The sequence below is a fragment of the Typha angustifolia genome, chromosome 11 (genome assembly GCF_048772165.1).
Source record: "Typha angustifolia cultivar Huaian chromosome 11, ASM4877216v1, whole genome shotgun sequence".
Classification (NCBI taxonomy): domain Eukaryota; kingdom Viridiplantae; phylum Streptophyta; class Magnoliopsida; order Poales; family Typhaceae; genus Typha; species Typha angustifolia.
In genome coordinates this window covers 2,125,788-2,601,440 of record NC_133249.1, presented here as the reverse complement: position 1 = coordinate 2,601,440, position 475,653 = coordinate 2,125,788, and the positions used below count along the sequence as shown (strand labels likewise).

General features: G+C 38.6%; 86 protein-coding genes, 1 non-coding gene and 1 pseudogene across 124 annotated transcripts; 53 read left to right on the top strand and 35 right to left on the bottom strand.

Annotated features, from left to right (window-relative positions):
- Nucleotides 1–1,934: 1,934 nt before the first annotated feature.
- On the top strand, nucleotides 1,935–4,655 carry LOC140770722 (pentatricopeptide repeat-containing protein At3g58590-like). The gene has a single exon (XM_073111981.1). It carries the CDS (start codon nucleotides 2,025–2,027, stop codon nucleotides 4,002–4,004), a length of 1,980 nt encoding a protein of 659 aa, XP_072968082.1. The 5' UTR covers nucleotides 1,935–2,024; the 3' UTR covers nucleotides 4,005–4,655.
- Nucleotides 4,656–5,405: 750 nt separating this feature from the next.
- LOC140770498 (uncharacterized) lies at nucleotides 5,406–9,484 on the top strand. The gene is made up of 3 exons (XM_073111716.1): nucleotides 5,406–5,663; nucleotides 6,563–6,838; nucleotides 8,066–9,484. The coding sequence occupies exons 1-3, from the start codon at nucleotides 5,517–5,519 to the stop codon at nucleotides 9,221–9,223; spliced, it is 1,581 nt and encodes a 526-aa protein (XP_072967817.1). The 5' UTR covers nucleotides 5,406–5,516; the 3' UTR covers nucleotides 9,224–9,484.
- A 3,295-nt stretch (nucleotides 9,485–12,779) lies between these two features.
- Nucleotides 12,780–14,992, top strand: LOC140770558 (cytochrome P450 71A1-like). Its single transcript, XM_073111798.1, has 2 exons — nucleotides 12,780–13,790; nucleotides 14,330–14,992. Exons 1-2 carry the CDS (start codon nucleotides 12,876–12,878, stop codon nucleotides 14,939–14,941), a joined length of 1,527 nt encoding a protein of 508 aa, XP_072967899.1. The 5' UTR covers nucleotides 12,780–12,875; the 3' UTR covers nucleotides 14,942–14,992.
- A 5,099-nt stretch (nucleotides 14,993–20,091) lies between these two features.
- Nucleotides 20,092–22,635, top strand: LOC140769499 (cytochrome P450 71A1-like). Its single transcript, XM_073110198.1, has 2 exons — nucleotides 20,092–21,056; nucleotides 21,522–22,635. Exons 1-2 carry the CDS (start codon nucleotides 20,133–20,135, stop codon nucleotides 22,131–22,133), a joined length of 1,536 nt encoding a protein of 511 aa, XP_072966299.1. The 5' UTR covers nucleotides 20,092–20,132; the 3' UTR covers nucleotides 22,134–22,635.
- Nucleotides 22,636–24,389: 1,754 nt separating this feature from the next.
- On the top strand, nucleotides 24,390–34,581 carry LOC140770476 (callose synthase 11-like). Its single transcript, XM_073111687.1, has 3 exons — nucleotides 24,390–24,656; nucleotides 25,911–31,287; nucleotides 34,156–34,581. Exon 2 carries the CDS (start codon nucleotides 25,947–25,949, stop codon nucleotides 31,284–31,286), a length of 5,340 nt encoding a protein of 1,779 aa, XP_072967788.1. The 5' UTR covers nucleotides 24,390–24,656; nucleotides 25,911–25,946; the 3' UTR covers nucleotide 31,287; nucleotides 34,156–34,581.
- On the top strand, nucleotides 28,912–28,991 carry LOC140771525 (small nucleolar RNA J33). The gene has a single exon (XR_012106179.1). It is a non-coding gene; the product is annotated as a small nucleolar RNA J33 (small nucleolar RNA).
- A 649-nt stretch (nucleotides 34,582–35,230) lies between the features above and the next one.
- Nucleotides 35,231–38,240, bottom strand: LOC140769567 (protein DEHYDRATION-INDUCED 19-like). Its single transcript, XM_073110303.1, has 5 exons — nucleotides 37,948–38,240; nucleotides 37,685–37,824; nucleotides 36,474–36,551; nucleotides 36,076–36,350; nucleotides 35,231–35,637 (listed from the first exon to the last, which is right to left on the bottom strand). The coding sequence occupies exons 1-5, from the start codon at nucleotides 38,027–38,029 to the stop codon at nucleotides 35,526–35,528; spliced, it is 687 nt and encodes a 228-aa protein (XP_072966404.1). The 5' UTR covers nucleotides 38,030–38,240; the 3' UTR covers nucleotides 35,231–35,525.
- A 341-nt stretch (nucleotides 38,241–38,581) lies between these two features.
- On the top strand, nucleotides 38,582–41,256 carry LOC140769569 (uncharacterized protein At4g28440-like). The gene is made up of 2 exons (XM_073110306.1): nucleotides 38,582–38,940; nucleotides 40,778–41,256. The coding sequence occupies exons 1-2, from the start codon at nucleotides 38,697–38,699 to the stop codon at nucleotides 40,966–40,968; spliced, it is 435 nt and encodes a 144-aa protein (XP_072966407.1). The 5' UTR covers nucleotides 38,582–38,696; the 3' UTR covers nucleotides 40,969–41,256.
- Nucleotides 41,257–41,786: 530 nt separating this feature from the next.
- On the bottom strand, nucleotides 41,787–44,499 carry LOC140769570 (protein NUCLEAR FUSION DEFECTIVE 6, mitochondrial-like). The gene is made up of 3 exons (XM_073110307.1): nucleotides 44,307–44,499; nucleotides 44,090–44,211; nucleotides 41,787–42,018 (listed from the first exon to the last, which is right to left on the bottom strand). The coding sequence occupies exons 1-3, from the start codon at nucleotides 44,462–44,464 to the stop codon at nucleotides 41,999–42,001; spliced, it is 300 nt and encodes a 99-aa protein (XP_072966408.1). The 5' UTR covers nucleotides 44,465–44,499; the 3' UTR covers nucleotides 41,787–41,998.
- Nucleotides 44,500–44,723: 224 nt separating this feature from the next.
- LOC140769568 (uncharacterized) lies at nucleotides 44,724–45,537 on the bottom strand. The gene has a single exon (XM_073110304.1). It carries the CDS (start codon nucleotides 45,498–45,500, stop codon nucleotides 44,883–44,885), a length of 618 nt encoding a protein of 205 aa, XP_072966405.1. The 5' UTR covers nucleotides 45,501–45,537; the 3' UTR covers nucleotides 44,724–44,882.
- Nucleotides 45,538–50,730: 5,193 nt separating this feature from the next.
- LOC140770138 (uncharacterized) lies at nucleotides 50,731–55,074 on the top strand. The gene is made up of 2 exons (XM_073111158.1): nucleotides 50,731–53,381; nucleotides 54,219–55,074. The coding sequence occupies exons 1-2, from the start codon at nucleotides 50,789–50,791 to the stop codon at nucleotides 54,608–54,610; spliced, it is 2,985 nt and encodes a 994-aa protein (XP_072967259.1). The 5' UTR covers nucleotides 50,731–50,788; the 3' UTR covers nucleotides 54,611–55,074.
- Nucleotides 55,075–56,913: 1,839 nt separating this feature from the next.
- Nucleotides 56,914–59,264, top strand: LOC140770523 (NAC domain-containing protein 73-like). Of its 3 annotated transcripts, none has more exons than XM_073111745.1 (4): nucleotides 56,914–57,080; nucleotides 57,218–57,433; nucleotides 57,647–57,848; nucleotides 58,566–59,264. In XM_073111745.1, the coding sequence occupies exons 2-4, from the start codon at nucleotides 57,284–57,286 to the stop codon at nucleotides 59,081–59,083; spliced, it is 870 nt and encodes a 289-aa protein (XP_072967846.1). In that variant the 5' UTR covers nucleotides 56,914–57,080; nucleotides 57,218–57,283; the 3' UTR covers nucleotides 59,084–59,264. The 3 variants fall into 3 exon arrangements, with proteins under 3 accessions (XP_072967846.1, XP_072967847.1, XP_072967845.1); XM_073111746.1 differs by having other exon boundaries at nucleotides 57,195–57,433; XM_073111744.1 differs by having other exon boundaries at nucleotides 56,916–57,080; nucleotides 57,215–57,433.
- A 2,553-nt stretch (nucleotides 59,265–61,817) lies between these two features.
- On the top strand, nucleotides 61,818–67,449 carry LOC140771314 (auxin response factor 2-like). Of its 2 annotated transcripts, none has more exons than XM_073112798.1 (11): nucleotides 61,818–62,435; nucleotides 62,529–62,585; nucleotides 62,855–63,037; nucleotides 63,141–63,225; nucleotides 63,476–63,566; nucleotides 63,649–63,813; nucleotides 64,593–64,712; nucleotides 64,796–64,871; nucleotides 65,767–65,887; nucleotides 66,003–67,089; nucleotides 67,176–67,449. In XM_073112798.1, exons 1-10 carry the CDS (start codon nucleotides 62,181–62,183, stop codon nucleotides 66,914–66,916), a joined length of 2,067 nt encoding a protein of 688 aa, XP_072968899.1. In that variant the 5' UTR covers nucleotides 61,818–62,180; the 3' UTR covers nucleotides 66,917–67,089; nucleotides 67,176–67,449. The 2 variants fall into 2 exon arrangements, with proteins under 2 accessions (XP_072968899.1, XP_072968898.1); XM_073112797.1 differs by having other exon boundaries at nucleotides 61,821–62,435; nucleotides 65,767–65,914.
- Nucleotides 67,450–68,598: 1,149 nt separating this feature from the next.
- On the bottom strand, nucleotides 68,599–78,505 carry LOC140769536 (uncharacterized). The gene is made up of 6 exons (XM_073110260.1): nucleotides 76,951–78,505; nucleotides 75,382–75,522; nucleotides 73,557–75,297; nucleotides 73,149–73,375; nucleotides 71,188–72,161; nucleotides 68,599–70,119 (listed from the first exon to the last, which is right to left on the bottom strand). The coding sequence occupies exons 1-6, from the start codon at nucleotides 78,217–78,219 to the stop codon at nucleotides 68,967–68,969; spliced, it is 5,505 nt and encodes a 1,834-aa protein (XP_072966361.1). The 5' UTR covers nucleotides 78,220–78,505; the 3' UTR covers nucleotides 68,599–68,966.
- A 1,141-nt stretch (nucleotides 78,506–79,646) lies between these two features.
- On the top strand, nucleotides 79,647–80,384 carry LOC140769796 (fasciclin-like arabinogalactan protein 13). Its single transcript, XM_073110665.1, has one exon. The coding sequence runs from the start codon at nucleotides 79,647–79,649 to the stop codon at nucleotides 80,382–80,384; it is 738 nt and encodes a 245-aa protein (XP_072966766.1).
- Nucleotides 80,385–82,479: 2,095 nt separating this feature from the next.
- LOC140770347 (monothiol glutaredoxin-S9-like) lies at nucleotides 82,480–83,345 on the top strand. The gene has a single exon (XM_073111501.1). It carries the CDS (start codon nucleotides 82,564–82,566, stop codon nucleotides 83,026–83,028), a length of 465 nt encoding a protein of 154 aa, XP_072967602.1. The 5' UTR covers nucleotides 82,480–82,563; the 3' UTR covers nucleotides 83,029–83,345.
- Nucleotides 83,346–84,992: 1,647 nt separating this feature from the next.
- LOC140771190 (uncharacterized) lies at nucleotides 84,993–88,749 on the top strand. 4 transcript variants are annotated; one of them, XM_073112630.1, is made up of 4 exons: nucleotides 84,993–85,878; nucleotides 87,411–88,321; nucleotides 88,427–88,491; nucleotides 88,609–88,749. In XM_073112630.1, exon 1 carries the CDS (start codon nucleotides 85,190–85,192, stop codon nucleotides 85,850–85,852), a length of 663 nt encoding a protein of 220 aa, XP_072968731.1. In that variant the 5' UTR covers nucleotides 84,993–85,189; the 3' UTR covers nucleotides 85,853–85,878; nucleotides 87,411–88,321; nucleotides 88,427–88,491; nucleotides 88,609–88,749. The 4 variants fall into 4 exon arrangements, with proteins under 4 accessions (XP_072968731.1, XP_072968732.1, XP_072968733.1 ...); XM_073112631.1 differs by having other exon boundaries at nucleotides 88,402–88,491; XM_073112632.1 differs by having other exon boundaries at nucleotides 87,411–88,476.
- Nucleotides 88,750–90,594: 1,845 nt separating this feature from the next.
- Nucleotides 90,595–92,159, top strand: LOC140770879 (trans-resveratrol di-O-methyltransferase-like). The gene is made up of 2 exons (XM_073112199.1): nucleotides 90,595–91,395; nucleotides 91,741–92,159. The coding sequence occupies exons 1-2, from the start codon at nucleotides 90,604–90,606 to the stop codon at nucleotides 92,038–92,040; spliced, it is 1,092 nt and encodes a 363-aa protein (XP_072968300.1). The 5' UTR covers nucleotides 90,595–90,603; the 3' UTR covers nucleotides 92,041–92,159.
- Nucleotides 92,160–98,854: 6,695 nt separating this feature from the next.
- Nucleotides 98,855–101,177, top strand: LOC140770358 (trans-resveratrol di-O-methyltransferase-like). Its single transcript, XM_073111511.1, has 2 exons — nucleotides 98,855–99,745; nucleotides 100,673–101,177. The coding sequence occupies exons 1-2, from the start codon at nucleotides 98,948–98,950 to the stop codon at nucleotides 100,961–100,963; spliced, it is 1,089 nt and encodes a 362-aa protein (XP_072967612.1). The 5' UTR covers nucleotides 98,855–98,947; the 3' UTR covers nucleotides 100,964–101,177.
- A 13,653-nt stretch (nucleotides 101,178–114,830) lies between these two features.
- On the top strand, nucleotides 114,831–117,164 carry LOC140769459 (trans-resveratrol di-O-methyltransferase-like). The gene is made up of 2 exons (XM_073110142.1): nucleotides 114,831–115,720; nucleotides 116,660–117,164. The coding sequence occupies exons 1-2, from the start codon at nucleotides 114,926–114,928 to the stop codon at nucleotides 116,948–116,950; spliced, it is 1,086 nt and encodes a 361-aa protein (XP_072966243.1). The 5' UTR covers nucleotides 114,831–114,925; the 3' UTR covers nucleotides 116,951–117,164.
- An 8,752-nt stretch (nucleotides 117,165–125,916) lies between these two features.
- Nucleotides 125,917–127,360, top strand: LOC140770491 (trans-resveratrol di-O-methyltransferase-like). The gene is made up of 2 exons (XM_073111708.1): nucleotides 125,917–126,809; nucleotides 126,895–127,360. Exons 1-2 carry the CDS (start codon nucleotides 126,012–126,014, stop codon nucleotides 127,183–127,185), a joined length of 1,089 nt encoding a protein of 362 aa, XP_072967809.1. The 5' UTR covers nucleotides 125,917–126,011; the 3' UTR covers nucleotides 127,186–127,360.
- Nucleotides 127,361–133,939: 6,579 nt separating this feature from the next.
- LOC140770720 (trans-resveratrol di-O-methyltransferase-like) lies at nucleotides 133,940–135,462 on the top strand. The gene is made up of 2 exons (XM_073111979.1): nucleotides 133,940–134,771; nucleotides 135,115–135,462. The coding sequence occupies exons 1-2, from the start codon at nucleotides 133,983–133,985 to the stop codon at nucleotides 135,412–135,414; spliced, it is 1,089 nt and encodes a 362-aa protein (XP_072968080.1). The 5' UTR covers nucleotides 133,940–133,982; the 3' UTR covers nucleotides 135,415–135,462.
- Nucleotides 135,463–138,922: 3,460 nt separating this feature from the next.
- LOC140770829 (trans-resveratrol di-O-methyltransferase-like) lies at nucleotides 138,923–140,512 on the top strand. Its single transcript, XM_073112122.1, has 2 exons — nucleotides 138,923–139,824; nucleotides 140,098–140,512. The coding sequence occupies exons 1-2, from the start codon at nucleotides 139,027–139,029 to the stop codon at nucleotides 140,395–140,397; spliced, it is 1,098 nt and encodes a 365-aa protein (XP_072968223.1). The 5' UTR covers nucleotides 138,923–139,026; the 3' UTR covers nucleotides 140,398–140,512.
- Nucleotides 140,513–144,508: 3,996 nt separating this feature from the next.
- On the top strand, nucleotides 144,509–147,886 carry LOC140770339 (OPA3-like protein). Its single transcript, XM_073111489.1, has 4 exons — nucleotides 144,509–144,858; nucleotides 145,520–145,654; nucleotides 146,081–146,167; nucleotides 147,370–147,886. Exons 1-4 carry the CDS (start codon nucleotides 144,730–144,732, stop codon nucleotides 147,529–147,531), a joined length of 513 nt encoding a protein of 170 aa, XP_072967590.1. The 5' UTR covers nucleotides 144,509–144,729; the 3' UTR covers nucleotides 147,532–147,886.
- Nucleotides 147,887–148,484: 598 nt separating this feature from the next.
- Nucleotides 148,485–153,124, bottom strand: LOC140771477 (uncharacterized). The gene is made up of 7 exons (XM_073113054.1): nucleotides 152,692–153,124; nucleotides 152,081–152,308; nucleotides 150,653–150,726; nucleotides 150,264–150,423; nucleotides 149,362–149,481; nucleotides 149,162–149,270; nucleotides 148,485–148,818 (listed from the first exon to the last, which is right to left on the bottom strand). The coding sequence occupies exons 1-7, from the start codon at nucleotides 152,914–152,916 to the stop codon at nucleotides 148,637–148,639; spliced, it is 1,098 nt and encodes a 365-aa protein (XP_072969155.1). The 5' UTR covers nucleotides 152,917–153,124; the 3' UTR covers nucleotides 148,485–148,636.
- A 617-nt stretch (nucleotides 153,125–153,741) lies between these two features.
- On the top strand, nucleotides 153,742–158,925 carry LOC140770126 (transcription factor VOZ1-like). The gene is made up of 4 exons (XM_073111140.1): nucleotides 153,742–154,226; nucleotides 154,301–154,480; nucleotides 157,133–157,655; nucleotides 157,771–158,925. Exons 1-4 carry the CDS (start codon nucleotides 154,014–154,016, stop codon nucleotides 158,370–158,372), a joined length of 1,518 nt encoding a protein of 505 aa, XP_072967241.1. The 5' UTR covers nucleotides 153,742–154,013; the 3' UTR covers nucleotides 158,373–158,925.
- A 763-nt stretch (nucleotides 158,926–159,688) lies between these two features.
- Nucleotides 159,689–162,404, bottom strand: LOC140770204 (uncharacterized). Its single transcript, XM_073111262.1, has 7 exons — nucleotides 162,090–162,404; nucleotides 161,929–162,013; nucleotides 161,355–161,463; nucleotides 161,154–161,242; nucleotides 161,012–161,076; nucleotides 160,843–160,921; nucleotides 159,689–160,164 (listed from the first exon to the last, which is right to left on the bottom strand). The coding sequence occupies exons 1-7, from the start codon at nucleotides 162,332–162,334 to the stop codon at nucleotides 160,018–160,020; spliced, it is 819 nt and encodes a 272-aa protein (XP_072967363.1). The 5' UTR covers nucleotides 162,335–162,404; the 3' UTR covers nucleotides 159,689–160,017.
- Nucleotides 162,405–162,666: 262 nt separating this feature from the next.
- LOC140769453 (uncharacterized) lies at nucleotides 162,667–167,039 on the top strand. The gene is made up of 9 exons (XM_073110134.1): nucleotides 162,667–162,803; nucleotides 162,877–163,082; nucleotides 163,761–163,798; nucleotides 164,489–164,557; nucleotides 164,677–164,760; nucleotides 165,033–165,067; nucleotides 165,607–165,692; nucleotides 166,135–166,200; nucleotides 166,749–167,039. Exons 2-9 carry the CDS (start codon nucleotides 163,016–163,018, stop codon nucleotides 166,781–166,783), a joined length of 480 nt encoding a protein of 159 aa, XP_072966235.1. The 5' UTR covers nucleotides 162,667–162,803; nucleotides 162,877–163,015; the 3' UTR covers nucleotides 166,784–167,039.
- A 2,304-nt stretch (nucleotides 167,040–169,343) lies between these two features.
- On the top strand, nucleotides 169,344–180,849 carry LOC140770571 (probable E3 ubiquitin-protein ligase ZFP1). 9 transcript variants are annotated; one of them, XM_073111816.1, is made up of 9 exons: nucleotides 169,351–169,600; nucleotides 169,671–169,828; nucleotides 172,226–172,466; nucleotides 172,568–172,708; nucleotides 176,918–177,868; nucleotides 178,184–178,539; nucleotides 179,324–179,419; nucleotides 179,591–179,758; nucleotides 180,478–180,849. In XM_073111816.1, the coding sequence occupies exons 5-9, from the start codon at nucleotides 177,010–177,012 to the stop codon at nucleotides 180,622–180,624; spliced, it is 1,626 nt and encodes a 541-aa protein (XP_072967917.1). In that variant the 5' UTR covers nucleotides 169,351–169,600; nucleotides 169,671–169,828; nucleotides 172,226–172,466; nucleotides 172,568–172,708; nucleotides 176,918–177,009; the 3' UTR covers nucleotides 180,625–180,849. The 9 variants fall into 9 exon arrangements, with proteins under 9 accessions (XP_072967924.1, XP_072967917.1, XP_072967916.1 ...); XM_073111815.1 differs by having other exon boundaries at nucleotides 172,568–172,914; XM_073111819.1 differs by lacking the exon at nucleotides 169,671–169,828 and having other exon boundaries at nucleotides 172,568–172,914.
- A 524-nt stretch (nucleotides 180,850–181,373) lies between these two features.
- On the bottom strand, nucleotides 181,374–183,892 carry LOC140769451 (ras-related protein RABA1f). The gene is made up of 2 exons (XM_073110129.1): nucleotides 183,494–183,892; nucleotides 181,374–182,060 (listed from the first exon to the last, which is right to left on the bottom strand). Exons 1-2 carry the CDS (start codon nucleotides 183,709–183,711, stop codon nucleotides 181,628–181,630), a joined length of 651 nt encoding a protein of 216 aa, XP_072966230.1. The 5' UTR covers nucleotides 183,712–183,892; the 3' UTR covers nucleotides 181,374–181,627.
- A 1,513-nt stretch (nucleotides 183,893–185,405) lies between these two features.
- Nucleotides 185,406–187,894, bottom strand: LOC140771088 (WUSCHEL-related homeobox 9-like). Of its 3 annotated transcripts, none has more exons than XM_073112477.1 (4): nucleotides 187,649–187,894; nucleotides 186,672–187,472; nucleotides 185,682–185,884; nucleotides 185,406–185,595 (listed from the first exon to the last, which is right to left on the bottom strand). In XM_073112477.1, the coding sequence occupies exons 1-4, from the start codon at nucleotides 187,779–187,781 to the stop codon at nucleotides 185,584–185,586; spliced, it is 1,149 nt and encodes a 382-aa protein (XP_072968578.1). In that variant the 5' UTR covers nucleotides 187,782–187,894; the 3' UTR covers nucleotides 185,406–185,583. The 3 variants fall into 3 exon arrangements, with proteins under 3 accessions (XP_072968578.1, XP_072968579.1, XP_072968580.1); XM_073112478.1 differs by having other exon boundaries at nucleotides 185,406–185,589; XM_073112479.1 differs by having other exon boundaries at nucleotides 185,682–185,878.
- A 5,397-nt stretch (nucleotides 187,895–193,291) lies between these two features.
- LOC140770678 (uncharacterized) lies at nucleotides 193,292–202,478 on the bottom strand. Its single transcript, XM_073111927.1, has 19 exons — nucleotides 202,050–202,478; nucleotides 201,513–201,587; nucleotides 201,257–201,407; nucleotides 200,517–200,585; nucleotides 200,256–200,428; nucleotides 199,481–199,618; nucleotides 199,225–199,350; nucleotides 198,695–198,793; nucleotides 198,220–198,343; nucleotides 197,971–198,034; nucleotides 197,207–197,261; nucleotides 197,003–197,127; nucleotides 196,413–196,486; nucleotides 196,015–196,064; nucleotides 195,094–195,180; nucleotides 194,956–195,006; nucleotides 194,782–194,865; nucleotides 193,912–193,962; nucleotides 193,292–193,628 (listed from the first exon to the last, which is right to left on the bottom strand). The coding sequence occupies exons 1-19, from the start codon at nucleotides 202,398–202,400 to the stop codon at nucleotides 193,545–193,547; spliced, it is 2,031 nt and encodes a 676-aa protein (XP_072968028.1). The 5' UTR covers nucleotides 202,401–202,478; the 3' UTR covers nucleotides 193,292–193,544.
- Nucleotides 202,479–202,581: 103 nt separating this feature from the next.
- LOC140770680 (glucosidase 2 subunit beta) lies at nucleotides 202,582–204,726 on the top strand. Its single transcript, XM_073111929.1, has 5 exons — nucleotides 202,582–202,793; nucleotides 202,883–202,996; nucleotides 203,928–204,023; nucleotides 204,164–204,349; nucleotides 204,432–204,726. The coding sequence occupies exons 1-5, from the start codon at nucleotides 202,655–202,657 to the stop codon at nucleotides 204,542–204,544; spliced, it is 648 nt and encodes a 215-aa protein (XP_072968030.1). The 5' UTR covers nucleotides 202,582–202,654; the 3' UTR covers nucleotides 204,545–204,726.
- A 781-nt stretch (nucleotides 204,727–205,507) lies between these two features.
- On the top strand, nucleotides 205,508–207,950 carry LOC140770682 (large ribosomal subunit protein eL20z-like). Its single transcript, XM_073111931.1, has 4 exons — nucleotides 205,508–205,830; nucleotides 207,000–207,078; nucleotides 207,236–207,350; nucleotides 207,739–207,950. The coding sequence occupies exons 1-4, from the start codon at nucleotides 205,617–205,619 to the stop codon at nucleotides 207,796–207,798; spliced, it is 468 nt and encodes a 155-aa protein (XP_072968032.1). The 5' UTR covers nucleotides 205,508–205,616; the 3' UTR covers nucleotides 207,799–207,950.
- Nucleotides 207,951–209,087: 1,137 nt separating this feature from the next.
- LOC140770681 (large ribosomal subunit protein eL20-like) lies at nucleotides 209,088–210,960 on the top strand. The gene is made up of 4 exons (XM_073111930.1): nucleotides 209,088–209,233; nucleotides 209,335–209,450; nucleotides 209,578–209,641; nucleotides 210,431–210,960. Exons 1-4 carry the CDS (start codon nucleotides 209,219–209,221, stop codon nucleotides 210,770–210,772), a joined length of 537 nt encoding a protein of 178 aa, XP_072968031.1. The 5' UTR covers nucleotides 209,088–209,218; the 3' UTR covers nucleotides 210,773–210,960.
- A 438-nt stretch (nucleotides 210,961–211,398) lies between these two features.
- On the top strand, nucleotides 211,399–214,791 carry LOC140770679 (beta-1,3-galactosyltransferase pvg3-like). The gene has a single exon (XM_073111928.1). It carries the CDS (start codon nucleotides 213,580–213,582, stop codon nucleotides 214,534–214,536), a length of 957 nt encoding a protein of 318 aa, XP_072968029.1. The 5' UTR covers nucleotides 211,399–213,579; the 3' UTR covers nucleotides 214,537–214,791.
- Nucleotides 214,792–216,934: 2,143 nt separating this feature from the next.
- LOC140770199 (3-hydroxyisobutyryl-CoA hydrolase-like protein 5) lies at nucleotides 216,935–220,594 on the top strand. Its single transcript, XM_073111254.1, has 16 exons — nucleotides 216,935–216,996; nucleotides 217,166–217,242; nucleotides 217,319–217,402; nucleotides 217,520–217,588; nucleotides 217,687–217,750; nucleotides 217,925–217,998; nucleotides 218,088–218,171; nucleotides 218,317–218,401; nucleotides 218,617–218,702; nucleotides 218,840–218,964; nucleotides 219,071–219,131; nucleotides 219,412–219,510; nucleotides 219,805–219,906; nucleotides 220,029–220,070; nucleotides 220,147–220,256; nucleotides 220,347–220,594. Exons 2-16 carry the CDS (start codon nucleotides 217,213–217,215, stop codon nucleotides 220,411–220,413), a joined length of 1,182 nt encoding a protein of 393 aa, XP_072967355.1. The 5' UTR covers nucleotides 216,935–216,996; nucleotides 217,166–217,212; the 3' UTR covers nucleotides 220,414–220,594.
- A 1,015-nt stretch (nucleotides 220,595–221,609) lies between these two features.
- On the bottom strand, nucleotides 221,610–231,279 carry LOC140770887 (protein VACUOLELESS1). 2 transcript variants are annotated; one of them, XM_073112208.1, is made up of 15 exons: nucleotides 230,396–231,279; nucleotides 229,880–230,170; nucleotides 228,203–228,342; nucleotides 227,443–227,548; nucleotides 227,263–227,367; nucleotides 226,964–227,053; nucleotides 226,772–226,885; nucleotides 225,308–225,415; nucleotides 225,096–225,169; nucleotides 224,930–224,984; nucleotides 223,099–223,277; nucleotides 222,744–222,873; nucleotides 222,552–222,654; nucleotides 222,240–222,337; nucleotides 221,610–221,990 (listed from the first exon to the last, which is right to left on the bottom strand). In XM_073112208.1, exons 1-15 carry the CDS (start codon nucleotides 231,170–231,172, stop codon nucleotides 221,829–221,831), a joined length of 2,532 nt encoding a protein of 843 aa, XP_072968309.1. In that variant the 5' UTR covers nucleotides 231,173–231,279; the 3' UTR covers nucleotides 221,610–221,828. The 2 variants fall into 2 exon arrangements, with proteins under 2 accessions (XP_072968309.1, XP_072968310.1); XM_073112209.1 differs by having other exon boundaries at nucleotides 227,263–227,355; nucleotides 230,396–231,275.
- A 699-nt stretch (nucleotides 231,280–231,978) lies between these two features.
- LOC140770459 (thioredoxin-like protein CITRX, chloroplastic) lies at nucleotides 231,979–234,287 on the top strand. The gene is made up of 4 exons (XM_073111665.1): nucleotides 231,979–232,311; nucleotides 232,398–232,520; nucleotides 233,738–233,818; nucleotides 233,899–234,287. Exons 1-4 carry the CDS (start codon nucleotides 232,075–232,077, stop codon nucleotides 234,013–234,015), a joined length of 558 nt encoding a protein of 185 aa, XP_072967766.1. The 5' UTR covers nucleotides 231,979–232,074; the 3' UTR covers nucleotides 234,016–234,287.
- A 3,721-nt stretch (nucleotides 234,288–238,008) lies between these two features.
- Nucleotides 238,009–239,961, top strand: LOC140770813 (cytochrome b561 domain-containing protein At2g30890-like). Of its 4 annotated transcripts, none has more exons than XM_073112096.1 (6): nucleotides 238,009–238,158; nucleotides 238,250–238,344; nucleotides 238,453–238,686; nucleotides 238,899–239,060; nucleotides 239,195–239,343; nucleotides 239,443–239,961. In XM_073112096.1, exons 3-6 carry the CDS (start codon nucleotides 238,543–238,545, stop codon nucleotides 239,747–239,749), a joined length of 762 nt encoding a protein of 253 aa, XP_072968197.1. In that variant the 5' UTR covers nucleotides 238,009–238,158; nucleotides 238,250–238,344; nucleotides 238,453–238,542; the 3' UTR covers nucleotides 239,750–239,961. The 4 variants fall into 4 exon arrangements, with proteins under 4 accessions (XP_072968197.1, XP_072968196.1, XP_072968195.1 ...); XM_073112095.1 differs by having other exon boundaries at nucleotides 238,447–238,686; XM_073112094.1 differs by having other exon boundaries at nucleotides 238,250–238,686.
- A 2,038-nt stretch (nucleotides 239,962–241,999) lies between these two features.
- LOC140770314 (uncharacterized protein At4g18257-like) lies at nucleotides 242,000–244,887 on the top strand. Its single transcript, XM_073111452.1, has 3 exons — nucleotides 242,000–242,407; nucleotides 243,530–243,838; nucleotides 244,516–244,887. The coding sequence occupies exons 1-3, from the start codon at nucleotides 242,133–242,135 to the stop codon at nucleotides 244,712–244,714; spliced, it is 783 nt and encodes a 260-aa protein (XP_072967553.1). The 5' UTR covers nucleotides 242,000–242,132; the 3' UTR covers nucleotides 244,715–244,887.
- A 618-nt stretch (nucleotides 244,888–245,505) lies between these two features.
- LOC140769734 (GDSL esterase/lipase At4g10955-like) lies at nucleotides 245,506–248,092 on the top strand. The gene is made up of 2 exons (XM_073110588.1): nucleotides 245,506–245,884; nucleotides 246,362–248,092. The coding sequence occupies exons 1-2, from the start codon at nucleotides 245,715–245,717 to the stop codon at nucleotides 247,359–247,361; spliced, it is 1,170 nt and encodes a 389-aa protein (XP_072966689.1). The 5' UTR covers nucleotides 245,506–245,714; the 3' UTR covers nucleotides 247,362–248,092.
- Nucleotides 248,093–248,228: 136 nt separating this feature from the next.
- On the bottom strand, nucleotides 248,229–257,825 carry LOC140769735 (tobamovirus multiplication protein 1). The gene is made up of 12 exons (XM_073110589.1): nucleotides 257,409–257,825; nucleotides 256,479–256,529; nucleotides 255,501–255,534; nucleotides 254,513–254,599; nucleotides 254,340–254,391; nucleotides 253,548–253,725; nucleotides 253,286–253,381; nucleotides 252,183–252,308; nucleotides 251,097–251,171; nucleotides 250,916–250,991; nucleotides 249,210–249,376; nucleotides 248,229–248,591 (listed from the first exon to the last, which is right to left on the bottom strand). Exons 1-12 carry the CDS (start codon nucleotides 257,508–257,510, stop codon nucleotides 248,568–248,570), a joined length of 1,068 nt encoding a protein of 355 aa, XP_072966690.1. The 5' UTR covers nucleotides 257,511–257,825; the 3' UTR covers nucleotides 248,229–248,567.
- A 9,247-nt stretch (nucleotides 257,826–267,072) lies between these two features.
- LOC140771512 (WRKY transcription factor 71-like) lies at nucleotides 267,073–269,137 on the top strand. 2 transcript variants are annotated; one of them, XM_073113113.1, is made up of 4 exons: nucleotides 267,073–267,674; nucleotides 268,215–268,358; nucleotides 268,517–268,769; nucleotides 268,860–269,137. In XM_073113113.1, exons 1-4 carry the CDS (start codon nucleotides 267,235–267,237, stop codon nucleotides 268,896–268,898), a joined length of 876 nt encoding a protein of 291 aa, XP_072969214.1. In that variant the 5' UTR covers nucleotides 267,073–267,234; the 3' UTR covers nucleotides 268,899–269,137. The 2 variants fall into 2 exon arrangements, with proteins under 2 accessions (XP_072969214.1, XP_072969213.1); XM_073113112.1 differs by having other exon boundaries at nucleotides 267,074–267,674; nucleotides 268,517–269,137.
- A 2,236-nt stretch (nucleotides 269,138–271,373) lies between these two features.
- LOC140770512 (transcription factor bHLH144-like) lies at nucleotides 271,374–274,505 on the bottom strand. Its single transcript, XM_073111732.1, has 4 exons — nucleotides 274,340–274,505; nucleotides 273,792–273,883; nucleotides 273,512–273,692; nucleotides 271,374–273,086 (listed from the first exon to the last, which is right to left on the bottom strand). Exon 4 carries the CDS (start codon nucleotides 272,779–272,781, stop codon nucleotides 272,011–272,013), a length of 771 nt encoding a protein of 256 aa, XP_072967833.1. The 5' UTR covers nucleotides 272,782–273,086; nucleotides 273,512–273,692; nucleotides 273,792–273,883; nucleotides 274,340–274,505; the 3' UTR covers nucleotides 271,374–272,010.
- Nucleotides 274,506–277,644: 3,139 nt separating this feature from the next.
- LOC140770395 (cytochrome P450 CYP72A616-like) lies at nucleotides 277,645–281,428 on the top strand. The gene is made up of 5 exons (XM_073111582.1): nucleotides 277,645–278,077; nucleotides 279,139–279,356; nucleotides 279,487–279,731; nucleotides 279,904–280,288; nucleotides 280,828–281,428. The coding sequence occupies exons 1-5, from the start codon at nucleotides 277,750–277,752 to the stop codon at nucleotides 281,254–281,256; spliced, it is 1,605 nt and encodes a 534-aa protein (XP_072967683.1). The 5' UTR covers nucleotides 277,645–277,749; the 3' UTR covers nucleotides 281,257–281,428.
- Nucleotides 281,429–282,617: 1,189 nt separating this feature from the next.
- Nucleotides 282,618–285,160, top strand: LOC140771287 (cytochrome P450 CYP72A616-like). The gene is made up of 5 exons (XM_073112769.1): nucleotides 282,618–283,006; nucleotides 283,306–283,523; nucleotides 283,613–283,857; nucleotides 283,939–284,323; nucleotides 284,392–285,160. The coding sequence occupies exons 1-5, from the start codon at nucleotides 282,706–282,708 to the stop codon at nucleotides 284,824–284,826; spliced, it is 1,584 nt and encodes a 527-aa protein (XP_072968870.1). The 5' UTR covers nucleotides 282,618–282,705; the 3' UTR covers nucleotides 284,827–285,160.
- An 831-nt stretch (nucleotides 285,161–285,991) lies between these two features.
- Nucleotides 285,992–289,723, top strand: LOC140770007 (cytochrome P450 CYP72A616-like). Its single transcript, XM_073110951.1, has 5 exons — nucleotides 285,992–286,376; nucleotides 287,451–287,668; nucleotides 287,817–288,061; nucleotides 288,223–288,607; nucleotides 289,135–289,723. Exons 1-5 carry the CDS (start codon nucleotides 286,079–286,081, stop codon nucleotides 289,555–289,557), a joined length of 1,569 nt encoding a protein of 522 aa, XP_072967052.1. The 5' UTR covers nucleotides 285,992–286,078; the 3' UTR covers nucleotides 289,558–289,723.
- A 351-nt stretch (nucleotides 289,724–290,074) lies between these two features.
- Nucleotides 290,075–292,673, bottom strand: LOC140770008 (ribokinase). The gene is made up of 4 exons (XM_073110952.1): nucleotides 292,001–292,673; nucleotides 290,994–291,179; nucleotides 290,446–290,641; nucleotides 290,075–290,351 (listed from the first exon to the last, which is right to left on the bottom strand). The coding sequence occupies exons 1-4, from the start codon at nucleotides 292,610–292,612 to the stop codon at nucleotides 290,257–290,259; spliced, it is 1,089 nt and encodes a 362-aa protein (XP_072967053.1). The 5' UTR covers nucleotides 292,613–292,673; the 3' UTR covers nucleotides 290,075–290,256.
- Nucleotides 292,674–295,381: 2,708 nt separating this feature from the next.
- Nucleotides 295,382–300,549, top strand: LOC140769848 (uncharacterized). Of its 3 annotated transcripts, XM_073110733.1 has the most exons (8): nucleotides 295,382–295,539; nucleotides 297,153–297,364; nucleotides 297,740–297,870; nucleotides 297,984–298,086; nucleotides 298,768–299,160; nucleotides 299,257–299,295; nucleotides 299,482–299,819; nucleotides 300,099–300,549. In XM_073110733.1, the coding sequence occupies exons 2-8, from the start codon at nucleotides 297,190–297,192 to the stop codon at nucleotides 300,255–300,257; spliced, it is 1,338 nt and encodes a 445-aa protein (XP_072966834.1). In that variant the 5' UTR covers nucleotides 295,382–295,539; nucleotides 297,153–297,189; the 3' UTR covers nucleotides 300,258–300,549. The 3 variants fall into 3 exon arrangements, with proteins under 3 accessions (XP_072966834.1, XP_072966832.1, XP_072966833.1); XM_073110731.1 differs by having other exon boundaries at nucleotides 298,768–299,295; nucleotides 300,099–300,548; XM_073110732.1 differs by having other exon boundaries at nucleotides 295,385–295,539; nucleotides 297,168–297,364; nucleotides 298,768–299,295; nucleotides 300,099–300,548.
- A 244-nt stretch (nucleotides 300,550–300,793) lies between these two features.
- LOC140769850 (serine carboxypeptidase-like 50) lies at nucleotides 300,794–302,404 on the bottom strand. The gene has a single exon (XM_073110734.1). It carries the CDS (start codon nucleotides 302,341–302,343, stop codon nucleotides 301,015–301,017), a length of 1,329 nt encoding a protein of 442 aa, XP_072966835.1. The 5' UTR covers nucleotides 302,344–302,404; the 3' UTR covers nucleotides 300,794–301,014.
- Nucleotides 302,405–303,116: 712 nt separating this feature from the next.
- Nucleotides 303,117–304,675, bottom strand: LOC140770378 (serine carboxypeptidase-like 50). The gene has a single exon (XM_073111550.1). It carries the CDS (start codon nucleotides 304,592–304,594, stop codon nucleotides 303,263–303,265), a length of 1,332 nt encoding a protein of 443 aa, XP_072967651.1. The 5' UTR covers nucleotides 304,595–304,675; the 3' UTR covers nucleotides 303,117–303,262.
- A 429-nt stretch (nucleotides 304,676–305,104) lies between these two features.
- Nucleotides 305,105–311,371, top strand: LOC140771271 (uncharacterized). Its single transcript, XM_073112746.1, has 10 exons — nucleotides 305,105–305,365; nucleotides 305,460–305,626; nucleotides 305,758–305,892; nucleotides 306,175–306,285; nucleotides 306,870–307,145; nucleotides 307,480–307,679; nucleotides 308,310–308,598; nucleotides 308,849–308,962; nucleotides 310,268–310,456; nucleotides 310,807–311,371. The coding sequence occupies exons 1-10, from the start codon at nucleotides 305,200–305,202 to the stop codon at nucleotides 311,152–311,154; spliced, it is 1,995 nt and encodes a 664-aa protein (XP_072968847.1). The 5' UTR covers nucleotides 305,105–305,199; the 3' UTR covers nucleotides 311,155–311,371.
- Nucleotides 311,372–311,457: 86 nt separating this feature from the next.
- Nucleotides 311,458–317,617, bottom strand: LOC140771272 (mitogen-activated protein kinase 10). Its single transcript, XM_073112747.1, has 10 exons — nucleotides 317,297–317,617; nucleotides 315,634–316,042; nucleotides 315,000–315,127; nucleotides 314,787–314,846; nucleotides 314,014–314,163; nucleotides 313,755–313,910; nucleotides 313,385–313,596; nucleotides 313,169–313,270; nucleotides 312,724–312,890; nucleotides 311,458–312,634 (listed from the first exon to the last, which is right to left on the bottom strand). Exons 1-10 carry the CDS (start codon nucleotides 317,318–317,320, stop codon nucleotides 312,195–312,197), a joined length of 1,848 nt encoding a protein of 615 aa, XP_072968848.1. The 5' UTR covers nucleotides 317,321–317,617; the 3' UTR covers nucleotides 311,458–312,194.
- Nucleotides 317,618–325,794: 8,177 nt separating this feature from the next.
- LOC140769795 (uncharacterized) lies at nucleotides 325,795–328,050 on the bottom strand. The gene is given in 3 exon segments (XM_073110664.1): nucleotides 325,795–326,802; nucleotides 326,805–326,990; nucleotides 327,943–328,050. Coding segments are annotated over 3 exon segments (534 nt in total). The 3' UTR covers nucleotides 325,795–326,562.
- A 633-nt stretch (nucleotides 328,051–328,683) lies between these two features.
- Nucleotides 328,684–331,908, top strand: LOC140769892 (S-adenosyl-L-methionine-dependent uroporphyrinogen III methyltransferase, chloroplastic). Its single transcript, XM_073110782.1, has 6 exons — nucleotides 328,684–329,363; nucleotides 329,446–329,523; nucleotides 330,262–330,331; nucleotides 330,419–330,488; nucleotides 330,693–330,900; nucleotides 331,087–331,908. The coding sequence occupies exons 1-6, from the start codon at nucleotides 328,797–328,799 to the stop codon at nucleotides 331,255–331,257; spliced, it is 1,164 nt and encodes a 387-aa protein (XP_072966883.1). The 5' UTR covers nucleotides 328,684–328,796; the 3' UTR covers nucleotides 331,258–331,908.
- Nucleotides 331,909–332,289: 381 nt separating this feature from the next.
- Nucleotides 332,290–335,657, bottom strand: LOC140769891 (pentatricopeptide repeat-containing protein At3g62890-like). Its single transcript, XM_073110781.1, has 2 exons — nucleotides 334,877–335,657; nucleotides 332,290–333,542 (listed from the first exon to the last, which is right to left on the bottom strand). The coding sequence occupies exons 1-2, from the start codon at nucleotides 335,591–335,593 to the stop codon at nucleotides 332,349–332,351; spliced, it is 1,911 nt and encodes a 636-aa protein (XP_072966882.1). The 5' UTR covers nucleotides 335,594–335,657; the 3' UTR covers nucleotides 332,290–332,348.
- Nucleotides 335,658–339,104: 3,447 nt separating this feature from the next.
- Nucleotides 339,105–341,288, top strand: LOC140769573 (glycerol-3-phosphate acyltransferase 1-like). Its single transcript, XM_073110311.1, has 2 exons — nucleotides 339,105–339,923; nucleotides 340,254–341,288. The coding sequence occupies exons 1-2, from the start codon at nucleotides 339,195–339,197 to the stop codon at nucleotides 341,148–341,150; spliced, it is 1,626 nt and encodes a 541-aa protein (XP_072966412.1). The 5' UTR covers nucleotides 339,105–339,194; the 3' UTR covers nucleotides 341,151–341,288.
- Nucleotides 341,289–343,954: 2,666 nt separating this feature from the next.
- On the top strand, nucleotides 343,955–345,133 carry LOC140770796 (uncharacterized). The gene has a single exon (XM_073112071.1). The coding sequence runs from the start codon at nucleotides 344,097–344,099 to the stop codon at nucleotides 344,889–344,891; it is 795 nt and encodes a 264-aa protein (XP_072968172.1). The 5' UTR covers nucleotides 343,955–344,096; the 3' UTR covers nucleotides 344,892–345,133.
- Nucleotides 345,134–346,825: 1,692 nt separating this feature from the next.
- LOC140770804 (uncharacterized) lies at nucleotides 346,826–349,832 on the top strand. Its single transcript, XM_073112083.1, has 4 exons — nucleotides 346,826–347,356; nucleotides 348,021–348,626; nucleotides 349,221–349,251; nucleotides 349,357–349,832. The coding sequence occupies exons 1-4, from the start codon at nucleotides 347,299–347,301 to the stop codon at nucleotides 349,520–349,522; spliced, it is 861 nt and encodes a 286-aa protein (XP_072968184.1). The 5' UTR covers nucleotides 346,826–347,298; the 3' UTR covers nucleotides 349,523–349,832.
- A 1,540-nt stretch (nucleotides 349,833–351,372) lies between these two features.
- LOC140770033 (major pollen allergen Ole e 10-like) lies at nucleotides 351,373–353,353 on the bottom strand. Its single transcript, XM_073110987.1, has 4 exons — nucleotides 352,107–353,353; nucleotides 352,001–352,029; nucleotides 351,664–351,898; nucleotides 351,373–351,525 (listed from the first exon to the last, which is right to left on the bottom strand). Exons 1-4 carry the CDS (start codon nucleotides 352,180–352,182, stop codon nucleotides 351,494–351,496), a joined length of 372 nt encoding a protein of 123 aa, XP_072967088.1. The 5' UTR covers nucleotides 352,183–353,353; the 3' UTR covers nucleotides 351,373–351,493.
- A 146-nt stretch (nucleotides 353,354–353,499) lies between these two features.
- Nucleotides 353,500–354,495, bottom strand: LOC140770032 (chlorophyll a-b binding protein, chloroplastic-like). Its single transcript, XM_073110985.1, has one exon. The coding sequence runs from the start codon at nucleotides 354,425–354,427 to the stop codon at nucleotides 353,627–353,629; it is 801 nt and encodes a 266-aa protein (XP_072967086.1). The 5' UTR covers nucleotides 354,428–354,495; the 3' UTR covers nucleotides 353,500–353,626.
- A 1,058-nt stretch (nucleotides 354,496–355,553) lies between these two features.
- LOC140771285 (chlorophyll a-b binding protein 40, chloroplastic-like) lies at nucleotides 355,554–356,561 on the top strand. Its single transcript, XM_073112767.1, has one exon. The coding sequence runs from the start codon at nucleotides 355,629–355,631 to the stop codon at nucleotides 356,427–356,429; it is 801 nt and encodes a 266-aa protein (XP_072968868.1). The 5' UTR covers nucleotides 355,554–355,628; the 3' UTR covers nucleotides 356,430–356,561.
- A 4,069-nt stretch (nucleotides 356,562–360,630) lies between these two features.
- Nucleotides 360,631–362,882, bottom strand: LOC140769794 (uncharacterized; annotated as a pseudogene).
- Nucleotides 362,883–364,595: 1,713 nt separating this feature from the next.
- On the top strand, nucleotides 364,596–365,598 carry LOC140771450 (chlorophyll a-b binding protein 40, chloroplastic-like). Its single transcript, XM_073113014.1, has one exon. The coding sequence runs from the start codon at nucleotides 364,666–364,668 to the stop codon at nucleotides 365,464–365,466; it is 801 nt and encodes a 266-aa protein (XP_072969115.1). The 5' UTR covers nucleotides 364,596–364,665; the 3' UTR covers nucleotides 365,467–365,598.
- Nucleotides 365,599–369,850: 4,252 nt separating this feature from the next.
- Nucleotides 369,851–370,849, top strand: LOC140771360 (chlorophyll a-b binding protein 40, chloroplastic-like). Its single transcript, XM_073112869.1, has one exon. The coding sequence runs from the start codon at nucleotides 369,917–369,919 to the stop codon at nucleotides 370,715–370,717; it is 801 nt and encodes a 266-aa protein (XP_072968970.1). The 5' UTR covers nucleotides 369,851–369,916; the 3' UTR covers nucleotides 370,718–370,849.
- A 3,154-nt stretch (nucleotides 370,850–374,003) lies between these two features.
- Nucleotides 374,004–375,065, top strand: LOC140771158 (chlorophyll a-b binding protein 40, chloroplastic-like). The gene has a single exon (XM_073112589.1). It carries the CDS (start codon nucleotides 374,091–374,093, stop codon nucleotides 374,889–374,891), a length of 801 nt encoding a protein of 266 aa, XP_072968690.1. The 5' UTR covers nucleotides 374,004–374,090; the 3' UTR covers nucleotides 374,892–375,065.
- A 15-nt stretch (nucleotides 375,066–375,080) lies between these two features.
- Nucleotides 375,081–381,311, bottom strand: LOC140771155 (uncharacterized). Of its 6 annotated transcripts, none has more exons than XM_073112581.1 (9): nucleotides 381,092–381,311; nucleotides 379,959–380,069; nucleotides 378,843–379,566; nucleotides 377,362–377,550; nucleotides 377,147–377,238; nucleotides 376,788–376,847; nucleotides 376,628–376,697; nucleotides 375,724–375,927; nucleotides 375,081–375,625 (listed from the first exon to the last, which is right to left on the bottom strand). In XM_073112581.1, exons 3-9 carry the CDS (start codon nucleotides 379,557–379,559, stop codon nucleotides 375,242–375,244), a joined length of 1,716 nt encoding a protein of 571 aa, XP_072968682.1. In that variant the 5' UTR covers nucleotides 379,560–379,566; nucleotides 379,959–380,069; nucleotides 381,092–381,311; the 3' UTR covers nucleotides 375,081–375,241. The 6 variants fall into 6 exon arrangements, with proteins under 6 accessions (XP_072968682.1, XP_072968681.1, XP_072968683.1 ...); XM_073112580.1 differs by having other exon boundaries at nucleotides 379,983–380,069; XM_073112582.1 differs by having other exon boundaries at nucleotides 379,959–380,037.
- A 658-nt stretch (nucleotides 381,312–381,969) lies between these two features.
- On the bottom strand, nucleotides 381,970–389,974 carry LOC140771157 (carboxyl-terminal-processing peptidase 1, chloroplastic). 3 transcript variants are annotated; one of them, XM_073112586.1, is made up of 14 exons: nucleotides 389,413–389,971; nucleotides 388,522–388,641; nucleotides 387,367–387,504; nucleotides 386,255–386,359; nucleotides 385,999–386,167; nucleotides 385,321–385,397; nucleotides 384,152–384,196; nucleotides 383,919–384,002; nucleotides 383,384–383,422; nucleotides 383,239–383,301; nucleotides 382,996–383,125; nucleotides 382,866–382,927; nucleotides 382,716–382,768; nucleotides 381,970–382,360 (listed from the first exon to the last, which is right to left on the bottom strand). In XM_073112586.1, exons 1-12 carry the CDS (start codon nucleotides 389,866–389,868, stop codon nucleotides 382,872–382,874), a joined length of 1,482 nt encoding a protein of 493 aa, XP_072968687.1. In that variant the 5' UTR covers nucleotides 389,869–389,971; the 3' UTR covers nucleotides 381,970–382,360; nucleotides 382,716–382,768; nucleotides 382,866–382,871. The 3 variants fall into 3 exon arrangements, with proteins under 3 accessions (XP_072968687.1, XP_072968689.1, XP_072968688.1); XM_073112588.1 differs by lacking the exon at nucleotides 389,413–389,971 and having other exon boundaries at nucleotides 387,367–387,539; XM_073112587.1 differs by lacking the exons at nucleotides 381,970–382,360; nucleotides 382,716–382,768 and having other exon boundaries at nucleotides 382,909–382,927; nucleotides 383,239–383,297; nucleotides 389,413–389,974.
- Nucleotides 389,975–390,674: 700 nt separating this feature from the next.
- Nucleotides 390,675–399,839, bottom strand: LOC140770060 (uncharacterized). The gene is made up of 10 exons (XM_073111045.1): nucleotides 399,498–399,839; nucleotides 398,060–398,103; nucleotides 397,542–397,653; nucleotides 397,313–397,430; nucleotides 395,876–396,573; nucleotides 394,516–394,792; nucleotides 394,169–394,448; nucleotides 393,042–393,200; nucleotides 391,369–391,854; nucleotides 390,675–391,291 (listed from the first exon to the last, which is right to left on the bottom strand). Exons 1-10 carry the CDS (start codon nucleotides 399,676–399,678, stop codon nucleotides 391,010–391,012), a joined length of 2,637 nt encoding a protein of 878 aa, XP_072967146.1. The 5' UTR covers nucleotides 399,679–399,839; the 3' UTR covers nucleotides 390,675–391,009.
- An 864-nt stretch (nucleotides 399,840–400,703) lies between these two features.
- LOC140769507 (pterin-4-alpha-carbinolamine dehydratase 2, mitochondrial-like) lies at nucleotides 400,704–404,917 on the bottom strand. Of its 6 annotated transcripts, XR_012105919.1 has the most exons (8): nucleotides 404,667–404,917; nucleotides 404,453–404,586; nucleotides 403,968–404,053; nucleotides 403,763–403,886; nucleotides 402,942–403,010; nucleotides 402,004–402,095; nucleotides 401,740–401,808; nucleotides 400,706–401,156 (listed from the first exon to the last, which is right to left on the bottom strand). XR_012105919.1 is itself a non-coding variant. In XM_073110213.1 (7 exons), exons 1-6 carry the CDS (start codon nucleotides 404,810–404,812, stop codon nucleotides 402,007–402,009), a joined length of 648 nt encoding a protein of 215 aa, XP_072966314.1. In that variant the 5' UTR covers nucleotides 404,813–404,917; the 3' UTR covers nucleotides 400,706–401,156; nucleotides 402,004–402,006. The 6 variants fall into 6 exon arrangements, 4 of the variants coding, with proteins under 4 accessions (XP_072966314.1, XP_072966317.1, XP_072966316.1 ...); XR_012105920.1 differs by lacking the exon at nucleotides 402,942–403,010 and having other exon boundaries at nucleotides 400,704–401,156; XM_073110213.1 differs by lacking the exon at nucleotides 401,740–401,808.
- A 1,067-nt stretch (nucleotides 404,918–405,984) lies between these two features.
- LOC140770507 (aspartic proteinase oryzasin-1-like) lies at nucleotides 405,985–410,850 on the top strand. Of its 2 annotated transcripts, none has more exons than XM_073111725.1 (14): nucleotides 405,985–406,144; nucleotides 406,293–406,655; nucleotides 406,753–406,813; nucleotides 407,054–407,148; nucleotides 407,303–407,415; nucleotides 408,088–408,256; nucleotides 408,390–408,429; nucleotides 408,501–408,565; nucleotides 408,952–409,065; nucleotides 409,178–409,242; nucleotides 409,341–409,497; nucleotides 409,631–409,750; nucleotides 410,243–410,331; nucleotides 410,418–410,850. In XM_073111725.1, the coding sequence occupies exons 2-14, from the start codon at nucleotides 406,299–406,301 to the stop codon at nucleotides 410,500–410,502; spliced, it is 1,530 nt and encodes a 509-aa protein (XP_072967826.1). In that variant the 5' UTR covers nucleotides 405,985–406,144; nucleotides 406,293–406,298; the 3' UTR covers nucleotides 410,503–410,850. The 2 variants fall into 2 exon arrangements, with proteins under 2 accessions (XP_072967826.1, XP_072967827.1); XM_073111726.1 differs by having other exon boundaries at nucleotides 405,988–406,144; nucleotides 406,270–406,655.
- A 2,365-nt stretch (nucleotides 410,851–413,215) lies between these two features.
- LOC140770274 (uncharacterized) lies at nucleotides 413,216–414,280 on the bottom strand. The gene has a single exon (XM_073111370.1). The coding sequence runs from the start codon at nucleotides 414,139–414,141 to the stop codon at nucleotides 413,485–413,487; it is 657 nt and encodes a 218-aa protein (XP_072967471.1). The 5' UTR covers nucleotides 414,142–414,280; the 3' UTR covers nucleotides 413,216–413,484.
- A 2,762-nt stretch (nucleotides 414,281–417,042) lies between these two features.
- LOC140770275 (large ribosomal subunit protein bL31c) lies at nucleotides 417,043–419,081 on the bottom strand. 2 transcript variants are annotated; one of them, XM_073111371.1, is made up of 3 exons: nucleotides 418,922–419,081; nucleotides 418,520–418,840; nucleotides 417,043–417,267 (listed from the first exon to the last, which is right to left on the bottom strand). In XM_073111371.1, exons 1-2 carry the CDS (start codon nucleotides 418,994–418,996, stop codon nucleotides 418,526–418,528), a joined length of 390 nt encoding a protein of 129 aa, XP_072967472.1. In that variant the 5' UTR covers nucleotides 418,997–419,081; the 3' UTR covers nucleotides 417,043–417,267; nucleotides 418,520–418,525. The 2 variants fall into 2 exon arrangements, with proteins under 2 accessions (XP_072967472.1, XP_072967473.1); XM_073111372.1 differs by lacking the exon at nucleotides 417,043–417,267 and adding an exon at nucleotides 417,384–417,403.
- A 136-nt stretch (nucleotides 419,082–419,217) lies between these two features.
- Nucleotides 419,218–421,716, bottom strand: LOC140770271 (putative pentatricopeptide repeat-containing protein At3g47840). Its single transcript, XM_073111368.1, has one exon. It carries the CDS (start codon nucleotides 421,520–421,522, stop codon nucleotides 419,390–419,392), a length of 2,133 nt encoding a protein of 710 aa, XP_072967469.1. The 5' UTR covers nucleotides 421,523–421,716; the 3' UTR covers nucleotides 419,218–419,389.
- Nucleotides 421,717–421,774: 58 nt separating this feature from the next.
- LOC140770272 (SNF1-related protein kinase regulatory subunit gamma-1-like) lies at nucleotides 421,775–424,454 on the top strand. Its single transcript, XM_073111369.1, has 7 exons — nucleotides 421,775–421,970; nucleotides 422,072–422,235; nucleotides 422,313–422,402; nucleotides 422,690–422,851; nucleotides 422,972–423,054; nucleotides 423,313–423,504; nucleotides 423,820–424,454. The coding sequence occupies exons 1-7, from the start codon at nucleotides 421,790–421,792 to the stop codon at nucleotides 424,199–424,201; spliced, it is 1,254 nt and encodes a 417-aa protein (XP_072967470.1). The 5' UTR covers nucleotides 421,775–421,789; the 3' UTR covers nucleotides 424,202–424,454.
- A 186-nt stretch (nucleotides 424,455–424,640) lies between these two features.
- Nucleotides 424,641–431,685, bottom strand: LOC140769927 (uncharacterized). Its single transcript, XM_073110832.1, has 8 exons — nucleotides 431,209–431,685; nucleotides 427,407–430,623; nucleotides 427,187–427,262; nucleotides 426,970–427,037; nucleotides 426,808–426,873; nucleotides 426,623–426,712; nucleotides 425,662–425,838; nucleotides 424,641–424,914 (listed from the first exon to the last, which is right to left on the bottom strand). Exons 1-8 carry the CDS (start codon nucleotides 431,544–431,546, stop codon nucleotides 424,879–424,881), a joined length of 4,068 nt encoding a protein of 1,355 aa, XP_072966933.1. The 5' UTR covers nucleotides 431,547–431,685; the 3' UTR covers nucleotides 424,641–424,878.
- Nucleotides 431,686–433,324: 1,639 nt separating this feature from the next.
- On the top strand, nucleotides 433,325–440,299 carry LOC140770066 (adoMet-dependent rRNA methyltransferase spb1). Its single transcript, XM_073111054.1, has 11 exons — nucleotides 433,325–433,850; nucleotides 434,454–434,501; nucleotides 434,589–434,744; nucleotides 434,842–434,888; nucleotides 435,272–435,428; nucleotides 435,518–435,579; nucleotides 436,264–436,456; nucleotides 436,534–436,623; nucleotides 437,248–437,396; nucleotides 437,529–437,658; nucleotides 438,985–440,299. The coding sequence occupies exons 1-11, from the start codon at nucleotides 433,377–433,379 to the stop codon at nucleotides 440,002–440,004; spliced, it is 2,526 nt and encodes an 841-aa protein (XP_072967155.1). The 5' UTR covers nucleotides 433,325–433,376; the 3' UTR covers nucleotides 440,005–440,299.
- Nucleotides 440,300–441,149: 850 nt separating this feature from the next.
- LOC140771408 (bifunctional protein FolD 2-like) lies at nucleotides 441,150–444,641 on the top strand. The gene is made up of 5 exons (XM_073112940.1): nucleotides 441,150–441,423; nucleotides 442,425–442,744; nucleotides 442,991–443,227; nucleotides 443,293–443,460; nucleotides 443,909–444,641. The coding sequence occupies exons 1-5, from the start codon at nucleotides 441,198–441,200 to the stop codon at nucleotides 444,080–444,082; spliced, it is 1,125 nt and encodes a 374-aa protein (XP_072969041.1). The 5' UTR covers nucleotides 441,150–441,197; the 3' UTR covers nucleotides 444,083–444,641.
- A 783-nt stretch (nucleotides 444,642–445,424) lies between these two features.
- On the bottom strand, nucleotides 445,425–449,847 carry LOC140771279 (putative glucose-6-phosphate 1-epimerase). The gene is made up of 10 exons (XM_073112757.1): nucleotides 449,689–449,847; nucleotides 449,479–449,592; nucleotides 448,630–448,743; nucleotides 448,276–448,327; nucleotides 447,616–447,753; nucleotides 446,559–446,657; nucleotides 446,373–446,470; nucleotides 446,062–446,169; nucleotides 445,897–445,978; nucleotides 445,425–445,810 (listed from the first exon to the last, which is right to left on the bottom strand). Exons 1-10 carry the CDS (start codon nucleotides 449,766–449,768, stop codon nucleotides 445,745–445,747), a joined length of 951 nt encoding a protein of 316 aa, XP_072968858.1. The 5' UTR covers nucleotides 449,769–449,847; the 3' UTR covers nucleotides 445,425–445,744.
- A 285-nt stretch (nucleotides 449,848–450,132) lies between these two features.
- LOC140771278 (laccase-11-like) lies at nucleotides 450,133–452,525 on the bottom strand. The gene is made up of 6 exons (XM_073112756.1): nucleotides 452,393–452,525; nucleotides 452,159–452,310; nucleotides 451,833–452,077; nucleotides 451,608–451,736; nucleotides 450,532–451,455; nucleotides 450,133–450,442 (listed from the first exon to the last, which is right to left on the bottom strand). Exons 1-6 carry the CDS (start codon nucleotides 452,486–452,488, stop codon nucleotides 450,312–450,314), a joined length of 1,677 nt encoding a protein of 558 aa, XP_072968857.1. The 5' UTR covers nucleotides 452,489–452,525; the 3' UTR covers nucleotides 450,133–450,311.
- An 806-nt stretch (nucleotides 452,526–453,331) lies between these two features.
- LOC140769529 (CBS domain-containing protein CBSX3, mitochondrial-like) lies at nucleotides 453,332–455,745 on the top strand. The gene is made up of 6 exons (XM_073110253.1): nucleotides 453,332–453,733; nucleotides 454,194–454,455; nucleotides 454,557–454,638; nucleotides 455,078–455,151; nucleotides 455,249–455,309; nucleotides 455,404–455,745. Exons 2-6 carry the CDS (start codon nucleotides 454,201–454,203, stop codon nucleotides 455,544–455,546), a joined length of 615 nt encoding a protein of 204 aa, XP_072966354.1. The 5' UTR covers nucleotides 453,332–453,733; nucleotides 454,194–454,200; the 3' UTR covers nucleotides 455,547–455,745.
- A 148-nt stretch (nucleotides 455,746–455,893) lies between these two features.
- Nucleotides 455,894–458,172, bottom strand: LOC140769530 (anaphase-promoting complex subunit 10). The gene is made up of 6 exons (XM_073110254.1): nucleotides 457,956–458,172; nucleotides 457,752–457,812; nucleotides 457,533–457,625; nucleotides 457,244–457,314; nucleotides 456,365–456,469; nucleotides 455,894–456,280 (listed from the first exon to the last, which is right to left on the bottom strand). Exons 1-6 carry the CDS (start codon nucleotides 458,132–458,134, stop codon nucleotides 456,211–456,213), a joined length of 579 nt encoding a protein of 192 aa, XP_072966355.1. The 5' UTR covers nucleotides 458,135–458,172; the 3' UTR covers nucleotides 455,894–456,210.
- Nucleotides 458,173–462,169: 3,997 nt separating this feature from the next.
- Nucleotides 462,170–463,155, top strand: LOC140770914 (protein RADIALIS-like 3). Its single transcript, XM_073112243.1, has 2 exons — nucleotides 462,170–462,543; nucleotides 462,893–463,155. Exons 1-2 carry the CDS (start codon nucleotides 462,300–462,302, stop codon nucleotides 462,895–462,897), a joined length of 249 nt encoding a protein of 82 aa, XP_072968344.1. The 5' UTR covers nucleotides 462,170–462,299; the 3' UTR covers nucleotides 462,898–463,155.
- Nucleotides 463,156–463,718: 563 nt separating this feature from the next.
- LOC140771240 (uncharacterized) lies at nucleotides 463,719–464,530 on the top strand. The gene is made up of 2 exons (XM_073112695.1): nucleotides 463,719–463,929; nucleotides 464,031–464,530. Exons 1-2 carry the CDS (start codon nucleotides 463,736–463,738, stop codon nucleotides 464,371–464,373), a joined length of 537 nt encoding a protein of 178 aa, XP_072968796.1. The 5' UTR covers nucleotides 463,719–463,735; the 3' UTR covers nucleotides 464,374–464,530.
- Nucleotides 464,531–464,626: 96 nt separating this feature from the next.
- Nucleotides 464,627–466,894, bottom strand: LOC140769788 (uncharacterized). The gene is made up of 2 exons (XM_073110658.1): nucleotides 466,789–466,894; nucleotides 464,627–466,650 (listed from the first exon to the last, which is right to left on the bottom strand). The coding sequence occupies exon 2, from the start codon at nucleotides 466,466–466,468 to the stop codon at nucleotides 464,627–464,629; it is 1,842 nt and encodes a 613-aa protein (XP_072966759.1). The 5' UTR covers nucleotides 466,469–466,650; nucleotides 466,789–466,894.
- A 1,569-nt stretch (nucleotides 466,895–468,463) lies between these two features.
- LOC140770871 (uncharacterized) lies at nucleotides 468,464–471,584 on the bottom strand. The gene is made up of 4 exons (XM_073112186.1): nucleotides 470,888–471,584; nucleotides 470,221–470,310; nucleotides 468,930–468,997; nucleotides 468,464–468,747 (listed from the first exon to the last, which is right to left on the bottom strand). The coding sequence occupies exons 1-4, from the start codon at nucleotides 471,554–471,556 to the stop codon at nucleotides 468,612–468,614; spliced, it is 963 nt and encodes a 320-aa protein (XP_072968287.1). The 5' UTR covers nucleotides 471,557–471,584; the 3' UTR covers nucleotides 468,464–468,611.
- An 895-nt stretch (nucleotides 471,585–472,479) lies between these two features.
- LOC140770954 (GATA transcription factor 15-like) lies at nucleotides 472,480–474,144 on the bottom strand. Its single transcript, XM_073112293.1, has 2 exons — nucleotides 473,131–474,144; nucleotides 472,480–472,943 (listed from the first exon to the last, which is right to left on the bottom strand). The coding sequence occupies exons 1-2, from the start codon at nucleotides 473,533–473,535 to the stop codon at nucleotides 472,677–472,679; spliced, it is 672 nt and encodes a 223-aa protein (XP_072968394.1). The 5' UTR covers nucleotides 473,536–474,144; the 3' UTR covers nucleotides 472,480–472,676.
- Nucleotides 474,145–475,653: the final 1,509 nt, after the last annotated feature.

Here is a 475,653-nt window from a genome sequence, read left to right as displayed (position 1 = left end):
AGTTATCATTAATCTTAAGACAAGTATTATGATTACCTCAGACTTTATTATTTTTCAAAGGTATGGTGTAAAATGTAATTATCAACATTTAGGAAATTTTGTATTTAGCACCCTGTCTTTTCATCTATTTGCCATATTACAAATAAGTAACTTAAGCAAACTCTATAGTTGAGGATTACTAAAACACCTTTATATATCTCACTTACCTGAAATAACTTATCTAAGCTAAGAAAAGAATATAAATTCCCATTATGCCTTAAAAAAAAAAAGAAAAAGAAGAAGAAGAAGAAGACAGAGTATTTTTAAATATTTAGAACAATTGACTTGCAATACCCGAAATATTATTATATGTATTAACCGGAGATATTTTTCTGTAACTATTTAATAAACAAGGGGCTTAATTTGCAAATCTTAAAATGTATAGCGTAATTCACAAATAGGTGACAAATTGGGGCGTTAAATACAAAAATTTATTCTTTCATCTCTAGCGGCAGTGAGGGGAGAATGGAGATGCATGAGGCGGCCATGAAACTTGCTTATTGCTCTGGAGGATTGCTCAGAAGAGTAGGACATGATCATTTGCCCATCAATCCATCTATATATACATATGCCCAAGCACTCTGAGTCGATCTACACTTTCCTCATCTCCTATAGACTAGCAAAGAGAAAGAAAGAAAAAAAGGAGAAGAAGTGAGATTATAATACAGAGGCGATGTCCAACCATATATAGGAAGGCCTCCAACCTCCACCCTTTTACTCCAATGTCTTCAGTGGCCTTGCAAATTAAGACGTTAAAAGATGGCAATTGTGATCAGTTGCAATAAGACAAATCACAGTTGGTTTCCACGTACGTCTTAGTCCTTAAAGTATTAACATTGGTCGGCTGCGAGATGTTATATAAGTTAGAGTAGCTGTGCTACACTCATGCATTCCTCTTTGCACTACTAAACTATCAAGTAAGGGTGAGATCGATAGGTCGATCAATGGCGAGGTTAAACATTAGCTTCTGCATTTGTTTCCTGTTAGTCCTTTCTTCCATTTGGAAGTCTCAGTCTCGCTCCCTGCATGAGAGAGAGAAGACTCACGAGCTCGAAGGGTCGACTGTCGGCGAGGCGAGAGCGATCGGAAGGGGCTCGACACGAGGAGAGGCGGCCGAAGGCGCGAAAGAGTCCAAGAGGTTTAGCCCTGGAGGACCAGACCCTCAGCATCACTCCATGGATCCATAAGTATTAATTAATGGTATTTCTCATGCAACGGTTTAATTTGGTGGTCATTAAGATGGGTATTACCACTGAGTAGTTCTATCAATTAGCGAGGCCTCCTTTTTGCTTGGATTACACTAATATTTTGTACTAGCTAGTGGTGTTAACGAGGCAAAAGGATCAAAAAGTGGGAATAAAGAGAGTGTTTTTCTGAGACTTTTGTGTTTTTCATGTGATAGTTAATTTCAGGAAAGTGAGTTAAGCCACCAGAAATATGACATATTTTTTGCTAATCAAGTCAGCGAAGTTGACTTAACATTAATTCAGAATTGGTAGACAGAGAAAAAGAACAATATAATTTTATACAATTATGCACTAAGAAGGTGGCGATTTAGATTAAATTATGGGTCCAATGAGCAAAACGTCTACTCTTTTTGTCTTTTAAATTCAAGTGGATGAAGAGCATATAGCACAATGGTGAGTGAATGGAGAGTGTTCACTAAGTTCTGTCTCACCTTTCCAAGTATGAGCCAAAAAATTATCATTCAGGGTGCGAAATGGAAAAGTATACATTTTTTTATTATTGCCGACGGATGAGTAAAAAGAATGTAGGGGGCCGCATTAAAAATATTGCGATGAGAGGGTGTATATTACGATAAACACAAATAAAAGGGTGTGACATGAATAAATTCCGAAATAGTCAGAAAATGTACATATTCGCGAGTATTACAAGTTATATCTCCCACAATGACTACGGCATCGGTAGTCCCTTGATGGCCGTCCAATCACGAACTCCGCAATGCCAAGAAATTGTTCGACGAAATGCTCCCATGGACTTCATCCACATTCAATTCCCTCATCGCTGCCCGCAGCCGTATCGGCCACGCGATAGAAGCCATGGCCCTGCTCAACCAGATGATGGCTTCGGACCTCCGACCTACCTCTTTCACCTTTGGCCCCATCCTTTCCTCTCCCTCCCTTGACCGACATCATGGACACCAACTCCACCCATTAATCCTCAAATGCGGGTTGCTTCAGTCCGACCCTTATTCCGGCACAGCTTTGTTGGGTTTCTTCGGAAGGAATGGAAGATTGGACGATGCACTCAAACTGTTTGATGAAATGCCCGTTAAGAACGTGGTCACTTGGAATTCCTTAGTCTCAGCATTCTCCCAATTGGGCTCTGTTGAGGATTCCATGTTGTTATTTAGAGAGCTGATGAGGACTGGTATCTGTTTGTCAGAGTATTCTATTATAAGCATCTTGTCTGCCTTCAGCTCGATAGATAGTATTCAATACGTGGAGCAAGTTCATGGGGTTGTGATCAAAACTGCAATGGACTCCTTTCTTTTTGTTTTGAATTCCCTGCTTAATGTGCATTGCAATTACTCTGGAATGCATCTGGGGAAGCGGCTATTTGATGAGATGTTTGTTAGAGATGTGGTTTCTTGGAACATCGTGTTAGCTGCTTTTGCCAAGAGTGGAGCGCCAAAGAAGGCTGTGGAGCTTTTCTTGGTGATGGGATTTGAAGGGCTCTTGCCAAATGAGACTACATTCAGTACTGTCCTCAATGCTTGCTCCAGTTTAAACGAACCTGAATATGGAAAACTTATCCATGCCAAAGCCATCAAGCACAATTATCACACCAGTGCTTTTGCAGGCAGTTCATTAGTCGATTTCTATGCCAAATGTGTAGGTCAAAGTGATGCATATAGACTGTTCAACGAGATCCCTGAGAAGAATGTTGTTTCTTGGAATGTTTTAATAGCATCCTACTCAAATGTAGATTCATCTACCCCCTTCGTTCTTCTGAAAGAGTTGTTACGTTCAGAGGTTAGACCCAATGAGTTCTCATTCTCTTCCTTGATAAAACATGCATCGGTACTGGATTTGGGGCAGATCCATTCATTGGTAATAAGAATGGGATATGACAAAAACAAGTATGTTTCGAGTGCTATCGTTGCCTCATATGCTTCTCATGGTATTTTAGCTGATGCATTAGCTTGTGGGCTTACTTTAGATCCTCTGGCTTGTAATGCCCTCACAAATGTTTTAGCTGGTATTTATAATAAATTTGGCAGGTACCAAGAGACTAAGGAGTTACTTTTCCAGCTTCCGACTCTGGATACTGTATCATGGAGCATCTTATTTACTGCGTGTGCACGCAGTGGGGACTACTTGGAAGCTTTCAATTTATTCAAACAAATGCTAAGTTTAGGATATCTGTTTGATAACTATATGGCTGTGTGTCTATTGAGTATTTGCTCCAAGATCAACAGCCTTTTTCTTGGTAAATTACTTCATGGGCTTATCATTAAGACCAACTCGGGTCGTTCAGAAACTTTTGTCAATAATGTGTTGTTGGATATGTATGTTAAATGTGGTAGCCTCAAGGATTGTCTAAAAATTTTCGAGGAAATGGAAGAAAGGAACCTTATCTCTTGGACTACTGTGATCTCAGGATTTGGACTTCATGGATCTCCTCACAAGGCACTTGAGTGGTTTCAGCAAATGGAAGAGGAAGGATTCAAGCCTGACAAGGTTGCACTCCTTGCAGTCCTTTCAGCCTGTAGACATGGTGGTCTTGTGGAGGAAGGCATGATGCTGTTCAATTGTATGAAAGCTGTTTACGGTGTAGAACCAGAAATTGATCACTATATTTGTGCGGTGGACTTATTATGCAAGCATGGGCATCTAAAGGAAGCTGAGCTTCTGATTAGTAGCATGCACTTCCAACCGAATGCAGTAATATGGCGCATATTTCTCGAAGGATGCAAGAGATATGCTAGCATAGAAGCATGAAGTTTCAGATAGCAAATGTTTTGATCAAGCTCTATTGACATGCTATAGAGCTATAAATTGCTTTGTATTGGTCAACTTCACACAAGACACAAAAAAATCTTAATCTTCCTGACCAACAACTTGAAGTTCTAACCCACATGCAGCTTGAGCTTCTTTAAGTACAACGACAAATGATTAAAGGGAATGTATTCTCCGACCTTTCAATTCTGTTATGAGGGAACATTCACCTTAACCAAGAAGGCCAAAAAAGTATCATACTCTCCCATATATATTGTACAATTCCTTTTGTATATCCTCCATGTCTCCCCTTAGCAAGGTTCTTCATTGATCCTCTGGCTGGTGCAGCTGGGCACTGATTGCTTGAGCTGGTTCCAACCCAAGAGATTTTTCTTCTCTAATGCAAAATGCAAGAATTGGCATATATAGAGCACAAGTTTATGTTTGTCTTTCATGGTGATCATCTTCTGATTCATCTGTAGGAAGTAAAGTGCCCGGACAATCTGTTCTAATTTGTATAGTTCCTTCTACTTTCTCTTTACTTTTCTGAGAAAGTGTATTAAGGGGTGTATTTTACTTTTAGATCAAGGTGAATATATCTGTGAGGAGTGGGTTGTGGCCCTGTGGCGAAACAATATCTATCTGAATTATTAATTCTCAGTGGAGAAGCCTTCCAAAGTTTGTTCAAATATCAGAATTGTTAGCTCTGTTTTGATAATGATGAATCTGTTCTAGAATTGATTTGTTATTGTGTTATTCTTTACCTCCTCAGTTCTCTCTGTACAATCTTTTATGCGCTTATTAACCTCAGGATGAAGGCTTAGTAGATATTGAATTAATTTGAGAGAAAGTTCAGAAAGTTTATTTAGCTTGAGTGGACCATTGGATCCTCTCCAATAAGTGAAATGATGGAGTCACAAAGTATCAATAATGCATGTCATAATAGATTAGAAGAACAAATCTCAAGTGAATTAATAAGAAGAAAGTCATGCTGTGCCTTTTTCTCGTCTCTCCAACATATGTTGTGATATGTACTCTCTCTCTCTTTTTATTTTTTTTTTCCTTTTTCTTTTTCTTTTTGGTAATAAAAACAAAGTGCATGTGTTTTTCTGCAAATATCTTAGCGGATCCTCCCTTCACCCACGCAAAGCATAAAAAAGTAATAGAAATACTAGGCTTATCTATCTCCCACCGACCATGTATCTTTCTCACGTGTTCTCCCTGTCAACTGTCCTTCCATATCAATATCGCTAACTACTTACTCCAATTAGAATCAGTTAAATTTAATTACCCTTTTATCCTCTCTCTGTTCCTCTCATTTGTCTTGTTTCATCCTTTATCCCGCTCAAACTTTCTCCTGAGGTACATTTTAATTTACCTGGAAGCAAACCCGAGGTCCATTCTAGCGTCCACCAGCAACAAATCCCTCTCGCCTTCACGTCTCCTTCCTTTCCTTCCACTCGTCAAAGAAGAGACGTCCTAAGCTCTAACCCTAGCTCCCGATCGTTGCTCCTCATGGCCTCCGGTGGATCCTCCAGCCGATCCCAATCGGGTTCGCGATCGTTCGGCTTCGGCTCCGGCTCCGACGACGTTCTCTTCTCCTACGATGATTACTCGGGCCAGGATCCGACCAATGGGAGGCGTCCGGATCCCGCGGGAAAGGTTTGATGCTTCTCTTGATTTGGTTTCTTTTTGTAGATTGAGAATTGGGATCAGATGGGGGCCGGGTTTAATATCTTTTAGCATATTGATTTCGAGTTGGCAAATTAGTTGGGAGTACAGTATTGAGTTCGATTTAGGAATTAGGGCTCTTTTCCATTAATCTGTTTTGATTTCGATGTTTTGGGTAAGTATTCTATCAATGATCTCTTATGTATTGGAAGTATACCATTGAATTAGTTTTTGGTAGTTTCATTTGTTATGGTCCATGAATGGTTGCCTCGGGCCTGCAGAGGAAAAAAGTTTGTTAGCAATTGTGAATTAGAGGAGGAATCGGATACTTTTTAGCTCTGTCGGAATGATTGATCACGTTTTCACATCTAGTGCTTCATTTTTAAGTCCTTATGATATGTGAGCAGTGAAGATGCTAGTCCTTTCACTAATCCCGGTATAGCGTCCTGTGTATCGCATCAGCTGCTGTCCTTGTCTGGCAAACTACAAAAACAGGATGGGAACAAGGAACAAATGCTTTTAAATTGATATGACACTAATGAAGACGGTTGTTTTATGGCTAAAGAAAACAACTGTGATGTCTTATAAGCCTTAGAGCCAATTTAACATGGCCAGAAACTGTTTCAGAATTCAGTTTCAATCCCAACAGAACCTAAACATAGAAGATAGCATCCAGAGACTGACCTTATAACATTCCATAGTCAGCATCAGTTAACTCAATGTTGGTAAATGGTGTTCTAATGGAATAGATGAAATCTCTCTTGCTCTTTAATTGTTCTGTTTCCTGCATAATTACCTTGAATATAGAACTTTAGATTTGTCACTAAACAATTGATTAACTTGCATTGCTTGAAGATATGTTCATTTATAGTTTGTCGATTCATCTTCAGGATTTCCACGACAATAGAACAGGGAGACCCTTGGTTAACATTTATGAACAAGAAGATTATTGCAAAGAGGATGTGACAGCTGTTGTTGAGAAGTGCATGAAGAAATATGCTGATAATCTACTCCGATCTCTTGAGGGAATTGGAGGACGGCTGTCACAACTGGAGATTTACTGTTACAAACTTGAGAGGTCAATATGTGAATTTCGAAGTGATATGATTCGGGATCAGAGTGAAGCAGATCTGAAGTTCAAGTCTCTGGAAAAGCATCTGCAAGAAGTAAGCTTATGCCTGACAGAATGTACTGCCATTCTTAAAGATCTAGATTAAATGTTATGGTCATTCTTCTAAATGTTGTATAATTGTAGGCTAAATTCTTACCTTCTTGTTTGTAAGGTATTAATTTTTTTTAATGAACTAGCAAAATAACTCCATTTGAAGCTTAAATATCTTGAAGAAAATTAATAATTTAATTATATCCTTTATTAGTATAAGCCTATAAGGTGAAAAAGATCATTCAGTTTACTATTTTCTGACTGATCATATAGAGCATTGCTATCAGTTGAATGATCAGTATTCAAGCATATGTAAGTGTGCTTTTGTGAATCTCATAGATCATTAATTGTAATTATGTTACTACTTGGCACAGTAGCATTGGCATGCTAGCCTTGGTTGTGTATGTATTGTCATGTAGGGTATGTAGGGTATCTTGTGCTTTGAAGACACTTGTTAGCTGCAATAGTCTCAGCAGAGGATCATTAGAGAGATGCTGAGCCTACTAAATCATATTAATGCATTTGAAATTAGCCACTAATGATATGTTTTTGAATCACAATGTCAAGTATTCACTTATAATTTAATAATTTTCCCAATAGCCTAATACCATTGCATATAATTCTTGTAATGGAAATATTGGAAGTATGTCAGAGTAAATTTCATTACTTAGGGTCAATACCACGGGCACGATAAATGCTCCACTAATTTAAGAATATTATGCCCTAATATTATAGACCTTAATGGGAGTCAATGTAGAACACTTCAACTATCCATAGTTTAGCTGTGTCCTTGATGATATAGATACAGAAGTATGATCACTATGATGATGACTTCAAGTCTAGCATCCCCTGTGTTAGAATATTATATTTTTTGACTGCCTTGTATGAATATTAGGAAGTCTTCCATTACTTTAATGAAGCTTAGACATAAAATTGCATGCTAATACAAGTTGAAGAAAAGAAACTTTGAGTTCACACTGCTGTATGTATTATTCTGGACTGTCAGCTACCAAGTTTTCTGCTCCTATGAGAAAAGAGATATGTTGCAAGATGCTAATTACGAGCCTGACCTATCTTTGAAAAGCTTTGATTATGAACTATCTTTAAGTTCTACAGCAATTATCTATATGCCAAGAAGCAATTATACGTTCTTTGAGGTCTTACACTTTTTGTCATTTATGTTGTTGATTTTAGATCAGTGTCTCTGAAATATTTGTTCTTGTGCTATTAGGTTCACAGATCTGTACAGATCCTGAGGGACAGACAAGAACTTGCTGAAGCTCAGAAAGAATTAGCCAAACTTCAACTTATCCAGAAGGATTCTACTCAAAAGAATGAAGAGGGTATCACACCATCACTGTCTGAGTCAAAGAAGCATGACGGCAAGCTAGAAGTGCCAAACCAACAGATGGCCCTTGTGCTGCCTCCGCAAGCAAAGACAACACAGTCAAACCCACCCAGAGCGTCTGAGCCTATACAGCCTTACAGGGAATTAACCATGCCGCAGCCAGCACCAAGTTCTCTGAGTGTGCAACCTGATCGCTACATGGTGAACCAAGCAGGTGCATACTACATGCAGGGTCAAACTCTGACCCAAGTAGTGCAGAACCAACAATTGCAACCTGAGATGCAATATGTGCAGATAAGGCCTCAGGTTCAGGATGTTCCTGTCCAGGCACCTCCACAACATTCTCAAATAGTAAGTCAGGCTCAGTCACAGCCTTTCCTGCAGTATCAGCAGCAATGGCCTCAGCAGCCCTCTCAGCAATTTCCTCAGCAGGTGGGGCAAACACAACCACCCTCTCAGCAGTTTCCGACGCAGGTTATGCAACCTCAACCACCTGCTTCACAGGTGCAAATTAAACTTCAAGCCTCACCATCTTATCATTATGCACCTCATCAACCTGCCAACCCTATTGCGGCAACATTCCCTGGAAGCATGGCTATGCAGGTTCCCTATTCTGCAATTCCTCAACAGGTTGGGAATCACCCTGAAATTGTGCCTTTCGTTTCTGGAGGGTCAGGCAGTACAATTTCACAGCCAGCGACACATAATACTACACAAGGACAGCATCAACCTCCATCAAGCCAGAGGTCTTTTGGGCCACAGCCCAGCAAGGGTGGTTACACAAGTGCTGCACCTTATACACCACCGGCAAATGTACAAGGTTACAACACTCCCGGATTGCACCATCCAGGCACGCAGCTGCGGAATCACCCATACAGCGAGATGATTGAGAAAGCTGTTAGTATGGGATACCCGAGGGATCTGGTCTTAAATTTGGTTGATAGGATGACGGTGGGTGGGCAGACTATGGACTTCAATGCTTTACTTGATGGGCTAAGTGGGCGAAGTTCTGGAGCTTCCCCTCGAGTATGGTCAGGTTAGCTCTGTGGTTTCTTGAAAGATTTATGTGTGGTTCGCTGTAATGTCTTTAACGAGGCTCTCTTTTAATCAACGGGATATTTACCAATAACCACTAGAAGTGGATTGTGGTTGTAAATAGATTCGGTTCTGGATAGAAGTGGAGCTCCTTGTAGTGCTTCTTATAACATGAACTATTGTCACGTTTTTGCACAATATGTTCATGTTTGATGTAACGCTTTGAGGAAATACCAAGTTATGTTGCTTGACGGGCTAAGTGGGAAATTCTCCCGGATTGGTGTTATGTGGATATGTGATGGATGGTAAATAGACTTGCTTTGCATAGAGGTGGCAAATATTGATCCGACTCAATAATTTGATATAATAATTCGGTTCTTAATCAGATTTAGGTTTGGTCTAATTAGATTTGGGTCATAAACGGATCAATCCGTTTAATTTGATTAATAATTGGTTGTGTTCGGGTTCATATTAGTGACCCTTTTTGACCTATTTAATCATTTTAAGTTTATGGGTCGGGTTGAGTCAACCTACCAACCCATTAGTATATATAATCTAAAATTCTAACCTAACCTAACCTACCTCACTCTCACTTCTCACCAAGGCGCCTCTATGTTTCTTTTCCAAATCCTTTCTCTTCCCTCTCCCAAATCTCATTCTCTCCCACAAGCCACAATAGGCAATTAACTTGTTGGTCGCGCCCTCACCCTCCCCTCCTCCCTCTGTTACCTCTCACTCTCCTCCAACTATCTCTTTGGTGGCGTTGACCGAGTTTTTTCCCACCTCAGCATGAATTGCCTCTTCAACCATGCACTTGCCGACTGTAGATCCAGAGATCTTGGGGATGCTAGAGGAACAACCTCCTATCCGGCAGCAATCTCGTCCTCCCCTCGTCTTCCTCGACCTCAGCATGAACCTCGGTAGATTTGGAGATCTCAGGGACACTAGAGAGAATGCCGATGTCGAGAGTGATGGACGAAATGATTTTGCTCCCCAACGGCAAGGAAATGCTAATCATCAATAGCACGAAAGTAGGGACAACCGAGTGGGAGCTTGGTAACAATCTGCCCCTCACGACGGTCATTTGCCGCATCAGAAATCACACAGGAGTGCACTTCGATGTGCAAAGCATGACGGTGACTCCCTGACTTTACCACTCTTTGACGGTGCTGCTCCTCGATGGCCGTGTGCTCGTCGTCAGAAGCAACCCTCACGTGTACTACAACTTCTCTGACGTCAAGTACCCAACGAAGCTTAGCCTTGAGGGGTTCTCGCCTAGCCATCATGAGAGCAAGAGCTGGGACTCCATAACCATGGAGCTCCACTCCCGAAGCCTCGCCGTCACCGATACCTTGATCTCCGCCACCGCTTCGCCAACTTCGACGACATGTCCATTGCCGAAAGCCGGTGTTACTAAATATTGTTACTTAATATTACCTAATTCTGCTAGATTTGTGTATCTATTATATTATTTTTGTTAGTTTGATTAGAAAACGATGTATTACAGTATTAATTTTGGTCAAAAAATATTGTATTATCTTGTAAATGAGTGAATCAGGTTAGAATAAATGGGTTAATCATGTTATGTAAATAGATTGATCGTATTGTATAAAGAATACAACCCATTTATTAAATAGATTATGTCGTGCTATCAGTCTTAGAAATTTGATCCGTTTAATAAATGGGCTGACTTTGTATTTGTACTACTTTGATGTAACTCAAATTTAACCCGATTAGAATCTGATGATGCATCATTCATTATTTGATGTGATAGGTTTGGTTGAGAATTATTAACTCTTATCTTAGACGTTTGTGGTATCAAATTTAGTTTTCTTTCGTTTCTTTCCGTTGCAATCATGGTTTACACTATGGTTCTGTAAGTAATCACTTTTTTGCAAATGATAATAGAGTTTTTGATCAAACTAGACAAATTTTTTTTTTTTGCCAAAACAAATTATTTCTTAAATTACTATTTTTAAAAATACTGATTAATTTAATATTTTTGTTAGGGCTTCACTGAATTAAATTTCATTTAGTAATAAATTGAAAGAATATTCTATTTCGATTTTTTTTTTAAAAGTCTTCCTAAAAACTCAATTATTACATGCCAACAAGTGATTACGTACGGAACCATCACGTAAACAATGAATGCAACGGGAAGGAACAAAAGAAAACTAAATTTGATACCACAAATGACTAAGATAAGGTTAATAATTCTCAAAGAAATCCATCACCTCAAATAAGAAAACAAGAACGTCTGCTCCTATTTCTTTAGCTGGTAAAGAGTCGGTCACATTTGATGTGACGGCTTTTGGAGAGAACTATTAACTCTTATCTTTACTCACATGTGCTATCAAATTTAGTTTCCTCTGTTTTTCTCTTTCCCTTACGTTCATGGTTTACATGGTCGTTCCATAACCGTAACAATTTTCTTCTTCTTCTTCTTTCCTGAAAGTGCTGTTTCCGTGGACCTAATGTTGTTGGACCGCCAGCGCACCCAATTTCGACATATTTGAAAACCACACACGTCGACGTCCTTACTTTCCCCACCTTGAAAATAGTGGTAGCTTTGTCTGATACCGCTGTGCAGATATCGAAATGACTATCAAGCACCATCGATAGCACAGAAGTTGATGTACTTCATAATTTCTTGGAAAGCTTACAACCACGAGATAAACTTTGTGTGGTGCCACACCCGCTTCACATTTCACATGATGGGTGTCTTATTGTTCGGAATCCAATATGTTTCCATGCGTTCGTCCGTTATAGCACCGTCTAATAGAGTTGTCTTGCTTATGACTAAGAAGGTCATGAGTTTAATTTTAACCCTAAGTAATATTGTAAAAAAATTATTTGATGGTTTGACTCGATTCGGTTGATAGCTCGGCAGTATAGTTAGCTTGGAAGAACAGTTTGACAATGCAATGGCTTGGAGCAGGTCTCAGCGGCGTTTGATTCGAAGCAATTATTCGGCGACGCATATAGCTTGAACCCTAGACTAGACAGCTAAAAGTTCAGTGAGACCTAATGTGCCTCTGTATCTAAGGAGGGTTAGCCCTTTGTCCAACCCATATCTAACCTTCAGGCTCATGAATGATCAAAAAAACAAAAAAAAGTTGAGGGTTATCAGTCTATTCTAGTTAGTAATATTGGTAGACATCATTTCCATGACTAACAGAAATTATGTGATCAATTCTAATTTTAAATAATTATTATAAAAAAAAATTATTTGGTGATTTGAAGGTTTGATTCAACGGTTTAATTCGGTTGATAGCTCGACGGTGCTGTTGGCCTTGAAGAGCAGTTTCACAGCACAGCAGTTTATAACAAATTTTGACAATGTTTAGTTAAGAGTAATTATTCGACAACGCATATAATTTAAAATTTAAACTATGTAGTTTACTATAAACTAGCGCTAATAAGCTCCGATAGTTTAAAATTCTACTAAATTTTGTAGCTAAAAAAATTAACATAACCGAACCAAGCTTGAAGCTAGTTGAAGTTTAACTCAGTATATGTATTATAACACAGTTAGTTACAATGTTATCTTATAAAAATTCTACCTCGATGTACGCGTTCTCCGAGGAAGTTATAAAAGCCCTCGCCATTGCCAATCTCATACTACTCATTACCAAACTAAGTCATTAGGCAAGCAACGATGACACCTTCATCAGCTCAAATCCTTGTGATCACTTCTTTTCTCCTTCCTCTCCTCACCATCATATTCTTCTTCTTGAATCATGCCAAAGGCAAGACTCCGACGAAGGAATCTAAACCACTCCCTTTCCCACCAAAGCTTCCTCTCTTAGGAAACTTCCACCAGCTTGGCTCCCTCCCCCACCGCACCCTCCGGTCATTCTCCGATCAGTACGGCCCGGTAATGCTCATCCACTTCGGGCAAAAACCAACTATAGTAGTCTCGTCGGCCGACGCCGCTGAAGAAGTCATGAAGACCAAAGACATCAACTTCGCGAGCCGGCCGGAGTCTTACGTGGCGAAAGGTCTACTATACAACGGCAGCGACGTCGCCTTCGCCCCCTACGGCGAATACTGGCGGCAACTGCGGCGGATCTGCGTACTTCACTTGTTAAGTATCAAGCGCGTGCAATCCTTCAGTCGAGTTCGAGAAGAGGAGGTGGCGGTGTTAATCAAGAACATCTCAGCGTCTGCCTCTTCGGTTAACTTGAGCGACCTTGTCACCAGGCTCACGAGTGACGTAGTATGCCGCGTGGCGTTCGGGCGAAGGTACATGGATGAGGAGGGGGGTGCCGCCAAGATCCAAGCGACTTTACAGGAGTTCTCCACCTTGCTGGGGACGCTGGCGTTCAAGGATTTCACCCCGTGGCTGGGATGGATCGATCGATTGAGAGGGTTGGATCGGAGGGTGAGAAACAATTCCCGAGAGTTGGATGAGATCCTAGAGAAGGTGTTAGGGGACCACCACCGCACCAAGGAGGAAGGCGTCGTCCGGTACGAAGACGGTGATTTCGTCGATATCTTGCTGGCCGTCAACGAGAAGGACGAGAGCTTAGGCGTCACCCTGAGCAGGGAGAATATGAAGGCTATCGTCTTAGTAAGTGAAATCAGATAATTGACAAAATTATATTTTACACTCTTCCTTTTTTATGTGTTTATTATGCTTACAACCTACGTTTTCTACTTCCTCCATTTGACTCCTATATTTATCTTTATTCCTCCGAAGACACACTCCAAAATGCATATAGCATAACAAATCAAAACATTTTTTGTTTCCTTTAAAGAAGATTAAAATAACAAATATGCCCTCTATTGATCTTTTTAAGATCTTATCCTAAAACGCAAGTCATACATAATTCATGCATTTTTCTACCATTTGATGTCTATAGTTAAGTTAAAAATAATATTAGAGCAAGTTCCGACTAACTTTGGAGTAGGATAATAAAGGTTTTCTCTTTTTTCTTTCTTTTTTCTAAAAGAGGATAATAAAGAAAAGATCCTAGGATCACATAAAGTATGTCCGACTGAGTTTAAAATGTATATATATATATATATATATTGTAGATAATTAGCTATTTTGAAATTTAAGATCTTAAATAATTAGACTAATAATATATATTATGCTTTGTGTTGTAGGATATGTTTGCTGGTGGAACCCATACAACATCCGCAACAATTGAATGGGTCATGGCGGAGCTTCTCAAAAACCCTGAAGAGATGAAGAAAGTCCAAAACGAGGTAAGAGAGATTGTGGGGTTGAACGCAAAGGTTGAAGAGCATCTTTTAGATGAAATGAAGTATCTAAAAGCTGTGATTAAAGAGACACTAAGACTACATCCTCCTATTCCACTACTCGTCCCAAGAGAAACTATTAAAGACACCAAGTTACAAGGCTATGATATTCCAGCCAAAACTAGAGTTGTGATTAATGCTTGGGCTATTGGAAGAGACCCCAAGTCATACGAGAGGGGAGAAGAGTTTTGGCCTGAAAGATTTGTAAGCAGTATTATTGATTTTAAGGGTCAAAACTTTCAATTCATACCATTTGGTGCGGGGAGAAGAGGTTGCCCTGGAGTTGCTTTTGGTATGCCCGTTGTGGAGCTTGCTCTTGCAAATTTGTTGTACCATTTTGATTGGAAGTATTCCAATGTTATGGATAGAGAGTTCGTGGACATGTGTGAATCAAGTGGATTAGTAGCAAAGTTAAAGTCCAATTTGATTCTTGCACCAAAATCTTTTGGATGTTAGTTCTTTAGGCCTTGAAATATGGCCAATTCTAAAATATGTACTCCTCTTTAATATTTCTATAGTAAAAGTTTTATTTTAGAAATAATTATTCTTATATTTATTTATATTTAAGAATAAGAGTGTGATAATAAATTTTAATGTAATATAAAGTGAATAAAAAAGATAGAAAAAATATATTTTATTTTTTATAGTTATCATGAATGATCTTTGATTTGATATAAAATAGATTGATGATATAAATTTTAAAATATAATTTTGATAAATAGTGTTTGTATTATAGAATGAGGTTATTATGATGTTTAGTTATTATTTTGAAATAAATAGTTACGTTTTGGAATAAAACAAGAGTTATTTCTAAAATAAACTAGGGCTTATGAGTTATATTTATGTTTAATACCATTTTCAAATAGTTTAACCTTTTGTGGAAACTAATTGCTGTAATAATATTGTGATGCACCTAAATTTAAAGTGCATTAACTAATTTCTTTAATGAGTCTACCCCTCTAAAAATACGGACACAAATTATATGTATATAACGTTCTACTTGTACAAAATGAATCAAAACTAATAGGATAATAGGATGTTGACTATTATCCCGTGATAGATGGCAACTTTGGCTTTCTGACGAATAATTCTCAAGTTTTGGACCACGAGGTAGTGATGGCTATTTGGCAGTCGGCAGCCTACTTGCATGAAGTCATAGTTAAGATAATTGAGTTTAAAGAAGGGTAGAAAGGAGACCGAAAGAGAATACCCGATTAGGGTTTTGATTGGTACTCAAAGTTCTTTTTGAATTCCCACCCCATTCTCCACTCCCCACACTTAGTGTTCTTCTTCGTCTTCCTCTAGTCTGTCTTTTGATCTTGGATGATGGCATTGCATCTCTTTGCTTCCTAGATCTCTCAGCTCGGAAAAACCCTAATCGTTGGGGTTGGAGGTGGCTTCGCTTTCCCTTGCTATTTCTAATGCCGGCTACTTCTTAGATTTCTCTATCTCTTTGCTTCGATTTCTGGAACAGTGCTTAGGAGAGCATTCGTGAAATTAATCAGCCACTTACTTGATATGTTTCTTCGAGTCACAAAGTCTAAGCATGCAGTCATAATTTAATAACTTTTCCAAGAACATTCTGCATAATTCTTGTAAAGGGAGTAGTGGAGGATTATCAGAGTCGATTCCACGGGCATGAATAAATGCTCCATCGATGCATGAATATTATGCCCTAATAGTATAAACCTTAACTGGAGTCGATGTAGAACACCTTAACTAATTTTAGATTCTCTGAAAATCTTTGCTTGTGCTATCAGAAGGAACTGGGTGAAACTAGGAAGTAGCAAGCCAAACTTCAAAGTTGTAAAGAACGAAGAGGGTGTCACACCATGAGTTTCCGGGAGTCAAAGAAGCCAGGAGCAGCAAACTGACAGTGCCCTCCACAAACAAATACAACACAATTAATCCCACTCAGAGCTTCAGAGCCTCTACAACCCTACAGGGAACTAAGCATCCAGCTGCAGCAGCAGCAGCTGCCTGATTCTCTGAGCGTGCGACCTGATCGATACATTGTGAACCCAGCAGGTGCATGTTACCTGCTGGGTCCAAACTCTGACCCAGATCTCGCAGAGCCAACCATTGCAATCCAAGCAAGGATTATATTTTACAAAGACAGAGCCCGAGCTCTTTCTGACCGCATCCAAGCAAGGATGGTTACATGTAGAGTTGTCAACCAAGTGGAGTTGAGCGCGTTCAGATCAGATCAAATTTGAGTCAAGTTAATTTTATCTTAACACGAACATAACTCGGTTAATAGACACGATCCGTCTAACCCGTTTAATAAATGGATCATGTTAACACAACACGATAACACGACTAGTCTAATCGATTTATTTTATATAAATTCAAAATTTATTATTTTATCATATATAAATAATATGTTAAATAAACAAAATAACATATTTTTATCTCAAAACTCATATAATATAAAAATTACAATTATATTAATTCACCGTAATACAAATCTATATAATAAATTATAGAAAACAAAGTTTAGAACAAATTTTAAAATAAATCTATATAACGAAGTTTAAAGTTTAGAACAAAGTTCTAACTCTTAGCACAAATTTAAACAACAAATTTTATGGAACAGAATTTTAGAACAAATACTTACAATAAGTTTTAGTTCCAACTCTCAAATCTAATAATTCCATAATAATTATAAAAAAATTTAAAGTTTACAGTTCATTATAAATTATAAATAATTTGAAATAAGTAAATAATAACATAGAGCCTTTTATTTTATTGTCCAAAGATCATGATTCTATCAAAAAGAACAAAAGAGAATGTAAATATCTAAGATATAAGATAAAGAGAAAGACAAAGTTAAAATTCTCGTATCAAACATTAATATTAAATATATAAGATACAGACACATGATGGGTTTTTCTTTCTGTTTGGCTGAATTGTTAATTATTTGGTGATTAATCTGCAGCTAATGCAATTCTTGTTACAGGGTTGCAATCTAGTCATGCAAAGAAAAATAATAAGCTACAATTCATTGACTTGCTAGAATTTATAGGTCAGTGGGGAAGCAAGATTCCAAGGGCAATGCAAGCTTGCTTCAGACGTTTTGCACTACTGTGTCACCCTTGCTTCTGAAATGGTGACACATCACTTATGCCAATTCCTTTTTATATCCTTATTCAGGAATGCTCTCTAGTCATATTAAACCATGAAGATATTTATTCAACTGAGGAATGCTCAGTGAACCACATATGCCTTCAAATCCAATAACATTTAGCACTTTTAACAAGCAGAACTAATAATCACCACCACAAAAAAAAAAAAAAAAAGCTTTGAATAAAATTAATCAGCCATAAACAAGTTGTCATATAAAGAACAATATTCGACATAAATTAAACAAAAAGTACCCATTAATCTGCCATAAATAAGTTGTCATATAAAGAACAATATTTGACATGAATTAAACAATGTTTAATCAATATTTATCTGTTAGGAAGGGTAAAAATAAAAGATTAAAGACTGGTCGGTAGTATACTTTTTAGTGATTGTCATAATCGCCTTCACTCTTAAGGTAAAACATAAACATCGATCACTCCTAATATGATTGCTTTGCCTAAATACCTATGGAGCAAAAATTGTTATGCATAGAGATATTTTTATTAAATAATAAAAATGCCCTCATAGAATAGAGGAGAGATACTAATATGAGTATTATTTTTTTCCTTATGATTGCTTTGCCTAAATATCAATTTACTTCTTATAATTTTTAAATGATAATAATTATCTATATACTAGTACCACTCTGATAACCACCTTTCCTTATTCTTATATTTTTAATTGATAAATTATAACACGGTGCTTGATATATTTGGTGGATAACTATATTAATCCTTTAAATAAATGAATTGCAATGAGCTTAAACTATGTGGCATTCAATCTAAGAACATAGTGGTGGCCCGAGCTAATTACAGTAACGGATTACATGTAAGAACCTAAATTAAACTCACAATTTTTACCTTGAGCTGATTCAACTCAATTATATATAGTGGTTGCCTAGCTTATTCACCAACAATACAAGAGGATAATGCATAATATTTTTTTTATATCTAGAATAGTATTTTTAATCAAGAATAGGGAATGAATTTGGAACTTTATGCAGGAAGAAGATAACTATGCAATTTACGTATAGTGTCGCTTTTCTTTGCATGATAATATAAACCTCTCTTGATTCAAGTTTTCCAGCCATACTTACAGTAAGTAATTAACCACCTCGAATCTTAAGTCAAATTTGGACGTTGTCGCGAATTTTCTATTCCTATCCGTATCGAGTATGCCTATCGTGATTTCTTAATTTTATTCGGGAGTTGATGGAATAGTGTACTAAACGAGACTATAAAATGGGTGAATGATAGAGAGCTTTTCCAAATCAAAAAATAAAAACGGGCCGCCAAAAGTACAATAATCCTTTTTATAATGCCTCCTCCAATCAACGTAGCAGTGTCGGTATGATAGCGACGTTTAACTTGTAGAATGATACTAATACTAATATAATTATTTTAATAGGTATAGTCTATTCTATTATTTAAATTACTATATAATAATTACACTTATTTTGATGTAAAGTTAAAATCATAATTTGACAAATAAATAAAATATTACTTAACAAAAAAATGAGAAAAAAAAATAGATATTAATATATTAGTATAAGTTTAAATAATTGTTTACTTGTTATATTTAAATAATAGTCCTCAATTTTCTAGCACGTATGACGTATCTTTTTAACATATTTGCAAGCCACATAATTGAAGTCAACTTCCTTGTCCATTTCCCCCCACTTTTAGAGCAGAGAAAAGAATTATATCATTGTCTAATACCTGAACCGAAATCCAAATCAAATATGAAATGGAATTTCATACGCTTGAAATTTCCTGCCAAGCTTACAAGCAGGAGATAAAATTAATGAGCAATGAGTCGCTACAAACAACTGTTGTTAGAGAAATTCCAGTCCATGGATAAATTAAGGGGGTTATAACAGATAGAGAGAGAGAGAGAGAGTGAGTGATTATGATTTTGAAAAGTACCGATAGGTCCTTTCAATTAAATTTTAAGAGAATTATAAAATTTTAATCTGGAGGTTTAAATTATGAGATAGAAATTAGTGATTAGCATTTGAAAGTGATATATAGATGAGCATTCAATGCTATCTAATTTTATTGAGATATTTTATTACTAAAAAATTAAGGAAAGAAAGTACTCACTTCTAAACAAAACTTATCTTCTACCTACTTTATATCAACAAACAGTACAATTTGTCGGTTTCATTTTCTCTACTTTTATTTTCTTTTAAAAAAAAGTTATTTTTTATAAATATTATATATTTTTTATTTTTACACTAAATGTTGGAAACATGCGAATCTGTGATACAGTAGAAGTGAACAAAATTATTTATTATATTTTATATTTCATTTTACAATTAAATTGTATTAGAGCTCATGGTTTTAATCATATATTTTATTTATCGTACTATTAAGAATATATATACTATATATTTATATCGTATGTAATTACCACGTGGAAAATCCTGTTCTCAAAGAAGAAATGTGATTATAAATCAGAGCCCTCGCCATTCCCACTCTCAATACTTGTCACCGCCAAAGTCTTAGGCAAACAAATTAAGATGACAACCTTCCAAACTCTAATCCTTGTGATCACTTCCTTTCTCCTTCCTCTCCTCACCATCATCTCCATTTTCTTCTTCAATCATGCCAAAGCCAAGACTACTCCAACAAAGAAATCTAAATTAATCCCTTCCCCACCAAAGCTTCCTCTTTTAGGAAACTTCCACCAACTCGGCTCCCTCCCCCACCGCTCCCTCCGGGCTTTCTCCGACCAGTACGGCCCGATCATGCTTATCCACTTCGGACAAATACCAACTATCGTAGTCTCGTCGGCCGACGGCGCCGAAGAAGTCATGAAGACCCAAGATATCAACTTCGCGAACCGGCCGGAGTACTACATGGCGAAAGGTCTAGTATACAACGGCTGCGACGTCACTTTCTCGCCCTACGGCGAATACTGGCGGCAACTGCGGCGGATCTGCGTACTTCACTTATTGAATCTCAAGCGCGTGCAGTCCTTCCGTCGTGTTCGAGAAGAGGAGGTGGCAATCTTGATCGAGAACATATCTGCGTCCGCCTCATCGGTTAACTTGAGCGAGCTGGTCACCAGGCTGGCGAGCGACGTGCTATGCCGCGTGGCGTTCGGGCGGAAGTACGTAGACGAGGAGGGCGGCGGCGCCAAGATCCACTCGACTTTGCAGGAGTTCTACATCTTGCTGGGGACGGCGACGTTCAGCGAGTTCATCCCACGGCTGGGATGGATCGATCGGTTGAGAGGGTTGGACCGGAGGGTGAGGAACAACTCGAGAGTTTTGGATGTGATCCTCGAGAAGGTGCTCGAGGACCACCAACGCGCCAAGGAGGAAGGCGACGGAGGCGTCGATTCGTACGAAACCGGTGATTTGGTCGACGTCTTGCTCGCCGTCAACCAGAAGGACGAGAACGTTACCCTGAGCTGGGAGAATATGAAGGCTATCATCTTAGTAAGTGAATTAGATAATAGGGGAAAAAAATTATATTTTACGCCCTTCTTTTTTAGTATTTTATTATGTTTACAAGTTGTGTTTTCCACTTCCTCCATTTGACTCCTACACTCTCCATAATGCATGTAGCATAAAAATCAAAATATTTTGTTTCCTTAAAAAAAAAAATAACAAATATGCCCTTATCTTAAACCCCAAGTCATAGATGATATATGCATTTTTCTGTCATTTGATGTCTACAGTTAAGTTTAAAAAAAAATACTAGAGCAAATTCCAACTAATTTTGGTGTATACTTATGATAATAAAGAGAAGAACGCAGGATCACATGTTATATGTCTATAATGAATATGTTAGAATATAATATATATAATTTTTCTTAGACAATAAATTATTTTAAAGTTTAAGATCTTAAGTAATAGACTAATAATATAGATTATGCTTTAACACTCCATGTCACACTATAGGATATGTTTGCTGGTGGAACTCATACGGCATCCACAACAATTGAATGGGTGATGGCAGAGCTTCTTAAGAACCCTAAAGAGATGAAAAGAGTCCAAGAAGAGATAAGAGAGATAGTGGGGCTCGATGCAAAGGTTGGGGAGCATCTCTTAGATGAAATGAAGTATCTAAAGGCGGTGATCAAGGAGACACTAAGGCTACATCCTCCTGCTCCACTACTTGTCACAAGAGAGAGCATTGAAGACACCAAGTTGCAAGGTTATGATGTTCTAGCCAAGACTAGAGTTTTGATCAATGCTTGGGCTATTGGAAGAGACCCCAAGTCATGGGAGAGGGCAGAGGAGTTCTACCCTGAAAGATTCGTGAACAGTGCAATTGATTTCAAGGGCCAAAACTTCCAATTTATTCCATTTGGTGCAGGGAGAAGAGGTTGCCCCGGAATTAATTTCTCTACGCCCACTGTGGAGCTTACTCTAGCAAATTTGTTATACCATTTTGACTGGGAGTTTCCTAAGGGTATAGATAGGGAGTCCATGGATATGTCTGAAATTAGTGGGTTAGTGACAAATTTGAAGTATAATCTGGTTCTTGTTCCAAAACCTCTAAGGTGTTAGGCTTTTATGGTCTACTTTGGAGTGATCTTTAGTTATCGTTCTATCACTCTTGTTGCTAGTGTTTTGATCCATTTAGTCCTCGTGCCTCTTTCGCCATGCTTCACCTCTTCTTCCACCTCTTGTTGGCTAAATCTAGGCACCATCCATCATGTGGATTTTATGTTTAATTTGTTTGTTTCGTCCAACTATAAAGTGTGTGTCGTAGGTTTCTTTTTCTCCGTTTTTTCTAGTATAATTTGATCTTAGATCCTCCTATCTTTAGATATTCTTAAGATCACTTCTTAGTCTACTAGTTCAATAAAACTTGTTGATTTAAGACACTTTGCACTTATAAATTTATCTAGTTATGCTTTATTTTATTTGTATCTACAGGCTTGTTGCTTTAATTCATATGTAATATTGTCTATTATGGGAAAAGTGATAAGCTCTTGCCAAATAGTCATCCTCTCCTCCGTGTATCAGAACTCTTTGATGGTATATGAAAAATTAATAAATTATTATAGCCTACGAGCGTTCCCTAAAATAAATTAAAAAAAAAACTTCAATTTGAGTAAATTGAGTAAATTTATAATATTATAGGGAATCCAAATTTAAAGCTTATTCACAATTTCTTTTTAATTAATTATGAGTTCTGGGATAAACAAAATGACTTAGCATTTTATAATATGCCGACTGTCTAAAAAATCTTATAGCCATAGAGTATAATTTGTTCATCAGCAAGGGCATGGCTTGGATTTATTATTAGAAGGGGATAATATTATTTAATAATAATATAATAAATATTATAGTATATGGAGCTATTTTATAAATTAAAAAAAATACTTTTTGTGGGAAAACAACAGCACGTGGCGCCTAGTGGGATAAATTTTAAACTAAGAAGGGGCCAAATAGCGATATTAATATATAAAAAAAAAACTATATATTTACATTTATTTATAGTGTAGTATAATTAGAGGGGCACAACGGTTAGCCTTCATAAATGAATAAGTGGCACTAAGTTAGGGAGAACTACCGCTTACCATATGACAAGGGTTGCGTGACCGATACGACTGGTTGATTCGATGTGCTTCCGACTTCCGTGCCTTCATAAAATTAATAAGTGTGAATATTGTGCCCAAATGATATTTGGATCTTTGTGCAAGAAGAAAACCTTTCTGTTTGCATGCCACCGAGGTATCGAGAGATCATTCCAGTTTTCCAACCAAACTTCCAGTAATTAACCAAATCGACTCGTGAGTCAAACTTTTTTTTGTATGTTCCTTCTTTGGGATAAGTTGAGTCAAACTTTCATCAATCCATTGTTGCGATCTCCCTATCCCTATCCCGATCCCTATCCCTATTCGGTAGTCGTAGTCGTCGGTGGAATAATGTATGACAGATCAATTCAAGTTTTAGCTGCGGCTAAATATACCAGTCACAATAATATTGGTTAATAGGCCATTACTAAAGTTCAACCCATGACAAAAGTTACAAGTTTAATTTCCCCATAAATGCGATGCAATAATTAATATTTAGTAAATGCTCCCATAACAATTGATCAGGTTCGAGTTTAGCTCATTAAGGTTTGATTAAACTTGGCTTGAGTTTGAATCAATTCATGCTTGATTTGAAATTAATTTTGTGCCAAGCTTGATATTCAGATTTAAAAATAATAATAATAATATTTATTTGAACCTTTAAATTAAGATAAAAAAGATTTATAATGCGGTTACCCTAGGGATATATTTTAATCTATATCATGACAACAGTAATAGGAGGATATATTGGTCAAGTTATATATTTAATCATTTTTTTGTTACTTTTAATTTAGGTTCTCCTAGTCTGTATATTTTTGTAGTTGAATTATATGCACACAAAATTATCAATCAAGCCTAATTCAATCTTAATCTAGGCTTTATTCAGGCTTGAGTTTGCAGTGGTCGGTTCGTTTAGTCTCCAACTTAGAAGTTAAATCAACTCAAAGTTGACTCTGAGTTCAGATTCGAAATTAATTTCGAGTCAAATTTGATAATAGCTCAGCTCGATTACACCCCCTGACGCCCATCAATTATTGGCCCAATAAGAGACTCGCAGGCCCCTTTAGTTATGCGGATTTGGTCCAATTCATTGGCCCATTTGAATCCTGTCGTTGGAAAAGTAAAAAAAATTATAAAATAAACAAAAGAGAGAGATCTTGCCTGGCCCCACTCTGAGACAAGGATGGATGGTCTTGATGATGATAGGGACCGAGGTCTCGAGTAACGCCGAAAAGAAAGGAAAAACTAATCGAGGAAAAAAGAAGGGTAGAAAGGAAACCGAACGAGGATTCCCGATTTAGGGTTTCAGATTGGTACACTGAGCTTTTTTGAGCTCGCACTCCATTCTCCACTCGCCCACACATTGCGTTCGTCTTCGTCTTTCTCTCGTCATTCGATCTGGGAGGACGGCACTACGTCTCTTAGCTTCGCAGATCTCTCAGCTCGGAAACCCTAATCGTTGGGGTTTGCAGGAGGCTTCGCTTTTCCTTGCGATTTCTAATCCCAGGTACTTCGTACTACTTAGATCTCTCTCTATCTCTGCCCCTCGATTTGGGGAACGGTACTTGGGAGAGCATTTGTGCTCTAATTTGATCTCGGGGCTTTTTTTTTCTCTCTCTTTTAAAGCTATTCTGAGGCCACGAGAGCAGAGCATCACCTACAGTAGATCAAATAGTTAGTTCTAATTCGTGGAGAGCCTTAATTGAACAATTAAACCCTTCCCATATAATTGTTGCAGAAGAAAAATAGGTTAGTGTTAATTTCTTAACATAACGAAATCACGATTCACGAGGGATAGAGGTGGTGAACATTTTGCGTGGGCACGCACTGGCCTGCCCACGAGGACGCTTGCAGCCCACTTTGTCGTTTTAGTACGCTAACCATTTTGGATCTCATGATGTGATTTATCATTTTATTATTTTTCTTTTATAACCTTGGTCTTGATCATTCCTCAAGCTGCAAGCATCGGTCTTTTTCATGTTACACTGTGTGATATACACTATGTGGAATCCTGTGGGTCCATGTATATATATATATATATATATATAATACCTGGTCATATCATATGATGAATGGGTGCTTTAATTGTATCACATAGGCTGGGGGAATTTAGTGGGGTACTTGTTTTAAAACTCAGAATCATTTGATGTGGATATAAGGGAAAAAAAATTCGCCGTATTAATTGGAAACTGGAACTGGAACATGACGTTTGTTCCATTTCAACATCTCAGGGTGCCTGCATTTGTTTTTTCCCCTAATTAGAACGTTACGTTGCATTTGGACCGTCATTTTGAACTGGAAGAAAAATATATACATACAGTCTCAACGTCCCATGCTACTATTGTATGCATTTGGCTCGAATCATATTCAAAAATTTCAGACCAACCTTGGGATTTATAATACTATTCCATCCGTTTTTTACCCATAAATTTTGTCTCAACATCATAAAGTTGAGAGCAACGAGTAGGTGCGAACATAACATGATTATTTTAGCTCTTCCTCTTGTGAGAACTTCTCGCAGAAGGAAAACTGACAACCGAAAAAGCTGAGCAAATAGCAACCCACCATTCCCCAAATCACGCCTCTATATTCCTACCACCACACGACACTACGCGCAATCCCTCCTCCTCCTCCTCCTCCTCCTCCTCCCTTCCCCATCTCATCCCATTCCCAAAACGGTAAAAATCATCTTTTTTTCCTTCCAAAATTCTAACCCACCTCCACCTCTTCCCCTCCCTCCCCTCTTTTCTCTTTGTAACAGACAGGAGAAGGAGCTGCTTCCAGATCTGATGCTGCCATGAGCCTCCGGCAACGCCCTTCCCGGCCCGGGCCAGTGGGCCCAATGGATCTCACCCGTGAGGAGGAGGAGCCCTACAACATCATTCCTATCCACAACCTCCTGGCAGAGCACCCGTCCCTCCGCTTCCCGGAGGTGCGGGCTGCCATGGCCGCCCTACGCGCGGTGGGCGACCTCCCGAAGCCCCCGTTCATGGAGTGGAACGACGGCCTCGACCTTCTCGACTGGCTCGGCGCCTTCTTTGGCTTCCAGCGCGACAACGTCCGGAACCAGCGGGAGCACCTCGTCCTCCTCCTCGCCAACTCCCAGATGCGCCTCCAGCCACCTCCCGACAACATCGACTCCCTCGACCCTTCCGTCGCCCGCCGCCTCCGCAAGAAGCTCCTGAACAATTACACCTCCTGGTGCGGCTTCCTCGGCCGCCGCCCCCACCTCTGGTTCTCCGACACCTCCCGCAACCGCTCCTCCGCCGACCCCCGCCGCGACCTCCTCTACTCCGCCCTCTACCTCCTCGTCTGGGGTGAGGCCGCCAACCTCCGCTTCGTCCCAGAGTGCCTTGCGTACATCTTCCACCACGTCGCCATGGACCTCAACCGCGTCCTTGAAGGCTACATCGACGCCAACACCGGTCGCCATGCCCTACCTGCAGTTAACGGGGAGAACGCATTCCTGACCAGCGTCGTCACCCCGATGTACAACACCATCAAGGCTGAGGTCGAGGCCAGCCGCAACGGTACCGCTCCGCACTCCGCCTGGCGCAACTACGACGACATCAACGAGTACTTCTGGAGCCGCCACGTCTTCGATCGCATCGGTTGGCCCATCCGCGAATCCAGCAGGTTCTTCGTCACCCCACCTAGCAGGAACAGAGTGGGCAAGACCGGGTTCGTTGAGCAGCGCTCCTTCTGGAACATCTATCACAGCTTCGACCGCCTCTGGATCATGCTCATCCTATATCTCCAGGCCGCCACCATCGTAGCATGGCAGGGCCAGACATACCCTTGGGAGAACCTCCAGAGCCGTGACACACAGGTCCGCGTCCTCACTGTCTTCATCACTTGGGCTGCCCTCCGGCTCCTCCAGTCCCTCGTCCATGCTGGCATGCAGTACAGCCTCATCTCCAGGGAGCACCCCTTGCTCTGTGTGCGAATGATACTCAAGAGCATTGTTGCCGCTGGCTGGACTATTGCCTTTAGCGTCTTGTATGCTCGCATGTGGGATCAGAAAAACCACGACAGGAGGTGGTCAGCAGCAGCAAACCAGAGGGTTATTAATTTCATTGAGGCAGCCGGGATTTTCGTGCTTCCGGAGGTTCTCGCCCTTGTGCTCTTCATCATCCCATGGGTGCGGAACTTCCTTGAGAAGACCAATTGGAAGATCCTCTTCATGCTCACTTGGTGGTTCCAGAGCCGCATCTTTGTCGGGCGAGGGCTGAGGGAAGGGTTGGTGGACAATGTGAAGTATGCCCTCTTCTGGGTCACGCTTCTTGCAGTTAAATTCATCTTCAGTTACTTCCTCCAGATCAAGCCCATGGTTGGTCCAACCAAAGCAATTTACAACCTCCCCACTGTCCAGCAGGAGTGGCACGAGTTCTTCACACATACCAACAGGTTCGCCGTGATCGTCTTGTGGATCCCTGTCGTCCTGATCTATCTGATGGACATCCAGATCTGGTATGCCATCTTCTCCTCACTCACCGGTGCTCTTGTTGGTCTGTTCTCGCACCTGGGCGAGATTCGGAATGTGCAGCAGCTCCGGTTGAGGTTCCAGTTCTTTGCTAGTGCGATGCACTTCAATTTGATGCCTGAGGAACAGCTGTTCAAGGACAGGGGCACCCTGCGAAGCAAGCTGAATGATGCGATTCACCGGCTGAAGCTGAGGTATGGTTTGGGACGCCCATATAGAAAGATCGAGTCTAACCAGGTGGAGGCAAGGAGGTTTGCCCTGATATGGAATGAGATCATCATGACGTTCAGAGAGGAGGACATTATTAGTGACCGTGAGATGGAACTTCTTGAGCTACCACCTGATTTATGGAACATCAGGGTTATCAGGTGGCCATGCTTGTTGCTCTGCAATGAGCTATTGCTTGCTCTGGGGCAGGCGAAGGAGCTAGAAGCGTCTGATCAGAGGCATTGGAGAAAGATATGTAAGAATGAGTATAGGCGTTGTGCAGTAATTGAGGCTTATGACAGTGTCAAGCACTTGTTGCTGGAAATTGTGAAGGTGGGAACAGAGGAGCACTCCATTGTTACCCAAATGTTTCTTGCTTTTGATGATTCTATGCGGGGAGAGAAGTTCACTGTGGAATATAAAATGGCTGTATTGCCCAGCATCCATGCCAAACTGATAAACCTTTTGGACCTGTTGCTGAAGCCGAACAAGGATGTGACCAAAGTGGTCAACACATTGCAGACTCTCTATGACATTGCAGTTCGTGATTTTCCAAAAGCTAAGAAGAGCATTGAACAGCTAAAGCAAGAAGGTTTAGCGCCACTAAGACCGAGTGCAACTGGCCTGCTCTTTGAGGATGCTGTTGTATTGCCCAGTCAAGATAATGCTATTTTCTATAGGCAGGTAAGACGATTGCATACGATTCTAGCCTCTAGGGATTCCATGAATAATGTCCCGAAGAATCTTGAGGCTCGACGGCGTATTGCTTTCTTCAGCAACTCCTTGTTCATGAACATGCCTCGAGCACCCCAGGTTGAGAAGATGTTGGCCTTCAGTGTTTTGACCCCATATTATAATGAGGAGGTTCTGTACAGCAAGGAACAGTTGCGGACTGAGAATGAAGATGGCATCTCTATCATATTCTATCTGCAGAAGATTTATGAAGATGATTGGGCAAACTTTTTAGAGCGCATGAGGAGGGAAGGGATGGTTAATGAAGAAGAGATATGGGGTGAAAGGTTGAGGGATCTTCGGCTTTGGGCCTCATATAGGGGCCAGACATTGTCACGAACTGTAAGGGGGATGATGTACTATTACAAGGCACTTAAGATGCTCACCTTCCTGGATTCTGCTTCTGAGATTGACATAAGGGAAGGTTCTAGAGAGCTAGCTTCAGTTGGTTCCTTTAGACATGGCAATGATGAATATGATTTGGGAGATGCTGGCAAGTCTCTATCATCAAGGAATTTGAGCAGAGAAAGCAGTAGTGTGAGCTTATTGTTCAAAGGACATGAGTATGGGACTGCTCTGATGAAGTACACTTATGTGGTTGCCTGCCAGATATATGGAAACCAGAAGGCAAAGAAAGACCCTCATGCTGACGAGATCTTGTATCTCATGAAGAACAATGAGGCCCTACGCGTTGCCTATGTTGATGAAGTCCATTCAGGGAGGGACGCAGTGCAATATTATTCTGTTCTTGTGAAATATGACCAGCAATTGGAGCAAGAGGTTGAGATCTACCGGGTCAGGTTGCCTGGTCCATTGAAACTTGGAGAGGGCAAGCCTGAGAATCAGAATCACGCAATCATTTTTACAAGGGGTGATGCAGTCCAGACAATTGACATGAATCAGGATAACTATTTTGAGGAGGCCCTCAAGATGCGGAATCTGTTGGAAGAGTACAAACAGTTCTATGGAGCTCGGAAACCGACACTCTTGGGGGTTCGAGAGCATGTTTTTACTGGTTCTGTCTCTTCACTTGCTTGGTTCATGTCTGCGCAAGAGACAAGCTTTGTTACCCTTGGACAGCGAGTTTTGGCGAACCCCTTGAAGGTGAGGATGCATTATGGGCATCCTGATGTTTTTGATCGCATCTGGTTCCTGAGTCGAGGTGGTATTAGCAAGGCCTCCAGAGTAATCAATATCAGCGAGGACATATTTGCAGGCTTTAATTGTACATTGCGTGGTGGCAATGTTACCCACCATGAGTATATCCAGGTGGGTAAGGGACGGGATGTAGGGTTGAATCAGATATCAATGTTTGAAGCCAAGGTTGCTAGTGGCAATGGTGAGCAGACTTTAAGCAGAGATGTTTATAGATTGGGTCACAGACTGGATTTCTTCAGGATGCTCTCTTTCTTCTATACCACTGTGGGATTCTACTTTAACACTATGATGGTGGTGCTGACTGTATATGCTTTCGTTTGGGGGCGCCTCTATCTTGCCCTCAGTGGACTCGAACAAGCAATCAGGAGCAATGCTGACTCTACTAATAATGCTGCCCTGGGTACTGTACTTAATCAGCAGTTCATCATCCAGCTTGGCCTTTTCACAGCCTTGCCCATGATTATAGAAAACTCACTTGAGCTTGGGTTCCTTCCTGCCGTGTGGGATTTCTTGACAATGCAGCTACAACTTGCCTCGGTGTTCTATACTTTCTCCATGGGAACTAAAACCCATTATTATGGGCGGACTATTCTTCATGGAGGTGCAAAATATCGAGCTACTGGGCGTGGTTTTGTTGTGCAGCACAAGAGCTTTGCTGAGAATTATAGGCTCTATGCTCGTAGCCATTTCATAAAGGCAATAGAGATTGGGGTTATATTGACTGTTTATGCATCTTACAGTGCTATTGCCAAGGACACTTTTGTTTACATAGTCATGACAATCTCAAGCTGGTTTCTGGTAGTATCTTGGATCATGGCTCCCTTTGCATTTAATCCATCAGGTTTTGATTGGTTAAAAACTGTTTATGACTTTGATGAATTTATGAACTGGATTTGGTATCGTGGTGGTGTTTTTTCAAAATCTGATCAGAGTTGGGAAGTGTGGTGGTATGAGGAACAAGATCATCTTCGAACAACTGGTCTTTGGGGAAAGCTCTTGGAGATACTTTTAGATCTACGGTATTTCTTTTTCCAGTATGGCATTGTATACCAGCTAAATATTGCCGATAGGAGCACAAGCATTGTTGTTTATCTACTTTCTTGGATGTATGTGATTGTGGCTGTTGGAGTATTTGTGATTATGGCTTATGCGCGTGACAGATATGCAGCAAAGGAGCACATTTACTACCGAACTGTTCAAGCCTTCGTTGTCATCCTAGTGATACTAGTCGTCATAGTATTGCTCAAGTTCACTAAATTTCAGTTTATCGATATTCTGACAAGTTTTTTGGCATTTATTCCTACTGGATGGGGCTTAATTTCCATTGCTCAAGTGGTCCGGCCATTTATTGAGGCTACCGTGGTCTGGGACACTGTGGTTGCTGTAGCTCGTTTGTATGAGATACTCCTTGGGGTGATTATTATGGCACCAGTTGCATTGTTATCATGGCTGCCTGGATTCCAGGAAATGCAGACAAGGATTCTCTTCAATGAAGCTTTCAGCAGGGGCCTCCAGATATCACGTATTCTTACTGGCAAAAGGTCTAAAGCAATTTGAGGTACTTCTTCATACTTATTGGTAATCTAGGATTTGTTTTATCCTATGTTCCCCTATATTCTATTAATTTCACACAAATTTAGACTCTGAACACATTACTATCGATGCCACATTTTGTGTTTCATACGCAAATTTCCTGCATGTGCAAGCAGCCACTATCTGATTTCTTTGCATTTTGTGCATTGCTTGTTTGGCATTCAAAGCAATACATCTAAATTATGCAGGAGTTGGTGGCATTCAAAGCAATACATCTAAATTAAGCAGGAGTTGGTTTTTTACAATTATTGAAAGCCGTGCTTGTGATTTTCTTTGTGGAACCATTTTTTACTCTATGTCCATTAGATGATGTTTTTCTGATTGTTTGACCATATCAGCTGGTAATTATGATCTTTAAGGAGGCCACCCATTTACATTAACCAAGGAACACTCCATATATCCTATGCTTTTACTTTTCTTTACCCTTAAGTCAAGCGAGTTTCATATTCATTTAATTTGATCCTTAACAGAGGCAAAGTGCTCAACTTTGAGAGTCCACTGATAACTACTTCTTTGGCCCTAAGTTGGCACCTTCTGTGACTACACCTGTAACTGTCTCACCCATTGAGATTAGCAAAAAGGAATTGTTAAAGCATTTAATTTTGCAATCATGTTATGGCCATCAAGAGAATAACTTCTTATTGATATTATTATGCAATAATTTGCAATAGCAAGACTTGTATAATTGATCAAAAGCATTTTGATTATTCTTGTTATCATAGAATGTTTCTGTTTTAGCAAGAGGTACTTAGCTACTGCACAACTTGTATACACTTAATGCTGTTACCCTTCATGTTCGGATGTCAATGAAGAGGTCGACCTTACCCCTATTTTGGGCTTACATTTAAGCCTTAGGCTGGATTAAGTTATCTTGTTACATAGTTATCCCTATAACAGGATATCTCAAAATTATTGAGATAAGGTTTTGCTTGTGAAATTGATGAGAATTGAATAAAGTAGGCGATCAAAATAAGAATATGAAGAGGAAGGCCATATTTGATACTAAACTCAGTAAATGTTTACACCTAGGAACAGGCTACTTGTGGATACAGATCAGAAAATTTTCTGCTATGAATTACATTCTACTCTAGCTTATATCAATATATGATGGAAAACTGACTGGCTTAAGTTTTGAGACACTTGTCAGGTACTACTGATGTAATATCTAAATAGAAAGAGCTATAATGCAGGATACTAAAATTCAGATTTATTGGAAAACAAAAGAGGATTTCAAAAAATACGGAAACAGGAGGAAAGATAGGAATTGGAGAAGAAATATAAGTTAAATAGAGAGGATCAGGATATTGGGAAGAGAGTCCTATTTTGTCCTTTCTTTTTTTCTCTGAAACTACAAAAGTCAACATAAGAGTAGTTCTAGAGACTAGTTCTGGAACCACAAGAACAACTAGACTTTTTACTACATTATTTTGTTGAATTTTCTAGAAAAAACTCAGTGTACTCGGTTAAACCTATAAAGATCTCTACACTTTCCAAAAGTAAATCATGAGTTCATGATGACTAGAGAAATTTTATAATTATTAGCTTTCATTAACTTAAGTAATAAGATCAATTCTAGAATAAGTGTTCTTCTTTATTATTCTCGTTTACTTCAGGAATAAGGTAAATTCTAAAATAAGTATTCTTCTTTGTTATTCTCCTCGTTTACTTCAGAAATAAGGTAAATTCTAAAATAGGTATTCTTCTTTGTTATTTCTAAAATGAGGCTTTTATTTTAGGAATCTCTATTCTTATATTTACTTGTATTCTACAATAAATGTATAATAATTACTTTTGATGTGATATAAAATAAATGAAAAGATAGAAAAAATGTATTGTTTTTTATGAAATTATTATGAATATCTTTTGATTTGATATAAAGTAGGTTGGAATAGATAATAATGGTAAATTAGTAATTAGGTTAGTGCGTGGTATAAAATGTAATTTTAATAAATAATATTTGTATTCTGTATTCTTGTGATATGGTTATTATGATGTTTAGCTGTTATTCTGAAATAAGGAAATGTATTTCAGAATTAAAAAAATCATTCTTAAAAAACCAGAGGCCAAATGAGATTTTTATTTTAAGAGTAACTATTCTTATGTTTACTTGTATTCTAAAATAATGATATAATAATTATCTTTAATGTGATATTGTGATATAAAAGTGTTGAAAAGATGAAAAAATATGTTTTATTTTTTATAAAATTATTAGAAATATCCTTTAATTTAATATAAAATGAGTTGATGGGATAGATATTAATAATAAATTAGTAATTAGATTAGTGTGATATAAAATGTAATTTTAATAAATAGTGTTTATATTTTAGAATATGATTATTATGAGCTATTATTTTGAAATTAGGAGTTGTATTTTAAAATAAGAAAAAGTTTATTTCTAAAGTGAACGGAGGCTTACATATATAGAACTTTTGCACGCTAATTATTCAAATATATAATATGAGAACTCAAAGTTTCTCTTACTCGATGAACACATGGCAGTAAACTTAATAAGCTATGATGGCCATTTGATAACTTCCAGCCTGGTCTGTTTCATCCATTAATCCTGACTACTGTCATTAGAAACTTCATCACCAACCACTGTTGTAAAACGTTACATCAGGAGCAAGGGCATGTGCTTTCACAAATTTTATCACTCTACCCTTCTATTGTAGCACAATTTTGAATTTTCTTTAATCATGACTAGGCTAAATGCAAATGTAAAATCATATTTGAGATTGGATTGCCCTGACTAGGCATTTAGTTTCCACTAAAATTTGCGCATACTGCGCCCATAAGATGCATCAATTTAACTAATGATGTACATCTTTTGCAGGTTTGGTGCAGTTTTCACATCAGCAACTGAGAGAGTCCATTTCTTCTGTACAGCTAACCTCTTCCTTGTTAAGAGCCGGAGTACCTCATTTTTAATTATTGTAGCTTATTGTATTGACTAATTTCACTCGTGTGTATCTTCTAGAAGTAGATATTTAACTATTTAGTTTTGGAAATTCAGACCGGTGTTACCTTGTGCTTAATATTTCTTCCCATAGATTTTCCTAATTAGATTGTTTTATTTGAGGCACGAGAAACTCTCTGAGAGAAGATCTTCTGTCATCATTGTATAATTAATTCATTTGCTTTTCCACTTCTCCTTTTCTGTTCTGAAGGAATAGAGATTTAAGACTTTCATAGCAGTCACAATGTTTGGTATCGATGGATGTACTCTTGTGCAATGGATTCGTTTCGTGATCTATGAAGAAAAGTTTGCCCTTTTGATCTAGTTTTTCCATGTACTAGTTGCTTTTTCTAGCGTTCTAGTTTTATCACAAGGGAAAGAAAAGAAACGTGATGGTATTGATTTTGGTGTTTGTTTTTGCCGTCTTCATTTACATGTCATTGTGATGTACCAATTGTTGTTCCATTGCATTCCATTATGTATGAGATCATCCGCCTGAAGGAACCCATCATGGCATTGCTTTAAACATCATATACAACTTTTAATTCAGTTAGACTGAGGCTGATGGAGTATTGCTAAACTAGCAAATCCCAAAATGCTGCAACAAAACACAAGCAAAATTACTGATCCTTTTGCTCTTCCAGTGGCCAAGTATTTGCACATTAAAGAGAGCGAGCAAACCAAACCTACAACCATATCAATCTCAGATAACATGATGAAAAGAGGAATTTTCCTGCTTTACTTAAATAACAGCAGCAGTTAAATAGTTTCTGCCGATATACACATTGCAAAACAAGGCTCACGTTAAATATTTGCAATGTTAGCTGTTAGCTTTTGCCTCAACTTTAAGAGTAACAAGTGAATACTTCATATCTAGAGTGGTCTCCTGAGATGTTTGAAATAAATAACCAAAGCCCACAAACTCAGAGCTGCGCTGATGCTTGACATGATGTTGGTAAAAGCAAAGATTTCTTAAAGGCGTGACACGGGTACAGTTTATTCATAGTTTCATACATATAGGATTTTGCAAATTGGATACTGGATTGTCACAAAATAAATAGGTGGATTCATTTGGAAAACATCAAGAAACTTGCAGAACATCGAAATTAGCTAGCATATTTCCAAGTTGAAATAGAACTTCAGAAAAGTGCTTCTGTTTGTCAAAATGATCCACCTCAGTAGCAAGATCTGCATCTCTGGGTGAAGTTGTCACGACCACTCATTTGACAACAGGTCCTTGATTCCTTTCACACCTCACCAAATAGAGTAGAGAGAAGTAGATCTTGCACGAAATTTGCTCTAACAGTGGCATGTTTCCTCTTTTGTTCCCTCTCCTCGTTTGTGAGTGATGATTCAAAACTGTTAAAAAAGGAAATGAATTTGTTCAGAGTGGATGATACTCTAGATGATGGCGACAATTAATGGATCCTGACAGGTCACAATAAAGATATCTGGATAAGAGGAATTGCGATGACTGCGGATTGCCTTTCTTTTTTAGACTGGCTATTTCACATACCCAGTCTATACTGAATGACTACAAAAATTGTCAAAACTTTTTGTAGATTTAACATAAAGTTCGTAGTCTAGCCAACTATATATATGTGTGTGAATATATATATATATATGGAATCATTTTTAACATTTACCATCTTTTCAATCATAACTTAAAAAGAAGAGCTTTTCTTCACAAACTAGATCAACTAACCCACATTTTAGTTGTTCATACTTGAAAGCAGAGAACATCAAAACATATCAACAATAAATTTATCCTGAAATATAGTAGAAGTCTAGAGTTACCTATACTTCCAGTTCTGTAAAGCCGCTTCTTTCTTGACGCACGCATCCTCTGCAGTGGAGATCAAAGACTTTGAAGTTTCTTCTTCTGATGTTGGGAAGTTGAGAACAAGCGATGAAAGAAAAGGATCAGCTGCAACATTTGCAGTACTGCTGCTTCTTGACCTATTGCCACTACTTCCCAAAAGAACCTGCAGATGAGCCTCTCGAAGGTCCCTTCCAAGCAAAGAAAATGCCTGACCACTAGGTATAGCATATCTGCGTAACCTTCGGCATCTCTGCATGTAAAACTCAGTTAAAGAAAAGTTTAATATTTTATTCCGTAATGATACCAACTAGTTCACTAGAAGAATATATCATTTGTGCCTACTGATAAGAATATCATAGAAAGAAAAGGATACCTTCAATAGATGCCCATGTTGCAGGGTTATATGATTCAGCATATCTCGTGTAACCTTAACAGAGCAGATGGGGCAAACCTGAAAAAAGAAAAGCACGTAAACTACAAGAATCATGAGAAAGTTGCATGGTTGGCTGGTAATGCAAAGGGACTACTGAGAGATCTATCAATATCTTCAAAGACATACCTAGAACATACAAGTAACGGATTCTTAGTTTGCATGGATTGTAAGGGTTAACAGAGTTCTCAAATCTTGCAGAGATAATGAAAACAAAACTTCATGATTTGCAACACCAAAGGATGTGGTGGATGTTTAGAATATTGAGAAGTGCAGGGGTGTAAAGAAGTATTGGAGAAGCCTTTGGGATTTTGGATGGCAGCTTATTTATAGTCTCTCTAGTTGTAGAGGAATAGTAGAACTTTTAATACTACTAAGCTAACGCAAGCGTTGGATATGATGAATCATATTAACAATGCCTTCATTATTATGCGCGCCTCAAAGGAAGGAGATGCAGAAGAAAGCCAAACACCAGGTTTATGAGAGGAAGAAGAACACCATCACAGTTGAAGATGATCAAACTTGTTGCTCGAGTTGCTTCCTGATATTTTATTAATTTGGTCTAGATGTGAGATATTACAATTCCTCTTTGTGATACTGTGATACTTTTGCTTGCTTGGTTATGGGTGTATAGAGTTGTATATGTTTGTATCTACTACAGGTGGATACAAATTTTTGGGCTATTCCATAATGAAACTGAGCCAGGTTTTGGCTTTTTTTCAGAGGGGAAAAAAATCTAGCTTATGCTACTCAAGTAGTATTTCCTTCTTTTTAGTTTGACATATATGTTGGAGTTCCTTCCAAACTCAAACTACCACAGTACTTCCTATTAAAGGAATCTTTAATGGTATTCCAGATAGTGAATGCCAACCCATATGATGCAGAATCTGCAAGTTTATAAAAGAATCAACTGATCTGAATGAAATACTCATGCAAAAGCTCATACTTTTTAGTGTTCTACACATTTTACAATGGCATCAGCTCTAATAACTGAATGGAAAATGAGACAACTGCTGTTAGAACTACCAAACATCTAAGATTATATCATTCCCAAGTAAACAAGTCAATTTCATCACGGAAACGGAAGAAAGATTCAAACTTGATGTTACAATCAAGAAAAGGGTCAACCAAAAGGTTAGGGCTTCGACACTCACAGCGACTTTAGACTCGCAGGGGTGATCCTCTTCGAGATGCGAGCACAGAGACGTGATGTCGTGATCCTCGTAGCAGTACGGGCATGCAAAATCCGGCCTGACGTCCTCCTCCATCTCGATCTCGTCGATGCCAAACCGATCTATCAATTCAAAGTATTTCAAATTCAAAAACGCGAGTTTCTGTATCGAACCAAGTACAGCTCCGCATCAAAGAAACCATTTTACGAGATACAATTGAACAAATCGGAGTACGGGAAGAAGACCTGATTGGGAGTTGTGGTGGTATTGGCTCGCGTAGTGCCTCTTCGCGGCGGCGAGGCGAGAGATCCAGAGATCCGAATCCATCGATCGCTCGCTCGAAGAGTACTTGAGCTTTTCACGGTGGTAGCTCTTGGATCCACAACAAGGAGAGAGGGCTTCTTCTCCTACGCTTCTCCTCTCGAGCTCTCTTCTATGCTCTGATCGAATCTTTCGTGTAGTCCTTCGAGCTGAGACGGAGCACTCGAGAGAGCGAGAGCGAGAGCGAGCGAGAGAGAGAGAGAGAGAGAGAGAGAGAGAGAGAGAGAGAGAGCGGAGAGAGAGGAGGAAGATAGAGATGAAGTTTTTATTGGTTTCCGTCTACGTCTGACCGTGTCTGAATATGACGTGTCAACTTAGAATAATATGAGCATGGAAAGTCTGACCCCTTGTTTTACGGATTACTCTAGTTTTTGGTCCACATACCAATCTATGGAGTTGGGATTTAGTTTTTCTCTATTTTTCTTTATATAATTGAGTTGGGATTTTTCTACGGTAAGATTGTTATCGGGTTATCATTTCAGATCCTATCCAAACCGACCCGAATCCGCTGGGTCATCGGATCAACTACTCCGCGGGTTATTACAAATGTTATACCTTCTCCCCCCTCTCCCCAAACGCCTCCCCTCGTTTCTCTCCCGTCCTCCTATTATTAATTCCTCCTCTATTCCCCATTATTAGGGTTAGGGTTTCCCGTCATCTCCTTCCAGGGTTCATGGCGACGGCTCAGCAGCAAAGCGGCGGCGGCGCGAAGAGGAAGCCGGTGTTCACTAAGGTTGATCAGCTTAAGCCAGGCACTACCGGTCACACTCTCACCGCCAAGGTCCTCAGCTCCAAGACGGTCCTCAATAAGGGCCGCGCCGCAGCACCCGCCGCGCACGTGCGGCCCACCCGGATCGCCGAGTGCCTCATCGGCGACGAGACCGGCACCATCGTCTTCACCGCCCGAAATGAGCAGGGTCGGTTCGATTATTCATCTCTCTCTTTTTCTCACCTCCTTGTATGATTCGTTGGGGAATCATAATTTCAGGTCATTAGATCGTGTTTGAAACTATGGTGGATTGTCGTAAGCTGTATTGCGTTGACTTGATTTCGTCGTCTTGCCTTTAGGCATCTTTGATATTGGATTGAATCGTCTATTAGCGGAGTCAATTATATTATCATTAACCTGGTACAAGGGAAGGTAAGAAAGCTTTCTCTTTGCCGACTTCGGAGGTTTGTTTGTTTTAGGAATGGATCTGGGGGATTTTCATTAGAATGGAAGGATATGAATTATTCGTCCTGGTGTTAGAATGTGATGTTTAACTTCTGTCCATGTCCCAAATTCTCTCCATTGTATAAAGGTAAGATCTTTTTCTGCCTCCAAATAGGTTGGGGAGCACGGTTTCTTTCCATGTCTTGATATATTTGTTTTGATCGTTTTTTCTTTCTTGGAGAAGTTTCGATTGGATTGGTCTGAACTGGAGGTGGGAGAAGATTAACATGAAATTGATAACTTTGTGAATTGTGACAGTAACATTTTACCCGTTTGAAGACGTCACTTATTAAAAAGAAAAGGTAGGACGTCATTTTGTTGGTTAAGATGGTCATCTGTCAAGGCTACCTAATACGCTATATCCCTTTTGATTATTTATTTAGTCTTTCTTTTCTGTGGATAAGATTGGTTATACCTTTTTCTCACTAAATAATTGTTTGTTTTCTTGACCTAAAGAGATGTACCTATTTTCTAATTTTAAAAGAAAAAAAAACTTGGCCCTGCTCCATTACTTCCTGCAACATTGCACTGTGGGATCTAGTTGATGATCCTGTACCCAGATCTCTCCTTGATATTATTCCATATTGTGGAATCCTCTTTCACAGTTTGTGGTAGTGCTAATGTATACCTCATCTGATGTTTTCAAGGGAAGGTCGTCCATCTTCTCATGTTTTTCATGCATTAGGTTGTTCATATATTATCAATTGAGTCCTTGGATGAGTAGACACCTATGCCAAAGTTGGTGAAATGTGAACCATATAAACCTTGGATTGGTAAATCATATAGTAATTTTGTCTACTAGTGATCTTGTGGGGATCTTGCTTTCCATTCACAAGCTGATAGTTCCCTGAAACTGACCCCCTGCACCACAAAAGAAGAAAGAACAACATCCGCAAACACAAATCAGAGAAGGAGAAAAGAATATAGAAAATGAATATCTCTCTCCTCTCTTTTGGTGGCAGTTTATTGGTTATTGACCTTCCAGGAAGATAATGAACTTTTCTAGCATAAGATTCTGTAAAGATTTTATTGTATGTTAGTCATACTAGCTTAGTGTTTTTCTGTGGCATAAGATTATCTGGAAGAAGTTGCAGTTTGCCTGATTGTTGTTTCTATGTTGGTTGGGCTTTTGCACTAGTGAATGGACACCCTTTATCTTGCAAACATCTGATGACTCGTCTGTTTCGCAATTTCACACAGTTTGACATTCATGATGGCAAGAGATGAAGAAAAAAGAGGGAAAGGGATTGTTGAGCATTGTCCATATCGATTGAATTTATCTTTTTTTGTTGCATTGATTCATCCCTTTTGGTATTCTGAGTTTTTTTTCCTTTCTTCTATATGTTTTTTTGTTAGAACTGAGTGTACAAGGATCTCATGTTTTTTTTTTTCCTTTCATATGTTGATATACCTACATGTACATGGTGAAGTCTGCCTACACTTGAGATGAGCAACTTTTTCATTTATCTTGGGCCAGTTTTTGTGGGTTTCAACCGCGCTGGCTTTTTTCCTGTCATTGCTGAACAGTTTTGTTTTTACAGTTGATTTGATGAAACCAGGCGACACTGTCATACTGCGGAATGCAAAGATAGATATGTTCAAAGGATCAATGAGGCTGGCAGTTGACAAATGGGGTCGTGTTGAGGTCACTGAACCTGCTAGCTTCACAGTAAAAGAGGACAACAATTTATCTCTTGTTGAATATGAGCTTGTGAATGTCGTGGAAGAGTGAATAAAGTCTTGATGCAGATAGTTTGTCCTGCCAAGGCGCCTTCGAGCTTCTGCAGCCACTTTGGTTTCCTCATGTCGGCCTGCCCGATGATCTGAAGGTAGAAGGTTTTCTGAAACAAGTTTGCAGTTGGAAAGATTTGCTGAAGCTTATGAGGATTTTGTTTTTATTGGGAATTCTATCCATCTATGATTTAATCACTGCATCAGTTTGATTTTTATTACAGCTGTAATTAGCTGTATTGTGGAAAGCAAATTATTTAATGGGTTGAAAAGAATTGGTTATATGTGATCGATTTGTTGTTCTGTCTCTAAGTATGGAGCCTAGCCAATTGGTTATATTATATTTTACAGTAAAGACTAAGCAGATGTTTGGAAGAGGTCATGACTATGCAGTCAATCTGATGCCATGATATAACTGGCCAAAAATAATCTCTTTTCTAAGAGCGTACTCTGAAAATGATCAGAAGACAGCTAGAATTAAACCTGAAAAGGAAAGGTAAGAAGATTCAGATATAGAGATAAAAGGAAACGAACAAACTGCCCATCCTCTGGCCTGAAGCCATGGCTGCAGACTGTCACTGACCGCTGCGCTGCAAAGTTATTACTCTTTTACAGTCTGATATAACTTTGTACTTTTGATCAGTACCTGTCTGTAAGTTGAGAAGAAAGACACTTGTAACAACCTGTTGAAAAGACTCCACCGCACGTAAAGCCAACATTACCACTCGAGATCTCAGATATTTTTAAAAAATTATGTAGTTTAAAAAGCATAGGAAAGCATCTGTCTGCTTCCAGGAACTTCTGGACATCTAGCCAGGCTTTTAGTACAAAATTACATTTGATTAGAAAAGTAAATCTGCTTTTGGAATTGTAATAACAATTTGAACACATTGCATCCAGATCTTCGACAGGCAAATAATACATATACTAGTCTATCATTGGATTACTTATGAAACAAACAAACAACTGCCTGTGAATGTGAAAGCTGAGTCTTGCACAATTATTTTTGGCGTTCCACCGGGTATCATCCATCATGCGTCATCATTGGCAGCTGTTTTGAATGCAGCACATTAGTATATCCTTTAGTTTAGTAGATAACTGCATTAAGTATTTAACTCATTTTTTATATTCATATATGACAACATCCAAGACAAGTTATACTTTTACCCAACTCTAGAAACATAGTTATTCACTGTCTCGTAAATATGAAAAAGATGCCACAAGCATGTCCTATTATAACTAAATACAGTTATGAATCATCAAAAGGAGATTATACAATTCAGCAATACTACAGTGAAGATCGAGATAATACAGGACTTACCGACCGTACACCATTGCAAAACATCTCTAACCTAGAAGACTTCAAATATGTATAAAAGATAAATGAACTTGTTGAGAATGTCTAAGACTTACTGCCTAGCCCCAGGGATAAAGCTGACTTCAAACTACAACAGGATGAAGAATAATAAGCACTGAATCGGTCAAAAATCAGGAAATGTGGGAGAATTCAAACTTAATGGAAAACAATAACTTTGTTTGCTTAAATTCTCAAAGATCTTCCCAATAAAAGTGACCATAGGAAAAATTGCTGTTCATTCCAAAGTTGACAAGTATTGCTGCAAGCCATCTTATAAGGAAACAATAGGAAACCTATGAAGGAATACTTCACATATAATAAGATGACAGTTATCCTCAGTTCAGCTGTGCCATGACAGTGACAGAATATTTTCTAAAATGTCCATCCTTACTCTTGCACTATTGGTGAAGCTAACCATTAATAGTTCCAACTAGCTGTACATAACCTTTTCAGGTTAATCACCTTTGTTTGCTTCACCTTCATCTAGTGTATCTTGTCCTACAAGAGTATAACACACGAAATAAACTTTGTTCCTTATGGCTAATGAAGATTTTGAATAATGGGAAAAGGCACTGAAAAATTAGACCAATTTATCGATTAAACCTTCAATTTGTTATATAAAACTGATAATTATTATCTCCACTCATGAACTTTTTAGAAGCTTCATCCTTCAGACCAGAACAGAGAAGGAAAACAATCTTGTCAAGAAAGCAATATTAGCAGTAAAGGTCAACAGCATGATGGCATATAAAAAAACCACACAGCTGTATTGAACCCCTTTACAGTTTTACTGTAATCAGGGCATATCAAGTGGAAATGGAACAAACTAGATTTAACAAAAAGACCACACTATATTTAGTGTAAATAAGCTAGAAGCACTAGACCTCCCAATTAACACACAAGAAAATGGGGAAGAGAAGAATGCAAGCCATAGATATAACAACACGATATTGCCAATAAGAAACTACTTTGACTTTTAAGGAACACTAGTCCAACATCTGACATGCACGGTCCAAAGTTTTGATTTTAACCCCTATAAAATATAAATATTTTACGCTGAAATAGGATGGTTTTAACCTACTGTGTTCCAAAATAAATGTCAAAACTAGAAAGCTTGATAATTTCGGCCTTAACCAATAAATCTTGGCTTTAGTTTTCATTAAGCTTTGGTTGTTACTGTTCTGTCTGGGGTGAAATTTTAAACCATGCTGATATGAATGTGACATGTTCAGAATTCTAGAGAATTTGATGTATGACCACTAAGAATCCAAACATTATCACACTCAAAGATATAAATTTCTTTAGATTTTATATAAACTGGAATTTGCAGCAAATACATTCACCTGCATCACTTAAATTCATCAGACATTTGCACATAGCGATGTTGAAGTTGACTACTTCACGTTGTAAGTCTAACATTAATAGAACTAAATCTTTACGATAGTGATACCCAAATAAATACCTTGATAAACACTTAACGATTACCTTTCCAAACTAAGATTGTTACATTTAAGCCAAAAGGGAAACGATATACCTTCATAAAAAGCAAAATGGAACAACTCCCAAATCTGTATTTCAACTAGGAATTGACATATAATCTAACAACCTAAACCCTAAAACAAATTTATACCTTGTAATTAGATAAACGATACCCAGATGAAATACACGCCGAAAATGGCGTGCCGAATTTGAAAGAAATCAAGTAAAACAACAGAATCTATATGTACCAAAAAAAAAATATGCCATCATAAGAGCTCCCGTGTACCTTCGGAGAGCCAACCGCCTCCCCTCCGGGACACGGCCAGCATCGAAGTCATCAGAGCCGCCGCAGTCGCGCTGTGCATCGGCATCAGCGACTCCACGCAGCAGCTCAACTCCACGGGAGACCTTAAAGCAAACAGATTTTAGTGAGAAGAAACAAACCAAAAGAATGAAACGCCGTCTTTTTTTCTTTCTTTCTTTTCGTGTCTCGTCCTCTTCACCTGAGGAAGCGAGGGGCGACAAGGTTTTGCTTGGGCAACCGGTGAAGAGGAGGGCGCGAGGCTTTGGCCCCGGCGGCTACCCTCGCCGCTGCACCGCAAAGAGAGGGAGAGGGAGCGCGGCGGAGAAATGCTCTCGCGGCTACAGAGGCGGCGGCCATGGTGAGCGGAGGAAAATGGGGCGAAAGAGAGGGAAAGGAAGATGGCAAAATCTTATTAGAGTCTCTTAGGCCTTACGAATCTCCAAACAAGCCCAAACTTCAATCCAAGCCCATCAGACACCTAGGCTAGGAAATCTTAGCCCGAATTCAAGTTGGATTGTCGTCGGGTTAAGCTCAAATCAAATTCGTGGTACTTTTTACTCTCTTTTATTATATGTTCGTCATTGTTCTTCATGGGCTTGATGGATGACAAGAATACTTAGCTGCAATAGTAGACACGTTTTTAAAATGCATACAGAATCTCCACGTTCACCTCATACACATTAGCAAACACAAGCATAAACCTTAACATACATAGGCTTACATGCAACTCATACTAATTAATAACTAGCAAATTCGCAACTGCTAGCTTAATTAACTAAGGAACATACTCCTCTTCGCTTTCCTGGTTCTCTTGGTTGTTTTGGTATTCCATCTCATTCTTATACTGATTGCCATTGTAATTGCTATTGTAATTGCCATTGTAATTGTCATTGCCGTACCTACCACGTCCACGGTTGTATGAGCCATAGCCATTGCCATATCTCTCAGCATTAACATCGTAGTAGTACCTGCCATTCTCCATGAACCTAGTGTCACTCATACCATATTGCTTTCTCGTCTCCTCGTAGCTCGGATATGGCTTACCATATGTTTCCTTCGTCTCGTACCTTCCTCTATTGAAAGAGGGATGGCTGTTGTCAAAAGTGTACTTATTGTCATTGTAGTTCTCATTAGAGAGCTCGGTGGTTGTAGTTGGCGAGAATTCTTCGTGGCCCTTGCCGTAAAGGCCATAGCCGCTTTTGCTTCGGGGAGGAAGCTTCTCAGGTGGGTTGTTTTCGACGACGACGGGGGTTGCTTCGGGTAACGGCGTCGTCTCCGTTGAGTCCTCGGAGCGTGTCATCTTGCTGAAGAAGAAGCGGCCTGCGTCGGCCCGGGGCGAAGAGAAGGCGAAGAGGAGGAAGAGAAGAGAGAGTTGTTTAGCAAAAGAAGCCATTCTTGTTTTGATCGATGGATATCTGTGGATGTTAGTGTGTTATTATACTACTCTATATATAGAGAACAGAGTGATTGCACCAAGTGGAAAAAAATATGTGAAGAAATTACTACTATTTTAGAGCATTTAAGTAGAATCATGCGGGGATTGTGGTTGGTGTGGGGCTCGAATTATGGCAGCTTGCGCACGCTGCATGTGCTCTAGGGAGTAAATCACAACACAAGAGGAGAAAATAAAATTGGTGCATTAGCTTTGGGTACCCTAAAAATGACCTCGAGATTTCGGGCAAACAGTCGACACGTATATAATAAATCAGATGGATGCATTAGAGCCGCTGATTGCGGTGAACAGTCGACCAAATTGGAGCTTAATTGGCCTTGACCTATGTCCATGTCGACCTACTTCGTGACTTGAGCTACAATTTTCAACTTTTGTCAAACCTGCGTGACTAGCGGAGAGAAGTTTGGTGCTGAAAAAGAGGGTGCAGAAATGATAATAATGGAGCCCTTTTCTTTTCCTTTATATGATTTGCAGGACATCATCATTATAGTTTTCCGATTTCAGAAATTGCTTACATATATATTCATATACTGGGCAGTTGACATCCAACAATTGACAAGCAACTTCTCCAGTAACCCAAGTATATATTCTTATCTTGGCCCAACTCCAGACCTTCCAGGCTTAGCCCAGCCCAGAGAGTGATTTAGCCTACCAAGCTGGTATGTATATAAGTGGGGAAAAAATTGTAAATTTCCACAGGCCTCTCACATGAATGCGTTACTATGGATTCTGGTCATATCACTTCAGTTTTAATATTGCTGTCCCAAAGGCATTAATTACTGCATGCAAGTAGCACCGTGGGAGATTTATATCATGCCATTGGTACCTGCGTTGCCTGTGTAACGTAGCAGTTTCTTTACTGCTATGTTATGTGAACATGTTTCATGCTACGTGAACAGTTGCATTCAGTAAAATAAATAAAAAATTATAGCCATTGCTGACATTGTGGCAGTCGACTTATCTACTACTTGAACCATCACTGTGGTTTTGTCTCTGGATCAAAATTTTGTCTGCCATTCTATGCAAGTGTACACATGGCAGACGCCAGTTGGCTTGTACGCCAACTCAGCTTGTACGTACGTTGGGGGAGTAGCAAAGTACATACAGCTCGTATCTTAAACTTCCAAACGTATGCGAGAAATGGATGCGTTTAAAAATAGATTTTTTTTTTTGCTGTATTACCTACCAACGTATCCGAAACAATTGAAAAGGTCGGTTACAGAATATGCGAAGCAAATATTCGGCTTTTAAATATACGAATCTAAATCGAATCCGAGAATCTGATTTCCTTTTTCGCTTTTGGTGGGCCGTTAAAGTTTATTAGTCCTTCGTTGATGCAGTGGTTGCTGTAACTCATCATAGTCAGGTTGAAAAAAAAGGGAGTGAGTGAGTGATCTCCCATCTCTTTTCTGGAACACGTGAATCTGCTTCTTAGAGAGACGTTTCAAACCAATTATGCAACTAAAGTTTCAATAAAGGTTGCACTTTCTCTTCTTTTTTTTCTAATCTTTTTTACCTCCCCACCTGGAGCAACCACAAGCACAATAATTCTCTCTATAGACCTCCTATGGGTTATAAAAAAGGATGGCCATAAATTCTAGCTAGCATTTGGCTCGGCCTCTACCCTTCGTGAGCCATGGGGTCCATCAATTCGGTGAGTGACGTTTTGGAATGACCTTCAACTAGCATTTTTTATTGGGCTAGCTTGCATGCCCAACCGTACGTGTTAATTAATCTTTTCCTTGATCGTTATCTTATCTCTTTAGCAAGTGACCCCACTAGAGCTACCAGATGACTCTCACAATAAAAACAAACATTAAAAAAAAAAATTTAAATGTGTTTAGCTCTTGCAGTCTTACTATTCGCGTTCTCTCCCTTGGAAATGGTAGCTCGGTGATGATTCACCATCTTGCTACAAATTAAGAAGGATATAGGGAAAAGAAAGTCAAACTTTAAAAACCTTTTTCCAGAAGAGATTATGTTAACCAACAGTGCTGCGAATTGATAGACATTGGTGACGAGAGTTGAAGTTGCAACTACCAGGGAATAATCATCGATGGGGAGATCAATTCTTGGCTGTGATCAGAATGGGATAGAATCAATAAAGAAAGCACTAAATTGCTGCTTGGTATCAAAGCTACCGTGTAAGATTGAAGGCAAAAACGCTTTGCCAGATGGATCAAGTTCTATTCCTTCTTGATCACATGCTATCTTTCTCTTTGACAACGACTCCTATCTCCATCTCCCGCATGCCCTTCTCTTCCATGCATCCATAGATTGGCCATGTCCTTGATTCTACGCCCGTGCATGCAAGTTTACCCAATTGCTCCACCGTTACATCGCATGATTTGGGTCTGATTGAGAGCATCAACTTTAATTTGCTTACAAGGTTTGAGCAATTATTTGATTCTCTCGTTTCTTTCGAATCATTCTACTATGTTATCAGAGTCATAAACTTTTTAAAAATATCACACAGCTAGCCCTTTATTATTCCGTAATTTTAGTACCTGTTTCTCAAAATCATTTAAAAGTTAAATTAGCTTCATCTTAAAAGTCTATCTATATTTAGCTCGAATCCAAAATAGTGATGACTTGATTCTGACCCAAAAGCCTATTCCACTGCAAATCAAGTTTGCCATCTCCCCAACCTGAGACCCGAAGTCTACAGGTCAAGCCACAGCTTGACTCAAAAGACCTGACAACCCTTTTCTTATACTATTCTCCTTTTTTCCCTACTTATTTTTTCCCTTCTCACCTTCTTCTTTATACTTCTCGCCATCGCCGTCGTCCTTTTTATCTTCTTCTCCCTCCTTGCCGTGGCCATCCTATCTCCCACCCGGAGCTACAATTCAAATTAATTCGATTTTTGTTATGCGTACAAAAGCACGGGATATGTTAAGGAAAAAAATTGTCGGTGCTCCAAAACCTGGGTGGTGATAGGGACGACACACCTAGACCGGCTATTTGTTGGATTGTGTGCTGACTTCATTGTCGGTCAACTAATTTGTCGCATTCTGGTTGCTCACAGAAAGCTGAGGAATGAGGACGTAATTGAGTTCGGCCCCTTGCATTTTGCAGACTTATCACTACTCACGGAGGTACTGCAGCTACAGAAGTTGGCACTTTCTTCTTTAATTACATACCGACAATAAAATTAATTAATCCAGTCATTAAAATTAAACATATATATATATATATAATTAATAAGCTTAGAGATGCACTTTAGAATTTAATCTAACTATAAGAGAATATAATATATCTTTCTCTAAAATAATTCTCTTATAATTTTCTACTAGTCGATCGGTAGATCACAGTGACAACGATGCACTCTCCACTGAGGACGACCAAGTCTTCATACGATAGTGAAACCGTGAAAGTGAAACAGTTAAGTGTCAAGTAGTGCGATCGAACTAAATTAAGGCGAGCGGGTTAGTGGACGACTTCCTTTTGCGGCCGAAACCGATAGAACCTTCTATTCATTAACGAGGGGCCCCGCTTTAATCTTCGGGAAATCTCGTGGGGCCCAGAGAATTTAGGCTAATGATTCAGAATTAATTCCAAGCGCCTGCCTAATTATATTTCTAGATGCACGTGATGATTGCAAAGCTTGTTGCTATCGCGTGGCGTGGGGAATAAAATTTTCTTTGCATAAAGAGCCCACAGACTTTGTATCTTGAAAGAAATTAAAAGAAAAAAAAAAAGAAATTTTGGTTTGCATAGAGATTTTGTCCGAATTTATTAATGAGAATAGACCGCGGTTTTCCTTTCCGAGGACCCAAATGTGTACACCAAATCTGAACCAGCCTGGAAGATCTGAGCCAAATTTGAGAACTGCAGAAGCCAATCAATCAATCCAAAAATGAAAGATTAGACTCGGTGTGATTTTACGACTCGATCGTTTTGTGATTTGTCTTTCTAAAGAGAATTTTTATAAATTTCACACTATATTTTATATTTTATATTTTAATAGTTTTATTTTCACCATACTTTTTATTTGACACTCTTACCATATTTTTACATATTAATATTGATTAATTATTAAAATATTTTCACAATCTTTTACCTTTTTTACTTCTTGCTATCTTTTCCTGACCATTTTTTTTCTGTCGTTGCATCAGTTTTTTTTCTCTGATAATTTATAAAGAATACTAATAAATTATAATAAATATTTATTTATTAATATTATTTAAATTAGCTAAAGATGTTAAACAAAAAGTACAGAAAGAAATAGAGTAAAATTACAAAATGGTTAAAAGGGTGTGACTTAAAATTTCCTTTATTAGTCGACCAATTTGTCTCACGTGAAAGGAGAGCCCACCGTGACCGGGATCTTTCACGTCCGCCAGGCGTTGACGAGACGGATACTTGATCTGTCCGACTGTACTTCAATTTCTTACTCTTACTTTAAAAATATTAGTATAATAATAGCAATATTGAATGTAATACAAAGTAAAAATAAATTTGGACTCTAATATTCCTTCAGTTGAGTGGTTCTAACTCTCTACCCATGTTTTCTATCACTTTGGCTCACGAAGATACGCACGGCTTTCATCGCAGTTCTCGTGGCGAACTGAAAGGGTTAACTAATAATACTCGTGATATATGAACGATTGGTTGCAGAGGCTAAGTAAGTTTCATGTGAACCTTAATTATTTAATACTAATCAGATATAACCAAATTTAAGCATCCGTAATAATAGATGCCAGGGGGATCTCGGTCGATTTCCATTTGTCAGTCCACGTCAATTGCCAGTCTCCATCCCCTTTTCCTGTCCACCTTCCTCATATACACCCACCTCCCCCTCCTCCATCACTCCATGTGTCCATGAATGTTGTCGTATTATTTCACTTTTATTATTCTCGATGTGTTCGGTGTTCCACATACATAACATGATACATAGCAAGTACATAACATCGCCATTGGAATCACTTAATTAAGCATTATGGATCCGTAATAAAGGAACCTTCTCAATTCTCATCCCCACCACACATACATGAATTATGAATACATGATACACGATATGTGAGCCAGCCATCTATGTTGACCATTAAATTTCTCGAAAATTGTGCATATGAATGGAGAAAATAGTGAATCCATTTTACCATGCATTCCTCATAATTATCCTTCTCAAATGACGCATTTGCCCCATATGCAAAGTTTAAAGTTTAAACTCCCAACTGGCTTCACCACCCCCATCCACTACTCGCCACTCCACAGTTACAATCACCATGGCTTCTCTCCTTCCTCTCCTCCTCGCCATCCTCTTCTCCTTCCTCCCAAACCTTGCTCTTTCTCTCAACCAAGAAGGCCTCTACCTTCTCATGGCGAAACGCAAGCTTGACGACCCGACCAACTCGCTGTCAAACTGGAATCCGCGAGACCCGACTCCATGTAACTGGACAGGGGTCACCTGCAACTCCCCTGACTCCATTACCTCTCTTGACCTCTCCAACCTTAACATCTATGGCCCCTTTCCTCCGTCTCTTTGCCTTCTTCCAAACCTCTCCGTCCTCTCTCTTTCCTACAACAACTTCAACTCCTCCATCTCTCCTTCCTCTCTCCTCCCCTGTTCTTCGCTTACCCACCTCGACCTCTCCCAAAACCTCTTTGTTGGCCCTCTGCCTTCCACTCTTCCTTCTCTTCCTTTGCTTTCCTACCTTGACCTCTCGGGTAACAACTTCTCTGGTGATGTGCCCATTTCGTATGCCCACTTCCAAAATCTCAAATCTCTTTCCCTTGTTTCCAATCTCCTCTCTGGACCATTTCCTTCTCTGCTCACCAATCTCTCCTCTCTCCAAGAACTCAATCTTTCTTATAACCCGTTTGCCCCTTCCCAGTTACCTTCCTCTTTGTCTAATCTCACCTCTCTTCGCATGCTTTGGCTTGCGGGCTGTAATCTAATCGGGCCCATTCCTTCTTCTATCGGTTCCCTCTCTTCTCTTCTCGATCTTGACCTCTCGTCGAATAATCTTACTGGCCCAATTCCTGATTCTCTCTCGCAACTCACTTCCGTCGTGCAAATCGAGCTGTACTCGAACTCCCTCACCGGAACGATTCCGATTGGTCTCTCCAATCTCTCCTCACTCCGGTTCTTCGACGCCGCCATGAATCACCTTTCGGGTTCGATCCCCTCCGACCTCTTCCTCGCTCCTAAGGTCGAAAGCCTCCATTTTTATGAGAATAACTTATCTGGGTCTCTCCCACCAACTCTATCGCAATGCCTTAATCTCGCCGACCTCCGGTTGTTCTCGAATAGGCTCACCGGCCCTCTCCCGGCCGAATTCGGCAAGAGTTCCCCTTTGGTGTTCTTGGACTTGTCTGATAACTCCCTTTCCGGTGAAATTCCCTCCGGAATTTGCGGCGGCGGCAAGCTTGAACAGCTCTTGGTTCTCGACAATTTCTTCTCCGGCGGCATCCCGGAAAGCCTCGGGCAATGCCAGACGTTGCTACGAGTGAGGTTGCTAAATAACCGGCTCTCCGGCGAGGTTCCCCCGGTTTTTTGGGGCTTGCCCCATTTGTGGCTGCTCGAGCTCGCCGGCAATTCTCTATCCGGTGGTATATCCCCGGCGATCTCTGGCGCGGGCAATCTCTCCCAGTTACTAGTTTCCGACAACCAGTTCACCGGCCCTATTCCTGAGGAAATCGGAGCCTTGTCGAATCTGTATCAGTTCTCGGCGGCCAACAACCAGCTCACCGGACCTCTCCCGGCGTCCCTTGCGAAATTAAGGCAGCTCGGGCAATTAGACCTTCACAATAACTCAATATCCGGGGAGCTCCTCAGAGGGATTCAGCATTGGAGGAAGCTTACCCAATTGAATCTTGCCAATAATGGACTCACAGGTGAGATCCCCCTGGAGCTCGGCGAGCTCCCTGTGCTCAATTACCTCGATCTCTCGGGCAATTTCCTCACCGGAGGGATACCATCGCAGTTGCAGAACCTTAAGCTCAATGTATTCAACGTCTCCGATAACCAATTAAGTGGAGCTCTGCCTCCTCTATACGCCACTGGAACCTACCGGAACAGCTTCTTGGGCAATCCGGGCCTCTGCAGGGACTCGTCGGGCCGTTGCCCTAGTAGGCAATTGGGTGATTCTAATCAGCATAGGCTTATCTGGGTGCTTAGATCAATCTTGATTCTTGCTGCTCTGATCCTCATAGTTGGTGTTGTTTGGTTCTATTGGAGGTATAAGAGCTTTGAGAAGGCCAAGCATGGCTTTGATAAATCGAAATGGACGCTAACTTCATTCCACAAACTTGGTTTCAGTGAATATGAGATACTGGATTGCCTCGACGAGGACAATGTAATAGGAAGTGGGGCTTCTGGGAAAGTCTACAAGGCGGTGCTCAGCAATGGAGAGGCAGTGGCAGTGAAGAAGTTATGGGCTATAGGGAAGAAAGATGATGATGGCAGAGTGGATCAGAGTGCTGATGATAGTTTTGAAGCAGAAGTTGCAACTTTGGGGAAGATTAGGCATAAGAACATTGTCAAGCTCTGGTGTTGTTGCAGACATAAAGACTGTAAGCTTCTTGTGTATGAGTACATGCCAAATGGTAGCCTTGGTGACTTGCTGCATAGTAACAAAGGGGGTTTGTTGGATTGGCCTACGAGGTATAAGATTGCATTAGATGCTGCGGAGGGGCTTACGTATTTACACCATGACTGTGTTCCTCCAATTGTCCATAGAGATGTTAAATCTAACAATATATTGTTGGATGGAGAGTTTGGCGCGAAAGTGGCTGATTTTGGGGTCGCCAAGGTCATTGGAAAGGGACCAAACTCTATGTCTGTCATCGCAGGTTCATGTGGATACATTGCTCCTGGTTAGTTTTATTCTCGCCCTAATTTGTTCTTCTGAGTATAGCAAGTTAAATTCGCCTCTTAGTTTCTTACATAATCTACAAGTTTTTGGGACGTTACATCGTATTGCTAAGTTTGTTCTAGTATATTATCTATTTCCAACTCTTGATTTGATCAAGTTTGATATACTTTGTATGTATTTATATGGCACAACTTTTAGCCTATGAAACCCTACTTATTTGTGCATGACAACCTGAAATGAAGTGCTGCTTGCAAGAATATCTACATTTATAATGATGATAGAGATTACAAAATCTCGGATTTGTCAAAAGAGGACAAGCAATATTTTGAAAGAAAGCCAAGTCTGGACTAAGCATAAAAGTTATACTATTATAGATTAACCTCTTGTTTGTTCAAAATTAGATTCCAAACTACTACTATCTCTTAGCTATGAATTTTGATCTAATACTAGGTTATTACATGTATACTGTCTTGTTGCATGTGAGCTGCAAAGTTTCTAATTATAGTTTTAAACTGCATCTTTTTGTTAATCTTTCACGTCAATTATTTTCTTCTATCTTTAAAATGCAAGGGTACTTAATCATCTTTCAGTTTCTCTTCTAAGTTGCTTTTCTTTTTCCGAAGAAGATGAGTGCGACATAATTGTATAATCCGATCATATATTCTGCTAAGGCCTACTTCATAGAAAGTTCATGCTTTACCTAATGATGTTTTTCTCATGTACATTGAGTCTACTACTTGACATGCCTTCACAGCTTCCATATGAGAACTTTAGTATGCTAACTGTTTGATTCATGTAATTGTAGTGCTTATTTTCTGATGATTACTCTTTGCTGCAGAGTACGCATACACACTCCGTGTGAACGAGAAGAGTGACATATACAGCTTCGGTGTTGTCATTCTAGAGTTAGTTACTGGGAAATTGCCGGTCGATCCAGAGTTCGGGGAGAAGGACTTAGTGAAGTGGGTCTGCAGCACTCTAGAGCAGAAAGGGGTGGATCATGTGCTCGACCCCAAACTCAACAATTGCTTCAAGGAGGAGATTTGCAAGGTCCTGAACATCGGACTCCTCTGTGCAAGCTCCCTCCCTATTAACCGCCCATCGATGAGGAGGGTGGTAAAGATGCTGCTCGAAGTCAGTCCTGAGAACAACCCCACGACAGCGAAAGGTGGGAAGTTCTCTCCTTACTACTATGAAGACAATGCATCTGATAGTGGAAGTGTGGTCTAAAGTTTTTAGTCTTCAGATGATGATCTTGGTCAAAAGATATTTAGATATGAATGAGGTAGCTCTTTTAACTTTTTTAAGTTTACATATCCCTGAGAAATATGACTCCAACAATTGGAAGAAAGTTTGCACTTCGGAGGAGTGCAGCTTGTGTTACCTTTTAACAGAATTGTTTAGAAGTCTAAGCTATGGCGTCTTGTTGATCATGGAGTCAAAGATAGGGACTTTGTAGCACTAACTAGTTAATGGAAATGTGGGGTTATGCCTCCTTTTGTATCCATCTCCTTTGGATTAATTATTACTGCCTTTCACTGATACCAAACAGTGCACAAACTTGCATTCACACATCTTTCCCTGAAAATTTTAATGGCTGTGCCCTGAAATTAAATCCACAGGGCCTTTCTGTCTCAATTGCACAAACATGCCAGAGGGCATTGAAATATGCTGGTAAATTTCTACTTTATTTACATGATACAATTGATTGCCTATGTGATTTCTCTTATTATGTACTGCTCCATATTAATGGGTGAGAGACCAAAGCTGGGCCGGCCTAAGAGACAGCAATTTGAAGAAGTGGGCTTTCTGCAGTTGGACTCGGCCCAGACCCCATTTTTAATTTGGGCTGGCTAAATCCTAAAACTTACACCTCCTAATTAGAATAATAAATTTAGTCTTATGTACGCGTGCTCGCTGACTCTGTGGGTGCGGCTTCTCAACTAGGTAGAGATTGTACAATTAAAATATATATGCTTTGCCTCTCAATTGTGAGAGCTGATCGAGTTATCTAACCTAATTACTAAAAAGAAATTCTATTATTCAACCTATTGCCCATGAGCTCTTGAATCAATTGCAATGCAATGTAGAGTCTGGTCACTTGCATTTATTTCTCATGCCTGCTGCTTACATAGGGCTTAGGTATTCGTTTTTATGATAATCTCTCAATTAAGGGTAATACTCTATTAAATTATTACAGTATAGTAAGTACTATAATAATTTAATAGTATTCAAACAATTTAAACTACTATATTGATTTGTTAAAATATCTCCTTAATTTATTATTTTTTTATATTATTACACCACTATATTGATTTACATCTAAACACTATATTAGCCTAAACCAATTTAAACTAAACTAATTTAGGACTTATACTGCATTAAAATGCCACCTAACAGTGACATGCAGAGCCCCCAACCTTTGCCCTTATTTTGACAGCCCAACAAGCCGACTTATAATTTTTTACAATTTGCACTATAAGAACTAGTCAACATATTAGAGAGAGGGGGAGAGAGAGGGAGAGGTCTCTTTCTAATATATGCTTCTTCTCACCTAAAAGCCTTACGGTCACACCAAATTCACAAAGCCCTCTTTCGATCGAATCCCGTTCCAACGCGTAACACCTGCAAATCTTGAAAGCAAATTGGTACTCGGCACGCGTCCCCGCACCTCTTTCGTGCTCTCTAGAGAAGCCTGCCCGGTTCAATGAACCCTGCACCGGATCCCGGCGTCCAAGTTCACACGTCATCCACATCTCCCCTTAGGGATGGCTTTCTTCACAAGCCACACCATCAATTCTTCTCTCCTACCAAAGAATTAGTGCTAATTAATGTGAGGATTAACTTCTTCCGATCCCCCCCTCCCCCCAAATCTCAAGATTCACATGAGATTACATCAGACATGGAGTCATGGGTCTCACAGATGCCGTGATATTCTACTTATCCCCTAAATTATGAAAAAAAAATATTACTACGGTGTTGATGAAAATATCGATCAGGGTCGGATAATCCTTTTAATGAAAAAAAAATACAATAGATAACTAACAAAATGTGCATTTTGAATAGTTTACCAATAGGAGAATCTATGTGAAAATATGTCATAATGCAATGGTGGGTGTAATTATCTCTGTATTTTATGAGAATGAATGAAAAAAAAAAAAGGCTTACTGGGTTGAAATTTATGTAGATTTGAATGTGTAGAGTTTGTTGTTGGGTGTGTCTTCCAAGACACTCTAGGGTGACATTGTAGCTAAAAGGTTATGTAACTTTCTTCTCTCTCACTTCTTAGCTGCCCATCTCTCTCAAGGTGTTGAAACGTCTCTTGCGAATCTGGTTGCCCCTCCTCCACTCAACCCAATTGCTCCTTTTAATTCTTCCACAAATTATAGTGCCAATTAATATTTTTGCCCTCTCATTTTATTTTAATTTTTGATCTATCTCCATATGACTGAATGACTATATCTTGTTGCTTCATACTACACGTTTAGACAGCATAACCAAACTTGAGGATCAAGCAACCAATTATTATTTGCCAAGATATCCTTCTTCCCATATATATCATTGTCTTTTCTTCCATTTTTTTTTCGTTTGTATTCTTAGGCTATCTTATGTTCTTCTCCTCCATCTCACCTGGGGGAGTGAGGAGCAAAAGTTGGGACCGGAGAATTCTATTCCTTCCCAAAGCTCAAGGTTAACTGAGGTAGAAGTTCGTAGCTTTAATAGGGACAAGCTTCTTTCTTCTTTTCCTTTTGTCTTCTTTTCTTTTTTCTTTGTTCTCCTCTTTTTTTGCTCTCGGTTATCATTCTCTCCTCAGTCTTTTCCCCTGTTATGTAGAAGAGGAAAGAACAGAAGGTGGAGATAGCTAGAATTTTGGCGGGGGTGATATGAGAGGTAGGAAGGGAGATGACATGGTGCAATAGCTGCGACGACGTCGAGCGCATGGTCGACCGGAGTTTGGCTTCGTCGACTGCCCTAATTATAAGAAAGCAATCTCATATAAACGTGATCAAGACCTGTCCATCTTGCGGTCATCGCATCCAATATGAGGAGCAGGTTGTGTTCTCTTTCTCCTCATTTTCATATAATTTTAATGTAAGAATATATATATATATATATATATATATATATATATATATATATATATATATTATATCTTTGTAATTGCGTGAAATAGATTAAAGAAAAGAAAGAATAAATTAAACATATTCGTAGGTTTATCTAAATAAGATATGTAGAATTAACAATTAACATGGATAATAAGGTCAGGATGTGGCGGCTACCGCCATCCAAGATTTGCCCGGCCTTCCTGCCGGCGTAAAGTTCGATCCGACCGACCTGGAACTGCTCGAGCACTTGGAGGGTAAGGCGAGGCCCGAGACGCAGAAGCTTCACCCTCTTATCGACGAGTTTATCCCTACGATTGAAGGAGAGAATGGGATCTGCTACACCCATCCCGAGAGGCTACCAGGTAATCAAGGATTTCTGATAATTATGTCCATAAATTTCGCAACAATTTATGCTTAATTAATGGTCGTGTGGTGCATCATCTCTGTTTGCTGTTTTCCACGTAATTCTCTGCATGCATGGATAAAATGGGTCGGATGTAAATCTACGTGCATGAATGTGCGTGCATCTGCATCGCTTTTTCTGTAAGATGCATGCACATCAGGAGGAACTGCAACCTTTTAATGCTCTCGTCTCGTGCGTATAAATATATAATTTATGAATTCGATGGAGAATTTACACCAATATTACTCAATACTTTATTGAGTATCCTATGTGTGCATAATATAGGCTTGTTACGTGTCACCTAAAGATAATATAGAAAAATGGATATATAGGTTAAATTGTTGGTATATAAGGATAGACTGTTTACTTGTCAGCAAGCTAGTTACTTGCATGTCTCTTACTGTGGGGGTGCAAAACTTAAGAAGTAAGCCAAATGGGTTGTAACAAATCATAAGCACACTCGACGTAAATCCCCATCACAAGAAAATTTATCAAATGGTATATTATAGTCATTGCAATGCTTGGCATCACCAGCCTCCAAAAAGTTTAGCATCTAAATTCTAAGAGCAAAAAGTAGTGCTTCCAAATTAAAGACATTCTTGCTCAACTCCTTGTCAAGCTCTTCTTTTAGCATCTTCACTAGGAACATATATAGTTTACATCTTGTGCTCTGTAGGAGTTAGCAGGGATGGATTAATCCGGCACTTCTTCCACCGCCCATCGAAGGCATACACGACCGGTACTCGCAAGAGAAGGAAGGTCCACACCGACGTGCACGGCGGCGAGACGCGATGGCACAAGACCGGTAAAACTAGACCAGTGCTTTCCAATGGCAGTCTGAAAGGCTACAAGAAGATACTAGTTCTATACACCAACTACGGCAAGCAGCGGAAGCCGGAGAAGACGAACTGGGTGATGCACCAGTACCACTTAGGCTATGACGAAGAAGAGAAGGACGGTGAGCTAGTTGTCTCTAAGGTCTTCTACCAGACACAACCAAGGCAATGTGGCAATTCTGCAGCAAAGGAAGCAGCTCTAACAAGTGATAACAGCATCCTGAAGGATGCAAATGTTGTGGATTTCTACAACTCACCACTAATAACTTACAACCAAGGTGGCCATAATAGAACAAGCTCGCCTCATCTAATGCCAGGTTTTGCTGTACATTCTACTGGGGCAGCCTTTCTTCCTTGATCACCTTGAATCGGCATATAAGAAAGAATTGACCAAGTTGACATAATATATGGTTTAGGTTGATCTGTGAAGTAAGTTTTAAGATACATTGACAATAAAGTTGGTCCATTTCCGCATGAATGGTTGTCATTGAAAAGTACGACTTACAAACTTAGTGTACTTCCATTGGTACTGTACTGAAGGTGTAAAATGTACACAGGTGATTGTAACTAGAAGATTAATCTCTTAACCATGCCAAAACTCGACAAGTGTCCAACTAATTGGCCAATGTCTCACGCACACCTAGATCCGGACATGCTCTTTTGGAAATTATTAAAATAAGTTTAGATATGGACGGAAGCTAGATCATTGGCATAAAAGTGAGGCATGATTCAAAGTTTACCATCTTTGGTTGCTCCCCTACAGGATGAATCGAGGATGTGTAAAGTTGGTAAAGCTATCTCTTTTTCGACCATTATCATGATTACAAGCACTCTAAAAGAAGATATATAAATAAACAATGACTACCTAGGCACGACATGATTTAAATGCTTTATTATCAAGTTAGTGAGAAAGGTACTGAACTTGAGAGTTTTATTTTTAAGACAAGACATTTCGATCTATTCGTTGAAAGTGATATAGATACTGTCTGGCCAATAGGCACACTTTTTAATGAACCAATCCAGGAATTGGTTCGAAGATCTGACTTCGAATTCTACCTTAGACATAGGAGGTAATTTATGATATAAAGAAAGATGGATAGGCTAAATGTCAGATAGCCCTTCTATTTGCTTAATATTCCAAAAGAATCCAACTTACTTTAAGTAACTTATCTTTAAAAGAAAAACACACACACACACACACACACCGAGAGAGAGAGAAAAAAGTATCTCTTCCGGAATTAGCTAACTTTATAGAGGTATTAATCATGGCCTTAATTGCTTCTACAACTTTTATTAGGTAGTGCATTGAATTCGAAGAAAAGCGAGGCATGTACACAAGCCTCCCCTCTCCCTTTGCTTCTTTTATATATATATATATATATATATATATATATATAGCTAGCAAAAGGGTACAGAGATCTAAAGCACTGTTCCTCGATGTAACATTTGATCTTCTTGGGCATACTCTAAATGCCAATGCTGAGTATTATCCTGGCAGCTGGCATAATTAATAGTAAGACAGATCAATAGCCAAACATACCCAGATCGATCCAACTATCAACGGGGACCAGCTCGACGATCAGCAGCTAGCTCGATCGCCATGCCAAGCAACACCATCCTGCAGGATATCAACAATAATGTTGCAGAGCTCATGGCTTTGTGGATTCATTAAACTGTTAGCCTTAAATATGCAACAATACAAAGGGTACAGAAGGAGCTACATATATTTGTAACCAAGTACTCTTACCCAGAGAGGTCGTACTAACGCAGTAGTCACAGTGTTGTACTGTGGCTAGTACGTGGAGCTATATATATATATATTAGTAAGTATCACGTACGTACCATGGTTTAATCTCGTATCAAAAAAAAAAAAACCATGTAAACTTAAGTTGCCATTTTAGTTAGTGCTAACCCTAACACATAGAATATGATAAGATAAGGCCATAGGGAGTGTGATATATATATATATATATATATATATATATATATATATATACTTTTGAGAAGAGAGTGATATTTAATTATTATTGATAAATACAAATATTAATCTACGAATAATCATTCTTTTATACACCAATCAAGCAAGGGAAGCTTCTTCTATCTTTTAAATAGACAGATTCAATTAAGCCAGTTTTATTATGTTAGAATAAAAATTACGGGTTTGATTATTTTCTTAAATATTATAGTTGATATTTAACAGATGATTCGTTTCATCCTTTTATTAGGAAGGTTTTGGGAGTTAAATACAATTTTTTTTGGATCATATTAATTCTTATACTTTTGATAAAAGTGATCTGTCCAAATTATTGAAATATTAAGTATAATAAGTAAAATAAAATTATCGTAATACTCAAATTACATCTCTCCTCAATAAATTTTAAAGGAGCATTTTAGTAATTTTAGGTAGAGTTAGAAAAAAATTTATCTGCCTCACTTATATTAAAAGAAGAATAAGGACTGATATAATAAAAGAAAATTGTAATTTGAATCGATAACGGATGAGATAATAATCTGGTAATGGCCACAGCAACGATCCAAACATAAAGCAACACTGCAACCCCCGGGAAAGCAGAACGGTTCTACGTCTTATCATCTGACTACCCTATGACTCTACAAAATAAAAATAAAAAAAAGAAAGAGAGTAAGAGAGTAAGATAAGAGAGAGAGAGAGAGAGAGAGAGAGAGAGAGATTAAACAGTAGTCCCTTCCTGCAGCGGCAGTAGCAGCAGCTGATGCAGCTCTGGCCAATAGCAGCAGGGCAGGACGGACCCGCCTATAAAAGCGAGGAGAAAGCGAGGTGGGACTGGGACGTAACACAACTCTTTTACCAGCCCCCACCACCTTTGTTTTTTTTTTTTTCTCTCTCTCTTTCTCTCTCTCCCCACTACCCCCTTTGTATTTTGTTTCTTTCTTACAACGCCCCCTCCCCCATTTACCTTTGGCCCAATGGTTTGATCATTGATGTGCAAGGAAACAGTTTGTTTGCTACGTAACCACAACCACATCACATTCTCCCACCACCTACAACACTATCACAAGATGATGGGTAGAGAGAGAGAGAGAGAGAGAGAGAGAGAGCTCCTTTTAGCAAAGCTTAGGAGTAGACAAGGCAATATAGGCTGGGGAAAGAAAGGAAGCAAAAAAGATAAATTAATAAAACTACTTTACTCCCCTCTTTCTTTGTCTCTCGCTCTTTCTTTCTCTTACTCTCTCACTTGTTAATTTAATGTTCTCTCTGCTGCTGCTGCTGCTGCTGCTGCCGCTTATCTCCCGTCTCTTGCGGTCTACTTTTTCTTTGTCGTCTTCATTTTACTGCCCTCCTCCTCTCGTGACCATTACCACGATGAGTCATTCCACGGCCTCCACCCTAAGACCTAGCCCTGCTCCCTAAAATCTCCCACATTCTCCTTTCGCTTTGAGGAGGGTGTTTGGTTCTGGATTGGGCTCTGGAAAGGATGGGGATCGATCTCAACACCGTCGAGGAGGAGGAAGAGGAAGAGGCGGAGGCGCCGCCGGCGTCGGGTGGGGTGTGCTTGGAGCTGTGGCATGCGTGCGCCGGGCCGTTGATATCGCTGCCGAGGAAGGGGAGCGTGGTGGTGTACTTACCGCAGGGGCATCTCGAGCATTTGGGGGATGAAGGCGGAGGAGGGTTTGGGCGGTGCGATGTGCCGCCGCATGTGTTTTGCCGGGTGGTCGACGTCAAGCTCCACGTTGGTTTTGATCTCCTTGCTTGGCTTTTACTTGCGTTCTGTTCAGGGATTTGAGATGTTGATGTATTTTTTGGTTTTTGATTCCTTATACAGGCTGATGCGGATACTGACGAGGTTTATGCGCAGCTTTCTCTAGTGGCCGAAAGCGAGGTTGGGGTTTTTCTCTGCTCTCTATTTTCTTGGATTTGTTTGGGACTTCTGTTCTTGATTGATTCTTTGAGCTTTGCTGAAACATAGTTGTTTCAGCTAATCCACTTGATAAAAGATTTGGAAATGATGGCAAAATGGGTGCTTGATATGGGGTTTTAGTTGCTTTGCTCTGCTTCTGCTTCTGACCATAAGAAATCGGAACCATTCGCGCGCCATAGTCCATTTAGTATGCTTCGTAGTTGGCTTGATAGTTTAATTGGTTAACCCAGGATTTTGAGCGACGTCTCAACGAAGACGGCATTGAAGGGGATGAGGAAATCGAGGAAGCCGATGAGAAAAGGAAGTCTTCGATGCCCCACATGTTCTGCAAGACGCTTACTGCATCGGACACAAGCACTCATGGAGGATTCTCTGTTCCTCGTCGAGCTGCAGAGGATTGCTTTCCTGCCTTGGTAAAAAAAATGTTCTCTTTGCTGTTTTTAGACACTCTGGACATTAGATCATGGAGCTGTTTTTTTTAAACTCTTTCCGCTTCATTTGTTTCTTTTGGGTTAGGATCATGGGAAGCAGAGGCCTTCTCAAGAGCTTGTTGCCAAAGATTTGCATGGCTTGGAGTGGAGGTTCCGCCATATATATAGAGGTGCAATAATGGGAAATTAATCCTTTGAAACTAGGATGAGTTAATTGCACATAAGGCTACACTCTCTTCTGTTGCTTGTATTTGTAGGCCTCTTTTGCTCTTTGGCTATATTATACGGTAGAGACGACGACAATTTTATAAATCAAAATGCCTATGATCAATCTAATTGAGTTCAATCATTCAAGTTATTAGTGATAATAAGTTCTCAGAATTCTTCGCCTGATGGATCTATAACTTGCTTGAGTTACAGGTCAACCACGTAGGCATCTTTTAACTACAGGATGGAGTGCGTTTGTTAATAAGAAGAAGCTTGTCTCAGGGGATGCAGTGCTCTTTCTTCGGTAAGTTTATGGAGAATGTGGCAAAGTGACCAAACAGTTGCCAAAAAACTTTCGATTAATAAACGTTTCCTAACTTTTGCAGTGGTGATGATGGGGATTTAAGGTTGGGAGTAAGGAGAACTGTGCAGCTCAAAAATGGAACTCCTTGTGCAGCTCACTATAGCCCGAGGTCATATATTGACTCATTGGCTACCGTGTATAATGCCGTGTCCATGAAAAGTGTGTTCCATATCTATTACAATCCAAGGTTTGTTTAGTTTATTTTGTCAAACCAAGCATTTTCTTGTCGGTTTGTTTACTTGCTATATTTGCTTGTTTGTGCATATATATAGATATATTTATTGTGTGTATGTGTTACTGTGCATCTCTTAACACATTCTTGTGTGAACATAATTATCTTAAGAAGTATTTCATATCTTAATATATTATTTCTTCTGGTATAGATTAAAAAGCTGGCGATGCTATCTAAAACCAATTAAATTTGGTCTAGTCTGCTATTTCGAATCTCTACCTTAATTCTGACAGTTAATGTTAAATGCAATAAATATCAATGTTTCCTTCACACTTTTTTATATTACCAGTTGGCAAATAGTTCATCTTCTGGTTAACTGGTCACTTCAACTTAACTGAACATTTTATGGCCATTTCTATTATATGACAATTCGCCAACTAGCTTTTAGGAGCATTGAAAGGCTTTGGAGGTGTTTGACTTTGATCTTTAACAGCATTAATTGTTTCTGCTACTTGCCATGTTTAGCCATGATTATCTTCTGAATCATGTGGCAGTTCTAAATATTTGTTCAAAAGGGAGCTCCCATTTTAGTGGAACCAATAAGTTAAGTCAGTTGATACTAATCTCGATATTGAAATTAGCATTTCTGCTCTTAGTTTCTAGCTCTATTTTTATCATACAGCAAGAGCCATCAGATTTTTGACAAGTTGGTCACCTATGTCAACAATTACAAAAAAAAGATGTGCTTCATTTCCGCTTAACAATCAACAAAAACTTGGACTTTCGACTTGTAGGGCAAGTTCATCAGAATATATCGTGCCATATTGGAAGTTTGTGAAGAGCTTGAGTCATCCATTTTCTGTTGGAACGAGGTTCAAGATGCGATATGAAAGTGAAGATGCAGCAGATAGAAGGTTTGGAAAATTCAAAAATAGCAAAATTATTTTTGCTGTAAATTTGAAAGCAAGATTGTTTAAGTTCTATGCATTTTCTGCAGGAATACAGGACTGATAACTGGGATTGCTGACATGGACCCTACAAGATGGCCTGGTTCAAAATGGAGATGTTTATTGGTAGGCATTTGTAATTATTCTTTATTGGCCTATCATTTATTAGATAAGTTTATGTAAGCTAGTTAGGGGTGAAAATGGATCGGATAGTGCTCAACCCATATTCGGATCCATATTTTTAGTTCGAATACGGATTCGGATACGGATATTAGACGGATAGCAAAATTTAAAACTATATCCTAACTAAACGGATACGGATAATTTTCGGATAGAGGATCGAATCTTAAACGGATATTAATTGAATTTAAAAAATTATAATATTTTATTTAGATATAATTAACACAAAAATATTAAGAGTTTTACAACAAATAAATTTTTTGTATGCCAAATATGTAAAATTAGAGAAATTAATCTCTATAAATAATATATACTGTATTATTAGTAATAATATTAATATTTACTATTTAAATAAGCAAATTAAAAACTGTAAATTATTTAAAATAATATGCGGGTAAACGGATATCCAATATCCGTATCCGAATTCAAAAAATATATCCGACCCGTATCCAAATCCGTATCCGAATTTTTTTTTAAACTCTATCCGTATCCGAATCGGATAGAAATTTTCTATCCGAATCCGATCTGGATTGGGTCGGATAGCGGGTCGGATCGGAGTTAATCCGACCCGTTTTCACCCCTAAAGCTGGTTGTTTATGATGACTATTTGTGGAACAACTGAAGAACCATCTATATTTCTCTATACCAGACCCAACTACTGCGATCTTTTACTTTACTAGCTCATTCGAGTTCCATTTATCTTCATCATGCAGCACATGCCAATTTAATAAAGTTGTAAATCATATATTTCCTTTGTTTATCAATCATGTATTAGTCTTTGTATTGGCAAATAAATAGAACTAACATGGATGTTATTTACTTGATTTTCCGCTTCATACAGGTAAGGTGGGATGATATGGATTGTAGACGGCAAAACAGGGTATCTCCATGGGAGATCGAGCCAACTGGTTCAGTTTCGGGCTATCTAAATCTATCATCCAGTTCTAAAAGAACCAAAATAGGTCTTTCCACTCCGATTCCATTTCTGAGTAGGTCTTTGCTGCACTGACAAAATGCTGTTCATTAATAGTGATTTCTTACAAGTATTTAGTTGAACATCATATTCATATCTTGCAGATGGAAATGGTCCTCCAGGCTTCGGGGAATCTTCAAGGTTCCACAAGGTCTTGCAAGGTCAAGAATTAATGGGTTTTATAACTCATGATAGTGTTGATGTCGCATCTCGGGCCACTCAGGCCACTGAGGTCAGATTTCAATATCCTGATATAAGGTGTTGCTCCACAGATGTAAGCAGCTGTATGTTGGGTGCTCCAAAAAATGGTGTTGGACTTCCAGCTGTGAACTCGGTCTATGCTACCTACCCATGCACAGGCTTTGGTGAATCTATTCGATGCCAAAAGGTCTTGCAAGGTCAAGAAATATTTCCCACAATTTCTCCTCTTCGAGGAACTTTTATCAATGGTTCTACAAGAACTATTGGTTTTGGCCCATTTGATGATGTGCATGCATCTAGTCGTGCAAGCAGATGTACTGCTCCAGTCCAGGGATATGTGTCTCTTGGACGATCATCACTGCCATCAGCTCAAGCATCTTCTCCATCTTCTGTTCTGATGTTTCAACAATCAAGCTTTAAAAAACCGAACCTCCAATCCTTACACAGTGACCTGGATAAAGATGAAGATAGCAACCAATTTGATAAGCTTAATAGTTTGGAAATGTTGGGGAAAAAATGTCAAACTTTGCCTTATTGGCCTCACTACCTGGCTGGTGAAGTTATTAACAACCACTTGGGAAATGGAGAAGTCTTCAATTCTCTAAATTTTGTTAAGCAAGGATTAAATGACAGGGCTATTGGTGGAAATGGTTTTAGGCTTTTTGGTTTTCCCTTAACCGAGAGGGTTCTTGTGACAAATGAAGAGGGAAATTACGAAACTTGCCTCCCAACTTCAAAGCCACGAATGTGTAAATCCCTGGAGTGCACTTGCACTTCTTCAAGTGCTCTCTGTGCTCTTCGTGCAGCACCCTTGTAGACCTCTGTGCTGCTTTTCTGGTTATCAGGTAACAGGTTCACATATGCAAGGAAGTGCTGTAGGCAGGGGTTTTGATTTGTCAAAATTAGATATGCTGATCCAAATCTTTAGCTTGGAATATTAGTTAATACTCAAAGAAGATGGTTTGGCTCTGATGGGGGATGATATATGCAGTTAAGTGTTGACATTTCCTGTGGTAATTCAATGCATATATTGCTATTGGCATCCCTTAAATTTGAACTTTGTTATTTTTATGCAGATAGTGTGGCGAAATGTCTCTTCCAAAAGTATTGGTATGCATTCAAGGTGAAGAGAAAATGACAGCATGTTGTATCAGAATGCCCAGCGCTATCCTAGGAAGCGCCTTCTACCTTCAGGATCAACCTGATTGAAACCTAAGATCTTGTTGCCATAACTAGTATCCTCTTGTCTCTTGTTTTGTTCTTATCGTATTTGTGCTGCTTGAACTTCTATGCTTTGCCTAAGAACTTCGAGAATGAAATCCCCTCTTAAGGGAGTCTCTTGGATATCAACAGTGGAGCCATGCCTTTTTTCTGGATTAACCTCGTTCTCCTGGACTGCATGTTTCTTGTGTAGCTTATACTTCTACAATGGTTTTTATCTCATAGCTTGTCTGTCATATGCTAATGCTAGCAGCGTTGCCATCTGCCACCGGTTCTCAACTGCTGGTTGTAAATGTGACCCTCCAAAGATGTCTCCATAGTACACTTTTCAGTCCTGCTGACTTTTAGTACTGAAATCTGAGAGATTTTAAGATCCTTTTAGTTGATATGCTGCATAGATGATAGATAGTCTACACTTACCCATTTACATAGATGATATGCTACACAGTTTTTTCTAGCTATAAAATTGGGACTAGCATAGATTCCAGAGCTATACCTTGATAGGAAATAATGAACCTGCCGGAGAGACCACGGCTAGCAACGGAAGAGTCGTGCCAGTCACCAGTTAATGTGCGAACAATTGAATTGAGGCTTATCAGAATTGATTCTAGTTTCCAAATGGATGAGCAAAACAGGAAACATTATAATCGTTCAATAGAACGATGGGTCTTTTCTGTCAGGACTTTGTGAGCATCTGGGAGAATCTCGTCATTAGGAAGGGAGAAAGAGGGCAAGATCAGGAAGGCAGAGCAAAACGAGAGCGCTCCCTGAGAATAGAACATGTACTCCTATTATTTTGAATGAGATTAGTCGTTTGTAGAGTTGATTAGCATCTTCTATCAATTGTCCAAAGGGAACAACTGACAAGTGAAAAAAAGAAAGAAAATTGGTTCGTCGGTAGTTTAAGAAATGGTATCATAAATTATCTATCAACAAAAAATATTAACTCCCTACATATATATATATATATATATATATATATATATATATATATATATATTGAGAAGAAGAGAGAAAATTTAATTATATTAGGAAGGAAGAAATGTACAGAGAGTTGGGGGAGCGAAGGACAGAGAAAGCTGCGAGGGATATCAACCTCTTCGAGGGGAAGTAGGGTTTCAACTTTCCTAGAGAGGAGAGACCTCTATTATGAAACCGACAGGAGTTAAAGACGGCAATGATAAGAGTTTGATAGAAAGAACGTCCAAATTTTCACTACTAGATGATGGCAAGAAAAGGTAGTAATAACACAATTGATCCTCCAACTGACTCAGAAAACAAGAGGCCAAGAAGATAAAACAAGATGGGAGGACATGCAATATATTACTCCAACTCTCTAAAGCCCAAGACGAAAATTACCGGTACACATTTTTTTACATGTACCTTAGTTTGCTGAGCAAATAACACAAAAATGATTACATTTGAAGTATATGAAAATAATGGCAATCATGTATTAACAGTCACAGGTCAACAAATAGCCCCTAGTTGGACGGCCTGAGAAAAAGATAAAATTCTCTGCAGTATTTGTACAAAATTTTGGGAAGGTGCTTAACTGGTGCTGGTGCAAGTACAGGACTCAAGAATTTACAACATCGAGGCAGATGGAAATTATCACAAGATCCTCGCAGTAAAGTAGAGTATGGCCTTCAATCCGTCGGATGGCCGGTCAGGTAAATCATCTCTAAAATGGAAGAAACACACAATCTCTCAAATCTGCAATGCAATGTGGATTCCTCTTGGAGATTCAGAGGCATCAGTACACCATCTCTGAAGTAGAAACTCAACACTGGTTCAGATTCGGCATCAGTCGTATTTGTCGTTCCAGTATCTTCCTTGTTCATCAAATGACAGTCGCATTCTTTTGCTGAAAATTCTGTGCTTTTTGAAACCTTATGCTGAAATAACATTCTCTTTGGATCCTTATCAGCATTCTTCTGACAAGCACAACATTCAGACTGAACCCTGTGAAGCTGTTTACTTCCACAAATTTCTTCACAATTGGATAGATCTTGAGAAATGTAACATTTTCTAATTGCTGTTAGAAGATTTAAGGAACATGACGTGAGGACATCATGGATATCATCAAGGGTTGATAAATGGCCATTAGATCTCCAGGAACTGGAGAGAATATTATGGACCAACATATAGACAACATGCACGCAGTCGTGGCAGCAACCGTACAGACATGAAATCTTTGAGACTACTGAAACATTCTTGTTTTGTTGTTCCAGGCCAGTAACCATGTCGCGTGCATCAGAAACGGACTCAATATCCTTAAGAGGAACTCTGTCTGAATCTTTACATTGTCCACTAACTTCAGTATTGCAAGTCCGAGCCTGGGCAACTAGACTGCCTGCGATGGAGATATCAGATGTAAACGGAAGAGTTATTTCTGTCCTTTGCAAGTCATTGGAGTTTTCAGTACATTCACAGCTTTTAGGTATTGGACTCTCTGATCTGCAACTTATCTCTACGTTGACTAGTGCTTGTGGAGACAACGTAGAACTTGGGATGTTGCATTGCGCTACTGGAACGGTTTCAGCTTCCAGTATGACACTTGCATCAGAGTTAGGTAATGTGTTATCAGAAAAGGCATATCCCCCATTACTTGTAACAACTTTGTGAGGACTTTGTTGCAATGGAACCTCTTGTACCTCATTGCAGCTTATTTTGGGAGCATTTGCAACACCAGAAATTTTATCAGCGGGGTACCTGCCATTTAGATCATCATTTGTGCCAAGCTTCCCTAATATTGTTGGTTTAGAATTTGATGCTGCTGTCTGATTATCAGCATGTGAACTGTTGAAGCAAATCCAATTACACAAAAGTAAGACAGGATAAATTCTGAAAGAAAACTTGTAGGTTGTGATTTTCTAAAAACCAATAGCAACAATCCCCCAAAATTCATATACATGTACATATTTACATCAAGAAAAGAAATTCAAAGAGGAAACTTAATAAATATATTCTTTTTGTAATGACTAAAAGTACTAATAAAAAAGTAAGGAACCTCCTATCAAACAGTAGAACATTATCTACCCTGATAAATGAAAATATTTCCTGTTCCATTCTATTATATCTACAGAAACATGAGAGCTATAATATATGCATGCACATATATATCCACAAAATCCAGAAAAATAACTAGTGCAAGAAAATAGAGAACATATATATATGGTGCAATTTCAATCAGTATAAAATTAACTGATGCACTATCACAATACGGTCAGCTCCATCACCTTGTATAGATTCGCAGAGATATTATAGAGATATATGAAGTAGAGAGAAGCCTCTAGAGTGAAAAATACACAACTTCAGGCATGAACAAGTGGATGACTATGAGAGGAGCTTCCAAATTGCAAAATTTACATATAACATATCTTCAAAAACAATAAATACCAAAAGGTTCATCAAAATTGATTTCTTACAGAAAATGAGTGACGGTTCGGCAACACAAGAGCAAGATATGAACATGATAAAGATGAGGAAGTTGGGAAGAACGTGAAGAAAATATTGGAGAAGTAATGCTTGTAACTTAATGGAGAATAGGAAGTCTATCAATTGAAGGAGTCACAGAGAAGCAACTTAAGATTATAAAGAGCCTAAGACCTCAATAAGAAATTAGCAAATATGCCAACAGGATCTTGAAACATGTAGCTATGATCTAAGCTGAAGAAATATACCCAAAATGTTTGTACTACCATCAGAGTCAAGTCTAATAGAAACAGCAAGCAAATCGGACTCAGCCAGCAATTAGTTAGGGAAAACTTCAACATTTATACATTTTCGTAATTGTTATACAAGAATGAAAGATTATTAGAGATCAAGGGAAGCTCAACTTGGAAATTTCAGGTCAAATGGAAATACCTCTGTAATGTAAAAGCCCAGCTATTCACAATATCCTCTAGATAAGCTACTTGTGACAAAATATGAAGGTAACAATATCTGTCTTTCTTCTCCAGAATCTTGCCACGAATCCGTCCAATTAAGTGTTCTAAGACCTTTCTAACTTCACATGAAACTTCTGTAACTGAAGTATAGACACCTCTATAAGCCAATAAGCCCACTGCAACTAAACCTCGTACCACACCAGATTGTTCCTTATCTTTAATATTGTTATTTACCCCACTAATGATCTTTTCAGGTGATCCACTCTCATGAATTAAGCAAGTATTAAATGGCCAACCCTTCCAGGGCCCATTTATATCTGTGCATGGGCCTTCTTTTAGCTTTGAGGTTAGCCAGCAAAGTTCAGCGAACTGTGGATATCGTAAAATCTGATAGCCAAATGTGGCAATTGCCAGCATCAAATTCCCCTTCACAACTTTACTATAGATATTTCTTGAAACTAATTCTGGATGGCCATGATGCTGCACATGAATCGTCTGGTGGTCCTTTATGTTCGAATATGGTAACAATCCCTGTTGACTGTCTCTGGACAGCTGAGGTTGGCTATCTCTGCAAGAGGCTACACTGTTGGAAGCTAACCTCTCCAAACCCCCTGGTGTTTCTGTTGATGCAGTTGCTTGTCTGATCCTGTTGTCATGCATTTCATCTTCTGAATAAAGTTCGCCAGTGCATGTCACTTCACTCTGATCATTAGAGTTGCTCCCATGAGATCTGTGATGCACCAACTGAACATATTGTTGGACTAGATCCTTGGATAATTTTGATGCACACGAATTAATCACCTGATCAAGGTTATAATTCCCATCGATAGCCAAAGAAAATCGTGGCACAGTATGTTCTGAAACACAAGAAGCAGTTTGATCTAACACATCCTTGGTGAAGAACTGTCTTATTCCATGTGGAAGTTGATGAATCTCCATTTCGCAAGTGGCCTAAAAATCAAAATAAGGAAAACAAGTACCGTTTATAATAAGCAGCACGATTAAGTGGCAAGCAAATTACTGACCATCCAAAATTTCTTATTACACTAAAAGAACAAGCATGACAAGGGAGAAATTTGCTTCTGCAATCTGCAGAGAAAAGACACTCTTGATTTTGAATGATCTATTAAGCATGGTAACATTAGTAAACACATAATATAAAAGATTTCATGTTAGCATTGGAGACTTGAATTACAAGTTGCAAAGCGCACAAAAGAGACATCTGCTAAGTTCCAAAAAGATAGAGATCAAAGTGTACTCATGTGAGTGGTAAGAACTACATTTACTTTTTACATCAGTAACAGATATTGAAAGAATATATATCAGTTGGTTTTTGGTAAACTCAAGATTGCATTATAATATGAAAAGAAATCTGCCAATATCCATTGAACTTGTGAAGAATAAAAATTCCATGGCCAAAAATTAAATAGTAACATCCGTAAGTTGTGAAAAGAGTAAGACAGAGCCATTTAGACTGGGGAAAGCGCTGATTAAAGCATGGTACTTTTAAGAAAGTTTCCTATTTCTCATACTTCAGATCAAAGAATAGAAGTTTACTATCAAAACTAGAGACTGTTGCATGCATTCCCAGGAGCATCACCAGTTGCTTTACTCCACACGATAAACTAATGCAACAGAGTGGAAGGATGTAAAGAGAATCAGAGACCTTTTGTCTTGTCAAACGGAAAGTGGAAAACTAATATGGGCATCACATAGGACAGAGGACTTAATTACAGATGCTCTTTTAATTTTCTCTGAAGTCCATATTAAACTGTCAAGAAAAGAGCACCCAACATTACAAGAAAAATGTAAATGTTTCCAGCTACTTCTAGTGAAAAGAAAAGAAAAATAGACACAACATCGATGCCCACACCAACAGTATAACAACTCTAGGAATAAAAGCAGCAATATATACTGTCTGATTCAACTGAAACCTACCAGTATAATCATGGTTGCAGATGCACACACAGAATCAACCTGTTCGATGAATGAATTCCACGCTTCTGAAGGTATCCTTGTCCTGTCATCAGTTCCTTCTTGTGGAGGTGATTTGATGGTTTGTGGAATCTCGCAATGCTCGCCCTCTGGTTCATGGAATTCATCAATGGCCCATAAATCCAGTCTTGGCATGTAGATCACGCATCTCCCCACATTTAGGCACTTCACTATTGAAAATGGAAATTCGTCAAACATATAAGCTTCAGAAAGCAGCCAGGAAATTAACATATTCTATGCAATATTAGAATGCACAATCATCCTCATTAATCAAGGGAAAAGCCATCTCATACATTAAATGGACATGCTGCTATATAGAAAAGCTACTGAGACGAAAAAGGAAGAACATACATAGGATTTGTGTGAGTCCACGAATAATATCTCCATATCCTTCTTGTGACATAGTAGCAAGATTAACCTTCTGAATTTCTATCTGGCCTATAAATCCATGCAGAAGACAAGAAGCTAAATGTTGTTGGCCAGATCTAGGTGCTCCGGTAATCAGAACTCGAAATCCTGAAGACTTCCGCAGTGACTTAATATACAAACAAGAATCAGAAGGCTTTGATCTGAAGACATCAAAGTTCTCATAATTGCCATTGTCATCATCTGGAGTTTTTGAATGATTAGATCCTGAATTACCAGTTACCAGACCATAGCGAGAGAGAATTCTTATAATCTCACTTGCTATATACTGCTCTTGGATTAAAGAAGGAAGATGAGACCTCCAAAGGATGACCGGAATTCCTTTGTGTTCCAAAGCTGAATCAATAACATCTTTAATAGATTTTGATGCCTTGACGAGGGAAGAAGGTAACCAGATCCGTTCATCCATATGAACTGAGATGAGAAGGTACAGCAATGGTTTTAGAAGACACGGAAGGAGATGAGAATCAAGAGGTGAAGAAACTATATCATTTGCGGCCATTCCTGCTTCTCTCCGTGAACATGGAGGAGGGGCAGCAGAAAGAGCAGCCAGCCAATCCCTTTCCTCCACAACAAATGACGGCAAAGAAGGAAGTCTACCATGAACATTGCCTTTCTCTGCAGAAGACATAAGCTTTTGTAAGGCACAATTTCTCTTCAAAGCGTTCATTGCTGCTTGAGTGCAAAGTGCCTGCAGATCAGCACCAGCATAACCAGCAGTTTGATTTGCAATCAGTGAAAGAAGAGATGCAGATACAGGGTTTGGCCAACTTTTAGTGTGAAGTGAGAGGATAGAAGATCTATCTTTCAACGTAGGTAGTGGAAAATATATCTCACGATCAAATCTTCCTGGTCGCCTCAGAGCAGGGTCAACAGCATCAGGACGATTTGTAGCACCTATTACTATAACTGAGCCTCGTGATTTCAAGCCGTCAAGCAGGGAGAGTAAAGTTGACACGACTGAATTATGTGTTTGATCTTGTTGCCTAGATCGACATGGAGCTAAGCCGTCTATCTCATCAAAAAATATAATAGAAGGTTGAGATTTCTCAGCCACTTGAAAAAGAAGTCTCAACTGTCGCTCAGCATCGCCGACATACTTTCCTAAGCAATCAGCACCTTTACGAGCAAAATAAGCAATTCGTTTATTCCCACGAGAGCATGCACCTATCAGTGCCCGCACCACTAGTGTTTTACCTGTACCAGGATAACCATGCAATAGAACTCCTCGTGGAGGTGAAAGGCCCAAAGTACTGAAGAACTCGGGATACAAAAGAGGTAATATTACAACTTCCTTCATGCACTGAATGACTTCTTTCAGCCCAGCAACAGATTCCCAACCACCATTCAATTTTTCATTTTCAGAAGAACCTCCAATGTAGACAGGTGCAATTCTTACGAGGTCTCGATGAAGCCTCTTCCCTTCCCGTTTTAAGAACTCTTCATCCTCGCCACAGTTTTCCAACCATTTCTCTTCAGACTCTAAATCCTTTCTACATGCATCATGTGAAATCTTTCTCATATCCAACTTCAACATTTTAGCTTTCATTTTCCTTATTAGTCGTGTGTAGTCATCTCCTTGAGGTTGGAAGAGATGCCGATGGTCATTGCATGCTATAAGAAATTTCCGATGATCAAATATACAGCCCTCTGCTCGGCTACAAGGCTGCAACAAAGGACTGCATATAAGGAGGGTGGAGAGAGAGAAAAATCAAGATACATCATCCATAGAAAATAAAATTTATATGACCAAATGGTAGGTCTTGGGGCATCGGTCAACGCGACAACCAATAGTTGCTCCAGGTCTCCCACAGCGACTACACTTCAATGCCCTTCCCCTGCAAAGTGCAGCTCTAACATTTTTCAGGCATCCTAAACCAGCAAAGTAAACCTGAAATGTCACAAAATGCATATGTTTTAGGTTTCTTCAACAGACCCAAGGTCATCACCAGATCAACGTAGCAACCAGCAGTTTTGTCAGTACATAATGGCAACACAATACAGTCAGTAGTAAGAAGAGTATGCATTGAAGCATAATTTAAGCTCACTAAACACAAATAATTCAGCTTCATTGGCAGTACTGATGCACAATAATTAATAGAAGATAATGCAACTATTTAAGAGAAAATTTTGGACGTTCAATAAATATGGCGTCATCATGCTACCATGAAAGACATGACAATGTAGTTCAAGAGCATGTCTCAACTGTATAAAGTATAAACCGACAAAGGTACTTGAAGATGTCAAACATGAAACATGATAAACAGGCAGCATCTTGTAAGCTCATCAAATAATAGTATAGTTTGTTTACAGAACAAGTGTGCTTTCAGGAGGTTTGAAATTTTAACTATAAACAAATATGGTTCATGCGTTGCAACCTGCATGTAATAAAATATAATAGAAAATGCACTATTTCCTATTTGTTTTACTGCTAAAGTAGCAACATAAGATGGTCAGAAACTTCAAATATCAAATTTATTGTTGTTTTAATTAGTTAGCTTATGTTACATTTGATCTTGGTTTGATATCCTACTAAAGTTTAACCCGACCCAAATATGGAAGTATTCGATTATTAAATGGACAGGATATGGATCATGAAGTTAGATCTTGGTTCTGATTCTAAACAAAAATTAGACATAAATACTAACTTACTATAATAAAATTCAATGAACTGGACACAGTTTTCTACATATCAACCAGATCCGGCCCAAAAATAGATTTAAACACCTGGAATTAGCCATCAACCTAGAGGATAGATAAAACCAGATTTCATTATTTATCCATCTCCCCTCTTCTTCAACTGATTCTTGCCATATGTCTATGCCAAGAAACATTTTAAAGAAAAAACTATTGATTCAACATAACCTAGAGGATAGAATTAAGATGATTTTCTAAAACTTATGTCAACTACCAATTACCCAAAAGTAAGTCTCTAACTTCGTGTTAGTGTGAAAGATTCATATCTACATATACCAACATGCTACATATACTGCCTAAGAATAGTTCCATAATATAGGAAGACACAGTCCAATACAAGAATTGCCATAAGAATTCACAGTAAAAAAATAGTTAAATATATATTACTTGCCTTGCAGAAAAATTGTGGCCATGGATAGGTTGCAAAATTGCAGCTTCAATTTTAAAATAACTAGATCTCCATAAGGCAGAAAAAAACAAGATATTCACAATTAAAGCTGGTAGCATGTAACAACTTAAAATACGCTAACTATGCACTAACCATTTCGACCTTTTTTGTTTTTTGGATGAAGTTTGTTTAGATTATTAGTAGGTAAAGGCAGCAATGCTTGGATAAAAATACCTCTGGACTCCAAACAGCACAATGCTGATGAACCCAAACCCGAGCAATGCCGAAACGATCATGTATGGGACCCAAAAGCCTACCAAGCCATCCAGGATCATCCCCAAAACCATCCCACACATCATAGTTTGATTCTTCTGAAGCTAATGATCCTTCATATGTTTCATGATCACTCTCAGTAGACTCCTGAATCAGTATCTTCGGTGGTCTCCCATCTGTCCCTCCCCCACATAGTCCACACCTCCGGCCTTCTTTCATCGTTGGCTGGGTAAGCTTATCCTCCGCAATGGGCAATCCTACACTGCCATTCTTTGCAATATCCTCACTCTCTATGGTCTTGTCATCCGGATGCTCACCAGATCGAGTTTCCACATGATCTTCACAACCCGCATTTTGTGATTCCTGAAGAGGAATTATTGCCTCTTCACCAACTGTCGGCTCAACCTCCTCTTTTCCAACCAAATTCATACACTCAGCCTCATCTCTAATTTCGCAAGTTTGATCAGCACTTGCAAACTCTTTGTTCACTTCATGCCCATCTTCTAAATCTGTTGCTTCTCTAAGTTCTTCGTCCGGTGAGGTCTTTCCACTGCTAAGTTCGTGAACATTTGAAGGCAAAACAGCAGCTTTATCAGCACTTTCTTCAACAGCGTCAGATCCCAAGGCCTGAGAATCTGAACCGCCCTCGTCCTCACTAACCGCCACTTTCACCTCTTCCTCCTCTTTCTTCAAGCCCCTATCCGACTTCCGAAGAAGATGTTCGCTACCCACTACGGCCGCCTTCTCCCTACCTTTTCCAACCCTAGATCGCAATCTTGATCTCCACTCCTCCCCTTCCGCCTCCAAATCCTTCACTTCCCGACTAGACGACGCCAAATCCGCCTCATTTTGATCCACAGAAAGCATCTTTCCCTCTTCCCGACCGTCTCCGCCCCGCTTTTTTCTACCCTTCTTCTTCCTCCTCCTCCTCTTCCTACTCCCACCCGAACCGACACTTGAAGGCGATTCTCCACGCTTAGGCTTCTTCCTCCGGTGGGAAGGGACCGGAGAGGAATCCAGCACGGCGGGCGCTCTCCGGACGCGGGAGCTGCGGCGGAGAAGGCTAGGATCATCGTCAACGGTTGGCAACGAGGGGATGTCACGGATGGAGTCCAGCCTCCTCTGCTTCTTCTTAGCTCGGGATCCCGGCGGCCGTCCTCGCCGGCGCTTGCCTGCGTTCCTCCCCGGAGGCGGAGGCGAAGCGACCTCCTTTGTACCGGAGAAGGGCATGAACAGAGAGAGAGAGAGAGAGCGCGCGAGGGATAGACGAAGGAAAGGTTGACGAGGAATGCCCTAAAGAAGAAGGAGGGGAGTTTTATTCGTCTCGTTGGTTTGTGCTTACGGAGTGTGAATGGTGCGCGATCTTTTCTCCCCCCAATGTCTTGTAGGAAAGAAATAGAGCGGAGTAAAGCCGGGAGAGTGAGCGTGAGAGTCGAATTTAGAGCAAGGAATTTTGTATAGTTGTTAGCAAGGATTTAGAATTGAGGGTGTTTGTTTATTGAACAATCTCGCAGCTCCTAAAAACAATTAACCAACATAAAGTGCAAGTTTCTCAGATAATAGCAGTGGAAATTTCCAAAGCTGAGGAATGTGGCATCTTCTAACTGGTTCACAAAATTAGTAGATTTTACTTTGTCTACTTGCTAACGAAACAATTGCGTGAATAAGATTATATAGTGGCTATAAATCAAGCTAAAATCCTATAATTAGCTTCGCGTCCCTTAGGGTTCGTTAGCTTGTAACACATAATTAGGCCAATTTAAACCGGCCCAAAAACTTTGGGCCTACTTCGTGTACATCTTAAGCTTACCTCTGGCTTGCATAGATATATTGATCAAATCCTAAAACATCTCTACAAATTTTGAAAAGCTTACCAACCATGAAGAAACAAAGTCCTCGGACAAGTCGTGTCCCCTTCTTGTCCTCTGAAGAAAAGAAAATAAAAGAAAAATGTCAAATTACGATGTAGGTTTCCGGACAAACCTCTCCCGATTAGTTGACTTTGATCACAAAATAAACTGTGGATATTTAAAATATTTTTGTCCCCGTGACAAACGAACACGAAGATTTCCCTTGATATTTCAAATAGAATCCCTCGGGTATTAATCTGTGGGCAACCACTAACTTTCTACATTATTAAGAAGAAAAGCTCAGATTAGCATGAGTTTATTAGTTTATTGCCGACATAATTAGCGGACAAGAATAACTCGGCCGTTTCCTTAATACCAAGGAATTAAACAAGAGTAATTTAGTAAAAATAGCAAGCTTACAGAAACAACATTATTTCTCGTGATAAATCTCATCCTAAACATTGCAATAGATAATTTATAGTGAAAATTTTTACGTCTACGTGCATGATTTGATCTATCAAGAAAATCCCATAAACCGAAGAACATTGCAAAGTATAAGATGATGGTTTTCAAACATGTACAAGGAAAGCAAAAGTTGAGTTAATTTATATATACACATAATGACTTGTAAAAATAAGAAACTTTTTAATAATTAGCCAAAATGGCTCTCCACTACCTCCCTCTCTCCAACCAAAATACTAACAAAGCCAGCTCATTCCGTCATCCATCCATAGACTTCCATAATATCCCTCTCCTCCCACTTGTATATCAACACGCACTTCCCTTCTCCTCTCCACCACCACTGCCATGGCTTCCACAACTCTAATCTCCGCCTTCCTCCTATCCACAATGCTCGCGACCACCTTCGCCCAACCAGCGGCTCCTGCGCCGTCCCCGGAGGCGCCGATCAACGTCACCGCCATCCTCGCTAAGGCCGGCAACTACAACTCCTTCATTCGCCTCCTCAACCACACCCGTGTCAACGAGGTGATCGACAGACAGGTCAACGACTCCAACAATGCCATCACCCTCTTCGCCCCCACCGATAACGCCTTTCTCAACCTCCCCTCCGGCACCATCAACAATCTCACCCAGCAGCAGCAGATCGAGCTCACTTTATACCACTTACTTCCTCAATTTTACACCTTTGCCACCTTCGCCACCGCGAGCAATCCGTTGAACACCGAGGCGGCCGGGGAAGGCGGGCAGTATACGCTTAACGTGACCGTCACCGGCAATCAGGTGAACATCTCCACTGGCGTCGTCGTGACGCCGATCTCTTACTCAATACGCGCCGAGCGCCCACTTGCCGTGTACTCGGTGGAGAAGGTCTTGTTGCCTTATGCTATTTTCGGAACTAAGACTCCTCCGTCAGCTCCGGCGGCGGCGCCGCCTGGACCGAATCATGAGAAGAGCCCGCCGGAGGCGGAAGCACCGTCGATGCCGTCGTCGCCTCCGCCGGAGGGATCTTTGACGGCTAGATTGGAAGTTTGGAGTTGGGTCGTGAGTATGGGAGTGATGGGTGTCATCGGAAGTTTGCTTTGACGCGCGTTGCATGGCATTATTTAATTAATTTGGTCGTTTGATTTGATACAATATATAAAGTTGTTGAACTTATTGCTTGTGTTCATGTATTCGTCTCATAAAGAATAATTCTATTCATGTATACTTTCTTGATACCAAGGAATTCATGAATTATATATACGTAGTTACGCTGGCCTTTGTGTCATATACCTTGGTATTTTGCAAATTAGCAGGCCTAAATTGGCCCAACGAACCGAGACCGAAACAAAGTCCAGCAGTAGAACAAAGAGACGAAATAAAGCCATACATCTATAATGCAGTCCGTAGTGTATGCTTAATTTCCACAATCCTAATTGGCACTTCCCTCTGTAATCATCTGGGATCAAATCGTAAGGAAGAACAGTACTCCAATCTAATTTGAGCCCACAGAATAGATAATCCATGGCCCACACGGTCAAAGCTATGACAAAGTGGGCTTGTAAGGATGCGAGCGTCGACTCAACGCTCTTCATTTCAATGCCTCCTCGTGACGGCGTTACTAAGTTTCCTTCAATCGATCCTTCTCTTTTCCATGATTTAGTCGCGGTGGAGCCGAGGAAAGGCTTCTTTAATCTAAACTTCTTCGTTTGCGAACCATCTTTAATTTTTGGCACTTTCAAGTCGTAATGTGTGATTTAATTTCCAACACGCATTTGTGTTGGTGGGAACCATCGGACTTTTGTTGCTCGCTCACGCAAGCCATTAGCTTCTTACACAATCGCTGACGCCATCGATTTGGATCTGGGAGTCACCCACCAAACAGCGTTTGGCTCTTTGGCTTCTTCGTAAATATATTTTCATAAGAAAAATAATCCTTCTATCTATATAATTGAGTCTCGGATAGAAGTCGAATATCTTAACCCATTTCCACCTTCGTACGTCGACCATAGATCAGGACCCCCGCACGATGACATCAGATCGGCCGTTGATCTAAAACATGGACGGCTTCTTATGTACGGCTTTAGGTGTAATTCTCAAACACGTCATAGAAGATTTGGCTCCCCGCCATCCCCGAGATTCGTTGATGATGCCTGTTGTCACGCTTACAACTCAAGGGAGCGTTAGCGTGTGCCCTAGAGGGTCCGGTGGAGGCCGAGCTGACGTGGGGATGAGGTAATGGCTTCAAATTTCCAAATGTCCACGTCGACAACGTGGTGTGTATGAGTGGTTGACCGGTCAACTTCGCTGGTGGGCCGGTCGCCCTTCGCGTCGTTTGCCCCCTTCCACGCCCCCTCGTGTACGAATCAGAACCGCCCGCGTTTCTATTAAATCCATTCGGTGTTAGATAACGGCGGCTGCCTAACTGGCACTCATATTTATACACGTGTTACCCAATCAAATTTGATGCTGTCACACATAATATAGTAATCTAAGACGTCTTAGACTGTGATGTAAAGGTTATGGGTCTCAAATCCGACAGCTTAACAAGAGTAGGAAAGGTCAGCAAGTGGCATCCACTGGTTTGGTTTGGGTGCAATGGTTATTCTTTCAACTTTTTTTTTTTTTAAAAAAAAGTAAAAAGAGAAAAATATTCAATTAAAAAGATTTTAATAAATATTAAATATTATTTTCAATGCGATTAGCATAAACATGCTATTGGATGGCAGAGATATACATACTTGTCATTATGATTACTGAGTGGCATCTCAATCGAATCAATATCTTCCCTAAATTTCAAATATATATTCTTGTTAATTGTTACAAATCACGTACTTGATCCGCAAGTTTCTGTGGGTCCCGATGCAACTCCTACCCTATTATTCCCTAATCGGTACTCGACACGTCATATTTGATCGCCGTTGGCTGTTCATGAGATGCACGAGAAAATCTCGCCACCCCCCGCTAATGCGTGACGTCACCGTGGTGACTACCCACATGGAAGCCTATGCGGGCCCCGCACAGCCAACGGGCTTACGCCTCTCCACGTCATCCCGAAACCGAGCGCGATTTAGGATAAATGGACGAAGACGAAGGGAAGCGGAGTAGTGGTCCCTATCCGGTACCTGTTGTCGACGTCACCTGGCTCTATCTCTGACGTCATCTCTCTATCTTCTAATTATATATCCCCTTCCTCTCCCATTTCCCCCTCCTTGTAGCGATCGCGAATAAATCGGCCGAAAAGAAGAAAAAAAACTAGCAACAACTTGGCACCAAAATAAGAATGCATCAAGCGATCCCCTACAGTAACGGTCGTACCTGGATCCGTCCGACTTCGCCATCGGCAAACGGCACTACGGCGGAGGCGACGACGCCGTCTCTATCTCCATCCCCATCCCCATCATCGGGCGACGGCGTGAGGCGGGCGGTGGCGGAGAATCCGGTGGCGGTGGTGGGGAGGCGGGGATGCTGCATGAGCCACGTGGTGAAACTGCTGCTCCAGGGGTTAGGAGTCAACCCCACGGTTTACGAGGTCAACGATGGCAGCGCCGACGAGGCCGCGATTCTCGAGGAGTTCGCCGACGCCGCTCCCCCGCGGGGAGGAGGCGGCACCGCTTCCGACGGAGTGGTTCTTCCGGCGGTGTTCATAGGTGGTAGGCTCGTGGGAGGATTGGATCGGCTCATGGCGGTCCACATCTCCGGCGAGCTCATTCCAATCTTGAAGGAAGCCGGAGCTTTGTGGCTTTGAAACCATCTTTTCACACTCTTCTTTTTGGGGTTTTTTTTAATGTTAGAGGTGCGTGATCTAATCGTGACTGTCTGATTAAGTGATAGAACACTACTCGCCTTTTAGACTTAGTTTCCATACTCTGCTGTGGTTACTATTGATGTAGGGGTTTGATGAGTGATTTAGAGGAAATTAGTGACCCTCTTCCCAAGTTTCATATATGTACATATGAATGTTGAGATATTTTAGTTGTAAATAACAAAATTATAAAAAAAAAAAGAAAAAAAAAAAGAGGAAAAGCTTTCTTTAGTTAATATATTACACTTTTGCATTTTGCACCTTGCACCTCGCAATATGTAACCTTATGCTTCTACCGCGTCATCAGTTGCTGCACATGTCGTACTTTTACCCTTAAAAAAAAGAAAATTAGAATACTATGAGCTTCACAAGAGGTTTATATACTTGTGTTTTTGTAATCTAAAAGTGCAAACAAAATATATAATTGAGGAGAAGCGATCAGATTAGTAGCTCGCACATTATAGTCGTAAAGTATCATTCATTCTATGGGCGGCCACTAGAAATAATGAAGGAGATGGGCCTTTTGCATTGCCCATTACGCCGGTGTGATTTTAATACAACTATTCTGGAACATGGAACAGTAAGTTCCACTATTCTTTAGTACTAATAGAACTCCACAATAAATATCGTGCTTTTTAATTCCTCTGTTGTTACGTTACTAAAGTTAGTTTCTTTCGTGGTCGTATTGGTTTGTTGGATAAGTAGTCTCTGTCACTTAGCAATTTCTATCCTCGTAAGGCTTTTGGGTGTGGAAAAGTGCCTTAAATTCTGGTAGATGGTACTCCAAGAAAGGCAGTTAGTTCCACTCGCGGAGCAGAAGACGCCATTTCTTTTTATCCCAACCGACAACTATTAGCACTACAGAAAGTGTTGGAATTTGAAAATAATTTCTGTTGTCTCTCTAATAATCTTTTTTTATTAAATAAAATTTATTTCGTTTAACTGAACTACAATTAATAGAAAAAGAACTTAAATAATTTTATTTCAAATTAGTAAAACTAAAACTTCCTAAGATAAAATGTCACCTGACACCTTTTGGATGGAAATTTTAATCTTTTGTCAAATATTCAGTATGTAATGACGAGTAAGATGTATTTAACTGTGTTTTTTTTTTATAAAAAAATGAGATTTTGATCCTCTTTTTCAATGGTTAAACATCACATTAATTTGCAAGAAAAAGGAGGTGGCCAGGTGGGGACATGTAGGCTGGTGAGACGTTAGGTCATTAAACAACAACTTGGAAATCTCAAGCAAAGTAGAATAACGAGTCACATTATAGCAGATAAGCTCAACACATCCTCTGCTAAGTATCTAAGTATCTTTATCCAGAAACAGATGAATAGGCGTGGGTGATAGGGAGACCTACGTCCTATTGTCCGCCTATTGCACAATTTTATCCATATTTTCATATATATATATGGTTACAGTTCCCAATCCTTCTTATATATAAATAAAAATAAATAAGGGACAAAAATGTAGAATCGATCTGTCCACACAAGTAAAACCATGGGTTGGGTCAGGGTCAAGTAGTACAACATCAGCATTCAGCAGCTTGTAAAACGTGTGGAAATTTTCTCCAAAATACATAGAGTTATCACTTGAAATATATAAAATATCTTATAAAATAAAGAATGCAAACTTGATTTCGCCATCGAAACCTCTGTATGCAGTCAAACTGACGTGGTTAATTTCTTTGTTTTGCTGTAATTACAATGTCGAAGAATTCGTCCAATGCGGGCTAAGCCACAAAGTCTTTTAGGTGATGAAAAGGACATCATGAACAAATGGTAACTACATAATAACTTCTTGAAGGGAATTAAATTAAATATTATGCCATCAGTTTTGCTTGCTTATTTTGATAGTTCCTGGGCCAGTCCAACCTTACTAGTAGCTACTGTAATGAGGTGACGAAGCCCATCTAGCCTTTTATTCCCCATGGGCTTCTCCAACACTAATATAGGCAAAATGGAGGGTTCCATTTGCAAATATGTGTGTGTGTGGGGGTAAGATGGGAATTTAACTTTACCATGCCAAAGGATACGAATGCCGTCCACACATTCACTCCAGCTAACCTTGTTTCCCGATTTCCCTAAAACCGCCGCCGATGCGGTTCACCGACTCTCCGGTGATATCTCTCACGGTGGGGGGCGCTGTTCTCTCGTTCGAGCAATCCAACTCCTCTTTCCACGTCGGTACCTCCGTCTGGCCCTCCTCCCTCGTCCTCGTCAAGTTCGTCGAGCGCTGGCTCCCCAACAACTCCCCAACCCCTAACCCCTACTCCCACCTCCTTTCATTCCCTGGAAAGCGCGCTGTTGAGCTCGGATCTGGCTGCGGCCCCGCCGGAATCGGCCTTCTCCGCCTCGGCCTCGATGTCGTCCTCACTGACGTCTCCCCCGTCCTCCCCGCCCTCCGCCGCAACATCAAGCGTAACCGCCCGCTCCTCCCTCGCTCCCCCAAGCACGCCCTCCTCTACTGGAACAACCCATCACAGATCCGATCCGTCAATCCTCCCTTCGACATCGTCGTCGCGGCCGACGTCGTCTACATGGAGGACTCCGCCGCCCAACTCGTCGACGCCATGGACGCGCTCCTCGCACCCGACGGGGTCGTCCTGCTGGGGTACCAGTTGAGGTCGCCGGAGGCGCACCAGGTGTTCTGGGAAATGTGCAGGAGAGTGTTTAGGGTTATCGAGAAGGTACCCAAGGAAGATTTGGATCCCGAGTATGCGTACGAGGAGACCGATGTGTTCTTGCTCAGGAGGCAGTAGGGAAATTGGAGGGCTTCACGCACCAGGTCTGTTGGTTTTTCATTTTTGTTTTCCGCCAAAATTATGATCTTTATTTTGCATAATTCTTGTCTTGCGGTAGAACTGAAGGTTTAAAGAATTATAAGAAATTCTACACAAAGGAGGTGAGAATCTAGGGTGACTACTGAGTAGATCAGTGTTGTAACTTTTTTAATGCCACTTTCTGTGGATAAGAAATTTCTTGACAAACTGACAATTATAACAACAGTTATGTTCTCATTCGATGAGATCAGAAAATGAAGAAAAACATTAGAAAGGAGTGACACGAGTGACACGAGTTGCCTGATAATGAATGTTGCGTTGATCTTATCCGTTCACTAAGTTAATTTGAACTTATAGCTAGTCCAGTTCTGTTTCCCTGACTTGAGTGCTTCATTTTTTGCTAGCTCCTTAGTGTGAAATTGGTTATGCCTAATTTAGGTAATCATTTACTTCAGGAATAAATAAATGTCAATTCTAGAATATATATTCTTTTTTATTATTTTCAAAATGAGGACTTTATTTTATGAATAATTATTCTTATGTTTACTTATATTCTAAAAAAAAGATTTAATAATTAACTTTGAAGTGATATAAAGTGAAGAAAAAGATAAAAAAAAATAAGTTTTACTTTTTATGAAATTATTATGAATACTTTTTGATTTGATATAAAGTAGGTTGATTAGATAGATATGAATTATAAATTAATAATTGAGTTAATGTGTGATATAAGATGTAATTTTGACAAATAGTATTTGTATTCTAGAATGAGGTTATTATAATATTTATTTGTTATTTTGGAATAAGTAATTATATTTCAAAATTAAAAAAAAAATTCTTGAAATGATCGGGAGCTAAGTGATTTAGAGTGCTAAAATGTATTAAATAGAAATCAAGAAATATATCAGACATAAGATTGCTAGGTTGTTCAACTTGACCTTTTAGGATTTTTAGCCGACTCCATGAGTTTTAAATTCCCCCAAACTGCATTTGCGGTCCGAGATTGTATTTGAGTGAAAATGGAGCTTCACTGCAGCTGTTGGCGCCACTCATGATGATTGATTGTGTTCCTCCATTATTCTTAACAAAATGAGAGAATGAAATATGGGAGAGGGGGTGGGTTCGGAAAGAGATATGAGTGTAGTGACCTAGGGCATGGAGCCACTTATTTCTTAATGCATTGAGAACTTTAATGATGAAACAGATCTCTTTGATAATTTTGTGACTTGATAAATTTGAACTTTGGATTGTACATGATGCATTTGATCCTATGTGTGTTATCTTTCTTATTTTTGTGCATGATATTGATCAAAGTTCAAACATCATTCTCTATTACTGAAATTTGGGACTGTTGATTCTGTATTTGATGCGTTCTGATGCTCCTTTGTATGTTACTTCTTTTAGACATACATTGGAGGTTAGACCTTCCCCTAGCAAGTTTTAAGCAGCAAGTACTTTTCAAATTATTAATCGTTATTCCTTATGCTAACCTTTCAAGCTTTTACTTGTGCTATAATTTATTTGGTCTGTCATCTTACAGGCAAAACACAATGAAGATATATCGAAGTGTATGCGCTTCATTGTTCTACAGAGCTGAAAGGCCAAATTGGATGATAATAATGTTCAAACCTCTATTTCTGAGATGACATTATCATGCAATTTCAAGACACTGTGATACTATGACAAATAGTAGATTTATCATTGTTTTTCGTATATAAAGGGCATGATTTGTGCATATTCTTTAAGGAATTTAATTGACCATCATATTCTATAGAGTAATTGATGAAACCATGTGGCCATTTAAGCAACGTCACTGGCATTACTATTTACTAGCTCCCATTCTTTTGGAGAGCCTGATAGTTATCCTGTGTCTTAATTGTAACTATTCCAATCGTAATATCAGTACACTGGTTTAGAAGTCCATTTCTATTAACTATATTGTTGTCATTTTGTTCGACATTCAGCCATCTGTCTTCACATATAATATATTCTTGATCATGCAGATCATGTCTGTTTAGAATGCCAATTACATTATGGTACACATTAATGTAGGATTGCACAAAATTGAAACTTTGTTTCTCCCTTCTGTTCTCTTTTCTAAGCTAGTGATATCAACCGTTTAGTGCGCGGTAGGAAAACTACTAGTGCTTGCAATTAAGAATATTAGTCCAGTGACATCGAGCTCATGGGTGAAGCCAAGCATGAGAACCATGATCTCCTCCAAGTTCAGAAGGAGCTACGGAACCACAACTTCATCTACCTCAAATCCATGTCCCTCAAGTGCGCCGTCGAGCTCCGCATACCTGGCGCCATCCACAACCACGGCAGACCCATCACTCTCACTGCTCCCTGGTGGCCCGCGAGGTCAAGTTGAACCAGGTGTTCAACGACGCCATTGCCAGCGATGGACGATTCGATCGCATTCCTCCCAAGGATGCTCTTATTATCAAGGTAGTGCTCAATTATTTTTTTCTACCTCCAGAATATCTCACTACTCTTTTTCGCAGCTCAAAGATAATCACATGCATTAGACTTCCTCCTAACGTACGTGATCAGGTTGTAAGACTTGGAACATATGATCTTGGATCGAAGAGGCTATAATTATGGTCAGCACGCTAATGGTACCTTCAGTTTTGTCTCTGTCAAGAATTATTCATTTTATTATGAGTCGGCCTTGATCAGCTCATTAATTTACAACTCCGTCCCAAAGCATTAATATTGATATATATGGATTGCAGTGTATCCTTCAGTTTTGGGGTGATGAAGAGTGCATAAAGATACTACGACGGTGTAAAAATATTACGATAGTGCAAGAACGATTCCTACAAGAGAAGCAAGTAGTAAAGTGATTATAATAGACAAGGTGATCGGTTCTAACTCAGACTCAAACATAGCTGTTGTTTTACTTAATAGTGGTGGTGGTGACTAGGAGCCTTGAAAGTGTGAGAAAGAGTCGCGTAAAAAAATACTCATGGAAGCAGGATCCAGAGATTAAAAGTTCATGCCCATTCTTAGACCTACGTTAATTATCGAGCTTTATCCCTAATAATTGCTTAGTTTTGGTGGGTTCGATAGTCTTTTTCTATTTCTATAATTTTAGGTTTTGTTTGATTTGAGACTAAGTCTTATATTTGATTGGTTAGTATCATTTTTTAGTCTTAATTTTAGAAAAAATAAATTTAATTAAATATAAAAAGAATAAAAAAATATTTAATTACTAAACTAAGTTAAGAGTCATTGAATCAGTTTAGAAGGTGTCACTATTTAGAGATTCAATAAATCTGCGGCATTAAAGAATATTGACGTGATTACAGTTGTGACAGTTGAGAGGTAGCAATAGGGTGAAACTTATTGATTGGATATCGAATATATTCATATTCGTTTTCTGAATATATAAAAGAATTTATAATATAATTATTAAAGTCTATAAATAATTAATAAATATATGTGAAAATTAGATTAAAAACTCATATAAACATATCTTTTACTTTATTATTTTCATAATATAATGAAGAAGAAACCGGAATAATCGAGCTTTATTGATGTCAATCGCTGCATTGAAAGCTAACTCCAGTACTCTTCCTCTTGTCTTCGGTGCAATTATTCCAATCCTATAGTGGCCACTCTGATTGGTTGAAGTCCACTATATTAATTAGCCGTATCCTTTTATTATTTTTTGGTCGGATATAAACACTAACGTACAAAAATTAAATGGACAGAGATGTATAATAATTCTCATAAGAGAAAAATATAAATAACAACTTACGTTTTGACTAAATTCTAAATAGAACTCATTTTTAATTTATAAATAGAGCCTCATATTTGTTAGAAAAAGAAAACCACTAAGTGATGCCTCATCTTTTGATAGTCAATCTAACGGAGTATCCAGTTAACTTACTCATAGAATCAAATTAAGCATTTAAAACGATTTAGAAGCAAATCTGAGCATAAATTTTAAGAGTAAGGGCAAAATCTGTAAATTATACAGAGGATTTTATTTGTAATATTGTAAAATTATAGGTGCTACTTGTAATTTCCCTCTTGCCAGCGACTTCATCATACGGAACCCTGTTCACGGTGGCGTAGGGAAAGAATTATTAGGGGGGCTATTTTCTATGAAGAATAAATATAAAAAATAAACATGGGCAACTTTACAAAAAATATTTTATAATTTTATTGTTTAAATCTAGTGGTAATAAATAAGAGAATTTGCATAAAAAATACATTTAGTTTTTGTTTTTGCCCCTTAATCTCGTTTTTTTTTTATTTTTTCCGTACAAATTAGCTTCTTTTTTTCCATAATTATATTTACGAATTTTACAGTCAAACATTAGCAACGAAAGGAAGAAAAAAAAATAAATTATGTAAAGATAACTGTGAATTATGTTAAAAGAACTACCAATTATGTAAAATAATTATGAATTAGAGTGAGAGAGATACGTATAATGTATAGTTCAGAAATAGGTAATAAAAAATACAGTGTATAAATCAGAAATAGGTAATAAAAAATAATAAGGTGTTTAATACGAATTTTACTAATAGATAAATTAATCATAAAGCACATAATTCGAGATAATTCTATTTGAAAATCTCAGTAACCTTTAGCATACATTTCACATTTAGAAATAAAAGAGGGAGGGGAAGGGGCCCACTCGCCTGTCTCTCTATATGACTATATAATTAACACCAAACTTACAAAGGAAACTGCAAACTAAGAGTAGTCAATCACTGAGATGGAGCTCATGACTAAAGCCAAGAATTTTGAGAGCCATGATCTCCTCCAAGCTCAGGAGCAGCTATGGAACCACATCTTCCTCTACCTCAAATCCATGTCTCTCAAATGCGCCGTCGAGCTCGGCATTCCTGACGCCATTTACAACCATGGTGGATCCATCGCCCACCCCGAGCTCCTCTCCGCTCTCTCCCTACCACCTTCGAGATCTCCTCACCTACGTCGACTCATGCGCATGTTAACCCACTCAGGCTTCTTCGCCACGCGAAGAAGCCCGGGATCCGGCGACGAGGAGGAGGAGGAGGACGTGTACCTCCTCACACCTCTCTCTTATCTCCTAGTGAACGACAACAATAGCTTGAGCTTATCGCCGTTTGTGCTCGCGATGCTCGACCCTTACTTAGTAGACCCATCGTCCTCCATGAGCTCTTGGTTTAGAAGCTGCGAGCGCACGCCGTTCCAGATGGTGAACGGGTGGGGATTCTGGGACATGGCCGGCCGCGACGGCAAGCTAAATCGGATCTTCAACGACGGGATGGCGTCGGATGGACGGTTCGTGATGGATGTCGTGGTGAAGGAGCATGGCGATGTTTTCCAGGGTGTGACGTCGCTGGTGGACGTAGGCGGAGGAATCGGCGCCGCCGCGAGAGCCATCGCCGAGGCGTTCGAAATTCGGTGCTCTGTGTTGGACCTGCCTCATGTTGTCGGGAATATAGCGGCCGATGGCGTCGTCGAGTTTGTTGCAGGAAATATGTTCGACCGCATCCCTCCCGCCGATGCTGTCCTTCTTAAGGTTGTACGTGTTAATTACCTCACAAGTCACATCATCTCTCCTATTCTTTCCTTTCCTTCTTTTGATAGATAGCCATCAAAATTTAGAAGGTTAATAACGAGCCAACTCAAGCAAACGCAAGCACAACTTTTCTAATGTTTTCCACAGAATATATTTCATGTGCGATCTACGTTCACTTATATATGTCTATTATTTAGTAACAATTCTATGTGTAAATTTACATATATTTGTAATAATACGGTATGCACATATATATTTCAGGTAGCGGTAAATTTGAATTCAAAATATTTGAACGGTTGATCTAAAAGTCTAAATTGTTAGTTTCTTTATGTGGACTAATTACAGTGGATCCTTCATGATTGGGATGACGAGGAGTGCGTAAAGATATTACGGCGGTGCAAGGAGGCAATTCCCACAAGAGAAGCGGGTGGTAAAGTGATCATAATAGACATGGTGGTTGGTTTTGACTTGGAGACAAAGTCTAAAGAGACAGAGCTGTTGTTTGACTTATTGATGATGATGCTGAATGGGAGCCTTGAACGTAATGAGGAAAAATGGGGTAAAATATTTTGGGAGGTAGGATTCAGTGATTACAAGATCATACCGGCTCTTGGAGTTAGGTCAATTATTGAGCTCTATCCTTGATTCATAACTAATCAGTTTGTGGGTCATATATATATATATATATATATAATATTGCTTATAATAGCAGTCTTTATGTATCGTATATATAAGTTAAAAATTTGATGTAATAAAGATCGACGTTTGTGAGAGTTGTGGTGTTCATATCATTGTCTTTGCAATTTTGGTAAGTAACGAGTATGGGTCAAGATTTGGTTTTTTTTTTTGGGCTTCAAAATTTGCGCATGGGTTGAGATTAGGTGCTCTGAGTGTAGAGTCAATGACTCTGCTCCCCCTCCCCCAGCGCTGTCTTTGCAATTTTGGTAAGTAACAAGTATGGGTCAAGATTCATTTTTTTTTGCTTCAAAATTCGCGCATGGGTTGAGATTAGGTGCCCTTGGTGTGGAGTCAACAACTCTGCTCCCCCCTCTCGCGTCCCGTTCCTCATTCCTACTTGTCAAGAATACAAATCCATCTGTGATGTAGCATTTCCTTGCTCTCCCTGTTCCCTCTTCTCCAAGAAACTTAAAGATCATATTATATATCTATTTCCTAGAGATTAGAATAAATCTTTCATAATAAGGAGTATTATGTGGTGATAAAATTGTATTTGCATCCACTAAGTATAACCATAGATGTAGATTGGATATCAAATATATCTATATTTGCTTTCTTAATATATATTGAAAAAATACTTAAACACACGTATGTATCTAAACCTTAGGCAATAATATCATCCTTTTGCTTAAGTAAAAACGAAATAAATATTAAAAAACAAAATCAAAGATGAACACTAAAATTTTAACGTGAAAAAATCCAAATAGAAAAAAACCTTGGATCCAAACTCGGATCAAAACTAATCACTAAAATAGTAACAATTATAAGACTAACTCACAAAATAACCCGTCGATCCCCACGATTTTGTTCCTCTTAGTCTTGCTCTCTAGAACCCACGATTCATCGCTTCTCATGATTGATATCCAACCTCAGTAGCCTTTGAGATTGATTCTTCGTCTAGATGACCTTTAAGATGAAATTTTAATGCGTTGTAAAAATGACGGACCTTGTTGGTAGAAGAAACGATGTAGCCTCAAGAACTCTCTTTTAATTGCCTTCACCAACCACCCTAGAGTTAGGATATCACAATGTTTATATATGTAACTAAGATAGAGTCAAATCTAAGTCATATCAGAACTCACGAAAGTCCAAAATTTGTATATTATGCAGGTGCGTTCGAACGCGGCCTGAGTGCGTTCGAATAGGCTGACTTGCTCTCAAATGCGTTCGAACGGGCCAAAGTGCGTTCGAACACGATGACTTGATTTTCATTGGTTGAGTTCGAACGCGCAACTACACTCCTTTATATGTGTGAACGTGATGTGAACGTATGCATAATACGTTTCGAATGACCCTTGACTGCGTTTGAACGACGAAAAAATATTCTCTATATATAAGAATGCTTGTACATGTGTTCGAATGGCTCGAAGTCGTTCGAACGGCTTGAATGCGTTTTCTCGAGAACGCGTTCGAACGCAAAAATATTTTTCCTTTAATCTTGCAATTCTTCAATCTAAATGCTTTCAAAACTTTGCATAATTGCTCGTGTACATGTATAAAAATATTTAGAATATTTTGTACATAATTACCAACACGAAAAACTTAATATATATATATATAAAAGAACTAATATGAAACATTTGAGAAAAAGTCTCATAGTACCAAGAAAATGTACAAAAATTTCTACTTTGATGACGTAAGGTGACAAATGCATTCTGAACTGGTTTCACGGATATGAAAAACATGTTGATTGAAGCAAACATGACGGGTCGCAGCAGAATCAACTATCCAATATCTTGAAGAATGAAAAATAGGATTGATGGAAAATTGGAAATGGACAATCAAGCACCTGTAGCTTGAGAATGAGGTATTAACATCTGCACCACCCTTGAATCAGAAAGATGGTTATTATATCTACTATTATATCTATCTACTATGTACTACGAAAGAGGTGACTTTTTTTGCATCTCAAAATAAATAATTTGTATTGAATAAAACTGGTATCTCATATAGTGATTTTTCTAATTATATATACACCTTCCTTGGACTAAAAGTCAACTAATATGATGAATAAGTTCGTAACTCACCTACTCACATATATTATTTATTATGCAGGTCCAGAACTCCAGAAACCATGCGATCCACTTGGCCGAAAAAGTCCTCCCTATATTAATTTCTTAGTTTCAACTATTTTAAGGATCACTAGAGACAATTTTGCCGTGGCTTTCCTTGTGTTTTCTTCTAAACAATTTCGTTGTGGTAAAAGATTTGTAATTCCCTAGTACTAGTTTTGCCTAAACTTTCGGTAGAGTCAAAATCAAGCATATTACATAATTCATACCGGACTGAGTTGCCTTGAATCAAAATAAAAGATCGAGAGTCTCTTCTACTTGACCCACTGCTTAGTCGGTAGATTGATAATATTTCTGAAAAACATAAATAAAAATTCTAATTTTGAAAAAAAAAAAGTGAGAAAGATAAAACACTCTAAAATAATATTCCTAATTGGCTAAGAACATACGCTCTTACACATGATGCTCATTAGCTCCTCAGAATTAGACTCGAGACAGAGTCTACAGCCCGATCTAACAAGTCTCGAGCCTAAGCAGATAGCTGACACCTCTGTTAGTAAAGCAGGCGCACCAAGAAGAGGTTCTCATGTAGCTGTAATGAGAATGTCATTCTCAAAGCGGAGAATAGTTGCTACCCCGCCCTAGCACTCTCCCAAGACGAAAGATGTACAAGTGTTCAGTTTGACCTATTTAAGTGGATTATCTACGATCGTGGGCGCATGAATTTTTTCTGCAGTGTAGTTACTTGCTAGCTTTCAGGAGAGCTAATGGTATGTTACTAAGTACCCTGATTGTCAAAAAAATAGGATAATCCTCTTTTTACCCTATAAACTATTACTCATTTTCACAATGATCCCATAAATTTTTTTAATACACAATGACCCTGTGAACTATTAAAAATACCTCATTTGAAGCATTCTGATAAGATTCTATTATATATTTTCACTTATAAGTTGTCATGTGATGGTCACATAACGATAGTGTGATGAGAATATCCTCATATGCATGTGCAAGTCATATGCTAACTCGTGAGAGCTTATATGAGAGATGAAAATAGTTTTAGATTGTCACATAAAACTCTTTCCACTTCTACGATAGAAGTTGATCCAAATCTCAATCCCCACCATCTTCTTCAAATTTCTATTGCATCCCACCATTCTACAATCTTTCTAACCTCCCACCTCCATTTAAAACCTTTTCTTTCATTCCTCAAGCAGTAGCACCATTATTCAATGACTTGTGAGCACCAACATTTCATCCAAAAGCCAATTTCAATTGTAAGATAAAATCTTTAGCAATTCCAAGTAGCCACAAATTGGGTTCTTTGAAATCACCACCTAAGATTTGTCTCAAGAGAGAGATAGCCAACAATTCGATGCCAGCATAGAGGATTGGACTAATTTGGAGTAGACCCAAATGGGCCGAGCTCTAGGGATCTCCAAGAGCTTAGAGTAGAACTCGCTGCATAGCTTGACGAGGGTGGCGGTGAAGATACCGTAGCCATCAGTGATAATAGCATGCAGGTGAGCGGGATGGGTTAGAGATGGAAGAAGGCTTCTTTGAGGCTGAGCTCGATTGGGTTCTAGGCGTCATGGGGGTTGAGGTGGAGGAGATTTGGCGGATTCAACGAGTTCTACTCCAAGCTCGGCCATGGGAGGGAGGAGGTAGTTCGCATTATCCTCCATCTCGTACCCTAAGGGAGCCTGGCCATGGGAGAGATACTGGGCAAGAGCAACTCTGACTGCCTCCTCCATTCATGGATGAGCTCGGATTCGAATTCGGCGAAGTTGGGGCAGATCCATTACTACTGGAGGTTGAGGAGGAAAAGGATCCATTGTTGTTGGAGTAGATCTATTATTTCTGTAGGAAGCAGAAGAAGAAGAGTTGGGGGTAATAAATTAAGAATTTTACTAACCAACTCTAGTAGAGTTTGTGGGTACCTTGTTCATGACCAAAGAGGTTATAGGTTCAACTGTAACCCCAAATAATATTGTGGAAAAATTATTTAGCGGTTGGTGGTTTGGTGGCTCAACTCAATTCGGTTGATAGCTCAGTAGTGTGATTAGTTTGGAAGAACAACTTGACAACGCAAAGACTTGGAGTAGATCTCAGTGGCGTTTGATTCGAAGCAATTGTTCGGCGATACATATGGCTTAAAGCCTAGACTAGACAGCTAAAAGCTCGGTGGAGCCTAAGTGCCTTTGTATCTAAAGAGAGTTGGCCATTTGTTCAGCCTATATCTAGCCTTCGGGCTCATTAATTTACAACTCCATCCTAAAGCATTAATATCGATATATATGGATTGCAGTGTAACCTTCACTACCAAGGTGACGAAGAGTGCATAAAGATACTACGACGGTGCAAGGACGATTCCTACCAATAAAGCAAGTAGTAAAGTGATCCTAATAGACAAGGTGATCGGTTTTGACTCAGACTCAAATATAGCAGTTGTTTTACTTGATGGTGGTGGTGGTAACTTGGAGCCTTGAAAGTGTGAGAAAGAGTGGCGAAAAAAATACTCATGGAAACAAGATCTAGAGATTAAAAGTTCATGCTCATTCTTAGACCTACGTTAATTATCGAGCTTTATCCCTAATAATTGCTTAGTTTTGGTGGGTTCGATATTCTTCTTTTATTTCTATAACTGTAAGCCTTGTTTGATTTGAGGCTAAGTTTTAAACTTAATTAATTGGTGTCATTTTTTAGTTTTAATTTTTTAAAAAATAAACTTAATTAAATATAAAAAAAGAAGTTATTGAACCAAGTTACGAGTCGTATCACTGCCTAAAGATTCAATAAATCTGCTGCATTAAAGAATATTGATGTGATCACAGTTGTGACTGTTGAGAGGTATCCATATGATGATAGCAATAGGGTGAAAATTATAGATTGGATATCGAATATATTCGTATTCGCTTTCTGAATATATAAAAGAATTTATAATATAATTATTAAAGTCTATAGATAATTAATAAACATATGTGAAAATTAGATTAAAAACTCATATAAACATATCTTTTACTTTATTATTTTCATAATGTAATGAAGAAGAAAGCGCAAGAATCGAGCTTTATTGATGTCAATCGCGTGCTGCATTGGAAGCTTGCTCCAGTACTCTTCCTCTTGTCTTCAGTGCAATTAAGCATGTCTTGACGCTACCATTCGATTATTATTATTTTTTGGTCGGATATAAACACTAACCTACAAAAATTAGATGTATAATAATTCTTATAAGAGAAAAATATAAATAACAACTTACGTTTCGACTAAATTCTAAACAGAACTCATTTTTAATTTATAAATAGAGCCTCATATTTGTTAGAAAAAGAAAACCAGTAAGTGATACCTCATCTTTTGATGGTCAATCTAACGGAGTATCCAGTTAACTTACTCATAGAATCAAATTAAGCATTTAAAACGATTTAGAAGCAAATCTGAGCATAAATTTTTAGAGTAAGGGTAAAATCTGTAAATTATAAAAGCAGAGGATTTTATTTGTAATATTGTAAAAATATAGGTGCTACTTGTAATCTCCCTCTTGCCAGCCACTTCATCGTACGGAACCCTGTCCATGATGGCGTAGGAAAAGAATTATTAGGGGGGGGGGGGCTAATTTATCTACTATCTGACGAATTTTCTATGAAGAATAAATATAAAAAAATAAACATGGCAACTTTAGGAAAACTATTTTATAATTTTATTATTTAAATCTAGTGGTAATAAATAAGAGAATTTGCATAAAAAATACAGTTAGTTTTTGTTTTTGCCCCTTAATCTCGTTTTTTTATTTTCCCATACAAATTAGCTTTTCCTTCCATAATTATATTTACAAATTTCAAAGGAAGAAAAAAAAAATAAATTATGTAAAATTAATTGTGAATTATGTTAAAAGAACTAAGAATTATGTAAAATAATTGTCTATTATAGTAAAAAAAAAACGAGGAGAATAAGGAGTGAGAGAGATACTACTCCATTTAAATTTTTGAAGGCACTTTTCATAATCACTATTACCTCCCATAATACCTAAATATTTCTCAAAAATAATAGTTAAGAGATTAGAAAGATGAATACTCTTAACTCGGAGACAAATAAATAATTCTAAAAATTTGATAATTGATTCATATCTTCTGAAGTCCGATAATCTATAGATGATTTCTAATTATATAATATAGTTTTATTATGTAATTTATTGTTATTGAACATTTGTATTTTTATGAGTTTTGTAGTTTTCTTACTTAATTCTAATTATTGGTATGATTCAAATTGTTCTCTCTTGCTGTAAGATTTTCAGCGACGAAGAAGATGTAATTTATTGTCCTAAGATTTTGAGTGATGAAGAAGATGTAATCTAATCGTAGATATTTTAGAAAAGAATAGTTTATAGTGGATGAAATACTCTATTTTTATTACATCTTATCAAATGATTTTAGTTTTAACCTAACCTAGAGATATTTTTTTTCAAGTAAAATGTATAGTTGAAACCACAAATATTGAAAATACAGTGTATAAATAAGAAATAGTTGAAAAAAATAATAAGGTGTTTAATGCGAATTTTACTGATAGATAGATTAATCATAAAGCACATTGTTCGAGATAATTCTATTTAAAAATCTCACTAACCGTAAGAATAGAAAAGCTTACATGATTAGACACTGACCTTTAGCATACATTTCACAGTTAGAAATAAAAGAGGGAGGAGGGGAAGGGGCCCACTCGCCTGTCTCTCTATATGACTGTATGTCTATATAATTAACACCAAACTTACAAAGGAAACCGCAAGCTAAGAATAGTCAATCACTGAGATGGAGCTCATGACTAAAGCCAAGAATTTTGAGAGCCATGATCTCCTCCAAGCTCAGGAGCAGCTATGGAACCACATCTTCCTCTACCTCAAATCCATGTCTCTCAAATGCGCCGTCGAGCTCGGCATTCCTGACGCCATTCACAACCATGGTGGATCCATCGCCCACCCCGAGCTCCTCGCCGCTCTCTCGCTTCCACCCTCGAGATCTCCTCACCTACGTCGACTCATGCGCATGTTAACCCACTCAGGCTTCTTCGCCACGCGAAGAAGCCGGGGATCCGGCGACGCTGAGAAGGAGGAGGAGGAGGACGTGTACCTCCTCACACCTCTCTCTTATCTCCTAGTGAACGACAACAATAACTCGAGCTTATCGCCGTTTGTGCTCGCAGTGCTCGACCCTTACATAGTAGACCCATCGTACTCCATGAGCTCTTGGTTTAGAAGCTGCGAGCGCACGCCGTTCCAGATGGTGAACGGGTGGGGATTCTGGGACATGGCCGGCCGCGACGGCAAGCTAAATCGGATCTTCAACGACGCGATGGCGTCGGATGGACGGTTCGTGATGGATGTCGTGGTGAAGGAGCATGGCGATGTTTTCCAGGGTGTGACGTCGCTGGTGGACGTCGGCGGAGGAATCGGCGCCGCCACGAGAGCCATCGCCGAGGCGTTCGAAATTCGGTGCTCTGTGTTGGACCTGCCTCATGTTGTCGGGAATATAGCGGCCGATGGCGTCGTCGAGTTTGTTGCAGGAAATATGTTCGACCGCATCCCTCCCGCCGATGCTGTCTTTCTTAAGGTCGTACGTGTTAATTACCTCACAAGTCGCATCATCTCTTCTATTCTTTCCCTTCTTTTGATAGATAGCTAGGGTGATAACCGGTCCGAGTAACTCCGACCCGACCCGCTATCCGATCTGACTAGGATCGAATTCGGATAAAAAATTTCTATCCGATTCGGATTCGGAAACGGAAACGGATATAAATTTTTAAAAAAAATTCGGATACGGATTCGGAAACGGATAGAATTTTTGAAAAAAATTAGGATACGGATTCGGATACGGGTCGGATATATTTTTCGGATTCGGATACGGATATCGGATATCCGTTTACCCGCATATTTTTTTAAATGATTTATTGTTTTTAGTTTGCTTATTTAAATACTAAATACTAATATTATTACTAATAATACGTTATATATTATTTATAGAGATTAATTTCTCTAATTTTTATATATTTGATATACAAAAAAATTATTTGTTATAAAACTCTTAATAATTTTGTGTTAATTATATTTAAATAAAATATTATAATTATTTTAAATTCAATCAATATCCGTTTAAGATCCGATCTTTTATCCGAAAATTATCCGTATTCGTTTAGTTAGGATATGGTTTTAAATTTTGCTATCCGTCCAATATCCATATCCGATCCGTTTTCACCCCTATAGATAGCAATCATAATTTAGAAAGTTAAAAGGAACCAACTCAAGCTGACACCTAGCACAACTTTTCTAAAGTTTCCGGATTGTATTTTTCATGTGCAATCTACGTTCATTTATATATGTCAATTATTTAGTAACAATTATATGTATAAGTTTACATATATTTGTAATAATACGGTATGCACATACATATTTCAGGGTAGCAATTAATTTGAATGCAAAATCTTTGAATTGTTGATCTAAAAGTCTAAACCGTTTACTTTCGTATGTGTACTAATTGCAGTGGATCCTTCATGATTGGGATGACGAGAAGTGTGTAAAGATACTACGGCGGTGCAAAGAGGCAATTCCCGCAAGAGAAGCCGGTGGTAAAGTGATCGTAATAGACATGGTGGTTGATTTAGAGAAGCCTAACGAGGTTGAGCTGTTGTTTGATTTATTGATGATGATGATATGTGGAAGCTTTGAACGTAACGAGAAAGAGTGGCGTAAAATAATTTGGGAGGCAGGATTCAGTGATTATAAGATCATTCCAGTTCTTGGAGTTAGGTCAATTATCGAGCTCTATCCTTAATTCATAACTCATAAGTTAGTTGGCCATATATATATATATATATATATATAGTACTGCTCATAGTAATGGTCTCTATATCTCGTATATATAAATTAAAAGTTTGATGTAATAAAGATCGAAGCTATATATATATAGTATTGCTTGTAGTAGCAGTATTTATATATCGTATATATAAGTTAAAAGTTTGATGTAATAAAGATCGAGGTTTGTGAGAGTTGTGGTGTTCTATCATTGTCTTTGCAATTTTAGTAAATAACGAGTATAGGTATAGATTCATTTTTTTTCAAATTTGTGTGGCTTCGAGTTTCGCGGATAGGGTTGATATTAGGTGCCCTAGGTGTGGAGTCAACTACTTTGCGTCCCCTTCGCGTCCGTGACGCGACATCTCCTTCCTCCCCCTCTTCCCTCTTCTCCAAGAAACTTAAAGATCATATTATATATCTATTTTCTAGATATTAGAATAAATCTTTCATAATAAGCAGTATTGATGTGGTCATAAAATTGTATTCGCATCCACTAAGTATAACCACAGATGTAGATCGGATATCAAATATATCCATATTCGCTTTCTGAATATATATATATATATATATATAAATAAATAAAAGAACTGATATGAACCAGTTGAGAAGAAAGCCTCATAGTACCAAGAAATTGTACAGAAATTCTAGTTTGATGACGTAAGATGACAAATGCATTCTGGACTGGTTTCACGGATATGAAAAGCATGTTGATTGAAGCAAATATGACTGGTCGCAGCAGAATCAACTATCCAATATCTTGAAGAATGAAAAATAGGATTGATGGAAAATTGGAAATGGACAAACAAGCACCTGTAGCTTGTTTATGTTCCTTTTGGGAAACTAGAACAAAGACTTCGTTAATTAGAGGAATTTGATCCATAAGTAGCAGCTGGCCTCTAACTTGAGCAAAATTATCGTTCAAACCTATCAAGAAAGGCATGACATGATTTATATGATAGTGATCTGCAAGCTTTTTATTTCCATCACAAGAACACTTTCCACAAGAACAAACTGGCCTATAATTGCTAAGTTCTTCCCATATTATTTTGAGCTTAGTAAAGTGGGCATTAACAGATAATTGTCCGCGAGTGTGATTCATTAACTTTCTTCTAAGTTGGAAATATGTGGTCCATCTTTTTGCTGAAATGGTTCCATAAGATCGGTCCAAATTTCATTAGCAGGTTGGAAAAGAATCATTGAAGTTGATATCTCTTTGGATACAGAATTAAGAATCCAAAATACAACAATATTGTTATTATGGATCCATGAATTATGAAGAGGATCATTACCTATCGGCTGAGGAATAGATCCATCTAAGAATCCTAGCTTGGTTTTCACAGACTGAGCAATCACCATAGCTCGAACTAGAAAAGCAAGCAGAGAATATGAGACAATCGATCGAACAATTAAAGAAGAAGAAGATCACAAAGGGATGCACACTAGTGCTCTGATATCATATTGAGCCACTTATTAAAAAAAAAAATCATATTGAGCCAGAGAGAATTGATCAAAATGATGAAGAAGCTTCATTCAATTAATTTAGTTATTACAAGGCTGATCCAAGTCTATGTATAGAAAGCTAAACTAACAAATAACTAATAGACTAATCAATTAAAGCATGACAACTGTAGAAAGGCAATAACAAACTAACCCATTCCTAATATGAAGCGTGATATCCGTACAAAGATAATAACAAACAAACAAACAAACTCCTAATAGTAGCAATTATGATATTTTAAAGAATGTAATGGTAATTCTTAAGGCCACGTTTGGTTTAAGACTAAGCTCCGAACTCGATTAGTTAGTTTCAATTTTTAGTCTTTATTTTTTTAAGAGTATAGACTTAATTAAATAAAAAAATATATAAATATGTTTAATTATTGAACCAATTTAATAGTTTTCGAACTAATTTAGATGGAGTTTTAAACTCAAAATAAATAAGACCTAATATTTAAAGAATGTAGTGGTTATATTGGTATAAAGTTTAAAAATCTCAAACTACATTTTGTTTGCCTCTTATTTGTGTGGTTAGTGATAGAGAATCTTTTCTTACGTTCAAAGTGATCAGAAAGATATTACACTTTAATTTCTTCTTGATATCTGATTGGATGCAAAATTGATGGGTTCTCATGCAAGACTAATGGATGAATGCTTGCCTAATTAACTGTATACATTGAGAATAAAAGTTAATTTGTTGGACGATAAGTATACATATTAGATTATCTATGTTTTTACTAGAGCCATTGACTCTGTGGGAGCATGTCGCCCACATGATCAATAATATCAATGATCAATAAAACGTACCCACATGCTCAATAATTTCAACTATACCTTTTCTATTTTTTCTTTTTTGATTTGATCTTTGTTCGATTCGTTTTATTTTATTTATAGAAAAAGAGCTGTTTTATTCAACTAGACTATTCAAATTAAGAATATTGCCAGATCCAAGGGAACGGGACATTTGTAAAACTGTCCTAATTTATTGCAGAAAATATGTTTGACTGTATCAAAACCACATCCCTCTCCCGAACGCTATCCTTCTTAAGGTTGTACGTGGTGCGAATTGGTTCGCTAAGCATGATTGGCTCTTAGAGCTTAAGGATATTATTTTTTTGTGATAAAAAATAATAATTTCACAAGTCACATCATCTATTATATGTTTTCTTGCTTTTTTTATAGATCGTAATCGTAAGTACTATTCCTTATTTTAAATATATTTTTAATACTTTTATTTTTTAGAAAAAGAGCTGCTGTATTCAACTAGATATTTCTACTACCTGACATGGTAGAATTTTCAAATTATTTGGGGAATGAGACATTTTTTAACGTTTCCTTTTCTTTTTAAAATATCAGTTGGATTTAACTGGCCTAACACCCAAGGGGGGTTGAGAGCTTCAAAGTTTAGGCAATTACAAAAATCAGGGTGAATGGGTTCATCCGAACCCAACAAGACAGTTTGACATCTAGGTCTTACCTCGTTTGGCCGCCCAATTAGCCGCACGGTTGCCTTTTCTAAATACATAGATAAGACGATAGTTTGGAAAAGAGTTGAGTAAGGATTTATACTCAGCAACTAGAATTCAAATTTTCCACCGGCAGCCGAGCTCCGCCTTCATGATTTGCACCAACTCTAGTGAGTCTGTCTCTACCTCCACCGAGCCTTGCCCCCTTACCAAGGCCAACTCGAGCCGTAGGGCCCCGCTTTCGGCTAGTAGCACCGAGTCTCCTGGCGAGAGCTCCCAGGCGACTTTCAGGAGAGCGCCTTTTGCTGACCTGAGCATGGCTCCAGCTCTCGCTTAGTAGTCGCCCGGCGAGAAGGCACTATCCAAGTTCACCTTGATCCAACCTGGGGCCGAGGCCAACCATCTACATTCCTTCGTTGGCCTAGCCATCTTGATCTTCAACCAAGTTGGCTTGGCATAGTCCCGTGCGAGTTGCACCGCTTTACGCACTACTGTTCTCGACTGATCGTTGTCACCCCGGAAGACCTGAGCATTTCGTTGTAAATAAGTGAGTGCAGCTGATACGATTCGGACTTCACCGACGTCGTCTCGAGCATGGATTCACTTTAGGAGTGTTTTTATTTCATGTTTTAGTGTTTAATTTTCATGTTTTAGTCTCTTCTCCCCTTCTTCCAATCTATCCAACACTTGTCCTAACCCTTCCATCATCCATAACCCTTCCACCACCACCTTTTCACCGGTGCCACCCCATTAACGCCGATCCTCCACCAATCACCATTATCTAGGATTTCGTGCCTCCATCCACGGATCCAAAACAGACCATCTTGATGTTCATCCACTAAACGAATGATATCTTGAGATCCCCAACTCCGATTCCCTGAAACTTGATTTGTTGGAAAGCTCTTTTCCGGGGCTACAACATATCAAAATTTCACGTCGATCCGACATCGGAATATTTCGGGATCTTATTTCAAATTTTCATGCCAGATCTAGTCCAGATCAAGAAATTGGAAGAGATCGAACCTTAGCCTAAGGGGAGATCGTATCAATTTCGTATCAGAGCTCCATAGCCCGAGGCGTGATCGTATCAGCAGCATGCTAATGCCAAGGAGTCAAATATGTAAATAATTTGTCAAGTCCAAACAATGTTGGACCTTGACCCCAGTCACAACTGCACTGTCGTCATGAACAACCAAAGGTGCATATGCCATTCTGTTAGTACACCGTGCAAACATCTGGGTCTTTTTTCTTGGTCTACTAACTGCAATTGATTTTCCTTTCTGCAAAGTTTTTTGAGTTGAGGTCTCCACCTTATGAAAACTTGAGTCTTCAACATCTGAATTCCTTGCTTTGGTAGACTTTGGCGGAGCACTAATGATTTCATTCTTCACCTGCTGCGAAAAGACTTTGCTTATGTTATTCTGCAAATGCTTCTGATTTAAATTTGGGCTTTGTGATTCATGACCATGTCTGCCTATCACAGTCTTGCCTTGCAAAAAAATATAAATTAATTTTTCTAAAGTCTCTTATCACAACTTGAATTCCCAATGTAGTTTTCAAAATTCCATCTTTCATTGTGATGGTGAAGCCTTTGGATTCCAATGCGCTCAATGAGATGAGATTGTTCTTCAAATGAGGGACATATCGTATCCCCGTCAACTCTCTCACTGATCCATCATGCAACTGCAAATGAACTATACAAATTCCTTCAATTTTATAGGTATTATCATTACCCATAAAAGCCATGCCATTGCTCAGTTATTCAAAAGTGCAAAACTAATCTCGATGAGGACACATATGATAAGTGCAACCCAAATCCAAAATCCACTCATCTGTATGACATGGTACAAATGAACTACTAATTGTAATATCCAAATCCAAATTATCAAACTCATCTTCAAGTTCAGCCACATTTATTTTTCCCTTCTACTGATCCTTGCCATTCAAACCCAGACAATCCTTTTTTCCAATACCCTTTGTTGTGACAATATGAACATCCATCTCTAGTAGGAATGTCTCTACTGGATGATCTACCCCGCTTGCTAAACTTTCTAGTTTTTGATCTACCACCCACTGTCAATACTTCAGATGGATAGTCTGTATGAACCTGCTTATCCATCTTGCGATATTAATTATTTATCAATGCATTTGCAATATCATCATAACAAATATATTCTTTTTCATACAGTAAGATAGTAGTCAAATGATCATATACATCGGACAATGAATTCAATAACACCAAGGCTTTGTCTTCATCCAAAATTTTCACATCCAAATTTTGCAAATCCGCAAGTAATTTGTTGAAGGCATTCAAATACTCGTCCATAGGTGTTCCAACTTTATACTGAAATCGGAAAAACTTCTTCAAATAGAGCTTATTCTCAGTGCTCTTAGTCATAAACTTGTCCTCCAATATCTTCTACAAGCTCTTCGTCGAGGTCTCATTTATTACAAAGTACTTTTGATCCTTTGCTAGACGAAGCCGAATGGAGCTGCAAATTTGCTGGTTCATTTTCTCCCAATCTCTCTCGGATATATCTTCGGGCTTCTCCTCCAAGGTGATACCCAATTCTTGTTGGAACAAGATGTCCATCAATTCACATTGCCACATTCCAAAATTATTGGTGCTATTATATTTCTCTACTTCAAATTTTGCATTTGAAATAAGTTTCCCTGATTTGGATGATCCCAACATATTTGCAAATCAATGCTATCCCCAAATTCAAAGCCTAGGTTTAAAACCTTGAAGCTCTGATACCAATTTGTTGTGCCAAATGTCCAAATTGGTGAGGGAAGCAGAAGCAAAACTATTCACCCTCAAATAAATCTAAATGGAATAGCAGTAATTTGGGGCAAACTAAATATTAGCAAAGCTAATATCAATTTGAGAACTCAAAATACAAGATGCTAGTTGTAGAAAACTTCAAATACCCAAGGTAATAATGAATATGAACACCAAATAGATATAAACCATAAAGAGAAAAAAGGGAGAGATAAGGTTTACGTGGTTCGGTGATGAGCCTATGTCCTCTGGCAGAATAATCTTCAATTCACTATACAAATCACCAAATACAAAGAGTTTACAACTCTAATCCCACTCTAAACAATGGTCGTTTTCCCCTACAAGTTTTTCTCTCTTGCAAAATGCTCACACCAAACTCTAAAATCCAACATTTCGGTTTATAGGGATGGCTCAAGTTGGGGATTTCCACGGGGCGCGTTCGAACGCACCTAGTGCATATGCAGACTAGTGTTCGAACGCCTGCATCAAGTTTGCTCTCGGGTTCAGATTCGCGTTCGAACGCGATTGGGCCGTTCGAACACCTGTATCACCCAGTCCCTGTCTAGAAACTGTGTTTGAACCACCCCAAGGTCTGTTCGAACGCACTGGTATATCAAGTCTGCAAAATAGTGAAATCTGAATTTGAGCCAAAAACAACAAACGAATTGTGATGGATGTCATTGTGAAGGAGCACAGCGATGACCCTAATGGGCAAGGTTCTCACTCTTCTTAAAGAATTGAAAGAGCTAAAGAGTAGGAATACGATAGGGCGATACTATATTTTCAGTGACTCTGAGTCCTTAGTCAATATGATGAACGGCGGCACAAACTGTGTGGACAATTGAGCACATAGTTCATAACTATACCCTTGCTGAACTTACTTGGTGAGGGTTTGTTATATGAGTCTTGCAACAACTCTACGGCTAACCCGCTTGTTAGGCTTGCTGTAACTCTGGGTGGTTATCATGATGGTTTGACCTAGTGCTGATTCTAGCTTATATGAAACTTGAGTCTATGAACTCTTGTCTCCTAACAAAAAAGAGAAAAGATTAATGGAGGAAAGATTGCCTAATTATATACATTAAGAATGATGTTTTCCATACTTTTAACGTGCCATACAAATGTTTTAAAATATGATGATTCGGCTTGGAGACTTGTAATTAATTTTCGGTATGCGTGTTTTGATAGGTTTTATGTGTTTATACATACTTTAATGTCTATTTGTTTGTTGCAATTTAATAGTCATTTGATATAAATAATGTAAAATTAATTATAATATTTATATAAAATATTTAACTCCGCCACTACTTATCATTATTGTATTATAGTCTCCAAATCTCCCCAAGTTGGCAAAGATCAGAGTCAATTGACAGAGAAGTACAAATATAAGATTATCTACGTTTTTTTTTTATTGCGAGGACCTTTGATATTATCAGAGCATGTAATCCACGTGATCAATAATTTCGACGATCGTTAACCTGTGATCAATAATTTCGACGATCAATAAAACGTTTCTCCGTACCTTTTCTTAAATAATCCTTTATACTTTTTCTTTTGTTTGTTTAATGATTTCTTTGTTCTTTTTCCTAATCTAATTAGTCAGCTAAAACTAAAAAACCAACAACTAATTAGTTAGTGAAAATGTTCATAATTTTGTGTACCGAAGCATGCAGTCCCAAATGCATGAAGTTGGTGCACTTTACTCTGAAGATCTGTTCTCCAAGAGAACCAACAATTTTCTTTTAGATTAATTACGCTTACATATCCTGAAGTATACTTAGTTTTTACGGAGACCCTCTAAATTTTTTTATGTCAATATCATCTTTCTGTTAGTGTGACATGAGAAAAATTAGACGAGTCAGTTTACATAGCAATCATATTTCTCAGAAATGACATAGATTCCCTCATAAACCTTTTAATTAAATTAGAATAAAAATATTATTATAATTAAATTTAATTTATTATCAAAATTTCTTGCCTTCCTCCCCCATCCACTATCTCAACTACTTCTCCCCTTCACCGTCGGCCGCCCCTTCACCATCGCCGACCACCCCTTCACCATCGTCGGCCACCGACATCGCCTCCCCGTCGTCGGCTTACGACAGTGAGGAACCAGCTGGCCAACCTCCCCGCTATCCGCTTGCCTTCCTATCTCTTCCCCTGTCTCACCGGTGGCAGCATCAACGAGGGGCAACGCCGACGAATCCGTTAGCCGACCTTGAGAAGGACCTTCCACCTGCGGTGAGGGCAAAGGCAAGGGTCGAGCTGGCCTTGTCCAACCCTTCCTCAAGCCCGATGGCGTTGCCCCGCTCACTGTAGAATTCGATAGCGGAGAGGAGTCTAATGACACTAGCGAAGTCCTCCTCCTTCCCCTATCTCACCGTTGGCAGCATTGGTGAGGGGCAACACTGGCGAATTCGTCGGTCAGCCTCGAGGAGGAGCTTCTGCCTGCGGTGAGGGCAAGGGCAAGGGCTGAGCTGGCCTCGTCCAACCTTTCATCGGCCCGACAGCGTCGCTCCACCCGCCGCGGAATCCAACAACGTCCGAAGAGCATGATGACAAGCGAAATCCTCCCCCCTCACCGTCGGTAGCATCGGTAAAGGGCAACGCTGACAGATCCATCTGTCGGCCTTGAGGAGGAGCTTCCGCCTGTGGTGAGGGCGAGGGCGAGGGCTAGCCTCGTCCGAGCCTTCCTCAAGCCTGATGATGTCACTTGGCCCGTCATGGAAATCTACAACGTCCAAAGAGCGATGATGGCAATGCTTCAATAGGATGATTCACGTCGAGTTGGCAGTAACTAAATCGCCACCTCTGTCGAAGTTCTCTGATGAGGTGAACTACGTGGGTTCAGTGGAGGAGTCAGGTGGTTTGAGATTATTTGGTTACCTTATTTATTATTATTATTTACTAAATTGATGAACTTGTTAACTTATTAGGGATATTGTTGGTCATTATGCATTATCTATCGTCACCGTTATCCATTTCACTTTGGCCCCAAAGTTTAGGGTTGATATTGTAGCCTAAAAAAGATTAACAGGTCCCACAAAAATTGAGTAAATTTGGTGAGGTGTCATCGTAATTAACTCTTTTTCTTTAACATCTCGTGCTGTAATGGAAATTCGTGCACCAAATATAATATCTACTATCTACTCTGTATTATCTAAAGAGGTGACGTTTTCCGCATCTCAAAATAAATAATTTGTATTGAATAAAACTGGTAACTCAGATAGTGATTTTTCTAATTATATATACACCTTCCTTGGACTAAAATTACACTAATATGATAAATAAGTTTGTAACTCACCTACTCACATATATTATTAATTATGAAGGTCCAGAACTCTAGAAACCATGTGATCCACTTGGCCGGAAAAGTCCTCCCTATATTAATTTCTTAGTTTCAACTATTTTTAGGATCACTAGAAACAATTTTGCCGTGGCTTTCCTTGTGTTTTCTTCTAAACAATATCGTTGTGGTAAAAGAGTTGTAAGTCCCTAGTACTAGTTTTGCTTTTGGTAGAGTCAAAATCAAGCATACTACATAATTTAGACTAGATCGAGTCGCCTTGGATCAAAATAAAAGATCGAGAGTCTCTTCTACCGGTCCGTAGACTTATTACATTCTCGAAAAACAAAAAAGATTCTAACTTTGAAAAAAAAAAAACGAGTGAGAAAGATAAAACACTCTAAAATATTCCTAATATGCTAAGAACATACGCCCTTACACATGGTGCTCATTAGCTCCTTAGAATCAGACTCGAGACGGAGTCTATAGCTCGATCTAACAAGTCTCAAGCCTAAGTAGATAGCTAACACCTCTGTTAGTAAAGCAGGTGCACCAGGAGGAGGTTCTCGGGTAGCTGTAATGAGAACGCCATTCTCAAAGTGGAGAATAGTTGCTGCTCTGCCCTAGCACTCTCCCAAGACAAATGATCTATAAGTGTTCAATTTGAGCTATTTAAGTGGATTGTCTAAGGTCGTGGGCGCATGAATTTTTTCTGCAGTGTGGCTACTTGCTAGCTTTCAGGTGAGCTAATAATATGTTGCTAAATACCCTGATTGTAAAAACAATGGGATAATTCTCTTTTTACCCTATAAACTATTACTCATTTTCATAATGACCCCATAAATTTTTTTTAATACACAATGACCTAGTGAACTATCAAAAATACCTCATTTGAACCATTCCGATAAGATTCTATTATATATTTTCACTTATAAGTTGTCATGTGATGGTCACATGACAACAGTATGACGAGAATATCTTCATATGCATGTGCAAGCCATATGCTAACTCATAAGAGCTTATATGACAGACGAAAATACTTTTAGATTGTCAAATAAAACTCTCTCCACTTCTACGATAGAAGTTGATCCCAATCTCAATCCCCACCAACTTCTTCAAATATCTGTTGCATCCCACCCTTCTACAATCTTTCTAACCTCCCACCTCCACTTGAAACCTTTTCTTTCAATCCTCAAGCAATAACACCATTATTCAATGACTTGTGAGCACCAACATTTCATCCAAAAGCCAATCCCAATTGTAAGATAAAATCTTTAGCAATTCCAAGTAGCCACAAATTGGGTTCTTTGAAATCACCACCTAAGATTTGTCTCAAGAGAGAGATAGCCAACAATTCGATGAGGATTGGACTAATTTGGAGTAGGCCCAAATGGGCCGAGCTCTAGGGATCTCCGAGAGCTTAGAGTAGAACTTGCTGCATAGCTTGACGAGGGTGGCGGTGAAGATACCGTAGCCGTCAGTGACAATAGCATGCAGGTGGGTGGGATGGGTTAGAGATGGAAGAAGGCTTCTTTGAGGCTGAGCTCGATTGGGTTCTAGACGACATGGGGGTTGAGGTGGAGGAGATTTGGCGAATTCAACGAGTTCTACTCCAAGCTTGGCCATGGGAGGGAGGAGGTAGTTCAATCTTTTTCCTCATCATCCTCCATCTCGTACCCTAAGGGAGCTTGGCCATGGGAGAGATGCTGGGCGAGAGCAACTCTGATTGCCTCCTCCATTCATGGATGAGCTCGGATTTGAATTCGGCGAAGTTGGGGCAGATCCATTACTACTGGAGGTTGAGGAGGAAAAGGATCCATTGTTGTTGGAGTAGATCTATTGTTTCTGTAGGGAGCGGAAGAAGAAGAGTTGGGGGTAATAAATTAAAAATTTTACTAACCAACTCTAGTAGAGTTGGTGGGTACCTTGTTCATGATCAAGGAGGTCATAGGTTCAACTGCAACCCTAAATAATATTGTGGAAAAATTATTTAGCGGTTAGTGGTTTGGTGACTCAACTCAATTCGGTTGATAGCTCGGTAGTGCGGTTAGTTTGCAAGAACAATTTGACAACGCAACGACTTGGAATAGATCTCAGTGGCGTTTGATTTGAAGCAATTGTTCGGTGATACATATGGCTTAAAGCCTAGACTAGATAGCTAAAGCTCAGTGGAGCTTAAGTACCTCTGTATCTTGCCTTCGGGCTCATGGTCAGCACGCTAATTGTACCTTCAGTTTTGTCTCTGTCAAGAATTATTCATTTTATTATTGGGTCGGCCTTGATTGGCTCATTAATTTATAACTCCATCCCAGAGCATTAATATCGATATATATGGATTGCAATGTAACCTTCACTACTAGGGTGACGAAGAGTGCGTAAAGATACTACGATGATGCAAGGACGATTCCTACCAAAAAAGCTAGTAAAGTGATCCTAATAGACAAGGTGATCGGTTTTGACTTAGACTCAAATATAGCTGTTGTTTTACTTGATGGTGGTGGTGGTGACTGGGAGCCTTGAAAGTGTGAGAAAGAGTGGCGAAAAAAATACTCATGGAAACAAGATCCAGAGATTAAAAGTTCATGCTCATTCTTAGACCTACGTTAATTATCGAGCTTTATCCCTAATAATTGCTTAGTTTTGGTGGGTTCGATAGTCTTCTTTTGTTTCTATAACTGTAAACCTTGTTTGATTTGAGGCTAAGTTTTAAACTTAATTAACTGGTGTCATTTTTTAGTTTTGATTTTTTAAAAAATAAACTTAATTAAATATAAAAAAAAAGTTATTAAACCAAGTTACGAGTAGTATCACTGCCTAGAAATTCAATAAATCTGCTGCATTAAAGAATATTGATGTGATCACAGTTGTGACTGTTGAGAGGTATCCATAAGATGCTAGCAATAGGGTGAAAATTATAGATTGGATATCGAATATATTCGTATTCGCTTTCTGAATATATAAAGAATTTATAATATAATTATTAAAGTCTATAGATAATTAATAAATATGTGAAAATTAGATTAAAAACTCATATAAAAATATTTTTTACTTTATTATTTTCATAATATAATGAAGAAGAAACCGCAATAATCGAGCTTTATTGACGTCAATCGCTGCATTGGAAGCTAACTCCAGTACTCTTCCTCTTGTCTTGGGTGCAATTATTCCAATCCTATAGTGGCCACTCTGGTTGGTTGAAGCCCATTATATTAATTAGCCGTACCCTTTTATTTCGTACGAGCATAGGCAATGTCTTCACGCTACCATTGGATTATTAATATTTTTGGTCGGATATAAACACTAAACTACAAAAATTAAATGGACAGAGATGAATCTTATAAGAGAAAAAAATATAAATAACAACTTACGTTTTTTTGACTAAATTCTAAACAGAACTCATTTTTAATTTATAAATAGAGCCTCATATTTGTTAGAAAAAGAAAACCACCAATTGATACCTCATCTTTTGATAGTCAATCTAACAGAGTATCCAGTTAAATTACTCATAGAATCAAATTAAGCATTTAAAACGATTTAGAAGCAAATCTGAGCATAAATTTTGAGAGTAAGGGCAAAATCTGTAAATTATAAAAGCAGAGGATTTTATTTGTAATATTGTAAAAATATAGGTGCTACTTGTAATTTCCCTCTTGCCAGCCACATCATCGTACGGAACCCTGTCCATGATGGCGTAGGAAAAGAATTATTAGGGGGGGCTAATTTATCTACTATCTGACGAATTTTCTATGAAGAATAAATATAAAAAATAAACATGGCAACTTTACGAAAAATATTTTATAATTTTATTATTTAAATCTAGTGGTAATAAAAAAAGAGAATTTGCATAAAAAATAAAGTTAGTTTTTGTTTTTGCCCCTTAATCTCGTTTTTTTATTTTCCCATACAAATTAGCTTTTTTTCCATAATTATATTTACAAATTTCAAAGGAAGAAAAAATAAATCAATTATGTAAAATTAATTGTGAATTATGTTAAAAGAACTAAGAATTATGTAAAATAATTGTCAATTATAGTAAAAAAAAAAAACGAGGAGAATAAGGAGTGAGAGATACTACTCCATTTAAATTTTTGAAGGGTCTTTTCATAATCACTATTACCTCCCATAATATCTAAATATTTCTCAAAAATAATAGTAAAGAGATTAGAAAGATGAATACTCTTAACTCAGAGACAAATAAATAATTCTAAAAATTTGATAATTGATTCATATCTTCTGAAGTCCGATAATCTATAGATGATTTCTAATTATATAATATAGTTTTATTATGTAATTTACTGTTATTGAACATTTGTATTTTTATGAGTTTTGTAGTTTTCTTACTTAATTCTAATTATTGGTATGGTTCAAATTGTTCTCTCTTGCTGTAAGATTTTCAGCGACGAAGAAGATGTAATTTATTGTCGTAAGATTTTGAGTGATGAAGAAGATGTAATCTAATCGTAGATATTTTAGAAAAGAATGATTTATAGTGGATGAAATACTCTATTTTTATTACATCTTATCAAATGATTTTAGTTTTAACCTAACCTAGAGATATTTTTTTTCAAGTAAAATGTATAGTTGAAACCACAAATATTGAAAATACAGTGTATAAATAAGAAATAGTTGAAAAAAATAATAAGGTGTTTAATGCGAATTTTACTGATAGATAGATTAATCATAAAGCACATTGTTCGAGATAATTCTATTTAAAAATCTCACTAACCGTAAGAATAGAAAAGCTTACATGATTAGACACTGACCTTTAGCATACATTTCACAGTTAGAAATAAAAGAGGAAGGAGGGGAAGGGGCCCACTCGCCTGTCTCTCTATATGACTGTATGTCTATATAATTAACACCAAACTTACAAAGGAAACCGCAAGCTAAGAATAGTCAATCACTGAGATGGAGCTCATGACTAAAGCCAAGAATTTTGAGAGCCATGATCTCCTCCAAGCTCAGGAGCAGCTATGGAACCACATCTTCCTCTACCTCAAATCCATGTCTCTCAAATGCGCCGTCGAGCTCGGCATTCCTGACGTTATTCACAACCATGGTGGATCCATCGCCCACCCGGAGCTCCTCGCCGCTCTTTCCCTTCCACCCTCGAGATCTCCTCACCTACGTCGACTCATGCGCATGCTAACCCACTCAGGCTTCTTCGCCACGCGAAGAAGCCCGGGATCCGGCGACGAGGAGGAGGAGGAGGAGGACGTGTACCTCCTCACACCTCTCTCTTATCTCCTAGTGAACGACAACAATAACTCGAGCTTATCGCCGTTTGTGCTCGCAGTGCTCGACCCTTACATAGTAGAACCATCGTACTCCATGAGCTCTTGGTTTAGAAGCTGCGAGCGCACGCCGTTCCAGATGGTGAACGGGTGGGGATTCTGGGACATGGCCGGCCGCGACGGCAAGCTAAATCGGATCTTCAACGACGGGATGGCGTCGGATGGACGGTTCGTGATGGATGTCGTGGTGAAGGAGCATGGCGATGTTTTCCAGGGTGTGACGTCGCTGGTGGACGTCGGCGGAGGAATCGGCGCCGCCGCGAGAGCCATCGCCGAGGCGTTCGAAATTCGGTGCTCTGTGTTGGACCTGCCTCATGTTGTCGGGAATATAGCGGCCGATGGCGTCGTCGAGTTTGTTGCAGGAAATATGTTCGACCGCATCCCTCCCGCCGATGCTGTCTTGCTTAAGGTCGTACGTGTTAATTACCTCACAAGTCGCATCATCTCTTCTATTCTTTCCCTTCTTTTGATAGATAGCTAGGGTGATAACCGGAAGTAACTCCGACCCGACCCGCTATCCGATCTGACTAGGATCGGATTCGGATAAAAAATTTCTATCCGATTCGGATTCGGAAACGGAAACGGATATAATTTTTTTTAAAAAAATTCGGATACGGATTCGGAAACGGATAGAATTTTTAAAAAAAATTAGAATACGGATTCGGATATGGGTCGGATATATTTTTCGGATTCGGATACGGATATCGGATATTCGTTTACCCGCATATTTTTTTAAATGTTTTATTGTTTTTAATTTGCTTATTTAAATACTAAATACTAATATTATTACTAATAATACGTTATATATTATTTATAGAGATTAATTTCTCTAATTTTTATATATTTGATATACAAAAAAATTATTTGTTATAAAACTCTTAATAATTTTGTGTTAATTATATTTAAATAAAATATTATAATTATTTTAAATTCAATCAATATCCGTTTAAGATCCGATCTTTTATCCGAAAATTATCTGTATCCGTTTAGTTAGGATATGGTTTTAAATTTTGCTATTCGTCCAATATCCGTATCCGATCCGTTTTCACCCCTATAGATAGCAATCATAATTTAGCAATCATAATTTAGAAAGTTAAAAGGAACCAACTCAAGCTGACACCAAGCACAACTTTTCTAAAGTTTCCGGATTGTATTTTTCATGTGCAATCTACGTTCATTTATATATGTCAATTATTTAGTAACAATTATATGTATAAGTTTACATATATTTGTAATAATACGGTATGCACATACATATTTCAGGGTAGCAATTAATTTGAATGCAAAATCTTTGAATTGTTGATCTAAAAGTCTAAACCGTTAACTTTCGTATGTGTACTAATTGCAGTGGATCCTTCATGATTGGGATGACGAGGAGTGTGTAAAGATACTACGGCGGTGCAAAGAGGCAATTCCCGCAAGAGAAGCCGGTGGTAAAGTGATCGTAATAGACATGGTGGTTGATTTAGAGAAGCCTAACGAGGTTGAGCTGTTGTTTGATTTATTGATGATGATGATAAGTGGAAGCTTTGAACGTAACGAGAAAGAGTGGCGTAAAATAATTTGGGAGGCAGGATTCAGCGATTATAAGATCATTCCAGTTCTTGGAGTTAGGTCAATTATCGAGCTCTATCCTTAATTCATAACTCATAAGTTAGTTGGCCATATATATATATATATATATATATAGTACTGCTCATAGTAATGGTCTCTATATCTCGTATATATAAATTAAAAGTTTGATGTAATAAAGATCGAAGTTATATATATATAGTATTGCTTGTAGTAGCAGTATTTATATATCGTATATATAAGTTAAAAGTTTGATGTAATAAAGATCGAGGTTTGTGAGAGTTGTGGTGTTCTATCATTGTCTTTGCAATTTTAGTAAATAACGAGTATAGGTATAGATTCATTTTTTTTCAAATTTGTGTGGCTTCGAGTTTCGCGGATAGGGTTGATATTAGGTGCCCTAGGTGTGGAGTCAACTACTTTGCGTCCCCTTCGCGTCCGTGACGCGACATCTCCTTCCTCCCCCTCTTCCCTCTTCTCCAAGAAACTTAAAGATCATATTATATATCTATTTTCTAGATATTAGAATAAATCTTTCATAATAAGCAGTATTGATGTGGTCATAAAATTGTATTCGCATCCACTAAGTATAACCACAGATGTAGATCGGATATCAAATATATCCATATTCGCTTTCTGAATATATATATATATATATATATATAAATAAATAAAAGAACTGATATGAACCAGTTGAGAAGAAAGCCTCATAGTACCAAGAAATTGTACAGAAATTCTAGTTTGATGACGTAAGATGACAAATGCATTCTGGACTGGTTTCACGGATATGAAAAGCATGTTGATTGAAGCAAATATGACTGGTCGCAGCAGAATCAACTATCCAATATCTTGAAGAATGAAAAATAGGATTGATGGAAAATTGGAAATGGACAAACAAGCACCTGTAGCTTGTTTATGTTCCTTTTGGGAAACTAGAACAAAGACTTCGTTAATTAGAGGAATTTGATCCATAAGTAGCAGCTGGCCTCTAACTTGAGCAAAATTATCGTTCAAACCTATCAAGAAAGGCATGACATGATTTATATGATAGTGATCTGCAAGCTTTTTATTTCCATCACAAGAACACTTTCCACAAGAACAAACTGGCCTATAATTGCTAAGTTCTTCCCATATTATTTTGAGCTTAGTAAAGTGGGCATTAACAGATAATTGTCCGCGAGTGTGATTCATTAACTTTCTTCTAAGTTGGAAATATGTGGTCCATCTTTTTGCTGAAATGGTTCCATAAGATCGGTCCAAATTTCATTAGCAGGTTGGAAAAGAATCATTGAAGTTGATATCTCTTTGGATACAGAATTAAGAATCCAAAATACAACAATATTGTTATTATGGATCCATGAATTATGAAGAGGATCATTACCTATCGGCTGAGGAATAGATCCATCTAAGAATCCTAGCTTGGTTTTCACAGACTGAGCAATCACCATAGCTCGAACTAGAAAAGCAAGCAGAGAATATGAGACAATCGATCGAACAATTAAAGAAGAAGAAGATCACAAAGGGATGCACACTAGTGCTCTGATATCATATTGAGCCACTTATTAAAAAAAAAAATCATATTGAGCCAGAGAGAATTGATCAAAATGATGAAGAAGCTTCATTCAATTAATTTAGTTATTACAAGGCTGATCCAAGTCTATGTATAGAAAGCTAAACTAACAAATAACTAATAGACTAATCAATTAAAGCATGACAACTGTAGAAAGGCAATAACAAACTAACCCATTCCTAATATGAAGCGTGATATCCGTACAAAGATAATAACAAACAAACAAACAAACTCCTAATAGTAGCAATTATGATATTTTAAAGAATGTAATGGTAATTCTTAAGGCCACGTTTGGTTTAAGACTAAGCTCCGAACTCGATTAGTTAGTTTCAATTTTTAGTCTTTATTTTTTTAAGAGTATAGACTTAATTAAATAAAAAAATATATAAATATGTTTAATTATTGAACCAATTTAATAGTTTTCGAACTAATTTAGATGGAGTTTTAAACTCAAAATAAATAAGACCTAATATTTAAAGAATGTAGTGGTTATATTGGTATAAAGTTTAAAAATCTCAAACTACATTTTGTTTGCCTCTTATTTGTGTGGTTAGTGATAGAGAATCTTTTCTTACGTTCAAAGTGATCAGAAAGATATTACACTTTAATTTCTTCTTGATATCTGATTGGATGCAAAATTGATGGGTTCTCATGCAAGACTAATGGATGAATGCTTGCCTAATTAACTGTATACATTGAGAATAAAAGTTAATTTGTTGGACGATAAGTATACATATTAGATTATCTATGTTTTTACTAGAGCCATTGACTCTGTGGGAGCATGTCGCCCACATGATCAATAATATCAATGATCAATAAAACGTACCCACATGCTCAATAATTTCAACTATACCTTTTCTATTTTTTCTTTTTTGATTTGATCTTTGTTCGATTCGTTTTATTTTATTTATAGAAAAAGAGCTGTTTTATTCAACTAGACTATTCAAATTAAGAATATTGCCAGATCCAAGGGAACGGGACATTTGTAAAACTGTCCTAATTTATTGCAGAAAATATGTTTGACTGTATCAAAACCACATCCCTCTCCCGAACGCTATCCTTCTTAAGGTTGTACGTGGTGCGAATTGGTTCGCTAAGCATGATTGGCTCTTAGAGCTTAAGGATATTATTTTTTTGTGATAAAAAATAATAATTTCACAAGTCACATCATCTATTATATGTTTTCTTGCTTTTTTTATAGATCGTAATCGTAAGTACTATTCCTTATTTTAAATATATTTTTAATACTTTTATTTTTTAGAAAAAGAGCTGCTGTATTCAACTAAATATTTCTACTACCTGACATGGTAGAATTTTCAAATTATTTGGGGAATGAGACATTTTTTAACGTTTCCTTTTCTTTTTAAAATATCAGTTGGATTTAACTGGCCTAACACCCAAGGGGGGTTGAGAGCTTCAAAGTTTAGGCAATTACAAAAATCAGGGTGAATGGGTTCATCCGAACCCAACAAGACAGTTTGACATCTAGGTCTTACCTCGTTTGGCCGCCCAATTAGCCGCACGGTTGCCTTTTCTAAATACATAGATAAGACGATAGTTTGGAAAAGAGTTGAGTAAGGATTTATACTCAGCAACTAGAATTCAAATTTTCCACCGGCAGCCGAGCTCCGCCTTCATGATTTGCACCAACTCTAGTGAGTCTGTCTCTACCTCCACCGAGCCTTGCCCCCTTACCAAGGCCAACTCGAGCCGTAGGGCCCCGCTTTCGGCTAGTAGCACCGAGTCTCCTGGCGAGAGCTCCCAGGCGACTTTCAGGAGAGCGCCTTTTGCTGACCTGAGCATGGCTCCAGCTCTCGCTTAGTAGTCGCCCGGCGAGAAGGCACTATCCAAGTTCACCTTGATCCAACCTGGGGCCGAGGCCAACCATCTACATTCCTTCGTTGGCCTAGCCATCTTGATCTTCAACCAAGTTGGCTTGGCATAGTCCCGTGCGAGTTGCACCGCTTTACGCACTACTGTTCTCGACTGATCGTTGTCACCCCGGAAGACCTGAGCATTTCGTTGTAAATAAGTGAGTGCAGCTGATACGATTCGGACTTCACCGACGTCGTCTCGAGCATGGATTCACTTTAGGAGTGTTTTTATTTCATGTTTTAGTGTTTAATTTTCATTAAAATAAGTTTTCTGTAAATCGCGTTCGAACGCGGATGGAGTGAGTTCGAACGCGGTTTGTGAACGGGGTTGTGAACGTAGGTGAAGAGAGTGCACTTTGTGTTCGAACGCGGTGCGTTCGAACGCACTATGAACGCCTGCATAAAGTTCGCAAATACCGAGAGGCGCGTTCGATCGTGCGTTCGAACGCGGTCGGGCGAGTTCGAATGCGATCGGCGAAAATTGTATTTTTAGGGTTAATTTGAGTTGTTGGTTAGCCTATAAAAGGATGTGTAGGGCAACCAAGATAGATTATTGAATATTGAGATTGAGTTTTGCCTTGCCTCCTTCGTCTTCTTCATTCCCGTTCTCTCAATCCCCAGCGACGCCGCTTCTAACCTCCCTCGACCGGCCAATCACCATAGTCCCTTAGGGGTGGCCCTCTTCTCCCCCTTCTTCCAATCTATCCAACACTTGCCCTAACCCTTCCATCACCCATAACCCTTCCACCACCACCTTTTCACCGGTGCCACCCCATTAACGCCGATCCTCCACCAATCACCATTACCTAGGATCTCGTGCCTCCATCCACGGATCCAAAACAGACCATCTTGATGTTCATCCACTAAACGAACGATATCTCAAGATCTCCACTAAACGTCGCTCCACCCGCCGCGGAATCCAACAACATCCGAAGAGCATGATGACAAGCGAAATCCTCCCTCCTCACCGTCGGTAGCATCGGTAAAGGGCAACGCTGACAAATCCATCTGTCGGCCTTGAGGAGGAGCTTCCGCCTGTGGTGAGGGCGAGGGCTAGCCTCGTCCGAGCCTTCCTCAAGCCCGATGATGTCACTTGGCCCGTCATGGAAATCTGCAACGTCCAAAGAGCGATGATGGCAATGCTTCAATAGGATGATTCACGTCGAGTTGGCAGTAACTAAATCGCCACCTCTGTCGAAGTTCTCTGATGAGGTGAACTACGTGGGTTCAGTGGAGGAGTCAGGTGGTTTGAGATTATTTGGTTACCTTATTTATTATTATTATTTACTAAATTGATGAACTTGTTAACTTATTAAGGATATTGTTGGTCATTATGCATTATCTATCGTCACCGTTATCCATTTCACTTTGGCCCCAAAGTTTAGGGTTGATATTGTAGCCTAAAAAAGATTAACAGGTCCCCACAAAAATTGAGTATATTTGGTGAGGTGTCATCGTAATTAACTCTTTTTCTTTAACATCTCGTGCTGTAATGGAAATTCGTGCACCAAATATAATATCTACTATCTACTCTGTATTATCTAAAGAGGTGACGTTTTCCGCATCTCAAAATAAATAATTTGTATTGAATAAAACTGGTAACTCAGATAGTGATTTTTCTAATTATATATACACCTTCCTTGGACTAAAATTACACTAATATGATAAATAAGTTTGTAACTCACCTACTCACATATATTATTAATTATGAAGGTCCAGAACTCTAGAAACCATGTGATCCACTTGGCCGGAAAAGTCCTCCCTATATTAATTTCTTAGTTTCAACTATTTTTAGGATCACTAGAAACAATTTTGCCGTGGCTTTCCTTGTGTTTTCTTCTAAACAATATCGTTGTGGTAAAAGAGTTGTAAGTCCCTAGTACTAGTTTTGCTTTTGGTAGAGTCAAAATCAAGCATACTACATAATTTAGACTAGATCGAGTCGCCTTGGATCAAAATAAAAGATCGAGAGTCTCTTCTACCGGTCCGTAGACTTATTACATTCTCGAAAAACAAAAAAAATTCTAACTTTGAAAAAAAAAAAAACGAGTGAGAAAGATAAAACACTCTAAAATATTCCTAATATGCTAAGAACATACGCCCTTACACATGGTGCTCATTAGCTCCTTAGAATCAGACTCGAGACGGAGTCTATAGCTCGATCTAACAAGTCTCAAGCCTAAGTAGATAGCTAACACCTCTATTAGTAAAGCAGGTGCACCAGGAGGAGGTTCTCGGGTAGCTGTAATGAGAACGCCATTATCAAAGTGGAGAATAGTTGCTGCTCTGCCCTAGCACTCTCCCAAGACAAATGATCTATAAGTGTTCAGTTTGAGCTATTTAAGTGGATTGTCTAAGGTCGTGGGCGCATGAATTTTTTCTGCAGTGTAGCTACTTGCTAGCTTTCAGGTGAGCTAATAATATGTTGCTAAATACCCTGATTGTAAAAACAATGGGATAATTCTCTTTTTACCCTATAAACTATTACTCATTTTCATAATGACCCCATAAATTTTTTTTAATACACAATGACCTAGTGAACTATCAAAAATACCTCATTTGAACCATTCCGATAAGATTCTATTATATATTTTCACTTATAAGTTGTCATGTGATGGTCACATGACAACAGTATGACGAGAATATCTTCATATGCATGTGCAAGCCATATGCTAACTCATAAGAGCTTATATGACAGACGAAAATACTTTTAGATTGTCAAATAAAACTCTCTCCACTTCTACGATAGAAGTTGATCCCAATCTCAATCCCCACCAACTTCTTCAAATATCTGTTGCATCCCACCCTTCTACAATCTTTCTAACCTCCCACCTCCACTTGAAACCTTTTCTTTCAATCCTCAAGCAATAACACCATTATTCAATGACTTGTGAGCACCAACATTTCATCCAAAAGCCAATCCCAATTGTAAGATAAAATCTTTAGCAATTCCAAGTAGCCACAAATTGGGTTCTTTGAAATCACCACCTAAGATTTGTCTCAAGAGAGAGATAGCCAACAATTCGATGAGGATTGGACTAATTTGGAGTAGGCCCAAATGGGCCGAGCTCTAGGGATCTCCGAGAGCTTAGAGTAGAACTTGCTGCATAGCTTGACGAGGGTGGCGGTGAAGATACCGTAGCCGTCAGTGACAATAGCATGCAGGTGGGTGGGATGGGTTAGAGATGGAAGAAGGCTTCTTTGAGGCTGAGCTCGATTGGGTTCTAGGCGACATGGGGGTTGAGGTGGAGGAGATTTGGCGAATTCAACGAGTTCTACTCCAAGCTTGGCCATGGGAGGGAGGAGGTAGTTCGATCTTTTTCCTCATCATCCTCCATCTCGTACCCTAAGGGAGCTTGGCCATGGGAGAGATGCTGGGCGAGAGCAACTCTGATTGCCTCCTCCATTCATGGATGAGCTCGGATTTGAATTCAGCGAAGTTGGGGCAGATCCATTACTACTGGAGGTTGAGGAGGAAAAGGATCCATTGTTGTTGGAGTAGATCTATTGTTTCTGTAGGGAGCGGAAGAAGAAGAGTTGGGGGTAATAAATTAAAAATTTTACTAACCAACTCTAGTAGAGTTGGTGGGTACCTTGTTCATGATCAAAGAGGTCATAGGTTCAACTGCAACCCTAAATAATATTGTGGAAAAATTATTTAGCGGTTGGTGGTTTGGTGACTCAACTCAATTCGGTTGATAGCTCGGTAGTGCGGTTAGTTTGCAAGAACAATTTGACAACGCAACGACTTGGAATAGATCTCAGTGGCGTTTGATTTGAAGCAATTGTTCGGTGATACATATGGCTTAAAGCCTAGACTAGACAGCTAAAGCTCAGTGGAGCTTAAGTGCCTCTGTATCTTGCCTTCGGGCTCATGGTCAGCACGCTAATGGTACCTTCTGTTTTGTCTCTGTCAAGAATTATTCATTTTATTATTGGGTCGACCTTGATCGGCTCATTAATTTACAACTCATTTTTAATTTATAAATAACAACTTACGTTTTTTTGACTAAATTCTAAACAGAACTCATTTTTAATTTATAAATAGAGCCTCCTATTTGTTAGAAAAAGAAAACCACTAAGTGATACCTCATCTTTTGATGGTCAATCTAACGGAGTATCTAGTTAACTTACTCATAGAATCAAATTAAGCATTTAAAATGATTTAGAAGCAAATCTGAGCATAAATTTTGAGAGTACGGTCAAAATCTGTAAATTATAAAAGCAGAGGATTTTATTTGTAATATTGTAAAAATATAGGTGCTACTTGTAATTTTTCTTTTGCCAGCCACATCATCGTACAGAACCCTATCTATGCTAATTTATCTACTATCCGACAAATTTTCTGTGAAGAATAAATATAAAACAAAAATTCATATACTTCTTTTTCTATATCACACTCGACCACCTTCTTTGTCTTATTTTTCTTTTACTCAGAAATAATTCTATACAAATCTCTCGTACAAAGAGATGCTATCATATGCATTGTGTTTAATACATAATTTTCTAAGATTATCCATCTATGATATTTAATATATTATAACTATATAATCTACTATCTTATTTTTTATTCTTCATTTTGTTGCCTCTGTCTTAACTTTGTAAATAGACGGAACTTTAAATCATAACTGTTTGAAGTACACATTAGGTATTAGTACTGAATAAATAAGTATTCAAAATTTTGGATAGGGCACTCATCCTCTTCTCGATTTTCTTTTTCTGACTATAATCTATAGTTATTTTGCATGATCCATAATTATATTTATGAGTTTCACAGTTAAACATTAGCAATAAAAGGAAGAAAAAAAAGAATTATATAAAAATAATTGTGAATTATGTTAAAAGAACTACGAATTATGTAAAATAATTGTCGGTTATAGTCAAAAAAAAATGAGGAGGATAGGGAGTGAGAGAGATACTACTCTATTTAAACTTTCGAAGATTCATTTCATAATCACTATTTACCTCCCATAATACTTAAATGTCACCCAAAAATAGTAGTAAAGAGATTAGAAAGATGAATACTCTTAACTCAGAGACAAATAAATAATTCTAAAAATTTGATAATTGCTTCATATCTTCTCAAGTCCGAAATCTGTAGATGGTTTCTAATTATATTTACATAGGTTTATTATGTAATTTACTATTATTTAACATTTGTATTTTTATGAGTTTTATAATTTTCTTACTTAATTCTAATTATTAGTAGGGCTCAAATTGTTCTCTTTTGCTATAAGATTTTGAGTGACGAAGAAGATGTAATCTCATTGTACTTTAACGGAAGAAAGAAATATAGGGGCGTTTTAGATATTTTAAAAAATAACGGTTTATAGTCGATGAAATACTCTATTTTTATTACATCTGATCAAATAATTTTAGTTTTAACCTGACCTAGAGGGTTTTTTATTTCAAGTAAAATGTATAGTTCAAATGACAAATATTAGAAATACAGTGTATAAATCAGAAATAGGTGAAAAAAATAATAAGGTGTTTAATACGAATTTTACTAATAGATAAGAATAGAAAAACTCACATGATTAGACACTGACCTTTAGCATACATTTCACATTTAGAAATCGAAGAGGGAGGGGAGGGGGATCCTCTCGCTTCTCTCTCTATATGTCTATATAATTAACACCAAACTTACAGAGGAAACTCCAAACTAAGAATAGTCAATCACTGAGATGGAGCTCATGACTAAAGCCAAGAATTTTGAGAGCCATGATCTCCTCCAAGCTCAGGAGCAGCTATGGAACCACATCTTCCTCTACCTCAAATCCATGTCTCTCAAATGCGCCGTCGAGCTCGGTATTCCTGACGTCATTCACAACCATGGTGGATCCATCGCCCACCCCGAGCTCCTCGCCGCTCTCTCCCTACCACCCTCGAGATCTCCTCACCTACGTCGACTCATGCGCATGTTAACCCACTCAGGCTTCTTCGCCACGCGAAGAAGCCGGGGATCTGGCGACGAAGAGGAGGAGGAGGAGGAGGACGTGTACCTCCTCACACCTCTCTCTTATCTCCTAGTGAACGACAACAATAGCTTGAGCTTATCGCCGTTTGTGCTCGCGATGCTCGACCCTTACTTAGTAGACCCATCGTCCTCCATGAGCTCTTGGTTCAGAAGCTGCGAGCGCACGCCGTTCCAGATGGTAAATGGGTGGGGATTCTGGGACATGGCCGGCCGCGACGGCAAGCTAAATCGGATCTTCAACGACGGGATGGCGTCGGATGGACGGTTCGTGATGGATGTCGTGGTGAAGGAGCATGGCGATGTTTTCCTGGGTGTGACGTCGCTGGTGGACGTCGGCGGAGGAATCGGCGCCGCCGCGAGAGCCATCGCCGAGACGTTCGAAATTCGGTGCTCTGTGTTGGACCTGCCTCATGTTGTCGAGAATATAGCGGCCGATGGCGTCGTCGAGTTTGTTGCAGGAAATATGTTCGACCGCATCCCTCCCGCCGATGCTGTCTTTCTTAAGGTTGTACGTGTTAATCACCTCACAAGTCACATCATCTCTCCTATTCCTTCTGTTCTTTTGATAGATAGCAATCATAATTTTGCAGTGGATACTTCATGATTGGAACGACGACGAGTGCGTAAGAATACTTCGGAGGTGCAAGGAGGCAATTCTTGAAAATAAAAAGGGTGGTAAAGTGATTATAATAGATATAGTGGTTGATTTAGAGAAGGCTAATGAAATTGAGTTGCTATTTGATTCATTGATGATGATGCTGTGTGGAAGTTTTGAACGTAACGAGAAAGAGTGGCGTAAAATATTTAGGGAGGCAGGATTCAGTAATTATAAGATCATGCCAGTTCTTGGAGTTAGGTCAATTATCGAACTCTATCCTTAATTATATATATATTACCGTTTATAATAGCGGTCCTTATATATCGTATATATAAGTTAAAAGTTTGATGCAATAAAAATCGATATGTATATATATAGTACTGTTTATAGTAGCAGTCTTTATGTATCATATATATAAGTTAAAAGTTTGCTGTAATAAAGATTGAAGTTTGTGAGAATTGTGGTGTTCTATTATTTTCTTTGCAATTTTAGTAAGTATAAGTATGGGTCGAGATTCTTTTTTTTTTTAATTTGTGTGGCTTCGAAATTCGCGTATGGGTTGAGATTAGGTGCTATGGGTGTGGAGTCAATTACTCTGCTCCGCCCCTCGCGTTCCGTTCCTCCTTCATCTGTGATGCAGAGTTTGCTTCCTCCCCCTCTTCCCTCTTCTCCAAGAAACTTAAAGATCATATTATATATCTATTTCCTAGAGATTAGAATAAATCTTTCGTAATAAGGAGTATTGATGTAGTCATAAAATTGTATTCACATCCACTAAGTATAACCACAGATGTAGATTGGATATCAAATATATATATATATATATATATATATATATATATATATATATATATATATATATATATATATAAACTAACACGAACCAGTTGAGAAGAAAGCCTCATAGTACCAAGAAAATGTACAGAAATTCTACTTTGATGACGCAAGGTGACAAATGCATTCTGAACTGGTTTCACGGATATGAAAAACATGTTGATTGAAGCAAACATGACGGGTCGCAGCAGAATCAACTATCCAATATCTTGAAGAATGAAAATTAGGATTGATGGAAAATTGGAAATGGACAAACAAGCACCTGTAGCTTGAGAATGAGGTATTAACCCCTTAGAATCAAAAAGATGTGTATCCACCATTGCCATTCAGTGAGAATATTGAGATGGATTGAGCGTTTGAACAAAATTGCTCATGTGATTGGCATTAGAAGACATTTCAGTCTCGGAATCATGGTTTGCAACCTGAGATACACCAGTGCTGGAGGTAGCAGTAGAATTAGCCTTTTGTCTAAGCTTAAACCAGGAGGATATCCATAAAGTTTGCAGCACTTATCAATAGTGTGCCCGGAATAGCCACAATATGTGCAAATAGATCTATCTTTTTATTGATTAGCTCTGTCAGAAGCTTGACCACCACTAGACTTAGTAGAATCAGATTTAACAGCAAAACCCATAGAAGAAGGTTGGCCAAAAGTCCTAGAAATTTCACTAACATGTATTTATGTTCCTCTGCGAATGAGCATAGAAGCTGTGTTTGTCTTGTCTTAATGTTTTATGTGGCTATAGTCTTGTATCATTTGGAGTGGGGTGGGTTTAGTTGGCTATTATAACCTGCACGCACGCATTTCTTCACCTTCATCACAGAGTGTTGAATAAAAAAAATTTATAGTGCAGATAAATGAGATTAAATGACAAGGCTCTTGTAAGAGTCAGATAAAAATAAATCTATCTCTTAAATAAATTTACAGTCTACTCGTTGAGATTAAAAATAATAAAAATAATATATTTTAAAAATACAAAGCCGTCATGAATCAAAATATAACTCACAAAATTAAATCTCGATGTAAATAAAAATTAATTATAATAACAAGCACTAAGATTTTACTGTTTGAAAAATCCATTATATTCATCTTGTACGAGCATAAGACATTCTTAACCATGTTTCAATGTTTCATGGATAAAACGTCTGCTGTTTATAGGACGTACTATTTAAAGATGCGTGGTCGGTAATATATATATATATTGAAGAAAACGGTGAGCCATATATGGGAATTGATCAAAAGGCCCGGTGCGCTAGTGCTCGACCCGACTTGGCTCGGTGGACCGGGCTAAGCTCGGTTTGGACGAAAATTGAACTATCTATGGGCTGCATAGGTTAACCCTTTGCCTACTCGACTCGGTATGGAAACCTATCCGTTCGGCCCGTAATTAGTCTCGCCCATTCTACTACAATAGTCCGCCCATTCTGCTACAGTACTTACTCATTCTGCTACGGTAAACACTAACAAAAATTTTAATACTGTACCGTTTTACATTTTTTTTAAAGCACACATTTAAATTTATTTAATTTATTTTTATTATTTTTTAAATGGAGGGACATAAATATTTTTTTAAAAAATAAGCTATAGTAAAATTTTTTTTAAAGATAGCTAAAATGTGGGTTGGGTCAAATGATTAGTGGGTGGGGCCAGCCTGGCCCTACCAGCTAGCCTGATCTCTCATGGGCCAACTGGCGGTAACAAGTTAGACTATTCTAGCTCGGCCTGAGTAATTGGTAGGTCGGGCTGTGAACAAATACTTAAGCCCAGTTGACCTAAAAAGCCCGACCTAAATCCGGCCCGGCCTGCCCGATGATCATATCTAGGCATATATAGCTTCATGTGGCCGTCCATACTATCTATGTCATGTAATCAGATTTTAATATTTATTACGGGATTAACGAATTTAAAATAATTATCACTGAAATCATTGTGATATTTCAAAAACATTTAGTTAAATCTAACTATTAATAATTAAAACAAATTTCTTTTACCTTTGTATAATTATTAGAAATAGTTTAAAAGCAATCCAGTATTATATCTAATAATATATTACAACAAAATATAACTTATTTTATGTGATATAAAAATAAGGTATTTTAGTCGTAAGTATATATATATATATATATATTGAATACTGAGATGTTAGAAATATGATGTTAAAAGCTAATTATAATAATAATTCTAAAATATTAAAATATTTTAGAGCAATTATAATATTTAAAAAAGATAGTGAGGTTTATGATATTTTTAAAGGTTTCAGCACAATTATGTAAACAAATCTCAAATAATTTTTGTTCTGCCTCTTATTAATTTGTGTGGTAAGTGATGGTATCAATATCACTCTTTCTTGACCCATATTATTTGTGTTAAGCATAATAAGCAATCTTCAAATCTGGTATCAAACTCAATCATACCTTCAAAATTCTCTTCATACCCGTTCAAGATATTAGAAGAAAGCAGAATATACATGATTGCCACAATATATGTCCGAAGTCAATAGAAGGAAAGTTTAATATGTATGATTCCAATAGTAATGTACGATCTAAAACTTCTGTAATTAGACTGATCTATGCAATTATATATTACATCTGAACATATGCACAATGTAACTATTATTCTCCCCTCTAATATTCTTTCAATTTGTATGGTAAGTAATATTTACTTGTTATTATTCTATTATTTACTTTATTAAACTTTTTCGCTTCAGTTTTTCCTATCACATCATAATTAGAGTGTTTGAAATTATAGAGAATATTTCTTCTCTCAAATCAAACATGTTGTATTTCAATTTCTCGTCGATATCTGAATTGACTACCTACTGCTCATGCAAGACTAGTGGACGAAATGGCACCTTGCTATGATCCGGAGGATGCTAAAAGAATCTACAAGCGTTTTTTCCACCATCCTCAAGGCAAGGTACTATCCTAATGAATTATTTTGAGTTGCTAAGGTGAAAGTTAACACTTACCGGGTGTCTGGGTGTGGCAATCCATTGTTAAAGTCAAGGACCTGGTTATATAGACAATTTTTGCTGGCTTTCAGGAAAAGGTGATTCTATTTCAAATTATGGAACACCCACAGTTGCCGAGGTTTGATCTCTAAGGTATCAACTTGCCGAGAGGCTTCTCTCTTGCTGAAGACCTCATGCATAGTCAAGCCGGGAATGTCCAACTTATTCAGTTCCTCTTCTAGCAGATTATTGCTGACATTGTATTAAGAACTTGTATTTGCAGTCTTCTATCCCCACTGGCGGACAAGCTTGTTTGAATTGGGGATCCCTCCTAAGGGTTCAGTACAAAATTGGCTTACAAAGTTATCTCAAGTGGTGAGGGCAGCAGCTCTTCCTTTAACGGGAACTTAAGAACTCTCTGAAAAGTCATTTGAAAAGGAAAGGCTATCCCGAGGGTTAATACTTTCATATGGCACAACATTACTTATTGCATTCTGGTGAATTATATATTGCACAAAAGATTGCCTTTGCTGGATAATTTTTGCTTGATTTGTAAGGAGTGGGAAGAATTGGTGGAGCATCTGCTACTAGGGTGTAGACAATCTAGAGCACTTTGATTTGTCGGCCGCCTTAGACTCCGTCTAAACGATACTCTTCTCCGACTGAGTACTTAGTTTCTCTCGGTAAGGAAAGACCTCTCTCTGGAACATCTGCTTTATTTGTTTTCTATTATGTAGACTATTTGGAAAACCTGCAACTACTGGGTGTTTAGAAGAAAGGAAACCACCCCTATAGAAATTCTAGTTGACGCTAAGAGTATCTCCTACCTAAAGCTCAAACACTCTTCTCCTGAACAAACCAGCCCTTTTATAGACCACGAGCTACTGTTAGACAAGTTGGACGATAGAGAGTGGGCAATTTCATACTAGGTGGATGTTTCATGGCGGGGTAGCCATGAAGAAGGTGCACACATTTTCCTTAGCGAGTACCCTAGCAAATTCATCTTGGGCAGAGCCATCCACCTGTAGCAGTGCAAAAGTGCCATAATGGGCAATGTTCTTACTCTTCTTAAAGGATTGAAAGAGCTGAAGAGTAGGAATACGATAGGGTGGTACTATATTTTCAGTGACTCTCAGTCTTCTGTCAACATGATGAATGGCGGCACAAACTGTGTGTGGACAATTGAGCACATAGTCTATAACTATATCCCTGCTAACATAGACTTAGCGAGGGTTTATTATATGAGTCTTGCAACAACTCTATGGCTAACCCGCTTGCTAGGCTTGCTGTAACTCTGAGTGGTTATCATGATGGTTTGGCCTAGTGCTGATTCTAGCTTATATGAAACTTGAGTCTATGAACTCTTGTCTCCTAACAAAAAAAGAGGAAAGATTAATGGATGATAGATTGCCTAATTATATACATTGAGAATGATGTTTTTCATACTTTTAACGTGCCATACAAATGTTTTAAAATATGATGAGTCGGCTTGGAGACTTGTAATTAATTTTAGGTATGCGTGTTTTGATAGGTTTTATATGTTTATACATACTTTAATGTCTATTTGTTTGTTGCAATTTAATAGTCATTTGATATAAATAATGTTAAATTAATTAGAATATTTATATAAATTTTTTTAACTCCGCCACTACTTATCATTATTGTATTATAGTCTCCAAATCTTCCCAAGTTGGCAAAGATCACGGTCAATTGACAGAGAAGTACAAATATAAGATTATGTACGTTTTTTTTTATTGCGCGACCTTTGATGTTATCAGAGCATGTAATCCACGTGATCAATAATTTCGACGATCGTTAACTTTATTGATCAATAATTTCGACGATCAATAAAACGTTTCTCTGTACCTTTTCTTAAATAATCCTTTGTACTTTTTCCTTTGTTTGTTTAATGATTTCTTTGAACTTTTCCTAATATAATTAGTCAGCTAAAAATAAAAAAAAACAACAACTAATTAGTTAGTGAAAATGTTTATAATTTTTTGTACTAAAGCATGACTCTAATCGCTGAGTCAAGTAGGTCAAGCTGAGTCATGTCAGATAAAATGCATCCATCGTCCAAAGCGCAACCTGAGTTCTCCGCGGGGTGGAGCGCTAAGAAAGAGAAAGTCCCAAATGCATGAAGTTGGTGCACTCTACTCAGAAGATCTGATCATCACCAAGAGAACAAATAATTTTATTTTGGATTAATTACGCTGACATATCCTGAAGTATACTTAGTTCTCACAGAGACCCCTAAACTTTTTTATGTCAATATCATCTTTCTGTTAGTGTGCCATAAGAAAGATTAGACAAGTTAGCTTACATAGCAATCATATTTCTCGAAAATGATAAAGATGCCCTCATAAACCTTTTAATTAAATTAGAATAAAAAGATATATATTATTATAATTAAATTTAACTTATTATCAAAATTTATTGCCTTCCTCCCCCGTCCACAATCAACTACTTCGCCCCTTCACCGTCGGTCGCCCCTTCACTATTACCTCCCATAATACCTAAATATTTCTCAAAAATAATAGTAAAGAGATTAGAAAGATGAATACTCTTAACTCAGAGACAAATAAATAATTCTAAAAATTTGATAATTGATTCATATCTTCTCAAGTCCGATAATCTATAGATGATTTCTAATTATATAATATAGTTTTATTATGTAATTTACTGTTATTGAACATTTGTATTTTTATGAGTTTTGTAGTTTTCTTACTTAATTCTAATTATTGGTATGGTTCAAATTGTTCTCTCTTGCTGTAAGATTTTCAGCGACGAAGAAGATATAATTTATTGTCGTAAGATTTTGAGTGATGAAGAAGATGTAATCTAATCGTAGATATTTTAGAAAAGAATGGTTTATAGTGGATGAAATACTCTATTTTTATTACATCTTATCAAATGATTTTAGTTTTAACCTAACCTAGAGATATTTTTTTTCAAGTAAAATGTATAGTTGAAACCACAAATATTGAAAATACAGTGTATAAATAAGAAATAGTTGAAAAAAATAATAAGGTGTTTAATGCGAATTTTACTAATAGATAGATTAATCATAAAGCACATTGTTCGAGATAATTCTATTTAAAAATCTCACTAACGGTAAGAATAGAAAAGCTTACATGATTAGACACTGACCTTTAGCATACATTTCACAGTTAGAAATAAAAGAGGGAGGAGGGGAAGGGGCCCACTCGCCTGTCTCTCTATATGACTGTATGTCTATATAATTAACACCAAACTTACAAAGGAAACCGCAAGCTAAGAATAGTCAATCACTGAGATGGAGCTCATTACTAAAGCCAAGAATTTTGAGAGCCATGATCTCCTCCAAGCTCAGGAGCAGCTATGGAACCACATCTTCCTCTACCTCAAATCCATGTCTCTCAAATGCGCCGTCGAGCTCGGCATTCCTGACGTCATTCACAACCATGGTGGATCCATCGCCCACCCCGAGCTCCTCGCCGCTCTTTCCCTTCCACCCTCGAGATCTCCTCACCTACGTCGACTCATGCGCATGCTAACCCACTCAGGCTTCTTCGCCACGCGAAGAAGCCCGGGATCCGGCGACGAGGAGGAGGAGGACGTGTACCTCCTCACACCTCTCTCTTATCTCCTAGTGAACGACAACAATAACTCGAGCTTATCGCCGTTTGTGCTCGCAGTGCTCGACCCTTACATAGTAGAACCATCGTACTCCATGAGCTCTTGGTTTAGAAGCTGCGAGCGCACGCCGTTCCAGATGGTGAACGGGTGGGGATTCTGGGACATGGCCGGCCGCGACGGCAAGCTAAATCGGATCTTCAACGACGGGATGGCGTCGGATGGACGGTTCGTGATGGATGTCGTGGTGAAGGAGCATGGCGATGTTTTCCAGGGTGTGACGTCGCTGGTGGACGTCGGCGGAGGAATCGGCGCCGCCGCCAGAACCATCGCCGAGGCGTTTGAAATTCGGTGCTCTGTGTTGGACCTGCCTCATGTTGTCGAGAATATAGCGGCCGATGGCGTCGTCGAGTTTGTTGCAGGAAATATGTTCGACCGCATCCCTCCCGCCGATGCTGTCCTTCTTAAGGTTGTACGTGTTAATTACCTCACAAGTCGCATCATCTTTCCTATTCTTTCCTATTCTTTCCTATTGATAGATAGCGATCATAATTTAGAAGGTTAATAACGAGCCAACTCAAGCAAGCACAAGCACAAGCACAACTTTTCTAATGTTTTCCACAGAATATTTTTCATGTGCAATCTACGTTCATTTATATATGTCTATTATTTAGTAACAATTCTTACATATATTTGTAATAATACTGTATGCGCGTACATATTTTAGGATAGCGGTTAATTTGACTTTAAAATCTCAGAATTGTTGATCTAAAAATCTAAACCGTTAGCTTTCGTATGTGGACTAATTACAGTGGATCCTTCATGATTGGGATGACGAAGAGTGCGTAAAGTTACTACGGCGGTGCAAGGAGGCAATTCCTACAAGAAAAATGGGTGGTAAAATGATCATAATAGATATGGTGGTTAGTTTTGACTTAGAGACAAAGCACAAGGAAACAGAGCTGTTGTTTGACTCATTGATGATGGTGGTGTATGGGAGCCTTGAACGTAACGAGAAAGAGTGGCGTAAAATATTTTGGGAAGCAGGATTCAGCGATTATAAGATCATGCCAGTTCTTGGAGTTAGATCAATTATCGAACTCTATCCTTAATATATATATGTATATATATATATTAGTACTGCTTATAGTAGCAGTCTTTATGTATCGTACAATAATTTCAACGATCAATAATAAAATAATAAAACAATAAAACGTATCTTTGTCTGTACTTTTTCCTTTTTTTCTTTTTCCTTTTTATCTTTTTTGATTTGATCTTTGTACCGTTTCCTAGCTTAATTAGTCAGCCAAAACGTTTAAATCATTTGTGTACCGAAGCCTGCAGTTTCAGGTGCATGAATCTGCTGAGTCTAGCCTTCTTTTGATAGTTATATAATCTAATCCTACTATCAAGTTCACTTAGTCATATAATCGAATTAAGCATTTGAAATAATTTAGAGACAAATCTGAACATAAACTTATAATAGAATGGTATGAAATCATGCATACGGAATAATAAAATCGCAATTAAATACCGAATCTCACAAAATGAAATCTAAAGCTATTGTTTTCTAATCTCCTACATTTTATTAGAGAAAAGAATAAAAGTAATTTAAGAAATATAAAAATATAATTTAAATTTTGATGTAATACAGATAGACGTTTGTGAGAGATATGGCGTTCATATCATTTGTCTTTGCAATTTTGGTAAGTAACTCGTATGGGTCAAGATTCGTTTTTCTTTAGCTTTGAAGGTTGAGATTAGGTCCCTGGGTGTGGAGTCAACTACTCTGCTCCGTACCCCGTGTCTCGTTCTTCCTTCCTACTTGTCAAGAAAACAAATCCATCTGTGACGCAGCGTCTCCTTCCTCCCATCTTCCCTCTTCCCTAAGAAACTTAAAGATTGAGTGCAGTACTACAAGAATCTACTCCTACTTGGTCATGGAGATCGAACACAAAAATTGATCGAGATTCTTGGAAGAGAGGAGAGGAGAGGGATGATATCCCCCGTGATAAAGCTCGGGTCTCTCACGTTGAAGACCCTTAGCAAACCCATTTTGCTTTCGGGCTCAAGTAGCAGGCCGGCCTCCACCCGAAATTTCGGCAGCTCATCGTTAGCCTTGCCCAGGTTTCCATTTCTTTATCTTCTTTCCTTTTGCATTCCTCGTTGGGTTCAGGTTCTTGAACCTAGGTCAATTATCAATCTCTATCCCTAATAATTGTTTAGTTTGTTTTGGTGAGGCTGATAGCATACCATATTATATATCTATTTCCTAGATATTGGAATAAATCTTTCGTAATAAAGAGTATTGATGTGGTCATAAAATTGTATTCGCATCCACAGATGTAGATGGGATATCAAATATATCTGTATTCTCTTTCTGAATATATATATATATATATATATATATATAAGAACTGATATGAACCAGTTGAGAAGAAAGCCTCATAGTACCAAGAAAATGTACAGAAATTCTACTTTGATGATGCAAGGTGACAAATGCATTCTGAACTGGTTTCACGGATATGAAAAACATGTTGATTGAAGCAAATATGACTGGTCGCAGCAGAATCAACTATCCAATATCTTGAAGAATGAAAAATAGGATTGATGGAAAATTGGAAATGGACAATCAAGCACCTGTAGCTTGAGAATGAGGTATTAACCCCTTAGAATCAGAAAGATGTGTATTCACCATTGCCATTAAGTGAGAATATTGAGATGGATTGAGCATTTGAACAAAATTGCTCATGTGATTGGCATTAGAATCCGTCCGACGACGAATCCATTGGAAGCTAGCTCCAGTACTCTTCCTCTTGTCTTCAGTGCAATTATTCCAATCCTATGTTGGCCACTCTGGTTGGTTGAAGTCCGTTATATTAATTAGCCGTATCCTTTTATTTTGTGCGAGGATAAGCATGTCTTGACGCTACCATTCGATTATTATTATTTTTTGGTCGGATATAAACACTAACCTACAAAATTAAATGGACAGAGATGTATAATAATTCTTATAAGAGAAAAATATAAATAACAACTTACGTTTTGACTAAATTCTAAATAAAACTTATTTTTAATTTATAAATAGAGCCTCCTATTTGTTAGAAAAAGAAAACCACTAAGTGATACCTCATCTTTTGATGGTCAATCTAACGGAGTATCTAGTTAACTTACTCATAGAATCAAATTAAGCATTTAAAATGATTTAGAAGCAAATCTGAGCATAAATTTTGAGAGTACGGTCAAAATATGTAAATTATAAAAGCAGAGGATTTTATTTGTAATATTGTAAAAATATAGGTGCTACTTGTAATTTTTCTTTTGCCAGCCACATCATCGTACAGAACCCTATCTATGCTAATTTATCTACTATCCGACAAATTTTCTGTGAAGAATAAATATAAAACAAAAATTCATATACTTCTTTTTCTATATCACACTCCACCACCTTCTTTGTCTTATTTTTCTTTTACTCAGAAATAATTCTATACAAATCTCTCGTACAAAGAGATGCTATCATATGCATTGTGTTTAATACATAATTTTCTAAGATTATCCATCTATGATATTTAATATATTATAACTATATAATCTACTATCTTATTTTTTATTCTTCATTTTGTTGCCTCTGTCTTAACTTTGTAAATAGACGGAACTTTAAATCATAACTGTTTGAAGTACACATTAGGTATTAGTACTGAATAAATAAGTATTCAAAATTTTGGATAGGGCACTCATCCTCTTCTCGATTTTCTTTTTCTGACTATAATCTATAGTTATTTTGCATGATCCATAATTATATTTATGAGTTTCACAGTTAAACATTAGCAATAAAAGGAAGAAAAAAAAGAATTATATAAAAATAATTGTGAATTATGTTAAAAGAACTACGAATTATGTAAAATAATTGTCGGTTATAGTCAAAAAAAAATGAGGAGGATAGGGAGTGAGAGAGATACTACTCTATTTAAACTTTCGAAGATTCATTTCATAATCACTATTTACCTCCCATAATACTTAAATGTCACCCAAAAATAGTAGTAAAGAGATTAGAAAGATGAATACTCTTAACTCAGAGACAAATAAATAATTCTAAAAATTTGATAATTGCTTCATATCTTCTCAAGTCCGAAATCTGTAGATGGTTTCTAATTATATTTACATAGGTTTATTATGTAATTTACTATTATTTAACATTTGTATTTTTATGAGTTTTATAATTTTCTTACTTAATTCTAATTATTAGTAGGGCTCAAATTGTTCTCTTTTGCTATAAGATTTTGAGTGACGAAGAAGATGTAATCTCATTGTACTTTAACGGAAGAAAGAAATATAGGGGCGTTTTAGATATTTTAAAAAATAACGGTTTATAGTCGATGAAATACTCTATTTTTATTACATCTGATCAAATAATTTTAGTTTTAACCTGACCTAGAGGGTTTTTTATTTCAAGTAAAATGTATAGTTCAAATGACAAATATTAGAAATACAGTGTATAAATCAGAAATAGGTGAAAAAAATAATAAGGTGTTTAATACGAATTTTACTAATAGATAAGAATAGAAAAACTCACATGATTAGACACTGACCTTTAGCATACATTTCACATTTAGAAATCGAAGAGGGAGGGGAGGGGGATCCTCTCGCTTCTCTCTCTATATGTCTATATAATTAACACCAAACTTACAGAGGAAACTCCAAACTAAGAATAGTCAATCACTGAGATGGAGCTCATGACTAAAGCCAAGAATTTTGAGAGCCATGATCTCCTCCAAGCTCAGGAGCAGCTATGGAACCACATCTTCCTCTACCTCAAATCCATGTCTCTCAAATGCGCCGTCGAGCTCGGCATTCCTGACGTCATTCACAACCATGGTGGATCCATCGCCCACCCCGAGCTCCTCGCCGCCCTCTCCCTACCACCCTCGAGATCTCCTCACCTACGTCGACTCATGCGCATGTTAACCCACTCAGGCTTCTTCGCCACGCGAAGAAGCCCGGGATCCGGCGACGAAGAGGAGGAGGAGGAGGAGGACGTGTACCTCCTCACACCTCTCTCTTATCTCCTAGTGAACGACAACAATAGCTTGAGCTTATCGCCGTTTGTGCTCGCGGCGCTCGACCCTTACTTAGTAGACCCATCGTCCTCCATGAGCTCTTGGTTTAGAAGCTGCGAGCGCACGGCGTTCGAGATGGTGAACGGGTGGGGATTCTGGGACATGGCAGGCCGCGACGGCAAGCTAAATCGGATCTTCAACGACGCGATGGCGTCGGATGGACGGTTCGTGATGGATGTCGTGGTGAAGGAGCATGGTGACGTTTTCCAGGGTGTAACGACGCTGGTGGACGTCGGCGGAGGAATCGGCGCCGCCGCGAGAGCCATCGCCGAGGCGTTCGAAATTCGGTGCTCTGTGTTGGACCTGCCTCATGTTGTCGGGAATATAGCGGCCGATGACGTCGTCGAGTTTGTTGCAGGAAATATGTTTGACCGCATCCCTCCCGCTGATGCTGTCCTTCTTAAGGTTATACGTGTTAATTACCTCACTAGTCACATCATTTCTCCTATTCTTTCTTTTCCTTCGTTTGATAGATAGCAACCATAATTTTGAAGGTTAATAACGAGCCAACTCAAGCAAACACAAGCACAAATTTTCTAATTTTTCGGAATATTTTTCATGTGCAATCTACGTTCATTTATATATGTCTATTTAGTAACAATTCTATATATAAGTTTACATATATTTGTATATAAATATGTATGCGCATAATGGTTAGCTTTCACATATGAATTGCAGTCGATCCTTCACGATTGGGATGACGAGGAGTGCGTAAAGATACTAAAACGGTGCAAGGAGGCGATTCCCCCAAAAGAAGCGGGTGGTAAAGTGATCATAATAGACATGGTGATTGATTTTAACTTGGAGACAAAGTCCAAGGAGACAGAGCTATTGGTTGACTCATTGATGATGGTGCTATGTGGGAGTCATGAACGTAACGAGAAAGAGTGGCGTAAAATATTTTGGGAGGCAGGATTCATTGATTACAAGATCATGTCGGTTCTTGGAATTAGGTCAATTGTGGAGCTCTATTCTTAATTCTAACTCATGAGTTGGTGGGTCAAATATATATTGTACCGCTTGTAGTAGCAATCCTTATATCTGGTATATGTATGTTAAAAGTTTGATGTAATAAAGATTGCCCTTAGTGAGAGTAGTGAGAGTTGTTGTCTTCAAAATTCTGGTACGTACGCCTTTCTCAAAGTGGCTATGCTTGTAAAACAAAAAGGGAGCCATATACAATAACGTTTGTTTTCTTTGATAATTAAAGAAAAGTCGGCTCTACGAGCATCTCCAACCGGGCTCCAAAACTCTAAATTTGGAGTCCGGTAGAGCTCCAATCAAGCTCCAAATGGGGCTCCAAATTTGGAGCCAGCTACAATGGAGCTCCAAATTTGGAGCCCCATCTAAAAATTTGGAGCCCAGCTCCAATACTATTCAACTTTTAGAAATACCAATTTTGCCCTACAAAAGCTTCGTTTAAAATTTTAAACTCCGTCCTTATCCTTTATTAAATAATCTAATTAATTAAACTGAATATATAATTAATTTTGCTAATCAATTTTTAACAAAGATAGTACCATTAGAATGCTCTAATCGGGATCTTTAAAAATAAGTCTAATATTAAATTATTTAAGTTGTTTTAAATATTTTATTTTTATTTTATGTAATATAATTTTGATGTTTTTAATTAAAAAAATAGTAATTTAAAATTATGTGTGAAACTATTGAATATTAGTCTTATTATAAAGATATCGATGAGAGTTTTATAAACATATATTTTTTATTAAAAAATAATAATATTAAGAGGTCTTATTAAGTGATTTAGCATATATATATATATTATATTAATTAAATAATAAATATGGAGCCCGTGCGTTGCTCTTAGCTCCATCCCTGGAGATGCTCTGATAGAGATAGAAATTTAAACTTGCAGGCAGGCAGGTTGGATGTCAACCATTAAACCATTAATTGCCCTGAGTGCTTATAATATTTAAAAACGATATAGTGACGTTTATGATATTTGTAAGGTTTCAGCATAATTATGTAAAAGTCTCAAATAAGTTTTTTTTGCAATTTAATAGTCATTTGACCCCTATAATGTAAAATTACTTATAATATTTATATAAAATATTTAAATTCGCCACTACTTATCATTATAGTATTATAGTCTCCAAATCTCCTCAAGTTGACAAAGATCACAGTCTATTGAGAGAGGACCTTTGATATTGTTAGAGTATGTAATCCACGTCATCAATAATTTCGAACATCGTTAACTTTAGTGATCAATAATTTCGAACATCAATAAAACGTTTCTATGTACCTTTTCTTAATTAATTTTTTATATTTTTTTTAAAAATATTTATCAGCTCGAAAACTATATATAGACTAGACAAATGATCAATTCTTTTTAAATATAGAGACACTTAAATCTAATTAAGCATTAACCAATATAATAAGCTAACTAGTCTAAACTTCAAGCCATGTGCGCCGCTAAATAATTGCTCTGAACTAAATATTGTCAAAACTTGCTCTAATCCGTCGTGCTGTCGAGCTGCTCCTCCAAGAGCAACCGTACTGTCGAGCCAGCAATCGAGTCAAACTGTTGAGCTAAGAAAGTCACTAAATCACTAAATAATTTTCTCTATAATAATTATTTAAGGTTGGAGTTGATCCCATAACTTGGTATCTATATACTTATTCCCTTTTTTTTTTTGTGAATCAAGAAGCTGTATTTCAGCTAATTAAAAGAAGGTCAGTTACAAATTCTCTTATCCTGCCGAACTAAGCCCTCTAGCTCCTCCGGCAGTTGAGAATCATTAAGCTACACCATGCACCTGGCCATTAACATACCCTTCTTGCTAGCCCAATCAACAGCAGCGTTTCCCTCCCTAGCGATATGCTTGAAAGTCACCATTCTAAAATGCTCAGTTAATACCTTACACTTCGCTACTATGATGCCCTATAGCATCCATGGCGTTGGTCTTTGCCCATTTAACTCTTCTCCGTAGCCTCCGCATCCAACTCCATGATCACATTGTCCCCTCTTCCCTGAGCTTCTTGGAGTCCCGCCAGGACTGCCGCGAGCTTGCTAAATCCTGGAGAGATCTTAACTACCGGCTCCGTCGCCGCCACAATCAGCTCATCATCACGTATGACTAGCCCACATCTATGTACTTTTTCCTAATCTAATTAGTCAACGAAAACGTATCAAATTTTGTGTACCGAAGCCTGCATGAAGTTGCTGCAGTCTAGTCAGAAGATCTGTTCATCTTCGAGAGACGACCGACAAATTTTTTTAGCGTCTCGTGCTGTAATGGAAATTTGCACACCAAAAATTATCTCTACTATCTACTATCTACTGTGTAAAGACGTGACTCTTTTTTTTTTTTTTCATCTCAAATAAAATAATTTGTATTAAATTAAACTGGTAACTCAGATAGACCTGGGGTGTCTCCTTGGCTTGAGGGATCCGAAGGCTGTCCTTCCTCTCGGAATGAGATAGAGATGGAAGCGGGAGCGGAGAGCCCCAGCTGGTCTTGATGCCAAGAAGGAGCTGTTTGATTTTTCTAATTATATATACTCACCTACTCACATATATTATTTATTATGCAGGTCGAGACCATTATCGGTGTGATCCACTTGGCCGGAAAAATCCTCATTATATTAATTTGTTAGTTTCAACTATTTTCAGGATCACTAGAAACAATTTTGCGGTGGATTTCATTGTGTTTTTTTTTCTAAACAATTTCGCTGTGGTAAAAGAGTTGTAATTTGCTAGTGTTAAACTTTCCGTATGAATCAAAATCAAGCATGCTACATAATTCAGACGAGATCGAGTCGCCTTGAATCAAAATGAAAGATCGAGAGGCTCTTCTACCTGACCTGCTGCTTAGTTGGTAGACTTATTACATTCTCGGAAAACATAAAAAATTCTAACTTTTGAAAAAAAAAGTAAGAAGGATAAAACACTCTAAAATAATATTCCTAGTACGCAAAGAACTGATGCCATTACGCATGATGCACATTAGCTCCTTAGAATTAAACTCGAGACAGAGTCAAAAGCCTGATCTAACAAGTCTCAAGCCCAAGCAGGTAGCTGACACATCTGTTAGTAAAGCAGACAAACCAAGAGGAGGTTCCCACATAGCTATAATGAGACTCAAATCGAAGAATAGCTACTGCCCTGGCAAACTCCCAAGACGAATGATCTTTTAGTGTTTAGTTTGACCCATTTAAGTGGATTGTCTGCAATCGTGAGCGCATGAATTTTTTTGCAATCTAGTCACTTGCTAGCCTTTCGGCAAGCCTATAGTATGTTGCCAAATTTCCTAACTGTCTTTTAAAAAAAAAAAGATAGTTCCAAGTATCACTCTTTTTTACAAATAGCCCCATGAACTTTTTTTTAATACATAATGGCTCCATAAACTATTAAAAATATTTGACTTGGATCTCTTCCATTAAGATTTGATTATATATGTTTTCATTCATGAATTGTGTCATACGATGGCCACATGATAACAATATGATAAATATACCCTCATATGCACACGCTGCGCCAAAATTGGTTTTTTCTGACGTTTCTATATGCCGCTACAAATTGGGTAAGTGCTGGGATATATTTGTTCTGATGTTTAAAAAAATGCTCTCTAAGCCCTAGTTGGTAAAAGTTTTTACCGACATTTTTTATCAAATATTAGAAAACATTATTTTATCGGCGCATATAAACATTGGTCAGAAAAAAATATATTAGCTAGCGTAAATATTCATCGGTATAAATACATTAGTCGTCAATTGTAAAGGCGGATCAACATTCAATAAATTAGTTTAAGTTGAATAGCCAATATTTATACACACCGCACAAAATATATGTGATGGCCTTTATTAAACGCCAATATACGTCCATTGCATTGATCTACTATCGTACTGCTTATTCCATATATATATATATTTATAGTAGCAGTCTTTATTATATCGTATATATAATTTAAAAGTTTAATGTAATAATAATGACGTTTGCGAGAGTTGTGGTGTTTGTATCATTGTCTTTGCAGTTTTGGTAAGCAACGAGGATGGGTCAAAATTCGTTTTTATTTTTTTTGCTTCGAGATTCGTGCACGGGTTGAGATTAGGTGCCCTGGGTGTGGAGTCAACTACTCTGCTCCGCCCTCGCGTCCCGTTCCTCCTTCCTACTTGTCAAGAAAACAAATCCATCTGGAACGAGCGTCTCCTTCCTCCCCCTCTTCCCTCTTCTCCAAGAAACTTAAAGATCAAATGCGGTATTAAAAGAATCTACTCCTAATTGGTCGTGGAGTTCGAACACGAAAATTGATCGAGATTCTTGAAAAAGAGGAGAGGAGAGGAGAGGGGATGATACTGCCCGTGATAAAGCTCGGGTCCCTCGCGTTGAAGACCCTCAGCAAACCCATCGCTTCCAGGCTCAAGCAGCAGGCCGGCCTCCACCCGAAGTTTCGGCAGCTCATCATGAGCCTTGCCCAGGTTTCCATTTGTTTTCTGTTCTTCCTTCTTTCATTCCTTGTTGGGTTCTCCTGGATGTTGGGTTTTGATTCAAAACAAGGTCTTCTTTTTTGCGGATCATTCTCTCTGAATCTTGAATTCCTGACTGATCAGAGTCTGGCAACTTAAAATGGTTTACATAATTATAGTTTGAAACTTGAAAGATAAGAACTTGCAAGCTGGAACTGACTGATGGAACATACACTGGTAGATTAGTTCTAGTAAATCTAATTGCGAGTATGATTCGTGATCTCGGTGTACATCAGTCATGAAATGGTACAATCTACAATATGTGACTATTCAATACAAAGACGATACTGCAAATTTAAGCATTAAATTTAGGAAAAGGTACACTAATATTCTCCATCACTCCTGTAAATGACTAATTTGAGGTTGTGAGCTTGTTGCTGTGAATACTTAAATATAAGATCTATAGAGCCAAGGTATCAATATCCAGGAATATTAATTTTTTGAATGTTGTCTTTGTAATATCTCATATAGGTCCCCCATTTGCAAGTTTAGGAAATTGTGATGCTGTGCATTGAGATCAGTTATTTGTCTCAAGTGAGACAAGCTGCATGCTTCTACTATTCTGTTGGGTTGCGTCACTTATGAGATGTGCTCGTATGTTTTTTATGATCAGGGAAACCATCGCTTCACCACAAATATGCAAAGGCGACTTTATGGCCATTCAACTAGTGTTGAAATTAGACCTCTAAACGAGGAGAAAGCTGTTCAAGCTGCTGCAGATCTGATTGGGGAGCTCTTTGTGTTCTCGGTATAATTAACTATTGAGTATCTATCTTATCTCTTCCATCATTTGTTAGTAGCAAATGGAGTATGCATTCATGAATATGCAGTATTATTTGTTATCAGTTATCAGTATTTGAGTATGTCTGGGTGCTAATGAGCATAGAAAATGTATGTTTGTCTGTCTTAATGTTTTATGTGGCTATCATCTTGTTTCATTTGAGGTGGGGTTTAGTTGGCTATTGTGAAGGTGCGGTTAACATATGGACCTGCAAGCATTTCTTCTTGCTTTCATCATGAGCATGTTTTATCTTGAAAATATGCACACATTTGTCTTCATGCATGAAAAAACTTCACCAGAGGGCAGCGTTTAGTATAGATTTTGTGTCCTCCTCACTGTATTTCCTTTGTGATGTCCAAAAGTTTAAAGTTGTAAGAAGTGGCCACTTTTCAGGTTGCTGGGGCTCTTGTTATTTTTGAGGTGCAAAGAAGTGCTAGGTCAGAAGCTAGAAAGGAAGAAGTACGCAAACAGGAAATTGAGGTAATACATAATGGATCTCTTTGTTTTTACTCGTCCGATATTATGCTTTTGTTTTTTTCATTTTAATAGCATTGCATTGTAACACTGCACTTTCACTTATCTGGTTTTCCTTCCATTTTGGATATTTATTGTGGAATATCCACAGATTCATTTGTAGGTCTTTTTATGGCTTTCAGCTAAATTCCATCTTGAAATAAGCTCGCTAGAACAAGAGTTTTGTGTGGATTAGTTAAACGAGAATATAAAGTGATAAAACACACTGTTGTAAGCTTATGTTATATGATACATGCAATAGACAAGAATAAGTAATAAATGATATTGCTCAAATCCTACATCACCCTCAGGAGAGTGAGGCAGTTGCAGAAGACCGATAACTAACAGCAACAGTTAAAGAAATAGACCTAGTTGTTAGCTCTAACCGATGGTATACTGCTTTTAAAATAATGTCCATCAACATATGATTGATTGCTGGATACATGAAATAAGCAATATTGTGCAACAAACCCAATAAAAATCAATCCAACTCAAAAATAAAAGGTTAAAGCCTGATAGGGGATAACTGGGTAAGAGATCTGTGTGTGAGATTTAATAGACATTCAGATTTCCTGAACATAGGAAATAACCAACAGGATAACTACAAAAGTATTTGTTTCTCAAGAACTCATAAAACTTGGGCGTTAATAACATGTAATGTGGTTTACATGCTCCTTAGAGTTTTCTTATAAATCTAATTGTTTTTGTCTTTGCCTTCCATCTAAGCAACCAATCTTCTATCAAACTAGCTCACAAATAGAAATTGTAAAAGAAATATGACGGTATCAAAATTTTGATGCAAGGAGCAGCCAGATGGCTGGTGACATCATTATCCGGCCAGATTAGGACCCTCTGAATTTCATATAGATGAAAAAAAAAAACTATTAATAAAATTCAGTATAAATTTTGGGAGCGGAAAATGGTAATACATATGAGCAAATAAACCATTAAGTACTTATGAGTTTCTTGTCATGGGTCTATGTGAATAGCCAAATGCAAATATCATAAACTCAGCATATTGACAAGATATTAATGGTGTTGCGGCCTCTAATTTCTTGTCAGATGGGTTTAATTCCTAAATCTACTTACTTGACTGTCTTCATGCTACTAAGGGTTATAGTTTGAATGTTGATATCATAAAGAACTTGTTTCTTTGATCTGAATAATAGGGTATGAAGCAAAAGGAGGAGGATCTAAGCAAAGAAGTGGAGCTGCTTAAGCAAAGGATCAAGGAGTTAGAGCACCTTTCCAGAGGAAGGGGCCTTTCAGGTATTCTCAACTTCAAGCCTTCCCAGGCAGCGGAAGCAACCTCTCAAATAGCAGCTGCTTAATTGATTCAGAGACTCGGATGACAGTTTCTCTCAGTTGCCTTCTAGGTGGGTGACTGGGTACTTCTTGTTTATGTTATGCGGCTCAAACTACGCCTTGCCCATTTGTCTCTTATCATTCCATTTTGTTGATGTTAGCATTCAACAAGATAGCTGCTGGTGGATCCTACACCCATCTCCTGTACATGAGTGTAAACAGAAGCAGGGGATGTACTGCTGATTTTTATTTCATTCTCCTTTTTATCATCTTCTCAACCTGAATTTCCTGAAATTGAATCAGGGCCATGATGTTGCTTTGCTGCACATATTTTCAAAATATTAAATTTTGATTTTGAGTGATTTAGATGTGGATTGAAATTGGGTTACTTGTTCTGAAATCGTGCGCGTTCTTTCTTTCTCCAAGTAACTATCAGAAGGATGTTTGCCACTTGCGAGGTCATAACCAGTTGTTGATGCAGTGGCGATTGGAGACTATGTTCCCTAGTTAAGTAAAGCATCAATCACCAATCATTAGAGGATTCAAAATCCTGAACTCAGATGTCTACCAATCGGTGGCCTCTTGGGGTACAAGATCCTTGGCGGCTTGAATCTTTTTTACCTCTTTACAGTTTGCAGTATAAAATATCATCAGAGATGAGAAGATGATAATACCCAATATCAGAGTTGAGCTGTTTTACCACTAAAATAGGCTTCTGAAATTTAAACGTGACAGCATGTCTCTAACTTCGGTTAACTTTTTTTTTTTGTTGGATTATACAGCTTCGGTTAATTTGAGCGTAGTTGTTCGTCAGTCCTTAAATTGCATGAATATTTATAATTCAATTATCAGCAGTTGCCCTGCACATGTATGTTTGTCTGAAGGAGACTGAGCATTCATAGAACGTTCATATAAACGAATAGATGTCCCTGAAAAAGGGTTTATTCTTTTCCTTTGTTTTCTTTTTCTTTATAATCGACCATGAGTGCGCTAGAATTTAGAGAGAGGAAGAGATTGATTATTTCAATATCAATAGAAATCAGTTTCAGGCAAAAAAAAAAAACAATCTATGATTTACAGCGTACACCAAGATTTCTTCCAAATTTATTGTGGAAAGAGATCCTGTAGGTATTAGTCAACTTCCAGCACCACCTTACCAGGTATTAGCCTCTTCTCCTTGACCCTGTGAGCTTCTCTTACTTGACTGAGAGGGAATGTCTTCTCCACTGGTATCTGCAACTTCCCAGCTCCAGAGAGTCTCCGGATCTCATCTAATCCTTCAGCATCGGCCCTCATGTAGGTCCACCAATACCCTAATATCAGATAATGATTCAGAAGAAGGTTTCTGTAAATATTCTCCTTTTAAGAATAAATTTAATAAATCAAAGATGTAAAGGAGACCATCTTGTTAGTTTTAAGGTGACGCATAGACTACTCTGTTATAGCACGGAAAACCAGTTTAATAGATCGAAATGTGTGATCCACTTGTCAAGTATGTTGAATGGTAATGAACCAGCAATTTCATCTACCAAGATGACATCGGCTTACAACTTAAAACTAACACAGATGTGTAGAATGTCGTCAGTGATCACGGCCTTCTTTTAGTACTGATACTTTATTTATAAAGAAACTAGAGGAACACAAAAGAATGGTTACCTATTCCATGAGAATAACGGTACTGAATTTGCTTCTTCAGTAAAATAGCTGTAGCTGAAGGAAGACCTACAGCCAATCCATATCTGTCAGCCAGGGATGCTGCTTCTCCCTAACAAAGTGAGATAGAGAAGAATGTTTAAGGCAAGTATCCCAACAAGAAGGGCTGACACAGAAAACCACCAAAGAAGATATTTGACTACCTGAAGTGTCATGTAGTTACCGCCTTTCTTCAGAAGATTAATTCCAATTCTTTCAGTTTCAGGTACCCCTATAGTGTCTAGAGCAGCATCAAATTGACCTTCAATTGCTGACTCAACATCCTGCAAAATGAACCATACCATGATGCATGTAAAGAAAATAAAAATTTAAGACAAGAAAAATCATAAAGTATAACCAATAAATATGTGTCCAGAACTGTAAACTAGGTAAGGGAGACTATATCATTCCTATTAAAAATATAAAGTACTTTAATTGAACTTTCATTACTTATACCACTGTTGGAAATTAAACCTCAGCTCTTCAACAAATCAAATCACATTGTATTATTATGTCTCTTCAACTCCTGACTATTATCCTCACTTGTCTATGTTTTGATATCTAATAAGAAAAAATCATCTACTTTTGCATTAAAAAGTTATATAACAGTTTGCACGGTTCACTACAAATAAATCACATAAATAGAAAATAAGTACGAAAGTGTGGTGGACGACTTTGAAGCTTATAAATAATGGAGATCCAGTGAAATTTTAGAACATTAGAAGCTAATAGTAGCTAGAGTTTTAAGCACCTTTGTAATATTAACAATTGATGGGAATTTGAGGAATATAAACCTTTTCCCATAAGAATTTCTTCTAATAAGTCTCACCCCATTTGTGTTGGATTCCTCCTATGATCCTATCTACTTCCAATCAAATGAACCACCATGCAGAGACAACATTGACACCAGATCAAGTCATGCTAAATGCATGGGCACAGTTCTGAATCATAATGGTGCTTCAAGAGAGAAGATGCTCCACCAATTTATTATGATTGTCGAGGAGCAACAAAGAAAACCCAAATCATTATGCTTGTTGAGGAGCAACAAAGAACAGTGTTCCATTACCTCCCTTGTATAGTCAACAGCTTTCTCGGCACCAGCTGCCAGAACTCTTTCAACACTTCCACTTCCACATGTAGTGGACACACTGCACCCTGCAGCTACTGAAAGCTGAATTGCAGCAAGTCCAACTGCTCCTCCTCCACCAATCACCAGCACCCTCTGCCTGTAGAAGAAATAAATCAATTTTTGAGAAATATACTGAAACGAATAAGACAAGTATGGATCAAGTGCCTTTATTTGAAACCTCCAACGAACCAATCTAAATTCCCAGAAAGAAGAGGGAAAAGATGTAGATCAATAATCTGATATCCTTTTCAACATAATTACAGAATTAATAACACTACTTGTTTCCTATAATGTGTTTTCGAACAATGATGTATCTATACACATACCCTTTAGATATTCGAGCTGTACTGTGTAATGCACGCCATGCAGTCAAAGCAGCGAAAGGAATTGCACTAGCCTCCTGAAACATAACAAATATTAAGATTGTTAAGGAAGTCGACCTTGTAAAATGTATGCCATTAATCAAGGAAAACTGACTGACAAATAATAAGTTGTTATCAGCTATAGTCAAAAGATATTAATAGCTGGGGAACTCATCAATAATACCCAAACAATAACTTAAGAAACTCCTAGAGAACTTGGTTGATAACAATCAACTTCTATTAGATTTATCAAGAGATTACATAATCATAATGTTGTATGAAGATCATTCATAAAATTACTAACACTTTACCATAAATACTCTATGCAGAACCAGCTTGTTTGGGAGGTTTCAATACTCTAGGATATAGCTTATTTAGCTTACATTCTCCAAAAAAATTCAAGATATAGACAGAAGAGAAATTGGCAGATTTTGACATTTTTAATGTAAGGTGTTGTCATCTTTGGGACATACATAAGCCAACTAGCCTATAGATGGCAGTCCTATAATAAATCAAGTTATAAATTTCAACACCAACCACCAACCCCTTAAGATGCTAGGATATCTAGTTATCTACAATTACCATACCATATGATGCATAGAGCCTAACACCAGCCCCCTCTAGTTAGTAGTTATAAACTTATAGTAACTATGGTCTTCTATTTTAACTGTGGAGGACTTCTAAATCATTGTCTGATGAAAAATGTAGTCCCTGAATATGACTCTCATGACTCTCACTATCTTTCACATTCTATAGGATGAACCCCTTGAAATCAACCATAGCAAGAGAACACTAGAAAGCTGCTCATACAAATAGCCTTGTGTGCTATTGGGATGATCTCCCAAATTTTCAGAGAGAGAGAGAGAGAGAGAGAGAGAGAGAGAGAGAGAGAGAGAGAGAGAGAGAGAGAGAGAGAGAGAGAGAGAGTTTAAAATTTGTCCCAATATATCGATGCAGAAAATTTAAGGTAAATTGCTTTCTTTTGTTTTTGATGGTCTATTGAGTTCTTACCATGGATGTTCCTAACAGTCTTCTCTAAGATTCAATAGTAGTAATACTCTTTTCTTCTTTCCTTCCATGAATAAACTTGCCCTTCCTCCCATCTTGGCTTCGAATTGAAATGAATGAAATATAAAAAAAACTAATAATCACACATGACCAAAAAAGGAACTCCCATTATAAGAGTATAGTATGAATGAAAATGAAAGAGTTAGAAAACAACAAATCTCAAAAGAAATGCAATCATGTGCATAACTTACAATAAAATTCCTCATAGTACATGGAAATATGTTAACCACAATAAGCATCAACCAGAAAATAGCAAAACCTTCTACGCTGAGAAGATAAGAAAAAAACTATAATATGACAAGGAAACGGCAAAAATTTACTTACAACATGTGTCAGGGAAGGTGGTTTAAGAGTTAGCTCATCTTCTGAGAGAATGGCAAAATCAATGTACGTGCCTCTCACAGCTGTTGGATGGAGTGCACCAAATGCTTCTTGTCCAACAGTAAATGAAGAAACCGAAGACCCAACAGCTGCAACTTCACCACTAACATCCCGACCAATAATTAGTGGTAAAGCTGCTTCAAATATTGAGCGGCCATAGCCAGATCGTACCTGCAGATAGTAAATGTTAATAACTTTACTAGCACGACAACAAACTATTTCCACTGCTACCAATAATATCTTACGTAACCCAAATTAGCAATAAAGTTTAGCTGCAAATCTAAGTGGTATAAAGATCTGAAAAATCTAGCTAACGATTCATTTCTCTGGCGCATTACAATCTTTTTCTTTCTCAATTCATCCACTAAACCTGCTTGCGATTATACTTGTGCATCATTGAAAGAAAATCCGAACAACCTGCCCTTGCCTTTAATCTAGCAAAAGACAACACCAATCTATTTCATTTATTTCCAGAAGATATATTCCGTCTACACTTAAAGCAATCAAACTACTAGCATCGATCCAAAGAAGAAGGAACGTAATAGAGAACTCACTCTCAAGTCCAGCGGATTCACAGAGACCGCACGAGCTCGTACGAGCACCTCCCTGGGCTTCAGATCGGGGACGGCGACGCCATCGCGCACCTCAAGGACCTCCGGTCCGCCGAACCGTGGCACCACCACTGCGCGGCAAGTCATCCCCGCCGTCGTGGAGGCCGACCGGAACCCTAGGTCCGGATTCCGTCCGGCCGAGGCCCGGCGAACCACGAGCCCCCACATCGCCAGCGATCCGAAGACGCCTTAAACCCTGAGTAGGAAGACGACGCCTAAAACCCTCGAGGAGGAGGTTTCGAGAGAGGCGTGCATGAGAAAGAGAGAGAGAGAGAGAGAGAGAGAGAGAGAGAGAGAGAGAGAAAGAAGTGACGGTTATTTAGGCGGCGATGTGTTCGTCTCCCATCCACGCGCTCGTTTTGCGCTATGAAACCAGTTCAGGGGAAGAGGAAGGTGTACGGAGGCGAGAGGCAATCAAAGCCGTCTATTTGACGTGAACGGCTGTCGATGCGTCTTTATGTGATGATTGGGTCGGCTGCGGGCTTTCTTCTCTGAGGTATGCCTTACGTGTTAGTCAATCAATCAAGGATATTTTGCTTAAACGCTCACATTGTTTATTAATCGTTACATTAGTACAATCTTAGAGATATATTTTTATTTTAAGATTATAGGGAGTTGATGTCTAAAAGATACAAATAATAAATAAATAAATAAATAAATAAATAAATAAAATAACAAATGTTACTAATTCTAGGATTTCGTAAAATTAAGATTCTAGTTCGACCAGTTCTGGCGTTTCAAAATGTCCTAGCTGGTGAATGTTAGTTAATTTGGGGATGACTTGAGAAGATTTAGTTACTTACACATAATAAACATAATTACTAGATATTCTAATATATGAGTAAAACTATACACTCTGCATTCAAATTCGATAAAAGCTTTAACAAACTTTTAATTTCAGATAAGTGTTCCAGTAATAAGTATTTATTTTTAAGTCCCACCTTATTCTTTTATTTTTTGATTAAGAAGCCTCATTCCTAATCATCCCCCTCTCTACCCCTTAAAACTCAAAAGTGACTCACAAGAGAGAAGAGAAGAGAAGAGAAGAGAGAGGGATAGTAAACGGGAGCAAGAGCAACATTCTCCCCCTACTTCCTCATCCTACTCTCTCCCGTCTTTAGATTTGGATTCGGTCGTATCCTCGAGCACTTCTAATAGTCGTCTCGATCTCGATCCTTTCCCTTCTTCTCCGTTACCAATCTTGTGCAATTCCAAGCGACTTGGGGGCGATCGGAGGGATTTGGTGTAGAGGAAAGTTAGGATTGATGGGGAAGGGTTGCCGCTCGGGGTCGCACAAGCTCTTCAAGGACAAGGCTAAGAACCGCGTCGATGACCTCCAGGAGATGTTCTCCGATCTCCAATCGGCGCGGAAGGAGAGCCGCACCGCCGACGTCGCCGTCCTTGAAGAGCAGGTCCACCAGATGCTCCGCGAGTGGAAGGCCGAGCTCAACGAGCCCTCGCCGGCCTCTTCTTTGATTGTAAGTTCATTGATTCCTTTGGGCTTTTAGTCAAAATTTGTAACTTGGTGATGGATTCATTCGATTCTGGGCAGGGAAGCGCTCGTGTCTCGTCGAATCCACCGTCGGACTTTTTGAGGCTTTTGCAGCTCAGCGAGGAGGAGGATGATGCCACGAGTAAGATGTCGGTGGGGAATTTGAAGCATGAAGTGGAGGATGTGGGACAACCTGATCGTAGTGGCGTTGGAGGAGGAGGAACTGCTGATTTCCATGAGGTCTTTTAAGTTGATCGCGATTTAGTTTCAATTCAGTGTTCTCTTATCGCATGCTTGTGATCTGTTTCGCGTAAGATAACTTCTACAGCTTAATTCTGGTGTTGTGGTCTTTAATTATTGTTGACTCCAGTTCTTGAGACTTCCCAATGTGGGGCTTATACTTATGCGATATGTTTATTTGGTCCTTGAATTAAACTTAGGGCACATCATTTATATATTGTTATAAGAATCATGTTAGGCTTTGCTGTTACTATTTATTAGAACAACCAGGTGACTGATTACACTGGTTGAGGGGAAGCTCCTATTTGAAATGAATTATTGTCTGCAAAGTTCTAAATTTTTTTTGGTCAAATGTGGGCGCCTAAGACCATTTTACAAGTTATTTTGTAGGATATTCTACGTAAGGGCATAATCCTATAAGCATTAGATTTGAGCTAATAGAGTTCAATCCTTAATAGTAACTCCCCTTCGCCTCTGGGCTGAAGAAGTTGTAATATGCTCAAGATGTGGATTTTGAATTAAATTGGTGTAGTTTTTTTTTATTGTAACGAGTGATGATAGATAGGTTTGACATGATTCAAACTCAATACCCTCAATATCTCTTGTTCTAAATGCCATCTGACATAATCAACTAACCCAAATGCTTAAGCTGTTAAGCTTTTAGAGATGGTGTGCATTCGGAACTTGATTTGAGTTAAAGATAAATAGAAAATGTATTCAAGGAGACAGAGCTAAAGGAAACAACTTTAGTGTAGACGGGACTTTCCTTTGTACTCCGGTGATTTGTGTTAAAACAAAATTATATTTATTTGCCTTAATTGCAGGTGCATTGGCTTATCATGAAAGATACTCCAGATGCTACAGATTCTCTTCTTCTTTTTACTGGGATCATATAACAAAAGCACCTGCTTTCAAATATAATCCTTTGTATTCTTAAGTGGATCTTTAATTTATAGGTTCTTGAACCTTTTGGAAGGATCTAAAAGAATTTTCACGTGCGTATATCTAGATGACCTTGTTATTGGCTGTGAAAGGATGAATTTTTGGAACCAGCAAATTTCACATCCATGACATCTTATTTTTGAGATTCTTATTTTGCTGCTGTGATCTTAAATAAGGGTCGTGAATGTTGTGGAGAGGTCTACACTGTAGGGGTCTAAACGAGACGAGCCTGTGCGAGCTAGCTCCGGCTCTGGCTTAAGCTCAGTTCAAAATGAATTTTGAGCTTTAGAATTGGGCTCAAGCGCGGCTCATCTCAACTTGAGCCGAGCTCAAGCCTGAAATGAACCTATTATCAAATCACGCCGAACTGAATTGAGCTAGACCAAGCTAGATCAAACTGAAGCCGAGCACCACAGTAGCTTGAGGAGGATGAGGCCGCTGGCAGCTTGAGGAGGAGGAGGCGGTCGGTGCCGCGACATCACCGCCCTTTGGAACGTCAATCCGATCGCCCTCATTCCTTCCTCTATCGCCGTTGTCACCTCGGCGGCAAGTCGGTTCCGGAACGGATCCATCTTGGCGGGCAGGTCGAGGAGCTCTCGCATCCTCGTTGCCACTGGAGGAGGTAGCATCATCGCCCTCCAAAACGCCGATTCGGTGCCGAAGGAGGAGGCTGGCCAGGGATAGATATGAGATTTGGACATTTGGAAATAGGATTTTGTAAGAACCCTTTCGTACTGAGCCTATCAAATTGAGCCTGAGCGAGCCGGCTCCTGCTCAGGCTCGGCTCGATATTAATTTCAAGCCGGTTTCGACGACTCGAGTTTGGCTCATCTCTAATCAAGTTGAGCCGAATTCGAGCTTCACTGAGCTAAGCCCGAGTTGTTCGTTTATTTTGACAGCCCTACTAAACAGTAATTGTACACAGTAGTTGTATGCGTTGAAGGGCAATGTAGAATTTGTTAGGAAATTCACTAAATGTCAAAGCATAGGCAGATATCCATAAAATTTTAGGTTGATTTGATTTATTAACTTTTTAATTGTTGATACAGTGGAATGATTTTTTCTTTGAAAAGAAGAAAATAAGGTTACCATATTGTTCAAACTGTGATTTCATAGTAAAAGAGTCATTGTTTTCGAATATGTATAAAGTTTAAAAGCTTATAAATATGTGGAATGCAATCTTGTTGATTCTAGATATCAAACTAATGATTAGCTGAAGAAAAAATAATTTATTTTCTTTTGATCTATCAACAGTTCAGTCATTAAAAAGAATATTACATATAGAGTAAGAATTTATTAGGACTTTAAATTTCTGCGTTGCTCTTCGGAGAGAAATTTTAAGATGGTGCTTTATTGTCTTGTACACATTATTTTGCATTTGCTTTGCACATATAAATTTTACACTCTAGATTCTGTTGTGCTGCTTTATAATGTTTATTTATTCCATGAATGTATAAGGCCTATAAATTGAAGAATGCAAAACTAATTTTTCTTATTTCCACAATTTATCTGGCACATTTTGCGAGGTGTACATAGCATTCTTACTTCTAGATCTTGTTGTAAAAAAAATTTGGTAGCTGAGAGCAAATTAGTACTTCTTATTCTTCAGAACATGGTTGGTGATTTACCAGCTCTTTTCTTGCATTCTTGTTCAATTTCTTGCTCTTGTATTTGTGACAATTTTGGTTATGTAATTTGCTCTCCTTTCAGAACTATTATGTGAACCAGGAGCTTAAGGAAGACACGTTCCTTTTTGCTGAAAACAAAAGCAACCTTCCAACAGGGCAGCATGGGGATGTCCTAAATTGTCTGGATGGGACTACTTATCTGGAATATCAATCACTCAATATGCATCAAGAAGTGCCCCATAATCTATATCTCAATTTCAATACCGATGAACAAAATAGTGGTGATGTGTTTCCCCATATGTCGGACTTGCTACCCACAATATGTCCTCCACCTTCTGCATTTCTGAGGCCAAAGTGTGCTCTCTGGGACTGTCCTCGTCCTGCACAAGGATCAGAATGGTGTCATGATTATTGCAGTAGCTTCCATGCTAATCTTGCATTTAATGAAGGTCCTCCTGGAATGACACCAGTGCTCCGTCCGGGAGGTATTGATCTCAAAGATGGTCCATTGTTTGAGGCTCTTGTTGCAAAGACACAAGGAAAAAATGTTGGTATTCCAGTATGTGAAGGCGCTGCTACTGCAAAGTCTCCATGGAATGCTCCTGGTATGGTGTATGGTGTTTATCTTCAATTTTTTTGGTGTCAGCTAGTTAACGATGTATTTTAGATTCTATTAGCAAGAAAAATCTTTAATAATTGGCCTGTCTTGTGATGTTGCAGAGCTATTTGATCTTTCTGTTCTTGAAGGTGAATCTATTAGAGAATGGCTTTTCTTTGACAAGCCAAGAAGGGCATTTGAGAGTGGGAATAGAAAGCAAAGATCATTGCCAGATTACAGTGGTAGGGGTTGGCATGAATCTAGGAAGCAGGTAATGAAGGAATTTGGAGGTCTGAAAAGGTCTTACTACATGGATCCGCAACCGCTGAGCCACTATGAGTGGCATCTCTTTGAATATGAGAGCAATGATAGTGATGCCTTTGCCTTATACAGGCTAGAGTTTAAGCTGGTCGATACAAAAAAAAGTACCAAAGCAAAATTAGCCGGTACTTCACTCGTTGATCTGCAGCAGCAGATGGGAAGGCTTAATGCAGACAATTCTGTTGATAATAAACGAAATTCCAGGGGCAGGGGAAAGAACAACTACAACGATGTCAATGAGAATATGTATTACGCTTCCAACATGATTAATCAGAAGGAAAATTCTCAAAATGCTTATCATGTATTAGATCAGATGGTTTCTTTAAATGAGAACTCTGGATATGGGCCGAATCTCCAATACCCATATTCTTCTGAGAGCAAAAATGACTACTATGTTACATAAGTTAGGACAGTTGAGGCAGCTGGATCCGCTTCCTTTTTCATTCCAGATTTTGGAACTGATTCAATCAACTTCAGTTGACAATCTACTGGCTGCCAAGTTCTGAATGTTATCTACCTCAGTTTTCTGTCTTTAACAAGCATGACTATTGACTCTATCCTTTTTAATTATATTATATAGGGTCAGCAGGAGAGCTTCATTTGAAGTAGGTGGTCTTTGTTCAACATAATACTTCACTAACAGTACCATGCAAATTGTAATTGAAGTGAGGTCACAACATCTAGCCATCTACTTGGTGCATATCTTTAACGTGATGCCAGGTGACATAGTATAACCGTGGTTGTATAGAGATTGGCATGTGCCTCCTTTCCTCTTATGTATAGGCTATTAGGGGAATCAAAATGAGAATGATTGTAATCATATTAAGCAGAACCATTATTGTAGTTGACAAAATGCCATGCAGTTTGGTGGCCAGTTGAGGCCAATATCAAATGTAAGTTGTTGTTATATGCTCTAATTAAATTCTTCTTAAGGTAAACTACTTTATTGTTCCTCTCACTTCTTGTTGTTTTTAGCCCCTACAGCTAGACTTTGTGTTCTCGTTACAATGATGAAGTTATGCATTGTGGTTTATTAGTTCTAAAATTCGTGAAAAACTTTGGGAACCTAAAAATTCAATTATGTTAGGTTGGGATATTGTTACGAATGCCTGACAGTGCCATAGACATGAATGGATGTTCTGCTCTACTATAATAAAAATTACCTACTATTTGCGGCATTTTACATAAATTTGGTTGTCATTATTTTTACTTGAATGATTTGGCTTCTTTATACGGCTGCAAGTTTATGGCCTCATGGTTGTCTTATTTGTCAGTGATAAAATTCAGATTGAGCTGCTGTTGAATGATATATTGATTACTATATATTTTTTATCTACTTAAGCTGGCATCTTTGTATTGATTTGAATTTGTGTTGCCTCTTAGTTATCTTATGCCCAGTGATTGAAGTTCAGCACATACTGCCATGGATGGAGATCTAGATAATTTCTTCTAGTAGCTAGTTAAATGAGCAAGCCCCAGCTGTCGGGCTGTTTGAATGTCTGAACCTGATTAAAAGAAGATGAATAGAACTGATGAGCTGATTCATGAATGCCGTGCATGTAGCAAAGATTAATTTATTATTTGGTTAATGAATGAATAAGTGATTAGCTTGTTTGGTAAAGAACAACTTACCACTGGAAAAGCATCATGACTGTCATTTCTCACATCAGCATACAAATATTTGATCGCTAAAGCATTAATTTGCCAATCCTCCAGAACTTAAAAGCAACTAGGGAAAACTTTAATGATTTGGTGTGTGCATAAGTTAAAACTGTCAAAATTTCATTTCCTTTGGAAAGCTGAGAACAACAAGTATTAAGGTCAGAAGCCATGCAGGAATGGCTGATTTCCTCCTCTGCATTCAGAAAGTTGTGCTCTGGCGCTCTGAAACTAAGGTAGGAAGAAAATGCACCTTCTGAGGAGAAACAGGGCAGTATATCAGCATCATGCCCATTCCAGTTACTACTCAAAAGTTTGAAATTGGTATGTGAAATACTGGTGATTGCATCAAATGACAGCTCCAATGTTCTGTCTTCGAACAAGAGTGGCTAAACATCAGCTTTCACCTCCTCTGTTGGTTTGTTCTTGCGCCTGTTCGATAGCTTCCTTTTGGACCTGAACAGTGATTTGATGCTCTTTTCCCACTCTCTCTTGTGTTTGTTATAAATGAACATTGCAGCCTGGGCATCCTGAATCTGCATGGAAACCAAATTGATGATTGCTAAGACATGTTAACAGCCCAGATCTTTCTTGGTTGCAAGAGCAATGAACTTCTCACAGCTTGTAAATTCTCAATTTGAGGACAAAAAGGGCTTTTAAAATGTCAAGAAAAACTGTCTTATGCAAAACCAAATAAAAAGAACAATACAAAGGGAAGTGAGGAAGAACAAGATCACAAAGTAAAGAGAGTAATTGAGGTGATTCTACTATGCTAAAAATTAATTTCACAATATATGGAGTTCTGATTTTCTGACCATAGTGATATCGTTCTCAAAAGTACATACAATAAAATATGCTATCATTATCAAGAGGGATATACATGTTACAGATAGACATCATAGCCAGATAAACATAGTTTGTCATAGACAGCATATGTGGTGACGGCAATCATTGTGAGGATAACGACATATGTGATGGAAACAGTTGTAGTAGTTAACTGATCAAAAAACCATATGTTCAGAGGTTAAATGATGACCTTATAGCAACAAAGGATCATGCTGATGATCAAGATTGTGAACTTTGAGGTCATGCACGAGCATAAGGAATAAAATGCCTTGGAATGACTAGCATAATATTTTCCAGCCATGCAACACAAACTTAATCTAGATTTCAATTCTATAAGTACCAAATACAGAAGGTACTACAAGACATACAGGACAATGCTCATTTTGTTGGATCTTGACACCAAGAATTTGAGCTGCAAGATCCTTCAAAGCTCTCTTCCGTCCCTCCCTGATATATTAGCTGTACATGTCAATACATGCTAATGAAAATCTTAAAGCCTGCAATACAGTCATTAATCAGACGAAAATAAAGCCTAACCTTTTAAAAGGCTCATATAATGAGGTATCCCTTATGTCTTTCTTTGGATGACTTAGTAATAATACCTAGAAATTGAATAGTTTTTTCATCAGTTAACCACCGGACTGTACTGGAGAGAAAATAAACTCAGGTGATACTCAACCTTAAGATCATTGTGCAAAGCATGGCCCACAAGAATCCGCCCTTTAATCAACTCACCCACTTTCTTCTGGACAGCCCAAAACTCCTTCGCTGCAGTCACAGAATTAGAGATCAACGTGCACATGCTAGTTGCATCCACAAAAACCATCAAAAAATTATATCTCCACTAAAAGGGGAAAAGCAGATATAGTGGATTGCCAACCTTTCTTCATGTGCTTAGGGCGAATTCCACTGATATTTGTTCGGAAGTCAACTATATGCTCTACTGCTCGCACATACTCGTCATATACAACATTCCCCCATGAATTCACCTGAAATAATATAGAGTTTCAATATAAGAATAATCAAATAAGTCTGTAAAGATGATAATGATAGTCATTTCCTGTCTTGGTCATGTTGTTTGAAGTTCAGGTATGGATTCAGCTACTTCAGTATTTTGAATCTTTTAGATTAAATTTTCCTGCATCCTTTTGCGACTCTTATGTTTCATGAAGTATGATTTAATCTTAGGAACATAATGTTGCCATTTTCTGATATGTCATCCATGAACCCAACAATTAATTCATAGACATAACGAGAACTCAAGACAGAGAGCCGGAGAATAAGGAAGAATCCAGGGAAGTAGAGAAACATGAACAATTCCTACTCCCGCCCAAGTTCGAAAGCACAACATGGTTAAACTACTTATAACAATATGGCAGTCATAAAGGAACCATCTTTCACCCAAAAAAGGCCACCGAAGGAGACCAACGAAATGGAAAAGAAACATTACGCACCAGAGTGACCCTTCCAAGGGCGCTCTTGTTCCCAAGCGGGCCCACGCCAACCATCTCGCAATCCATAGCCAACGCCTGCGTCAAGCTGCATCGGAAAGCAACTGAGGTAAGAAGAAATCGAGCTAGACCACAAAGCAGAGGAGGAAGAGGAGGAGGAGCACCTGGTGTCATCGGAGGTCGGCGATAAACCGGAGGAAATAGGAGGAGATGGCTCCGCTTCCGGCCTCTCCTTGCGCTTCCCTAAGCTGGGGAGAGCTGGGGTTCTAGAATCTGGGTCGAGGGGTTTTGGCAAACGGCGGCTTCTGAGCTTTTCTTGGAGCTGCGCCCAGTTAGGGTTTAGGGAGGATGGATTCTTCGGTCTGGAGTTAGGATTACGGTTCGTCGCCGGCGCTCCTCCGTTGGCCATCAGTTGCCGATGGTTTGTGGAGGCGTAACCTAATACAGGGTCAAATTAAACATAGTGAGAATATAGGAAGCAAAATATAATATTTTGACAAGGCAGGGTGCAAACTAAAACAATCCCTTAAAGGACCAATACGGAAAACAAAGAGACACTGAGTTTCTGTCAAAAAAAAATAAAATAAATAAATAAATAAATAAAAAGAGACACCGAGTTGACCATACTTAGAGCCGGCAGATTCGATATTAAAAGTAATAGAAGTGTTAGATTCGGCAATTCCCCTCCTCCAATCATGAGGTTATTATTTTCTTTTCTTTTTTTACTTTTTTTAGTGGAAAAGTCCGTAGATTGACATTAGAATTCATTCTCCTCCCATGAAGCCACTTGTACTCGAATCAGATGCAAGCAGCCACGAATACACCACCTTCTGCTTCGATTGGGCAGATCCAACGGCTCAGGCGTAATCAATCACCTGGTAGGATTCGTTTTCTCTTCCTTTTTTTTTTCTTTTTTGATACAACTCCGAGTCTAACAAGAATTCCTAATAGATTACCCGATGGGAGAGAGATATAAATATAACTAGAGTTGTAGGGTTCTGGGGATTCGATAGTTGATTTCTCCGGTCGTGCTTGCGAGCAGAGGCTTTTTTGCTAGTCGTGCTGCTTTTTTCTCTCTGTGCGTTCGATCATGGGGAGAGGAAAGTTTAAGGGCAAACCTACGGGTCGCAGGAATTTCTCGACGCCGGAGGAGATGGGTGAGCACTAATTAGCCTTCTCCGTCTCACTTTCGAGTTAAATTTTGCTTCTTGGATTATTTATCTAGGGTTCGATTACCAAGCTCGTGCGTTTTTTCTCGCTGTGTTACTCCGTGGATTTCGCTCGAATCTTGTTCTTCTTTGTCTACTGCGGAGTAGGGTTCAATTCCAATTTCGGATTTCACTCTGTAGATTGATATTTCTGGACAAAAGGACTCTGTTCTAGTGTGACTTGTTCATGTTATTTCTGTTGCAAAGTTTTGCTTTTGCTATTTTTTTTTGGCTTTAAAAGGACTGTAGCAGCATCAATCGGTTAGAGGGGTAGATTCATGTTTCAAAGTTCAAGCTAATGTTGCACCAAAGTGAGTTGGATTCATAAAATGAACAAAAAGAAGACTGCGAGTAGCACTATAGCAGCATTTGGTAGTTCTTCTTCTTTAGGTTTTAATAACCGAGAGAGTCTTTTCCTGTGCTCGAATGGTTGTGATTTTGGACAGTTAAGCTCGGTGATAATTGGATAGTCTTTAAGGAATGAGGATTACCATGATGTCCTTGGTCCTGCAGATGTTGCTTTTGCTGTTCATTCTATGTTCATCTTGTAAAAGTTCTTTTCTTTTTGTGGATTACATTGACGCGTAGAGTTTCTTCTAATTGCTATCTTCCCTTCAAATGCTGCAGCTGCTGGTACATCATCTCGTCCACGCAGCTTTAAACAGGTTTGCACTTCTTTTTATTTAAATATATCTACTAAAATAATTCACCTGCTGATATTTTTTCCATCAACACGCATATACTATTAATCCTCTTAGTGCCACGCCCTCTTCTAGAAATGGAGGCAGCACTACCGTGGTGCTTATATTTAAGTAACAATATAGGAAAATTTCATGTTGTCATTCCTTGTAATGAAATTGATTCAGCATATATATGAAACATATTGTTTCTCCTCTCTCTCTCTCTCTCTCTCTCTCTCTCTCTCTCTCTCACACACACACACAGAGGTGATCAGTTGCAATTTCTCCTTAACTGATGTTCAACTTGCTGTTTCTTTAAATGAAGTTGGTTCAACATGGTGTTTCTTGAATTAATTTGAATGAATTTTTCCATCAAAACTCAATGTACAATTCAGATGGTATGCAGTGAAAAAGTGAAAATAGGTGCTTCTTCCAGCCAATGTTTATCCTATGGTATTTAGCTCATTAATTCACAGTGTGCCATCATGTCTGAATATCAAAGTAATGATTGTAGTCCTACTACCAATTTATGCCTTTGTTGTTAGTTTCTTGGAAACTTAATTTATTCTATGATATGTTAATATGAAATACCTTCTGTTGTTTACTGGCTTGGATAAGTTTATCTGTGTGATATTACGATTGTACTTATGGAACCTTCACTTCTTATTAATTCAGCAAGAGGAAGCTGAAGATCTAGTAAGGCAAGAATCTGAAGAGGAAGATGATTCTGGAGAAGATACAGAGGTAGGAGTTCTTTCTTTTCTGGTGCTCCTCGACCTTATCTGATTTTCAATTACATAATTTTTTTTAAATGTTTCGGCAGCACTTCTGCATCTAAATATTTTCTATGATACTTTTGACAGAAAAAGAAAGGCACCCAGGGCATTATTGAAGTCGCAAATCCAAACTTGGTGAAACCGAAGATGATGAAAGCTAGAGAAGTTGATGTACGTCAAGCAGTTTCTTTTCTATTTTCATTACCATATGCAATTCTTCTTGACTGACAAATCAAACTCTTCTTTAGTTTTGTTTGCTGGAGATCAATCTAAACAACTTTTCTTTTTCCATCAGTTCACATACATCTATCTTATGAACTCTTCTTGACTGACAAATCAAACTCTTCTTTAGTTTTGTTTGCTGGAGATCAATCTAAATAACTTTTCTTTTTCCATCAGTTCACATACATCTATCTTATGAACTTTTCTACATTGTGGTGCAGATCGATAGGACAACAGAACTCTCAAGGCGTGAAAGGTGTGTTAGGCTATCATTCAGCACTTCATGGCTTCTTGCTGATAGACATATAACTTATTTTCTTCTGTAATTTACTTACATGTGGGCACATTTATGTACATATTCCTATGGCCGTTCATCTAGGATATAGTGAAGCTCCTGCTTTTATCTAATCTGAGAAGTTCATTTATTTTGCTCTCTATAAGCATATCTATGGTTCTTTTCCTCCCTTCAAGATGAAGTAGCTTTCTTTTGCTTGTAATTCTTCTTAGCATATCTCTTTGCTGCATAAAAATACTGACTTCTCTTATTTCAAGATACAATCCATGGTGCTATTTCTTTTTCTTTTTCTTCATGTGTTAGTTTTGGAGATAAATGATTCTGTTGCTTACTTGTATATTAGTAAAGTTGCCAAAATTCATGTCGGCTCTATTGAATCTCAGACTTGTTGATGTATATGTCATTTGGATTTTTAGCTCACTATTGCATGTTTGATGTTTTTGTCCCACATGATTTTATTTTATTTTATCAGCAATATTGTTATGACCTTAACCTTGTAGGGAGGAGATTGAGAAACAAAAAGCTCATGAACGTTACATGAGGCTTCAGGAGCAAGGGAAAACTGACCAAGCTAGAAAAGATTTAGGTAAAAATTTAGAAATCCTGTCTTATTTCTTTGTCTCACTATCTTTTCTTCCTCTTTTTATGTGGCTATATGATTATTATTCCTAAGAACATGTCAAGAGAACCTTCTTCCTATAAATGGCTCCTTTTGCAATGTTAAATAATCTTAATGCAAGCTTAATGTTGTATAGTTAATGGCATTTCTTATAATATTCTTAATTGCCTTCATATTACTATTCCGTCTTGTGTTTCTAGACAGAACATGCATACAAGTATTTTTAAGGTACCTACATGCATTTACATCCAGTAGTGTGACCCCTAGCATCCTTAAGTGGAATTATCATTCAGATCAAGTAGTTTGTATAAATATGCATGTGATGCTTCAATATCATCTCTCATGAAGTGCCTTTTATTTTCTGTATTGCATAATACCATAAGCTTCCTTCAACTATTTTTGTTTGCAGAACGTCTTGCTTTAATACGACAACAAAGGGCTGAAGCTGCAAAGAAACGGGATGAAGAAAAAGCTGGTACAATATTCTTCTATTTACCTGCATAGTTACCAGGATATGAGTACAATATTTACATATAGTTATTGAGTGAAGTTTTCAGACATTCGACAGTAATAATGAAAGATCAGGCAACTGTAATCATGAGCAGTAACATAAGGTGCCTATCATAAGCAACGCCTATCGTTTAGCGATATCCTACAAATCCTCTTGATTATTCCATTTTACCAAGGGTTTTGCTTTTGAATCCAGTTTTTCTGCCATTCTTTTAAAAAGACCCGATAAGTTCTTGAAGCCCAATACTCTTTCAGACCCTTGCAGGCCGCAGCCATGGGGACAAATCCATTGTTCTCATGTGCTTATGCAGATATTCTGTAACCTTTGCTTATATTTTTCTCATTTCTACCTTCTAATATAGTAAGATAGTAAATCAATATTCTCGTTTTAGGAGTGCATCTCGCAAATCAATATTCTGAATTCTTATGTCCACATAGTAATATGGCCTTCTTCCGGTCCTTTCATGTTCTGACTTGAACCATATACTGAAATTGTTCTTTCTTATTTTGCAGCCAAAGAACAGAAGAAGGCTGAAGCACGGAAATAACTTAACAAAGATGGTTCTTTAGCATGGAAATTTCCTCATAGATTTGTGAACTATATTCGTTGGTTGTCCAACAAGAATGTCAACATTTGTATTTTCTAGTATCTTTTAGTACTCTATCATCAATTGATTACTGGTGACAGGAGAAAACTGTAAAGCAGTAATTGGTGCATAATTAGGCTTGTAACTTACGCCGTAAAGGATATTTATCCAACGTGATATTTCTATAGATTTCAATATAAATTCTGTTTGATATTGCTTTGAGGCGAAAATGCTATACATTCATGTGAAGCAAAACAATAGGATTACAGGTAAGATGGTATGCCTTGCCATGAAGGGCAAGGCAGCCACTTGGTAACCAAACTCTTTGCTGTCGACAGTACATAGATGTTGAACATTGTAATTTGCTAGTTGCCATGTTCTTTTCCAGGCAAAATAAGCTGGCAAATTTTAGAGATACAACAATCTCCAGCTGATTTCTGATGGACTGAATGCCGAATGAAAACCATTTGACTTTGAACTTATTATGCTTAGCTACTTATCTTGATTATTCTATTCTAAATGCTGAGACAGTAATAAAGTCCCAGACAAATGGACCTGGAATTGGTCGTAATTTATTCAAAGACATTCTTGATCTTGACTTTTGATCGAGTTCTCTCTGTTCTCCTAGGAGAGAAATTAAAAAGTAGAAATTTGAAGCTAAGATATAAACTCAAAGCAAGAGATTATTTGATGTTTGGTATGACCTCGGATTACTTGAGATGCTAATTAGCAACTTATGGTGGGCACTCAACTATAATTTTGTTCCTCTTCTTGGTGGACATACCAAGATATAGTTGAAACCATCTAATCTAATTTAACTCAAGGTGAATTAGAGTTTTAAGCTCATCTAACTTCCACGTAGAAAATATCGTAGGACTATGATTTGACATCACAATCACTGGGGAGAAGAAGCAAACATCATCAACCTCATTACATACCCAACATTTTAATTATTGCAACACCTCTCATTTCGTCGCGTTACACCCCACACGCTTTAGCTGTCTTGCTTGTCTAAACGACACTATATACTAATTGCGTACATTAATAAACCTCTCAGACTGCATGCCGATGCCTCCTCAACTGCAAACCACATCATATTAACCCAGAAATTTCGCCAACTGGTTACAGATCATATGATAGTTCTGGATATATTTATCCAGTGAATTATATATTATTCATCCTTTTCTTTTCTTTTATTCATATAATTTATCTAAATTCATATCTTAATGCAATTAGAATTGCTGGAGTTAGAATTGTAGGTAGGGATTTGACTGAAAAGTTACCTCAGACTCACTTAGCACTCCGGATATCGTGATCATCGACTACATTAAAAGCAGTGAGCCTTGACCCAGTTGTCCAGAGAAGCATGGTCTCGCTCTTACCGAGAAAATTAGTTCTTACAATAATGACTTGGTATCCACCACCAAACTTTTAATTAGATTACTAATTACTTAAAGTTATTCTCACAATTCTTTATGAATATATATGGATTATGTGCTAAGCGATAAACCCTTTTAAGTATATAGATTAAATAATTAAGCTATTTTTTTTTATAAAAATATATATCAAAATTAATTTAAAGATAAATTATAAATTATCCTTATAGTTAAGCCTAAAATTAAATTATCTTCTAAATTTTTATTTGTATCACTCTATCCCATCCCATAGAATTGTTCTTATCTTTTTATATTAAATTTACTTCATCATATTCTATTCATCAAAATAAAATACACTTTCATAAATGTTTTATAGTAATTTATGTTTTTCCCATTAGTTATATAAAAAACTTAATAACTTAATATTATTTTAAATCACAAAGGGGAAAAATGATGTAAATAAATTAAAAAAAATTAGAAGTAGTTTAATTTAAAACATAATGACAGCATAACAATTTGTAATTTGTCATAATTCAAAACTATAGTTATATAATACTTTAAGGTAGAATTCAACTAGTATCAACCCCAACATTAACGAGGGAATTTGAAGGCATTATATTTGTTATATTTGCGGATAAAATTCGACCGGTGGACTACGGTCGATCTAATTCTTGCAAGTCTTAAAAGAAGTAGTCTTAGATTACTAATTACTTGAAATCAAGCGGCCGCGTGCTGACTTGGCGCCTGGTCTATGGAACGGTTCGCCATCTGCTACGTGGACAAGCACGTGGGAAACATGCGGCTCGGCCCGCCGAAACGTGGGCCGCGCCATTCGACCCTTTCCCCTTGCCGTCGACCGACCACGCGCCCCGTCTGACCACACGAAACACATTTCTATGGGCCCCACGACTCCGGATCAGTGGGTCCCACTCAGTGGTAACAGCTCCGGGTGCGTGTGGACGACGTCGCTCCCGCCCGACCCCCCCATGGCTCACGTGCCGCCTGCGCTGACGTGGCATCGGGGTTCCGTTTCGGCTCCCGATTGGGGGGGGGGGGGGTTATCCTCTCGGATTACCGGACCTCCTGTTTCTTCTTTCTTTTATTTCTTACATGCGAATTAATATTTTTTATTATAAAAAAAAAAGAACTTTGTTTCCAGGAATAGAAAGGGAAAAATTATTACTCTTAATCCATCCTCCCGTTTCCCCTCATCTCCCCTCTCCTTCCTCTCACCAAACCCACCACCCTCTTTCTCTTCCTTCCTCTTCTCAGAGGAATTGCTTCGATCCGTGGCGTAATCGGAGGGGATCCTGAGCTCCGGAAGCCCGTGTTTGGATTCCTTCCTTCGTTGCTCGGTCAAATTTTTTTTGTCTGCAAGTTGGGGGAATTTGGGCCTTTGCAGGCAATGATCTGTTCTTTTGTTTCTGTCTCACTAATTTTAGGTTAAGCAAATTCTGATATCTTGCTTTCAGTGGATGAAAAGGTATCTTTCCATGTGCATTTGGCGGGGGAGAAGTTCGTTTTTCTTATAAAAATTTGATTTTGGTGGGGATATTAGAAAGATGAGATGATGATCGAGTTGGTGATGTTGGATTGCGCCGGGGCGCTTCGGTCGGGAGATGATGGGGAGGTATTTTTTTTTTTTTAGTAGTTCCTGTATGATAGTAGAATTGGAAAGTTTAGCACAAAAAGAAACACTACGATGCTTTTGACAATGGTAGTTGTGGTAAGCGTTCGAATGGTGAAATTTTATCTTGATTATTTATTGAAGCGAGTCTGATAGGTCTGAATGAGGTAAGAAGTTATTGAGACTGGAATAGGTGCGGATTTGTGTAGAGAGGGGCTTCCTATTGAGCCAAAAAAAAAAATAATGGGAATGCGATTGACAGAAGAAGGAAAGAATGAATTCCGAGAAGGATTTCTAAGGACTTGCTGAAATGGACAGTATTAAACTATTAATTTTGCAGTGCAATCGTACATGCCATAAGGGGGCGTTGGTTTTGAGTGGACGATGTTTGAGAACGGGGTAAGCTGGTGTCTTCTGCACAGATTCCACCTTTGGAGTCTCTTTTTTTGAAAAAAATAAAAATAAACTCTTACGGAGTGTGTGGAAATGCTCAGAGGAAAATTGCTTACGTTTCATATTTGTGCTCTATATTAACAAATTTCAGCTGGACTTGGTTGTACATAAGTACCTTTTGCATCAAAATATTTAAACCCAAAATCTTAAATTTTTATCCAGCTATATGATGTAGCTTTGATGTTCTATAGTGATTGGGTTACAGAATTTTAATGGACATACACAGAGAATGCTTTTAAGAATGCCTTCTCAAGATAATCTTTTACTCATTTATGGTGGTCTCTCATGTTCCCCCTTTGTGAAGTCACCTTAGAATGATTTTACTCTCCTCTTTCTTTAGTTTTAATTTGTGCAATCTTAAGGTACTCAACAAGTTTGTAGTGCTTGTTTGGTAATGGTAGGTTATTGTTCATTGCTGATGTGCTCAATTTCATAATTTTATGTTTGTCATAAAGTTCATTTAGGGTGAAAAACCACTGGTGGCCATTCATCATGTCCACTTTACATAGATTAACTTGTCTAATCTGGAGGAAAACATGGTTTTGAATAATCAATGTCTTATAATACTATAATCATGGAAAGGCCACTCAGACAAGTGATCTGGGTGCACCAAATTACTTTTCTTTTATATACTTATAACTTGAAAGAGAGCTGCTCTCTACTTCCCAACTATACGAGGTCATTTTGTTTGTAATATTCTATCTCAAGTGCACATGCATGCCCTTTTAACTAGTACCATGAATATATCTTCTTGTGTTGCCTTTATAAGAAATCTTCATGTACTTCCCTATCTTCTACGTCAGATTTGGGAGTTGCTGATCCATTCCTCTCCATTCTATTCCTTTTCACGTAAATGGAAGGAGTGATGACATTGCTTATGTCAAGAGCTTGAACTCAGTTGGCATAGATGTACTTCTATCATGAAATCAAGCACTCCATATATCACATGCAGAAAGACTTCCCCGTATCTTTTCTTTTCTTTCTTTATGTTGGTGTTTATGCACCATGTAAATAAATTTCAAGTACCCGTGCACTAGATGGAGCTATTTCTTGAGAATGATACGAGGCATAAATATTTTCTTCATAGTTTGGATAAGCCCAGTGTTCTCCTCATTATGCTGCACAGCATACTAGTATTGTTAGGCAATTCAGTGCATGACCATGTAATTGTTATTAATCCTTCACCTATTCTTTCTTTCAAATACTGTATCCAATGTAATTGTTGGTGGCTGATGACTTTATTTTTATTCCCTTATTGTGGCCTTACTTACACTGAAGGATGGACTTACTAACTTGTGCATGCACAGAAATAAGGTTCAGTTAGTGTTTTGAGGTGAATCCAGCTGGTTGTGGAAATAATGCACAAGGAGGTCATGTTCCATTCATATAATAAATTTACTTTCATGTAGACATGCTAATTCTTTGAGATGATGTATCGCATCTCTCTTCTGCAAGCATCTACTCTTTCCATTTGACTCTTGTATTCATAACCTTGTAAGTGGTCTTTCATCAGTTCTACTATCTTGCAAGAATATTAGTTTTTGTTCTCCCCATGATTTTCTTGTTATTTTTAATCAGCAAATGTTCTCTGTTTTCAGAAGAAAAGTGAAACGCTTATGTTTCTGTCACGGGGACATAGACAGTTTCCTGTCAATCTAAGTCAAAGGCGCAAACTAGGTCACCTGGTTTACATAAAATAGTGGCACGATATGATTTGCATAGAATTCTTATTACACCCTTGCAGATGTCCTTGTAGTTAGTTTTATATAGTTGGAATCTCTTCTATATTGGTAATTTTTATTTGTCATTTGTCCATTTTGGTTTGTGGTAACCCAGGACTCTTGGTAGATACTATCTTACTCTTACAATAGTACATTCATTTCCGATGAATTGTGCTGAAAAAACTTTGAAATAGTTCACTTTTAATTTCTTAAAATTTTCTCCCAGGGTTACAAGCTGGTCAACAATACTTGGCTGCACTTCTTGCTACCTCTCAGTGTGAAGTTTTAGTTTCATCAACTACTAACCTTCATTTCTGCTGACACTAAGCAAAAGAATTCAGCTGCCTGAAAGATTATGACTACTTTGGCTTTGAGAATGAGAGTTCAACTTGGTGCTTTTGAGTTATCTTTGGTTTCTTCAGACACATGAAGTTCAATGAGAGATCTTAGCTACCTGAAAGATTAATGTATAGATTCTAGCTGTCAATTCGAGTGAATCTCTCAGCTCTCTGTTTCAAATACTTATTTTTTTTTTTTGGTCCTATTTCTTGATATTAATGGTATACAGATCAAGCTCAATTTTAAGCAGCAATAGTGAAGTCCATCTGGATGGAGCTGTTAATCATTCATCAGTACATATGATCTATTAGCGAATTTCATTGTATACTGAATTCTCTTGATTCCCTTCAAAATACCAGTACTTCCTTGTGTAAGTTGATCTCCATTACTCACCTTTCAGATCCACCAGCTTTTCCAGATGATGCTTAACGTCATAGTATCTTTTGTTCTGTTCCCTTGTGCTTATTCATGTCATTCGTCAATCTTTGATATGCTCCACACTTCTTTACTTATCCCTCCATTATGAACTGCCAACTTGAACTCTGACTCATGGAAGTGCGCTTTCATGCCTATCAGGTTAAGACAATATCATTGTTGTGATACTTTTTCATAAAATTGCCAATTATGTTCTCTTTTTGTGTATCGAAATATCTGTTTTGACCATATTGACGTTTCTCTTATCTTTTTCCATTTCTTTCCTGTAAACGTTCTTTTGCCTATATTATTTTCTTTTCCTTGATAATATAATCAATGAACAAAGTGAAATTTTACCTAATTGAAAATGTATAGAGGATTAATAGAGGTTATTGCTGCTATTTTATCAACTTCTTTTAGGTTAGGAATGCCACATTTAGCTTTCTTAAGCTGTTTGTTGCATTTAGTTGTTCGAATAGTTTGTGACTTAACCTTCTGGTAAGAACCATATAGATTAGAACTATTTCCTTGAGGGTACACAATATTCCTCCCTTTTTGTGAATGCATGATGATTACCACTGCTGATCTCCCTTCTTTTTGTCGACCAATCTGCATATGTAATTGACGACTTTTTTCCTATTCAGAATTAATTAGATTATCCCATTTATTCTGTCGCCAATCAATAGCATGTAGAAATCTTTAAAGGTTAAGATGGGTAGAAATATCGGGTTCTTATATATGTTTAGCTTTCTTTAGCTGTTTGTTGCATTTAGTTGTTCGAATACTTTGTGACTCAACTTTCTTCAGTAACATATAGATTAGAACTAATTTCTTGAGGCTAACACAATTTTCCTCTTTTTTGTGAATGCATGATGGTTACCATTGCTGCTGATCTCCCTCCTTTTTGTCAAACAATCTGCATGTGTAGTTGACCACATCTTTCCTATTCAGAATGAATTAGTTTATCCCATTTATTACGTTGCCAATTGATAGACATGTAGAAATCTTTAAAGGTTATAGATGGGTAGAAATAGCAGGTTCTTATAGATGTTTAACTCTCTTAAACTGTTTGTTGCATTTAGTTGTTTGAATACTTTGTGACTTAACTTTCTGGTCAGAACATATAGATTAGAACTAAATTCGTGAGGCTAATACATTTTTCCTCTTTTTTGTGAATGCATGATGATTACCATTGCTGCTGATTTCCCTCCTTTTTGTCAACCAATCTGCATAAGTACTTCCCCACATCTTTCCTATTCCGAATGAATTAGTTTATCCCATTTATTACGTCGCCAGTTGATAGACGTGTAGAAATCTTTAAAGGTTATAGATGGGTAAATATCAGGTTCTTATAGAAACACCATGATCATAAGTTGATGAGTAAAAATCTAATTTCTACACTTACAGTAATGCAGAGACAGATGACTACTGAATGAGTATGATTTATCAGATTACTTGAATTCATCAGGAGGAACTGCCATAAAAGTGGAGCTTGTTAGTAGTATATTCCACATAATCAGTGGGTGAATTTAAAGCAAAATAAGGGCCATAGCACATTAACATGAGAATAGGCTAACCGCTGATTTTGAGACCTTTACATGAAAATTTTACGATGAACATGGACCATGGATGAGGATGAGACTGCAAGTGACCTACAAGATGATTGATCTTCTTCTCAGGGCTGTGAAACTGTTAGCTGGGCTCATAGCAACCTTATTTGTTAGCAAGATCTTCTGAGAATATTGCTATTATAAACTGTCAATATATAATTAAGGAAAGAAAGCTAGGCAAGGAAGCATACTCTCTCTTTTCTTAGGAAAAGAAAAGATGGAAGTAGTCTTTCCTTCCTGGTTTTTCTTAGTAGCCTTCTTTAGCAGGAGGTCGAAATTAAGATTGTTGCATTAAGTACAATCTCATCTCATCTCATCTCTCTCTCTCTCTCTCTCTCTCTCCAAATTCACTATCAAATGGGCTTGAAAATTTTAAGGGACCTAAATGTTAGTCCTCCTTTCCCTTTCAAGGTTAACACATTCTTAACTAAGATTTAATATGTGTTTGTGTAATTAATCGTCTGCTGTTAAAACAAGTAACTCACACCTCATAGTTTTGTCAAAAGCTCGCCCACTTCAAAGGCTCAGAACATACCAGTTTCTCTGTTCAATGAGAGGGATTGTAAGATTATCAGTGTTAGCAGCATTAAGGAAAGGATTAAATGCATGCATTGATTCTATAAGATCCCAACTCTTTCTTGTGGATTGTTTTTTAAGATAAGATTTATTCCCTACTAAATTGGGAAATCAGTGCTCGAGCCATGACTTATTCTTCATGTCTTTTGTAATTGTTTGGTATATCTCATCTTTTATGTTCTCTTACATTCAAATCATTAAAGGATTTAATGAACTTTCTTATGGAAGGTGACTTTTAAACTCTTGGAAGAAAAATAGATGTCTTATTTGCATCCACAATTTCAAGATTCAGGGCTTTTATTATTTATTAACATTTGTTGTACTAATATAATTGTGGAAAAGCTTGAATTTTCTAATCATGTGTATTTAAGTGTTGCAATTTTGTTCTAGCTAGGAAGCACGCAGACTTCAATAGCACTTGTTAGATGTCAGACACAGACACCTGGACACTCGTTAGGCACGTGTTGGACACTTTTATGAATATCCGACACAAACACTTGTCAGATGTCGAACACGGACACTTCTCGGATGTCAAAAACGGACACCTGTTAGATACTCGTTAGACATGTGTCGGACACTTTTATGAAGTATCCGATATTTAAGAAATTATAGAATAAATTCGGCCATTATTCAGACACTTTTTCGACGTAAGATTTATCACATACTATAAAAGTTTATAATAGAAATTATCTATTACAGGAATTTCTTGTATATACTGCAGAAATACAATCATAAGTTAGTGCATCCGAGAAAATTAATATTAATGCAAATTAGTGTAAAATCGTAGATTTGCCTATGCCATTCACTGTAATTAAGTAATAGTAATTAGTTATTTATTCTTATAATATTGAATTGTATTGCCACGTATTAGTATTATCGTTTTTGACTTTGTGGTATTGTGTACATTTTTTTTCTCTCATTAATAATTTATACATGCCTATGTATTTATATTATAAGTTCTAGAAAAATATTTTTTTAAGTATATCAATAATATATATAACACTTTTATTTATTTATTTTGTCGTGTCATGTCCTATTCTTTTAAGAATTATTGTATCCTCATGTCTATATTGGTTGTATCCATGTCTTGTGTTCGTGTCCATGTCTGTGTTGGTACTTCTTAGTTTTCTAGTAGTCTTTTACGTATAAATTCTAAGGCCATTTTAAACTTGCCAGCTCTATATTGCTAGTCTAATTCTTGAGAGAAAAGATGTCAATGTAAACGGTATACTTCGGTTGCTAATTCAGTAATTATCTGGGGTGGCAACTAAGAATGTTGCATTGACCCATGAACTTCTTTTGTGCTTTCATTTGTCCAAGGACATTGATAGTTTTCCCTCACTGTGTAAACAAAATCTGAATAGCAGTTTACCCACATTGTGTACTGATTTCATCATAGGGCCTGACAGCCTGAGAAAGCACTTGCAATGTTAAAAGTCATGTAATGACCATGTTGTGTAGGACAAAATAGTAAGAAAAGAAGTCGTCTAAGATTTTATTGTGGAATAAAGGCCCCTTATAGGTTGTGAAACAAAGGTTCTTGAGGAACACTTTACTGACATAAATCAGAATGCAAGAAATATAAGTTACTGACAATTCTGCGTATATATCATTAAATGTGTTCGTTTGCTGCATTCATGTGATCTTACTACAAAATGCATCAATACTTATTGCAATACACCCATACATATATTCTAATTCAACTAAATTCCAGATATTCTAAAACATGTATGATGGAGTTGAATTACAGAATGTAGTATCTGTGCTTTATGTATTTTCTCAGTTTTATAGTATTGGATGTTTGCATGTTCGTGATTTTATGTAGTATGTCTTTCAAATATTTATGATACTCTTGTGAATCATTCCAAGCATTATAATTTATCCAACTATCCAAGTATGGTTTTATTTCTTAATTAACTACATGCTATATTTACCTGAATATTTTTATATCTTATTTTGTTACTCATGCTTCCAAGCAGAGGCATATGGCTAAAGATGGTGATTGAGTATAGTTATTGAGTTCAACCAAGTTTACACTATTCTCTGAAGGGGTGGAAGAGTAAGTGCAAACATGGCACACAGGAAAATGGTGTGCACTCATCAGGTCATTAATCTTGAAGCAGATGAAGACCACAGTCAATTTCGTACCGACAACTGTACTATTCGCAGCAGCACTGTTAATTTCCCAAACCAAAATATACAGCTTGCTGTGGCAGCTTCAAGGAATGCGTCAGATGTTGAAATCCACCATTATCAAAATTATTATGACAGGAGGACACGTCCTGGAAACCAGGATGATCATATTCAGAATTGTCATCTGCTTGCAAACCATGATTTGGGTTCTGCTATTACACCTAATTTCTACAATCCCTGCCTGTTTCCCTCATCTTCTGGCAGATTTTTCCAAGTCCCTTGGAATTCTGGATCTTCTGACCATATGCCTCCTCCCATTGATCACCAAGCTGTTGCAACTAATATGTATAGCTATGGCAGAAATTATGATTTTGTAGAGCATACCAGTGGATCAATCAAAAGGAAAAATGTTGAAGTGGTTCCAGGTTACCATTCCGTTAATGGATTTGCTAGCTCAAGTTCATCTTCCTCAAATTTGTCTCAGAACTTTGGATTGCAACAATGGGAATCTCCCTACAATGCTGAAGTTTTACCAGATGCCACAACTTTTACCCCGGCAGAATATCACAGGAATGGAATTTTACCAACTTCAGAAGGATCTTCTAGAAGTGCAAGGAACAGATCTGCTGCCATCAGCCTTCAGCCTGAATCTGCAGGTCATGCTAACTATGTACAACCGTCAAACTATGTGGGCCAGTTTTTTCCTTCTCCCAGCAATCCATGGGTGACACAGAGTGGGAGCAATATTGCTGGAGGAACACATCAGAACTACGTCAATGCAATTACTAATCTGCAAGGTATGCCTATGATATTTCGCTCCATCTTTTTTGTTGAATGAAGACAAGAAACTAAATTCTTATTACTGCTTTACACTGGTTAGATACCTCTAATGTTTTCTTTAGGAAACAATAGATTAATCATTTTTCCATGAAGAGTTTGATCATATTTATTTTTCTGTGTATGTTCCTTCCATTAAATACTGAATCAACAAGCCAGATGTTTACTATTGAAAGAACTTAATACTTTTGTATGTCAAAGACATGCATAAAATATGAATTTTGGATCACTATAAAATGATTTCTTTTGTGTGTGTGTGTGTGTGCTTTCACTAGGTAGTTTCCTCGGTTCAGGAACCATGGATATGGCAAATGCTGTTGTCCAGGGGTGTCAGAATGGCTTATCCAGCTTGCATCATGGATCTTCCCCTTATTTTTATCAACATCAACGATCTGTGCAAAACATGCAATCTCAGACTCTTATTCATCAGGCACAAGCATCTGCCCCTTACCAGTATCAATTCAACAACTTGCTTCCTGGTTGTCTAAATCCTTCAAGCAGTGGTCTGCTTTTAGGTCCTAGAGTTCCATCCTTCCTGTCCAATGGTGAACATTTCTATATGCCTTCTCGCCATCAAATCCAAGCAAATGCAGAACATTTTCATGGAAGTGTAAGAACTCTGCCACCAGAGGTAATTCTCTCTTTCCTTTTTTATCTTTTTTTTTTTTGGGTAAGAATTCACATGGATGCAGAATTAAATGATTCATTTGCTCAGCAATTATTTTGCACAAAATAATGAACCCTGGTGTGGAATCTTCCGAATTGTTCTAGCAACTTTGTCTGCCAATAGAATGTAGAAGGACGTCTACTTCACTGTACCTGCAGTTACATTTCCTTTTCTGTGGAACATTAGGATGCGATTATGATAAGCTCCTTTACATACTGGCGACATGCCATAATTGTCATATGTTCACCTACATGATGCCTTTTTTGGCTTTTATGGGTTAATAGTAATTCCTTTTATTCTTATGATATATGTTTTGAATAGGAGCTACAAAATGTATCTGACAACTTCTGTGGACTGCAAGAACATGCTGCCAGGTCTTTGTATACTCATACATCCAGTGAGATTCTAATACAAAGATATCTTTCCCATGACCTTCATAAGTCTATTCTTGAGATGGAGTACCTTAATAGTTATCTTTTTGGCTCATGCAACTAGAGGCGATCTTCTGAAAGTTTGCTATAGACAATAAAGGAGTCTAAATGAAGAGCAAGATAGACTTCAAATTGGGTTGTTGTTATTATTTCTTGGGCACATATGAGCCAATTAGAACATGATCACCATATGTACATGCATGTATGCTGTCAATGCTACTTCTGACAGAAAACAAAATCTATTTTTCCTTTTTTTCAAAGATAAGCAAACATTGCAAAGTGCAAACTGATTTTACTAATTTTTCATATATGTATAGCATGCTGCTTTTCTGGAGTTATCAGGCTTGTATGGAGCTGGTAATGTTGATGAGCACAGAGACATGCGACTGGATATAGACAGCATGACTTACGAGGTAGATGAAGTTTGTGACTTATTGGAGGCTTTTGTTTCTTGCAACGTCAACAAAAATTTCTATCATCATTTGCATTCTTAGAGCATTCTGCAAGCATAGTTGCAGGCTTTAAACTAGTTACTGGCTTAATGTTCTTTTTATATCTTATGAGTCCCTTAACATTATTTACAGGAGCTTCTAGCTTTGGAAGAACAGATTGGAGACGTCAACACTGGCTTGACAGAAGAATCTATCTTAAAGAACTTAAAGACGAGTTTATATGTAACTGGAGCAGTATCTTCATCCTCAGACTGGTTGGCCGAATTTGCTCCTGAGGATGAAGCTTGTGTTATATGCCAGGTCCATTTTCTTCTTTCTATGCTTGATTTATTATGCTTGTTGGTACATTGAATATTTGTTAGATTGAGATTATCTTTGCAACTGGTTGTATTTCCTTGTCAAAGCTTCTTCGACCAGAAAAAGATTTACAAGAAAGTTTAAAATGCTGACAATCTGGTAAGAAGACCTAGCTAACTGGTCACAAAATTTGAACTCATGCAATCAAGGAGCGATGCTCCTGGGTCCTTTTAATAAAGGGAGAAAAGGAAAATTTCTGGTAGGATGTTGCTTCTTATCCAAGGGCACCAATTGTAACCCAAAATGCTAAAGTAGATCTAGATCCACGTATCTGTTTTATTCATTGCTCGTGCTAATGACTTTGCTAAATGGTTAGATATTTACTCACACTTAAATACTCTGAAGTTCCCTAACAGTAACTTTGCCCTCTCCCCACAGTTCCATCTTAGAATGCTATTATTCAAGTTCTTTTTGCATGAGACTATCATTCTAGGAGAAAGAACAACTTACAGAGGTGAATGCATGATGTAAATAATCACAATTAACCAATGAATGGTGTTTGAAATTTCTTATGTGATTAGTATGAATTATCGCAGATTACTTCAGCCTCCCAAGAACATCGCCTTAATGTTCTTGTATCTGAACATTTTGTTAGTATTTCCATCTTGATGAATTGAATCGACTTAGACTGTTCATTGATAAGACTTTTATGGATTTTGCAGGTGGAGTACAAGGAAAAAGAGACTATAGGGACTCTAGATTGTGGTCATAAGTACCACGCAGATTGCATAAAGCAATGGTTGCTGTTAAAGAACTTATGCCCAATCTGCAAAATATCAGCTTTATCAGCAGATACAAGAACTGGCTGAGGGTTATCGGAGTAATATCACTAGTTATTGCATCAACAAACATTCAGTTTATTCTCTCAAAAGAACAAATGTTCAGTTTAGTTTTGTAAATAGAGATGATAGATATCAGTACACCTGTACACCCATATATTTGTCCTTTTGTCCTAAGGGCTAAGTTGCTTCTTTTCAAACTGTATAGAGACAGGTCGCATCATTTTGTGGAAATGTAGAATAATTCTTCTGATATATGTTGTCTGATGAACAACAATTCAAAGATACACATATTTCTCCACCTAATGTTTGATAATTCTTCAAGGCGGATATGCGGTTGTAGGTCGGTCCGAAAGAATATACAGAGACTGTAGGATTTAAGGAGTCAGGATGCAGTGGCGTGCATCCAATAATCCCTCTTGGATCCCGACCCTCAATATCTAACTGAGCTTTCGAGAGGGGATCGGCAGATTAAGATATTAAAAGGATAACATTATTCATTATGTCCTGCCTCATTAACAGCAAAGAGTTGGTAATGGGCGATTGCCTCGTAGTAAAGATATTGATATTTTTCTGAACTTGTCATATAGCTCTGTCAAAGATTGCAGGTCCAAATGTCAAATAACACGGAAAGTGCAATACATCATTAATCTAAAGTGCTTGAAGAGACGTTGGATACAAGCTTTTCAGTTTGTTGCCCAGTAAGCTCCAGAGAGTATCTAGCAAGCAGAAACAGGATTCTGAATTACAATGAATCACCAAAGAAAAGAACCAAGCAGTTATCTAGCAAAATAATTAATAAGCAATAAAAAACAATGGGATACATTGTATTAAGTACAATGGTTGCATCAGAGTTTGTGCAATAATTCAACAAAGAAACAAAATATAGTGTTTACAGTAACAAAAACATGACCCATATTTTAAAACCTTACAATCTTTTTCTCATCTCAGACTGTATAAGCTGTATTTTGACAGTTATGGAATGGCACAGATGGAAATGGATTTTGTATGATCATGAGCTCAATAACTTAAGCTACCCAGAGCAGCAACCATCTTTCTTCACGGCAGGCACATCATCCTTGGTTGTTATATCGATTGTCTGCCCTCTTGATGGAGCAGCTGGGTCATCACCGATGTCAAGTCCTTTCCTGCTTACCACATGATAAATTTGGCTAAGCACTTCGGTGAAGGAATTTTCTACATTCAATGATTCCAGAGCAGATGTTTCCATGAAGAAGATTCTCTCCCTTTCAGCAAAAGCCTTCGCATCCTCGGCAGAGACAGCCCTAAGGTGGCGCAAGTCTGCCTTGTTCCCAACAAGCATGATAACAATGTTGGCATCTGTGTGATCCCTAAGCTCCTTCAACCACCTTTCCATGTTCTCAAATGTGATGTGCCGAGTAACATCATAGACAACAAGTGCGCCATGAGCTCCTCGATAATATGCACTTGTGATTGCTCGGTACCTAACAAGAATTACACATCAGAAACCAATTTAACAATTGCGGAACAAGGACAGAAATTTTTAGATCACAAGTAGCGCCCATATATATATAGGACTTGTTATATATATAACCAACAGGATAATTCCAAAGATATAACTGAAATATATAAACCAGATATATCTAAAACTTCATGTGAACACATTTTCTCCTGATATTATCTGACAAATATATAGGTATCCTGATATGGACCCATAAGTATACATGTATTGAGTTGCATGGATCAACAATCTTAATAATAAAAAGACCTGTCACAATGCTTATAATTGTCTTACTCTTACTCTACAGAACAGGAAACATGAGTAAAACCCGAATGTATTACTTAAAACCATTCGTTCCATGATATTTTTAAAAGAAATGGGGAACGAGGAAGAGGCATGGATAATAAAATCCGAATATTGGGCTAGTTAAATCTTGTAAAATATCCTCAAGGACATCTAAAAGATTGAAGCAATGAGACATAAGATGGATCACTAGTTCATTTTGTCAGTTCAGGAGCATCTAATATCACGAAGGGAAAATGCCCATCTTTCCAAAATGATCTACTACGCTTCCGTGGTCCACCATGCCTTAAGTGGTTAAAAGTGACTAGCAATTTAAGCAGCTCCTTGAGTACTTAAGAGGCAAATTTGACAACATAATAACAAAGCATCAAGTTGCTATGCTATCTCAGCATCATAAGAAATTGATGCATATACGAAAACATTAATTTCCATATATAGGATAAACTCGTCCAATGTATAGGCTATTAATGATGACGATCAAACTCTAACATAAAGAACAATATAAAAGATCAGCATTCTTATAGCGTCATAAAAGGGAACCTTAACAAAGACTATAAATAGAACCATTCACTAGCTTGTTCTTACTTTCTAGCCACCGAAACCATCCAATACCAAATTCTAATATATCGCTCAAATGACACAGAGTGGAAAAGGTGCTACTCTATCACCAATATCAGAGCAATTATGGAAAAATTAAAAGTTAGTACGAATAGAAAAGTTGCAATAATGATTGAACAAAACTAGCCATGAAGATTATGTAAGCTAATCTTTTGCCCGTCTGGTTGTTTTCAATAAGGAACAAAAGCTAGTGCATGATTGTAGCAGGGAAGATAAAAAGGAGGATATTGCAATTGTCCTGCTCCAAGAATGCAAAAGAAGGCATTGGATCATCATATCGGCCTCTAAATTTTAATGAAAAGGAACCAAACAACAATTCTACGATCTCTAATCTCTTCACATAAAAAATGTGAACTTGATGAATCGTTCAAATTTGTGATAACAAATGTGATCTCCTAAACCCTGCATCTCCAATTAATCACCGATTAAACAATAGATGAAAAACTCTAGCATCCAAAACCTTATCCGAATACAAAATCAAGAGAAGGACGGTACCTTTCTTGGCCGGCGGTGTCCCAAATCTGGGCCTTGACGACCTTATCATCGACGTGGATACTTCTGGTAGCGAATTCGACGCCGATGGTGGATTTCGTCTCGAGGCTAAACTCGTCCCGCGTGAACCGCGAGAGGAGGTTGGATTTCCCCACACCCGAGTCACCGATCAATACCACTTTGAAGAGGTAATCGTAGTCATCGTCGGCTCTATACGCCATGCTTCCTTCTCCTTCTCCGCCGCCGCCTCTCTCTCTCTCTCTCTCTCTCTCTCTCTCTCTCTCTCTCTCTCTCTCTCTCTCTCTCTCTCTCTCTCTCTCTCTCCTACGATAGAGGAGAAGTGGATCACCTACCCGTTTGCTTTCAAGAAGAAAACTCAGAGAACTGGGTCGTCGTCTTCTCGAGGACTGGGCATTCACGAATAGAGTAGGAGGGAGTTTATTTTGCATATCACCCCCCTACAATTGGATCAATTGCAAAAGACTACCGTCCTTTTCAATACTTCAAATTAAACCCTCTCTTTTAGATTTATTTGCAAAAAGACAGAAACTTCTTTACCTATAAAGAAAAAATGTAGGTATTGATATGCAAAAATAAAACACAAAAAGAAGAAGAAAACGTGAACGTCCTCAGCCGTCAATAACGTAGACGGCTATGTTTATTCCCTGTTATGATTAACTTGGACTCGGTCACATACCTACTAATGAATAGAGTCAATAGAACACGTTCATTTTACTTGGTCAAAATTATGAATTTAGATCAGGTCAAACTCGGATAAGATTTCTCCAAATTCAAGCATCCTGTGTGCACACGTAACTTTCAAATTAATTATTTAAAACATCAAAATTTCTTATAAGTAGAAGCAAAAGATAATATATGATTATATGAATGGTTTTGTGTGTCTGTGGCCCTGGAAGAGGGAGGAACAACATGCCGGCCCATTTACTTGCTCTCCATCTCCACGTATCTCAAGTGTAAACGTAGAAGTAATGAGTGATTAAATATTAATTAGCAGATTAAAAATGGATGCAAGTAGCCGTCTGCAGTTTTCATATCTAGAATAATAAAGCAGACAAATGATGTAGGAAAATATATGAAAAATGCTTCGCAGTTTACTTTTATTATCACTAACACCTAGCTATTTATTGTTTGACTTATGAGTCGCCAAAATATATATATATATATATATATATAGTACTGATATTAGTTTGCGATACGTGTATGCTTTGATAACTTATATTCAACTTAAGTATAGGAAAGAACTAAACGAGCTTATGTATTCAGTAATGAATGCAATAGCTTTATGTGAGTTAATCTATTCCAGTCATAAGAAGTACTGTAACATTTTCTATTTTGAGATGATAAAAGTAAAAATACTAATAGTCAAATGATTATCGCTTACCTGATCGGGCAGTAATGGTAATAAGATAAGATATAATAGGTGTTATTTTTGAGAAAAGTTTCCGAAAGATCTAACCAAAGAGTAGCATTTAAAGAGACAAGACCCGGGCCAGGCCTAAGACGTGTGATGTCGTGATCCTACGTGGTGGCCCACATTAAAACCTCTCTTTTTGACGACAAACTTATCCTTTTGACGACTCTTCTTGTCGGTCAAAAACCTCCTCTTTGTCTACCTACTGCTGCAGTAGTAGTAGTAGTAGTAGTAGTTTAGCTCTGCTCACCTGCTCGTGTTTGTAGAAATGGTCTTCCCGTAACGGCAACCCAAAATTTAATGGAACAAGAATCGATCCATCCGTAACGGCGTAACGTAAATATCTAAAGTTTCCTTAAATTAATGTAGACTAAAGTATATTTAATAGGTAATGTTGCCACTGTAACGCAAAGTGCAATTAAGCAATGCAGGAAGTCTCGTAGATGAGCAGTTAATTACAATATTAATTAGAGAACTTGATAGTTAATTTATATAACTCAACTTAGACAAACAAGCTTATATTGTCCATAAGCACCATACAACATGCATGATATCTATATATAGATATAGAGATAGAAGAAACTTTAAATTAAATCATGACAGCACATCAGCAGCACTTCTGCATCTTTCTCCTCAATTCCTCGCTATTTTGGATCCTTAATTAGACCTGCATCTATGAAACCAATCTAAATTAATTAATTACTTGATGATATATAGATTGCTGAACAATTAATAAATACAGTGAGGGTGAGAGAGGACCAGGTAGTAGGAAGCTCCGTGCTGCAGAGAGTGGAGGGTGACGCCGAACTCATCGGTGAGCACCGGGTGGCCGGAGGAGTGGAGAAGGACGGCTTCCTCCCCGAACGCCGCCCGCAGATTAAGAGGGCCGGCTCCGACCTCGAACGCCACCTCGTTGATGAACACCGCCAACCTCGCCGCACCACCACTAGCCATCCCTAATCCTGATCCAAATGTTAATTAACATCTTTGAGTAATTGTTAACTAGAAGTATGAGCAGGTGAAGCATGCATGGCAGTGGCATAATTGCATGCATGATTAGTGTAACAACCTATGAATTAGTATACACTCGATCGTATATTAATTAAGAGTCTTTTCTAATGACATGCACACGTCCAAAGATATATATCTATAATGTAGGTAAAGAGCGCACTAATGGGAAGGAAGACTCATAGGTGGGGGAGTAGAAGATAAATTTAATTGATCTCACCTTACCATCTTCTCAATCTATTCAACAACGTACGCCCTCGAGAATCTCCATATGACATGACTAAACAGCACGATTTACGAGGAGTTCCCTATTGACCTAATCCCCCCCCCCCCCCCCCCCCCCCCCCCATAACTTACTTCTTATTAATTATCCTTCTACTATCACGTAGCATTTTAATTTTGATGCCTAACTTAGGATATACAACAAGAATATATCTGTCTATATATATTTATAATATTAAATGTGAGGAGGACCACATGTAAAGCTAACACAAACAAGACAATCATTCAGGATCATTCAATTACACCCAATTTTGGGAGGAAATAAGCCTGGGCATTTAGACCCACATGTGGGTAAAAACAAATTTCGAAGTAATGAGTGCAAGCATCACTAGACATGACCATGATGAGATAGATGCATGAGAGAAACTAGATAGACAAGTGAGAACCATCACATTCAATGTTACAAATCAAGATATATAGAACATATAAATATATGATAAGAATTTGGATGCCACATACCTTGGATCTCATTGATAGGACCAGCAACAGTGGCAGCTGAGGTAGCAGGACCTACTGTTGTTGCACCACCATCACCAACAGCAGCAGTAGCATTAGTTGCAGTTGCAGTAGCAGTAGGATGAGCAGCAACACCATAGCCATGATGTAGTTGCATCTTAAACTTGGTGTCATCTTCTCCACTCTTGCATCCTTCTTGCCCCATGAGCTCACTCCAGAGACCTAAACAAACTCCGTTCGGTTGCTCGGGTACCGCGGGGATCACCGACAAGTCGGGCGCCGCCGAGAAGGAGTATCCGTTTGGGTTATGGTTATAGAAAGGTTGATCACCCCCACCAATCCCCCCAAGGAAGTACATTGGGCTCACAGGAGCCGTCGGCAAAGTTGACGTGTCCATGACGCAGCCAGTGAACGCATCGCCTATCGACGTCAGGGGCTTATCGGACCCCGTTGAACGATCGGAGGTTGATGAGGTTGATGAAGTTGGATTGGTAGAATTGACCGGCGATGTCACAGTCGCAGTGGAGGTAATAGTGGCAGCGGTGGCGGCGGCGGAGCGAGAGTGAGATCGGCTGGATTGAAGGTGTCTATGCTTATGCTTGCTCCGCGACTTGCGGTTCTGAAACCAGTAGAAGACGTTTGCGTCGCCTACCTGGCCGTACTCTTGGAGCTGCGCTCGGATCTTTCTGATCTCGTCGCGCGGCGGATTCACCATGCCTGAGTTGAAGATGGCCTCCAGTATCCGGATTTGCTCCGGCTTCGGATTCCACCTGGGCTTCGGCTCCGGGCTGCGTTCCTCGCACCCTGCTACCCATGATATAGTCTCACTTCTCCTTGAACCGTGCAAAAAACCCTAACCCTACTTGGATACACATACATATATGTATATATGCACTTCTAGGAATCAAACAGTGGAAAGAAAGCTTTGCCCTAAGAAGAGGTGAAAAAGGCTACCGATGTAATTATGAAGGCATGCATACCTGATGTGTAAGAGGTCTTCTGGTAACCGCCTGATAAAAGAGATGATGAGTTGATGTCATGCTGCCATTGGTGGTGGGTGTTGCAAGGCTTTGACTTGAATAGGCTAGGCCAGTGCCTGTTTGATGAAGCCATGATGGTCTTTTGATACGATTATGATGATGGCAGTGGTGGTGTATGAGATCACCCAGGAGAGTCAATATGGATACTGTAGATAGATAGATAGAAAAAGAGAGCTCTTTGTGAGATATCTTTCTCCTAATGAATCCAACGTCTTCTACCTTCTGTTACTGGGACCTCCCTCTCTTATAATACCTTCCACCTACCCCTGTGTGCAAAATTTAATTTATCACAGTCAAAGAAATCAAACGCTAAGCTACAAGAGGAATTGAAAGGAGAGTAAAAGTGAAGGGGGATGAAGCAAAAGGCGAGGAGTGGAAAAGAGTTGTACTCTCTTAAACCTGCATTAAAACCCAAACACTGATGCCCACTGCTCAAAAGTACACTGAGAATTCCCTCGTACGCCAAGCAAGAAAGACAAAGAAAGACCCATCTGCTGGTGCTTTATTAGTACTACAATCACAGGGAGGAAAAAGGAGAGAACTTTTCAGTTTGCAGAGGAGAAATATATAGACGGTCTTTCTAGAGAGACGGGAAGAGAGAGAGAGAGAGAGAGAACTAGAGATAAACAGCAAACCCTAGGGATTGAGCTTCACAATAGGCAACAACTAGAAAAGGGGCATGGAAAAAAAAGAAAAGAAATTTCACAAGCAACAAAGGTCCCTTGTTACTTCTTCCTTTAAACCAACCGAAATATGAAAGATAAAGACTTACCTAGAAAACTAGACAATTATCTAAAAATCTCTTATAACAAAAGATTCTCCCAAAGTGTTCTTAGGCAAGAAGAAAGGTAAGAGAGGTTGTCGGTTTTGGGTTCTCTAGCTTCTTGTGACTCTCACACAGTCATATGAAGGTCTGAATGAGGCTTTTATCTTTATCTATCTATCTATCTAGCTATCTCTCTGCCACCTTTTTTTCCTGCTTGGTTTTCTAATTTTATTTTTATTTTTATCTATCTAGTAGAGGAGTGCTGAGAAGCTTGGGTCCTCGTTCGCTTGCACAGGAGCGGGGGGGCAATAAATGGGAAGAGGGTGAGAAGAGCCATAAGTGTGGGATTATTCTAATGGGAAGAGGTTGTTGCAAGAATAAATAGGAGGGAGGGTTGGGGGATTTTGGAAGTCAAGAAGGCATGCACGAAAAGGGCGTTTGATTGGAAAACGAGGGTGGGGGCAGTAATTGCGAGTTTTGGGGTTATTTCGGGCATGGTGAGGTGTGCAATACTTACAATGGATTGACTCGAGAAACTCCCGAGTCCTCTCTCTCTTTCTCTTTCTCTCTCCCTCTCCATCCATCCATCCATCCATCCATAAAAAGATATTAGTTGAATGCTTGAGAATCCTACACTTGAGGTCACTCTTTATCCTTCGTTTTTCTTTTCTTAAATTAAAAAGGAATTGTATTAACTAAAGAGCTCTTCTTCGGTGCCCTTCGTATACGATGGTTAATATACTTTAAAATATAATAGAAACATTGAAAATTTAAGTCCTATGACACATAATTACTTATAATCTCTAAGTTGACACTATCTAGCGAGTTTCTTTGCATATAAACCTCAACTATTTTTATTTACGTATATATTTTCTTTTAAATTATACCCTTCATATTATACTTTACACCTTTTTATATAGAAGAATGCTATTATTTAATTACAATGATTACTTACTTATATATTTTACCAAAAACAGAATTACTTTACACCTTTTTTTTTTTACTTCCACTCCTCGTCAATCAAACACATCTTTACACGGATAAATTATGATTTTTTTTTGTGCTCATAACATAACAATGTAGTGTTCTTTTGTTTTCTCGTTAAATAGTAATGAGATAACAATAAAGGGTCATTTAAGCTGCCTTTAAATACCCATTAATTCATCTTGACTTCCCCATTTCGATTTGTATGTCTCCTCGTGGGGGACTCTGACAAATCACACATCCGAAGGCATGCTCCTCATCACCACCACAGAGAGAGAGAGAGAGAAGAAGAAGAAGAAGAAGAAGAAGAAGAAACGCAAGAGAGTCTCTCTTGCTATTTTGGGGCAATAAATCATAAGCAGCAGAGGAGAGAGCAGATGGGAGGAATAATAAATACGCGCAGGCTTTTAATAATTATTTCCCTGAAGCTAAACGTACGGTGGAGCAGAAACTGCGGAACCCAATCCCATCGCGCACCAGGGAGGAGGTGGAGATGGAGGTGGAGGTGGAGGTGGAGGTGGAGGTGGAGGTGAACTGCTGAAGCAAGCAACCAAACAACCACAGTTTCTTTACCAAACAAGCCTCTTTATATCTATATACATACATATATTTTCTACTGCATCTCAAACTTAATAACAAAATAACTCGGTGACAAAATACTAATAAGTTTAATATTTGTATGTTCTATTTTTCTCCACGAGTTTACGCATTTGAAATTTAGAAGAGCGACGATCTTCTGTTAGTTACAAACAACTACTAAATATAATATTTTATAATTAAAATAGATAACCAAGCATAAAATTATAGTTTTTTTTAATATTTCTACTTACATCTTTCTTGTTCAGCGTTTCACCGGTTTAGTATTTTATATAGAGATGCAGTAAAATAAAATCAGTTTAAGATTAAGTTTAGAGTGAAGATTATTTTGATAAATAAAAATCGAATAACATGTCTAATTTCGTCAACAACTCAAACAAGCAAGCAGAGGGGGTGGGGGACGAGGGTGTGTGATTTGGGTGTGTACGGCTTTATTTTCCCATCGTTATATATGCATGGGATCACATCACACAGACAGTCCTTTCAAGAGAAAGATAGAGAGAGAGAGAGAGAGTTTGGTCGACCGAACGAACCATCATACTACTATTTAAAGCATCTGAGTTGGGAATCTTTCTTGCCGTGTGAAAGGTGACATCATTTATTAGGGAGAGAGAGATAGATAGATAGAGAGAGAGAGAGAGAGAGAGAGAGATAGAATGTTTTTCTTTTGTTCTTCTTTTCTTTGCCTTTGGATTCAGATGAGGTAGATCTGCTAAGTAGATAGATATAGATTCATATCATTATGAGCTAGCTCGTCGAATTTTTTGCGCACTTTAATTAAATATTATATTCGCATAGGTCTGTTATTTATTTGATTTAAGTGGCTCACTTCCATATGGATTCATGTAAGCATGTAGATAATATCAAAAAGAGTTGGTAATTGGACAAGCGATTTTATATCATCCAACAATTTAGTAGGACACGATAAGTGAATAAGTGAATAGGAATTCATTTGTTGGTAATATTATCTCCTGTCTAGCGCTTAAAATTTATTTGGCCTTGTTTACTTTTTCTTATTTTTGAATAAATTATTCTTAAAATAAAGTATTTATTTAAAAAATAACTATTTTTATATTTACTTATATTTTAAAATAAGGATGTTATAATTATATTTGATATGATATAAAGTAAATGAATAAAAATATTTTTTTTATAAATTACTATGAGTACTCTTTGATTTAATATTAAGTAGGTTGATGGGATAAATATTAAGAATAAATTAGTAATTTGATTAGTATATCGTATGATATGTAATTTTGATGAATAATATTTATTTCTTAGAATGAGATTATTACGATGCTTAGTTATTATTCTAAAATAAGTAGTGGTATTTCATAATAATAAAAAAAAAAATCTAAAGTGAATTGGGGCAGGTAAACAATCATTTATATCTAAAGGATAACTAACTTAAATGAACTTAAAAAATTTAAAATAGAATTTATATAAGTAAAATTAAATTAACTCCCAGCAAAGAGAAAGAGAAAGAGAAAGAAAAAGAGAAGAAAAATTCTAGCGGACCGATTACTATTATTCTATTCTTCAAAATTACAATAAAATTAAAAACTAGTAAAATAAATAAATTTGTAACTCTATCCCTCTAATTATATTACTTATAGTGTTCATTAAAAACTTCTTGTAGTCATGAGAGTGTGGTCGATGCCACTGAAATAAACTGTAACTATATCAATAGATTAACATCATATAAAGAATCCAATCAATACAAATAAAAATCTAGTAGTGTTAGGCACTGCACGCACCAAAGAGAGAAAAGTCTAGTGAATGGATGGATTCATACCAATCGGAAAACAATAGACATCACATCGATCAATCTGGCCTCAATCTCATCCTGCTTGAGTAGTCTCATGTATATAAAATAATAAAAATTGGATAAGTTATTTCCCATTGGCATATTGTGGTGATTAGTCTCAAATCTATTCATGAGATAGATGTACGTGAGAGTGGAATGCCCAATTGTCTCAAGTTGCGTTTGATTTGACTGACAACACTTGACCATGCATCATACTGTATTGGAAGATGCGATCATGCTCACTATTAGATTTCGAATTTATTTATTTATTTATTTTTAAGTAAAAGTTTTTATTTGGAAGATGGTTAGTTAGTGATGAACCACTTGCACCTAGATGTCACATATACATGACTACATTTTACCATGACATAGAGACATACATACATGTCGCTATGCTACTGTTACGTATGTATGTCTCTCCGGCCATCGCGCTTGCAACAAACATCCAGATCGATCACATGCTCACCTGCATGACGTAAATGCACCAACATGCCATGCTTAAATGCACCAACCCACACATCCACATGCAAGCCCGAAAGAGTATTTTTATTGTGTTTTTAACTATACTAAGTACCATAAATCTTATTTATTATAAATAAACTTCATCCTAAACTTAATATTAGAAAGGTGTCAATATTTGCCGGTTGTTTATTTTGAGTTTAGAAAATCCTCGTGAACTGGTTTAGTAACTAAATATTTTTTTTTTATCTTCATCATATCTAATTAAATTTATTCTTAAAAAAAAAAAATCAAGACTTATAAAGTAGAGTTTAGGATGGAGCATTAATTAGTTTGGCATTTTTTTATCAAATAAAATACTAAATTATTCAGTATTTTTTATAAGGAGGCACTAATCATAACGATGTCTAATCTAATACTTAAGTCCGACATAGTAAGATCATATATAAAAACACTAGTAAGATCAATATATTAACTCACGCGGTTCATCTTCTAAATAAAACGCTCATTATCATTTTACTACCTACTTTATACTTTATACTTTATGACATAGATATTATGTTAGGGAAAAATATGAACCTTCTCCTGATATTAAATTTGGGGTGCCATTTAATTTGTTTAAGTTTGGAACTCTTTTTATTTTATTTTATTTATCTTACTCTGCAGGGTTTCAAAAAAGTTTCCTTTTAAGTACGTGAGTTAATTAAACATGGCACGGAAAAGATTGGCATTACCGTACATTATATATCACTCACAGTGTAGCCTTTCAGATAAGATACATTGGATAGCAAGTTGACAAGTAATACATAAATAATGAAATATGAATGCAACCATATCTTGTTAAATTAGCATCAGTACCATTATTAATATATGAATCTGCATGCTGATATAATATTGCAACTCAAACTTCATCATATAAAACCACTAGCATTCCAAATAAGTATATATATTAAGGAAACTTCACGGAGTTTTTCTGAAGAGGAGGATATTTTATAGCACTTGGAAATAAGATAAGAATGCCAACATCAGCACGGAGAGCTGAACTTATTACACCAATTTCTTTGTATGTCAATAACTTGCAAAACAATATTTTGGAACAAAATTTTTTATCTCATACAATTAATGTTACACTATCAAAATTATGTGTACAAATAAAATTATATGATGTATCTATTGGTGGTAAGCTAAGCTTGTGTGAGGCTAAAAACTTCGTCTCCGTGGCTTCAATCTTTTGGCTTATTTCTCATCATCTTACGTTTAGTAGCATCAAGATATCTTTTCCTCAATCGCACAGCCTTCGGTGTTACCTGGATGAAATTTTGTACATTGTTAGTAAGGCTACAAATGATTGGACAACACGGGCTTTGAAGATAAGGAATTGATACTTACAGAACAGTTTTTATTATTTACAGAGCAGTTCATATTGTTATTTGCATGTTGACTACCCTTTTGCTCTTGACTCATTGCTTAGGTGACCGATTTTATATCTTCTCAAATGAGTTATTAAGATGTAAAAAGAGTTACTATAAAAATAAAGATTTAAATTGTGGAGTAAATATCAATTCCCTTGAAGATAACCAGAAAACTTGCCTCAATGAGCTCATCTGAAGCAACATATCCAATTGCCTCTTCCAACGACATCTGCAAAATTTATTTAATTTAGCTTGTACAATCTAGAGAATTAGCTGTAAAGACTGTTTTGCAAATATGATATAAATATATTTGTTGATCCATTATATGGCTCCCCCATAATGCAATTAAGATCTAAAGAACATAAATAACAAACTTAATTAGCAGCTTTGTTTTCAGGAGTGACCAATAATTGGCCCTCTTCTTCAGTATGTATCACATTGAAACAATAATGCAACAGATAAGCCCTTAATAACTTCTTGGGGTCAGCCAAATGGCTCAGTCGGAACCCCATACATAAATGACAGCGTTAGCCCTGAGCCAAATTCCATAGGAAGTACGTCAACCATGCTAGGAAAGCAAGAGAAGAGTAATATGCAGTGTTGGAATTCCAGTAATTCTATACTAATTGCCTAATGTGAGTATGTGGCTGGTATATTAGCTCTGAGGCATAACATCCATTGTGCTAATCTGCTCTAAGCCCCACGCCCAAACCAAACCAAACAAAGAATATAACTGAGGGCTCTTAACTGAGGCTGACAGAGTTGAGTCAAATGCAATCAAGTTGGCTGAGTAATTCAGCCCAATGCAGTAAAAATTGGACCACTCAAGTTTTGTCAAAACACTTATGGACAGGTAATGCTAACAAATTTATGGACTCCAGTAAAAAGAAACAAAAGATAAAAGTATCTTTGGGGGATGATACATCACTATTATTATGTATTGGCTCCATGTAAACTACATTGCATGACTGCCAGGATATCCAAAAAAGAAGCCGCAATAATAGTATAGACATTCAATTTCGCTGCATTGGCTTAAAAAGAAACATACCAAACGAGGTGGAGACAGACGAACATTCTCATCTTTCCCAGGAGCTCGGATGTTCGTCAATTCTTTTGTTCGCACAGGATTCACCTGCCCAATGAATTAATGTTAAGGTAAGTTGTAATGACAAAAAGAAACCTAAAAACAGAAAAATATATCTTTAAACTTCAATCTACTTACATCAAGATCAGAATCACGGGAGTGCTCACCGACTATCATGCCCTCATATGCCTGCATACCAAAAAAATGAGAAGGAAGAAACATATCTTTATTCAGAAGCTGCAGATGGACTAATTATTGGTGACAAGAAGTAGGCACCTCCATGCCGGGAGACACAAAGAGAGTCCCACGAGCTTCTAAGCTCATAAGTGCATGTGAAGTGATGATTCCCTTTCCCGTCGATACCTGGTTATAAAGTAAATAAAGATAATAAAAAAAGTCCAAGGAATAACATCAATCCATTGCATATCAAGTCTGTAGAGGAAATTACTTTAGTTGTGTACACCTCGAAAGTTATTAGATGCTAATGTGAGTGCACATGTCTAAGCAATATTCTGGATACCATGACCAATAGTGATTCAAAAAGAATGTAAGACCTGTAAAGTAATTGAACTCTCACGGAAAATCTCGCATGCTAAAAATTTTCCTTAATATGACTTTTTTTTCACCAATTATGGTGAAATTTAAACAAGGATGATCGCAGAGAGACCATATGCAGAACAAACAATTTAATTTTATGGAGTTTAACCATTAGATAGATCATAAATCTACACTAGAAGCATAAGAATAGATCTTCAGCAGAAGGATATGATATCACGTCAGAGGATGATCACCAAGAGAATATACAGAACAAACAACTGAATTCATGTAAAAATAGCAGATAACAAATAATAAGTACAAAAAAGCCATCAATAATGAAAATTATATGCAGTTAGGTCTACCACAAGCTCTTTTCTATCTATTCACCAAATTCAGGGCACCTCCATAAACAGGGAATTTTATTGAAGTTCATTAAAATCTTGTATTTTCAACTTAGAAGCACATTTTCTCCTTGGTATTACACGAGAAAACAAACCAAACCATAAATTGAAGTCTCTTAATGCCTATTTCAACATCTAGAACATGTAAAAAGTAATAACAACTTCTGCTATATAAAAGACAAGTTATCTTTATTTGTCCTCAATCAAGTAGATCTGTCAAATAAAAGAATCCTAAACAGGCAACAGAAAGGCTACTTACCAGAACCCCTTTCCTAACGTTCCCAAGTAAACCTCGATATTTAGAATATGCTGCACATAAACAGAAATATAGTATCAATTATCATTAAAGTGCCCTAAAATTGACATCATCAATGGAAGTTCACAACCAAGAAAGCATAGCATTTTGCTTAGTCATCTCCCCAGGCAATCATAGAAACCAATTAATGTCTGTTCAAACTATACAAATAATCGACTCTATATGAACTGATGTAGAAAACTTTCACCAAGAAAGCATAACATTTTGCAGATTCTATCTCCCCATGTGTATAATACATAACATAACAACATATTGCTTATATATACATGTATTGCATGTATACATTAACACATATGAGCATACATACACAACTGTATACATGAGGCAAAGTAAAAGCATACACTGAAAAGCACGGTGCATGAACCCAGTTCCACGTGTGTCGCTGCTAAAAACACTCCTGTAGCCAACTAGACCTCTGCACACAAGTGAAAACAAGATTAACCAAGGATAACTGAACATTGTGCACATGCAGGACAATAGAAAGAAGAAAGGTTCAAAGCAAGGATGTCTATTCTCTGAGGCATTCTACAGAGGAAAGAATATCTTGAGAACCCAAAATCTCCAGAATATAACAAGTAACCTTGATCTTAATAGAAGAGAATAGCACCAGATACCAGCCAATTAATAGATTGGAGTATGTAAACTGTCGACAGCTTTAAAAATCAAGCGAGATCCATTTAACTGGAACTCTAAACTGTTCCTTCCAATAGATGACTAGCTGCATTCACAAAATGAAACCAAAAAATCCAGCAACTCTGTAGCTTCTAATTATTTTTACAGAACTAAAGGATGACCTTGCACAAAACACTGTCATACTGACCATATAAGCAGCATTATAACCAATACGCTGTATATGCTACATACTTTAGGTTGCCAAAAAACATGAAACTAAAGGGATCAGCAAATAACAAAAGAATAATCAGTTACTGACCTAGATGGACAAGTCAAAGACATTCGAGTCCTTCCAGTAGTCCCAGCAACTGGGCCCATGTCAACTACTTCAGCCTTTCTGTGTGAAAGGGCTTCCATGACAAGGCCCACATGCTCATCATTCACCTGAAATACTTGAGTTATTAACAAACATATTGCCCATTAAAGAAAACAATATGGGATTCCTTTGAACTTCTATTGGTACCTCAATTGTTACTTCTTCTATAGGCTCTAGCTTTTCATTACCCTCAGTTTTGTACCTAACTCCATAAAAAGAAAGTTACAATCAATTCAAGAAAACACAGATATAATATTTTATGACCAGGAGACTATTAAGTATACTAACAGCACAGCATACACTCAAATGGGAGAAAGAAAGTGATAATGCAAATTTCACAGACGAAAACATTAGTGAGGCAGTAAAGAGAACGAGAGTTGAGATGCGGACAGGAAAAATGCCAATGTATCTTCTCTTAAATTAGAAAAATCAATATTATATGTTGCAAACACATTGGACACCATGCCAGAAGAGTTCTTATATAGCAATCTTAAGAAACCATTTGAGTTCAATCTTAAAAAACATGTTAAATTTTACTCTTCATGTAAGATAAAAAAGACTAAAGTTGAGGGAGAACAATAGATAATTATTTTGGTGAATGCTATCTAGATGTATATATGCTCTGGCGAGTGATGATCACAACCAAAGGAAAGTTGTTGATTTGTATATGAGAAATTAAGACGTAAATGAGAATGCACAAAAAAAAAACAAAAAAAATAAAAACCTCACAATAATAATTTCATATCCCTACTAATTATCTGCTTAATCATTGTTGCTCCACAATTTGGATTTGAGGCATCATCATGATTTTAGCTTTGCTGACATTACCTTCTCAGACTAATAAAGGATCATGATTGTAGAATAATTCTGAAAGGAATCATGCTATAAGTTGCAGAACACTGAAAACTCACATGACTCTTGGGGGTGAAACAGAAAGCTCAAAACCTTCGCGCCTCATGTTCTCTATCAAGATACCTGAAAGTTCTGCAAACTGTAAATACAAAAATCCAGAGTTGTGACCTAAATAGCTAAAGCAATAACTGCATTTTATAAGCAAGGCCTTATATAACTAAATGGATAAGAGAAAATGAAAGTAAAACCAGTTTCTACATTAATTTCAAAAGTCTAAAGATTTAGAAAGTGAGTCAAATAGTCCAGACCCAACTGAAGCTCGCCCCTCCCTTGAACTTCATAGGATTCTGATAATGGTCCAGGAAGAACATTAATTGCCAAGTTTGTTTCCGATTCTGCTGTCAGACGGTCACCTATTTTCCCTCCAGTCAACTGTAAATTAATTTATACATCATATAAGAATTAGCAAAGGACAGGAGAAAGTTGATCCAAGATTATGACCTACTAATCAGTGTAAGACACCTGCTAACAAATTTACACTTCAAAACAAAAATAATTATAATAAAGAAAATAAACCCATAAAAGAATAAGATGTTGCTTAAACTCGCCTCAAAGAGAATTCTGTCCATCACATGTTTTTAAGTCAGAAAAAAATTAATGAGTGCAAAAGCACATTTACAAGAAATATATAAGCCCCAGTACATCGACATAGAAAAAAGCTCCCCAAGGGCTTACATCAAGGAAAAAAACGTAAATCCCCATTAGATAATTATTACTACTTACATGGGTTCCATCACGGCCCGCGAGTGGAGAGTCGTTGACTCCAAAAGTCATGGATATTGTTGGGGGATCCAACTCAACAGTTGGCAGAGCAGTCATCACCTATGGTTTGTAACCATCAGAAAGTACACAACAGTCACATCATTTATCTTTTGAATTATGGTTAAAGTACATTAAATAACTAACATCTAATTATCACATATGGGGACGACCAAAGAGGCATGCAAACACATGCTCGTGCCCAAATTCAACATCTACATTACACACAACTGCATTATAGCTACATGCACAAATACAAAAGACTGATGATGATTGTAATATAAAAGATGCAGGCAATTAGGATTTCTATTTATGAATAAAACTGAATGAGGTAAGCACCTAGAAAAATTAAAGTATATTAGGTGAAAGAGCACTTTTTTGCTGCAGAATGAAAAAAAAATCTAGCAGCTTTATTTTTTTCACAAGCGCACAACAGCAAATGAATAAAATGGAGGAAAGACATGATGACACTGTACAAAAGTAGGTCTATCTACCTCCACATTTGCCACTGTGTGACCAATTGATGGAGTCATTAATCCAGCCATTGAAATTATATCTCCGGCGCCAGCACTGTCAATCATTACCGTGGTTGTGCCCTTCTTTTTCATAAGCTTCACAACCTACATCAATTAACTGATAATTATAGGTGGACTTGAATGATGATATCAAATGTAGGATATTTTTAAACCACCTAAGACAGGAGTGCAAGGTACTCCAAATTTTTTCTGAATAGAGATTTTGGTAACAAACCTTTCCTTCCTCAATCTTCTGAACTCCTTCATCTGTGTGACGGAGACCATGCACTCGGTCTCCAACATGAAGAACACCTGATGATATGCGTCCTGTCAATATTCGACCGAGATAAAAATCTTTCTCCATCATGGAAACCTATGAGAGCATATAATTATGTTCATTTAGGATAGGCAGATAAAAATCAACGAAAACAAAAAATTCCATTCACACTAACAGTAGTTGCTCTCAGAAGCAATTTGGAAGTAACAAATGTATTAGTTGCAATAGTGTGCCCACATGAAAAGGAGTCCTAAAGTTTGATAACAAAATAAATCAAATATAGAAAAAGAACGAGTATCTCCAATATTATAAAGCTGAGCTAATATCACATAACTAAAGGGGAGAATCAAATCTATTAATCAGAAAGTACAGCACAAAGATCAAGACTTGCAATGATGAACATGAAAGCACTCATCAAATGAAGATGATAACTCCATAGTATCGAACTGAGCTTCATGTTGTTCAATGATTCAAATCAATGATTTATCTATCAAAGATAAAATAAAACCATTCCTTCATTCCTACTCTAGTAGATTATGCAAGAATCAGAATAAAAAAGGAAAAAAGAAAAACAGTAATAGAATGTGAGGAGTCAGAAAAGGAAGATATTCTATGTTTGTCATGCCTGATATACATCCCTGATGAAAGACATAGTCAGGAATTAATATTAAGTGAAGTAAAACCTCTGTATCTTTATCACAATTTATTATTTCAACAATAGACTTGTACTAACCAACATTTGGAAAGGAGCCTCGAGGCTTGCTTTCGGAGGGGGAACGTGTTCCAAAATGGCGTCAAGTAATGGTGACATACTCCTAGCATCATCAGGAGGATTCTTAGTGAATGATAAGGAAGCCCACCCTTCTTTTGCAGATGCATAAAGAACTGGAAAATCAAGCTGTTCCTCTGCATAGTCAAACAAATCACTGAGACTCAAAGAAGAACCCGACTACAATAAAATACAATGTAAAATGAATTGTTTCCAAATTTACACCTGTAGCACCAAGGTTTGCAAAAAGATCAAACACCAAACTCTCAACCTCATTGCATGTCTCCTCTGAAACTGCAAAAATAACATGCAAAAAGGTAAAGGAAAAGATTAAAATACTCGATCACATTTGAAAACTCTACTCATGGTTCATCTCATCACAGGTAGATTTTAAACCTTGCAACCTATAGAGTTCATCAAATTATGATTCAACATAATTTATTTATAAGTTTCAGTACTGCATAGAAAATCTAGATTTAGATGGATTTTTTTGTGCTCGAAGGTGCTATTTATTCTTTACAATTTCCAAACCAATATTCAGTGATAGAATCAATTAAACTCCAAAAATCATTTAATCAGGTATAACTTATTGTTCCAAACAAATAGAGAAAGAGCATTTAAAGTGGTTCGGAAGGTTTTCTGATCATTAGGGACTTAGTGTAATATCCCCTACTGTCTGTATCTGTGAATAATAGTACTTGCTACAGTCTATGCTTCTAAGGTATGATAGGTTGGCACTTTGACATGGAATCTGAAAGACTAAATCTACTATATGTGTTTTCATTACTTCAATTCCAGGTAACCAAGAAACAAAAAAAAGGAGTTCCTGAATTATTTAGAGTAGAAAAAAGAAAGAGAAAAGAAACAAAAGATCTCTTCCTTTTACACACAGATCAGAAATTTGTAATGTAGCTATTCTGACGATAGAACATCTCAGTGAGCACAGAGTAAGAGAAACTGCATACCAGAAGGCCTGTCGACTTTGTTCATAAGGAGAATTGGGCGTAGCCCATACCTCAAAGCTTTCGCAAGCACAAACTTTGTTTGTGCCAGGGGTCCTTCTCCAGCATCAACAACTAAAATGGCTCCTTCTACCATGCCAACAACTCGTTCAACCTATCCAAAAGTACCATGTAAACAAACGGCACAAGAAATGTAAGCAATTGCATATAATTCTTTCATGCATCTAAATGATCAAGGTATTCTAAATGGGTCACATACTTCACCACCAAAATCAGCGTGGCCTGGAGTATCAACCATGTTGAGCTCATTATTTCCCCATGAAATAGATGTAACCTGACGACACAAAGAAAGGAGAATTTATAGTAAGCACCACCACAACAAAGAAATGAGAATTCAACAAAATGAGCTCCTAACAAACTTTACCAAAAGGACACCAAATTCCTACCTTTCAGGTATAGGTTTAATTCGCTAGACTCACAGATGCGATCTTTCGATAAGACATTACTCATTAAATCATTCTAGCTCTAAAGATGCATAGAAGGACCAGTACTACTTCCTAATTCGATGGCAACGTCACCACACCCGAAAAAAAAATAATTGAGCACAAGTTGTTTGCCAAATGAATGCCTAGCAGACTGTATCTGAGTAACATTAAAGTCTCACCATTTGTAGATTTTCTTGATTCCCGACGCCGAAAGACGCTACTCTAAAAGATAGTGAGGGCTACTACTCAGAGGCTACTTCCTCTATCTCTAAAGAACGAATACTGCTCACTTAATACTTCGACCTGGTTACCTTGGAAGCGATCGTGATGCCGCGCTCGCGCTCGAGGCTGATGGAATCGAGGGCACGCTCGTGGGGGAGTTCGGCACCGCATTGGCGGAGGAGCCGATCCATGAGTGTCGTCTTCCCATGGTCGACGTGGGCTATCACGGCCACGTTTCGAAGCCGGCTCGGGTCAAGTGAGCTCCCGGCGGCTGCTACGGCAGGAGCGGCGGCGGAGGAGGAGGAGAAGCGGCGGAGGAACTGGGAAGGAGAGAAGAAAGAGGAGGTGGAGGAAGAGAAGGTTCGAGAAGGAAATAACGAGACGGGCGAAGAAGTTCGACTACCGGTAAGCAGGCCGCGGAGAAGCAAACCGGCGGCCATGCTTCCGGACTTGCGGCGTTACAAGGATCTTAACGCTCTTGCTCGGAAGTCGGTCCGAGTGAAGAGGTATGATTATGAATGGTCGAGCCCTCGAGGGTTTTATCAATTAAAATGGGTTTATTTTATTATTGATAATTTACGGGCTCATTGATGATAAATAAACTTATAGGCTTGAACAGGCTGGGCCAGACCCGGCCCAAAAGCTCACGAATAGGCTTGAACAGACTTGGCAGCAAAACCGTTGCATACTGGAAATGGGAAGAACGACGACGACGACGACGACGACGACGACGACTCGACTCCCCATCGTCGTTCCTGCCTGCCTCCTCGTCGTCACTTCCCTCGCATCCTCGATCTTCCCCGCTTCGTCTCTCCTCGGCGTCGCGCCCCAAGGTACGTGGCGGATCCGGATGGTCTTTTTTTCCAATTCGACCGAGTGTCTAGAGATCTCCTCCATGCCTCTTTTCCTGGTGGATTTGTAGATGAGAAGTACTTCTCCGGACCGGTGATTGCGTGCAAGGACGGGTCGAGGTCCTTCTCAAGAGATCGCCTCAACGATGGCTACTGCGATTGCCCTGACGGGACCGACGAACCCGGTTTGACCCTAGAACCCGAGTCGACCCCCTCAAGTTTCATCTAGTTTCTTGCTTCAATATGTACGGATTTGCTTTCCTGCTGGAAATTATAGTATCCATTGAGTTAGCTTTGATGTACAATGCAAATTGCACAATCTAACCTTGGATACGATCTAGAATGACAATAGTAGTATGCATTAAACTCACCTCGAACTCGATGCTGCATAGATTATGTGAAATGATACTTTGATGACACGGTTCTATTTGATTCTTGATTTACTGATTGCTTGTAAATACGATACGTTGAATACAAGTTGGATGGGATATACTCGGTGCCATCTTTAACTCTGTCCTGTTGAGGAGAATCTTTTATTTCTTTGCATCGTGCCTAACAAAACACGAGATTGGTCCAACTTAGATAAACTGTGAATGGATAGTGGCTAATTTAGCTTCAAGTTGGCATCAGCCTGATGAGCAACCTGCTATCTAGATCAAGCTTAACAAAGAGGATATTCCAAAAGCCCAATTTGTTCTGTGACTTTGGTCGGCGAATTGTGTTAGATATCTTGGTTTGCATCAAGTTAAAAGTCAAATGGAACAAATAATTTTAGTTTGCCATTAATGTCGATGAACTAATTTTGTAATCCACATTTATTTCTTTTGGCATATATGAATCATTGTAAAAGATCATTCAAGCAAGGCTCTAAAGGAAGGTCTTCTTCTAATGACCATTTAGACTATATATTTTTTCCGACTGTAGCAGCAAATCATTTTGTGTCTTACAGTGAAATGTTGATATGTTGTATCAATTCATTTGTAAGGATGGCATTACCTCAAAATCCAGCCTATTTCTATATCCCTAGCTGATAGGGAAAATCTTTCTAGTTCTTCCCAGAATATCAACTTATAGTCTGACTTATCCCCTCATCTCCATTATACCAATGAACTGCAGGAACTTCTGCTTGTCCTGAAGGCAAATTCTACTGTAGAAATGCTGGAGATTTGCCTCGCTTCTTGTTTTCTTCTCTGGTGAATGATCACATATGCGGTATGTCATCTGTATTGAAGGTCTTATGTTCTATTTATTTATGACTACTAAATACTGAATCTACCTTCTATATTTGGTACTGTAATAATTTGCTTTTCACTTTTCAGTTATTAATGATGTCATTATTATACATATCGTAGATTGTTGCGATGGTAGTGATGAATATGACAGCGGCATCAGTTGTCCAAATACATGCAAGAAGGATCAGAATACTTCTGAAATTTGGACAGGTGGTCATGATTCCACAGAAGAAAATGTGAACAAAAATGAAGCATTAGCAAGTAAAAGCCAAGTTGATTTGGAGGACCTTTTTCTGAAGTTAAGAGGTACTTATGCATATACCGACGAGATCTATTGGTGAGGATAATTTTATTATTAGTAAAGTTGCATATCCTTTCTTGTTTGCAGGATTGAGGATAGCTGTACTTACGGAGTTGGGTTTTGCTGCCTGTGTCGTGGCTTTTTGCCTGTTTTATAGGCACACTAGAACTCGAAGAAGACGCTATACGTGGAAGAATTAGTAAACCTGAAAACTAGTCTATGTTTCGATTCCTGTAAACGTATGTATTATTTTTCTTGTAGATGTCACAGATTAACAGAAGTTGAAGACTTCTGGAGGAGTCTATAAAACTGCAAGCTCATACAAGTTAATTTTGATATGCCAATATAGTGGCACATGATACCTTATCTTGGCCTTTTCTTATTCCTGCTAAATGCAATAACTTTGTAGTACATATTCCTGAAGTATGCTAACCCTAACTGATAATGCAGGATTAGTTCATTGATATCCACATTGAGCTCCTCTTAAGATCATTTTCTGCTAGCCTGGCGTGAAGTAATAGACTAATATTCTATAGATGGTCAGGTACTTTGTTATTCCATTGATCAAATCTTGGATTTCTGGAAGCATACACAATTATATTTTTGAAGATTGGGCTTTAGCACAGTCCAGGGATTCTGATAAGAATAGGGAAGATTACATTTAACTAGTCAACCTTGCTGTTTAACTGATGCACACAGAAGGATTAGAATTCTAGTCATCTAGTTCATTTTTGGGAGTCCTTTATATAATTCTGAGGACCCCAAGTATATTCAAGTATAATATTCAACACCCATAAGTCTTAAGAACAGAAAGAATAATTATATCTAGGCCTTTCAAAATGGTTCTGTTAATTGTCTCTTTACTTTTATTTTTCGTTTAAAAAATAATTTGTTGACAGTCACTTAATTAACTTTAGGCACTTAAAAAATTGTTTTAAGCTTATTTTAAAGAAAAGAAAATTTGAGAATAGAATGGTTACTCGATGGTTTTTTTAATACCATTGGGTGATAAATATTAGATAGTTAAAAGAAAATCAAAGCGTCATAAACAAAATTAAGAGGGTTGAAAAGTCTTAACTGTAATTAACCCCCAAAATATAATACCAATAAAAAGCTGCCACGTCACCCATCTCACAACCAAACAGCGAATCCGCTCGTCATCGCGAGAAAACCGTGACCCTTCCCTTTCTTCCACGATCCGAAGCCCTTCCGATCTCCTAATCGACGACTCGCAAAGCCCTAGAAAGGATAGCGAAGAAGACAAGGCCAAAGATGAGTGAGGAGGAGGGGAAGAGTCGCGGAGTCTCAGGCGATCCTGGCCACCACTACGGTACATTCCAGGGCGGGGTCCCCGACTACTCTCGACCGGCGATCGGCTTCCCTCAGCCGGCTCCGCCGCCAGGGATAGGGGCGCCTCCGATGTCTTATCCCCCTCCTTATGCTGCCGGTGCTGTTTACTACCCCCATGGCTACCAAGCCGTCCCAGGTACCACCTCTCGCCCTTCGTTTCTAGAATTCTATATCAGTTTTTATTTTACGATAGATTATCTCGTGGATCGTGTTTATACGATTATTTTAATGTAGTTTTATTTAGAAAATGTTGCGATTTTGTTGGTTGACCTTTGTATCGTGGATTCGTGGCTAAAGTTGGGAAGTTTTTGTTTCTCCACCTCTAGGACGCAAAATATGTGATCTTGTACGATAATTCATAGGCATTTCACAGGCGAACGTGTTGGAGATTTATTCTGCAAGCGAGAAGGCAAAGCTGGGCATTTAAGCTGATATATAGTTGGTGAATTAAGAAGAAATTGATCCCCTTTCAGTTAATATAGTTTTATGGGATGGCAACTTTTCATCTGCTCCGATGAAAAGTTGTCAAAGTTTTATTCTACATGTGGCTTATCCTCTTTTGTTCGACTTTGGACCTAAGCATTCTTATTGACAGGAAAGTTGTGCTTCCAAAATAAAATTTACCTCATTCATCTGACCTTATTAATCATTGTGGGGTCCTTTTAAAATCAATATGTAAATTTCACAATGAGTGCAAGCATGGCTATCCCTGAATTATGCAACATGAACCACTTTAGTGAGCCGATCGAGAAAGTTTACGACTTAATCCAATATTTGCCAAGGATACGTGATCCTTGACTTGAATTGTAAATGAATGACATTTTTCTGAGAGAAATAGATGTATGAGCCGCCAACATGCTGCCCAGGAAGAACAATTTTGTTTTCGTATAAAATAAATCATATCTTCAAGAGATGGCTATACAAATGTGTTTGGATTTTTATTTTCTGGACTTACCATTAGTTAGCTAAATACCATCCAGCCTTTTCTTCAAATAGGTTGCTTGTTCCGCATAGGGTTCCAGATAAGTTAGCAGCTTAATGTGACCTAAAAGATTGAGTTTTCTACATGATTGCTTCTTAAATGTGTCTTCTGTGCTTCTTAAGTTGCAAAATGGGATACTCTTCCTTCGCCTCCATGAAGAAAGCTTTTGCACATATTGCTCTTTGGAGCGAGCCTTCTCTTGCACCTCATCATGTCATTTTAGATGAAAACTTATTAAGTGAAAACTTCTCTATATTATGACTTGTAAGAAATTGACTCCTAGCAGTTATTGATTTTTCATATTTCTTTTTCTGATGTTCAAGGTTATGCCGCTGTTGCTGAAGGAAGACCTTTAAGAATGCCACGTCTTCCATGTTGCGGAATTGGTATAGGATGGCTTTTGTAAGTTTCTAATCTGTCATACTAAAAACATGGAACCTTTGTTGTACTTGTTAATCCATTGTGCAACCTATGTCAACTTCTCATTACACCCTGAAGCATTAATGCAATTAGTTTGTCAAATAAAGTGGATTCTGATGCAAAAATTCTGTCTCTGAAGGTTCATTATTGGCTTCTTTCTTGCTGCTATTCCCTGGTATGTTGGGGCTTTCATCCTGCTCTTTGTCAGAGTGGACTATAGAGAGAAACCAGGATTTATTGCTTGCACAATTGCAGTAAGTAGCTTGTACTAATTTACTAGTTTAAGTCCCTGTATAATCTGCTATATTTTTTCTGCTATCGTACTAACTTTTACTATTATCTTCTCACATGCTTTTTATTACATTAAGTAAAAGATGGTAACAAAATATTATTCATATATCTTGTCATTATATGAACTGACTCCTATGGACTTCTCTGTTGCTAACTACTTGGATCTCTATATGCTATGCTTCTCATCATGGAACTAATCTCCAAGTTAAACATGAACATTTCTTATATTGGCCATGTAGTCGATTCTTTGTGCCTGCACACTCTGTCTTAGTTTATACTGTGTTCTCTTGGCAGAAGGTGAACGTTCAGAAAATGTTTTAATTACTGTAAACATTTGATATTCATGAGCAGGCTATTCTTGCTGCAATTGCTATCATCCTTGGGTTGACAAAAGAATCCGATGTTTGGTGAATCCTTTACTCTGCAGCAAGACGCCATGATGTATATGTTCATCCTGATTTCTAAACCCTGAATACTGTCGGGAGATATGTATTTGATGTATGTATTGTAAGTTGATGTTTACTATTATTTTCTGGGAAGAAAGAAATGACTTAACAAATCAATTCTATCTGCCTTGTTTATACTTAAAAGAGTGCGCTGATTATTTTAAATTCCTCATACTGAAACTACTACGAGATTGTGATCCAGTGCTACATTATTACTTTGTTTCATATCAAGATGTGGGTAAACGACTGGCTAAAGACGAGGACTTTGATGTCGAAGTTGTGTGGCTTTTCTAAATTTTCCTCTCATTCTTTTCATCTAGCTATATGAATTATTAGCAGCTTTGCTACTAGGAAAGAGCTTATTTCTCATATTGTATACTTAAGGTCTCATTTGGTTCATGTATATTTTATTGTTTGTTTGTAAAATATATTAATTATCTTAAATAAATTTATATAAGAATTCGTGTTTAGTTACTAACAACAAATAAGTATGTTAACCGTGGTAAAAGTTTTGCTTAGAAAATATACATAATTTTATCGCATTTTTTTGTATCTATAATAAGATTTTATGTATAACTTACTACGTGAATTAACTTATGTAAAATTTGACTAAAATATATATAAATAAATTTCTCTTTGGTGCTAACAATACCACCTTAATATTAAACCACAAGGCTTATATATTTCTGATTTGAAAGGATACCACCTGGGAATATAGTTGCACTACCATGAAAACAGTTGATCACGACGGTTTGTCTTGCTTTATTAGTTGATTTTTTAATTTAAAAAAATATATAACTGGTTAACTAATTGGAATAGACAATATAAGCCCAGACCACTCTTCAAATACAATGTCTAAATAGCTTCATCATCTGCCTCATATTGTGAGTCTGTGACAGCACTCTACGTTCCTTTACTACCATGCTTATCTTGTTAACAAAAATGTGAAGCATACTTGCATAATTGAACTCATAATATGGGCTTTATTGTATTAATGTTCTGTTATTAGGGTAGGGTACCAGATGGTTACGTACAAGTGAAACAAGCAGCATGTTCTTAAGAACAAACAATTATTATAATATATTTATTCCCACTCGAAAATAATATTTGATTTCCAATAAAGTTGATATATAAGTACATTAAAGCCTTCGTATGTGATTAATTACAAAATTAACCACCCTTTTAGGGAAGTGAAAAGTGGGCGTGAGTTCCCAAAAGGAATAAAAATTAATCGCCAGGTACAATTTGGGCTTTATAGGCCCATTTAGTGGCCCATTAGGGTTTAGCGCCATTCGCTTCCGCCCTCGGATAAATACCCCGTTTTACGCAGCCGCCTGTGCTTGCAAGGGAGGACAGAAGGCGATCTCTGGGATTGAGACCTCAAGATGGTGGCATTTAGGGTTAGTTGTTACCTTCGTGATGGATTCTTAGAACTTCTTCGATTCTTAGATACTTGCTGTCGATGTAAGCGTTCGATGTGGTTTGATCGTTTTGTGCGCAGTTCCATCAGTACCAGGTGGTAGGGAGAGCGCTCCCATCGGCGAGCGATGAGCACCCAAAGATCTACCGGATGAAGCTGTGGGCCACCAACGAGGTCCGCGCCAAATCCAAGTTCTGGTAAGTTTTATGAAGAGAACTCGGAGCCTTTGATCTTTTGGTCTGTTCTGGATTGCTTTCGATGTGTAAAGGGGAAAAAAGAAGAAGAGAGATTAATGATATATGCAACTTTTCTTTTGGTTCATAGGTACTTCTTGAGGAAGCTCAAGAAAGTGAAGAAGAGCAATGGGCAAGTGTTGGCTATCAATGAGGTTGATTTTCTTTACCTTTTTGTTTTCCTCGTATCTAAAATATTTACGAGATTTCGTTTCGAACATAACTTTCTTGTACACTAGGTAATTTTTAGATTTTGGTACCATTATTTTCATTTGTATGAGAACAGCAGAAGATTTCTAGAATCCTACTTCTAGCATGATTGACTTTGCATTTGTCTGTTGATTATGAAAGTGACCGTATTTTTTTCCTTTTGGTTCTACTTGGGTCTGTCATTTTGTTTGATTGAAATGTATTTTTTTTTCTGTTTTAATACATTGTATGATCCTGGTGTTTTCTATATGGTATGCTTTATTTAATAACGAAGTGCTTTATCTATGATAGCTATCATATGAAGCCTACAATGACATCTTTAAGTTTGATTTTGAAAATATTTTGGGAGGCTAATTTATGTAGTCAATAAGCTGTAGATGATGAATGCTTGAAAGTGGTTCATATTCCTGTTCCTGGTCTAGTAGAAGAGTTGTTATAGGCTTTTAGTTTTCACATACTATTCAGTTATATTTAGTTATGCAATATAACAGGAGCACTCTATTTTCAGCTGCAACTGTTACATAATGGCAAACAGTGTAACTAAAATCATAAAAAGAAATAGTGTAAATAACTAGTTCATGTATGTTAACTTCACAATCATTCTACCTACTTTGTGTATACAAAGTTCTGGCACTTTGATTTTTCATTTGCAGGGTGCTAGATATATTTTTTAACTGCATTCTTTTCTTCTGTTTGATATTAATTTGTGATGGCTAGTTGGCATTATAACGCAGATTTTTGAGAGGAAGCCAACCAAGATCAAGAACTATGGCATTTGGTTGCGTTACCAGAGCAGAACAGGCTACCACAATATGTACAAGGAATACCGTGATACTACACTAAATGGTGCTGTTGAGCATATGTACAATGAGATGGCTTCTCGCCATCGTGTAAGGTCTCATTGTATACAAATCATCAAGACAGCTACCATACCAGCTAAACTTTGCAAGAGGGAGAGCACTAAGCAATTCCATGATTCCCAAATCAAGTTTCCTCTGGTATTTAAGAAGGTTAGGCCACCTACAAGAAAGCTGAAGACCACATTTAAGGCATCAAGGCCCAACATGTTTATGTGATTTAGATTATTTCTGTAATTGGAGTTTGTTAGATCACCAGTTTTGAGGAAAGTGGCAATCCAGATTGGCCTTAAACCATATGCACTTTATTTTCAAGATCTTCCATTCTAATCTTTATTTAGTGAACTTTTTGAAATTAGTAAAATGTGCTAGACAGTTTGCTTTGATTTATTTAACAAATTTTATTATATTTTTTGTTAAGCTTTTGATCAGTGTTTGCACAAACTTTAGATGGTGGCTATTTCTTATGCTGCATTTGTGCATTTGTGCATTTGTTGTGGGCTTATGGAACGTACATCGTTATATTATGACCTCATGAAATGGTTTTTAACTTAATTTACTTCCTATTTGAGTTGCTACGTTATGCGTCCTTTGTAGCTCCATACCAGTTATTTTGGTATCATATGCATTCAATATCTGATTTTTGTTCTGAGTTGTCTTTATTTAATAAAGTCAACACATGAATTGTAGTTTGTATGGGCATTATACTATATATTGTCAGATCATTCATTCTAGTGATATTTGTAACTTGTAAAACACTATCTAAAACCTGGATGATGGTACACTTCTGCTGACATAGTTAAAGAAGTTTAATTCATTTAGGAAGGGCAACTTTGCCAAGGTTACCAATATTTTATTTGGTTTCCTTTTTTTCCCTGTTGCCTATATCACTTGGCTGTTGGGTGTTTCAGTTCCATTGATCTGTTTGTTAGATCTTTGGAAGACATCCTTGCCGACATCTAGTTAATAACTTGGCATGTTGATGTTGTCTTAGATATTCAAGTACTTTTGTCTTTAATAATGTGTTTGGTTCTTACAAGTGCATTGTGGTCTATGATTTACTTGATTTTAATTATATGTTACGAACATTCCAAGTGTATCTAAAATGTAATTTTCAAGTTTTCCATTATCAATGTGTTTGTTACTTAAAAGAATGTCAATATTGATTCAGTTGTTGTTTGGATTCATGGATTTAGTCACCTTATAACTGGACTTGTTGCATCTGGTTCTTCCAAGTGCACCGCGGTCTAAGATTTACTTAATTTTATTATATGTTTTGAACATTCCAATTGTATCTAAAGAGTAATTTTCGACTTTTCACTTTTCAATGTGTTTGTTACTCTGTAGGAAAATTGATGTTGAGCCAGATGTTGTTTAGATTCACAGATTTAGTCACCTTATAACTGGACTTGTTGCATTTAGGTTTCAAATATTTTTGCCGGAACAAAATTTTGATAATTCTTTCAGTAAGCTTATATTATAACTGAATTCATGATTATTTGCTTAGCTTTGCTGAACAATTTTCTTACATTCTGTTGGTTGTTTAGACCACACTACATGTCCCTTTTCTGTTTGTGCATTTGTCGTGAGCTCAATGAATGTATGCCTTTATATTGTGACCTCATGAAATGGTTTTGACTCTATATTTCCTGTTTGCATTGCTATGTTATGCGTCCTATGTATCTCCATACCAGTTATTTTGGTACCAAATGGATTCTATATCTGATTTCTGTTTTGAGTTGTCTTTTTTTAATGAAGTCAAAGCATGAATTTCAGTTTCAAGAGGCATTAAACTATAATATTGCCTGATTGTTCTTTCGAAACAGTTTCATTCATTTAGTAGGAAGGGCAACTTTGCCAAGGTCACCAATATTTTATTTGGTTTCCTTTTTTTCCCTGTTGCCTATATCACTTGGCTGTTGGGTGTTCAAGTTCTGATGATCTGTTTGTTAGATCTTTGGAAGACATCCTTGCTGACATTTAGTTAAGAAGTTGAACTGTTGATGGTGTCTTAGAGATTCAAGTACTTTCGTCTTTATAATAGCTTTGGTTCTTGCAAGTGCATTGTGGTCCAAGTTTTACTTGATTATTTTGTCATGAACATTCAAGTGTATGTAAAAAGTAATTTTCAAGTTCACTTTTCAATGTGTTTGTTACTCTGAAAGGAATGTTCATACTGAGTTGGATGTTGTTTAGATTCACGGATTTAGTCATGTTGTAACTTGATTGTTGCATTTGGTTGTGATTATCTTTGCAGAAACAAAATTCTGATAATTCTTTTTAATTTACTTGCTTATCTTTGCTGAACAAATTTCCCACATTCTGTTTGTTAGTTGTTAAATTTTGCTGAAATGGCCCCACTGCTCTTATTTCATGTTTCTTAAACTGACTGTGACATTCTGTTTGTTAGTTAAATTTTGCTGAAATGACCCCACTGCTCTTATTTCATATTTCTTCAGCTGACTGGTAATCATTTATTCAGGTAGTAGTATATATTTAACTGTTTTCTAAGCCTTCTATTATTTATGTGATCGGGTAGTCATCAAGAGTTTGTCTCATCAAATTGAATTATGGAATGAGACAAGGTATAGGTTTATATGTTATGACTACCATCTTTATTATAGAGATATATTACGTGGTTGGTAAGGATCAGATCAAGCTGTGCCACCTACTCCAAAGTTCTTGTCCGGTTGTCATAGAAATCGATAGAATCTTTGATTGGTATTCTGACTGTGCTAATCTATTCTACGGGATTTTCTAAAGCTTTGCCCATACAATTTCCCATTTTTCCAAATAATTGTGCAGAGAAATGTCAAACATTATACATCGATCGAATACCTCATTATTTCATCCTCTTCAATCATAAACGATGTGACCCATCAGCTTTTGACCCAGTCCAGAATCCATATTCATATATCGACTACTTCCGACTCCACAAGCAATTGCTGAATTATTGTTATCGTTCAGACTTGGAACACATCCCTTATCCCTCCTTCCCCCACTTCAGCTGCCTGATTAACGAAAATATGATGTCCTCCTCCCCTTGCAGCTTATCTCCTTCCACCTTACCTCTCCTCCTCCTCCCCCTTGTACTGCTTGCCCTGACGTTCTTCGTCATGCACCCTTTCGACTTCCAGCTCCAGTCCGTCTTCCCTTCCACTTCCTGCCCTCCTTCCACGAATGATAACTATGTCGCCCCGACGGCGAGGATGACGGCTGCGGCTACCCCGACTCCGGACTTCCGGCTGCTTATGGGCATCCTCACCCACCCCGATAACTACGAGCGCCGCCACCTCATCCGCCTCGCCTACTCCCTCCAAGGCGACTTCTCTGCCAACCTCGACATCCGCTTCGTCTTCTGCAACCTCACCAAGGAGGAGCAGACCGTCCTCGTCGCCCTCGAGATCATCCGCTACGACGACATCATCATCCTCGACTGTGAAGAGAACATGGACAAGGGAAAAACCTACACCTACTTCTCAACCCTTCCAAAGATCTTGGATGCAACTTACGACTACGTAATGAAAACGGACGACGACACCTACTTCCGACTCGAAAACTTAGTCGGATCGTTGAAGAACAAACCGAAAACGGACATGTACTCTGGTCTCGTGATGCCCTGCGACACCGAGAATTTTTTCCCTTTCCCTCCTTACATGTCCGGGATGGGGTATATCTTATCGTGGGACTTGGTGGAGTGGATTGCGACGTCCGAGCTAACGAGAAAGGAGACGGAGGGGCCGGAGGACATGTGGACGGGGAGGTGGATGAACATGGCGAACCGGGCGAAGAATAGATTCGACAACGCCCCGGCGATGTACGACTTCAAGGGCCCGTTTCCGACCAACTGCTTCCGGCATGACTTCATCCCCGACACGATTGCAGTGCACAAACTGAAGGACAACTCGAGATGGGCGAGTACGTTGAAATATTTCAACGTCACAAAGGAGTTGAAGCCTTCTAAGCTATATCATATTCCTTGATAAATTTTGTTTTGTTTTTTTCCTTTCTTCTTCTTGTTAATTCTTATTAGTCCAAGATTTGATGCTTATTTGATTCTTGTTAATAATATATGATTACTAAAAAGTAGGCTAAAGAGAGAGAGAGATGTCCATATGGAGGAAAAGAACACGTACGTCGTCATCTTATCTTTGTGGAAGAAAAGTCTCCATTGGTATCTTGGAACTAAACATTTGTACGTCTTTCTACTTTCTTTATTTTAAATGAATAAAAATAAAAAGAAATGATTCGCTATATGCTGATGAATTCATCAACAAGTAGGTATCCCATGGAGCTAGCTACTCCACATTAGATGTTTAGTTCCCATTGGTTGATTAGTTGGTTCATGTGGTTCCCAGCAAATGGCCTGCTGGTCTACTGGTCTTGGGGTTGAAATCTATCTCACCTTATTCTTATTAGAAAGTTCCTTTTTAACAAACTATGTTCAGCTATACCAATATTAAACTATTTGCAAGTCACGCTAGCATTTTGCCACAAATTGGGAATAACCATCCCTAATATCCATTTAAAATAAATAAATAAATAATTATACATAGACCTTCTGAATTATTATTATTATTTTCCTGAACATGTCATATTTTGGTCATCTTGATCCGTCACAGTGAAATATAACACTTAAAAATTAACTGCTATTTAATACGTAAACTAAGACATTTGATTAAAATTTAATAGTTAAATATTTAGTTTCATAAGTTTATCCGTTTAAACTTATTTAAAAACATTTAAAATTAGGTAAGAGACATTTTTAATTTATTTTATGCAACCTTATTTGATTAGTTTTATATTTTATGAATCTTAGTCCACGCCAACCTTTGCTGCATATGAAAGCTGGATAGTCCGATAAAATCCGACCCACTTTGGCCCCCCTATCATTGACTGTAGTTGAAATTCATATAGGCGTAAGAACGGGTAGCCCGGCCCGTTCCACAAGATCCGCTCGACCATTTCTTATCGGGCCGAGTTGAGAATTTTGAAGCCCAATTAAATATTGGGTCAGATTTGGGCTTGTTGACAATTTTATAGATCCGACCCGATCCAACTCATGGTTATAAATTTTAACCATTATGACACTATCTTTTCCATTAGGAAATAGATACCAATTGGCTCGATTAGCTCTTTACCAAGCTATTGGGTCGAGTTGATTGGGCTCCAGCCTCTCCAAAGAGGGTCGGATCTAGAATTAGACTCAATCCCTGATCCAAATTTTGCACTGCAGCCTGCAGGCCATCTACTTCCATTATTTATTTTAAATTTTTTTATGAACAAAATTTGAACTCATGCATGTTCATATTTATACTTACTACCATCAATATATATATCTAAAATTTTAAGGGATTAAAGTACGATAATTTTTATATTTTATATTATAATCATCTTTATATTATTTATCATGTCTTGTCATTAAAATACTTCCTTTGACTGTTTGCTTAGTTTGTGTAATCTGTTTAAAAAGTTATTTTATTGTTGGAAGTTAAGGAGACTCTTTGGCTCTACCTACTTGTCACCATATCAGAGACTTATAGTTGTAAGATGTGAAGATATGAACCAACTACCAACCATTGTCTCCAATGAGTTCAAAGTGGAAGTAGATAGATGGTCTATATTCTATGCATTTCTGGTCGATTGCTGTGCCTTTATAAATGCATAGTATAGTATAATGTTCTATATAACAGGAGTAATAATATTTTCATTCAAAAAAGACCTCCTAGGTTATATAATTTTCTCTAAGAAAAGAATCATAAATAAGCCAAAAATAGATGCACATTCTTAATATATTCTAGTTTATAAGTTTTAAGTTCACCGGTACTCAGAATCAGTAATCTTTTATCAAGAGTTAATATTATTTATAACATAACTAATAAATATTAAAAAAAAATAATATATAAAATAGTAATTGATAGTCCTAGATGTCTTTTGCTTGCCGACTGAGATGATAACTTTCAAATGTAGACTTATATAAATAATTTAAAAGTTATTCAAACATACTACCTGGTCTTAGATACACAATTTTTAATCAAAATATATCACTCCCAAATTTAATATCAAAGTAGACCTATTTTATTGTTGTCCTAACTAAAATATTGAATTAATAAAATATTTAACAGTTTTAAGTATTTTAATTACGGCATAGTGAAATAGATCTCTTCTAATATTAGGTGTTATCTATTTTAATAAATAAATTTAATAAAAAAAACTAATTTAGTCAACAAATAAATAAAAAAAGAACTAGTAAAAGGAACTCGCGGATCCTAACCTACTCCTCATCTCTTAAATCACAGGTCGCCACGTACCTACCTCTACCGACTACTCCAATTGCCAACCACCAACAACTCTCTACCTAAAATAAATTAGCCAACCTACCAGCAGCTCGTACCCAAAAAGAATCACCCCTCTCTCAGTCTCTCTTGTTCTACCTCGCTTCGGTAAGCTCACCTCTCTCTAAACTCACCGCTCCATCTTGTCCCCAAGTTCCATTATTCTCTCTTTTCCTTGATTTCAAACAGACCATCTTCTCCCTTCTGACCTAGTCTACTTAAATTATTATTATTATTATTATTATTGTTTGGCGGTATAAATTCAATTCGATTTCAGATAGAGTTTGTCCCAAGTCGAATTGGTCGTCTCCTTGCGTGCTTCAAATGGATCAACAACCATCGAACGCAGAAGAGGTACTCTCTACACTGGTATTCTCTTGGGTATCTATCTGCAAAGAGAGCTAAATGAACTGGGGTTGTCCTGCTACAGGTTGTGATCGGAGAAGAGATAAACCATGCGAGGGTGATCACCTTAAACCGGCCCCGCCAATTGAATGTCATCTCCTCCAAAGTGGTACTTTTCGTCCTTATTTTTTGGGGTGGTTTTTGTTGCAATTTGTTAGTTGCATTGCTAGCACTAGGAAGAGTTTGATTCTTACGGAGAATGAATTGGGGGTTTATTTCATGGCAGGTTTATCTTCTGGCTCAGTTCTTAGAGAAGTGGGAGAAAGATGATGATGCCAAGTTGGTCATTTTTAAGGTGGATTTAGTTTCTAAGATAGCAAGAAAGTAGTGCCTTGTTTTTTTAACCCTTCCCTTTGTTTCTTGTTGCATTGAATTTTTTCCATTCATAATCAGGGAGCTGGGCGTGCTTTCTCTGCCGGTGGGGATCTAAAGATGTTCTATGAGGGGAAGAAATCAGGTCTAGAAGAACACAGTAGACGGCTTTAATTCCTTTTTGTTATGGATTTCTATTCCTACTGCTAAATTTACTCTCTTATTATTTGCATCCTCCTTTTGGTTGTTTAATTATTTATGTGCTTTATTTTTTGTTTTAGGAGTTTCTTCTAATATCATCTTTTCTTTTTCTTTGCAGATGATTCCTGTCTCGAGGTTGTGTATAGAATGTACTGGCTTTGCTACCACATTCATACATATAAGAAAACCACGGTAGCGTTCCTGAGAATTGCTTGCGCGAAGTCCTGTGTTCGTTCTGCTCAACTCTTTTTATGTGTGTGATTAATTTAAAAAGTATGCAGGTTGCCCTCGCTCATGGTCTTGTTATGGGTGGAGGTGGAGCAATGGTAGTCCCATTGAAATTTTCTGTTGTCACAGAGAAGACGGTGTGTATTTTCCTTATGGAAAATTTCATTTTACGATATAAAATTTTGATTCTGATATAATCTTCATCATTGAGATAAAAATGCCGAATGCTTCACTAGACTAATCTATTAGATGCTGGTACTTATTTTATCTTCTGATCTATAGGCTTTTGCAATGCCGGAAGCAAGTGTTGGACTCCATACTGACTGCAGCTTCTCATACATTCTTTCTAAACTTCCTGGGTATTTGGGTGAGCATCAACTAGAGATGGTATTTGCAGCAGGGAGAATTTCTTTTTATTCTTAAACTTTGAAGTCTCAATATAAAAAGAGAACCTGTAACTTTGTGGAAGAGTAGAATACTTCCTCAAAAAACTATTATTTAGGTGTAAAAGTAGAATACTAATTAGTTCAGGGGAGCAGGAAAGTACTCTGAACACTTCTCTAATAATTGGTATACTTATAGGGGAGTATCTGGCGTTAACTGGTAGCAGATTGAATGGGAAGGAAATGGTTGCTGCTGGTCTTGCAACTCATTTTGTACCTTCCGAAGTAAGCTCAACACTCACTGCTAGTTTTAGCACTCAATTTTGTCAGCATAAAGAGGATTCGATTCATTCCTTCGTCGTATTTGCATTAGTTTGGTATACATATTTTACAAATAAACTGGCGCTTGATTTACATGGCAGAAATTGGATGAACTTGAGAAACGCTTATTATGTCTAAACTCTGGTGATACTAGCCCCACAGTCCAAGCAGTGATTGAAGAATACTCTTTTGATGTCCAACCTGATGAAGGAAGTATTCTAAACAAGTAAGTATTTAGCAGTTATATCAATAATGGAGAATGAGTACTCTTGATAGAGAAAAGCACTACACTCATAGAAACTGACACAGGCAAGCTCACGTTGCTTGTGCAGACTTTCAACAATTGATAAATGCTTCTCTGGAGAGTCTGTGGAGGAGATCATAAAATCATTTGTGAGTTTCTTGCTTTACTCTTGCATAGGGTTAGTTCTTATGACTTATTCCGCACTGGCTTCTTGACACTACATATTTTTGAGTCTCCAATCCTTAATATCGTTCTTTCTCTTCTGTGCTACTGATTTATATTCCTCCTTCCTTTATTGTATTTCTTATGTTTGGGCATGCTTTCCTTTTATTATACAAATCTACCTCTAGACAAATCAAGCATCAAAGGAAATGAGTAATGAAGTTGGGCTGCACTGCAGTTACAAAACATAGTTCATTTTCTTTGCAGGAAGATGAATCAAGCATCAAAGGAAATGAATGGATAGCACCAGTGCTGAAAAGTTTAAGAAGATCGTCTCCCACTGGGTTGAAGATCATACTAAGATCGGTAACAACTCTTTGAAACCTCTGTAGTTGCTATGAAGCTTAACATGTGAACTTATTACGAGATGTTAAAGATCAAACTGAAATAAGAAATTCCACAAGCATGTCCATATTTCTACATTTTTGGTGGGGTATATATGTCAGGGAAGAATCATTTGCACCTGCCCATTGTCTAGTATTTATTATTTCCTCCTGTATTATGTTGAGAGGACTTTACAAAAGGAAGAACTGTTGTTTCCTGGACTTCCACTTCTATTTAGGAATAATGTCATAAAATTTGGATATTCTTGTTATTCAGGTTAGAGAAGGTAGGAAGCAGAGTTTACCTGAATGTCTGAAGAAAGAGTTCAGAATTACCATTAACTTGTTGAGATCAGTTATCTCTGGTGATGTATATGAGGTAGGGATAAGACTATAATAAATTCTTCACCTTCTGAATTCCTATCTGTACAACAACACAATCAAGCTCTTAATTCCCAATTACATGGGCTATTCCTTACTATTTATCTTGTTTCACTGAAGGGCATCCGAGCTCTTAGCATTGAGAAGGACAATGCCCCAAAGGTAACTACCCCCTCTCTCAGATACATACACATATCCACATACACGTCTCTAATCTATATTTTATGCAACAATGCAGTGGAATCCGCCAACACTTGAAGAAGTGAGCAAGAAGAACGTTGATCTTGTTTTCCAGCCATTCAGTGACGAATTGGAACTCGCAATTCCAGCTGGGGAAGAATCATGCAGGTCTTACTCTTGAGATGCTTCCTCTTGTATATTTTATGTTCCATTTATTTCCTAGCTCCATTTGCTGATTGCATTAATGTCAACCTACAGGTGGGGTGGCAAGTACGAGGAGTCTGTCTATCCAAAACTGATAGGAAGTCAGTTAACCCAATTCTAATGCTTGGCTGCTACACGATTTCATCTTTCCTTTCCACGTAATTCCCGCACCTAAATAAGGCTATATCCACAATTGAACTGTCTGAGTTTAGATACGTTCAGCTGATATTTTACTACTATCATGATCTCTAGTTATTATGTAGCAATGCCAGATGATAATGGAAGGACTATTCACCTCTCAAGTGTCTGTTTAGTAAATTGTTTGCACGACTTTGGAGCCAGAATTCAGGACAATTTATACCACGTTGGAGAACTCAAGGATATCATTAAGATAAATTAGTGGAAGTTTAAATTTTGTAAGCAAGTTCTGTTGGTTATTACCTAGCAACTGGAAAAGACCCAACGAATCCAAAATAATGTGGGAAAGGCATAAGCTAATAATAGGCAGCAAATCATTTAACGTTAGAAAGCTTACGCCACCATGCAGCCTCGTATGTGCTGGATTTTTCTGCACACTCGTTTGGATCCTCTGTGGTATAGTGAACCGTAAATTAATTTTGCATGCAAACACTAGTTTAAGGTAAAATAGATTTAAAAGCAACCTACGTAAAATCCATTATCCTCTCTCCTCTCGTCATCCATTTAGTTGTTTCTATATTTACCAATAAAATTTTATTATCATTTTACTCTTAAAAAGACAATTTAATTCTTCTCTCTCTCTCCTCTGATCATCTCATTTTAATTATTTAACATAAAAATCTCTTAAATCTACTACTAATTCATGTCACATTAAGTGTAACTGAACTGATTTACAATCAAACACCAAGCTTTCTCATTGAAATTAAAAAATTAAAAGTAACAGCTCTTATTCAAGTTTTAAAAATTACAAGAACCAGGTTTAGACTTAAAACTACATCCAAACTCTTCTATACCTACATCCAAATATCCGAACGCCAGACTTCATAAAACTCGTCCGCCAGAAATTTCTCCGCGGATGATGGATAGCCAATACAACTGATCATGTTTTATGTTTGCTTCGTCCAAAATATGCAACAATCATAAGGTGTATATGTAAACTAACTGACCGTGCAAAGACTCTAAAACTGAGTTAAATGTAGTTACGTACATCATGTTAGCAGCCTAACTGCAGTCAAAAAAGGCAACTTTCAAACATCATCCTTTATGCTGTCATGCAACGAAATTATCGCATGCATTATTTGAGCTAATATAATCACTACTTTTATTTCGAAAGTAATATGAACATGACCCACCATCACCAAAAACCTTGTGATTACAAAAAGATTTGTTCAACGAAACAGGGGATATCTTTAAATTACATTTGTTATGCAAACAAGCCATACACAAGAGAGGAAAAACAAAACAAAATAAAAAGAGTACATATTGACATGAGTAAGATGTATGCCTAGAAGTATTAATCATGCTACATGAATATGCAGCCAATGAAAGCCTTCTTATTTAAGCTCCCTGGAAAGACAACCGATCCAGCAGTGTATCAAAAATGGAGGAAGCAGCTGCATTTTGTGACAAAGTTGATTTTAAACGACTAAAGAGTTCCGTATCTTTAGCCTGAGAAGCAACATCTGCAGCTTCCTTTGCCATGCCAATTCGCGCATATGCCTGTCCAAATAGAAATGTGAAATGATCAGTGATATGTGGATGGTAGTTATCAAGCTAAACTATTGATTCTGAATAATTTATACTAATGCCATGAAACTAGAGCTTTTTGGAATTTGCAAAGGCAGCAATGCATAAATCTGCAACTTAATCCTTGAGCACAAAATAATTACTTAACCAGAGATCCTTCAGAATATTTCCACATATGGATGGATGTACAGGTACAACCAACCAGAAAGATTGAAATTATACCTCTGATCTTTCACGGGGTTCCGTAAGCTTTGGAATGTATTTAAGAGCTTCTTCTTTCTCATCAGCATCAATACATGCTTCCACAAATGGTTTATAGCCTAGAGTCCAAAGAAATATGGAGTTATGTACATAATTATGGACACATATATTATTAGTCTATAAAAATGGAGCTCCAAAACAGTCTTTTGTTTTCTCTTCAGAGAAAAATAATAGTGCGATAAAGTCACCGAGTATTATTCTTTTCAACTGCAAAGTTGAAACCCAAGGGCACCAATACAAGTTACAAGATAATGTAAACTCTGAATATCTTACCACCAGGTGGTCTCTTCTCCTTCGAAAACTTCTCCAAACCCTCCCAATCTCTGACAGTAGCAAGTGCAAAAGCTTTGAGCCAGTACCACCTCTTCTCAGAAACCTAGAAAAGATCTCGATTAGAAAGGATCAAAAGATGGCACATACAGCATATATTGCAGGACTTGTTTTGAGTGAAGCACAGGTAAGAACCTTGAATTCTGTTCTCACTCTCAGCGCAGCACGGTGATTTCCTAGAACAATGCATGTTCTGATAGTGTCACTTATGCTAGAGTCCACAAATATAGCCTGCTTTGTGGAGACTTCTAATTCATGCTGCAATCTGATAACAAGATTGGTAAACAATGTTCACTAGATAGAACCTCTGGTCTACCATAAGAAAGCAAAATTTGTCCTTTTTTAGGCCATTGAGGCCCCTCATATGTCTAATGTTTTGGACATGAGAAGAAAACCTTTTTTAAATTCATCTTTGTCACTTTACTAGAAATCATCAAGGTACAAGTAAATAAACATAAGCTCCAAAACAGTTCATCCAACATTTCATTACCTCAACAATTTAGCATGCTCTTCACTAGCTTTCATTTCGAATGTAAGTTCCTTGGTCTCAGAAAAGAGCTTCTGAGCCTGCTCTATTAGCCTTATTCGTGGACCATGAAGAGGAGATCCTTTGCTTGCCATTGGATTTTCTGAATTCCACGATTCCTTTAACAGAAGGAAAGCTACCTCCTGTAAAAGGCAATTATTTGGATCATCATTAATAAACTAAACAATTAGTAAGAAAGGCAGAACTCTACACATAAGCTAAAGAACAACTTACGCTGCTAAGGTGCTAGATATATATCTTAATCATATAAAAATCTTAAGGAAAAACTGAAAAAAGTAAACATTCTGACATAACATGTTGTTATAATACCACCAAAAATAACCTTATTCATTTTTAAATTTTCTAGCAGTTATAACATATAAATAACAGGCAATTTAACATTTACTTGTTGTTGGCAAATTCTTTATATCAATTTAAAGGAAATTTTGTATTTAACCCCCTGCTTTTTGGAGTAATGAAGTTTCTCTAGTTAAAATAACCCAATTGGTGAGTTAACTTCTGTTTCTAGTTGAAAATACGGAGTTACTGGAAATTAAAGTCAAAAGAAAGAGTCATTTTGGATAAAAGCAAAGAGTAGGGCGTGAAACAACATAAGGCCATAAAGCAGGGAGATAAGTACATTTGAAATTAAATAAATATATGCAACTTAGAACATGCATGTCTCATGTCTATAAAAGCACAAACAGTTGAACAATGTCACTACCTTCAAAATGTGCATATCTGTATAAAATTTAATATATCACAAAACAATACAAGACAAGTGCACTATCAGTTGAAAAAAGTAACATAATTTTGTATTCAATTTTCTTGCACGATGTATTTGAACTACTAAAGAGTGGTTCAAATACAACAAAATTATTAACAGTATTATTACACCAAAAAGAAGAATTACATTTTATTAACAGTATTATTTCAACACTGTGCCTATTTATATCTGGTACCATGCAAGTAAACAGAAGCAACTATCAACAGTTAGTTCATCTATTGTTACATGAATTATCCAAACAATAACACTTCACTTTGGTCTATTATAAACTTTTTGAATGATCACATGGATTTCTTTCACAATGATGGGATTAAGCCTCATCTGGCTCTTTGGCTCAAATGTTCCTGAGAGATGAACACAAATCCCTAATTAAGAGTTTTAGTTTTCCCATGTCTTCACTATTTTCACATCTAGAGTATTTTTTTTTAGGGTTGTTCCTGTATTACGGGAGAAAAAATTGTAACCAAGAAGGTAAATTATGCTATTCAATAACTGATCTAGTTGGTTTTATGGAATTCTTTTATCACTTGATTTTTCTCTCACGAAATCTGGTAACAGTATCTAGAGGGCTGATGTCAGGTTGATACCTACTTGTGAGAAATCTGCAAATCAGTTTGGAGCCTTCTCATCTATTTCAAGTAGTTTAATTGATTTTAATATCTGAGTTTCAACTTAGAAGTAACTAATGAAGAAGATAGTCTTGCAGCATATACAGGGAAAATGGCAACAATTGTGACCGTGTGTGGAGAATGTAAAGATCAAGAAAACATTATTATCACTGTAGAAAATGAAACGACCAACATTGGTATGATAATAATTATCAAAACTGGTCTGTAGGCATGTCATCTTCCATCAGAAAAGACTAATAATATTTTTTTCATACAAATGAAGGTCAAACTACTTGGTCCAATCGACCAGTGATTCACATTCAGAAAGTTCTACTAGAACAAAGACTTGCTTGAAAAATCACATTAAAAGTTATAGAATGTTTCAATTAACTCAACATACTTGAAGTCGACCTGTTGACAGAAAAAAGTCCTTCAGAAATTCATGCTTATAACACCTACAAAAAGAGAGAACAAAAATGTACTTAAGCTCTTAATTTTGAGACCACAGTTCACGTCCAGGAGGGTAATAAGAAAAAGGCAATCATGAATGGAACTTTTTGAATTACCTTGCATATGTGATAAACAGATCACGAGCCAAAGGTCTTGCATTGATTGTGCCAAAGAAATCCAACGCAGGCTTCTGCAATAATATGACTTAAGTTATGTGGAACATGCATAGACGTCCATTAAGGTAATGTGTACAAACAAGCATACATTGGCATATATGTGCCACATAGAGAGATAAGGAAGCATGCTTTAAAGTTTGTAGACACGCCACCTTATGCCAGATGTGGAAGAGAACAAGATAAACGAGGTCAGTATCGCCACTTTCAGTTGCCTTTGCTAGTGCAGAATCCTCCTCTTCAATGCTTAACAACAAAGGCACCTAATAAAAATAAATTGCCATAATTACTCATAGTTTATCTTTCAGATATTGCAAGGAGGCAATTGCTCAAAACAAATAAAATGCTTCGATGGTGCAACAAAGCAATAATTAGTAGCTATGCAAAACAGCAAGACCTGATTGAGTTTTACAAAATAAGCTTCTCTATATGTATCTCTATTAGTAACTTCATACACCTTTATATGCCTGGCTGTCAGCTGGAAATGTCATTGAAGAGACGTCGGTGTGGGGAATTGGTCATTTGGGGTGACAAGTTAGATCAGTCTCTTCTCCAACTGAAGCCCTTTTCTTTGTTCTTAGGCATGATTTTTATTGTTAGATGCTTACCTCAGCCTCAGGAGTGGGCCATACTAAAAGGCTTGATAGTCACTAAACAATTGTCTACACAAGGTGTTTGGACCAAGCAGTGTATTTGAGCATTCTTGAGCATATAAGCTAATTCTTGGACCAAGCGGCTAAGTGCACTAGGTTGGGCAGTTGATCAGGTCCGGTCTGCACCTCCGAGACCTGATTAGATCCTATGTGGCCTTGATCGATCAGAAATGATTTGATACAACCTGGAGGTAAGCTAGCAGGTGTGTTGGTCCATACTGTAGATATAAATCCTGTTGAATTCTTTTCTAGATGTTTAAGCACATAACCTTATTTTAACCACACATATATAACCAATATGGCAATGCAGCTGTGGTTGCCAGACGACCTATTAGCCTTCAAATCTTTCCTTAAAACTTTATTCTGAAGTACTAGCTTTTGTAATCCTTCTCAAAACTTAGTAAGATTTTTACAATTGATGCGCCTAACGCTCTCAATTAATTTGATACTCATATTACCCAATTTTGGGGACTGAAATCATGTGGCCTATAATTCAACCAAAAAAAAAACTCCATGTGATCCTGCCACAAGAAAAAGAAAAGAAGAGCAAACGAGAATATGATTATCATAACTATAATTCATTCCTTTAGATGTACATACATGGACAGTTCATTACATCTTATGATCAGCTACAGGTGAAAATGGATGCGAAGGTAGACAAACAAAATCAACAATTGGCACATCCAGGGTCATCATTTACCAAGAATAATATGAAGTATAACCTATGGAAGAATTCGCTAAATAGTACATACTAGGTCTTTTCTAGTAAGTTATAATAGACTACTCGAAATTATCAAAATAAAGAGAAACAAACCAAAAGAACCTTCTTTTATCTAAAATATTTAAAATGGATAACCAACTATTTCGTCCATAGATTTCCTCTGGTCCTGAACTGCTCATTCTAGTAGATGCAACGGGTATTAGCTAAACATATGGAAAAGATTTTGTTTGAGCAAGTTAACACACCTGCTTGGAAGATCGTGGTTCATGATCTACAAGCAGTGCTGCTAACTTTTGCCGTCCAATGTTATCTGCATGAGCAGCTACTGCTGCATAAGATATGCCTTTGCATAATTGCAGCTGTAATTCAAATACTGTTGCTCAGAAGATGTAAGATAAATACAGAGAATATATGCCCATGGTATGGAAATCGCAAACCTTGTCAAGTAAACTTTCGAGAAGGGCAGCATCTTCGATAGCAGATGATGATGTTATCTTTGCACAAGCCCAGTGCATAATAACCACCTCCTATACAAGGTTCCAGAAAAAGCAAAAATTTTCTTTGTGAATATGGATAATCATTCACGTACTTGGAATATAAATTCACATTTATTACAAAAACAATGAAACATGAATGAAAATGCAATCATGTCTTTGCAACATAATTGTATAGATGTATTGTTCATTATCAATGCAAGATAGAGCCAAGCTAAATGCAGGTGGAGGAAGAATATTACGGGGTTCAGGTTAAGGTACTCTGAGATTCGAAGAGCCAGGAGGTGCTTCTGAGCATTAACCAATCGCCCAACAAGAACTGGTGCAGTAAGCAACTGAGGTAGAGACTATGGTTATAAAAAAAGATTAAGTAAAAGATTTCACAATAAAAAAAAAAGTTAAAGTTCCAAGATGGTAATTACCTTGTACTGTTGAATACTTAGTGGGATACCAATCTCAGGATCACGAACAGCGTTTAACACTCGAAGCGTTTTGCACATTTCTTGAAAGCGATCACGTGGAAATTGACTGCCAAAGCCAACTGGATATCATTCCCGAGATCAAAACCAGAAAGAAGGTGTTCTTTCTAAACAAAATAAACTACGATAGTGTTTGGTGCACTAAAAGAAAACAAAAGACTAACAAACTTCTTTTACCAAAATAAAATAACCCACTAAAGAAAGAAGAATGAGATGTATTTCTGACAAGTATTGTGACAATCAGATCAAAAGTTAACATAGGAAGAAATAACAGCAAAAACTTAGTTTACGACTTTACTCACAAAAATACATGCATCCACACCGTGTCAATATTTCCAACTGACCAAACATTTATGGACACCAGTTTTAACAACTAGTGCTCTGAAATGTCATTTAAGCACCCATGTATGTGCCCTACATGTGTACCAGAGTCTCCTGAGAGCACCTAAGAGAGCCTAGTTGCTCATGCAATTAGACTGTTAATCTGCTACATCAGCAACTCAGCCTCTAGTTATAAATATCTATGCTTCTCACATTGAAGAGTCCAAGGAGCCTTCATGTTTGTGACGACTTGATAGAGATATCAAAATTATATGATGCACCTATAGTGAAGTTACTGAAGGCTTGAATGAAGCTAGTTAAACCCCAGAATATGATTGAAATTTGATCAAATATAAAATTTAAAAAATAAATAAAACCTAACCTGCAAAAAGTATGACCATAACTAGCAGCTCTCATTAGTGTCTGCTGGCGCGAAATATCAAATTCATGACCGGAAGCATCTATACAATTCTCAATTGCTTCTGGCAGTGAGGACCGAATCAATCGTAAGTTTTCATCAGCCTGTCAAGGATCACGGCATTCAGAGTATAACTAAAGGTTAACGAGAAGAAGGAAGTTGAGAACTCATGAGTTATATTCTTTCATCATATGGTGGAAAAATCCTCAACTTCAATAAAAGAACAAGGAAAAGTAATAGAAAAGTTACCAAGAAAGGAAAAACACAAGAGTTCAGTTAGGAAGTTTCAACTCATACAGTCGGAGGTCAAAAGTACAGTTATATGCATCAGATACATTTTATATGCTCAATTATCAATCAAGTTATAGGTCCTTTATTCCAAATAAAAAATTAGAATAAAAGAATACCTCATGCTTGGACACAATCCTAAAGAAACTATTATCACCATATTGTATCCACCAATCAATCTTAGCAGAAGTAGCAGGTAGCAAAAGTCTCCTCCTCAATTATCAAAGTGCTGGATCCGAACAACATATCATAGAACACAAATCCTTTAAAGTTAACTTAACTCTTTGCTAGTTAGCTTTGGTTTATGTTGTTCTCCCTATTTTGGGTTCCTCCATACTCTTGTAAGCCATGTTCAATGGATGCTGAACCTTCGATAAGACCAATCCATTATTTCCACCCTTCTTGTATGCTAATGATTCTCCACACGCATCCATAATGTACCGTATCTCCATACGCATGATTCATACCAATCCATGCATCTTTTTCTATAACCAAATCGACTACATCAAATTTCATAGCACGACCAACACAAGCATATAATCTCTTTCTATTTCTTTACCTTTTAACTTTTAACTATAAATGCTACATTCAATCTCATTGCAAGATCATCATGTAGCATTTAGTGCTAGGTAAATGTGTCTAATGCACTAGTTTTCCTCCAGTGTGGGTTATGGAAGACAAAGGGTACATAGGCCTATGACGATAACTGAAGAGGTTCCTTGCTTCACCACCATTGTGCATAGAGACACCCCTCCATAATGCCTCTATCATTGCAGCAAATTCTAGCAGATCCCTGCATGAGGCATGAGCAAATGTCTACTATTGCAATAAGCTACAACAAAAGACAAGGGAGTGTAATCTCTAAAGACATGATGGAACTACACATTCTCCTAAATATAAGCATGGTGAGGTGGCTTATATCAAACCCCCACATAGGACATTAAGGTCTTGTTTGGTTTAAGGTTAAGTTCCGAACTTAACTAATTGGTCTCATTTCTTAGTTTTGATTTTTTTAGAAAATGAACTTGGTTAAAAAATAATAATAATGTGTGGTTACTGAACCAGTTCAAAGGGATCCCTAAATTCAAAGCAAACAAGGCCTAAGATTCTACTGCGACGAAGTTCAACAATGCTACAACAAGAAGACAAGGGAGTGTAATCTTGAAAGACAAGCTGGCACTACGCTACACATTCTCCTAAGTGCAAGAATGCGAAGCTGCTTATATCAAATCCCACATAGGACATTAAGGTGCTATTGCCGAGGAAGTCTGAAAGTATAAGCCCACTGGCCAGATGATATATCAATAAAGAGAGCCTAGATGTGCCTTCAGGATAATCAACTAAAGAAGATACCTTAGCGCTGCGCATCTCAAAGTGATCCAAAGCATCATACAGCAAAGCTGCTGGCGATGTGCTTCCAGTTAGAAAGATCGAGACAGTAGAATCGGGAACTCGTTGCAGAAATTCCATACTTGAATTTGAAAGTATTCTTACTCCATCACATTCAGGAATAAGTTTTATTGATTCATCACATGGATATTGTACTGGATCTCCAGTCGGCCCCACCATCAGAAGCGTTTCATCCCAGTAAAGAAGCACACTGTCAAGTCCACACCAAGCCATCTGCTCTGGAGGTAGTGCTGACTGCAAAACAAGGGGGAAAAAGAAGAAGAAAAATTAATGTAGTTAAGAGTTCCCGAACTACATCATTACTCCAACATCTGGTCAAGAAACATCAGCATTCACAGCTACAGCAATGTTATAATAGACAATAAACTTAAGGATACCAAAAGGTGTGTAACATCAATATTAGGTATGAACTCTGAGTAACTGCCATATGCTTCTACAACTACAAAATCGAAAACCAACCTCGCAATTGTACTCCAACATGATCCTGGAGAAATCCGTGGGGATGACCAGAAGTCGTCCATCATGCGTAAAAGCTGCCAGATATTTCCCATTCTGCGACACCGCCATCCTCTGCAGCGGCCCTATCCCGAGACCGAGCTGCTGCACCCCGTCCTGATCCACCGCGAGTACGTAATCACCCACCCCGAGCAGCACCTCCACATTTCCCGACATCGTGTACTGCGGTTCGATGACCGCCACGCACAGAGGGTACTCCTCGATCCCCGGGTCGGCGAGCTTGCACGGCGTTGGGTTCTTGAAGTCGGGAATGCAAAAGATTTGATTCCCCTCGGTGACGCAGATCATGCCGTTGCCCCAGAATACGCACTCAACAATGCCCTGCTCGAAGCACTCCTTGCCGAGGGAGATCTGTGGGCCGACGAGCTCGGCACGGAGGTCAAAGCGGTAGACGGAGCCGTCCTGGACAACACAGACGAGGAGGAGGTCGTCAATCCAGGCCATGCCAACGAGGCGGCCGCCGGGGCGGTCCCAGGCGGTGGAGGAGATGGGGACACCGGCGGAGTTAAAGATGAGGAGCTTGCGGCGCGCGGACTCGGCGTAGAGTTGTACGATCTTGGAATCATCTCGGATGGCGGCGATAGGGCCGCCGAACGGAGCGCAAGCGACGCGGTGGCGGGAGATGTCCATGCGGCCCCATTGGAGGGAGTAGATCTCCGGCTTGCGGTAGTAGCGGTCGTAGAGTTGCTGCCACTCCGCAGCGACGGCCACGGCCGCCATGGCTAGGGTTGGGGGGGGGGGGGGGGACGAAGGAGAAGATAACGGAAGCTAATAGATCAATCGCAAGAGAGCTGGAGAAGAAATAAGAGAGAGAGAGGAGGAGGAGGAGGAGGAGGATTACGGAGGAACGGAGGGACCCGTACACCCTGTTTTGTCGAGAGGAGGAAACAATATTCTTTTTCTCATTTTAAATGTCTTAATATTATTTCTTTTCTCCGTCAGAACGAACTCTAATTCTACAACCATTTTTCTATAGATCTTTTATAACACTTCAATTCGTTAAACTATTCTAATATTTCCTCGCTCACTGATAAATTAATAATCTAAATAATAAGAGAATCTATATACAAGTAAACAAAAAGCTTAAGAGATCTAGGCTTAATTATCCCTAAAATCATTCTATAAATTTCATTTGATTGTTCAAGTTGTAGGTACTATGATAATCTGATTAGTTTGGATCACACGATGTTAGAGTGATAAGTAAAAGTCATAGATAATTTAATTTCAGCATAATTATACAGGGGTAATATAAATTTCCCCTTACATTCAAGGTTACTTTAATGATTGATCCGAAGACGATTTGACTTCGACTAAGAAGATCTAATTATTGGTAAATGGGATACGATTCACCAAATGTCCAACCAGCTTGATACTTTGTTCCCAAATCACTAACTCTTGCCGCCGCTAAGACGGCGGTTATAAGGCACGAGAGTGCGTGAAGGAGATTTAGACAATAGGAATCGATTAAGAACACAAGGACAAGGTGCAGTGTTTCACATAATATTTGGCCGGGCTAAATCTCGACCCGACCCATTATCCTTTACTGCTACCTTCAAGATAAGACTCGCTTAAACCCCCCGCAAAGAACTCGTCACCGTCCCCCTCTCTCTCTCTCTCTCAGCATGGTGGGGGTACTTCAGAGCTCCTCCTTCTCGTCCTCTACCTTTGCCGGTGTTGGTCTGGCGCATTCGTCTCTCTCGGTACCTCGGTACGGTTCTCTTGGCTTCCCCAACAACTCCCACAAGCCCCTCTCTTCGTCTACTTTCCGTAGCCGCAGGAACAGCATTCGCAGCAGCAGCAACGGAAGTTTGGTGTCCAGTCCCCCCTCCGCCCAGTACATCAGAGAGGATTATGTCGTGGTATGGAGACCCATCTCTAGTTTTTGGCTATTTCTTTCTCTCTCAACGATTTTTGAGGTTTTGGGTGGTGGTGGTGGGGGTTGCAGAAGAAGGTGTCGGCCAAAGAAGTGCAGGAAATGGTTAAAGGAGAGCGGAGCGTTCCCCTTGTTGTCGACTTCTATGCGACCTGGTGCGGACCATGTATTATGATGGCTCAGGAGCTTGAAACGGTATGCATTCCTTTTATTATTCTCTCTTAGTTTTTCTTCATGATTGGAATTTCTAGTTAAACGAGGGATTTTATAATTTTTAGTTCTAATTATCGTAGGTAAGTGAACTTGTGCTTCAATTTCAGTTCTTTGGTTGCTGACTGCTTATCTAGTTGCAAAAATTATTAAGACCATATAAAATTTTATGTCTTTGAATTGTGAAAGTTTCCATGGTTGCTTGGTTATCTTAGGGGTTTAATTGTTTGACTATGTACCTCCAAAATGTTGTTATTGCTTGCAAACATGGACTTGACTAGCGTGCTTCTCGAATGGTATTGATTTGTTTCTCTGGTTTGCTCTTATATTTGATTGCTGAAGTTACCATCCTGTTTTCTTTTGTCACTTGACTAAAACATGTTTGATCTTAATTTAGTTTTCAAATGTGGATGATTTCTATCTCCAAACAAGGATTACTAGGAGTCGAGGGCTTACCTAGAAGAAAATGTTGGAAATGTATTAATGTTAGACAGGATACGGAGTTGTCGGGAAAACAGGGGGAAGGGGACCTAAACCCCTACTTAGGAGATGGAAAAAAAAAGAAGAAGCAATTGGCAATCTACTGAATTGAGCGGAAGTAATTTTGAGGTTCCAAGAATATGGAATGCCAGCAAAGGATTGATCAAAATGAGGACAAGGGGAAAGGTTTTCTTTTTCGTTCTTCTGCAATAGAGTTCCCCAATTTTTTCTGTACTTGGATGAAAAGTGAAGCATTTTGGTAATTTTCTCCTTAGCCTTTTTCTTAGGATTTGTGCAGAAATCAGTTAAAATGGTATTTGTTCCACATTTCTATCTACTTGGGAGGAAAGGGAAAATAATGTACCAAACGTGATATATTATGGCAATCTTTTGGTATCTGAGGTTTCCTATAATGTATGGGCTGTTGGGTAATTGGGTGATCAATAGTCAGTGGATGGTCAAACCTCATTGTGCTCATGATATGAAAAAGGAAAAACCAAAAACTATGTACTGGGTTGTCCATATCATTTTTCCATCATGTCTGTTTCCGTTTCCATTAATATTATTATTGTACATGACCGTGAAGCTCACCTCTTCCTGATTCATCTGTAGGATAGTATATTGTGCTATTATTCTGTACTTCTGTTGGTTTAGTATTTCAGATTACAACCTATTGGACAGCTATCAGGTTTTGACTCTTATCATATTTAAATTTTCTTTAGCTTGCTGTGGAGTACGAGAGCAATGCTCTATTTGTCAAGGTAGACACTGATGATGAATATGAATTTGCAAGAGATATGCAGGTACATAATCCGCTATCGATACACAATATATGTAATTTTTATTTTCAGGAACCTATTGAATCTCAGCATTTTATTGATAGGTTCGTGGCCTCCCAACACTATATTTCATCAGTCCAGACCCAAACAAAGATGCTATACGAACTGAAGGACTTATCCCACCAGAAATGATCAAGAACATTATTGATAATGAAATGTAAAAAGTTTGCCTGCGAAGCTTGTTGTTGTATCAGGTTTTGTCTGAGGGTCTGCTGTTTTTTCTGTTTAAAGTAGTAATGGCATGTCATTATAGGATAGAAGATATTTAATTCCTCCTGTTGGAAATTAGTAGTTCAGTTGCACCTTTTAAGCAGTAAGGCTCCAGTCTCTTTCTCCTTGTTGTAGGCTTGATTATTATGAGGGAACAACTCCAATGAGTCATGTACAACATTACAGTAGATCAGCAATAAGAATTGTTCTATTTATGTCCTAATATCATATCATAAGGAAACTTATCAGCAAATAGACTGAAAGTCTGATGAAACATTCTATTATCATTCTAATGATCAATTACCAAGCTAGGTTTTCGGGATCTTTCGTTGCGTCCTCTTGGCTTTCTTCCATTGAAACTTTCTTTAGTATTTGGAGTTACCAAAGGGGAATGGAAATCCAAACTCCGAATGGTACCAATTTCCGGATGAAGCCAGCATGAACTATAGCGGTATTTTGTATGCTGTATAGAAGATATGCTTTGCAGTGGCTTATTTAGATCACAGTGATTCTTTTTAGGTTCATAATTTGATGACCTTGTATCCTTCTACAGTGTTGAGATGATGAGACTCTGGTTGAAAGAATTATGCCTCTGTTACTCCTAAACAAAGTCATGTCAAAACAGGTGAAACAATCTAAGCCAAGGCCATATTTCTACATGCAAAAGATTTTCTTTTATATAAAAGTTTCCAGTCCTGTTTCATTGGAACTTAAAATTAATTAGCCTCCGTACAAAGATTAACAAACATACTAATAGTATCCCTGTGCACTATGTCGACTCTCTAATAATAGAATTACCACAATATTCAGACCACCATTAAATCCCAAACCCAAACAACCAGGAACTAAAACAATCGCCCAGAATCAAAAGGAGAGGTCAGCAGCTATCCATGATCACTTGGTCCTCCTATTCAGCTCCTTGCACCAGTCTCCTAGTCTTCTTGGTAGTAGCCTCTGCTGTCCAGCATAGGAAAAGAGAAGTTCCAGACCAGTCTTTCATCAACATATTATACCTAGTTAATATTCTATTGTGACACAATGAACACAGAATTGCTCTCACATTTAACGAAAATTTCTACTTCCACATTTTAGGCAAAGCTCTAGAAATTAACCCTCTATTATTTAAAACTCGATAAACAGACTTTTGCAGTAAAAATACTATCAGCAGAGAACCTCCATTTAGCAATATTTCTCGTCTCTCATTTGTACTCCACTATTCATCACTAAGTTCGCAGTTTGCTACTCTTCCAGCTTCAACGTATCAGATATCATTCTTCTGTACTGTAAATTCTAATTTTGCCCATCTCACACATCCGAATTTGAGACAGCCTCATCTCAAATAATTTCAAAAAGAATAGGAAAGATGATAGTTAAACTACGCTCTCTCAACCAAATACTGATCCAGAATTCTGCAACCCAACTCGGCCCAATTTTAAACACATTGCCAGTTTGAAGTACCACACCTTGAAAAGGAGAAATTCTAGAAGAATTTACCAACCAGAGGGATTCACTTTGACTCTTAACTTTACATTACCACATAAACCGACAACTAATTTTCAGAATTTAAAAGTCTCCCCTACCAATTCTTAAGCTGAGCTTTCTTTCTTCGTAGCCTGGAAATTAGTAATCTTGTACATAAAAAGGTTACTACCTAATCGTTCCTATCATTGAGGGGAGAAAGGTTCTGAAAGTGGGTGGATTATTGTATCATCTTTATGTCATGCAAAAGTTTGCTTCTTTAATTCGACAAGTCGCTATAAACGGAGTAGGATTTTGTTTGACGCAACAAATAATCTAATTTCTTCATACCCTGAGAAGATAATTCTTTATCTTTTTTTGTTTCAGAATTCTAATCACGTTTATAATATTCAGAGTATGTCCATGTCTTGCAAAAGATTAGTCCCCTCATTTCCAGAGACTTAAAGTATTCAAAAAGCTCCACCACACTAAGTTCTCCTTTACCAAAAGAAAACAAGCTACTAACTCCCATGGTTTTGTCAAGCAAAAAAAAGCAGAGGATGACGGCAGGATAATGGATTCTGTGAAACCAACTTATAGTCTTTAATTCTTGACACCCTCAAATGAATCAGTGTAGTTGTGGTCACATCATGTACACAATATGCAAGAGGGCCCCTTTTGGATCTATAAAGCAATGCCTTGGAAGATCAAAGAGAAAAAGAAAAGATTACTATATATTGGAAGGAGCAACAACCATTAGCAAAGTCAGAGCTCCCCATAATGCAGCTTAGTCATCCATGTAGAAGGTGCACCAGAAACTGGATCTTTCTTGCAGTGCAATGATCATAATTTGGACATGAGGCATCTGAGATGTCAACTTCAGCACTGCAAAAAGCTAGTGTGGACCTTCTCGGAGAGATAAGGTTGACATTGTTTAGCCACAAAGGGAGCATATAACAGAAGCAAGGATTTAGTTGTTCATTTCCACTGTTTTTTTCATCATTACAAGGCTTCTAGTCCAAGATAGGTTGTTGGCACTAAGCCCTCAAGAACAAATCCTGCATTAAAATAGTCTAACTCTAATATTTTTTTTCAATTATTGTTTTCTTTAGATCATAAAGTGATACTCCATAACCAAAAGAAGCATTCTAAGTGTCTAACCACTATGGTAGCTTTAGAAAGTAATTGAAGTGAAATTTGCATGAGAGAATTTTGAGGGTAAATTATAATTCACCCCTTATTGTTTGGCCTGATGTTAACTTACACTATATTTTAAATCTAAGTATTTAACCCTTTGCCATTTCTACTAAGTTGCAACAGTTAGATATTTAATCCAAAATTAACGATAATAATAATTGACACTAATATTTTTCATCGTAAGCAAATTGCTAAATAAATAAACTACTCGTAATATCTTAAAATCAGATTATATCTCTATGAAAGTAATTAAGTATTTTTATATTTTAAATTTAAATTTATAAAGTATACAGAGGTAAATGAAACAGGACTATATGTAAGTTACCCAAATTTGCATTATTGCCTCTGCTCACTTACCTACAAGCCAACAGCTAAATTACAAACCTACGTGGTTGAGATTTCCACTCCCAGACTTTGATGTGAATGTGACTTCTGGGCGGATCTCCCGGATAACAACTGAGAGAAACCTACGTGGTCAATTGTTGGAACCCAACAACCAGGCTAATTTGATGACAGCTCTTCCACAAACAACAGTATGATTCACAATGTCAATGCCATACAACTCTTGTGAAATCTTTTGAACAATTCACTCCAGCCCTCTCCACTAAATAACCTTCCACACTTCAAGAACTAGCTTGCGATGCTCCTGAAGTTGAACATTCTTGACCAGCACACCACATAGATTTGATCATAAATGCCACCATGATATCACCACAAAGTTGGTGTCTTGTTCAGAAACTAGTTAAGTATATTGTTCCTCTGTTGCTGTTTCTACACCACTTTCTATAGTGGCCCCTGACAGCTAGGTAGCAATGGAAGAGGATCACAGATTATAATTCCACTTCCCTCACTTTCTAAATTTTAAGATGCTTCTTTGCATATCATGAACTGTACTTTAGTATTACTATGGAAAATGACTCCATTTTAACAAAGAGGTGATTCTCTGAAGAGCTGCAGAATATAATTCTGTCATTAATTGCAGATATACTTCAAAAAGAGGATCATTGTAACTAAGTCAGTCAATTTGAAACATTTAAAAAGAGTGGTTTCTTGTAATAAGTCTAATGTATGTGCCAATATGAAAAAAAAAGAACTTTTTTTAAAAGTTTCTCATTAATTGAAGAATCAAAGAATGGCACCTTCTCTTTGTGCTTTCTGCAACTCCACAAAACTTACCATCATACCGGAAAGCTGTAAAAGCTCGTCATAAAGCCTCTTATTCCATTCCCCACATAAAGAGCTCTCTCTCTCTCTCTCTCTCTCTCTCTCTCTCTCTCTCTCTCTCTCTCTCTCTCTCTCTCTCTCTCTCTCTCTCTCTCTCTCTATGTTCAAATCATCCAAGGCCAGCTCCAATCTATTTAAAGATATCTCTATTTGTCTTGTGGGATTCCTTTATTGGCCTACAAGCTATGTTAGGATTCTTTGCATCTGTGTTTCAGGTGTTTCTTTCTCTGTTCTTTTTGTTCTAGTGTGTATCTTTTATGTGTTTAATACCATTGTACTAATTAAGCTGTTAACATACTTTGGAAGGCAAGGATTTCTTGTGAAAGATCTTGAAAGGGTATTGCATTTTATAATGAGAGAGAGAGAGGCAGAGAAAGGGATGAGCTTGCTTGCATGATGAGGTATTGAACCTTAAAGGTGGCTCATATGCTAGTCTTTCCTGAGTTCCGTATAGCATTAGAAACTTAGAGAGGGTGGTTTCTTGTTGGTTATTGCATTGTAAGTCTCAGATGCAAACTAGGCCACAACAGGAACTTTTAGAATTGCTGTGGAAGAGATTAGAATTGCTGTCGAAGAGAGAGATCCTCTGATTTGTAGCAATGGTAGCATTTGGAAAGAGAAGAAATTTTGCTATACTTGCACGTTTTCTGGTTCTTGTTCTTCTTACACTGTCGGTGGACGCATCTAAAAAATCCTCCAAATCAACTCAAAGCCATTGGACCAACCAGCCTAAACCCCTGAAGGTAATCAATTGGGTTGCATTAGTCACTTACATTTCAAGCTTATAAATACTTTGTTCTCCTTGCTGAAATGTTATTTCAGAAACAAGTATGATCACATCTTTCAATGCTTTTCTTTTCTTGTATAGTATTATTTTGATCAATCTGGATAGATATGAATTCTTCCACACATGCACAAGTGTGAAGGTTGCTTGATTGGTGCTCTTTACTTGCAGTTGACCCCTCAACTTTCATTCCAATTAAAAGTCCATGCATTCCTCCTCTGGGCTTCCATTGGTTTCTTGATGCCGGTTGGAGTACTTGTCATCAGAATGTCCAACAATGTTAGATGTGGCAAGAGCCTTAGGATTCTCTTCTATTCTCACCTTATTTTGCAGGTACTGAGTCCTTTCTCTTCATGTTACAATGAAGTATGTTGGACACTATCCATTTTGCTACAAGATTTAGTCTTATTTGTGACTAAAGAAAAGCTTTTTTCATATGCTAGACTCATCAATACTTGATCTGACAGATAGTAGCAGTCATACTTGCCACTGCTGGAGCAGTTCTGTCCATCAAAAACTTCGAGAACTCATTCAACAACACTCACCAAAGAATAGGATTGACACTCTATGGATTCATATGGCTTCAACCATTGATTGGTTTTCTTAGGCCAAATAGGTACATTGAACAAAATTGACTCAAAAGTTAAGAGACAGCAATTTTTGTATTGCTTGTATGCTTAAATTGTTCACTTCATCCTTTGATTCTTATCCTCAGAGGTGTACAACTAAGGAGCATATGGTACTCTGTTCATTGGATACTTGGAACTGGAATTTGCATAGTAGGGATATCAAACATCTACATCGGTTTGCACACCTACCATGAAAGAACTACAAGAAGTGTGAAGCTGTGGACACTTCTCTTTACTGTGGAGGTCTCAATAATTGCTTTCATCTATCTCCTCCAAGATAGATGGAGTTATATGATCAAGCAGGGAGTTACACTAGGCGATGAACAGATCAGACCAACTGATCATATAACATCTCCCAGTCGCAAGCAGAGAGAGTTAGCAGATATGCCTTAAATGAGGGGCAAATCTCAACACTAGTTTGTGGCATTAAGTCGAATAATTTTTTTTTCTCATGAACACCGAAGTTATGAGCACCTCCAAGATCATGATACTTTGGAGTAGTTTTCAAGTGTTTGAGAAGTACTAGGTTTGTTAAAGTGGAGGTATCTGTTGTAGCATAAACTAAAGATCTCTGTATACTGATCAAATTGGAAGAAAAAGTAGTTGCATGCCCTTCGCTTTTGCTTTTGTATCTTTTTTAGAGTTCATTGCATCGTTTTAGCGGATATATGCCTACTTTTCGACATTTCGTTTGGGGGTAGACATCCTTTTATGATCTTATGAACACAAAGGATTAATAATGAGCTTTGTTAATGGCATTCGTAGCTGTAGTTCAAGAAGGTAAGTAATTTTGTCTGAACTATAAGGCAGTGAAGTATATTTAACACCGAATCAAAACCGGTGTTCCACTATATCAGTACTTTCTCGAGTATATCAACGGTACGCTTAGCTTGAGGTCCATTTATGAGGAGGATCCTGGCGCCAAAGCAGACACTTTCGAAGCTCGTCTCTGCACTAGCAAGCATGCGATGCCTTGTACCAAGAAGTGGTGCCGGTCCATGGAGAACCCGCTCGATATCCTCCACAAGTGTCAGAGGCATCACTATATACCTCCCTTGGAGCTGGATTTAGTGCTTCCGCCAATGCCTGGTAAGTTGCCTAACAAATGCTCGACAAAATGCCCCATGCGAAGATTACCGCTGCAGAGGCCATAACCAACACACTAGGCAGAGCATTTCATACCGTCAATAGTCAATCAATTCGTAACGGCACTAAGAATCACAAAAAATCCAAATGGGTCGAGTTGCCATGATAGCCTGGTGTGTGCGTGATGGCTACCATTCTGAAGGTCTACACGGCAATTCCAGAGATGGACTTGCGACCCAGATGAATTCATTCTTGGAATGCAATAATTAACGGGTATCAGAGAGAAGGGTGTGATGAGATGTCATTTGCTGAAGTTCTGAAGGCATGTACCTACCTCCAGCAGCTGGAGAATGGTAAGGAACTTCATAGTTTCATGGACAACATTATGGCTGCTTATGTTTCTAATATTGACATCAATGAAGCTAGACATACATTTGATAGGATGCCAGAGAAGAACCTAATATCTCTACCTTCAGAATGATAAAGGCTTAGAAAATGGCTTTGCGCTTGGAGTGAACAATCTATCAACAACATTCATGTATGAGATGGAACAATCAGAGATTAAACTTGACCACTACCATATAACTGAGCTCTGAGTGTTTGCGCTGGTGTTGGAGCTCTAGAGCAGGCCAGGGCAATTCACTGCAGAACTAACAAAAGAAAGTTTGAGTCTGATTTGGGAGTAGGGAATGCATTGATCTCAGTCTATATATATATGCACTGCTTGTTGCCTGCAAAATTCATGGAGATCATGTCATTGGTAAAATAGCAGCTGAAGATATTTTTCATGTAGAACCAGATAACTCCTCTGCTCATGTATTAGCATTGGCTGAGACATATGTTGGAGCTGGAATATGGGAAGATGTAGCTCAAGTGAGGGCAACAGTAAAGGCAAAGAAGCTTCTGAAGTAGTTGCATTCTAAAAGATGGACTGTAGTTTCATTGAGATAAGGTGCCAAAAGCACTTGCTTCTCTCAGATGATAGAGAACACCTCCTAATGAACTCAATCTATGCAAAATCTGCAGCATATATGATAGATAGGATGACAAAGACATGACATGCATTCTTTTTGGGTAAATTACAAAAGAGTAATACTAAGCCTATAAAACACTCTCCAAATACTCTATAAACAAGATGATGTGATATAAATTTATCATTACCATCTTATAACTATTATTTTAAAAAATAAGATGATGCCTGAGCAAAATATTTTGTGAACATAGCATTATTCATTATCTTCTCAGTTCCTAAGCGTTCATTTGTGTCACTATATTGAGTTGAGAATTTGTTTGGCCGACATTAACGCATTATTTATATATATCCCATCGCTATGATCATACTGTGGAGGGGCAAAGTTACAGAAAAGATAGTTTAAGAAGTTGTTTGATTTTGAGCATAACCAACTTAATTAGTAATTAATCCATTATTTTCTCATGGATAATTAATGGGTCGGGTATGTATTTACAATCTTTTACCCGACCCGAATTTGACCGAATCTGAGTACGATCCTAGGCCTTAAAACCGAATAGTAACCCGAGTCCGACTCAGTTGCCCTAATTTTCTTATTCTCTCTTCTCGCCTGAAAGTCTTCTCTGCGAACCCAGGACAAACACCTCCCCGGCATCCCTTCTTTCTCTTCTCGGAAGCAGATATCAACACCAAAGGGGAAACGTGGAGCTCAGAGAGGAGATGGCGGCGAAGGAGGAGATGCGGAAGCGGGTGGATTCGCTGGGATGGCTAACGGAATCGGTGGTGATGCCAAAGAAACGCAAGGCCATTGAAGGGGTGGGTGCTTCCTCCATCGTCGAGCTCAAGGCTCAACTCTACCGTACTCAGGAGGAGGCTCGCAAGGCGAAGGAGTCCGCCCCCGACTCCTCGGCCGAGTTCCACCGCGCCAGGAAGAAGCCCCTTGTTTCTGACGTCCTCTCCCAGAAGAATTCTGGAGTTGAGAGCCGCGCTCGAAGGTACGAATTTCACCCTCTTCTTCCTAGTATGTTTTGGATTTGGCAGTGGAAAAGATTGGATTATGCTTGCGAAATTGCACTCTCTGATGAAACTTGTGCTGCTTTAGTAATAATTTAGGAATAGATAATAATAGAATGTGTTTTCTCAATTTATAGTGCTATTGTTTCTAAATTATAAAGGATAATTGATTGCCTCAAGGGGATTCAGCATGCGAAGGAAACTATAGAAGGCAAGGAGGTTCATGCATTAATTCCTTCAGCCCTTATTGTTTGTTTCAACGTATAAGGGATAGAATAATGCGAAACTATATTAATGGAATGAATCATTCATCCAAATTACTATCAAATAGCAGAGGTTCTTCAGCAAAAGGGATATCTGGATTCATGATTCGACCCCAATTCTATGTCAAAATTTGTTCCATTCTCCTGTTTTTTAGATCTTAACCCTATCCTTAATTCCCCATCACATCTTAGTCATCTATCATCTAGGTTCCACCAGACATAAAACTCATTTTTTTGGGCTCTGACAGTACTGATAGTAACATAAGCGAATCATTTATGTCGCTATGAAAATTCCAAGGCCTGTATGCATTCTTGTAATTTATTTCAGAACTTTCTGTTTGAAACTTCTAGTTAATTTTTTTTCTATTGTTTTGAAACAAACAGCATAGTATATGTCTTTTGCCACTTTCATCAGGGAATGCATCCCTGATTGAAAATCTTCAAGATGATGATTCAAGTTTTAGAAAGAAAATTCAAGGTAGTTGAAAAACTTGGAGCTAACATTAGTGGTCCTTCTTAGTTAGTTTCAGTTACACACTGATTTCAAGGCCTAAGTTACTCTTAGTTAAACTTACGTCACCAAGGAGGCAAGGACTGTAGGTAATCTCTTTGTAAATCTAATATACTGATTCTAGGCCATATAACCTTTTCTTTTAGATTATATAAACTACATTTAAGACTTATGAAGCATGTTTTATTTGATTTTCTGTCAATCTGCACCTTGTTGAATTTCTTAAAACTTTTCTTTTTATTGATGCTTTCACATCTACAGATTATTGATAAGTTTTGGCCTCCAAGACCCTAAAAGTGATTTATGGTGTGTTCTTTATAAAAATCCAGGGACAAGTTGGAGATGAAGGCTATAAAAGATGGCTCAGTTAGCTACGCAGCCTTAGAGAAGAAGGCAGAGCTATATGAGAAACTAAAAAGAGGTGAGCTTCCTGATGAGGAAGAGAAAGAGAAATATTGTGTAGATTTCTTCCGTAAGAGTCTTGAGCAGGATGAACCACAGCAGCCAGAAGGTCATGACACCGATAGCAATGAGTTACAAGAAAATGGAGATGCAGATGATGCGCAAACTGCCAAACCATTTGGTCTTGGTCAAGCAAGTGCCACAATCGACAATGATGAGCACAAGCGCTTCGTAAGGTATGACTCCCTCTAGAGTCTAGATTACTCTTTCAATTAATTTTTATTGTGATATAACCTTTGTGACGTATAGCTTTTTTTCATGAACAATTGTTGATGCTTACTTGCTTAATTTCCGCAATTTGAGTGACACTAGCAATTCTGTGTCAGGGTAAAAAAGTATTATAGAAAATAGATCAAAGGATGGTGGTTTTGCAGGAAAAAGAAATTGATGAGGACTTTATTTATGATGTTCTTTAGAAAACTTCCATGTGCAATCAGTTCCAGTAGTTTCTTTTTCCTGCTACTGGTACTTTGAAAATTGAAACAGACTTGCTTCCTCTTAACAATCGAGGCAGAAGGATCCAACTTCTGCAACATATATGACCTCTAGAGATGAAAATTTTAGTCATGCATCATGCTAATTTTATTTTAGTCAACTGAAATAACAAGCAGATTGACCCTTTTCTCCTGGGTATGTGAATTCAGTGTAATAGCCAATATATTCAAGTTGCTGCTTTATCCCTGTTCTTTTTCCATTTGGCACCTTTCTTGTTTTCTCACTAGTGCAGTACTTAGCTCTGGCTCATGCAGCAGCAGGAATTTTTTGTAGCTTGACACAAAATGCATGCATTCTTTCTAGAAGCAATCATCACTAACAATCTTCTGATTGTTTTGATGTATATATCTGATATCAGGGAAGTTCATGAGGAGGCAAGCCAGGCAAGGCAGAAGGCGACATCGCTCAAGTTGCGGCGACAAGAGCAGGAGGCTGCCCGTAGAGAGAAACTACGACAGGCTTACCTCAAAAAACAGCTGGAGAAATTGATGGCTGCCAAACAAACAGCTGCAGCCAACAATATCTCACCAACTTTAGATTCAGATAGAGTTTCCTGATCTAATTGTACTGTACTATTATGTTCTGCTGTGTATTTTGATGTACTTAGTTTTGTTTGCTCAGAAGAGAAAGTTCTCTGGAAGGGCAATTCAATTGACGATGGTGTAATGCCCATGTGCAAATAGAATTTATCACTCAGGAAAACTCAATAAAATCACTCACTTTTCGATTTCCTATAGTTCCATATTTGCTCATTTTCTCTTCCAATTCTTCCTTGAATATTTGGAATATCTTAGAAGAGGATGATGAGCCATGCCACAGAAGGCTCTATTTCTAATAATAATAAGCTCATTTAAGGCAACCAAAGGTGAATTAATTTTTTTTGTTCTTACATTTAAAAGCCTTTTAAGTTCTTGATATAAATTGATGTTAATCAGCACAGGTTTAAGGCATTTACAATTTAATTATATTGAAGTTAATAGTTAGCATATAAAATTGAGTTTATATATTTTTTATAGTTATTGCATATTTTATTATAATGATATGTACATAATTAATATATACGGTATACATTAGAATCTATTATTATAATTAAAAAAAATTAAATGTAATTAAGCTCGGCTCATCTTCTATATATATATATATATATAAAGGAGTACTTTCAAGTAACATCCAATATTTTAGTAAATTTGTGATTAACACCATCTACCACCGGGTAATCAATTGGATCGGGTTTAGATCCTAAATTCTAAATACCCGGTTTGTTGCCGTCCGTGTTATCCTCACCAAAAAAAATATGACCGTTGCGACGCACTGCCACAGTCAGAAGAAGCGAACCAAGAAAAGGACATCTAGTTCCCCTACCACGCCTATCCTTCTCTCCTTTCTCTTTTAAAAATTCCCCTCTCCACTTGCGATATTCCAGTATTCCACTCGACCGTTGCATGCTCTCCTGCTTTTATTCTCTCTCTCTCTGTGGCTCTCTCTCCTTTGCTCTGTTCTCCTATCGAGAGAATCAAGTGTTGAAGACGAGAGAAGAAGAAAGATCGTTGAGTTATAATGGCAAAGAGATCGATGGAGGAGAATAGTGGCACCGATGGTGGAGGAGGAGGAGGGCAAGGGATGGGAAATGGTGCCTTGGAAGTGACGGGGCATCCCTACGACTTCCACGTCTCGGGCCCTCGCAATCTCTCCTCGCCTAATTGGAGGGACCTCATCCGATCTAGCTGGTTAGTCTCCTCCTCTGAAGCGATCTGCATCATTTTTTCTTCTTTAATTTCTTCCATTCAAGTCAAGATCTTGATTAATCTTGTATCCAGCCTCTAATTTCTGTCCCAATTTAGTTGTTTTTTGTTGTTGTTCTTTAATAGCCGTTATCTTGGGCTCTCCTATAGATGCTATTTAGGGTTTTAGTATTTGATTTGAGAAATTAAGAATGCCAACCATTATATCACTGATTGTTGACTACTTGATCATGCAAAGATTAAATTGGTGTTGTTTCCATTGAGCTAACCTCGACCATCAAAATACCTTTTTTACACTACAAGTGTTTGTTTTCAAGTTCTTTTATAAATCTTTAAGTTGTTCAGCTTGGCCAGGAATGTTTTTTTTTTACACTCTTTCAACAAATCTTGAGGACATTTAATCTTGAGATTTTTTTTTTGTTCTTTAACATTATAGCTGTGGTTTTAATTTGGATTATGCAGGAAGGATCCAAATTATAGAAGAATGGTCATAGCATGCTTCATCCAGGCAGTCTACTTGCTAGAACTAGATAGACAAGATAAAAAGAATGGAGAGGAAGGTCTTGCTCCAAAATGGTGGAAGCCCTTCAAGTACAAGCTAGTTCAAGCACTTGTGGATGAAAGAGATGGTTCCATATATGGCGCCGTCCTCGAATGGGACCGTTCCGCCGCTCTATCTGATTTCATATTGATGAGACCAAGTGGGGCACCAAGGGCTGTTCTGGCCCTCAGAGGAACACTACTGAAGAGCCCAACTATTAGGAGAGATCTAGAGGATGACCTTCGCTTCCTGGCGTGGGAAAGCTTAAAGGGTTCAGTCAGGTTCACTGGTGCTTTGGAAGCATTGAAGACAATGGTAGACAAGTATGGCAGCAGCAATGTATGTGTAGGTGGGCATTCCTTAGGAGCTGGATTTGCTCTTCAAGTGGGAAAAGCACTTGCTAAACAGGGGGTATTTGTGGAGTGCCATTTGTTTAATCCACCTTCTGTTTCTGTTGCCATGAGTCTGAGAAATATCAGTGAGAAGGCTGGTTACCTCTGGAAGAAAGTTAAAGCCAGCTTGCCTACAAGAGGTGAAGCTTTACTTGCTGGTGGAGAGGACAAAGTTTCTGCAAGTGAAGGGAAGAGATTATGCACAGAGATGAACAAATGGGTGCCACATCTGTATGTAAATAACAGTGACTACATTTGCTGTTATTACAATGATCCTGCTGGTACTGCTATTGCAACTGATGTTAGCTCAGACAAGTTGAAGAGCAATAACAATGTCCAAGGTGATGTGGTGGCAAAGCTCTTTGTGATGTCAAAGGGGCCACAGAAGTTTCTTGAAGCCCATGGGTTGGAGCAATGGTGGTCAGATGATATGGAACTCCAATTAGCTCTACACAACAGCAAGCTCATAAACAGGCAGCTAAGATCTTTATACACAATTCCACCACCCTCGTCTCCTGGAAAGTTATAATTGAAGCAGTTGAGGGGAGGACTATTGAGAATTCCATTCCCTTTTTCAGTTTCTTTCATTACGTTTTACTACATATGCTCTTCTCGAGTATGACTCCATAATCTTGATTGAAAAGAATAATTGTACTTAGCATTTCGCAGCAGCGTGGAATGGCGTAACTTGAAAGGAATCTCCCCCTAATTTTAATGTTCATATGCTTTTTTTCAGTGAAAAAAACAGCCCTGTTCAGTGACAAATACAGTCCTTCTCATATGTATGTCAGTATGCTTGCTAGCCCTTGTTCGAAAGAATAATCCACAGTTTTAATTATTGATTTCGATGGTTTTGCCTTAGACTTTTATGTTTTCTTTGCCCAGATATACTTCTGTTCCAATTGCTGGCCGACCTTGTGGTCATTCAAACAATTTGGTGCAAGCTAATCTCCAACCAATAAAGTGTGGTTGTTGAGTTGGCCGTCATATATCCAAATTACCATAACGTACAAACTCTGATCACTATCAGGCATCAAGAACACAAAATACTTGAATAGAGAGCTTAATAATATGGATATGATTTTTATTTGAGATTTATACCATCGTAATCTGATGGAATCCAATTCTTACCACAGACTGAATTAATCTACTCCCGCCTTTCCTCGCATTGGTGTTTTTTGTCAGTAAAACATGCTATCAGACTTGACAGATATGAATAGTATGCAATGTGTTTGGTAAGGATAATTTTGACACGACTTGAAGCTTGTCCAAATGGCCAAGTTGGAGAACACGATTGTGTCACCTGGAAGCTAAATTCTGCGAAACCATCCATGGCTTACTTATGCCACAATCATTTAAAACTGGACTGCAGCAACCTGTAAACAGAAGCAGGAGATACCAAAGAAAGCAGACTCGAAATCTTTATTAAAGAAGAGCTATGATCGTAAGCACCAGTTGTTCATACTATCCTGACATCCGAAAGTATAGCTATTTACAGATGCTGAGAACAAAACGATTCCCAGCACCTCTGCTGTGGCATTTCCATCTGCAAGGTACAGAGTACATCAATTGGCCTTTCCATCGTCTCGTGAGCTGATCTTGCAACACCCAGTCATGGCGGCACTTCTTGATTGCGCCCTCGAACAGTTTGTCCAACCAGCAGCAGCTTGTATTGTTAAAATTAGGCCAGAAGCATATCAAGGGAACATGCATGCCGTCAGTACATTGTTATCAGTTAAATCGGACTTGCTTTAAGGGCCTGCAATGAGCATCAATGTCATGGATCAATTAGTGAATAGCATTACGGAACGCTGTCATAGTTTTACATATTAAATTCAAGAAACTTCTTGAACAAAGGCGGTAAGGAAGTAAGATCTAAATTTTGGCATCTAAAGAGTTAAAAAGAATAGAAAAATTAGAAAGCAATGACTTACATAATAATTAGTTCCCAAAAATTTCAACGATTGCCATACAAAAATGTGGAGCACAAAGAAATATTCCATATCATAGTCAGATGAATGGGAGTTCATGAACATAAGAATCTAAGATTGATCATCATAAGCTCAAACTAAAAGCAATTTTTAAATCGGGCACTTGTATATTATTATCATACAAATGATCAAGCGGTTTTTCTCAGAAGTCAGGTATTCAACTGCTTAACTTGTGTCTATAGCAAGAGAAGCTATAAATATATAACAGGGCAATCGGTCCATGATCTGAAAGAAAAAAATTATCAGCTAATTCTGCTCTGGAGTATGAACAGCAAGAGAGCATGGATGTACTAATTTTTTTTCCAACCCAAGCAATAGATTTCCATAGTTATTGACATTTGGCTGCATAGGATTATAAGGGGTAGTGCAAGATATTGTCTGTGTACCTTATTCTGTGAGGATGCAACAGCAGTCCTCCACTGAGGATTTTGGGTAGCTGTGGCTCTATCCCTGACAAAGGTTACAACTGTTGATTGCACTGGTCTATCAGTTGCTAGCTGAGGAGGCATATCTCTCATGACCCACAGTACAAAGCCAGATGGCACCGATGAGCCTGCCAGAATTTTCACAAGGCTAAGGTTCAGAAAGTACAAGTGCCATCAAAAGTACAATAATTTATTTAAGTTAATGTATTTCCAAAAATTGATTAACATATAAACATGAGCATACATCCAAAGCTAAAGAAATAATGAAAATATAGTAAGTGGATGCATGCATGAGAGGAGTAACCACTAATGAACAAAGCAGGAACTAGGAGGAGGAGAATATACATGGTTGAACAAAGAAACTAGGACTCTGAAGCATTTAGCAATCAATGATAACTGGAACTACGTACAATACTGACACTTGACTTGCACTAGCAACTGGAAAATGCAAGAAGTTTTATAAAGTAGTTGAACTGCATTATTCTAGTGTAGAAGACATGATCAACAAAAATGTAGCTGCAGTACTGAATAGCCAAGATACTGCATATGCGGCAACCGGGTAAGAAGGAACATGTCCGGTCCATGATGGCCCAAAAATGAACGAACTTTTTAGAAGAAACTGGTTCAAAGTTTACCACGATTTTCTAAGTATTTTATTTTACTCTATAGACTACATATATAAAAGAGAAGCTCATTAAAACATCAATATTAAATTTATATGACAAGAATGTAAGAGAAAAGATCATATTGCATTTCCATGTATTGTGCCCTAAATATCTAGGGTTACCATTGTTCAACATGAACATCACACAGTTTAGTGTAGATGTCTGGCACAAGGGTACTGCACAGATGAATTCGTGTACTTTAAAAAAAAAAAAAGGAGCCCTGGCGTATGACCTTACCCGACTCAGACCTCTACTGATATGTTGTTTGGGATCATATAATGATCACCAACCAATCTGAACAAAAGAAGCAAACTGACCTATTAGCTGTTGGTGGAATTTGGTGCAAATTATTCACTACTCCAAAGTCCAAACTTATTTAAATATGCCAACATCGATTTAAAGAATATACTTCATTGGGTCTTATTATTTTTTTAGTACCATGTGTTATCCTCTCATTTTGACCTCTTAAAAGAATTAGAGGAAGGATAAGATGAAAAATTAAGAACAGATGAGATAGGAAAGATGACTTCAGTTGTAGTTCAAGGCCTTTAACTTAGTTACATATATTGATTTTCTTTTTTTACAAAAAAGAAAAGCACACGTGATGGTGCAAGGATTACAGTTACAAGAATTGTCAAATTAATCATCAAAGATTAGATTTCAACTCAAGAACTGAGCTAGTAACAGGATTTTTCTTTCCCTTTTTGTGCATTCTACTGTCCAGAACATGCAAGTAGATTTCATATCTCAAATGCATCTTGATGTCCTCAAAATTTTGAGCTTTTGCTAATACACGGAAACTTGCCATAGATAAAAATTTGCTGTATCTTAAGGGAAGTCATAACTTGTCACATCATAAGACTGCAGAATCAAATTTAGAATTAATGAAGTAAATCATATATCAGCAGTAAGGCAGTAACTAGAAGAAGTTCATCCGTTTCATGATACACTGACAAAGATCATTATTCTATTTATTAAAACATGTGTAAGAGATAGGATTACCTATAAAATAGTATAAGAACATAAAAAGGGAGCTGCTAACACTGTCAGAATGCACCGAGTACCAATGTAAAAACACCTGCAATAGAAAGACATTTGGAAGTCTAAAAGCAGTAGATTGACGGTTCTCATTTGATTAACTCTAGAGTACAGTTGAATAAATGTGAGAAAAACAAGAACATACAGGAACACTAGTAACAAGCGCCAATACAGCAGAGGATGTGAAACATATGAGGGAGACAGCAGCTAAACTTGCAACCTGCAGAGTGCAGAGAGAAAATAGGTGATGTATTAAACCATTAGTTGTACGATACTTGTATCTCTCCATTATTACGACAAAGGGAGATAGGCAAAATACAAACTTCAAATTTCACATAATCCTCATCTATGTAAAATGTAGGTATATTTAAAGAAGAATACATTCGGAAATCCATCAAGTTGGACTTCAACTGTCTTCCATCATAAAAGCACTACATTATTAAAAATCTCAAAGTATCATATAACCAGAGAAATGTGCAATTTCATCTTTATGAGATCTTTAGTACTTCAAAATTTCAAGTATATGTCAATCACTCAGTTCAACTTATTTTGAACAGTAAAATTTTCCTAAAGTACATCAATAGCCTTCATTCTACAATTTGTCTCTCATTTTCTCCATCCTCAATCATCCCACCGGTCTCAAGCAGCTAGCAAGCATCTATTTTCTTACCGACTACCTTTCTCCTCTCTACTTCCTCTTATCTCCTTTTCCTTTACCCATTACAGTGGCAAATATAGAGATGCTCCAATTAGTACTGTTTTATCCTATGCTCCTCATACCAAGTCCTCTTCTGAAATTGTCTCCTTGCCCATCTGATTATTACCGATAGTTCATCCTTACTCTCTTCTCTCATCTAGTTGCCTAGAAGAAAATGTGAGGATTCGCATCCTTCAGAAAACATTAAGAGAAAACTCAAGTGGCATCCATGCAAGCTATTAAAGATGTTTAATAACTTATCAAACAATTGGTACACTAAGAAACTAAATTTTGGCAAAGCTTCACAGAAGAAGGAAAATTAAATCAAATTTTCATGCCCAAGTCCTGTGGCGTTGACAATATTATGGTTGCAAAGATAATTTTACTACTTATTTGTGCCAAAGATATGAAAGGACATATCAGTTATTGAGGTTCACACTCTGAGTTTCTCAAAACTTTAATCCACTCAATAAATACAGCGAATAATGGAAAAGAAATAATAATGATGTGATATGGCCATTACAGAATAAATACCTTCCACATTTCAGCTGAGACCATGTCAGACCTCACTTTTCTCATTTTTGAGAATAGCAATAGACCATAGCATGCCAAAGCACCACCTAATAAAAGATTAGCTACAGAAAAGATGTCCAGGTAGACCTGCAAAATTAACAAGTTAGATTAGTAAATATTATCTTACTTCTGAATGTCTGAAAGGAATATGGAAATAAAATTCTAGAACATCGTATAAATGGTATAAGATAACTTTCTGATAAGTATTTCATTACACTTGATGATATATAATTAACTCTTCAAGGACCATCATGGTCCAAAACCTTTTGAAATTGAATATGAAATTCTCATAAAGCATAAGTACGATGATCCGTTCGATTTGAGCTTCTCCAGAGAAGATGAGACGCTAAAAATGAAAGTGTTCGCAACGCATACCGAAAAAGGGGCAAACAAGCCATTTGCATCATCATGCCACTAACTTGTCAACTGATAATGCATAATGGATGAAATTTTATGCTAAGGCAGATGTAATAAATTATATCACATCATACACCCAAAATAGAAAGGAAAAAAGCTAGAAACAGAGGAAGATGAGAACTTCTCTTTGGGGATACTCATACCAAAACAAAAGAAAAAAGTTCTAAACGGATTACACAAGCAAATCAGATAAAAGAAGCAGCAAACTTTCCTAGGTTGTGTGATTGCTAACTAAATCATGCAAGTAACGGGGGAGAAACAAATCATTCTCATTGTAGGTTTGCTCAACTCAACAGAAGCACCTAATACTTGCACTATTTTAGAATAAACAGCCATATTTAGAATGAAAATCGTCTTTCATGATATTGAAAAATCACATTGTTTCAATGAATAACAGCAGAGTAGAGATATTCAGGAGGTCACATATGGAGAGAACTCCAAGAGCTGACACTAAGTCTCTAACAAAAGTACAGGATGCATCAAATTCTGCCTTTCAAATATTGTAAGTTTTAAATGCCCTTAAGTTAAACCTATCACTACCATGGAGATGAAAATAATCTAGCAACATAACACTCAGAGGCTTTGACAACACTAGAGAAGTATGAAATGAGACCAAGTACTCAATATCAATCCTAAAAGTAATGTACCTTAGCCATGAGTGAAGAATCGATGGGATTTTTCCCTCTACCAGCCCAGATCAGAACAGCAAATGCAACCATAAAGACAAACGTCAGCATAATCACCTACAAGAAAACTTAAGATGTATCAGTTTGGATTATCATGTAAAACATAAAAGAAGAATCTTTTCTCCTCATATAATGTGTCTCAGTCCTAATGTGTATTCAAAAATTTATGTAAGAAAAGAACAAGAAAAGACAGGGTTAAAAGTTAAAAATAACTGTCAATTACCAAGATCACAAATTTCTGACGGCTCCCCACATGAATGGTTCGGAATGAGCAGCACCGTCTGCGAACATTAATATGTGACAGACCTGGTTTACTTTCTGACTTATCCAACAAAGCTTCGTTATAACTACGTTCATCATCTTCCTCATCCTCATCATTTGTTTGATGACACAGGTCAACCCTGTAAGTTTTGGAGAAGCAAGGCAAAGGAAAGTCTTATATGACTGCAAGGAGAAGCACACAATTCTCTATAGAGCGCACTATGAAATTTAAATTTTGGAATTAATAATATGGGGGGAAAACTAGAGATCTTACAAATGCTTGATCCTAATCTAGAACACAAGGTCGGTTTAGAGCTGTTATACAACTTATATAATCCATTAGATCTCCCACTTAGAAAGAGTGAAGAGTTCTAGTTGGAAAGGTTTAAATAGGTATGGATTAAGAACACAGTCAAGAAAAAGAACAAGAAGACTCTCACATCAGGCTAGTTTGGGGCCCTCAAAAGTAGAGGGACCAGCCACTTTAAAAGAAAGTGATGGGCTATGAATTTTCCCCACAGACAATTGTCTACGCCACTATTAAATTATGTTTTTACCAGATATACTAAATATGTTCTTCAATCAGATTATATTTTTACCAGAAGATTTAATTATGGTCTTTACATAAAAAAGGATGAAAACAAAGTCCTAAAAAGAGGAAATCTATGAAGGAATGACCTGAACATTCAACCAAGTCATGTATAAACTATAAAGACAATCGTTAGAATGAGAAAAATGACAGTAGAAAACTCACCAGAATGACAAAAGAAGAAGAAATGCTGCCAAAAATAATATTTGTGGACAAGCTGCAAAATACCAATCAGAAACTCCATTCTAAGTTCTGTATATAAATCTGAAGATGGTAAATGCAGCCTGAAAAGTAGAATGGGAAAACAATCATAAAGCTAAAGATCTAAGATGACATACCCATGAGAACAAATCCACAACCATGTGACCAACATAGCCAACCCTCACAAGTAGCAAGAAGAGTACACACAAAATAGACAAAGAACCCTGCAAGTATTAAAGAGATAACCTAGCATGTTAACAAATTCTCCTAGAGATTGCATGTCAATCACAAAGTGCAGTGTTCTATGGTATGAATTGAGCTTTTCATAATCAAGAATATCGAGGGAAAAAGTAGAAGTTTACACACATTATAGGTAAGGATGCAGAAAGATAGCAATGATTTGAAATCAGCTACTCTTCTTTTCCAAATGATAGCAAAATATATCTCAAAACCTTATTGTCATAAAGATTTTTATCAATTAATAAATAAATATTTTTAATAGGATAACAAGTCTGATATTATGATGTAGATTCATATTCTACTATATCCTTGATATCAAATAAGGAAGCAAATTCATTCTTCTTCACATAAAGAGTTATTACTTATTTTACCTTTGAATTTTAATCCTCCAGAATTTTCCTCCAATAGGTGTAAGATTGCCCCCAGATGAAGCAAGACGAATATCTTCTCTCATTTGTATTATAAAATATTCAACTATAGCCTATCAGTTAGACAGCTCACAGAACTATGTAATGAATGTTTTCATTTCCAATTGGTAAATCACCTTTCTTCTGAATAAGCTTCTTATGAAAATCAGATCTATCTCTATAAGATAAAGAATTAACAACAAAAGGAACACAAACACGGAGGACAGAGAAAGTCGACCAGAATATGGTGTTCTTATCCAAGCATGCAAGAAACAAAATAGAAGGGGTAATTTCCTCGGTAATTAGCAGCACCACACTTAATAGATAATAATCATAATATGCAGCATCCAAAACTACTGAAGATGATTAGGTAAAGCTTATAGGCCCTTCGAAGTAATAACTTATCAAAAGATTAAGCAGCAGGAAGTTTCAAAAATCTAAGCAAAGAGCATTCTATCATCTTAATTACATGGCTCACCTATGTTGGACGAGCCAATCATGAAATGGAATATCTGCAACAAATTAAGCATTCTCCATTAAAGATCAAGAACTAATAAAACAAATATTGAAGTATATGTGCAATGTGCACTAAATTCTTAAATTCACAACTCCACCTTATAGAGGTAAGAAACTTATTATTCATCGAGTTACTTACAGGCTGGGAGAATTGTGGAAAACTTGAGGTAACACAAGACAATCAGGTCAGATGCAAAGCAAGTTCATAATACTTGGCACAAATGTATAGCACCTATTATATTGTTACAAAAAAGGTAGGGGATACATATAGCCAGCCAATACAGAATCAGAGCCAGTTCCTATAACTTCGTATAGTATGTTTCTCAGGAAATGACGGTAGACAAAAGCCATGAACAAAATAAAATTGCCTTAAACTTTAAGATATGAGCATGAAAGTCCTCATCAGAAGATATGATCATATTATCACCTCAAACCTATCAAACGCTTCCATGAAATTGTTCCATACTTAATGAGGTAAAAGCAATTCCACCATAGAAGTGTTTATGGACATCACAATTTAGCCACTCCCTTCCTTCAGCTGTTTAGGGTCAAAAATTCATGTTGCAGCCTTGCAGGAACATTAATGATCAACTAACACTTTCCAATTGGATACAAAAATTACCTCAAAACACTAAAATTCATCACCTAGGGGAGGAACAGACCACAGATGATTGGTAGATTAAAGAAAAACTAATAAATAACCAGATTTTTCAGAAATTGCTTAATAACTACTCAATTACCTTGCTCAAGCAGAGAAACTTCCATTAGCGCCCATATCAAAGAAATTATTTTGCAACCAACATGAGAAGAAACGGCCATTCAAGCATGGTGGATATGTAACTACTACTAATACAAACAAAGAGCATCCATATATTTAGATGGCAATCTGAAAATAATTGGCCAACATGTAGATTTGCCGATTATTCATAATTTCCCATACCTTTTGACGAGTCCAACCAAGATGCTGATTCCGTAAGTGAATTCTGAGTAACTGATATTAAGAATAAGTTAGTGTCATAGTTGAAGTATGAATGATTGCAAGGGAAAACAAGATTATTATTCTTATGTTCAGCGTAGCACACTGCATCTTATGGAATCCATGTCGAAAAAACTGCAACGAAAAAATTATTTCCGAAACAGAACAGCTAATTTCTTTTTAAACTCTACGTGATGTGTTTATTACAGTTTACAACCTATCTCTCCACCACAATTTTAGTAAAATACCAAAGAACACCCTGAGCCACCATTGTATTTGTTGCTGGATTTCAAAAGGCAATCTAAGTAGGGTAATTTCTAGGGTTTAATGAAAAATTAAAATCAAGGCCGAACTAAGAACAATGAAAAGACGGGTATAAACTCGAACAGGCACATAACGTATGGTGTGAAATGAAAAAAAAAGAATCCCAAAACAAAGTGACGGTTCCTTTTCTTTTCCTACTTTTGCCACAACAACCTTATAAACAATACTTTTCCTGAATAACCTAACTGCTAGTGCATTACTAAGCATTCAAGCAGGAAAGCAAGAAAAGCTGCCAAGGTATAAACATATATATATTGAGGAGTACTAGCTGATAAAATTGCGTACTGCCCAGATATTAAAGAAACAAAGGAGGCATTCCATAAAAAAGTGGTACTATCGTTCCTAACAGATTGAGATTTTAAAAATAAAAAAGTAGGAAGAGGTAGACAAATCGACAACCATATCAACAACCCATACATTTAAAACACCTTAAAAACTTTAAGCGGTAGACTGTTATGGTGGACCCAAGAACAGTTCATTTTCTCATCACACAGCTTAAATCACCCAAAAACACAACAGGTGCTCGCCAATCCATACATAAAGGAGACCGATTCGAGAAGAAAGGGCGACCTGCAAGAAGGCGAGGACAGCAATGCCTCCATCGACGGCGGCGAGGACGGCGTCCGCGGCGACGGTTGCCGGGGGCAGGCAACTCCGACTAAGGCGCAGCATCTCCCTCGCGCGACGAGCCAATCAAAAGGCATACGAGATTGCCAATCCTCCCTCCTGCCTCGATCTCCTCGCGGCTCCCTTCCGTGCTGGGATTCGGAAGTGGATCAGAGTTTTCCTCTTTTAATTTTGTCTCTTCCTTTTTCTGGCCTTGGAAGAGGGGGAGAGGGGGAGAGGGGGACGAGGAGGAGATTTGGCGTTGTTCGAGTCAACGAGTGGAGAGGAGGTGGCGGAGATTGGGCGGATCTGGGCCTTTGAGACCTTTGACTCGAACAACAACAGCTGTTTGATCCAAAAGCGCCTGCGTAGGATTACGGATCCCACCGCCAGGAAAATGAGATTGGGATCGTCGAGTGATCTAATCCTAACTCCTCCTCCTTCAGGTGGTGGGGTCCCTCAAATAATTAACCATTGGTATTTATGAATTAATTCTTCATTTATTATATCATACGTTTCCGTTTCTTAAAGATAAGAGATAAAAGATCCATCTCACACACTTTATAATTTTAATATTTCTTATTAATATTTCAAATTAATATATATATATATATATAGTAATTAAAATTCATTTCCACTTTAATTACATTAAAATTAAGGCATGTTGATTAATTGAAAATTTCCTTCTTTCCAAACTAGCCGCCATAATTAATCCCAAGCAAGTCTGAAATTGGAGGATTATTGACCGCAGCTGTCAATCATGGATTTGGTGTCGATTATTAGTAGATTACACAAAGACAACAAGTGGAAAATCCATCCACAAGATTCATTTCATGAAAGCACAGCAGCAAAGGGATTATTCTAAATTGCCAGACATACCGACAAATTTATGAGCTATCGAGTTGTTAATCCTATCCGAATGGATGAGAACTTCTTATTCCTGACTCGTATAGGATATCTGTCGGTCGAATACTTGTCGGATTGCCATTAACTACAGTGAGGCGGTCATTGTAGACGATACCACCCTCATGAGTTGGGTATCTTTAAAGCCCCCAATGCTTGGGCTTCATAGCAATCCTAGGTTCGGATGTCTTTAAATCTCCGTATTTTTATACTTATTTTTTATCCACAGTTTAGATGATAGCTATGCATCCTGTTTAGATGAAGAGAATAAAAAATAATAGTAACTTATTTTGTTTGAATGTAATAGAAAGACTAAAAAACAAATGAAAATTTACTCGGTTTAGTTTAAGGTTTAGTTTAAGGAGAGAAAAGAAGTAAAATTAAAATGTTAATTATTATACCATTCATCTAACATTTAATAATTAAAGCAAACTAAGGTAAGTTATAATATTTCATAAGATTATCTTTGAAATATATAAAATTTATATAAAGAAGTATTGTTTAATAATTTAAACATCATGCATCATTTATTATAAGAAGTTATTTCGCTCCTCAATGACATCCAAAAAGATGTTCAAACTGTAAGAAATGTGTTAAGACTTAAAAAGACGAATATTTGATTGACTTGTAATGTAAATCAATTCATTTGGAAATCTCAAATTCCTCATTTAAATACATTAAATATAACATTTTATGTTTAGAATTTTGTTGAAAATAAAAACCTCCTAAGAGAGCGAAAGCCACGAAAGTAGTGAGTTTTGAATAAAAGAAAGTAGCTAGATTAATTCATAAGATTGAGTGGCATACTAAGAGGCTTTTGCACTAGTTCGGCTAGATCATAATCGAACAAATAAGCTTCCTCGTTACCTCAGTCGTGATTCTTGGGTGTGGGCAATACTTAAGATTGCTTATACTATGTTGGTAGTGCAACAAAAGCCTGATGTGAAGGCTAATCCCAAATGGGAGTTTACCGTAGATTGTCTTAGAATTAAAACCTTCTTATGGAAGCTCACTTGGACCGTCTGCCTACTAAGGGAAGACTTTTTGGTATTGATCTTGAAATCGCAAATCATATCTTTTAAAATTTACCAATACTAAGCAAATTTGGAACATGAACATAACTACTCTTGGTATTCATATCTCATTTAATGGTAACCGGTTGAAGGGCGACTAGTTAAATGAGAAGGAGAAACCTACCAAAAGAGAGAACCAAAATTTGTTATGGCCCTAATGGCAAACTCTTTGAAAGTCTGAAAACTCTATCAATTTCAAGGCTCAGCAATCCTTCTCTTATAATTGTTGGCAAACTATTATTACTATGACTATGGACTATTTTAATCCTAATATGAGTTCTAACTCTCTCGAAAAGTAACATTCTCCACCTCTAATTAGGTGGTCTCCTCCTTTGCATCTTTGGGTAAAGCTCAATTGCGATAACTCTTTCAACTCGACAACTAGTGAGGGTGGAGGAGGCTGGCTTTTTCGAAATAATGATGCTGACATTCTTTCAATATGTGATGCTCTTGCCAACTGTGAAAGTGCACTGACTACTAAAACTTAGGCCTTGCGCGAGACTCTGGAGCAAGCCAAAAATCTTTGCATCAACTATTCGATCACCGAAACGGACTTCAAATAGCTCACTCAGCTTCTGGTAAGAATATTATATACCTCTTCTTTTTGGCTGAAGAGAATTTGGCAGCTAACTGACTAGCAAAGCAGGCTAGGTTTACTTCCTTCTTTTTTGTGGACTGGGTCAAGAATGCCTAAGCTAGTGAGCTCTCCTCTATCTTATGCCTCAATCAAATTATCAAGAAACAAGGGTTTGTATTTACATGCCTGAAAAAATAAATAATGGCCTTAGATTACATGCAAAGCAAAGAGACTAACACAAGATTTATTTGATCACAATTTAATCTAATTTACTTTGCTATGCCGTGACTTATGCTTATCATTTTCTAAACTAGCTAATGATATCTTAAAATATCAAGTAATTATTATTTTTGGATTTGCAAGATACTAGATCTAATCCAATCTTTCAATTAATTAAGAATATGCAAGACATGTTCATACAATTTTATATTCGACAAGGCATATATCAATCAGCACAAATTAAACTCCATTTCAAACATCTTTAAGTACTTCGTACCAAAGGAACCATCAAAAACTCAAGATCCAAGCGGTTCTCATTAAAGAAAGAAGCAAGCATAATCACAAACACTTTGCTCCCAAAATTCCGAACCAACTAAAACGAAAAGAGAGAGAGAACATACGAGGAAAAAGAAGACCCAAGATCCATTTTTTAGTGAAAAAATGGGGGATTTGGGGATAAAATCGATGGGAGAAGGGACACCAACTGGATCAGATACGGCATCCGCAGCAGAGGAAGAAGCAGCTGAGAGCAACGACGAGGACGACAGCTTCCACGGCGTAGAGTATATGGAAAATGACGTCGTCAAGAAGAGCAAACCGTAGATTAAAGCTTTTCCATCGCCAAGAAGAAGAAGGAGAGGAGGAGGAGGAGGAGGAGGAGGAGGAGCCCATCTTGAAGCGCCAAGGCCAATGGTAGTCTCTGGTGTTCAGCATCCGAAACCACCCATTCCTTGCCGTCGCCATGGCTAAAGATCGGGTGGTTTTTGTTGTTGGGTATTTGGAAGAGGGCGGAATTGGGATTGGATTTCAAAGTTTCAAACTTTGGAGTAGGAAAAAGGACAGAACGGCGTGAGGCAGAGAGAAGTTTTGGAAGGGTATTTAACAGGGGAAAGGTAATGGCTTTGGGAAATGGGAACTTTCGTCGGTGCGTATTTTGGCTGGAATTGGACTGGCCGAGGATTTACAGCATTAGGTTGTAGGTTTAGTTATATAGCCTAAAATCTATCTAAGATTTCCTTTCACGGCACAAAGGATTTACAGCATTTGTTCAGGCTCAGACTCATCTATTACATTCTGAGCTGAGTCTTAGCTCGACATGTAAACAAACCGAACCCAATTCAAGTAGTAAACATTTTTTTCCTCCTCGGCTAGTGCTATTGTGAAACCCAGAGATTACCAAACCCTAGTAGTTCAGCCCTCTCCGGAATTAGCTCATCCCTCGTCCCCTCTGCTAGTGACGACGATGACCTCCTTGTTGAAACCCTAGCTATGTTGATGGAGGATGTTGTTGCCTCCTACCTCTATCTCAGCCTCGCCCATCATAACTCCCTCATGTATTCCAAGCCGTCATCAATGAGATATCTCATCTGTGCCTCGACCACAATGATGCGAGTCTCTTATCTCCATGTAGAGGTAATGAAATAGTGTAGATAGCTAAATCAGGCCTAAACGCACTCGAAAATGAACCGAGCTAAGCCTGACCTGATCTTAGCCGGGTTTAGTAACGAGAGATACATGCCATAACTTTGTCTGCTCAACCTAGCCTGATCTAAAAGCTTGACCTAATTAGCTCACCTGTTGATCAGCTTGTCAAATTTGCTCATCTATTTTCTATACTTATTTAATTTCATATCAAAAGTTCAGTTTATTAAAGATTACTATATTAATATTTTTTTAGCAAATATAATTAAAATATTTTGGTTGTATAGTAATATTAAAATAAAAAAAGAGGGTGCATGGGCCAACAAATAAAAGCCTAGCTCAAATTTGACTCGGATAGTCTATTAATCACTTCTAAAAGTTACGAATTATATATAGTATATATATAATATTGAGTTCACCAAGTCGATCCGAATAAGCCTTATCTTGTTAAGATCAAAATGGATTTTGAGTTTGAAATTTTGTTCGGGCTCAACATATTTACATTCAAGTTAAGTGTGGGCCAAGCTCAAGCTCGAGTTGCTCATTTATCGTGACAAGGATACATATCAGACACACGATCCACCTATGTTTCTAATGAACCATTCCGGCTTAATTAAACGAATTGCATCAGTCCGTAAACATTGTTGGTAAACAAAATTAACTTCATCAGTTTGGGAAGGAAAAAAAAAAACTAGTCATGAAATCTCAGCACTCTTTGCCTCTTTGGAAAAAAGAGAAAGGGGAATATTTTAGCAGAAGAATCTACTTTCCAGATTTATGTCTCACTATGGATTTGTCTTACTTTCTCCCCGACTTTGCTGAAGAACAAAATCCTAAAAGGCCTTGTTCCCACCTCCTTTTGCCCTCACAGGCATCTCTTTTATCTGAAAGCATGGCATGAGTGAGGTGATATACTCCTACAGAGAATTTAATCAAACATTGGAGGGACCAATTGCAAGTCATGAGAACAATTGTAATGGCTTGTCGAAAGACAGACAATCCAATCCTCTACACTTCTCTAGATATTGCTAATAAACATAGAAGCCAACTTATGGAACACAATCATGGTCATCTTATCCCCATGCATAACAATATTAATTGATAATGCAAAGCTAATGGCCCTTTAAACATGGAAACAACATGATGGCATTGCAACTTTTTTTCTTTCTTTTTTTTTTGGGTTGTTGTCATGGATTGGTGAAACATCAAGGGCCTATTGATTCCACCAGTGGTAAAAGTAGACAGATGTTGCTCAATTTATGCCTTGATCTTGCTCAGCATGAGGCTGATTGATGGAACCACATGATAGCTTTATTACCCCCATAATTGCTTTGATTAAGTTAATGCAACCTCTTTGTCTTGGAATGCTCATACATAACAGAAACAGGGGAAGATATTGAATCAGTCCCATTGAAGATTGCAACTTTTTAAAATTCTTTCACATGGTGATATCTTTTCAGATCCAATTTTTGCAATCATAAAAGATGAAAGACTAGTGGAAGGTCTATGTCCATACAAGAATCTCACACTTCCAAACTTCTTGAAAGATTGGAAGAGAACTAGTTGTCATATATACATCTGCAACAATTTGATAGGTGAAGAAGGGGGACTTCAAGCACTTTGGCATCATGGGCTTCATTCACAGAAAAGGGATCATCATCATGGGCTAAATCTAGCTAAATGGCCCAGCTAAGTAGAAGTACATCAATCATTAGAGAGATACATATCTATATATATACCTCTATACTTTAGAAGGACATGCACCAACTGATACGATATTAGTCAACACCTTTTAACGCTCTTTGACATGCAAGTATTGTGTAAAGCTTAATACTAAGGCCTTCTATTTCAACCACATGAGGTTGAACACTAGCTAAAAGCTTCCAATGGCCGTAAGCTTTTGAAGGCTGTAATGGTCCAGAGGAATAAACAAAGAAGAAAGAGATTTATCTACTTAGACCAATTGCTTAGCTAAAGGTCTTATCTCTTGACCAGACTGACCTTAGTGTGGAACTTGACCAAAGTGGGGGGCTGAAATTCTAAGATGTCCCAAACAATAAGATAATGGTTTTTAACCAAACTAGCCCTCCACTAAATTTTACATACTGAATTAGATTCCACCCTAACTTAATATCAAAATGAGATTTAACTTTACCATAGCAATATCCATGTTAATAAAATACTAAACTTATTAGTATTTTACTTAGAAAATGAACCGCTGATGAGTTCAATATTTTACTTATATATTAAGTCGTTGATTTTATAAATTTTATTTACACGATCGTCGAGCTTGCAAAATAAACACTTTTTAAGTTTTAAACTTAAGGTGTGATTAATTTTGATAAATAAAGTTTAGAGGGGGCAAGTTTGGCCAACAAAAATATATACAAGTTAGCCCTACTTGATTCCTTTTACCTTTTATCTTAAAAGACCATGGTAGAATATATTAATTTGTCTTAATTTGGATGCTATCTTTTTAGTCTTCTAGACCTAACTGACCAAGTCAGTTGCCTTACTAATTACCACCAAGTCATACAAACCTTTTGATGATTTCTTGATTCCATGATGGCTTCTAAGCACCAAATTCTCTTTTAAAAATCTCTAGCTATGCATGCAGCAATTATATTAATTAACCAAGCACCCTTGCTGGCCTGGTAACGTAAAGCAAAAGACTACTGAAGAAGGATTAATAATCTCTCATCCCATTGTATGAATTAATTAAGGGTTTCTTTCTAAAAAGAAAGAGATCTAATTACGTTTGCATGCACGTACAGTATTGTCATGCAGCTAAGATAAGAAGGTTAATGAAGCCACCATCCATACCTTAGTGCTTGTGCTTCTTACAACATAGTATAATTTAAGCTCGCGCCCATTTCTTAGAAGGGTTAATCGAGTTATCTAATCATCTAACCTATGGCTTATAAGGAAGTTAATTAATTATATATACATAAATAATATTGTATGATATATTCCACCGACTAATTACCTAACCACTGCAATGTTTGGTGGCTCCTCATTCCAATGACTCGTCTTTTCTAGTAGCTATTAACGAAAGAGGAATGAATTAATGTTAATTTGCACATCCGATTAGCTCACATGCTAATTAAATTTGCGTAGAATATTAATTACTTTGGAGCCGATAATTATAGCAGAATATAATAGTGATCAACTCTCAATTGTTTAATAGTTTCTTCCAGATCTTCCATGCCACAAATTATTACCCTCCTTGTCGCTTTGCCATCTTTGACAGTTCAACTAACGACCAATTAAGACCAACACTTTCGAGCAGCTTAATTTGACATTATGAGAAGGGTATTTAAGTACTGTTGCACTCATGCTGACCACTATATTTCCATCCAACTATAGTCTAAATTCAAAGGTGATTTTTGTTGCCAGATCAGCCTAATTAGTGATGCTCCAAAGATGATTATTTCATCAAGTATGTACTAATTGTAATAGAAGAACTAGTTTCAACTTTATATAGTTAATTACTAGAGAGGATTCATTAGACGCGTTAATCACGGTGTTAGTTGAGACTCCTGCTCCCATGTCATCATGGTCATGGTGTTTGCTGGGACTCGTCTCGTTGATAGGAACGCTACTTGGGATTCTCTGCAAACCCAGTTGTACCAACATATACATACATCACTGTAACCATCAGTAGAATATCAATAAGTCAACGAAATAAAATACTAATTTAACAGCAAATTAAATATTTATTATGGTAATTAATTAAAAATAGTAATAATTTTGTTTTCCCCAAATGCAGCAACAATAACTCATATACATGAAGCCATTTTCGTCAAAGCGACGCATGCACACAGTCATTAATGCATCTCTCTATCTCCACTCGATGAAAAGAAATTAATTAGAAAGTAGTCGTTGTCTCGTAGAGATTAAGCAACCATTAATTCCATATATCTTTATACCACCAACTCTCGTCCTCCCTTCCCCTTTCCCTCCCTTTGGATTCGACACCGTCGCCGCCCCCTCCATTTCCCCCCCACGTAGTTATTATTAATTCTACGTAGTTAATTAACCTACGGATAAGCCGAAGGATCCTCTTCATGAGCAAAGGATACGGATCTTAGTATTACGCAGTTGAAAGGAGTCTTCCCATACGACTAAGTTAGCACCGAGTTGGAAGGAGCACTAACATCATTTATTAATTACATTTTTCATAAATAATTTTTAAAACTTTGACTTGAGTGTCGTCATGATCATTCTCTCTTTACTAGTTTTGTCTGAAATTGTCAAAATATCTACCGCTTACCAAATATAACGACAAGATTCCTACTATCATAATTCATAAATGACGAGGAGTCGATCTCACAAATTTATGCAATTAGTGTGTATGTGTGTACACGTGGTTCAAGTAACACCATTTGTAGACAGTCAAAGTTGAGTTAAAACCAAAGTAATCTTCACATCACCACGGATGATTCAACTCTAATATTATATCTAAATTATTTGATAGTTTTATGGTTTGGTGGCTTGACTTAATCCGATTGATGGTTCAGTAGTACGGTTAATTTAGAGGAACAGTTCAACAACGCAACGACTTAGAGTAAGACTTAAAATATCTATGCATCTAAGGAGGGGGTAATTTGTGTAGTCTATATCTAACCTTTCGAGCTCATAAATAATATGAAAGAAAAAGGTAATCTTCACATCAGGAAAATAATAACCTCGTTAAAAGGAATCAAACACCGTTTCACATTAAACACTGAGCACTAAGCCCAAGCTGTTTAAATTAATTGGTACACATTTATAAATACGGATTAGACTAGTCATGAACGAAGCCAAAGCTATCACGTCTCGATCCCCACCACATGTAGATGATTAATCTTTTGGTCAAACGCAAACCATTAATTGGATACGATTAGTCTCTCACTTCACCTAATCCTCCGGTGTCGACCAACCATTAAAATTCGTACACAATATTTTTATTTTTATTTTTTGCCGTTAATTAACGCCAAAAAGGGTTTTACAACTACGTTATCAGAAGATACGAATAGATCGTGGTCGGCTAAAACGCAGCAGCTTTCGTCACCGACTCGTACTATATACTGCGCCGATTTCACACCTAGCCTGAAAAGCTTTAGCCACTGATGCACGTATCCTTCGCTGTGCTATCGGGCTCTCACCGCCATTAGATGTAGATCGGACGGAGGGAGGCGGACGGGGCCGACGTTTTCTTTGGCGGGATTTTAATCTCCCGCACGTGCCGTGGTGCCGGTCAAAGCGGCCTGCGCACGTGTCGAAGCATCTAAGGGTTTCAAAGTTTGACTGCCGTTTTCCGTTCTTTTTTTTCTTGTTTTTAACCACGTGACCGACTTCTGCCGGTGATGGTGGTGTTTGTCTGACTCATCTCCATATATACGAAAAATTAAAATTAGTTTATACGTAATTATTAAAGGAGAGGTATCGAGAAGTAGTCCATTCTTTCACCCAACCAATTTCCAAAACATTGAACAAAAAGAAAGACCAAAGCCTAAGCGTTCCTCTTCTTCTTCTTCTTCTTCTTCTTCTTCTTCCTTCGTTACTACTAACTACACCTCTCTCTCTCTCTCTCACTCTTCCTACCACACTCCCCATGGCAGAAGAGAAAGGAGAGCTCTACCAGAATGACCATCACCGCTTCCTCCGAGAGCGCCTCGACGACTTCCCGCTGTTCCAAGACGATCTCCTGTCCCTCTTCTCGCAGAGGCCGGGCGGAGGTGAGGCTGGTGATCACGAGACGACCCAAGAAGGCGGTGGAGGACATGCGGCTTACGCGAGCTTCTCCGAGGTCTTGCATGGCTTTAACATGCCAAGCGCTTTGGCGACGGATGCTTTCGGTGGCATCGCCATGAAGAGAGAAATGGCGGTGGATGTTAACAGTGGTGTTGGTAGTAATAATATGATCTTGCCGTTGACGCCGAACTCGTCGGTGTCGTCGTTGTCCGGGGAGGAGGACTCAGTGGGGTGCAAGAAGGATCAGATTATCAAGCAGGAGAAGCAGCAGCTGGAAGAGGACGACAAATCTAAGAAAGGGTAGGTTAATTTGTACAACCTTTAATTATTATTATTAATTATTATTATTTTTCGTTTTGAATAATGAGTGTAGGTCTGATTTATTAGCTAGCTAGCTAAATGGTTTCTTTCCATTTTTCTCTTTTTGATGCATAGAAGCTGGTACTTGTATTCTTTGATCCCTTTTTGCCTATTGATTCTTACTCCCTAGGGTTTCTCACCATGCCTAACAAACAAAACTTTCCATAAATTCCCTACTTGCTTGCTAATTAACAAGGCTTTCTATATGATATAATCTATCAAGATCGCAGACAAGTCTTGACATGTTATGAACTAAATTTCTAGCATCCCTTTTCAACCATCAGGATGGATATATTCGATCTTAATCTTATATCATGATAGGATTTTCTTAATTTTGGATTAATTCATCTCCTCATGAAATGAACTGCTAACAATATATAAGATCACCAGCTAAGAATAATTAGGATCAATAATAATCACCTATTTCTGGAGTAGCTTGTAAATTATTCTGATGGTTAATTGGAATCCAATTCAAATCAGGAACAAGCCGAAGAAGAAAGGAGAGAAGAGGGAAAGGGAGCCTCGCGTCGCTTTCATGACCAAGAGCGAAGTCGACCATCTGGAAGATGGCTACCGGTGGCGCAAGTACGGCCAGAAGGCAGTCAAGAACAGCCCTTATCCAAGGTGAGCCACCACCAAATTCTCCAACTCACAGCTCCCAATATATATATATATATATATATATATAGCTCAATCCATTAGTAACTCAATACATATATATATATATATACGTACATGACTTTGGTAACGGAACATCGATCTGGATCATTAATGGATCGCAGGAGCTACTACCGGTGCACGACGCAGAAGTGCCCGGTGAAGAAGAGGGTGGAGAGGTGTTACAAAGATCCGACGATCGTGATCACGACGTACGAAGGGCAGCACAATCATCAAAGCCCGCCGACGATTCGAGGAAGCACGCATATGTTTCCTCCAGTGCAAGCAATGCAATCAAGCTTTGATCATCTCCATCACCATCATCATCATCAACTTCTAATGCACCAAGTTCCCCTAATGATGAACAGCAATAGGCAGGTAATTGGCACAAACCCTAGCATGTACCTGCCGAGCTTACCACCTCCTCTTCATCAGCAGCAACAGTTCCCTGACTATGGCCTCTTGCAGGATATCGTGCCCTCCTTCATCCATACAAACCAACCATGAGAAAGTTTAATTAATTAGGTTACATATAGGTTATATATATACATATATATATATATATATACGTATATGTATATCTATCTATATGAGTCCACTCTTTTTGTGCATGTGATGAACTTAACTAGTATTGTATAGATGGAGTAGTTAATGGATGTATCTGACTCATTCTAGAGAAGAATATTCTCCGTGTTTTCTGCTTCAGATAATGGAGAAATTTTATGCACAGTAGGTTATATCTACCACACGATTAGTCTTGTTCCTTGTTTGATTTATAATTGAGAGTTACTTATTTATTGGAAAGGAATTTGCAGTTATGCTTAATTATTTGATGAGATTTAGCAGGATGTTTCCAAAAGTAAAGTACAGCCATTAATCTAACCTCCATAACCTCACATCATCACTAAATGAAATATAGAAATTAAGAACATTCCTCATTGCATATGATTACTGTTATGGTATTGGTATGCTTAGTTGAATAATTATTCGTAAGAAAGATTTGAATTACTCCTAGGATGGATGATGAATCAGCAAGCTAGATGTATATATATATATATATATATACACACACACACACTGTGTGGAAGTCTCACAGGTTACCAAACCAGGAACCCACATATACCTAATCTACTATTCAAGTAAAACGACCTTGACTTAAATGATCGAGATATGACTGGTCTCGTAGATTCTTCCTTCAGAGTTGCAGCTTTCATCGCCTTCTCTTCTTTCTGCATGCGAGTTGTTTGGCAAGATAGAAGATAATGTTTTATATATATATGAGCAAAAGAGAGAGAGAGTAAAAGTGGATAGGCATTTCTTATCATCTCTATAGACATGCTGAAGATTAATTTCTTAAACGATCGAATCAGAAGCAATCCGTGAAATTAAGAACATCGGTATTAGAGTTTTGATTGGGTCAAGTTCTCTAAGAAAGAAAGAAATAAGATCTGATGTTGCATATTCCCCGGTGCATAATTGAAGGAATACAAATTGCCAACCCTCGTGATAAGCAATTCCATCAAATGGGCCATCAAAAAGACGATTCATTGAACCAAAATTGTGGGCTTTTGCAGCTTGCTACGCGTGCAATGTGGATTCCTAGGTGACATGACATTCGATGAGAGAGAGAGAGAGAGAGAGAGAGAGAGACAGACAGAGAGAGATAGATAGATAGAGATCGAATTAATCGTGTCATTGAGCTAACGTGGATGTAACAAGATGCTATTCAAGCACATGCAATGGAATAAATTAAAAGTATTGACATGCGTAGGATTTGAACGAAGGTCGGCTGAAAACAATTGCCATCATATAAGTATCAAATCTGGAGGCAATCTTGTGGTTAGAAAAGTATTGCACTCTTTGCCAAAGTTTTTAGCATAAACTTTCTAGTTTAATATATAAAGGTTAAGGGTGAAAATGATCATCAGATCAGTATTCACATATTCTTTTTTTTCACTCTAAAATAACTTTGAATTCATAAAACTAATTTGAAAACACGTAAAGGTATAAAAGAACCTGATTTCATAAAAGGTCAAAGTTTTAGCTTATATTCAGATCTGCGCAGAACCATTCAGATATGAATTCAAAATTCTGATATGATATAGAATTGGATTTTATCTGATACATTTATACCGTCCTCGCATTGTAGAGCTCAGCAGAGGTGAAGGTTATTCCTCCACTTGTTCTCGAAAAAGGAATAGCTTCATTGAGTTGTCGTACTTTCTCCTTTTGCCCAATTGATGATTAGATGTCTCACAAGAGTAAGTTATCCATCACTGTCGGAAGTAAGAAGAGCCAAAAGTCATTTAGGCAGCAATCACATCTTCACCCGTTTTTGGCTAATTTTCTCTCCTCCATTCACACAATAAAGTGTTCAAATTAACCTCCAAAATGTGAATTTTACGGTCCTAATATCGCACAAGATTTCCAGATGATTTCACTTAACAAGGTTAGAAAGTAGGATTAGAGAAGGATAGAAGCCTAATTAACCCACTAATGTGATCACATGCAAGGAGTAATTATGAGTAGGAGGAGTCTATCCGGTTACTGCGGCCTCCATGATTGGAGAAGTCTTGAAGCAAAAACTAATGCTTTCAAATGCACAAAGCAACAAGCTATAATTTCAAACCTCTCCTCCTCAAGTGAATTCCACGCCAGGGATTTGTTTTTAATTTTGCAAGTAGCTTCGCATGCTAGTAAGATAATGTTAATCTTAATATCTAGGTCAAACTAAGGAGCTGCAATCTTTACTCAGTCGCCTACTCTTTTTGTGCATGCCAATGGTGTGACGTTCTTAAAATTGAAAGAGATTAACAGTTGTCCATTAATTACAACACAAAGTTGACTAAAAAATTAACCTTTTGTGAGCACGTTATGTAGAAACATAACAGTAATGATGCTCTTTCGAGTTTCGAGCTTGCAATAAGCTAGATAAAAGGTTTTAAAAAAAAAATAATTGACAATCATAAAATCCTTAGAAACTGCAATAAAAGTTCTTTAATTTGGAAAGACGATACTACAGTACAATATCAAAATATAGTCGATCATAAGTTGTTATACATAATCCCCAGATATGTGGGCATAATTTACATCGTATTTAAAACATAAGAACAGAGAGATGAGGTTACGAAAAGCAGACAAAGGTAACCTTTGACAAGAGTATCATATTGGGGTGCCCACTAAAGAGAGGTGGAGCTAAAGAGAGGTAGTGCTATGCTCAGACATCACAAAAGATTTGGACGACATAATAGGATCATGCAACGGCAACCCCTCCACCCACCACACCTATATATGAAGAGGGAAGCAGAAAAGCACAGAGCTTCAGGGAGTCCTAACCCCACACTTTAAAGCGGCGAAATCCCAAGAGCAGCACTAGAAAGGCCCATTGTGAAAGCAAAAGCTGGATTTTTCCTGCTCCCACTACTATTTATTCCCTTTTGCTGCTTTCCACTCTTCAAATAGAAATGAACCTCTCCAATGAAGTAATCATTCACACCAAGTAGTTGTAGTACATATGGGACTAGCAACAATAATAATTACCTTATTAGAGACACTACTATAGTGTCTTCACCTTTATTTATCTGATCCCCTGCAAAGATCATTATGAAGCCAAACAATTCTAGTCGTCGAAGCTCTGTATCCCAAGCTTCTTGACTTCCATTTTAAGGTACTTCAGATATCTAACAGCCTCATCAAGAACTGCGGAAGTATCCAACAGTTCACCACCAGGAATGATTTCCCTAAGAACCGTGACCATATTTTTTGCTCTATCTCTAGTATCTTGATTGCTGATTGATCCATTGTTGGTCCAGTTCCCAGCAGAAGAAAAGCTCGACATGCTATGTTTCAGAACTTTTGTTGAGCAAGAAGAACCAGGGGAGCTGCTTCCCCAGTGATTAGGAGTTCGGCCAGTGCTGACAACATCATCATCTTCTTCATCTTCTCCTTCTTCGTCCGAGCTGAGCAATGCATCAATATCTTTTGTATCCTCCTTAAAAGAAGAAGAATACTTATCGTGATTATCATTCCCCTGGCTATTGTTCGTTCTGCTTGAACTTTTTCTATCTGCATCAGGTTGGGAGGGATACACGTTGTTTTTCACCGAACTGAACTTGTGGACCACAGCAGGATGAAACATGACCCGACTTTTGTCATCAGTCTGGTCAAAGATGATGAAGTTCCTAGGGCAGTTTTCAGAAGGTTGTAACTCAAATCCACCAAGTGGGCTTGGCAATTGAGGATTTATCCCTGCTAGATTGACACTAAAGGCAGGTGAAGCGGAGACACCATATGTGTAGTGACCACCCAAAGGTGTGTCTTGGGCAAAACCACCCGCTTCATATGCATGAGCATACCCATTTCCAGTAAAGTTTCTAGGATCCCTCTGCATAGATCCCTAGTAGTGTACCGAATCACTGGGATATTGTAGCAGAGAATAATGAACGCCCTAATGTGAAGTGGAAAGCGTACGTTTTCTGTTGTACGTCTGAAACAAAGCTATAGAATGTTCTGATTGGCAATGCTGGACAGAATAGGATTTTCTATCCCAACCTAGCCATCTTCCTGATTTAGTGACTTCTATAAATCATTTGCTTGCAATAGATCAAACATAATAAGTAGGTCTTGCAGTTAGCTAAACTTGTGTCAAACTTCAAACTACGTGACAGGCTTAAGCAACTGACGGAAGTATTCAGCCTGCCATTTCAAAAGAGAGAATTAATATGTAGGTTTAGTAACAAAAGAATGCAAAACAAAGACATTAAAGCAATGTACATATACACATATATGTCTGCACTTACGAAGTAGAACCACAGTCTCAAAGAAAAAGGAAATAAGCTTTAATCTCATAATTGGATACCTTATGATCATGTCAATCTTTGCAGTTGAGGGTAAAATAAGGGAGGTAGTTACAATACCAAACTCCATATAAGATGTAATATTTGTACATCAATGCAAGTGCTCAATTTTCTCCTTGTCAAGATCTTGCAACATTCTATACAAATTATTATCTTACTGATTTGCAACTGATCAACTATTTAGTATTTAATTTTTAACATCGCCTCTTGTTGTGATCATTATATGAAGAAAATATGCCATAAAGATGAGAAATAGTTGGTCACCTGGCAAACTTGCATCAACTGATAGTAAGCACTGATTCTAACATTCATTATGATCTCCCCAACTTCCATCACAGTACGATATCTCTTCAGCTCAACCTTAATGAACATCTCACTTCTCCAAAATAAATATAAACGAAAACTTGCAACACAAGAACCCTTCAAATCGGTTGCTTCACTTTACCTGCACAATAACAAGTAAAAAAACAATAACCTCCAAAAATACTAAGAAACAAAATTACCTTATATCAAGTATATATATTACAAAGGGCAAAGATCATACACAATAACCCGGAAAAAGACAACCAGGCAATAATTCGAGTACAATGGTGCCCACGGCATGCTGTTCTTCGATCTTGCAAGCTTCTTTTGATCCTGAGGCCACGATTGAACGTAAAGTTTCTCAAATTAACACAAAACATAACATAAGAAAATCCAATGACTAAAAAAAGGTAATATTGAAATAGAACAGACGAATGAAGATGATTAAAAACAAAGGGATGAAAAATTACTCACTGATCATAATTTAACAAAAAGGAACCTACTTTAATAAACACAAACACTGGATTTTATAAAGAAAAGCTCGTGTAACAATTAAGAACAAAAATTTTATAGCTGTAAAACGAATCAAGCACGAAATAGCAAATGAGATCACGGGATCCAAAAGCACCCCAGATCTAGACAGAATTGAGGAAAGCACTAAAGATTGCCAGGTTTCATAAAAAAGAAACGGAAGCTTGTCTGTCCTTAAACCTGTAGAAGCAATAAAGCTAGACGAGAGAAGACCCGGAATCGGAGCGTGACACAAGAATCCGAGAAGAGTGTTCTTACGAGAAGGACGTGGATTCGACGATGGCCAGATCAAAATCGAAACTTGGAGGCGCTTTCCGGACGAATTCGAAGGGCTCTGACACCAAGAAAGCGGCAGCACGAGGAAAGGAGAAGGTAGCAAAAGGCAAACTCCAGTTGAGACACAGACCTACCGCTTTCTAAAAAGAAGCTAACCCTAGAGTTAAATTTCTTGCCCTTTTCTTTTCTCTCTCTCTCTCTCTCTCTCTCTCTCTCTCTCTCTCTCTCAAACTATAATTTTTTACAAAATAATTCAATATCTTTTTTAAAAATGATATCTTATCATTTTAGAAAGATTGTTACCTATATAATAATGTTTGTTCTATAAATATAGTTTTCTAAAGATCATCAACCCCTTTATTAGGTAATCAATGAACTTAATGCTTAAGCAAGCCAATAATATATTATGCCATAACATTCTAGTAGTTAAAAACTACATAATATCATATTTGAAATTTAAGACCCTTTTTTTATTTTTTATTTTAAAAAAAATAGTTTTCTTCTTATCATATTATGTTATACCCAACTTATGGGTCAATAATGACCAACTCTGACATGCATCCAAACCGAGTAAATTATTTCAAAGCATCAAAGTGTGAACTAATTGACAAGTTATCCATTGGATGATTGATGTGTAAATGAGTAGTGAGTAATAATGCAGTGGTTTCACTGTTTCTGGGAGGCAAGCATTTCCTTTGTGAGGGTGACCTGCTACCAACTTTTGATTAAAATGTTGACTGTTGAGGCCTCATCTCTGTGGGCAGAAATGAGACAATTTATAGACATTGACTGATTGTGATCTTATTATTAGTAGAAGCTTTTTTTTTTCCTATTAAAAACAAAATTGCCATGGACTATTTTGTGCACTTCACTGTTGTGTTCATGATGATGAATAATTTGATCCCAAATGCTGTGGGTGCATGAGCATAGGAGGGTGAGAGCTCTACGGCGAAATGTTGAACAAAGCCTCTAGCATTGCGAATCCTTGGCCGCCGGCGAACGGCAGGAAGGCGCCTGAGACCTTCGAGGCTTTGGACGCTCCGGCTTGAGCTCACGGGCGTCGTCTCCGGTAACGTTGGCAGGATGAGTAGTACTCCAGGAGGAAGTGTGAAGGCTCCCAAATTCACTTCTTTGGTTGTTACTCTCTAGAGCATAATGACCGAAGGAAACAATCGAAAGACTTTTATCTGCAATTTAGAAGAGCTTGCATTCTCCAGTGACATCCTCTGTGGTCAATTGGATCCTGTTGGCCCTTCAGATTTGAGTCCAAAAGCAAGCCTAATAGGTTATCATTTTTGCCCTCTCCCTTCCTTAATGCCTCCTCTCTTTTCTCAATCATCCTCGTTAAGAGTGCATCGATCTCCTTAGAGATTGCCTTCGTTCTCCTGTTGTTCTTCGTGGGCAGAAACCTGTCTTAAAAATGAAACTTTAGTTGCTAAGTTTGTTTACTGTATCCTTTTATTGTCATCTACAAATAGATGTGATATATGAATAGTTTGCTACTGTATATATAAAGCATCGTCACCTGTAACCAGGGATGAAGAAATTTTGGATGTCTTTCAGAATCAGGTCTCCTAGCTCTGTTTGGAGTTGAAACATGGGCTGCCCTTTCTCGGAGCTACTTCCGAACGCCGGACATCTCCAGCAAAGCTTTGGAACTCGGGCCATGTTGCTAATTACAGAATTTTAATTATATTTAAAATTAGTAATTAAAAAAATTTAAAAGTCTTCTTACTATCACAAAGATTATTATAAAATAATTAACAGGCCAAATTTATTTTGGGTTATAAATTTGGAAGAAATTCAAAATTTTAAGTCAAATAGAAAGATTTGGTTACTTTTATCTCACTTTTTTTTATATATTATTTATTCGAATCGAAGAAGTACGATTCTTGTAAAGACATGTTAAAAGACTGTTTTACGAAGGAAAAAAGAGACAGGTAACCCTACAAAGGGTGTCATTTTCCTTCAAGACAGTTACGCTTCGGTGTGTCTTACAGATTAGAGTTCCTTGACTTTTTATTATTATTTATAATAAAATAATAATAATTTTCTTATTTTAAAGTATAAAACTAGATTTATTATGTGAATAAATATTTTAGGTTAAAACTATTAGAAATAAAAACTAACAGGTCACACATCAATATCCTCAGGGCCAATGAGCTTCTCCCATTTATCAATCAGCTCATGGCAACACATAGAAAACGCAGGCAATATTCATAATTAGTAATAAAAACTTAAGCTGATACTTTGAGCTTATCAAGATGAAAGGCAGGGTTACTAATCCTCGATGGCTTACAAGTCCAGCGACCAGCTTCTTTAATGGGCCGAGCTTGTTCCTCTCAAACTGTCCCAACTTATCTCGATCCATAAGGATGACCACTGGATTCGGCCCAATCCCAAATGAACAACTTCTTGCCTAAAGAATATATATATATAAAGAAAAACTAATACTATGTTTGAAATTAGATTAGCGTGTTGTGCCATGGCATGATGGATGAGTGGAACAACGCGAGGGGTTGCCTTTCATCCCTTGAGCTCGAAGCATTCGTTCCAGCTTCCTTGGCTTTCCACCATAACCAGTCTACTGCTCTCATGGCCATGATCACCATTGATCCCACCCCACTGGAGAAGACAAAGCTCACAGTAATGCCCACTGAGGAATATTAATTCCATCGCATTTAAGAGTACTTAATTATGGATTTATATATAAAGAGAAGTGATGATCGTTTGCCTGGAAGCAAGCTTCTAGTAACGGGATTTCTCTACAATTGAGACGTATATAATATAAATAGAAAAGTCTACGGTCGATAACTACAGTCATGTAACTTTCTTTCTTTTATTTTTCCTAGGAGGAAAAGTTACAAGGACTAGTAGGAAGAAAACAAATTGAATATACCGTATTAACTCGTCAACTATTAGAAAATAATATATCTTTTTAATTTTATATTATTACTCTGTCTTTTGTTTAACCCTGTTATTTGTGTCTTTTAATTAATAGACTCCTTTGTTACTATCTAAGTCGATCCATATTTTTCGAAGTTAATATCTGCATTAATTTCCCTCTGCAGAAATATCCTAATTTATAAAATAGGGTATAAATAATAATAAAACAAAGCACACGAAGTGTGGAAAGAACCTTAGGAAATAATGTTTGAGCTTTTCAAATATCTATTAGGTTGAAAATGGACGAGGAGACCAATTATCATCTAGAAACTGGCACAAGCTGCAATAATTTTCTATTGTTTATGTGGACCAGACATTGAGATAGAAAAGATAGATTCTGAACGCAGGAAATTCCTACAAGGTAGGCCACGTCCCTCCAACAGCGTCTTATCTTGCTCACTGCCTCCCTTTCTCTGGCTCTTACCATCTCTCTAACCATCGTGGCCATGGCTGTCAGTATGGGTATGGGTATGGATATGGGAATGGGTTCACTGGTAGAGATGCCATGGAGCTTGGTACTGGGTCTGGTAGGCCTTCTTCTACTACTCTCGTGGCGGGCCTTCCAGATGCTGGAGTGGGCGTGGTTTAAGCCCAGGCGGTTGGCCCGCGCGCTCCGTGCCCAGGGACTCCGCGGGACACCTTACCGCTTCCTCTCCGGGGACGTGAGGGAGAACACCCGGCTTAGCGAAGAGGCCAAGGCCAAGCCCATGCCGTTGTCTCACGATATCGTCCCCCGCGTTGCTCCTTTCTTTCACCGATCCATGAAGGAGAATGGTAAAAGTTCAATTTTTTTTTTCTTTTCTTTTTCCTTTAATTTGATTCAGATTCGCTAGTTCCGGAGTGGATATTGGGGTTAATTCTAGTTAGACAGAGGAGTGTAGTGTGGAAGCTCCTCTATTATATAAGGATCATTTAAACATTTACCCCTGTAATTAAGGTTGGAAATTTTAATTTTTGTTTCCTGTTTATACTTTTTAAGTGATTGTGTTTAGAATTTGTGCTCTCTACTTTATGTGACTGCAGAGTGCATTGCAATATGATGTTGAACAATATAGTAAAAGGTTTCTGTGTGGTAATAATATGGTAAAAGCCAGATTCTATCATAATATGAGTGTTTTTTTTATTGCAATTGTCTTATTTTGGTTGTTTGAGATGAATATACTGGGAATTTATAACTCTCTTTCTTGATGATCATCGCCTGCGAATAATAGTTGTTGGGTGGACCAGGACGAAACTATCGTTTTTCCCTTTGACCTCTTATTGTGTTCTGCAGTCTCATGTACTGCCTTTGTATTTTCCCCTATATTGATGTGTTTGTCCTGACGTGCATGCTAGAAGATGAATGCCCTACGTCTCTTTCTTTTCTTATGGGAAAATTGATTCATTATTATCAAGATATCCAAAGTAGCTTCCGTAGATTATTAGAGAATCAATTTGTATTATTTCACTTGCGGCTCTTAATAAATAATATGATCCAATTGGATAGGGACCCTTTCGTCTTATATATGAGATGATTCCCTGAAAATTAATACCCATTTACGAAACAGTCCTGACATACAATTCTTCAGAAATAGCAGAAACAAAGTTTTATGCAAAGTGCACATACTTAAATGTTTCCTCAATTTCTGTACCTGTTACCTTAGATCTTTTCATGTTCTTCTCCTTCCGGTTATAACTATTGATAGAATAGCATTTGTATAGCTCTTTTAATTACTAGAAATGTAGAGCTTTTCTGTTTAGAGTACATATCTACTGTAAAGGGAATTGATTGATCGGTTCTGTGCCTTATTTATACATATAAAAGAGAATTTCTGATATGGAAGACTGAAATGCAGGTAAAATTTCTTTTACTTGGGTTGGTCCAGTTCCCAGAGTGACACTTACAGATCAAGAGTTAGTAAGGGAAGTCCTGTCTAACAAATTTGGCCACTTTGCTAAACTAAAAACCCCACTTGGACGTTTGTTAATCGATGGGCTTCTCAACTATGAAGGTGAAAAATGGGTTAGACACAGGAGGATTCTCAATCCTGCTTTTCATATGGAAAAGTTAAAGGTAATTTATGCTCAACAAATATTACATATGATTGAATCTAGATTCTACCTCTCATATTTACACAATAGACACTTATATATGCGATTACAGTGTTCTTCTCAATCAATATAATCTTTCTATTGTTTTGCAGCGCATGTTACCGTCATTCTCAACTTGTTGCACTGAGTTGATTAGCAGATGGGAAAGTTCAGTTTCTTCTCATGGACCATTCGAATTAGATGTTTGGCCTGAGCTCCGAAATTTCACAGGAGATGTCATCTCCCGAGCAGCATTTGGTAGCAGCTATCAAGAAGGAAGACAGATTTTCCTACTTCAAGCAGAGCTAGGTGAGCTAGTTATTCAAAGTTTCAGGACGGTCTATATCCCAGGATACAGGTGTCTTCTTTATCCTTTTCCTTGCTGCTAGTGTTTTTTTTTTTTCTTTCTTAAAGTTCTACTGTAGTTTCCTTTTCTTTCCATGAAATGATATTTCTCCAGTAAAGGCATAATCTTTTGGTGAGCATCCAATTGATCTGCCTTTTGAGACTCTTCTTCGGTGTTGTGTTAGGTTTCTCCCAACCAGAGACAACAGAAGACTGAAAAAAATTGCCAGAGAGATCCGAGTACTGCTAAGAGGCATTATTGGGAAGAGAGAGAAGGCCATAAAGGATGGTGAAGCGAATAATGATGACTTGCTGGGGTTGTTGTTGGAGTCAAATAAAAAATATTTTGAAGAAAATCACAAGTCCAACCCTATGATGACTACTGAAGAGGTGATTGAGGAATGCAAGTTATTCTACTTCGCAGGACAGGAGACAACATCGGTGTTGCTGACATGGACAATGATTGTTCTAGGCATGCATCCGAGCTGGCAAGTTCGTGCGAGGGAAGAGGTTTTACAAGTCTTTGGGAAAAATAATCCAGATTTTGAGGGCTTAAGTCGCTTAAAGATTGTGAGTACCAATTCAACTCAGACTTCCTTTTCCTTTTCATGACGAAATTAGACTTTTATAATCGAGAAATTTAAGCACTCATACAACTAAGACATAAAATTCATTTCTATGAAATATTTGTTATTTAATGAACTAATGTTAAAGCCAGGGTTAGAGAGGCTCACACAATATCCCCAGGTATCACTGTGAAAACTGTTGTGCTAACCGACATTAATAACTCCATTTCTGATAGCTGTTACTCGCTTAGTCATAAAACAATTATGGCTTTCAATACGAACCTAGAATTTGTTCTCTGATAGGTATAATAGCAAAAGTCTACTTGTAGATCAATGCCTAATAGCCAAGAACTATTTTAGTCTTTCAACATACTAGATCCAAAAGATAAACATAAGATGACATCAGTATTTGTAACTAGCATGAATACTAATTGAGATAATTTGGAAATGCAATTTTTACATTTAACACAGAAATTGTCTGCATTCTATCATAATAATCTGGCATAGACAATCTTCCTGAACAATTGCAACTTCATTTGGCAGGTAACGATGATTCTATATGAGGTTCTTAGGCTGTACCCACCAGCGATTCTGCTTAACAGGATGACATACAAAACAATGCAGGTTGGAGGCATAGTTTACCCACCTGGAGTACTCCTCACATTGCCTATAATGTTCATTCACCATGATCCAGACATCTGGGGAAAAGACGCCAGCGAATTCAAACCAGAGAGGTTTGCAGAAGGGATCTCAAAGGCATCAAAGGATCATCAGGGTGCCTTCTTTCCATTTGGTTGGGGGCCGAGGATTTGTATCGGCCAAAATTTCGCGTTGCTGGAAGCAAAAATGGGACTGAGCATGATCCTTCAACATTTCTCATTTGAGCTCTCGCCGTCTTATATCCATGCTCCGCACACAGTGTTAGCTCTGCATCCTCAGCATGGTGCGCAAATTAACCTGCAGAGGCTCTGATTATATGAGCACCATGGCAATGCGCAATTGTCTGTAAATAAAGTCCACTGTTCTATAGATTGCAAACCTTTCCCAGTAACGCGTCTTAAGCTTTGTGGATTCCAGAAAAGCACAATATATACTTTGTTGAGTATCAAAGATTCAAGATGGTTTTCTTCCATCTTTGTTCTTACACAGTATTGTTCCCTCGATCGACTTGCTATGCGGGACTGATGCTTGTACATCACTAGACTAGTATTTTCTTATGCACAAAATTGTGACAGCTTGATACAGCTATGTCCAAAGAAAAGTATTACAGGCTTCAATCCTAGATTAATTATCTAGGCTAAAAAAATTCAACCCAAAAGAAGACATTGTTCATGTGAATCGACTTTTTTATAATCAAATCTATTGTATTACTTTTGATTTACAATATTGGGTTTTGTAATATACTACTATTTTACACTATTATATACCAGGTTAATTACACCTAGATCTTTTAAATTATAGCTTATATTGTCTAGGCTCTCTTATATACATAACTCTTTTAACTAAGAATTTTCCGTGGTAAAAAAATAGTGATAGTTCAGACGGGGTTAATTATTATATAAACAAACACAAAACGACTATATTTTACTCCTTAAAATTAGGCTAAATTTGAAATTATTTTTTGGAATTTTCATCTGTGTTTTAAAATTTTCTTTTAGCTGTGATGCATGCGTAACGTTAAATTTTTTTTTTCCGTTAAAACCTAGCGGTGAAAGTGAATTTTTATTAAAATGGTTAGATCTTTAACCAATTTACTATTTATGTTATCTTTTTAGAATACTTTTAATATCCAAGATATAAAAATGAGAAATATTAAAATGAAATAAACATAAGACAAACAAACAATATAATCCCATGTAGTTTTGAAGTCAATATTTTGTGTCTAATAAAACGCATCCTCATTTGATGCAGCCTATGTTTACTCCACTGATCTAGAAGATAGCCGCGGGGCAAAAGACTAAGAATATAGGTCATTTATTTATCTTGAAAAGTTTAACTGTCGAACCCTCGAGGAAACTGAGACACATTGCTATCCAAATTACCAACGTAAGTGGCGATTGACATTGTCGGTAACGTGGAGCATCGGGTTCTATTTTAAACCACGTCTCCTTATTGAAAGAAGACAAAAATTTTGAGCTAAGTGCAGACGCCAGCAGATATCGATCGATCTAGTCTGCACGCAGACAAGATTGCAGGAATTCCCTGCAGAAAAGCATACACCTGATGACTGCAGAACGTTCCTGTATCCTACCCCACTGATGCTCCTCTCCAACAGTTTCGTATATAAATTTGCTCACTTCCTCTCTCTCTCTCTCTCTCTCTCTCTCTCTCTCTCTCTCTCTCTCTCTCTATCTATCTCTTTCTTTGTAGGCCATCACGACGAACTTATTGGAGCGTTGCCGAAGCGTCATTCGAATAGCTATGGCTATGGGTTTGGGATCAGTGGTTGAGATCCCGTGGAGCTTGGTACTGGGCCTGATGGGCCTTCTACTGGTCTGGCGGTGGGTCTTCCAGATGCTGGAGCGGGCGTGGTTCAAGCCCAGGCGATTGGCCAGCGCGCTCCGTGCCCAGGGACTCCACGGGACACCTTACCGCTTCCTCACCGGGGACGCCCGGGAGGACGCCCGGCTTAACCAGGAGGCCAGGGCCAAGCCCATGCCTCTGTCTCACGATATCGTCCCTCGCGTTGCTCCTTTCTTTCACCGAAACATGAAGGAGAATGGTGAAGTTCCAACCTTTTCTTTTCCTTTTAATTTGATCCAGAATTTCTAGTTCTAAAATGGAATTTTCTTTTTTTAACTGAAAATTTCAACTTTAGAGACTTATATATGAGATGTTTTCCTGGATCGTTTTGAAAATTTACTACGCATCCACTAACGCAGTCCATCTGACATGCAATTCTTTGCACTGGTGTCTGCATCTCTTGTCAATTACGTACTAGAATTGCAAAAGGTTTTTGGTCTAGAGTTCATATCCAAGTATAGAAGAGCGTATTTATAATCTGGATGATTTGAGATGCAGGTAAAATTTCTTTTACTTGGTTTGGCCCAATTCCCAGAGTGAGACTTCTAGATCCAGAGTTAGCAAGAGAAGTCCTCTCTAACAAGTTTGGTCTCTTTGGTAAACTAAGAACCCCACTTGGAAGATTGGTAGCCGATGGGCTTCTGAACTATGAAGGTGAAAAATGGGTTAGACACAGGAGGATTCTCAATCCTGCATTCCATATGGAAAAGTTGAAGGTAATTTAAAAGCATATGAATGAATACAAACTTCTATATGCAATTGTAGTGCTCTTCTCAATCACTATCATCTTCGTATACTTCTGCAGCGGATGTTACCATCATTCTCAACTTGTTGCACTGAGTTGATTGCCAGATGGGAAAGTTCAGTTTCTTCTCGTGGATCGTTCGAGCTAGATGTTTGGCCTGAGCTCCGAAACTTAACAGGAGATGTCATCTCCCGAACAGCATTTGGTAGCAGCTATCGAGAAGGAAGACGGATTTTCCTACTTCAAGCAGAGCTACTTGAGCTAGTTGTACGAAACCTCGCGACAGTGCATATCCCAGGATACAGGTGAGTGAAAGCAGAATCTTTTGATGAGCATCCAATTGATGTACCTATATATTGAGACTGTTCTTCGTTGTGTTGCGTTAGGTTTCTCCCAACCAGAGACAACAGAAGAATGAAAGAAATTGACAGAGAGGTCCGATTACTCCTAAGAGGCATTATTGGGAAGAGAGAGAAGGCTATGAAGGATGGAGAAGCAAGTAATGACGACTTGCTGGGCTTGTTGTTGGAGTCGAATATGAAATACTTTGAAGAAAACGGGAAGTCCGTCCCTAAGATGACTACCGAGGATGTGATCGAGGAATGCAAGTTATTCTACTTTGCAGGACACGAGACAACATCTTTGTTGCTGACGTGGGCGATCGTCGTCCTCGGCATGCATCCAAGCTGGCAGGCTCGCGCGAGAGAAGAGGTTTTACAAGTCTTTGGAAGAAATAAGCCAGATATTGAGGGCTTAAGCCACTTAAAGATTGTGAGTATCATCAGTTCAAGTGATCAATACTTTGTAGAGATTAATTGTACTGCAACTTCATTTGGCAGGTAACGATGATTCTATACGAGGTTCTTAGGCTGTACCCGCCGATCATGATCCTTAACAGGATAACACACGAAGCAGTGAAGATTGGAGGCATAGTTTACCCAGCTGGAGTACTCCTCTCTTTGCCTATAATGTTCATTCACCATGATCCAGACATCTGGGGCGAAGACGTCAACGAATTCAAACCAGAGAGGTTTGCAGAAGGGATCTCAAAGGCATCAAAGGATCATCACGGTGCCTTCTTTCCATTTGGTGGGGGGCCGAGGATTTGTATCGGCCAAAACTTCGCGTTGCTGGAAGCAAAAATGGGACTGAGCACGATCCTTCAACGTTTCTCGTTCGAGCTCTCGCCGTCTTACATCCATGCTCCCCACCAAGTGGGAACTCTGCATCCCCAGCACGGTGCCCAAATTATACTGCACAGCCTCTCTCTCTGACTATAATTTTATCTATGACCACCAAACCCAGTGGCAAGTGGTCGTATCAACGGTTTAGTCAATGGGCCCACCGAGCTGGTACTTTCTCTGAATAAAGGCCATTGTCCTGTAGATTGTTAACCTTTTCTAAACAAAGCATCTAGGCTTTTTTCTTTTATTACTCATTCTGGCGGGTACAGAAGTCTGATCTGACATCAAAATCTGTTATAGTGTGCAACAAGATCATGCAGCTTGAGTAACTTTGAAATTATTAGTTAGATTTTTAATATCTTCAATAATGATTGTAATAGACCAGGGCTCTGTGGATTATAGAAAAGCACAATATATAATTTTATATCTTGTTTAATTAAAAAATATATATATTTTTTTTGTACTCTAGTTTCAAAGATAAATGTACGGAAGAAAGACCACGGATAATAGATTTCACAACATTTTGAAAGAGAAACTTTTATTAAATCTCGTAAATTGAACAGACTGTCAAAAATATAAATCTTCATTCATATAATATCAAATAAACATAAATTTCGGTATCTATTAGCTTGGTGGTGCGATGTTTTTTATTTATTATTAATGAACCTGGAAATTAGATATGGGTCGAACAAAGTATCAATAATTTCTAATATAAAGACATTTAGTTTCTTTCAAACTTTTAGCAATATAATAAAGCTGTCTAGTTTAAATTTCAAGTCACGTGTGTTACTAAATAATTGATTCAAATTAAATATCACTGAAATTTGATTCAAGTTATCGTGCTGCTAAGCTACTCTTTCAAGTTAATTATATAGTAAAACTATCAACTGAGTCGAGCCGTTAAATAAAGTCATCAAAGTACTAAATAATTTTTTTATAATAATTATTTAATATTAGAGTCAATCTCGTGAGGTCATAGTTTTTTTTTTTTTTTTTTTGGTTGAGATTATCGTGAGGTCATAGTCATGGCGCTCTGCTTTTGCTACGTTTCCTTTTTTTAAGACACATAATACTGCCGTATGCAAAGACTGCAGCAACATGCTACAACCTATCCCGTACCGCTGTACGCGAAAAAAAAAACCAATCAAATTGGATACCACGTTCTCTTGATGCAGTAAATCCTACACTCTATTCTGCAGATAATCCACTCCAGCGCAAATTATCTAACAGCCTATGCTCTTCTCTTCTCTTCTCATCTCAAAAAATATATTCTTCTCTTCTTCGTTAGTCTCCTCTCTAGCATTTCTCTTCTTCTCCTCCTCCCTCTAATTCCACTGTGGCCATGGCCATGGCTATAGGAGCGCTGGTTGTGACCCCATGGAGCTTGGTATTGGGCCTGGTGGGCCTTCTACTCTCGTGGTGGGCCTTACAAATGCTGGAGCAGGTATGGTTTAGGCCCAGGCGATTGGACCACGCCCTCCGTGCTCAGGGACTCCGCGGCACACCTTACCGCTTCCTCTCTGGGGACTTGAAGGAGGGCGCTCGGCTCAACGAAGTGGCCAAGGCGAAGCCCATGCCTTTCTCTCACGATATCATACCTCGCGTTGTTCCTCTCTTTCACCAAGCCATGAAGGACTATGGTAAAAATTCAACCTTTCCTTCTTCTTCTTCTTCTTCTTCTTCTTTTTTTCCCTTCTCTTTCTCTTTCATTTAATTTGCTTTTGTCAAATATTGCGATTTTCTTATTCATCGGATGAGAGACAGAGAATTGTGGTGTGGAAGAGTTGGAATGGAAAAGTTAGACAAGTGGTTGGATGTTCTTCATTCATTTATTTTTAATTTAATATTTTGACTTTTAAATGATTGTGTTTGAGATTTCCTGCTACCAGCTCCTCTCATTATGTGGTAATAATATGGTAAATCCTAGATTGCAGAACATTAATATAAGAGCCATATTCTCTCAGAATGCGACCTCTAAGTTGAATAATTAATAAACTGCTACAACTGCAAGATTTTACTTATTACGATATCTGCTAGTTCTAATTCAAAATTTTACAGTTCCCTTGAATTCCAGGTTGAATGCTTTTGACAACCTAGAGGAGTTGCAATGGTCTTATTTTGGTTCTTTGAGAGGCATACACTGGAACTTTATTGAAATCCTTATCTCCCGATGATCATCATCCACGAATAATAGCCATTGGCTGGACCATAGAAAACCAACGTTTTCTGTTTGATTTTTCTTGTGTTCTTCCTTCTACTGTCCTGCCTTTCTGTTTTCACCGAAATCAGAATATTTGTCCTAATTTGCTTCTTAGTAATATAATTCAATTGGATAAGTATGCTTTCGTCTTATATATGAGATGATTTTCTGGATGGTTTTGAAAATTATTACCCATCCATAAAACAGTCCATCTGAAATACCACTCTTTGCCATTACCAGAAACAAAGTTTTGTACAAAGAATTACGGTTTCAATAATTTCTATACAAGTTACAAAGAACATGAAATACCTTAAGTCTTTTCATGTTCCTTTCCTTCCGGTTATAAGTACTAATAAAATAGCATTTGTGTCTGCAGCTCTTTTCGATTATTAGAAATGTAAAGGATTTCAATGTAGAGTGCATATCTAATGTAAAGAGAATTGGTTGATCGGTTCCATGCCTTACTTCAACGTATAGTAGAGTGTATTTCTGATCTGGATGACTTGAAATGCAGGTAAAATTTCTTTTACTTGGTTTGGCCCAATTCCCAGAGTGTCACTTACAGATCCAGAGTTAGTAAGGGAAGTCCTCTCTAACAAGTTTGGCCACTTTGGGAAACTAAACACCCGACTTGGACGTTTGTTAGCCGATGGGCTCGTGAACTATGAAGGTGAAAAATGGGTTAGACACAGGAGGATTCTCAATCCTGCTTTTCATATGGAAAAGTTAAAGGTAATTTACTCTCAGCAAATATGTACAGAAAAGCATGTGAATGGGACTAAATTCTTGCTTTGACATGTATATAGTAAACTTTTCTTATGCTTAACTTAGTAATTACATGGTTATTTTCTATAAATATCATCTTTCTATTGTTTTGCAGCGCATGTTGCCGTCGTTCTTGACTTGTTGCACTGAGTTGATTAACAGATGGGATGCTTCAGTTGCTTCTGATGGATCATATGAATTAGATGTTTGGCCTGAGCTCCAAAACTTCACAGGAGATGTCATCTCCCGAACAGCATTTGGTAGCAGCTATAAAGAAGGAAGGCGGATTTTCCTACTTCAAGCAGAGCTAGCTGAGCTAATTATTCAAGCTTTCAGGACAATGTATATCCCAGGATACAGGTATCTTCTTTATCCTTTTTCTTGCTGCTGCTGCTTACTTTCTTACTTTCTATTTGTAGCTTCTTTTCTCCATGAAACTTTACTTCTCCAGTAAAGACTGAGTGTTTTGGTAAACATCCAATTTATCTACCCGTTGAGATTATTCTTCATTGTTGTATTAGGTTTCTCCCAACCAGAGACAACAGAAGAATGAAAGAAATTGACAGAGAGGTCCGAATACTTCTAAGAGGCATTATTGGTAAGAGAGAAAAGGCTATAAAGGATGGAGAAGGAAGTAATGACGACTTGCTGGGCTTGCTGTTGGAGTCAAATATGAAATATTTTGAAGAAAACGGGAAATCCGACCCTAAGATGACTACTGAGGATGTGATTGAAGAATGTAAGTTATTCTACTTTGCAGGGCAGGAGACAACATCGGTGTTGCTGACATGGACGATAATCACTTTAGGCATGCATCCGAGCTGGCAGATTCGCGCCAGAGAAGAGGTTTTACAAGTTTTTGGGAAAAATAAGCCAGATTTCGACGGCTTAAGTCGCTTAAAGATTGTGAGTATCAGTTGAATTCAGGCTTACTTTTATTTCATGAGAAAGTACTCACTTAAACTTTTATACAACTAGAGACATAACATTGAATTTATAGGAAATATTTGTTAGTTGATGAACTACTTGTGTTCAAGCCAGGATTATAGAGCCTTGCACAGTTCCAAAGGTATCACTGTGAAAACTGTGTTAGCCGACATTAACAACTCCGTTTTCTAATATTCAATGGTCACCTAGTCATAAAACTGTTTTGGCTTTCAATACAAACCTAAATTAGTATATTCTTTCTCTGATAGGTATACTAGCAAAAATCTAATAGTAGATTGCGGCCTAGCAACCAAAAACATCTAATCTTACAACATATTAGATCCAAATGTTTCGAATCACAAGACGAAACAATAGTAGTAAACATGAATCCAATTGAAATAATTTGGAATGGAGTTTTTACATATAATACAGGAATTGTCTGCATTCCATCATAATAATCTGGCATTAAGAGAATGTTTCTAAATAATTTCTATTTCATTTGGCAGGTGACAATGATTCTATATGAGGTTCTTAGGCTGTACCCACCGGTGACTCTCCTTACTAGGACAACATACAAAACTATGGAGCTTGGAGGTATAGTTTACCCACCAGGAGTAATCCTCTCATTGCCTATAATCTTCATTCACCACGATCCAGGCATCTGGAAAGACCCCAGCGAATTCAGGCCAGAGAGATTTGCAGAAGGGATCTCGAAGGCATCAAATGATCAGGTTGCGTTCTTTCCATTTGGAGGGGGACCGAGGATTTGTATCGGCCAAAACTTTGCATTGATGGAAGCAAAAATGGGACTGAGCATAATCCTTCAACATTTCTCATTTGAGCTTTCACCATCTTATATTCATGCCCCGCACACAGTGATAACTCTGCATCCTCAGCATGGTGCGCCAATTAAATTGCAGAAGATCTGAATATATGATCATCATGGCAATGTGCAATTATCTATAAATAAAGGTTGTTATTAGACAAATTGTAAACCTTATTAGGTAATGCATCTTGTCTTTGTGGTCTGCAGAAAAGATATATAGAATATGATAAAGGACAACTACATTTTCTATTTGATGGCACAATTGACTATTTCTCCTTTTAACTGCATGGTGATTGGTGAGACTAGCTTTCTGGTTCCCGAAGTATCAGAATTATAGGACGGATTCTTCCATCTGGTATCATAATTAAACATGCATCCCTCGATGCTTGACATGGTAGAAGCCAGGATGTACCTGGCGTTGGTAGAATTCTTCAAGATCCTTTTGTTCTTATGCAGTAATTTTCCCATGCTTGATGTCACGGTAATTTAATACTGGGATATGCCACTCAGGTAGGCAGATCTGTCAATTTTTACGAGCTAGAGAAAGTGAAAAAGGAAAAATTATTTAGGTTGATCATGTTATAAGACTTGGTCTTTCTTTTTTAATTATAAAGATCATATAAGGGAAAGAAAGACAAGAACACCTTCCGATAGATGTTCTCTTTTATTGATAATATCACACAAAGATGTTAATGTTAACTCAACAAAAAAATAAAAATTCTAACAAGTTAAATAAAACATTTTTTTATAAAAAAAATTCCAACACATTTATTTTCAAAAGAAGGCTAATCGTTCGATTCAGTTATTGGACGGATTGGAGAAGCTCGATGACAGAACTTCTGTCAGGCATGCTCGGGATGGCGCCCTTCACTTGGACACACAAAGAGGCAGCTGCAGCTGAGATTGGAAAATATGGAACATTTGAACAAGTATAAGAATCATGAACTTAGAAATAAATGAGTTTCCCATGAATGAGATGATTCAATTGTACCTGCAAATCTCAAGCATTCCTTCTCGGACTTGCCCTCGACCATAGCCACAGCAAATGCAGCAGTGAAAGTATCGCCAGCTCCAGTTGTATCAACAACTTCCGCAGCAGGAATAGCCGGTTGTCTAACTGGTTCCTTCCCTTCGACAAATAGAGCTGAACCTTGAGCCCCAAGTTTCACTAGGACTTGTTTGACACCCTGGTAAAATTACAAATGTGATGGCTTACTATCTTTACAGTCAAGGAAACTCTTCGGCATCACATTCCCAGTGATTGAATGAGGAAACTAACCTGTTGTCGGCATGTCTCTACTGGTAAGACAGATTGATGGAAAAAAAAAATCCATGCACACACCCATAAATATGTATCTTACATTGCAATTGTATGAATCTATTCTTGAAACTATGGCACATATATATATATTCACTACTAACTAAATCAATGTAAAATAATTTGGCGAGAAAAAAGAAAGAAAATTTTGAGTTTCAGGTAATATAAAGTTTCACAGAGAACTTATTACAGGATAGGCAAGGAAATGTGTTGCTTCTCACCATTTCATGGCACTTAGCTGCAGCCTGACTGATCTGTTCAAATGTATCTGTTGGCAATGCAGTCAAACGTGCCAGCTCTGTTTCATTTGGACTGAAAATGTCAACATGAATAAGGAGTTCTTTCGGAATAGGAGAATCTACCCCTCCAGCATCCAAGATAACTGGCACACCAGCACTTTTAGCAGCCTGAGTTGATTGAAAGTTAATTGTCATTAAACCAGTCAAATACTTCTCATAACTATGGATCACATTTGTAGAAAGAACTGCATAATTTCTCAATCAATTAACTATAGAGAAACTTAAGACAAAATCCAACAAACTCAAAAGGATGACCTGCCATGGCATGGGTGTGACCCAGTCAGCTGTAGGAATGACAAAAGAAACATTATACCTGATGGTAAAAATCAGCAAGATCAACACATTTACTCTAAAGGGGTTATCGTATTAATTTCATCTAAAAATCATTAATTGAATACTCTCTCTACAACAAGAGTAATCTATGTGACCCTACAGTATAGTAACTAACCGAATGAATTATTCCTCTAGCTCATTTACTCAATGGGCAAATGGCGATAAACAACTTACTCATGCACCCTTCAAGATCAACTACATCTTAACTCTATGCAAGGAGTCCTAGAACACGTGGAAATATATCAAATACATGTAACAGATTTATATAATCGAAAATCATTATATGATATGCTTTAAAATTGCTACAAAACTCGATATGCTGAATGCCGAGCTATGAGAAAACATAGGTCTTACTTTGGTGGAACTGAAAGATTAATATTCTTCAAAGCAGAACAGATTGCCTATTACACGTTCTTTCCACTAAAACACATTCAAGAGAAAAAAAAAAGAAAAGAAAATCTGATCTTCGCAATCCATTGTACGAAAACGGGAGAAAATTCTAAACGCCGCTTCAAATCAAGTAAAGTTGCAATCTTTCCCACTCAATAATTCCCAAAATCCAAATTTTATTTTAAAACCAGAAGAAATCAAACTACCTGAGCGACCTGGGTGTTTACCCAATCTGGGATCTCCCTCTGCAGCAGCAGGATTCCAGCACCCCTAACAAGCTCCAGGTCTTCGCCGCGCGGCTCCTTCGGCCACCCGCTCATGTTAGCCCCACCGACGATAATTATGGAGTTCTGGCCGGTGGGCTCGAGCATGACAACGGCATGGCCGGACGGCGCGGCGGGGACCCGGGCGATGCAGTCGAGGCGGACGCCGCCGCAGCGGAGGGCGTCCTCTATGAGGCGGCCGTGGGCATCATCGCCGACCTGGCCGACGAAGTAGGTCGGGTGGCCGAGACGGCCACCGCAGCACGCCTGATTGGCGCCCTTGCCGCCTGCGAGGGTCCGGCCGGAGCGGGCGGCAATGGTCTCACCAGCAACTGGGAGGCGATCGATCTCGACGTAGATGTCGACGTTGGCGGAGCCGACGACGACGACGGGCTTCTCCGGGGAGAGGGAAGCGGCGATGGCGGCAGCGGAGGAGGATCGGGTGGAGGCGCAGGAGAGGTGGGTTAGGTTAGGGTTGGGGTTAAAGTTATCGGGTTTGGACCAGTGGCGGCGCGAGGGAGGAGAGGGGAGAGGGAGCCGAGATATTGCTTTCATCGCGATCGGGTCCCGAATTCTTCTTCTCTCGCTGTTCACTTGCGATGTGAGAGTGGGTTAATCTTCGAATTAGATGATTTGAGTGGATTTAAACTTCATTTGAAGGTTTATCCGTACATTATCTATATTCATGGATAAATTCTCCCGTGAATTTAGTAAATTAATAAGCTATAGTTTACTAATACGACCATTGAACACTTTCACAATAAATATTTTTTTAATTATATATAAACTAAAGATTTTCGAAGTAGTTACCCAAGGTTATCAATGTTGGTCGATCCCGAGATTGGCTGAAATGGTACGACCAATCCTGACCGAAACGAGTAAGGATAGGTAGATCCAATTTTTCTCATCAGCGACCGAGTAGATCTCCCGTAACCTCGACCTCCGGTGATATTCTCCGGCGAAGATCCAACGACCTCGACCTCCAGCGACCTAACGTGAGTTTTTTTTATATAGTTTTTATTTCATCTCATTCCCTCTATTTTTCTCCTCTTGCGGTGAAGAAGTACTAGGTGCTACTATTGCAGCCAAAAGAGATGAGGCGAAAACTAAAAGAAGTAGAAAAAAAATAATTAGAAAAAAATTAAGAAGATTTTATTTTTGTAAAATTTAAATTATTTTATATTTTATTTTAATTTTTATTTATGTTTTTTAGTTTCAAAGTTACAATAAAAAATATAAAATATTAATAGCTCTAAAAGAAAAATCATATTATATCGATATTGGGTGGCAATATTGTAGTATTATTGGACAAAATAAAATATGTGTTAAAGCAACTAATGTGAAAAAGAAATGACTAGTGGTGTTAAATAGTTTGAAAAAACATTTGGTTGGAAGGTAAGAAAATATAGCAGTTTGCACTTAGGTGTAAAGTTAGAAAACATGTGTTGGCTCATCTAATTTGTAAAAAGAAGAATAAATAATCTACATAAAAAAGAGAGTCAATAGTTTATGAAGAAGTGATGCATAATTCTGTATACATTGATGATAATAACGGTGAACAGAATTAGGAGGATGATAAAGAGAGACAGATGAGAAGGGCAACAAAAAAGAGCAAAAATATGTATAGAGAGGAGGAATGAGAAAAAAAATATTAGTGGTAACTTTCAGAGATCTAAATCCGTTCATATTACAAGAAGAGAGAAAATGTATCAATAATAGTTCAACTTCTAGGATTCTTAGTGTTACAATAGAGTCTGAAAATATTGAACCAATAGAAACATGTCTTTAAAAAAAAGATTATATACAAATTTTTATCAAGATAGCTCACAAAGAAATTAAAAAAATAGTCATATACATATTAGGAATCTTGGTTACACCTAGATAATAACTTCTACCTATTTATTTTGACATATGTTCTTTTATTCATTTTGTGTGATGCAAAATCGAAACTGTTTTATCTTTATTTATTTAAAACTATTTTATTTTATTTAGAAATTAAGAGATAACAATTTAGAGTAAATTAGCCATATTATTTATTTATTTATTTATTTATTTTGTCTATGGTACTAATTCACTAATGCTTACATCTGCCCTCACAATCATTACTTACATCTACCCTTACAATCAATTGGTGGTGCTAGTTGTCAAATGACATTCTTTTTGTGGCATATTAAAAAGAACATAAATAACAACTTATTTCAATTCTATTCGTGAGTCTAACATTATCGTCTTAGAGAAAGCGCTCATCCTCGTATACTTTAAAACCCCTATCCGTTCTCCCCTCGCCCTTCCTCCAATACATCTCATCTCATCTCATCAGGTAGGAGCCTCGGTGCCCAATGTGATCAAACTTAACATCGACAAATCTTTTAATGATCTATTGGCCTCGGTTTCCTACTTCCCTTTGACCATGGCACCCCTACCATTACCGATTATCATCATGTCTTCTTTCATTCATCTCTCATGGATAATGTTGATATGCTGCTTGAGGCACTCTTGATCGTCGGAGAATAAAAAAACCTCCCCTGTTATTGTGGAATTTGATTCCTTACTCTTGATGAGCATATTGAATGAATGCATCATGCCTCTTGGATGGTGGCCTCCATGATTAAAAACCTACTCACCCTCTTATTTAATTTCTAATATCTATCACGAAGCTAATAAAGTTGCGGAGCTAACGAGGCTCATATCATACATTAGGACTGTACTTGGACGGTAGCCTCCTAGGCTCTAGCCTACCTTGTACACATTTGGAGGCATTTTGTTATGTGGAGATTAATTAATTAAAAATGTTACTGCTTTAGAAAAAGAAATTCAAATGTCATAAAAAGTAACTAAAAGAGTTTATATAAAATAATAATAATTCAAGGGACAAGAAGACAGAATTAAGATCAGAACGGTAATTAATGTAACCGACCGAGTTGGGTAAAAGATTTGATGCACTAAGAGAGAGGCAAAGGAAAGGAGGCTCTCTAATCCTGTTTATAAATCCTAATCTTCTCACCTCAACACCCACATCCACGTCTAATCTCCATATTAATCGACACGTGCCCCTTGAGGGGCTAAACAAATCAAATCAAATCAAAAATCCTCGCAGATCCAAAGTAAACGTGTCGCCTGATCGTGCACCTACAAGTACATCGAGCCCAACACCTAACGATTCAGTGAGCAGCTTCGTCGGCGCCCTCACGTGCAGGATATCGGGTGCTGACTCGGACAGCAGTCATCCACGAGTCCTATGCTGAGAGGCTCGAGCCCAATGATTCGAGATCAGATCCTGACCGTCCATTAGATATCTCGCAGTTCTCGTCCTTTCCCCCTTTCCCGACGTAGGTCTTTATAGGAAGACACAGTCCGCGATCTCCAATTCCGCATTTCTCCTCCCTCCTCTTTAACTCTTCTTCTTCTTCTTGCCTTCCTCTAACTCCACAATTAGATAGATAGAGAAAGAGGAGGAGGAAGTCAAGAGAGCTGCGATTTTGGTATGTCTCCCTTCTCGTTGTTTGAATTATTTCTCGAGATAATTTTAAGCCTAAAGTAGTACACCAATTCGTTAACATACCACCGAGACTGCGTTGGATTTCGTTCTTTTTTACTAGTGGTACTCTCAATTGGTCTAAAGTTTGGGTTTTTATAAGGGTTGTGTTGTGGATCTTCTGCTTATAGCTAGTGATTGTTGCCTGGTAATAAGATCCTTTGATTTGATTTATTGTTTTCCTACTATTTCTATGGCTCAGTTGAGAAAGATAATAATTGTGCTCTCTGACGCTTGAATTTTAATGGAGCTGTGCCTTTGAGTTACTCTCCCAGAAAAGTTGTTCTTTTAATGATTCTTTGCATCCTTTGCACTTTCTTCCTTTCTTTCTCCCAGTCGGTGGATTTGCAATTTTGTTAGCTTTTCTAGAAATCTGACGTTTCCTCATCCTTTGCGCATTGTAAGGACTCTAAATTTTTGCTAGTTAGTGAATTAGTACTGTTGAAATGAAATTGCTAAATAAGTTTTCTTCCAAGTATATACTTTTGGACCCATCCTCTGAAGGAGTAAGTTTGGTATGGTGTTGACTCAGTTTGTAGAGATCTAACGTGGGGGTATTTACAAACATATAGTGATGCTACATTTGCTATTATCATCATATATTGTGTGGAAGTAGATCAGTCTCCTCTCGTATATATTTGATGTCTTTAGTTCATTCCCTCTAAAATTTGCTATATTCACCTAGGTATATGAGATAGGGGAGCATATAAAGCGAATTGACCAATGTGTAAGTGTAACAGGTATTTGATCTAGTATATTTGTACAAGAATAACAGGACATAGAAAGAATGAAAAAAGAGAGGAAAAAGAAATAATGTAGCAATATGCTATATGTATGAACAATGACTCACTATTTCAGAGTACAAAATGTAACTAAATAAGTGAAAAAGGCTTATTCTTCCTTACCGAAGCCCTTCTAAGGGCGCTTGAAAGACCTTGGCTTTTAGCTGCTGATGACAGCACTGCATCCAGGACCGGAATAGGACCACGAAGCTGCTCTGTGACATTGCAGATGAGTTCAGAGACTATCATCCCCTCCCTCTTGACCTCGACTCGTCCTAATGAATAAGCAGGAGAGAATTCACAAGTTTTTATCGGCACCATGGCCTGCCCATAGTAGAACCAGGGGGGGCTTTGGGAGAAAGGTTCTGATTCCACAGCTGAAAGGAGATCTTATGTATGCCTCTCATATTTTAGAATACAAAGTGTAACTAGAATCAAGATACAAGGCAAGATCTATTAAAACTTTCAATCCCTGCTTAGTATGTTTAGGCTAAACTTTCTTCAGACCCAGGAGAGGCAGCAAGCCCCATTGCTCCTGTGGCCCTTTAACTGGATGCTGAATCAGCGCACATAATTACAGAAATGACTATAAAGTTGAAAAAAGCAACCAAAAGTTGTTAATTTTCTGCTACCGGTCTAGTTGCTTGCTAAAATCTTATGATTTATTGGGCTTCTATGTGTTCATTGATGTAATTTTCTATTGTAGCTATGAATTTGTTGTTACATATCACATTTTTTGCTAATTCTGAATGGAAGCTATGTACTAATAATTTTGCAGTTAATTCTTCTGAAGTGTTAGTGCATAATTGCACAAAATGCCAGCATTAAGGATGAAGAGCAAATTAAGCACGGAATGTGTAAGACAGGGTTCACTCCATGCTTGTCACAAGTCCAATAAAATATCCAAAGTTTCACACTCTCAAGTCAAAGCATTTCAACAACCGGAAGAACTGGACTCTTCAACTCAAGAAAATTGGATTTCCCAGAAACGTAAGTGAATAAATAACAACATTTAATTTTCTGTACCTTATTTGACCTTCTAAAAATGGAACCTCCACTTGTACCTCTTGCACATTGCCTACAATATCAATCCTTGGAAGTTTGAAATTGTTGATGCATCAGTCATTTCCTGAAAGTTCTTTTTATATGAAGATCATTTTCTGATGTTTGCTTTGACATTAGTTTAGGAAGTCAGAAAAGCATGATCAGTAAAGACTCATGCAAATATTGTCAGTAGACAATAGTTATCTAGGATTGATTCTGAACATTTACCTTTGTCTGTTCTGTCTACAGAAAAAGTTAGTTTTAAACTTTATTCTGCATTGATTCTGTGTTCATCTCTAAAGCTATCATATTTTACCACAGTTTATTCCACCAAAGAAGTGTCTGGAGAGATTACTGGTATCATTGGCGCCAACGACTTCCAGGAGAATGGAGCATCTACTAATTTGCTGATGGTGTCACAGTTATCTGATCCTATATCCACAATGATAGAGGTACATGTTCAGTTACATTGTTCTGTTGTATATGATATGCCTTGTTGTGTTATGAGTTTTCTACTAAATATTTGTGACATGCATGTTGTTTTCTATGTGGTTTATATATCTAGGGTCCAACATCAGCTGCATCCCCTTGTGACATGGAAACGATCTTCTCACCTACTTTAGAGCACAACGATTCACAGTTAATACCAGCAAATAACAGTAATGCAGGTAATCAGAACATCGTATCTTTGTCCTTACTTGCAAACTGTGGCCTCTTTCCATTGGCTTAGTTTTGCATAGTATTTAAAACCATCAGTACTTTTGATTTTCAATAACACAAAGAATCCCTGGGAAGATGAAATTTATTTGTTAGTTTGTATGTTCTGGATAAGTATGGCTTATTGCTTCAATGTCAAAGGGCAACTTTCTTTTGGTGATGTGGACCATCTTTTTGATTATGAAAATCGGAAGTTTGCTTCTCTTTGAGCAAGACAGATAAGCTCTCTGCTTATGAAAGGTGAAAGATGAAACTTAACTAAGCTCTGTACGAGCTGACATTGATCAACAACATTTGATCTTTTGAGAGAAGATATTGGCAACTCTTTTGTATTGAGTTGCTATGCAAATATTCTAGATTATGTTGGACATTTAATTTAAATTGTCCCAGACAGTCAGTTTTCCTACATATCTTCCTTCTATCAATTCCTAAGGTCTAGTTTTTTGTGGTAAACCTTATACTTGTCGGACCATACAGGTCCATCTGTTTATATTGCACTAATTTGTTTCCTCAGGGATAGTTGATAGTATACAAAATTTCTTATCGTACACCTGGGAGGGGAAATTTAAAGTTCTCCAGATACTTGTGATTGGTTAATCCTTATTTATGATTTTCTCTCTTTTTTTTGGCAGTTAGAGATGAAAACCAAGAATTGCCACTTTTGATTGCTGATGACAGTGATGATGGCAGTTGTGACTCAAGTGATCTTCTAATTTGTGACGAACTGGATTTCTACATTTCTGAGAATGTTCCTGCTTCTCCCTTTGATAGTATAATGGGATTTACAAATGACGCCTCCACAGTTTTACATGAACGTATGAATTCAGAGATTATTATTGATATGGCAGAGAGATGTATGATACGCCCATTCCTTGAGAAAACGGTGGAAACCTGCTATGTCAATGATGAACCTTCACTTGAAGAAATTATAAACTATGATGATACATACTTGTATCTTGCATTACATCAGATGCAATCTTCCAATCAAGAAACTGAAGAAAACTATGTGCTTGATGATTTGGAAGGTAACGAATGTTCTGATCAACATTCACTGTTCAGAGATTTACCTGAATTGTGTGAGACAAATTCATCCATTATTCCTATTTGGTTACCAAATGCAGAAGAAAGGAGGCCCATCACCCTTGTACTTGATTTGGATGGTAAGCTGATGGAGTTTTTTCGCGGTATCTTTTGTATGCGAATGTTTATCCTATGTATAACAATACTTCTTTGCTTGTTTTCTAAACAATCAACTATTTCAGTAGCTGTCTCAAACTGCCTTGCTATCTTATCTTAGTTATCTCTTGCACCATGTTGAAAAAGTGGCCACTTTTACTTCTGTTCAGAAACTCTTGTCCATTCAACTCTGGAGCACTGCGACGATGCTGACTTCACTTTTCCAGTTTTCTTTAACATGAAGCAGCATGATGTTTATGTAAGACGGAGGCCTTACCTTCAGATGTTCCTTGAGAGGGTGGCCGAGATGTTTGAAATTGTCATTTTCACAGCTAGTCAAAGCATCTACGCAGAACAGCTACTTGATAAACTGGATCCATATGGGAAACTGATCTCTCAGCGTATTTATCGTGAATCATGCACGTTCTCTGATGGAAGCATTACCAAAGACCTCACCATTCTAGGAGTTGACCTGGCAAAAGTAGCCATAATCGATAATTCTCCACAGGTGACATTCCTCCTTAAGTTTCTTGTACATAGAATTAGATAACCAGTATAGAACTAGTATAGATTTGTGCATGATATGGCTTCATGGTGCTACTAACACTACTTAATCACATGTCATTGTTTTGGACATGTTGTTACTAGAACTTTATCATTGCTGAATGAGACCAGAGCAGATCCATCTAGATATCAGTTGCATACTTATGTTACTTTAGTCTTTTGTCCTATTCCAAAGACTTCAGACAAACGGTGACTCAGTCTTCCCTTTCCTAACTTGACTCAGGTTTTCCGGTTACAAGTGAATAATGGGATACCTATAAAGAGCTGGTTTGATGATCCAACAGACCAATCATTACTTCAATTGCTTCCTTTCCTCGAGACCCTTGTCGATGTGGAGGACGTTCGACCAATTATAGCGAAGAAATTTGGCAAAAAAGATTGACAATTTCTTCGGACAATCATTCACATAGCTTTATTAACTCCATTCCACTCTCTCATTCTTAAGGTCACTCTTCCTTGCGGAATCAGAACATTGGTACAAAATAATCTATTGATTTAGATTTGAAATTTATGGCAAGTTAGCTATTGTAAATTGTAGCATTTGGTTTTACAGCTAACTGCCTTGAGTTTGTATTCTAGCATCCTTCTTTTGTTGATGTGTGTGTATATAAAACACATTGATGAAATAAAAACTGTGTGCTTCCCACTTTTTCCAACATATATTGCAGAGATCGCAACATTGCCAGATAATTTGACTTTACTTTTTGGGCCAATTATTTTCATACGAGAGCTTCTGACAGAGCAAGTGTGTTCCCAATGTCACTTTATACCTGCCACTCTGTAGCATTCTATAATGCAGAGATTGTAGATTTTCCTAAGCAAGAAGTTGTTAATGGTTTCATGGCATGCTTAATTGATTTCATCTATCCAGTATACCATTTTGAAGCAGTCTCAGTATGATTTCTTCAGCCTAAGTCAGAACATGCAACAAGAGTGTTACAATATGAAGTTCACATTAACTGTTTTCCTCTGCATAAGCTTACAGGAATTATTGACAATAATTATGACATATATATATATATATATGATAAGTTCTGATAACTTACCAAAGATAATTTCTAGCCGACAATACGCGTGGAACATTATTTTCAACATCATAAAAAACACACAATTATCCCTACCATACACAGTTGTAGTAGTCAGTATGATCTCCTCAATCTAGGCATCTCCTTCTTTGCCTTACTGAATAATCCAGTCTCCAACACCCAGTCCTCAATCATCACCTGAGAACTAGCCCCTTGGTCTGCCGGCACAAGGTGCCCCGCGCCGGAGATAACGACGTGGCTTAAACTCCCCGACCGCTGCACGTAACCAGCGAGTTCCCCGTCGACCTTCCACACCACCCTCTCGGCCTTCAAGAAGCTCGCCAAGCCCTCCCAGTCCATCTCCTTCATCCAAGCCTCAGTAGAGACTACCCCATCTCTCAAGTCATACACCCCTTGGTACAGCAACACCCTGCTCTTCTTGATCAATTCCTCCACCTCAAACTTAACACTCTTCATCACATCCTCGTGCATTACCGCCCCTACTTCAATGCTGCATTCCTCCCAAGTTACTCCTTTTGGGACGCCGAGCGCTTCCCTCACCTCGTCGTTGTTGAGGAACACCGCCACCGCTTCGGTCTGGTAAGGCTTCTTCTTTGTAAGATCGTACAGCGTCGCCAGCCCGGTCGCGTTCTGTAGCCAATTCAAGACCTTGCTTCTCGCGTCCGACGCCGCTGCCCACTTCTCGTCAAGCGTCAAGCTGATCGCCTCGCTCTGTAGCTGATCGAGGTAAGCCTTTTGCCTCTCGTTGATCAATCCGGTGAAGTATGCCGAGGCGGCGTGGGTGCCCACCTGGGCGATCGGGTGCGTCAGCCCGTTCCCGATCGCCACACCCTTCAAATTTATCCGGCGAGACTTCGGGAGCTGAGAATTCCGATTAAGTATGTAGTAACCGGCGGCGGGGATGTATTTTCCCGCATAGCTCTCGCCAGTGAGGTAGAGAGATCTCGCACGGAAGCTGTTCGACGAAATGAACGAGTCGATCGCGGCAAAAAGATGCGCCGCGATGGTGGGCTGGTCGCGAGGAATGAGGGTGGAATTGGCGGCCACGCTGAAGCCGGAGCCGAGGGGGCTGTCTATGAAGAGTAGGCCGAAGCGGCGGTTCCAGGAGAAGGGATTCGAGTGGAGAGTGGGCGGGGCGCCGGGGGAGACGAGGAAGGGGCCGAGCTCGAACAGGTTGCCGAGCATCGAGGAGCAGCCGGGGCCACCCTGGAGCCATACGAGGAGAGGGGTGGAGGAGAGAGGGGTGAGGGGGTGTTGGGCTTCGTAGAAGGCGAAGAAGAGGGAGGAGGAGGAGGAGATGGGGAGGTAGCCGGATTTGGTGGGTAGGGCGGAGGAGGGGAAGGGAGAGGTGGGGGTTGAAGGGAGTGGGAGGGAGGAGAAGAGGAGGAAGAGGAGGAGGAGATGAGCGGACTCCATTTCCATGTGGAGGAGTGGTACGTTGACTTGGAGTGCCTTGGATAATGGGATGCAAGAAGATAGGAGAATGGGACAGGTGGTTGGGTGTTTTACGCTGCTACTGCTCCCAAAATTTATCACTGTTCTACTGTAGTCTATGAACTACTTATCAAATTACTACAATTTGTACCAAGTAAGTAGCCATGTAAATTTTTTAACATAAATTACTCTTACAAAAAGTGGTTTTATAACATTACTCTTTTAGATTTCTATCACTTTAGGACAAGATTTTCTTTTAGGGTTTATTATTATATAAATCGATGTCTTAAAAACCTAGTTATTAAATTGCTTTTTAAAACAATGATTTACCTTACTAACATGGTGCTTATATTATAAAAATTATAGTAGTTTGATAAATAATTTAAAAACTATGGTATAATAAAAAAAAATTTAACTAGGAATAGTAGATCAGTCAAATACTCCACATCATTAAATAGAAAAAAGTTTGGAGAAGTGCTAATGAGAGTATTGTGCTCCTTAGTTACTCATTAACATATATGACTATATGATATGGATCTATATAATACACACTTAGAATAAAATAAAAGTTATTTATATAAGCAACATGAGTTTTGCCTCATGTTTATTATCGTGATAAGTAAGGTTATTTTATTGGTAGCATCAAACTGCATCAAATGAAAAGTAGTAGAAGCATTTGAATCAGTTTGACGCTTCAATATGGAGTAGGTGTATGCGATGAACTATAACACAGTTCAAAACCAAGGATAAAAGAGAAGAAATACATTATCTAGTTACCGCGAAGTATTTATTTTTTTTCTTTTTTTACAATCTGCGACAATTATCTCCGACAACTTCCTGATGATTTCTAACATTAATTGTAACATCATCGAACACACGTAATAATCCATGCCATACACAGGAGTAGTCAGTAAGATCTCCTTAATCTAAGCACTTCCTCCTTTGCATCAATGAATAATCCAGTCTCCAACACCCAGTCCTCAATCATCACCTGAGAAATAGCCCCTTGGTCCGCCGGCACGAGGTGACCCGCGCCGTGGACAACAACGTGGCTCAAACTCCCCGACCTCTGCACGTAACCGGCGAGTTCCCCGTTGACCTTCCACACCACCCTGTCGGCCTTCAAGAAGCTCTCCAACCCCTCCCATTCCATCTCCTTCATCCAAGCCTCTGTAGAGACTAACCCAACTCTCAAGTCATACACCCCTTGATACAGCAACACCCTCCTCTTCTTGACCAATTCCTCCACCTCAAACTTGACACTCTTCATCATATCATCGTGCATTGCCTTCCCTACTTCACTGCTGCATGCCTCCCAAGTCACCCCTTTTGCGACACCGAGCGCTTCCCTCACCTCATCGTTGTTGAGGAACATCGCCACCATTTGGCTCTGGTAAGGCTTCTTCTTTGTGAAATCATAGAGTGTTGCTAGCCCCGTCGCGTTCTGTAGCCAATTCAAGGCCGTGGCTCTGGCGTCCGACGCCGTCGCCCACTGCTCGTTGAGGGTCAACCTGATCGCTTCGCTCTGTAGCTGCTCAAGGTAGGCCTTTTGCTTCACGTTGATGAATCCGGTGAAGTACGCCGACGCGGCGTGGGTGCCTACCTGGGCAACCGGGTGCGTCATCCCGTTCCCGATCGCCACGCCTTTAAGATTGATCCGGCGAGACCTCGGGACCTGAGAATTCTTCTTTAGTATGTAATATCCGGCGGCAGGGATGTATTTTCCTGCATAGCTCTCGCCGGTGAGGTAGAACGGTCTTGCACGGAAGTTGTTCGACGAAATGAACGAATCAATCGCGGTGAAGAGATGCGCGGCGATGGTGGGTTGATCGCGGGGGATGAAGGTGGAATTGGCGACGACGCTGAAGCCGGTGCCGAGAGGGCTGTCGATGAAGAGGAGTCCGAACCGGCGGTTCCAGGAGAAGTGGTTGGGGCGGAGAGTGGGGGCGGAGGGGGAGACGAGGAAAGGACCGAGCTCGAAGAAGTTGGCTAGCATGGAGGAGCAGCCGGGGCCTCCCTGGAGCCAGACAAGGAGAGGGGTGGAAAGGAGAGGCGTGAGGGGGCGTTGGGCTTCGTAGAAGGCGAAGAAGACGGAGGAGGTGGAGGAGATGGGGAGGTAGCCGGATTTGGTAGGGAGGGCGGAGGAGGGGAAGGGGGAGGTGGAGGTAGAAGGAAGTGGGAGGGAGAAGAAGAAGAAGAAGAAGAAGACGAGGAGGAGATGAGTGGAATCCATCTCCATGGAAGGAGAGTAGTTACGATGAATTGGAGGTGACTGTTCAGTGGGACTGAGAGTAGCTATAACCGTGTTTAGCCCTAACACCCAAATTAATTAAATCCAACTAGATGTACAATATTAAAGCATTAAAAATAAAGAGTAAATATAATCATATTTAGCCCTAAATTGCAACCAAACGCTACCCATATATTTTTTGCAATAAAAGGTAGAAGAAAAGGTGGGCCTTTTGTTTCTTTGTTAATAAGAGAAGGGATCGTAGAAAATTGGGAAGAAACTATATTTGTACAAATAAAATAAGAGCAGGGTTGCATTTTTATTTTCTTCTTTTATTATTCTTATCAAAGAAGGAAGAAGAAGACAAAGATAAATATTTGCCAAGATACTACTTTATAATTACATTAATAAATATGGATCAAAGACTATGTTGCTAAGTTAGAGATATCTAGCAGGCGTTATAAAAGCGGGATACCGGGGCTTATCTGCGTCATAAACGGATAAACATTGAAATATATTCCATACCTTATCCAAGGAACCGAATAGTCAGTCAGTCAGTCCATTCCCTTCCTCCGTTTACCTCTCTTTTTCTCTACCTCCTCTTCTCGTTCTCGATGCCGCGGCTGCCCCTGCGCCCCTCGCTCCTCTCTCCTCCCTCGCCTTCTCTCTCCCTTCTCCCCTTCCACCTTACCCTCCTCTCAAAGTCCTCTCCTTTCCGGATTACCAAGACGCCTCTCGTTTACTCCACTTATCGCCATTATCCCGTTCGCTTGAGCTCAGGCATGTCCCATTTCGCCGCTTTGTTTAGCTTTAATGGGGTTAGGTATTGTTAGTTTTGTGGTTTCTTCTTAACTCTCTGTATTTCTCTTTCTAGTTGCACCAGTCGTTGCCGAAGCGGTTACTGGTGCTGAGGACGATGAGAAAGATGAAGAGGAAGAAAGGAATTTTGTAGAGGTCGGATATATTAGTAGTGCCCATGGGCTCAAAGGGGAGGTCCGAGTAATGCCCAGCACGGATTTTCCGGAACTTAGATTCGGCGAGGTATGGTTGTGGTTTGCAACATTGATGAGGAAAAGGGGAAAAAGATAAGAGTTTTTGAGAACTTTTTGATTGGTTTTGATTTCACGTTTGTTTGTTCTCTTCTGTTGTATGGTGGGTATTGGATGCTTTAGCCAGGAAGAAGATGGCTGAGAACACGCGTCGCAGGAAAAGAGCTAATATCAGAGCTGGAGCTAACAGGGGGTAGGGGCCATCCTGGGCAGAAGAGTTGGATTATCAGTTTTAGTGGAATTGATACTGTGGACGAGGTCAGCTTATTTGCTCGCCAATTGTGTTTACTTTTTCTATCATAGGGATACTGAGAATTCTAAATTAGCTAAACAATGAATTCAGGTATTAAATTTGTTCGTTCTTTGAAGTATAATCTAGAATAGGTAACAGAAGAGTATTACATAAGCTATTGTTCATGGTGTCATTAGAAACTTTGCAAGGGCCAGTAGCCAGTCACTATAGTTGCAATCAGTTAATCAATTTTATTTCATGTATTACATTTCTAAGTAGCCTTGCCTACATAAAATGTTGCCTTGCAGGCTAGACAAATAGTTGGTTCAACTATACTTGTGAGGGAAAGAGACAGACCGGAATTGGAGGAAGGCGACTTTTACACTCTTGACCTTGTCGGCATGAGAGTTGTTCTTAAGGTCCATGCTTGTTCTTCTCTTCAGTCATTTTGTCATGTGCCGAGTATTGTACTTAATACAAATAAGAGACAAAATATTGTTTCCAAATCTTGTCATTCCCTTGTTCCTTCTCTTCTCATTTAACTTTTGACTAGGTTTTGTATCTTTTCAAGAAAGATGCCTTTGTTTGACCATAAATGATGCAATCAACTTTGTGAGCAATGATTGCATGATTCCCAATTTGATAAACACAAATTATGTAAGCTTAGTTATTGAGCTGCACTTATTTTACTTTGATCTTTGGCAAAAGTTATTGGTAATAGTGGATGCATTATCTTCCTAAATGGAGCACACTCATATACTTCTTAATTGTGGATTGCTTGATCAGGAATTCATGATTTTGCATATCCATATTAAGCTGTTTGACCAAAAAAAATTATGATTTTATATCCACACTAACTTTAATTGTTTTATCAAAGATCATTTTATTATAACCATGAGCTCTTTTGATTTCCAATTGCATTATATTATTCCATTATTTTCCAGTCATAGAGATATTTGAATCCTCAGTAAAGTAAACATAATATTATTATATTTTCTTCCAGGATACAGGCAAACTGGTAGGAACAGTCACCAATGTTTTCAACTTTGGTGCTGGTGATCTGCTACAGGTGATGCTTACAACTGTAGACGACAAAAATCATTCCAGCACATCAAATCTGGATACAAGTTCTGGTCAGCATATATGGATTCCATTTGTTGAAGCAATTGTCCCTGATGTTGATATGGATACAAGAGAAATGCTGATCACTCCTCCAAAAGGACTGTTAGAGCTGAATGTACGATCTGATGTGAGAACTAAGAAGGAAAGGCGTCTGATGGTTAGGTCTGCTCCTTCTTAGTGCATTTGTAATTTTAGACATCTCCATCTGAAATATTGAGCTGAAATTTGTCAGTGATATTCATGATTGCCACCTCGAAAGGAGGTCAAAAGTTATACATGTGCAGAAACTTTGTTGCATATCCTTCAGTTTCCATTTTTTATTATGGAACTACAGTTTCCATATGCTAAAGATAATAGCAAATGTTTAGTAGTGGTTTTCTGAAGCTACTCCATTTTCTATATGGGAATAAACTTTTTGTACTTAAGTTAATACACAGATGACGTAGCAATTTCAGTATTTGATGAGCAATCTTCCTTGTGAATTCTTACAGGAGTGGAAACAGAAAAAGAAGTTACAGCAACGTCTTATTGCAGCTAAAAAGGTACTGTCAGAGATTGGCCAGAAACATGTTCTGGAAGGATTAAGATTTGGAGAGAAAAATCAAAAGACTTCACTTGCAAAACAGATCGCAAGCATTGACTTCAAATTGTTTCAACTTGCAATACAGAGTATCAACAAACCATTTGACAGGTAGACTTACAATTCCCTCAGTGTGATTTTTCCCTCCATGTCATAAGTGAGTCTTTACTTTCAGGGATATATTGCAATGTTGTATAAATTTTTAAAAAGTTACCCTTTAATAATTGCTAGTTCTTTAAGTAGCTGTGCTTGTTCTTCACTTTTAATAAGATCCTCATTTGATTCATTCTTTCCTTTTTATCCACCTCCATTTGCACAACCTTTTTGTTTTCAAATGTATTATTCCTACAATATGTTTTGTTGTTTTGAGTGTCTTCCTCATGGATCAATTAATGGCTCAGTTGAAAATGTCAAAAAGTGAGGCGTCTTGCTTCTTGCGTCCAACAATGCTAGAGGCCATGAGTTCAAGTTATACAACAACCTTTGCAGGACTGTAGGCAAGGCTATATACAACTTCCATTTCTTGCCCACATCAGTGGGACACTCGTGCACCTGGCCACCCTTTTTTAGTTCAATCATGTGAAAGAAAATTTTAATACATACCAATGTCGCCCCATTAGCAAAATGATTTTCTATTGCTACTCATGGACTTTCTTTCATGATGTGAGATTCTATATTCTGTTAGCTGACATTCATGAACAATTTTGTGATCTAATTTGTGTTTTTGGAAAATTTGAACAGCTGCAGCTTGTCAGAATATAAGGATACCAATTCACCTGAATTGTTGAAGAATGCAATTAAAATATCTCGCCATAACCTCATTATTTTTGAAAGTGAAGGGAGGGACAACTTGAACTATGAAGTTTACAAACTGGGTGTACAACTCCTTGCAAAATCTAAAGCTGCTATCGTTCTGTTTGCAAATGAGAAGAACTGTGCTGGCAAGGGTCTTGACACTGATTTGGTTAGGACTGAATCTATGGTGAACCAGTTTCAGAAATTTCTTCGTGATTTCAATAAGCTTTTTAAGGTGTGTCTTTTTAGTAGATATGCATTATTGTTTTTGCTGAAGCTAGTTGATAAAATAATCCTTCAGTAAGGAAAACTATCGAATTATCATTGTAATCTTTGTTAAGAGGTGTTGCAAAGTATAGTTTGTTTATTATATGATCGGATCTTCATGCCTTTGCTATTTCATAAAATCGTACTCATATTCTATCTCAAGATTCATGAACTTGCTTGCAGAAATTGTTTTAATGGGTGGTATTTGTGCCACACAGGTGGAAGGCCATGATAAAACAGTTCCTTTCATATTGATCTCTTCAGATCCAGAAATAGAGTCATGTAAAGAGTGTTTATTAGAGAATGACTACTTCGGCTTAAATAGTGAAAGGGTAAAGCATCCTTTTACTGAACTTATTCTCATCAGTCTTCTTAGAAGCAATTTACCGTTATGTATAATATTTATGTGTTTCTATTCTCTCATATTGCAGGAACATTCTTTAAATATTCCTTATCATGATATCTTGGATACAAACAACTAACTGTTTTCCTTGCTCACTTAGTCAATTCATTTTTCATTCTTACAGACAAGGAAAGCAATACAGACAAGTGAACATATTTCTATTACCACGGCATTGCTCCATCAGGCTTTCGCCCATTACTTTTTAGTGAACAAATCATGAGCTAGCAATATATGTTTAAATCTTTTCTAGTATATAATAAAGTGCATTTGAAGCCTTAGTTACCCCTCTATGAGTTGCAAGGTTGAATGTTTCTCTAGACCCTAATTATAATCATTCCTAAGTGATCTTTTGTTTTACCTTCCTATTATATATCGGCAGGCTAAGGGAGTATTGTCTTCTGCACGCTCCTTTCAGGTTTTGTGCAGTCTAGGATTTGATCTATTAGTGCTTGTCCTTGGTAAAGTTGATGCCTTCATTATCGGCTGCCTACCTTGAGCAGAAACCTTATGTCTGCTATCAAGGGGATGGGTAGTAGCGGAGAGTGAGAGTGAGGCTGGATCAAGAAGGAGATAGGAATGGAGGCAGTGAGAAGAGACAGAATAGTAGTGTTTTGGTGCATGAAGGAGAGAGAAGATAGGTTGTGACAGGCTGGGGGAGGGGAGGGAGGAATAAACCAAGCATTGATAGATAGAGTGAGCTAAACATGTTTGCAACTTCCAAAACACTTTTATTGCTCTATATTTTGGAGTTTAATGATAACTATTGTTATATGTTATATATGTTGTAAGTCTTTGATCTTCATATTGTTGTTAGCTTAATGATGAATTAGCAGTACATAATGAGAAATCTGATAGAATGATTGACGGAGTAGTTCTATAGTAACATGGTAATCAGCCTATTTTCCATGCTTTTGCTTGTGGTGTTGTTAGATGTCTGTCTTCAGAAGCTGGGCATTTGATGCCTGTTTCTCAAAAAACACAAAACAAAAAAAAAATGTTCTGTCTTCCAGTCTAGGTCATCTGATGTAAAGCCCGTATGTAATCACTCATGCCCAAATATGGGCTGGTAAACTCACTTTTATGATTTATAATATCGTCATATTTGCAGTCTAATTTTTGTTTCACGAGTATGCTATTGTCCATTAATTCCTCTGTTCTTATTGTACGGTATAATTTCAACCATGACTCCTTTATGACACTGTCAATTGATGTTCCTTTCTGCCTCCATTGACAGGTCTGGGTTTTAGAAGAAGAGAAACTTCCAATTGTCAGCATTTCTACAGCCCAAAGTGGAAACCAGATCTTGTTAAAATCTCCTTGGGAGATACTCCAAGCACCAATAGGATCTGGAGGAATTTTCAACTTACTTTCATCCCTTAAAATAAATGATGTTCTTAACAAAATGGGTGTAGAGTATGTGCAGGTTAGACATCTTACTATCTTCCATTCTTTGCTCTAGCATATTTTAGAGTACATTTGTTTCCAGTATTACTTTCAGAAGATAATAATTCCAATAGGACATAATTTATCTTTATTTTTTCATCCAGCACTAAAGAAACATTTTGCCAAGAACTTGATATCTTCACAACTTAGGAAATTGGTCTGCATGTAGAACTTTACATGTGAGTTAGTTGACTAAATCCACTTCCACAAGTAGAAAAGTAGACCCTTCGCCGCCGGTTCAATTTCCTTGAACTACCAAATCTAAAGCCTGGTCATCTTTCTACTTGAGTCTTGAATCTCTACAGCTGGCTTCTTGGTTCTTTCGTGCAGTTATGCAGCTTGGATAACCAATCCGCTTTTGGGAATCCATTGTTCTTCGGATTGGTTAGTTCCCGCAATGCAGACGTGGGAGTCAAAATCTCTGAGACCACTGGACTGGAGGATCACTTCGACATGATCTTTTCCATGAAGCACATAAACAAGATCTGCAAAGAAATCAATAAGCTCAGGTTCCATGCTCTCCCTGAGCAGCATGAACATGTAATCAAGCAGGCTGACAACGAATTCATCACTGTTAACGCAGAGACACCCAACTCGTATCACCTTCATTGTTCATTGTACGGCTTCTTGAACACTTGTTCACTCGAGAATATGTGTGTTATGCAAGTTCTTGATTAAACTTCTTTCTTATAAATTTTATTCCACCTTTTTCCCTTCAACTCTATCAAAAAAAGCTTTTATCATTCTGATATTTGATCCCTTTTTTTCCTCTTTTTTTGTGTGTGTGGCTTAATTGCTTTTCTTGAAGCATAGTGACCGGGGACAGCTTGTTTTGAGACAAACGTGCCTCAGTCACAGCCCCCTGCATGCATTGAGAACAGTGTACTCTTCAGTCAGATATATATGAAACTTTATACCTTGTTTCAACTGTTATACAAGTACTTTAGAAATATAAGATCAAACACGTAATGGCAAATATCATGACGACTTGAACTTTCACATATTAATCACTTGCCATCTTCTATTAATACAATTTTAATCACTTTACAACGAAAACAGCTCAAGATACAGCTTTATGCCCAGAATCTTACAACAGAGCAAACAACACAAGGAAATTTGCCATCACATTATCCAAGAAAGGGAGCTAAGGTAAATGAAGGCACAAGGATTAGTTCTTTACTATGGAGTACTTAGCAATGTGTCATGTGAGGCTGCAAATACACATGGAGAGTTTCTGTACAGAGCTTTTCTTTTCCGGGTGAAGGTAAATACGACAACTGAAAGGACTCAATACCAGCCACTACATTCTCCTGCAATTCTAATCTTGGAAAAGGGCTAGCAGATCAAGGAGCATAGAGAAATTCTTCCAGCCTCCTCACTAAAAAAGAACTTAACAGGAGCTGATACATTTGGTAATGCAGAAAGGGCATTTGCAGTTAAGCTGACAGAAAAGACCATCTTAACCCACATGATTGTTTTGGTAAAGTGCCTTCTTAGGATAAACAGTGTCCTCCATCGGAATCTTTAATGGCAGGTGATGCACAAGTCGAGGTATCACGACGCATCTCTCTTGCGTTTCGCTGCTCTCTGGTTACCCTATTTATCTTGACATTTTCTGCCACTTTTATTTTATTTTTTTTTTCTCCACCTCGCGGCATTTTTAGGTTAAGTGGCAAAAGCAGTGGTCGTGGATTATGAGAAACCGACCACCTTAGCAACTAATACATCCTTGAAATGCCAAAATTAACAGCACCAACCTTCCTATGAGCACCTGCAGCAGCTGCAGCTGCTGCTGCAGCAATTCCATTGAATGGTGAACTTGCATGCAGCAGGTTTGCCCCCATTGCTGAATCAACCTTTGGCCCCCCTGTAAGATAGAAAGGGGAGGCTCTCATATCAAGAGCTATCTCTGGAGCCATATTGCTGTTTGCACATGGTTGGGATGGTTTCTGCTCCACATAGTTCGCCCCTGCCATTAATTGGTCCCTCTCAGAACAGTCCAACTTGTCCGTGCTTCTGTGATAACAGTATGCTGGTTGTTGAATTGTGGGCTGCTGCGGAAGCACCGCATTCCTTATCAACCTTCTTGGATCATAGGGATCTTTCACACTCCCGTTTTCATATGGTATAACCGGTCCAATAATTTTTCCCGGTCTAGCTGAAAGGAATTAAGAACAAGATATACATCACTAATGTTGCAAGATTAGGAAAAAGTTGGTGACTACTTCATGCACTGAAAGCACATACCTGTTGGGATCCTTTGAGGTGCCTGTGACGCCCTTCCCATATTTCCATTAAACCGCTCCATATCCCGGGTATTCTTACATGCTTCATCTGATATTGTTCTATCTCTCAAGGAACCCATATTTGGCTGTTCCTTGGGAGGGATTGTAGTGGAGTGAACAACTGTAGACCTGCAAGTGTACAGCTTGAAGATTATTCAAAGATACGACAGACTGCAAACACTGGACTAAAGTAACACTGAATAGGTAGAAAACCATACTAATGATATAAACTCAGTTGCCAAAAGACACAAGCACCAAAATTGAACACATTTTCCAATGCAACTTAAACAAATTGTAAGGGACGGAGCTAAATAATGTACTCACATACTGCCTGACCATGTTGTTGTCAACATCGTATGCAGAAATAAGATGGCAACCACAGACTAACAAGTGATAAGATAAACTACCTGGGAAGAGAGACATGCTTCCTGTCCAATGGAATGACTGGACCACCTTTACTACTATTCTCCTCAAGGTGAGTAAATTGCTTCCTAAATTGATCAACAGCACTGCAAAATGACAAGAAAATTTTGCTGCTGACAATGAATATGAGCAAAACAGGAAGAAAATAATAATGATGAACAGTCAGCACAGAGGGGGAGCTTTATTTGGTGGGTGGAAACCTTGGATATAGAAAAGTTGTCCTTTCTGTGCCATTGACATAGTCTTTGAGCAATTGGGGATGATATTCCAATATCTCTCGAAATATAAGTTCCCTAATGTCTTCTTTTGTTACTCTTCTACGCTCAAATTCAAACTCCATTTTGCTGATCGGTTGACAAGATGGTTCTCTCTCCACCTTGGACAGGCCTTTGAAGTACGGATCTGCCAATGCCTGGATATTTGCCATGTATGAAGCATCACAACAAGATTAAAGTTTACAAGGATAAAGACACAAACTACCAGCTATACAATGCAATACCGCTAAAATGATATGATGCCATTTAATGGAGAAATTCAAAAAGGGAAACTATCACAGAGACATGTAGATACCTCTTCAGCAGTTGGTCGATCTTTAGGATCAAAAGCTAAAAGTCTTTCCAATAGCTTAAGTGCTAATGGATCTGCATTGGGGAACTTCTGTGAAAATGGTACAGGTTGTTTTTTCCTCATGCTGCTCAAATACCTCCTTGCCTTGTCATTCCGGACCTGGGAAGAGAAGACCAAAACATGGTAGATAAATAAACTTGTTCTTTCTCATTGCATGGCAAAGTGCACCTTTTCCAAGGAAAATCAGATTCACTTGCTATACCCGAGAAATTGTATCTAAGGATGGTGTCCCCAGAAGATCGGTCATCAAATCCAACTGGTGAACCACATTTTTTCCAGGAAATAAAGGCTTCCCTGTTAAAACCTCCGCAAAGATGCAACCAATGCTCCAAATATCTATAGCTGGAGTATACTGCAATTTGAGGATTACCACATTAACATCCTAAATATAAAGTAAATACACTATACTCAAAACATAAAGTTGTCAGCAATTTCATCACAAGTACCTGAAAAAAATGATATTTCAGCTTGTAGACAAAAGTTCTACCTGGACAAGCATTTCTTTCATTACTTGAAATTTAATGTCCTTTAAAGTTAATGAAGAGACTCCGAATAAAAAAAACCAAATGTATCATGTATAAAAACCCTTATTCAAGAGAATTAGACTTGACACAAATCACAAGGATGCGTAATAGATTTACTATCATACTCAGTCGCATGTTCATATACAGAAAATCAAGACTAACACAAAATTTTAACAGCAACTGAAAGGCAAAATATGGCGATCAAACCATTTTATGCAATAAAATTTTCATACGAAGCTTCAAAAGAAGAGTAGACTGCAAAAGGGACAACCACAATTTTAGGATAAATAAAATAATAAGGTACACTTTATGGCATTTTGATCATTGTAATGAGGCTTTAATACTTTTTCAGACAGTGTGCAACATTCCTTAAGCACAAAGATGACACAAAGTTATGTTTTTAAAGAATCTAAACACAGTAAGACAATCAGTGGAGCACTTAATAGTGTACCTTGGAGAAAAAGGATCCACATAGCTCAGGAGCTCTATACCATCTGGTTGCAACATAATCCTGCATGATGTTTCAAAGCTTAAGGATATAAAAGAATAAATAATAACCATTTATTTTTAATAAGACAAAATAATTTGACAATGCAATATACTCGATAGACAATGCAACCGGTATTGTTGAAGGGGGGAAAAAAAGCTCATCCTTTTGACATACCGTCCAAAAAATTGTTGTCGGGGTATCGCTGAATGCAACCCTTGCTAGTCCAAAATCACAAATTTTAAGTTTGCAATTTGCATTAGCTAATATGTTCTTTGGCTTTAAATCCCTGTGATAGACATTAGCTGCACCCACATATGCTCAATATTAACATAATGCGCAAGGTAGTTAAAAGAAACTACAGCAAATGTTTGTAACATTTTTATCCAAAATCAGATCAACAAGTCAACTAATAGAGAGGAGTAAAAAACATGGAAAGTAAATTCACATGATAAATTAACAAGGATATCTTGCATGGCAAAGAGTACAGGAAGATAAACAGTCAATCAAGAAAATAGTAGACAGATGTGAACAACTATGACATCACATGAGCACTGAGGCTATGAAACCATTAAGAACTTATGAGCCTACAATCCATGTATTTGCATTAAGATGCAGGTTTAACTAATCCTAGTTTCTTAACAAAAAAACTGAAGCAAGCTAGTAGCAAGGAACCACCAATTAGAGGAAAGAAACAGGCATATCCCAAATGCATTACAAAGTACAATGAGGAAGTACGACTGAAGGACTACATTACGGAACATCACTTAATGAAAGCAGATAAGACTGAAGATAGAATCAAGACCCCTACCTGTATGGATGTATTTCAGTGCTCGAAGCAGCTGGTAAAGAAAGAACTGATAATGCTCTTTGGTTAAATCATCATTAGCTTTGATGACTTGATGAAGATCTGACTCCATAAGCTCAAAAACAACATAAATATCCTTGAATTCTCTCCTTGATGGGGGCAACATTATGTGTTTGATCTCAACTATGTCAGGATGTCTTAGAAGTCTGAGAAGCTTAATTTCACGGAGGATCCGGGCAGCATCAGAAATGTGCTCGAAGATATCATGTATTTTCTTGATTGCCACCTTTTCTCCAGTATGCGTATCAATAGCTGAACAAACAACTCCATAGCTTCCCTTACCAATGACTTCCTGAATTTTGTATCTATTTGCATCGCCATACTCCGTGAAAAAATCCATCTCCGGTGAACTCTGAGAAGGATTGATCAATTGCAATATATATAGTCAATACCGTGTAGTTCATAGATGATGGTGATCATAGATAGGTGGAAAAGAAATAGATATCTACTGCTGATTTCATTAACTGCACCACACACGGGGTCTTAATAAATTGAATATAGTAACAGAAATATTTTATGCGAACTACATGTTACAAAGTGCTCTAATTAAGACGACATAAATCAGAACAAGTAACAGAAATAATGCCAAATTATCGTTTTTACAAATCCAATCAGATCTAAACAATCAAGACAACTTAGAACTGAAGATTGTTAGATGTTCATTTAAAAGAACTGTAACCCCTTGTAGAACGAGGATGTTAAGAAAAAGAAGCAGCACAAGCATCATCCATAAATTTTACATACAAATAATTCAAAATTGCCATGTTTCTAAATCATCTGAAAATTGCAAACTATATATAAGCTAGGCTGGCAGACACTCGCATATTGTTTCTTTGTTTCTCCTTTATCATAGTTTAAATCTTATCTCCATGTTATTTAACTTATCGAGATAAAAGAAAATCCAAGAGAAAGCACTCCTACCAATTTGGAAAACAGGGAGAAAAGGTAACTAAATTTGATTTTAAATCCAAGAAAATGAAGAGCCCAAATCCCATCAAAGGCGGACTATGAAGCAGCAAAGAAAAGCTCAGCCGTGAAGATTAGGCAAAACAAATGATATATGATTGATGATAATTAGGTCATGTTGTAGCATGGAGAAACATGAAGATAAGTCATACCGATAAAAGTAGGAAGTGGGTATAGAACCAGATTCAGAGAAAACAACTGCGCAATAAAATTGAACATGTCAAGATAGCAAAGAGGTAAAGTTGTATATCTTTTAAGAGAATTGTACCTTCTACCGCAAAGATAGAGGACAAGAAAGAGGGAAGAAAGGCGAAGAAAGGCATCTAGTAAGAAGGTATATTCATAGAGAATAAATGTGTTCACAAAGAAAAGAAAATCGTAGCAAACTGATATAAAATCAACGTGATTCACAAAGAAATAGCTAGCTTTGAAACAAGAACAAAGAGGAGAACCAAACGAAAGAAAGAACAGACGAACAAGACAAGAAAAAGACGAAAGAGAAAAGAAATGGGGGGAAATAAGATCGAATTCACACACAATTTCTTAATCCCGAATAATCCACCATCACCAAACCCACAAGCCAAAACAGATCTCGGACCCCAAAATCCAATAACTCAAGCTTGGATCGAGAAATCCTCACCTTCTTCCTTTGATCCTGCTGCATTTTCCCGCAGATCTCCAAAACCAACGAACCAAAATCCCACCTTTCGCTCCCCCCTCCACTTCTCCAACCCTTTCAACTCGAATTGACGACCAAACCCAACAAATCTACTCTCAAATCATCCGCATTGGCCACGCCTACCCTCTCCTCCTCGATCCTTTCGGCTCGCCTCACTAGCCTGCAACAGCAAGGGCGAGGGCAGAGAGAGAGAGAGAGAGAGAGAGGGGAGAGCAGATAATGGAATCGGAGAGGAGAGGAGAGGAGGAATGGGGGAGGGGGAGGAGAAAGGTGGGTTCTTGCCATGAATCTAGGGCGTTTTATTTTCCTTATGGACGAAACTGCCCCTCACCTTCCACCGCGTGCCGCATGCCACCGCAGTGGTAGCGCGGTAATTAATGAGCGGTTCGGATCTCGGTTTCGGGTCGGGTCTGGCAGGTACTTTGCGTGCGTGTTGGGGTTCTGGGTTTGGACTCTGTGAGCAGCATGGAATCTTCTGTTACCGTTGCCATAGATAGTAATAATATTTCTTTTTTTCCTCTATTGTTTTATATCATTTTATTTAAAATATAAGTTGCGTGGTGGGTTAAAATAATAGAATTAATCAAAATAAAATTTTAAAAAAGTAATGGAATTGATATTGCAACTACAAATTGGGTTTATAATAAAATTAGGTGCCAGTTGCCACTACTGTATCAAATTGATTTCTTGTAATATTGTAAGAAAAAAAATTTAATTCTTGGTTATTATTATGAAGGATGGCATTTTGATCTTATCATATATTTTTAGTTTTTCTTCTTAGGGAAAGACTAGCGTATTTCATATATAAATTAGGAGAAGAAATATGATAATATCTCTTTAACATGAGTCTTACATTTAGCTACAACGGCAAAACAATATAATAATAAAATAATATAATATCAAGTCCTATGACATAAATAAGAAATAGCATGAGACTAGCGCATTGAAGATGGCCTCATATGCAAATTAGGAGAAGAAATATAATAGTATCTCTTTAACACCGGTCTTACATTTAGCTACAACAACAAAACTACACTGTAATAAAAAAATATAATATCAAGTTTTATGACACAAATAAGAAATAGCATGAAGCATAACCTTAGAATTTATTGGATCAAAATGTTTAAAGTTAGATGTGGCTTCGTCACGATTCAATAACCAAAAGCACACAGTCCTACAGATACTTGAAAGGCCGGAGAAGTGTGATCCCCAATTTACGATAAAATAGAAGAAAAGAAATGTTTCGAGAGGAACACAACTTGCAATGTGAATCTTAAAATTATTGACATGCTATCTCAGAACTACAAAGACAACAAAACGAAAATATATAACTTCATTATCACCCAACACTAATGCGCATCTAAGCACCATATACATTGGTCGGCATCTCCATGACAATCGTCGATTATCACAGTAAGACAAGCAAGAGGATGAGGGGAGCCCTCCTTGACCTGCATCACACCCATCAAATACAGTCTAGCAAAGGGAACATATTATGCAGGACAAAGCAAACCCCCTATAGATTAGAGAGAAGGGGAAGGGGAGAGAACCACCACGACGGTGAAGAGAAGAGGGAGGCAATGGTGATGGTGTGTCTACGACAATAGTACGACAATAAAGACAGCGATAGGCAAGAAGAAGGTGACACAGAGGAGGTGGATGTAGGCGGAGAGAAGGGAAGTGGCGGTGAATCTAATGATGATGAAGCAACTAAAAAGGAGGATAGTGACAATGAGTGCGATGGAGACTAGAGGAGAGGGAGGAAAGAGCGATAACAAGGCACAGACAGCAGAAACCAGATGTATATCTCGAAGAAAATAACTAAAGGAGGAAAGATGGATAAGGAGAAAAAAAATGAGAGAGAAATGAGAGATAAGATAGAGAATGGAAGGAGGAAAACTCTTAGGGCTTGTTTGATTTGAAGCTAAACAATTTGATTAGTTGATCTCATTTCTTAATTTTTTAAAAAGTAAACTTAGTTAGATATAAAAAAAAAGATAAAAAAAATATATTTAATTATTGAACTAATTCAGAAACTCAAACCAAATGGGCCCGGAAAGTAGTCTGCAGTGATGAGGAAGACCATCAAGATGAAGAGAGAAAAAAACTAAACCTAGCATAACTCTCAGTTAGGGCCCCAAAGTACTTGATTTTATCATACAATGTGTGATATTATGTATGTAGGTGCAAAATTTTAAAACCTTGCACTAAACTAATATATCAAACCAACATATTGAACGTCTCCTCCTAATTAACATTATTTTAGTTTAGTAAACTCTTAATCACCTTTCCCTTTCAAGAAAACAACTTTGTATCTGTAAAACACTTCATGATGGTGATTGAAAGGAGTGGTTCAATTAATTAGATTCCTAATCCGAGATAAATAGTAACTATGGGATTTATAGAAGTAACCGTCCCTTCATTAATTCCAATATAAGAACTCTATATAAACATATCAATATATCATCATGCTTCCATCACAACAATTTTGCCTCATGGAGTATTGTAAGGCTTTGTTATTTAAGTAATTTAGTTAGTTAAATTAGGGACAAATATAAAATTATTCATTTGATAGTGTCGGTCCACATAATTAAATGGTAAGACTTTGTCATTTAATAATTAAGTTAGTTAAGATAATCCCAATAGCATATCTACCAGTATCTCTCAAATTATCAAAAATTAATTTGACTTTGTTGTTCGATATATATATATAAGAAATACATAAGTAACTCATTTTCTTTTATTTAATTTATATGCAATCAGAGATTAGATCAGCAAAATATAAGTTAAAAGGCGAGCGGATTGAGTAATTTTGACCTTGTGGTAAAATGAGTGCCGTTGTATTGAACCAAAATAAAATAAAAATAGACCGTGTTGACCAATTAGATACCCTAAAATGGTCTATTTTCTTAGCTATTTGGAGACAGGCCAACTACAATTTGGCCGTTCGGTTTGACCACGACATGCTACCAATTTGATCGTTGGTGCCGTAGTCGTTCTCATAGGTTAGTAGTCAACCTCATGACTTTGATCAACAATCTTTGAAGGGGGATAAATGCAATTAGTGAGCTTAACGAGCAAAGCCAAGAAGAAGAGAAATAATTAATTCTAGGAGAGAGAGAGAGAGGAGAGAGAGCAAAGTTTAGAGCCTACCTACTTATCAAGTCTAACATATAATACCTTCTTCTTCTTTTTTAAATAATAAAAGTTGCCATCACAAATATACTCGAAGCCCAGTGCAGGGATTCGATCATATCATATACTTTACCACTGACGAGCACTTAAAATCATACTAAAACGACTACCTCTTTTCTGTCCATTATATAGTCATGATCACTCCTATCCATCCAAAGTTACTCCCAGATTATTTCATACTGCCCAGTTTTAGATCTAACTAAAAAGACAAAAAGATATATAAATAAATCTCTTTCTCTCTCTCTCCTCCCTCCTCCCTCCTCAAAAGTGTGTGGTCTTCAGCCCTCTGCATGCACCCCCCCCCCCCCCCCCCCCCCCCCATATTTAGTCACGTGCCGAAAGACCTGGCATGCACGTCAAGCACCACGTCCACATACCTTCGTGATGTAGCTTTACCGCCACGTGCCACTTATCACCTCTCTCTTCTTCTCCGTTGAAACAAAACGTAAGAGTACAAAAGAAAAGAAAAGAAAACCTCACGTAAACGTTGGCGAAACGGTTGTTGTGGTTATGGACACGCGTACGTTTTCTTATATAATTAAATGCAATACGTATATGTATATGTGTGTATATAATTAGCTGTTGTGATTTGGAATAATAATTGGGTTCCCTCGGTTACACGTGAGTCATCTCACTCGGTGGTGTCGGTGTCGGTGTCGGTGCCTCCGTCCACCGTCTCATCTCACGGATCAACGACGACCATTGCTTTTTTTTCCCTCTTCCCTCTTCCCTCTTACCTCTTTTGAGCTAGCGTTGGCCTCTCACTGTTACTTGGGATAACAGCCTTTTGAATACTATTACTGGTATTATTTAATTTGGAATGGCAACTATACCCTTGTTTTGGCTCGGCTTACTGTGGGGGTGTTATTGCCATTCTCAATGGTAGGTGTATGGATTGGTACACCTCAAATGTTGCTGCTACGTTAATATCACTATCCACTACTCTGTCATAGTAATTAGAGTCTTCGTGTGAGGTAACCGAGTTAATTAAGAAGCTAAGACACGTGTGTGTTCCATAATCACCGACGAAATTGGGATATAGATGTAAGGGATCAATCGATGGAGACCGGTATTTAAGCTTCAATGTTCGAGCGAGTGGTCTAGTATACACACACAAATAAGTAAAAAATAAATTAAAATAAAAAAAATTCTAACTTGGATGGCATGTGAAGCACATGCCACATGCCTCGGCTAATCGAACAAGAGACGGTCATGATGTACCCATGCATGATAGTTGATGATATACATATAATATAATATAATATAATATATGTATATGCCATGCATGTCCCCATTGTACCTAATAAGCATTACTTTTGTACTCAAGTGTCCTTAATTTCGTATTAGCTTTGTGACAAGATTAATCAAGAACGTGTGGCACGAGCCGAATTCCTCCCCAGTCACGTGAAATCGATATTTTACCGGCCTGGCAACCTAGCATTAGTTTAATCCAAAAAAAAAAAAAAAGAATAAAAATTCCAGCAGTTGGTACCAGTTCTGATTAGAATATAAATATTTGTTTCTGGGGGTGGTTTTGGTCAAATTTGAAAGGGCCTAGATTTTGGACTTGAGATGAGACATTTTTATGCCGATTTCCACTCTCTCCAATGGGATGTCTCTTTCACTAAAAGCTAAGTAGGACCTAATTGTATTACAGCGGGCAGGCAGTACTGGATTCTGGTTGGGTCCTACATTGGGGGCCAACAGTTGGGTGGAATGAATGCTCCAATTCAGTACATCTGGAGATCTTAGCATTCAGGGATCGTCCAAAATTGGATTGGGTAAAGATATAGATAGATAGATAGATAGGCCTTGCTTGAATGTCAGTCATTGAATCCTACCAACTTTTTGACCATCAACCCTGGATTAATTCTTAATTCTAACGGGCCTTAACCGAGAGATAAGGCTTGTTTAGTCTGAAGCTAAGCCCCGAATTCTGATAAATTAGTCTGATTTTATACTCTTGATTTTTTGAAGAAAAAATCTGATTAGATATAAAATAAATATTTAATTAATAAACCAGTTCAGTGAGAGTATAAACTCAAAACAAACAAGACCTAATAGATTTAGAGCTTTCCCTCTCTTTCATATTTTCCTCATATATTTTAACCTCCGTGCTATTGTTTTTTCTTAGGTTCTAGGTTAGGTAGTCATTGAAGGTTTGATGTCTTATCGCCACCCTTTCCTCTCACACTGTTGAGATCAGTCAATCTTCACTGTATTTGTCATCATCAACCTCCCCCTCCATTGGATGTATCTCCCATCTTCCATCTCGTCTTTGTTCAGCCCTTTATCGAATGACATATTCTCACCGTTCACTACATCCTCACCGTCATGACTCCTGTATAACTTTTGCCATGTCTTGCTTCGACGAGAATGATTGTTAGAGGTGGCCTTTGAGTGGTTGATAGTTATTTTATTTTCCTTCTTATTTTATGCAGGGTCAATAGTCATATAGTAGTCGGACTGCTTCGCAGGTTACTTTATATTCTTTTTTTTTCTTTGCGTATCAAACTTATAACATATGTCCATTTTTATCATGCTTTTCCTCCACTCTCATCACTTCTCCCTTTCTATTCCTAACTTGTCGCCTTTATTGTCTTTCTCAATTCAAACATGTTGTTCTTGCCGCATCATTCTTCCTCCTCTCCGATGAGAGTGATTGTCGGAGGTGGCCTTTGGTTAGTTCTTATTTTCTAAAAGGTCTCAATAGCTAAACTATTTCAAGATACTCGTCTGTTGTGATGAAACTATAGTTAGCTGATCATTCTGTATATTTATACTAAAAGTGTTATCTTACTTAGATTTTGTTCGCCCATTGAACTTGTTGCTCATTTATTTAGTAGTGGGGCTACTTCTAATTATTATTATTATTATTATTATCAAGCTTGTAATGTCTATTTTAGAGTTAATAGAATTGGAAGCCAACAGGCCTTCTATTTATATTTTTTTAAAATAAAAGTGGTCATTTATAGTTCCTAACTAGTGATTCGGGCTATGTTAAGCTATTTTTCTCTTGATAAGATTACTAGCCGACATCTAAACCCCTGTTCCTTTGGTGTCGGTAGGATTATTTTTATGATTGCTCGTATCCCAACATAACTATCTACAAACTAATCGACAAGATTACAATGCGAAGTCCACGTCTAGAGTTCATTAAAATCAATTTTAAGATATAGATGTACTATTTAACAAGCTTATAATAATAATTATTATTTTAAAGAGCATTGTGAAAATTGATAGGCCTCGCGTAGAGATCGTGAAGCTAGTTGGCGTCACTGTCATGCAATCCAACTGGATTTTTGGCTCGAGTCATGTGTTCGTCTAAAGCCAGCTCATGCATCGACTCATATTGTCGGGCATTCGATTATCAATAATAGTAAGGCTCGTAATAATCTGGTCAAATAATCTTTGGTTCATGCACACGACCTAACTCGTCACTTAATTTGACCTAACTAATCAATCTAGATTCAATTAATTTGCTTCTCACTTTACCCCACTTACATGGAACGCTAATTAGTTTCTTTATTAATTATATAAGAGCTAAGCAACAGTTAACTTTAGACGAAAGGAGAAAAGAAAACACCTAATATATGTCTGCATTACAAAAGAGGGTAAACTGTTCTGGTGATTAACGTGGGAATCACTTTTAAAGTAGAACACAAAGCATATACTTCGACATCAAAGCCATTCAAGCACCAAAGATCTCAAACAATTCGTAATGGAATATAATTAGGGTGGATTGGTTAGTGATGGAATCAGCATGGAGCCCATTTTTGAGTACATGAAATGGACGTTACCCAATCCTGGCTCTTTGTACATAACTTTGATGAGCTTGGAGAAGTCTCCATCATCTCCTCCAAGTGGGAGAAATGGTTCCTTTCACCTACCAATTTGCTCACCAAAATCTATCATTCTTCATTATTCTTCTTCTTCTTCTTCTTCTCCTCATCTTATTGTTATTCATAGTGACGTATGCACAAGGGATCGATCCTTTCTTTCTCCAAGTGGAGCAGCCGAAGGAAAGGAGAGCCACTGACCATGGCCACTAGTGGGCTTTTCTACTTGCCATGAAATGGCCTCCTTTGGTGGGATCTATAACCTAAGCTACTAAAAGGAGACAAGAGCTACGCTAGTGGAGGCATTTCATATTAGTTCTTACTTTAGGTTATGGAGTCATGGTCCTAACTTCGGGGTTCAGGGAAAGCAAAGTAATATAACATCCATAGGAAAGCAAAAGGAGTGGAGAATGGAGATGCACTCATGATGGAAATAGCCTCTCCCACTACAACTACAAATAGTACCATTAGGAACTTCAAGAGTTTAGGCCCTTGGGATGTGGACCCTGTAATGTAAGGAACTATTATGCAAAGGCAGAGTTTTATAAATTTAGTTAAGCTATTTTAATTGGGCCAAGCCCACTTTGAGGTTTTCTTGATCCTTGGACAACTCTCTTTATGTACATGGTAATGTGTTCTAACATGCATCTCTTTGTAGCTATTAGTCATGCTCTTGCCCCCCCCCAAAATGCTACAATGGGATCTTTTAATGGGAAGAAACCTTGTTAAAGGAATTGTAAGAAAATTGTAGTACCAACTTCAAATATAGGGAAATATAATAATTTTAGGTTGTGAAACTACGGCGAAGTTCGAAAAAGAAATAACACATTTTTAATGAAAATTTTGGAAATGAAACATCCATATGTGGACTTCTATTGCTTAAGATTTTTTTTCACAAAAGGTAGATGCCCTGTTTCATTGAAACAATTAAAACAGTTTTACAAAGCAACAAATAAAATTGCTATGAACTCTCCAAGTAGTAGCAACACCATCCTGCATGTCCCCTTAGCATATTAAAACACAAGTACTACAAAACAACAAACAAACGACCAGAGTACACAAAACAAAACAAAACAAGCAAAAGGATCCATCATATGTAAGCAAACAGCTACCCAGGAGGGTCTAATTAACCACAAAAACCATTTAAAAGTTTGAAAACACGGAATATATCCTTTGCTAATTAATCCTCAAAATTCTGAGAAGTTCTCCCAATAGTCCAGGTCCTCCACCTCAATCAGCAGAGCCATCATCTATTGATAAATAAGAAGATCATTCTAAATCCTCTATGGCTAACAAGATAGAAGCTATATATATATATATATATATATATATATAACTTTAAGATTAATTTTCTTTGGCCTAGTAGTTCAGTCTTTTCTAAATTTAGCTTATGAGATGTCCTTGTCATACTGTTGCGTGTTGGTAGAGGAGATTAAAGTAAGGATTTCCTTTTAGTACGATGATGGTAAGAAGAAGAGTGCACTTTAATTTTTTGCAATGGCTGCTTCTCCAGGAAGATTTTGCATAATATCCTTCATCAAGTTGATGATGAGTGGTTCATTCTTGTTCTCTATTCTCGCCTTTCTGTGGTTTATAAAGATGTTTTTCTTGATTGGAATGCGTTCTCCCTTTGAATTTGTCATTGTAAGTAACACCCTCTTTCCCTTTGTTATGATTCCATTTTAATGTTTTAGCTCTACAAATTACTTAAAAAATATATCATTGCAGACCCATACCTATGATTATAGGGGAAAATTAAACTATTGTTGCATTGACCCAGAAAAGATGCATTTAAATGCAACTCATTTTTCCCTTGCATTTATTAACTCACACAGTGTTCTTTTTAGATTGCTATTTGGATCTTGAAATTTGTTAAACATTCTCTATTTGCTTGACCCCATCAACGCCATCTTTTGCGATTTTTCTAACAAAAATACAAGTAGGACCCACTTGGATCAAAGATTCCCACACATGCATGCATGAGTTCTTCCAGTTCATCATAAAAAGGAATCACACAAACATCATCCCAATTCCAGCTGAACAAATTACTTTCTTGCTAATTTTTTCATCTACCACTCTTCGCTGAGGCATACTCACAAACAGAAACAAGGCACGTCAACAAATTACAAAAGAAACAGAGAGAGAGAGAGAGAGAGAGAGAGAGAGAGAGAGAGAGAGAGAGAAGAAAATCTCTCACCCACCCATCATTCTCTTCTTCCTCTCCAACCCATCGAGCAATCCGGCAAGGGTTTTCATCACGCTCACCTGCCCTTGGAGCGCCTCGATGTAGCCGGCGGTCTCCTCGAAGAGCCTTTCCAACCCCAAGCCCTCGCCGCCGGGGACCATCCTTTGTAGCGCCCTCACCCTCACCTCGATCTCCTCTGCTTCGCTCTCCCCCTCCTCCTCCTCGACCAAATCCGCCGCCACCTCGGAAGGAGAACACGCCTCCTCCTCCTTTTGGGGTCTGTAGCGGCCGCAGGGGAGGGAGCCCGACAAGTGGCGGTCGTCAGAGGTCTTGATGCGTTTCTTTCGCTCGAGGATCGGGGAAGAGGGGTGGAGGAAGAGGTGATGGGTTTTGGCGGCGGCGGTTGTGATAGTGTCTCTTTGGAGGCCCATGGAGTCTAGAAGTGGATATGGGTCATAGGTGTGTGTGTGTGTGTGTATATATATAGGAGGGGAGGAGGTGGGAATATGACTTGTGGTTACTTTGTTGATCATATAATCTGTTACAAGTGACACCAAAGTGGTATTACTCAATAAGCGCTTGCTTAAATGGCATCTAACTAACTTTCTATTTGTCTTTACTGATATTTTACCACATGAGCAATGAACAAAGCCCTATCATGTATGCATGCACCCATGCAGAGGACATGACAACTCCGGGCCTGCAATTAAGCACATGGAAGCATGTTAGCCCACTGAGGTAGTTATGGATGATGTGCCACGTGTTCGCAATATCCTGGACCTGGAGGCATCATAATACTCCCCCCATCCATGGCAATTTGGCACAATTATTGTTGCAATCTTAGTCCTCTAAATTAATCCTTTGCAATCCAAAGTCAGCCTTCTAATGCAAACTTTTCCTTGAGCATGTTAGTTTGATGGTATAGCTTTTATTTTTTTTCTTTCTTTCTATAACTTCATGCATTATTGGAATTAGACTACTAGCTCTCGTTGTTGCAAAAAAGTCAATATTGAGCTACTGGAATTATTGCAAACATCCAAAGCAACCCATCACATGAGACATGCACGTGTCCAACTCTACCATGCATGGATAATGAAATGAAATAAATGAGGATCCTACAGCAGCAGCGGCTACCATCTTCCACTGCCTCTAATTTCCAAACCAGACACATCATCTCTCCATGTGCATGGCATGGAAATATGGCATCTCCCACATGATGCCATCCCTGGTTGCGCAGCATTGAAAAAACAAAGCTGTGAACTAAAAACTTACCGGGTCATCCACGTCACCGTCCAGTACACAAGGGGATCCAATTCGTACGACTCGAATCCCTATTCCCCTCCCGAGTAGAGTTCGGTTATGGGGGATTCCTGTGGCAGGGGTTGTACAGGATCCGGTATGCGCGGCCCCTTGTGTGCAAATGGGTCCCCACCACGTGTCGAATGCGGCAATTTCGAGGCAAGACCAAGATTCCCATGTACCCTGTTCAAGGGCATGTGGGGGAGATCCCCCTCATGTGTGGTGGTAGTCTTTGACAACGAGATGTGGGACTATTCCTTCCTTCCTACTACTACTATTACTAGTCTGTGATGAGAGATTAATATTAGCAAGGAGGTATGAGGAATGGCAAAGGAGTCAGAGGTTGTCTCATGGTGGTTGTTCCCTGAGCTTCTTCTATATTCTTCTTGCCTTCTTGGTTCTGATGAAAGGAAGACATGATGTTGATGTTGCTCTGGTGATGTATGTATATGGGTCATCGGTGCGAGGGAATTCCATGTCATTCAAGCATGTGCATCACAGCCATGTGCCATCGATCGTCAAGTACAGCTTGGAAACGGCACCACCACTGCCAGAGATTTTGTTTGCTTGATTAATACTTAATTAATCAACCACCCAGTCTTCTTATCCTTTGAGGGTAACCAGCCCATTTGGCTCATGGGCTATTTGGGCTCGGACCGGGCTGAAAGACTTTAGCCCGGTCTTTTTATTTCTCAGGTGGGCATGGGCCGGTCGTTGACATTAAGAGAACCAAAAGGGCAAGGTTCATTGAACCTGGCCCTTTCACGACCGGAAGAGGTAGACAACTTGTTCTCTCTCACTTCTGGGTTCTGGCCCTTCACCCTCACCAAAAGTGCATCATCCACACGCCTGCCTCCTCTCCCTTGGCCGCCTCTTTGGTCTTCAATAAATATCTTCCGCGCTCCGTCTCTCTCCGAGAGTCACTTCCCGGAACTCCTCTCTTATGGCTTTCGCCGCCACTTCCTCTACCTCCTCATCTCCCATTTCCCGCAATCTGCGCCACTTCTCTCCGTCGCCATCCCATCACTCTTCTCGGCCTTCGTTTCCTCTTCTTCTGCGCCATTGGCGTCGAACCACCATCTCCTCCTCCTCCTCCTCCTCCTCCTCCTCCTCTCCCTTCACGGAGACGAACTCTTTGGAGAGATACCAACGCGAAACCTGGGTATACGATTCTTTGTTCTCCACCGCTCCCCACGGTGGTATCTGCGATAGGGAAAACGAGATCGCCGTCCAGTTGCCCGAGCTTAAGAAGCTTCTCGAAGCGCTGCGAGCTGCAAGGAGCAATCTTGGTTGTGAGAATGGAGATTGCGGTAGTCTCGGAAGGGTTGCATTGGTCGGGACCGGACCAGGGGATCCGGAGCTGTTGACGATTAAGGGGGTGCGGGCGATCGAGAGGGCCGATCTCATTCTATATGATCGATTGGTTTCCAATGAGGTGTTAGGGTTGGTTAAGGAAGACGCGAGGCTGCTTTATGTGGGGAAGACGGCGGGGTACCATAGCAGGACACAGGTAAAAAATTTGTGATTTGATGGTTTCTTTTCTGTAGATTGATGAGAAATAATATTGTTCCTATTGGATATTGTGTGTTTAGGAGGAGATTCATGAGTTGCTACTGAGTTTTGCTGAGGCAGGTGCGAATGTGGTGAGGCTAAAGGGAGGGGATCCTCTGGTAAATTATTTGATGTTTTTGCGATACATTTGTGATATTTTGATTGGAGAATTAGGAAAGATGTGATCTTTGGCATACTGAAAGTATCTAATAATGTTCTTCTATCTGTCCGAAAATCATAATGCAATGACGGAATGAATTAGATCAAGTTATGAAGAGTACATGGGATTATTTAGAGAATATTATCTTGAATCTGATTTTTTTGCTGGAAATAAGTTGGGTTGACTACATTTATCCTAGTTAGTGGGCTGAATAAGGACTGTATATTGGCAATTTGGCTTATCAATGTATTACTAATTAAAAACCAGTTGTTTGTAACTACTACACGTACTTTGTATCCTCAGTTGTTTACTTTCATTTCACACATGCATGTATTACTACTGACATTGACAGATATAAAGCATAAGATGGGTAAGGGTATAAAATGAATCATACTTCTATGAAAATTGATATGCTGCTTGTCAATGGATAACAAATTAGGGATATAAAACTTTGGCGGAAATTTTAATGTAGAGTTTGAACTCTATCCCACACAGATAAATATTAACAACATATACTGTGCTTAAAAGTGATGGTATGTCCTACTAATAAAATCAGATCTTATTCTTTACACTTGAGAACGATAGTTATATTTCCCTTCATTGTGTGTAACATCACTGATATTTGTACGTCAGCAGGGGATTAATAGGTGATTGATGAGCATCTCAAGTGTTCTAACATATATTGTTGTATCTCTAGGTATTTGGCAGGGGTGGAGAAGAGATGGATTTCCTACAGCAGCAAGGAATTAAAGTCGAGGTTATTCCAGGTATAAACAAGTTCATATCTCAACAAGACAGAATGTTTTATGGTTGGATATCATTAAATACAAACTAATCATTTTCAACACATGTAGGAATTACTTCTGCTTCAGGGATAGCAGCAGAGCTTGGCATTCCACTGACTCACCGAGGTGTTGCAAATAGGTAACATATGATCTGATGAGCTCCTTTCTCTGTGTAACCTCAGTTGTCTTTTATAGCCGCAATTATTTAAAAAATGTAATGGTTAGATGCTGGATATTCAAATATTCTGAGAATTTATGTATCAAGAGTTCCATTTCTTATTATGAACATACATTGGTGGAACAGTACAATAGATTTTATTTTGATATATAGTCCTTGCTGCAGTGTTAGATTTCTGACTGGGCACTCAAGAAACGGTGGAACAGATCCTCTATATGTGGCAGAGAATGCTGCTGATCCTGATTCAACTTTGGTTGTCTATATGGGTTTGTCAACTCTCCCAGCTCTTGCTCCAAAACTAATGAATCATGGCTTACCACCGGAAACTCCAGCTGTTGCAGTAGAACGGGGGACTACACCTCAACAACGAATGGTAAGCAATAAAATGTCTTCCAACTTAATTTGATTCTTATTATAAGTCTTCTAGAAAAATCCATGTATAGTGTGCTTAACTCAAATTTTATGTTTTGTGAATCTTTTATATTTGATCAATGAACATTTTTTTTTGTTCCAGTAGCTATATATTACCTAACTGTTCTACTTATATCATTCTGTGCAGGTATTTGCGAAGCTGAAGGATCTTGTGAATGAGGTTAAATTGGCAGAGCTTGTGTCCCCAACTTTGATAATTATTGGCAAGGTTGTTGCATTGTCACCAATCTGGCCTCAACTGTCTGAGCATGATACATTGAAAACAAAACAGCCATGTGCCATGCAGACAAAAGGATAGATGTGTGTGTTTTGTGCGGGATTCCTGACTTCTGAACATGGAGATAATTTTACTATTGTACTCCACAGGATTTATCAATTAACATAAGAGCGGAAATGTCGACGGAGGCATTATTTGAGACAAGTATGACTATTCTTTTGTTGACAGAAGACTAACACCAAGAGAGCTGAATACAGAAGAAAAGGATTTATGTAGCCTCTGGCCCAATCAACTGAAACATGTATCTGATGCAGACAAAGCAGAGGCAGGGCATATCATGCACCATCGTTGCAGTCATGTCTGGCTTTTGCCTAGTGATACGAAGATGCCATGGGAAAAGGTCCCACCCAGTGGTACATTGTGCTGCACTAATTATATTCAATGAATTAAGGCTTATTATCTTTCCAGGCATTGGAGGGGGACAGGATTTCATTCTTTTATATTAAGGGATTGTGAGTCATTAACATTTTTGCCATCTAATGTGCAACCTCAACATAGTGGATTGTCATTGGGTGCAATTTTCTATTGGCTATTGCTACTGTTGCCCTTCCACAAGGACCACATATCCATGCTTGTGAGATAACTAGCACCTTGTGTTGATTTTTCTCTTTGTTAGCAAGCTCCATGACGGTTGCACTGCAAGATTTACTATGGTTTGATCTTTAATTTTCACATCGCTGCCAAATGTTTGTTCTTTATCCTCAGTGAACACTGATAGTTCATTGTGCATTCGGGCTTTCTGTACAGAGGCTCTCAGTGCACTCATCGGTTTAATTTTGACATTTCTGAGGAGTCCTAGGATGAATCGGCTTACGTTGTTGCATAGCATATTAGCATGTCATTGTGTTTAGCTAAACCAAGATCTCTGTTTCAGAACACAACAATGAGTAGTTGCTATGAATCTAAGAATTTTAAACCAAAATTTTATTTGCTTGAAGTCGTCGCATAATTCATTTTACTAACTCTACATGAGCTTGTCATGAGACACAAGTTATAAAAAAGAATGACCACTGAATAAAATCACAGTGATTGATTACCATCACTTTGTCATTGAAGGATGGTGCAGGAGTTGGCCAACTCCCGTTGGTTCTTTCTCCTTTTGAAGTATTTATCTACCAGTAATCATTGCAAGAACAGCTTCCATCTCTGAAGTGATGAAACCTTATTCTGTCCCGCACTATAATCTCACGATCATAAACCTTGGAGATGAATTTTGTGGCATGATGGCAATCCCTACATACCCTCAAATTCTTTACAATTCTAATTGAGGTCCCCGGTGCTGTGTTGATTAGTCCAAAAGCAATGGCCAACTTCTCACTATGTTTACGAAGAGCAGTCTCCTTGTCTTCCTCGTCAATGTCAAGCAGCACTTCACCAACTTCAGGAACATAGCCAGCTTTCTTCAATTTTATAGCCATCTCATCCAAGAAAGAGTAGATCTGCTTAGTTTGCCGATGAGACCTATCACCGACAAGAAATTGATGGAACATTCCATCTAGTTCAATGGAGCTGCAGCCTGGGATCTTTCTCTCACCAGCTACCTCAATGTTCTTCCTGGCATCCTTTGCATCACTCCATCTCCCAGAACCAGAGTATATATTTGCCAATAGAACATGACATCCTACATGCCTCGGTTCCATCTCATTAATGAGTTTCCCAATCCTTGCTCCCATTTCTGTCTCTCCATGGATACGACAAGCTCCTAGTAGTGCACCCCATATGGCAGTGTCTGGAGCCATTGGCATAGTAGATATTACCTTCTCTGCCTCTTTGAGGAGCCCAGCACGGCCGAATAGATCCACCATGCATCCATAATGCTCAATCTCCGGATCAACACCATGGACATTCTTCATCGAGTTGAAGTATGATCTTCCCTTATCCACCAACTTTCCATGGCTACATGCATTAAGCAAGGAGATAAATGTTACTTTATCAGGAGGGACACTGGCTGCCTTCATCCTTCCAAAGAGGTTAATAGCTTCAATAGATCTCCCATGAACAGCAAATCCATTAAGCATGGCATTCCAAGGTCGAACCGTATGTTTCAGACTATCTTCAGTATTGAAAAGTTTCCATGCTGATTCTATCTCTCCACACTTCGCATACATGTCAATGAGACCAGCAAACAATCTGTCATTCATTTTGATCCTAGACTTATTCATGTATAAGTGAATCCATCTTCCTTGATCCAATGCTACTAGATTAGCACAGGCTGAAAGAGCAGCTGTTAGTGTGAATTCATTTGGTGTAACACCAGCAAGCTGCATCTTGCGAAACAGATCAATTGCCTCCATGAAGCAACCCATCTGAACAGGAAACATCATCCATTATGTCTACCTAACAAACTGATCTAATTACATGAAGCAGGACGTCTCTAATAAATTTGGCATAAGAATACACAAGAATAGTACTCCACTTGACAGAGGAAAATTTGCATAATATGAAGGCACAAGGCTTGAACTCATTTAAATATTTGTTGGCTAAAATTGTGTGTGAACTCATGCTAATTGATAAAATCTCATCCAGGAACTTGCTATAGCAATTCTATCGTCGAGAAAAGAGTGAGCCACTGATAATCAAAGAGAAATCATGTTTGAACTTATATGGCAAAAGATATAGTGTCTACCGGTAATGTATAAGATTTTGCATGCATAAGATTAGGTTCTCAACATAATGCTCAGTAAAATATTTCTAGGTTTTCATAGAGGAAAGGACACTTATGTAGCTAAGACTGGAAAAAGGATAACTTCAGAGCAAGAGTGAATATTGACAGACTATTTTAGGGTAGAATGGCAATTATGACCATGCTTTATCCTTTTAGGGTTCTCCATTCCAACAGATATAAAAGGGGCATCTTCATCACTTAAAGATCACTACCCATAAGATAAGAAATAATAACTTAATATTGGTTTTGGCTCAAATTAAATATGGGTGTTCGAACCCAACATCAAATTTGTGTTCTGTTGTTCTTGCATTTGCCACGACCATTCGAACAAATCACAATCTAAGAGTCCTGAGGGGCTCAATGTTCGAAGTTCGTTCGAAAAATGTTCAAACGGAGCGATGTTTCTTTGGATCACTTCACCATGGGTGTTAGAACAGGCTCAAAGCCATTTGAATGTGTCATGGGTTTCTTTCCTTCGAGTCATGCCTATAAATACATTTATACTAGCTTTTAGGGCATGAAAAGAGAGAAGTTTTATAAGAGAAGATGTCTCCGTTGTATTAGAGAGAGATTGAAGCTAAAAAAAAATTTGTATTTGCATCTTTTACTAGTGGATTTAAGTTTTACAACAGTCATGAATACAGGTCATTGCTGAACCACGTAAATCTCATCTTCCACTCTTTTTTTTTCATGTAGTTTGTTTGAGTTTGATATCCTTATTTATGGTTAGCTTACGTGATTAGTAGTCATTTACTTCTACCATTTTCTTGTTGTGCATTTCCTATTTAGTATCGCTATTATTTCATTAAATTTGCTATTTCTTGGCTTAATTTTTATTATCCATTGCTATTCTATTTGATTTTATTGTGGGTTCACCTCCACATCTTTGCGCAATATTTAAACCACCTATATTAGGAGGTAAATGCAGTCTGACAAATACTACGATGGGAAAGAAGAATGTGGCTTAAGAGCTACCTGAATATATCCAGCAATAACCGTACTCCATGAAACTACGTCCCTCTGTGGCATTTCGTCAAGCAATCCCCTAGCGCTTTCTACATCCCCTGCAGCCACATATGCCTTGACAAGCGAATTCCATGAAAACAAATCCCTCTGTGGCATATCATCAAACATCTTCCTCGCCTCCTCCACCAGTCCACAATTCCCATACATCCCGATCACAGCATTCGAAACAAACAAGTTGGTCCCGAACCCACTTCTAATCCCATGAACCCGGACCTGCTCGCTCTCCGCAAGCGCCATAGTCGCCGAGAGGACGAAGGTGAAGGTGTACTGGTTAGGGCGAGGGGCGGAGGGATCGCGGAGCATGGAGCGGAAGAGGAGGAGGGAGGAGGGTGAGGAGTGGGCCTTGATGAGGGTGTTGTAGGAGAAGAGGGGAGGGGAAGGGGAGTAGTGGAAGAGGAGGTCAGCGTAGGAGAGGGGTGGGTTCGGGGAGATGGAGAGTAGGATGTGGAGGAGTTTGGATGGGGGGAAGGGGTGGAGGAAGAGGCCAGAGGTGAGGAGGAGGGCGTGGAATTGCTTGATGCGAATGAGAGAGGAGGAGGAGGAGGAGGAGGAGGAGGAGGAGGAGGAGGAGGAAGAGAGGAGGGAGAGGAGTGGGTGGTCATGGGAGCTCAGGAAGGTGGTGGTTGGGTGGTGGTGGATTTTGGCGGGAGAGAGGCGTTTGAGCATAGCGGGAGATGGAAGAATGGAAGGCTAGATGGAAATCTCGAGGGTGATTGTAAAATTGAATGGGAATTTTCTATTCCACACCCAAATTTTTATTTTATTTTAATCAACCCCTGCATTTATATTAAATTATAGCAAACCTCTTAATCCGGGCTGTTTTTGGAAATATAATGACAGCTAGAATACTTAATCAAAATGATTTTGGATAGTTGAAAAGGTCCCAAGTGTCACAGAAATTAAAGGAGACAAACATACATAAAGGATTAACGTGAAAGACCTTCCATTAGTAGAAAAGTGACAATAAGAAAAGCTACCCATCAACTGCCAACTAAACTTCCTGTACGCCAACTCTAATCGAAGAGGATGTTATACCTACCTACTTATTAATAAGTCGGCTAATTGTACTATACACTCCCATAACCTCCTATATATACATGCCATAATATAATCCTTGCAATAATTATACCTAAACCGCGTGATATATGTTATATGTTATTTAACAATTTAAACTTTATGTTAACTGATTATCTAGTATGGTATTAGAGCTAATCTTTTAGAGGTCATAGATTAAAACTTTGTTAGCTCATTTTTATTCATCAGCTGTCCACATGGTGGTAGGGAGATTGCAATGTGTTAAATACATTATATGGATTATTAGTTCTTACAAATAGCTTAAGCTTTTAGATTAACTGACTGATTACTAACACTCACGATGTCAAATATGTAAAAAAATTAACTCTTATTAAAATTTATAATCAAAGGAAGGAAAGAGGAATATGGAACTAATTTGGAGTGATCGAAAGTTATCTACCTATAACTATCATCTAATTAGAGTGTGTTTGCGGGTGCCTTTCTCTTCCCTTCTTCTTCTTCTCTTTAGATTCCTTATCATTTTTCTCATGTTTATGCACAACCAGCATTTGTAGAGGGGATGGGCACCTGCCCTTATGTATCTCATTGGTCTTTTATCTCTGCTCCTCCATTTATCTCCTCCTTGGATGCTCAATCTAGAACATTCTTGATTGCGTGGAGAGTTTTGAAGCTCTCCACCTTCACTCACTCTACTCATACTAACCTTATATTAGATATGTTGGAGGGAGGTTGTCTTTTTCCTCTTTTTTATCTATTTGGGCTAGCTCCTTGTATGGTTTTGAATTATCGTAAGTTGTGAGATTATTTGTGGGGGTTCCTCTTTGCACCACCATTCCGTAGGTTGTTTAGGAATTTACCTTCTTCCCTCTTCTTTGTTAGGAGATTATCTATGTTATATTTTGTTTCATATTACTCCTCTATAGTGGTATGTGATGAACACATGATTGTGCGTGGCTAGGGCATAATGTCACGACAGAGCTACTAAACATCATATATGTTTGCTCTTATATTCATGCGATGGCTAGTTTAATTATTTACAAATTCTTTACGCCTATCAAACCTAATGGCATATCATTTTTTATTGTAACATGAGTTTCATCCATGTTGTAGGGGCTCACTCAAAGAGTCATTGCTCTACCTTTATACTATACTTACATTTTTGAATTGTTAGGGTTTGATATTGTTCTTTTATTATGTTGTTTGTTCGTAGAAAAATAAAATGTTTTACTCATTATCTCTCCATATATTATTCTTTAATTGTAACTCTTAGATATTATAAATAAATTATTTCTTATCGGCTTCCCGAAGGAAAAAAAAAAGTTACTATCATCTAAGGCCATATTTAGTTTGAGGTTAAATCTCGAACTCAATAAATTAGTCTTAAATTTTGAGAGAATAAAATTAATAATATATAAAATAAAATAAAAATATGTTTGGTTACTTAATCAAATTAGAGGTATCTAAACTAGTTCAGGAGGAGTCCTAGACTTAAAACAAATAAATCTTAATGTAATAAAGTGTAGACCGCGCCTTCTTCAATAACCTCCACAACCGTACTGGTCTTATATATTCAGATTGTACTACTTGTGTTGCTTCAGACCGTAAAACATAACCTTATGAACATATCTTGAATGACTTCTTAAACTTTGAACTCAAGCTTCAGTACGTCTCTAATTGAAGAAATCTAGCTAATTGGTGTATTAGATCAACATCACTGACTTTGACTTTTTATGGAGTAGGCCATTACTTATTAGACCAGGCAGGGAATATAATTGGCCAAAAATGGTGCAATTTCCAAGCTTTCAAAGTTCTAGAAGATATTATAAAATTTTCATCATATTAATTGTTCATTGCACTAAGAATATATACACTTATATTTTTCTTAAATAGCAAGTCAGTGTTCTTAGACTACTACCCTACCATTGATGATAGATGGATGCACATCTATGTTTATACTATGCCCCAATTAATGGTGTGACACCATCAGCCTTATATCTTGATATATAACCAACCATCATAATGAAGTCGGGAATTAATACAAAGACAGCTAGGTAATTGGAAGGTCATACTCTTTAATAATTGGACATATGATCATGTCATCATAATATGAATTAAACAGTAGTATCTAATTTATTGACTTTATTAGGATATATACAAGAAATGAATGAATGTAACGAAGCATTTAATACTCCAAGAGTAGTCATATTGCTGCACCTTTATAATTCATATATACTTAGTGATTACTGTTAAGTATACCATGTGAATGATACAGGCGGAAGGTATGGTACATTCAAAGGGATAATGTAAAATAAATTTATCTACTATTTTATAGCTCGAGCTCTTCATACCTCTCTAAGTGATTAGGTACCTTCACAAGTTCATGTTGATTTAAATAAAAGAAGAGATTTGGAGGCATGCAGCACCACGATTCGTGTTTGTTTATTGGAAATATTCCTCGCATTTAGTAGCCATTAAACCCTCTACAGTTGAGAGGAGCTCAAAAGTAATATTATTATATTTACGTTATAGAGGTTTTCTTTTCTCATATATAGATCTGTTATAATACGACGGTAGAAGATAATATTTATGCTCATGTGCAATTCCACCGGAAACATTTCCAAAGTTGACGTGCTCAATTAATCTGATGCATAGAAAGTAGTGAGGCAGCTAATTTATGAGCTCGTTACTCACAATACTAAGTTACTAACTACTACCCATATATAGGAAGCCAAACTGGCATGAAAACTCTAGCCCGAGATATTCCCAAATACCGAATTCGAAAATTTAAAACAAGTCCTCCTACCTATAAATATAACATCTAATTTGTTAGTTTTACTATAACAGAGGTCAGTATGCATAAATTGATTAATATAGTATATAGTTGTGGCTCTACGTGTGGACCAAATACCATACACCCATGTATATGGATGGCTAAGAGTTGAATCCTTTTTAGGGTTTGATGCTTGTGGGCTATCCATCTACAATATTTATTAATGGCAACTGTACACAGAACCAAACATGTGCCATGGAGTCGGTCAACGTACTCTACAACTTTCTCACCCACCGCTTTTCACAATCCTTTATTGCTTATATATATTGCTACCCTGCAGTGCTCTCTCTCTCTCTCTCTCAGTGCATTACTGATTCCACCATCCTTACTACTGCTGCTGCTGCACTTCATGTCATCGTCATCTCCAAGGGCAAGTTAAAGTAGTTAAAGAAGGGGAGGGAGATGGTTCTTCCCAAGGTTCTACTCAAAGTAACATCACACTGGCTGTTGACATGCCACAAGGCAGCCAGGAAGGTCAGGAGCTATGGCTTTCTCCATAGGAACCCTTCCAGATTGCATCAGATCTCTTCTTTATGCTCCAGTGTTACAAAGTGTCCTTTGGAAGGGAGAGAGGACCTGAGCTTGGTGTGTGACTTCCAAGGAACCCTGATGAGGTCTGCTTCTCCCTTCCCTTTCTTCATGTTGGTGGCCTTTGAAGCTGGTGGTCTCTTAAGGGCTCTCCTTTTGATGCTCTCGTTTCCATTGCTTTTGGCTTTAGGCCAGAACGGAGAGGCTAGTTTAAGAATCATGGTTTTTGTTACCTTCTTTGGGTTGAGAACGAAGGACGCAAAGCTTGTGGCTAGGGCAGTGCTGCCTAAGTTTTACTCCGAGAGCCTCCACCTCCATGCATATGAGGTGTTGGCTTCTACCAAGAAGAAGGAAGTGATTACAAGTATGCCAAGGATCATGGTTGAAGTGTTTCTAAAGGAGTATCTCTCAGTTGATAGGGTGGTGGCTTCTGAGCTCCAAGTTTTCATGAGAGGAAGATACTTTACTGGACTCATGTCCGAGTCCAGCCTCCTTGGTGTGAAGCAGAAGGCTCTCAAAGATTTCTACGGGGAAGTCAAAGCTGATGTCTGCCTTGTGAGCCCTTCCAATCCGCATGACCATCTCTTCGTCTCTTACTCCAAGGTTTGCCAACACTCATCTCATCACTCGTCGCTTTCAATTTAATTTCTTTTCCCCTTCTCTCTTCAAAGAACGAGTAAAAGAAGGGGTAGTTGGTAGTATCTATTATCGTGAGAAGCCAATCACTTCCTAGTTATCTAATTTCGTATTATACAAGCAAAAATAGACAGCACCACAAGATCTACACCAAATCAAGAGAAATTAATTGAATAAGTGCTTTTCGGGTAGTGATGTTGATCAGAGCAAACGCATGCATGACCTAAATGTAAATTATGTAGTATATATATATACATGGTACAGTACTATGGTATAATTCTTGTGTAACTATTCCAGGAAGCATACGTTGTGAACAAGGAAGAGACCATCAGTGGCAAATGCAGCAGTACAAGCACAATCTTACCAAGAGACAAGTATCCAAAGCCCATCATATTCCATGACGGAAGGCTAGCTTTCTTTCCCACCCCTTCTGCTTCCCTTGCTCTCTTCCTCTACCTTCCACTTGGGTTCGCCCTAACTGTTATCAGGATCACTCTTGGTGTAATAATCCCTTACCGGGTATCACTACTCATTGGTGCACTCACCGGTGTAAGATTTAGAGTAGGAGGATGCAAACCAAAGAAAAAAGCTAGTACTAGTAAAGGAGTGTTATATGTTTGTACACATAGGACTCTGTTAGATCCAGTGATGCTAAGTGCGGCGTTAGAACGCTCGGTGCCGGCCGTCACATACAGCCTCAGCCGCATATCGGAGATGATCGCGCCGGTGAAGACGGTAAGATTAACCCGCGACCGGGAACGCGACGCTAAGACGATGAAGAGGTTATTGGAGGAAGGTGACCTCGCCGTTTGCCCCGAGGGGACGACGTGTCGCGAGCCGTACTTATTGCGTTTCAGCCCGCTGTTCACGGAGTTGGCCGACGAGATTGAGCCGGTGGCGTTGGACGCCGAAGTGAAAATGTTCTACGGCACGACGGCGAGCGGGCACAAGTGGCTGGACCCGGTCATGTTCATGATGAACCCTATGCCGGGGTATAAGGTTGAGTTCCTCGGCCGGGTGCCGAGGGAGATGACCCGGGCAGCCGGGTGGAGCAGCGCCGAGGTGGCGAACATGATCCAACGGCAGCTCGCCGACGCTCTTGGATTTGAGTGCACCGGGCTGACGAGGAGAGGCAAGTACATGATGCTCGCCGGAAACGAAGGGGTGGTCGGAGCGATCAAGGGCGAGAATTAGTAGTACTGCATAGGATGATAAATCTCCTTCTGTCATTCTTGATTTATATATATTTGGAGTGCTATATTTGTTGTTTTGTACGCGTGGGATAGATCGATTAACATCAGTATAAAGAAATAATTTGTTACCAGCGGATTATATCTACGTTTGTAATCCATCTCATCTGTGATTTTTGTTTGGTTTGGAGGTTTCTTAAGTAAAAGATTTGTTTGCCGGAGAACAGTGATGATCAATATGAATCACTGTAACAAAGAACCTACTTAATTGCTAGTATTTGTAATGCTCTCGGACGAAAGAAATTACTACAAGCTCCAATTACTCAACTCGTTTGTGTAGTCATTTGAATCTTTCTTATTCATTTGTACGACTCTCTATACCTGAATATATACCAGCTTATTGTAGTTAACTAACCGTTATATTTTAAATAAAAAAAAAATCTTTACGTGGATATACCCCGAAAAAAAAAACTCTTAATTAATTTAACTACTAGTACAATGACTTCCAAGTACCCTACTCTTAGAAACTCGTACAGTAACTCTGAAGACAAATCTATCGCAGATTGTCGGTCCTTCGTCGATAAACTCCATGAAGACTGGGTGCATTGACGTCCTTCGCGCACACAGTGGTCCTACTTTTTAACGTATCTAAGTAAAATTAAATTAAGCAGTCATAAACTAACTTGTCATTAGTATAATTATTCTTCGCATCTTTGTACAGCTCTAAATACCCAATGTGCTGTGAAAAGAGAAAAGAAAAAACATGAAAACACTGGTTGGTGGAGAGCAATTACTCGTTCACATCCAAAGCGTACGTCTTTGGTGTAATTATTGGCATACAATGGAGTGGATAGCATTTAATATTGACCGTCAACTCCGTGATATTGCTGTCCTTATATTGCGGCATTTATTAAAAGTGGAGGTGTATTTATGCAACGGGAATACGCTGGAACTTAGTTCTGTTCGTGGTCCTCACTCAGGATGTATAAAGTATAGAAAGTTTTTTTCTTTCTTTCTTTTCTGTATAGCGTATGAGTTAAGATTGATTTGTAGTAAAAAGTCATTCAATTTTTTAATTAGTAAAAGTAGAATTTTTTATTATTGAATTGTAAATTTAGAATTTTTTAACTGATTTAAACTAGTTTACTCTTACTCTAATCCAATTCAACTGTTTAACGCGCATTGTTATAAATTAAAGTATTTTTTTTATAAGCGATGCGTATAAATTATATATATGATGCGTGACGTTTTTCTTTAAATTTTAATACACACGCTGTTTGAAAATTACAGCGTATATTTTGTATAGATAGTGCGTATAAATTACATAAGTGATCATTACTGTTTTTTTTTAAATATTGATACGTATATCGTTGAAAGTTAGATCGTAGATTTTATATAAACATTGTGTATAAATTACATAAATTACAATTTGATAATAAGACATATATAATATTAAAAAACTAAAATAATTTTTTATTGCTAATCATTCATTAATAGGAGGAGCTAACAAAATGTTTAAAAGGACTCACTAGTCACTGCTGAGCAATAGTGTTTGTTTCTACAAGTTTAGTATTTTTCTTCTTTGAATTATGAACTAGGAGATAAGATTAATTGATAACGAGGTATGAATGCTCTTAATATGACAAATAGTGATGCATCCTGTTGCGTCTAAATCTGGGAAAGTGAACTTGGGCCATACGAACGGCGAGTTTCACCAGATCTCAATTGTTTACTAAGGACTATTTTTGTCCCACGCAACCAAAAACCTAGAAAAGAGATTTAAACTGAGTTTAAATTCAATTCAATTCAAATTAAAAGGATGAACAGCTAGCAAGGAACAACTAACATGAATCTCTGCAAATAGAATTTATGGGGCGATGTCAATTAATTTCGCTTCCCAGAGGTGCTTTAAATTCATATTTTATCTTTAGGTTTTGATAACCTTCCTTTCTTCTAGTAATGAGGTAATGACCGACATTATAATATTTATGAAGAGAGGGTGAGAGACGACCAATATGACCCTTTTTGGAGTAAAAAGTCCTGTAAACAAGCAGCAATATTGTTGATCCTACTTGTAATCAATTAATAGCAAAAAATAATATCCACTTAAAATACATTTTTGAATCAATTAGTTCAAATAACCTTCCTAGGCATTTTGCATATAGAAATGTGAACGACATAACTATTGATTAACATAATTTGTGACTAAAATGTATAATGTCATAAAGGATGTCAGGTAAAAACGTACGAACGATTTGTGTAAGTAACTACTGTTCATTTAGTAACTAATGTTCATTTACTATCTCTCTTCTACTGAGCCTAAATTACATTTTATCTTTTGAAAGATGTACTTTTGATGGGAATGTTCTACTGACATAACCTGTTTTAACTGGATACAAATGTTACAGGAAATGGAGACATTGCACACCACTCGCAACCAATATTTATGGGCACTTATGATGTTAGGCAGAAGCATACTTTAATTAGGGGTTGCCACACGCCGGGTCGGATTTGGCCCTAAAATATCCCACCAACTTCAATTCCCAGCCCTAGCTCGCGATGAACCCAATAGCCCTTTAAAACGATTTTAATCTGAAGATTTAGTTTGGAGTTTCCAACTCGATAACTGGGCTGAGAGCATACGTCGGACGGGCCAAAGCCCTACTACCCTTATTAGTTCGAGCACAGTATGTGGGAATAAGCCATAAGGACTCCCCTCCCATAATTACTTGTCATAATTAAATCTTTAACTACTCATCCGTTTGTCCAAGTTAATAGTATAATGAACAAGATAAGTAGGAACTAATTGTGATTAGTTTAGCCAGAGTTGAGGCATTCCTATAACTTGTCACAACTTGCTCTTGTTACAATATTTATACTTGTGCATTATCCTCCAATCATTGAACTATAAATTTTTTTTATACTTCTCGTCTCTAATTGGTCAGTCTCCATGGAAGACCCCCTCCTTCCCATCCACAACTCTACCACTTCTGACGTCGTCGACGGCACCTCGGCCGCCGCCTTCTCGACCACCAAAATTCTCCTCCGACTATCGGCGGTCGTCGCCATCGCCGCTGTCTCCCTCTGGGCGAATTACGAGGCGTCGAAAGGGTTTGAATTATCCATCGTCAATGCGGCAGGCGTTGACTCCCACGCCGGCCGCCGCTTCGACCTCATGTTCGTCTCCAACGGCGAGGCGGATCGCATCGTTTACCGCGCCAGCCAATTCGTAGAGAACGCGCTGTACCCCGACGAGTCCTACCCGCGGAAGCCGGTCGGCCGCGTCAAGCTCCACTTCGCCGGCCGTGATCTCGACACCGTGGTTGACGTCATCGCCGGGAGTGACGTCGGAGACTTCGTGATCTACTTGAGTCCGAGTCTCATGTCGGCGCCGAACGCCGCCACGGCTTTGGCCGCCGCAATGCACCGCGGGGTGGCACGTGTCTGGCTCTGGAACGGGCGGGGGACGGCGCCGGGGGAGGTCATAGATGCTATGGTGGAGTACCTTGCTGTGGCGGCGGGCTTCCCGCCGACCTTAAAAACCGTGGGCTGTGACGTGACGTGCTGGTCGGAGGGGCTTTTGAGGGATTGCGAGAGCCGGCGGAGTGGGTTCGTCGCGGAGTTGAACCGGGGCATGAGAGAGAGGTGGACGGAGGACGCCACGGACGGCGAGTTGGGCTCGGCAGCGCGGCGAGCTTGCGAGGCGTTGACAACTCAGCGGATGGAATCTAATCATGCCGAGTAGGATTTGAGGCAGGCCGTTTGAGCTGGATCGAGTGGCTGTTTCGGAATTCCAGGTGGATAATTATGAAGGGTCGCTGGGAATCGGGCCCAAGCAACGTGGCCCAAATGGAGCCAATCAGTGGTGCAACTGGGTGCCTCATTCTTGATTCGTTGTTTGAATTCCGTCTTTATTTATATACATATATATATTTGTACTACCATTGAAATTTGAATGATCTGGAGATAAGGAAGGTGGTATAATGATATGTGTGGAATAAATTAATACAAGTTGTAGATATTCCGGTATATAATGGTAAGATGAAGCTACCAATTGTTACCGACCAAAAGTTATATTGTCAATTCTCTCTTCTTCTTTTTTCCTCTTTATTACACACCTCCTAAGCCCTAGATGATACTTATTAGGTTTAATAGCTAGATTAGGCTAACGGCTCTCCGTGGAAGCTACTTATCTTGGTAATCTCTTGCATTAGTCTGGGAAGATGAGCAACGGATTAGCACACAGAGAAGAGGATTAGATTAATAGACGTAATTATTCCATGCACATTTGGAGCTTATCCTAGTGCTTAAAAGTGTGCAGACACGTGAAAGTGATGCGATTAAAGCTAATAATGACGGAGTTCGTCAATCATGAAGGCTAGGACAATGATACTTTCTTTTTTTATTTTTGTTTCAAATTATCTGATCACCTCTTGTTGTAAGGAAGCAAATGGGTTGCGAGCTCACTGTTAGAAATTTAATTTGGGGTTAATTAATGACCAAATTGACATGAGAGATTTTACTAAAGCTTTCCTGATCTTTCTTCGCATCTCTTCAGAGTATTATTATTTTTTTAATTTTTTATTCTCTCTTCTCTTCTTCTTCTTCTTCTTCAGAGTATTCTTCATAGACAAGTAAGCCAGTGAAGTAGTTAAATTCATGTGAAAATTGATGTTAACGATTTAGTCGTGGAAAGAAGTCCATTATAAACAGAGGAAAATGATATGAATCCAATGGAACATTGCTTATATGGTTAAAAGAGCTTCATACGAGTGTTTTCCAGTTCAATCTTAGCCGTATCAGGTTAATTGAGATACTATTAAAGCCCTGTTTGGATGTGGTCTAGTAAGTTTATACCAATATAGTGAGCACTAAACAGTAAACACTAAACATTTATATTTATCAATAAAATTTTAATTATTATTTTACTCTTGAAAAGACGTTGTTTTAGCAAACTATTATTTAAATTATTCTCTCTCTTCTCTCTCTCCTCTTCTCATCAATTTATTATAAAGGACAACTTAGTTATTTAATAGTATCTCCTAAAGTTATTATCTTGTTAATGTAACATCAAGTGTAATCATGACATTACCAAACTGATTTATGATTAAACACTATATTTTTCTAAATCGATTTAAGTCATCTTTTAAAACAAATAAGCTTAACTAATCAGATTTAGGAGTTGTATCACGCCCAAACACTACCTTAAGTTCTCACTTCTCGTATAAAATAACAATGATATGAACTGATGACAAATAAAAGATTAAGAAAACATCATAAAGACTTGAACATGGCTTTTGGAACAGTAGTTTGAGTCTAATTAAAATAACTTCTTAGGCACAATATTTATCACAGGATGTATCAAAACTAAGCTTGCATGGAATTGTCAAATAAGCAATTGTCCTAAAGAAAGGTTGTAAACCAATGGAATATTTTAATCTGAGTTATTTTATTTATTCATAAACCTTCAGTGTTTGAAGATTCAAGTTAACTTTCTGTGTTGACTCAATCACAGTAGAACAACAGTGAGATCGAGCATCTGAGACTTTAAATCAACACCACTACCAGGGTTGTAGTCTTAAAACCTAGCCTAGGGAGACAAAGGAAATCTGGGCACCAATCGTAATAATAAGTTTTCATATTAAGAGCTTCAAAAAGAGGAAAAGAAGCAGCAGCACCTTAGTAAAATGGGTCTGTTCCACTCACCACCTTTTTCTCCATTTGATTTAGTCCCATAAAACAGTAAAAGAGGGGCATAAAAAGAGAGGTTCCCACCCACCACCCCTCAAAGCCAGCATCAGTATCTCATCACCAAAATCCACCATCATCACCCTTGCCCATAGGAGAAGCCTTCATCACTTCCAGACCATCAACTTTGCTGCTGCAACATCTACATGTTCTCTTTCCTTTTGCCTTCTTTTCACCACCTCCTCTCTTGCGTGCACACTCAAAGCTTCTATGCTCACTTCCCAAGTTTCCTCTTATTCTCCTCCCTCATCTTCTTTCTACTACCAAAGAAGGAACCTATGATTCTCTCATTATATATATAAGTAAGTGAGAGAAAGGCTCTCCTTTTCAGTTCTCAACATTAGCTTCCTTCTTTAGAACCAAAATACTCCAGAACAAGCAAACAGAGGAAGGGATCAGGTCAGATGGGTGTGAGGGCAATCCAGTGCTTAATTTTCCTTCTGGTTGTTCTCTTCTGCTCTGGTGAGTAATAACTCTTTTTTCTTTCATACAATTACAGTAGTAGAGCAAGCTAGTGATCTGCACAATTATGGTGAGAGGTGAGAGATCTAGTGCAAGTTTGGAGTATAGAGCTACTAATTACCAACATGGGAGATTGAGAAACTTCAATCATGATAAGGTCTTTTGTGAACCAGAGCCAAAAGTGTAGGTGAGCTTACTAGGAGTTGGTAGAACTTGGGACTCCACATCCTTGTGGATGATATCATGAGCATAAATAAAGCACCTGACATGCCCACCACCATTGTATCAGGTTTTCTTCAAGTCAATTATTTGGTTTCTTCCTCTGATTCCAATGGTTGAGTAACTTTCTGGAAACATGGTTATGATAACGGTGCACCAGATAGGTCTCTCAGACTACTAATTGAATCATTTGCTTTAAGCAATCCATTTGTTCTTTCTACTCTCCTCTCTGTTATTTCTTTTGGAAGTTGTCAAAATACAACATTAGGTTTGATAAAAACCCTCCCTTTCAACCTTCCAAGACCTTCAAGTTGAAAATTTCACCCCGGTGAAAATTTAAACAGAAGCTTACAAAATTCACACATTAATTACCTTTCGCCATTACAAGCTGATATCTACAATTTCATTCAGAATTCTAACAGAATGTGAGTTCACTGATGCACAGGAACACTAGCTAAAGAGTCAGATGACACATCATCAACTTCTCCAGCATCTCTACAGACAACAAAATTATATGATTCAACAGAGAAGCCTGTGATTCAGAGGTCTGAAAGGAAATCCCATAGGTTGCTGTCTGCTGGAACAAAGCTAGAATCAGAAAGTATGCTACCACAAATGGATGTTGTTACCCCAATCGCAACAGTCCCAGTTGTCAACCCATCAACAAACCCCACCGTGTCAACAACCCCTACATACCCTTCATACAATCCAATTTCTACACCTTCAAGTCCAACTCCTCCAATGATGACTCCTGTTACAAATCCATACTCGACACCGAGTACACCATCTATGGTGCCTCCATCTTCATCAGGCCAAAGCTGGTGTATTGCAAGTCAAACTGCCTCTGAGACGGCATTGCAGGTTGCTCTAGACTATGCCTGCGGATATGGAGGTGCAGATTGTTCGGCAATACAGCAAGGTGGAAGCTGTTTTAACCCTGATACTCTTCGTGACCATGCATCCTACGCATTCAATAACTACTATCAGAAGAACCCAGTCCCAACTAGCTGTGATTTCGGTGGAACTGCTGTAACTACCAATATCGACCCAAGTAAGCAAATACACCTTTTATGCCATTTGTCAATATTTAAGTACACCATTTATCCTTGTTATTCTAAATCTAGTTATCTGTTTTTTTTCAAAGAAATAAAGTTTTTTTTTGTGATGTCTTTAAGAATATAGGCCAAAAATCTGTTTTTCAAGAATTAGGATAATTTGATCAAAGCTACCATAAAATTGAATCTGTAAAGTTCCTGCAAGTATGATTTAAGTGATAAACAACTTCCTTCGCTCAATTCAATTTAGATGTTTTCTATGTTCTATATATGTTAATATATGGCTGATAACTGAAAAATAAAAGCCTTCACCTCTACATGGTAATTTAGATTCTTACCAACTCCGTGAAATAATTTCTAGCACAATTAATTTGAGGTCATATAAGCGATTTATGTTTTTATCTAAGAAGTAAGCATTGTATAACATTTATCATTATGACAAACACTTTCGCAATATGCTTAACATATTCAGATCCTCAATTATATTGTCTAAAAACAATGGATAAGCTATAAACAACAATAGTGCAGTAATATTTACCACGCCGCTGTGATTGCTATCTGAGTGAATTATTTCTGTTTGCATGATGCAGGTAGTTCAACATGTCAGTATCCATCAACGAGGTAGGCATCTGAAATCACACTAGCTTCATGTTAGTGATTAAGATATCTATAAATTTTACAAAGACTAACAAAAATATATATTTTTTTCTGGCACCTCAATAACAGCACAAGTTCATCGGTCCTGAACACAACCAACCCAACAGGATCAACAGTCTTTGGATCGGTCCCTCCAGCTACTACCAGCAGTGCCTCCAAGCCTAAGAGCATGATAATCTTCATTGGACTCATGCTTCTCCTAAACCCATTGATTTCATTAAATGTCCATAAATAGGGATCATCAAATGCCTACAGGAAGAAGACTTGAGGTCTGACTCATGTCACTACAGCAATTGCAGGTTCCCAACTTCCCATTTAGAAAAGGTGGAATCTTCAGCTAGTTGTTCATCTTCAGAGCTTGTGTTCACTGTTGTGACACTTTAAGGAAGCAGGAATGCATTTTGCCGAACCACCAGCAAGACAGTCAACAGTTCTGAATAGGTTTTAGTGGCAGAATATGTTAAGAAGTATAATATTTTTCTACCCGATCTAGGAAAAATAAATATTTCTTTCCTTACAGATCTCATAAATCATTTACACATACCTATTTATAGGCCATTGCATGTGTTTGATGATGAGGTGTCATATTCTACTACTAATCTTTCAAGTAAGAAACAGAATCTACAGCATATAATATGAGATATCGGACCGGAGAGAACACTAGTTAACAGAGCTAACGGACCAAAGATAGTTTTTTGTAAAAAATAAATAAAAATAATATCATTGTTATGCCAGTGACATTACAACAAACATCACTCTATTCTGATACTATTTTGGAAGGTACAAGAGGATCAATTTCATTTCTTGATGCCTCATTCAATTCCTACATCACTAAAAGGCTTCTTGAATCTTGTAGACCATAGACCCTTAACAAAACGCCCCTCCCTTCACAAGCTTCCGCCCTTGACAAAATGACAAAGGAAAAGAAGCATAATGCATATGGTAGAGTGACATTACCATACCCCAAGCTGATAATGAACAGTGGGTCTAACGTTAAGCCGGTACCAATTCAATGTCATCACGAGTCCTTAGACAAGAAAGACATGGATTTGAGTTAAAGGAGCGGAGATCTTTAATATGAGACCCGTACAAATATTCTTCTTGTAAACATTTCAACTTTTTCTTTCAGGCCGTCGGTGAATACCAATCAGAATCACAAACTTTAGTAAAAACGCAAAGTGGGTTCTTGAGATGACCAGATTAAGCACAAATTTACACACAGGAAGACAAAGTTTTCCTATTTGCGACTCTCCACTTAAAATTCCAGAGGGATTGCTTTCCCGTTCTTGGGAGAACTCACCTGGCAAAAACGGCAAAAAACCATTGCGGAATTCGTGAAGAGTTCGCTGCAACATTACAACAAACACTCCCCGGCATTCCCCTTTCGAAGCTCCCGTCGCCCAGACAAACCCGTGAGCGTAAAACCACCAAATTATGTAGAGATTAAAAGTAGGAGACTATCGGTGAAGCGAAGGGGAGTAGTTTTCGGAGGCAGGGAGGGGATTAGGCTTTCTTGCAGTTAACTCCCCGGTGGTAATTAATAATTGTGTACGCGACCCTTGGTGTTACACTTAATATAATAGATGATCGCATTACTTAACTTTATCATCTTAATTTTATCCACTGTTAGCTTTTGAAATTATCACTAAAATTAACAGCAAAAGGGCATCTCAATGAGTTGTTCTTCATTATTGGAGATAACGTTTCTATATAGAATAAATCATCATCCTTGTATTAATTTTTGTGTATAAGGAATTGAGTTTGTTGCTAAGAAAACAATAAATATTTCAAGGAACATTTGAACACATAACGGGTTGATCATGCCAAAAATAAATAAATAAATAGGGCTTTCTCAATTTTTTTCCTCTTAATTTCTGGTATGTCATGCATTTAATTGTTATAAACATCTTTATATCTACGAATCTGCATTACTAATCTACTATTAAGTTTGTATAACAAGGAAGAATTAGTTGTTTTTAGGACATAAACTGGTATCCATAATCCATTCTAGCTTGCCATCTAAACTACCATTCAGCACTGAAACGGAACTGGGGCATCATACATCATACACGGGGTCAGTCCGTCTGATAGAATTTTTAGTTATCCAAATCTCAAACATACTCCCACTGAAGAAGAAATTTGATAGCCAGAAACAAGTAATCTCAACTAAATTGAAAGTAGAATCTAAGTAACTCTGCACTCCTCTTCAGTTGCATCCATAAATACAACTACCAAAACCTGCAAAGGCCAACAATGTAGCAATCATCAGCAGCAGTACTGGTTAGACACTGAGGCTAAATTCTAGAATTTTTTTTCCTTTTTCCAAGATTCACAGGATCATATTTATAAATGAAGAAACTTTAAATGAGAACTTACTTGGGTCTGTCATGACGATCAGCCCAGAGTTCTTGAAGTAGCAGTTCCAGAACTTCCTGCCCCTGGACTGGTAGTAGAGGTTCATGGCAACTGAAGCATGGGAGACAAGGCTATCTGGGTAGAAGCAGGGGCTACCTTTTTGCAGCACACCGCAGTCCACCTGAGAGCATGCGAAGTTTATGTTCGCTAGAAGAGTTGCTTCATCTGATGAAGGTTTTGCTACACACCAAGTTTTCTGCAACAAATTTGAAGTTTAACAATCTCTTATTTTTTTCTTCTTAGTCTGAAAGATTAAGTGCTTTGCTGAATTTAACGGTTAGATGTAGAAAGATGGTACCTGTCCCTGCACCAGATTCATGGTTCCCCCTGTGAAATTTCATCAAGCTAGATGAGTGCCAAGTTAAATTAAATAAAGGCTAGAAAACAGTAAATTATGTTAATACCTGAGATGAGGCAGAGCAGTAGGAAGGCTAATGAGAGGGGCAGGGAAATGGGAGATGAGCCTACTCTTCTTGCCATTGCTCTTTTTTGTTGAAGAGTAGTGAAGTGGTGAAAGTAAAGAGGGAGAAAAGGAGGATATATAAGTGGGTATTTAAGGTTGAGGAAGTGAAAATGGCAAAGGCAACGGCTATATTCGCATATTTGTCTTGGCGTGGTGATAGGATAAAAGACTGGTGAAGGATTCCGTTTGGCAGAGCAACAGGTGACAGCATAAAAAGGTTAAACGGAAGAAGACAAAGCGTCTCAGCTTCTTCTAATACAAAAATAAGAAGACAAAACGAGTTCATTTCGGGTTCGGATCTATTTAAAGAATCCGATAAAGAGAAATTTGAGTAAGTATTAATTATTTACTGTCTCTATGAAGAATGAAGATACTGTCAAAAATCAAGCCGGCTCGAATTTGAAACGAGTCAATAAAATCAAGCTGACTCCATAATGCTCGATCAAATATTTTCACATCTTTGATATGAGAAAAAAGAAAAGGTCATATAAAATCCTCAACCATCTACAGTACATATGGAGATCTCATTGCTCGCTGTGCAGTCACAAAGAGAAGCCAAAACAGAGGAAGAAGCAGCAGAGGGAGGCGACGATGACGACGACTTCAAGAACCCAGAGAACGTAGAACAAGACGTATTCGTAGAAAAGATCAGGCCAATTGCGATTTGGGCGATCGAGTCGTCCTCTCCATGTCCTCCACGCCGCCGAGGAGAACGCTCGGATTCGATAACCCCAGCGCTGCTCTCCTAGCATCAGCATCTTCTTCTTCCTCATCCATTCTCGCTTCCTGCCTGACATCTCTCTCTCTCTCTCGCTCTCTCTCTCTCTCTCTCTCTCTCTCTCTCTCTGTCCCTCTCTCTCTTCTACGTGATATAGAGAGAGAAGGATTCCATGCTCTCTTCTTAACCTGTCTATGTTGTTGGTGCGCTGCACGCGGTTTCCGGTTTGGTATGCTGCTTACGACTCACTCAGAGAGAAGAATAACTCAAAGTAAGCAACGAGAGTCGTTTGTTGTATAGCAATTGGGCGAGGAAGAGGAAATCGATTCGAAGGAGGTTAGAGAGAGAATGAAGACTCGTCTGTCAGTCAATAGAGTGGACAAATTCCACGGCCAAGAGGTATGTTTCTACGGTCCGTTTTTTAAACGAAGCCCACAATGGGTAACATTTGTGAACTCAACTGGCTGATGGGCGAGATGGGCCGACCCTTGGTCTACCTGGCCCGACCCATGAACGTCTCATCTCCGCTCCAAAATAGGCTATAGCCATGGTCAAGGGTGAGGTCCGTCTATATGACTAGATTAGAGAGAGAATACGCAATCGACAACCATGAACATAGGAAACGATTAACTCTTGTTGCAGAGAGAAATTGCCAGTACAAGCTCATCAATCTCCACTAATTTACACCATTTTACAACGCCAACATCAACCAAATTCCATCGCAGAACCCATCTCTCAGACTCTCACTTGCCAGGGACGAAGTTGGTAGCGTATGCCCACGCGTTGTTGTTGACTGGGTCAGCAAGGTGGTCAGCCAAGTTCTCCAACGGGCCCTTGCCAGTCACAATAGCCTGAACAAAGAATCCAAACATGGAGAACATGGCCAATCTTCCATTCTTGATTTCCTTTACCTTCAGCTCAGCGAAGGCCTCGGGGTCATCGGCGAGACCGAGGGGGTCGAAGCTGCCGCCGGGGTAGAGCGGGTCGGTCACCTCTCCTAGAGGCCCACCGGCGACGCGGTACCCCTCGACGGCGCCCATGAGAATAACTTGGCAGGCCCAGATGGCCAAGATGCTCTGGGCGTGCACCAAGCTTGGGTTGCCCAAGTAGTCCAATCCACCCTCGCTAAAGATCTGGGAACCGGCCTTGAACCAGACGGCCTCGCCGAACTTGACACCGTTGCGGGCTAAGAGCTCGGGGAAGACGCAGCCGAGCGCGCCGAGCATGGCCCAGCGGCAGTGGATGACCTCGAGCTCGCGGTTCTTGGCGAAGGTCTCGGGATCGGCCGAGAGGCCGGCAGTGTCCCACCCATAGTCCCCGGGGAATTCACCGGTGAGGTAGGAGGGCGCCTCGCCAGAGAATGGGCCGAGGTACTTGACACGGTCCGGGCCGTACCATGGGCTGCCGGAGGACACGGGCTTAGGCTTGCCGACGGTCTTGCGCATGGTGACGCGGCCCTCGCCGAGGATTTCAGAGGCGGAAGGGGCGAGCTTCACCGCCTTGCCAGCGAGTGAGGGGGAGGAGAGGGCCATGGTGGCAGCCATTGAGGAGATTGGAAAGGAGTTAGGACTACCACTAAAGGATTGGAATTGAATTGTTGGTTTGAGAGAATTGCTTGTAGTTAGAGGTATATGAAGAGGGGCCGAAGGTTAGAGTTCTTATCCATAGAAATCTCTATCTTTGATCTCATTGGTCAAGCGGATTTATGGCAATGGTTGGAGTCGCGAGAGGTGGCGAACTGAGAACCACTACTGCTTGAGATACTTTGGTGGTCTGGCTTTAGTCAGAGTGAAAGAATCTCCTTCAGAGAGTGGTGATTGGTTCTTGTAGATTTTTGCTCTTCCACCTAGCGTCGCCTCCGAGTGAGTCAGCATACCAACTGGGATTGCAACCCTCCTCTGATTTTTATCTGCAAGCATTAGGAGATATTTACTATCAGAGATATTACGGGGGCCAATTCTTTGGCCATAATACTATCAGAAAAGTTTTTTTTTTTTTTTTTTTTTTTTGCTCTTTCCTTCTTTTCCTTTGCGAATAATATCTGCGGTCTCTTGGATAGCTTGAATTTTTTATTTTAGGGTTAAAGTCAATATATAGTCTAATTGATGTCCACCACTTATATTCGTATGTATTACTCTTCATTGTTAACATAAAAGAATATAATGATTATCAAGTCTTTGGGACCTTTCAGAGACGAATAATAATGAAGATGGCCATGAGAGGGCAGATACTTAAACTGCAATTCCTGTGTAACAGTTCACAACTAATTTATGTAACGATTTGCAAAGGTACAATTTCTCCAAATCAATCAGAGAAGTTTTTTGTTTTTTTGAGAATAATTAATTACACAGAGAAGCTTGGCATAGCAAATATATAGATACAAGTACTTGGAGAGCACAGCTGTTAAGGTCCGATGTGGATCGACCTATCTCTGATTCATCCGCACTGTATATGTGTCATATGCTATTTGGTAGAACCCAGATGCAATATGCCACTTCAGATTGCTGATATCCCAAAATAAAAGATCGATTCCCAACAAAGAATCCAACGGCTAGACGAATGCCAACTCCAACTTATCTAGTCATCTGCCAATGAGAAGATGCATAAAGATATAAAACAAGATAAGAACTTATATCCATATCATCCTTCGCATCCTATATAATTCCATGCACGTTCTACCTCCACTCCATCTCCAACACCATCAAGCTCAACCCATTTAGGAGACAACTACTTCCAATCTCTTCAATGGCAGCCACCATGGCCCTCTCCTCCCCTTCCCTCGCTGGCAAGGCGGTGAAGCTCGCTCCCTCGTCCTCCGACATCCTCGGAGAGGGCCGTGTCACCATGCGCAAGACCGCCGCCAAGCCCAAGCCTGTCTCCTCTGGTAGCCAATGGTACGGCCCAGACCGTGTCAAGTACCTCGGCCCATTGTCCGGCGAGGCGCCATCCTACCTCACCGGTGAATTCCCCGGGGACTACGGCTGGGACACCGCCGGCCTCTCGGCCGACCCCGAGACCTTCGCGAAAAACCGGGAGCTCGAGGTCATCCACTGCCGCTGGGCCATGCTCGGGGCGCTCGGCTGCGTCTTCCCCGAGCTCTTGGCACGCAACGGTGTCAAGTTCGGCGAGGCCGTGTGGTTCAAGGCCGGCTCCCAGATCTTTAGCGAGGGTGGATTAGACTACTTGGGCAACCCAAGCTTGGTGCACGCTCAGAGCATCTTGGCCATCTGGGCCTGCCAAGTTATCCTGATGGGCGCCGTCGAGGGGTACCGCGTCGCCGGTGGGCCACTCGGGGAGGTGACCGATCCACTCTACCCCGGCGGTAGCTTCGATCCCCTCGGCCTCGCAGAGGACCCTGAGGCCTTCTCAGAGCTGAAGGTGAAGGAGATCAAGAATGGAAGATTGGCCATGTTCTCCATGTTTGGATTCTTTGTTCAGGCCATTGTGACCGGCAAGGGCCCATTGGAGAACTTAGCTGACCACATTGCTGACCCCGTCAACAACAACGCGTGGGCGTACGCCACCAACTTCGTCCCTGGAAAGTGAGTGATCTCCGGCCCCTGAGAGTTGAGTTCTTGCCTGCTCCCTGCCAAGTTAAGATCTATCGGCAGGGGGTGTGTATCAGTATTGTATCTGATAAAGATCTTCCTTTCTTTAATCACTTTTCCTATGCATGAATTCGAGAGTGTGTCTGTGAATTACATAGTGAGTGCTGTTGTGGACTGCATAACAAATTTTGGGCCCTCTCTACTAGGCGAAATGTAGAAGGTCATATTCAAACTATTATTTTAGGATACAAAATACGGTAACCTAATAACTCTCAGGTAGTAAGAAGGTAGGCCTGTGTCAGGGATCACACCAGAAGCGGAGGAAGAGAAGTCATGCATTGTGATACCTTCTCTAACCTTTGCATGAGTTTCTGCATCATTTTAAAACGTGGAGACAGTTCAACTTTCTCATTTGAACCTTTTATTCAGTGAGAAGATTTTGTAATCCAAGATAAAGCATTCCAGCTCCAATCAGGATAATTCCTATAACAGCGAATAGAATTCCTGCCAACAAGCCAATGTCATATGGAGAATTTTCGGCCCCTGTTATGCCGTCCACGTTGATCCCAAAAAGACCTATATTTATGGAAAGAACCAAAAAACAGTCAAATTTTCTCCACGTCGGACCTTTACCATGCTTCCGTAATAACTGGTTCTTTCAGTAGGCCACCACCTGTGAGTGGGCTCAGCAGCGTAAGAGAATTAAGCTTTTGCTTTCTATTTTTAAAAACAATTTTACCTCATCTAATCCATCTTCTATTCTTAATCACTGCCAGATTAAGGTGTCTCTGCCTACGGGTGACAAAAATTGACCCGACCTGATAACCAGACACGATAGCCCGGCTTTTAATCGGGTTTGAGTTTAGTCTAATCAGGTTCTGGTCGTAAATGGGTCAACCCGCCTAATCCGATTAATAATCAGGTCGTGTTCGAGTATATGCAATTGCCCCGTTTAAATATACGGGTCGGATCGGGTCAATCCGTCAACCCCTCTATATAAATATTAAACTTTTAACCCTAACTCACACCCTAACCGTCATTGCCTCACACCTTCTCTCAAGTCTGACCAGCCGCCTCCCACCAACCCTCCTCCACTCCTTGTCATCATCCTCCTCCTCCACTCGTCGTCATCCTCCCCTTCTCCACTCCTCATCGTCCTCTTTCTCCACCACCCAAACATATTTGGCGATCGAGAGGGTAGCGATGGCGGCGACGGTGGTGGAGACGAAGGCTTCATTGTAGGAAGCAAGGAGGAAAGAGGAGATTTACCCGAAATCCTTCTCTCTCAGCTGTCTCTTATCGTGCCACCAAAGGTTACACGCAAAATCCTTTTCTCTTCCCGTGGTGGAGACAAAGGCCACCACAGCTGTCTCCAATCTCATTGCCTCCGCAGCCGTCTTCGATCTCACCTCCACCGCAGCCATCTTCGATCTTGCCACCATCACAGCCGGATCTTGCCGTTTGATTTTACAGCCACTGCAGGATTTGTTACTGTTGTAATTAGAAGAATGTGTTAGGATTTGTGGGTTAATTGAGAGTTTATTGTATAATAGATTGTATTTATGTTAGGAAGAATGTGTTAATATTTGCTGGTTAATTGAGAGTTTATTGTATAATAGATTGTATTTGTGTTAGGATTGAATGTATGGTTAATGGCTTAATCTTAGAATTATTATTTTTATGTATAAATTTTGAGTTAAAAAGAGATTATTGTATAATGTATTATTTATATAGGATAAATTAGTAAATATTAATTTTTATATGGGGTAAAACAGTAAATAAATAAATATTACTGTATTATTCAGGTCGTGTTAATACGACTCGTTTATTAAACGGATTACACGGGGCGTGCCGTGTTAACCCGACCTATTTATTAAATGGGTTATACGAGTCATGTTGTGTTACCCGTTTAATAAACGAATCATGTTCGTGTTAAGGTAATATTGACCCAACCCGAATCCGTTTAACCCGACCCGATTGCCACCGCCGTCTCTTCCTACTATCCCTGAGGTGCTCACTTGGAGCTTTTGCAATGTTACCTTAGATGAAGACATTAGATCCATTCTCACGGGTCTTTCTCCTGATAGAGCGCCAGATTCGGATGACGTCAATGCCAATTCTTTCAGCTATTCCGGTCAGACCTCAAAGCCGCATCCGTCATTATTGAAAGAAAATAAAAAAGAGAGGATCGGCTGTAATAATTTCATATTCACCAACGACTCTTCGTCTTTGGCAAGGCCTCAATCAAAAAAGCCTCAAAAGTTGAAGGCGGTAGTTGACCTCTACTGCAGGATCTCAATCAAGCCATAAATTTCAAGAAATCTGCTTTCCATTTCAGCTAGTGCATGGGCACTTCCTGTTGGGATAATGTAATTGCTGTCCTTAGAGTCAAACCTCTAAAAATCCGATATACATATTTTGGCAATCTGTTACTCATACCGAGGTCGAGGTATGAAGTTTTTAGCTTCATTGCGGAGAAAATCCAAAATTTATCCAATTGAGAGGCCAAAAGCTCCCTCATGCCGGCCGCCCTGTGCTCATAAGGTCAGTGGTATGCTCAGTGCCTATCTACTACATGCCAAGCACTATCCTTCTTTGTAGCATTCTTGCAAAGCTGAAGCTCTCTTTAGTAATTTTTGGTGGGGATTTGATGATGAAGAATGCCACATCTACTGACGGAGTTGTGACCCATTTGCAAACTTATTTCTAATCGTGGTCTCGGCATTAGATCTCCCTCCTCAGGCAATCAAGCGCTTGTTCTCAAGCTAGGGTGGCATCTCCTCAATTAAAAGATCTCTGTAGCGCTAATGTACGTTGGCTTGTCCGCAAAGGTTCAACAATCTCCATTTCTCAAGGATCCATGGTTCCATGAATGTGAACCTTAGTAGCATCTCCCTCTCGTGGCGTCTTATGTAAAAAAACTCATGCAGGGGTCTTCTTGGAACAGTGACCATGTTTACAACCTCTTTACTCCGACTTTGCGGAGGCATCTTGTGCATTGACCCTGCAACTACTTCGACACTGGACAGCTTGGCCTAATATGGTTTTGACCAAAGGAGACTGGGCTAGCTCTTCGTCATCCAACACTATTAGATCCCACTTTGTATAAGCTGATATACATGGGCCAGCTGCAAGGAAGCGATTCCTCATGCATGTGATGTGCAAACATTCCTTTGGCGTTGTTTAGTCAATGCCCTCCTTCCTAGTGTCGAGCTCCACAAGCAGCTTCCCACTCTAGAGTCTAGACGACTTGTGTCCATCCTGTCCTGGAAGCTCTATGCCGGAGTCCTTTTAGGCTACCTTGTTCACCTGTCCTGGAAGCTCAGGCTCGACTCAAATGCTCCTTTTCTCAAATGGTTGATTCTATCAATACGAAACCTACGCAGCTAGCCTACTCTTTTAGCTTGATGTAGTTTTTATGGAGTGAAAGAACTTGCATACTGACTGCAAAGATTTGCAACTGAATGCTACACACCGGGGAGATGTGTAAAAACCTTATCCAATTAACATCTTGCGGTGCATTTCGATCGGTAAAGTGTATATATGGGACATGGACTTACATGTTCAAAATCTCCCAATAGATCCTCCACCAGATTTTCTGTCATAACACAAAATTAAAACACACTGCCACATTAGTCAAAGAAGAGATTGCGTTATAGCTAGTAAGTAAACTAAGTAGGCGTCTGAACTATGAGAACGCTCTCTATGACGAGGCGCTCACTTCTTGAGGGGTTAAAGCCTTAAAGCCTTGGAGGAGTTAGGAGAGTTTCCTGGCAACAGGTTAAGCTCCTAAACCCACTTGTCGAGCTGTGAAGCACGGACACGGACACGGGACACGGACACGACACGATACGGACACGGCGACACAGCAAATTTTGAAAATATAGGACACGGACACGACATAGGACACGGCGAAATAAATAAATAAATAAATAAAATAAAAAATTGATACATCTAAAGTAAAAATTTGCAATCTAATAGTGTTAAATACATACATCAAGCTATAAGAACTAAGAAGTATCATTCAAAAAGAAGTACACATCAAGCTGTAAGAACTAATTTAAAGATAATAACAAAATTGAAAGACAATCAAATGCCTCATTGCTTTCATCAACAAAACATGTCCTACTGTCCAAGTAACTGAGTTCTACAAAAGTTTAAAAACTAACAATCATTACAAAATAGCAACATAAGGTAAATCATTCATTTTCAACTGCCTCATTGCCTTCATCAACAAACATTATAGTCTCTAAATCCGGTTCATCAATTGAGAGATCAGCAAACTCCAATATTCTTTCACCATTAAAGGAATCATAAGAATCTCCTCCAACATCCCACATCTTGGTCTTCTCTCTTAAATAATCTAGAGACCTCCTTGATAGAAGGCAAAGATTAGTATGCACATATACTAAATCTTCAGCTCTTTGTGGAGTTATCTTGTTTCTTTTCAATGAATGGATGAAAGAATAAGTGCTCAAGTTCCTCTCACAACCTGAAGAAGAGCAAGGTTGCCCAAGTAACCTAAGTGCTAAATTCTAAAGAATAGGAGCAGAAGCACCATGAGCAACCCACCACATATTTGGATCAAACACATTTCTATCTGCTATTGAATCATACTCAGTAAAACTTTTGGTTGATGTGGAGAAACTAGTATACTCTTGGTATGCCATTTTTCGTTCTTTTGCATTTGGAAATAACCTTTTTAAGCATTTGTTTCTCATATTAGAAATTTCCAAATCCTTATGCGGTGGTACACGATTTGGATCCTCTTGAATCCATGATGAGCTATAATACCTATTAACATAATCATATAATTAGTAAACAATAGCAATGAAAGAATAATAAAACTTTTAATCATAAGATAGAAATTAAATTAACCTTGGATTCAAAGAATGTGCTAAGCAATGTAATGGTGTATTGCTTTTATCCCATCTATCCACTAGGATCTTATGCACCACTGAATAAAAAATAGATTCATCGCCTTCTTTCTTGTTTTCATACATAAATATGATTGTCTTCACCTTTTCAATCATTGTATCCCACATTTCATATATCAAATGTAAGCATGGTTTATCTGTGTCTACAACCCGTAGCATACTGTATATAGGCTCTGTGAAAGCAAGTAAATATTCAATTTTATCCCACCAAATGTCATCAAGGACTTTATCTTTGACAAACTGTGCTTTGCCAATATCATCTTCCCTATAAGAACTCCATTTATCACTGATTACCATTGATTGAAGACCCTTCTTGATCTTTCTAAATCTTTTCAACATTATAATCACCGAAGCAAAGCGAGTCTTCGCAATAGCAAGCAATTTTAAGTTGATAAATTCATTAAAAATAGCCAACATCATTGAATGTTGCATGATGAAATTTTTTATGCACATTACATCCCTGCAATTACTGAAATCCAGCTACACTCATCAAACACAATCTCATTTGCCTCGGTGTTTTTTGCTGCACATATGTTCTTCAAAGCTAGGTTGAGAGTGTGAACTACACATGGAGTCCAAAAAATGTGAGAAAACCTTGCTTTAAGAAGCATCCCTGCTGCCTTACAAACAGGTGCATTATCTGTAACCACTTGGACTACATTATGAGGTCCAACCTCTTCAATGATTTTAATGATCAAATTAGAGATAAAAAATTTGTCTTTATATTCTCTTTCACAATTCACAGCTCTCAAGAACATAGGCCCACTCTCAGTCACCGCTAAAAAATTTATAAGCGGTCTCCTCTGTGCATCAGTCCAACCATTACATACAATACTCACCCCTTTTTCTCCCCATGTGCTTCTAATAGGGTTTAGCAACATTTCAATATTTGCTCTCTCTTGTTGAAGTAGTGTAGTTCTCAACATATTGTAGCGAGGGGGCACAAATCCAGAAATATTATTATTTGCTGCAAATTGAAAGGCTCTAACATAGTGAGGGTTTCTTGCCAGATGAAAAGGCAACCCAGCTGAATAAAACATTCTTGCAATCTCACAATATAATTGATTGCGAGCACCAGAATTAAATGACTTCTCAATAGGTGCCATTCCTATTGCTCTTTTTTTTCTTGATGTCCCTCCCATATCAAAACCTACACCTCCAACTGAGCTACTAGAAGATGCCGTTTGTCCAAATTTTGGCAAAGGAATTTGTTTAGGCATCGAATTTTTAATTCTCATCTCGGTAATATCAACAACCCTTTTCATTTCCATAACATGCTTACTACTCACTTTTGGACAACCTCTAATTCCATGTCCACTAATTTTCAGCAAATGAGCATTTACTCTATAATATGATCCCTTGTACACTTGTTGACAATAATTGCATCTAAAATTATGATTTCCTCCATCTTCTCCCAATTTCTCCATCTTAGTAACATATCTCCACAAGGGAGCATTATCATCCACAGAAGATGCAGTATTTTGACTAGAATCAGGATTATTTTCAGTATTCATTTCTCTTCAACCGCAATAAAACTACATTAGTAAAGAGATATGTATTAGCAGATTAACAATTTAACAGACAGAGATTAAAGAAGCTTTAATATAATTTAGCAATTTAATAACAAAGACAGCGAGAGAGAATGAGCGAGAGAGAGACAGTGAGACAGAGAGAGAAGAGAAAGAGAGGGAGGAAGAGATAGAGAGGGAGGGAGGGAGGAAGAGAGAGAGAGAGAGAGAGAGAGAGAGAGAGCGTGAGAGTGAGACAGCGAGAGAGAGCAAGAATGAGAGATTGGGAGAGAAGGAGGAAGAGACAGAGAGAGACAGAGAGAGAGTGAGACGGCGAGAGAGAGACAGAGAGACAGAGAATGAGAGAGAGGGGGAGGGAGGAAGATACAGGGAGAGAGACAGAGACAGGGAGGGCAGGGAGGGAGAGACAGAAAGAGAGAGACAACGAGAGAGTGAAACACCAAGAGAGAGAGAGAGAGAGAGAGAGAGAATGAGAGAAAAGGAAAGAGGGAGGAAGAGACAGCGAGAGAGTGAGACAGCGAGAGAGTGAGAGAGAGAGAGGGAGGAAGAGATAGAGAATGTGAGAGAGAGAGAGGGGGAGGGAGGAAGAGACAGAGAATGTGAGAGAGAGAGAGGGAGGGAGGAAGATACAGGGAGAGAGAGACAGAGACAGGGAGGGTATGGAGGGAGGGAGGGACGAGGAGACGGAGAGAGAGAGAGAGACAGAGACAGAGACAGGGAGAGAGAAGAACCTGCGTCCTCGCCGTGCTCAGCTCGCCGCACTCGCTCCGTCGGCCGTCGCACTCGCTCAGCAGCCCGTCGCGCCTCGGATCGTCGCTCGGCAGCTGCTCGAGGGATTTAGGGCTTCGATTGAATCGAACGATTCCGTCGCTCAACAGTGAAGGTAAGGTTTTATTATCGGGTTTGGATCCGGGTTAATAACATTCGATTGAACCCGACCCGACCCGTTAAACAATATCTAAAATACCGCCCGTGTCCCCGCCCGTGTCCCAACAGTGTCCGATTTTCTTTTTTTGTTTTTAAGGAAACTCTGGACACGCGTTCCACGCGTGTCCGACGCGTGTCCGTGTCCGACACGTGTCGGACACGGACACCTCTTCCTGGGAGAGGTGTCGGTGCTTCAGAGTTGTCGAGTCTCTAGCCCATTCAAGAACTTGTCCGTAAAGAATGGGCAAATCCACCTCCGGGTCTCTACAACCTTAAACTTGAATAAATCACATTTGTTTATGGATTCATCAAACAGAGAGAGAAAGAGAAGAAAACACATAAACTACTGTTAATAAGGTGACCATGAGAGGGCAGATGCTTAATCTGCTAATTTGTGCCCAATTATTCGCTAGTATTTTATACAATGATTTGCAAAAGATTAAATTTCTCCAAATTATTCAGAGAAGCTTGGTAAAGGTCTGACGTGGAGAAAACTCAGCTTGGCCCCAGAATCGATCGACCTATATCTGATTCATCCGCACTGTATATGTGTCATATGCTGTTTGGTAGAACCCAGATGCAATATTCCACTTCAGATTGCTGGTATCCCAAAATCAAAAATCGATTGCCAAACAAGGAATCCAACGGCTGGACGAATGCCAGCTCCAACTTATCTCGTCATCGGCCAATGAGAAGATGCATAAAGATATAAAAAAGATAAGAACTTATATCCATATCATCCTTCGCATCCTATATAATTCCATGCACGTTCTACCTCCAATCCATCTCCAACACCATCAAGCTCAACCCATTTAGGAGACAACTACTTCCAATCTATTCAATGGCAGCCACCATGGCCCTCTCCTCGCCTTCCCTCGCTGGCAAGGCGGTGAAGCTCGCTCCCTCGTCCTCCGACATCCTCGGAGAGGGCCGTGTCACCATGCGCAAGACCACCGCCAAGCCCAAGCCTGTCTCCTCTGGTAGCCAGTGGTACGGCCCAGACCGTGTCAAGTACCTCGGCCCATTGTCCGGCGAGGCGCCATCCTACCTCACCGGTGAATTCCCCGGGGACTACGGCTGGGACACCGCCGGCCTCTCGGCCGACCCCGAGACCTTCGCGAAAAACCGGGAGCTCGAGGTCATCCACTGCCGCTGGGCCATGCTCGGGGCGCTCGGCTGCGTCTTCCCCGAGCTCTTGGCGCGCAATGGTGTCAAGTTCGGCGAGGCCGTGTGGTTCAAGGCCGGCTCCCAGATCTTTAGCGAGGGTGGATTAGACTATTTGGGCAACCCAAGCTTGGTGCACGCTCAGAGCATCTTGGCCATCTGGGCCTGCCAAGTTATCCTGATGGGCGCCGTCGAGGGGTACCGCGTCGCCGGTGGGCCACTCGGGGAGGTGACCGATCCACTCTACCCCGGCGGTAGCTTCGATCCCCTCGGCCTCGCAGAGGACCCTGAGGCCTTCTCAGAGCTGAAGGTGAAGGAGATCAAGAATGGAAGATTGGCCATGTTCTCCATGTTTGGATTCTTTGTTCAGGCCATTGTGACCGGCAAGGGCCCATTGGAGAACTTAGCTGACCACATTGCTGACCCCGTCAACAACAACGCGTGGGCGTACGCCACCAACTTCGTCCCTGGAAAGTGAGTGATCTCCGGCCCCTGAGAGTTGAGTTCTTGCCTGCTCCCTGCCAAGTTAAGATCTATCGGCAGGGGGTGTGTATCAGTATTGTATCTGATAAAGATCTTCCTTTCTTTAATCACTTTTCCTATGCATGAATTCGAGAGTGTGTCTGTGAATTACATAGTGAGTGCTGTTGTGGACTGCATAACAAATTTTGGGCCCTCTCTACTAGGCGAAATGTAGAAGGTCATATTCAAACTATTATTTTAGGATACAAAATACGGTAACCTAATAACTCTCAGGTAGTAAGAAGGTAGGCCTGTGTCAGGGATCACACCAGAAGCGGAGGAAGAGAAGTCATGCATTGTGATACCTTCTCTAACCTTTGCATGAGTTTCTGCATCATTTTAAAACGTGGAGACAGTTCAACTTTCTCACTTGAACCTTTTATTCAGTGAGAAGATTTTGTAATCCAAGATAAAGCATTCCAGCTCCAATCAGGATAATTCCTATAACAGCGAATAGAATTCCTGCCAACAAGCCAATGTCATATGGAGAATTTTCGGCCCCTGTTATGCCGTCCACGTTGATCCCAAAAAGACCTATATTTATGGAAAGAACCAAAAAACAGTCAAATTTTCTCCACGTCGGACCTTTACCATGCTTCCGTAACAACTGGTTCTTTCAGTAGGCCACCACCTGTGAGTGGGCTCAGCAGCGTTAGAGAATTAAGCTTTTGCTTTCTATTTTTAAAAACAATTTTACCTCATCTAATCCATCTTCTATTCTTAATCACTACCAGATTAAGGTGTCTCTGCCTACGGGTGACAAAAATTGACGATAACAGACATGATAACCCGGCTTTTAATTGGTCGTAAACGGATCAACTCGTCTAATCCGATTATTAATTTGGTCGTGTTCGAATTTATGCAATTGACCCGTTTTAACCTGTTTAAATATACGGGTCTGATCGGGTCAACCCGTCAACCCACCAACCTATCAACCCCACTATATAAATATTAGACTTTTAACCCTAACTCACACCCCAACCCTCATTGCCTCACACCTTCTCTCAAGTCTCACCAGCCGCCTCCCACCAATCCTCCTCCACTCCTCGTCGTCATCCTCCTCCCCCACTCCTCATTGTCATCCTCTCCTTCTCCACTCTTCGTCATCCTCCTTCTCCACCACCCAAATACCCAACCCTATTCGGCGATCGAGAGGGTAGCGATGGCGACGACGGTGGTGGAGACGGAGGCCTCATCGTAAGAAACGAGGAGGGAAGGGGAGATTAACCCGAAATCCTTCTCTCTCGCTGTCTCCTATCATGCCACTGAAGGCCACACTCGAAATCCTTCTCTCTCCCCGGTGGTGGAGACAAAGGCCACTGCAGGCGTCTTCCATCTCACCGCCCTCGCATCCATCTCCGATCTCACCTCCACCGTAGCCATCTTCAATCTCGCTACCACCATCACAGCCAGATCTCGTCGTCTAATCTTGTCGTCACTACAAGATTTGTTACTGCTGTAATTAGAAGAATGTGTTAGGATTTGTGGGTTAATTGAGAGTTTTTTGTATAATAGATTGTATTTGTGTTAGGAAGAATGTGTTAATATTTGTGGGTTAATTGAGAGTTTATTGTATAATAGATTGTATTTGTATTAGGATTGAATGTATGGTTAATGGCTTAATCTTACGACGAATTTATTAAACAGGTTATACAGGTCGTGTTCGTGTCTATTAAATATAACCCGTTCAATAATTGGATTGTGTTCATGTTAGGGTGATATTGACCAATCCGAACTCGTTTAACCTGACTCATTGCCACCCCTATCTCTGCCTACTATCCCTAAGGTGCTCACTTGGAGCTTTTGCGATGTTCCTTTAGATGAAGACATTAGATTCATTCTCACGAGTCTTTCTCCGAACAGAGCGCCAGATTCGGATGGTGTTCGGATGGTGTCAATGCCAATTCTTTCAGCTATTCTGGTCCGACCTCAAAGCCACTACATGTAATGTCGTTAAAGACTTAAGGCCTTCTTCTCTAATTACAGCCTTGTCTATGAACAAATTAGTCATTATTGAAAGAAAATAAGAAAGAGAGGATCAGCTATAATAATCTCATGTTCACCGTCGACTCTTCGTCTTTTGGCAAGGCCTCAATAAAAAAGCCTCAAAAGTTGAAGGCGGCGGTTGACCTCTACTGCAGGATCTCAATCTAAGCCATAAATTTCAAGAAATCGGCCATCCATTCAGCAAGTGCATGGGCACTTCCTGTCGGGATAATGTAATTGCTGTCCTTAGAGTCAAACCTCTAAAAATCCGATATACATATTTTGGCAATCTGGTACTCATACCGAGGTCGAGGTACGAAGTTTTTAGCTTCATTGCGGAGAAAATCCAAAATTTATCCAATTGGGAGGCCAAAATCTCTCTCATGTCGGCCGCCCTGTGCTCATAAAGTCAGTGCTATGCTCAGTGCCTATCTACTACATGCCAAACATTATCCTTCTTTGTAGCATTCTTGCAAAGCTGAAGCTCTCTTTAGTAATTTTTGGTGGGGATTTGATGATGAAGAATGCCACATCTACTGACGGAGTTGTGACCCATTTGCAAACTTATTTCTAATCGTGGTCTCGGCATTAGATCTCCCTCCTCAGGCAATCAAGCGTTGGTTCTCAAGCTAGGGCGGCATCTCCTCAATTAACCACAACTAGCACCGGGGCTTCCATTTTGCTAAGTACTTCTCAAGCACCTCATTATCGGAAACTGGCATGAATCCGAGAGCGTCATGATTTTGATCCTTTCTCACCCGAATGAAAGATCTCTGTAGCGCTAATGTACGTTGGCTTGTCTGCAAAGGTTCAACAATCTCCATTTCTCAAGGATCCATGGTTCTATGAATGCGAACCTTAGTAGCATCTCCCTCTCGTGGCGTCTTATGTAAAAAAACTCATGCAGGGGTCTTCTTGGAACAGTGACCATGTTTGCAACCTCTTTACTCCGACTTTGCGGAGGAATCTTGTGCATTGACCCTGCAACTACTTCGACACTGGACAGCTTGGCCTAATATGGTTTTGACCAAAGGAGACTGGGCTAGCTCTTCGTCATCCAACACTAGTAGATCCCACTTTGTATAAGCTGATATATATGGGCCAGCTGCAAGGAAGCGATTCCTCATGCCTGTTATGTGCAAACATTCCTTTGGCGTTGTTTAGTCAATGCCCTCCTTCCTAGTGTCGAGCTCCACAAGCAGCTTCCCACTCTAGAGTCTAGACGACTTGTGTCCATCCTGTCCTGGAAGCTCTATGCCGGAGTCCTTCTTTTAGGCTACCTTGTTCACCTGTCCTGGAAGCTCAGGCTCGACTCAAATGCTCCTTGTCTCAAATGGTTGATTCTATCAATACGAAACCTACGCAGCTAGCCTACTCTTTTAGCTCGATGTAGTTTTTATGGAGTGAAAGAACTTGCATACTGACTGCAAAGATTTGCAACTGAATGCTACACACCGGGGAGATGTGTAAAAACCTTATCCAATTAACATCTTGCGGTGCATTTCGATCGGTAAAGTGTATATATGGGACATGGACTTACATGTTCAAAATCTCCCAATAGATCCTCCACCAGATTTTCTGTCATAACACAAAATTAAAACACACTCCCACATTAGTCAAAGAAGAGATTGCGTTATAGCTAGTAAGTAAACTAAGTAGGCGTCTGAACTATGAGAACGCTCTCAATGACGAGGGGCTCAATTCTTGAGGGGTTAAAGCCTCAAGCCTTAGAGGAGTTAGGAGAGTTTCCTGGCAACAGGTTAAGCTCCTAAACCCACTTGTCGAGTCTCTAGCCCATTCAAGAACTTGTCCGTAAAGAATGGGCAAGTCCACCTCCGGGTCTCTACAACCTTAAACTTGAATAAATCACATTTGTTTATGGATTCATCAAACAGAGAGAGAAAGAGAAGAAAACACATAAACTACTGTTAATAAGGTGACCATGAGAGGGCAGATGCTTAAACTGCTAATTTGTGCCCAATTATTCGCTAGTATTTTATACAATGATTTGCAAAAGATTAAATTTCTCCAAATTATTCAGAGAAGCTTGGTAAAGGTCTGACGTGGAGAAAACTCAGCTTGGCCCCAGAATCGATCGACCTATATCTGATTCATCCGCACTGTATATGTGTCATATGCTGTTTGGTAGAACCCAGATGCAATATTCCACTTCAGATTGCTGATATCCCAAAATCAAAAATCGATTGCCAAACAAGGAATCCAACGGCTGGACGAATGCCAGCTCCAACTTATCTCGTCATCGGCCAATGAGAAGATGCATAAAGATATAAAAAAGATAAGAACTTATATCCATATCATCCTTCGCATCCTATATAATTCCATGCACGTTCTACCTCCAATCCATCTCCAACACCATCAAGCTCAACCCATTTAGGAGACAACTACTTCCAATCTATTCAATGGCAGCCACCATGGCCCTCTCCTCGCCTTCCCTCGCTGGCAAGGCGGTGAAGCTCGCTCCCTCGTCCTCCGACATCCTCGGAGAGGGCCGTGTCACCATGCGCAAGACCGCCGCCAAGCCCAAGCCTGTCTCCTCTGGTAGCCAGTGGTACGGCCCAGACCGTGTCAAGTACCTCGGCCCATTGTCCGGCGAGGCGCCATCCTACCTCACCGGTGAATTCCCCGGGGACTACGGCTGGGACACCGCCGGCCTCTCGGCCGACCCCGAGACCTTCGCGAAAAACCGGGAGCTCGAGGTCATCCACTGCCGCTGGGCCATGCTCGGGGCGCTCGGCTGCGTCTTCCCCGAGCTCTTGGCACGCAACGGTGTCAAGTTCGGCGAGGCCGTGTGGTTCAAGGCCGGCTCCCAGATCTTTAGCGAGGGTGGATTAGACTACTTGGGCAACCCAAGCTTGGTGCACGCTCAGAGCATCTTGGCCATCTGGGCCTGCCAAGTTATCCTGATGGGCGCCGTCGAGGGGTACCGCGTCGCCGGTGGGCCACTCGGGGAGGTGACCGATCCACTCTACCCCGGCGGTAGCTTCGATCCCCTCGGCCTCGCAGAGGACCCTGAGGCCTTCTCAGAGCTGAAGGTGAAGGAGATCAAGAATGGAAGATTGGCCATGTTCTCCATGTTTGGATTCTTTGTTCAGGCCATTGTGACCGGCAAGGGCCCATTGGAGAACTTAGCTGACCACATTGCTGACCCCGTCAACAACAACGCGTGGGCGTACGCCACCAACTTCGTCCCTGGAAAGTGAGTGATCTCCGGCCCCTGAGAGTTGAGTTCTTGCCTGCTCCCTGCCAAGTTAAGATCTATCGGCAGGGGGTGTGTATCAGTATTGTATCTGATAAAGATCTTCCTTTCTTTAATCACTTTTCCTATGCATGAATTCGAGAGTGTGTCTGTGAATTACATAGTGAGTGCTGTTGTGGACTGCATAACAAATTTTGGGCCCTCTCTACTAGGCGAAATGTAGAAGGTCATATTCAAACTATTATTTTAAGATACAAAATACGGTAAAAAGAAAAGATAAAAATGAACAATTTCCAATTTGGAGCTTTTATTCCTAAATCTGACTGAACTTCACCTAATAACTCTCAGGTAGTAAGAAGGTAGGCCTGTCTCAGGGATCACAACCTATGTCTAACCTTTGCATGAGTTTCTGCATCATTCTAAAACGTGGAGACTGTTCCAACTTTCTCACTTGAACCTTTTATTCAGTGAGAAGATTTTGTAATCCAAGATAAAGCATTCCAGCTCCAATCAGGATTGTTCCTATAACGGCGAATAGAATTCCTGCCAACAAGCCAATGTCATATGGAGAATTTTGGGCCCCTGTTATGCCGTCCACGTTGATCCCAAAAAGACCTATATTTATGGAAAGAACCAAAAACAGTCAAATTTTCTCCACGTCGGACCTTTACCATGCTTCCGTAACAACTGGTTCTTTCGGTAGGCCACCACCTGTGAGTGGGCTCAGCAGCATTAGAGAATTAAGCTTTTGCTTTCTATTTTAAGAAACTATTTTACCTCGTCTAATCCATCTTCTATTCTTAATCACTGCCAGATTAAGGTGTCTCTGCCTACTATCCCTGAGGTGCTCGCTTCGAGCTTCTGCGATGTTCCCTTAGATGAAGACATTAGATCCATTCTCACGGGTCTTTCTCCAGATAGAGCGCCCGATTCGGATGGCGTTCGGATGGCGTCAATGCCGATTCTTTCAGCTATTCCGGTCCGACCTCAAAGCCACTACATATAATGTTGTTAAGGACTTAAGGCCTTCTTCTCCGATGACATAGACTTGTCTATGAACAAATTCGTCATCATTGAAAGAAAATAAGAAAGAGAGGATCGGCTGTAATAATCTCATGTTCACCATCGACCTCTTCGTCTTTGGCAAGACCTCAATAAAAAAAGCCTCAAAAGTTGAAGGCCGTAGTTGACCTCTACTGCAGGTTCTCAATCAAGCCATAAATTTCAAGAAATCCGCTATCCATTTCAGCAAGTTTATGGGCAATTCCTGTCGGGATAATGTAATTGCTGTCCTCAGAGTCAAACCTCTAAAAATCCGATATACATATTTTGGCAATCTGTTACTCATACCGAGGTCGAGGTATGAAGTTTTTAGCTTCATTGCGGAGAAAATCCAAAATTTATCCAATTGGGAGGCCAAAATCTCTCTCATGCCGGCCGCCACAGGCTCATACAATCAGTGCTATGCTCAGTGCCTATCTACTACATGCCTATACAGTCAGTGCTACAGTCAGTGCTATGCTCAGTGCCTATACAGTCAGTGCTATGTTCTTGCAAAGCTGAAGCTCTCTTTAGAAATTTTTGGTGGGGATTTGATGATGAAGAATGCTACATCTACTGACAGAGTCGTGACCCATTTGCAAACTTATTTCTAATCGTGGTCTCGGCATTAGATCTCCCTCCTCAGGCAATCAAGCGTTGGTTCTCAAGATAGGGTGGCATCTGCTCATTTAACCACAACTAACACCCGGGCTTCCATTTTGCTAAGTACTTCTCAAGCACCTCATTATCGGAAACTGGTATGAATCCGAGAGCGTCATGGTTTTGATCCTTTCTCACCCGAATGAAAGATCTCTTTAGCTCTAATGTACGTTGGGCTTGTCGGCAAAGGTTCAACAATCTCCATTTCTCAAGGATCCATGGTTCCATGGATGTGAACCTTAGTAGCATCTCCCTCTCGTGGCGTCTTATGTAAAACATCTCATGCAGGGGCCTTCTTGGAACAGTGACCGTGTTCGTAACCTCTTTACTCCGACTTTGCGGAGGCATCTTGTGCATTGACCCTGCAACTACTTCGACACTGGATAGCTTGGCCTAATATGGTTTTGACCAAAGGAGACTGAGCTAGCTCTTCGTCATCCAACACTAGTAGTCTAGTAGATCCCCCTTTGTATAAGCTGACATATATGGGGCTACTGCAAGGAAGCGATTCCTCATGTATGTGCAAACATTCCTTTGGCGTTGTTTGGTCAATGCCCTCCTTCCCAGTGTCGAGCTCCACAAGCAGCTTCCTACTCCAGAGTTGTGTCCATCCTGTCCTGGAAGCTCTATGCCGGAGTCCTTTTTTTCAGGCTACCTTGTTCACCTGCGGATTTTTAGGGATCAGGCTCGACTCAAATGCTCCTTGTCTCAAACGGTTGGATTCTATCAACATGAAGCCTGCGGATTTTTAGTGTTTATGGAGTGAAAGAACTTGCATACTGACTGCAAAGATTTGTAACTGCAAGCTACACACTGGGAGATGTGTAAAACCATATACAATTAACATCTTGCGCTGCATTTCGATCGGTAAAATTAAAACACACTCCCACATTAGTCAAAGAAGAAGTGAACCAAGTAGGAGTCTGAATTATGAGAACGCTCTCTATGACGAGGCGCCCACTTCTTGAGGGGTTAAAGCCTTGAAGCCTTAGAGGAGTTAGGAAAGTTTCCTGGCAACAGGTTATGCTCTTAAACCCACTTGTCGAGTCTCTAGCCCATTCAAGAACGTGTCCGTAAAGAATGGGCAAATCCACCTCCCGGTCTTTATAACCTTAAACTTGAATAAATCACATTTGTTTATGGATTCATTAAAAAGAGAGAAAGAGAGAGAAGAAAACACATAAACCATGAGAGGGCAGATGCTTAAACTGCAAATTTGTGCCCAATTATTCACAAGTATTTTATACAATGATTTGCAAAGATAAAATTTCTCCAAATTATTCAGAGAAGCTTGGTAAAGGTCCGACGTGGAGAAAACTCAGCTTGGGCCCAGAATCGATCGACCTATCTCTGATTCATCCGCACTGTATATGTGTCATATGCTGTTTGGTAGAACCCAGATGCAATATTCCACTTCAGATTGCTGATATCCCAAAATCAAAAATCGATTGCCAAACAAGGAATCCAACGGCTGGACGAATGCCAGCTCCAACTTATCTCGTCATCGGCCAATGAGAAGATGCATAAAGATATAAAAAAGATAAGAACTTATATCCATACTTATATCCATATCGTCCTTCGCATCCTATATAATTGCATGCACGTTCTACCTCCACTCCATCTCCAACACCATCAAGCTCAACCCATTTAGGAGACAACTACTTCCAATCTATTCAATGGCAGCCACCATGGCCCTCTCCTCGCCTTCCCTCGCTGGCAAGGCGGTGAAGCTCGCTCCCTCGTCCTCCGACATCCTCGGAGAGGGCCGTGTCACCATGCGCAAGACCGCCGCCAAGCCCAAGCCTGTCTCCTCTGGTAGCCAGTGGTACGGCCCAGACCGTGTCAAGTACCTCGGCCCATTGTCCGGCGAGGCGCCATCCTACCTCACCGGTGAATTCCCCGGGGACTACGGCTGGGACACCGCCGGCCTCTCGGCCGACCCCGAGACCTTCGCGAAAAACCGGGAGCTCGAGGTCATCCACTGCCGCTGGGCCATGCTCGGGGCGCTCGGCTGCGTCTTCCCCGAGCTCTTGGCGCGCAATGGTGTCAAGTTCGGCGAGGCCGTGTGGTTCAAGGCCGGCTCCCAGATCTTTAGCGAGGGTGGATTAGACTATTTGGGCAACCCAAGCTTGGTGCACGCTCAGAGCATCTTGGCCATCTGGGCCTGCCAAGTTATCCTGATGGGCGCCGTCGAGGGGTACCGCGTCGCCGGTGGGCCACTCGGGGAGGTGACCGATCCACTCTACCCCGGCGGTAGCTTCGATCCCCTCGGCCTCGCAGAGGACCCTGAGGCCTTCTCAGAGCTGAAGGTGAAGGAGATCAAGAATGGAAGATTGGCCATGTTCTCCATGTTTGGATTCTTTGTTCAGGCCATTGTGACCGGCAAGGGCCCATTGGAGAACTTAGCTGACCACCTTGCTGACCCCGTCAACAACAACGCGTGGGCATACGCCACCAACTTCGTACCTGGAAAGTGAGTAATCTCCGGCCCCTGAGAGTTGAGTTCTTGCCTGCTCCCTGGCCCCTGCCAAGTTAAGATCTATCGGCAGGGAGTGTATATCAGTATTATATCTGATAAAGTTCTTCCTTTCTTTAATCACTTTGCAAATCTACTATACTTTGCATGAATTCAAAAGTGTGTTTATCCATTACATAGTGCTGTCGTGGACTGCATAGCAAAGCTTGGGCCCTCTCTATTAGGTGAAATGTAGAATGTCTTATTCAAACTTCAAGATACAAAATACGGTAAAAGGAAATGATAAAAATGATCTATATACAATTTGGAGCTTTTATTGCCTAAATCTTTCTGAACTTCACCTAATAACTCTCAGGGAATAAGAAGGTACCCCGTCTCAGGGATCGCATCAGAAGCAGAGGAAGGGAAGTCATGCGTGGAGAGACCTTCTCTAACCTTTGCGTGAGCTTCTGCATCATGCTGAAATGTGGTGACCAGCTGTTGGAGTTCCAACTTCCTCACTTGAACCTTCGCTTCAGTGATCGGTTTTTGTAATCCAAAATAAAGCATTCCAATTCCAATCAGGATAATTCCTATAGCAAATAGAATTCCTGCAAACAAGCTGAAGGCATATGGAGTATTTTGGGCCCCTGGTATGCCGTCGACATTGATCCCAAAGAGACCTGTAATTATGGAAAGAACCAGCCCACAACCTCCAAAAATAGTCAAATTGTGGGTCACGCGGAGACTTCTATCCTGAATAGCAAAATGGTCAAAGTATACTCAGCTCAGCTCGTAGCTTTGTTTCTCAAGAAATTTAGATAAAAAAGGAACTATAACTGATAGCTATATACCTGCAACCATGCACGAACAGTGCTCTGCATAACATCCTGAACAGTAAACAATCGGCCACGCACAGCTTCTTGCTCCTCCAACATTTCCCTAGTACCTTTTCTAATACCATTCAACATATCTCGCGTGGCATTTCCCCTCAAATGCTGGAGAAGCTCAAATATGATTTCTTCCCTCGCATGCAGTGACCACTTAACTCTTATAACCTGGTATGGAGAATGCTCAGATAATCAACACCAGAACAATTGGAATATGCATACAGGCATAGATTGCCTTCTATACATGAATATTTGATGATAAACTTAATCAAACTAAAAGTAGTAGACATATTACTCCTTTATAAACATAATGATCAATAATAATAGAATAATCTGAAATTGACGCAACAAATTTATCAGAACAATAAGAGAAATACCTGAATTCATTTTCCAATAGAAGCTGAATAATTCCAGTCAAAGGATATGCTATCAACTGATAACTGATCTTATGTAGTGTACTAACTCCTTAAATGATATACATGTCAAAAAACATGAGGTCTCCAAGAATACAAGGATCAATAGCATTTGTCAAGCATAATATATAAGTTGAGACAAGTTCTAGTTGGCATATAATAGATGATCACCGTTTAATATTTTTCCTGCAAATTTAAACTGCCCACAGAATCCATTCAAAATGACATGCAGCGAAAAGCAGAACACATACAGAAGGGTTGTGAAAGTGGCACTTCACAATTTATATAATGAAGCCATAATTTATTTGTCACAATTACCCGAGCACATTTGATGCATGCCATAGATATGAAGAGAATGGTGCCTTCCCAAGTTAATGAAATCTAGCTAAAGTATTACGTTAGTGTCCTACAAATAGAACAACGGCAATAACGTTAAGAAGTGGTGTGACCATTACCTGTGTTGCCAACCTCCTTATTTCTTGATTCAGTATTAAACTGAGTAAATTCAAATCTTCATAATTCCTCCTGGTCATGAATGCAATTTAGGTAGTTAGCTTAGCTAACTGTGAGCGACATAAAAGGCCAAAGTATTCAATATCAGCCATAAAGTAGTACCTGTTGACAAACTTCAACTCAATTTCATCTGCTTCTCCAAACACATATTTGCGAAACAATCTGGAGAAAAAAATCATGCATCAGAACAGAATTCATATGATCAAATACTGACAAATTAGACTAGTCAAGTAAAATGACTTTTCTTCAAATTTGCTGCTAATTTGCTAACCTGAAAAAATAACTGAAGATATAAACTATAATCTACATCAAAACTACCATCAACTATGTGAACATTCCAGAATTTTATTCAACTAGAGAAACAAACTTATAGTAAGAACCCCTTCAGATCAAGACATAGCATAGTTTTTAATTATATTATAAACTAGAAGGAGGAAAAAAAGAGACTATATTAAGGTCACCTGTCATCCCATCGAGAAAGACGACAAGCCAAATGTGCTATGACTTCATGAACTGATTTAGGAGCTTGACTTCCACCAGCAAGAAGAAGCTCCTGAACAGAATTAAACCACTATAATAAGCAATGAGCTAAAATCCATGGATTTGAGGAATCATCTTTTAGATGGAATCATAGAATAGAAATATTATACAACTTAGGGAAATTTGTTACAGATACCTGAACTTCAGTTATCCCCAACACATTTATGTTGGATGGAGAACCTTTGACATGCAATGCAGTTATTAAAAAATTCCGTGCTTGCCACGATCGAAGCACAATCGGTATGTCATCTTCCTCCTTAAATGGATCGCCAGCAGATTGACCCAGGAGCTCAAAGAGTAGCCCACCTGCAACTCTAACTGGGACCTGAACAGTTAATGCAGCCATGCCCAATTAATCATACTGGGATATCCCTATCAAATAGTGGTAAGACATGAACATAATTAAAACAACTAAACTGGAGAACATTGTAGATGAATTTAAGAAATATTCTTTTAAGCACTACCACTCTATGATATGCAACCACAGATAATGGCTTACTAGTTACATATGAGGATTTTAGTAAGAATGAAACCTCTTCTTCAGATGATCTTTTCTGGGAAAAAAAAGCACCCTCAAAATCCCTACTAGTCTTGTCTAATAAATAAACTTCATGAAGTCATTCTTAGTCAGATTCCCTGTCTACAATACGAAAAGGACAAGGCACCTGCATGAAGCAACTTCTCCCACTTGCCAAAGAGTATTCTTTGGCGGGCTTGTGAAAAGAATTCTCACTTTGAATTAATGGTTTGTAATGACATATAAGGTATGCTTCAATAAACTTCAGATATTTTGTACAAATCAATCAAATAAATATTCCCGAGCGTATTTCAACAGCATACAATTCTCTAGGAAAATTTTATTCAGCTGAGTTCCTGCATTACTGAGCATCACAAAGGAGATTCTTTCTAGTGGAAAAGGATACTATATAATGCTACTTTAAACTTAAATATTTTAAATTAAGAGGATCTAATGACTCTAATCTAGCGGAGTTATACTTCTTCCTATATGGTTTCACATCAAATTTCAATCTCAATGGTGCCAACTTAGAATTATGAAATCAATAAAAAGATGCATGCTATTCTTCTTGTTCTCCAGTTTTGATATGTCTGCTTTATTTGTTTGTCTTTCAACAAGAATTCAATGGAATAGTCAAGCAGGTAGATTGACGTAATCATGTAACATTGTGCATTCATAGAAAGAGAACAATATAATATGTGGAGAATATTCATCCTCCTAGGTCTAATGCAAGCAACAGAATGCCAGGATCCAAAGAATTGGTGGTATAGATGCAAAATGCATAGCCTTATCAACAAATTCATTTTTAATGATGGATAAGCAAGTACATAAACATTGAGTATCAAAAGCCCAACTACATAAGATGGTTTGATTCAAGAAGATAATCAATGCTGTGCTGGGAATGATTAGAATAGATTAGGCTTTAAGACTTGCATCGTGAAGAATGAAATGATGCAGGGGAAAAGAATGAGATGATCCAGCATGTGTGTTGTTCGTGTCCACAAGAGAGTGTGAGAATGTGAGAGCGAGTCAGTATGTATGCATGTTAGAACTGCAAATATAACCACTCCATGAAAATGGTATTATAAGTAATAGATCACCTCATACAGGAGGTGTTTCATCCGATCACTGATGAGCCGATTCTCATCTCTCAAAGCAGTGCTGATGGCAGGATGCAACCAGTGAGCATTACTTAACCATGCATCTATGGATTTATGACCTGCAGTAACATGACACCACCAAGTGGGCCCTGCTGGACGCTCCCAGTAGGGAGCTGCAACATCAGCTACGGTGTAATCATCCTCATCGTCAGTAAGATCTATTTGCTGGGAGGCCCAGCTAGCATCAACCTGGACCCTCTGAACCAATTCTGAAATCCTAGACCATCCAATAGGAACCCAATGGCTATCTGAAGTTGTCCTGTTATATATAGGGTTTCCTTTAATGTCATCAGGTTGAGAAGCTTCATTGGCATCTAACTTGGAAGAATTGTTGTTAAGCTGTATAAGTGATGTGGATTCTGATAAGCTGTTCTCATTTGAATTAATCACAGAAAGGTTACTGGGTCCACATCTTAATGTTTGTTTCTTTGGATTCAAACCTTCTCTCCGGTGTATATGATGGATCCTTGGGAAGATTTTATCTGAATTTGAATTTGGTGTCTGCTGACCTCTAATAAACTCAAAAGCACAGATGAGCCCATCGGTCCAAAGCTCATTGGCTGGTGGAGCATCCTTGCTCAAGCTGAATTTGCTGACTTCTTGCTTCTTACATCTATTGCTTATATCATCTGAATGTAGGTCATTTGTCTCGCTCATTCTTTATCTGAAATGAAATGTTTATAAGGCAATAAATTAGTCGCTATATGAATAATGACAATCCAGAGAATGAAGATCCTTCTGTTGCCTAAAATTATATAGGAAAGCCATAAGTACCCATTTTTAGATAGTTATATGACAATAGAAACACAAGAACTTATCCAGAAATAATAAGGACAACAGCAAATGATGTACCAAAACTCAAGAATATGTGAAAAGGAACTGGAAAACAATATGCACAATGATCACTTCATATTAACATACAAGAAAGCATCTTCACCTATTAGGAAAATTTCATTAGGATAGTGAAAGAGATACTAAAATAGAGCTGAACACCAAAGGCAGTTAACCTATTGGTCCATTATGTATGCAAGTCAAATCTTCCTGCTAGAAAGTCACCTGATATTAAGAGCTTAGACAAACCTATTCTGTTTCTTCTTTTCCGTCTTTCCTCTTGTTTCTCCAGTGATGTTCAGTACTGAGTTGTGGAGTAGATGTCACAAAATGTTCCTACAAAAATCTCATGTTATCTAGCATTTAAAGGTGCTACCTTTACAATAAATAAAATGAAACAAAACATAAAACCCATGTCTGGCTGCACAATTCATATATGCACAATTCATAGAACAATACATAAAGAGTGATGACAAGACGATATGCACGATTCATATATGCATATATCGTCCTGTCATCACTCTGACTAATAGTGGTATTCAAAATATCCGCAACTTTACCATAAATTTACATAAAAGCTATAAATCTGCAAGATCTACCCATCAATGGCCATCAATTTTACTTGCATATGCATTGAATTTTTTTTTTACTTTTTCCTAATTTGACACAAGATTTCACCCCAAACTTGGGGACGCCCCCTACAATATCGAACATGCAATATAAGCGCCAATATCACTTATTTATATTTTCAAGTTTCACATAAACAAATTGGTAGTTCCACATTCCTGTGCATGACCTAAAATTTCAACCTAAAAATTAGAGAACTTCTAACCATTGAAAATAGTTAAAAAATATGTCCTTCAATTTACTGAAACTGACGAGCCCTTACTTTAAACATCACACCTGAGACCTCTAGATTCTCATGGAGATTAGGTCCCAAAAAACTCATTCGATCTTTCTAGCAAGGACATTTCAATCACTTCTGCAAGAAGACGAAAAGTACATTGTTTGCGAGTAGAAAGCTAGGGTATAGGATACCAACATCTCTCGCGCGATAGCTCCCAACTCCGAGACGTCATCGTGTAACCAAATTGTAATCAACACCAACCAAATGGGGATACCAAAGAACAAAAAGTAAAAAATCGCATAGAATTAATGAAGAAACTGCAGAAATTATATAATAATTGAAGCTAACGGTCGGTATTTCTGATTTCCGAGAAGGAGATTGTCCTCCAAATAAAAGCACCTAGAATAACTTTAAAAGAAAAAAGTACAATAACAGAAGAACAAGGATTCTACTCGAAATTTTCGAAAAAAAAAGGTAAAAAAAGGGGACAAGAGACAGAGAGAAGTATTACAGATTGAAGAACAACTGGAGTGGCTGCTGCTATTTACTTTTCGAACTTTTCGTCATTCTTTTGCCTAGGAGGTAGAGCCAAATACATACAGTCGGTTAGGCCACACCACTACTTGGCGACAGAGAAGAGGTGGCTAGTTCCGTGAACGGTGCATCAAATGAAGGCAGCTGAGGTTCGACAAAGTTCGCCGGGACCAACCCACTCCAGTAGATTAGATACCCTTAATGATAAAAAAGAAAAAGAGAAAAGATTAGATACCCTTGCTAAATAGGTTATAAGATATACTTTAACCCTAAATAATTCTTATTAAAATAATAATTTGATAGTTTAGTAGTTTAATGATTTGGTTTAACGACTCGACTTGATTAAAGACTCGACTTGATTGAAATCTCAATCATGCTAGTTCGACAACACGATGACTTAAAATATTACTTTGACGATATTTAGTTTAAAACAATAATATGACGCCGCATTCAATTAAAATTAAAATTAAACAGTTTAGTATATTAATTTTTAAAACTTAGTAAACCTTAAATGTATCTGTATCTTACCGTCTTTGGATTTTTAAATAATAAGTTTTTTTTAAAAAATCCGTATAATGGAGATCCCGAGTAAATGAATGGTGGCAATTTGTCTGGCAGAGAGAATAGGAGAATGACTGGCCATCGTTCCTCGACAGATCTAGAATTGACGCAAATATGTAGGAGAGAAATTGGACCATTATCGGGTTCAGAATCGGATCGGGTTCGAATCGTAATTTGAAAGTGAGCATCTTGCAGAAAGAAGATAATTTCCCAACTAATGTAAATAAAGATGTTCTCTGGAAAAGGCTTGCAAAAAGCACAGTAGGAAGGGCGCGACAGGATAGTAGAAAACTTCCAAGAAAACACAAGGCTCAACCTGATTTCAGTTAGATCTCACTGTCTATTTTCTCCTACTCAACAAATTTGAACGATCAACTGCACATCAAGATTTATCAGATTTACCGAACGAATATCATTAATCACTATACAGTTTATCAGCTCATTATTACATGAAAGAAAGCATGATGACGTTTTCCACGTATTATTTACCGATTACTCAACCAAATGCAGCTAGTGGGCAATACTTGTAAACCAACCAGCTTTTTCCGATATCCATCAGAGGAAGCTATGATTCAATTATCATCTTCACATTGGAGTTCTCCTCAATGCCGGAAAGTCTGCATCCATGAAGAGCTTCTGAATAGAAGGCAAAAACGCGTCTTCTCATCTTAGGAGAATATCTTTCCTGCATAAAAGAAAGAAAGAGAAAAGCAGAATATTACTTTTCATAAGCATTATAGTGGTGCTAAGATATATTCGTTATCTACCGACAATTACAGTTTAATATAGTTAGTGTAGGTGTCCTTAACGCTCCATTTTGCCCATGTATTTGGATTTATCTTTCAACAAGCTACATGCAGTCTAGTAGCAACTTTTTTCCTTGATTGATGAACAACCTTTCTAAAAGTTAGATATGATGCATCTCCCAGGTTTCTAATAATGTATCAAATCTAAAAAAACATGATCAAATGATTAACCAAATAGCTAAGTTTTAAGAGGTCATCTCCACTTGCTAGGATAGCCATTTATCGAATGGATACCTTGATGAGGCTGCCGAACAGGTCCTACAGCAATTGGACACCTGGAAACTCTCCTAGAATTGACAGAAAATAGCTCATTAATAAGAACATAGAAACAAATCAGTAGATAGAGGCACTGACAAAAGTAGATGAATGAGAAGTATGACACACCTGTGTTTATCCCACCCCTCGAAATTGGCACCGTGAAAAATAATGTGTGACTTCATTTAGAGCTGCAACCAACAATCAATTACTACTGAATGCCCAGATTTTATTCTAGAGTTTGACAAAGAAAGAATACCTGGAAGACGAAGGAAATCAGGTTCTATCCCATTTCCATTGATGTCCCGGTGACTTGGTGTGACATACTTTCCAATAGTGACTACCACACCAGAACCATCATGAAGCTCAAAAACTGATTGTATCAGACCCTTCAAAGGTTCTCACATATAAAGGCACAAAAATAAGAAAAATCAGTCTTTCAGCACTTCCCAGACAATGCAGATAGATGAGCCACAAAAGATGAGATAAGTATCATTCATACCTTGCCAAAAGTCTTTTCTCCCACAAGAACAGCTTTGCAATTATCATGAAGTGCTGAAGCTACCTAAGAAGAAGTTTCACAAGTCATGATTCCTTACAACAATGAAAACTTTGATAATAAAAAAAAAATTGTTCACAACACTCACTATCTCACTTGCACTTGCAGTCCTATTATTCACTAAGATCTGCATAAGAAGAAGCAAGTAAATGGCCAGGTCAAGATTCTATTGTGGCAAATGTCTATGCTAATACTCCTCTAGCAATACATGAGAACTAGCATTGGTAAGTCAATGTTGTGACAGCAGCAAAAGTTTTCCAGTGTATTGAAATTGAAAGTATTAACTGGTTCCGTCTCATTTAGCACTTTTGACTAATTTGGTCCTCAGAGAAGAGGGTATTCCTACATCATAAAATTCTTCTTCCATAACTCAGAGAAACATAGCAGATAGCTGCTTGGTAAATCAAAATTTTAAAATAGAATAAATTAAAGTAGATAATGCTGCCAACCCTCTGGTTTGTTACTATAAACAACGATTGCACATATTATGTACTGCAACTTATATTTTAACCATGATGCTCAGAGCCAAACATTTCTGAATTTGACTTGGAGGACTTGGTGTTTAAACATTAAGCATAGTCCGTACATGTAACAGGAACTAAATAAGTGCTATATTTGCATACTATGAGAGGAGTGGTAACCAAAGGTCCAGTTTCCGCAACAATACTATTTTGGACCTGGCGATCCCTTCCAACTGTATAGATAATCTGCAGATATATGCCAAAGATAAGAAAGAATGAGAACTGCAATGTTATTAACGACCAACATCTAGGAAATGTAAAGGAAAGTATTCAGTGTATGAAGCATCATAAAATTACTGTATCTACAATACTATCAAATATTGGGAGAGTCATACTGTTTCTCCTTTGGTTAAGAAGAGCTTCGAAACTTCTATCCCAGCCTGTTAAAATGAAGCTGAGATTATGAGAAGCAAGTAAAAAATATTTAGAAGTACAAGATAAATTTTTTGGGAGAAAAAAGGGATCTTTGAATCATACAGTCAATGTTCCTAAATTGGAATAACAAGTAATGAGCTTCATTTGGCTCTTTGGTTAGATTATACACATCTGGTATTACTATTAGCCATTATTACACTTGTTTCGCATGTGAATCCACATCTACACAAAGTTAAGGGTTCTTTCTCTTCACCATTCCCATATTTGAAACTGATTATTAGACACAGTACAAATTATAACATTTATTCTTAAAACTTTAGACTCCTCTTACTGAACTAGTTTGTTGCCTCTAATTTATATTACCATGTGAAGAAATGACCTCCTTTATCAATTTCCTTCTAACTTTATTTCCTTTTGTTTCTTCATCAATGATCTCAAATTTTGGCAGACTAGTGAATTTCCCTGGATTCACGTATTCAACCCTACAAACTTCCATACAATTTTGGATCAAAATTGAAATAAGTTTTGGAGCAAGAAGCTTTTGGTGTCAGTGTTGAGGATGAGTAAAGGTGGTCGTCCATGATGTATAAAGGGGAATATCCAGATCTCTTATAATCCTAGAAACGTAGGCAGGATTGTCAAATTCATTTCTAAAGTCAACTGACAATTTCTGGTTATTATTAGCCTTGGCACGAACATAGAGAATTACAGCACCATCCTTGTATACTTCAAAGCTCAAATTTGTTTACTCAATGTGCATCATTGAAGTTGCTTACTTTCTCATATGCTTAATAGTTAATAGTTAATCCTTTCTGTATTTCTAAATTCTGTCTTCACGATAAGTCATTGTTTTTCCATCACAGTTATTGGCAATTTGGCATCCTTTCAAGTGATTCTTGCACTTGTTTGCTGAGGTCCATCAAATACTAGTTGGTGGGTGCAGTAACTGCTTACACTATCATGTCAGCAATCCTGATGCATGATATTGGTTAAACTAGAGTTCAGTTTTTCAAGACAAAATAATTCAGTTTCTCTATTCTGGACTCCAAGTGTTGCTCATGACATTTAGAGAAAAATGTGTGTGATAATTGATAACTGATGAAAGACAATCAGCAAGTAATCTACATACTTGTACAAGTCCACCAAGATTATCCCTTAGATCCAAAATAAAATAGGAGGCACCAGAGCTCTGAAGGCGTCTCAGTGCTGCAAAAGTCAAAAGCATGTCTCAGCAACACAAAAATAAACCATGTTGAAGCGACTTCCATATCAAATTCTTGCCATGTGAGATAATTGAATAAGTTTTCAAATATGAACTTGCAAGCAGAAAAGAGTTTCAAAACTTCAAAAGGAAGTACATCTTTTCTCAAACTAGAGTCATAGACTTTCTGAACTACAGAGCACAACATAAGGGGTCTTATGGTACTTTGGGCCAATAACCATGATTATGTTCGACAAATGAATATTACCTGTTTATGTTCTCATTATTTATCAGGGTTTCAGGAATCAAGCTACCATTTTAAGGTTAGAAATCATCATCTTACTGTTACATATATATATATATGCACACTTAAAAAAGAGTCAAGACCACTGCACTGAAATTGAAGAGATGGAGCAACAGAAAAAAGAGAAGGATGAGCATAGTTGGATGCATCACATTTAAGAAAGAAAATTGCTACAGACAATTAAATGACTAAATGAGGACAATTTGCACAGGGAACATTATTCTACTAATAGGATCCAGTGAGATTCTCACATCAGGAAATGAAAAACAATCAATATCAAGGTTAAGTGGTTGGAAACATACCGGTGACCAGATCTTTCTTTGCTAGTGCATTGAATTCCTTTATATGAATATATCCAGCTGAAGAATCTCCATTCTCCATTTTCTCCAGGCGGTAAAATACAGGAGTACGGGCAACAACTTGTCTTTCCACTTTGATAGACTGGACTGGTCCACAATCACCATGCTTAACCTAAAGTTGGACATGTTAAATTTGAACATTATAAAACAATAAAGAAGAATCCTCATGCTATACCTAACAAAATTTCTCAAACACAACCTCAATAGTCACAAAAGTTTCCTTCGGACCTTGTAGAAGAGATGATACATCAAATGCTGACTTGCCCCTTACATCTATGCCATTAACCGACAAAAGCTCATCCCCCTGACAAGATAGATAATTAAAAACAAAAGAAAAGCCATTACTTGACAAGTATGACAACAGAAATTTCAATACAATTGACAGCAACAATTTGAACTGGAACTAAATTTGAAAGAACATCTACTACAGAGACAAAACTCGAGAACTTCAACTAATGTGATCAATATAGATCGTATTGCATAGAATTAATACATAATAAAGCACTACACGACTATATTATGCAAATTTTCTGAAATACAATCATAAATATTTAATTAAGATGGTAATAGATGAAAAGGTAACATTCTTTTAGCCAATGATTTGAGGAGCATTTGTCAGATAAGAAGATAGATAAAGTAGTTGAAAAAGGTTTCTCAGAACCTAAATGTCTGAGGCATCCAGAATAACAAATATATGAAAAGTAGAGTATGCTATGTGAAAGGTAAAGACTTCAAAATACACCATAGAATTATAAAGATAGAGAGAACGAGTAGTATGATTTGTAATAATATCACTTTAGCTATAAAATCTAGCATTTTATATATTAGGTCCCAACGCTCAAACAATAGCATTAACAAATATAACAAAACAGTAAAAGAGCATTTAATGAAACTGAAAAGTATTAAAAAAGATGGAAAAAGAAGAATAATGAGCACACATATACCAAGGCAAGGGAAAAAGAAGAGGCTGAAAAATCAAAACCAGTTATATTGATTATCACCCTGCAGCTAGGGTGGCTTCCAAATTATCGAAGAGTGAAAAGACAATAACCTGAACAAATATCTAGCCCCTCTATTAACATAAATTCTTGTTAGAGGCATATACACCTCCACATGTACTACATCAAACAACAGGTGAAGGCCACAAATAATCATCTAATGCATTTACGTGCTTTTAGAATCACTGGTATAGGAAGTTCACAAGAACAGCCCAAAAGCAAGGAATATTGACAAAAACAAATTTTAACAATAATAAATTTATATGATTATTGAGTTCAAAGTGGGGAAAAAAAGTAAAAAAGAATGAGATACCTGTCTAACACCTGCAGAATGAGCAGGTCCATCTAATATGATCCCTAATACCTTCAACTTGATAGACCCATTATCATCAGGAACCTCTCTCAAGTTTACTCCAATCCCGGTGACATCATACTTTGCCATCTTCGAGAACTTTCCTCCAAGATAGAAGAATTACATGATGAAAACTGCAACATTATTGAGTATTTACAGCAACGAAACAACTCAAACAAGTATAACTAGGCAAGATATTAAATTTTAACCAAAAGAATAAGAAACATGCACCAATCAGCAGCACTGAGCATAGATATACTATTATAGGTGAAAAGAGAGGATATTGGATGAAAAAACAATTCAAATATATAAGCAACCTACAACTTTATAATAGAATCTATTAAGTACTAACCAAAGGAGTAAGAAACATGCATTCAATTAGCAGTATGAGTATCAGAGATATTAGTATAGGGACAAAAGGTGACTACTAGATGAAAGAACAAAACAAATATATTTTTAACATGTTCACAATATAAGAAGAATATTGTAGAAACTCTAGAAAGCTATATGTTCAAACAAAAATAGTTTACAAGTATCTCCACATATTAATGGAAGTTGGAAGAAGACTAGAACACAGAAGTCCAACTATGAAATACCAAAACATTTTCGAACATATCGATGGATATCATAGGAGCATATATCCAACATATTTCCTCGGTTCCCACTAACTTTTTTGACTTTTGGTCTTGGAGTGTACAAACGACCACCCACATGACCACCTTTTTCATTTCACTATTGACAGGTTTCTCTTCAATATACTTATGAGAGCCAACCTAACTTGGTCGCTTTAACTTAGTGTGAAAGCAAATTTTTGGAACCTCTCTTTAACATCAATATCCAAATAAATAACTAATTGTTCTGTTGCTTGACTTGCTTCTCAGAGATAGAAATTATATGTGATACATCAATATCCAAATAAACTTCCATTTCCCTATCAGTAGGCAATAGCTACAATACATGTGAAATAGCAATTATGAAGGTTTAGAATTCCACAAGATCAAATATCACTTCTCTCATGAAATGACAGACTACAAGAGTGAACCATGAGAAGGCAAGAAGAAACACCAGTTACATAAATCCCTTATCACCTTTGAAGGGAGTTAGGAATCAACTTACTTCTGCGGGAGGAAGAAACCGGGTATATGGGTCACCCAAGCTAGCCAACATTTTCCGAATGATTTCATGAGCTTTAGATCTTGTTTGGATTTTGCTTTGAAGGATATCTTGCTTCTTTTGCTGCGACATTTAAAGATGGAAAATCACAATATAGAAACAACTGGAAGATATGGAGAACAGTTTTCGATATATTTAGTTAACTAAATAAAAATCAATATCAGAAGATGCTTCAACCTATGAGAAAATACAGATAATCTAAGTAAAATGCTGATGAACAAAATGAACACAATGCTTCATGAAGTAATCACAATAATTCCAAATTATCAAAAAAAATATTAGAATATTGCTTTTCTAAATTCTAACAATCTGTTCATCTGTTTATCTATTTCCACTACCAGAATTGCAATATCTTTATGGCAGGTAATTGCATGATCCTCTGCAATCTAACTGTCTCTAACATATTTTGGACAGTGCTAACAAGATCCAGACAAATTTCCTTGACTCAAGGCTGAAGAAGCATAACCTAATCTCAATTCATTAGCTCTTCACAGTTCACACCACAATCTTCCTTTTTTTAATGCATCATGATTCTTTTACATACCTTTCATCTTTAATATAATCATCATCTATTAGTAATCTGTGGAGTGCTCTGCTTCGTCTCTGTAAGAATAATTCCAATCCATGTCCTTCTCCACTAAAACAAGCTCCACATCAAGCAGCAAGAAAGGATATCTCCCAAAGATACTAGCGATGTAACTCAATACACTGTTCCAATTTACTCTTACCACTAAGAATTTTTACAATCTCCGGTCAATTACTACCAAAAAAACAAACAAACAAACAAATAAACAAATTGACACGGATTCATGTAATCAAGAAGACAACCAATACCATCCACATCTCAGGCGACCAGGGGCGCCGCCCTGCGTCAGGGAGGAAGCTCTCGTAGACGACCTCCCAAGCCTCCTCCACGAGTTCCTCGTTCGTCACAGGATGCGGCGATTCCCCCACTGGCGTAGCCGCCGCCGCCGCCTCCTCCGCCCCGGCCGCCTCTTCACTGCAGAGCTCGGACGGAGGAGAATGGATTGGCTCCTCCGACGCGGAGGCGAAGGGAATAGGAGCGGAAAAGAGGAGGGAGAAGGAGAGAGCTCCGGCGAGAGCTCGGAAGAGGATGTTTTGGAGACAAGTATGGGTGCCGGGGAGGCGTTTGATGGTTTGTGGCTTAGAATAGTTGGTAGTGAGATTAAGAAGGGAGGAGGAGAGTGTTTTGGGGCGGTGGTGAGATTGGTGTCTTGGTGGGAGTGAGAAGACGAGTGAGGAGTGGAAGCAGCAAGAGACGGGAGGCATCCTCTAATTGGAACGAGAACACCCTCCTCTTGAGCTTCACTATTGACGAAGGAGATGAGCGACGATTTTATTATCCGGCTCTATTTATTTCCTCTTTTTTGGATGGTGCTATTTATTTGTAGCGGAGGAAACAATGAAGAAGAAGAAGAAGCAATGTTGATATAGTTTCTTTCTTATTTTTCAAAGATATCTACAGAATTTGTTAGAATTCATGAAGAAGATATGATAGAAATTAAATTAAATAGCTCATCTTTGTTTTTTTGTCAACATTCTTATTTTTCTCTGTATATAATTTTTTTTAGTAGTGATGCTACCACAAGTGTTTCGAGCTATCATGGTGTATTTGTCAGTCACGTATAAATTACTTATAATAATATTAGTATAGAAATACATATTTTCTCTCTTCTTCTCTCTTCTCTTCTATCCACCTCTTCACTTTCCTCCTATATTCATTATAAAAACTATTTTTATCAAATTATCATATAACCTTATACATATTACATTAATTTATAAAAAAAAACTAAAAATATAACTCATACATAGAAAACGAAACCTAATAGGGAATCACAAAATCAATATCATGTGCAAACCATTTGAAAAAAAAATTTATATAGTTGACAGGTGAATTAAAATAGTATGCACTCGCCTGCTCACATGTTTCGTGCGTTCTAGATTATTTTGCAGCAAATCTATGTAAATTATGCTGACATATACTTGAGAATACTGATATGAAAAACTTTTGTTAAGTTGGCAAAACATCCCAGCAAACTATTAAAAAGAAGACATCAGCAACGGGAACACCACCGGAGGAGTAACTATTTCTTACGCTATTACATAAATTCTGCAAGATTAGGAAGCAACTCTTGTTAGATAATTTAGGTTAAGTGTTACATGAGAGTAATCTGCAGGAAATGCTCTATCAGAATAAATGAAACCACATCTGAAATCATTCCCAGATACACTACAAGTTAAAACACATCAGAACCATAGAATACATGGGCCTCAGTTCTCGCGGCAGCAGCTAGTCTAGTACTGCTGCTACATGCACAGTTGAGCAGGTGAAATGTGAAAAACATATGATCGAACGATATCGTGTAGAGGCCACTCATTGAAACACTAACAAGCTGATGAAGGGTGGGGCTCAATAACTGTGTTGCCAGATCTGGTGACTTGGCTGAGATGCTGTAGCCTGAGAACCATTCAAGTTCACCTCATTGGAGTTCTGCTGATGTTCCTGTGTCAACCCTGCCTGAGAATGGTACAAGTTAGGATATCCAAGAGCAGCAAATTGTGAGGGTTGTTGCTGCGCCTGACGAGTGCCACTTTGCTGCCCCTCCCTCTGATAGCCGTAAAAATTGCTGGCTGGAAGAGCTGACATCGTTCTTGAACCAGCTCCATGGAGCCACAGACCAGGGTTCTCACTCTGGCAAACAATGCCAAGCAATACTAAGAGGATATGATTCAAAATAGTCAAATACATATAAAGAGTCATGCTGTTACCTGGTGAAGAGACATGTAATGATTTGCATCTCTGTAATGTGAGCTCAAAGCTTCATCAAACCCAAGTGTAGTGCTAGCAGAGGCAGTACTAGAGTTCAAGGAAAAACTCCCAGGAATGTTGCTCGAACTTCCATAGCCACCAAAACCAGAGACCATCGAAGCAGGCTGAGGTAAGCTCACAACAGGAATGTTGCTTTTGTACTGAGGTAATGTATATTTCATGCCTGCACTGGGTACTGTAGCTGCAGATTGATGGAAAGGGCCATTGCTAGAGTATGGTTGCTGGAAGGCAGCTGACGGCAGGTATGTATAGCTTTGAGGCAGAAATTGATAGCCAATCATGTTGCCAAAAGGCCCCAGAGGAAGGGTTGGTTGAGAGTAATGATGGACTGGCAAATGCTGGGGGAGTGGAGCACCTGGTGGGGTGCTGGTGCTAGGCAGGGATTGAGGTGACTGAGTGTTGGAGAAAACCCCTGGCTTCAAACTCTGAAAGAAAAGGTGCCAGCAAAATAAAATAAAAAATTGATACATTAAAAGAATTGATTGGAACTAGAGTTGCATTTTCGAGACAAAATGTGAAACAATTTCAAGTAAACGATATTCACAATTCTGCATATTCAACTAGCTGATGGGTGGCACCACAAATTCAGGGACGATAGATGCATAACTGTCCAACCCTGACAGCTAGACTCAGTCTTCTTTTTTCAGATTAGTCAGTTAATGAGATGAATTGCTGCCACTGATACATATGAAATCTTACTGAAATGCAATATTGGGATAGGATTGGTATCCATTATGGCCAAATGAGCAAAGGCAACTAATGTGACATTTGTGCTTGAAATTTCAATGTACACTAGGGCTTAAAAAGTTTCCGCGAAGTACAATGCTGGAAGACCCATATATCATCTTCTTGCATCACAGAATTCAATGTGGGAAGACTCTTATAGGCTTCATCTACATGGACAGTTCCAACTTCCAGAACATTGATAATACACAATAGTAATGTCCAAGACTATTTTAATGTATAGATGAACTTTATCAGGGATGCACCTAAGTTGCATGCATAATAAGTACATCATATGACTTACCTAATTCTAATCCATGATGTTCATGCTAGATCTCTCTTAATTTGGAAAGTAGCCAGCGGAGGGTTGTATCAGGTAACAACGATCATAAAATTATGTCGATCAGGTCACAACGATCATAAAATTATGTCGATTCATTCCTAGCCAATACCAAGTTGAAATGGCTACTACATGCCCAAGTAGATTTCATGGTTAAACATTAGCTCTTGAACCAAGAAACTAAGACGCATCAACCACACCACTTGACTCGGTGAAAAAGGAAAAAGGCACATAGATAGGCAGGACAAGTAATAGATGTAGGCACACACTTAAGATGTGCAAACTAAGCCAAGATGATAGATGTGTTGGTATAATTAGGTTGCTGATGATCCAACTTAGTAACTTAGTCCAAATGACAGATGTGGAATCAGTGCATGCAGCAGGACATGACTAACACTTATGCATTGCCTTCCTAGTAAAACATATAGAAGCTTGAACTTCCAATTGAACAACTCAAAACATAAACTGGGAAAACAGCCAAATCAAGCAGGGAAAAGATCAGATATCATAAATACACTAGGTTTAAATGTTCAAGAGAGTTATAAGTACCTCTTGCATGGAAATGGTCGGTCCACTGATGGATGAGACAGCTGTGCTATATTTTGTAGCCATAGATTGGGTTGTAAGCAAGGGTGAGAAGGATAAGTCAAAATCCCGCAGAGGTGGAACATTTGGTGCTAGTAAGCTACTTGGTGAAGTATTCGCTTGCTGTAGACAAAAATGCAATGAGGGGGTAAAATTTAAAATTATAAATCAAATACTAGTAAATGAGATTACTTAGGTACTTTGTACTCATTGACTAGAAATTAAAAAGTTTATATGCTCAGATGAGTAGCTACACAAGTTTAGAAGACATGGAGATTTAATCCTAGCTTTGGAAAAGTACAACTTTTGAGATGAATTCAATTAATAAAGAACAATATTTTTAAGAATAGTACCTACTGGCGTTTATCAACATGCAATTTGATATGGCAAAATGATTCTAGATGCCCATGATGGAGGCTCACTTGTCGACATGTAGGGGACGGGGATCAACAGTCAGGAAAGCTAGTGGTGTCAGGATGGCTGGAATAAAAGCTGACAAGGCTGGAATATGAGTTATCCGGGTGCTTAGGCAGGATAAAAGATGGCTTGATTGCTTAACAGGCAAGGCTGGTGCTACGTATAATGGGTTTGACCAGAGAAGCATAGCATAACTTCCTTAAGTCAAAATATTTTTAATCAGAGAAGGAAGAGGGAAAATCTGAGACTAGTGGCCAAGATGTAAATGGGATAAGGAACAAGTGTGGTTTTAACTCAAAACGTAGAAAATTTAAGAACGAAAATGTTATCCATGGTACATGGTAAGAATCTGACGGAAATGTTAACATTTCTATAGCACATTGTGATTCATATTGTTGCACCGAAATTCACAGGAGCAAAAGCATTGTGGTGCTTTGGATGGTGCACAGTATTTGCGCATCTTGCCGCACATATGCACAAAATGTTGGCTGTTGCTTATCATTGTTATCAATTATGAGGGCTAATACATTACGAAAGCAAGGCATAACACAAAAGAGGCGAATGCCAAAAAGACTTTTTCTTTAAATGATCTCCAGCTTAGCAATATTAAAAAAGTTGGCAACACATATCAAAATCTCACATATTCATATGAACAGAAAAGGAACTGAATTTACCAGCAGACTTGAAAATGGAGAGAGATTTTGCAATTGTGCATTTGCTTGTTGATAAGTGTATACTCCAGCATTTGGCTGTGAGGTGCTTTGAAAGGCATAGCCAGAGACAGACGGAAAGTTGTAATGAAGCCCGAGTGTAGCATCCAGTGAGTCTCCTCTTACTATTTCAGGCTCTGAAGCTGAAGGCATATGAAGATTATCCGGGCTTGTGCCAGTTCTAGAAGTAACATTCTCATCCGTTGAAGGCCTAAGTGGCACATTATTATGGTACTCCTGATTTCTGCAATTAAATGCATATATATTACACCTCAAAAGCAAAATTGAGAACAAAAAACAAAAGGTTATACCTGCTATCTGATTGATCTACAGAAGAAGCATTCTCAGCAATTGGAGCAATATCTGAACTACTTTTCAGGGGCTTTGAAGGAAAAGATCCAGAAAATGTGCCCGATTCGAAACTACCAAAGCTCAAATGTGCACAGTCCGCATTTGTAACCTGCAGATGGTTAGGAATTATTACGGCTGGGTTATCTTCAGAAGATCTTCCTACTAGCTCCTCCTTATGTAGATTTAATTGGTGGAGATCTGCTGCAGCTGATGATATCTCCAGATTGACATCCTCAACTGAAAAGAGAGAGAATAATCCATGAAGATACAGATATCATAACAGAAAGAAAAAGTGATGAGACAAAATTCGTAACTCAAAATTTACACTGAAACAAAAGATCAAGCATATGTTCTGACCTAGGATTAGATTAGTCGTGCTTATGATTAAGATAGAAAAGGCACATACTTACCATTATGGCCAAGACATTCTCCTTATTATCATAACATTTTTCTATACAAGATCTACATTGTTTATCTGAGTACTTCTATTTGTGTTCTAAGATACATCTAATGGATTTGGGTGCAAGTGACAGTTATGGGTATTCAGTAAGGCCCTACAAAGGTATAAAACCAATCTGATTTGGAAATCATGTTACTTGTTAGTCAGGATAGGTTAAGATTTACCTGAACAAGATATTGTGTATGTCATACAAATTATCCAAAAAGACAACTAACCTCAACTAAATTCTGGAGACACTAAAATACTACTTACCAAAATTACATTTCATAGACATGAAATCAATATCATCCTGCAACCCTTTCCCTAATAGCATGGAGTTAGTTGGAGCAAACCTCAAAGTCTAGAGAAAGAATTGAGCAGATTATTACGATGACCTGGCTCAAAAATGGACCCAAAGCCCTCTGCTGAAGCAAATAGGCAAAAGGGATTGCAAAAATTGACCTAAAATATCTTCATTTCATAGTGCTAGAAGGTCATTTCTGCAAAGCATGGTTTTCCTCAGGTTACAATAAAATGGACTCTTGAACAGTTAGGAATGGATACAGACAAATCAACATTGATCATAAAAAGAGAACAATAAACAACCATGGAAAGAAGTATCTTTCCTATTAAAAATAGCGAAGACATTCTCACCAATGACATTAAAAGTTATAGAATCAATTTCCCATCTTTTTTCCTTACACATAAAAAAGCAACCAAGTCTATTTCACACCTGCCTGCAGAAATAGACTCATCAACAAGAAATCCACAAAAGATTTGTGATTTACTTCCAAATAATATCACCAGCATCCAATGCATCTTGCTGTACTAGCAGCAATTATAAGTTAAGCAGGATAAGGAAAACCATCATTCAATAGTACCTTCAGAATGCTCAAACAGATGCCTTTGAGAGCTATAAGCATTCATGCTTTTCGATGAGCCATCATCCAAGTAAGAACTATCTTCTGAATTTTCCACTTGTATTTGTCTCTCAGAGACAGACAGTGATCTAATGGTGTGTCCTGATAGACCTCTACTTTCGACATCTCCCTCAAGTGATTCGGTTTCATCTAAAGGAGGTTCTGCATGCAAATTAACTTTATCACCAATTAAAGTTGATGATTCTGATGGATCAGCATGGACCAGAGAGCCACCAGATGTTTCTGGCAACGTAGATCCCCTTCCTCCAGATAGCTCATCAACAAGAGACCAATCATCAGCAGAAATATGATGGGTGGCAGCAATGTCAGCATCATTGCTGATATCTATAACCTGAGTTACAGGGCCATTAGAAGCAGCCAAGCTCTGATTCAGTTCTAATGGCAAAATTGTGCTAGAAGATTGCATTGGTGGCATGTTGGACATGCTTGCATTTTGTGCACTGAAGGATCTGTCACTTTCCACAATAGACGTGTTAGAAGGTCTTCCTTGAGGCTTTCCCATCTTTACAATATCAGCCATCGAGACATGGCCTGGCATCCCAGACCACTTGTGGTGAAATCCATATGAAGGATGCAGGGGCATGGGTCTTCCATCAGCTAGGCCAGTTGACAACATGACATTTTTGTCGGCAGCAGAACTAGTAGGACAAAAGAAGAGCGGAATATGATACCATGACATTTTTTGTAGCTCTTACCAATTAAATTTGAAAAATAAAATTACAAGCATTCATGCAACAAGCATATATATTTGATTCATGGAGATTGGTTTGAAGAGTTGGAAATTGCTTGCTTAGCTTTTCAACAACTATCTTATAGTGATATAGGTAGAAAGAATATACAATATCTTGAAAGATACTTCCATCCTAGGGATTACAAACTCCATTCATTAAACGTCTTGTGCTCTAAGTACCAGTTCATAAAAGAGAGAAACAAGATATTACAGAACCAGTAGTATGTCCTAAACATTATAAAGGATTTAATCAGTGTATACATTATATATATATATATATATATATATATATATATATATATATAGACCAGTTCTCGAAAGAGAGAAACAAGATATTAGTATATTACAGAACCAGCAGATGTCCTAAACATTATAAAGGATTTTATCAGTGTATACATAATATGTATATATATTCATCCAACAAGCCTTTAAAAATTGAAAGTAACCAAAATTATTTAGATTTATATCAAAGAATATCAAAACCTTCTTCGCATAGCACCTAGACACACGTTTCATTTCATAATCCATTCAATACTAATTACAGTGATTAGCAGTTAATTCATAAAATGCAGGCAGTCAGTTGATTCAGTACAACACGCAGATTTCAAATTTCTGGAAGAACATAACAAAGATTAGGAAGTATTAACCTTGGTGCTGTTGTCTTGTGTGTGGAATTGCTTGCTGCCAAGCCAGACCCCAAGATTGATGAGGTAGGTAAAGTGCTTGTTTCAATCTCTTTCTTGTTTGAAGTTTTAACACGAGTAACTGGGTAACAAGATAATTAATATGAATAAGAAATACATTTAGTATGCAATATATTTCAATCAACTTTCTTGAAATCATATATAGTAAGGATATAATAGCTAAAATGTGCACCTCCTGAGCCGGACAGAATACTGCTACGTACACCACGATCAGTACCCCCTCTAGCTCCACGACTCGAAGAGCTATTCACTGTTCGGGACCTAGGCTCCGGATTATCTTTAATCTGAATTATGTATAATGAAAATTTAGAAAATAGAAGTTTAATGACATTAAGCATTAAAATTTGTGAACTGATTGAAGTTTATAAGAGAACATGGATTATACGCAACAAGATTAGCAATTTGTAGCCTAAACAAAATTTTTAAATAAATTGAAGAACAAAACATAGCATTTATCTCAGAAAATAAGTCTTAAAGCACATATCCTTTGAGAAGTCTGTTTAGAAAAAAGTTCATGAAGCCATGTTGTTAGAGAGTAATCCAGAATGTTGTAATGACAGCAAGAAAAATAATCTTCAAATAAAATGTGGCACAGAATGAAATGACCAGAGATGAAACAACATAATAAAGCAGCCTGAGTGGTTAGAAATATGACTTAGCAGCAGAAGTGTATCTAATAAGTGTGCTCACCTCCTTTTTCTTATCACGTTTGCTCCTCACTTCATGAAAAGTATCTGCAATGTTAAAAAGAACTAAGTTAGATACACAAGCATTATCGAAGCACCAAAGTTTTGTATTCCCTAATGATTAGCGAGTTACAAAGATCTCATAACTGAAAAAGAAAATGACTGAAGCATCAAGGATGTCTTGGGTACTATTAGACCAATTCATCCATGGGTAACCAACATGTAGATCATGAAGCACAGAGGCACCTCAAATAAAGTCCCAGTACGAGTCCACTACAACAAAAGAAGTAATATCTCAATCATAACTAAGACCCATTCACGGTCTCAGCAGTTGGTAGCCGACCCTGTCAGGTCCATTGGATGTTGCAGAAGTATCAAAAATCTCAAAGGGCTAAAAGCCTTAAAGTCTAAAACTAGAGGTTTATTTACAAGGAAGATCCCTTTCTTATTTCAATTATATTTCAAGTCAAGACAAGGCTAATTTTCCTAAATTTAATTGTGTATTTGAATACTTCAATGAGTAATACAAAACTTGTCTGACCAACACAGAAAGCAATTGCATCTTTAAGAGCATAGCACTGCTAGTAGTTTCACTCAGAATAGCATAAATCATAACATAGATCCATTCATTAATAAACCAAAATTGTAACCACCTAAAAATTGTACCATGCTTAATAATGAGCCAGCTACATACATATCCCAAATGTTCCAGAATCTCCATAAGAGAATGTTAGCATATAAATACCTAAAGGAACAAGTGCCAACAGATCAATGCAATGGAAGAAAGATAAATCAGAACTGCACTATGGATTTACATATTAATAGCAAAAGATATTGTCAATCAAAACAAGGAAAATAAATCCAAAGAAGATGAGAAATATCTACTGAACTCAAATACTTTGACCAAACATGCTACAATTAGACCAGTGCTAAATCATCTACTCAAAAGACCAAGTACAGCAAAGATGATTGTAGCTATCCCACTACCAAGACGAATTCACTGACAAAAGAAATATAGCCAAAAGATCTAGTGCAATTGTACCTAGCTTGTAAAATGTTTAAAGTTCTTTCTTTCATCTCTGCTTGTTCTTTCCTTAATACTACAATGAAATAATGGATGTAGCAGCTTTGGAATAAAAAGTTACATCAGAAGAAACAACACTACTATGCTCAGTTTATCTCCTTTCAGCCGAATAAAAGAAGGGGGCCCAAATAACCAAGAAATTTTCATTTTTCGTCAGATCAGAACACGGACAAGCCCAGTCATGCACCGTCATTCCACCGAAATCACTCTTCCTACCAAACGCAGACCTAATAAACCCCCAAAGATGCCGCCTTTCTAACAATTCCTCTTAGGTTACGCTATTATAGGAGCAAACCACTAGCAAGAGACAACTTCTCCTACATGTGGTGGAAAAATACCAAAAGAGGAGAATCCTCACCTTGGGAGAGGAGTCGGTTAACGGCCTCGTCGGGGTCCATGTCGCACTCCTTAAGCATCGCATAGATCTCCGCATCGGGGCTGTTCACGATCTCTTTCAAGCTCTGCACCAGCTTCCTTGCCGCCGCCGGAATCACCCCCGACGCCGGGCCGCTCGCCTTACTCCCCCCACCTCCGCTCATCCTAGAAGAGGAAAATTAAAACCCTAACCCTTTCTTCTCTTCTTCCTCTCTCTCTCTCTCTCTCTCTCTCTCTCTCTCTCTCTCTCTCTCTCTCTCTCTCTCTCTCTCACCTTAAGAAGAAGAAGAGCGTCGATATCTTTTCCCCCACGGCGGCCAAAACCCTCCTCCGCTCTTTATCTACCAATATATAGCCTCGTTCTAAAGTAATATTAACGCTATCTTTACTTGTAGAGCGAGGTTTGTGGGCTTGGATTTGGGTTACTAAAGTGGGCTTCCAATCCATACATTATTCTACTACTAGAAATCCACGTGATTAATCATTAATTAATACCGTATTAACTCTAAATTTTAGGTGTTAATTGTAATTACGGATTAAGATAATTCAATGTTACGTAGGTCTGAATGTCTGATTTGGTCCGGATCGGGTCAAAGACAAGAATTTGATCCAATAGCTCAGATTGTGTAGTCTACTAGTAGAAATCCACGTGATTAATGATTAATTACTACGGTATTAACTCTATATTTTAGGTGTTAATTGTGATTACAGATTAAAAAAGTTCAATGTTAGGTAGGCCTGAATGTCTGATTTGGTTCGGATCGGGTCACAGACATGTATTTGATCCAATAGCTACGTAATAAGATCAACCTTAGGTTAAATATATTCGAAATAATATGGATTAGACTGGCAAAATACTTGGGCACTTTTTAAACTCTTCTTTTAGATTGGCATGATATAGATGTGCTTCTTTTTAAAAAATAGACGAGAAGTCTCTTTTTTATACATTTTTTTTGGTATATTAAGAATGAGAAGAGATACCAAGTAAAATTTGGTTAAAATTTCCTGATTTGCATAAATTTCACATCTAGGTCCAGATTAATTTATAATATTGAGGTGAACCAATGATTCTGCATCAACTTTTTGATATTACCCTCTTACTTTCCAACATCAGATGCGAAAATATGCAATGCTGCATAGACTTAGACTCCATGATATTAGTATTACAGCTAACTACAAAGTAATTTATACTCGATGTTTCAAGGAAAAACTAAGCTTTCACATTATTGCTTCTTCAGAAAATCAACATACAAAGTCATAGATTCTTCTTTCAAAATATACAAGGATGGCATCTAGTTATAAATGACCTTGATTAAATGCTGAACTTATCAGATGGAGTATTCCAGTAAAATCATATCTAGATAGATCGTGCCGCACCCAGAACCTTGATTTGTAAAGATCAACATCAGTAATTAGTATCTGCTTGGGATTGGCTCAAAGTTAAAAGGTGACTAATTTGGCTCTTTGACACTTCTAAATATAAGCAACATTCCACTGCTTCCAAATTTAAGTGCTATTGTGAATTCGTTGGATCAGGCGATTGCTGCAGATATTGTTCGTATATACCTTAAAGACAGCATTTTATGCCTCATTGATAAAAAAAAGTTCCTAATTTCCAATGGCAACTCCATCAACAGATATGCTGCAATCACAAATGAACAAACAAATTAATTAGCCAAGGAAGAGTCACTGATAATTTTGTACGTGGTGCGAAACATCATCTAATAATCAACCATGGAAGTAATTAATTTGGCTTCACACTAGCTTCTTGCAAGCAGAAACCATACAGTTGGCTTCAACTACTTATAGATCTGTGGTCCATAAACCTCAAAAATGTTCAGGACCTTCAAATAATGGATGGCCAAGCTAAGAAAGACACTAGAAGGAAAACTGAATAACTTAACTTCTTAATTTCATGCATGAGCAGAAATTTTCTGGAAGACTATCAGGATCACAGTACAAAAATGCAGCATGAAGTTCCAACTAAAGATTCTTAATTTATTTCATTGAATGTGGACAACTCTTGGCACACTTCCCATGTCTAACTCATGGACAATCTGCTTCATTTGAGCTCATTTAAAGACTCTCTCCATCCACTTTATCTCAATCTACTTGTGAATTTCAACTCCTCCGACCAGCCCTTTTTTTAATGCAGATAAGATAAAAGCACATACCAGCGAGTGTCAGGGAAATTACGGTCAGTGAGGTGTTAGCAGTAAACTGACCTATATCTATCCTGAAGCCAATTTGAAGCTTCTGGCAAAGGCGCCCATTTTTGTCAACTTCTCTCTCATCTAGTAAAGTATGCATATAACTTGCAAAAGTCAACAGATAAAATGCTAGAACATACCCCAAAAGTCATGCTTGTGCTAATGTGCAAGAAAATTGTTTTTTGAGATTCTAAGAATACCCTGACATGTACAAGTTCTAACAGCTAAAATACTAGTTCCAGTGAATCTCAAGTCAATGCAGGAAAACAATGCACATACTTTCTAAGCAGAAGCTTTCTTCCTCAGAAGATGTTCTACGTTGAGAGAATTGATCTTTGCAGCAAGAATGAAATCATTTTCAGTCAATCCTCCTGCAACAGCAAGGCAATGACAAAGTTCAGTGGGAAGATGGCAAATTGAAAGAATAATGCATCTATCAGAAACTTCAATGTTGAGTATCATGTGAAGCGACCAAAAAAAAAAAGGAATTACGACAGAAAACTTATTTCTCACAATATTGAAGAATATAATATGAGACAGTGAAAAGAGAATCACGAGAGAAAACAGCCCTTAAATACCAACCAACATATCTTCTGATAGTGCATATGGAAATCTTGACTTTTGGGTGGTTTAAAACTAAAGCCTACTAACATATCTTCCGATAGTGCATATGGAAATCTTGACTTTGGTTGGTTTAAAACTTAAAGCCCTATGTTGGTCATGGGTCTTTACATCTGCATATTAAGTAAGAGGTCCTATCAGGACTCATGCTACAAATAATCTCTTGATAGAACTCTAATTCCTCTATATACTGTTCTCTCTCCACCTCTCTCCCAGCTCAATCTTTACCTTCTGAGTTCTGACTTCATTTCAGACACTAATATTGCGCAAATATATCCTCCCTGTCTATATTGCAAGACAGATCGTATAAGATGACATGTAATTTAATAGCAATTATTGACGGTTGTTGAGTACGCATATTTGCACCATTAATCCAAAAATATCTGTAATTGTTAAAGTTTTCAGTTAGACAGCTTTCAGAACATAATTAATATAGTATTGATAATGTGAACACCTCAATATGTGTGGTGAAGAAAGGGAGGACCACACATTTCTCCTTTTTCACTCAAATATCATACTAGATTGTTCCTTTCAGAGCACTTTCCAAAGTAAAAAAGGATTTAAGAATAGGACATCCAAATATAGCAATTTCTTACCAACTGAATGAGTCCATATCTCAATTTTCACATTATTCCAGCCAACCAGATGAAGGTCAGGATGATGACCTGAGAAGTAATTTGCCCATATTTAGAGTTGACCAAACCCAAAATTCACTACCATTAAACAAGCTACCATATTCTAGCCTTGATTTCTAATTTTAGTGTGGAGTACAGGCATCATTCTAGGTTAGTAGCACTATAGAATCTCCTTTTTTTCCTCTTGCATGTAAAGAAACCCAACAATTAACAAGATACAAGAATAGACCTTTCATCATGCTAACAGAAGATAGTGGATCTAGGCTAAGACAAAGATTAAGACAATGAAACAAGTGTTGAACAAAATAACCAAGTTCAGCGACCCATCTTTATTTGACTCAAATAGACTTACTAAATACTGAAAATGGTATTCTAAATGACATCAAAAGTTTCTAATTTCTTGATAGTACAGATTTCTCACACTTATTCTAGAACCCAGCAATCTAAATGAAATGAAGCCAAATACAGGTGAACTTATGAACTGATGAACCATTCTATAAAATATGTATTTCCCAGCTTGTAAGAATCTATGTAAACACAAAACATAAGTTAGCTTGATACCTATTCCCGAGCCAGTAGGAAAATTATGAACTTCAAACATATTGTGATACTCTAGTAAGGTTACTTAATTTTAAACTCACATCATCATTCAATTCAAAGGGAAGGGAAAAGTTCCTACAAAAAGTTAGTCTCAGCAGTAAGACAGAACTACTTAATGAAGAAAGCATGAGTCTCACGTATTCATAGTTTTCATAGTTTTACTCATTTATGCTGTAATTTACCCTCTGCCTCAGCAATATCTGCTACCAGCTGAAAGAACTCCAATCCTTTCGTAAAATTCTTCACTCTCCACGAGCGTTGCAACTTCATTGTGCCATCCTCCATCAACAAGTTCCAACTTTGTATCTAGATTCAAAATTTAAGATCAGAAAGATCTACTTGAAGTAAATGAAGAGAGAAGAACGAAGGAACGTCTCAAAAGTGAACCTGTGGAAGCAGTTCATTTGCTGATTTTTCAGACATTGGATGAATATCTTTTGAGTTACAAGGAACACATTTCTTGGCAGCCAGATCTGAGATTTTCATCAATGATTTCAGATAGAAAGACCAAACTTATGCACAATTAGACCATGACCTCAACATGACAGAAGAATAACCTAAACCTTATCAATCGGAATTGATCCACAGACAAGATATATAACAAGAGAAATGTTACTATTATTGTTATTAAAAAAATTATTTACTCTTTACTTCCTGCATATGTACAGATGTAACGAAGAAAAAAAAATGATTAGCAAGGTTGAATAGATTCCCCAACCAAACTCCATAAGTTAGCATAGTATTCTAGATAAAATCAACATACTACTGAAATTACCCAAGAGAGAGACGAAGACAACGTTAGGTTGAGAAAAAGAGAAGACTTTGGAGAGTATGAGTAACAAAATAGAAGGAAACACAAGTACACATGTTACCTAATTCTCCGCACTCACCTTCTGATGCATTGGAACTAAAACCATAGCAAAATATCCTACTTGGTAATACTCTAATACGACCTCCATGCATCTTTAACATCCAACAATTTGAACTGTACAAATGCTGCATACCACTGTCATACAAAAAAGGGAAATATAAGGAAAAAATCGAACTTAAAAAGAGAATAAATTGGGAATAGGGATCTCATGATACCGTCCATGGCCTCTTGATGCCCTTTGGGTAAGAAGAGGAGTAAAGGCAAAAGCAGCTCTTTTACTAGGATTCTGCGAAGAGGAACGGGGTAGAAGGGAAAGCGAATGCTTGGTGCAAGAGACGAAGGACTGCAGCACTCGGCTCATCGTTCTCTTTTGCTTTCAGATCTTTCCGGCGATGAGCTCCTGCGGCGGAGGAAGAGAAGGATAGTTTGGGCCTCTTTAGTGGATTAAACGGGCCGTAGCCCGTAAGCCCAGTAGTTGAAAGTGGATAAGATACAGCAAATTTTCTCTTTCAGCTCCTATTATATTATTATCCGCAATAAACGACAATATATGACGTCACAATCCTGCAAGAAACCAACCGTCTTTTCTTAAAAATAAGAGATTTTTACAAATGACACCCTACATTTTACCTATTTTATTATTCGCACCCCGTTTTGGGGATTTTATAACGCGACCCCTCATTTTTTCTATAATATTCATTTAACACCCTAACGTTACTTTAGCTAACTGACATTAACCATATTATATGGTTTATGTGACTCTAGTTCAAAAATTACTAAAATACCCTTAAGGAATCATCTTTAAACCCTAAAATCCCAAAATGGGGTTGAATTGTCTTTAAACCCTAAAACCCGAAAATGGCATTCAACCAAAAATGATTACAGAAACTAACCTCAAAATCCCAACTTAGGAGGAGTGATGTAGGCTTGGAGAAGCTCTTGTCGTTTGGGCAACTTCGGAAAGCAACCTCCTTCAACCTTCGACTGCTTGATGTTTTGGTGATGTAGGCTTTGGGAAGCTCTAATTCCAAGCTGCAACCTTCCGACTATAAGCTCCTTCAACTCTAATGGCTTGGTGTTTGGGGAGCTACTGCTTGGGGTTTGGAAGCTTTGAGGTCAGCTTGGCATTTAGGGATGTTCTTCATAGTTTAGGGAGCTATGAGATAATAAATTATAAAAGTTTAAGTTATTAATAAAATTAGAGATGAGTACAAGGATAATTTAGGAATATTATAAATTATATAATAGATTATAACAGAATATTCTCTTTCTGGTATCATTCTGTTTGATAATAGTTAGGTTAAGTTAACTCAGGGTGTTAAATGAACATTACTATAAAAAGAAAGGGTCGCGTTATAAAATCCTCAAAGACGAGGTGTGAATTACAAAATAGATAAAATATAGGGTATGATTTATAAAAATCCCTAAAAATAAATATGAACATCGTGACCCCGGCCAGTTTTGCGTCACGTAAAACCCAAGAGATGTCATCCAACTGATGAGATTATCCTAAGAAACGATTCGACGGACGAGAAAAAAATGTATGGGCCGAGTTCTCTGCGCACCAACTTGATATATTACTTTCGCATCGGATGGTGAGCTTTGAGTGCTGCGGACGGTAGGTCAGCTCCTTTGCTTCCTTCGGACGAGGCCTCTCTCCTCTCCTCTTTTCTATCAGCGCATTCTCTCATCGGTGAGTCCTTTCTCCATAGATTCGAGTAATATTTTGGTGGTTTCTTGGGTTTATTCGCTGAGATTCTTGTTTTCGCCTTCAATTATCGTTGGATTTAGCGATCTGCACTGGATTCTAACTTCTAGGTTTCGCCGTTTCTGATCGGTAGCTTTCAATGGGGACGAGGCATGGAGTTCTCGCGATCTCTCTTCTTCTCTCGATCCTCTTGCTTCCGCTTGCATCGGCCGATGGATTGATCAGGATCGGGCTAAAGAAGAAGCCGATGGATGAGAATAGTCGGATTGCCGCACGAATTGTTGCTGGAGAAGGGAAACAACTCATGGCCCGAAAGAATGGAATTCTAGGTGGCTTCCAGGATGGAGAGGAGGCGGACATCGTAGCGCTCAAGAACTACATGAATGCTCAATACTTTGGGGAGATTGGAATTGGCTCTCCGCCGCAGAAATTTACCGTGATCTTTGACACGGGAAGCTCGAACCTTTGGGTTCCTTCTTCCAAATGCTACTTCTCGGTGAGCGATTCATTCTGTGTTAAGTTTGGAATGATGCATGCGGTTTAGATTGAGTTTGGATTGGTGGATTGATAATTAATTTCATTCTGGAATGCAGATTGCTTGCTTTTTTCATGCCAAGTATAAGTCAAGCCGATCAAGCAGTTACCACAAAAATGGTTTGTGTGCTTCAAGATCCTTACTTTCACAAGTTTTAATGTTGGACTATTTGTGATTTGACTGTCTTTAATCACATATACCGTTCAGTATGCCACTAATAATCTTGAGTAGAAAGCGAATACCTTTTAACTACTCTTGTAAAGAAAAAATACTTGTTGACTTGCACAGATGGGTCAGAAATCTTTTGAAACTATACAATTATCATACACTTTACTTCCTTATTTCTTCTTACTGACCAGGAAAATCTGCATCTATTCACTATGGAACTGGATCAATTTCTGGTTTCTTTAGCGAAGATCATGTTATGCTCGGCGATCTAGTTGTCAAAACTCAGGTCCTTAAATCCTGCTCTTCACTATGGAACTGGATCAATTTGTGATTTGACTGTCTTTAATCACTTACTATTCTCGTCCTAGTGATATATGTATGATATATATCTTTCATAAGGAGATGGGTGGAGTCCGGGTTGATATGAGGTGTTTCCGCAGGATTTTATTGAAGCCACGAGGGAGCCAAGTGTCACTTTTGTGGCAGCAAAATTTGATGGCATTCTTGGACTTGGATTTCAAGAGATATCAGTCGGAGGTGCTGTCCCTGTGTGGTATGCTATCTTCTCTTGACTTATCTTTTTAAACATTTTGCAACGTGAGAGTGTAAATATTAGCATTGAAGAAAAGACTAGTCGTTGGGACGAAAGTCCTTTTTTGCTGTTTTGAAGCCCATGGAACCTGCACTTTTTCAAAAGCTAGCAAGAATAGGCAAGTGCATGATTGGACTTTTGACATCGTCACAACGTGTTGAGTTCTTTTCCATCACCGCAAAAAAAAAAAAAAGTGTCTTGACTTAATCTTAGAAAATCAAACTCTGTTATTGCTGATCTAAGTTGATTAGTTAATTATACTGACTTGTCTCATTACTGTTGAAGTAAATGCCACTTGTAGCAGTAGTTTAGATTTTGTATTTTGCAATTTGATTATTTATTATCTGGAGACACCAATGGTGATCAGCTTAGGTGTTCCGTATTATTTGCTCCCATTTTTCCTGTATACATGAAATACTGCAAGTTTGCTTTACTATCTGTCTGAAACTTCCAATTGTCAACAAATTCTGGAAAGACTACCAAGGACAATCATGGGGTTTTCTTTGGCTTCATCTATGAATACCATGTGCACCATAAGAAAATGCCTAGCTACAACTGATTACATGCTATTCTGCCTGTTTATCTTGGCAAACTATGGTTTGGACAGTATTGCTCATATAACGGCCTTTCTAGGTATAACATGGTTAAACAGGGTCTTGTCAAAGAACCTGTTTTCTCGTTCTGGTTTAATAGAAATGCAGAGGAAGGAGAGGGAGGTGAAATTGTTTTTGGAGGTGTTGATCCTAATCACTATAAAGGCAAACATACGTATGTACCAGTGACCCAGAAAGGTTATTGGCAGGTTGATCTCTATCTTGTTTTATGTCGTCCAACTTGTTGCATATTGAAACAGGCATTCTAACTTGGTGCAACTTTTGACCTTTCATTAACAAATTCTGTTGGTTTAACGATGTTCCTGATATTACTTGTTGCAGTTTGACATGGGAGATGTCCTTATTGGTAGCCAGACAACTGGTAGCACTTTATTCTTGCTGTTTGTCAAGTTTTCCTTTCTCAAAATGATTTCTAACACGCTTCGCTGTCAGGTTTTTGTGCTGGAGGTTGTGCGGCCATTGCAGACTCTGGAACTTCATTGATTGCTGGTCCAACGGTATATTCAGGCATACGGAGCCTTAACTTGTGATTTAGAGTTTTTGCATTTCTGGTTGTTCTTGGTGTGAATCCTAGTTTAATTGAAATAGGTGATATACCTATCATGTCATACTATTGAGCTTTCCTATTCTTATCCTAATCATCTTTTCACGTCCCTTTGAAGTTAGGATACATGTTTTAAATCCTGCTATGTACAAACATATATACATATGTAGGCTTGTCTGATACATGTATATGAATACATATAAGACTATTCTGATCCAGTTATCATAGTAAGCTGATGGTAATTATTTGATCCTAGGGGATCATTCATAATTGAAATGTTTCACCTTAATTTGGTGCTACTTCTTATCTCTAAAAAACTCTGCTATATTTGTCATGCAGACCATAATTACTGAGATTAACCAAAAGATAGGGGCTTCCGGGATTGTGAGCCAAGAGTGCAAAACAGTTGTTGCTGAATATGGACAACAGATTCTAGAATTGTTATTGGCAGAGGTTTGGGCATGTGCTTATCTTTTCTGCGTGTTAGGTTACCAATTTTTCTTGCATCTTTTATGCTGTCTGGGTGCATAAAATTGGATTTTGTTTCTTCTGGTTTATTTTGCAGACACAACCATCAAAAATCTGTTCTAAAATTGGACTTTGTGCCTTTGATGGAACTCATGGAGTTAGGTAAGTCAACAATTTGCATTGTTGCCTAGATATTTTGTTATTTTGATCATTTTATTGTTCTGCATATGTAAATTATACCTTTACTCAAATTGATGCAGTCTTGGCATCAAGAGTGTGGTTAGCAAAAGTGTTGAAAGATCTGATGATGCTCTCAATGATGCCATGTGTACTGCTTGTGAGATGGCAGTTGTATGGATGCAAAACCAACTCAGGCAGAACCAAACCCAGGATGTCATAATGAATTATATCAATGAGGTGAAGTCCTTGTCGATGTTTATTATTTGTATGCATGCCATAATATAAGTGAATTCTATCAATGGGGTGAAATCCTTGTCAATGTTTGTTATTTATGTCCCACAATAAGTCATGTATTGAGTTTACTTTGCAGCTATGCGAGAAACTGCCTAGTCCCATGGGAGAATCAGCTGTGGATTGTAGAAGCATTGCCTCCATGCCTGACGTCACTTTCACCATAGGTGGCAAAAAGTTTGAGCTCAAAGCAGAACAGGTAGTGTGCCTTTTCATGATTATCACTAGTCACTATTTTGTGTAATTTTACATTTGCTATGTCTGCAGTTTTTTGGCAATAATTTTCATTAATGCTACATTTAGTTGCATACATAAACCTGCTAATGTGTCTATTGGATTATCAGAGCCGACATGTGGGTCTAGTCCCTTGATTTTTGACCTGATATAATAATTTGTCTACTACTTTTCTGGCCTAGTAATTGCTTTGATAGTACATGTATACAACCACAATTATAACTGGCTGCCTGTGAAGTGATTGAGTCATTTGAATTTTCTTCTAGTTTCTTCATCACCTGTATCTATTGCTGCCAAGTGTTTGTCCTTCTTTTTATCATTACAGTCAATGAAAAAGCAGTGGTTTAAATGCATAATCCAAAATTCGTGTTGCTATTCTGGTGCAAAATTAGTTCGGGTTTATGCTCTCATGCTCACATAATCTCATAATCTTTTGCCCTGCTTGTCAATTGTGCAGTACATCATGAAGATTGGCGAGGGCCCCGCAGCCCAGTGCATTAGTGGATTCACAGCCATGGACGTCCCTCCACCTCGTGGTCCTCTCTGGTAAGACTGCCTCCCTTCTCCAGTCGTCCTTTGTTTCCATTGCCTGGTGAGTTTCATGTCAAACCATTTATTTCCAACTGCTCCAGGATTTTGGGTGATGTCTTCATGGGAGTCTACCACACTGTCTTTGACTATGGTAACTCAAGAGTTGGGTTTGCAGAGGCAGCTTAAGTTAAATCACTGGGACGCTGATGAAATCGTATGGATTCTGCTTTACTTTTCATATGAAGGTAAAGGAAAAAAACCAAGATGTCCATGTATGTATATATATATATGCTATATATGCTGGATTTAACAAGCTCTATTCTACTGGAGACTTAGCATACGTGTCGGTGTACCTGAATTACCATTTCCTATATGGAAAAAAAAAGGCATTCCATAAACACTTTACAAACATCTGGAATCATTCTATAGACAGTGTAGACGTGGCATCATAAGGTTGAATTCTATCCAGTTTATGAGTTGGATAGAGAAACAATCAAGGGTTTCCTTAATAAATTGCCACATGTTGACGTATTATTATTTGAGTTTGATTCAAAGTAGTCTTGGATAATTCAAGCCGGGCAGCCGGCCCTGTTTGGACGTGGTTTAAGCATAACTTTAAATCAGTTTAGTGAGCACTAAATTGGTTAGTATTTAAACAACAGCTTATATTAAAACTAGTTTAGGACAACCTATTTAAATCTATTCTTCTCTTTCCTCTTTTTCTTTCATCTAATATTTTATATTTACTAATAAATTTAATTATTGTAATGTAACTCTCTCTCTCTCTCTCTCTCTCTCTCTCTCTCTCTCTCTCTCTCTACTCTACTCTCTCCGCTTTATTCATCCACTATTCCACTATAAAAAAAAAAGGCATCTCGATCATTTCACAAAATATTTTCTAAACATCGTCCAATTATGATCCACTAAATTAGTTTACATTCAAATACTATATTTTCCCTAAATTGGTTTAACTTATTTTATTCAAATTCAAGAGATAAATGTAGCTAATCAGATTTAACAGGTCTGCCATATCCAAATGCCACCTTAAATTTAATCAGATATATGCCCTTTCAATTTTGTCCCTATCACATCCATGATGATCTCTCCAAACATCGATCCCCAGTATAGTAACGCTTATTTTTTACGAAGACATCGAATGCTCTTCCCAAAGCTGGCTAAAAGCGAGCTCCAACAACGTGAGTCCTACTAATGGCGGTGGCGCTGACAAGGAGAATAAATTCTTGTGTTTTTCTAGAGGGATACATGTTATCAATTAACTTTCACCATGGGAGCAAGAAGAGGATATGCCATTGGATGAGTGGATGTCTGAGACAAACGAGTATAGATTCTCTACCTTTTGGAAGAAACCCTCTGTAGAGAATATATGACTTTTACACACACACACACTCTCTCTCTCTCTCTCTTAATACTATATCATCTCTATAATCCAACCAATAAAGTAAAATTAAGAATAGTGAATCCATAGACATTTCTTGGATTACCTATGATTTCGGTGTTTAAGGTCTGCAATGTTATCTATTGAGGTAAAATCGTATACGTACACTCATGGTCCCACAGGAGATTTGATGTAGAGGACGATTTGTTTCCAATTTCCAAGTTATCAGGGACATCTTAGAAAGTGATATATATTATTGCTTGGAAGGGGAGGTCACAAGTGTTTGCATGTTTCAGGGATGTGGCCTCTACCTTGTCTTCCAAAAATCCAGATGGAGGAGTTGACTTGTATATATCGTGTAATTGTTGGTAGCATGTCAATTTTCCACAACTAAAGACAATCCAAAAAATAAAAAATAAATAAAGTATGCTTCAAAAATTCCAACCTGAATACTGTCTTGATGAAATTGTCCGGAAATAAGCTTGGAAAAAACAGTCAACATATTGCTCATTTATGAGGGCGTGGCGTACGTGCATGAGAACAAAAAGGACCTAATTGTTCTATAATTCAGGATCAATTACGACAAGATGCAAAGAACTAGAATTATATTAAGTCCTCATCCACTAAACCATGCACATCCCAAAATTTGCTCATTTCTCTCTCTTTTACAAGGGCCCTCTGGATTAATATAAGATGGAGGTGTTTGGAAATGATGAGGAGACATAAGTATGTTGAACTCCTCCTTTTATGTGGAACAATTAGAATCCTACATGGATTGAAAGGTGTCGTCGCAACTAGGAAAGTAGTAGGCATCTGATGAGTGGATAATATTCTCTCCTTAGCCACTCCATTATCTACTCTTTGATCTTAGTGGAGATAACTATGTAAAACCAAGCCAAAAGAGAGGGCAATGATAATAAATATATGTTTATAAATGCACTTTAAAGTGGCTTTCTTTGAGCAATAAGGAAAGTAGACTTTGCCCCAGTGATGATCGATAATAATGGTGAATCACCTAATAAGGAAAAAGAAAGATGCCATGATTACCTCGAAATTAATACTAAAAATCAAGTATTGCACTAACGAAAGATGATTCCAAATGGTTCTACCTTCTCTTCTACTATTAGCTCCTCATTAATTTTGTTATTATGGAACTCAAAGGATGTGAACAAGTGAAGCAGACGCCAAAAAGGGCAGGCTTGGGAGCTTATAGAGGAAGCCAAGGATACTGTCACCATGACATGGATGGATCAAGCCAAGGATTGTTTGCTGAATTGCCCAACATCTCTAAAGTCGAAATTGTTTCTAGAGAATAAGGAGCAGGCAAAGGAAACGCTACGTGGGCTTAATAGAGAATATATGACATTAGTGAACGACGAATATAGAATTAATTCCCTTCACTCCTTTCCCACCCTTGCTGTATTGTCCCGTGAATCGTGTGGCATACTCGACTGTTAAGTTAACAATTTATAAATTTAACGTGAGGATTAAAAATTTATAAGATTAGGAGAGAGGATTAAAAATTTATCATATATGTACGACTGATCACAGCCTGCACTAAATCCCATCTTGGTGGATCCATCATCCGTCCGACCATCCCTCTTTTTTTTCTTTTTTCTTTTTTTAAATAATAATAAAACAGGCATGGGCATTTTCGTCCATGGTGGAAGGAAAATGGGTAGAAAAATATATTTTTGGGGGGTGGGAGTAGAAAAGTGAGTCGATAATAACACAGGAAATTTCACTTTTATATAATTTTATTATTATTATGATTATTTTCCAAGAGTCGCTTCTGGTGCCCCTGCGGAGGAGACGATCGCCATCGACTCCTCGCGGTGGAACCTCGCCTGCTTCGCGATGAACGCCTCTATCGTGCGCCGGAACTCCTCCGCGTCCTCGGCGCTCTGAATCCAATCCTCCGGTCCTTTCGGTTCCTCCTCGTTCTTCCTCCCGATCTCCGTCTCCGATCGCCGGAGCTCCGGCGACGCCCGCCGGGGCGCTACCCTCTCTGACTTGCTCCTCCGGTACTTCCCCCGGGTCTCCACGCGCACGGCCTTCTTGTCCTCGAACGCGACGTCCTCCTCCGCTGGCACCGCCGGCGAACGATAGAGGTGATCGAGGTACTCGTGGTGGAGATCTCCGGTGGTGGCAGAGGAGGGTGAGGACGAGGAGGAGAGGTGGCGGGAGTCAGCGAAGAGGAGGAGGACGATGGCGTTGCCGAGGAAGAAGACAAACCGGGGGCTGAGGAGCGCGGCAGCGAGGCGGCGGAGGAGAGCAGCGGCGTCGGGGAGGTGGAGGGAAGACCAGGAGAGGAGGAGTAGGGCGGCGAGGGCCTCGAGGAAGCGGAGGAGGCGAGCTAGTGTTTTGAGGCGGCGGAGGAGGAGGCGGGTCGAGGAGGAGGTATCCTTCTCCGCCTTCACGTATTCCATCAGTGGCTCGGACGGCTGGGAAGAGATCAAAGAGGTGGAAGAAGAAGAAGAAGAAGAAGAAGAGTGAGATTGGGGTGTTTCGCGGTGGATGTATCGAGCTTTGAGCGGGTGGAGAAGAGTGAACTCTCTCGCAAGTGTGCAGCTCGGCTTTTTATAACAGCAGATAGAGATAGATGGCTTTTATTTCCTTTCCTTTCCTTTGTTTTATTCCACGCACTTTTTTAAAATAATTATTTATAGGATTTTGAGATTTATACATTAATTAGTGTACATTATGCGTATAATGCACTTATATGACAAAAATTTTTTAAAAAATATATATATATATATAAACGAAAGAAAAGATTAAAAAAATGCAAGGAAATTGGATGCCAATCAGGACGAGAGACAGACCTACAGCCGATCTATAGGCACCTTTTCTGAGTCACAGATTGACATGGATGTGGGAGAAAGAGATGCAGGTAAGTAACCTCCTTTTCTCTCTCTCTCTCTCTTATAATTTCTTTTTTTCTTAAGAGTTATTGATAGGTTGGAAATTTTCCAAAGACCCAAACTTTTGTTCTATGTTTTGATAAGACTAAGACCCAAACTTACAAGTAGGAGTTGCTAGTTGCTACTGTGAAATGGACCAATCGGAGCTCCTCCAAGTCCAGTGATCCAGATAGGAGGCCCCTACCAGTTTGTACGGCCGGGATCACGTGGATCTTGACGGGGGACAGAACCCAGCCGGTACGGACGAGGCAGCGGCCTCGTGAGCCAGAGTTAGAAGACTAATGAGACGGAGGAGGTCGTCTGCAGACCCCCCCTGCAGGAAATTTTTACTGCTAACCCGTTAACTCACCCGATTCAGCTTCCTAGCCACACATTACGCAGCTGAACCCAGTCTTACGATTCATTTTTACTAAGAATTAATTAAAATAGCATTCTTTACACACACACTTCTGTGGGAACTTTTTAAAAAAAGAACTGATCTTAAACAAGATTACCACGTCCTCAGCCCACAATAAGAAGCCAAGCCTAGAACTAGAAGTGGTCGCTTTGACAAATTTTATCCACGTCAGACCCAACAAGCACGTGCAGACACGTGTGAGGTGTGACGAGACAAGTCAACCTTCCAACAAGCGTGTGAAGACGAGGCAACGATTAATTACAACGAGGACAAGAAAAAGGAAAAAAGAAATGGAGATTAATAAATGTCGGTGGTGAGTCGACGGGATCGGAGCTCGAGGCTACTGACTCAGAGAAAGCACTACACGCCACACGGGCAGTCGAAAGCGAGGCGGAAGGAGGAGCGAGAGCGACATTTGAACGGCTTGGCCTCGGCAAAGCTAACTTTTGGCGCCTCACAGAGCTTTTGCAGCAAAGTGAGGTTAGGTAAAAGAACTCCCCAAGGCCAATCTTATCATATAATGCACTCATAATTGTCTCTACTAGATCATCATTACTCGTAATTATGAGCTTAACCTTTAAATACTTTTCCACGATTTATATTCAATCCACTAGATTTAGACACCACTTCTTAATCATCAAATTTTATCTTGGCTTCTCTTCTCTATTATCCAACTAATCGATAGATGCCGCTAAAGCACCATTACGGTTTATTCTTTCACTAATTCCTTCTTTCTTTATTTTTCATTCCGTTTTATCTTTATCCAAATAGGATAGGATATATACCCCGCCCCAAGCCCTTAAATAAATGGGAATCAGATCCCACAACCACGATAATAATGTCTACTTTGCGAGCCACTTGCTTGAGGAATCATGGCATAAAGACAGGATCCTAACTCCATGTTGATCGATCTCTAGTCACTATAACAACTTCGTCTCTTATCTCAGGAGGAATTGGGAGACCTTACAAGATGAGACATGAAAGAAGAAAGGGGGGGTTTTGGTGGGCACTACTACTTTTTTCCTAGAAGGTTTTAGTACGCTTTTATGGGCTTTTAAGATTGGATCCTTCTAGTTTGTTTATTTGGGGTAAGTGATTCCTACTTCAATGATTACAGAATGGTTGTGATTCGAGTTATGCCTATGTGGTTCCTTATATTGACTTCCTTGTCATAAAGGCTTCGAGATGGATAATGCCTGAAAAAGATTGTCGCGGGAGAACACGGTATCTTAGTGGGCAAAGGATAGAACTAAGCTACGAGGTTCCTGTAGCACTTTGCTGAAGAGTATGATGGAAGAAATCGCATGAGATTCGATAATGTCGTAATTCTAGATTAGTTCTATATTATTTAGTCCACTTGAATTGTATGCAAGCATAGCTATATAACCCTTCATTTGCTTCAATTTATCTCTCTCTCTTTCCTTCGTGATGTTGATTTTACTCAGATTGACTTTGTTTTTGAGAAGGAGAGAGAATCCTAATTGATAATTATCGAAATTATATGAACCTCTGCTTGCTTAATTATAATTCTGGGATCATTGAATAGGCCAAATAAGTCATTTTTGTCCCAGTTGGTTCAATCTGGAAAACAAATTCTAAATTTCTCTGTCCAAATCCTTCTTGATCTGCCTCTCCCAATCTGAACTGAATCATAACTCACCGAGAAAAAACAGAAGTCTTTGATCAAACACATTAATAGCATTTTAAATTATTCTCTCGCATATATTCTGCAGAAAGTACAATACCCAACTTCTCAGAGACGCAAGCATAAGAAATCCACGAAGGGAAAACCATCTTCCGGTTGCCATTCAAAAACTACTAGTAGCTCAGAACAGAGTTCTTATCAACCAACCAGGCTCAATACTAATATAGTTGCGTTGTGGCCCAAATAAGGCTGATTGTGTCTCTGGATCCTGCATATAATGCCCATTCAATCACCAATATTTCAAAGATTTATATAGAATTTGCAATTAACTGCATATTAACACAACATATTTTCTGAAGGATTCCACTGCATGAATATCATGGCACCATGGTTTTAATTAAATGGCAAATCTTTCTCTCAGTATATTTTTGCTCTTTTTTTAACAAAGAGCATTAAATGGAAGTTACAAGGAACTAAGCTCTAAGTAAGATAACATAATACTGACACTTTGCGATCATTAAACACCGCCAGCATAGCACCATATCAATCCCCCATATGAGTTGAACAACAATATCTGTGATTCATCTGGAACCTGCTTAGGCAAGCGACAATATCAGAACACATCACAATCATTAGAGAGGAGACATGGCACTATCGTATGGAAAAGGAAAAGATACTAACATTGTCCCTCTTGTAAACAGTTCATGAAAAGAACTTCCACCATCATACTGAATAAATGACACCTCTATCAGCTGAACAAATTTCTGGCAGTACTTGCTTAAACTATTGCATATATGAAGATAGAACGCTTAAGAAACATCATGACCCGCATTGTCACAACATTATACATACAAAGAAATACTTGCATATCAAAATTCAAGTAATTTAGAGAGGTCTAAACAAATTCTAGAGAAATATTTTTTACATCTCAAAGGAATTATTCATTTGTTTCAATCACTTAATATTCTATCAAGTGAACGAAATAACAGGCATCCTAATGCATCAGGCCTCTGCAAATGGAGGGTCTAGGACTACAGGGCTAGATATCTATAGCCTTATCCCCATCATTGGGGAGACTGTTTCCATAATCAAGTGAATGGAATGAAATATGGCAAACTAAAGACAAGAGGAAATAAAATGAAAGCAAGCTAGTAAAGAACAAATAATATAGATGATAAATAGGGTGCTTTCACCTATCCAAGGAGCATCCCTTAAATCACTCAATGGCTCCACTTTTCAGGAGCAAGTTTTATGTCAGGATATACTTTCATCATGGTCTTTCCAACAATTCCAAAAGCATTGTGATTTTCCAACCTTTCGTTGCGTGTAAGAACTCTCAGTTGTCGGAATTATATTGCTCGAAGCAGGATAATTAGATACAAGACATGTTATACTACTGCTACTAACTTCTAGGAGAAGCTATGTATGAATTAATAACAGTATTTTACTAGATTGGATCAATCTATGACAGAGCCAAGTGGAAAAGATTTTTATTGCAACTCAATGCCCTTTCCAGCCCAAATCTGTGGTAGATAACATGCATCTCATAACTATCTTTCTAGACATGGTACTATCCGACTCACATCCCACCTACTGGAATCAAATTTTATCCGACCCAAAAAAGAAGATTCATATATAGTTAACAGTTCTCTACCCAGTTGAATCAATCTTAAATTGTCAATTGTTATTAGCCAGGACCACGTGTTCATCAGGTGCAGTCTAACCTGCAACTTCCCATTAGGAAACTAGGCAACCAAATCTAGACATTTGGGAGATCAAATTGCCGAGAAAGTAAAACAGGACATCTGTATAGGAAAAACAAATAAAAAAGATAGAACTTTTACCGGTGATTATTTCTTGCCCTTGCCCTTGGCGGGGCCCTTCTTCTTCTGGGGGAGGACGATCTCGCCGTGCTTGAGGTCGGGGATCTGCATGAGGGAAGAGAGCTGGCCGTACTTCTTGCGGAATTTCTCGACCTGGTCGGCGTCGACGAGGAGGGCGGAGCGGCTGCCGAGGTAGAAGGGGTGGTTCCCCGACCACACGTCCACGCTGTACTCCTTCTGGGTCCCGCCCGTCGTCATCACCAGCTCACCATTGCAATACACCTTCGCCTCATCGTAGAACTCCGGGTGCACCCCATCCTTCTTCCGGCAACTCCACCGACCCTTTAAATCCAACCAGAAGAATTAGCCAACCTGAGAGGAGGAGATTAAGATTTGTAGGGGGGGATAGAGTTGTTCTTATACCTGAGAAGGGCGAGGGAGTTGATTTGGCCTCTTGGTGGTGGTGGGAATGAAGGAGGTCTTCAGGGACAGAGCCATTCTCGACTTCTCTTGGTTCTCTCCCTCTCTATCTCTCTGCCTCTAATTCTACGGCTTATCACAGCGGCAGCGCCATGGATTGGGTTTCTTATGTTTGTTGCATATGAAATGACACAATTGGCCCTCAAAAACAAGTCCATGGGTACGATGACGAATATAGGCCCAAAGAACGCTCTCTGGGCCCAGCCCAATGGGTAAATGAGTAATGTGTTTTATGACAATGTTAATGCTCTTGGTCTTCAAAATATAGTTATTTATATTTATATACATGCTTGATCCAACGGGAATCAAGCTTCTTCAAATAAATTGGGGAGTGTTCCTCTTGGTAGTTGACACTCCAAAGAATTAGTATCATCAATAGATTGAGGTCTCTCTAACAACTAATAATTCAATTCAACTGTTAACAACCGCCAATTCTTCTTCAATTTCTAACTCCCATTCCAGCACACACCCGGCCGTCCTAGCTCCAAAGTCCACCAACCTCAACATCCCATAGATCTCCTCTCCTCTCCGATGCCTCCGGTCTCCGGCCACAAACACCCCGACTCCTCTCTCTTCCCCTCCGACCGTGACTGACGACCAGGCCGTCCCCTTTACTATCCCCTTCTCCCTCATCCTCCGCCGCTCCTCTGCGGCCTCACGCCACCTCCCCTTCCCTGCGTAAAGATTCGCCATCGCCACGTGCGCCCCGTCCGCCCATGGCTCAGCTGCCATTACCCTCTCCGCCGCTTTTTTTCCCACCTCCTCCTCTCCTCTCGCGGTGCACGCCCTCAGCAACGCGGTCCATACCACGCCGTCTCTCTCACTCTCCGGCATTCTATCGATCACCTCCTCGGCCTCTCTTATTCTCCCCGCCCGCCCCAGTAGGTCCACTACGCATCCATAGTGCTCCTTTCTAGGCTCCAAACCGTACTCTTTCTTCATCGAATCAAAGTACTTCAATCCGAGCTCCACCATCCCGGCATGGCAGCACGCAGTGAGCACGCCGATGAATGCCACCTTGTCCGGCTTCAACCGGACGCGCTGCATTTTCTCAAACAATTGAATGGCCTTTTCGCTTCGACCATGCTCCGCGTACCCATTGATCATTGCTGTCCACGACACCACGTCCTTGGTGCGGCAATGCTCGAAGATGGCTTCCGCCTCCTCCATGATCCCGGTCTTCGCGTACATGTCGATAAGCGCGCTGGTGATCATGGCGGCACCTTCAAGCCCGTCTGCAACAACACGCGCATGGAGCTGCCGCCCCGCCTCCACCACTGCGGAGCTAGCGCATGCGCTGAGGAGGCTGGCGACCGTGAACTCGTTCGGCCTCAGTTCACACTGCCGCATTTCTTCAAGAAGATCGAATGCATCCTTGACGCGCCCCTCTTGGGCGTACCCAGAAATAATTGCGCTCCACGACACAACGTCCTTAGCTTTGGTGTCCCGGAATGCCGCGTCCGCTGCGGCAAGGTCACCGGCACGTGCATAAAGCGTGACGAGCGCATTGGCCACCGACCTGGCTCCCGTGAATCCAATCCTCGTCACGTGTCCATGCACCTGTTCCCCCAGATCGACCCGACCGAGCCCCACACAAGCGGCGACCACGGCAGCGTAGGTGTACTCGTTCGGCACGACAACGTCAGATGGGTCCCTACGCATTTCAACAAACGCCTCGAGAGCATCGCCGTCGCGGCCCGTCTGGACGTAGGAGGCGATGGTGGTCGTCCACGCAGCCACGTCACGCGACCGCATTCGACCCAATGCGGCGAGCCCTTCGTCCCTACGGCCGCACCGAGAGTACATAGATGCGAGCGTATTAGCAACGAAAGGGGTGGCATCGAGTCCTAGCTTAGCTGCATGGGCGTGTACTTCTCGTCCACGAGCAAGCAATCCAGCATCCGCGCAAGCCTTGAGAACTGTCGCGTACGTGTGCGAGTCGTACGTGACCCTAGCGCGACCCATATCGGCAAATTTGCTCACAGCCTCGCGGCATTGGCCATCGCGGACGAGAGCGGAGATGAGCGTTGTCCAGGACACGACGTTCCTCTGAGGCATTTCGTTGAACATCTTCAGAGCGAGAGTGGTGAAACCCAACTTAGAGTACATGTCGACAAGGGACGTGGCGACGAAGACGGAAAGGATAGAAGAGGACTTGAGGGAGAAAGCATGGAGGGCGGCGCCGTGATGGAGGAGAGATCGGTCGGATGCGCAGGCCTTGAAGGCGAGGCTGAGGACGAAGGTGTCGTCGGCGGTGATGAGGGACTCATCGTAGCGCATGAGGGAGAAGAGAGACAGCGCGCCAAAGGGGTCGGAGGCGCGAACGTAGCCAGATATGAGGATGGTGTAGGAGACCTCGTCTCGATTGGGCATTCCGTCGAACAAGAGACGGGCATCGATGAGGCGGTCAGAGTTGACGAGGCTTTTGAGTCTGGTGTTAGCTTCATAGGGTGAAAGTTGTGGACGGCTGAGCTGAATGGGTTCGCTTGAGATGAACCGAGTGAAATGGTGGGTTCGGAGGCGGGCGGTAATGGCCGAAAGCATTGGGTTGGAGTAGGGAGGAAGAGACGGCGGCAGAGAAGGGAAGAGGAGCCGTGGGATCCCGAGAGCATTGACACAAAATCTGGGCCAAAATTTGCCAAAGCGGGCCGTTGACTGGGCCGCCTTCTTGTGTCGTTACTGCAATCGACACGTTCAACGCACGTGCTATGTTCACGCTTGTTCCACCACCACGTGTACGGGGTTCTCGGAGGTGGCGCGGTGTCATCAGCCGTCGACCCGCGCGTCGGATCGGAGAGTAGAGAAAGAGTGATGGATCTGAGGAAGGTAGAGGAAGTAATGGAGTTACCAACTGAAGGTAGAGTGGTCGAGAAGAAGGAAGACATGATGGAGAATAGAGAAGGCAAAGAACAGCAAGTCGATTCCGGCTACGCCCTCAAATCCTTTCTTGATCACATCCCCATCACCTCCATCCCCAACATTTCCTCAACAGGTGCGCATATTTTGTCTCAACTTCATCTATATCCGAAGTCAAAACCTGGGGATTTCTTGTCAGCGGGGGATATTTTATCACTATTATTTTGGAACGTGTAGTTTTGGAGATAAAGCATGATCACTGCGTATTGGATGTGATCAGTTTGATGTACAACAACAATGTGGGTGGTGCTATTATCATAGATTGGTGTGATTTTAAGAAGTCTGTCGATCGAGATATAGGCTTCATTGAATTCTCGGCCGTGGTCTTATGGTGTCTTGAGGTAAATGATACTTCTTTATATGTGCTAAAGTCTCTGGCTTCCTTCCAGTCCTATCTGTTCCTTTTGATCTTTGCTAGGAGTTAGATAAAGTGAGAGCTGAATCCAAGATTAGTGATCATGGGTTTCTTTCGGTGCTAGAACATACGTCTTCAATCGCGCAAACAAAGGTATGTAACATGCAATCAACCTTCATCCTGATCTAACTCTTTCTGGGAAAAATAAAAACTGTATTCGTCTTAATTTACAACAGGATTATAGTTCCATATATTTGGAGCTTAATATGAACAGATTTCATAAATTAGATGATACATTCGTCGTCTGCTTTGGATGAAGATGTTGCTAGTCCTTGAATTGATGTTCCTTGATAAACTTGTATAACTTTGCATTGAGAACAACAGGGGCACTGCACTATTAGAAGTTAACAGTTTGGTTTATTTTGTGGCTATTTAAGCAGATAGGGGAGTTGGCCAAGTTATTTTTATGGGAACCCTTCTTTCCCATTCACATACATGACACACTCTTTCATGCGCTGCTGCTATTCGCTAAGCACAACAGGTTAAATGTTATACCAGTTGTTGAGTCATCGAACTCCGTCGTCGTCGGCTTTGTCACACAGGTAAGTTTACAAAAGTTTTTAGAGCTATTGAAGAAATATTACTCATGTTTAGATGGTGAATTAAAGTCTTCTAAGAAGCAGTTCTTTTTGATAAAGTTGACAATGTTACTGTTGTCGTAGGATGCAGTTTTGCAGTTGCTCCTCCAGTCCAGTGGACTGGCTTGGTTTGATGAAATTGCAGAGAAGTCCTTACTGGAATTTGGGTGAGTATGGGGATGAAAGAGAACTTAGGGTTACTGTACTATAGCTTTTGGTCATTTGATTGTAAAAACTCGTTAAGGATAACACACATAATGTGAATCCATGAATCAATTTTATTTGCATAACAAATTATTTCACTCAATTCAGCAAAAACTGGATATAAATAATTGAATCTTAGTCAGTGCGAAATGTTACAATGAATATTCCCTGAGAATAGTAATCTAATTGGTGTGGGTATTATCTTATATCTGTCCACCCAGGTTCAAGCATGCTGGTGGGGTGATTTCTGCATACTCTGATCAGAGTCTAGCTGAGACATTGCACATCCTGAGGGAGAATCAAATAAATGAAGTTGCCGTAGTTGATCGGAAAAGTGGAACCCTGGTTGGCTGTGTGAGGTCTAGGGATCTTTATCTTCTATTTGAGGACGATATTATATTCAGCAGCAGAAAGTAAGTTTGATCAAGATGTGCCTATTATCAAAATTGACATTTTCTTAACATGTTTTTCTTCTAGACTACTTGGCGGTCAACAGTTAATAGAGGTAGAAGTCTTAGTTCTTCTCAATTTAAAGAAAGAAGAAGAAGAAGAAATTGTTCAAGCCTCTTGGCAAATTTGAAGAACATCAGAAATTAATTTTTATTATTTAAGTTGATAGGTTATAATATGAATTTTGCAAAGAAATGCAATTGTGTTGTTATGGATGTGATTGTTACTGTCGATTTGATAATGCTGCTATTATGCAATTGGAAACATTGTGTCTCCAGGGCTCTCACTGCTGAAGAATTCATCAATTTAAGAACTCAAAAAGTTAATCAGAGAATCAAAACATCAGCAGAAACTGATGTCTGTCGCAATGCTCTCTGCCTGAGAAATGATCTCCTTGCTGGCATTACTACCCCAGCAACCAGTCGGAAGTCTGACAGCCTCAAGCAAGCAATGGAAACTTTGGTGGCTTCTAAGAGTGATTGCATCTTCATGGTTAATGAGTCGGGGCGTGTCGAAGGTGTCGTCACAATTAGAGATGTCATCTCTGTGTTCTCGCCACCGTGCATGGATTCCCGGATCAATGGAGGTGGCTTCTTCAACTCAGCGCTGGAGCAGGCGGGCTGTCGCGTGGAGAATGGAATGATGATTCAAACTTCCTAATTTTCCTCAATCTCAGGAGGTATCTATTGATTGACTTTCGGAACTTATTTATGAGAAGTTCTCGTCAACACAAACTCACGAAAATCCGGAAGGGGAGCAGACAAAATCTATTTTCCATTTAGGTCCTTTCCTTCAGATTTTCTTTTTATGTATTAAAAACTTTGAAACATTCTCCGATTTGTTTAGGCAATTCCCAAGGAAAGGCCATCGAGAATCCAAACTTGCTTCTCCATCAGAATACAGAATATACGATGGAAGAACAGGAGATCCTTTTGAACAGCCTGTTCTAATAGGAAATTCCAGTCGGTCGTCCTGATCTCCTCCACTATCAACGAAACTAGACTCCACAAATTTGGGCTTACAGATTGATTCCGAAATGCCTTTTTTAATTTTCCTCAGTGTCCCAGCTATTCACGGATGATATGTAAGTTCAATGATATTATAAGTGACAAACAATAAATAATTATTAAATATTAAATATCAAATAAAATATTAATGATGGAGTATTGTCTTCCATACTAAATTACCTTCCTTTGATTATACATTTACAGAGAAAAAATAATGCAGATCATCCAAATAGAGAACGGAACTTGCTGTATGCAAACTTACAAATACATTTCGCGCTTATAATCCGCGGACTCTTAACTGGTGAAGAGTGACAGTTGATATGCTATTTGCTATCGCTCTTCGGAATTGAATCTGTTCCAAGCTTCCTGCAACATGCAGCCTACTGATAAGTACTTGTACGATATATTGAAGATAAATCAAGCATGAGATGAATAGTTCGTCTGAACTAAAACAAATAAAGTTGCAAGGCATGCATGATAAATATGCACTTTTCTGTTGATGCACTAGCAAATGCATACCAGTAAGCATTTTTTCTCCATGCAGGAAAATTGTAGGTGCTAATATCATCTACTTTCACTAACCGAAGTGAATATATAAACTCAGTAAAGCATAGAAAATAAAAGTCGTACTAAAAAAACTACACATCAATATAGTAAATGTGAAGCAAATATAGATTTTTTGAAAGAACTTTAGGAACTCGATGGTGGAAAGCTTGGAAATTGAAATGACCTCTTGAACTCTCTTAATGCATCATCATATTGTAGGATCGAAAAATGCATCATCGTATTGTGGGATGGAAAGAAGCAAGAACATACAGCTACACTCCACATCTCGTTAAATGAGAATTCAGAGAGTATTTAGGCCCAGTCATCCCCAGATGAAAAGCCGGGTGTAGACCAATCAGCCATACTATTATCAAAGTAAATGTATATCTAGTAGAGTTAACTGATAAAATGTATGCTCTTAACAGACTATATTTCTTGTACTAAAAACTTTTTACCAAGTACCAGGAAAGAAAAAAGATGAAAGATCAACAATTGTGACTATTAAAGATTAGAGGTCCCTTCAATAAAATTAAAAAAAAAATAGAGGATCCATTCAAAGGAACCCACCTTAAGGAGATCAAAAACCTTCTCACAAATGTACTTCTGTTGGATGCTAGCACCCCTTTGTTGTAGCTTATCAGGATGAACACAAAGAGTAGCCTTCCTGTAGGCTTTCTTAACAGCAGTAGCTGTAATAACATCTGTAAGCGGGACAGGTTGCCAACCACTTTCTGGCCCAAGGATCTGTCAAACGATAGAGCAGATATCAGGTGAAATACCTACCAGAGAAGTTGCATGTCCATATTTTGTACAAATAGCACTACCTTTTTAGTTCAAGTTCCTTGAGGGAACAGATATTGACCAGAAGAAAAATTACCGTCATGAAAAATTACTCAGCAGCACCTTATAATTTTTATTTTTTTAGTAGCAGAGTTCATTAAGACAAATTTATCATAATGTCAAGAAAGGCCAAATGAGAAAGGGGAATCTTAATCTTATTCTGACAAAGAACTATCTTATATGATTAAAACAAGATAAGAGTGGCTGAACAGTTGAACAGTTTGGTGCTCTATAATGCAGCACATAGGTCATAAGCCAAGCAGTCACCAAGACTAATTGGCCAGTCAGTCACCAAGGATAACCTGCTAAATTTACTTGGTCGAGAATCTAGGTGACTAGATGGCGCCTTAGCGAATCCTAAGTTAAATAAAATACATGTTGAGAGGTCATATTCGATGAAATGGTTTATCTGAAAAATTATCCTACAATTTGGAACATATTCTGAACATCTAAACAAATAGTGGTGGTTACCGTGCACATCTAAAAAATTTAGATGAAATGGTTTATCTGAAAAATTATCCAACATGTCCTATTTCATGATTTAACTGCAATAGTAGTTTGGTTTGTACTAGTTTGGTTTAATAGATAAAAGAAAGCTGCTGCCAATGTAAACTATTAACGAGCATAAAGCTTCATTAGGATCACTTAGTTAGATTTAAGAAAGAGTTGAATAAACTAAAATGCCTACATATTGCAGCGTCGATAGCAATGCCCGCAGATTTCCTTCTTTTCCATTTGACCATCTCCTGATATCAGCATCCAGATACTCTGCCAGCCTCTGCAACCACAGTTTTATCAAGGCAAATCAATATGGAAAGGAGATCACAATTACAATTAGCCGTATATTTTCTTAATCATGACCCAGAATATTACATGTTTCTCTGCTTGTTCTCTTTGGGCCAGCATATCCCGCATATTCTTTTCTGCAAGAGCTTTTGCCTGGAAACAGCAACAAAGTGTTAGAGAAAAAAATTATGATAAAGAAATACTGACATTCAAAATTGCATGGAAAGCAGTTATACTGGGCACACATACCGCACGCTCGACTGTTCGTTGATGCCTCTCCAGTCTTGCTTTACACCTTAAAGCTGATTCACCATCACCTGCTTCAAACTACTATTAGAACAGAAACACGAAACAACTTCCTGATTTTCATATGGATCCACCATGGAAGATAGAAATCTGATAGTATTTAGAATATTTATATAGTAAGGAAAAAGTACAGAATATGCTTCCAGAAATTATTTATTACCTTGGTTACTAGAATCTCGGTAATTCTGAGAGTTGCTAGAAGATGCCTTTTGAAACTGTGGAACTTGTTGAACATCCTGCTAGTCCAATCAGAATTCGAGGAGTCAGCTAATGTATGACATACAATCACAGAGGACATTGGAAGTGTACAAAATGTAATAGCATTATTCATTTTACACCAATTACATCAAAGTATATTATAACATAGTCCCAAAAGATACCTGATCACTACCCCTGGAATGCTCCTTGAAAGAGGAATTAAATCTTTCCATGCGTTCTCTTGCATCCACAGCAGCCTTCTCGGCCATTGCTTTTTCTATGGCACGCTCTCGAGCTTCTGCAGTTGCTCGTTCAACTGCTGCACGCTCTGCCCTCAATCTAGCTTCTCTAGCAGCTTTCTCAGCTAATGATTTTTCAACATCTTCAGCAGAAATCTTCTCTGATTTCTCCCGGGCTTCTGCAGATGCTCGTTGACGAGCCGCAACCACCCTCTCCATTGCAATCTTTTCTGCCCTTTCTCGAGCCTCAGCAAATGCCCTTTCATGAGCTTCACGCGTTGCTCTTTCAACAGCAAGTCTGTCTTTTTCTCTTTCTCTCTCCCTCTCTTTTTCTTCTTCTAGTTTTCTCGCCCTCTCTTTCTCTTGTTCTCTTTCTCTTAATATTTTTCTTTCCCTTTCTTTCTCGTCTTCTCTTTTTCTCATCCTCTCTTTCTCCTGTTCTTGTTCTCTTTCTATTTTTTTCCCATTGTTCTTTTCTTCTGTTCTCCGAATACCAGTATTAAACTTTTGAGATGTCACAGTACAACTTGATGCAATATCTTGAGATGACCTTAGTACTCTCTTTTCCAAAAAAGTAGCTTGCTGATCATCCAGATTTGTATTTACTGCCATCCTGCAGATATTAGTAGTTGCATCCACCTTTTCTTCTTCTCTGAAATCAAGTGTCACTTTACCTTCTGTGAGTTCCTCATTTCTTTCTTTCTCATACTCATTTGGAGGCACTATTTGCTCTACATAACTTTCCTGCTTCGGTGGCTCTTTTTCTGCTCCTTCTTTCTTGTGCTTATCTTCAGGTAAGGCTCCCTTTGCTTCCTTTCCATTGTAATTACTCATGAAAGTGTCGGCTGTTGCCTCAGTTTTTTCCTCTAATTCTTCAGACCATCGTGCTGCTTCAAGGTTGTCCAAATCCTCTTCCAGTTCAACATCTTTCGGTGTCGCTTCAACTTTCGCAATGTTTTCAGTTGACTTGGATTCCATCTCTGTGAGATTCAGTTTTTCAATTTCTTCTTGCTCATACACCAATCCAGTGCTCTCTAAATTAACACCATTCTCTTCCTGGGGACATTCAGCTTGTCCCATTTCTTTTTCCTTAGCACAATAATCGCTCTGACCAGCTACTTGAGTTGTTTCTAGTTTCTCTTCTTCCCACAGGCATGATCCACCAGGTCCGTTATTTTCCTTTTCACACTCATTCTGCATAGCAGTTTTATTAGCCAAACTACCAGTTAAATTTGATCCCTTTTGGCTTTCTTCAACTTCCCAAGCCTCTTCAGCAACTTCCAGCTTACTTTCATCCTTGACACTTCCATGGATCCCATCATACTTGCTAGCTTCTGAAGGTTCCAGTATTTTCTCACTTCCTCTGTATTCGGGAGGTCCATCACTCGCATATTGTTTCTCTATCTCCTCTCCAGAATGAAGGGCCTCTTCAGCTGTTCCTTGAAAATCAATTTCCTCACACTGAGGGTCATTAACCTCTTCTACTTTACTGATGTTTACTTCATGCACACGAGCATCCAGCATTGTGTTTGACATCTCCTTGATTTCTTCCAATTTGGAAGGAATCTCTTCACTTGAATAAGTCTTATTTATGTCCGTTTCAGTATATTGGTTCTCTTGATTACTTCCTAGCCTCACACCTTCCTCACACTGAAAATCATGAACCTCTTCTACTTGTATGCTTTCCACATGTACAGAAGCATCTAGGACTGCAGTTGGATTGTCCATGATTTCTTCCTCGCTGCAAGGTGCATTACCAACTTTTAGTTCCGTATAGTTGGCATCCAGCTTACTTCTTTCATTACCTTCCCACAGCTTCTCATTCCCTTCTACCTCATGTCCCACTTCAGAAGATTTGTTTTTATTTTCTTTGTCTTTGATAATCTTTGCCATAACTGCTTTTTCAGCAATATCTTCCTTCTCGGATACCTCTATATGTGTTCTGTACTTCTCCTCATTGTTAGTCAGCTCATAGAACTCATCATCTGATTTCCATTTCCCAGATTTCTCCAAATTATAGGATGCTTGAGACGATCTAGAACTACCTCTTTGTATTGTCTCTCGAGAATCATTGCTTGATGGTGCTTGTTCTTCTTTGTGATAGTATGGGGCTGGCTTGGCTGCACCAATGACTTTATGCTTTTCGTCTAACATAAAATCATGAATCTTGTGCTCTTTCACCAATTTTTCTGGTGAAAGTGCTTCTTTAAAAATCTCTACTTCTTCAGTAACTTGACTTTCCTTATTTTTTGCATATTTGTTACTTCCTTGACCCTGATTCCTTCGGCTTTGAAAACTGTCACGTTTTCTTTCCATCAACTCTTTTGCACTTTTCAATCTAGCTTGTGCCAATTCCATTGCTTCTTTCATAGCAGCAGCAGAAGCAGCGGCAGCTGAACTAGCATCCACCTCAACATCAAAGAAATAAGGTGAATCAGACTTTGAAGCCTCTTGGAGGGAATGACTTTTGGAAAAGGAGGCAGCAAAACTTGTTTGATGATTATTTCTGAGTTTCATCGTAGCAGCATCAGTGTTCACTCCCAATCCTTCCAGGTTCTGTAATACTTTTGGTGGTGGTCTTGATGGTGGTGGTACTCGCAAGGGGCGTGTACGTAGATTAATTTCCGATACACTGAGAAGTGGAACATCAGGAGAAAGCACATCATTGCTGGATGCTGAATGATTACTGGAAGAACGATTGTGATTCTTTACATTTGCATGACCATTTGCAGGGGTAAGATTTGTAGCCTTATACTCTTTCCAATCTGCTTTAGAATCACTTCCTGAACTCTTTGCACTATCACTGGAAGATCTGGGAGGGCATGTCTTCCCTTGCTCCCCATTGACCGTACTGCCATTAGAAGCTTTAGGAGGATTATCTTGAGGTATATTTTGTAAGGGGTTACCAGAATCCACTACATAGGTGGCCTCTGTATGAGGTTGAGCTCTGTAAGTTGCTCTGCTTACTGGATCATCTCTTCTTTCTTGGCTTGTCATATTATATGGCTCGTTGAATTGTCTAACACCTTCATCTGAAGGATAGGAGTGAGATGAGAACTGATCCTCTTCCAAGTATGGCACACCATCTCCTTTTGGGTATTCTGGAGGGAAATCAGATGATACTATCTTCTGCTGATTCAGCCCCTTTTTGGCCGAAACCCTATCATTTTGTAAAGAGCAGCAACAGAAATTTAGTCAAGCAAATAAGGTTCTGTACTTTTTCCAACTACAGTGCAATAAGAGATCTTCCATTGAAAGAAAGAAAGAAACAAAGAGAGAAAGAGAGAAAGAGCTCAAAGAGAAAACCATTTGCACTTATAAACAAAAGGAGTGTAGTCCTGGTTGAAGTATAGGAAACAACAACCATGATGAGACCAACTCTTAATCTACTTAGTACCAGCAAAAAAGGCCTAAAGAGTACTTGCACCATCTCTCATCATCTATTGGATTTCATTTTTAGATAGCACCCACTCGTTCACTTCATCAACCAAATTGTGCATCATCTAGACTGCAATCATCAGTTACCTAAGAAAAGTCATCCCAACAGTCGGACACTTATAAATGCAGTAATCAAGGGTGGTCGCGAATGCCACCGAAGCTTGTCACTTGACCTTGTATCCAAACACACAACTTATCTACTATCCAGAATTGCTCTCGAAAAGGAAAAAAATGCTACTAAAGGGGTCAACTTTCCTACCAAAAAACAGCAAATAGAGAAAGAAATCAAGGGTTTCAGCGGACAAACCTCCCATTCGACGACGGAATCTCCTCCCTTTTGCTCTCGCCGAACAACTCTTCAGTGGAAACCGCGAAGGCTTCAAAGTCGACCCCCCCAAAGATCTCGCCGTAGTCCACGCCATTCCCAACGCGAGCATCTGAGCCGTCCATCACCGCCGGAGGCAGATCGAGGAAGGGGATGGAGCAAGAGCTCGCCACGTCGCCAAAGATCTCGGCGTAGTCGTCCTGCCGCCCAGCGAACGGCACGGCGTACCTCGGCGGCCCGCCGAATACGTCATCGTACGCCGACCTCGCCGCCGGCTTCTTGGACCGACGAGCGATGCGAGAGGTCGGCAGCTCCTCCATGGCAGAGAGGGTTAGGGTTTAATCTCTCTCCCTCTTCGACTCTCTCTCTCTCTCTCTCTCTCTGTGGCTTTGGTCCTCGGAGGAGGAGAAAAAAAAAAAGTAGTGCCAAAATAGAGCTCTTTGGCTATGGTAACAGTACGAACAGTCAGCAGCGCCAGCTTTTCTTTCTTTTTTTTCTTCGGTTTTGGTTATTTCTTAGCTTAAAGGAATGAAAATAACAGTGGGTCCTAGAGATAGTGGTTGCTGGGGCCAAGATCTCTTTAGTCTTTATCGGAAATCGTGCCATCGATGTCTGATTAATATTATCCAACGTCTGTGATCAACACACTGCCATATCCGACGGTGCTCGTCCCAAACCGTACTGTTTTTTGTTTGCATATTTTGCAACCCAAAATGCCACAATTATTTTAAATTAGCTCGGCACAAATTTTAAATAATTTACTATTATGATTTACAAGATATCTAAAACTAAATCAATTATTTCCCATGCTACCAATGATTAGCTTGAGACGAGGACCATCATAAGATTAAATGTCATCAACGTGATTAGTTGCATGCTTCCATCTCGCAGTAATCATGTCCGTTTGTTTTCTCTTATATCCTTTCCCCATAAGCATGGCCCCAGGAGCTTGAGGTTTCCTTTTTCTATTTAAAATCTTGCTAATTACTCACTCAAATATATATCATTGCATAGATCAGATGTCCTATAAAGTGCAAGCTTACCTAGCCTAGTGATGTTAATTGTTGTATTTATTTTAATCTCAGTGAAGGGGTTTTTTTTCCTACACAAGCATACTGCATGCGTGGTTGGTGGCTTGTCACTTGAGTCTCCTCCAAAACAAGGATTTGAGCTTCCTGCTTCCCTCCTGGTTGGTTGGCACCAACTTCTCCTTTCGGTGACAAATTTGTTGTCATGCATGGCGGAATTATTTGTTGACCTCATCGATCCAACACCTACACTGCGATATTTTGTATGACAAGTTAGGTGGTAATATTGACAAAGGCTCATTAATAAGGGGTTTGTTGAACTCGAGTTAGTCACTGTCATGCAATAATATTGTTTACTATACCAAACATTCCTTAAGTAATAATCTTTTTCCTTAAATAGAAAAAAAGAAGAAAAAGGTAAGCAAACTTATCTTTATACATTTCTCCCAAACTAGAGATTTTCTATAACTTGGGATTTGATCTTCCCTTCCCTTCCCTTCCCTTCACTTCCTGTGGAGCTCTTCGAATTAAGCACAAGAAAAGAAACAAATCGTCCTTAGAGATCTGGAACGAAAATCCTTACGACCTACAGAAGATGATGACAAACGACATGACGGTCCTCGGGACCGTTGTGTCTGCCTGTCAGCATTTTATTTTCTGTAGCTATGCTTCGCTTCCTTTTTCTCCATTTGAATATGTATGTATGTATGTATATATATATATATACACATATCCACGTCATGCACTATTTACTGGTGGACATGTACATCCCACCAATCAAGCACCTCGTAGAATAATACCAAAAAGAAGTGTGATGATGCAACATAATGCTTGGATTCGTGGGCAGGGGTGGACGAGCACTGCCTTTGACTTGTTATGCACTGTCGACCTCTCAAAATAATGCTTTAAATAATGTGCATAGCTATGGTCGGGCCCGGTCGAAGACTACTTTACTTCTCTTGGGACTCGTTGAGCTAAACCAACTATTTGGGCTTAGTCCATGGATCCAATCAGTCGGCCCAAATAAACCTACCGCACCAACAAAACTGCAAAACCCCAAAACCCTAGCTTTTTTACTTCTCTTCCGCCAATCCTTCTGTCCTGCTCTTCTCTTTCGTATCCATGGGGAAAGCGAAGGGGAAGCAACGCCAGGATAAGTTCTACCACCTCGCCAAGGAACAAGGCTACCGATCTAGGGCTGCCTTTAAGCTCCTCCAGCTCGATTCCAGGTACCGATTTCTTCCCTCCGCTCGCTCCGTCCTCGATCTCTGTGCCGCCCCTGGAGGGTGGCTCCAGGTCGCCGTCCGCCACGCGCCGGTGGGGTCCTTCGTCCTCGGAGTCGATCTATGCCCGATCCGCCCTATCCGTGGCGCTCTCTCCCTCACCGAGGATATCACCACCCCAAAATGCCGTGCTGCGATTCGAAGGCTCATGGATTCGAATGGGTGTACTGCGTTTGATATCGTGCTACATGATGGGTCGCCTAATGTTGGTGGTGCGTGGGCGCAGGAGGCTACGTCGCAGTCGGCACTTGTGGTCGATGCGCTTAGGCTCGCGACTAATTTCTTGGCACCCAAGGGCTCCTTCATTACAAAGGTACTGATTTGTTTGTGCCGGGACATCAAATAATGCGAAACAACTAATCTTTGTCCATTGTGTAGTAAAAAAAACTTCTTTTAGGAGTGTTGATAGTTGAAACAATTTGTGTAATAATATGAAAGTAGATAGATGTATTTCTTTTACTTCATCTGGTTTCATGAAAGAAGTTTTACCCCGCCCACTAGAAATAACCTCTTTTTTTTTCTGTAATCCGAAGGGTCTAACTTGGCATAGAAAGAAATGAACTTCCTTTCATTCTTAATTAAGATAAGAGAAACAATTTCATACACAGAGACCAAGTAATCTCTGTGTGGGGGATTAATTTTTTAGGTTTCAATGAAACAGGGCTTGTGCCCTTTTGTCAGAAAAAAGACCAAGTAATTTGTTCAAAGTCCTGTTGGACATCCAAACTATCTCTTTTTTTATTTAGATTCATTTAGTTTGATGGAGGCTCTGCTTAGACTCATAACGTATGATGGATCAGGCAGTTAATTTTTTTCATTTGCAATTGTGGTTGTTCTCTGAATTGTTACAGGGATCTCATTACATTTTTTTTCTTGATGTTCAATAATTTTATCTGATTTGTTTTATTGGTAATAGGTTTTCAGGTCACAAGACTACAGTGCAATCATCTACTGCCTCAAACAGGTGTAGTTTACATTTCCTGCAGTGCCAAAATGTTGTAGACTTTCCAACTATTGACTAATGTTCCTGACTTGTTAATCTGGCTAACAGCTGTTTGAGAAAGTTGAGGCAACTAAACCCGTGGCCAGTCGTTCCACATCTGCTGAAATTTATGTTATTTGTCAGAAGTACAAGGCACCTGCAAAGATTGATCCACGTCTTCTTGATATGAAGCATCTGTTTCAAGGGGCTTCAGACCGCCCTAAGGTACTAGGGATATTTTTCTAGCAACTCTTTCAGATATCTTTTATCTACAATGACATTTTTTGTTGTTGTATAATATCACTCTGAATCCAATGTGCAGGTTGTTGATGTGCTTAGAGGATCAAAACAGAAGAGAAATCGTGAAGGGTAAGCTCTGTGGTAGACCATTTTGGTTTTATATGCCACAATAGTTGTGAAATGCATGATAGGTTAACAGCAACCAGTGTATCTTTATTTTAATTTTGAATTGGTATGGGTCTTATAGCTGAACCTATATGATGCTGTTGGGGTTTAAGTTTTAAAGACAATTTAAGGCAATCTAATATTCTAATTGGACTGATGACAGGGCCAAGAACAATGCTAATATATTGATTCTCTGTTTTGGAAATCAGATTACTACAGTTTCCAGAGTTATCTTAATTATTCTTCACAATATTGACTGTGCCACAATTGCTGCAACTGCAAGTGTTTGATGTTGTAATGCTTCAAATGTCATATCACTATCTTATGACTTGATTTCTTCTCAACAGCTATGAGGATGGAAGTAGCATGCCATGGAAAGTAGGTATAGCTTCAAATTTTATATGGTCAGAGGCACCGCTGGATTTTCTTGGTTCAGTCAATGCCATATCATTTGAGGATCCAGCATGTTTGGCTATCAAGAACCACGAGTTTACGACAGATGAAGTAATGCTATCTTTGATAGCTTGTGAATTAATTGACTATTTGTTTTGCTTTGGTGTGTCATCTGACCAAGGTTTTCATTTGTTTCTCAGGTTAAATCTTTATGTGAGGATTTGTATGTCCTGGATAAGAATAGCTTCAAACATCTTTTGAAGTAAGTTCATTCTTTTCATCCACCTTTTATGTAGCATTATGCATAGCCTTTCTTGCAAGTTGCAACATTTTATGTTTATTTCCGATCAAGCGCATGCAAGGAACTTCAATCTTTTGCTTCAGAAAATAAGTTAGATTTGGAATCTTGAGTTATTTTAACTGACTGATAAGTTTGCTATTAGTACAAGTGAAGAGGTTCGAACTTTTTTTTTTTATGTTCTTAGATGTTTTGAGTTCATATTATAAAATCTGAAGAAATCTAATGATTTTTTATTCAATAATGTGATTCATGAGCTTATGGTACTAGAATGGATAGTTTTTCCTATTTGAAGTAACATACTTTATCGTAATGAAGTGGGTCGAAACGGTTGACTTGATTTCTAGATGCAAGTGAGGGGGCACTTTTTTGCCCATCTTATTTTAAGTGCTAAGAGATCTAAGCAGGTTCACTTCTGACACATTGGACCAGGCAGCATTTAAGAATTATATGAGCAAGAGCTCGCTTGGGATGGATTTAACAGCATCAAGCTGTTTCATATTATTAGGCATGTTCAATCGATAGCATTCAGTAGTGAATTATACATTGGTTTCTGAGTCACCGGAACATGTGAAATATATAGAAGTAAGATTTGCAAGTAACTATCCTTTCCAAATAGTGAATTATATTTACCTGTTGTTTCATTAGGTGGCGATTACGCATAAGAAAGGCTTTGTCATCTACAGAGAAAATCACTTCAAAGGCTGATGACATTGAAGTTGACTCAAAAGCAAAAGGCAATGAGGATGAGCAGCTGTTGAATGAAATGGAAGAGTTAACAAATGTTTTAGAACGAAAGAAAAAGAGAGCAAAAAAGCTCCTAGCAAAACGCCGAGCCAAGGTTCACTCTTATTGATGTTTTTGGCATGCATTTAGATATTTGTATTGAGCTCTTTTCATGCTTTAATGGGATTTCAGGATAAAGCACGCAAGGCATTGGGAATGCAAATCGATGCTACAGAAGATAGTTACTTTGATCGCGAGTTGTTTTCTCTGTCCTCCATCAAGGTTCACAGCACATCCATATGATTGTAATTATTTAAGATATTTTGCATTATTCTGAATGGTGTGGGTTGGTTAGTGGCATAAGTAATTCCTGCTTTCTTTTAAGAGAAAAAGGGAAAAAGGGAAAAAGGGAAAAATAGCTTAAGCACTATAGTTTGTAATTTTAATTGGGTAAGAGAGAATATGGATATTATGTCCATATGGTTTAAGAGAGAGTATTATTTGTTTTCCATCTATAAGCGAAATTAGTGGGGTTACTTGGTACCTTTGCTGTCTCTTCCCTGTTCTCTCTATCACTTAGGTAATGACAACATTAGTTGGCCTTTCCTCTGACTGGCTTGTCTTTTTGTTGGTGTTTGGCTTTTGTGTTTGGGGTATTATATATAGTTGGTATCACTTAGGTGATAATTCTGCTAGCTACTGCAAACATTAGCTGTTGCCACATAACTTTCCTTTATGTTCATTTTCTACATAAGTTACAAAAAGAGGTGCTGGAACTTACTGGAAAAGTGAATTACATGGAAGCGCACGTCACCTATATCATCTTTTTCTCATGAATTATTGCTTTAGCTCAATATCTTTCTCATTTGTTAATGCTGCCAAAATTACTTTCCCTGTCTCATACAGGGAAAGAAAGAACTGCTAGCTGTCAATTCCGCAGAGCTTAATGAGGAAGAAGGTGCTGGTAATTTTGGAGACAGTGAAAATGAAGAAACACAAGCTGTACCTCATGAAGATTCGTCTGATGAAATGGACTCTGATGAAGAACAGAGACGGTAAATTCAAATTCTTTAGCAAAACCTTTTGATGCTATGTTACTATTTAATGTTGGCCAAACTCTCTTTCGTTATGCTTTTCTGTTACAGTAACTAATGTATCTAATGTGATTCACTGAAATCTTCAATCAGGTATAATGATCAACTTGAGGAGATGCTTGACGAAGCCTATGAACGATATGTAACTAGAAAGGGTGGTAATGCCAAACAATACAAACGCCCAAAGCGGGATGCTTCAAATGCTGATGCAGACTTGCTGGAGGTGTGGTCTTGAACTTTCAGTTGACCATATTGAACATTATTTTGTGAAGTTAGAATGATAGCAGGCCTTTTTATTCCTTGAACTATATGCACAGTACACTCAGGTAACCGAAATGATTATTGCTTTGTTAAACCTACCAATATCTTGGTAGATACCAGAGATGGATAATTGATTTCACTCGTGACTTTCCTGGCCAAAATTTTCTGCACAAGTAAAAAAATGATTTACCGCCTCTAAAACTGTCATATCATATTGCAACTCCATGAAACTGAATGTAGATATGAGATGAAGCATAGTTCTCTAATTAAATAGGTGTTGGTTATTGTTAATTATTGCCTGGTTCGTATTCTGTTATAGTAATATCTCTTATGTATTTAACGGAGAACTACTTGTATTTAGCCCCCTTTTTTCAGTGGAAGCATGATAATTTCAGCTTTGATGGGCATCATAGACATGCGCATTGATATTTTGATGCCCCTTTCTGAGTTTTTGGTATTTAAAGTCATGCATTTGAGTTCAGTGGGAATGTTACAAGTGCAAAGTGAAGGAAAAGAAAAGAAGATAGGGGTGAATTGGGAAAAAGGAACCTTGGATAAAATTGTCCATTTTCCATCCTCCTTAGTTTTGCTTGATATTGACCTTAGTGGTACCATGGGAAATATTTACATAGCAGTTCAAAGGAACAAACTGAGAGAGGAAACTATGTGATGAAAGAGAAGTAGAGGATGTTACCAAACTTGGCTGCCTCTTTTTTTTTCCCCTTTGAACCACCACTCCCTCCATGTCTTCCTGCTTCTCCCACGAAAAGAGAGCATTTCATTCTACTATTTAATAAGATGTCACCATCTTGTCTTCCCTGCGACCGTTCTTTTTCTCTTCTGTAAGTACCTGTTTATACTTTATGTATCACTCTCTTTGTCCACTTCTGATTCTGTCTTGTTCATGGGAATGAAGAAGTACCAAACCTTTCTAGGCTTCACTTAAATGATGTTGGTTGCCATGTGCTGCTTGTGCATAAGGATGATACATTTCATTGCTGACATGGAAACTACGAGACTATGTTTAACATTTTTTAATTTCATTATATGTTCTGGATCATTATTTGGGGCAGCTTCTGATGTCTTTTGAGAAATTTTTTTTTCCTCAACTGTTCGTCCTGCAAAAACATTGGCATAAATGGTCATCTCTATACTTTTGTTCATATTGACACCTTCAACTTTTCTAGTTAGTGGGAAGTTAATTCTTCCAATGTATTTTTGTCTCTGTGCAGGGTTTTTTTTTTCACTTCTCTAAAATTTTGGTTTCTTAATCTGATATTCCTTTTAGGGAGGTGAAGATGATGACAATATCATTCAGTCAGATCATGATTATGATCAAGATCAGGATAAAGAATCAAATCCTCTTGTGGTACCTCTGGATGAGGGAAATGAGCCAACACCAAAGCAACTCATGGAAAAATGGTTCAGTCAAGACGTCTTTGCTGAAGCAGCTGGGGAAGGTGTGTTTGAGGAGATTGACAGTGATGAAGAACGAGAGGAGAAACTGCTCAACAAGTCAAAAAAGCAAGAGAAAACAACCAACCAAAAAGATTCTAAACCCCCGAAAATTCAAAAAGTAGATTTTAAACCTTCTAAAGCAGCACGTACACAAGCAGATGATTTTGAAATTGTTCCAGCAGAGCCTATGGAAGCAAGCGACGAATCTTCATCCTCATCCTCTGATGAATCTGAGGAAGAGAATGAAGATATGAAAGCTGAGATCTTAGCTTATGCAAAGAAAATGTTGAGGAAAAAGCAGAGGGAGCAAATTCTTGATGATGCCTACAACAAGTACATGTTCGATGATGAAGGTCTGCCAAAGTGGTTCGATGAGGAGGAAAAGAAACACTGCCGACCTATGAAGCCAGTGACACGAGAGGAAATTGCTGCCATGAAGGCACAATTTAGAGAGATTGATGCTCGCCCAGCAAAGAAAGTTGCGGAGGCCAAAGCACGGAAGAAGAGGGCTGCGATGAAGAAGCTGGACAAGGCTCGCCATAAGGCAAATTCCATTTCTGATCAGACTGATATATCAGAACGCTCAAAGAGGAAGATGATTGACCAGCTTTACAAAAAAGCAATGCCCAAGAAGCCTCAGAAGGAGTATGTAGTTGCTAAAAAGGGAGTCCCAGTAAAGGGTGGTAAAGGGAAGGTGATAGTGGATCGGCGGATGAAGAAGGATGCGAGGTCTCGTGGTACAGGAAAGTCTGCAAAGGGAGGGGTTAAGAAAGGCAAAGCTGCTAAGGGGAAGGGAAATAGTCAGAAGGGCAAAAGGATGAAGGTAGGAAAGGGGAGGAAGCATGGTTGATCCTTGTAAGGAAACAATTTTCTGCTAGCAGCAATGGCTTTCTCTAACTTCTCTGATGGTTTCCTTGATCATGTCAATTTTGGTAGGAGAGATAAAGCAATTATCTCATGAATAGTAGCTGTTATGGGATTGAGAAACACAAATTATGTTCGATGATATTTGATTTCTCTTCCCTTCTTTCTGTTTTGTATTTTTATTTAAGCGTCGGTGCTCATGTTGCAGAGAAACTACCGACTGATGTATTTCTTTTTGCCCTTTTCAAGCTTTACAAGTTTACAGTGCAAACATTTGAATCCGCACTTTGGCCACAGTAATTAGTCCCGCAAGTTTTGCGAAGTGCACCACATTGTATGATGGTCAAATTGGTGACCCAAGTATTGATCGAACAACTGTAACTATCCAAATTAACATCCTTATAATAATATAGTTTAAAATATTATCGAAGTAGGGATTTTCTATACTTTTGCTGCATACAATACTTTATATTTTTTTAAAGCAGCCCCCTATACGCATGCAGTGCCGGATGCGGACACTGAGTGGAGATAGTAACTATAGCTGATATAACTAATAATTACGTGTTGTTATCTTAAATAATAAAATAGTAAAATCTTGAGTTATTAATAAATAGTTTTTAAAAAATTATATAAAATAAGATGAGAGAAAATATTGAATTAGTATACTAAAATAAGATAAGATGTTTAGTTAATACACAAGAATAAGAAAACTTATTCTAAAATAAATTTATTCCTATTCCAGTAAATAGAGCTAATAATTAGTTATACAAGTGTTGTAAGGTGTTCCACAGGAAGCAATTGATGGAAGACTTTGGTTTGAATATTAATATCTTTATATTAATATAAATTATAATTTTTTAAATATAGTTGGGTTTTTATCAATATGTTAATTAATTGTGCTATAAATTTCAGTTATAAATTTGAAATATAGAGATATATTTGATATATTTGATATAAGATCCATATGGATATGATCTTTTTAGCCTATCCGTAATTTATGAGTAATGTTATACTTATTTTTTGTCCATAGTTTAGATTTGGGTTTATCCAAATGACCGGCCGGCCCAAAGGCCCAAAACGGAAAAGATCCACACTTTATCCCAAGATTTATTACAGGCTACGACAGCCTAAGAAGTTAGTCCGACGCCCAGGGAGAAGGTCGGTCGTCGGCGAAGAGAAATGAGAACCCTGGTCTTCTCCAGGATAAAGAAGCAACTAGCTGAGAAGCCGAGGGTAATCCTACCCCAGTCTCTTGGCTCTCTCTTTTTCCATTACTACCACTACCACAACCTAACTAATAGGGAGAAGAAGAGCAGCCACTACATCCTTGGCCCGGATCTCCCTGACGTCTGGCGGCAGCCTCACAATTCCGTCCATCCTCCTCGCCTGACCTCAAAAGTTGAAGGTGACCAAAAACCGCTTTGCAAATCTGGTCATTTCGATTGTTTGTTTGGCTAAGAATGCGGTGATTTGATGGTTTTTGTGAGGTTTTAGGATTTTTGGTGGGTGAAAGTTTGCAACTTTGGTTTGTTGGGGATGGATTTTCTTTACTGCGTAGGATATTTTTGGGAGATACCCGTCTTTTAATTTTTGAAACGGTTCTTTTTTTTTTTTGTATGCACTTTCACTGGTGTTGAAAAGTTTTATTCTCGTCAAGAATAATTAATTTACGAAGCTTTATCAAATTTCACAATAGAGATCATTATTAACTTGTAAGAAACTATGAAGTAAGTACCGAGATTATCTTATATTCATGAAAGGCATTAGCGGAACTGCATTATGATATTATTATCATTCTCTACTGAGGTGTAATGACTTGAATCTAATAGTATATTTGTTAGATCCACTCCACTAATACTATAACTATCCATGAAAATACTTAAACCATTTGAAGGAATACAGAGGCATTTGGTAGCTCTTTCTTTGCTACATATTGAAGGTGAGAGTATTATTTTAGGTAGAAATAATGTGGAAGCAGATATATCAAAACTCGAGAGACAGAATAGTTTCTATTAGTAAGATTTGGCATGGACTATGCTTGTGCAGTCCTGAACCTGTGGTTGATGTTGATAGTTTAGTTTATTCTTCTGACATCATGAGTAAAACATGAACAATGTGTTTTAACTTGTATCTCATGTAAAAAGTTTTCTTCCCTTCTCCTTTTGTGTCCGATTCTGAATCATTTGATCCAATTTCTTAAAATCTCCTAGGAGTGGAACTTGTAGTATCTGGGAATCAAGAATTTTATCCTCGATGGCTTCAATTCTAATCTTGACTTATGTTTTCTTGTGGTATATTCATAAAGCTGACTAAGAGTGGTAAAATTTTGAAACTATTGACTTCTTAACTGAGAGATCCATGTTTTTAACTTCACGTACCAGTTTCAGCTAATCTTTGTTCACGCAGTGAATCATGAGCTAATCCCAACTATTATTGATGGGAAGTCTATCGCGGAAGAGATAAGATCAGAAGTTGCTGAAGAAGTTTGCCAAATGCGGGATACTAAAATGAAAGTTCCTGGGCTAGCTGTCATATTAGTTGGTCAAAGGAGGGACTCTCAAAGTTATGTACGTTTCAAAACAAAGGCTTGTCAGGAAGTTGGAATAAGATCTCTGATGGCAGAACTGCCTGAGGACTCCACAGAAGATGATGTAGTGAATGCTGTGTCAAGCTTCAATGAAGATCCATCTGTTCATGGTATCCTAGTGCAATTACCTTTACCACAAGTAATTTCTTTTTCTCCACAAGAATTATCATTTTCGAGCAATTTCAGTTTCCTTTCTACTGCTATTGGTTGATTTGTGCATAATGTTGATGTTCCAATAAGTTTATTGGATTACTTATTTCTAAAGTGGTAATTAAGCAATGAGTTTTCTTTTATTTAGATCTTTATCAAGCAACCTGGAATTCAATTTTGAGTATTGTTGACTTGTAAGCATAATCAAAATTATATCTTGTTACTGGTAAAGCAGCATATGGATGAGGAGAAAATTTTGAGCACCATAAGTTTAGAGAAAGATGTTGATGGTTTCCATCCCTTGAATGTGGGGAATCTTGCTCTGAGAGGCAGAGAACCTCTATTTATACCCTGTGCTGCAAAAGCCTGCCTTGAGTTGTTGCTCCGATCTGGTGTTGAACTTATGGGGAAACATGTGGCCGTGATTGGAAGGAGCAGGGTTGTAGGTCTGCCTACTTCCTTGCTATTGCAGGTAGAGAAGTGAAGTTCATTGTCCCTGTAATTTTGAGGAAGGAAATTGATATCTTCTTTTGTCAGAGGCATCATGCCACTGTCAGTACTGTGCACGCCTTTACAAGGAACCCAGAGGATATTACTCGTGAAGCTGACATTGTGGTCTCAGCAGCAGGAGTTGCCAACCTGGTACGAGGGAGTTGGCTAAAGAGAGGTTCGGTGGTAATTGATGTCGGGACAAATCCAGTTGAGGTAAAATATATTTCTTTGCCACTGTCTTTCTATTCCAGATAGTAATGCCTAACAAGCTTCCATGTACATAATATCTGAAACAGTAGCTGATAAGTTTGATGTGCCCATTAAACTACATAATGAGACAATAACTTCCAAGATAACAAGCAACAGCACATAAACAAGGGACAGCATAGGTGTATGGTTGGTAAATCCTCACTATTATTTATCATATGACTTTTTGCAAATTCTCCTCTTTTACTTTGATTGTTTTTACTTTTTAGTGAAAACTTTCAAACACAATCATTTGATTTAAAGCTTTTCTTACGTCAGACTGCCTCCCTCACTGCCAGTGTTAACAAACCAGAGCTAATTGCACCATTACATAATAAAATCTATGTAGGAGATTTTAATATGCTTGGACCATATCTTGTTTAACTTGTATGTCGATACTTGGATTATCTTGCAGGACCCTGACAACGAGCATGGTTACCGCCTCACTGGGGATGTTTGCTTTGAAGAAGCATTGCAGGTAGCCTCAGCTATATCTCCAGTGCCTGGTGGAGTTGGTCCTGTGACAGTTGCCATGCTCCTTTGCAACACACTAGACTCGGCCAAACGGGCATACAGGTTGAGCTGTTGATTTCTCGGACATTTCCATTTTGCCTCTCTTTTTTTCATTCATCAACGATCTGTCTTTGCTGTGTTTTTTATCGTATATTTCCATTTTGTTTCCCTTCCTTTCCAACTTATCCCTTTTGGGTTCATATGTAGTTAGAATTAACTGTACATCTTCAACTACATCAGTAATTTTGTTAATGTTTGACAAAATTAGTCTGGCCTGTTATGAAGCTGCAGCTGTTTCTTCTGTGGACTGTGATGATTTTGCTCTTGATCTATTTATGGACAATATTAACAGAAATGGGTTTGATGGTAAATAAATGATACAGTCCTGGTTGAGGGGTAATCCGAGAGCAAGGGATGGTAGGCTTGGCTTGGGGCTAGGCTCCTGTGCAAGGGCTGAGGTTGATCTGGGTTTGGTTGGGGGATTGCTTCCAAAAGGTGGCTAATTGGAGTTGGGTTAGTCTTTTAAAGGGCAGACAGGGCTTGGACATGGTTGGCGAACTCGATGGCTACAGGGATGTGCTCGATCTAGCCTCGGTGATGTCCAGGGGTGCACGGATTAAGGGAGAAGGTTAGGGCTTGGCTTGATGAATCCTTAGCACGTGGAGTGAGGGAAGATGGATGACTAGGGGGGTGGAGGAGCGAGATAGGGAAGGGAGGCCGATAGCATTAGGGTTGCTCTTGGTTGGCTGCACTTTGCTAGGGATGGAGGCTGCGTGCAAGTTGGTGAGGGAGGGAGTTTCGAAATGTATCAAATAGATTCTTTTTAATGAATAGATATGCAACTTTGAGTTCCAATTAGAAGGAGTCAAATAGGTAAGGATATTGCAGATAGAGAAAAAATATACTAGATTAAATTTAAACATAGTTGACTTACTGTACTCCATAATATTTATAGGAGGTTAGCTCGACTTAACTCAGTTAGGAACTGATCAATATAAAACATAAATTTCTTCGAACTGAACTATATGTAGATTCACCCTAATACAGTAAGTATATGACTTAATTAAATGCAATAAGTAAAGGATTATATTCAATTGACCCACAAGCTTGTAGATTAATAAATATGGTTGCAGGGGTCTAACATTCTTGGTATGACCGGACTGATGGGTATTAGAAGCAGCAGAAGTGATCAAGATGATGCTCATAAAGTTAAATGCTCAAATTCGGTAGCATTATTTGATACTTATTAGTTCATTCAATCCAACTGCCTTTCTTCATTTCAAAACATGGCAGCACAAACTCTGCTCGTAAAATCAAGAGCTGTATGTAAAATTCCTCAGGAAATGCAAAGTCCTGAACTAACAAGAAGCACCATTAGTAATATAAAGATCTGCGATTATTCATTCGAATTGACAATATTAACAGAAAACTACAGTCACGTAGGATGACTCTGTTGACTTTGTTTTAGAAAGATGAGGAAAGGAACAATATCCAAGTTCCTAGGTACAATCAAATTATATACTGGATTTAGCAGTGTTTGCTTTGTGAATACTTCACAAATACAAGAGCCAGAGAAAAAACTGAATAACATATGCTACAAAAGTTTCATTATGCCGACTTCGAAAGAAAAGGTTCTTCCTTATTGGACTCCTGCAAGCAAACTTTATGGGGAGATATTGAAATCGTATCATCGTATAAAAATTATCTGCTTCACAAAGTCTGCATCAGCAGCCAGGCTTCAGCTAACAGCAATATGTTGCTCGGCCACCCAAGATTGCTCAGGCTGTAGTTGGACTTCCCTTATCTGACAATGGGAAAAGAATATATAAGATATACAGGATTAGATTTTTTTTCTGAATAAAAACAAGGATTAGATTGCCATTTGAGTACCTTTGCATTTTCCACACAGACAAAATCTCTGTAACAGGCTTCCATCTGCAAGTGTGGATTCCATAGCACCGCATCTGACCAGCTACATTCACGATGCCGCATAATCAGTCTCATGCAAGCTTAGAAAATGTAGAAAAGTAAAGAGACGGAAAATCAATAGGATACTTTGTATTTTGGATAGTTATTTTGTCACCCAATCCATTATCAAGGAGTAGCTCTTTAGGTGCATCAACATAAACACAGTCGACAAAACCTGGAAATGTGACTATTTCCCTGCATCAGAATGAAGTTGATTAGGACTTGGGCAGTACCTTAAAACCTGTACTACATTATAAACAATAGGGTAGTCAACAATGTATCAATACAATAGGGAAGTAAATTTTCCTTAAGTTCACTGAGCAACAGAAAAATGTAAGATTTTTTGTTTCCTTTCAAGAAAGTCTTGTAAGATCTATGGAAAGAAAGCTAATGCTGACCTCTCCTCCTCACCCTCCAGAGGATTAGAAGGGTCTGGGTCTTTATTTAGAGTCTTGCAACCTTTTAACCCTTTTACTAATGCTCCAGTTACAGAAGCCTGCACAAAAAGTTGTATGTTTTGCACGACAGTATATTAAATCTAGCAAATGGAGAGCCTGAATTAATTGGAGCTAAATTGTTCTTACACTGAAGTAAGTATGGAGCGCAGTACTGAACGAGAAAGGACTCTTGTCAGTATTAGTTATAGTAAGGGATGTCAACAGACTCTTAGAGTGCAGTGTGACCTACATAACAATTTTCCAAATATAATCAGCAATAAGAACTACTTAATAACATGGAAAAAAAGACGAAAAATAATCAGTGCCAGGGATTGCAGTAGTGAGTATGATCACATCAAACATGTTCAAATATAATCTAAAATGTAGACATCTAAAGAGGGTAGATCTAACCAATATGGAAGAGAACATAAAACTAGAGGGAACCAGCAACGCAAGTCAGTATTAATAGGACTCAATTAAGCATCTCCAATCCCAAATCGCCACCTTATTCTGTAAATACTCCCTTTTCTTATGTAATACATTTACATAACAGATGAACTCGATTCTTCTATGCCTTCAAGTTTTTCCTGGTTTTCTAAACCCGGTGGACTCCTCTCCTTTCATGGAGAATCCTACATGCGTTCAAGAGAGAATATGTAGATATTGTGCAAATTGATAGAGCATGATGCTCTCCAAATTTATGAATAGGTTTGGAGATAGCATGAAGTTGTGAACACATGCCTAGTTATTTTTGGCCATCATGAACTCCTTTCACTCAGTTCTTTCTTTTGTTCCAGATTATTTCCTTCTCTTTTGTGATTGCCTGTGGCTTCTTGGAAAAATAACCCGTTACTAATCAATTTCTGCAACTCTTATCCAAGCAATCATCACAGTCCAAACTCCAAAGCATTTGTGCAAACAAATACTGATGCATCCATGGATGCACAGTTTCTTGAAATGATGGATAAGTGTTAAAAGCCTACTGGTCCAACCTAAGAATTGGAGAGCATTAATATTTTTGCATCATCATGTTCAAACAAAAAGCAGAAGGGGATTGAACTAAGTTCAGTTGTTACTTGACAGTGCAATGCACAGAATATCAGAGGTGCTATTTAATGAAATGTGCATGAATGCCATAACCAATTAACTTTTCTCAAAGAAAAAAAGGAATGGTAAAAGGTCTGAAATTTAAAACTTATGCAACCTTGTATAAAGCTTGGAAGCTGAAATCCCACATTGAGCGGCTATAAGAATCATCTTTTAGTTCCAAAGTAACAACTGGATCTTCTTCACTGACTTCAGAGTTAGCAATTGACCAATTCATATTCCTAGCAAAACCATGCTGTCAAAATGAACGATGAAACTCTATTAAGGGAAAAAAAAAAGATCCTGGACCAACCTCCATCTGACTAAAGAAAGGGAAAAACACATTAAGCACGATGAACAAGTACCAAGAAAGAAGAATGTAAGGCTTTTGCTTCATTTAGCTTATAAAAAAGCCAAAGAAAAGCAGACGGCATAATTCATCAGTCCACTGATTATGTCATGAACAAAGACAAAAAATAAAAACCAATTATTTGACATAATCAATACAACAAAAATTGAACCATTCATTATCTAATATTTCACTTCTTAGTGTGAGAAGGCTCATTTTTATGATTAAATTCTCTAGACAAATAAAGAATAAAAATATATGTTTAATTTTTAAGCTGGCATCTCGAAGATTTCGATCACTTTTTTATATACCTGTCAGTCTATCTTTTACTAAGATAACATGACATTGAAAATGACAGAAACAGGTTCCTTCAAATAAATGAAGTTCAGTGTCTAGAAGACACGAGATGGAATGAGAATGAGAAAATACCTGCTGCATAGCGCCAGGACCAAATTGTGGGAAACAATGTGGGATTCCTCCACTGGTGAAGAAACAAATACCATCAAATGATTTTTACTCAATCAGAATCCAATTTTGACAATGATTTTCTCAATTACAATACAATGACTCACTTTTCAAATTACAGGTATGCAAATTAATCACATAAACAGGAAAAACGGATAAAAGCCTTATTAATGTTCAGATTTTGTGCCATCAAAAGTGCACAAAGATACAGGTCCATCCCAATACTTATCAACTGAACAATTAAACAAAAATGAAAGTAATAAGAAAAACCAGGCAATGCTTAGAGCTGTGAACTTGTAGGTACGTAATTCATCTAACCTGATAGGCTTCTTCCCATTAAAGACAGCATCTGGTCGAACAAAGAGAAGGTCCTTCCCGTTTGAAACCTTCCAAGATGTGACACAGGCACCGAACAGATAAATCTCAGCCTCACTGCACGTAGATAAATGCAGTACTATCAAGTATCAACCTCTTGGAAGCTGGACAAGTTTCATGAACAAAGAAGCAGTTGATAGTACTCGAATGCAGCACAAAGAAAATTAGGAGCAACAGACCTATTCATGTAGGAATAAGAAACAAATTTGTAAATATCGTTGTACAAGATAAGAGTGGAGAAAATATATGAAATGCGAATAGCCCTCGATTCCTTCCCCAGTAGGAAAAATGAAAGTTTGGTTGGAATAAAAACCAAATTTTTGTGATCAAAATACAAGTCCTAAATGGCTGGAATAAACCTCATGCAAGACCTTATTCCAGCCTTATGCTTCAAGAAAGCTGAAGCAGTTTGACATGGACACAATTAAAACACGCCAAATTATTTTCCCACACTTATTAGCCGTAAGCTAAAACATAATGTTACCCTGAAATAAATAAGCTTGTCTTCCATCCAACTCGTAGCAGAATGGAAAAGGAAAAGCCAACTTTTGAGTCTCAACATTTTCATAACTAAATCCCAATACTCATACAGTCTAATCCTACACATCCATACTTCAATCCACATTCACTTCAATTATCTCCATTTCACCCATTGCCCAATCCAAATCGATAAAGTTCCCCTCTTTACGACATAATTGCTCTAATTACTCCTTCCCAGAGAGTGACAAACCCGAATAGCGACCTCAATCCAAGATTTGAGAACATAGAAGAAATCAGATAACAGGGACTTACCTGCCATGAGGCGAGCTCAAAGAGACCTTCGGAAGCCCCCCGTTTCCTTCGGAAACCTGTACCCCTGGGGCATAAGTTTTCTGCCCCAAGCTCGAAAAAGCCAATCTAAAGCGCCTGCGAGGAACCAATCAAGAAGGAGAACTTCAATCTTTTGCATTTTCGACATCCTATTCAGAAGAATCGCAACACCTCGGATTGCTTATCGCTTACCTCCGGTGGCGGGAGCAACTGGAATTGGAGAAGGGTAGGGCTGCGAATGAGGAAGACGACATGGTGATGCTTGACGCCATTATCGTGGTTGGCTTCCAAGGCTTCTCAGACTCCGAGAGGCCAACAGAGACGATGCCTTCGTTTTTTTTATTAACCGAGGGGATGGTAGTTAAGTTGGTCGCGCGGGTACTTTGGAAGATTATCTTGATCCGATGATCTTTATACAAAATGGTTTTATTCTGGTATATGCCCTATGAGTGGCTTTCCTACGTAAGGTTATCCAAACTCTATTAAGAAGCTTTGCCTCTTAATTTATTTTTTATGACCTTAATTTTGATATATAACTAAAAATAAATACTATTAATGAGTCAATAGTATAAAGTAACAAAACTACCCTATAAACATATATAGATTTAGTTTTAACAATCAAATAAATTTATGGGATAAAGCAAACAGCCCATCAAATAATTGGGCATCTTATTAACACAAATAGCTCATTCTGGAGAGGTAGAGAAAAAAATAATAATAATCAGGTACAGGATCTTGATCACATCCACAAACTTCCTGCAACTTTTTGCAGGACATATAAAAGATTAAAAACAAACACTTGCATTCCTTGCAACTCAACAAGGTGGCAAATCTTTTGGAGGTGGTAAGATTGACTCTTCTGGCCCGTTTCCATTCTCCACAACAAATGCCATTTTTAGCCCCCACGTAGTGTGCAGCTCTAGATGGCAATGCATGAACCAAACACCTGATAGGATCATAGCATAGGATAGTTAAATGTAATTACTAGCATTCACTTGTTCTTGTTCATGATCATTAAAGTGTATGTTTTCTCACCTGGATTGTTAGCTTTGAATCTTATTGCAGTCCAACCGCCTGCAGGAACTCCAACTGTGTTCCTTTCCGGAGGATCAACCAAGTTAAACTTAGCTGGATCTTTTGCCGGATCGAAATTTCCGATCCCCCTGCCGACGACAAAAAAGTTGTATCCATGAAGGTGGAAGGGATGAGACTCCGCGGCGAGAAGATTAGTATCTTGCAACACCAATTCGACCGTCGAATTGAATGCAATCTTGCTGAGTCTAGTCCCGAGCGACGTGCCTAGGTTGGCGGTCAGCGGTGCGCCGGTGTAGTTGAACGCCGTCGAGGGCTTGTCGGGGAAGTCTAGCCTGAACACTCCCTTGATATTGAAGTAATGTGCTTGTAGTAGCCCAATTTTAGGCATGACGAAGGTGATGTTGTTAAGTGATGCAGTGAGTCTAGTTCCATTCAAGCAAGTCGTGCATGGATTGACGCCTAGACCAATGGTGTAGAAGAGATGCCTATCAACATTGAGTGGCACATTTGCAGGAAACTGCGGAGAATTTAGGCTCCTGAGCTTGTCGTGGAAGTTGCTAGCAAATGTTGTGTCAATCGATGTAGGCAATTGAGGAAAGATCGGTAGCACCGTATTTGGAATGCCTTTGTATTGTAAAATGGCAGTCGCCGTCTTGTTGTCGACCGGAATTGCCGCGTCGTTGAATGGCCTGGCCGCCATGAAGTACCGGCCCGGTGATCGGTCGGCGGTAACAAGTACGTTTGTGGTTTGGCCGGGGGCCACGAGTATGGCGTTGGTAGCAAAGGGCTTGCAGTAGACTCCGTCGATCTCGACGACTGTCAGGTTGTGGCCGGCGACCGCGAAGAAGAGCTCATCGTTGAGGGCAGCGTTGACGAGGCGGAGGAGGTAGGTCTTACCGGATTCAACTTCTAATGCATATGTATCTGAGATAAAAATGAGAAATAAGTCACGTACGTGGGACTCAACCTCAGTATCTCTCTCTCTCTCTCTCTCTCTCACACACACACACACACACACACATATATATATATATATACGAGAATTTTTTTTTATAATTTAGACCCAATAATCTTACGCTTCTCAGAGCATGGAAAGAGAGGCCCTGGCTTTCCATTGATCGTATGAGCATCTGACATGTTTGGTGGCAAACCAAGCATATTGCCTTGCTTCTCAATTGCTTCGACATCCGTATGCCACCATTCTCCTGTATATATTTATTATCACATCAATTAGCCCAAAAGTTTGAAAGAAATCAATTAACACTCGTGTTCTAACATTGGGACATTAATTAACTACTCACCCAAGACTAGTTCAGCTTCTCCATTTGGTTGTGGAAACGGGTAAGAAACTCCTTCCTTTGGCATGATAACTATGGCACCATGAACAGTGGCTCGCAACCACAAGATATGTGCATGCCACCACAATGTTCCTCTTTGATCAGTAACATTGAAGTCATAAGTGTAGCTTGCACCAGTTTGGATTGGGCACTGTGTTATGTATGCTGGACCATCAATCCATCCATTTCTGAACTGCTTCAATCCATGCCTAAATAACACGTACCAACATAAGCCTTCAAGTTACCAAGCTTCTAAGTTATGCTTAAAAGCTTAACCCAAATGATCATACCAATGGATGGACATGTTGTATTGCGCGTAGTTCGTAACGTTGATGATCACTCTATCTCCTTCGCGAGCGTAGATCGTCGGACCGGGGAATCTCCCGTTAACCGTGACGATCGGTTTAGCATGGCAAAGCCTACTCACATTTTTCACAACAATCTGCAATAAAGAGAGAGAAATGTCTTTAGTAAAGAGTAGTTAAGATACAAAGCTATGAGAGCTTAACTGAAGTACTACTCACATCAAACTGGTAGCTCTTTACAGCAGCTTCAGTTGGAAGTGTAACGAAGGCAACAAACAATGTGAGCAAGAGAAGACTATAGAAGGAGAAAGCCATTGTTGTGTTGAAGACGAATAGAAGTGAATGGTAGTGAGATATCCAGGTTAGGGTGTTGTTGTCTTATATAAGTAAAGCTGTGCGTGTTTGCTATCAGTTTGTTAAGGGAGAAGAGAGTTGGTGAGAACTTTTATATATTTATGAACAACTACAGGTTTCTGATGATGCTTTGAAGGAAATTGTGATGGAGACATTGGAGGAAGGAAAAGTAGAGAGCTTGCAAGGCTAAAATGTACATGGCATTCGCCTAACAGAGTTGGAGGTGTATGTTTGGCCATGACCTAACAACACTGGAACTTTACCGTTAAGATGAAGGAATAATATGTTTCTCTTTTATAATTTATACTGTAAGAGAGAGAGAGAGAGAGAGAGAGAGAGAGAGAGAGAGAGAGAGAGAGAGAGAGAGAGAGTGTGCAGTAGAGAATACGGATGTACTCAAAAGCATTGAGTCACTTGGAAGAGTAGACGGGATTTAGGTTGTTGATGGGTCTCTATCCTGTATTTGTTCTGAATATTCATGGAACTTGTATATATTCATAATTATTAGGATAAAATTTATATTTTACCCTATTTTGGTTCATCACAGTTGCACGTATTTTAATGTATTTTTTTTTAAACTTAAGTATTCAATCCATGGTCGGCTGTCAAAAGTCTATTCACACCAACAGTTGGAAAAGTAGAATAGACCAAGCCAGCATAATAGATCTCTAATAAAGACATACCAGAACCTTACCCAACTCAGAAGTTTTAACATTATCCTTGAAGGTTATGTGCCCAAGAGGTATAATTCCATTTTGTCTAAATAGAACTCTTCACACAAATCTTAACAAAGGTATCAAATTTTTGGACTCCTAATGAGGAGTTCCACCATGAACAGAACTCCATCCACTGCCTCTTCTGTTTTGATGAAGTAACATTTCACAATCATGGATACTTATGTTCATAAAATTTTCCAAAAAGATTCTTCTGCTTCTTCCTCAAGGTTGGTTGCAAGAGAGTTAATATGGTGAAGTAACAATACTTGGCTGAAGGAAGTTTAGCACCCTTGTATTCCTTACCTTCTTCTGAAGACAAAGCCAGGAACCATTTCCAGTGCGCAGGGTAAGGGATAGCCTTGCATGCAATAGGAATAGGAGTTCTTAAACTTCTATGGGAGAGGATCCATGGCCGCTGCAACCATTACAATTGCAAAGGGAAGGAAGTACCACTCTGCAATCTCTGCATTGGCCTCTGTTGTCAGTCACGGTATGCTTTCAATTGCGTATTATGACTTAAATAGCTCTTGTCAACTCTGAATCACCATATTGAAAATTTAGCTTTAGACAATCAACCTGAGGAAGAGATTTTGAACAAAATGTTTGTGCCACATACTAGGATCCTCTTTCTGGAATCATTCGGACAAATGAAAACATTAATTGGCAAAAAGAGATCACAAACCATGTTACATATACTGTCTAATTCAGATCACTGATCTTTCAATAAGCAATAACTTCAGATGACCGAATGCACCATCCAGAAAAGAAGAGAAGAAAGTATAAATTTTCCTTTGCTGCAGCATGTCTTTGTCTAACCAATAACGAAATAAACAACAAGAAATGCAATTCCCAGCACAACCAATTTTGAATGCAAATTCTTTCTACAAACTGACTTATCATAGCTATGGAACAAAACACTATAATCTTGCCAATGTGTTTGATGCCAACAGGTAAGAGATGCAAGGAGTTGCTAAAGCCATTCGTTTTCATGGAAACCGACTTAAATCTGCAGTTCTGCAGCACATGAGCACGAATGACACTTTTTTGAACCTCATTATGCACTTCCGGAGTGCTTCTCCAACTCCATTCATACCATATGGAGGATTAGAGAACACAACAGTTGCAGAAATTTTGAAAATAAAAGGAGAGGATGAGGCTGGAAGAGTATACTGGTGTAACACCAGTGACACAGTATATGATGCAGTTAAACATGTAAACAACTTCAAATAGAAGAAGATAAACAAGAAGGCATGATTTGCATGTGCATTAAGACAGACTGCAACAATACTGACCAAGGAATATCTAATTTGCAGATGACACAACATCATATTGGAGCTCTGGTTGTTATTAAACCAGGGGAACAAAAATTGCTTGCAGGAATTGTGACTGAGAGAGGTAATATTCATTTCACCCTGCTGTAAATTATTTAACTTCTCTTTTCATAGTACTCACTAAATAAGAAGATTGATTCTAATTTGTTTCATACCATTATATTGTACAAAGTTTATTTATGATACATCTTAAATCTATTTGGTTACATAATATTGCACATTGAATCCTGCAACATACAAGATTGGTGAAATTTTTTTGGTTAAGGAGGTAATTCCAACAGTATCCTGGAAGAACAGTAAAACAAATATTGAAGCAATTGATAGTAATGAAACTAATGGAGATTATAAATGTACTTACCTAGTGATGATTCTCTGCAGTCCAATTGGTTATATATAAGTGTAAAGCTTGTGCAAAATATTAAAGGTTAACCAACATATACTCTGATTCTGGCTCAGCAAGAAGCCACTGGCCTATCTGATGTTCTAAATTAAAACTGGTGCAGATTATCTCCAAAAGATCATAGTGCAAGGAAGATCCTCCAAAATCACAAGCGTCGGAGAAATTATGACAGAAGAGGTGAATTTTTGCACTTAAAAAAGTTCCATATCTTTTGAATTGGATAACAAAGTTTGAGATTTTATTTTCCTTATGCTTATTTCAAACTGGATTACAGAACAAGCTTATTGCAGTTTCCTCTGATACAAAAGTTCTCCAAGCAATGGAGCTAATGACAGGTAACCTTGATTATTTCTATACCTATCTATTACATTGATCATCAATTAAACAAGCAATGCAGAGGGTGATGATTTTGTTATTTGGAATTGACAGACAAACATATCCGACATGTCCCTGTTATAGATCAGAAGGTAGTAGGCATGATTTCTATTGTAGATGTTGTCCGAGCAATTGTAGAGCAGCAGCATGAGGAAGTGAAGCGGTTGAATGAATTCATCAAAGGAGATTACTATTAGAAGTTTAGCACATAGATAATGAATAGTCAAATCTATTGATTCACAAAAGAAAACTTTGATGCTGAAAATTGTAATCTACAGATCTGCTCTGTATATTAACAAATTGTTATATGAATTCTTTAACCAAATTAAGAAGAAAAACAAGAAATTCAAATCCTATCACCACTCTTATACGTTCATACTTCATACCTTATTCCAGCCAGCCTTTCCAAAAAAGTTTAAGCCATAGATAGGTATTCTAATATGTAAGATGTCATAAACTTGGTTTAGTTAGACCAAATAAACATAGCCTTAAGAGTTATTGCAAGTCAAATAATAGTCAATGTTAAAGACTCATAGAGTATAGCTACAGTGAAAATATATTTACCATTATATCAACACAACCAACAGAAAAGGCCACATTACAAGCTGTAGATCACCAAGAATTGCCTCTGTACATAGAATGACCATGCATACTCAAATGAGAGGACCTCTGTTTTATAAAAAATTACCATGTTTATCAAGTTCTATTATAGCATGTCAGTTATGGACTAGTTAGAGATGAGGACAAACTGCTTGCTTATAGTAGAATCTTGTGGCTAAAGATATCTTCGCACCACAAGTCCTACTTATACTTGTCATGGCCCTATTTGAAGGCTCTTCAGGTAACTGATGCCTGTAACCACTACCTAAGAGTTGAGTAGGTGGTAAACTCTCTTGAAGTAAAATGAAATGGTTGATGAGGAACAGGGTTCCTGTAACAGACCACAAGAAGAGAAGACTCAGTCTGAAAATTCATAAACTTACAGAAAAAAAATACCAAATAAACTTTGACTTACGGTCGAGGCCCATATATTTTAATCTGGCGCACATGAGTGTCCCTCCCATTCAGGTGATTGGACAGCACGGCAAGTTGGAGCATAAAGGTGTGAATGAATGTCTCCCTGCAAGATAGAACAAAAATAAAGATAATGTTTTGTTCTGATAAAAAAAAGATCCATTAATTACATGATTATCTCTTCTCACAGACTAGACCAAGTCATTTTACAGCAGGCAGCCAAAATGTGAAATCCTTTAAGAACTTACTAAATGGATAGGGGGAAATTAATCAGTTTTATGATCACATGCCATCATCAAGGTAGCTTCAAGATTAACCTCTCCTATTGAAGTCCAACTTATGATTTAGTAAATAAGAAGATAAGATCTCATACAACACCAAGGATATGTAGCAGTAATAATGAGGCTTGAGTCTGTTCCTACAGTCTAGAATGTACATGATACATACAGAGATGTAAAGGGTTCTATGAGGTATACATTGCAAAAGTGATACAATTAATCTTTGTTTCATCCAATGTTGTGTCCCATGAGTTTGTCTACTGCAGACACATATATTTGAGCAATTGAGCCAAATGCTGTCTTGGTTCAGACTTGTGATTAACTAAGAAGCTCTCTTCATGCTACCACTCATAAAAATAAATATGTGCTTCCTTCAAATAAACGTCATTTAGCACACTCAGTTGGATAAAAATTAGAGCTTTCCTCAATAATCAAAATGTGGTTCTAAACATCTAAAGATAAGAAGGATATAAAGTTCAAGCACAAATATTTCCAGCTAAAAGAAGAGTTCAGCTTAAATGATCCAAAAAGCTAGAATATCCATGTTCACTAGCATTGTACCAGCACATATAAAAGTAGAATTCTGCAATTAAAGATGATACCGGGGATCAGTTCCAGATAATGATATATGCACCCAACCAACTGGCTTCACAAGCTCCACAGTTTTTATTTCCTAAGAACACCAAAAACAAAAACAAAAACAAAAACAAAATAAATTTCAGAAAAGCAATAAGCATGAAATCAGATGCCAATACAACAGCCCAAAAAATTGATCACCATAGATGAATTCCAGAAAATTATATCATACTAGATATGTTCAGGGTCTCCAGAATCCATTTTAACTCTTCGACTAACACACTAGAAAGTCTTACACAAGAAACAAGAAGCCACCTTGAGATTGTGGAAACCATCTCCTGCCCGAAGAGAGATCTTGCTCGGCGTGTAGCTCTCATCGAGCTTGAAATCGACATAGAGTACCACAAGCTGCAAATAGAATCCTGCATCACATTAATCACCAAGAAAGAAGAACACTACATACAAAACCAACTAAATGGGTCCATTCGATCTAAACATCAAGAAAGAGAAGGGGGAAAAAAAAGAAAACCTTACCTGCAGCTTGACCTTCTTCTGGAACTGGATATTCACGAGATGGGGCTGCGCTCCATCCGATCTAAACATCAAAAACCATCATCATTTGACCGACCTTTCGAAAACCCAACAAAAAAGATTCTACCTTTCTGCAAAATATCTTGTAATTTAATCACGATCAATAGATATTTCTTTGGATAAACAATGGGAAAAGGAGAAAATAACTGCCAATAGGTGTCGATGTTGTCGTCCCGGAGGGAGAGCACGCCATTCCCGGGCTTGCAAGAGCTCACGCTCCAAGCCGCCTTCTTGGCCATCTCACGAAGGTCGTCTTCCACCGTGAGTTGTGGGCTCCCCGTAAGCTTCCCCGCCGTCTCTTCCTCCCCTTCCGACTCCGTCGCCATTAGAGAACAAAAGCCCTTCTCTGAAAACCTTTTCAGTAGAAAAAGGGCTTTTTTTGCATACTTATCATTTAAGCCCAACAACTACAGAGGCCCTTAAGACTAGGCCCAATTAAATTGAAAAGTTTGGGCTTAAATAATAAATGGGCTTTAACTAAATCCATCTCTTTTATCTCAAATGTTTCCGTTCTTCATATCTACGTAATATCTTTGACCATTCAAAAGATAATCTTTATAAGCAATAGTATCGACCACTTATCAATCAATGCGAGATACTGCTCCGGTAAAGCAGCCTTCCATTCTCAGATTCCATATATCTACCACTTAGTATTGTTATATACTGCCTATGTAAAGTACCGTTTGTTCTCCCAGATTCCTCCCCAACATCGATCAGTTGTTAAAACTCCAGTGCCTGTTCTGACGGCTAGTTCCTAACAACTTTATATAGATTTCTTTTGGAGGATCTAAAAGCTAGGGGTTAGATGCGAAGACCACCATAGATTCCTACAACTTGTGAGAAAGGATACCATCTTAAAAGGGAAGGAATCAACAGCCATTAGCCCATCACTGTGTGAGATATATGATAAGGATCTCTGGGAGGATAAATTCTTCCATTTGCTTGAATCTTGTCAAAGAAAGGTTCAACTTGATGGGGGAGGCGGGGACCTTCTTCTTTCAGTGGATCTTAGCCTTCCACATCTATAAAGGGTAAGGGAGCACCTCATGATGTCATGATCGCAAATCGTGATAGATTCCATAGCCGACTTACGTTATTGTCATGGGATATAATTGCGTAAAATGAAACAAATTTCTTTTTCCTAGGTCACAGGAGAAGCAGCATGTACGCCTTTTTCATCTTTATTATCTTCTTCTTCTTCTGTCGCATGGGATGTTTACCGTATGTATGTACGATTATAGTTGCCCATGTTGTACATGAAATCTAGGACTAACAGTATCTATATAACTCGTTGGTTGTTAAGTGTTTAAGAGCTATATAATATGGCTGCAAAACTTTCCTCCGGCCGGGGCTGCATATGATCTCTGTATGTTACGGTCGACAGCCAGACAGGATCCGGTTGACCAGTTGACCTTATCGCTTCCTTGAAGGGAGGAGACAGATATGGTTCAGAGACTGAAGCTTTCCTCTAAATAGAAAAGTTTTGTTTAATCCCATGTGAAGATTCTTTTTCCTATATATATATATATATATATATATATATATATATATATATATCTCCTATAATGGAATCCCAACTCTCTTAATTACCGTCCGATATAATCCACCAAACCAAACAATTTGGATTGCTATATAAATATAAAAAAAAAACTATCTTAATTCTTTACGTGATCACCGGCTTAACTGGCTATTTCTCTCATTTAATGTAGCCTTAAATTTATTCCTTAACTGGGCCCACCTAACACAACACACCCTAGCCTTCGGTTTATAAAGAGCCACAACCTTGGCAAACTACCTTCTCATCTCAAGCTCCTCTTTAGTTTCAAAACTCCTTTCCCTCCCTTCATATCCACTAGCTACTAGCTCTTCTCCTCTTCTCCTTAACTCGAAAAAGAATGGCATCTGGGTCGAAAAGCTCGTCCCGCAACTCGAGCTCCCAATGGACTCAGAAGCAAAACAAGCTGTTCGAGAAGGCCCTCGCGTTCTACGACAAGGACACGCCCGACCGGTGGCACAACGTCGCTCGTGCCGTCGGCGGGAAGTCGGCCGACGAGGTGAAACGCCACTACGAGAAGCTCGTCGAAGACATCGAGAAGATCGAGTCGGGCCGAGTACCATTCCCACAGTACAACTCCTAGGAGGAGAGGTATAACTAGTTCAGTACTACTCCTCTGTGTGTTACCGTTACATTCCCATTTAATCTAATACTAGCATGCATGCTATTTAGGGCCACAGTCAACTGAAACGCTTGTTGTACTTTTAATTTTCTGCCTTAAAAGATGCGTGTATTTATTGGCTCTGAGTAGATATGTTTAATGAGCATTAACTATGACTGCTATGTATTTGGCAGGGACGTGAAGCATCTGAAGCTATACAGAAGAAAAGCTACAAGTGCATTGTGTGGATTTGGTTACTGCTTCTGTCAGTGCCTGGGATTGAAGTTGATGTGCTCTGTAATTATAAGATTAGATACCTCTGATCTTATGGAAAGCCTTCTTATATCTCCTCTCGCATCTAAGTTTCGATGTAAATTATATAAACCTATGCCATGGAAACTAATTAATGGCTACTACTTCTAGCTACTGTGCTTGTTTCTCAACGAGAATAAGAATTATTGAACTCAATATTGGCCTTTATTGTCATAGAAATCTGTTTCGCATATTAACTATATTTGGTTTGTGCGTACTAATGAAAAAAGTTAGATGGGTTGCCCTACTTAATACTTTATATTAACTGCATGATCAAAAGTAAAAAAAAGAAAGAAAAGAAAAGAAGAAATAGAAGCCTTTTCATGCATATCTTTCAAGGCAAAGGATTAATTCTATCTTGCATGGGCAATATATACTTCATTTCTGACACCTAAAAGGTGGACAGGCGAATATTTTGCAACTATATAACTCCACAAATCAAATGCTATTTCCTTCAAACTCATTCGTTAATTAAATGGCCTGATAGCAAAAATCGAACGATTCCCTGAATTGATGTACTTGTAGTTCCTAAAAAGGCTTAGATTCTCCCAATAAAGCGAGCAGTGGTACCATCAGAACAAGGCTATATCAACTACTTTGTATAATTGCATGCACTAAAGATTGCTTGTCGCTTATATAGAACGATTTGTAGAATATAATCATACATATTGCATCTAGAGCTAGATTTACTAGGATATATATCTAGCTCCATGGCAAGCCTATAGGTATTTCCAAGAAGAGATGAGCAAATTCTAGGGGCTTGGAAACATAAAACAGGCATCAACTTATGGGAATCAGGATTTGACATGACCCCAAGGGTTAGGGCTCTTTAAATCAAGTGGCATAAGAATTCCGGATCTATAATAAAGGAATTGCAACATGTAAGAATTGCATCAATATTCACATCGTAAAGATTCCAGTTTGATTTTTAAAGTGAAGTGTATCTCATGTAAGTATTACTACAAAGTACACAGAATATACATGTTGAATTTAATGCTTTATTCTGTCTCTTTTGTCTAGCTAGTGACCAGGCCAATTTTTACTTGACAGGGCACGATCGATGTTGATATGGCATGCACTATCTCTTTTGACAATATTTTCCCTTCTTCTTCTTCTTCTTTTATTATCTCATTTGTTTGAGAAATATAGGAACACATAGTGGTTACCCTCTCAAACTTTTTGACTCCCTTAAAAGTGGGAGAGAAAAGTGATTAGATTCAACAAAAGATAAGCAGGGCACACGCTAATTGCCATGAGTCATTATCATAAGTTTACTTAAGATTAGAAAGCGAGTTAATTTTAAACAACAAACATTTGGACTAGGTTGCGGAAATAATATTAATTTAAAGAGCATGCTTGTGAACTGAGTAGCTTCATTACTAGGCTGGGCATGCCACTGTTTCCTAGGACTGTCTTTTGTTATGGTCGATTTTATTGTGAAGTAAAAAGGAGGTACGTTTTATTATTATTTCTCTTAATTTTATTCCGTGGTCCCTGACTATCAAATTGATATTTAGTATGCTATGTTGGTTAATTTATAAATTTAAGTTATTAGATAATTATTTGACTCAAAATCTCGGTATTATACTGTTGTTTTGATAATAAGATACGTAAATGAGGCAAGGATGGCAAATTAAGAAAGGACGTAGACAAAAAGAAATTCATGACTGTGTATGGATAATCTACAGATAAAAAGATCCCCCCACTACCCTGGACAAAATCTTGTTCCTTCTCCACACTCTTCGTGGCTCTCCAAAGGCCAGGAGTTGTACCTTATTCCTTATGTTCCCCTCTTCTTCCTTTACACCTTTTGCAAATATACCATTCTCCCTCTCACTACCACCCCCATTTGGCTCTAGATTTCCTTTCCTCCCTATAAATACCAACCACAGCAAACACCCTTCTCATACAAACCAACAACAGCTCTTAAGATTAAACAAACACCTTGCCTTCATCCATCTCTCTCTCTCTCTCTCTCCGCTCTCCATCAATACCTCCTAGGTAGTCTAGCTTCCACTTGACAATGGCATCGTGCTCGATGAGCTCCTCACGCAATTCGGCGTCCCAATGGACGCCGAAGCAGAACAAGCTGTTCGAGCAGGCCCTGGCGGTGTACGATAAGGACACGCCCGACCGCTGGCACAACGTAGCCCGTGCCGTCGGCGGCAAGTCTGCGGAAGAGGTGAAGAGGTATTATGAACTGCTCGTAGAGGACGTGAAGCACATCGAGTCAGGGCGAGTGCCATTTCCTATGTACCAGAGCAGAGGTAATAGTTCTTTCTTCTTCTGCTATTTTTAGAGTTACTGTTTCATTCCTTTCTCCGACTCGGGAAACTATTCTTCTTAAAAGATGATATATATTTTTTTCTCTCCTTTTGATTCTCTTACGTAAGCTGATGGCAGCTTGACCTTGGCTTTGTGGATCTCTCTTTAGATCACAACTGTAGCACTTTATTCTTTCTAAAAGATGCTCTTGTCTCGTAGCATCTACTCATCGTCATCTACCTTTTCGCGATACCGCCAATTAAAATACATAGCAAAGATCGGTGACTTTATATATTCAGAGGTAGCTCATGGTTGGTTCTTTTTTTTGGGGGGGGGTGGTTTCTTTGACAGGTTGAAGCACTTGAAACACAAGGGAACGAAGCCATGGAAGACGGGGGGCTCTGCTGAGATCCATCAGATATCACTGATTTCATCAAAGTGCTCATGTGGATATATCCATGTCCTTAGCCTGTAATTTTATCCTCCTAGCATATATATATATATATATTCGTATGTATGTCAAAAGACTATGCTTTGAGTATCAGAGCTAGTCATTATGTGATGTTACATCTCTGTAACTTGTACTTATTTATATAGTTTGGATGCTTGCATAATTGATTTGCATTGAGATGCCCTGTCTTACTAACTATATAATTCAAACTTCGAAACCCAGAATAATAGTAAGTAAGTCATTGGGCTAGAACTAAGGCCTTAATGGTCCAAGACTGGGCCCAAAACATGGGATGCAGCCTAATATTTTCGGCTTCTGGACCATTGGGGCTCTCGTGTTTTAGCGTAATTTATACTCTTTTTATTTATTTTTTTAATTATTTTTATTTTAACCCCTGCACTTTTATTAAAACCCGAGTAGAGTGTTTTCAGGAGTAAACTGTATATAAATATATAAAAACAGGGTGTGAAATGAAAAAAAAAATCTAAAAAAAAAGTTTCGTGGTTTCCCGGCCATATGCTCGACCTCTGGTCGAGCTAAGGAAGCGGCCAATACGGCAATACCCGTGCAACGTGCCAGTCTCTCAAATAACTACCCCAGCCCACATCGCCACGTCTCCCTCGTTCCACTGCTCCACCGCCACGTCTCAAGTTTACGTTACTATAAGTATCGAACGGAGCCTTCCACCCTCTACATTCCATAACTGAACCCAAATACGAGAAAAAGAGCAAAGAGGAGAATTAATGGCTACTTACACGGCGAGCCTGCTGCTTTTGGTGGTTATCTTATCTCTATGGATGCCTAAGCCAGTGTTAACATCTGGTTTGACCGTAGAGAACGCCATGGATAGAACAAACGTAGCCAAAGACGAGGCCATGCACGATGCCAAGGAGAAATCCGAATCTTGGTCGGATTGGGCTCGGGATAAGTTAACCGAGTACGTTTCTGATCTCTTCCTCTCGCACCGTATCTTATTAGCTAGCAAAACGGAGAATCTAAATACCTAAGTATTGACATGACTAACATTAATGTACGCAGTACGCACTATGGTAGTGGGCTGGGACTCGGGCAGGATCAAATGAAGGACGAGGCCGAAGACATCGCCATGAAGACGAAAGAGAAGATGGAAGAAGCCAAGGATGGCCTCAAGAACAAGGCAGAAGGTGCCGAGGACGAGTTTGGTTATGGACCTAAGGACGCCACCGGCACAGCGGGGAAGGCGTTCGAAGGCGCGAAGAAGAAGGCCGAGGAGGCGTATGAGAATGCGAAGGACACCATGACTGGAAGTGCGACGGCTAAGTACGAGGAGGCGAAGGAGAGGGCTTCGCAGGCTACTGGTGATCTGGGGGCTAAGATGAACACGAAGGCGGGGGAGCTGTGAGAAGCTGATGGAGCTGAAAGTTTAATCTCCCCCTGTTTCACTTTTGTTGCCCCAATTGTTGCATGAGATCTTCTGCAACCTCGTGTGGCGTAGTGTCGATGTAATATTTCTTTGTTAAATTGTTTGTTGTTTTATAATAAAAAGTATTCTATACTGTGGAAAAATAGAACCACAAATAAACTCCCAAGATTAGCAAATTTATTAGGCAAATCGATCCTGGTACAATAGACAACCTTATTTCTGATAACTTTTTTTAAAGAGATGAGAGCAACGATAATCGTCGATTTGAGCTCCCAGAACACGAAGCAGCTGATTCCCCTTCCTCTCCTAGTCCCACTCTCACCTCAAATACCACACGAAATTTCCCACCCAGTAGTTTGTCCTTCGCTTCCCACCTCTTCAACTTCCCGGAAGTCGTCTTCGGGACACTCCCACTTTCCACCAACACAACCCACCCAACTCTTACACCCTCTTCCTTCATCACTCCCTCTCTTATCCCATCGCATATACTCCTATACACACCAAGCACTACACCCCTCTCTCTTCCTTGCAGCTCTGCAACCACCACAAGAACACTACTTCTCTTGCTCGAACTCGACGAATCCAATCCAAACGCAGCTATGCAACCTCCTCTTAGATGACTCGGGCTAGTGTAGTACGCTGCAGTCTCGATATAATGTGGGTGCACTCGGGTTCGACCATGATCGAGCCCAATCACATCTGTGGTCCGACCAAGTACGTATAGATATCTCTCCTCTCCCTTGACAACTCCACAATCATCAGTTCGAACGAAGCATTTCCCTGCAACTCCTCTTGGCCTTCCATGGAATACCTCACGAGTTAAGGAAGGATGCCCGAGGTAGCCCGCCGCATTGCTCGTCGAAGACACCCATATCTCTCCCTCGACGCCATCCTCCACAGGCTCGCTGGTCTCCTCGTGTACCACCATGATCTGTACCTCTTCATCGTCATAAGATAGCCTGGCCGAGGGCAATAGCTTCTTGTAACATGGCAAATTTGTACCCCAACGCCACGCCGTCGACACGAACGTGCAGTTCTCCGCGAGGCCATAAGATGGAGCGATCGATGACAGGTTAAGTCCGACGCAAGCGAATTCTTTAACGAACTCGACGACCGGAGATTCGTTTATCGGCTCGTTGATGAGTACAAGGTTCCTCAAGCTACCTAGCTCAAGTTGTAGCTTACCATGGCTAAAATTGCCTCTTTTAAGTACTAATGGTAGAGCAAAGGAAGGGACTGGCGTGCAAGTGGCTTTGAACTTGGAGACGAGCTCAAGCCATAGGCGTGGTCGGCGCAAGAAGGCGGCCGGGGATGTCAAAACGCACGTCGCTCCGGTGATCACGGTGAGGAGAAGGAACATTAGGCCACAGTCATGGTATTGCGGAAGCCATGAGACAATTATACTACTGGGCTGGAGGTCATAGGCCTTTCTTGCGGCCCGAGCGTTATGGGCTGCAGCGCCGGTAGTAACTACGACGGGCTTCGGTATCCCGGTGGCCCCCGAAGTATACTGTATTAAATAATTTTCTTCTGGGCCACAGCCCATATAGGCCCCATAAGGAGAGTTGCATGTCTTGTCATCAAATTTGTCGGTCGGTAGCCACCGGAGCTTATTAAGCATGTCAATTTTAGACTTTGTGACGGCAGTGATGTACCATGTATCGGCGACGGCAGCTTTTGGGCTTGTCTGCAAAATGGCCCGGAAGAGGTGGTGGTGAGCCGGGCCTTGGTTCGAAGGAGAGAAAGAGAGAGAATCAGGCGGTATGATGGGGACGGCAACAAGGCCGGCGCGTTGACATGCGAAGAGGAGCTGGACGAGCCGGAGCCCCGGGGAGCAAAGGATGAGTAGAGTGTCTCCTCTGTGGAGAGTATGGAGGAGCTTGGAGGCAATGCATTGTACTGATGAGTTGAGCTCAGAGTAGGTTATGGAGGCCCAAAATATACCTTCGGGTGAGTCACTGGCCCATATAAAAGCAGGCTTGGATTGGAAACTTGGTTGCTTGGCCCAGATGGGGAGGTACATGTCCACCACTGGTTGGTCTGGGAAACATGGGTCGTAGTTTTCATGGGCCATGGTTGCTCTCTTCAATCTTTGTAGGCTTGTAGCTCTAAGATGGCAGTAAGGAATTATTAGAATGGCTGTGAGTGTAAGTGTATATATATAGGGAGAGGGAGTAGTTTCATCTCCTATAGAGAATTAGTGACTGACGTTGGAGAAGACGAGAGCACATTGGATATGCTCAGAAGAATATCCCACTGTGGTAAAGAAATACTATTAGGGCGATGATGCCAAGGAAATTCTATCCTTCATAGGTTTAATGACAGAGTATATGCGGATAAGATGTAGATTAGATGCTAGAATAAATTGCATAATTCGTATGGAACAAACATTACCTGAAATGTTCTTTGTATGAGACAAACACAAGATTTTGACCTGAAACCAGAACATGCACCAGATATTCCGCAAGCCCACGAATCCTCGCATATATATATATATGATCAAATTAGATCTGTAATCAATGTGATCGAATTTCATGAATAAAGAAAATAAATTACCTAGTGAAAGAAAAATTTAGGATATAGCACACAAAAGAAATCCAATTTCGGTAGTTCAAATCAATGTAATTGCAGTCATGTAAATTTACTGATTTACTCAAATTGTTTATTAGAGCTCCAATTAATTAAGTCAGAATTGGATGGGGTGCTTGTTAGATCTGGAAATCCTTTCAGAAGTATAACCTAACCTTTTTCTTTTATCTTCAGAACCATTATTACTTCCAACCATCTACCATCTGCTGGAAGACTACTTGACACAGTGATTAATTCTTTCAGCTTTCTGCTACTCAAGTCAAGGCTTAGTTACTCAGAAGCCCAAATTAATCGTAAATACTCTTGTGTTAACTTAGATCTTATCTTCCTGTTAGAGGTGACGTCGTCATCTGGGTAGATGATGCTGCCGACGAGGCCGAGGAAAGGGGGATGGGATCTGGGCAGTGGAAATTAGGAGTTTCGAAGGAGTCAATGAGAGGGATGATGGCGGCGGACGGCGGCGGAGACTTCCCCGTAGGCGGATAAGGGGCGATCAGATGAGCGGAGGGAAGGCACAGGCCGGTTTGAAGTCGGTGGTGGTGAGAGGAGGAAGGGGACTGCGGAAAGAGGGAGAGGAGGCGGCGGTGGGTCATGGGTGTGAGTGCGGAGAGTAGAAGAGTCTTCATTTATTAGAAGGTTCTTAAGCTTAGCGCCAAAATTAAAATAAAATATTAATTAACAAATTGGTGGCTTCCTTTGTATCCCACACTTATTCCCACCCCATCTTTTTACTTTTATTATCATTAACGTCCTATCGGTATCTATTTTTCAATCCTTGTATTTTTAATAATTCGTTTTGTCACATTATAACGCAAATATATATTTAGCACTTGAAGGATAGCCTGGCTGAATTGAACACCCTCATTCTAGTGAGCTGGTCCAATTTGGACGGTAGCAGTTTCAAATGGTTTTCTTTTTTATGATCAAAATGTTGTCTTTAATCATTGGCATGAATGGTCTTCAGCCCAGTAGTTGTAAGGGGTCTAGGACTGCTTATTTTCACTAAAATGCACTTTATCTTACCAAAGGGTGCATTCAATTTGTTGTCCTAATATGTAGTAAAACTCTAACTCATCATATACTGCCCATACTAGCTATAGTCTAAAACCAAATTCATTCATTTTCGAGTGTTTATTTGTTTTCCTTTTTTCAATGCGGAGCCTTCACAATGTATTATTTTTCAAGTTCAGATACTTCCTCTCAATATTAAGAGTTATGCGGGTAGTCTTGCAACCTTCGCACATTACTTGGCATCATCGTTGGTTACCATCTCCTCAGGCACGATATTGAAGTGGAGCGATAAAGGTATCTATCTATCTATCTATCTATCTATATGACTATATGCAAACAGATAATCTAGCTCTCCTCCTTCAATAGGAACCTTTGCCGTATACTGTCTTTTTAGTGCCTTAACTCTGGCGTTCGTGATGCTGTTGGTGGATGAGACGAACGTAAAGACTCTCGACAAATCACAGAGCACTTCCACAGAAGGAGGAATAGTCAATTCAACAGTCTCCATGTTACATGATTGATTCTGTGAATTGGAGCCAGACCATAGTGAGCTAGCTAGTAGCAGTATTAATCTGCAAGATATAGTAGTAGGTCTGCGAGATATATTGTATATATGATCAATCTTGGGAGACTTCAGCATGAACATTTGCCAGGAATTCCTTAAGGTGGCGGTTAAAGACACAAGGTCTCTCCAGATGAACAAGGTGGCCTGCCTTCTTTATGCTTTGAAGTGCTGTCTTCTCTCCCAGTTGCCTATATCAGGAAAAATAAAAAGTATAGAAAACTAAGATATGTTGCTTGTTAGATGATACTGTAATCTGCAAGATGATCAATATTTTCAACGTTCGAGTACTGGATTAAATATTGGTGGACTAGAGTTTTTTCTTTCAGGTGATCAATAGCCCACCAAAAAGATTTCTAGTGTGCGGACTTACTCTTTCATATCCTCGGCGTGCTTGATCTGGAATAACTTGTCATTCTCTCCCCACAGTAGGAGTATCCTCTGCAATCAAAACATGAACCATTTAATCAAACGAGTTATGAACATAATGCAGCAATGTGATATAATATAGCTTTCATGGAATCGTATCATGTTCTGCTGTATGTTAGGAATGCTTGGCTTTTCATTTTAATTTATTTGCTTCAGTTGATTGGAGTCACACTAGATAATAAATTGCTAGCCTTTATCAAAACCGAATTCCATATTGAGGCCATGCGGGGGCCCCTTTAACACTAAAGGTAGAAAATATTAAAAAAAAATCATTTTAATGTTTTATCTTTTTAAGCTATGAAATCATTAATTTAATATTATGTATTCATCTCTTTTTAACATATCTGACTGCACGACAAGAATACAATTGCAAATTTATCTAAGCAATATTTTATTTACAGCTAGGAAAAGAAAGTAAAAAAAACAGGATAAAAGAGGATAATTGCTCATTCCAGTCATGAAAATATATAGCAAGGTGTTTTTTTAATCCCTAACACTGGTTAACTATTATGTTTAGTCTAAATAGGAGAGATAAATCATGATTGCTGGTAGGACAAGCAAAGCAAAGCATAGGTAGAGAGATGGCTAAAAGCCAATATTAAAGTAATTTTAGAAGCGAGTATGGTATGACCTAAAAGTATTTTGCACCTGTTGGACTTCCTCCTCAAGAGTACGCAATAGGGCAGTTGGATGAGTAAAACTATGACCAATTAATGAGGCCCACCTAAAAATATTTCCCTTCACAAGGGTCCAAATATATCATAACTTGCACACTTGTAATCCTAATATTTAAGTCCCCATTTGGTTCATAGTTAGGGTTTTTTTAGTTTAGATTAATAAACACTGCTCTAAATTTATAATTAAATATTAGATTAAATTATTTATACTCTAATTAAAAATATTATCAATAGTAATCCTTTATTTGAGCGACGACTATGGAGACCCTCCTCAGATCTGTTGTCAAAATGAACTATAATATTATCTAATTGCATGTCTACAACTAAAACAAATACTGCATATCGTACTGGTTAAGAAAGAACAAGACGTCAAGACGAGATGTCATGACATATCTCCTGCACCTTTTTGTAGCCAGAGAATGAACAGTTAATTAATGCAAGTAAAAAAACTTGGTTGAACAGATGAAGATGTAGCAGATCCAAGTAAAAAATGCAGCTCCAAATGCTCATATACACATACACACACACACACACACATATATATATATATATATATACCTGCGGCAAGATTGGGATTTTGCTATCTTTATCGTTGATCAACAACCCTTTCAATAGCTCCAGCTTCTCCTTCCTGTTCTTAAACATCACCTGCCCAATTACCAGCACCATGCTGTGATGATGTTTTATTGTTTCAATGAAACAGGTACTCTCAATTAAGGGCGCTTTCATTTTTCTGTCTATTAAATGATTCAGATTTTAATAGATAATCATCAAAATGCAAGCATAAGTGTATAAATGCAAAAGGTATGCACTCAATTATGAAATTTAGAAGTCAGGGAAATACTTCAATACCCGGTTCTAATTCCTAATTTAAATCCGAACGACAATATAATTAGTTTCACTTTATCTCTTGAATATAAAGACACAACCATTCAATAAGTATTGTATTCAATATAGCTCAATTCAAATCTATCTTGTCGGATTAAAAATTAATAAGAGAGTGGTTTAGACTCTCTCTTATCAATATACATCTCTTTTATATCATGATATATTTGAAAATCGATTTTTTTTAATCTAAAATATATTAAATTAAAGTTAACAGAGAGTTAATATAAATAATTTAATGTCTCTCAATATTCGAAATAATATCTAAAATAACCACTTTTCTTTAGACTCTCTCTCTCTCGCTCTCTGGCTGGTTTAGGAGTTACTTAACTTAACATACCTTGAGGAAGTCCTTATACAAGAACTTAGGAATCCACCAACCCTTATGAGTCGTGATCAAGAACAACGCCTTGACTCCCTCCACAGTCTCGGGCAAGAGCAACTCCGCCGACGACGAGAACCCAAGCCGGTCCGTCGTCTCCTTATTGATCGAGTGGGTCATGGCAACGGACGATCCCGACACGACCACCGACCGGACCAAACCCGGCCTCGCCTCCGCCATCTTAAACGCCACGAACCCACCGTAGCTAAACCCGACAACCGCACACTTCTTCACCCCAAGCCTCCCAAGCGCATCCATTATGCACTCAGCTTGGAACCCAGGAGTCCTATCCGAGCACTTCGTCGTGGACCCACCGAAGAACAGCAAATCCGGCACGTACACGTCATACTCCTTCGTCAAAGCTCCCACCTGGAAATTCCAGGTCACGATGCCATCGGTTGCAAACCCATGCACCAGCACAACCGCTGGCTTAGGCTCCTTCCCTTTGCTCCTCCCTTGATCCGGTGCCACTTCATCGTTGATAGATTTGTGTTTTGCCATCTTCTCCTTCGGGATCCAAAAGTTTATGGCAGTGTCGGAGTCGAGCTCGACTAAGTGCTGCCGGAGTCCGGCCTTCTTGGCGAAGAAGTGTATCAGTGGCTTTTGTGCTTCCACCCAGTTCACCATCTTCGTCCTTACTTTTTCTCTACTCTGAGCTAGAACTATTAAACTACTAGTAGTAATACTAGCTAGTAATGGTATATATATAGGCTTTAATTTAGGTGCCAAGGAAGAGTGAAGCAATCAATGATGTGACTGGAGCTAACTCTTTGCATGGATGAACCATTTGTATATCTAGTAGTGCGAGAGTGGGCAAACTAATGGGTTCCACTATCCTACCTCAAATTCTATTTATACAATTGATATGATGGTGATTGAATCCAAAATTAGAAGAACGCTGACGCAAGAATACATTCCTAGAGAAGAGCTATATGAAAGTTTGCAATGATATCCTTGTAAAAGGAAATAGAATCGGTATGATATAAATTAAACAAATCAAGTTAGGTACCAACTCGCCCTAGTTTTTATACTATAGTGAGTTGCCTTGGCAATAATTGAAGTACGTATACTTTCAGACGTAATATATCTTTATCTAATTGATGTAAAATAGTAGTAGCTGCACGAAATCTATAATTTAAAGTGATTTGGATCATCCGCTCTGCCTACTTAAAAGCAATCCAAGCCAACCTACCTACAGATTGATGCCACGTCTACATCGATCATTGTAGAATGTTTTAAGATCGATAATTTTTTGTATGTTAATTTGTCAAAAATTCCAGCTGCAATAAGATAAAAATAAAATAAAAATAAAAAAATAAGACAGCTGTGGAATTCATGGTACTGAGAGAGGAATCTTATATGCAAAACAAGACACAAAACTCCTGCACAGCTCTGAGTTGGCACGTGAGAGCAACCCTATTACGTACCATTGCCTCATCCACCTCACATTATAATAACACCTTTCTATATAGCCTTCTTCTATCACTACAAGCCATCATAATTATGCCCAATCCAATCAATCAAATAGCCAGACGAATAATATCAACAATAGTAGTAGGAGTAATTAGTTAAAAAGAAATGGAGAGAAGAAGACATTAATTTTAATAAACAAAAGGTATTCGGTTAATAGACTAGTAGTGGTAGTAGAATATCATGACATGAATACATAGATATATATATTAATTAGGGTGTCACAAAAATAGAGACCGGCTAAAAACCGGTTCAGTAGACCAAAACTGTCTGTGATCTAGTTGTATTGGAACAGGCTATGCCGGTCACGAACCGGGAACGGCTGCGGGGGAACGACGTTGAGCCGCCAGGAGAGGTAGGGCACCTCTCCGTCTTCCGCCGACGAATCCTCACCGTACATCGAGACGGATGGAGCCTTCCCTGCCGTCGATCCGTAGCAGCCCCACTGCTGCGCCGTTACCGCTGACGTGGACGCCGTCGAGGTCGTCGCAGCAGCTCTCCTCTCTTCCTTCTTGTACCGGATCCCGCAGGCGTTGCAGAGCGACTGCATGCCATTGCCATATGGTTCACGTAAATTAAGAGTTTGACCCGGTAAAAAGGGGGATTATAGTAGGGCGATTTGCAAATAACACCCTGTTACGTTTGCTATTTACAACATCGACCACTTTTCCGTAGAATGGGGGGAAAAAAAAAACCTAAATGCTTAAATGTAGAGAGTGTTATATTCGCACCTTTGGCCCACGTGGGCCGTTCCTCCAAAGAGGAGTGGAGGTGGTGTCGCAGTTGGCGCAGCGGCGAGCGAGGAGGTGCGGATCTGCGCCAAGATTGGATCCGGAACCGTTGGAAACGGCAGTGGATACTCTGGATCCCATGCTCTGGTGCTTGTTGGAATTAGCGATCACATCCCAGCAGAAGGTGGAGACGTAGGACGAGTGCTGGGCCATGCCGGCCTTCGGCTCCATGGCGTCGGTGTGGCGAGTGGAGGGCGTGCCAAGAGATAGAGTACAGTCTACAGAAGAGGAGGTGAAGGAGTTGTGGGTATTGGAGGCTTCTTCTATAGGTTGTTTATCCGACATGGGGAAGAGAATAGAGAAAGCCATGCCTCCGTTGCTATGGGTTCTGCACTGGTGCAGCATGTTAACGCTGAAGATTTGGAGGAGAGGAAGAGAGGAGAATGTGGGGTTTTAAAATAGCAGCACAGCACGTAGTGGTACGTTTTTATTGGAGTGCATCGGGATAGGGAAAACTAAGATAGGAGTTTAGTGAGTGGAGTTATGGTAGCAAACAAGGGACAAACAGTTTAGTAGAGCAGATTAATGGAGGGGTTGGGAAGTTAAATAGTGTTTAGTAATGGTGGGTGTGGGAACTAGGGAAGTGGGAGATCGCAGTTTGTCTGTTTCTAGGAGAATATGGATCTAGCTTAAACAAAGTTTTTGAAATGGAAATGGTGATGCTGGTGTGATAGATAGTTAATAGCCGGCAGTAATAAATGCTAGTATATATAGGGGTTGGAGGAGACCAGTCAGCAATAGGACAATGGTGGTATCATGCAACATGACACACAAAATTAAGAGAGAGACGCAGAGATAAGAGTTCCTCCGGGATGGGTGCAATCTGAGTCGGTGAGCGGTTTGGGATATGTGTTGATGTTTGTACTCTCTATCTAGATCTCTATCTAACTCTAACTCTAAGCTCTATAAGTATTGACTACTCCTTGGAATTGGCAAGGTCACCAAGTTGGTGTTGGTGTGTGTTATTCGTTGGCACTGCTCTACTACTTAGATATATATATATATATATATATAGAGAGAGAGAGAGAGAGAGAGAGAGAGAGAGAGAACAACGTCATATGAATGGTCTGGCTTATATGATAGCAAGACGATGCATCAAAGAGAGAGAGAGAGAGAGAGAGAGAGAGAGAGAGAGGAGAGAGAGAGTGGGGCGCAGGAAACCAAGTGGGTCAGAGGAGACAGATGGGTTTGGTCATAGGGCGGTCAAAAGAGACCACGTGACTCGTGGAACACTCTCCCATGCAATCTCACACTTACCCGATCACGAGGCACGTAGAGGTTTTTAGGGACAGGGAAGAGGAGGTGCGAAACCAGACACGAGGCACGACCCAATTAACCGTACCCAAATCTATGTAGAGCCATAACGTCACTCGCTTACGTGTCAAACCAGTGGACCCCAACTACAACTCCAAACCAAAGGATTAGTGAAAGAGAAGACTGGTCATGGACCTTCATGGTAAGCATACCATGACCGGCACTATATATATTATAATAGATCTCTGATTCGCACGTGCCGGGCTCAGTGTAGACACGTGATCTTCTCTAAAGAGCAGTACATTACTATCTGATAGCAGTAGCTATAAGCTAAGCTAGGCTTAGTAGTCATTAAGGAAAAAGAAAAAGGGAAAACTAAAAAATAAAGAAAAAGAGAAATATGATGGCCACGCGATGGATTCCGTGATGATTACCGATGCTTCGGTTTTAGAAGATCCCGTCTTTTGACAGCCAAAAGAGATAGATAGATAGATAGATAGATAGATGGATAGATGGATAGATAGATCTACACAAATATGTGCATGTTGTTCTCGATCTAGAGCTAATAAAGTAAGAATAAGAAAGGAATAGCGGGACCCAAACAACTCTATTCATATGCTTCCCTATCGATCTACGTATCAGACAGTCTCTATCTAAACAGAGAAAAGGGTTAGAGAGAGAGAGAGAGAGAGATCACTGTGTTTAAACTAGGGAGTATTTCCCAGGTCAAAGGAGGGTCAGATGAAAAGAGAAAGCGAGAGTTTAAGTGGAGCCCCCTCATTCCATTTGTAGCAGGCCAACAGCCAAATCTAGCTTAAATATGTGCCCATTGGGGAGCCACCACGTGGCGTTAAGGTATTAACATGCTGTGTTGGTTCGAGGGGTGGAGCAGCAGATCCAGCGGAGGAGATCTTTGCTCAAAAGGTTGCCCCGACACGACCAGAGGTAGTAAGCCCAGATATTGCCGTCCATTATTTGGAATACAAGCTCCAGATTTAGAGAGAGAGAGAGAGAGAGAGAGAGAGAGTAGCATCTTTTGGAAAGCGGTAGTCGCCATATACTTGTCTCTCTCTCTCTCTCTCTCTCGTCTTACAATTTAAAAAAATGTGTAGCAAAAAATACGAGCAAGCGCCGTCCCCGAAAAAGGAAAAGAATTAACCACTTGAGAAGAGGAGAGAAAAGACGAGACCCAAAATAAAAATGGCGTTC

Excerpts from the sequence above, each read along its gene's own strand:
- LOC140770722 (XM_073111981.1), top strand. The coding sequence starts at position 2,025 with ATGCTCCCATGGACTTCATCCACATTCAATTCCCTCATCGCTGCCCGC.
- LOC140770498 (XM_073111716.1), top strand. The coding sequence starts at position 5,517 with ATGGCCTCCGGTGGATCCTCCAGCCGATCCCAATCGGGTTCGCGATCG. Across the intron at positions 5,664-6,562 it reads GTCCGGATCCCGCGGGAAAG|GATTTCCACGACAATAGAAC; the intron begins GTTTGATGCTTC and ends ATTCATCTTCAG. Across the intron at positions 6,839-8,065 it reads TGGAAAAGCATCTGCAAGAA|GTTCACAGATCTGTACAGAT; the intron begins GTAAGCTTATGC and ends TTGTGCTATTAG.
- LOC140770558 (XM_073111798.1), top strand. The coding sequence starts at position 12,876 with ATGACACCTTCATCAGCTCAAATCCTTGTGATCACTTCTTTTCTCCTT. Across the intron at positions 13,791-14,329 it reads ATATGAAGGCTATCGTCTTA|GATATGTTTGCTGGTGGAAC; the intron begins GTAAGTGAAATC and ends TTTGTGTTGTAG.
- LOC140769499 (XM_073110198.1), top strand. The coding sequence starts at position 20,133 with ATGACAACCTTCCAAACTCTAATCCTTGTGATCACTTCCTTTCTCCTT. Across the intron at positions 21,057-21,521 it reads ATATGAAGGCTATCATCTTA|GATATGTTTGCTGGTGGAAC; the intron begins GTAAGTGAATTA and ends GTCACACTATAG.
- LOC140770476 (XM_073111687.1), top strand. The coding sequence starts at position 25,947 with ATGAGCCTCCGGCAACGCCCTTCCCGGCCCGGGCCAGTGGGCCCAATG.
- LOC140769567 (XM_073110303.1), bottom strand. The coding sequence starts at position 38,029 with ATGGATTCGGATCTCTGGATCTCTCGCCTCGCCGCCGCGAAGAGGCAC. Across the intron at positions 37,825-37,947 it reads CCACCACAACTCCCAATCAG|ATCGGTTTGGCATCGACGAG; the intron begins GTCTTCTTCCCG and ends TTGAATTGATAG. Across the intron at positions 36,351-36,473 it reads AACATGGGCATCTATTGAAG|AGATGCCGAAGGTTACGCAG; the intron begins GTATCCTTTTCT and ends TTTTACATGCAG.
- LOC140769569 (XM_073110306.1), top strand. The coding sequence starts at position 38,697 with ATGGCGACGGCTCAGCAGCAAAGCGGCGGCGGCGCGAAGAGGAAGCCG. Across the intron at positions 38,941-40,777 it reads CACCGCCCGAAATGAGCAGG|TTGATTTGATGAAACCAGGC; the intron begins GTCGGTTCGATT and ends TTGTTTTTACAG.
- LOC140769570 (XM_073110307.1), bottom strand. The coding sequence starts at position 44,464 with ATGGCCGCCGCCTCTGTAGCCGCGAGAGCATTTCTCCGCCGCGCTCCC. Across the intron at positions 44,212-44,306 it reads GTCGCCCCTCGCTTCCTCAG|GTCTCCCGTGGAGTTGAGCT; the intron begins GTGAAGAGGACG and ends GTTTGCTTTAAG. Across the intron at positions 42,019-44,089 it reads AGGCGGTTGGCTCTCCGAAG|CTGCCAATGATGACGCATGA; the intron begins GTACACGGGAGC and ends CATTCAAAACAG.
- LOC140769568 (XM_073110304.1), bottom strand. The coding sequence starts at position 45,500 with ATGGCTTCTTTTGCTAAACAACTCTCTCTTCTCTTCCTCCTCTTCGCC.
- LOC140770138 (XM_073111158.1), top strand. The coding sequence starts at position 50,789 with ATGGCTTCTCTCCTTCCTCTCCTCCTCGCCATCCTCTTCTCCTTCCTC. Across the intron at positions 53,382-54,218 it reads ATGTGGATACATTGCTCCTG|AGTACGCATACACACTCCGT; the intron begins GTTAGTTTTATT and ends TCTTTGCTGCAG.
- LOC140770523 (XM_073111745.1), top strand. The coding sequence starts at position 57,284 with ATGACATGGTGCAATAGCTGCGACGACGTCGAGCGCATGGTCGACCGG. Across the intron at positions 57,434-57,646 it reads GCATCCAATATGAGGAGCAG|GATGTGGCGGCTACCGCCAT; the intron begins GTTGTGTTCTCT and ends TAATAAGGTCAG. Across the intron at positions 57,849-58,565 it reads CCATCCCGAGAGGCTACCAG|GAGTTAGCAGGGATGGATTA; the intron begins GTAATCAAGGAT and ends TGTGCTCTGTAG.
- LOC140771314 (XM_073112797.1), top strand. The coding sequence starts at position 62,181 with ATGGGGATCGATCTCAACACCGTCGAGGAGGAGGAAGAGGAAGAGGCG. Across the intron at positions 63,038-63,140 it reads AGGATTGCTTTCCTGCCTTG|GATCATGGGAAGCAGAGGCC; the intron begins GTAAAAAAAATG and ends CTTTTGGGTTAG. Across the intron at positions 63,226-63,475 it reads GTTCCGCCATATATATAGAG|GTCAACCACGTAGGCATCTT; the intron begins GTGCAATAATGG and ends CTTGAGTTACAG.
- LOC140769536 (XM_073110260.1), bottom strand. The coding sequence starts at position 78,219 with ATGCCCTTCTCCGGTACAAAGGAGGTCGCTTCGCCTCCGCCTCCGGGG. Across the intron at positions 75,298-75,381 it reads GCCCCAAGACCTACCATTTG|CCTTGTAGCCGAGCAGAGGG; the intron begins GTCATATAAATT and ends CCTTTGTTGCAG. Across the intron at positions 70,120-71,187 it reads TGGGCTTTTACATTACAGAG|TTCACATGCTGATAATCAGA; the intron begins GTATTTCCATTT and ends TTGCTTCAACAG.
- LOC140769796 (XM_073110665.1), top strand. The coding sequence starts at position 79,647 with ATGGCTTCCACAACTCTAATCTCCGCCTTCCTCCTATCCACAATGCTC.
- LOC140770347 (XM_073111501.1), top strand. The coding sequence starts at position 82,564 with ATGCATCAAGCGATCCCCTACAGTAACGGTCGTACCTGGATCCGTCCG.
- LOC140771190 (XM_073112630.1), top strand. The coding sequence starts at position 85,190 with ATGCGGTTCACCGACTCTCCGGTGATATCTCTCACGGTGGGGGGCGCT.
- LOC140770879 (XM_073112199.1), top strand. The coding sequence starts at position 90,604 with ATGGAGCTCATGACTAAAGCCAAGAATTTTGAGAGCCATGATCTCCTC. Across the intron at positions 91,396-91,740 it reads CCGATGCTGTCCTTCTTAAG|TGGATCCTTCATGATTGGGA; the intron begins GTTGTACGTGTT and ends GACTAATTACAG.
- LOC140770358 (XM_073111511.1), top strand. The coding sequence starts at position 98,948 with ATGGAGCTCATGACTAAAGCCAAGAATTTTGAGAGCCATGATCTCCTC. Across the intron at positions 99,746-100,672 it reads CCGATGCTGTCTTTCTTAAG|TGGATCCTTCATGATTGGGA; the intron begins GTCGTACGTGTT and ends TACTAATTGCAG.
- LOC140769459 (XM_073110142.1), top strand. The coding sequence starts at position 114,926 with ATGGAGCTCATGACTAAAGCCAAGAATTTTGAGAGCCATGATCTCCTC. Across the intron at positions 115,721-116,659 it reads CCGATGCTGTCTTGCTTAAG|TGGATCCTTCATGATTGGGA; the intron begins GTCGTACGTGTT and ends TACTAATTGCAG.
- LOC140770491 (XM_073111708.1), top strand. The coding sequence starts at position 126,012 with ATGGAGCTCATGACTAAAGCCAAGAATTTTGAGAGCCATGATCTCCTC. Across the intron at positions 126,810-126,894 it reads CCGATGCTGTCTTTCTTAAG|TGGATACTTCATGATTGGAA; the intron begins GTTGTACGTGTT and ends ATAATTTTGCAG.
- LOC140770720 (XM_073111979.1), top strand. The coding sequence starts at position 133,983 with ATGGAGCTCATTACTAAAGCCAAGAATTTTGAGAGCCATGATCTCCTC. Across the intron at positions 134,772-135,114 it reads CCGATGCTGTCCTTCTTAAG|TGGATCCTTCATGATTGGGA; the intron begins GTTGTACGTGTT and ends GACTAATTACAG.
- LOC140770829 (XM_073112122.1), top strand. The coding sequence starts at position 139,027 with ATGGAGCTCATGACTAAAGCCAAGAATTTTGAGAGCCATGATCTCCTC. Across the intron at positions 139,825-140,097 it reads CTGATGCTGTCCTTCTTAAG|TCGATCCTTCACGATTGGGA; the intron begins GTTATACGTGTT and ends TATGAATTGCAG.
- LOC140770339 (XM_073111489.1), top strand. The coding sequence starts at position 144,730 with ATGATACTGCCCGTGATAAAGCTCGGGTCCCTCGCGTTGAAGACCCTC. Across the intron at positions 144,859-145,519 it reads TCATCATGAGCCTTGCCCAG|GGAAACCATCGCTTCACCAC; the intron begins GTTTCCATTTGT and ends TTTTATGATCAG. Across the intron at positions 145,655-146,080 it reads GGGAGCTCTTTGTGTTCTCG|GTTGCTGGGGCTCTTGTTAT; the intron begins GTATAATTAACT and ends GCCACTTTTCAG.
- LOC140771477 (XM_073113054.1), bottom strand. The coding sequence starts at position 152,916 with ATGTGGGGGCTCGTGGTTCGCCGGGCCTCGGCCGGACGGAATCCGGAC. Across the intron at positions 152,309-152,691 it reads TGAATCCGCTGGACTTGAGA|GTACGATCTGGCTATGGCCG; the intron begins GTGAGTTCTCTA and ends TACTATCTGCAG. Across the intron at positions 149,271-149,361 it reads GTAACTACATGACACTTCAG|GGAGAAGCAGCATCCCTGGC; the intron begins GTAGTCAAATAT and ends TCACTTTGTTAG.
- LOC140770126 (XM_073111140.1), top strand. The coding sequence starts at position 154,014 with ATGGGGAAGGGTTGCCGCTCGGGGTCGCACAAGCTCTTCAAGGACAAG. Across the intron at positions 154,481-157,132 it reads GAACTGCTGATTTCCATGAG|AACTATTATGTGAACCAGGA; the intron begins GTCTTTTAAGTT and ends CTCTCCTTTCAG. Across the intron at positions 157,656-157,770 it reads GTCTCCATGGAATGCTCCTG|AGCTATTTGATCTTTCTGTT; the intron begins GTATGGTGTATG and ends GTGATGTTGCAG.
- LOC140770204 (XM_073111262.1), bottom strand. The coding sequence starts at position 162,334 with ATGGCCAACGGAGGAGCGCCGGCGACGAACCGTAATCCTAACTCCAGA. Across the intron at positions 162,014-162,089 it reads CCGACCTCCGATGACACCAG|CTTGACGCAGGCGTTGGCTA; the intron begins GTGCTCCTCCTC and ends TTTCCGATGCAG. Across the intron at positions 161,077-161,153 it reads CTTTGCACAATGATCTTAAG|GTATTATTACTAAGTCATCC; the intron begins GTTGAGTATCAC and ends TTCAATTTCTAG.
- LOC140769453 (XM_073110134.1), top strand. The coding sequence starts at position 163,016 with ATGGGGAGAGGAAAGTTTAAGGGCAAACCTACGGGTCGCAGGAATTTC. Across the intron at positions 163,799-164,488 it reads GTCCACGCAGCTTTAAACAG|CAAGAGGAAGCTGAAGATCT; the intron begins GTTTGCACTTCT and ends TTATTAATTCAG. Across the intron at positions 165,693-166,134 it reads CCAAGCTAGAAAAGATTTAG|AACGTCTTGCTTTAATACGA; the intron begins GTAAAAATTTAG and ends TTTTGTTTGCAG.
- LOC140770571 (XM_073111821.1), top strand. The coding sequence starts at position 177,010 with ATGGCACACAGGAAAATGGTGTGCACTCATCAGGTCATTAATCTTGAA. Across the intron at positions 177,869-178,183 it reads TGCAATTACTAATCTGCAAG|GTAGTTTCCTCGGTTCAGGA; the intron begins GTATGCCTATGA and ends TGCTTTCACTAG. Across the intron at positions 178,540-179,323 it reads TAAGAACTCTGCCACCAGAG|CATGCTGCTTTTCTGGAGTT; the intron begins GTAATTCTCTCT and ends ATATATGTATAG.
- LOC140769451 (XM_073110129.1), bottom strand. The coding sequence starts at position 183,711 with ATGGCGTATAGAGCCGACGATGACTACGATTACCTCTTCAAAGTGGTA. Across the intron at positions 182,061-183,493 it reads GACACCGCCGGCCAAGAAAG|GTACCGAGCAATCACAAGTG; the intron begins GTACCGTCCTTC and ends AATTCTTGTTAG.
- LOC140771088 (XM_073112477.1), bottom strand. The coding sequence starts at position 187,781 with ATGGCTTCATCAAACAGGCACTGGCCTAGCCTATTCAAGTCAAAGCCT. Across the intron at positions 187,473-187,648 it reads GAAGACCTCTTACACATCAG|GGTGCGAGGAACGCAGCCCG; the intron begins GTATGCATGCCT and ends CATGGGTAGCAG. Across the intron at positions 185,885-186,671 it reads TCCTATCAATGAGATCCAAG|GATTAGGGATGGCTAGTGGT; the intron begins GTATGTGGCATC and ends CATTTGGATCAG.
- LOC140770678 (XM_073111927.1), bottom strand. The coding sequence starts at position 202,400 with ATGGCCGCCGGTTTGCTTCTCCGCGGCCTGCTTACCGGTAGTCGAACT. Across the intron at positions 199,351-199,480 it reads AGAAGATTGAGGAAGGAAAG|GTTGTGAAGCTTATGAAAAA; the intron begins GTTTGTTACCAA and ends TAATTGATGTAG. Across the intron at positions 197,128-197,206 it reads TAGAAGAAGTAACAATTGAG|GTGAATGATGAGCATGTGGG; the intron begins GTACCAATAGAA and ends CAAGTATTTCAG.
- LOC140770680 (XM_073111929.1), top strand. The coding sequence starts at position 202,655 with ATGGGAAGAACGACGACGACGACGACGACGACGACGACGACTCGACTC. Across the intron at positions 202,794-202,882 it reads CCTCGGCGTCGCGCCCCAAG|ATGAGAAGTACTTCTCCGGA; the intron begins GTACGTGGCGGA and ends GTGGATTTGTAG. Across the intron at positions 202,997-203,927 it reads TGACGGGACCGACGAACCCG|GAACTTCTGCTTGTCCTGAA; the intron begins GTTTGACCCTAG and ends AATGAACTGCAG.
- LOC140770682 (XM_073111931.1), top strand. The coding sequence starts at position 205,617 with ATGAGTGAGGAGGAGGGGAAGAGTCGCGGAGTCTCAGGCGATCCTGGC. Across the intron at positions 207,079-207,235 it reads ATTGGTATAGGATGGCTTTT|GTTCATTATTGGCTTCTTTC; the intron begins GTAAGTTTCTAA and ends CTGTCTCTGAAG. Across the intron at positions 207,351-207,738 it reads TTATTGCTTGCACAATTGCA|GCTATTCTTGCTGCAATTGC; the intron begins GTAAGTAGCTTG and ends ATTCATGAGCAG.
- LOC140770681 (XM_073111930.1), top strand. Across the intron at positions 209,451-209,577 it reads CGCGCCAAATCCAAGTTCTG|GTACTTCTTGAGGAAGCTCA; the intron begins GTAAGTTTTATG and ends TTTGGTTCATAG. Across the intron at positions 209,642-210,430 it reads AAGTGTTGGCTATCAATGAG|ATTTTTGAGAGGAAGCCAAC; the intron begins GTTGATTTTCTT and ends ATTATAACGCAG.
- LOC140770679 (XM_073111928.1), top strand. The coding sequence starts at position 213,580 with ATGATGTCCTCCTCCCCTTGCAGCTTATCTCCTTCCACCTTACCTCTC.
- LOC140770199 (XM_073111254.1), top strand. The coding sequence starts at position 217,213 with ATGGATCAACAACCATCGAACGCAGAAGAG. Across the intron at positions 218,402-218,616 it reads TAAACTTCCTGGGTATTTGG|GGGAGTATCTGGCGTTAACT; the intron begins GTGAGCATCAAC and ends GTATACTTATAG. Across the intron at positions 219,132-219,411 it reads AGGAGATCATAAAATCATTT|GAAGATGAATCAAGCATCAA; the intron begins GTGAGTTTCTTG and ends TTTTCTTTGCAG.
- LOC140770887 (XM_073112208.1), bottom strand. The coding sequence starts at position 231,172 with ATGGCGGCCGTGGCCGTCGCTGCGGAGTGGCAGCAACTCTACGACCGC. Across the intron at positions 222,874-223,098 it reads GAGCATGCTAAATTGTTGAG|ATTGCAGCATGAATTAGAAG; the intron begins GTAATGAAATGT and ends TCTTGTTATCAG. Across the intron at positions 222,655-222,743 it reads GAGTGAGAACAGAATTCAAG|GTTTCTGAGAAGAGGTGGTA; the intron begins GTTCTTACCTGT and ends GATCTTTTCTAG.
- LOC140770459 (XM_073111665.1), top strand. The coding sequence starts at position 232,075 with ATGGTGGGGGTACTTCAGAGCTCCTCCTTCTCGTCCTCTACCTTTGCC. Across the intron at positions 232,521-233,737 it reads TGGCTCAGGAGCTTGAAACG|CTTGCTGTGGAGTACGAGAG; the intron begins GTATGCATTCCT and ends AATTTTCTTTAG. Across the intron at positions 233,819-233,898 it reads AATTTGCAAGAGATATGCAG|GTTCGTGGCCTCCCAACACT; the intron begins GTACATAATCCG and ends TTTTATTGATAG.
- LOC140770813 (XM_073112096.1), top strand. The coding sequence starts at position 238,543 with ATGGTAGCATTTGGAAAGAGAAGAAATTTTGCTATACTTGCACGTTTT. Across the intron at positions 238,687-238,898 it reads ACCAGCCTAAACCCCTGAAG|TTGACCCCTCAACTTTCATT; the intron begins GTAATCAATTGG and ends CTTTACTTGCAG. Across the intron at positions 239,344-239,442 it reads GGTTTTCTTAGGCCAAATAG|AGGTGTACAACTAAGGAGCA; the intron begins GTACATTGAACA and ends TCTTATCCTCAG.
- LOC140770314 (XM_073111452.1), top strand. The coding sequence starts at position 242,133 with ATGGCGGCGAAGGAGGAGATGCGGAAGCGGGTGGATTCGCTGGGATGG. Across the intron at positions 242,408-243,529 it reads GTTGAGAGCCGCGCTCGAAG|GGACAAGTTGGAGATGAAGG; the intron begins GTACGAATTTCA and ends ATAAAAATCCAG. Across the intron at positions 243,839-244,515 it reads GAGCACAAGCGCTTCGTAAG|GGAAGTTCATGAGGAGGCAA; the intron begins GTATGACTCCCT and ends ATCTGATATCAG.
- LOC140769734 (XM_073110588.1), top strand. The coding sequence starts at position 245,715 with ATGGCAAAGAGATCGATGGAGGAGAATAGTGGCACCGATGGTGGAGGA. Across the intron at positions 245,885-246,361 it reads GACCTCATCCGATCTAGCTG|GAAGGATCCAAATTATAGAA; the intron begins GTTAGTCTCCTC and ends TGGATTATGCAG.
- LOC140769735 (XM_073110589.1), bottom strand. The coding sequence starts at position 257,510 with ATGCTGCGCCTTAGTCGGAGTTGCCTGCCCCCGGCAACCGTCGCCGCG. Across the intron at positions 253,726-254,339 it reads CTTCTTCTTTTGTCATTCTG|GGTTGACCTGTGTCATCAAA; the intron begins GTGAGTTTTCTA and ends CAAAACTTACAG. Across the intron at positions 252,309-253,285 it reads ATTCTTCACTCATGGCTAAG|GTCTACCTGGACATCTTTTC; the intron begins GTACATTACTTT and ends TTAATTTTGCAG.
- LOC140771512 (XM_073113112.1), top strand. The coding sequence starts at position 267,235 with ATGGCAGAAGAGAAAGGAGAGCTCTACCAGAATGACCATCACCGCTTC. Across the intron at positions 267,675-268,214 it reads GACGACAAATCTAAGAAAGG|GAACAAGCCGAAGAAGAAAG; the intron begins GTAGGTTAATTT and ends AATTCAAATCAG. Across the intron at positions 268,359-268,516 it reads AAGAACAGCCCTTATCCAAG|GAGCTACTACCGGTGCACGA; the intron begins GTGAGCCACCAC and ends AATGGATCGCAG.
- LOC140770512 (XM_073111732.1), bottom strand. The coding sequence starts at position 272,781 with ATGCAGAGGGATCCTAGAAACTTTACTGGAAATGGGTATGCTCATGCA.
- LOC140770395 (XM_073111582.1), top strand. The coding sequence starts at position 277,750 with ATGGCTGTCAGTATGGGTATGGGTATGGATATGGGAATGGGTTCACTG. Across the intron at positions 279,357-279,486 it reads TTCATATGGAAAAGTTAAAG|CGCATGTTACCGTCATTCTC; the intron begins GTAATTTATGCT and ends ATTGTTTTGCAG. Across the intron at positions 280,289-280,827 it reads GCTTAAGTCGCTTAAAGATT|GTAACGATGATTCTATATGA; the intron begins GTGAGTACCAAT and ends TTCATTTGGCAG.
- LOC140771287 (XM_073112769.1), top strand. The coding sequence starts at position 282,706 with ATGGCTATGGGTTTGGGATCAGTGGTTGAGATCCCGTGGAGCTTGGTA. Across the intron at positions 283,524-283,612 it reads TCCATATGGAAAAGTTGAAG|CGGATGTTACCATCATTCTC; the intron begins GTAATTTAAAAG and ends ATACTTCTGCAG. Across the intron at positions 284,324-284,391 it reads GCTTAAGCCACTTAAAGATT|GTAACGATGATTCTATACGA; the intron begins GTGAGTATCATC and ends TTCATTTGGCAG.
- LOC140770007 (XM_073110951.1), top strand. The coding sequence starts at position 286,079 with ATGGCCATGGCTATAGGAGCGCTGGTTGTGACCCCATGGAGCTTGGTA. Across the intron at positions 286,377-287,450 it reads CCAAGCCATGAAGGACTATG|GTAAAATTTCTTTTACTTGG; the intron begins GTAAAAATTCAA and ends CTTGAAATGCAG. Across the intron at positions 287,669-287,816 it reads TTCATATGGAAAAGTTAAAG|CGCATGTTGCCGTCGTTCTT; the intron begins GTAATTTACTCT and ends ATTGTTTTGCAG.
- LOC140770008 (XM_073110952.1), bottom strand. The coding sequence starts at position 292,612 with ATGAAAGCAATATCTCGGCTCCCTCTCCCCTCTCCTCCCTCGCGCCGC. Across the intron at positions 291,180-292,000 it reads TAAACACCCAGGTCGCTCAG|GCTGCTAAAAGTGCTGGTGT; the intron begins GTAGTTTGATTT and ends CAATCAACTCAG. Across the intron at positions 290,642-290,993 it reads CAGCTAAGTGCCATGAAATG|GGTGTCAAACAAGTCCTAGT; the intron begins GTGAGAAGCAAC and ends TAATTTTACCAG.
- LOC140769848 (XM_073110731.1), top strand. The coding sequence starts at position 297,190 with ATGCCAGCATTAAGGATGAAGAGCAAATTAAGCACGGAATGTGTAAGA. Across the intron at positions 297,365-297,739 it reads AAATTGGATTTCCCAGAAAC|TTTATTCCACCAAAGAAGTG; the intron begins GTAAGTGAATAA and ends ATTTTACCACAG. Across the intron at positions 299,296-299,481 it reads CCTTGTACTTGATTTGGATG|AAACTCTTGTCCATTCAACT; the intron begins GTAAGCTGATGG and ends ACTTCTGTTCAG.
- LOC140769850 (XM_073110734.1), bottom strand. The coding sequence starts at position 302,343 with ATGGAAATGGAGTCCGCTCATCTCCTCCTCCTCTTCCTCCTCTTCTCC.
- LOC140770378 (XM_073111550.1), bottom strand. The coding sequence starts at position 304,594 with ATGGAGATGGATTCCACTCATCTCCTCCTCGTCTTCTTCTTCTTCTTC.
- LOC140771271 (XM_073112746.1), top strand. The coding sequence starts at position 305,200 with ATGCCGCGGCTGCCCCTGCGCCCCTCGCTCCTCTCTCCTCCCTCGCCT. Across the intron at positions 308,963-310,267 it reads TCGGCTTAAATAGTGAAAGG|GTCTGGGTTTTAGAAGAAGA; the intron begins GTAAAGCATCCT and ends CTCCATTGACAG. Across the intron at positions 310,457-310,806 it reads TGGGTGTAGAGTATGTGCAG|TTATGCAGCTTGGATAACCA; the intron begins GTTAGACATCTT and ends TCTTTCGTGCAG.
- LOC140771272 (XM_073112747.1), bottom strand. The coding sequence starts at position 317,320 with ATGCAGCAGGATCAAAGGAAGAAG. Across the intron at positions 315,128-315,633 it reads ACTGAAATACATCCATACAG|CTAATGTCTATCACAGGGAT; the intron begins GTAGGGGTCTTG and ends ATGTGGGTGCAG. Across the intron at positions 314,164-314,786 it reads GTGGATCCTTTTTCTCCAAG|TATACTCCAGCTATAGATAT; the intron begins GTACACTATTAA and ends CTCAAATTGCAG.
- LOC140769892 (XM_073110782.1), top strand. The coding sequence starts at position 328,797 with ATGGCTTTCGCCGCCACTTCCTCTACCTCCTCATCTCCCATTTCCCGC. Across the intron at positions 330,489-330,692 it reads CACCGAGGTGTTGCAAATAG|TGTTAGATTTCTGACTGGGC; the intron begins GTAACATATGAT and ends TCCTTGCTGCAG. Across the intron at positions 330,901-331,086 it reads CTACACCTCAACAACGAATG|GTATTTGCGAAGCTGAAGGA; the intron begins GTAAGCAATAAA and ends CATTCTGTGCAG.
- LOC140769891 (XM_073110781.1), bottom strand. The coding sequence starts at position 335,593 with ATGCTCAAACGCCTCTCTCCCGCCAAAATCCACCACCACCCAACCACC. Across the intron at positions 333,543-334,876 it reads TTATTGCTGGATATATTCAG|ATGGGTTGCTTCATGGAGGC; the intron begins GTAGCTCTTAAG and ends TTTCCTGTTCAG.
- LOC140769573 (XM_073110311.1), top strand. The coding sequence starts at position 339,195 with ATGGTTCTTCCCAAGGTTCTACTCAAAGTAACATCACACTGGCTGTTG. Across the intron at positions 339,924-340,253 it reads TCTTCGTCTCTTACTCCAAG|GAAGCATACGTTGTGAACAA; the intron begins GTTTGCCAACAC and ends TAACTATTCCAG.
- LOC140770796 (XM_073112071.1), top strand. The coding sequence starts at position 344,097 with ATGGAAGACCCCCTCCTTCCCATCCACAACTCTACCACTTCTGACGTC.
- LOC140770804 (XM_073112083.1), top strand. The coding sequence starts at position 347,299 with ATGGGTGTGAGGGCAATCCAGTGCTTAATTTTCCTTCTGGTTGTTCTC. Across the intron at positions 347,357-348,020 it reads GGTTGTTCTCTTCTGCTCTG|GAACACTAGCTAAAGAGTCA; the intron begins GTGAGTAATAAC and ends ACTGATGCACAG. Across the intron at positions 349,252-349,356 it reads TGTCAGTATCCATCAACGAG|CACAAGTTCATCGGTCCTGA; the intron begins GTAGGCATCTGA and ends CCTCAATAACAG.
- LOC140770033 (XM_073110987.1), bottom strand. The coding sequence starts at position 352,182 with ATGGCAAGAAGAGTAGGCTCATCTCCCATTTCCCTGCCCCTCTCATTA. Across the intron at positions 351,899-352,000 it reads TGAATCTGGTGCAGGGACAG|AAAACTTGGTGTGTAGCAAA; the intron begins GTACCATCTTTC and ends AATTTGTTGCAG. Across the intron at positions 351,526-351,663 it reads GATCGTCATGACAGACCCAA|GTTTTGGTAGTTGTATTTAT; the intron begins GTAAGTTCTCAT and ends TGGCCTTTGCAG.
- LOC140770032 (XM_073110985.1), bottom strand. The coding sequence starts at position 354,427 with ATGGCTGCCACCATGGCCCTCTCCTCCCCCTCACTCGCTGGCAAGGCG.
- LOC140771285 (XM_073112767.1), top strand. The coding sequence starts at position 355,629 with ATGGCAGCCACCATGGCCCTCTCCTCCCCTTCCCTCGCTGGCAAGGCG.
- LOC140771450 (XM_073113014.1), top strand. The coding sequence starts at position 364,666 with ATGGCAGCCACCATGGCCCTCTCCTCGCCTTCCCTCGCTGGCAAGGCG.
- LOC140771360 (XM_073112869.1), top strand. The coding sequence starts at position 369,917 with ATGGCAGCCACCATGGCCCTCTCCTCGCCTTCCCTCGCTGGCAAGGCG.
- LOC140771158 (XM_073112589.1), top strand. The coding sequence starts at position 374,091 with ATGGCAGCCACCATGGCCCTCTCCTCGCCTTCCCTCGCTGGCAAGGCG.
- LOC140771155 (XM_073112581.1), bottom strand. The coding sequence starts at position 379,559 with ATGAGCGAGACAAATGACCTACATTCAGATGATATAAGCAATAGATGT. Across the intron at positions 376,848-377,146 it reads CTTTCTCGATGGGATGACAG|ATTGTTTCGCAAATATGTGT; the intron begins GTGACCTTAATA and ends TTTTTTCTCCAG. Across the intron at positions 376,698-376,787 it reads GAGTTGAAGTTTGTCAACAG|GAGGAATTATGAAGATTTGA; the intron begins GTACTACTTTAT and ends ATTCATGACCAG.
- LOC140771157 (XM_073112586.1), bottom strand. The coding sequence starts at position 389,868 with ATGCCTCCCGTCTCTTGCTGCTTCCACTCCTCACTCGTCTTCTCACTC. Across the intron at positions 384,197-385,320 it reads ATCTTGGTGGACTTGTACAA|GCTGGGATAGAAGTTTCGAA; the intron begins GTATGTAGATTA and ends TCATTTTAACAG. Across the intron at positions 384,003-384,151 it reads TCTTAACCAAAGGAGAAACA|ATTATCTATACAGTTGGAAG; the intron begins GTATGACTCTCC and ends ATATATCTGCAG.
- LOC140770060 (XM_073111045.1), bottom strand. The coding sequence starts at position 399,678 with ATGAGCGGAGGTGGGGGGAGTAAGGCGAGCGGCCCGGCGTCGGGGGTG. Across the intron at positions 396,574-397,312 it reads CACAAGACAACAGCACCAAG|TTCTGCTGCCGACAAAAATG; the intron begins GTTAATACTTCC and ends TTGTCCTACTAG. Across the intron at positions 393,201-394,168 it reads CTCCATTTTCAAGTCTGCTG|CAAGCGAATACTTCACCAAG; the intron begins GTAAATTCAGTT and ends TTTTGTCTACAG.
- LOC140769507 (XM_073110213.1), bottom strand. The coding sequence starts at position 404,812 with ATGAGCCGAGTGCTGCAGTCCTTCGTCTCTTGCACCAAGCATTCGCTT. Across the intron at positions 404,587-404,666 it reads GCATCAAGAGGCCATGGACG|TGGTATGCAGCATTTGTACA; the intron begins GTATCATGAGAT and ends TTTGTATGACAG. Across the intron at positions 402,096-402,941 it reads GATATGGACTCATTCAGTTG|GAGGATTGACTGAAAATGAT; the intron begins GTAAGAAATTGC and ends TTGCTGTTGCAG.
- LOC140770507 (XM_073111725.1), top strand. The coding sequence starts at position 406,299 with ATGGGGACGAGGCATGGAGTTCTCGCGATCTCTCTTCTTCTCTCGATC. Across the intron at positions 409,066-409,177 it reads TAGAATTGTTATTGGCAGAG|ACACAACCATCAAAAATCTG; the intron begins GTTTGGGCATGT and ends TTTATTTTGCAG. Across the intron at positions 409,751-410,242 it reads TTGAGCTCAAAGCAGAACAG|TACATCATGAAGATTGGCGA; the intron begins GTAGTGTGCCTT and ends TCAATTGTGCAG.
- LOC140770274 (XM_073111370.1), bottom strand. The coding sequence starts at position 414,141 with ATGGAATACGTGAAGGCGGAGAAGGATACCTCCTCCTCGACCCGCCTC.
- LOC140770275 (XM_073111371.1), bottom strand. The coding sequence starts at position 418,996 with ATGGCTCTGTCCCTGAAGACCTCCTTCATTCCCACCACCACCAAGAGG. Across the intron at positions 418,841-418,921 it reads AACTCCCTCGCCCTTCTCAG|GGTCGGTGGAGTTGCCGGAA; the intron begins GTATAAGAACAA and ends TTGGATTTAAAG.
- LOC140770271 (XM_073111368.1), bottom strand. The coding sequence starts at position 421,522 with ATGCTTTCGGCCATTACCGCCCGCCTCCGAACCCACCATTTCACTCGG.
- LOC140770272 (XM_073111369.1), top strand. The coding sequence starts at position 421,790 with ATGGATCTGAGGAAGGTAGAGGAAGTAATGGAGTTACCAACTGAAGGT. Across the intron at positions 422,852-422,971 it reads TCGTCGGCTTTGTCACACAG|GATGCAGTTTTGCAGTTGCT; the intron begins GTAAGTTTACAA and ends CTGTTGTCGTAG. Across the intron at positions 423,505-423,819 it reads ATTATATTCAGCAGCAGAAA|GGCTCTCACTGCTGAAGAAT; the intron begins GTAAGTTTGATC and ends TTGTGTCTCCAG.
- LOC140769927 (XM_073110832.1), bottom strand. The coding sequence starts at position 431,546 with ATGGAGGAGCTGCCGACCTCTCGCATCGCTCGTCGGTCCAAGAAGCCG. Across the intron at positions 426,874-426,969 it reads AACGAACAGTCGAGCGTGCG|GCAAAAGCTCTTGCAGAAAA; the intron begins GTATGTGTGCCC and ends TGCTGTTTCCAG. Across the intron at positions 425,839-426,622 it reads TGCTATCGACGCTGCAATAT|ATCCTTGGGCCAGAAAGTGG; the intron begins GTAGGCATTTTA and ends ATCGTTTGACAG.
- LOC140770066 (XM_073111054.1), top strand. The coding sequence starts at position 433,377 with ATGGGGAAAGCGAAGGGGAAGCAACGCCAGGATAAGTTCTACCACCTC. Across the intron at positions 434,745-434,841 it reads GGGCTTCAGACCGCCCTAAG|GTTGTTGATGTGCTTAGAGG; the intron begins GTACTAGGGATA and ends TCCAATGTGCAG. Across the intron at positions 434,889-435,271 it reads CAGAAGAGAAATCGTGAAGG|CTATGAGGATGGAAGTAGCA; the intron begins GTAAGCTCTGTG and ends TCTTCTCAACAG.
- LOC140771408 (XM_073112940.1), top strand. The coding sequence starts at position 441,198 with ATGAGAACCCTGGTCTTCTCCAGGATAAAGAAGCAACTAGCTGAGAAG. Across the intron at positions 441,424-442,424 it reads CCTGACCTCAAAAGTTGAAG|TGAATCATGAGCTAATCCCA; the intron begins GTGACCAAAAAC and ends TTGTTCACGCAG. Across the intron at positions 443,228-443,292 it reads CTACTTCCTTGCTATTGCAG|AGGCATCATGCCACTGTCAG; the intron begins GTAGAGAAGTGA and ends TTCTTTTGTCAG.
- LOC140771279 (XM_073112757.1), bottom strand. The coding sequence starts at position 449,768 with ATGGCGTCAAGCATCACCATGTCGTCTTCCTCATTCGCAGCCCTACCC. Across the intron at positions 446,471-446,558 it reads CGCTCCATACTTACTTCAGT|GCTTCTGTAACTGGAGCATT; the intron begins GTAAGAACAATT and ends CTTTTTGTGCAG. Across the intron at positions 445,811-445,896 it reads TCTGTGTGGAAAATGCAAAG|ATAAGGGAAGTCCAACTACA; the intron begins GTACTCAAATGG and ends TCCCATTGTCAG.
- LOC140771278 (XM_073112756.1), bottom strand. The coding sequence starts at position 452,488 with ATGGCTTTCTCCTTCTATAGTCTTCTCTTGCTCACATTGTTTGTTGCC. Across the intron at positions 451,737-451,832 it reads AGAAGCTGAACTAGTCTTGG|GAGAATGGTGGCATACGGAT; the intron begins GTGAGTAGTTAA and ends AAATATATACAG. Across the intron at positions 451,456-451,607 it reads CTTTCCATGCTCTGAGAAGC|ATACATATGCATTAGAAGTT; the intron begins GTAAGATTATTG and ends TTTTTATCTCAG.
- LOC140769529 (XM_073110253.1), top strand. The coding sequence starts at position 454,201 with ATGCAAGGAGTTGCTAAAGCCATTCGTTTTCATGGAAACCGACTTAAA. Across the intron at positions 454,639-455,077 it reads AGGAATTGTGACTGAGAGAG|ATTATCTCCAAAAGATCATA; the intron begins GTAATATTCATT and ends AAACTGGTGCAG. Across the intron at positions 455,152-455,248 it reads GAGAAATTATGACAGAAGAG|AACAAGCTTATTGCAGTTTC; the intron begins GTGAATTTTTGC and ends ACTGGATTACAG.
- LOC140769530 (XM_073110254.1), bottom strand. The coding sequence starts at position 458,134 with ATGGCGACGGAGTCGGAAGGGGAGGAAGAGACGGCGGGGAAGCTTACG. Across the intron at positions 457,813-457,955 it reads AACATCGACACCTATTGGCA|ATCGGATGGAGCGCAGCCCC; the intron begins GTTATTTTCTCC and ends TTTGATGTTTAG. Across the intron at positions 456,470-457,243 it reads TTATCTGGAACTGATCCCCG|GGAGACATTCATTCACACCT; the intron begins GTATCATCTTTA and ends TCTATCTTGCAG.
- LOC140770914 (XM_073112243.1), top strand. The coding sequence starts at position 462,300 with ATGGCATCGTGCTCGATGAGCTCCTCACGCAATTCGGCGTCCCAATGG.
- LOC140771240 (XM_073112695.1), top strand. The coding sequence starts at position 463,736 with ATGGCTACTTACACGGCGAGCCTGCTGCTTTTGGTGGTTATCTTATCT. Across the intron at positions 463,930-464,030 it reads GCTCGGGATAAGTTAACCGA|TACGCACTATGGTAGTGGGC; the intron begins GTACGTTTCTGA and ends TAATGTACGCAG.
- LOC140769788 (XM_073110658.1), bottom strand. The coding sequence starts at position 466,468 with ATGGCCCATGAAAACTACGACCCATGTTTCCCAGACCAACCAGTGGTG.
- LOC140770871 (XM_073112186.1), bottom strand. The coding sequence starts at position 471,556 with ATGGTGAACTGGGTGGAAGCACAAAAGCCACTGATACACTTCTTCGCC. Across the intron at positions 468,998-470,220 it reads AAATCCCAATCTTGCCGCAG|AGGATACTCCTACTGTGGGG; the intron begins GTATATATATAT and ends TTTTGATTGCAG. Across the intron at positions 468,748-468,929 it reads CACGCCGAGGATATGAAAGA|GCAACTGGGAGAGAAGACAG; the intron begins GTAAGTCCGCAC and ends TTCCTGATATAG.
- LOC140770954 (XM_073112293.1), bottom strand. The coding sequence starts at position 473,535 with ATGCTGCACCAGTGCAGAACCCATAGCAACGGAGGCATGGCTTTCTCT. Across the intron at positions 472,944-473,130 it reads ACGGCCCACGTGGGCCAAAG|TCGCTCTGCAACGCCTGCGG; the intron begins GTGCGAATATAA and ends AATGGCATGCAG.